This window comes from Sinohyriopsis cumingii, chromosome 4 (genome assembly GCF_028554795.1).
Source record: "Sinohyriopsis cumingii isolate HCF-2022 chromosome 4, ASM2855479v2, whole genome shotgun sequence".
Classification (NCBI taxonomy): Eukaryota; Metazoa; Mollusca; class Bivalvia; order Unionida; family Unionidae; genus Sinohyriopsis; species Sinohyriopsis cumingii.
In genome coordinates, this window is record NC_142964.1 from 47,149,178 (window position 1) to 47,725,893 (window position 576,716).

Sequence of the window (576,716 nt, forward strand, 5' to 3'; positions counted from 1 at the left end):
GCGCCTCTCGCTTAAAATGGAGAACATGCTGTTCATGTTGGCGCGTTCTAGAACCTCTGTGTTGGGTACTTGTCCTGCCACTGGATGTGCAGAATGCGATGCAGACATCTCAGGTAGAAGCTGTTCAGTTTCCTCTCATGTCTTGCATAGGTGGTCCATGTTTCGCTGCTGTAGGGAAGTGAGCTGAGCACGCAGGCTTGGGAGACACGCGGCTTGGTCTTCTCGGTAAGGCTGGGGTTGTTCCAGACCCTCTAGTTAAGTCTGGCCATCACTGCTGCTGCCTTGGCAATCCTGCCATTCAACTTAGAATCAATGGAGAGTGAGCTGGAGATGTTGGACCCGAGATATGTGAAGTTCTCGACAACTTCCAAATTGTACCCATCGATGGTGAAAATGAATTTGGAGTCTGCGTCGAGTGCCATGATGTTCGTTTTATTCAAACTGATGGTCAGTCCAAATTCCTCGAGAGGCGGCATACCAGCTGCTGAAGTCCATTTTCCGTGTGTAATGTTAAGGCTGTATCGTGGGCGAAGAGCAATTCACGGATGAGTACCTCCGTGACTTTTGTCTTAGCACGGAGACAGGCGATGTTGAACAGCTTGCCTTCAGCCCTATTATGGATGTACACTCACTTGCTGAAGTCCTTGAATGCGTACTGGAGAAGCATGGAAAAGAAGATGGCAAAGAGCGTCGGCGCAAGGACACATCCTTGTTTGACTCCCTTGATGACTGCGAAGGCTTCTGATGTTGCGCCATTGAAGCACACTGTGCTGTTCATGTTCTCGTCGAACAGCAAGCAGACGTGGGGGGCAGACGATCTTATGCAGGAGTCCGAAGAGTCCACTCCGACTAAGTAGGTCAGACGCCTTCGTCATGTTTATGAAGGCAATATAGAGGGGCATCTGCTGATCGAGACACTTCTCCTGCAGCTGACGTAGTGAGAAGATCATGTCTACAGTTGACCTGCTGGCTCGAAATCCACACTGGTTCTCTGGGTAGACGCGGGAGGCTAGGATCTGCAAGCAAAGTGTCACTGACATATAGCTCGAGATTCTGCTCAACCCATCATTGCAGTTGTTCCCCTTGTCTGTGATGACTTAGCCCGTCTTGGACTTGAGGGGGTCGGTCTTGTAGTGGGGTGGGCATGTCGCCTTCTTGATACCCTCATACATCTCTCATGCATCACCGGTGTCTGCAGCTGTCTGTAGTCTGTTGCAAAGGTTCATCCAGTAGGTGGTGGCACAGCGGCGGTCGGTCTTCTGGGCGTTGTTATTTGCAATCCTGAGAGCATGTAGTGTTCTGGGGCTAGGTACAGCCTTGTATGCCAGGAGGGCGTTCCTCTGTGCCTCAATAACGGGCTACATCCCCTCCCAGTTTGCTTCATACCAGTCAACATTCTTTCGCTCCCTCTTCCCATAAGCTGTGATTGATGAATTGTACACAGTCATGGATATGAGACCCATTTGAGTCAATAGTGTCATCAGGTGTTACTTTGGTGAGGGCTTCCCGCAGTTTGCTGATGAACTACTGTGTTTTCTCTGGGTTGCTTGCACAGCAGGTGTTGATGCGTGGGTGACCCTTCTTTTCGGCATGGTCCAGCTTCTTGGGTAATATTTACAACTTGCTGGCCACGAGGGAATGGTTTTTATCCCAGTCGGCTCTGTGGTAGCTGCGGGTGAGGAGGACACTGGCCAGATATGCATGCCTGGTGATGACGAGGTCTAGATGGTGCCAGTGGCGTGAACGTGCGTGTCTCCATGACACCTGGTGGATCTCCTTGCATTTGAAGGAAGTGTTGGTCACCCATAGACTGTGGGTGACCATTCTCGTTGATCTTGCCTCTTCCGTAAAAGCCGAGACAGGTGGATCAGACCACATGGTAAGTAAAGGCCTTCATTGTTGAGGTTACTGGATATTGCCTGATCCAAAGCCTCATAAAACTTGTCTTTCTTCTCGTAAGTGGAGCCCTCTGTTGGGATGTACAGGCTGAAAATGTCGACCGGGTCTAAGGATGTTGACAGCCGGAGGGCAAGGATTCTCTCAGTACCTGATGACGGTGGTTCAATGAAGGATATTAGCGTGTTGAAAGCCTACACCATGCTGCCTAGGTTCATCCGAGGGCTTTCCATGCCAAAAGAACGTGTAATTGGCTTCCCTGATGGTGCCGCTGACAGCCAGTCGGGTCTACTGGAGGAAAGCGATGTCGATGATCAGTGGGAGAGTTCTCTGTCAATGACGGCAGACTACCGTGCATCGTCGATCTGCTGTATATCAGCGGTCAATCCAGGGCACATAGTCTTGATGTTCCAGGTTGCCAAACGAAAAGTTGGAGTCTTCTTATTTCTTCTTTTAATCTTTCGTGAAGCAGGCAGGCCATGGCTGGCAAGACCGTACTGACTGGGGGCTGCCCAGCTTGAGGCGGGCGGTAGCTGTCCAGTGAGACCTGGTGATCTCTCCCACCGTCAGAAGTAACTCCTGGCGCCAAGCTCTACGACAATCGAGCTTTGACTTAGAACCGGTAAACTGCTACTTCTCGTGTTGTACCGACGCCGTACGACAACGCAGGAGTGTCCTCATAGTGGAGCTATGAAGGCTGGGTAGGGTGGTATGGAGAATCAGCTGTTGTCCATGGAGCATATCCCACCTCTCCACGCAGCTGGTGTGCCCAAGGGAACGACGACTGCCGATACAGCTTGGCACCAACGGCATCGCAGGAGTTGCCGGAATGCCGTTGAAATCAATGTCAGACCGCCTTAGGGACTCCGTCTCTGGATTTTCTGTCGGGGTTTACTCCATTTGCCTTTCCCATGAGTGGGTATTGCCACAAGGCAGCAGAGGCTTGGGATCGGAGTTTTCCTTCTCCTAGATGAGCTACCATCCAAGGTTTACGAGTCCCATGTACCCGAAGCAACTGGTGTTAAGGCACCAGAGGCCCGCCTTCACCCCTTCTCCTGTTAGTGGAAAACGTGGTCTGCCGGACTTCAAATCGAAGCCACTCGCGAAGGCCAGGAGTAGGATTTTAGTTGACAGAGGCCAATCAGGTACGAAACCGTATGGAGCTTTTCTGGAGGATTGGGGAGCGTGCTCCCACTCCCACTGTTAGTATTTCAAACTATTATAAACGTAGTTTCTAAAAACATTCAGTTTTAAACTACAATTGAAGCTTATCATTAGATCTTTGGACATTCCTTGGTAAATGACGATAATACAAGAGGAGATTTTCACTTAAAGTACTGATTTAGGTTTACTGGAGACCCTGTTCTGGCCAGAGCTTCCAATGTTTGTGTCACCGTCCCATTTAACAAACTGATATAAACAATTATGTACTATACATTAGTTTATGCTGATTTCAGTGATAAGAACGAGAGAGCACAAATGGACGATTGCCTTTGGGTACCTATAATATCGAAATGTTCAGCATTGGGGAATTGAAAAGATTCGATGTTCAAATGTAGTAAATGTACTTTGAAATGACTCGATATGACATCTTTAAGAGGTCACATTTCTAAACGGGTCACAAGACTATTATCATATATGGCCTCAAAAAACAATTACATTAAAAGAAAATGGAACGGATTTACCTGGTATTTATTAACCTCAGTAATGCATCTTTACAAGTATATATCGTAGATTCATAAACGGCATAGTGTCGGATATAAAAAAATTACATCTGTACAAAGGGTCAACGGCGCACTACAGTCATACACCTTTACCTTTCAAGATGGATTTAGTGATATTCTTTTTGAAGCTATGGAAACATTTTATGTGACGTTTATTCAAAGTGTAGCACACACATAGCGGAAATAACACATTGTCATGTTCGTGGTAATAGTACCACAGCTTTAATGCATATATATATATATATATATATATATATATATATATATATATATATATATATATATATATATATATATATATTGTATTAGAATAAAATTGTTGGGCATAAACACCCTTATGATTAATCAAAAAGGTAATCGAATAAAACATCGCTTTGTAGAGGATTCAAATGTAAGAAAATTTCTGATGACACTTATTACCGGGGCATTCGCCGCGGTTTGAGTTGAATGTATGGCTAATGTTCATGTTTTACGTTATGACCTAGATTAATCATTCGCCAGCTTCTGTGGCAACATCCAAGGCATAACCAGAAGTCAGTTGAAAAGCCATAATTCTGGGTCTGACGTTGACACATTTAATTTTCATAGTACTAACCACGTAATAAAACGAACTGTTAAAACCAATGTCAACTCCGATTTTCGTGGCTCATATCGCATGCTTAAAACCTTTTGGTACTTCTATATCCCACTGTAATCTCATTTCTAAATTTTATACCTGTATATTCGAGAGTATTAGAGGACATTCACCCGATTATAAACTGATGAACGCACACTATTCCTTGAGAGAGATCGCCAAAACGTCTCCATGTCAGAACTCTTTAATGAAGGGATGTAATGGCCCATGAGAATAAGTAATATAAAAGCTTCTTACGGAGTGGTATGTAGTCGCCTCTCTCCTTTATGTAATTACGAATTCTAATAGAACATACCTTTTTTATAAACCGTAGTTACTGCTGAAACAGATCCCTAATCAGAAACAAACAGCGATTGAAATCAAGCCTTCTGTGTAGGGTTTCAGGTATTTCAAAGTTTGGTTACAAGATGTTCAAAGACAATAATGGCTTTTAATACTGCCCATATCTGTAAGGACCCTCCAATTTGTACGATTGCTTTTAACAAATCATGCGGTTGTGGGACAAATGTATCAATACGTAGAATCTAACCAAGAATGATCCATGTTATAATCATTTTAGGGGTAAACTGCAGGATCCAAATTCGGGCTTAATAGGTAAACTCCTAATGGGCCCTATCATATCTACTAGACATTGAGTTCCAGGCTTCTCGAAATTGGCGAAACTAGTTTTCTTATAACTTTACCTACTGTTGGAATAGATCCCTAACTAGATGCTGTTCAAGAAGCATTGAAATCAAAATCCTATAATACCATCAATCCACATTGTGCCTTTTTCATGCCAGGTACCCATAGATTGCCCATTATTTTGTCGATGTCAACTGAAAATTTCTTACACTCATAAATATTACAAATAATTCTCCTCTATACACAATATGTCTTCAGAAGAAAAATCTCCGATTTCATATTCGTAAGGATTTATGTCTCACAAATGCATGAGTAATTAATACATTTTTTGAAGCCGAATACTAATATTTCATGCCACACACTGCATAATAAGACTCAAACACATAACACAATTAATTAATCAATTAATTAATTTCAAAATACTGAAACTGTATAACTTACAATATCATGAACACTTCCTCCTGTTTAGGGAAAATTGCAATAAATATTCTGAAGAGTGTTCAGACTTTGATGTAGGATATCTTTTAATAAGAAAAACCTAAGTGGTAACCAACTGCTTATTTTTTTCGGGAATAGGCGATACTAGCCAACTGGATATGGTTAAGGAATAAACATTGAACTGGGTGTGAACATGGTTGAATCTGTAATAAGGAATAAGAAGAAAGTAACCAACATTATTTCAGTCTAGGACAACAAACCACCAATGTTTTAATTTAATGAATAAACGTTTCCATAGAAAATAAGTAGGAACTATACGTAAAAACACAAAATCAAACGATGCGCGTTTATGTTTTGACACTAGTGACCGTCTAACGACATGTGTGGACTTTAGGTTAAAGAGCTGAACTATATACACCCTAAAGTGAGTCAAAACATGCCAAAGTCATAAATGCAGTGATAAATAATATAACTTAGGCACTAACCCTTTTCGAAGTTTTCTTTTTCTTTTAGATCCTTCTTAACTACTTCCCAAAGACAAATGACTCGTATCCCGCAGTGATATTTGCAAACGTGTACATGCTGTGCCCTAGAACACATTTGCTCTAATAGTTTCTCCCAGGCAATATTCTAAGGCTCTAAAACAAATATACTGATATTATTTGTTTGTTACTTTTTTCAGTTCTCCTGCCTTGTCTAATTCATTTTCTAGTCGAGTGGTTTGGTTGTACATCCTATTTACAAAGATTAGTGTTTTTTCCTTCAGTTTCAAGACAAAATAATCAATGCTTAATTTTTTTCCAAAAGGTCAGAGGCCTTTATTTTCATTTATTGTATCAACCATTTGTTACATTTTTACATTATCTGGAAGAAATGTAGTCAAACACTGAGAGTCAAAGCTTGTATACAGTTTGCTAATTGGAACTTGTATCATACCTATATCAATTGGTTAAACTCGCATCATCTAATGCTGGAAATCTGGGACAGAATGAACAGTACTTGGTCCTTGTTACTGAACCGTTACCGTTGTCCACATCGGTTGAACATAAGTGGCTTGAGGATTTCGTATGCCACTATTGTCTGTAAACGTATTTCTTCCATCATATGGGAAGGGAGAGCGGTGTCCATCGACGTGTTGCAGTGTGGCAAGTTTTGCATTAAGAGCAACATTTCGAGCAGCCTTCCAGATTGCGCAGACTGCAAAACTTATTGAGCTGAAACTCAGGATGCCGTTGAAAACAGCCACGATTACTGGTACGGCGTCAACCTCTCTTGAATAAGGATATGTGTACGTGTCCATGGGTACAATAATTGATATCATGAAAATTGGGAAAACGGCCATGAACCACAGCATACATAGGATAAAGTTAAAGTGGACCTGCAATTATATAACATATGCAATAAATGAGAAATATCAAAAGCAAATCAATACATCGTTCATCCCCAGAAGACGTTCAATTCAAATAAATTGTTTCTTTTATAACCATGTGTAACCTTATACAGTACATACTAAAACATTAAGTGGTCAATAAATGTGATACATAATGCAGATAAAGCTCTGATATTTTAATCAACAAAAGTTGGAAATGAAAGGATGGAAAAGTATAACCCATCTTATAATAATGTACCCTAAATATAATATGTCTTATTTTCAACACTTCATACATAAGTTTAGGTACTGAACATAATGATTTCTTCTGACTAGAACTTGAAAACTGAATAAACTTGTACATGTTTGGTTTATTCCAGAAGTTCGTTTTCATTAACTTTATTCTACAGACATATGGTAGATACTATCCATAGCTGACCCTAAGGACGTCTCTGAGCCATCTAGGGTGACAGCATTGTCATTACAGTGAAATAATATATAATGTGTTTTTAAATTTAATTCTATTAATAGTTGGATGTTCTTAATCGAATGAGTTAGTATCTCCGCACATAAGGACAAAAGCTCGGGGGAATGAAATCACCTTGTCTAAATTAATTCTTGATTTTAAACCACGGTTAATTATTTTCAGTTACATTGAAACATTATTTAATATTTTTATCAATCGGTTTGAAACACCTTTGGAAAGCGTTGGTAAAAATTAGAAGCTTTTAATATCATTCAATGAAATAATATAAAAAGCAACATAACCAAACGCTTTCTAAACATCGTTCAAAAGAAGAAATTCAGTTAACCTACATGCTTTCGATTAACAAATAATGTCATAAATAATACGGATATTCTCTCTTATTCATATCTCGTTGATAACATTTGTTTTGATTAGTACTTGCAACTGATGGAAGTTTATGTTGAAGTCGATTTTCAATGCATTATAAAGCTAAATAGCATCAATTTATTAATAAATAAATAGGTCTTCTGCTTTTAAAAATTGTTGTGGTTTATCTCCTTCTGAGACGCATATAATAGCACATTTCGACTGAGTTTATGATTGCTCACCATTATTGAGGACAAAATGACTCGCGTGTACAAAATAGTCACTAATATCTCCACAAAGGACTTTCAAGAATCCACTTGTATTCGATATTTCCAGCGACTTTCATTAATAGTTAAATTTTACGATCTGCTGTTGATTTAGTTAGTGTAATTCTGTCATTCGTTAATTTTAATTATGTGTGATGTAAGTTAAGAACATCTGTAATTTTCATTAAAACTACAAGGGATCATCTGAGTCGATATGGTGATTGAAGACTAATTTATTCATTGTGTAATTCAGTTTCCGTTAGGATTTCTGACTCATGTTTTGTGAATGCTCCGTCTCACTAAATTAAATTTAGGACTTTCTTATTTGTAGAGATTCTATTTTTCAAATTATATAAATATCTTGAAACCATTTAAAAAGCTTCTGTCTTAATTGCAGTATATTCCACTCTGTCTCCTTTAGAGTTCTTGACAAGGACTTTCACTAAATGTCACGTTATCATTTCTAATTAATGTAATATACTTATATTGTTTACCTGTTCTTTAAAAGTAATATCGTTTGCAATTTTATCTTAATGTTGAGTTTTTTGTTCTTTATTTTAAGTATTAGAAACATAGTTTAATTTCTTATTTATAAGAAAAACTATAGAAATATTTAATCTTTAAAAGAGAAGCTAATCTCAGAAATTGGAGTTAGTCCTATGTTACAATCTGATGCAAGAGACATAGTTTAATTGAGTCTTGGAGTCGTTAATAGAATCCATCACATTCGTTATGTAGACTAACGTCTTCAAGGAATGATGGTTTTACTTCTAAAAAGTTATGTGTTGTTCTGTTTTTGGAAAACTGAGAGTTGTTTAGACTCGAGTATGGTCAGTTTTATAACCTTGTTCTATATATTGTATGTACAATAGCTGCAACCCGTCTACTGGTTGTAATAGAATTACAGATAGATTTGAAACCCGAAGATGACACCGATCATAATGTCTAGTGACATATCATCAACTTACAGTTTATAAATTCTAAGTGTCATAAAACAGAAATTATATGTGTCAACATGTTTTAACGTACCCGGCGAACAGTTCCACGTAGTGCGAAACAAACACAAATTCAAAACTCCTTATCATATTAAGCGTTGATTGCAAATATTATTGGATTCCTTCACATCGTCACAGCTGACACTTAAGAATATTTAAAGTTATATCGCGATTTCCTTACATTTAGGAAACAGAATATTGTATGACTTTATAAATTTATTCTTTAATCTAACTGTAATTAAGTCTTCCGTTGCATACGTTGCATAAAATGTGCGTTTGAAAGAAAATATTATTGTTATTTTTTATTGGTACGTTTTGTTACACAATCCTTTTTTCATACACGAGATCTTTTATTTTTGAGGTCGTGCTAAATGAGTTCCAAACAATATCTTTCTTCAGATGTACGATTGGTGGGTGTTATTTAGGTTTGTGTGTATTCAGATTGGCCTTACTTCAGACATGCAACTCTCGAAAGCCTGTTTATTGTTCATAAATTTTATATATGAATTATTGCACATCCGGAATAAAGAATTTTAAACCCTGGCTCATTTTCATTTCCCCACTTTCAATAACTGCTAAAGTTCGTGTAATTCCGACTATTCCAAGTTAAAATCTCGATAAAATTGGAAATAACATTTCTAGCAGCCGTTGGCTGTAGTAATCGCGTTGTTATCCTAACACCATATATAATGAATTGTCGATATTGTACATCGAAGTAGCATAGAGGTATGCCAATATTCTCTATACTGTGCTATATGCAAAAGGACACCACTTACTTTCATTGATGCCACAAAATAAATGGCGTTGAAATTATGATTGGATTAACAGACTGCAATCACAGTGTCTAAGTCATAAAGCTAATTTTAATCCTGGCATAATGTGATTCTTCTTTTGTCTTTTGTGTTTTCTGTTTTGTTTATGCTAACGAAAATGATCGATGGATTAACATCTTGCTTCTTTCGAAATTGCTCTGTAAATGCCACGTATAAGCATATCAGAAATCGAGCTAATTCTCTAACACTTTATGTATCCGATTAAAAACAAACATACATCAGAATATAATTATGGTCAAATTTGTCACCACACGCAACTGGGGACATATATAAGATTCAAAACTGTCCAAAGTACAACGAAAAGTATAAATATCATTCTCCTGCCTTCGTGCACTGCTAGAGTCTCATCACGTTATTGTTGGATAAAGTGGACTGAGTGTCAATGAATGACTATTAAGAAATCTTTTCGATTTTTGGAATGTGATAAAACACGCCTCGAATAAACTGAGGTCGTACAGTTTAGACTAGATGATGTAAAAAGAACTAGAGATGAAACTGTTAAATAACGCACTAGTAGTGACCACTATCTAGGCTTAAGACTCGTCATAGTCGATTATACGATATGAATAAGAAAGAATATTAATAAAATATAATGTACAATCTACACAAAAGGCTTGACACTGTGGATCAAAGGCAGTGTAACAATAGGATGAGGTATGTAATCGTTGATTTCTTTCTACCGATATTATATCCGGTATATATTTCCTTTTATGATATGCATTGTAACTCTTAATATCTACATTCTAGTGTACTATTAGAAACATAAATATTACTAAGAGAGTTAATGCCTGTTTGTGGAGACAGATGGACTGTAATTGGCCAGCTAGATGTAATGGTTAAATCCAAATTCATCCTGTATGTATAGCTTTAATATACAATTCTGCTTGCATAAGTATGGGCTCTGAGTCAATCCAACGTAGGGAGAGAGAGAGAGAGAGAGAGAGAGAGAGAGAGAGAGAGGTTTCTACAGAATCGGAATACGTACAAGAATGTGACGCAGGTTCTGGTAATTGCATTGAGATGCAATCCAGAAGATGACGAAAACAAATGCAGGCAAGAGGGGCTGAAAAAATAGATTGGCAAATTTCAAGATTGCCAGGAGCTAAAGTAGGTATTGTAACATGCAGCTCTCATTCTGGTACAATACCTAACGCATAAATATAAACAGTTACAATGTACATACGTGAATACATTCATTTAATGCATTATACTGCAGTAATATGAAACCTGTTATGCATAGCTATATCGTGTCTTTACGTTTTGTCCGCGATTCAGGTTTGTGCAGGTTTTTCCTAATTGACTTTGACATGTTTCGAAGTAGCAAAACAATATATTTAGTAGAATCTGAGTTTGAGGTCAGTAGTTTTGCAGTTAAGGTAGGATTTACATTTATATAATAATAATAATAATAATAATAATAATAATAATAATAATAATAATAATAATAGTTAAATAATTATATTTTGTGATAGCCCATGCAATGATGATGACAATTTCATACCGACAGGTGAACCAGCATCAGAAAGATATGCGACGTTGCTCCACAAATGATGATGCCAAGAACTAGATTAACAACTTGGATTATGTGATGTGCCACTATCACATTCTGTAGTATGCGATTCACTTCCATATCCGCTCCTAATAAAGGAACGAAAATGCTTAACAAATGAAAAAAGACGACGTTACCAATTCTCTAACGGCATCAGATATACTATCTTAATATTGTGAATCATCGTTATCACAGTCATCGTGAGGATAGGAGTTACTTTGGAAATTGTCATAATAAGCATTTCTCGCACTTATTTTGTCAAGAAAGCAACTCGAATGATACACGTCAAGATCATAAACTCTCTGAATGAGCATCTGGGAAACACGCAATGCACTTGCCTGTTCGTGTTGATGTTTGTGATCGAAGATTTATTTTGAAAGTGAGATCGAGCTTCATGAGTATTTAGACAGCAGAGACAGTCGAAGTCACATAGAATATGTGATCTCTTTTAATAATTAGAAATAGTATCCACTGAGGTATGGTGACAGGGTACCGTGAGTAGCAAATCACAGTGATATAATCCAGGTATTATGTCTTGGAATAAATTCATAATAATCCCACAATAATATTTCAGTCCAGTCAAAATACAAAATAATATCTCTGATCATTCTATGTTGTCTACTACTGAAAACAATGTTCAGCCATTGTGAGCTAGGAAACAGTGGGATCTGGTTCCAACTATAGTTAAATTGCGTGTAAGCACATCGAAAAAATGGAAAGACCAATCTTTAAATCGCATATGTGAGCTGGTATAGAAACAAATATTCCGAAAAAAGATAATAAGACTAACGTAGTCTTTTCCTGGTGCGAGTAGTCGATAAGGATGTGATCATTTTCCTGCGAAAATGCTACTAATTGGAATGCTAAGTAAAACATTGTTTTCACTCATTTAATTGTATGGGTCTATATTTATTTGAAGCTTATATGACATTTTAGGAAAAGTGTCCATCATACTTGAAAAGTGTACTAAAGATAGTAATTCAATCCCATTTTCTGTGTCAGGTAAATCTGCGCCACTGTAACATAATTTACAGATGTGAAAGGAATATACCAACAAAAGCACGTGTTTATAAAAAAAAATATACTCTTAGAAGTCAAAACGATATTTCGACGTTCTCATGAAGATTCCACCTCACACTTGTGATTTACTGCATTCCATATATGGTTGCGTCTACCTATATACATTTAAGTACTTTCTTTGAGTATACCACTTCTCCTAATCACCTCAACATATTTAGATTTCAAGATATTATCGACAGAGATTTGGAATCAAATAAATAAGCATGTACATGCCTTCCATGATTTATGTTTGTGCAAATTAAAACAAATAATTGCGTGACAAGTTCTCTTCTAATGATTTTCTGTTTCATATTAACAGTTTAGTGCAAGAATTTATATAGGTTAATGATTATGGCAATTATTTCTATCTCTTTCATATTTGTTTAACAGAATCTGTTAACTTCGATTTCTTGCAGATATATTTGTATAAAAGACGAAAGTGTGATCATTATATGGCACTTAAGAATTATAACTTTCAAGCGTTCATGCAAACAATTCGTTTTTAACTTGACAATTTGACTATTTGAAAATTGTAGGCCACATTTAATCAACCTCCTCTTTGTTTCTTCTTACGTGCTTGAAGTGCGAATCGTTTGGTCTATTCTCTACACGGACGAATATAAACAATGTTATGGAACATCACATCATGCTCACTTGTAACATGAAAATAAAGCTGAACATCCTTGACAAAATTGTCCATACTTACGAAGTTGGTCATACTGGAAGCTCATGGTGGTAAATATTTTAATTCAGTTGTTCCAATCAACAAGTTAAAAAGTAGATCTGTAAAAATACAGAAATTCGCATATTATTCTCTAAGATGAATTATTTTTATTTTACAAAATTCCAACATTGGTAAATGCGATTCGGTCTATTCATTAGTGGATCTCACTGCTACATCAGTTTTTAAAAGGTACAGAAGAGACCACATACATTGATTTTCTAGGTACATATATGACCTATCAAGTTACGCGAATTGAAAAGAACTTCTCCATTTATGCTTTGTTTGCACGCTACTTCTCGGGTTAAAATGCATCTGCCTAATTAACTGCAACGAATGGATATTGAATTTAAGGAAAATTAACTTATATTTCGCCATCTGTGTATTTTTATCTAAATACACTGATCGTTCATTTTAAACAGTTTGAATGAAAGGTTGTTAAACACTGAATACTTCTGTGCGCGTATTCTTTTGTGATTTTGATAAAGTTTATCAGTTTTGGGCAAGTGATTGCACACAAAATAAAAGCCAGGATAGAAAAAAATAATATTTTATATTTAAATCAGTTAAGAATTTCAAACAATCGTTTATGCCTTCCGCTTTAACTCAACGATACCGTTGTCAACATGATACACTGGCCTTTTAAATAAGCTACAATTTCTGTCAAGCATCACCATAAGCTACGTTACAGTATATATGCTTTTCGACCTGCTGCTAGCGAGGACGGAATCAAGTTGTTTTATTCTCAAAGTCATATTTTTCAGTTCGATTTTATAACTGCTCTCAATGAACCAATTCGAATTTCTTTATAACCCTAAATACAAAGATGGCTGGCAGCCAATATCAAAATGACATCATTTCCGTTCTACTACTGAACATCTCATTATACGAATACATTGTTTTAGTATTATAGATTGGTGAATGTGAACACAAAATGAAATAATGTCACATCCACACAATTTAAACCTTTTTGGAATGAAAGAATATGAATACACATACCTTTATCTTCTTATTTCGGCAATCGCCTTCATGTAACTGTGCAACTCACTACTGTGTATTTAGAATGGATAGACCAGGAAGAGGCCCAGTAATATTGGGAATGAGAGAGTATTACATAAAAAAATCCCGAAGATCGCGTTTGATTTCTGTGTGAAATTTAATTGCACCTTGGTTATTGTATAATTTTAATTTGTTCGCTCCTTTTCCGAGACGCAGTGAAAGATCGAAAGACAATAATGTGATTTAGTTTAAATATTCTACCTTTAATGTACCTCAAATCCATGCTTAATCTCTTTAGACCCTCCGTATAACGTGGGAAAGTTATCGATTTAGAACAGGCTAGATGTAAAGCTGGGTATTGTAGTTTGTACTGAACGAGAGGAACATCTACCTAGAGACAAAGATATGTGCTAATAGTATTTGGAAAGCCAGATTTCGTGTTATCTTTGAAGCGCAGAACCATAACGGGGTAGGGGGTGGGGGGAAACACTGAGTTCCTGTCAGGTTTGGAAAATGATATACCATCTTGTCTACATATTTAGTTGATGTCTAAATCATATTGAGTACTTTTCAAGACTTCAAATATTGTGATACATATAATTGAACACGTATATCTTGTGACGCGACATTTGTTTAAAGTAGTCTAATCTGCCCTTATCATACTTACAGTGAATGATTGCTCCTTACGACGCCTTTTGACACGCATGATAAAGTACTTCTAACGAATATTTATTTGAACAAACGTCAGCATCAAGCACTATGTAAAACGCAATTGACATGACAGTACATATTTGATCAGTCGGTCGTAAGCAGAATGCACATACATGCGTATGTATTCCCGACCAGCTGCCACGTTCAGCAGTTCACAACACAATCCTAATTACGGAACGTGCTTTCGGACCAAGAACATATTCTCTAATTCGGATCGCTTTGAAAATAGACTCGGTATCTTTTTTCTCTCGAGATATGACTTACATTAGCTGATGAACACATGTTTTATATAAGGTTTTGGTATAGTATATCAACGGCAGTCGTGTAACCCATCCACAAAGAGATTATAACACTCCGCTCTGCTTATAAAAGATGATTTGACATTGGCTGTTGGAAGGTGGTTTGAAATTGACTGCTAGATAAACGAGAGGTCTGACCATGAACTTGTTTGTACCTCATAATATCCCAAAGAGACCCGTGCAGGCATATGGCATTGATTAGATCTATGTTCCCGACTGCAGGAATATTAAATCATGTCTCACCCACCCCGTCCCTTCCCTGCCAGAGAAATATAGAGGTCGCATTTTGACACTGCCTGTCCGGAAAACAGTTTTTTTTCCCCCAGATGTGATTTACAAGATGTCATCTGCCCATACAATACCAAATGAACATTGTTTCACCTTATATGCTTGTTTCTCGTTAATTTTTAACTGCGTGGCGCAGCCACAAAATTGATCCTGTTTTATGCCGTTGTATGTTCAGACATGATTACAAAATTTGTTTTTTGATTTGTAATGTTATGGATTATTTAATTATGATAACATAGGCAATTTGATTTGTTTTCTGGGGCGTGTGTAGGGAATTTAAAACTCATCATTCGCTTGTGCAACATCGTTCTTTGTTTAGAAATGTTTTTAATTTATTGATTGATTTAAAAGTTAATTATTACAGACAATGTTGTAAGCGGCCTTATGCACGGTATCTTTTCTCCTAACAAGATGTCATGTTTGTGTACGCCGACTGCGATGAGTAGTAAATTTAGTTACGATTGATGTTTTATTTTGTTTCACCAACTAACTGGTTTCGCTATCACACTAAGTATCGCGGAGACCTAAACACTTTGGTATATGGATGTTTTAGGATTATCATTGTGGGAATTAACAAAAATAATATTTGCGCTCGAAAGAATGGAGATGACCTGCCAGAAATTTTTTTTACCCACATTTCTCCCTACAAAAATGAACGACAATTACTAGATGTAGTTTTATTTCTCAAAAAAAAAGACAGTGTCAGTTTTATATAGCACTATATGATCGTGAGACACGCACTGTTGATACAATGTCTTCGATAATTTGAGTTTTATATATGTAAATATGACGACTACTGTAGTAAGTGTGCTGTCCAATATTGTATTTATCAATAAAGTTGGGGGCCCCGAGTGGCCGAGTGGTCTAAAGCGCTCACCGTTCCGGATCACTGCCATCTCACCTCTATCTGCGTGAGTTCGAGTCAAAGGCTCGGCTAGCGTGGGTACGTGGGAAAGCCTGCCAGTAGCTTCTCGTGGGTCGGTGGTTCTTCCCTGGGTTTTCCAGGGTTCTTCCTCCACCAGTTATTCTGGCCGCCATGGATAACCTATATTGTGCTGAAAAATGGCGTTAAACCCAAGAACAACAACAACAACAACAACAACAACCAATAAAGTTGCGCATTTACTTACCGTCCATATGCAGTTTGACTGCTTGTAATATTTCTCCAACTCGGTAAAAGTTACACATTTACTAGGTGCATATGTAGTTTTACTGATTGTACAATTTTGCACACTAGGTAACCGTGTACGTGATGGTGAGTGACGGAGGAAAACTATTAAATAGATGTTTACATCTCTGCTTAAAACGACTGTCTGGTGAGGTTACATCTGTCAATATTTTTCTATATATAAACAATCTCGCGATCGTCTGCAGTTGATTATAGATCAATGATCAATTTCCACACATTAATTATTAGTGATGCATAAAAATAACGATAAAGAGTATTAATAATCCCTGTTTTCTACAATGAATTTAATATGGTACACATGCTCATGACAATCCTTTCTGCATTTTGTTCCTCCCCCCCCCCCCCATGATGCAAGATGGACAAACTACGCGGAAATGTGGAGTGAGAGAGAAAATTAATTTGGGCTGGATTAAAACCTTGAAATAAAAATTACACCAATTAACCTACAAGAATATGGTTAGTCGGAACGATATATGTGCATTTTCCTTGGGATTTATCTATAGTCTTTATCAATTACACAAAGTTGCAAGCCATGTCGACATTAAACGGTAAATTTCTCGGTTACGTGGTACACATAATGTGATGTATTTAGTGTTTGGTTGTTGTTTCTTAGATTTACTATAATATTCGAAAAATAGATTATTAATAATTAAATATAAAATTGTTTAAACGCATCTCTCTCACTTTCTCTCTCTCTCTCTCTCTCTCTCTGGACCATCGTATCAAGATACGGGTTAAAATCTATGAAATGAAGAGCGTAGAGGATATTTGTTTGTGTCATCCCACGATGTATCTTGTGTTAAGAATGATATGATGGTAAAAGTTGTCAATCCGACCAATGGATGAAAGAGAGAGAGAGACAGACAGACAGACAGACAGACAAACGGACAAACAGAGATACGTCTTAAGAGAGATTTTGGTTGCTGGTATTGCTGCTAAGGCAAAACAATGACTTACATCAACTAATTATATTAAAATAGTTGAATTACCTCTTGTTGGTTGGTCATTTCGCTTTGTTTCTATCCCACATTAATTTTCCTGCGCCGGTATGTGAATGGCTATGGTTTCATGTGAATGGCTTAGCTGACCATGTGTTGTGTAGTACTTGCCTTCTATAATTAAAAGCATCTTTCATGTTTAAATCACAAGTGTGTATTATATTGATTTAATCCATGTAAAGAAAAATTGAAACTAACAAAAGAAATCAATCAGCGTATCAATATGCAATGGTGATTGTAAATAAGAAAATGTCAAAATGTCAAAATGTCATTAGGCCGTTCTCTCTGACTTAATATGTGTGTGAAGAAACACAGAAACTAAAACGAGAAAACAATCAACTTATCAATATACAAAGGGGATTTCGAGCCAGAAAAGGCATATAACTATATTTTGGAGCGGACACACTCGAGGATGTATATATATATATATATATATATATATATATATATATATATATATATATATATATATATATATATATATATAAAAACGTGCAAAACAGAGAATGTCATTTATCTCATCACATGTAAGGTCTTTTAGCCTTCAGTATGTGGGATCAACCTTCATAGATCTGACTGGATGACAAAGAAGCTGTACAGAAGCCCGATCGCAGAAGACTTCTCTTTGCTTTCAGTGATATAACACTTATTGCAATTGCTCACAACCCCAACTGGAGTCCACAAACTAGATAAGAAAAGGAATCCTACTGGATAAGCCGCCTTAGAACATTGAAACCAAGCGGTTTAAATCAAGAAGACTAGATAATGACAACCATTCACAAATAAAATTATTTTTTGAAGACGACTCATTTTCTGTTAAATAATTATCTAAATTCGCTTAATAGCCTATGAGTACCATAACAATGAAATATCCGGTATATAATCTGCGCTTACATAACTTTGCATAAAATGACAGATGTGGTTATGGCTCATCTATTTCTACACAGTACACATGAATGTAGTTCTAGTCTATTTTTAGAACATTTTTCCCTCTCTCATTTTGGTGGTGATAGAAGAGTTTTATTTATGCTTTTTTTGGTAGGGATTTAAAGGTAATTGTTTATTCTTGAGAATATGAGCTCAGGGTGTTGTTGTCTGTGTATATTTCGGAGACAGTGCACAGTGAGTAATAAGGCGTTGGTGATGATCCAGAAGTGAAATATGTGTTCTGTTTACATGTTGGTCTGTTGACAATACACTCAAAAAAGAGCAGGTCAACCTTTGACGAGAACTTCACTCTGAAGTCATCTTAGAAGGTATTTTAGATTAACATATGATTTGTATTAACTGGCACACAGTGGAAAGGTCAGTACTAAGAAACAAATGTTGAGAACATATAATAAAATAAATTGTGTTCTATGTCCTGTCAGGGCAACATTGATTCAACTTTAAATTGATATAAAATTTTATTATTAAAGATAGACACATGAGATTTGCACATCATGTGTATATTGACTGTAGCAATTAGAAATATTTAATTTAATTTTTTAAAACTTAATGAAACCAATTAAAAGATTTAAAAATAAATGTTTCCCCTATAAATTCACAGAAATGGCATCTGTTGGAAATGACACTCATTATTATTAGCAGCAATGTATTCCTACACCATATAGAAGTTGCAATGGAGGAGTTTTTGAAAGTATGTCAGCTAAAATCTCATTTAATTCTGTGATAGCACATAATAGTGTCTGTAAAATATGGACAGGAAATGTAACAGCCAATGGATTATATGGCCTATTGTCATAAAAGGATCCCGTGACAAACACATGGAAGAAAAATTATGTTCACAGTCTGGCACTCATGGTGACGTTGAGAAGTCTGATTATACCAAAGGAGCTAGATGCTTCCCATTTATGCCATAATAGTTTGTGTGTGAATGTGGATCATCTTATCCTCGAGCGTCATTCCGTTAACAATAATAGGCAGTATTGCAAAGGTTATGGTCATTGTATTGGCCATGGTGACTATCCAGACTGCATGATAAAGTTGAAATTGTAATATGGAATAAATTCAGGTATCATGGTATATCTTTTTCACCCACCCACATCCATATCAATTTATGTCTGGCATGGAATGAAGGATGGATGGATGTGTTGAGTAACAAGGAGAAAGGAAAGAGTGTGGTCTTTCTTTTAGTAGACTATGCTGGTATGACAGTGATTTCTTAAATACATTCCTCCCTCCCTCCCTCCCTCCCTCCCTTCCTTCCTTCCTTCCTTCCTTCCTTCCTTCCTTCCTTCCTTCCTTCCTTCCTTCCTTCCTTCCTTCCTTCCTTCCTTCCTTCCTTCCTTCCTTCCTTCCTTCCTTCCTTCCTTTTTTCATTCATTCATTCATTCATTCATTCATTCATTCTTTCAGCTAGTCTAGTAATCATGTCTTGTCATGTCATGTTATTTTAATGTTGAAATTTTTAATTTATTTATTAATTTGCTTTTTAATTTCTTTATTTGTTTCTTCACATTCTGCGAAAACTGTTTCGACCTCTCCATAGGTCTCATCAGGTGGTAGTAAGTAACACACTGCACATAACATGCGTTGTGTTACTTACTGATTTCCCCACTACAGTTTTCCCTTCTGTACAATTTGTTCTTCATGGTGCCCTGAGCACTTTCATTTTGTACATGGAATTAAGATAACTTTTTCTGTCTGCAGTGTCCATTGGCTCCTGCTAAACCTTTTTATAGGAGTGATTGCCCTTGGTATCTAACAGTCCTTTGCGGTAGTCAGACTTCCTATTGCCTTGCTGAGTCCTGTATCTCAGATGGGCTGTATCATATTTCCTCGTCTTGCTAGAATACTTTTCCTGGTTTGTGGATGCTTTTGATACAACTGATGGTAAGTGCATTCTTTATCCATTGTCTCCAGTGATCTCAGAGTCCTTGTTGAAAGTTTACCTGCCAAGTGTGTTTATTTTCAGTGATGACTCCAGACTGTTATTGAGTCTGTGTATTGTTGAATGCACTCTTGCCTCAAATTTTCTGGAATAGTTCACATTACTAGGTAATGAAACACTGATTGATCTGTTCACCGCCTAATATTTCTGTGTGTTTGTGTTCAGTCGTAGTCTTTCTTCAACATCACAGGAGAGTTTCATTTTCAGAACTTCTAGCAGGATATTCTTATCAGTTTATGTCATGTTGAGATGAGTCACTTGACGAGGGCACAGGTATGCTGATCACATCCACCAGCTGTAGTACTTCCTCCCCCACAGACCTTTGAATAATGCCGAATACTAAGACCTTTGAATACCTTTGAGCAGTCCCCTGAATAACAGCGCAGAGTGGCATCCAGTACTTGGGGAAGTTGCATTTAATTTTTGTAATATCAACACTATTGTCTTCCATCATTTGCATGAAAATTAAACCGCAACGTGCTTTAATGTCTTGGCTGACAATTTTCTGTTTGAGCCTTTTTCCTTCTCTTGTTCTTATTCATGGAAACATGTTTTCACTAAATATTGCAGAATTACGCCGTTTGAACCGTAAACGACCCAAATGGACCGAATCATACAGTCTTTCTACTTTCCACATTAGATGCAGATTGGTATAAGCATTTTGGAAGCCAGCAGCAGCCTGTGCAGCACCATCTGTTGTGCATGTCTAATGACAATCTCTTGTAGCACGAACTTGTTCCCATTTCTCTTGCAATTTCATACTCTGAATGTGGTGCAACTGGTGACAGATTTGCTTTGCAGTCAACATAGCCTCCTGGTCATTGCACATCAAAACCTTTCCCCTTCAGCCATGCTCCAGACCAACAAAGCTTTTTTTCTACTGTAATCCGCACAATGTATTGCTTCTCTGTAACAGTCTTGAAGGCAATTCCAAAAGCTTGTGATGAACTTTGACCAGGTTTATTTTCATGTCCGAAGCTAATGACATTGTATCTTGCGTCAAAAGCAACATTTATTTGCTCAGGATACTGAACACCACGCATGCCATTAATCTGTCTGACTAGTTTCAGCTTGTCTGTCATGTCCATTTCGTTGAGCTCCACAGTTGCTTTGCCTACAAGGTCGGAGGCCCTTTGCATAGATGTTCTACTAGGTGGCGCAATGTCAGTGGCTGCAAGCAAGTATCTAGCCCTGGTGTTGCCCATTGGTATATATTGTAGTCCAGCTTGAAGCATCATATTTACAGCAGCAGGATTTGGTCCAGGTTTATTTGTTTTTATCTCCTCATACAATTTATACTCTGGTGACTTAAAGCTTCAATTGTTACACTTCAGAGTATGCTTCCAAGTAAGTCCCTATTTTATTTCATTAGCAATTTGAAACTCTGGTCTGCCACATATGTTGACTTGATTACCATGGCGATGAATGATATCATTCCACATTTCAACATTTGTTTCATACAGATCATACTTGTCCCATCGTGCTCATTCAACTTTGTCTCTTTCATGTCCAGTTTTGCTTTGGATGACGGTCGTAGAATGTTTGCAGACCCATGTGTGCCATTACAATTTGGTGCCTGAACTGACTTGAGACCCCCATTTGTCGGCTTTGTCATTGCTATGAGAGAGAACTTGTCTGCATCCATTCTTATGGTCACTGGAACAGATGCAGCACTGGAACTTGGTAGAGTATCATCAGTCAGATATGTGACTCCTTTGTTATGAGGAATATACCCAGGTTTAAAAATGTTGTTTTCCCCTTCTTGTACCCTTTCATGGTTTCAGTTACAATAACTGCATGTAAAAAACAAGAATTATCCTCTCTCTCTCACTTATATAACTAGGAGAAGGCATGCTAGTTTTAAACCTTTACGAATCGCAGTTTCGTCATCTGAGCCGACAAGCATGTGTTCTATTTCTTCATCTGTGAAATGACTGGCAATTTGTGAGAAGAAAGCATTGTAAGTTTCAAAGTCAGATTTACCATGTAGAAAAGAGAGGCCGAAAAAAATGGGAGACTCTCCGGTATCGGTTCGTAAAAGTGCTCTGTTTTTGAAAACTATCGATGTTAAGTACATTTCTCCATGATTAAATGTTTTGTCCACACCTAATACCATTCCCTCCATCGTACAACATAATCGTTTAATATCCTGTATATGTGCGTCAGTGTACAGTATGATGGATGGACCAGAATCAACGTGTCAGACAAGTCTAATGAAAAGGTGCTGAGAATACACTTTACTTTCTACATTAAGAATGTGGCCGGCAGGATTTCTGTTGTAAACGTCTTTGGCCGGTTGTCGTATTTGTGTTTTTTGTACGTGTTTAATGTTTAGGACAACCCTGATATTTTTGGAATGTCATAAACATCTTCTCCTCGGTTTATTTTGTCGTACGCATTCTTTTTCCGTTGTCCTGTTTTACCATACTTGCAGCCACGATATTTACGCGTTGTGTAGTTCTTATGTATTCTTTGTGTACTTCCCGGGGAATACACCAACATACTCCATAATCGAGACAAATTTAGATAGTGTCATAGAGTGTGGCACATTTCCTATATAAGTTACACGTCGCTTGTATTTTAGTGCGTTCTTGTGCTTGCTATCTGCCCCATGCATAACCATCATGTCAGAAGCATCTTGTTTTGGATCAAGTGGACAGTAGACGCGCACACCGTTTAATTGTTTGTCATCCCAAAACTCCCTCATCTTACCAGTTTTCGACCACAAAGTAACCAATCTCACGGAAACAGACAACAAAAGGGGTCAGATGACCCCATCAAACTCTGTAACAGGTTTGGAGACATTGAGAGCATGGATGCAGAAGAAACTGCTTCATGCGCTCAAGGTAGCTCCAGACCCACATACAAAAAATTCACCCGTGTACTTCCTCCAGAGAAATAACCACACAAATTGCTTCCTCGAAAAGTCTAACCTAGGTCCACAATCTTCAATTTAAAAGGATAATGAAGAACACCTTCATACAATGGAACTGTCGAGGACTTAAAGCAAATTACAATGATATTCTCCTACTTTTAAACGAACATGATCCAGCAGTACTATGCCTTCAACAAACATTCTTGAAAGATACGGACAACATCATATTTAAAGACTACAACCTGTTTAATACCTACTCCCAAAATGTTGACAGGGCCTCAGGAGGAGTTTCTGTTGTTGTGTACAACAAAGCCCCTCATAGCGTCATCCCTTTAACCACAAATTTGCAAGCCATTGCTGTAAGCGTCACTCTTCATCGAGTGATTACAGTTTGCTCTATTTACTTACCACCAAACACTAACCTAGTACCAAACGAATTAGACAACCTTGTTCAACAGCTTCCCGCGCCATTTGTTTTACTCGGGGATTTTAATTCCCATAACATCTTATGGGGATCAAATCATATAAGTGACAGAGGTCACAAAATTGAAGACTTTATTTATAGACAGATCTGTGTCTATATAACACCAAAACACCAACATATTTACACCCAGGAACGGGTACATACACGTGCATCGATTTGACAATTTGTTCTCCTTCGCTGCTTTTGGACTACGAATGGAAGGTCGATGAGGACCTTCACAGCAGTGATCACTTTCCACTATTCCTTGAAAATGTTAACTCTACGATTGATGACGTAATTCCAAAATGGAACATAAGGAAGGCCAACTGGACTAAATTTGAAACACTCTGTAAAACTAGGCTGAATGCAAATACAGTTTTCAATGTTAATGACCCAATTCAACATTTTATATCTATTTTATTAGAGATTGCAGAAGAATCCATTCCCAAGTCCTCGCTGAATTGTAAAAGAACCCCAAAACCTTGGGTCACTAAAGAATGTAAGGAAGCCATTAGACTATGCCGAGAAGCATTGAAAAAATTTAATAATCATCTGACGCCCGAAAACTTAAATATATTTCGTATTGTCCGGGCCAAAGCTCCCCGCACGATCAAAGAAAGTAAAAGAGCATCATGGAAGCAATATGTTTCCTCTTTAAACTCTCGTTCCTCTCTTAAGAACGTTTCGGACACTATACGCAAAATAAACGGAAAGAGAAAACAAAACCCTCTCCGACATCTGAACAATAACAACTTTGGTTCAAAACGTGACATTGCAAATGCTCTTGCTGACAGTTTCTCCAAAAATTCATCATCGTCTAATTATTCAGAAGCCTTCTGTAAACTTACAACTCTAAAAGAAAAGTCACGTTTAAAATTCACTTCCAACAATTCGGAAAGTTATAATCAACTGTTCTCACTATCGGAGCTTAGGGAGGCTTTAGACAAGGCCCATGATACATCCGCTGAGAATGACGAAATACATTACCAGTTTTTGAAACACCTTCCAGAATCATCATTAACATCTTTTTTGAAACTCTTCTATGATTTATGGATTACTGGTAATGTACCAAAAATCTGGAAAGAAGCAACTGTAATACCAGTTCCCAAACCAGGTAAAGATAGCAAAGATCCCAACAGCTACCGACCTATTGCACTCACCACTTGTGTGTGCAAAACAATGGAACGAATGCTCAATTCTCGGCTTGTCTGGTACTTGGAAACTAATAATTTAATATCTCCTTTACAAAGTAGCTTTCGATTTGGCCGTAGCACCAGTGATCATCTGGTTAGACTGGAAACATTTACTCGCGATGCATTTATTAAGAAAGAACATTTAGTAGCGGTTTTCTTTGATTTAGAAAAGGCCTATGACACGACATGGAAGTACGGGATACTAAATGACCTGCACGATCTAGGACTAAAAGGCCGTCTACCCTATCTCATATCCAACTTTCTCTCAGCGAGAAAATTCAAAGTACGAGTGGGCTCTACCCTCTCAGATCTGCACGAGCAAGAGATGGGTGTGCCCCAGGGCAGTATTTTATCTGTGACGCTCTTTAACATCAAAATTAATAACATCACCAAGTGTTTGGCTCCTGGTGTGGATTGCTCACTACATGTTGATGATTTTCTCATATGTTATCGATCAAAGCACATGTATACAATTGAAAGGCAACTACAGCAAAATATCAACAAAATTCAAAATTGGGCCAATGCAAACGCTTTCAAATTCTCGAAATCAAAAACGATATGCATGCATTTCTGTCAGTTACGAAGACATCACGATGAACCTCACCTCACGCTGGACGGAACACCTATTCCAGTTGTTGAGGAAACAAAATTTTTATGTATAATCTTTGACAGAAAACTGACTTTTATTCCACACCTAAAGAACTTGAAAGTTAAATGCTTAAAAGCATTTAACCTACTTAAAGTAGTAGCGCACACTGACTGGGGTGCTGATAGAAAAGTCATCCTGAATTTATACAGAACGCTTATTTGCTCCAAACTGGACTATGGTTGCGTTGTGTATGGTTCAGCCAGAAAATCGTATCTTAAAATGCATGATCCAATTCGTCATCAGGGAATAAGACTGGCTCTGAGAGCATTTAAAACATTACATGTGAAAGCCTGCCAGTTGAAGCGAACGAACCCCCGTTATCGCATCGTAGAGAAATGCTTTCCTCCCAGTATGCTCTCAAATTAAAATCAGACCCTCTGAATCCTGCTTTTTTGGCTGTTTTTCAACCCAAATACAAAACCTTATACGAAAATAAACCAAACGCCATACCTTCCTTTGGCATTAGAATATCATCCAGCCTTGACAGTACAAAAATTGATCTTTCTACAATTCAGAAAACGTCCATCTCCGAAACACCACCCTCGCTACTTAAACAACCAAAAGTACTTTTTATGCTACACGATGGAAAAAATCTGAGACAAACCCTTCCGTCTTTCACAACTGTTATCAAGAACTCCTCACCGAATATAAATATAAAAACTACACAAGAATTTATACTGACGGCTCAAAGGGTGAGGAAAAGGCTGCTGCAGCCTTCGTTTGTGGAAATCACACAACACAAGTTCGCTTATCAAATGGAACAATTTTTCAGCCGAAATCAGTGCAATAGACCTTGCTCTGCAACATATAGAAAGCAAACGTATTTTAAACAGCATCATCTTCTCTGACTCACTATCAGTACTTCAGTCACTACACAATAGAAAACTGGAGAATCCATTATTGAAAAACATACTCGTCAAAAATACCGAGATGAGTGTCTCCCACGATATAACATACTTTTGGTTACCTAGCCATATTGGTATTAAAGGTAACGAAAAAGCGGATCGCGCTGCTAACCTGGCCCTTACTCAATAACCATCTGATTTTAAAATACCGTATACTGATTTTAAACCTAGTGTCACACGGTCCTTTCGTCAGAAGTGGCAGGCATCATGGAATGATGCCGTGAATAACAAACTTCATGCAATCAAGCCAACTCTAGGAGAATGGACTCCTTCCTACAGAACCATGCGTAGGGAGGAGGTAGTCATTGCAAGAATCCGAATTGGTCATACTTATATCACCCACTCCCACATGCTTATAGGTGAAGACCCACCAGAGTGCGTTTCTTGCAATGAACCATTCACTGTCAAACACTTTATGATAGGGTATTTTGACCTGCAACCTACGCGCAATCAGTATTACAATGTGCATGACAAGAAGGAACCTTTTGATTCTATAAACATCGCTCGTATTATAGAGTTCCTGAAAGCAGTGAATATTCATACAAAGCTCTAACTTTTATGCTATCACCTTGAGCATTTTTATGCAATATATATATACCGTCCCTTTTTAATACCTTTTCGTTATTTTTTATTAACATACAACTTTTACATCCCCCTTTGATCGGGAACCTTTTGTCTGCACCGTTACCATCTTACCGTTTTAATTTCAACTATTTGTTTTTTTATATCGCTGGTCGATATGAGACTTTTTATAATTTTTAAAAGACTATACACATAACATTTTGTTTGGCGCTAAATAGCCTTACAGTGCTGATGTGCCGTTAAAAATAATCAATCAATCAATCTATCTATTTTCAGCGCTTTGGTCATATTTAAATTTCTTCAAACATTTATTCCAATACACCACTATTAAAATGAAATTATTTCCATTCAACTTCTAACATATCATTAAGCAGATGCATTTTATCAGTACTGTGGAATGGTGAATGGAAGGCAAATATGTTTTGTTAGCTCACATACACAAATTCAGCTTTGTGGAATGCATGGATGGAATGCACTTATCTGTAGCTCCTTATTTTGCCAGTTTGTTTATTTTGCATACTCAAATAACTACTGCTAGTATAAAGTTTTTCCAGGAATGGGCCAAGTAAAATTGGAGATGAGCTTACATTGCAACGATAATATCACCTATAAAACCATTGATCTCTTCTATCGTTAGCTTCGTGAAGTTTTCTTTAAACTGGACAAATATTAGGATTACTTATACAGCCACCGAGAGGAAGTACATACTTATGCCACAGTCTGTCTATAATGCCTTTCCTCTACCTCAAATTATTGTTTCGTCCTTTATTATTTCATTAAAAAGTGATTCATTCGTAAAGGTGTAGAATAGTGGATAAGTCAAACAAAACACTGACATCTGGTATAATCATTTATTGCGATAAATATATGTAGTTGTGCTTGTAGAAATTATAATTGGTTGTGTGAGAAAGAAATCTGGCTACAAATGTTTTGACAGCTAGATCTCGTTCTCTCTTTGGGGTGCAAAATTATGAGAGAGAGATAGACTGGGACACAAAGTTAGCGGTAGAGATAGAGTGATGAATGTTACAATTTTGTTGGCTGAGAAGACATTGAGTCATCTGGGTCTATGTACACGTGACCTTATATTAACGTATAGGTAGATTGTGACTTTGTGTTTATTTGAGTTTCCATAAATGAGTTACACATTAGTGTAAATGTTTCTCCAATCCAGGATAACTTTTATCTCTGTTTAGTTCGTGACGAAATGGGTGGGTTCTTGTCATATTGCCATTCTTACGTTCTTCAATATTTCAACGTAAATGATGTCTGTGGGAAACCATTATTTACTTTGAAACATCATAGCTTATCAGAGACCTGCTGAACTAAGCCAGTGACAACATATATAAGTGCGTGTGTCTATGTGCATGCTTGTGCGGATAGTTTCTTATACAGTAGTTGTTGAACCAACCAATAGAAAAACAATCCCAAAATGCTTTAGTTTTCTCTCCATTAAAAATGACATTATTCAATCGTATTGCTAGATCAACAAAACAAAATTAAAGAAAAGAAAGAAAATGAACCAGAAACAGTATTTGACATATCTCAGTCTACAAAAAGAAGTTGAACCTGGTGTATTTGCTTTGAAGCAAATCATGAATATTATCCAATAAATCAAATAGTCCTTCCAACCATTTAACTTCGGTCGGATTTGTCATACCGGTCCAACATTTTGTTGTATATTAAATTTACCTATTTGGAGGAGATCATAGAAATTGAACTGTATTCTAAACCAAATGACTCTTACCAAGACCTACTCTAAAAGAGGCAGCCACTTCTAGGGCGGAATGAAAATCTTCATCCAACATGTGTGTTCGTTCCAAAGAGAGATGCCCCAATTACATTTTGATTTCGTTTCATATCGTTTTATATCCTTTTCAGTATAATAATATGTGTTAGGAATGTACGATAAATGCTACTACAATTGCTACAACGACTAATAAAGGAACAAATTTCTCACATACAATCCAGTGCAGAGTTAATAAAGAATGTTTTCTATGCTTTGGAATTATTTTTCAAAAACTTTATTTGCTTAGACAACATACTATTTTAGAATGGTTATTGCACGATAAAAAAAGCTTCCTGCGAAAAATGAAAATACCACGTCGCCTGAAGTCTCTATCCAACCGAGATTTCTGTCCAATCGGGATTGACACTTGTGTTTGCGTCCTCGTTTATCTACCCGGACACCCTCCTGCTGATGTCTGTGTACCATGAGCTGTCCCTTAATTGTACACATCAAATATTTTCCAACGACAGGTGCATCTACTGGCTGGCACCGTGTGAATTAGGCCAGGTGCGGTCACAGGAGTGTCAAGCGGAGATAACTCATGAGGCCTTGATAAGTATACGTAATGTTGAGCTGACAGAACATGGGGTCTCGAGTCCTTTGCGATACCTTGATCTAGGTCACATAAATTTATCGAGATAAATCCATTTCGGGTGAGATGTTTTTGAATTTAACCATATTCAGATCTTTTGAACATCAAGTCTGATGAATATTTCTTAGTGTGTGGATATAACACCGCTAAAGACAAACAGAAGTGTAACAAGATAACCGGGTGGGATATTTCGGATTAACAACAGAACACGTTTTGACGACACAGATATATGGTTTAATGTGGCGATTTATATGAGTAGTGGATTATGAAGATGTGTGCGTATTTATAATCCAAATATTGGATCTATTTAACAAAAAAAACCGCACAGTTTCAAAGATGGAAAAAATATACAAATAAATTTAGTTCAGTAACCCTAAAATACAGGATAAATGATTTCACAAATGATTCAATAACGGAAAGATGAATATAGTTCACTCAAATAGTAAACAATGTAAGCGTTTACACATAGTAAAAAAAATGTATTCGCTCAGGTAGCGAAATTATGTCACTAAACAAGAACGGATATACAATCTATCCTTCCAGTCCTGAATAATACACTGGGTCTTACTAACCCAAAATTAGCATACAGCTAAAAATACATGTGTGGAGATGCACTCCGTCCCCCGTGCACCATATCCGCTCCACAGCTCCTCCGAATCAATTTCACAACCAATATAGACTCCGGACCCTCGGAATACTATGATCACTTGAAATATTAGACCCTCCGGACACTTGAAATATTAGACCCTCCGGACCCCCTGGTCCTTTGACGGCTCTACAGCTGGGTCACCTTAGTCACTCTTGACATTCCGGACGCTAGACATTAGATGCTCCGGCACCTTAAACGCTCCGGACACACGGACGTTTCTACCCTCTGACAACACCGGACACCCCGGATATTCCTACCATCAAAAACTCAGCCCTACAGCTAGAGTTGTGCGAATCCTTTTAGCAGGCCGCTTGCTGACAAAACCATTAGTATTGTCAAGGTCCTTTACATGTAGTAACGTATTTATACCTTTAGAATTTTCGTTATTCTTTATCAAAGGCACCTTGCACGTGTGGCACAGGACGAATCGTACTCACGATTTCGAAATACATAGACCATATTATAATCACCCTCGGGTATCGTTGTACAGAGAAAAAGAAACGAAACCCGAGTACATGTATTTAATTAACAACCTTTACACCATTCCGCGACAAGAAGAGTACAGATATATCTGATCATTTAAGGTATTTTATATATAACATTAGTGGTTTTTGTGTCTGCCTTGTGAAAATATCCGAGTTGGATTTGATTGTTTGTCTAGCATTACATTTTCGTATCCTACGAGATTATTAATACATCCATCGAGATCATCCGCAGATGTTGGTGATAAAATGAATAATATCACTGCAGTCTTCGTCCAACAATTTTGCATTTTCAATGGCCTTGTATATATGAAAAACGTATTCATTTTAGTTTGTACAAATTAGTTATATGCTCAGAGCTAGTGGCAAAAATGTGTCTATTAGTTACCTAATCTTTCTCATTAGTCATAGGATTATTAGTATATACTCTATAAGGTAATGGGAGGAATGTCACATATTGTTTTAATGCTTTTATATTTTAGTGGTTAGTTTTACCGATGATATGATTTCCTGAGCTAGTAATTATACATACAGTTCCAAGATTTTGTTTTCTTTTGCCTGATTTAATACAGATTTGTGTTTGGACATTTGGTTTGGGTTTCTTGATAATTATTGTTGTTCTCTTCAGATTTGAGTGTGTTTGACAATAAAATGTGTTTTGCGGGTAGTCTAGCTTGAATCATTCATATACTACATACTATATACATATATACGTCGTCCTGGCCATACCGAAAAACATTTCACGCAAAATTTCAATATACATTTCGTTGCGTATGTTGATACATATGCAGAAGATCTGGCTAAATTTTCAAGCAAATATTTAAATCTATATATGTATACACCCGCCATGAGCCAAGCGCAGTATGTTATGTGTTGTCTTCTTTCCGTCCGTTAACATTTTTGTTGTTGCATAGTTGCTCGAGTTTTCTACTGGTACATTCAAAACTGGCGTCCACTATAATTAAAGAGAATACCTACAAAGTTTTGGTGTCGAACGTGTGCCATTGTTGATGAAATAGGAGAGGTTTGTTTTGCATAAATCCCCCCAGTCATTAACCATGTAATTTCACTTACATTTACAGATGACGTACACGCTGTTAATAACGAAATCAATACTTTTTGTATCGAAAGTATAATGATAGATGTAGTTGTCACTGAAAGAATAACATTGAATATGTAAGTCATTTTCTACCATCTGTAATAAATCATGTACCTTGATCAATGTTGTGGAGGAACTGTAATTGTGATCTATATGCTACCCCTTGTTTCCATGTCAAAACAGCAAAGTTCAATACCGCTGAGGAAGAGAGAACAATACGGCGTTGCAGAATAGCTTTTGTTTTGGCGTAAATTTCCTGACCATGTGGATGGTGTGCACGTAGGGTAATAAGGAATCCTATGCATTCTGGGTTCTAATATTAGAGGCTATGGTCATGGGAAGTTGATCAACAAACTAACGACTTTTGCTCATCAGGTAAAGAACGCAGTAAGTTCGAGGCTGTTGAAACATGAGTAAATGTAAAGAGAGTTATGAAACACAAGGCGGGCTTTGTATTCTTATTTAAACATTTTCAAACATTTTGGATGGCATGGTATGTATTTACAAAAATCAAACAAAGTAGCAAATTTAAACAAATACACCAAAGGCAGAGAGAGGACATGCCTATCTTCAGTCATATGAATGTGAATATCGTCTGATTAGATGCTAAGCCATTACTACAGTTGCTCACATTTTCTACATTGTTTGACACTCGTGATTATATCTTTCAGAAACATAAATCCAATACATATTATTCAAACTAATGATCTGGGTTCGGATAAAAGTACCTCGTATATATATAGTGGATGGGAGTGTCTAAGCAAGTATATTCTTATTTCGTAGTCATGTGTTGGATTGTTTAAGGTAACAAGATTGAAGCAAATTGATTGTCGGAGAAGGTCTCTTGTTCGCTATAACTGTAGCTGTAACGTTACTAATCCATATATATATATATATATATATATATATATATATATATATATATATATATATATATATATATATATATATATATATATATATATATATATATATAGATAGATAGATAGATAGATAGATAGATAGATAGATAGATAGATACATAGATAGATACATAGATAGATATATCTCCCAATATTATTGTTAATTATGCATGTATTCCATTTCAGTAATATAGTGAGGTATTGTAGCTTTTTATGCTTTTGTAAAGTAAAGCTGTTCCAAAGAAAGCGGATATTTAAATGTTATATGAATAAGAACCATTTACGTGCTCAGTAAGTGGTACATTACATGAGACTGTTGATGTTGCTTTGTTTCTCTCTCTTAGATGTAAAGTGATGAAAACCTATTTATTTACATGCATCTTTTGTGAGAGCTTCCTTCATTTAATTGCTGTTTTACACTTCTCCACACAAGCTACTGGTCTACGTTTATCACATTTGCAGAAGATTATCATGACAATGTTTTTTGTGTTTGTACTCAAAATACCAGTAAGCTATTAAGTATAGCTAATGGTATGATAAATAGGAGTTGACCTTTAAACGACTTCTGATCAAAACTAACACAATTGGAAAGGAAACAACCCGGTCAGCAGGCCTTTCAAGTTTGCACAAACTTAGGCAAATCCGCCATCAACTGTAACTAAAAACAAACCAAATACCTTGTGGCATGTTTTCCCTAAAATATGGGAACGTAATATGCTCCTATTCGGAATAAACATCCTGGTTTAAAATGCTTTCAAATTTTTATAAATGATGCCTGCCAACAGCTAAATATAACAATGCTTCTAAAAGATGTCAGCCAAATTGCATTGGATAGAATTAGAACAAACTCGTCTGAAAGCATTCTTGCAAACAGACCTGAACTTCTGTCAAGTTCATTCTAATGATGCTATTCATCTTGGAATAGTGGTGCTGATACTCAACATAGAAACCCTTAGAGCATTTTATCCAGCGCTATGAACTGAACGTGGTCCATATTTGAAAGAATCATTTAGGGGTAACAATATTCGAATGTTTACAAATGATGCAGCTACGCAATCAAATGTGGTCAGTTTCTAACAAAAAGGCAATCCTAAAAAAATAATTAGTTATCAAATCGGCCTAACTAAATGTACGAAACCAGAAAAATAAATTATTGTATTGAGGAGGCTTAAACTGACACAAATGATACTGATATGTCGTCTAATTTGGCCGCCCTTTCTAAGCAAATAGATTAAGCAACGTTTTCAAAATAAATACTAAACGTATTTTGCTAATAATTCACAGAAAACAACATCTTGTAATAAAGGACTTGAAACAAAGATGCCTATCAGATATCCAATACTTCACCTGTTATTTCAAATATCACCAAGAAAGAGAAAATAACTGTAAGTTACAGGTCAGAGGAAATTGACTAAATTGGACGTAAGATATTGCGGGTAATAAGTTCTTTTTAACTTTATACAAAGGTACTGATATTTCATCAAATAGGACCGCCGCTTTCTATTTAAACCGCTCTGGTGGCCAAGTGGTTAGAGTGTCCGACTCAGAAGCGGGAGGTAGTAGCTTCGAACCCGACCGAGTCATTATTATTATTATTATTATTATTATTATTATTATTATTATGCTATCTGTAGAATATCCCACGTAGTTTTCAGTTGTGTTCCTTGTGCAGTCCGCCACTGCCTGATTTTAATTACTGCATTATGGACATTTCAAGTTCAGATCTTCTTGGTTAGGTATAGTCATAATCAATATCGTCCCATGGTTTTTGTTTGATATGAATACACATTTGTCTCGTTACATATGCAAAACGTAATATATTGCTTTCATAACCTCAGTGAATCAGAATTAGTCTCCCTAAATTTCCATCAGACGAAGGACCAGATAAATGGTTATTCACAAGTGTTACTGAGAATGACACGTTAGCAGCGTGTTGCATAGGCCAAATTACAGAAACACATCCACAGTGTTTACAAATTGTCTAAACGTAGTTTCTAAAAGCATTCCATTTTAAACTACATTCAAAGCTTATCATTATAGCATTGGACGATATATATATCAAGAGTATCCTTCAACATCTTTTAGAGGTCACATTTCTAAACGGGCCACAAGACTATTATCCTACTATAACATATCTGACCTCAAACAAACAATTACATTAAATGAAAATGGAACTGATTTACTTGGTGTTTGTCAACGTCAGTACCGCATTTTTATAAGTATATATCGTAGATTTATAACTGCACATTGTCGGATATAAATAAAACTACATCCCTACAGAGCGTCAACTAGGAACTATAGCCATACACCTTAACCTTTCAAGATGGATTTAGTGATATTGTTGTTGAAGGTATGGCAAATTGTATGTAACATTTATTAAAAGTTTAGTAAACACATAGCGGAAATAAGATATTCTCCTGTTCGTGGTATTAGAATAAAATAGTGGGCAAAAACACACTAATGATGAATCAAAGTAGTAATCGAAAAAAAAACCGCTTTGTACAGGATTCAAACATAAGGCCTTTTTTCAAGACACCTATTACCGGGGCAGTGAGTCTGAATGTATGGCCTTTTTCTTCTCATTAACGCAATACCTATAGATTACCATTCAGTGGAAATCAAAACAAAAATTTTCATGTTTTTCGTAATGACCTTGATTAATCATTCGCCGGCTTCTGTGGCTTCTGTGGCAACATCCAAGGCATAATCAGAAGTCAGGTGATGTGCCGTAATTCTGGGTCTGACGTTGAAACGTTTTAATTTTCACATTACTAACCACATAATATAACGAACTGTTAAAAGCAATGCCAATCCCATTTTCCTTGGCTCATATCACATGCCGAAAACTTTTGGTACTTCTATATTCCACTGTAATCTCATTTCGAAATGTTAAACAATTATCTTCGACAGTATAAGAGGACATTCACTATATTATTAACGGATGGACTTTTTCTATCCCTAGAGAGAGATCGTCAAAAAAGTCACCATGTAACTCTTTAATGAGGGGAAGAAATGGCCCATGAGAATATGTAATATAAAAGCTTCCTACGGAGTGGGTTGTAGCCACCCTTCTTCTTTATGTAATCGCCAATTTCATGAATTCAATAGAACATTTTTATAAACCTTTGTTATTTCTGGAACAGATCCCTAACTAGAAACAGTCAAACAGGGATTGAAAATAAGCTTTCTATGTAAGGGTTCAGGCATCGCAAAGCTTGGCTAAAATTTGTTCAGAGACAATAATGGCTGTTAATACAGCATACATTCGTAAGCACCCGCCAATGTGTACGATTGCTTTTAACAAATCATGCGGTTGTGGGACAAATGGATCAATACGTAGAATCTAACAAATAATGATCCATGGCAGAATCATTTTAGGGGTAAACTGCAGGATCCTGATTCGGGCTTAATAGGTAAACGCCTAATGGGCCTTATCATATCTACTATATACTAAGTTCGAGATTTCTCAAAATTTAAGAAACTACTTTTCTTATAACTTTACCTACTATTGGAATAGATCCCTAACTAGATGCTATTCAAGAGGCATTGAAATCAAAATCTTCTAATACCATCAATCCACACTGTGCCTTGTTCATGTCAGGTACCCATAGATTACCCATTATTTCGTCGATGTCAACTGAAGATTTCTTAAACTCATAAATATTACAAATAATTCTCCTCTATACAGATTATGTCTTCAGAAGATAAATCTCCGATTTCACATTCGTAAGGATTTGTGTCTGACAAATGCATGAGTAATTAAGAAGCTTTTTGAAAGCGAAAACTAATATTTCATGCCACACACTGCAAGATACAACACAAACACTTAACACAACTAATTAATCAACTATTTAAATTTCAAATTACTAAAACTGTATACCTTACAATATCATGAACCCTTCCTCCATATAATTGGTGATCTATTTTTATTCAGCTTTATAGAAAAACTCTGATGACCCCCCAGTTGGATAAGGAAAATTGCAATAAAAGCCTTGAAGAGTTTTCAGATTTGATGAAGGATATATTTTAATAAGCAATAAGCAAGAATATCAGAAAAATCTTGAAGAAAGCAAAAGAAGATTGGATTGGACAAAACTGCACAGAATTAGACAGCAGTCTGAGAAAGAATAACAGCAAAAAAGGCATTCCAATTGTAAAAGACCTCACCAGACTGAAGCAACCACGAGTCAGTACAATTCAAGACGAAAAATGAAAATGCCTCACAGAAGCGGGAGGCATTGTAAAAAGATGGACTGAGTATTGCAAAAACCTCTACAACCATCAGTCCACAGGAGACCCAGAGGCGCTTGAAGTTCAAAACTCCTCAAATGATGATGAATTCCCGATTTTCAAAGAAGAGGTGGAGTCCGCAATAAGAGCACTGATGAATGGGAAGGCTGCTGGAGAAGAAAACATCCCAGCTGAATTGATCAAAAATGTGGGGAATTAGTGAAAGAGCTACTAACAAAAGTCTGCAACAAGATCTGGCAACAGGTGAATGGCCAACACAATGGACCCAGTCACTGATTATAATACTCCCCCAAAAAGGCAATCTCCAGCTGAGCCAAACTATCAGTTTGATCAGACATGCTAGTAAGGTAATGCTAAAAATCATCTTGAACATACTGAATTCACAAGCAGAAGAAATACTCGCTGAAGAACAGGCCGGGTTTCGGACTGGAAGAAGCACAAAAGAGCAAATATTTAATCTCAGGGTTCTGTGTGAAAAGTACTCGCAACACCAACAATACATCGATAGTGTGTTCATAGATTTCAAAAAAGCATGTGACAGAGTGTGGCATGAGGCATTGTGGGCCACAATGAAGAAGTACAATATGGGTCAAAGGTTGACCAATACCATCAAGCAGCTGTACGTCAAGGCTACCAGTGCAGTAATTGCCAAAGATTATGTAGGGGACTGGTTCCAGACAACAGTCAATGTGTGTCAAGGCTGTCTCCTGTCACATACGCTTTTCAACATATACTTAGACGCATCATGAGGTGAGGGAAACCCTGGTAAACCACTGTGGGACAGTCAGCATTGGAGGGCGTAACATCACCAACCTCCTCTTTGCAGACGACATTGATGGACTGGCAGGTTGTGAAGACGGGCTTGCCACCTTAGTGAAGAATCTGGATGAAACATCTTCCAGATTTGACCTGGAGATAAGCGCTGAGAAGACAAAGCAGATGACAAATAGTGGCAAAAAACTCTCAACCAAGATTAAAGTCAGAGGACATGAATTGGAAACAGTGAGCCAGTTCAAATATATTGGTTCCATAATCACCGAAGAGGGATCAAGAGCCGAAATTATGTCAAGAGCGGCACAAGCAACGGCAGCTATGTCAAAACTAACACCCATCTATAAAGACAAGAATATCAGTCTGAATACTAAAATCAGACTATTGCGAGCACTAGTCATCTCAATCTTTTTGTATTCATGTGAGGCCTGGACCCTGACAGCAGAATTACAACAAAGAATCCAGGCACTTAAAATGAGATGCTACAGAACCATCCTTGGCATCTCTTACATGGACCACATAACAAATGAAGAAGTGCGTACGACCATCAGGCGCAATGTAGGCCAATATGAGGACCTCCTCACCACCGTCGAAAAGAGAAAGCTGAAGTGGTATGGCCTTGTCACTAGAGCCAACAGTCTATGCAAAACAGTCCTGCAGGGCACCGTCCAGGGTGGCAGAAGGAGACGTAGACAGAGCATACAGTGGACTGACAACATCACAGAATGGACCAGGAAAAGTTTTGCGGAGACACAGACATTGGCACATGATCGAGAAAAGTGGAGGGAACTGGTCAGATGTTCAGCAGCACAGCGCCTCGACAACCACACTAGGTATTCAGACTGATGATGATGAAACTACTTCACAAAGACAAATGACTCGTATCCCAAAGTGCTATATGCAAACGCGTACAAGCTGTGCCATGGAACATGCTTGTTCTACTCGTTTGTCCCAGGCAATATTCTAAGGCACTAAAACAAATATTCTGATATTATTTCTTTGTTAATTTTTTTCTTTTTTGTTGCCTTGTCTAATTCTTGTAATGGTCGAGTGGCTTGGTTTCATTTCGTATCTACAAAGATTAGTGTTTCTTTCTTAAGTTTCAAGACAAAAAAGCAATACTTAATATTTTTTTCTCACAAATGCCAGATGCCTTTATTTTGATTTCTTGTATCAATCATTTTGTAACATATTTACATTATCTGGATCAAATTTAGTGAAACACTGAAATTTAAAGCCTGTATACAGTTTGATAATTGGAACGTTTATTATACCTATATAAATTGGTTAAACTCGCATAATCTGATGCTGAAAATTGGGTATGAAACGTAACTGCTCCTTGTTACGGTACCGTTACCATTGTCCACATCGGTTGAACATAAGTGGCTTGAGGATTTCGTATGCCATTATTGTCTGCAAACGTATTTCTTGTGTTGTATGGGAAGTTCGAGTGATTATGTCCACCGACGTGTTGCAGTGTGGCAAGTTTTGCATTGAGAGCAACATTTCGAGCAGCCTTCCAGATTGCGCAGACTGCAAAACTTATTGAGCTGAAACTCAGGATGCCGTTGAAAACGGCAACGACTATGGGTACGGCGTCAACCTCTCTTGAAAAAGGATATCTGTACGAGTCCATGGGTACGATAATTGATATTATGGAAACTGGACAAACGGCCACGAACCACAAGATACTTAGGATACAGTTAAAGTGGACCTGTAATTAGATAAAATATGCAAGCAATGAGCAATATAAAAAACAAATCAATACACCCCCAGGGAGGTTCAATTCAATTATATTGTATCTTTTTATAAACACGTATAACCTTATACAGTACATACTAAAACATTAAGTGGTTAATAAATGTTATTCATAATACAAATAAAACCTCTGATATTTTAATCAACAAAAGCTTGAAAGGAAAGGATGGAAAAGTATAAACCATCATATAATAATGTACCCTAAATATAAGATGTCTTATTTTCAACACTTCATACATAAGTTTAGGTAGAGACATAATGATTTATTCTGACTAGAACTTGAAAACCGAATGAACTTGTACATGTTTGGTTTATTCCAGAAGTTCGTTTTCATTAGCTTTATTCTACAGACATATTTAAAATCGGGTAAACTTTTAAATAAGTGGAAACAAATTTATACGTGATGTTGCTTGAAATTAAGCTACATCAACTGCTTTTATGGTTGTTATTTCAAAGTAAACGCGACCAATGTGTCATTTTTAAACAAATATTCTACTCAGTTTAATTTAAGCTATTTGATATTGCAATGCTGCTAAGCGTAAGCTTTTTGTGAAGGAATAGCACAACATTATCAAAAAACTTAATTGAGACCGTATTTGTTATTTTTTTACAGAATATGTTATTTTCTAATTCTTTACCTTATATAAGTTGAATCCGATTTAGAAACAACCCTATCTCACAAATCCTTATAAATGCGATATTATTAATTTAGACCCAATACAGAATTTAATATGTGCTAAATAGGAAACGGAAAAAAAGAGAGGGAATGTAAAATGCTAATAACTAAAAGGTCTCAAATTCATTTAGTAGAGCGTGTTAGGCGGAAGGAGGCAAATAAGATTTGTAGTGTAACCATTATATAAATGTATGCAGATATTGGTGTTCGTCTCTGTCTGTCAGTATGTTGCCCTAAATGATAGTGTGTATGCAAAACAGTTACATGTTTTTCCAAACTTAGACACTCAAAAAAGCGCAAAAAATGAGACCGTACATAAGTCAATGCGTACATTCTTTATATCATATATAAATATGTCTGGGCCGCATCTAAATTATATTTGTGTTTTTGTAAAGATTCAAAAGATGGGCATATGTGCCATTTTTCATCAACCATTTCCCATAGACAGCATATAATATTTATATCATATTGTAAAACGTAAATTCGTTTTTACATGGTCCGTCTTTGCTATTTCAGTTAAATCTACACTCTAGCTCGATAATTGTAGTTACCACAGAGGGAGATTGATCAATATATCTCTTTTGTTTTGGGTTAATATTCCAAAACTAAGTTAATTATTTGAAACTTGAAACTTGAAACTCTTCCAGATGATTACACTTTCTCCTTTCAATCCAGTTAAAACATGTTAATAATGCCTCAGTTTCAAATATGACAAGATAAAGTCTCTATGACATCGTCAAAAAAGAATACATGATTGTAGAGACTTCTCAATTGTTCTATAAGAGATATTTTTGGTAAGAACGTATTTTTCTGTACACTTCTATGCATATCATTGTTTGAAACCATCTCTGTATTCAACAACTAATAAATGAATGGTTTGAAACACTTTCATATTGTTTTTGTACCCTTTTTCCTTAATAAGCAACAATAAAGACTGAATCTTTAATGGCTATTTATTTTAGAGTAGATGTTTGTATCAAATTAATAACATGAGAAGAGGCGCTAAATATGCCTTGATACTTTAGAATGCATGCTTGCATTCCAAACTTATTACAAAGATATCTACGTTAATCCGTATACAGTATATATTGATTAAATTGTTTATATGTAAAAATTCCTTTTCACCCCCTGCACTTACCTTTGACTAGAAATTACAATTTTAATATTAGATTATCTAATTGTGGTTTTATGAAAATCGTCTGATTTCTTATTAGTAAATGTATTTTATGTTGCAATATATTTTGCGAATGCATCGGTTCTAAATAGATTCAAGATATATTTCACTTTTTTCATAAATTCTGTTATAAAAGAACTTGTTTCCTATATTTTCCAAATAAGCTGTTTACATTTCTTTCATGTGAGATTTAGAGGTGATCAATCTTCTTAGCCATATTACCTTTAATAATACACAATACTCTTTGCACAAAATTTTACGTTTGATTTGATCATTGCCACCACCCAGTACACAGTTATGGAAAAGGGCATCAAACTCTTGAAGCTTAAATTTAGGCGTATTTTGGTACACTTAAACAAATGGGGAGAAAAAAAGGACCAAAAATTGCATAACTAAATTTATTCGAAGTGGTAAAATTAACTCCTTGAGTAAGAGTAAGGATTTAACGTCTCGATGTATGCATTCATAATTTAGCTAGTCCATCTAACCTTATGAGAAATGTAATAGGACAATGTGTAATATAAGATGCACTGCAATCTAAATAACATTCTTGAAGGTACCTTATATTAATTCTACTTGTACAACCTATCCTTACACATTATTTATTTCAGCATTGATACAGAAACTTAAACACTTAGAATATTGGTAGATACTATATATAGCTGACTCTAAGTACGTCTATGAGCCATTAAAGGAGGAGAGCTTTCTCATTACAGTGAAATAATATATTATAAGTTTTTAAATTTAATTCCTTTAATAGTTGGATGCTCTGAATCGAATCAGTTAGTATCTTCGCACATAAGGAAATAAAGCTTGGGGGAGTGAGATCACTTTGTCTAAATTAAGTCTTGATTTTAAACCACGGTGAATAATTTTCAGTTACTATGAAACGTCATTTAATATTTGTATAAATTGCCTTGACAAACACGTGGAAAGCGTTGGTAAATATTAGTAGCTTTTGATTTATTCAATGAAATAATATAAAACGCAACATAATCAAACGCTTTCTAAACATCGTTCAAAAGAAGAAATTCAGTTAACCTACATGCTTTCGATTAACAAATAATGTCATAAATAATACGGATATTCTCTATTATTCAACTGTCTTTGATAACGTTTCCTTTCCTCAGTACTTGCAACTGATGGAAGTTTATGTTGAAGTCGATTTCCAATGCAATATGAAGCAAAATAGCATTAATTTATTAATACATAAATGGGTCTTCGGCTTTTAAAAATTGTATTCGCTTATCTCATTCAAAGATATATATAAAAGCACAATCCGTCTGGTTGATGATTGCTCACCATTATAAAAGACAAAATGAATCGCTTTTACAAAATAGTCAATAATATATACACAAAGGACTTTCGAAAAAGCAGCTGTATTAATTAATAGTTAAATTTTACGATTTGCTGTTGCTTTGGTTAGTGTAATTATGTCATTCGTTAAATTTCATTGTGTGATGTAACTTAAGAACATCTGTAAGTTTCAGTGATATTTCAAGATCAATTTATCAATTGTTTAATTCAGTTTCCGTTAGAATTTCTAACTTATGTTTCGTCAATGTTCCATATCGCGTAATTAAATTTAAGACTTCTTATTTGTATAGATTTTATTTTTCAAACTACATAAATAGTTTGAAACAATTCCCCAATCTTCATCCTTAATTGCTACGTGTCGTAAAAGGCGACTAAGTAGAGGCAACCTGTTTGGCGTGGGTTGCGTCCCGTGTCGGGGAAGGAAAGGATCCTGGTAGATGAGAAGAGGCTTTCCATGCAATACACTACTTTGGCCTCTACTTCTCTTAGACGGGTGGTCGGGATGGACCCGGCCTCGACAAATCGGCTGGTCACGCCGAGCCCTAGGAAGTCTTTATTTACTCTCTCACCTACCTTATCTTTCTCCTTGTATCTCTCTTGATACCACCGTTGCCCCTATAGACTTTTCCTTTATCTTTGCTATTACTAAGTCTTAGAAGACTTCCTAGAAGGCGGTGGCTTAACGGGACAGTCGGGAGGTAATTTTACCGACACTAGAAATTGGCGAATTCAGGGTCAATCAAAGGTAATTTTATCAAATGAGTATGGCATCTGTGTATCCCTGGCGCTTGAAAAGTGTTCCCTTGTTGGGCTCCTTGGCTGGCGGGGAGCACGGGTGCTGAATTTTAATTTAGCCACAATGGATATTTCCAAAAAAAATCAAAATAAACGTGCGAAAACTTTATTTGACTCAGATGACGAACCATGTAGTGTGGACTCATTTCCACGCTTCCTGGTGATACAATCTAAAGATGCCACAAAATCCCTTGCTTCCCCCACTCCGTTTGTGATAGAGAAAACTATAACAGGATAGATTGGTACGCCAAAGAGCGTAAAATAGAGGAAATCCTTTTGCCTTCTTGTGGAGTGTGAGCGACGAGGTCAGACAGACAATATCAAGAAAATAAAAACTTTCTTCGATATTCCAGTTACCTCATTCGCTCACACCACACTCAATACATCCAAAGGTGTAATTCGGTGTCGCGACATGGCTGGAGTCAGCGACACAGATATCATTGAAGGAATGAAACATGAAGGTGTCACTGCAGTACGCAGAATACGTATTAAACGTAATAACAACCTACAGGACACCAACACCATTGTTCTCACCTTCAACAAGCCAACAGTACTCAAAGTGGTCAAAGTTGGCTTCTTGCAAATGAATGTTGAGATATACATTCCAAACCGCCTTCGATTATAAAATAAGCTCATCACGAAGACCGCTGCTCAAAAAGCCAAAAATGTGGCCGATGCTGAGACCATACTCATCAGGAATCTGATTGTAGAGCAACTCCGCATTGTGTCAACTGTGGGAAAGAGCACCACGCAAATTCCAAGGATTGCGATACCTGGAAACAAGAGAAGGAAATACAGAGGGTAAAATACAACAAATAATATTCCCTATCCAGAAGCCAGAAAACTTGTACAGGCGAAAACAGCCCATCCTGGCCCATCCTTCTCCACTGTAGTGAAGAGCAATCCTAAAACAACGAAGGACGCTCAAACACAAACAGAAGCACCCGATTCAACACCAAGCTCAAACACCCCCCATTACCAAGCACAGAAAAACACGGCATCTACACAAACTACTTTCAACAATACCCAACCACCGAAATCAATAAAAAGCAAAAACAAATCTCATGGAAACAGGCAACAAAAGGGGTCAGATGACCCCATCAAACTTTATAACAGGTTTGGAGACATCGAGAGCATGGACGCAGAAGAAACTGCTCCATGCGCCCAAGGGAACTCCAGGCCTACAAACAAAAAATTCACCCCGTTCTTCCTCCAGAGAATTAACCAAACAAATTCCCTCTGCGAAAGGTCTAACCTAGCCCCACAATCTTTAATTTATATTTATAATGAATAACACTATCATACAATGGAATTGTCGAGGACCTAGCTCAAATTGCAATGATATTCACCTGCTTTTAAACGAACATGATCCTGCGGTACTATGCCTTCAACAAACATTTTTGAAAGATACGGACAATATCACATTTAAACACCACTCCCTCTTTAACACCTGCTCTCCAAATATTGATAGGACATCAGGAGGAGTTTCTGTTATTGTGAATAACAGAGCTCCTCATAGCTTCATTCATTTAAACACCAATTTGCAAGTCATTGCTGTAAGCGTCACTCTACATCGAGTGATTACATTTTGCTCTATTTACTTACCCCCAAACACTAACCTAGTACCAAACGAACTCGACAATCTTGTTCAACAGCGTCCCGCACCATTTGTTTTACTCGGGGATTTTAATGCCCATAACATTTTATGGGGATCAAATCATATAAGTGACAGAGGTCAGAAAGTTGAAGACTTTATTTCTAGACACGATCGGTGTCTATACAACTCCAAAACACCGACATATTTACACACAGGCACGGGTACATACACATGCATCGATTTGACAATTTGTTCTCCTTCGCTGCTTTTGGACTATGAATGGAAGGTCGCTGATGACCTTCAGAGAAGCGATCACTTCCCAATCTCCCTTGTAAATCATAATTCTACAATTGATGAAGTATTTCCAGAATGGAATTTAAAGAAGGCCGACTGGGCCAAGTTCGAAACACTCTGTAAAACTAGGCTGAATGAGGATACAGTTTTCAATGTTAACGACCACATTCAGCATTTTACATCTATTTTAACCGACATTGCAGAAGAATCTATCCCCAAATCCTCAACAAACTGTAAAAGAACCCTAAGACCTTGGGTCACTAAGGAATGTAAGGAAGCCATACGACAACGCCGAGAAGCCTTAAGAAAATTTAACAACATCCGACGCCCGAGAATTTAAGTAAATATCCTAATCTCCCGGCCAAAGCTCGCCGCACAATCAAAGAAAGTAAACGAAATGAAAGAAATATGTTTCCTCTTTAAACTCTCGTTCCTCAATTAAGAAAGTTTGGGACACGATCCTCAAAATAAACGGAAAGAGAAACCACAATTCTGTCCGACATCTGAAAGTGAACAATAACAATTTTAGCTCAAAACGTGACATAGCAAATGTTCTTGCTGATACATTCTCTAAAAAGTCCTCATCATCTAATTATTCCGAAGCCTTTCAAAAATGGAAACCTCAAAAGGAAGAGTCACGTATAAAATTAACATCCAACAGCTCGGAAAGCTACAACCAACTGTTTTCACTATCAGAACTTATGGAGGCTTTAGACAAGGCCCATGATACTTCCGCTGGGCCTGACAAAATACATTACCAGTTTTTAAAACATCTTCCAGAATCATCTTTAACATCTCTTTTGAAACTCTTCAATGATTTATGGATTACTGGTAATCTACCTAAACTATGGAAAGAAGCAACATTAATACCAGTTCCCAAACCCGGTAAAAAGAGCGACGATCCTACAACTATCGACCTATTGCACTCACAAGCTGCATGTGCAAAACAATGGAACGAATGATCAATTCTCGGTTTGTATGGTACCTGGAAACTAACAATTTAATATCTCCTTTCCAAAGTGGCTTTGGTTATGGACGGAGCACCAACGATCACCTGCTTAGACTAGAAACATTCATTCGCGATGCATTTATCAAGAAAGAATTTAGTAGCGGTTTTCTTTGGTTTAGAAAAGGCCTATGACACAACATGGAAGTACGGGATGCTAAAAGACCTTCACGATCTAGGTCTAAAAGGCCGTCTGCCCTTTTTCATATCTAACTTTCTTTCCGACAGAGAATTCAAGGTACGAGTAGGCTCTACTCTCTCAGATTTGCACGAGCAAGACATGGGTGTGCCCCAGGGCAATATTTTATCTGTGACTCTTTTCAATATCAAAATTAATAACATCACCAAGTGTTTGACTCGTGGTGTGAATTGCTCACTATATGTTGATGATTTTCTCATATGTTATCGGTCAAAGCACATGCATACAATTGAAAGACAACTACAGCAAAATATCAACAAGATTCAAAATTGGGCTAGTACGAACGGCTTGAAATTCTCGAAATCAAAAACGGAATGCATGCATTTCTGTCAATTACGACGACACCACGATGAACCTAAACTCACGCTGGACGGAACACCTATTCCAGTTGTTGAGGAAACAAAATGTTTGGGTATTATCTATGACCGAAAACTGACTTTTATTCCACACCTAAAAAATTTGAAAGCAAAATGCTTAAAAGCACGTGACATAATTAAAAAAGTAACGCATACTGACTGGGGTGCTGATAGAAAAGTCATCCTGAATTTATACAGACCGTTTATTCGCTCCAAACTAGACTATGGTTGCGTTGTGTATGGTTCAGCCCGAAAGTCATATCTTAACATGCTTGATCCAATTCATCATAAGGGAATAAGACTGGCTCTGGGAGCATTTAAAACCGTGAAGTTGAATCGAACGAACCACCGTTATCGCATCGTATAGAAATGCTTTCCTCCCAGTATCCTCTCAAATTAAAATGAAACCCTCAAAATCCTGCTTTTTCGGCTGTTTTTCAAACCAAATACAAAACCTTAAACGAAAATAAACCAACCGCCATACCTTCCTTTGGCGTTAGAGTATCATCCAGCCTTGACTGCACAAAAATTGATCTTTCTAAAATTCACAAAACTTCCAGGTCCGAAACACCACCCTGGCTACTTAAACAACCAAAAGTACTTTTATACTACACGATGGAAAAAAATCTGAGACAAACCCTTCCGTCTTCCACAACTGTTATCAAGAACTACTCACCGAATTTAAAAACTACTCAAGGATGCGGAAAAGGCTGCTGTAGCCTTCGTCTGTGGAAATCACACAACGCAAGTTCGCTTATCATCAATTTTGTCAGCCGAAATCAGAGCAATAGACCTTGCTCTGCAACATATAGGAAGCAAACGTATTTTAGACAGTATCATCTCCGACTCTATCAGTACTTCAGTCACTACATAATAGAAAACTGGAGAATCCATTATTGAAAAACATACTCGTCAAAAAATACCGAGATGAGTATCTCCCACGATATAATATATTGCTGGTTACCTAGCCATATTGATATTAAAGGTAACGAAAAAGCTGATCGCGCTGCTAAGATGGCCCTTACTCTAGAACCATCTGATTTTAAAATACCGTATACTGATTTTAAACCTAGTATCAGAAAGTCCTTTCGTCAGAAGTGGCAGGCATCATGGAATGATGCATTGAATAACAAACTTCATGCAATCAAGCCAACTCTAGGAGAATGGACTCCTTCCTACAGAACCATTCGTAGGGAGGAGATAGTCATTGCAAGAATCCGAATTGGTCATACTCACATCACCTACTCCCACATACTAAAAGGTGAAGACCCACCAAAGTGCGTTTCTTGCAATGAACCATTCACTGTCAAGCACTTTTTGATAGAGTGTTTTGACCTGCAACCTACGCGCGATCGCTATTACGTTGTGCATGACAGGTAAGAACTTTTTGATGCTATAAACATTACTCGCATTATAGAGTTCCTGAAAGCCGTAAATATTTAATCTAAACTCTGACCTTTATGCTATCACCTTGTGCAGTTTTATGCAATATATATACCTTCCCTTTTTAATATCTTTTCATCAGTTTTTATTGACTTACAACATTTACATTCGCCGTTGATCGGGAAGCTTTATTTTTCAACGTTACCATCTTACCGTTTTAATTTCAACTATTTGTGTTTTAATATCGCTGGTCGATATGCGACTTATCATAATTTTTAAAAGATTATACATATAACATTTTGATTGGCGTTAAATAGCCTTACAGTGCTGATGCGCCATTAAAAATAAAATCAATCAATCAATCAACTGTTTAGTCCTGTATCAGTTTATTGTGATATAATTCATTTGTAAAGACTGTAGGTGAAGGGAGATAAAGTCAAAGAAACACTCATAGAGGGTAACACCATATTTTGCGTTAAATAAATGCATTTTGTACTGTGAAAGAGGAAAAGAGGATAATTATTTGAGTAAGAACAATATCTGGGTACTAGTATTTGGAAAGCGAGATCTTGGTCTCTATTAGGAGATCAAAATTATGAGCGAAATGGAGGCAGAAAGAGAGGCAGAGAGATTAACATTACAATTTTGTAGGGCTGAGAAAACGTTGGGTCATTCTGGTCTGTGCACAAGTGTTTTATTCCTGACTAAATGGTTGGGATTTTGTCATATCGACACCCCTACATTGCTCAATATGAATATATGTGACACGCATGCTAAACTAGGGTGTAACGTGTATTTATTTTATAAACAGCGTTTATTTCAACATAATGAAAAGTCTATGGGAGTCTATGGAAATCATGGAAAACCAGTTTGTACGGTGAAACATCACAGTTATGGATGTAAGTCAATGACTATATATATATACATCCGTGTGTTTATGTGTATGCTTGTGCGGATGCATCCTAGTTTCTAATGAAGTCATTGTTGAACCAACAGGTAGGAATTTATTTTTGCCAAAGCTAGTCTACTTTTCTCTCCATTAGCGATGACATTCTTCGATCGTAATGTTTGATGACTTGACATTTCTTAGTCTACAACAGGAAGTTGCACCTGGCCATTACCCTGAAGCAAATCATTAATACTAGCCAAGACATTAAATAGTCCTTCCTATGATTAAATCTCCGTCGGAGACATCAAACAGGTTCAATATACTTTTGTATATTCAACCTTTATGGAGGAGAGCATAATAACTGAACTGTATTCTAAACCAAATAATTCTTATCAAGATCTTCTCTCATCCAGGCTGTAAAGAAAATCGGTAAAGTTAATGCACGTTTTTATGGTGCAACCGTCAGCATAATGTTCCATGTCGACAACCCGCCTTCCAATTCTCCTCTATGTAAATGTCGCAGTCATTGATTTTGAAATTGACCTACAGGGGCTGACACACTATAAGCCCCAATACGGTATGATTATTATACATTAATTGCTAAAATCTATGCCAACTACCAGGATGTTATTTGCTTATTCGCTCAGAAGTGGCCTACAACTCATTATCTCTTAAACAGGCCTACGTATTTAGGGGATACAGTATATTTCTGGGATGTGACATACAGCAGTCTTTACTTAAAGGCTCCAACAGAGTATTGTGGGGACCGGTTTAAGAGATCCACCATACTCTACAAGGATATTGTCTCTCTGTTCTCTCTCCCCTTGGAAGATGCTTACCTGCATGTGTGACAGTCGAAGCAGTCTAAATCTGAAGTTATGTTTCTCTAATCCACATAGTATAAAGGAGCGGAAATTTGACCATGATATAATCAGGGGGAAGTCAATTTATACAAATGCATTTCTTTGGGTTTAATATGCTAATGAGCTGCAAAAACGTGAAAAGCTGTGTGTATCATTAGCTACTGGTACCGTCCGAACTTTGTGTGAATATTAGTTGCTAATAGTATAGCCTAGAGAAATGTAAAAATAAAATGCAAGCGAATCCTAATAGTGGTCTGTCCTTACATGTACCATAGAGGGGAAATAAATGAATTAAATAACCAGAACACAGGATAGGAAGACGCAAATAAACGTGCTCAGATCAGAAACTACTCATGAAAACAATGTCAAGTCTGCTGCAGGAACCTATTTCGCCGAAATATGAAGCATTTTAATTTATGCAGGTCCAATTTCCCTGTTCACTACAGTCGTCTAATTGTGACGCTTATAGAAAACAACGAACTCTTTACATAAATGGTAGTCTGAAGCCATTAACATTTTTATTTGCTAAGTAGTCTCTGGAATTGTTTATGCGGTTTGACGATTTCGGTCGGAAAAGTAGTAACGACTTCTAATCTCGCGGCAAGTTATTTGACCTAAGAATCTTTACGGAGATTCGCTTTTGAATATTGTTCATCCTAACGAGACTCCCGTTTGCTAAACCCACGTGCATCCGGATTCGCTTGATGCGGTAACATCTCGAGAGGTCGCATTACCATTCCAACGGGGAAAAGAACGTGTCAGTTGAATAAAGAACATCCTGGTCGATCAGAGCACGAGTTGCAGACTAGAATATACTTCTTTGCGAATGGTCGCGTTGAACATGTTTGCGCTTCGGACAGTACCAGGAGCTAATGACACACAAAGCAAACTTCAAAGCATTTCTCGTTTTAGCAGCTCATCAGCATATAAATATTACTTTATTTTATCTCCCGTAAACTGTTTTGCTTGTCTCGCTTCCTTTCATTTACTTTGACTGACACAAAAATGTCAACAGTTAACCTTAAATATGATTCAGCACCATATTGTAACTAAGCCTTTTATGCAACCAGATTTCATGTTACAGGCGGGTTGGTAGTTGAAAATATAATAATTTGGCGTATGCGGGTCCTGTTTAAACACTAAATAATAAAGATTTGTTAATGATCGTGATTTGTGGTCTAAGGTTGACATTGCCCAGGGTGGGAGTGGGAGACAAGCGCTCCAATCCTCCAAAATGCCCCATACGGTCTGCGTCTCTTACTGCCTCTGTCAACTAAAATCCAGCTCCTGGCCTTCGCGAGAGGCTTAGATTTGAAGCCAGGCAGACCATGTTTTCTACTAACAGGAGAAGGGGTGAAGGCGGCCCACTGGCGCCTTAAAACCAGTTGCTTCGGGTAGATGGGACTCGTAAATCTTGGATGGTAGCTCATCTAGGAGAAGGAAAACTCCTATTCCAAACCTCTGCTGCCTTGTGGCTATACCCACTCATGGGAAAGGCTAAGGGAGTAAACAGCAACAGAAAATCCGGAGATGGAGTCCCTAAGGCGGTATGACATTGACTTCAACGTCATTCCGGCAACTCCTGCGACGCCGTTGGTGCCAAGCTGTATCGGCATTCGTCGTTCCCTTGGGCACACCAGTTGCGTGGAGAGGGCGGATCTGCTGCATGGGCAACAGCTGATTCTCCATACCACCCTGCCCAGGCTTCATAGCTCCACTGGAGAGGACACTCCAGCGTCGTCGTACGGCGTCGGCACAACACGAGAAGTAGCAGTTTACCGGTTCTAAGTCAACGCTCGATTGGCGTAGAGCTTGGCGCCAGGGGTAACTTCTGACGGTGGGAGAGATCATCAGGTCTCACTGGACAGCTACCGCCCGCCTCAAGCTGGGCAGCCCCCAGTCAGTAAGGTGCTGCCCGCCATGGCCTGCCTCCTTCACTGGGTGCGTGGAGCTTAGAGAACCATCTCGACAAGTGGGCCACAAAACTCTGCACCAGGAAAGACTAAAAGAAGAAATAAAAAGACTCCAACTCTTCGTTTTGCAACCTGGAACATCAGAACCATGTGTCCTGGATTGACCACTGACCTACAGCAGATCGACGATGCACGGAAGACTGCCGTCAGTGACAGAGAACTCTCCCGACTGAACATCGACATTGCCTGCCTCCAGGAGACCCGACTGGCTAACAGCGGCACCATCAGGGAAGCCAATTACATATTCTTTTGGCAGGGGAAGCCCTTGGATGAACCTAGGCAGCATGGTGTAGGCTTTGCCGTCAAGAACACTCTACTCGCCTTCATTGAACCTCCATCATCAGGTACTGAGAGAATCCTTGCCCTCCGGCTGTCAACATCCTTAGGCCCGGTCAACATCTTCAGTGTGTACGCCCCAACCCTCTGCTCCACCTACGAGGAGAAAGACAAGTTTTATGAGGCTCTGGATCAGGCAATATCCAGTATCCCCAACAATGAAAGCCTTTACTTACTAGGAGATTTCAATGCTAGAGTGGGAGCTGACCATGAGGCCTGGTCCACCTGTCTCGGCTTTTACGGAAGGGTCAAGATCAACGAGAATGGTCAGCGACTGCTGAAGATGTGCTGCTCCCACAGCCTAAGTGTGACCAACACTTTCTTCAAATGCAAGGAGATCCACCAGGTGTCGTGGAGACACCCACGTTCACGCCACTGGCACCAGCTAGACCTCGTCATCACCAGGCGTGCAGAACTGGCCAGTGTCCTCCTTACCCTCAGCTACCACAGTGCCGATTGTGACACGGACCATTCCCTCGTGGCCAGCAAGGTGCAAATATTACCCAAGAAGCTGCACCACGCCAAGAAGAAGGGTCACCCACGTATCAACACCTGCTGTGCAAGCAAGCCTGAGAAAACACAGCAGTTCATCAGCAAACTGAAGGAAGCCCTCACCAAAGTGACACCTGATGACACCATTGACTCCAAGTGGTCCCATATCCGTGACTCTGTGTACAATTCAGCCATCACAGCTTACGGGAAGAGGGAGCGAAAGAATGTCGACTGGTATGAGGCAAACTGGGAGGAGATGGAGCCCGTGACTGAGGCAAAGAGGAAAGTCCTCCTGGCATACAAGGCTGCACCTAGCCCCAGAACACTACAAGCCCTCAGGATTGCAAGGAATAACGCCCAGAAGACCGCCCGAAGCTGTGCCAACACCTACTGGCTGGACCTTTGCAACAGTATACAGACAGCTGCTGACACCGGGGATACAAGAGGAATGTATGAGGGTATCAAAAAGGCGACAGACCCCCCCAGCTACAAGACCACCCTCCTCAAGTCCAAGACGGGGGAAGTCATCACAGACCAGGGGAAACAACTGCAATGATGGGTTGAACACTATCTCGAGCTATATGCAACCCAAAACAATGTCACTGGAACTGCCCTGGACGTCATTCCAGACCTGCCTGTCATGGAGGAGCTAGACACACAGCCCACCCTGGAAGAGCTCGGAAAAGCCATCGATTGCCTTGCCTGTTGGAAGGCTCCTGGAAGCGACGGCATTCCGCCTGAAGTCCTCAAGAGCGGAAAACCAGCACTGCTCCAGCCCCTACACATACTCCTCTGCCTTTGCTGCGAACAGAGATACATCCCACAGGACATGCATGACGCCAACATCGTCACTTTGTACAAAAACAAAGGAGACCGTAGCGACTGCAACAACTATCGGGACATCTCCCTCCTCAGCATCGTCGGAAAGGCTTTCGCCCGTGTTGCCTTGGCGCGCTTGCAGATCCTAGCCTTTCGCGTCTACCCAGAGTCCCAGTGTGGATTTCGAACCTTCAGGTCAACTGTAGACATGATCTTCTCACTACGTCAGCTGCAGGAGAAGTGTCGCGAGTAGCGGATGCCCCTCTACATTGCCTTCATAGACCTGACGAGGGCGTTTGACATGGTTAGTCGGAGTGGACTCTTCAGACTCCTGCAGGAGATCGGCTGCCCCCCACCTGTGCTTGCTGTCATTATGTCGTTCCACGAGAACATGCACAGCACAGTGTGCTTCAATGGCGCAACATCTGAAGCATTCCCATTCATTAGCGGAGTCAAACAAGGCTGTGTCCTTGCACCGACGCTCTTTGCCATCTTCTTCTCCATGCTTCTCCAGTACGCATTCAAGGACTGCAGCGAGGGAGTGTACATCCATACCAGGGCTGACGGCAAACTGTTCAACATCGCCTGTCTCCGTGCTAAGACTAAAGTCACAGAGGTACTCATCCGTGAATTGCTCTTTGCCGACGATGCAGCCTTGACATCACACACGGAAGATGGACTTCAGCAGCTGGTATGCTGCCTCTCCCATGCATGTAAGGAATTTGGACTGACCATCAGCTTGAAGAAAACGAATGTCATGGCACAGGACACAGACTCCTCTCTCTCTGTCTCCATCGATGGGTATAATTTGGAAGTTGTCGGGAACTTCACATACCTCGGGTCTAACATCTCCAGCTCACTCTCCATTGATTCTGAGGTGGGCGGCAGGATTGCCAAGGCAGCAGCAGTGATGGCCAGACTTAACCAGAGGGTCTGGAACATCCCCAACCTCACAGAGAAGACCAAACTGCGTGTCTACCAAGCCTGCGTGCTCAGCTCACTTCTCTACAGCAGTTAAACATGGACCACCTATGCAAGACACGAGAGGAAACTCAACAGATTCCACCTGAGATATCTGCGGCGCATTCTGCACATCCAGTAGCAGGACAAAGTACCCAACACAGAGGTTCTAGAACGCGCCAACATGAACAGCATGTTCTCCATACTCAGCGAGAGGCGCCTTCGCTGGCTCGGCCATGTCAAGAGAATGGACCCAGGTCGCATTCCCAAGGACCTTTTATATGGCGAGTTAGCAGAAGGTGCACGACCAACTGGACGACCACATCTGCGCTACAAAGATGTTTGCAAGAAAGATATGAAGGCAGCAAACATCAATGTCAACAACTAGGAGAGCTGTGCAAACAACCGTTCCAGCTGGCGTCTAGCTGTCAGGCAGGGAGTTCAAAACGCAGAGGAAAAGAGAAGAATAAAACAAGCTGAAAAGAGAGCTAAAAAGAAGGATAAGCAAAAGCGTACTTTGGAGCTACGCTATCGTCTCCCGTAGACGGACCGATGCCAAGGAATGATCGTGAGTTTATAATTGTTATTGCTTGTAGGATGCAGTTAGCTTTTATACAAAACGAATGGTTGTGTGTAGCACGGCCCGAAAGTAATAGGTCAGAAGAAATAGATCAAACTGGACACAAGTCAAGAGTAATTGTCCATGTCCATGGGTACGATATTGGATGTGATGAAAACTGGGAAAACGGTGAAGAGCCACAAGACACATAGGAAAAAGTTAAACTGGATGTACAGTTAGATAAAATATGCAAGAAATGAGAAATATGAAAAGAAAATCAATACATCGTTCACCTTCAGACGTCATTTCAAAGTCGACACGAACGATGTGTCATTTTTAAATAAATTGTTAATTCAGTTTAATTTAAGCTATTATTAAATGGCCATGTTTCTCAATGTAAGCGGTTTGTGAACCAATGGCACATCAGTGTCTGAAAACGTAATTGAGAACATATTTTTTTAGGTTTTACCCAATATGTTTTTTATTTTCTTCACTGTATATAGTAGCTCACGGTTTAGGAACAATCCTACGGACTATCTCACAATTCTTTATAAGTGAGATATTCTTACTTTAAACCCAATACATAATTTAATAAGTGCTAAATAGGAAAGAGGAAAAGAATGAGGGACTGTCAAATGCTAATAGCTGAAAGGACTAAAAAGTCTATCTATCTATCTATCTATCTATCTATCTATCTATCTATCTATCTATCTATCTATCTATCTATCTATCTATCTATGTGTGTATGTATATGAGAAAAATTGTTTCGCTCATTTGATATTTTTGTTTTAGCACAAATGACCTAAACGTACATAAATTAGGGAACAAACAATATAATATACTCAAAAAGGCTTTAAACAGTGAGACCGTAAATTAATCAATGCGCACATGCCTCATGTCATATATGCAACTATCTGAGCTACATCTAAATTATATTTGTGATTTTGTAAAGATTCAAATAATGAGTATATGTACCATTAGTCATCAGTCATTTCCCATATAAAACTGATAATATGTTTATATCATATTGTAAAGCGCCACTTTTTTAAAATGGATCATCTTTGCTATTTCACTGCTAAATCTACATTTTACCAAGTTTATTACTGTAGCACAACATATAGTTATAACAAATTGATATTAAATCAAAGGGCATGTCTATCTTGATAATCTTGTATATACTCTACTGTCATAAGCAGCGCAATTGAGACGGGTCTTTCATAACACCATTTCTTGCAGCACTTAAGTTATCATTTATAAGAATTATACATATTGCGATACAGCAACTCTAATCAACAATCGGAATCGGGGATATCTACTCTTATATAAATATACATCTTAGCCTAAGTGATTAATTAATAGTAAGTCAAAAAATTTCAACATAGCTGAAAATCATTCAATCGAATCTCTAACGGACCTCACATCTATATCAATTTGAAATAGGTGCAAAGGACACTAATTATCTTCTAACTGATCAACGGCCTGTGAAAATTATACATTGTTTGGAAAATTGTGTACCGGGCATGACGAATGATTAAAATAGATACACTAAGCTTGTGAGAAAAGAAACAATTCATCACATTTGTATGAAGAATAATGTAATTTAAATACCTTCATCTCTATATTTGTATCCATTAAGCCTGTTAATTCTGTGCTAAAGATTTATATTTCGTGCTTTAAGGAAAATGTGTTATCTTATGCTCAGATAATTTATGCAAAGCAAATACGAACGATACGCATCAAGGCAATTTACTTTTTAAACAGTTAGGATTTTTTAAAAGTAAATCCTTTATTGGTTGGGATATTTCTTGTTGATAAATTGTCGTCACTTTACACTGATTTTGTAAATTAGACCTGTTCCTATCAATCTTCAAGACACGGCCTAAATATGGTACGCTCGTTAGCAGCGTAGTTGATTTTCGAATGTAGATAACCGGTAGTTTATCAAGTGATTTTATTTTCAGCGCAGTTTTCATTCTGCGTTTATAATTATTGTGGTCATGTTTACATTTGTTTCAGAACTCCACATTCAAACACTTATTCCAAAACACCAATATTAAAATGAAAGTATTTCCATTCAACTTCTAACATATCATTAAGCAGTTGCATTTTATCAATACTGTGGAATGGTGAATGCAAGGAAAATATGTTTTGTTATATCACATACACAAAGTCAGCTTTGTGGAATAAATGGATTAAATGCACTTACCTGTAGCTCCTTATTTTGCCAGTATGTTCATTTTGTATGCTCAAATAACTACTGCTTATATAAAGTTTCACCAGGAATGGTCCCAGTAAAATTGGAGATGAACTTACATTGTGACTATAATATCAGCAATAAAACCCGTAATCTCTTCCAAAGTTAGCCTTGTGAAATTTTCTTTAAATTGGACTGATATTTGAATTAGCTATACAGCCAACGAGAGGAATATACATAATAATGCCATATAGTCTGTCTATAATGCCTTTCCTCTACCCCAAATTCTTGTTTCTTCCTTTACTAGTTCATTAAGAATAATTAATTCGTAAAGGTGTAGATAAGTGGATAAGTCAAACAAAACACTGACATCTGGTAAAATCATTTATTGCGATAAATATATGTAGTTGTGCTTGTAGAGATTACAATTGGTTGAGTCAGAAAGAAATCTGGCTACTAGTGTTTTGACAGCTAGATATCGTTCTCTCTTTGGGGTTGAAAATTATGAGAGAGATAGACTGAGACACAAAGTTCGAGGTAGAGGTAGAGACATGAACGTTACAATTTTGTCGGCTGAGAAAACATTGAGTCATCTGGGTAAATGTATTATATTAATGTATAGGTAGATTGTGTGTTTGTGTTTCTATGAGTTTCCATAAATGAGTTACACATTAGTGTAAATGTTTCTCCTGTTACAAGATAACTTTATCCCTGTTTAGTTCCTGACTAAATGGTTGGGTTCTTGTCGTATTGCCATTCTTACGTTCTTCAATATTTCAACGTAACTAATGTCTGTGAAAAACCAGTATTTATTTTGAAACAGCATTTCTTATGGGAGACCTGCAGAACTAAGCCAGTGACAACATGTATACTTGCGTGTGTGTATGTTCATGTATGTGAGTATATTTTCTTATACAGTATTTATTGAACCAACCAGTAGAAAAAACTTTACTAAAATGATTTAGTTTTCTCTCCATTACCAATGACATCGTTCAATCGTATTGCTAGATCAACAAAACAAAATGAAAGAAAATAAAGAAAATGAAGTAGAAACAGTACCTCACATATCTTAGTCTACAAAATGAACCTGAGCCTTGTGTCTTTACCCTGAAGCAAAAAATAATGAATACTATCAAAGAAATCAAATAGTCCTTCCAACCATTAAATCTCAGTCGGATTCGTCATACCGGTCTAACATTTTGTTGTACATTTAATTTAGCTATTTGGAGGAGAGCATAGTAATTGAACTGTGTTCTAATCCAAATGACTCTTACCAATATCTACTCTAAAAGAGGCGGCCACTTCTATTCGTTCCAAAGATAGATGCCCCAATCACGCTCTTTTGGTATAGAAACTCGGTAAATTTAATGCACGTCATCAGACATGTTCCAAGAGACATGTGTCCTTCCAAGTTTGGGGTACCGAATGGCCGAGTGGTCTAAAGCGCTCTTCGTTACGGATCACTGCCATCTCACCTCTGTCTGCGGCGGTTCGAGTCTAAGATTCAGCCAATGTGGGTATGTGAGAAAGCTTGCCAGAAGCTTCTCGGGGGTCGGTGGTTCTTTCCGGGGTTTTCTCTGGTTCTTCCTCCACCTTTAAAACTGGCCGCCATGTATAGCCTATCACGTGCTGCAAAATGGCGTTAAACCCCACAACAACAACAACAACAACAACCTTCCAAGTTTCGTCTATGGAAATATCGCTGTCATTGATTTAGTATGATCTATATGGGGTGGCACACTGTGTGGCCGCATACGGTATGGGTATTATACATTAATTTCTAAAATTCAAGCAAACCGCCAGGAGGTTATCTGCTTATTCGCTCATAAGTGCCTACAACTTGTTATATCCGAAGCTGACCTACAAATAAAATGGATGAAGTAGATCCCTGAGATGTGAGATACTGCTGCCGGTACTTTAAGGGCTCCACCAGAGTATTGTGGAGACCGGTTTAAGATATCAACTATGATCACCAAGGAACGTATCTCCTGGTCTTTATCCTTGAAAGATGCTTACCTGCAAGTGTGACAGTCTAAACAACATGAAAATCCGTGTTTGTCTCTACATCTCAACTAAGTGGATGATATCTAAATTTGCATATGGGAGCTGAAATTTAACTATGACACATTTAAGGGATGTCAATATATACAAATGCATTTATTGCTTGTTTAATATGTTGATGAGCTGTTAAAATGTAAGACCTTTTACATCGAAAGGCTTTGTGTGCAACATTCTTTGAAGACACTGTCCACACTTGGAAACCTAGTGAGATTATTCTGTTTGTTGTAGCGTAGCCTAGAAAGATTATGTATGTACAATAAGTAAATAATCATTTATTTGAACTGACACAACAAGAAAACATTTAACATTATACATGATTCAGAACAATCTTTTAAACAAGCCTATTCCGCATCATGATTTCATGTTACTGTCAGGTTGGAAGTTGCAAAAACATAAAAAATTGCACTTAGAGGAAGTAAACAATACATGTCGTTGTACAGTTGCTAAAACAACTAATAAAGGAACAAATTCCTCACATACAATCCAGTACAGATTTAATAAAAAATGTTTTCTATGCTTTGGAATTCTTTATCAAGAACTTTGTTTGTTTGGCAAACATGCTATTTTAGAGGGGTTATTGCGCGACAAAACAAATTATAGAAATACCACGTCGAAGAAGTCTCTATCCGTCCGAGATTTCTCTCTAATCGGGTTTGACACATGTGTTTGCGTCCTCGTTTATCTACCCGGACACCCTTCTGCTGCTGCCTGTTTACCGCTGGCGGTCTCTTACATCCAAGGCATAATCGTAAGTCAGTTGATATGCCATAAGTCTGGTTCTGATGTTGAAACGTTTTAATTTTCACAGTACTACCACATAATATAACGAACTGTTAAAAGCAATCCCAGCTGCGATTTCCGTGGCTCATATCGCATGCTGAAGTTTCAAGACAAACAAAATCAATTCTTAATTTTTTTAATATGTCATAGGCCTTTATTTTAATTTCCTGTGTCAACCATTTTCTTACATTTTTAAATTATTTGGAAGAAATTTAGTGAAACTCTGAAAGTACAAACTTGTATACAGTTTGATAGTTGGAACTTGTATCATCCTATATAAATTGATTAAACTCGCATCATCTGATGCTGGAAATTGGGGACGAAATGAGCTGTACTTCTTACTGTACCGTTACCGTTGTCCACATCTGTTGACCATAAGTGGCTTGAGGAATGCGTATGCCATTATTGTCTGTAAACGTATTTATTGTGTCGTATGGGAATGGAGAGAGACTATGTCCATCGACCTGTTGCAGTGTGGCAAGTTTTGCATTAAGAGCAACATTTCGAGCAGCCTTCCAGATTGCACAGACTGCAAAACATATTGAGCTGAAACTCAGGATGCCGTTGAAAACGGCCACGACTACGGGTACGGCGTCAACCGCTCTTGAATAAGGATATCCGTACGTGTGCATGGATACGATAATTGATATGATGAAAATTGGGCAAACGGCCATGAACCACAAGATACTTAGGATACAGTTAAAGTGGACCTGCAATTAGATAATATGTGTAAGAAATGAGAAATATCAAAAGCAAATCAATACATCGTTCACCCCCAGACGAAGTTCAATTCAATTCAATTGTTTCTTTTTATAACCATGTATAACCTTATACAGTACATACTAAAACATTACGTGGTTAATAAATGTGATACATAATAATAAGAAAAGCTCCGATATTTTAAACAACAAAAGCTAGAAATCAAAGGATGGAAAAGTATAAACCATCATATAATAATGTACCCTAAATAGAATATGACTTATTTTCAACACTTCATACATATGTTTAGGTATTGAACATAATGATTTTTTTCTCACTAGAACTTGAAAACTGAATCAACTTGTACATGTTTGGTTTATCCCAGAACTTCGTTTTCATTAACTTTATTCTACACACATATTTAAAATCCAATAAACTTTCATATAAGTGAAAACAAATTCATACGTGATGTTGCTTGAAATCAAGCGACATCAACTGATTTTATGGTTGTTATTTCAAAGTAAACGCGATCATTGTGTCACTTGTAAACAAATATTCCACTCAGTTTAATTTAAGTATTTGTTATTGTTGCTAAGCGTAAGCAGTTTGTGAACGGATAGCACACCATTTTTAGAAAGCTTAATTGAGAACATATTTGTTAATTTTTTACACAATGTTTTTTTTAAAATTCTTCTCCGTATATAAGTAGCACCCGATTTAAAAATAACCCTATCTCACATAACCTTCTAAACGCGATATTCTTATTTTAGACTCAATACAGAATTTAATATGTGCTAAATAGGAAACGGAAAAAAAAGGAATGTCAAATGTTAATAATTAAAAGGTCTCAAAATTCATTTAGTAGAGCGAGTTAGGCGAAAGGAGGGAGATAACATTTGTAGTGTGACCATTATATATATGCATGCAGATATTGGTGCATGTTTCTTTCTGTCGGTATGTCTCCCTAAATGACAGATATGTATGCAAAAAAGTTGCATGCTTTTTCCAATCTAATACACTCAACAAAAGTGCAAAAATTGAGACCGTACATAAGTCAATGCGTACATTCCTTTCATCATATATTATATATAAATATGTTGGGCCGTATATAAATTATATTTGTGTTTTTGTAGAGATTCAAAAGATGCATATATGTGCCATTTTTCATCAATCATTTCCCATATACAACATATACTATTTTGTATCATATTGTAAAACGTCATACATTTTTACATGGGTCATCTTTGCTATTTCAGTTAAATATATATTCTAGCTCGATAATTGTAGTACCAACGAGGGATATTGAACACTCTATCTCTTTTGTTTTATTCTAAAATTCCAAAATTAGGTAAATATTTTAAAACTTGAAAGGTTTCCAGATGAGTATACTTTCTCCTTTCAATCCAGTTTAAATATTTTAGTGATGCCTCATTTTCAAATATGACAAGATAAAGTCCCTATGTAATCGTGACAAAATGATACATGCTTGAAGAGGCTTCCCAATTGTTCTAAAAACGATTTTGGTAGATACTATATATAGCTGACCCTAAGGAGGTCTCTGAGCCATCTAGGGTGAGAGCATTGTCATTACAGTGAAATAATATATTCTGTGTTTGTAAATTTAATTCTTTTAATAGTTGGATGTTCTGAATCGAATGAGTTAGCATCTCCGCACAAAAGTAAAAAAGCATCGAGGAATGAGATCACCTTGCCTAAATTAATCATTGATTTTAAACCACGGTTAATTATTTTCAGTTACATTGAAACTTTATTTAATAGTGTTATAAGTCGGCTTGAAAAAAAAGATTGGAATGCGTTGGTAAAAATTAGAAGCTTTTAATCTTATTCAATGAAATAATATAAAAAGCAACATAACCAAACGCTTTCTAAACATCGTTCAAAAGAAGAAATTCAGTTAACCTACATGCTTTCGATTAACAAATAATGTCATAAATAATACGGATATTCTATCTTATTCAATTGTCGCTGATAAAGTTTGGTTTGATTAGTATTTGCAACTGATGGAAGTTTATGTTGAAGTCGATTTTCACAGCATTGAGAAGCTAAATTGCATTAATTTATTAATAAATAAATGGGTCCTCTGCTTTTAAAAATTGTTGTGGTTTATCTCCTTATGAGACGCTTATAATATCACATTCCATCTGAGTTTATGATTCCTCACCATTATTGAAGACAAAATGAATCGCTTGCACAAAATAATCACTAATAGCTCCACATAGGACTTTCAAGAACTCTCCTGTATTCGATATTTCCATCGACTTTCATTAATAGTTAAATTTTACGATTTGCTGCTGCTTTGGTTAGTGTAATTATGTCATTCGTTAATTTTCGTTGTGTGTGATGTAAGTTAAGGACATCTGTAATTTTCATTTAAACTATAAGATCAACTATGTCTATATGGTGATTGAAGTCTAATTTATTCATTGTCTAATTCAGTTTCCGTTACAATGTCTAACTCATTTTTTGTGAATGTTCCGTCTCGCTAAATTAAATTTAGGATTTTCTTATTTGTAAAGATTCTATTTTTCAAATTATATAAATAGATTGAAACCATTTCCTAGGCTTCTGTCTTAATTGCCGTATATTCCACCCCGTCTCCTTTAGAGTTCTTGACACGGACTTTCACTAAATATCACGTTATCATTTCTAATTCATGAATATATTTATCCTGTTTTCCTATTCTTTAAATGTAATATCGTTTGCAATTTTCTCTTTATGTTGAGTTTGTTGTTCGTTATTTGAAGCATTAGAAACATAGTTTCAATTTTTTATTATAAGAAATATTTAATCTTTAAAAGAGAATATCAAAAATTGGAGTTGGTTCTAAGTTACAATTTGATGCGAGAGACATATATTTGGTCCTGGAGTCGTGAATTGAATCCATCACATTCGTTATGTAGACTAACGTCTTGAATGAATGATGGTTTTAATTCCAAAAAGGTATTTGTTATTCTGTTTTTTGAAAACTGGGAGTTGTTTAGACTCAAGAATGGTCAGTTTTATAGCCTTGTTCTACGTATTGTAAGTACAATAGCTGCAACCCGTCTATATACCGTCCCATTTTAATACCTATTCATCTTTTTTACATCTCCCGTTGATCGGGAAGCTTTAATTTGCACCGTTACCATCTTACCGTTTTTAATTTTAACCATTTGTTCTTTTATATCGCTGGTCGATATAGAACCTTTTATAAGTTTTAAAAGATTATACAAATAACACTTTGCTTGGCACTAAATAGCCTAAAAGTGCTGATGCGCCGTTAAAAAAGAATCAATCAATCAATCAATCAGTCAATTATTTTCGCGGTCGTGTTAAAAGAGTTGCAAACAATATCTTTTTTCAGTTGTAAGATTGATGGGTGTTACTTAGGTTCGCGTTTGTACAACTTTGCCTTACTTCAGACATGCATATCTCGAACGCCTGTTTATCGTTTTTAAATGCATATTATGTATTCATTCTTGCACATCCAGAATGAAGTATTTTTAACTCTGGCTCATTTTCATTTCCTCGCTTTCAATAACTGCTAACGTTCGTGTAATTTCGACTATTCAAGGTTAAAATCTCGAGAAAATTGGAAATAACATTTCTAGTGGCTGTTGGCTCTATGCATTGCGTTGTTATCCTAACATCATATATAACGAAATTGCAGATATTCTACATGGAAGTGACATAGAGGTATGCCAATATTTTCTACATTGTGATATAGGCAAATGGACATCACATACTTTCATTGATGCCACAAAATATGTGGAGTTCAAATTTACATTGGATTAACAGACTGCAATCACAGTGTCTTAGTCATTACGCTAACTTTAATCTTGGTTAATGTAGTTCTTCTTTTGTCTTTTGTCTTTTAGATTTGTTTATGCCAACGAGAATGATCAATGGATTAATATCTTGTTTCTTTCGAAATTGCTATGCAAAAGCTAATTATATGCGTATCAGAAATCGAGCGAATTCTCTAACACTTTTTATGTATCCGATAAAAAACATACCTCAGAATATAATTATGGTCAAATTTGGACTCGTTGGTAGAATTTCATTTGTCTCAGAGAGAGAGAGAGATAGTTTTCTACAGCATCGTAATACGTACAAGAATGTGACGCAGGTTCTGGTAATTGCATTGCGATGCAATCCAGAAGATGACGAAATGCAGGCAAGATGGGCTGAAAAAATAGATTGGCAAATTTTAAGATTGGCTGGATTTAGTGTAGGTTTTGTGACCTGGAGCTCTCCCTCTGGTACAATCACTAATGCATAAATATAAACAGTTTAATATACATACGTGAATGCATTCATTAAAGAATTATACTGCACTAACATGAAACGTGTTATGCATATATATATATATATATATATATATATATATATATATATATATATATATATATATATATATATATATATCGTGTCTTTACTTTTAGTCCGCGATTCAGGTTTTTGGAGGTTTTTCCTACTTGAATTTGACATATTTCTTAGTAGCAAACAATATATTTAGTACAATCTGAGTTTGGAGTCAGTCGCTTTGCAGTTAAACTAGGAATTACCTTGGAATAATAATAATAGTAATAATAATAATAATGATAATAATAATAATAATAATAATAATAATAATAATAATAACAATTATTCTATGCACGTGATTGCCCATGCAATGATGATAATTTCTTACCGACAGGTGAGTCAACATGAGAATGAAATGCGACGTTGCTCCACAAATGATGATGCCAACAACTAGATTAACAACTTGGATTATGTGATGTGCCACTATCACATTCTGTAGTATGCGATTCACTTCCATTTCCGCTCCTAATAAAGGAAAGAAAACATTTAACAACTGAAAAAAGACGATTTTTCCAATTCTCTAACGGCATCAAATGTCATATCGTAATATTGTGAATCATCATTACCACAGTCATCGTGAGGAAAGGAGTTACTTTAGAAATTGTCATCAATAGGCATTTCTCGCACTTATTATGACAGGAAAGCAACTCGAATGATACTGGTCAAGATTATAAACTATTTGAATGAGCATCTGGAAAAGACGCAATGCACTTGGCTGTTCGTGTTGATGTTTGTGAGCGAAGATTTAATTTGAAAATGAGATCGAGATCCATGAGTATTCAGACATCAGAGACAGTCGAAAAGTCACATAGAATATGTCATCTCTTTTAATAATTATAAATAGTATCCACTGAGGTATGGTGACAGGGTACCGTGAGAAGCAAATTACAGTGATATAATCCAGGTATAACGTCCTGGAATGAATTCATAATAATCCCTAAATAGTATTTCAGTAAAGTCAAAATACAAAATAATATCTCTGATTATTCTATGTTGTCTACTACTGAAAACAATGCAATGAAAAAAAGATAATAAGACTAACGTAGTCTTTTCCTGGTGCGAGTAGTGGATAAGGATGTGATCATTTTCCTGCGAATATACTACTAAATGGTATGCTAAGTAAAACATTGTTTTCACTCATTTAATTGTATGGGTCTATATTTGTTTGAAGCTTATGTGATATTTTAGGAAGAGTGTCCATCACTCTTGAAAAGTGTACTAAAGATAGTAGTCAATCCCATTTTCTGTGTCAGGTAATTATGCGCCACTGTGACATAATTTATAGATGTGAAAGGAATATACCATCAAAAACACGTGTTTATGCCAAAAAACTAAATATATACTCTTAGAAGTCCAAAGATATTTCGACGTTCTCGTGAAGATTCCACCTAACACTTGTGATTTACTGCATTCCATATATGGTTGCGTCTACCTATATACATTTTAGTATTTTCTTTGAGTATACCACTTCTACTAATCACCTCAACATATTTATATTTCAAGATATTATCGACAGAGATATGGAATCAAAAGCGTTTTAATCACTCAGAACTTTATATAATCGGGAAAAGTTGTACAGGAACACATTTAGATTCTGTGTCTATACATTTGAATTATTCTAAGACGCACCAAACTTGTAGCTTTTAGAGGAAATCCAAGCAATGTAAGTCTGTATTTCTGCCTTCAGGCCGAGAAATGCGCCCAGTGTCTTTTATTGGGGAAGCATTTTCATAAAGAATTCTGACAAATTATATGTATATTCTTAAATTTAAGTAAAATTGTACCTGTCATTGCGACGTTTGCGAGCTTTTGTTTTAATCTTCTTTTTGACACATTTCATACCAATGTAGGATTCAGCAGTACTCATTTATGGTAGTTTCAACCATGTTGATTTGATGGAAATAATGTTAAAAGGTGTCAAAACACGAGATACTAAAAGCGGGCGTATTATGAGCATGGGTAAAGTAAATAACAATGATAATAACCTAAAGGATGTATGGAAGAAGACGAAAAATAGATGGCATGCATGCATTCGTGACATAGCAGACTTCGGCGATTCTCGGGTGTGATTATTTTAGTTGCTTATGTTATTCTTTTTCAAGAATGCTTGATTCCAATACAAACAGATAAAAAAGAAGACGAAAGATAGATAACATGCATACATAAGTTCCAAAGCAGACGTGGGAGATTATTTAGTGCACTTATTGTAGTTGCTTCTCTTACTCCTTTTCAATGACGAAAAGGAAAGATTGATTCACATGCAACCAGATAGAGACACAACAGAAGCATCTGCAGCTTTAAAGGATGCATTTTCAAACTAATCCAATACCTAAATAAAACTGCCTGTTGTTTACATTTACACAATGCATAATGTATTCAACATTGTAGTCATTACTGAGAGGAGAGAGTTGTTGATCATCATATATACACGAGCTTTTAAGGGTCCCTAGCAAAATTGTCCATGAAAATTTTTAAGTTTAATAACAACTATGATAGTGTGCATCTACCGGTAAAACGTCGCTATATAGTGTAACTTTGTCGGTTTTGAGAAATTTATATTTTGTCTCATGAGCAACGGTTATCCTCGTCAACATTTGTTTTTATAAAGTATAGCTTTGTCGGATTTGAGATATTCATATTTTTTGTCGTATGGGCCACAGTTACCCTTGTCAACAAAGCTAGCTATATTATTTAGCTTTGTAGGATTTGGATATTCATATTTTATTTCCAAATGGGCAACATTTATTCTTGTGATAGCGTTCAGATGTTACGTTGTCAAATGTCACCAATTAAAAGAATTTATATATAATGGCTATCAATTGTACATCAAGAATATGCTCATTGGGACTAGTAGACTACATGATTATGTTAAATACGACCTGATTTAACAATTGGGCATTTAACGTAACGGACTGCATAACAAGGCCTACAACCTGAATATTGATGATTTACACAGAACCATAACTCTTGGCTTAATAAACAGATTTGAAGAGGAGCAATGCAGACAGTAATATAAACATTATTTCTGATGTTGCGTCAAAAGCTATACCTGTTATCTCGACTATATTTGATGCCGTTTGAGAAAAGAGTCCATTTGATTACACATATGTTGATTTTGACATAGCAGAAGGAAGTTGTGTACAGATTACAATGAATGGGTTCGAAATGAAACTCTTGTATAAATATATAAACAGCGGTATTTAATAACTAAGTTGTTTATGATGTGAAATAATTTTTTTATACATTGGCTATAAATGCAAACAGATCATCGATGTACAACATGCAGACATACAGTGATTGGTTAAATAAAGAGACATTAGAGGATATTAGATAATTCGAAAAGTATTTCTTCAGCCCTATAAATGTGCATACAATATTGGAGAGGACGGTTTCAAAACAGAACTGCTTACAGAAAAAGCAAAGATATATGCTATTCAGCATCTTGTGAATATTACAGAGTTATGTCTAAGCTTACGGGTGTACATGTAGCTACAAGGTCGAAACTAACGACCTTTAACTTAACAAGCATGTCACATATATGAAAGTGAACTAACTGGAAAGAAAATGTGTTGACTGTATGCAGATAGACATACATAACGCATGTATTCCGAAATTTCAGATATCAAACTGTCAAAGCATTTTGTTCCCAAAACCTGTCTATTCAGTAGGTAATTTATTCACCAAACGGATAACACCCTGTCCATATATGAGGTAGAAGATATTTGCAGAGAAGCAACTTAAATATCTCTCATTACTGTCACAAGTGTAGACCAAAATGTCCCTGCTTAGCAAAATGTGTATACCTCAAATCAATCGGAAAATGGAAAATATGACAACCCCAAGTCGGAAGCTGAAGGCCTTAGGTATCCTGCAGAATACGATGCTTACATTCCCGATAGATTAATTTACCCGCAATATTGTTTTTCAGTGTGTGTGTGTGTGTGTGTGTGTGTGTGTGTGTGTGTGTGTTTGTGTGTGTGTGTGTGTGTGTGTGTGTGTGTGTGTTCTGTTAAGCAATATTTGTATTATACTAGTTATCATATTTGTTTCATAATTTTCATGTAATAAGTATGTATGTAAGAAAGATCTATTTGTCTTATTTAATAACCTTAGTAAACTAATCTGTCATTATAAATCAGGAATGAGAATGGTAACAATATACTTACAAATGGATGTATACGGAAAATAAGAGTACGTGTGTAAATAGGTGTACACGGAAAATAAGCGTACATTTGTTTTGTTGTTGTAGTTGTTGGGTTTAATGCCAGTTTTCAGCACAAAAATATACATGGAGGCCAGAATACATGGTAGAAGAAGAAACATGGAAAAGCCCGGAAAGAACCACCAACCTATGATAAGTTACTGGCAATCTTTCTCATATACCCACCAATGGTCAAATCAGAGACTCGAAGCCACGCAAACAGAGGTGAGTATATGTGTAAATAAGTGTATACGGAAAATAAGCATGTACATGCCTTCCATAATTTATGTTTGTGAAAATTAAAACAAATAATTGAGTAACAAGTTCTCTTCTAATGATTTTCTGTTTCATATTAACAGTTTAGCGCAAGAATTTATATAGGCTAATGATTATGACAATTATTTATATCTCTCTTTTATATTTGTTTAAAAGAATCTGTTAATTTCGATTCCTTGCAGATATGTTTGTATAAAAGACGAAAGTGTGATCATTATATGGCACTTAAGAATTATAACTTTCAAGCGTTCATGCAAACAATTCGTTTTTAACTTGACAATTTGGCTATCTGAAAATTGTGGACCACATTTAATCGACCTCCTCTTTGTTTCTTCTTACGTGCTTGAAGTGCGAATCGTTTGGTCTATTCTCTACACGGACCAATATAAACTTTGTTATGGAACACCACATAATGCTCATTTCTAACATGAAAATATAGCTGAACATCCTTGACAAAATTGTCCATACTTACGAAGTTGGTCATACTGGATGCTCATGGTGGTAAATATTTTAATTCAGTTGCTCCAATCAACAAACTAAAAAAGTGGATCTGTAAAAATACAGAAATTCGCCTATTATTCTCAAAGATGAATTATTGTTGTTTTACAAAAATCCAACATTGGTAAATGCGATTCGGTCTATTCACCAGTGGATCTCACTGCTATATCAGTTTTTAAACGGTACAGAACAGATACCATACATTGATTATCTCAGTAGATATATGACTGAATACTTCTGTGTTGCGTATTCTTTCGTGATTTTGATCAAGTTTATCAAAATAAAGGGCAGGATAGAAAACAAGAATATTAAATATTTAAATCAGTTAATAATTTCAAACAATCGTTGACGCCTTCCGCTTTAACTCAACGATACAGTTGCCAACATGATACACTGGCTTTTTAAAATAAGTACAATTTCTGTCAAGCATCACCATAAGCTACGTTGTAGTGTATATGCTTTTGGACCTGTTGCTAGCGAGGACGGAATCAAGTAGTTTTATTCTCAAAATTATGTTGTTGTTGTTGTTGTTGTGGGGTTTAACGCCATTTTGCAGCACGATAGGGCTATACATGGCGGCCAGTATTATTGGTGGAGGAAGAACCCGGAAAACCCCGGAAAGAACCACCGACCCACGAGAAGCTACTGGCAAGCTTTCTCACATGCCCACATTGGCTGAATCTTAGACTCGAACCGCCGCAGACATAGGTGAGATGGCAGTGATCCGTAACGAAGAGCGCTTTAGACCACTCGGCCACTCGGGGCCCCCTCAAAATTATATTTTTCAGTTCGATTTTAGAACTGCTTTCAATGAACCAATTCTAATTTCTTTATAACCGTAACAACAAACATCGCTGGCAGCCAATATTAAAATGACCTCGTTTCCGTTCTACTACTGAACATGTCATTATATGAGTACATTTTTTAATATTGGAGATTGGTGAATGTAAGCACAATATAAACTAATGTCACATCCACGCAATTTAAACATTTTTGGAATGAAAGAATATGAATACACTTACCTTTATCTTCTTATTTCGGCAATCGCCTTCGTGTAACTGCGCAACTGACGACTGTGTATTTAGAATGGATAGACCAGGAAGAGGCCCAGTAATATTGGGAATGAGAGAGTATTACATAAAAAAATCCCGAAGATCTCTTTTGGTTTTTGTGCGAAATTTAATTGCAACTTGGTTAAAGTATATTTTTAATTTGTTCGCTCCTTTTCCGAGACGCAGTGAAAGATCGATAGACAAGAATGTGATTTAGTTGAAATATTCTACCTTTAATGTACCTCAAATCCATAATTAATCCCTTTAGACCCTCCGTATAACGTGGGAAAGTAATTGATTTAGAACAGGCTAGATGTAAAGCTGGGTATTGTAGTTTGTACTGAACGAGAGGAACATCTACCTAGAATGATAAGATGGTAAAAGTTGTCAATCCGACCAATGGATGAGAGAGCGAGAGAGAGAGAGAGAGAGAGGTCTTAAGAGAGTTTTTGGTTTCTGGTATTGCTTCAAAGGCAAACTAATGACTTAAATCAACTAAATATATTTAAATATTTGAATTACCTCTCGTTGGTTGGTCATTTCGCTTTCTTTCTGTCCCACATTATTTTTCCAGCGCCGGTACGTGAATGGCTAAGGTTTCATGTGAATGGCATAGCTGACCATGTGTTTTGTAGTGCTTGCCTTCTATCATTAAAACAACCTTTCATGTTTAAATTACAAGTGTGTATTATATTGATTTAATCCATGTGAAGAAAAAATTGAAACTAACAAAAGAAATTAATCAGCTTATCAATATGAAATGGTGATTGGAAATAAGAAAATGTCAAAAGGCCGCTGTCTCTCTCTCTCTCTCTCTCTCTCTCTCTCTCTGTGACTTAATCAGTGTGAAGAACCATATAAACTAAAACGAGAAAACAATCAACTTAGCAATATGCGAAGGGGACTGCGAGCAAGAAAAGGCATATAACTATATGTTGGAGCGGACACATTCGAGGATGTGACAGGTTCTTTCTCTCGGTAAATACCTACATATCTATATCTATCTCTCTCTCTCTCTCTCTCTCTCTCTCTCTCTCTATATATATATATATATATATATATATATATATATATATATATATATATATATATATATATATATATATATATAAGGTGCAAAACATGTCAACATGTGATAGAGACCAGGTCATTTTCTATCACACTGACTAGAGAAAAATTAAACATCCATGGTCCTAACAAAACGTGCAAAAACAGAGAATGTCATTTATCTCATCACGTGTAAGATCTGTAGCCTTCAGTATGTTGGATCAACCGTCAAAGATCTGACTGGATGACAAAGAAGCTGTACAGAAGCCCGGTCGCAGTAGACTTCTCCTCCCCTGGCCACGCTTTCAGTGATATAACAGTTATTGCAATTGCTCACAGCCCCAACTGGAGTCCTCAAACCAGGAAAGAGCAGGAATTCTACTGGATGAGCCTCCTTAGAACATTGAAACCAAGCGGTTTAAAGCTAGAAGACAAGATAATGGCAACCATTCACAAATAAAATCATATTTTGAAGATGACACATTTTCTTTCAAATAATTATCTAAATTCGCTTAGTTGCCTATGACTACCATAACAATGAAATATCCGGGATATAACCTGCGCTTACATAAAGTTACATAAAATAACAGATGTCGTTATGGCTCATCAATTTCTAGGTCAATACAAATATTTTCCAGTAACAGCGACCAGCTGAAATGGAATCGGGCCACATTTAATACTTTCAGTTCAGTACCCATAAATGTAGTTCTAGTCTATTTTTGGAACATTCTTTCCCCTCTCTCATTTTGGTGGTGATAGAAGACCTTCACAGCAGCGATCACTTCCCAATGTCTCTTGTCCCAGAATATAATATACTGTTGGTTACCTAGCCACATTGGCATTAAATGTAACTCAAAGCAGATCGCTCTGCTAAAATGGCCCTTACTGAAGAACCATCTGATTTTAAAATACCATATACTGATTTTAAACCTTGTATCAGAAAGTTCTTACGTCAGAAGTGGCAGGCATCATGGAATGATGCCGTGAATAACAAACTTCATGCAATCAAGCCAACTCTAGGAGAATGGAATCCTTCCAACAGAACCATTCGTAGGGAGGAGATAGTTATTGCAAGAATCCGAATTGGTTATACTTATATCACCCACACCCACATACTAAAAGGTGAAGACCCACCAGAGTGCGTTTCTTGCAATGAACCATTCATTGTCAAGCACTTTATGATAGAGTGCTTTGAACTGCAACCTACGCGAGATCGTTATTACATTGTGCATGACATGAAAGAACTTTTTGATACTTTAAACATCACTCGTATTATAGAGTTCCTGATAGCAGTAAATATTTACCCTAAACTCTCACTTTTATGCTATTACCTTGTGCAGTTTTATGCAATATATATATCGTCCCATTTTAATACCTATTCATCTTTTTTACATCTCCCGTTGATCGGGAAGCTTTATTTTGCACCGTTACCATCTTACCGTTTTTAATTTCAACCATTTGTTCTTTTATATCGCTGGTCGATATAGAACCTTTTATAAGTTTTAAAAGATTATACAAGTAACACTTTGTTTGGCGCTAAATAGCCTAAAAGTGCTGATGCGCCGTTAAAAAACAAACAATCAATCAATCAATCAATCAACCTCTCTCACATATCACAAGTACACAGGGATGCGGGAATGGAATTTTTAAATCTTTGATTTTTTTCCTTTTTAACGTATCTCTCGAAGTTATTCTTTTTATTTTGACTCATTGGCATCTAACCTCTAAACGCACATTGCAAAAAAAGGGAAACCCATCAATCTAACACAACGTTAACAATCTCTTTAGAGAGGTTCACCAGGCCTTTCAGACGAGGAGCATGGAACCTGCGTACCGGAGGAAGTAATGATCTTACATAGCACGAAGTGAACAGGGCTTTGTGGTAGTTCATGAAAACCTCGGACGCAGCACATGGACAAACACATAAAAACATAAGGGATACACGAACACAACACTCACAAATAACAAACACAACACAAATAAACAGACGTAAAGGGAGAACATTCTCCCCTTTTATTTTTAATTTTCGTTTTGATTTTCGGCCTTTTTCTTTAGACCTCTTTTCCAGCTTTAGAAAAACTCGAGGCACCACAAGACCATGTCCTAAAATAAGGAGCACAATTATCAAATAAAGTTACTGTAGCCCCTTATATCAGGCTAGGCAAAGTGCCCTCGAATAATATTAACTGAATGAGAGAGAAACTTAACATGCAAACAGAAAAATACAGTTTAGGGTTTTCTTTGTATTTTGTACCTTTTGATAGAATACATAAATGTCTCTCATTCTTAAAGTCATTTAAAAGCAATAAAGAACCAAAAAGATGTTCAGAAAGGAAAATGTTCTTATTTAAAAGAATAACAAGTATACATCCAGGGGAATGATATCACTTAATGCCGTCCTTACAATAACATCTATAGCATACAAACACTATAGCAAATATACATATAGCAAACACAGGACATAGGCAATCACATAAACAACAGGTGGAAGGGGATCCGCCATAAGCAATGGTCTTTGGTGGGATGAACATCCCCATTTGCTAGAGGAACCAGCCTGGGTAACTCACACATACAATCTTTTTCTTATATTTCGGCGGGGGGGGGGGGAATTTAAAAAAAAATGTTAAACATAAAAACGTTTGTAAATGGATAAGCAGACGTTGTAATACACTTTTAAAAGGCATATATTTATGATTTTGATCACCTTAAAAATATAATTGCATTTCTTTTGTTTTGTTTGGCATGGCAATAGGGTCCTTAGAAACACTGTCGCCTTAATGCTGGGTTAGACACAATATGTGTGTGAAGATTATGTCGGCATAAGGATGTGGATGCACATACGTAATACAGTTTTAAAATGCATATATTTAAGGTTCTGATAATCTTAAAATATAATTTTAGTTTTCTGTTGTGCTTGGTATGGCAGTAAGGACATTAGAAACGCTGTCGTCTTAATGCTGAACAAGACATAATATGTGTGTGAAACGTTTGTCGCCATGTTTTGACTATCACAGTTGTGTGTAGGCATTACGGCGACGCAGTATTAATGCGACAAATATGTGTTTATATTTAAAAATAAATTTTGTTGTTTTAAACATGAATATTGAAGCTTGATAATAAAAATAATAATTTATTTTAATGAATTCATATACAAATATGTGCTACTGTTTCATAACACAACATGATGTCATCCTGTCACCTTAATGCTGCTCTGTGACATATGTCGCTCTAATGCTGGTTACGTGCTCATTTGTGTGTGTGCGTGTGTGTGTGTGGCATATTTCTTTTCATTAACTTAATACCTATTGATTACCATTCAGTGGAAATCAAAACAAAAATTGTCATGTTTTACGTAATGACCTTGATTAATCATTCGTCGGCTTCTGAGGCAACATTCAAGGCATAATCATAAGTCAGGTGATGTACCGTAATTCTGGGTTTGACGTTGAAACGTTTTAATTTTCACATTACTAACCACATAATATAACGAACTGCTAAAAGCAATGCCAACTCCATTTTCCTTGGCTCATATCACATGCCGAAAACTTTTGGTACTTCTATATCCTTCTGTAATCTCATTTCGAATTTTCAACGTGTATCTTCGACAGTATAAGAGGACATTCGCTATATTATTTACAGATAGACGGATACAATCCCTAGAGATAGGTTGCCAAAAATGTTTCCATGTCAGAACTCTTTAATAAGGGGATGTAATGGCCCATATGAATATGCAAAATACAAAAGCTTCTTACGGCGTGGGTTGTAGCCGCCCCTCTTCTTTATCTAATCTCCAATTTCATAAATTCGAATAGAAATTTTTTTTAAATAAAACTTAGCTAATGCTATGTAGCGGTTCAGGCATGGCAAAGTTACTATCTGTTCGAAGATAATAGTGGCTTTGAATACTGCTCATATCCGTAAGGCTTCTCCAATTTGTAGGATTGCTTTTAACAAATCATGCGTTTGTGAGACAACTGTATCAATACGTAGAATCTAACAAAGAATGATCCATGGCAGAATCATTTTAGGGGTAAACTGCAGGACCAAGATTCGGGCTTAATAGGCAAACTTCTAATGGGCCTTATCATCTCTACTATATACTGAGTTACAGATTTCTCGAAATTTGTGAAACTTCTTTTCTTATAACTTTACCTACTGTTGGAATAGATTCCTAACTACATGCTGTTCAAGAGGCATTGAAATCAAAACCCTCTAATACCATCGATATACAGTGTACCTTGTTCATGCCAGGTACCCATAGATTGCCCGTTATTTCGTCGATGTCAACTGAAAATCTCTTAAAGTCGAAAATATTACAAATAATTCTCCTCTATACACATTATATCGTCAGAAGATAAATCTCCAATTTCACATTCGTAAGGGTTTTGTGTCTCACAAATGCATGAGTAATTAATACGCTATTTGAAGCCGAAAACTAATATTTCATGCCACACACTGCAATATACGTCACAAACACTTTTCACAACTAATTAATCAACTATTTAATTTCAAATTACTAAAACTGTTTACCTTACAATATTATGAACCCTTCCTCCATATAATTGGTGATCTATTATTATTCAACTTTATAGAAAAACTCTGATGATCCCCCAGTTGGGTAAGGAAAATTGCAATAAAAGCCTTGAAGAGATTTCAGATTTGATGGAGGATATATTTTAATAAGCACAACCTAAGTGGTAACCAATTGCTTATTTTATCGGAAATAGGCGATACTAGCCAACTGGATGTGGTTAAGGAATAAACAGCGAACAGGATGTCAAGATGGTTGAATCTGTAATAAGGAATAAGAAGAAAGTAACCAACTTGATTTCAGTCTAAGGACAACAAACCACCAATGGTTTTATTTTAATGAATAAGTGTTTCCGTAGAAAATAAGTAGAAAATATCAGTAACAGCACCAAAATCAAACTATGCACGTTTATTTTATGACACCAGTGACCGTCTAACGACATGTGTGGATTTTAGGTTAAAGAGCTGAACGATAAAGACCCTATAGTGAGTCAAAAAATGTCAAAGTCATAAACGCAGTGACAAATAATACTAATAATAAAACTTAGGCACTAACCCCATTCGAATTTGTTTTCTTTAAGATGTTTCTAAATTATTTCACAGAGACAAATGACTCGTATCCCGCAGTGGTATATGCAAACTTGTACAAGCTGTACTACCATAGAACACGCTTGCTCTACTCGTTTGTCCCAGGCAATATTATATGGCTCTAAAACAAATATTCTGATAGTATTTGTTATTTTGTTTCTTTTTCGCTGCCTTGTCTAATTCTATTTATGTTCGAATGGTTTGGTTTTATTTCTATCTAAAAAGATAAGTGCTTCTTTCTTAAGTTTCAAGACAAAAAATCAATACTTATTTTTTTTCAAAAATGTCAGATGACTTTATTTTGATTTTTGTATCAACCCTTTTGTTACATATTTACATTATCTGGAAAAGATATAGTGAACCACTGACAGTCAAAGCTTGTATACAGTTTGCTAATTAGAACGTTTATCAGACGTGTATAAATTGGTTAAACTCGCATCATCTGATGATGGAAATTGAGGACGAAATCAGACGTTCTTGCTCCTTGTTACTGAACCGTTGTCATTGTCCACATAGGTTGAACGTAAGTGGCTTGAGGATTTCTATGCCATTATTGTCTGTAAACATATTTCTTGTGTCGTATGGGAAGGGGGAGTGATTATGTCCTCGAACATGTTGCAATGTGGCAAGTTTTGCATTGAGAGCAACATTTCGAGCAGCCTTCCAGATTGCGGAGACTGCCAAACTTATTGAGCTGAAACTCGGGGTTGCCGTTGAAAACAGCCACGACTATGGGTATGGCGTCATCCTCTCTTGAATGAGGATATCTGTACGTGTGCATGGGTACGATAATTGATATGATGAAAATTGGGAAAATGGTCATGAACCACAAGATACTTAGGATACAGATAAATTGGACCAGCAATTAGATAAAATATGCAAGAAATGAGAAATATCAAAAGCAAATCAATACATTGTTCACCCTCCTGACGAAGTTCAATTCAATTATATTGTTTCGTTCATCAACATGTATAACCTTGTAGAGTACACACTAAAACATTAACTGGTTAATAAATGTTATACATAACACAAATAAATCCTCTGATATTTTAATCAACAAAAGCTGGAAAGGAAAGGATTGAAAAGTATGAACCATCTTATAATAATGTACCCTAAATATAATATGTCTTATTTTCAACATTTTATAAATAAGTTTAGGTAGAGAACATAATGATTTCTTCTGACTAGAACTTAAAAACTTAATATACTTGTACATGTATGGTTTATTCCAGAAGTTCGTTTTCATTACCTTTTCTATCCAGAGATATTTAAAATCCAATAAACTTTTAAATAAGTGAAAACTAATTCATGCGTCATGTTGCTTGAAATTAAGCTACATCAACTGCTTTTATGGTTGTTTTTGCAAAGTAAAGGCGACCAATGTGTCATTTGCAAACAAATATTCCACTTAGTATAATTTAAGATATTTGCGAATTGCAATGTTGCTAAGCGTAAGCTTTTTGTGAACGAATATCACAACATTATCTTAAAGCTTACTTGAGAACATATTTGTTAATTTTTTTACATAATATTTTTTTTTTTAATTCTTCACCGTATATAAGTAGCACCCGATTTAAAAACAACCCTATCTCACATAACCTTCTAAACGCGATATTCTTATTTTAGACTCAATACAGAATTTAATATGTGCTAAATAGGAAACGGAAAAGGAAAGGGAATGTCAAATGCTAATAATGAAAAGGTCTCAAAATTCATTTAGTAGAGCATGTTAGGCGGAAGTAGAGAGATGGCATTTGTAGTGCAATTGTTATATACATACATGCAGATATTGGTGTCTGTCTCTGTCTGTCGGTATGTCGCCCTAAATGACAGATATGTATGCAAAACAGTTGCATGTTTTTTTTCCAATCTAATACACTAAATAAAAGCGCAAGAAAATGAGACAGTCCGTACGTCAATGCGTACCTTTCTTATATAATATATAAATGTCTAGGCCGCACCTAAATTATATTTGTTTTTGTAAAGATTAAAAAATTGCATATATATGCCATTTTCATCAGCCTTTTCCCATACACAACATATAATATTTATATCATATTGGAAAACGTCAATTCAATTTTACATTGATCATTTTTGTTATTTCAGTTAAATCTACTTTCTAGCTCGATAATTGTATTTACAACAGAGGGAGATTGATCAATGCATATCTTTTATTTTGGGATAATATTCCGAAATTAAGTTATTTTTTAAAACTTGAATCTGTTACAGATGATTATACTTTCTCCTTTCAATCAGTTAAAACATCTTAATAATGCCTCAGTTTCAAATATGACAAGATAAAGACTATGTCATGATCACAAAAAGGATACATAATTGTAGAGACTCCCCAATTATTCTATTAATTAAATTTAGGACTTTCTTATTTTTATAGATTCTATTTTTCAAATTACATAAATATCTTGGAACCATTTCAAAACCTTCTGTCTTAATTGCAGTATATTCCACTCTGTCTCCTTTTAGCTTTCTTGACACGGACTTTCACTAAATATTTCGTTATCATTTCTAATTCATGAAAAGATGCCACAAAATCGCTTGCTTCTCTCTCTCCGTTTGTAATTGAGAAAATTATAACCGGATTGACTGGTACACCAAAGAGTGTAAAAAAGTTCACATCGGCTTGCCTTCTTGTTGAGTGTGAGCGACAAGGTCAGACAGACAATATCAGGAAAATGAAAACGTTCTTTGATATCCCAGTGACCTCATTCGCTCACACCACACTGAATACGTCCAAAGGCGTGATTCGCTGTCGTGACTTGGCTGGAGTCACCGACGCTGATATCGTTGAAGGAATGAAAGGTGAAGGTGTCACTGCAGTCCCCAGAATACGTATCAAACGTAATAACAATCTGCAGAACACCAACACCACTGTACCTTCAACAGGCCAACTGTACCTAAAGTGGTAAAAGTTGGCTTTTTGCAAGTGAAGGTATTGATTTACAACCCAAACCCTCTTCGGTGTTATAAGTGTCAAAAATACCGCCATCACGAAGACCACTGCTCAAAAAGCCAAATATGTGGCCGATGCTGAGACAATGCTCATCAGGAATCTGATTGTAGAGCAACTCCGCAGTGTGTCAACTGTGGAAAAGAGCACCACGCAGATCCCAAGAATTGCGATACCTAGAAACAGGAGAAGGAAATTCAGAGGGTAAAATACACGACTAATATTCCCTATCCGGAAGCCAGAAAACTTGTACAGGCGAAAACAGCCCATCCTGGCCCATCCTTCTCCACTGTAGTGAAGAGCAATCCTAAAACAACGAAGGACGCTCAAACACAAACAGAAGCACCCGATTCAACACCAAATTCCAACACCCCCATTACCAAGCACAGAAAAACACGGCATCTACTCAGACTACATTTAATAATATCCAACCACCGAAATCACCAAAAAGTAAAAAATCTCACGGAAACAGACGACAAAAGGGGTCAGATGACCCCATCAAACTATATAACAGGTTTGGAGACATTGAGAGCATGGATGCAGAAGAAACTGCTTCATGTGCTGAAGGTAGCTCCAGACCCACAAAAAAAATTCACACCCGTACTTCCTCCACAGAAATAACCAGATCGCCTCCGCGAAAGGTCTAACTAGGTCCAGAATCTCCAATATAAACTTATAATGAAGAACACCATCATACAATGGAACAGTAGAGGACTTAAAGCCAATTATCACGATATTCTTCTGCTTATAAACGAACATGATCCTGCAGTACTATGCCTTCAGGAAACATTTTTGAAAGATACAGAGAACATCACACTTAAAAACTGCTCCCTGTTTAACACCTACTCACAGAATGTTGACAGGGCCTCAGGATGAGTCTCTGTTATTGTGAACAACAGAGCCCCTCATAGCTTCATCCATTTAAACACCAATTTACAAGCCATTGCTGTAAGCGTCACTCTACATCGAGTGATTACATTTTCCTCTATTTACTTACCACCAAACACTAACCTAGTACCAAACGAACTCGACAATCTTGTTCAACAGCTTCCCGCACCCTTTGTTTTACTCGGGGATTTTAATGCCCATAACATTTTATGGGGATCAAATCATATAAGTGACAGAGGTCACGAAGTTGAAGACTTTATTTCTAGACACGATATGTGTCTATATAACTCCAAAACACCGACATATTTACACCCAGGCACGGGTACATACACATGCATCGATTTGACAATTTGTTCTCCTTCGCTGCTTTTGGACTATGAATGGAAGGTCGCTGATGACCTTCACAGCAGCGATCACTTCCCAATCTCCCTTGTAAATCTTAACTCTACAATTGATGAAGTAATTCCACAATGGAATTTAAAGAATGCCGACTGGGCCAAGTTTGAAACACTCTGTAAAACTAGGGTGAATGAGGATACAGTTTTCAATGTTAACGACCCCATTCAGCATTTAACATCTATTTTAATAGAGATTGCAGAAGACTCCGTTCCCAAGTCCTCGCCATCTTCTAAACGACCCAAAAACCTTGGGTCACTAAGGAATGTAAGGAAGCCATTAAACTACGCCGAGAAGCATTAAGGAAATTTAATAATCAACCGACGCGCGAAAACTTAAATATATATCGCATTGCCCGGGCCAAAGCTCGCCGCATAATCAAAGAAAGTAAAAGAGTATCATGGAAGAAGTATGTTTCTGCTTTAAACTCTCGTTCCTCTGTTAAGAAAGTTTGGGACACTATACGCAAAATAAACGGAAAGAGAAAGCAAACCCTCTCCGACATCTGACACTGAACAATAACAACTTTAGTTCAAAACGTGACATTGCAAATATTCTTGCTGACAGTTTCTCGAAAAATTCCTCATCATCTAATTATTCAGAAGCCTTCCGAAAACTTAAAACTCAAAAAGAAAAGTCACGTTTAAAATTCACATCCAACAACTCGGAAATTTATAATCAATTGTTCTCACTATCGGAGCTTAGGGAGGCTTTAGATAAGGCCCATGATACATCCGCTGGGCCTGACGAGATACATTACCAGTTTCTGAAACACCTTCCAGAATCATCATTAACATCTCTTTTGAAACTCTTCAAAGATTTATGGATTACTGGTAATGTACCAAAAATCTGGAAAGAAGCAACTGTAATACCAGTCCCCAAACCCGGTAAAGATAGCGAAGACCCCAACAGCTATCGACCAATTGCACTCAGAAGCTGTGTGTGCAAAACAATGGAACGAATGATCAATTCTCGGCTTGTCTGGTATTTGAAAACTAACACTTTAATATCTCCTTTCCAAAGTGGCTTTCGATATGGCCGGAGCACAAATGATCACCTGGTTAGACTGGAAACATTTATTCGCGATGCATTTATTAAGAAAGAACATTTAGTAGCGGTTTTCTTTGATTTAGAAAAGGCCTATGACACAACATGGAAGTACGGGATACTAAATGACCTGAACGATCTAGGTCTAAAAGGCCGTCTGCCCTCTTTCATATCCAACTTTCTCTCCGACAGAGAATTCAAAGTACGAGTGGGCTCTACTCTCTCAGATCTGCACGAGCAAGAGATGGGTGTGCCCCAGGGCAGTATTTTATCTGTGACGCTCTTTAACATCAAAATTAATAGCATCACCAAGTGTTTGACTCCTGGTGTGGATTGCTCACTATATGTTGATGATTTTCTAATATGTTATCGGTCAAAGCACATGCATACAATTGAAAGACAACTGCAGCAAGATATAAACAAAATTCAAAATTGGGTCAATGCAAACGGTTTCAAAATCTCGAAATCAAAAACGGTATGCATGCATTTCTGTCAGTTACGAAAACATCACGATGAACCGAACCTCACACTGGATGGAACACCTATTCCAGTTGTCGAGGAAACCAAATTTTTAGTTATAATCTTTGACAGAAAACTGACCTTTGTTCCACACCTAAAGAACGTAAAAGCTAAATGCTTAAAAGCACTTCACCTACTTAAAGTAGTAGCGCACACTGACTGGGGTACTGATAGAAAAGTCATCCTAAATTTATACAGAACGTTTATTCGCTCCAAACTAGACTATGGTTGCGTTGTGTATGGTTCTGCCAGAAAATCGTATCTTAAAATGCTTGATCCAATTCATCATCAGGGAATAAGACTGGCTCTGGGAGCATTTAAAACATCCCCGTGTGAAAGCCTTCTAGCTGAGGCGAATGAACCACCGTTATCGCATCGTAGAGAAATGCTTTCCGCACAGTATGCTCTCAAATTAAAATCAAACCAACTGAATCCTGCTTTTTCGGCTGTTTTTCAACCCAAATACAAAACTTTATACGAAAATAAACCAAACGCCATACCTTCCTTTGGTCCCCCTGCGGGTCCGGGGTTGTAGAATTGGCCCGACGTGCCTCGCTACGTGTCGTAAAAGGCGACTAAGTAGAGGCAACCTGTTTGCCGTGGGTTGCGTCCCGTGTCGGGGGAGGAAAGGATCCTGGTAGTTGAGCAGTTCCCTGCAACACACTACTTTGGCCTCTACTTCTCTTAGACGGGTGGTCGGGATGGGCCCGGTTCCGACAAATCGGCTGGTCACGCCGAGCCCTAGGAGGTCTTTATTAACTTTCTCACCTTCTTTCTCTCTCTCCTTGTATCTCTCTTGATACCACCGTTGCCCCTATATTCTTTTCCTTTATATTTCACTTTTCCAAGTCTTAGAAGGCTTCCTAGAAGGCGGTGGCTTAACGGGTCAATCGGGGGGTAATTTTACCGACCTTAGAAATTGGCGACTTCAGGGTCATTCAAAGGTAATTTTATCAACTGAGTATGGCATCTGTGTATCCCTGACACTTGAAAAGTGTCCCCTTGTTGGGCTCCTTGGTGGGTGGGGAGCACGGGTGCTGAATTTTTAATCTAGCCATCATGGATAATTCCAAAAAAAATCAAAATAAAAGATCGAAACCCTTATCAGAGTCTGACGATGAACCATGTAGTGTGGAGTCATTTCCACGCTTCATGGTCATACAGTCAAAAGATGCCACGAAACCGCTTGCCGCACTATCTCCATTTGTCATCGAAAAGACTATCACAGGATCGATTGGCACACCTAAAAGTGTTAAAAAGTTGAAATCGGGTTGTCTTCTTATTGAGTGTGAGCGACGAGGTCAATCAGACAATATCAGGAAAATGAAAACGTTCTTTGATATCCCAGTAACCTCATTCGCTCACACCACACTGAATACGTCCAAAGGCGTGATTCGCTGCCGTGACTTGGCTGGAGTCACCGACGCTGACATCATCGAAGGAATGAAAGATGAAGGTGTCACTGCAGTCCGACGAATACGTATTAAACGTAATAACAATCTGCAGGACACCAACACCATTGTACTCACCTTCAACAGGCCAACTGTACCCAAAGTGGTGAAAGTTGGCTTTTTGCAAGTAAAGGTAGAGATTTACATTCCCAACCCCCTTCGGTGTTATAAGTGTCAAAAATACGGCCATCACGAAGACCGCTGCTCCAAGAGCCAAATATGTGGCCGATGCGGAGACAATGCTCATCAGGAATGTGATTGTAGAGCAACTCCGCATTGTGTCAACTGCGGAAAAGAGCACCACGCAAATTCCAAGGATTGCGATACCTGGAAACAGGAGAAGGAAATTCAGAGGGTAAAATACACAAATAATATTCCCTATCCAGAAGCCAGAAAAATTGTACAGGCAAAAACAGCCCATCCTGGCCCATCCTTCTCCACTGTAGTGAAGAGCAATCCTAAAACAACGAAGGACGCTCAAACACAAACAGAAGCACCCGATTCAACACCAAATTCAAACACCCCCCATTACCAAGCACAGAAAAACACGGCATCTACTCAGACTACATTTAATAATACCCAACAACCTAAATCACCAAAGAATAAAAAATCTCACGGAAACAGGCAACAAAAGGGGTCAGATGACCCCATCAAACTTTATAACAGGTTTGGAGACATCGAGAGCATGGATGCAGAAGAATCTGCTTCATGCGCCCAAGGGAACTCCAGACCTACAAATAAAAAATTCACCCCCGTACTTCCTCCAGAGAAATAACAAAACAAATTCCGTCTGCGAAAGGTCTAACCTAGCTCCACAATCTTTAATTTAAATTTATAATGAAAAACACTATCATACAATGGAATTGTCGAGGACTTAAAGCAAATTACAATGATATTCTCCTGCTTTTAAACGAACATGATCCTGCGGTACTATGCCTTCAAGAAACCTTCTTGAAAGATACAGACAATATCACATTTAAAAACTACTCCCTGTTTAACACCTGCTCTCCAAATGTTGACAGGGCATCAGGAGGAGTTTCTGTTATTGTGAACAACAGAGCTCCTCATAGTTTCATTACTTTAAACACCAATTTACAAGCCATTGCTGTAAGCGTCACTCTACATCGAGTGATTACATTTTGCTCTATTTATTTACCACCAAACACTAACCTAGTACCAAACGAACTCGATAATCTTGTTCAACAGCTTCCGGCACCCTTTGTTTTACTCGGGGATTTTAATGCCCATAACATTTTATGGGGATCGAATCATGTAAGTGACAGAGGTCACAAAGTTGAAGACTTTATTTCTAGACACGATCTGTGTCTATATAATACCAAAACACCTACATATTTACACCCAGGCACGGGTACATACACATGCATCGATTTGACAATTTGTTCTCCTTCGCTGCTTTTGGACTATGAATGGAAGGTCGCTGATGACCTTCACAGTAGCGATCACTTCCCAATATTTCTTGTAAATCATAACTCTACAATTGATGAAGTAATTCCACAATGGAATTTAAAGAAGGCCGACTGGGCCAAATTCGAAACACTCTGTAAAACCAGGCTGAATGAGGATACAGTTTTCAATGTTAACGACCCCATTCAGCATTTTACATCTATTTTAACCGACATTGCAGAAGAATCTATCCCCAAGTCCTCAGCAAACTGTAAAAGAACCCTAAAACCTTGGCTCACTAAGGAATGTAAGGAAGCCATACGGCAACGCCGAGAAGCCTTGAAAAAATTTAACAATCATCCGACGCCCGAGAATTTAAGTAAATATCGTATTCTCCGGGCCAAAGCTCGCCGCACAATCAAAGAAAGTAAACGAGCATCATGGATGAAATATGTTTCCTCTTTAAACTCTCGTTCCTCAATTAAGAAAGTTTGGGACACGATCCGAAAAATAAACGGAAAGAGAAAACACAATTCTTTCCGACATCTAAAAGTGAACAATAACAATCTTAGCTCAAAACGTGACATAGCAAATGTTCTTGCTGATACATTCTCTAAAAATTCGTCATCATCTAATTATTCCGAAGCCTTCCAAAAATTGAAAACTCAAAAAGAAAAGTCACGTTTAAAATTCACATCCAACAACTCGGAAAGCTACAACCAGCTGTTTTCACTATCAGAACTTATGGAGGCTTTAGACAAGGCCCATGATACTTCCGCTGGGCCTGACAAAATACATTACCAGTTTTTAAAACATCTTCCAGAATCATCTTTAACATCTCTTTTAAAACTCTTCAATGATTTATGGATTACTGGTAACCTACCTAAAATATGGAAAGAAGCAACAGTAATACCAGTTCCCAAACCCGGTAAAGATAGTGAAGATCCTACCAACTATCGACCTATTGCACTCACAAGCTGCATGTGCAAAACAATGGAACGAATGATCAATTCTCGGCTTGTATGGTACCTGGAAACTAACAATTTAATATCTCCTTTCCAAAGTGGCTTTCGTTATGGACGGAGCACCAACGATCATCTGGTTAGACTAGAAACATTCATTCGCGATGCATTTATCAAGAAAGAACATTTAGTAGCGGTTTTCTTTGATTTAGAAAAGGCCTATGACACAACATGGAAGTACGGGATACTAAAAGACCTGCACGATCTAGGTCTAAAAGGCCGTCTGCCCTCTTTCATATCCAACTTCCTCTCCGACAGAGAATTCAAGGTACGAGTGGGCTGTACTCTCTCAGATTTACACGAGCAAGAGATGGGTGTGCCCCAGGGCAGTATTTTATCTGTGACACTTTTCAATATCAAAATTAATAACATCACCAAGTGTTTGACTCCTGGTGTGGATTGCTCACTATATGTTGATGATTTTCTCATATGTTATCGGTCAAAGCACATGCATACAATTGAAAGACAACTACAGCAAAATATCAACAAGATTCAAAATTGGGCTAGTACGAACGGTTTCAAATTCTCGAAATCAAAAACTGTATGTATGCATTTCTGTCAATTACGACGACACCACGATGAACCTAAACTCACGCTGGACGGAACACCTATTCCAGTTGTTGAGGAAACAAAATTTTTGGGTATTATCTTTGACAGAAAACTGACCTTTATTCCACACCTAAAAAACTTGAAAGCCAAATGCTTAAAAGCACTTGACCTACTTAAAGTAGTAGCACACACTGACTGGGGTGCTGATAGAAAAGTCATCCTGAATTTATATAGAACGTTTATTCGCTCCAAACTAGACTATGGTTGCGTTGTGTATGGTTCTGCCAGAAAATCGTATCTTAAAATGCTTGATCCAATTCATCATCAGGGAATAAGACTGGCTCTGGGAGCATTTAAAACATCCCCGTGTGAAAGCCTTCTAGCTGAGGCGAATGAACCACCGTTATCGCATCGTAGAGAAATGCTTTCCGCACAGTATGCTCTGAAATTAAAATCAAACCCTCTGAATCCTGCTTTTTCGGCTGTTTTTCAACCCAAATACAAAACTTTATACGAAAATAAACCAAACGCCATACCTTCCTTTGGCATTAGAATATCATCCAGCCTTGACACTACAAATATAGATCTTTCAAAAATTCAGAAAACATCCATCTCCGAAACACCACCCTGGCTAATTAAACAACCAAAAGTACGTTTTACGCTACACGATGGAAAAAAATCCGAAACAAACCCTTCTAACTTCCACAACTCTTACCATGAACTCCTCACCGAATTTAAAAACTACACGAGAATTTACACTGATGGATCAAAGGATGAGGAAAAGGCTGCTGCAGCCTTTGTTTGTGGAAATCACACAACGCAAGTTCGCTTACCAAATGGAGCATCAATTTTTACAGCCGAAATCAGAGCAATAGACCTTGCTCTGCAACATGTAGAAAAGAATCGTATTTCAAACTGTATCATCTTCTCCGACTCGCTATCAGTACTTCAGTCACTACACAATAGAAAACTGGAGAACCCATTATTGAAAAACATACTCGTCAAAAATACCGAGCTGAGTGTCTCCCACAATATAATATACTGTTGGTTACCTAGCCACATTGGTATTAAAGGTAACGAAAAAGCAGATCGCGCTGCTAAAATGGCCCTTTCTCAAGAACCATCTGATTTTAAAATACCATATACAGATTTTAAACCTTGTATCAGAAAGTTCTTACGTCAGAAGTGGCAGGCATCATGGAATGATGCTGTAAATAACAAACTTCATGCAATCAAACCAACTCTAGGAGAATGGACTCCTTCCTACAGAACCATTCGTAGGGAGGAGGTAGTCATTGCAAGAATCCGAATTGGTCATACTTATATCACCCACACCCACATACTAAAAGGTGAAGACCCACCAGAGTGCGTTTCTTGCAATGAACCATTCACTGTCAAGCACTTTATGATAGAGTGCTTTGACCTACAACCTACGCGCGATCGTTATTACGTTGTGCATGATATGAAAGAACTTTTTGATAATATAAACATCACTCGTATTATCGAGTTCTTGAAAGCCGTAAATATTTACTCTAAACTCTGACTTTTATGCTATCACCTTGTGCAGTTTTATGCAATATACATTCCGTCCCATTTTAATACCTATTCATCTTTTTTACATCTCCCGTTGATCGGGAAGCTTTATTTTGCACCGTTACCATCTTACCGTTTTTAATTTCAACCATTTGTTCTTTTATATCGCTGGTCGATGTAGAACCTTTTATAAGTTTTAAAAGATTATACAAGTAACACTTTGTTTGGCGCTAAATAGCCTAAGAGTGCTGATGCGCCGTTAAAAAAAAAACAATCAATCAATCAACCTTCCTTTGGCATTAGAATATCATCCAGCCTTGACACTATAAATATAGATCTTTCAAAAATTCAGAAAACATCCTTCTCCGAAACACCACCCTGGCTAATTAAACAACCAAAAGTACGTTTTACGCTACACAATGAGAAAAAAGTCCGAAACAAACTCTTCTATCTTCCACAACTCTTACCATGAACTCCTCACCGAATTTAAAAACTACACCAGAATTTACACTGATGGATCAAAGGATGAGGAAAAGGCTGCTGCAGCCTTTGTTTGTGGAAATCACACAACGCAAGTTCGCTTACCAAATGGAGCATCAATTTTTACAGCCGAAATCAAAGCAATAGACCTTGCTCTGCAACATATAGAAAAGAACCGTATTTTAAACAGTATCATCTTCTCCGACTCGCTATCAGTACTCCAGTCACTACACAATAGAAAACTGGAGAACCCATTATTAAAAAACATACTCTTCAAAAATACCGAGCTGAGTGTCTCCCACAATATAATACACTGTTGGTTACCTAGCCACATTGGCATTAAAGGTAACGAAAAAGCAGATCGCGCTGCTAAAATGGCCCTTACTCAAGAACCATCTGATTTTAAAATACCATATACTGATTTGAAACCTTGTATCAGAAAGTTCTTTCGTCAGAAGTGGCAAACTTCATGCAATCAAGCCAACTCTAGGAGAATGTAATCCTTCCTACAGAACCATTCGTAGGGAGGAGATAGTCATTGCAAGAATCCGAATTGGTCATACTTATATCACCCACACCCACATACTAAAAGGTGAAGACCCACCAGAGTGCGTTTCTTGCAATGAACCATTCGCTGTCCAGCACTTTATGATAGAGTGCTTTGACCTACAACCTACGCGCGATAGTTATTACATTGGGCATGACATGAAATAACGTTTTGATACTATAAACATCACTCGTATTATAGAGTTCCTGAAAGCCGTAAATATTTACTCAAAACCCTGACTTTTATGCTATCACCTTGTGCAGTTTGATGCAATATATGTTCCGTCCCATTTTAGTACCTTTTCATCGTTTTTCATTAACATAGAATATCCCGTTGATGGGGAAGCTTTATTTTGCACCGTAACCATCTTACCGTTTTGAATTTCAACCAATTCTTCTTTTATATCGCTGGTTTATATAGGACCTTGATAATTTTGAAAAAAATAAAAAATTACAATTGGTTTGGCGCTAAATAGCCTAACAGTGCTGATGCGCCGTTAAAAAATCAATCAATCAATCAATCAATCAATCACAGCCTTGTTTGTCTCAGCTGATGACTGGGAATGCTTCAGATGTTGTGCCATTGAACCACACTGTGCTGTGCATGTTCTCGTGGAACGACATGATGACAGCAAGCAGACGTGGGGGGCAGCCGATCTTATGCAGGAGTCTGAAGAGTCGACTCCGAATGACCAGGTCAAACGCCTTCGTCAGGTCTATGAAGGCAATGTAGAGAGCCAACTGCTGCGCGCGACACTTCTCCTGCAGCTGACGTAGTGAGAAAATCATGTCTACAGTTGACCTGCCTCCTCGATGTCCACACTGGGAGTCTGGGTAGACGCGGGAGGCTAGGATTTGCAAGCTTGCCAAGGCAAAACGGGCGAAAGCCTTTCCAACTATGTTGAAGAGGGAGATGTCCCGATAGTTGGTGCAGTCGATACGGTCTCCTTTGTTTTTGCACAAAGTGACGATGTTGGCGTCACGCATGTCCTGTGGGATGTATCCCTGTTCCCAGCAAAGGTAGAGGAGTGTGTGTAGGGGCTGGAGCAGTGCTGGTTTTCCGCTCTTGACGACTTCAGGCGGAATGCCGTCGCTTCCAGGAGCCTTCCAACAGGCAAGGCAATCGATGGCTTTTCCGAGCTCTTCCAGGGTGGGCTGTGTGTCTAGCTCCTCCATGACAGGCAGGTCTGGAATGACGTCCAGGGCAGTTCCAGTGACATTGTTTTGGGTTGCATATAGCTCGAGATAGGGTGGCTTAACGGGTCAATCGCGATGTAATTTTACCTACCTTAGAAATTGGCGACTTCAGGTCCACCAAAGGTAATTTTATCAACTGACTATGGCATCTGTGTATCCCTGGCGCTTGAAAAGTGTCCCCTTGTTGGGCTCCTTGGTGGGTGGGGAGCACGGGTGTTACAAATGTCAAAAATATGGTCTTCATGAAGACAGATGCTCTAGAAGTCAAATATGCGGCCGATGCGGCGACCCCTCCCATCGGGAATCAGAGTGCAAAGCCACTCCGCATTGTGTCAACTGCGGCAAAGAACACCATGCTAGTTCAAAAGAATGCGACACATGGAAACAGGCGAAGGAAATCCAGAGGGTTAAATACACGTCCAACATCCCCTATCCAGAGGCCAGGAAGCTTGTATAAGCTAGATCACTCCCAGGCCCATCCTTCTCAACTGTAGTGAAGAGCAGCCAAAAAGCAACGAAAGACGCTCAAACTCAAACAAACCCACCTGAATCCCATTCCGACTCGAACATCCCGCACTGCAAACCCCAGAAATACTCAACATCGACGCAAACAACACTCTATACCCCAACACCAAGATCACCAAATACCAAGAAAGGTTGTTATTTGTTGGCACAGCGGCGGACAGTATTCTGGACGTTGTTCCATGCAATCCTGAGGGCTTGTAGTGTTCTGGGGCTAGGTGCAGCCTTGTATGCCAGGAGGGCTTTCCTCTTTGCCTCAGTCACGGGCTCCATCTCCTCCCAGCTTGCCTCATACCAGTCGACATTCTTTCGCTCCCTCTTCCCGTAAGCTGTGATGGTTGAATTGTACAGAGAGTCACGGATATGGGACCACTTGGAATCAATGGTGTCTTCAGGTGTCACTTTGGTGAGGGCTTCCTTCAGTTTGCTGATGAACTGCTGTGTTTTCTCTGTGTTGCTTGCACAGCAGGTGTTGATGCGTGGGTGGCCCTTCTTCTTCGCGTGGTGCAGCTTCTTGGGTAATATTCGCACCTTGCTGGCCACGAGGGAATGGTCCGTGTTACAATCGGCACTGTGGTAGCTGCGGGTGAGGAGGACAATGGCCAGTTCTTTACGCCTGGTGATGACGAGGTCTAGCTGGTGCCAGTGGTGTGAACGTGGGTGTCTCCACGACACGTGGTGAATCTCCTTGCATTTGTAGAAAGTGTTGGTCACACATAGGCTGTGGGAGCAGCACATCTCTAGCAGTCGCTGACCATTCTGATTGATCTTGCCCCTTCCGGTAAAGGCTTTCATTGTTGGGGATACTGGATATTGCCTGATCCAAAGCCTCATAAAACTTTTCTTTCTCCTCGTAGGTGGAGCAGAGGGTTGGGGCGTAGACGCTGTAGATGTTGACTTGGCCAAAGGATGTTGACAGCCGGAGGGCAATGATTCTCTCAGTACCTGATGATGGAGGTTCAATGAAGGCGACCCCCTGCGGGTCCGTGGTTGTAGAATTGGCCCGACGTGCCTCGCTACGTCTCGTAAAAGGCGACTAAGTAGAGGTAGTTGAGCAGAGGCTTTCCATGCAATACACTACTTTGGCCTCTACTTCTCTTAGACGGGTGGTCGGGATGGGCCCGATTCCGACAAATCGGCTGGTCACGCCGAGCCCTAGGAAGTCTTTATTTACTCTCTCACCTTCTTTCTCTTTCTCCTTGCATCTCTCTTCATACCACCGTTGCCCCTATATTCTGTTCAATTATCTTTCCCTTTTCCAAGTCTTAGAAGACTTCCTAGAAGGCGGTGGCCTAACGGGTCAATCGGGGGGTAGTTTTACCGAACTTAGAAATTGGCGACTTCAGGGTCAATCAAAGGTAATTTTATCAACTGAGTATGGCATCTGTGTATCCCTGACACTTGAAAAGTGTCCCCTTGTTGGGCTCCTTGGTGGGTGGGGAGCACGGGTGCTGAATTTTTAATCTAGCCAAAATGGATATTTCCAAAAAAAATCAAAATAAACGTACGAAAACTTTATCTGATTCGGACAACGAACCATTCAGTGTGGAGTCATTTCCACGCTTCATGGTCATACAATCTAAAGATGCCACAAAATCGCTTGCTTCACTCTCTCCGTTTGTAACTGAGAAAACTATTACCGGATTGATTGGTACGCCAAAGAGCGTAAAAAAGATGAAATCGGGTTGCCTTCTTGTGGAGTGTGAACGACGAGGTCAGACAGATAATATCAAGAAAATAAAAACTTACTTCGATATTCCAGTGACCTCATTCGCTCACACCACACTGAATACGTCCAAAGGCGTGATTCGCTGTCGTGACTTGCCTGGAGTCACCGACGCAGACATCACTGAAGGAATGAAAAGTGAAGGTGTCACTGCTGTCCGTCGAATATGCATTAAACATAATAATAATCTGCAGGACACCAACACCATTGTTCTCGCCTTCAACAAGCCAACAGTACCCAAAGTGGTCAAAGTTGGCTTCTTGCAAGTGAAGGTTGAGATCTACATTCCAAACCCCCTTCGATGTTACAAGTGTCAACAATACGGCCATCACGAAGACCGCTGCTCTAAAACCCAAATCTGTGGCCGATGCGGAGAAAATTCTCATCAGGAAGCTGACTGCAGAGCAACTCCCCATTGTGTCAACTGTGGAAAAGAGCATCACGCAAATTCCAAGGATTGCGATACCTTGAAACAGGAGAAGGAAATTCAGAGGGTAAAATACACAAATAATATTCCCTATCCAGAAGCCAGAAAACTTGTGCAGGCGAAAACAGCCCATCCTGGCCCATCCTTCTTCACTGTAGTGAAGAGCAATCCTAAAACAACGAAGGACGCTCAAACACAAACAGAAGCACCCGATTCAACACCAAGCTCAAACACCCCTCATTACCAATCACAGAGAAACACGGCATCTACACAAACTACTTTCAGCAATACCCAACAACCTAAATCACCAAAAAACAAAAATAAATCTCATGGAAGCAGACAACAAAAGGAGTCAGATGACCCCATCAAACTTTATAACAGGTTTGGAGACATCGAGAGCATGGATGTAGAAGAAACTGCTCCATGCGCCCAAGGGAACTCCAGACCTACAAACAAAAAATTCACCCCCGTACTTTCTCCTGAGAAATAACCAAACATCTTCCCTCTGCGAAAGGTCTAACCTAGCTCCACAATCTTGAATTTAAATTTATAATGAAAAATGCTATCATACAATGGAATTGTCGAGGACTTAAAGCAAATTACAATGATATTCTCCTGCTTTTAAACGAACATGATCCTGCGGTACTATGCCTTCAAGAAACATTCTTGGAAGATACGGACAATATCACATTTAAAAACTGCTCCCTGTTTAACACCTGTTCACCTAATGTTGATAGGGCATGAGGAGGTGTTTCTGTTATTGTGAACAACAGAGCTCCTCATAGCTTCATTCATTTAAACACCAATTTACAAGCCATTGCTGTACGCGTCACTCTATATCGAGCGATTACACTTTGCTCTATTGATTTACCACCAAACACTAACCTAGTACCAAACGAACGCGACAATCTTGTTCAACAGCTTCCCGCACCCTTTGTTTTACTCGGGGATTTTAATGCCCATAACATTTTATGGGGATCGAATCATATAAATGACAGAGGTCACAAAGTTGAAGACTTTATTTCTAGACACGATCTGTGTCTACATAATACCAAAACACCTACATATTTACACCCAGGCACGGGTACATACACATGCATCGATTTGACAATTGTTCTCCTTCGCTGCTTTTGGACTATGAATAGAAGGTCGCTGATGACCTTCACAGCAGCGATCACTTCCCAATCTCTCTTGTAAATCATAACAATACAACTGATGAAGTAATTCCACAATGGAATTTAAAGAAGGCCGACTGGGCCAAGTTCGAAACACTCTGTAAAACTAGGCTGAATGAGGATACAGTTTTCAATGTTAACGACCCCATTCAGCATTTTACATCTATTTTAACCGACATTGCAGAAGAATCTATCCCCAAGTCCTCAACAAACTGTAAAAGAACCCTAAAACCTTGGCTCACTAAGGAATGTAAGGAAGCCATACGGCAACGCCGAGAAGCCTTGAAAAAATTTAACAATCATCCGACGCCCGAGAATTTAAGTAAATATCGTATTCTCCGGGCCAAAGCTCGCTGCACAATCAAAGAAAGTAAACGAGCATCATGGATGAAATATGTTTTCTCTTTAAACTCTCGTTCATCAATTAAGAAAGTCTGGGACAAGATCCGCAAAATAAACGGAAAGAGAAAACACAATTCTTTCCAACATCTGACACTGAACAATAACAATTTTAGCTCAAAACGTGACATAGCAAATGTTCTTGCTGATACATTCTCTAAAAATGCCTCATCATCTAATTATTCCGAAGTCTTCCAAAAATTGAAAACTCAAAAAGACAAGTCAGGTTTAAAATTCACATTTAACAACTCGGAAAGCTACAACCAACTGTTTTCACTATCAGAACTTATGGAGGCTTTAGACAAGGCCCATGATACTTCCGCTGGGCCTGACAAAATACATTACCAGTTTTTAAAACATCTTCCAGAATCATCTGCAACATCTCTTTTGAAACTCTTCAATGGTTTATGGATTACTGGTAACCTTCCTAAAACATGGAAAGAAGCAACAGTAATACCAGTTCCCAAACCTGGTAAAGATAGCGAAGATCCTACCAACTATCGACCTATTGCACTCACAAGCTGCATGTGCAAAACAATGGAACGAATGATCAATTCTCGGCTTGTATGGTACCTGGAAACCAACAATTTAATATCTCCTTTCCAAAGTGGCTTTCGTTATGGACGGAGCACCAACGATCTTCTGGTAAGACTAGAAACATTTATTCGCGATGCATTTATCAAGAAAGAACATTTAGTAGCGGTTTTCTTTGATTTAGAAAAGGCCTATGACACAACATGGAAGTACGGGATACTAAAAGACCTGCACGATCTAGGTCTAAAAGGCCGTCTGCCCTCTTTCATATCCAACTTCCTCTCAGACAGAGAATTCAAGGTACGAGTGGACTCTACTCTCTCAGATTTGCACGAGCAAGAGATGGGTGTACCCCAGGGCAGTATTTTATCTGTAACACTTTTCAATATCAAAATTAATAACATCACCAAGTGTTTGACTCCTAGTGTGGATTGTTCACTATATGTTGATGATTTTCTCATATGTTCTCGGTCAAAGCACATGCATACAATTGAAAGACAACTACAGCAAAATATCAACAAGATTCAAAATTGGGCTAGTACGAACGGCTTAAAATTCTCGAAATCAAAACGGGTATTTATACATTTCTGTCAATTACGACGACACCACGATGAACCTAAACTCAAGCTGGACGGAACACCTATTCCAGTTGTTGAGGAAACAAAAATTTTAGCTATCATTTTTGACAGAAAACTGCTCCTTGGTGGGCGGGGCGCACGGGTGCAGAATTTTAATCTAGCCAAAATGGAAAATTCTAAAAAAAAAATTCAAAACTAGCGTACGAAACCTATATCTGACTATGATGACGAACCATGTAGTGTGGAGTCATTTACACGCTTCATGGTCATACAATCAAAAGATGCCACGAAACTGCCTACCTCACTCTCTCCGTTTGTGATCTAGAAAACAATTAGAGGTTTGATTGGATTCGAAGGAATGAAAGGTGAAGGTGTCACTGAAGTCCGACGAATACGTATTAAACGTAATAACAATCTGCAGGACACCAACACCATTGTACTCACCTTCAACAGGCCAACTGTACCCAAAGTGGTAAAAGCTGGCTTTTTGCAAGTAAAGGTAGAGATTTACATTCCCAACCCCCTTCGGTGTTATAAGTGTTAAAAATACGGCCATCACAAAGACCGCTGCTCCAAAAGCCAAATATGTGGCCGATGCGAAGAGAATGCTCATCAGGAATCTGATTATAAAGCAACTCCGCATTGTGTCAACTATGTAAAAGAGCACCACGCAAATTCTAAGGATTGCGATACCTGGAAACAGGAGAAGGAAATTCAGAGGGTAAAATACTCAACTAATATTCCCTATCCAGAAGCCAGAAGAGTTGTACAGCCTTTAAATTCTCAAAATCAAAAACCGTATGCATGCATTTCTGTCAGTTACGACGACACCACGAAGAACATAAACTCACGCTGGACGAAACACCTATTCCAGTTGTTGAGGAAATAAAATTTTTGGGTATTGTCTTCGACAGAAAACTGACTTTTATTCCACACCTAAAAAGCTTGAAAGCCAAATGCTTAAAAGCACTTAACCTACTTAAAGTAGTAGCGCACACTGACTGGGGTGCTGATAGAAAAGTCATCCTGAATTTATATAGAACGTTTATTCGCTCCAAACTAGACTATGGTTGCGTTGTGTATTGTTCAGCCCGAAAGTCATATCTTAAAATGCTTGATCCAATTCATCATCAGGGAATAAGACTGGCTCTGGGAGCATTTAAAACATCCCCGTGTGAAAGCCTTCTAGCTGAGGCGAATGAACCACCGTTATCGCATCGTAGAGAAATGCTTTCCGCTCAGTATGCTCTCAAATTAAAATCAAACCCTCTGAATCCTGCTTTTTCGGCTGTTTTTCAACCCAAATACAAAACTTTATACGAAAATAAACCAAACGTCATACCTTCCTTTGACATTAGAATATCATCCAGCCTTGACACTACAAATATAGATCTTTCTAAAATTCAGAAAACGTCCATTTCCGAAACACCACCCTGGCTAATTAAACAACCAGAAAGTATTGTTACGCTACACGATGGAAAAAAATCCGAAACAAACCCTTCTGTCTTCCACAACTCTTACCATGAACTCCTCACCGAATTTAAAAACTACACCAGAATTTACACTGATGGACCAAAGGATGAGGAAAAGGCTGCTGCAGCCTTTGTTTGTGCAAATCACACAACGCAAGCTCGGTTACCAAATGGAGCATCAATTTTTACAGCCGAAATCAGAGCAAGAGACCTTGCTCTGCAACATATAGCACGCAAACGTATTTTAAACAGTATCATCTTCTCCGACTCACTATCAGTACTTCAGTTACTACACAATAGAAAATTGGAGAATCCATTATTGAAAAATATACATGTCAAAAATACCGAGATGAGTGTCTCCCACGATAGAATATACTGTTGGTTACCTAGCCTTGTTGGTATTAAAGGTGACGAAAAAGCTGATTGCGCTGCTAAAATGGACCTTACTCTAGAACCATCTGATTTTAAAATACCGTATACTGATTTTAAACCTTGTATCAGAAAGTCCTCTCGTCAGAAGTGGCAGGCATCATGGAATGATGCATTGCATAACAAACTTCATGCAATCAAGCCAACTCTAGGAGAATGGACTCCTTCCTACAGAACCATTCGTAGGGAGGAGGTAGTCATTGCAAGAATCCGAATTGGTCATACTTATATCACCCACTCCCACATACTAAAAGGTGAAGACCCACCAGAGTGCGTTTCTTGCAATGAACCATTTATTGTCAAGCACTTTATGATAGAGTGCTTTGAACTGCAAACTACGCGCGATCGTTATTACATTGTGCATGACATGAAATAACTTTTTGATACTTTAAACATCACTCGTATTATAGAGTTCCTGAAAGCCGTAAATATTTACTCTAAACTCTGACTTTTATGCTATCACCTTGTGCTGTTTTATGCAATATATATATATACCATCCCATTTTAATACCTATTCATCTTTTTTACATCTCCCGTTGATCGGGAAGCTTTATTTTGCACCGTTACCATCTTACCGTTTTTAATTTCAACCATTTGTTCTTTTATATCGCTGGTCGATATAGGACCTTTTATAAGTTTTAAAAGATTATACAAATAACACTTCCCCCTGCGGGTCCGGGGTTATAGAATTGGCCCGACGTGCCTCGCTACGTGTCGTAAAAGGCGACTAAGTAGAGGCAACCTGTTTGCCGTGGGTTGCGTCCCGTGTCGGGGGAGGAAAGGATCCTGGTAGTTGAGCAGTGGCTTTCCCTGCAATACACTACTTTGGCCTCTACTTCTCTTAGACGGGTGGTCGGGATGGGCCCGGTTCCGACAAATCGGCTGGTCACGCCGAGCCCTAGGAGGTCTTTATTAACTTTCTCACCTTCTTTCTCTCTCTCCTTGTATCTCTCTTGATACCACCGTTGCCCCTATATTCTTTTCCTTTATATTTCACTTTTCCAAGTCTTAGAAGGCTTCCTAGAAGGCGGTGGCTTAACGGGTCAATCGGGGGGTAATTTTACCGACCTTAGAAATTGGCGACTTCAAGGTCAATCAAAGGTAATTTTATCAACTGAGTATGGCATTTGTGTATCCCTGACACTTGAAAAGTGTCCCCTTGTTGGGCTCCTTGGTGGGTGGGGAGCACGGGTGCTGAATTTTTAATCTAGCCATCATGGATAATTCCAAAAAAAATCAAAATAAAAGATCGAAACCCTTATCAGAGTCTGACGATGAACCATTTAGTGTGGAGTCATTTCCACGCTTCATGGTCATACAGTCAAAAGATGCCACGAAACCGCTTGCCGCACTATCTCCATTTGTCATCGAAAAGACTATCACAGGATCGATTGGCACACCTAAAAGTGTTAAAAAGTTGAAATCGGGTTGTCTTCTTATTGAGTGTGAGCGACGAGGTCAATCAGACAATATCAGGAAAATGAAAACGTTCTTTGATATCCCAGTAACCTCATTCGCTCACACCACACTGAATACGTCCAAAGGCGTGATTCGCTGCCGTGACTTGGCTGGAGTCACCGACGCTGACATCATCGAAGGAATGAAAGATGAAGGTGTCACTGCAGTCCGACGAATACGTATTAAACGTAATAACAATCTGCAGGACACCAACACCATTGTACTCACCTTCAACAGGCCAACTGTACCCAAAGTGGTGAAAGTTGGCTTTTTGCAAGTAAAGGTAGAGATTTACATTCCCAACCCCCTTCGGTGTTATAAGTGTCAAAAATACGGCCATCACGAAGACCGCTGCTCCAAGAGCCAAATATGTGGCCGATGCGGAGACAATGCTCATCAGGAATCTGATTGTAGAGCAACTCCGCATTGTGTCAACTGCGGAAAAGAGCACCACGCAAATTCCAAGGATTGCGATACCTGGAAACAGGAGAAGGAAATTCAGAGGGTAAAATACACAAATAATATTCCCTATCCAGAAGCCAGAAAAATTGTACAGGCAAAAACAGCCGATCTTGGCCCATCCTTCTCCACTGTAGTAAAGAGCAATCCTAAAACAACGAAGGACGCTCAAACACAAACAGAAGCACCCGATTCAACACCAAATTCAAACACCCCCCATTACAAAGCACAGAAAAACACGGCATCTACTCAGACTACATTTAATAATACCCAACAACCTAAATCACCAAAGAATAAAAAATCTCACGGAAACAGGCAACAAAAGGGGTCAGATGACCCCATCAAACTTTCTAACAGGTTTGGAGACATCGAGAGCATGGATGCAGAAGAATCTGCTCCATGCGCCCAAGGGAACTCCAGACCTACAAACAAAAAATTCACCCCCGTACTTCCTCCAGAGAAATAACAAAACAAATTCCGTCTGCGAAAGGTCTAACCTAGCTCCACAATCTTTAATTTAAATTTATAATGAAAAACACTATCATACAATGGAATTGTCGAGGACTTAAAGCAAATTACAATGATATTCTCCTGCTTTTAAACGAACATGATCCTGCGGTACTATGCCTTCAAGAAACCTTCTTGAAAGATACAGACAATATCGCATTTAAAAACTACTCCCTGTTTAACACCTGCTCTCCAAATGTTGACAGGGCATCAGGAGGAGTTTCTGTTATTGTGAACAACAGAGCTCCTCATAGTTTCATTACTTTAAACACCAATTTACAAGCCATTGCTGTAAGCGTCACTCTACATCGAGTGATTACATTTTGCTCTATTTATTTACCACCAAACACTAACCTAGTACCAAACGAACTCGATAATCTTGTTCAACAGCTTCCCGCACCCTTTGTTTTACTCGGGGATTTTAATGCCCATAACATTTTATGGGGATTGAATCATGTAAGTGACAGAGGTCACAAAGTTGAAGACTTTATTTCTAGACACGATCTGTGTCTATATAATACCAAAACACCTACATATTTACACCCAGGCACGGGTACATACACATGCATCGATTTGACAATTTGTTCTCCTTCGCTGCTTTTGGACTATGAATGGAAGGTCGCTGATGACCTTCACAGCAGCGATCACTTCCCAATCTCCCTTGTAAATCATAACTCTACAATTGATGAAGTAATTCCACAATGGAATTTAAAGAAGGCCGACTGGGCCAAATTCGAAACACTCTGTAAAACCAGGCTGAATGAGGATACAGTTTTCAATGTTAACGACCCCATTCAGCATTTTACATCTATTTTAACCGACATTGCAGAAGAATCTATCCCCAAGTCCTCAGCAAACTGTAAAAGAACCCTAAAACCTTGGCTCACTAAGGAATGTAAGGAAGCCATACGGCAACGCCGAGAAGCCTTGAAAAAAATTAACAATCATCCGACGCCCGAGAATTTAAGTAAATATCGTATTCTCCGGGCCAAAGCTCGCCGCACAATCAAAGAAAGTAAACGAGCATCATGGATGAAATATGTTTCCTCTTTAAACTCTCGTTCCTCAATTAAGAAAGTTTGGGACACGATCCGAAAAATAAACGGAAAGAGAAAACACAATTCTTTCCGACATCTAAAAGTGAACAATAACAATCTTAGCTCAAAACGTGACATAGCAAATGTTCTTGCTGATACATTCTCTAAATATTCGTCATCATCTAATTATTCCGAAGCCTTCCAAAAATTGAAAACTCAAAAAGAAAAGTCACGTTTAAAATTCACATCCAACAACTCGGAAAGCTACAACCAGCTGTTTTCACTATCAGAACTTATGGAGGCTTTAGACAAGGCCCATGATACTTCCGCTGGGCCTGACAAAATACATTACCAGTTTTTAAAACATCTTCCAGAATCATCTTTAACATCTCTTTTAAAACTCTTCAATGATTTATGGATTACTGGTAACCTACCTAAACTATGGAAAGAAGCAACAGTAATACCAGTTCCCGAACCCGGTAAAGATAGTGAAGATCCTACCAACTATCGACCTATTGCACTCACAAGCTGCATGTGCAAAACAATGGAACGAATGATCAATTCTCGGCTTGTATGGTACCTGGAAACTAACAATTTAATATCTCCTTTCCAAAGTGGCTTTCGTTATGGACGGAGCACCAACGATCATCTGGTTAGACTAGAAACATTCACTCGCGATGCATTTATCAAGAAAGAACATTTAGTAGCGGTTTTCTTTGATTTAGAAAAGGCCTATGACACAACATGGAAGTACGGGATACTAAAAGACCTGCACGATCTAGGTCTAAAAGGCCGTCTGCCCTCTTTCATATCCAACTTCCTCTCCGACAGAGAATTCAAGGTACGAGTGGGCTGTACTCTCTCAGATTTGCACGAGCAAGAGATGGGTGTGCCCCAGGGCAGTATTTTATCTATGACACTTTTCAATATCAAAATTGATAACATCACCAAGTGTTTGACTCCTGGTGTGGATTGCGCACTATATGTTGATGATTTTCTCATATGTTACACTCCCCCTGCGGGTCCGGGGTTGTAGAATTGGCCCGACGTGCCTCGCTACGTGTCGTAAAAGGCGACTAAGTAGAGGCAACCTGTTTGCCGTGGGTTGCGTCCCGTGTCGGGGGAGGAAAGGATCCTGGTAGTTGAGCAGTTCCCTGCAATACACTACTTTGACCTCTACTTCTCTTAGACGGGTGGTCGGGATGGGCCCGGTTCCGACAAATCGGCTGGTCACGCCGAGCCCTAGGAGGTCTTTATTAACTTTCTCACCTTCTTTCTCTCTCTCCTTGTATCTCTCTTGATACCACCGTTGCCCCTATATTCTTTTCCTTTATATTTCACTTTTCCAAGTCTTAGAAGGCGGTGGCTTAACGGGTCAATCGGGGGGTAATTTTACCGACCTTAGAAATTGGCGACTTCAGGGTCATTCAAAGGTAATTTTATCAACTGAGTATGGCATTTGTGTATCCCTGACACTTGAAAAGTGTCCCCTTGTTGGGCTCCTTGGTGGGTGGGGAGCACGGGTGCTGAATTTTTAATCTAGCCATCATGGATAATTCCAAAAAAAATCAAAATAAAAGATCGAAACCCTTATCAGAGTCTGACGATGAACCATGTAGTGTGGAGTCATTTCCACGCTTCATGGTCATACAGTCAAAAGATGCCACGAAACCGCTTGCCGCACTATCTCCATTTGTCATCGAAAAGACTATCACAGGATCGATTGGCACACCTAAAAGTGTTAAAAAGTTGAAATCGGGTTGTCTTCTTATTGAGTGTGAGCGACGAGGTCAATCAGACAATATCAGGAAAATGAAAACGTTCTTTGATATCCCAGTAACCTCATTCGCTCACACCACACTGAATACGTCCAAAGGCGTGATTCGCTGCCGTGACTTGGCTGGAGTCACCGACGCTGACATCATCGAAAGAATGAAAGATGAAGGTGTCACTGCAGTCCGACGAATACGTATTAAACGTAATAACAATCTGCAGGACACCAACACCATTGTACTCACCTTCAACAGGCCAACTGTACCCAAAGTGGTGAAAGTTGGCTTTTTGCAAGTAAAGGTAGAGATTTACATTCCCAACCCCCTTCGGTGTTATAAGTGTCAAAAATACGGCCATCACGAAGACCGCTGCTCCAAGAGCCAAATATGTGGCCGATGCGGAGACAATGCTCATCAGGAATCTGATTGTAGAGCAACTCCGCATTGTGTCAACTGCGGAAAAGAGCACCACGCAAATTCCAAGGATTGCGATACCTGGAAACAGGAGAAGGAAATTCAGAGGGTAAAATACACAAATAATATTCCCTATCCAGAAGCCAGAAAAATTGTACAGGCAAAAACAGCCCATCCTGGCCCATCCTTCTCCACTGTAGTGAAGAGCAATCCTAAAACAACGAAGGACGCTCAAACACAAACAGAAGCACCCGATTCAACACCAAATTCAAACACCCCCCATTACCAAGCACAGAAAAACACGGCATCTACTCAGACTACATTTAATAATACCCAACAACCTAAATCACCAAAAAATAAAAAATCTCACGGAAACAGGCAACAAAAGGGGTCAGATGACCCCATCAAACTTTCTAACAGGTTTGGAGACATCGAGAGCATGGATGCAGAAGAATCTGCTCCATGCGCCCAAGGGAACTCCAGACCTACAAACAAAAAATTCACCCCCGTACTTCCTCCAGAGAAATAACAAAACAAATTCCGTCTGCGAAAGGTCTAACCTAGCTCCACAATCTTTAATTTAAATTTATAATGAAAAACACTATCATACAATGGAATTGTCGAGGACTTAAAGCAAATTACAATGATATTCTCCTGCTTTTAAACGAACATGATCCTGCGGTACTATGCCTTCAAGAAACCTTCTTGAAAGATACAGACAATATCGCATTTAAAAACTACTCCCTGTTTAACACCTGCTCTCCAAATGTTGACAGGGCATCAGGAGGAGTTTCTGTTATTGTGAACAACAGAGCTCCTCATAGTTTCATTACTTTAAACACCAATTTACAAGCCATTGCTGTAAGCGTCACTCTACATCGAGTGATTACATTTTGCTCTATTTATTTACCACCAAACACTAACCTAGTACCAAACGAACTCGATAATCTTGTTCAACAGCTTCCCGCACCCTTTGTTTTACTCGGGGATTTTAATGCCCATAACATTTTATGGGGATCGAATCATGTAAGTGACAGAGGTCACAAAGTTGAAGACTTTATTTCTAGACACGATCTGTGTCTATATAATACCAAAACACCTACATATTTACACCCAGGCACGGGTACATACACATGCATCGATTTGACAATTTGTTCTCCTTCGCTGCTTTTGGACTATGAATGGAAGGTCGCTGATGACCTTCACAGCAGCGATCACTTCCCAATCTCCCTTGTAAATCATAACTCTACAATTGATGAAGTAATTCCACAATGGAATTTAAAGAAGGCCGACTGGGCCAAATTCGAAACACTCTGTAAAACCAGGCTGAATGAGGATACAGTTTTCAATGTTAACGACCCCATTCAGCATTTTACATCTATTTTAACCGACATTGCAGAAGAATCTATCCCCAAGTCCTCAGCAAACTGTAAAAGAACCCTAAAACCTTGGCTCACTAAGGAATGTAAGGAAGCCATACGGCAACGCCGAGAAGCCTTGAAAAAATTTAACAATCATCCGACGCCCGAGAATTTAAGTAAATATCGTATTCTCCGGGCCAAAGCTCGCCGCACAATCAAAGAAAGTAAACGAGCATCATGGATGAAATATGTTTCCTCTTTAAACTCTCGTTCCTCAATTAAGAAAGTTTGGGACACGATCCGAAAAATAAACGGAAAGAGAAAACACAATTCTTTCCGACATCTAAAAGTGAACAATAACAATCTTAGCTCAAAACGTGACATAGCAAATGTTCTTGCTGATACATTCTCTAAAAATTCGTCATCATCTAATTATTCCGAAGCCTTCCAAAAATTGAAAACTCAAAAAGAAAAGTCACGTTTAAAATTCACATCCAACAACTCGGAAAGCTACAACCAGCTGTTTTCACTATCAGAACTTATGGAGGCTTTAGACAAGGCCCATGATACTTCCGCTGGGCCTGACAAAATACGTTACCAGTTTTTAAAACATCTTCCAGAATCATCTTTAACATCTCTTTTAAAACTCTTCAATGATTTATGGATTACTGGTAACCTACCTAAAATATGGAAAGAAGCAACAGTAATACCAGTTCCCAAACCCGGTAAAGATAGTGAAGATCCTACCAACTATCGACCTATTGCACTCACAAGCTGCATGTGCAAAACAATGGAACGAATGATCAATTCTCGGCTTGTATGGTACCTGGAAACTAACAATTTAATATCTCCTTTCCAAAGTGGCTTTCGTTATGGACGGAGCACCAACGATCATCTGGTTAGACTAGAAACATTCATTCGCGATGCATTTATCAAGAAAGAACATTTAGTAGCGGTTTTCTTTGATTTAGAAAAGGCCTATGACACAACATGGAAGTACGGGATACTAAAAGACCTGCACGATCTAGGTCTAAAAGGCCGTCTGCCCTCTTTCATATCCAACTTCCTCTCCGACAGAGAATTCAAGGTACGAGTGGGCTGTACTCTCTCAGATTTGCACGAGCAAGAGATGGGTGTGCCCCAGGGCAGTATTTTATCTGTGACACTTTTCAATATCAAAATTAATAACATCACCAAGTGTTTGACTCCTGGTGTGGATTGCTCACTATATGTTGATGATTTTCTCATATGTTATCGGTCAAAGCACATGCATACAATTGAAAGACAACTACAGCAAAATATCAACAAGATTCAAAATTGGTCTAGTACGAACGGTTTCAAATTCTCGAAATCAAAAACGGTATGTATGCATTTCTGTCAATTACGACGACACCACGATGAACCTAAACTCACGCTGGACGGAACACCTATTCCAGTTGTTGAGGAAACAAAATTTTTGGGTATTATCTTTGACAGAAAACTGACCTTTATTCCACACCTAAAAAACTTGAAAGCCAAATGCTTAAAAGCACTTGACCTACTTAAAGTAGTAGCACACACTGACTGGGGTGCTGATAGAAAAGTCATCCTGAATTTATATAGAACGTTTATTCGCTCCAAACTAGACTATGGTTGCGTTGTGTATGGTTCTGCCAGAAAATCGTATCTTAAAATGCTTGATCCAATTCATCATCAGGGAATAAGACTGGCTCTGGGAGCATTTAAAACATCCCCGTGTGAAAGCCTTCTAGCTGAGGCGAATGAACCACCGTTATCGCATCGTAGAGAAATGCTTTCAGCACAGTATGCTCTCAAATTAAAATCAAACCCTCTGAATCCTGCTTTTTCGGCTGTTTTTCAACCCAAATACAAAACTTTATACGAAAATAAACCAAACGCCATACCTTCCTTTGGCATTAGAATATCATCCAGCCTTGACACTACAAATATAGATCTTTCAAAAATTCAGAAAACATCCATCTCCGAAACACCACCCTGGCTAATTAAACAACCAAAAGTACGTTTTACGCTACACGATGGAAAAAAATCCGAAACAAACCCTTCTATCTTCCACAACTCTTACCATGAACTCCTCACTGAATTTAAAAACTACACGAGAATTTACACTGATGGATCAAAGGATGAGGAAAAGGCTGCTGCAGCCTTTGTTTGTGGAAATCACACAACGCAAGTTCGCTTACCAAATGGAGCATCAATTTTTACAGCCGAAATCAGAGCAATAGATCTTGCTCTGCAACATATAGAAAAGAATCGTATTTCAAACTGTATCATCTTCTCCGACTCGCTATCAGTACTTCAGTCACTACACAATAGAAAACTGGAGAACCCATTATTGAAAAACATACTCGTAAAAAATACCGAGCTGAGTGTCTCCCACAATATAATATACTGTTGGTTACCTAGCCACATTGGTATTAAAGGTAACGAAAAAGCAGATTGCGCTGCTAAAATGGCCCTTTCTCAAGAACCATCTGATTTTAAAATACCATATACAGATTTTAAACCTTGTATCAGAAAGTTCTTACGTCAGAAGTGGCAGGCATCATGGAATGATGCTGTAAATAACAAACTTCATGCAATCAAACCAACTCTAGGAGAATGGACTCCTTCCTACAGAACCATTCGTAGGGAGGAGGTAGTCATTGCAAGAATCCGAATTGGTCATACTTATATCACCCACACCCACATACTAAAAGGTGAAGACCCACCAGAGTGCGTTTCTTGCAATGAACCATTCACTGTCAAGCACTTTATGATAGAGTGCTTTGACCTACAACCTACGCGCAATCGTTATTACGTTGTGCATGATATGAAAGAACTTTTTGATAATATAAACATCACTCGTATTATAGAGTTCTTGAAAGCCGTAAATATTTACTCTAAACTCTGACTTTTATGCTATCACCTTGTGCAGTTTTATGCAATATACATTCCGTCCCATTTTAATACCTATTCATCTTTTTTACATCTCCCGTTGATCGGGAAGCTTTTTTTTGCACCGTTACCATCTTACCGTTTTTAATTTCAACCATTTGTTCTTTTATATCGCCCCCCTGCGGGTCCGGGGTTGTAGAATTGGCCCGACGTGCCTCGCTACGTGTCGTAAAAGGCGACTAAGTAGAGGCAACCTGTTTGCCGTGGGTTGCGTCCCGTGTCGGGGGAGGAAAGGATCCTGGTAGTTGAGCAGTTCCCTGCAACACACTACTTTGGCCTCTACTTCTCTTAGACGGGTGGTCGGGATGGGCCCGGTTCCGACAAATCGGCTGGTCACGCCGAGCCCTAGGAGGTCTTTATTAACTTTCTCACCTTCTTTCTCTCTCTCCTTGTATCTCTCTTGATACCACCGTTGCCCCTATATTCTTTTCCTTTATATTTCCCTTTTCCAAGTCTTAGAAGGCTTCCTAGAAGGCGGTGGCTTAACGGGTCAATCGGGGGGTAATTTTACCGACCTTAGAAATTGGCGACTTCAGGGTCATTCAAAGGTAATTTTATCAACTGAGTATGGCATCTGTGTATCCCTGACACTTGAAAAGTGTCCCCTTGTTGGGCTCCTTGGTGGGTGGGGAGCACGGGTGCTGAATTTTTAATCTAGCCATCATGGATAATTCCAAAAAAAATCAAAATAAAAGATCGAAACCCTTATCAGAGTCTGACGATGAACCATGTAGTGTGGAGTCATTTCCACGCTTCATGGTCATACAGTCAAAAGATGCCACGAAACCGCTTGCCGCACTATCTCCATTTGTCATCGAAAAGACTATCACAGGATCGATTGGCACACCTAAAAGTGTTAAAAAGTTGAAATCGGGTTGTCTTCTTATTGAGTGTGAGCGACGAGGTCAATCAGACAATATCAGGAAAATGAAAACGTTCTTTGATATCCCAGTAACCTCATTCGCTCACACCACACTGAATACGTCCAAAGGCGTGATTCGCTGCCGTGACTTGGCTGGAGTCACCGACGCTGACATCATCGAAGGAATGAAAGATGAAGGTGTCACTGCAGTCCGACGAATACGTATTAAACGTAATAACAATCTGCAGGACACCAACACCATTGTACTCACCTTCAACAGGCCAACTGTACCCAAAGTGGTGAAAGTTGGCTTTTTGCAAGTAAAGGTAGAGATTTACATTCCCAACCCCCTTCGGTGTTATAAGTGTCAAAAATACGGCCATCACGAAGACCGCTGCTCCAAGAGCCAAATATGTGGCCGATGCGGAGACAATGCTCATCAGGAATCTGATTGTAGAGCAACTCCGCATTGTGTCAACTGCGGAAAAGAGCACCACGCAAATTCCAAGGATTGCGATACCTGGAAACAGGAGAAGGAAATTCAGAGGGTAAAATACACAAATAATATTCCCTATCCAGAAGCCAGAAAAATTGTACAGGCAAAAACAGCCCATCCTGGCCCATCCTTCTCCACTGTAGTGAAGAGCAATCATAAAACAACGAAAGACGCTCAAACACAAACAGAAGCACCCGATTCAACACCAAATTCAAACACCCCCCATTACCAAGCACAGAAAAACACGGCATCTACTCAGACTACATTTAATAATACCCAACAACCTAAATCACCAAAGAATAAAAAATCTCACGGAAACAGGCAACAAAAGGGGTCAGATGACCCCATCAAACTTTATAACAGGTTTGGGGACATCGAGAGCATGGATGCAGAAGAATCTGCTCCATGCGCCCAAGGGAACTCCAGACCTACAAACAAAAAATTCACCCCCGTACTTCCTCCAGAGAAATAACAAAACAAATTCCGTCTGCGAAAGGTCTAACCTAGCTCCACAATCTTTAATTTAAATTTATAATGAAAAACACTATCATACAATGGAATTGTCGAGGACTTAAAGCAAATTACAATGATATTCTCCTGCTTTTAAACGAACATGATCCTGCGGTACTATGCCTTCAAGAAACCTTCTTGAAAGATACAGACAATATCACATTTAAAAACTACTCCCTGTTTAACACCTGCTCTCCAAATGTTGATAGGGCATCAGGAGGAGTTTCTGTTATTGTGAACAACAGAGCTCCTCATAGTTTCATTCCTTTAAACACCAATTTACAAGCCATTGCTGTAAGCGTCACTCTACATCGAGTGATTACATTTTGCTCTATTTATTTACCACCAAACACTAACCTAGTACCAAACGAACTCGATAATCTTGTTCAACAGCTTCCCGCACCCTTTGTTTTACTCGGGGATTTTAATGCCCATAACATTTTATGGGGATCGAATCATGTAAGTGACAGAGGTCACAAAGTTGAAGACTTTATTTCTAGACACGATCTGTGTCTATATAATACCAAAACACCTACATATTTACACCCAGGCACGGGTACATACACATGCATCGATTTGACAATTTGTTCTCCTTCGCTGCTTTTGGACTATGAATGGAAGGTCGCTGATGACCTTCACAGCAGCGATCACTTCCCAATCTCCCTTGTAAATCATAACTCTACAATTGATGAAGTAATTCCACAATGGAATTTAAAGAAGGCCGACTGGGCCAAATTCGAAACACTCTGTAAAACCAGGCTGAATGAGGATACAGTTTTCAATGTTAACGACCCCATTCAGCATTTTACATCTATTTTAACCGACATTGCAGAAGAATCTATCCCCAAGTCCTCAGCAAACTGTAAAAGAACCCTAAAACCTTGGCTCACTAAGGAATGTAAGGAAGCCATACGGCAACGCCGAGAAGCCTTGAAAAAATTTAACAATCATCCGACGCCCGAGAATTTAAGTAAATATCGTATTCTCCGGGCCAAAGCTCGCCGCACAATCAAAGAAAGTAAACGAGCATCATGGATGAAATATGTTTCCTCTTTAAACTCTCGTTCCTCAATTAAGAAAGTTTGGGACACGATCCGAAAAATAAACGGAAAGAGAAAACACAATTCTTTCCGACATCTAAAAGTGAACAATAACAATCTTAGCTCAAAACGTGACATAGCAAATGTTCTTGCTGATACATTCTCTAAAAATTCGTCATCATCTAATTATTCCGAAGCCTTCCAAAAATTGAAAACTCAAAAAGAAAAGTCACGTTTAAAATTCACATCCAACAACTCGGAAAGCTACAACCAGCTGTTTTCACTATCAGAACTTATGGAGGCTTTAGACAAGGCCCATGATACTTCCGCTGGGCCTGACAAAATACGTTACCAGTTTTTAAAACATCTTCCAGAATCATCTTTAACATCTCTTTTAAAACTCTTCAATGATTTATGGATTACTGGTAACCTACCTAAAATATGGAAAGAAGCAACAGTAATACCAGTTCCCAAACCCGGTAAAGATAGTGAAGATCCTACCAACTATCGACCTATTGCACTCACAAGCTGCATGTGCAAAACAATGGAACGAATGATCAATTCTCGGCTTGTATGGTACCTGGAAACTAACAATTTAATATCTCCTTTCCAAAGTGGCTTTCGTTATGGACGGAGCACCAACGATCATCTGGTTAGACTAGAAACATTCATTCGCGATGCATTTATCAAGAAAGAACATTTAGTAGCGGTTTTCTTTGATTTAGAAAAGGCCTATGACACAACATGGAAGTACGGGATACTAAAAGACCTGCACGATCTAGGTCTAAAAGGCCGTCTGCCCTCTTTCATATCCAACTTCCTCTCCGACAGAGAATTCAAGGTACGAGTGGGCTGTACTCTCTCAGATTTGCACGAGCAAGAGATGGGTGTGCCCCAGGGCAGTATTTTATCTGTGACACTTTTCAATATCAAAATTAATAACATCACCAAGTGTTTGACTCCTGGTGTGGATTGCTCACTATATGTTGATGATTTTCTCATATGTTATCGGTCAAAGCACATGCATACAATTGAAAGACAACTACAGCAAAATATCAACAAGATTCAAAATTGGTCTAGTACGAACGGTTTCAAATTCTCGAAATCAAAAACTGTATGTATGCATTTCTGTCAATTACGACGACACCACGATGAACCTAAACTCACGCTGGACGGAACACCTATTCCAGTTGTTGAGGAAACAAAATTTTTGGGTATTATCTTTGACAGAAAACTGACCTTTATTCCACACCTAAAAAACTTGAAAGCCAAATGCTTAAAAGCACTTGACCTACTTAAAGTAGTAGCACACACTGACTGGGGTGCTGATAGAAAAGTCATCCTGAATTTATATAGAACGTTTATTCGCTCCAAACTAGACTATGGTTGCGTTGTGTATGGTTCTGCCAGAAAATCGTATCTTAAAATGCTTGATCCAATTCATCATCAGGGAATAAGACTGGCTCTGGGAGCATTTAAAACATCCCCGTGTGAAAGCCTTCTAGCTGAGGCGAATGAACCACCGTTATCGCATCGTAGAGAAATGCTTTCAGCACAGTATGCTCTCAAATTAAAATCAAACCCTCTGAATCCTGCTTTTTCGGCTGTTTTTCAACCCAAATACAAAACTTTATACGAAAATAAACCAAACGCCATACCTTCCTTTGGCATTAGAATATCATCCAGCCTTGACACTACAAATATAGATCTTTCAAAAATTCAGAAAACATCCATCTCCGAAACACCACCCTGGCTAATTAAACAACCAAAAGTACGTTTTACGCTACACGATGGAAAAAAATCCGAAACAAACCCTTCTATCTTCCACAACTCTTACCATGAACTCCTCACCGAATTTAAAAACTACACCAGAATTTACACTGATGGATCAAAGGATGAGGAAAAGGCTGCTGCAGCCTTTGTTTGTGGAAATCACACAACGCAAGTTCGCTTACCAAATGGAGCATCAATTTTTACAGCCGAAATCAGAGCAATAGACCTTGCTCTGCAACATATAGAAAAGAATCGTATTTCAAACTGTATCATCTTCTCCGACTCGCTATCAGTACTTCAGTCACTACACAATAGAAAACTGGAGAACCCATTATTGAAAAACATACTCGTAAAAAATACCGAGCTGAGTGTCTCCCACAATATAATATACTGTTGGTTACCTAGCCACATTGGTATTAAAGGTAACGAAAAAGCAGATCGCGCTGCTAAAATGGCCCTTTCTCAAGAACCATCTGATTTTAAAATACCATATACAGATTTTAAACCTTGTATCAGAAAGTTCTTACGTCAGAAGTGGCAGGCATCATGGAATGATGCTGTAAATAACAAACTTCATGCAATCAAACCAACTCTAGGAGAATGGACTCCTTCCTACAGAACCATTCGTAGGGAGGAGGTAGTCATTGCAAGAATCCGAATTGGTCATACTTATATCACCCACACCCACATACTAAAAGGTGAAGACCCACCAGAGTGCGTTTCTTGCAATGAACCATTCACTGTCAAGCACTTTATGATAGAGTGCTTTGACCTACAACCTACGCGCGATCGTTATTACGTTGTGCATGATATGAAAGAACTTTTTGATAATATAAACATCACTCGTATTATCGAGTTCTTGAAAGCCGTAAATATTTACTCTAAACTCTGACTTTTATGCTATCACCTTGTGCAGTTTTATGCAATATACATTCCGTCCCATTTTAATACCTATTCATCTATTTTACATCTCCCGTTGATCGGGAAGCTTTATTTTGCACCGTTACCATCTTACCGTTTTTAATTTCAACCATTTGTTCTTTTATATCGCTGGTCGATGTAGAACCTTTTATAAGTTTTAAAAGATTATACAAGTAACACTTTGTTTGGCGCTAAATAGCCTAAGAGTGCTGATGCGCCGTTAAAAAAAAAACAATCAATCAATCAATCTTTTATATCGCTGGTCGATGTAGAACCTTTTATAAGTTTTAAAAGATTATACAAGTAACACTTTGTTTGGCGCTAAATAGCCTAAGAGTGCTGATGCGCCGTTAAAAAAAAACAATCAATCAATCAATCAATCATATGTTACACTGGTCAACAGTGAAATCATTACTGACTTGAAAAGGCCCTAATCTGTAGTATTTTGGTGTGCCGAACACGAATATAACCGTGAAAAATTTGTATTGGCTCTCGTTTTGAAGATATTCATATACCTCATTTTCTATGTTTCACTGTGTAAATTTCTCCAGTAGGACTGCAGCAACATCCGGAATAATGATGTAACATTGCATAATACCATCATGCTCACATCATCCACAGCTGATTGCATCATTTTCTGATGCAATGCAATACTAATGCCATGCGGCTGCTGAAGTAAGTTGACGTCAGCAGTGTACTATACATGTGCAGGCCTATTATACTAATGCCAGGCGGCTGCTGAAGCTGACGTAAGCAGTGTACTATATAAAGCCCAATCAGATAGGTTCAGCATTTAAAATATTTTAGACGTTGTGCGAGACAGTTCAAGCTACTGTTACATAAAACTTATTATTTTATCCATTTACGTACAATAAAGAACAGTAATGCCTCGAAAGTGTGTTAATACCGCGGACAATTTTTGCTATATTTGTGGGGAAGTGACATTTGCCAACCAGAAGAAAAGTATCAATTCTCAAGTGAAGAAGGCATATCATCTTTACTTCGGATGCAAGGTTGGTGACCAAGACAAGCCTTGGGCTCCGCATATATGCTGTGCTACATGTACAACACAGCTTTCACAGTGGTTGAATTGCAAAAGGTCATCAATGCCGTTTGCAGTCCCAATGGTGTGGAGAGAGCCAAGCAACCACCTAAATGACTGTTACTTCTGCTTGGTTCCTCCTCTTTCCGGCGGAATAACGAAGCGAAAGAAGTCGAGAATAGTCTACCCAAACATTCCGTCTGCATTGAGACCAGTTCCACATGGTGAGGGACTTCCTATTCCAGAACCTCCAGCAGAATATTCTCTTGATTCATCTGACGAAGACAAAGGTGAGTCGACCTGTTCTTCTCCTGGTCCATCAGCATGCAGTGATCCAGATTTTCACTGTGGTGCATCATCAACCCCACACAGAATAACACAGGAAGAACTAAATGACCTGATTCGTGATTTGGACTTATCAAAGAACAAGGCAGAATTGCTAGGATCAAGACTCCAACAATGGAATCTTCTAGAAGAAGATGTCACAATTGCTGCATATCGAAAGCGCCACCAGCAATTGGAGCCTTTCTTCAGAAAGGAAAGTAATCTGATATTCTGTTCCGATATTGAGGGCCTCATGAATGCTTTAAAAATCACTCATGACCCACAAGAATGGAGACTATTTGTGGACTCTTCGAAACTGAGTCTCAAGGCTGTGCTTTTGCACAATGGAAACATTCTTCCATCTATTCCAGTAGCGTATGCTGTCCACATGAAAGAGACATACGATAACTTAAGGCAGCTACTGAATTCCATTGAGTATAACAAGTACAGCTGGCACCTCTGTGGTGATTTGAAGGTAGTTGCCCTTTTAATGGGACTGCAGCAAGGATATACAAAATACATGTGTTTCTTATGCGAGTGGGATAGCCGAGCAAGGGAAATGCACTACATGAGGAAGGAATGGACTCACAGGCAGAATGTAGCCATTGGAGAGAAGAATATCCAACACCCAGCTCTGGTTGAGGCTCAGAAAATCTTGCTACCACCCCTTCACATCAAACTAGGTTTGATGAAGAACTTCGTGAAAGCCATTGACCGGACTTTGCCAGCATTCCGATACCTGCATGAAAAATTCCCTCGACTCAGCGAAGCAAAGATTAAAGAGGGAGTTTTTGTGGGTCCTCAGCTTCGAGAGCTTTTCAAAGATGACCGGTTCAACAACTTGCTGGAAGGTGACGCGAAACAATCATGGAATGCTTTTCGCCTAGTTTCTACAAACTTCCTCGGAAATGTTAGGGCAGAAAACTATAAGGAACTAGTAGAAGACATGTTGATGAAGTATAAGAAACTTGGCTGCAATATGTCTCTAAAGATTCACTTCCTTCATTCCCATTTGGATTTCTTTCCTAGCAACTGTGGTATTGTTAGTGATGAACACGGCGAACGTTTTCATCAAGATATCGCAACAATGGAACAAAGATACCAGGGAAAATGGTCCACTACAATGCTGGCTGACTACTGCTGGACACTCCTCAGAGATGCTCCCGAACAGCTGTACAAGAGACAGGCGAAGAAATCTAAGATGTAGTCAATGACTTGATTTTTTATAGGTAGGCTATTACAGTTGACCTTTTACTATTGGAATGCATTTCGTTATGTAAACATTAATTTCTTGCAGATTACAAAAAAACTAGAGCCAATTTTGCAATTTGACTGTCATATTCGTGTTCAGCACATAAAAATTGATAAGAATTGACTAATTTTATTTCAGTAACATGACTTTTGTAAAAATTTGTTGTCCAGTGTTATCGGTCAAAGCACATGCATACAATTGAAAGACAACTACAGCAAAATATCAACAAGATTCAAAATTGGGCTAGTACGAACGGTTTCAAATTCTCGAAATCAAAAACGGTATGTATGCATTTCTGTCAATTACGACGACACCACGATGAACCTAAACTCACGCTGGACGGAACACCTATTCCAGTTGTTGAGGAAACAAAATTTTGGGGTATTATCTTTGACAGAAAACTGACCTTTATTCCACACCTAAAAAACTTGAAAGCCAAATGCTTAAAAGCACTTGACCTACTTAAAGTAGTAGCACACACTGACTGGGGTGCTGATAGAAAAGTCATCCTGAATTTATATAGAACGTTTATTCGCTCCAAACTAGACTATGGTTGCGTTGTGTATGGTTCTGCCAGAAAATCGTATCTTAAAATGCTTGATCCAATTCATCATCAGGGAATAAGACTGGCTCTGGGAGCATTTAAAACATCCCCGTGTGAAAGCCTTCTAGCTGAGGCGAATGAACCACCGTTATCGCATCGTAGAGAAATGCTTTCAGCACAGTATGCTCTCAAATTAAAATCAAACCCTCTGAACCCTGCTTTTTCGGCTGTTTTTCAACCCAAATACAAAACTTTATACGAAAATAAACCAAACGCCATACCTTCCTTTGGCATTAGAATATCATCCAGCCTTGACACTACAAATATAGATCTTTCAAAAATTCAGAAAACATCCATCTCCGAAACACCACCCTGGCTAATTAAACAACCAAAAGTACGTTTTACGCTACACGATGGAAAAAAATCCGAAACAAACCCTTCTATCTTCCACAACTCTTACCATGAACTCCTCACTGAATTTAAAAACTACACGAGAATTTACACTGATGGATCAAAGGATGAGGAAAAGGCTGCTGCAGCCTTTGTTTGTGGAAATCACACAACGCAAGTTCGCTTACCAAATGGAGCATCAATTTTTACAGCCGAAATCAGAGCAATAGACCTTGCTCTGCAACATATAGAAAAGAATCGTATTTCAAACTGTATCATCTTCTTCGACTCGCTATCAGTACTTCAGTCACTACACAATAGAAAACTGGAGAACCCATTATTGAAAAACATACTTGTAAAAAATACCGAGCTGAGTGTCTCCCACAATATAATATACTGTTGGTTACCTAGCCACATTGGTATTAAAGGTAACGAAAAAGCAGATCGCGCTGCTAAAATGGCCCTTTCTCAAGAACCATCTGATTTTAAAATACCATATACTGATTTTAAACCTTGTATCAGAAAGTTCTTACGTCAGAAGTGGCAGGCATCATGGAATGATGCTGTAAATAACAAACTTCATGCAATCAAACCAACTCTAGGAGAATGGACTCCTTCCTACAGAACCATTCGTAGGGAGGAGGTAGTCATTGCAAGAATCCGAATTGGTCATACTTATATCACCCACACCCACATACTAAAAGGTGAAGACCCACCAGAGTGCGTTTCTTGCAATGAACCATTCACTGTCAAGCACTTTATGATAGAGTGCTTTGACCTACAACCTACGCGCGATCGTTATTACGTTGTGCATGACATGAAAGAACTTTTTGATAATATAAACATCACTCGTATTATCGAGTTCTTGAAAGCCGTAAATATTTACTCTAAACTCTGACTTTTATGCTATCACCTTGTGAGTTTTATGCAATATATATACCGTCCCATTTTAATACCTATTCATCTTTTTTACATCTCCCGTTGATCGGGAAGCTTTACTTTGCACCGTTACCATCTTACCGTTTTTAATTTCAACCATTTGTTCTTTTATATCGCTGGTCGATATAGAACCTTTTATAAGTTTTAAAAGATTATAAAAGAAACACTTTCTTTGGCGCTAAATAGCCTAAAAGCGCTGATGCGCCGTAAAAAAACAAACAATCAATCAATCAATCAATCAAACAAATAACACTTTGTTTGGCGCTAAATAGCCTAACAGTGCTAATGCGCCGTTAAAAATCAAATCAATCAATCAATCATCCGAGGGCTTCCCCTGCCAAAAGAATGTGTAATTGGCTTCCCTGATGGTGCCGCTGTCAGCCAGTCGGGTCTCCTGGAGGCAGGAAATGTCAATGTTCAGTCGGGAGAGTTCTCTGTCAATGACGGCAGTCTTCCGTGCATCGTCGATCTGCTCTAGGTCAGCGGTCAATCCAGGACACATGGTCCTGATGTTCCAGGTTGCAAAACGAAGAGTTGGAGTGTTCTTTTTTCTTCTTTTAGTCTTTCCTGGTGCCGAGTTAATTGTCACTGGATAGTCATTATGGCGACAGTTGCATTAGGGTGACAAAATCTGTGTCACCCTAATGTGTGCTATTCTTATGTAGCTTAGCTTGTTGACTGATTCCATTACAGAATTGTATACATGTATCACAATATCATCGGTAACTAGTATTCAGAAATTTTGATGCAAGATATACACGATTTTATTAAATATTGTTATGCAAAAATTTAACCGTGTGTTATGGTTATGTTTTCTCCCACCGTCAATGAACAACTATTAAGGCGACATTTCTAAAATTGCTTCCTATTTTTTCAAAGTTAACGAAAAATTTTAAGCAGATATATTGAATTGATTTAAGATAAAAAGATATTTTTTTCATTTCTTTTATCTCGAATCAAATTCCTTGTTAAGACATAACACACTCAACTTTTCGAAACGGGTTCGAAACAAAATCGAGCTGTAGTTAAAAATAGCGTTATCTTAAATTTGTGTTTGGTAAAGAATACATAAACCGAACAAACCTAATAAATAAATCATAAAAATAATATAAAAATGTATTATAGATCAATAGATTTATAAAAAAAAATTATCAATGTTTTACACATTCAAATATTTTATTTTTTGTTCTTAATTTATATAATAACCAATGTTTCTCTTTCCGTAAAATGTAAATCCGTTGACAACTAGGACCTCGAAAGTACGAAGGACATACATATAGAGAACGCTGGTTAGTATTGTTATATATTATTTGTGCAGTAAATAACTTTGTTTTACACATGAGATGAAGACGTATAATAAATAGCTCGTTGACACTTTTAACGTAAAAAAGTATGCCTAAATTATTGAAAAGAATCGCTAACTTAAGTAATCAAAGGCAAGGTTTAAAACTGGAAGTTGATCATAAAAATTCACAATAATTCTACTAGAGTGATACGGTATCACGGATCTTAAATTTAGTGATTGGTGAATACGTAAATAAAGACATCGACCTTCAAGATATTATATGTTTGGTATTCTTTGCTCTATATTAACATACATTTCAGGGCCAGATCAGGTCAAGTGTTTGGGGGAGGGGGTTTCCAAATTTTAAAAAGGGCTTTGACATTCCTCGAAAGGGCACCATAGCAAAAGTCTGTTTGCTGAAAGTGTGCATAATATCCAATAAATGTGCGCAAGAAGAAAACGATGATCAAATTTAAAGTATCAAGTGACTGTATGTGTATGTACGCTTTTTTAGCGGGTGATAGAGGGATCAGGACACCCTACACCCCCACCGATCAGGTCTAGCATTTAATTTCCAGCTTAAATTAGATTGATTGATTGATTGATTGTTTTTTTTTTAACGGCGCATCAGCACTCTTAGGCTATTTAGCGCCAAACAAAGTGTTACTTGTATAATCTTTTAAAACTTATAAAAGGTTCTACATCGACCAGCGATATAAAAGAACAAATGGTTGAAATTAAAAACGGTAAGATGCTAACGGTGCAAAATAAAGCTTCCCGATCAACGGGAGATGTAAAAAAGATGAATAGGTATTAAAATGGGACGGACTGTATATTGCATAAAACTGCACAAGGTGATAGCATAAAAGTCAGAGTTTAGAGTAAATATTTACGGCTTTCAAGAACTCGATAATACGAGTGATGTTTATATTATCAAAAAGTTCTTTCATATCATGCACAACGTAATAACGATCGCGCGTAGGTTGTAGGTCAAAGCACTCTATCATAAAGTGCTTGACAGTGAATGGTTCATTGCAAGAAACGCACTCTGGTGGGTCTTCACCTTTTAGTATGTGGGTGTGGGTGATATAAGTATGACCAATTCGGATTCTTGCAATGACTACCTCCTCCCTACGAATGGTTCTGTAGGAAGGAGTCCATTCTCCTAGAGTTGGTTTGATTGCATGAAGTTTGTTATTTACAGCATCATTCCATGATGCCTGCCACTTCTGACGTAAGAACTTTCTGATACAAGGTTTAAAATCTGTATATGGTATTTTAAAATCAGATGGTTCTTGAGAAAGGGCCATTTTAGCAGCGCGATCTGCTTTTTCGTTACCTTTAATACCAATGTCGCTAGGTAACCAACAGTATATTATATTGTGGGAGACACTCAGCTCGGTATTTTTTACGAGTATGTTTTTCAATAATGGGTTCTCCAGTTTTCTATTGTGTAGTGACTGAAGTACTGATAGCGAGTCGGAGAAGATGATACAGTTTGAAATACGATTCTTTTCTATATGTTGCAGAGCAAGGTCTATTGCTCTGATTTCGGCTGTAAAAATTGATGCTCCACTTGGTAAGCGAACTTGCGTTGTGTGATTTCCACAAACAAAGGCTGCAGCAGCCTTTTCCTCATCCTTTGATCCATCAGTGTAAATTCTGGTGTAGTTTTTAAATTCGGTGAGGAATTCATGGTAAGAGTTGTGGAAGATAGAAGGGTTTGTTTCGGATTTTTTTCCATCGTGTAGCGTAAAACGTACTTTTGGTTGTTTAATTAGCCAGGGTGGTGTTTCGGAGATGGATGTTTTCTGAATTTTTGAAAGATCTATATTTGTAGTGTCAAGGCTGGATGATATTCTAATGCCAAAGGAAGGTATGGCGTTTGGTTTATTTTCGTATAAAGTTTTGTATTTGGGTTGAAAAACAGCCGAAAAAGCAGGATTCAGAGGGTTTGATTTTAATTTGAGAGCATACTGTGCTGAAAGCATTTCTCTACGATGCGATAACGGTGGTTCATTCGCCTCAGCTAGAAGGCTTTCACACGGGGATGTTTTAAATGCTCCCAGAGCCAGTCTTATTCCCTGATGATGAATTGGATCAAGCATTTTAAGATACGATTTTCTGGCAGAACCATACACAACGCAACCATAGTCTAGTTTGGAGCGAATAAACGTTCTATATAAATTCAGGATGACTTTTCTATCAGCACCCCAGTCAGTGTGTGCTACTACTTTAAGTAGGTCAAGTGCTTTTAAGCATTTGGCTTTCAAGTTTTTTAGGTGTGGAATAAAGGTCAGTTTTCTGTCAAAGATAATACCCAAAAATTTTGTTTCCTCAACAACTGGAATAGGTGTTCCGTCCAGCGTGAGTTTAGGTTCATCGTGGTGTCGTCGTAATTGACAGAAATGCATACATACCGTTTTTGATTTCGAGAATTTGAAACCGTTCGTACTAGCCCAATTTTGAATCTTGTTGATATTTTGCTGTAGTTGTCTTTCAATTGTATGCATGTGCTTTGACCGATGACATATGAGAAAATCATCAACATATAGTGAGCAATCCACACCAGGAGTCAAACACTTGGTGATGTTATTAATTTTGATATTGAAAAGTGTCACAGATAAAATACTGCCCTGGGGCACACCCATCTCTTGCTCGTGCAAATCTGAGAGAGTACAGCCCACTCGTACCTTGAATTCTCTGTCGGAGAGGAAGTTGGATATGAAAGAGGGCAGACGGCCTTTTAGACCTAGATCGTGCAGGTCTTTTAGTATCCCGTACTTCCATGTTGTGTCATAGGCCTTTTCTAAATCAAAGAAAACCGCTACTAAATGTTCTTTCTTGATAAATGCATCGCGAATGAATGTTTCTAGTCTAACCAGATGATCGTTGGTGCTCCGTCCATAACGAAAGCCACTTTGGAAAGGAGATATTAAATTGTTAGTTTCCAGGTACCATACAAGCCGAGAATTGATCATTCGTTCCATTGTTTTGCACATGCAGCTTGTGAGTGCAATTGGTCGATAGTTGGTAGGATCTTCACTATCTTTACCGGGTTTGGGAAATGGTATTACTGTTGCTTCTTTCCATATTTTAGGTAGGTTACCAGTAATCCATAAATCATTGAAGAGTTTTAAAAGAGATGTTAAAGATGATTCTGGAAGATGTTTTAAAAACTGGTAATGTATTTTGTCAGGCCCAGCGGAAGTATCATGGGCCTTGTCTAAAGCCTCCATAAGTTCTGATAGTGAAAACAGCTGGTTGTAGCTTTCCGAGTTGTTGGATGTGAATTTTAAACGTGACTTTTCTTTTTGAGTTTTCAATTTTTGGAAGGCTTCGGAATAATTAGATGATGACGAATTTTTAGAGAATGTATCAGCAAGAACATTTGCTATGTCACGTTTTGAGCTAAGATTGTTATTGTTCACTTTTAGATGTCGGAAAGAATTGTGTTTTCTCTTTCCGTTTATTTTTCGGATCGTGTCCCAAACTTTCTTAATTGAGGAACGAGAGTTTAAAGAGGAAACATATTTCATCCATGATGCTCGTTTACTTTCTTTGATTGTGCGGCGAGCTTTGGCCCGGAGAATACGATATTTACTTAAATTCTCGGGCGTCGGATGATTGTTAAATTTTTTCAAGGCTTCTCGGCGTTGCCGTATGGCTTCCTTACATTCCTTAGTGAGCCAAGGTTTTAGGGTTCTTTTACAGTTTGCTGAGGACTTGGGGATAGATTCTTCTGCAATGTCGGTTAAAATAGATGTAAAATGCTGAATGGGGTCGTTAACATTGAAAACTGTATCCTCATTCAGCCTGGTTTTACAGAGTGTTTCGAATTTGGCCCAGTCGGCCTTCTTTAAATTCCATTGTGGAATTACTTCATCAATTGTAGAGTTATGATTTACAAGGGAGATTGGGAAGTGATCGCTGCTGTGAAGGTCATCAGCGACCTTCCATTCATAGTCCAAAAGCAGCGAAGGAGAACAAATTGTCAAATCGATGCATGTGTATGTACCCGTGCCTGGGTGTAAATATGTAGGTGTTTTGGTATTATATAGACACAGATCGTGTCTAGAAATAAAGTCTTCAACTTTGTGACCTCTGTCACTTACATGATTCGATCCCCATAAAATGTTATGGGCATTAAAATCCCCGAGTAAAACAAAGGGTGCGGGAAGCTGTTGAACAAGATTATCGAGTTCGTTTGGTACTAGGTTAGTGTTTGGTGGTAAATAAATAGAGCAAAATGTAATCACTCGATGTAGAGTGACGCTTACAGCAATGGCTTGTAAATTGGTGTTTAAAGTAATGAAACTATGAGGAGCTCTGTTGTTCACAATAACAGAAACTCCTCCTGATGCCCTGTCAACATTTGGAGAGCAGGTGTTAAACAGGGAGTAGTTTTTAAATGCGATATTGTCTGTATCTTTCAAGAAGGTTTCTTGAAGGCATAGTACCGCAGGATCATGTTCGTTTAAAAGCAGGAGAATATCATTGTAATTTGCTTTAAGTCCTCGACAATTCCATTGTATGATAGTGTTTTTCATTATAAATTTAAATTAAAGATTGTGGAGCTAGGTTAGACCTTTCGCAGACGGAATTTGTTTTGTTATTTCTCTGGAGGAAGTACGGGGGTGAATTTTTTGTTTGTAGGTCTGGAGTTCCCTTGGGCGCATGGAGCAGATTCTTCTGCATCCATGCTCTCGATGTCTCCAAACCTGTTAGAAAGTTTGATGGGGTCATCTGACCCCTTTTGTTGCCTGTTTCCGTGAGATTTTTTATTTTTTGGTGATTTAGGTTGTTGGGTATTATTAAATGTAGTCTGAGTAGATGCCGTGTTTTTCTGTGCTTGGTAATGGGGGGTGTTTGAATTTGGTGTTGAATCGGGTGCTTCTGTTTGTGTTTGAGCGTCCTTCGTTGTTTTAGGATTGCTCTTCACTACAGTGGAGAAGGATGGGCCAGGATGGGCTGTTTTTGCCTGTACAATTTTTCTGGCTTCTGGATAGGGAATATTATTTGTGTATTTTACCCTCTGAATTTCCTTCTCCTGTTTCCAGGTATCGCAATCCTTGGAATTTGCGTGGTGCTCTTTTCCGCAGTTGACACAATGCGGAGTTGCTCTACAATCAGATTCCTGATGAGCATTGTCTCCGCATCGGCCACATATTTGGCTCTTGGAGCAGCGGTCTTCGTGATGGCCGTATTTTTGACACTTATAACACCGAAGGGGGTTGGGAATGTAAATCTCTACCTTTACTTGCAAAAAGCCAACTTTCACCACTTTGGGTACAGTTGGCCTGTTGAAGGTGAGTACAATGGTGTTGGTGTCCTGCAGATTGTTATTACGTTTAATACGTATTCGTCGGACTGCAGTGACACCTTCATCTTTCATTCCTTCGATGATGTCAGCGTCGGTGACTCCAGCCAAGTCACGGCAGCGAATCACGCCTTTGGACGTATTCAGTGTGGTGTGAGCGAATGAGGTTACTGGGATATCAAAGAACGTTTTCATTTTCCTGATATTGTCTGATTGACCTCGTCGCTCACACTCAATAAGAAGACAACCCGATTTCAACTTTTTAACACTTTTAGGTGTGCCAATCGATCCTGTGATAGTCTTTTCGATGACAAATGGAGATAGTGCGGCAAGCGGTTTCGTGGCATCTTTTGACTGTATGACCATGAAGCGTGGAAATGACTCCACACTACATGGTTCATCGTCAGACTCTGATAAGGGTTTCGATCTTTTATTTTGATTTTTTTTGGAATTATCCATGATGGCTAGATTAAAAATTCAGCACCCGTGCTCCCCACCCACCAAGGAGCCCAACAAGGGGACACTTTTCAAGTGTCAGGGATACACAGATGCCATACTCAGTTGATAAAATTACCTTTGAATGACCCTGAAGTCGCCAATTTCTAAGGTCGGTAAAATTACCCCCCGATTGACCCGTTAAGCCACCGCCTTCTAGGAAGCCTTCTAAGACTTGGAAAAGGGAAATATAAAGGAAAAGAATATAGGGGCAACGGTGGTATCAAGAGAGATACAAGGAGAGAGAGAAAGAAGGTGAGAAAGTTAATAAAGACCTCCTAGGGCTCGGCGTGACCAGCCGATTTGTCGGAACCGGGCCCATCCCGACCACCCGTCTAAGAGAAGTAGAGGCCAAAGTAGTGTATTGCAGGGAACTGCTCAACTACCAGGATCCTTTCCTCCCCCGACACGGGACGCAACCCACGGCAAACAGGTTGCCTCTACTTAATCGCCTTTTACGACACGTAGCGAGGCACGTCGGGCCAATTCTACAACCCCGGACCCGCAGGGGGACTTAAATTAGACGATTGTGGCATAACTTTACTATATAAGCTCACTTTCATATTTCTCTGACCTCCATACTGCCAACACAGGGGGTCGTATCGTTGCTTACAATCTACCTGTCATACATGCACTGTGTAGTTATTGTGCAGTGCATGTATGACAGGTAAATTGTAAGCAACGATACGAGCCCCTGTGACTGCCATCTTGATTTCTTCTTCTTGCTACACCTCCTACAAAAAAGAAAAATTCTAATGGTGGCTGTTTTCTCCTGAATGGAAATGGTGCCAATTTTATGCCTGGTATTGTTGCTGGAGTGGCTAAGTTGACATATTCAAGAGTTAAAAGAAATGGTATTGTCTGAAAATTGTTTGCGCCAGTAGGATGCCAGTCAGTTCAGTTTATGTATGTATACAGACAGCAAGATATCTGTGTAAACAGTGTATGTGTGATTTGCATTTTTACCGTAGCTTTAAAAAAATATTCAGTTATATCGCTACGATGTCTGCAGTGGGACAGTTTATACTGATGTCTAGCACTGGGGCATCATGCCACAGATATGTAGCATGATGTCCCACCCAGTCACATTATCCTGACACCAGGCCGACCAGTTCTAACACTAACCTCTTAATGCTGAGCGCCACGCAAGGCAGCTGTTAGCACCATTTTTGTAAGTCTTTGGTATGACTCGGCCGGGGATCGAACCCACGACCTCCCACAACCGAGGCGGACGCTCTAACTACTAGGCCATCAGAACAGTTAAACAGATAAACCATAAAAAGGACAATTTAATTTTCACTCTATCAATATCTCTACCTCTTTCTCCCTCCTGCCCACCCCCAGTCTCTCTCTCTCTCCTCTCTCTCTCTCTTTCTCTATCTATCTATCTGTCTATCTATCTATATATGTATATATATATATATATATATATATATATATATATATATATATATATATATATATATATATATATATATATGTATATATATATATATATATATATATATATATATATATATATATATATATATATATATATATATATATATATATATATAATGCTTTTATTTTTTAACAGTAGAACGTCATTCTCATCAGCGGACTCATATTTATTTACTTGCTGCAAGGATTAAAACTGGTCATTTCTACCACAGACATTTATGGTAGTAGTAGCAAGGAGTCACAGATGCGATGAACAGACCACGTTGCGCACATGTCAGACCGCCGGCTTCCGAGAAGATATTTTTTATGGCAAGCTACAACAAGGAAAACACTCCAAAAGAGGCCAGAGGAAACGCTACATGGACACCTTGAAGAAGTCATTAAAGGATTTTGGCATAAGCAATGGCACATGGGAGCCGACTGCTCAGGACAAGGGCTTGTGGCGCTCCTTCAACGCAAAAGGCTATGCAGCTTGCGAGGTGAACATAACACCGCAGCAGAACAACGGAGGCAGACTAGGCAAGCCCTAACCAACGACCCCAATATATGCGTTGATGCCATCTTTTGTCCATACTGCCATAGAACATTCAGGGCGCACATCGACCTCTTAAGCTACCTGCGCACCCACAAACCTATCGATCCCACTCAAACATTGGATGACAAAAGTGATTGACGAAGACCGTACTTGTCTAGTCCTATGTAATAGTCTGCAATTATTGCTATGTCAATGGATTATACACGGATGCTAATATAAACATGTGTCTCCATCAGTACTGTAATCAGAGACCTACACATCTGAGGATAGAAAGCCTATGCATGTTAAAAACTTTCAGACATTAAATAATAAAAGAAAGAATATATTTATAAAGTTTCCACTGGTAGAATTAAATTTGATGTATTAAGAGTGTATGATAAATTATTAATATAACCAAAGGGATTAAAAGTTTGAAGAACAAATATCTAAGTTGTGATCAAATCTTTCAAAGAGGTGTGTTATTGTTATCTTCACTGATTGTAAAGAATATAAGTAAGCTAGAAAGAAACAAGAGAGAATGAATGAAAATGTACAGAAAGTAATGCTTACCGACCAAACTCAATTACGACAAAAGAGAAATGAAAAGAAAGAAAGAAAAATAAAAGAAACAAAGCGAAATATTCGAGAATTTAACTTAGCAAGAGTAATAAACTTTTTATTTTACATTACAAATAATGCGACATGCTTGATCAGTGAACAATGAGAAACACTGAAAAGATTTACGAAAATTGTGTTATGTTTTATTTTGTGAGTGTTGCCACGTATAAGATTTAACAGAAATATGGTATTTTTCGATTAGATCTAGATCACCTTGTAAAATGTACCTACTAAATCTCTGTGTGTGTGTGTGTGTGTGTGTGTGTAAAATGTACCCACTAAAGGTGTACAGTGGAGGACGAAAGGACCGGTTATCAGTATTATTTACTTGATTTGTACGTAAAGGATGCACTGTCATGTTACTTTGTAAAGTTGAATATATATATATATATATATATATATATATATATATATATATATATATATATATATATATATATATATATATATATATATATGTATGTATAGCAGTAAACTATCATTTCATGCCGACTCAAGCACACATAAATCTTAAAGTAAGTGCATACTAAACATTTTACAATGCTATTTATAGCTGACAGACGTCTATAAATCATCGACACTTTGCGATTCAAGTAAAGACGGTCATTTTTCAAAACGATGCTCCGTAATCGTAATGTTTACTCGTTTACAACAACCACGTTTTAAGTGGTTTATTACTCTGTACAAGATTAAGTTGAATGTACTCTTATATTAAGAAAAAGGAACTGTATAATTCATTTATGTAGTAGTTGTATAACTTCTCAAAAGGCAGTTCCTATTGAAATAAGAAAAAGATCAGCATTTGATACCAAAATGTCAATCGGATATTTGAACAAAATAATAAATGTTAATTTTTTGCACAATACAACTATATTGCATTGAAAGTTTATACTGCCTACGCATCTACTTGCCTGCTAAATCTCTGTCAATTTGATCAACATATGGTTTTGTTTTGTTTTTGTTTTACTTTTCTCTTTGCTCATTTAATAATTACTGTAGGATTTGCGAAACTTTCTTGAAGCCGTTGAATTACAATTATATATATATATATATATATATATATATATATATATATATATATATATATATATATATATATATATATATATATATATATATATATATATATATATATATTATTAATATTATCATTATTATAACAACTAATCATGAAAAAATCTTAACAACAATGTTTCACGAAAAGCGCCACGAATTTTCTTTACATAAATAGCTTCACAGGTATATATTCTCAGATTTTTCCGAACCTCTATCTCTGAACTGTTGTTTGACAAGTCAAAATTTGCTGCTACGCGACACTTAATGCAGCTTGATTGACATGTGAAGCAATGCCCTCACGTTGAACCTAATGCAGCCTGTATGGAAATATCCATCATTGCTGCTTCCCTATACCTAATAAAGTCTGTATGAACATTGCAAACCTACGTAATATAGAAAACCTAGGCCCTGGGACATATAATCTGTCTTATTCAGTTTAAATCAGGCAATATATTCTCATCTACTCTAACCAGTTTCCGATGATCAATCCCTTTGTTATCCTCAAAATTTTTATTGAAAACTCATAGCCACTGGTCTTCAAAATAGTTGTTATGATATCAAAACAGACGATTACCTGCGCCACTGACCATCAAAATAGCAGCTATTACTAAAATTACAGTATATCTTGGTGACGGATACAACGGAGAAAACAAACATGGAGACTGACGAATTAAATCAAATTAAACATCTCAACAAGATGTTAACAACTGTCATTTGAATTAATTAAATAAGAATTACATTTTAAAAAGTAAGCAAGATATAACCGGCAGACAAACTAAACTGGGAGTAAAAATGGAAGAACAAACTTCCGGATTGCGACCGTTAATATAAATAGGGTTAACGAAGAAAAATTAGGGAAATTATTAGAGGAAACTAAGGACTATGAAATAATAATGATACAAGAAACGTAAAGTAATATAACAAAATAAATAAAAGCGAAATTTGAGTAAAAAATGGATGCAATTTTAATCACTAGTGATAATCAAGACTATACTAGGGGTGGGGTAGCAACACTAATTCGAAACAATAAAGGTGTATCATGAGAGCAACTACATGTAGGGTTTTTTAAGAACGTTTAATCCGTATAAAAATCAAACACTGGCATTTTGTCAACGTTTACTTTCCCGCACAAAGAATTAAGAAAAGATAGTTTTTTTTTGAAAACCTAATCACATATTTACAGGAAATTACAATGGAGAATTTTATAATGGGAGGGAATTTTAACTGGGTGGAAGACGATGTAGATAGGAAAACATATTTAACACCAAACGATAAATTACTTAGAGAGGATATGAAATATTTTTTTAAAAAAAAAAAACACAAACTATTTGATGCATATAGAAGATTAAACATTTTAAGGAAAGAATTTACGTATGAATATGGTGTAGACCAAGCTAGTATTCTTGGGATACATAAAAGAGTTTAGAATAACTGAGTGTAAAAATATAAGACCATAAAATGGTTAATAAAGAAATGATAATTGAGAAAAGGAAAACGTGGGGAGAGGCGAGGCAATGGATATTAAATAAGAAAATATTAGGGGAAAAGGAATATAAAGAAATTATAACAGAAGGATTGAGGGGTTTTATATAGGCAACCAAGATATTGAAAATGAATGGGATATCTAAAAATGGGATATTAAAAAGAAAACTCTAAATTATTTTAAAAAAGGAGAGAGAAAATAAAATATGAGCAACAAGAACTTACTTTTTTTAGACTTGACAGATATAGATGAGGAAAAACAAATAGCACAGAAACTTCTAAATGAGATTTTAGATGAAGCAAAATGATGGAGGATAATAAGAGTGGGGCATTTACAATACTTTACAAAAAGGCAAAGGGGTTATATAAAAGGGAAGAATTGAGAAAGGCAGGGGGAGAGTAGGATCTGGAAAGTATAAGGGATTTAAATAACATTTATTCACCAAAAGATGATATATTGAAGTGTATACAAATACTATCAATATGTACATGAGGTGATGTCATCAGAACACAAAGACATGTATGATGATTTCATCTCAAATGAGGAAATAAAGAAATCAGTTTCATCCGTGGCGAAAGGAAAATCGCCAGGAATGGATGGGCTCGCCACATAATTCTATGAGATGTTCCAAAAGGAAACAACGCCGATTTTAGAATCACTATATATAACATATTTTTAGGAAATGGAAAATTTTCTAAATCCATGAGGGAGGGAATGATCACGATATTATACAAGGGGAAGGGATATAGGGAAGACCTTAATCTGATCAAAAGGGTGCCATGATATTCTTTGAACAAGAAAAAGCTTTCGACAGATTAGAACACAACTACATACAACAGGCACTAAAAACTATGGCTTCGGAACAAAAAATCAGGAATGGGCTGAAATTTTGTACACTGGAATAAAAGCGAGAGTACATATAAACAGCAATCACAGAAGAATTTGAAATTCAAAGGTCAGTGAGGCAGCGATACCCACTGCCCATGCTGTTATACGTAATAGCAATTGAGATCTTTGGTCACAAAATAAGAAACAACTCGAAAATAGAACTTTCTCAAGGATGCAAAATCTTTAAGCACCTGCAAAACGAATTTGAAGCTTTCGGAAAAGCCTCAGACTCCAAGATGAACCACGACAAACATAAAATTTAAAGATAGGAAACTGGAGGGGGAATCACCCGGGAATCTCACCTCACCTAATAAAATATAAAGTCAAGGTTTTAGGAGTGACCATTGGCCATAAAGCAAAAAATAGACAACTACAAATACATAGTATCAAAGATAAAAGATAATATAGATATATGAAGGCTTACGCCACTGTGTATAATGCGGCCAAGACATACATGTAGGCCTATAGCAATACGAATTATATCATAAAATCCGTTGACCTGGAAACAAAAAACTGAATGAATTAGACAAAAAAAGTTGAAAATTATATATTGAACAGCAAAACGCAAAATCTACCCACAGAAATATTAGATATGACTAATACTAGGGGGTGACTAAGTCTTCCCAATTCAATTATAGTTAATTAGCTAATATTTTAAATAGATTTGTAAAATATAAATTAAAAACGTAGGCATTAGCATTGGAAGCTTTGTAGACATACTGGCTGGGTTTTACTTTAAAAATCCGCTCTGTTTTATATATATATATATATATATATATATATATATATATATATATATATACATATATATAATCTTTTAACTAAAATACTTGAAGTTCCACGGAAATATAGGTATATTAAAGAAATAGTTTTAAAATATATACATAAAAAGGAACTATGAGGAACACAGAGAGAGAGAGAGAGATAGACAGACAGACAGAGACAGAGAGAAACATTCGAATGGATTGGGGGAAAACACCGAAAACTGAAGATATATAGTATAACAAAACACTAGGTGATTAACTGGGAAAATGTGTGGAAGCCATGAGCGGGAATTAAAGTCCTTACACGTTCAAAGTATGATATTTAAATTTTTGCAGGATGTATAGCTTACGGGAGAAATGACTTTCAAACGCCACATGGTAAAAGAAATACCCAAATGCCCAACAAAATACCATGCAATAGCTCAATGTGCGAATAATAAAGTAGAACGAATTAAATTCATAATGCAGATATGCAAACAAGGGAGATACCGAAGAAATAATTGATTATATCTAGACAGAATATCTGACAAAGCATACAAAATATAACTAAGTATATAGTTAAAACAATGTTGAAGTATGGTCATGTAGTAAGATTAAACAATAAGTGCTTGACTAAAATAACATTTTTCCTGCACCCTTTTGGAAGACCACTGTTGGGGAACGGCACCAGTTCATCGCCCCGCTTAGGGGACGGTTCCAGCCCGTGCGCCGGCGGAGGCTCCTCTCTCACATGTCACAAGTACACAGGGATGCGGGAATGGAATTTTTAAATCTTTGATTTTTTTCCTTTTTAACGTATCTCTCGAAGTTATTCTTTTTATTTTGACTCATTAGCATCTAACCTCTAAACGCACATTGCAAAAAAAAGGGAAACCCATCAATCTAACACAACGTTAACAATCTCTTTAGAGAGGTTCACCAGGCCTTTCAGACGAGGAACATGGAACCTGCGTACCGGAGGAAGTAATGATCTTACATAGCACGAAGTGAACAGGGCTTTGTGGTAGTTCGTGAAACCCTCGGACGCAGCACATGGACAAACACATAAAAACATAAGGGATACACGAACACAACACTCACAGATAACAAACACAACACAAATAAACAGACGTAAAGGGAGAACATTCTCCCCTTTTATTTTTAATTTTCGTTTTGATTTTCGGCCTTTTTCTTTAGACCTCTTTTCCAGCTTTAGAAAAACTCGAGGCACCACAAGACCATGTCCTAAAATAAGGAGCACAATTATCAAATAAAATTACTGTAGCCCCTTATATCAGGCTAGGCAAAGTGCCCTCGAATAATATTAAATGAATGAGAGAGAAACTTAACATGCAAAGAGAAAAATACAATTTAGGGTTTTCTTTGTATTTTGTACCTTTTGATAGAATACTTAAATGTCTCTCATTCTTAAAGTCATTTAAAAGCAATAAAGAACCAAAAAGATCTTCAGAAAGGAAAATGTTCTTATTTAAAAAAATAACAAGTATACATCCAGGGGAATGATATCACTTAATGCCGTCCTTACAATAACATCTATAGCATACAAACACTATAGCAAATATACATATACCAAACACAGGACATAGGCAATCACATAAACAACAGGAGGAAGGGGATCCGCCATAGGCAATGGTCTTTGATGGGATGAACATCCCCATTAGCTAGAGGAACCAGCCTGGGTAACTCACACATACAATCTTTTTCTTATATTTCGGCGGGGGGGGGGGGAAATTTTAAAAAAAATATGTTAAACATAAAAACGTTTGTAAATGGATAAGCAGACGTTGTAATACACTTTTAAAAGGCATATATTTATGATTTTGATCACCTTAAAAATATAATTGCATTTCTTTTGTTTTGTTTGGCATGGCAATAGGGTCCTTAGAAACACTGTCGCCTTAATGCTGGGTTAGACACAATATGTGTGTGAATATTATGTCGGCATAAGGATGTGGATGCACATACGTAATAGAGTTTTAAAATGCATATATTTAAGGTTCTGATAATCTTAAAATATAATTTTAGTTTTCTGTTGTGCTTGGTATGGCAGTAAGGACATTAGAAACGCTGTCGTCTTAATGCTGAACAAGACATAATATGTGTGTGAAACGTTTGTCGCCATGTTTTGACTATCACAGTTGTGTGTAGGCATTACGGCGACGCAGTATTAATGCGACAAATATGTGTTTATATTTAAAAATAAATTTTGTTGTTTTAAACATGAATATTGAAGCTTGATAATAAAAATTATAATTTATTTTAATGAATTCATATACAAATATGTGCTACTATTTCATAACACAACATGATGTCATCCTGTCACCCTAATGCTGCTCTGTGACATATGTCGCCCTAATGCTGGTTACGTGCTCATTTGTGTGTGTGTGTGTGTGTGTGGCATATTTATTTTCATTAACTTAATACCTATTAATTACCATTCAGTTGAAATCAAAACAAAAATTGTCATGTTTTACGTAATGACCTAGATTAATCATTCGTCGGCTTGTGTGGCAACATCCAAGGCATAATCATAAGTCAGGTGATGTACCGTAATTCTGGGTCTGACGTTGAAACGTTTTAATTTTCACATTACTAACCACATAATATAACGAACTGCTAAAAGCAATGCCAACTCCATTTTCCTTGGCTCATATCACATGCCGAAAACTTTTGGTACTTCTATATCCTTCTGTAATCTCATTTCGAAATTTTCAACGTGTATCTTCGACTGTATAAGAGGACATTCGCTATATTATTTACAGATAGACGGATACAATCCCTAGAGATAGGTTGCCAAAAATGTTTCCATGTCAGAACTCTTTAATAAGGGGATGTAATGGCCCATATGAATATGCAAAATACAAAAGCTTCTTACGGCGTGGGTTGTAGCCGCCCCTCTTCTTTATCTAATCTCCAATTTCATAAATTCGAATAGAACATTTTTTTTATAAAACTTAGCTAATGCTATGTAGCGGTTCAGGCATGGCAAAGTTTAGCTACTATCTGTTCGAAGATAATAGTGGCTTTGAATACTGCCCATATCCGTAAGGCTTCTCCAATTTGTAGGATTGCTTTTAACAAATCATGCGTTTGTGAGACAAATGTATCAATACGTAGAATCTAACAAAGAATGATCCATGGCAGAATCATTTTAGGGGTAAACTGCAGGACCAAGATTCGGGCTTAATAGGCAAACTTCTAATGGGCCTTATCATCTCTACTATATACTGAGTTACAGATTTCTCGAAATTTGTGAAACTTCTTTTCTTATAACTTTACCTACTGTTGGAATAGATTCCTAACTACATGCTGTTCAAGAGGCATTGAAATCAAAATCCTCTAATACCATCGATATACAGTGTAACTTGTTCATGCCAGGTACCCATAGATTGCCCGTTATTTCGTCGATGTTAACTGAAAATCTCTTAAAGTCGAAAATATTACAAATAATTCTCCTCTATACACGTTATGTCTTCAGAAGATAAATCTCCAATTTCACATTCGTAAGGGTTTTGTGTCTCACAAATGCATGAGTAATTAATACGCTATTTGAAGCCGAAAACTAATATTTCATGCCACACACTGCAAGATACGTCACAAACACTTTTCACAACTAATTAATCAACTATTTAATTTCAAATTACTAAAACTGTTTACCTTACAATATTATGAACCCTTCCTCCATATAATTGGTGATCTATTATTATTCAACTTTATAGAAAAACTCTGATGATCCCCCAGTTGGGTAAGGAAAATTGCAATAAAAGCCTTGAAGAGATTTCAGATTTGATGGAGGATATATTTTAATAAGCACAACCTAAGTGGTAACCAATTGCTTATTTTATCGGAAATAGGCGATACTAGCCAACTGGATGTGGTTAAGGAATAAACAGCGAACAGGATGTCAAGATGGTTGAATCTGTCATAAGGAATAAGAAGAAAGTAACCAACTTGATTTCAGTCTAAGGACAACAAACCACCAATGGTTTTATTTTAATGAATAAGTGTTTCCGTAGAAAATAAGTAGAAAATATCAGTAACAACACCAAATCAAACTATGCACGTTTATTTGATGACACCAGTGACCGTCTAACGACATGTGTGGATTTTAGGTTAAAGAGCTGAACGATAAAGACCCTATAGTGAGTCAAAAGATGTCAAAATCATAAACGCAGTGACAAATAATACTACTAATAAAACTTAGGCACTAACCCCATTCGAATTTGTTTTCTTTAAGATGTTTCTGAACTATTTCACAGAGACAAATGACTCGTATCCCGCAGTGGTATATGCAAACTTGTACAAGCTGTACCACCATAGAACACGCTTGCTCTACTCGTTTGTCCCAGGCAATATTATATGGCTCTAAAACAAATATTCTGATAGTATTTGTTATTTTGTTTCTTTTTCGCTGCCTTGTCTAATTCTATTTATGTTCGAATGGTTTGGTTTTATTTCTATCTAAAAAGATAAGTGCTTCTTTCTTAAGTTTCAAGACAAAAAAATCAATACTTATTTTTATTCAAAAATGTCAGATGACTTTATTTTGATTTTTGTATCAACCCTTTTGTTACATATTTACATTATCTGGAAAAGATATAGTGAACCACTGACAGTAAAAGCTTGTATACAGTTTGCTAATTGGAACGGTTATCATACGTGTATAAATTGGTTAAACTCGCATCATCTGACGCTGGAAATTGAGGACGAAATCAGACGTACTTGCTCCTTGTTACTGAACCGTTGTCATTGTCCACATAGGTTGAACATAAGTGGCTTGAGGATTTCTATGCCATTATTGTCTGTAAACATATTTCTTGTGTCGTATGGGAAGGGGGAGTGATTATGTTGCAGTGTGGCAAGTTTTGCATTGAGAGCAACATTTCACGCAGCCTTCCAGATTGCGCAGATTGCCAAACTTATTGAGCTGAAACTCGGGATGCCTTTGAAAACAGCCACGACTATGGGTACGGCGTCATCCCTTCTTGAATAGGAATATCTGTACGTGTGCATGGGTACGATAATTGATATGATGAAAATTGGGAAAACGTCCATGAACCACAAGATACTTAGGATACAGATAAAGTGGACCAGCAATTAGATAAAATATGCAAGAAATGAGAAATATCAAAAGCAAATCAATACATCGTTCACCCCCCTGACGAAGTTCAATTCAATTATATTGTTTCGTTCATCAACATGTATAACCTTATAGAGTACACACTAAAACATTAACTGGTTAATAAATGTTATACATAACACAAATAAATCCTCTGATATTTTAATCAACAAAAGCTGGAAAGGAAACGATTGAAAAGTATAAACCATCTTATAATAATGTACCCTAAATATAATATGTCTTATTTTCAACATTTTATAAATAAGTTTAGGTAGAGAACATAATGATTTCTTCTGACTAGAACTTAAAAACTTAATATACTTGTACATGTATGGTTTATTCCAGAAGTTCGTTTTCATTACCTTTTCTATCCAGAGATATTTAAAATCCAATAAACTTTTAAATAAGTGAAAACTAATTCATGCGTCATGTTGCTTGAAATTAAGCTACATCAACTGCTTTTATGGTTGTTTTTGCAAAGTAAAGGCGACCAATGTGTCATTTGCAAACAAATATTCCACTTAGTATAATTTAAGATATTTGCGAATTGCAATGTTGCTAAGCGTAAGCTTTTTGTGAACGAATATCACAACATTATCTTAAAGCTTAATTGAGAACATATTTGTTAATTTTTTTACATGTTTTTTTTAATTCTTCACCGTATATAAGTAGCACCCGATTTAAAAACAACCCTATCTCACATAACCTTCTAAACGCGATATTCTTATTTTAGACTCAATACAGAATTTAATATGTGCTAAATAGGAAACAGAAAAAGAAAGGGAATGTCAAATGCTGATAATGAAAAGGTCTCAAAATTCATTTAGTAGAGCATGTTAGGCGGAAGTAGAGAGATGGCATTTGTAGTGCAATTGTTATATACATACATGCAGATATTGGTGTCTGTCTCTGTCTGTCGGTATGTCGCCCTAAATGACAGATATGTATGCAAAACAGTTGCATGTTTTTTTTCCAATCTAATACACTAAATAAAAGCGCAAGAAAATGAGACAGTACGTACGTCAATGCGTACCTTTCTTATATAATATATAAATGTCTAGGCCGCACCAAAATTATATTTGTTTTTGTAAAGATTAAAAAATTGCATATATATGCCATTTTCATCAGTCTTTTCCCATACACAACATATAATATTTATATCATATTGGAAAAAGTCAATTCAATTTTACATGGATCATTTTTGTTATTTCAGTTAAATCTACTTTCTAGCTCGATAATTGTATTTACAACAGAGGGAGATTGATCAATGCATATCTTTCATTTTGGGATAATATTCCGAAATTAAGTTATTTTTTAAAACTTGAATCTGTTACAGATGATCATACTTTCTCCTTTCAATCAGTTAAAACATCTTAATAATGCCTCAGTTTCAAATATGACAAGATAAAGTCTCTATGTCATGATCACAAAAAGAATACATGATTGTAGAGACTTCCCAATTATTCTAAAAGAGATGTTGTTGGTAGGAAAGTATTTTGGTACACTTTTATGCATATCATTGTTTTCAAACCATCTCTGTATTCAACAACTAATAAATGAATGGTTTCAAATACTCTCATTTTGTATTTTGTAACTTTTTTCCTTAATAAGCAACAATACAGACTGATATTATTAAAGGCTATTTATATTAGAATAGATGTTTGTATCAAGTTTATAACACGAGTGGATGGCGCTAAATATGCCTTGATACTGTAGAATGCATGCATGCATTCCAAACTTATTACAAAAATATTTACGTTAATCCGTAACTAAATTTTTATATAAAAAATAATTCCCTTTAAACCCAGTACACTTACTTATGACTAGAAATTAAAACTTTACTATTAGATTCATCTAATTGTGGTTTTAGGAAAATCTTCTGAGTTCATATTAGTATATGTATTATTTGATGCAATATATTCCACAAATGCATCTGTTCTAAATAGATTAAAGATATGTTTCACTTTTCTCATACATTCTATTATAAAGGAACTTGTTTCCTACATTTTCAAAATAAGCTGTTTATATTTCTTTCATGTGAGATTTAGAGGTGATAAATCGTAGCCATATTACTTTTAATAATACATAATACTCTTTACACAAATTTTTACATTTGACTTGATCATTGCCACTACCCAGTACACAGTTATGGAAAATGGCATCAAATTCTTGAAGCTTAAATATAGGCGTGCTTGGTACACTTAGAAAGAGGTAGGTAATATAGGATCAAACATTGCATAACTAAATCTTTTCCAATTGAAAAATTAATCTTTTGAGTAAGAGTTAAGATTTAAAGTCTCTATGTATGCCTTCATAATTTAGCTTGACCATATCATGTAACACTTTGACAAATGTAATAGGACAATGTGTAATATAATATGCATTGCAATCTAAATAATATTCTTGAAAGTACCTAAATTCTACTTGTACAAATTATTATTGAACATTATTTGTTTCAGCATTGACACAGAAACCTAAAACCCCCTGCAGGTCCGGGTAGTAGAATTGTCCCGACGTGCCTTGCTACGTGTCGTAAAAGGCGACTAAGTAGAGGCAACCTGTTTGCCGTGGGTTGCGTCCCGTGTCGGGGGAGAAAAGGATCCTGGTAGTTCAGCAGAGGCTTTCCGATGCAATACACTACTTTGGCCTCTACTTCTCTTAGACGGGTGGTCGGGATGGGCCCGATTCCGACAAATCGGCTGGTCACGCCGAGCCCTAGGAAGTCTTTATTTACTCTCTCACCTTCTTTCTCTTTCTCTTTGTATCTCTCTTGATACCACCGTTGCCCCTATATTCTATTCCTTTATCTTTCCCTTTTCCGAGTCTTAGAAGACTTCCTAGAAGGCGGTGGCTTAACGGGTCAATCGGGGGGTAATTTTACCGACCTTAGAAACTGGCGACTTCAGTGTCAATCAAAGGTAATTTTATCAACTGAGTATGGCATCTGTGTATCCCTGGCACTTGAAAAGTGTCCCCTTGTTGGGCTCGTTGGTGGGTGGGGAGCACGGGTGCTGAATTTTTAATCTAGTCATCATGGATAATTCCAAAAAAAATCAAAACAAGTGAACGAAACCTTTATCTCACTCTGACGACGAACCATGTTGTGTGGACTCATTTCCACGCGTCATGGTCATACATTCAAAAGATGCCACGAAACCGCTTACCTCACCCTCTCCGTTTGTGATCGAGAAAACAATTACAGGTCTGATTGGAACACCAACAAGCGTCAAAAAAATGAAATCGGGTTGCCTTCTTGTGGAATGTGAACGACGAGGTCAGACAGACAATATCAAGAAAATAAAAACTTTCTTCGATATTCCAGTGACCTCATTCGCTCACACCATACTGAATACGTCCAAAGGCGTGATTCGCTGTCGTGACTTGGCTGGAGTCACCGACGCTGATATCATTGAAGGAATGAAAAATGAAGGTGTCACTGCAGTCCGATGAATACGTATTAAACGTAATAACAACCTACAGGACACCAACACCATTGTTCTCACTTTCAACAAGCCAACAGTACCCAAAGTGGTGAAAGTTGGCTTCTTGCAAGTGAAGGTTGAGATCTACATTCCCAACCCCCTTCGATGTTATAAGTCGCAAAAATACGGCCATCACGAAGACCGCTGCTCTAAAACCCAAATATGTGGCCGATGCGGAGAAAATTCTCATCAGGAAGCTGACTGTAGAGCAACACCGCATTGTGTCAACTGTGGAAAAGAGCACCACGCAAATTCTAAGGATTGCGATACTTGGTAACAGGAGAAGGAAATTCAGAGGGTAAAGTCCACAAATAATATTCCCTATCCAGAAGCCAGAAAACTTCTACAGGCGAAAACAGCCCATCCTGGCCCATCTTTCTCCACTGTAGTGAAGAGCAATCCTAAAACAACGAAGGACGCTCAAACACAAACAGAAGCACCCGATTCAATATCAAGCTCAAACACCCCTCATTTCCAATCACAGAAAAACACGATGAAGTAATTCCACAATGGAATTTAATGAAGGCCGACTGGGCCAAGTTTGAAACACTCTGTAAATCTAGGCTGAATGAGGATACAGTATTCAATGTTGACGACACCATTCAGCATTTTACATCTATTTTAACCGACATTGCAGAGGAATCCGTTCCCAAGTCCACGTCATATTGTAAAAGAACCCAAAAACCTTGGGTCACTAAGCAATGTAAGGAAGCCGTTAGACTACGCCGAGAAGCATTAAGGAAATTTAATAATCATCCGACGCCCGAAAACTTAAACATATATCGCATTGCCCGGGCCAAAGCTCGCCGCATAATCAAAGAAAGTAAAAGAGCATCATGGAAGAAGTATGTTTCTTCTTTAAACTCTCGTTCCTCACACCCGTACTTCCTCCACAGAAATAACCAGATCGCCTCCGCGAAAGGTCTAACTAGGTCCAGAATCTCCAATAGAAACTTATAATGAAGAACACCATCATACAATGGAACAGTAGAGGACTTAAAGCCAACTATCACGATATTCTTCTGCTTATAAACGAACATGATCCTGCAGTACTACGTCTTCAGGAAACATTTTTGAAAGATACAGAGAAAATGACACTTAAAAACTACTCCCTGTTCAACACCTACTTACAGAATGTTGACAGGGCCTCAGGAGGAGTCTCTGTTATTGTGGACAACAGAGCCCCTCATAGCTTCATCCATTTAAACACCAATTTACAAGCCATTGCTGTAAGCGTCTCTCTACATCGAGTGATTACATTGTCCTCTATTTACTTACCACCAAGCACTAACCTAGTACCAAACGAACTCGACAATCTTGTTCAACAGCTTCCCGCACCCTTTGTTTTACTCGGGGATTTTAATGCCCATAACATTTTATGGGGATCAAATCATATAAGTGACAGAGGTCACGAAGTTGAAGACTTTATTTCTAGACACGATATGTGTCTATATAACTCCAAAACACCGACATATTTACACCCAGGCACGGGTACATACACATGCATCGATTTGACAATTTGTTCTCCTTCGCTGCTTTTGGACTATGAATGGAAGGTCGCTGATGACCTTCACAGCAGCGATCACTTACCAATCTCCCTTGTAAATCTTAACTCTACAATTGATGAAGTAATTCCACAATGGAATTTAAAGAATGCCGACTGGGCCAAGTTTGAAACACTCTGTAAAACTAGGGTGAATGAGGATACAGTTTTCAATGTTAACGATCCCATTCAGCATTTAACATCTATTTTAATAGAGATTGCAGAAGACTCCGATCCCAAGTCCTCGCCATCTTCTAAACGACCCAAAAACCTTGGGTCACTAAGGAATGTAAGGAAGCCATTAAACTACGCCGAGAAGCACTAAGGAAATTTAATAATCAACCGACGCGCGAAAACTTAAATATATATCGCATTGCCCGGGCCAAAGCTCGCCGCATAATCAAAGAAAGTAAAAGAGTATCAAGGAAGAAGTATGTTTCTTCTTTAAAATCTCGTTCCTCTGTTAAGAAAGTTTGGGACACTATACGCAAAATAAACGGAAAGAGAAAGCAAAACCCTCTCCGACATCTGACACTGAACAATAACAACTTTAGTTCAAAACGTGACATTGCAAATATTCTTGCTGACAGTTTCTCGAAAAATTCCTCATCATCTAATTATTCAGAAGCCTTCCGAAAACTTAAAACTCAAAAAGAAAAGTCACTTTTAAAATTCACATCCAACAACTCGGAAAGTTATAATCAATTGTTCTCACTATCGGAGCTTAGGGAGGCTTTAGATAAGGCCCATGATACATCCGCTGGGCCTGACGAGATACATTACCAGGTTTTGAAACACCTTCCAGAATCATCATTAACATCTCTTTTGAAACTCTTCAATGAATTATGGATTACTAGTAATGTACCAAAAATCTGGAAAGAAGCAACTGTAATACCAGTCCCCAAACCCGGTAAAGATAGCGAAGACCCCAACAGCTATCGACCAATTGCACTCACAAGCTGTGTGTGCAAAACAATGGAACGAATGATCAATTCTCGGCTTGTCTGGTATTTGGAAACTAACAATTTAATATCTCCTTCCCAAAGTGGCTTTCGATATGGCCGGAGCACCAATGATCATCTGGTTAGACTGGAAACATTTATTCGCGATGCATTTTTTTAAGAAAAAACATTTGGTAGCGGTTTTCTTTGATTTAGAAAAGGGCTATGACACCACATGGAAGTACGGGATACTAAATGACCTGAACGATCTAGGTCTAAAAGGCCGTCTGCACTCTTTCATAACCAACTTCCTCTCAGACAGAGAATTCAAAGTACGAGTGGGCTCTACCCTCTCAGATCTGCACGAGCAAGAGATGGGTGTGTCCCAGGGCAGTATTTTATCTGTGACGCACTTTAACATCAAAATTAATAGCATCACCAAGTGTGTGACTCCTGGTGTGGATTGCTCGTTATACGTTGATGTTGTTGTTGTTGTTGTGGGGTTTAACGCCATTTTCAGCACAAGATAGGCTATGCATGGCGGCCAGTAATAATGGTGGAGGAAGAACTCGGGAAAACCCCGAGAAGAACCACCGACCCACGAGAAGCTACTGGCAAGCTTTCTCACATACCCACATTGGCCGAATCCTGGACTCGAACCCACGCAGACAGAGGTGAGATGGCAGTGATCCGTGACGGTATACGTTGATGATTTTCTAATATGTTATGGGTCAAAGCACATGCATACAATTGAAAGACAACTGCAGCAAAATATAAACAAAATTCAAAATTGGGCCAATGCAAACGGTTTCAAATTCTCGAAATCTAAAACGGTATGCATGCATTTCTGTCAGTTACGAAAACATCACGATGAACCAAACCTCACGCTGGATGGAACACCTATTCCAGTTGTTGAGGAAACAAAATTTTTAGGTATAATCCATGACAGAAAACTAACCTTTATTCCACACCTAAAGAACATAAAAGCTAAATGCTTAAAAGCACTTAACCTACTTAAAGTAGTAGTCCAAACTGGATATGGTTGCGTTGTGTATGGTTCAGCCAGAAAATCGTATCTTAAAATGCTTGATCCAGTTCATCATCAGGGAATAAGACTGGCTCTGGGAGCATTTAAAACATCCCCGTGTGAAAGCCTTCTAGCTGAGGCGAATGAACCACCGTTATCGCATCGTAGAGAAATGCTTTCCGCACAGTATGCTCTCAAATTAAAATAAAACCCTCTGAATCCTGCTTTTTCGGCTGTTTTTCAACCCAAATACAAAACTTTATACGAAAATAAACCAAACGCCATACCTTCCTTTGGCATTAGAGTATCATCTAGCCTTGACACTACAAATATAGATCTTTCTAAAATTCAGAAAACATCCATCTCCGAAACACCACCCTGGCTAATTAAACAACCAAAAGTACTTTTTTACGGTACACGATGGAAAAAAATCCGAAACAAACCCTTCTATCTTCCACAACTCTTACCATGAACTACTCACCGAATTTAAAAACTACACCAGAATTTACACTGATGGATCAAAGGATGAGGAAAAGGCTGCTGCAGCCTTTGTTTGTGGAAATCACACAACGCAAGATCGCTTACCAAATGGAGCATCAATTTTTACAGCCGAAATCAGAGCAATAGACCTTGCTCTGCAACATATAGAAAAGAACAGTATTTTTAACAGTATCGTCTTCTCCGACTCACTATCAGTATTCCAGTCACTGCACAATAGAAAACTGAAGAACCCATTATTGAAAAACATACTCGTCAAACATACGGAGCTGAGTGTCTCCCACAATATAATATACTGTTGGTTACCTAGCCATATTGGTATTAATGGTAACGAAAAAGCAGATCGCGCTGCTAAAATGGCCCTTACTCAAGAACCATCTGATTTTAAAATACCATATACTGATTTTAAACCTTGTATCAGAAAGTTCTTTCGTCAGAAGTGGCAGGCATCATGGAATGATGCTGTAAATAACAAATTTCACGCAATCAAACCAACTCTAGGAGAATGGACTCCTTCCTACAGAACCATTCGTAGGGAGGAGATAGTCATTGCAAGAATCCGAATTGGTCATACTTATATCACCCACACCCACATACTAAAAGGTGAAGACCCACCAGAGTGCGTTTCTTGCAATGAACCATTCACTGTCAAGCACTTTATGATAGAGTGCTTCGACCAACCTGCGCGTGATCGTTATTACATTGTGCATGACATGAAAGAACTTTTTGATACTATAAACATTAGTCGTATTATAGAGTTCCTGAAAGCCGTAAATATTTACTCTAAACTCTGACTTTTATGCTATCACCTTGTGCAGTTTTATGCAATATATATACCATCCCATTTTAATACCTATTCATCTTTTTTACATCTCCCGTTGATCGGGAAGCTTTATTTTGCACCGTTACCATCTTACCGTTTTTAATTTCAACCAATTCTTCTTTTATATTGCTGGTCGATATAGGATCTTTATAATTTTTTGAAAAGTATACAAATTACATTTTGTTTGGCACTAAATAGCCTAACAGTGCTGATGTGCCGTTAAAAATCAATCAATCAATCAATCAGAAACCTAAACGCTTAGAATATTGGTAGATACTATCTACAGCTGACCCTAAGTCCGTCTCTGAGCCATGAAAGGGGGAGAGCTTTGTCATTACAGTGAAATAATATATTATGTGTTTTTAAATTTAATTCTTTTAATAGGTGGATGTTCTGAATCGAATGAGTTAGTATTTCCGCACATATTGAAAAAAAGCATGGGCTAATGAAATCACCAGATCTGAATTAATTCATGATTTTAAACCACGGTGAATAATTTTCAGTTACTATGAAACATTGTTTAATATTTGTATAAATCGCCTTGAAAAACCTTTGGAAAGCGTGGGTAAAAATTAGAAGCTTTTAAATATTATTCAGTGAAGAAATATAATAAGCAACATAATCAAATGCTTTCTAAACATCGTTTAAAAGAAGAAATTCAGTTAAACTACATTCTTTCGATTAAGAAATAATGTCATAAATAATACGGATATTACCTCTTATTCAACTGTCTTTGATAACATTTCCTTTGGTCAGTACTTGCAACTGAGGGACGTTTATGTTGAAGTAAACTTTCAATGAATTATGAAGTAAATAGCATTAATTTATTAATAAATAAATGGGTCTTCTGCTTTTAAAAATTGTCACGGTTTATCTCCTTCAGAGTCGCATATACAAGCACATTCCGTCTGAGTGTATGATTGCTCAGCATCATTAAAGAAAAAATGAATCGCTCATACTATATAGTCACCAATATCTCCACAAAGGACTATCAAGGTCCCAGCTGTATTCTATATTACCATCGCCTTTCATTAATAGTTAAATTTTACGATTTTCTGTTCCTTTGGTTATTGTAATTATGTCATTCTTTAATGTTCATTGTGTGTGATGTGACTTAAGGACGTCTGTAAATTTCAGCGAAACTACAAGATCAACTGCGTCTATTAAAGACTAATTTATTCATTGTACAATTCAGTTTCCGTTACAATTTCTAACTCATGTTTTGTCAATGTTCCGTCACGATTAATTAAATTTAGGACTTTCCTATTTTTATAGATTCTATTTTTCAAATTACATAAATATCTTGAAACCATTTCAAAACGTTCTGTCTTAATTGCAGTATATTCCATTCTGTCTCCTTTAGCTTTCTTGACACAGACTTTCACTAAATATTTCGTTATCATTTCTAATTCATGAAAAGATGCCACAAAATCGCTTACTTCTCTCTCTCCGTTTGTAATTGAGAAAACTATAACCGGATTGATCGGTACACAAAAGAGCGTAAAAAAGTTGAAATCGGGTTGCCTTCTTGTTGAGAGTGAGCGACAAGGTCAGACAGACAATATCAGGAAAATGAAAACGTTCTTTGATATCCCAGTGACCTCATTCGCTCACACCATACTGAATACGTCCAAAGGCGTGATTCGCTGTCGTGACTTGGCTGGAGTCACAGACGCTGATATCATTGAAGGAATGAAAAATGAAGGTGTCACTGCTGTCCCAAGAATACGTATTAAACGTGATAACAATCTGCAGAACACCAACACCACTGTACTCACCTTCAACAGGCCAACTGTACCTAATGTGGTAAAAGTTGGCTTTTTGCAAGTGAAGGTATTGATTTACATCCCAAACCCTCTTCGGTGTTATAAGTGTTAAAAATACGGCCATCACGAAGACCGCTGCTCAAAAAGCCAAATATGTGGCCGATGCGGAGACAATGCTCATCAGGAATCTGATTGTAGAGCAACTCCGCATTGTGTCAACTGTGGAAAAGAGCACCACGCAGATCCCAAGGATTGCGATACCTGGAAGCAGGAGAAGGAAATTCAGAGGGTAAAATACACAACTAATATTCCCCATCCAGAAGCCAGAAAACTTGTACAGGCGAAAACAGCCCATCCTGGCCAATCCTTCTCCCCTGTAGTGAAGAGAAATCCTAAAACAACGAAGGACGCTCAAACACAAACAGAAGCACCCGATTCAACACCAAATTCCAACACCCACATTACCAAGCACAGAAAAAACGGCATCTACTTAGACTACATTTAATAATACCCAACCACCGAAATCACAAAAAAGTAAAAAATCTCACGGAAACAGACAACAAAAGGGGTCAGATGACCCCATCAAACTATATAACAGGTTTGGAGACATTGAGAGCATGGATGCAGAAGAAACTGCTTCATGTGCTGAAGGTAGCTCCAGACCCACAAAAAAAGATTCACACCCGTACTTCCTCCACAGAAATAACCAGATTGCCTCCGCGAAAGCTCTAACTAGGTCCAGACTCTCCAATATAAACTTATAATGAAGAACACCATCATGCAATGGAACTGGAGAGGACTTAAAGCCAACTATCACGATATTCTTCTGCTTATAAACGAACATGATCCTGCAGTACTACGTCTTCAGGAAACATTTTTGAAAGATACAGAGAAAATCACACTTAAAAACTACTCCCTGTTCAACACCTACTTACAGAATGTTGACAGGGCCTCAGGAGGAGTCTCTGTTATTGTGGACAACAGAGCCCCTCATAGCTTCATCCATTTAAACACCAATTTACAAGCCATTGTTGTAAGCGTCACTCTACATCGAGTGATTACATTTTGCTCTATTTACTTACCACCAAACACTAACCTAGTACCAAACGAACTCGACAATCTTGTTCAACAGCTTCCCGCACCCTTTGTTTTACTCGGGGATTTTAATACCCAAAACATTTGATGAGGATTAAATCATATAAGTGACAGAGGTCACGAAGTTGAAGACTTTATTTCTAGACACGATCTGTGTCAATATAACACCAAAACACCGACATATTTACACCCAGGCACGGGTACATACACATGCATCGATTTGACAATTTGTTCTCCTTCGCTGCTTTTGGACTATGAATGGAAGGTCGCTGATGACCTTCACAGCAGCGATCACTTCCCAATCTCCCTTGTAAATCTTAACTCTACAATTGATGAAGTAATTCCACAATGGAATTTAAAGAATGCCGACTGGGCCAAATTTGAAACACACTGTAAAACTAGGGTGAATGAGGATACAGTTTTCAATGTTAACGACCCCATTCAGCATTTTACATCTATTTTAACCGACATTGCAGAAGAATCTATCCCCAAGTCCTCAACAAAGTGTAAAAGAACCCTAAACCTTGGCTCACTAAGGAATGTAAGAAAGCCATACGACAACGCCGAGAAGCATTGAAAAAAATTAACAATCATCCGACGCCCGAGAATTTAAGTAAATATCGTATTCTCCGGGCCAAAGCTCGCCGCACAATCAAAGAAAGTACACGAGCATCATGGAAGAAATATGTTTCCTCTTTAAACTCTCGTTCCTCAATTAAGAAAGTTTGGGACACGATCCGCAAAATAAACGGAAAGAGAAAGCACAATTCTTTCCGACATCTGAAACTGAACAATAACAATTTTAGCTCAAAACGTGACATAGCTAAGGTTCTTGCTGATATATTCTCTAAACATTACTCATCATCTAATTATTCCGAAGCCTTCCAAAATTGAAAACTCAGAAAGAAAAGTCACGTTTAAAATTCACATCCATCAACTCGGAAAGTTACAACCAACTGTTTTCACTATCAGAACTTATGGAGGCTTTAGACAAGGCCCATGATACTTCCGCTGAGCCTGACGAAATACATTACCAGTTTTTAAAACATCTTCCAGAATCATCTTTAACATCTCTTTTGAAACTCTTCAATGATTTATGGATTACTGGTAATCTACATAAGATATGGAAAGAAGCAACAGTAATACCAGTTCCCAAACCTGGTAAAGATAGTGAAGATCCTACCAACTATCGACCTATTGCACTCACAAGCTGCATGTGCAAAACAATAGAACGAATGATCAATTCTCGGCTTGTATGGTACCTGGAAACTAACAACTTAATATCTCCTTTTCAAAGTGGCTTTCGTTATGGACGGAGGACCAACGATCATCTGGTTAGACTAGAAACATTCATTCGCGATGCATTTATCAAGAAAGAACATTTAGTAGCGGTTTTCTTTGATTTAGAAAAGGCCTATGACACAACATGGAAGTACGGGATACTAAAATACCTGCACGATCTAGGTCTAAAAGGCCGTCTGCCCTCTTTCATATCCAACTTTCTCTCAGACAGAGAATTCAGGTACGAGTGGGCTCTACTCTCTCAGATTTGCACGGGCAAGAGATGGATGTGCCCCAGAGCAGTATTTTATCTGTGACACTTTTTAATATCAAAATTGATAACATCAGCAAGTGTTTGACACTTGGTGTGGATTGCTCAGTATATGTTTATGATTTTCTCATATGTTATCGGTCAAAGCACATGCATACAATTGAAAGACAACTACACCAAAATATCAACAAGATTCAAAGTTGGGCTAGTACGAACGGCTTCAAATTCTCAAAATCAAAAACGGTATGCATTTACGACGACACCACGAAGAACCTAAACTCACGCTGGACGGGACACATATTCCAGGTGTTCAGGAAACAAAATGTTTGGGTATTGTCTTCGACAGAAAACTGACTTTTATTCCACGCCTAAAAAACTTGAAAGCCAAATGCTTAAAAGCACTTGACCTACTTAAAGTAGTAGCGCACACTGACTAGGGTGCTGATAGAAAAGTCATCCTGAAGTTATATAGAACGTTAATTCGCTCCAAACTGGACTATGTTTGCGTTGTGTATGATTCAGCCAGAAAATCGTATCTTAAAATGCTTGATCCAATTCATCACCAGGGAATAAGACTCGCTTTGGGAACATTTAAAATATCTCCGTGTGAAAGCCTACTAGCTGAAGCGAACGAACCACCGTTAACGTTTCGTAGAAAAATGCTTTCCACACAGTATGCACAAAAATTAAAATCAAACCCTCTGAATCCTGTTTTTTCGGCTGTTTATCAACGCAAATACAAACCTTGTACGAAAATAAACCAAACGCCATACCTTCCTTTGACATTAGAATATCATCCCGCCTTGACAGTACAAAAATAGATCTCTCTAGAATTCAGAAAACGTGGATCTCGGAAACTCCACACTGACTACTTAAACAACCAAACGTACTTTTTACGCTACACGATGGAAAAAAAATCGGAGACAAGTCCTTCTGTCTTCCACAACTCTTACCATGATCTCCTCACCGAATTTAAAAACTACACAAGAATTTATACCGACGGCTCCAAGGATGAGGAAAAGGCTGCTGCAGCCTTCGTTTGTGGAAATCACACAACGCAAGTTCGCTTAGCAAGTGGGGCATCAATTTTTTTTAGCCGAAATCAGAGCAATAGACCTTGCTCTGCAACATATAGCAAGCAAACGTATTTTAAACAGTCTTCTCCGACTCACTATCAGTACTTCAGTCACTACATAATAGAAAACTGGAGAATCCATTATTGAAAAACATACTCGTCAAAAATACCGAGATGAGTGTCTCCCACGATATAATATACTGTTGGTTACCTAGCCATATTGGTATTAAAGGTAACGAAAAAGCTGATCGCGCTGCTAAAATGGCTCTTACTCTAGAACCATCTGATTTTAAAATACCGTATACTGATTTTAAACCTAGTATCAGAAAGTCCTTTCGTCAGAAGTGGCAGGCATCATGGAATGATGCATTGAATAACAAACTTCATGCAATCAAGCCAACTCTAGGAGAATGGACTCCTTCCTACAGAACCATTCGTAGGGAGGAGATAGTCATTGCAAGAATCCGAATTGGTCATACTTATATCACCCACACCCACATACTAAAAGGTGAAGACCCACCAGAGTGCATTTCTTGCAATGAACCATTCACTGTCAAGCACTTTATGATAGAGTGCTTTGATCTGCAACCTACGCGCGATCGTTATTACATTGTGCATGACATGAAAGAACTTTTTGATACTATAAACATCACTCGTATTATAGAGTTCCTGAAAGCCGTAAATATTTACTCTAAACTCTGACTTTTATGCTATCACCTTGTGCAGTTTTATGCAATATATATATACCGTCCCATTTTAATACCTTTTCATCTTTTTTCATTAACATAGAATATTTACATCTTCTGTTGATCGGGAAGCTTTATTTTGCACCGTTGCGATCTTACCGATTTTAATTTCAACCATTTCTTCTTTTATATCGTTGGTCGATATAGAAGCTTTTATAACTTGTTAAAAAGATTATACAAATAACATTTTGTTTGGCGCTAAATAGCCTAACACTGCTGATGCGCCGTAAAAAAATCAATCAATCAATCAATCAATTAATCAATCCATTAGGGTTTCAAAGTGACAAAACGTGTCACCCATTTCAAAGAATCCATACGAATTTTATATTCCTTTCAAATAGCCTTCATGAATGTCTTTACACACATGTTTCTTGTAATATTTTCTTTTTCATCACCCAACACACACTTATGCAAAAGTTCATATAACATTTGAAGTTTAGCTGTAGGTGTGTTTGGTAAAATTAGAAATATGTGAATAATCTAGAGCCAAAGATTTTATAAATAAAATGTTTTCAGTTGGTAAATAAGATCTAGAGCTGACTTTAAGGACTTCTGAGCCATCTAGCGTGCGAAAATTGTGAAAGAAGACACGTGTTTTATACTGTAGTTATTTTAATATTTGGATATTTCCGATTCAAACGGGTTAATTTCTCTAGACATAAAGGGGAAAAAACATGGGGAAAGAAGATAACCTTTTGTACATTCGAACACAGTGAACAATGTAAATTTATATTGACAAATTATATTTTTCCACAAAGGTGTTTGATCCAGCCTCGACAATCTATGTTACAATTACGAAACAATTAATCTTAATAAAAGGCGTCACAGCATAATCAAATACCTTCACAAAATCAATTAAAGAGGAAATCCAAGTAAACTGTATTTTTTGACTAGCGTGTCACGTCATAATTGACAAGCATATTCTTTCCCATGCAACTGACTGTTATAAAGCTTGCTTGGTATGAAGTACAACTGATAAAAGTTTACGTTAAAGCCGATTTGTCATGCATAATGCATAATGATATGATATGATTTTGCAGTGAACAATAATAAATAAATATATTTTTAGTTTGGATGGTAAATTTGCTTAGATCACCATTGTTATAAGCAAAATCGATTGCTCTAACAAAGTAATTACCAATATCTTCTCAAATTACTATAAAGAACTCAACTATAATTCTATATTGCCCTGGAGTTGTATTATCAGTCAAACATATTGGTATACTTGCGTGTTATGTAATGACGCGATCTATGTAACGTGCAGTGGAGCTTCAAGACCAGTTGTATCTATGTGGTAGTAAGAATCAAATTTTGTCTGTAATGTACTTTCCTTTAGGATTTCTAGAACATTTTTGTTAATGTTCCGCGTCGCTAAATTAAATTTGAGACTGTCTTAGTTGTATAGTTTATGTTTTAAAAGTACATAAATATTTTAAACCCTTTCCAAGAATGCAATTTTTTTGCCCTATATGTCACTCTAACATCCTTCGATGATCATGGCATGAACTTCAAAATAAAGGACTTATTCATACTTTCTAATTTATTTATTGATATCCTATTCCCAAAGTAGTCTAATTTGTAATTTGATCTTCCTCCTGAGATTGTTGTTCTTGCGAAACAAAAGTAAAATCGTTTTACCTCTTATTTCTAGCAAAAAGCATTACAGAAATAATTGATGACAAAAAGATGATATTATTTCAGAAGGTCGAGTCAATTCCAAGGAAGAATTTCATGTGAGAGACATATTCGCTTTTGGAATCTTGAACCAAATCCTTAACATGTGTTATGCAGTTAAATTCTTTCAATTGAAGATGGTGACTATTCCTAAAGTTGTTTCTGTTTTTCGAAAACTAAGAGATTTGGACTAGATAATTGTCACTTTTATTGACTGTTTCTAGGTATAGCAAAGTGAAACGTATCGTTCATTACAATATATGAACCCTTCAACAGGATGCAACAGAATTGCAGATGGGTTTTGTACCCAAAGATGAGACCATTTTTAGCGAGCTGACGAAACAACAAATGACGCCTCCTAAAATCTAAGTGTCTTAAAAAGCCAGCAGCATGTTTAATCAGGTTTAACATACACTGATAATAGTCAATAATATTGCTGGTATTTGTATGGTAGGCTAAAATGTATCGTCCAGTAAAATATATACAACCCTTCAACACGATGCAACATAATGTGTAACCCCAAGATGGACCTTTAGTTTTTGTATGCTGACTCAACAACATATGAAATTCATAAATTCTAAGTGCTTCAAAAGAGGCAAAATTATGCGGTAACAAGTTTAAACTATTTAAATAATGATCTCGAAAACAATCACTGTAGTGCTCTTCGTGTTGATATTTGCGAGCGTATGTTTATTCGAAAATGATGTCTACTGCAAATCATTACATCGAATTAGTAGCAAGCTATAATTATCATGCAGAAACCACGTTGTTATCTTTCTTTCTTAGTGGCTATGCATGGTATTTATTGCCTGCATCAACTTATCACCTTCGCATAAACGCCACCATCGTTTTGAACCTAACCATAGGACAAAGAGAACCTAATTGGCATCATAAAATCCTCTAGATGTTGACACGAGTTGTTACTGTAACACAATATATTATTGTAGTAAATTACCTCTAACAACATATCCAGCTCGCAAATCTTATATATACTCTACGTGCATGAACAGTCTCATTAAGATCATTGGTTCACTTAAGTGACCGTATATAGGAATCGTGATAAACAAACTGTGGAAACGATTCGACGATCTTGTCCTGCAAGTTATAAGAAAGATCTAAACTTGTCTATAGATAGATTATGTACGGAAAAGCTTCTGAATCTTACTTCCAGGTTATTGATAACCAATTATGTGGAATTCTAACATAGAACATAAGCGATTGTAAGAACGTGTGACACTAAATATATTTTGCCAAAATCATCATATTTACTATGGTGAGCATTATTCTTAAACTAGTTTTTATATTGTGGAGTACGAATTAAAATTATCTAACCTGTATGATAGTATTAATAAAATGTTAATTATAATTATGGCTACTATTATGAAGCATTATTCTATAGGAATCCAGAAATAACACTTTCCGTTCTGTCTGCAGTATTTTTATAATTCTCTATAACTAATTATATATATATATACCTTGATTTCTTTCATAATAATCCGGAATGACTGTGTAACTACCTGAGAATTAATGCCTAGGTCGCCATGCGAGCGTGTCTGCTTCGCACGTGTACAGATAACACCGACTGAGTAACATCATTGTTTAGTAATATGTGCTTAGTCGTGAGGGAATATGGGCTAATGTGTGCAGGCAAGGCGATGGGTGCCGTTTACACGCGGACATGGATTCGAATCTCCGTGGAGTACGAGTTAAAAATGATCTAACCTTTATGATAGTATTATTTGCATTAAAATATTAATTCTGCCAACTATTATCAAACATTCTTCTATAGTAATCCAGGAAGAGCACTTTCCTTTCTGTTTGGTGTATATTTATAATTCTATATATATTGTAATACAGATACTCTAATCAACAATCTCAATCAGGGTAGGTACTCATATATAAATAATCAATTAAAAGGATCAATTAATACTAACTGAAAAATTTCAAACACAGCTGAAAGCGACAGACTCGAATCGCCTATGGAACTCAGATCTATACCAAATGGTAAAACATACATCCGATAAATGGTCTATCAAATTCACGTATTTTAGAAAATTATGTTCAACGCATGATGAATGATTAAAAACATTATGTTTATATAATTATATTCGCACTAAAATGCATCACCTCTGTATGTACATTAATATAATTTACGTCAATTCATCTTCACATTTTGTATCAATTAATCCTCCTAATTTTGTGCCAATGTTTAATATCAGGTATTTTTTCAAGTGGTTTTATTTTCAGCGCAGTTTTCATTCTGCGTTTATACTCATTGTGAACAGATTTAAGCTAGTTCATAACTCAACGCACTAACACTTATGCCAAAACATCAATAATAAAAGGACATTATTCGCATTCTCTTTCTTGCATATCATTATGCAGGTGCATTTTGTGAGTATTGGCGAGTGGTGAATGCAAGCGAAATACGTGTTAAACAGATTCACCAAAAATGGGTCTATTAAAGATGGGTACGATCTTATATTGTTACGAAAATATCAACTATAAAAACCCCAATATCTTTGGGGTTTAGCTTCGTGAAGTTTCCATTAAGCTTGAATAATACTTAGATTTTTTCTAGAGTCGTTGAAAGGAAGATATATAAGTATGCCATATAACTCTCGATAATGCCTTTCCTCTACCTAAAATTCCTGTTTAGTCTTGTATGAGTTTATTGTGATATAATTCATTTGTAAAGGCTGTAGTTGAAGGGAGATAAAGTCAAAGAAACATTTATAGAGGGTAACACCATTTTTTGCGTTAAATATATGCATTTTGTACTGGGAAAGTGGATAAGAGGATAATTATTTGAGTAAGAACGAGATCTGGCTACCAGTATTTGGAAAGCGAGAACTCGGTCTCTGTTAGGAGTGCAAAATTATGAGAGACGGATGCAGAAAAAGAGGGATAGAGATTAACATTACCTTTTTGTAGTGCTGAGAAAACGTTGAGTCATTCTGGTCTATGAACAAGTGACATTATAATAATGAATAGGTCGATTGTGTTGCTGCATTTTTCATGAGTTTCAATTATGAGTTAAACTTTATTGAACATTTGTCTCGTGTTACATTGTAACTTTTACCTCAGTGTTATTCCGGACTAAATGGTTGGGATTTTGTCATATCGACACTCCTACATTGCTCAATATGAATATATGTGACACGGATGCTAAACTAGGGTGTAACGTGTATTTATTTTATAAACAGCGTTTATTTCAATACAATTAAAGTCTATGGGAGTCTATGGAAGTCATGGAAAACCAGTTTGTGCTGGGAAACATCACAGTTGATGGATGTAAGCCAATAACTACATATATACATCCGTGTGTTTATCTGTATCCTTGTGCGGATACATCCTAGTTTCTAATAAAGTCTTTGTTGATCCAAGAGGTAGGAATTTACATTTCCCAAAACCATTATAGTTTTCTCTCCATTAGCTATGACATTCTTCGATCGTAATGTTTGATGACTTGACATTTCTTAGTCTACAGTAGGAAGTTGCACCTGGCCATTACCTTGAAGCAAATCATGAATACTAGCCAAGACATTAAATAGTCCTTCCTATGATGAAATCTCCGTCGGAGACATCAAACAGGTTCAACATATTTTTGTATATTCAACCTACCTTTCTGGAGGAGAGCATATTAACTGAACCGTATTCTAAACCAAATAACTCTTTTCAAGATTTTATCTCACCCAGGCTGTAAAGAAAATCGGTAAAGTTAATGCACATTTTTATGGTGCAACCGTCTTCATAATTTTCCAGGTCGCCAACCCGCCTTCCAATTCTCCTCTATGTAAATGTCGCTGTCATTGATTTTGATATTGACTTACAGGGGCTGACACACAATAGGCCCCAGTACAGTATGATTATTATACATTACCTCCTAAAATCCATGCCAACTGCCAGGATGTTATCTGCTTATTCGCTCAGAAGTGCTCTACAACTCATTATCTCCCAAACAGGCCTACATATTTAGGGGATTCAGTATAGCTCTGGGATGCGAGATAAAGCAGCCTTTACTTAAAGGTTCCAACAGAATATTGTGGAGACCGGTTTAAGACATCCACCATACTCAACTAGGATATTATCTCTCTGCTCTCTCTCACCTTGGAAGATGCTTACCTGCATGTGTGACAGTCAAAACGCTTGATACGTGTTTGTCTCTATGCCCCAGCTAAGTGGTTGATATCTAAATGTGAAGTTACGTATCTCTAATCTACATAGTATAAAGGAGCGGAAATTTAACCATGATATAATTAAGTGGAAGTCAGTCTATACAAATGCATTTCTTTGGGTTTAATATGCTGATGAGCTGCAAAAACGTGAAATGCTTTCAAGTTTGCTTTGTGTGTATTATTAGTTACTGGCACTGTTCGAACTTGGAAACCTGGTGTAATTATTACTTGCTGCTATTGTAGCCTAGAGAAATGTAAAAATAAACTACAAGCGAATCCTAATAGTGATCTGTCCTTACATGTACCATAAAGGGGAAATAGACGAATTAAATAACAAGAACACTGGATAGGAAGATGCAAATAAACGTGCTCAGATCAGAAAGTAGTCATGAAAACAATGTCAAGTCTGCTGCAGGAACCTATTTCGCCGAAATATGAAGCATTTTAATTTATGCAGGTCCAATTTCCCTGTTCACTACAGTCCTCTAATTCTGACGCCTATATGAAACAACGAACTGTGTCTATATAACACCAAAACACCAACATATTTACACCCAGGAACGGGTACATATACGTGCATCGATTTGACAATTTGCTCTCCTTCGCTGCTTTTGGACTACGACTGGAAGGTCGCTGATGACCTTCACAGCAGTAATCACTTTCCAATATTCCTTGAAAATATTAATTCTACAATTGACGACGTAACTCCACAATGGAATATAAAGAAGGCCAAATGGACTAAATTTGAAACATTCTGTAAAACTAGGCTGAATGCAGAGACAGTTTTCAATATTAATGACCCTATTCAGCATTTTACATCTATTTTAATAGAGATTGCAGAAGAATCCATTCCCAAGTCCTCGCCGTATTGTAAAAGAACCCAAAAACCTTGTGTCACTAAGGAATGTATGGCAGCCATTAGACTAGGCCGAGAAGCATTAAAAAAATTTAATAATCATCCGACGCCCAAAAACTTAAATATATATCGCATTCTCCGGGCCAAAGCTCCCCGCCCAATCAGAGAAAGTAAAAGAGCATCATGGAAGAAATATGTTTCTTCTTTAAACTCTCGTTCCTCTGTTTAGAAAGTTTGGGACATTATACGCAAAATAAAAGGAAAGAGAAAACAAAACCCTCTCCGACATCTGACACTGAACAATAACAACTTTAGTTCAAAACGTGACATTGCAAATACTCTTGCTGAGAGTTTCTCGAAAAATTCATCATCATCTAATTATTCAGAAGCCTTCCGAAAACTTAAAACTCAAAAAGAAAAGTCACGTTTCAAATTCACATCCAACAACTCGGAAAGTTATAATCAATTGTTCTCACTATCGGAGCTTAGGGAGGTCTTAGATAAGGCCCATGATACATCCGCTGGGCCTGACGAAATACATTACCAGTTTTTGAAACACCTTCCACAGTCATCAACAACATCTCTTTTGAAACTCTTCAATGATTTATGGATTACTGGTAATGTACCAAAAATCTGGAAAGAAGCAACTGCAATACCAGTTCCCAAACCAGGTAAAGATAGGGAAGATCCCAACAGCTATCGACCAATTGCACTCACAAGCTGTGTGTGCAAAACAATGGAACGAATGATCAATTCTCGGCTTGTATGGTACTTGGAAACTAACAATTTAATATCTCCCTTCCAAAGTAGATTTCGATATGGCCGGAGCACCAATAATCATCTTGTTAGACTGGAAACATTTATTCGCGATGCATTTATTAAGAAAGAACATTTAGTAGCGTTTTTCTTTGATTTAGAAAAGGCCTATGACACAACATGGAAGTACGGGATACTAAATGACCTGAACGATCTAGGTCTAAAAGGCCGTCTGCCCTCTTTCATATCCAACTTTCTCTCCAACAGAGAATTCAAAGTACGAGTGGGCTCTACCGTCTCAGATCTGCACGAGCAAGAAATGGGTGTGCCTCAGGGCAGTATTTTATCTGTGACGCTCTTTAACATCAAAATTAAAAGCATCACCAAGTGTTTGGCTCCTGGTGTGGATTGATCGTTACAATTTGATGATTTTCTAATATGTTATCGATCAAAGCACATGCATACAATTAAAAGACAACTGCAGCAAAATATAAACAAAATTCAAAATTGGGCCAATGCAAACGGTTTCAAATTCTCGAAATCAAAAACGGTATGCATGCATTTCTGTCAGTTACGAAGACATCACGATGAATCGAACCTCACGCTGGATAGAAAAACTATTCGAGTTGTTGAGGAAACAAAGTTTTTAGGTATAATCTTTGACAGAAAACTGACCTTTATTCCACACCTAAAGAACTTGAAAGCCAAATGCTTAAAAGCACTTAACCTCCTTAAAGTAGTAGCGCACATTGACTGGGGTGCTGATAGAAAAGTCATCTTGAAGTTATACAGAACGTGTATTCGCTCCAAACTGGAATATGGTTGCGTTGTGTATGGTTCAGCCCGAAAGTCGTATCTTAAAATGCTTGATCCAATTCATCATCAGGGAATAAGACTGGCTCTGGGAGCATTTAAAACATCCCCGTGTGAAAACCTGCTAGTTGAAGCGAACGAACCACCGTTATCGCATCGTAGAGAAATGCTTTCCGCACAGTATGCTCTCAAATTAAAATCAAACCCTCAGAATCCTGTTTTCTCGGCTGTTTTTCAACCCAAATACAAAACCTTATATGAAAATAAATCAAACGCCATAACTTCCTTTGGCATTAGAATATCATCCAGCCTTGACAGTACAAAAATTGATCTTTCTAAAATTCACAAAACATCCATCTCCGACACACCACCCTGGCTACTTAAAAAATCGGAGACAAACCCTTCCGTCTACCACAACTGTTATCAAGAACTTCTCACCGAATATAAAAACTACACAAGAATTTATACCGACGGATCAAAGGATGAGGAAAAGGCTGCTGCAGCCTTCGTTTGTGGAAATCACACAATGCAAGTTCGCTTACCAAGTGGGGCATCAATTTTTTCAGCCGAAATCAGAGCAATAGACCTTGCTCTGCAACATATAGCAAGCAAACATATTTTGAATAGAATCATCTTATCCGACTCACTATCAGTACTTCAGTCACTACACAATAGAAAACTTGAGAATCCATTATTGAAAAACATACTCGTCAAAAATACCGAGATGAGTGTCTCCCGCGATATAATATACTGTTGGTTACCTAGCCATATTGGTATTAAAGGTAACGAAAAAGCTGATCGCGCTGCTAAAATGGCTCTTACTCTAGAACCATCTGATTTTAAAATACCGTATACTGATTTTAAACCTAGTATCAGAAAGTTCTTTCGTCAGAAGTGGCAGGCATCATGGAATGATGTATTGAATAACAAACTTCATGCAATCAAGCCAACTCTAGGAGAATGTACTACTTCCTACAGAACCATTCGTAAAGAGGAGATAGTCATTGCAAGAATCCGAATTGGTCATACTTACATCACCCACTCCCAAATTCTAAAAGTTGAAGACCCACCAGAGTGCGTTTCTTGCAATGAACCATTCATTGTCAAGCACTTTATGATAGATTGTTTTGACCTGCAACCTACGCGCGATCGTTATCACTTTGTGCATGACATGAAAGAAAGTTTTGATACTATAAACACCACTCGTATTATAGAGTTCCTGAAAGCCGTACATATTTACCCTACACTCTGATTTTTATGCTATCACCTTGTGCAGTTTTATGCAATATATATACCGTCCCATTTTAATACCATTTCATCTTTTTTCATTAACATAGAACTTTTACATCTCCCGTTGATCGGGAAGCTTTATTTTGCACCGTTACCATCTTACCGTTTTTAATTTCAACCATTTGTTCTTTTATATCGTTAGTCGATATAGGACCTTTTATAATTTTTTTAAAAAAGAAAAGATTATACAAATAGCATTTTGTTTGGCGCTAAATAGCCTAAGAGTCCTGATGCGCCGTTAAAAATTCAATCAATCAATCAATCAACCAACCTTTTTGGGGTTTAGCTTCATGAGGTTTCCATGAAGCTTGAGTAATACTTAGATTAGTTATAGAGTCATTGAAAGGAAGATGCACAATTATGCCCTCTAACTCTCGATAATGCCTTTCCTCTACGTAAAATTCCTGTTTAGTCTTGTATGGGTTTATTGTGATATCATTTATTTGTAAAGGCTGTAGTTGAAGGGTGATAAAGTCAAAGAAACACGCATAGAGGGTAACACCATTTTTAGAGTTAAATATATGCATTTTGTACTGGGAAAGTGGATGAGAGGATAATTATTTGAGTAAGAACGAGATCTGGCTACCAGTATTTGGAAAGCGAGAACTCGGTCTCTGTTAGGAGTGCAAAATTATGAGAGACGGATGCAGAAAAAGAGGGATAGAGATTAACATTACCTTTTTGTAGGGCTGAGAAAACGTTGAGTCATTCTGGTCTATGAACAAGTGACATTATAATAATGAATAGGTCGATTGTGTTGCTGCATTTTTCATGAGTTTTAATTATGAGTTAAACTTTATTGAACATTTGTCTCGTGTTACATTGTAACTTTTACCTCAGTGTTATTCCGGACTAAATGGTTGGGATTTTGTCATATCGACACTCCTACATTGCTTAATATGAATATATGTGACACGCATGCTAAACTAGGGTGTAACGTGTATTTATTTTATGAACAGCGTTTATTTCAACACAAATAAAGTCTATGGGGGTCTATGGAAGTCATGCAAAACCAATTCGTACTGTGAAACATCACAGTTTATGCATGTAAGCCAATGACTATATATATATATATACATCCGTGTGTTTATGTGTATGCTTGTGCGGATGCATCCTAGTTTCTAATAAAGTCATTGTTGAACCAACAGGTAGGAATGTATTTTTGCCAAAACTAATACAGTTTTCTCTCCATTAGCTATCACATTCTTCGATCGTAATGTTTGATGACTTGACGTTTCTTAGTCTAGAGCTGGAAGTTGCACCTGGCCATTACCCTGAAGCAAATCATGAATACTAGCCAAGACATTAAACAGTCCTTCCTATGATTAAATCTCCGTCGGAGACATCAAACAGGTTCAGCAGATTTTTGTATATTCAACCTATCTTTCTGGAGGAGAGCATTTTAACTGAACTGTATCCTAAACCAAATAACTCTTATCAAGATCTTCTCTCACCCAGGCTGTAAAGAAAATCGGTAAATTTAATGCACGTGTTTATGGTGCAACCGTCAGCATAATGTTCCAGGTCGCCAACCGGCCTTCCAATTCTCCTCTATGTAAATGTCACTGTCTTTGATTTTGAAATTGACTTACAGGGGCTGACACACTATAGGCCCCAATACGGTATGATTATTATACATTAATTGCTAAAATCTATGCCAACTGCCAGGATGTTATCTGCTTATTCGCTCAGAAGTGGTCTACAACTCGTTATCTCTTAAACAGGCCTACATATTTAGGGGATTCAGTATATCTCTGGGATGTGAGGTACAGCAGCCTTTACTTAAAGGTTCCAACAGAGTATTGTGGAGACCGGTTTAAGACATCCACCATACTCTACAAGGATATTATCTCTCTGCTCTCTCTCCCCTTGGAAGATGCTTACCTGCATGTGTGACAGTCGAAGCAACATGATACGTGTTTGTCTCTATGCCCCAGCTAAGTGGTTGATATCTAAATGTGAAGTTACGTGTCTCTAATCCACATAGTATAAAGGAGCGGAAATTTAACCATGATATAATTAAGTGGAAGTCAGTCTATACAAATGCATTTCTTAGGGTTTAATATGCTGATGAGCTGCTAAAACGTGAAATGCTTTCAAGTTTGCTTTGTGTGTATCATTAGCTACTGGTACCGTCCGAACTTGGAAACCTTGTGTGAATATTATTTGCTGCTAGTGTAGCCTAGGGAAATGTAAAAATAAACTACAAGCGAATCCTAATAGTGGTCTGTCCTTACATGTACCATAAAGGGGAAATAGACGAATTAAATAACAAGAACACTGGAAAGGAAGATGCAAATAAACGTGCTCAGATCAGAAAGTAGTCATGAAAACAATGTCAAGTCTGCTGCAGGAACCTATTTCGCCGAAATATGAAGCATTTTTATTTATGCAGATCCAGTTTCCCTGTTCACTACAGTCGTTTAATTCTGACGCTTATATGAAACAACGAACTCTTTACATAAATGGTAGAATGAAGCCATTGAAATTTTTACTTGCTAAGTAGTCTCTGGAATTGTTTGTGCGGTTTGACGATTTCGGTCGGAAAAGTAGTAACAACTTCTAATCTCGCGGCAAGTTATTTTACCTAAGAATCTTTACGGAGATTCGCTTTTGAATATTGTTCATCCTAACGAGACTCCCGTTTGCTAAACCCACGTTCATCCGGATTCGCTTGATGCGGTAACATCTCGAGAGGTCGCATTACCTCTGAATGGTACCCTTCCAATGGGGAAAAGAGCGTGTCAGTTGAGTAAAGAACATACTGGTCGATCAGAGCACGAGATGCAGACTAGAATATACTTCTTTCCGAATGGTCGCGCTTAACATGTTTGCGCGTCGGACAGTACCATTTGCTAATGATACACACAAAGCAAACTTGAAAGCGTTTCATGTTTTAGCAGCTCATCAGCATATATGTATATTACTTTATTTTATCTCCCATAAACTGTTTTGCTTGTCTCGCTTCCTTTCATTTACTTTGACTGACACAAAAAAGGTCAACAGTTAACCTTAAATATGATTCAGCACCATATTGTGACTAAGCCTTTTATGCAACCAGATTTCATGTTACAGACGGATTGGTAGTTGAAAATATACTAATTTGGCTTATGTGGGTCCTGTTTAAACACTAAATAAAGATTTGTTAATGATCGTGGGTTTATAATTGTTATTGCTTGTCAATTGTAGGATACAGTTAGCTTTTATACAAAACGAATGGTTGTGTGTAACACGGCCCGAAGGTAATAGACCAGAAGAAATAGATCTAACTGGACACAAGTCAAGAGTAATTGTCCATGTCCATGGGTACGATAATGGATGTGATGAAAACCAGGAAAACAGTGACGAGCCACAAGATACATAGAAAAAAGTTAAACTGGACGTACAATAAGATAAAATATGCAAGAAATGAGAAATATAAAAAGCAAATCAATACATCTTTTACCTCCAGACAAAGTTCAACTCATTTTAATTGTTTCTTGTAATAAGCATGTATATTCTTATAGATAACATAGTAAATACATTAAGTTGTTAATATATGTGATACATAATACAATGAAAGCTCAGAGATATTAATCGTGAAACGCTGGAAAGGAGAGCAAGAAAAATTATAAAACTTTATAAAAATATACCCTAAATATAATAATATGCCTTTTTTCAATGCATCATGTATATTTAGGTAGAGAACGTACGGTTGTCTTATTACTAGAATTCGAAAACTGAATATACTTATACATGTTTGGTTTGTTCTAGAACTTCATGTTTGTAAACTGTAGTCTGTAGACATATTTAAAATGGGATCAACTTTTTATATACGTCAAACAAATTTCATACATGGTCTTGTTTGAACTAAAGCTTCATCAAATGTTGTTTCTTTTTTCTGGCTGTCATTTCAAAGTCGACACGAGCGATGTGTCTTTTTAAATAAATTGTTAATTCAGTTTAATTTAAGCTATTAGTAAATGGCCATTTTGCTCAATGTAAGCAGTTTGTGAACGAATTGTACATCAGTGTCTGAAAACTTAATTGAGAACATATTTGTTTAGGTTTTACCCAATATGTTTTTTATATTCTTCACCGTATATAGTAGCTCACGGTGTAGGAACATCCTACGGACTATCTCACAATTCTTTATAAGTGAGATATTCTTAATTTAAACCCAATACATAATTTAATAAGCGCTAAGTAGGAAAGAGTAAAAGAATGAGGGACTGTCAAATGCTAATCGTTGAAAGGACTAAAATGTCTATCTATCTATCTATATATCTATTATCTATCTATCTATCTATCTATCTATCTATCTATTTATCAATCTATGTGTATGTGTATGAACAACTTGCTTCGCTCATTTGATATTTTTCTTTTAGCACAAATGACCTAGACGTACATAAATTAGGGAACAAACAAACAATATAATATACCCAAAAAAGCTTTAAATAGTGAGACCTTAAACAAATCAATGCGCACATTCCCCATGTCATATATGCACCTATCTGAGCTGCATCTAAATTATATCTGCGATTTTGTAAACATTCAAATGATGAGTATATGTGCCATTAGTCCTCAATCATTTTCCATATAAAACTGATAATATGTTTATATCATATTGTAAAGCGTCCATTTCTTTTTTAAATGGATCATCTTTGCTATTTCACTGTTAAATCTACGTTTTACTTGCATGATAATTGTAATTCCAACAGAGGAAGATTGAGCATTGTATCTCTTTTGATTTGGAAAATATTCCAAACCTAAGTTCTTTTTTGAAACTTGAAAATTTTGCTCATTCTTACCATTCATCCTATCAATCAAATTAAAACCTTTTAGTAATGCCTCTGTTTCAACTATAATGAGATAAAGTCAATACGTCATTGTTATTACAAGGATACATGCTTGTTGAGACTTCCCAATCGTTTTTAAAGAGATTGTTAGATAAGAAAGTATTTGTTCGTACAATTCTATGCATATCATTGTTTAAAACCATCTCAGTATTCAATAATTAGCTAAGGAATGATTCCAATCACTCCCATATGATTTTGTTGAACTATTGCCCTAATAAGCAACAATACAGATTGATATTATTTAAGGCCATTTATATAAGAATATATGTTTGTATCAAGGTTATAACAATGTAGCCTCACAGTGTTGAATGTCACGTGTTGCTAAAGAGATAATTATGTTTTTTGGAATATATATTTAAGATTGTATTTAAAGGGATGATGATTGAACCACAAAAATTGCTTACCTAATTGTTATATTGAAAACGTCTAGATCTTGACCAAGTTTATTACTGTAGCACAACATATAGTTATAACAAATTGATATTAAATCAAAGGACATATCTATCTTGTAAATCTTGTATATACTCTAATGTCATAAGCAGTGCAATTGAGACGGGTCTTTCATAACACCATTTCTTGCAGCACGTAAGTTATCATTTATAAGAATTGTGAGAAACAAATTGTTCAACATATTCGACGATCCAGCAAGTTTTAAGAAAGTTCTAAATTTGATTATGGATCGATTTCATACTTCCAGGCACTTGATAACCAATACATTAATGCTTATTTTAAAACAAAACGCGAGTGCAAGAATGTGTGACACGTAACACATATTGCAACATTCATCATATTTGCTACGTTGGCCATTATTCTCAACTCTAATCAACAATCGGAATCGGGGATATCTACTCTTATATACATCTTAGCCTAAGTGATTAATTAATAGTAAGTCCAAAAATGTCAGCATAGCTGAAAATGATTCAATCGAATCTCTAACAGACCTCACATCTATATCAATTTGGAATAGGTGCAAAGGACACTAATTATCTTATAACTGATCAACGGCCTATGAAAATTATACATTTTTTGGAACATTGTATCCCACGCATGATGAATGATTAAAATAGATACACTAAGCTTGCAACAAAAGAAACAATTCATCACTTTTGTATGAATAATAATGTAATTTAAATACCTTCATCTCTATATTTGTATCCATTAAGCCTCTTAATTCTGTGCTAAAGATTTATATTTCGTGCTTTAAGGAAAATGTGTTATCTTATGCTCAGATAATTTATGCAAAGTAAATACGAACGATACGCATCAAGGCAATTTACTTTTTAAACAGTTAAGATTTTTTAAAAACAAAATCCTTTATTGGTTGGAATTTTTCTTGTTGATAAGTTGTCGTCACTTTACACTGATTTTGTAAATTAGACCTGTTCCTATCAATCTTCAAGGCACGGCCAAAATCCGGTACGCTTGTTAGCGGCGTAGTTGATTTTCGAATGTAGATAACGGGTAGTTTGTTAAGTGATCTTATCTTCAGCGCTGTTTCATTCTGCGTTTATAGTCATTGTCGTCATGTTTACATTTGTTTCAGAACTCCACATTCAAACACATATTCCAAAACACCAATATTAAAATGAAAGTATTTCCATTCAACTTCTAACATATCATTAAGCAGGTGCATTTTATCAATACTGTGGAATGGTGAATGCAAGGAAAATATGTTTTGTTATATCACATACACAAATCCAACTTTGTGGAACAAATGGATTTAATGCACTTACCTGTAGCTCCTTATTTTGCCAGTATGGTTATTTTGTATACTCAAATAACTACTGCTTATATAAAGTTTCACCAGGAATGGTCCCAGTAAAATTGGAGATGAACTTACATTGTGACTATAATATCAGCAATAAAACCCGTAATCTCTCCCAAAGTTAGCCTCGTGAAATTTTCTTTAAATTGGACTGATATTTGAATTAGCTATACAGCCAACGAGAGGAATATACATAATAATGCCATATAGTCTGTCTATAATGCCTTTCCTCTACCCCAAATTCTTGTTTCGTCCTTTACTAGTTTATTAAAAAATGATTCATTCGTGAAGGTGTAGATAAGTGGATAAGTCAAACAAAACACTGACATCTGGTATAATCATTTATTGCGACAAATATATGTAGTTGTGCTTGCAGAGATTAAAACTGGTTGAGTCAGAAAGAAATCTGGCTACTAATGTTTTGACAGCTAGATATCGTTCTCTCTTTGGCGTGCAAAAATATTAGAGAGAGATAGACTGAGACACAAAGTTAGAGGTAGAGGTAGATTGATGAACATTACAATTTTGTCGGCTGAGAAAACATTGAGTCATCTGGGTATATGTATTATATTAATGTATAGGTATATAGTGTGTTTGTGTTTGTATGAGTTTCCATAAATGAGTTACACATTAGTGTAAATGTTTCTCCTGTTACAAGATAACTTTTATCCCTGTTTAGTACCTGACTAAATGGTTGGGAACTTGTCGTATTGCCATTCTTACGTTCTTCAATATTTCAACGTAATTGATGTCAGTGGAAAACCAGTATTTATTTTGAAACAGCATAGCTTATGGGAGACCTGCATAACTAAGCCGGTGACAACATATTTACTTGCGTGTGTGTATGTGCATGCATGTGAGTATATTTTCTTATACAGTATTTATTGAACCAACCAGTAGAAAAAACTTTACCAAAATGATTTAGTTTTCTCTCCATGAGCTATGACATATTTCAATCGTATTGCTAGATCAAAAAACAAAATGAAAGAAAATAAAGAAAATCAACTAGAAACAGTACTTGACATATCTTAGTATACAAAGTGAACCTGAGCCTTGTGCCTTTACCCTGAAGCAAAAAGTAATGAATACCATCAAAAAAATCGAATAGCCCTTCCAACCATTAAATCTCAGTCGGATTCGTCATACCGGTCTAACATTTCGTTATACACTTAATTAATCTATTTGGAGGAGAGCATATTAATTGAGCTGTATTCTAATCCAAATGACTCTTACCAATATCTACTCTAAAACAGGCGGTCACTTCTAGGGCGTAATGAAAACCTCCATTCCACCATGTGTATTCGTTCCAAAGATAGATGCCCCAATCACGATCTTTTTGTAAAGAAACTCGGTAAATTTAATGCACGTCATCATATTGTTCCAAGAGACAAGTTTCCGTCCAAGTTTCGTCTATGGAAATATCGCTGTCATTGATTTTTATGATCTATATGGGGTGGTACACCGTGTGGCCGCATACGGTATGGGTATTATACATTAATTTCTAAAACTCAAGCAAACCGCCAGGAGGTTATCTGCTTATTCACTCATAAGTGCCTACAACTTATTATATCCCATGATGACCTACAAATAAAATAGATGAAGTAGATCCCTGAGATGTGAGATACTGATACTGGTACTTTAAGGGCTCCACCAGTGTATTGTGGAGACCAGTTTAAGATATCAACTATTATCACCAAGGATCGTATCTCTCTGGTCTGTGTCCTTGAAAGATGCTTTCCTGCAAGTGTGACAGTCTAATTAGCATGAAAATACGTGTTTGTCTCTATGTCTCAACTAAGTGGATGATATCTAAATTTGATGTTGTGTTTGTCTACGCAACACTGCATATGGGAGCTGAAATTTAACTATGACACATTTAAGGGATGTCAATATATACAAATGCATTTATCTGGGGTTTAATATGTTGATGAGCTGTTAAAATGTAAACGATCATCGAAAGGCTTTGTGTGTAAGATTCTTTGAAGATACTGTCCCCACTTGGAAACCTAGTGAGATAATTATGTTGCTTGTAGTGTAGCCTAGAAAAGTTAAGTATGTACAATAAGTAAATAATCATTTATTTGAACTGACACAACAAGAAAACATTTAACATTATACAAGATTCAGAACAATCTTGTAACCGAGCCTATTCCGCATACTAATTTCATGTTACTGTCAGGTTGGAAGTTGCAAATACATACAAAATTGCACTTAGAGGAAGTAAACAATACATGGCGTTGTACAGTTGCTACAACAACTAATAAAGGAACAAATTCCTCACATACAATACAGTACAGATTTAATAAAAAAATGTTTTCTATGCTTTGGAATTCTTTTCCAAGAACTTTGTTTGTTTGGCAAACATACTATTTTAGAGGATTTATTGCGCGACAAAACAAAGTTATAGAAATACCACGTCGACGAAATCTCTATCCGTCCGAGATTTCTCTCTAATCGGGTTTGACACATGTGTTTGCGTCCTCGTTTATCTACCCGGACACCCTTCTGCTGCTGCCTGTTTACAGCGGGCGGTCTCTTACCTGTATATATTAAAAATATTTTCCCATGACTGGTGCATGTATTGGCTGCCACCGTATGAATTAGGCCAGGTGAGGTCACAGGTGTGTCAAGCGGCGATAACTCATGCGGTATTAACAAGAATATGTGATGTTGTGCTGACAGAATATGGGATCTCGAGTCTTTTGCGATAACTCTATCTTGGTCATGTAAATATATCGTGATAAATCCATTTCGGGTGAGATGGTTTTGAATTGAACCATATTCATGTCTCCTGAACATCAAGTCTGATGAATATTTCTTAGTGTGTGGATATTAATACCGATAAAGACAGACAGAACTAATCAATCAAGGTATTTGCGTATATCGCTGAGTTATATATATATATATATATATATATATATATATATATATATATATATATATATATATATATATATATATATATATATATACCATCAGTGTTTTTGTGTCTGCATTGTGAAAATATCCGAGTTTGATTTGATTGTTTGTCTATCATTACATTTTCGTATCCTACGAGATTATTAATACATCATTCGAGATCATCCGCGGACGGAGCATTGCGGATGTTAGTGGTATAATCAATAATAGCACTGCAGTCCTCGTCCTTTGCATTTTCGTTGACCTTGTATATATAATTAGCTTATTAATTGTAGTTTGTACAAATTAGTTATATGCTCAACGATAGTGGCACTAATCTCTCTCATTAGTTATAGGATTATTAGTATAGACTTTATAAGGTAATGGGAGGTTTGTCACATATTGTTTTAATGCTTTTACATTTTAGTTGTTAGTTTTACCGATAATATGATTTCCTGAGCTAGTAATTATAAATACCGTTTCCAGATTTTGTTTTCTTTTGGTCTGAACGCTTATACAGGTTTGTGTTTGGGCATTTGGTTTGGGTTTCTTGATAATTATTGCTGTTCTCGTCAGATTTGGGTGTTGTTTGTCGACAATAAAATGTGTTTTGTCGGTTGTCCGGCTTGAATCATTCATGTACTATATGAAAGGGCTGCCAAATTAGACGTCATATCAGTATCATTTGTATCAGTTTAAGCCTCCTAAATATTATGATTCTTTTTTCTGGTTTGCTTAGATTTAGTTAGGTCAATTTGATTAATAATAATTTGTTTAGGTTTGCGTATTTGTTATTCACTGACCCTAATTGATTGCTTAGCTGCATATTTTGTATACATTCGAATAGTGTTACCCCTAAATGATTCTTTCAAATTTAGACCAAGTTCAGTTCATGGCGCTGGATAAAAAGCTCTAACGGTTTCTATGTTTAGTATCAACACTCCTATTTCAGATGGAATATCATTATTAGAATGAACTTGGAAGAATTTCAGGTCAATTTGCTATAGTGCTTTCAGTCAAATTTGTTCTAAGTCTATCCAATGCAATTTGGCTACATCGTTTAGAGGCATTGTTATATTTAGCTGTTGGCAGGCATCATTTTTACAAATTTGAAAGCATTTTAAACCAGGATGTTCATTCCGAATAGGAGCATATTACGTTCCCACATTTTAAGGAAAATATTCCAAAAGGTATTTGGTTTGTTTTAGTTAAAGTTGATCGCAGATTTGCCTAACTTTGTGCAAACTTGAAAGGCCTGTTGATTGGGTTGTTGTCTTTTAGATTTGGTTAGTTTTGATCAGAAGTCGTTTAAAGGTCAGCTTCTTTTTCTTCATACCAGTAGCCATATTTAATAGCTTATTGGTATCTTGAGTACAAATATAAAAAACAAAAACATTGTTATGAAAATCTTCTGCAAATGTGATAAAAGTAGACCAGTGGTGTGTGTGGAAAAGTGTAAAACAGCAATTAAATGAAGGAAGCACTCACAAAAGATGCATGTAAATAAATTCGTTTTCTTCACTTTACATCTAAGAAAGAGAAACAAAGCAGCATCAACAGTTTCATGTAATGTACCACTTAGTGAGCAAGTCTGTAAATGGTTCTGATTCATATAAAATTTAAATATCCGCCTTCTTTGGAACAGTATATATATATATATATATATATATATATATATATATATATATATATATATATATATATATATATATATATATATATGGTTCGATGAGTAGTCGTTACAGCTCATTTATACCTTCTCCGACAATCAATTTGCTTCAGTCTACTTACCTACTTGTATCCGAACTCACATCATTAGTTTGAATAGCATGTATTTGTATTTATGTTTCTTAAAGATATAATCACGAGTGTCAAGCAATGTAGATAATGAGAACAACTGCTGTGGTGGTTTTGCATCTAAGTAGACGACATTCACATTCATATCACTGACAATATGCATGTCATCTGTCTCTGCCTCTAGTGTATTTGTTTAAATGTGCTACTGTGTTTGAGTTTTGTTAATACATACCATGGCATCCTAAACGTTTGAAAATGTGTAAATAAGAATACAATGCCCGACCCGTGTTTCATAGCTCTCTAAATAGCTACTGAGCGGGTATGTATAACACTAAAATTACATATCCAATGTTATCAAAGCAAATATACAGTTTAAGCAACGTTTTCAAAATAAATACTAAATGTATTTTGCTAACAATTTACAGAAAACAACATCCTGTAATGAAGGACTCATATAAATGATGCCTATCAGAAATCTGATACTTCAACTGCTATTTCAAATAGTACCAAGAAAGAGCAATTAACTGTAAGTTACAAGTCAGAGGAAATTGACTAAACTGGACGCAAGATATTGCGGGTAATAAGTGCTTTTTAACTTTATACAAAGGTAACTTATTTTTCCGGCTCAGAAGCGGGAGGTCGATGGTTTGAACCCGACCGAGTCATACCAAAGGCTTACAAAAACGGTACTAACAGATGCTTCACTAGGCACTCATCATTACGAGGTTAGTATTAGGATTGGTCGGCCTCGTACCAGGATAGTGTGACTAGGTGGGGCATCATGTTACATGTATGCGGCATGATGCCCCAGTGCTAGACATCAATATAACCTGCCACACTCCAGACATGGTAGCGATATGACAAAACAATGTTTAAAGCTACGTTAAAAATCCTAATCACACACACACATACACCTATTCAAAACACATTTTTTCAAATTTAATTCAACAAAATAGAAAAATCTTCTTCTTCTTCTTAATATTATTATCATCATTATTATTATTAGTAGTAGTAGTAGTAGTAGCATAGTAATTATTATTATTATTATTATTATTATTATTATTATTATTATTATTATTATTATTATATCTGTAGAATGTCCCATGTAGTCTTCAGTTGTGGTCTTTGTGCAAACCGCCGTTTCCTGATTTAACTACTGCATTATGGACATTTTTAGTGCAGATGTTCTTGGTTAGGTATAGTTATAATTAATATCGTCCAATTGTTTTTCTTTGATTTGAATACACATTTTTCTCGTTACATATGCAACATAAGAAACATCTTCTTCTTGTTGTTGTTCTTGTTCTTCTTCTTATTATTATTATTATTAGTATTAGTATTATTATTATACTATTTGAGTAATGTCCCATGAAGTCTTCAGTTGTGGTCTTTGTGCAATCCACCATTTCCTGATTTTAACTACTGCATTATGGACATTTTTAGTTCAGATGTTCTTGGTTAGGAATAGTAATAATCAATATCGCCCCATTGTTTTTCTTTGATTTGAATATACATTGTTTGATATATAAGAAAACCAAAATGGTTTGAATCAAGTTCGTCCAGTACGGAATATGGTTTTCTTGCTATATATACAAAACTTAATATATTTCTTTCATAACCTTATTCAATCCTAATTATATGAGTCTCCCTAAATTTTCACAAGACGAAGGGCCAGAAAAATGGTTGTTCGCAAGTGTTACTGAGAATGACACGTTAGCAGCGTTTTGCAAAGGCCAAATTACAGAAACACAAACTCAGTATTTCAAACTATTCTTAGCGTAGTTTCTAAAAACATTCAGTTTCAAACTACTATGGAAGCTTATCATTAGATATTTGGACATTCCTTGGTAACTGAAAACAATGCAAGAGGAGATTTTCACTTAAAGTACTGATTCAGGTTTATTGGAGACCCTTATTCTGGTCAGAGCTTCCAACGTTTGTGTCACCGTCCCATTTAACAAGCTGATAGAAACAATTCTGAACAAAACATTAGTTTATGCTGATCGCTGATTTCAGTGATACGAACAAGATAGCAAAAATGGACGACTGCCTTTAAGTACTAATAATATTGAAATATTCGGCACTGGAAAATCGAAAAGATTCGATATTCAAATGTAGTAAACGTACTGTTAAATGACTCGATATGACGGTTGTACTCTTTAGTGAATAACACTGTCATGAAAAAAGCAAATATATATATATATATATATATATATATATATGTAGCAAGATATCCATCAAATTCTTTTAGCGGTGTCATTTCTAAATGGGTCACAAGACTTTTATCCTACTTGAACATATCTGGCCTAAAACAAAATTCATTAAAAGAAAATGGAACGGATTTACCTGGTGTTTGTTAACGTCAGGACTGCATCTTTATAAGCATATATCGTATATTCATAAACTTCATAGTGCCGGGTATAAGTAAAACTACATCCCTACAGAGGGTCAACTGCGGAATATGGCCATGCACCTTTACCTTTCAAGATGGATTTCGTTATATTGTTTTTGAAGATATGGAAACATTTTGTGTGACATATATTCAACGTTGAGCACACACATAACGGAAATAACACATTCTCGTGTTCGTGGTAACAGTACCACAGATTTAATGGAGATATATATGTGCATATATATACATATACATATATATATATATATATATATATATATATATATATATATATATATATATATATATATATATATATATATATATATATATATATATATATATATATATATATTGTGTTAGTATAAAATAGTTGTGCATAAACAACCTTATGAATAATGACATATATTACCTGGGTATTCGCCGTGGTTTGAGTTGAATGTATGGCTAATGTTCATGTTTTACGTTATGACCTAGATTAATCATTCGCCAGCTTCTGTAGCAACATCCAAGGCATAATCGTAAATCAGTTGATATGCCATAAGTCTGGTTCTGATGTTGAAACGTTTTAATTTTCACAGTACTACCACATAATATAACGAACTGTTAAAAGCAATCACAGCTGCGATTTCCGTGGCTCATATCGCATGCTGAAGTTTCAAGACAAACAAAATCAATTCTTAATTTTTTTAATATGTCATAGGCCTTTATTTTAATTTCCTGTATCAACCATCTTCTTACATTTGTAAATTATTTGGAAGAAATTTAGTGAAACTCTGAAAGTACAAACTTGTATACAGTTTGATAATTGGAACTTGTATCATCCTATATAAATTGATTAAACTCGCATCATCTGATGCTGGAAATTGGAGACGAAATGAGCTGTACTTGTTACTGTACCGTTACCGTTGTCCACATATGTTGACCATAAGTGGCTTGAGGAATGCGTATGCCATTATTGTCTGTAAACGTATTTTTTGTGTCGTATGGGAATGGAGAGAGACTATGTCCATCGACCTGTTGCAGTGTGGCAAGTTTTGCATTAAGAGCAACATTTCGAGCAGCCTTCCAGATTGCGCAGACTGCAAAACTTATTGAGCTGAAACTCAGGATGCCGTTGAAAACGGCCACGACTACGGGTACGGCGTCAACCGCTCTTGAATAAGGATATCCGTACGTGTCCATGGGTATGATAATTGATATGATGAAAATTGGGAAAACGGCCATGAACCACAAGAAACTTAGGATACAGTTAAAGTGGACCTGCAATTAGATAATATGTGTAAGAAATGAGAAATATCAAAAGCAAATCAATACATCGTTCACCCCCAGACGAAGTTCAATTCAATTCAATTGTTTCCTTTTATAACCATGTATAACCTTATACAGTACATACTAAAACATTACGTGGTCAATAAATGTGATACATAATACTAAGAAAAGCTCCGATATTTTAAACAACAAAAGCTGGAAATCAAAGGATGGAAAAGTATAAACCATCATATAATAATGTACCCTAAGTAGAATATGACTTATTTTCAACACTTCATACATATGTTTACGTATTGAACATAATGATTTTTTTCTCACTAGAACTTGAAAACTGAATCAACTTGTACATGTTTGGTTTATCCCAGAAGTTCGTTTTCATTAACTTTATTCTACACACATATTTAAAATCCATTAAACTTTCAAATAAGTGAAAACAAATTCATACGTGATGTTGCTTGAAATCAAGCTACATCAACTGATTTTATGGTTGTTATTTCAAAGTAAACGCGATCATTGTATCACTTGTAAACAAATATTCCACTCAGTTTAATTAAAGTATTTGCTATTGTTGCTAAGCGTAATCAGTTTGTGAACGGATAGCACACCATTGTTAGAAAGCTTAATTGAGAACATATTTGTTAATTTTTTACACAATATGTTTTTTTAAAATTCTTCTCCGTATATAAGTAGGACCCGATTTAAAAATAACCCTATCTCACATAACCTTCTAAACGCGATATTCTTATTTTAGACTCAATACAGAATTTAATATGTGCTAAATAGGAAACGGAAAAAAAAGGAATGTCAAATGCTAATAATTAAAATGTCTCAAAATTCATTTAGTAGAGCGAGTTAGGCGAAAGGAGGGAGATAACATTTGTAGTGTGACCATTATATATATGCATGCAGATATTGGTGTATGTTTCTTTCTGTCGGTATGTCTCCCTAAATGACAGATATGTATGCAAAACAGTTGCATGTTTTTTCCAATCTAATACCCGCAACAAAAGTGCAAACATTGAGACCGTACGTAAGTCAATACGTACATATATTATATATAAATATGTCTGGGCCGTATATAAATTATATTTGTGTTTTTGTAGAGATTCAAAAGATGCATATATGTGCCATTTTTCATCAATCATTTCCCATATACAACATATATTATTTTACATCATATTGTAAAACGTCATACATTTTTACATGGGCCATCTTTGCTACTTCAGTTAAATATATATTCTAGCTCGATAATTGTAGTACCAACGAGGGAGATTGAACACTCTATCTCTTTTGTTTTATTCTAATATTCCAAAATTAGGTAAATATTTTAAAACTTGAAACGTTTCCAGATGAGTATACTTTCTCCTTTCAATCCAGTTTAAACATTTTAGTAATGCCTCATTTTCAAATATGACAAGATAAAGTCCCTATGTAATCGTGACAAAATGATACATGCTTGAAGAGACTTCCCAATTGTTCTAAAAACGATTTTGGTAGATACTATATATAGTTGACTTTAAGGAGGTCTCTGAGCCATCTAGGGTGAGAGCATTGTCATTACAGTGAAATAATATATTCTGTGTTTGTAAATGTAATTCTTTTAATAGTTGGATGTTCTGAATCGAATGAGTTAGCATCTCCGCACAAAAGGAAAAAAAGCATCGAGGAATGAGATCACCTTGTCTAAATTAATTATTGATTTTAAACCACGGTTAATTATTTTCAGTTACATTGAAACTTTATTTAATAGTGTTATAAATCGGCTTGAAAAAATATTGGAATGCGTTGGTAAAAATTAGAAGCTTTTAATCTTATTAAATGAAATAATATAAAAAGCAACATTACCAAACGCTTTCTAAACATCGTTCAAAAGAAGAAATTCAGTTAACCTACATGCTTTCGATTAACAAATAATGTCATAAATAATACGGATATTCTCTCTTATTCAATTGTCGCTGATAAAGTTTGGTTTGATTAGTACTTGCAACTGATGGAAGTTTATGTTGAAGTCGATTTGCACAGCATTAAGACGCTAAATTACATTAATTTATTAATAAATAAATGGGTCCTCTGCTTTTAAAAATTGTTGTAGTTTATCTCCTTATGAGACGCTTATAATAGCACATTCCATCTGAGTTTATGATTCCTCACCATTATTGAAGACAAAATGAATCGCTTGCACAAAATAATCACTAATAGCTCCACATAGGACTTTCAAGAACTCTCCTGTATTCGATATTTCCATCGACTTTCATTAATAGTTAAATTTTACCATTTGCTGCTGCTTTGGTTAGTGTAATTATGTCATTCGTTAATTTTCATTGTGTGTGATGTAAGTTAAGGACATCTGTAATTTTCATTTAAATTATAAGATCAACTATGTCTATATGGTGATTGAAGTCTAATTTATTCATTGTCTAATTCAGTTTCCGTTAGAATGTCTAACTCATTTTTTGCGAATGTTTCGTCTCGCTAAATTAAATTTAGGACTTTCTTATTTGTAAAGATTCTATTTTTCAAATTATATAAATAGTTTGAAACCATTTCCTAGTCTTCTGTCTTAATTGCCGTATATTCCACCCCGTCTCCTTTAGAGTTCTTGACACGGACTTTCACTAAATGTCACGTTATCATTTCTAATTCATGAATATATTTATACTGTTTTCCTGTTCTTTAAATGTAATATCGTTTGCAATTTTCTCTTTATGTTGAGTTTGTTGTTCGTTATTTGAAGCATTAGAAACATAGTTTCAATTTTTTATTTATAAGAAATATTTAATCTTTAAAAGAGAATCTCAGAAATTGGAGTTAGTTCTAAGTTACAATTTGATGCGAGAGACATATATTTGGTCCTGGAGTCGTGAATTGAATCCATCACATTCGTTATGTAGACTAACGTCTTGAAGGACTGACGGTTTTACTTCCAAAAAGGTATGTGTTGTTCTGTTTTTTGAAAACTGGGAGTTGTTTAGACTCAAGTATGGTCAGTTTTATAGCCTTGTTCTACGTATTGTAAGTACAATAGCTGCAACCCGTCTACTGGTTGTAATATAATTACAGATAGATTTGAAACCCGAAAATGACACCGACCATAATGTCTAGTGACTAATCAAGAACTTACAGTTTGTAAATTCTAAGTGTCATCAAACAGAAATTATATGTGTCAACATGTTTTCACGTACCCGGCAAACAGCTCCACGTAGTGCGATACAAACACAAATTCAAAACTCTCTATCATATTAAGCGATGATAGCAAATATTATTGGGTTCTTTCACATCGTCACAGCTGACACTTAAGAATATTTAAAGTTATATCGCGATTTCCTTTCATTTAGAAGACGGAATATTATATGGCTTTATACTTTTAATCTTTAATCTAACTGTAAGTAAGCCTTCAGTTGCATACGTTGCATAAAGTGTGCGTTTGCAAGAAAATATTATTTCTCTTTTTCACTGGTAATTTTTCTTACACAATCCTTTTTCTGTACACGAGATCCTTTATTTTCGCGGTCGTGTTAAAAGAGTTACAAACAATATCTTTTTTCAGTTGTAAGATTGATGGGTGTTACTTAGGTTCGCGTTTGTACAACTTTGTCTTACTTCAGACATGCAAATCTCGAACGCCTGTTTATCGTTTTTAAATGCATATTATGTATTCATTCTTGCACATCCAGAATGAAGTATTTTTAACTCTGGCTCATTTTCATTTCCTCGCTTTCAATAACTGCTAAAGTTCGTGTAATTCCGACTATTCAAGGTTAAAATCTCGAGAAAATTGAAATAACATTTCTAGTGGCTGTTGGCTCTATGCATTGCGTTGTTATCCTAACACCATATATAACGAAATTGCAGATATTCTACATGGAAGTGACATAGAGGTATGCCAATATTTTATACACTGTGATATAGGCAAATGGACATCACTTACTTTCATTGATGCAACAAAATATGTGGCGTTCAAATTTAAATTGGATTAACAGACTGCAATCACAGTGTCTTAGTCATTAAGCTAACTTTAATCTTGGTATAATGTGATTCTTCTTTTGTCTTTTGTCTTTTAGATTTGTTTATGACAACGAGAATGATCAATGGATTAACATCTTGTTTCTTTCGAAATTGCTATGCTAAAGCTAATTATATGCGTATCAGAAATCGAGCGAATTCTCTAACACTGTTTATGTATCCGATAAAAAACATACCTCAGAATATAATTATGGTCAAATTTGTCACCACATGCAATTTGAGACATATATAAGATACAAAATTTTCCAAAGTACAACGAACCGTATCAATATCATTCTCCTGCCTTCGTGCACTGCTAGAGTCTCATCACTGTATTCTTGGATAAAGTGGGCTGAGTGTCAATGAATGACTATTAAAAAATCTCTTCGATTTTTAGGATGTGATAAAACACGCCTCGAATAAACTGAATTCGTACAGTTTAGACTAGATGAGGTAAAAAGACCTGGAGATAAAACTGTTAAATTGCGCACTAGTTGTGACCAGTATATAGGTTTAAGACTCGTCATAGTCGATTATACGATATGAATAAGAAAGAATATGAATCAAATATAGTGTACAATCTACAGATAGGGTTTGACACTGGATCAAAGGCAGTGTAGCAATAGGCTGAGGTATGGAATCGTTGATTTCTTTCTACCGATATTATATCATTTCATGACATGCAATGTAACTCTTAATATCTACATCCTAATGTAATATTAGAAACATAAATATAACTAAGAGAGTTAATATGGTGCCTGTTTGTGGAGACAGATGGACTGTAATTGGCTGGCTAGGTGTTATTGTTAAATCCAAATTCATCCTGTATTTATAGCTTTAATATACAATTCTGTTTGGATAAATATGCTCTCTAAGTCAATCCGCCCTAGGCTGGACTCGTTGGTAGAATTTCATTTGTCTCAGAGAGAGAGAGAGAGAGAGAGAGAGAGTTTTCTACAGAATCGGAATACGTACAAGAATGTGACGCAGGTTCTGGTAATTGCATTGTGATGCAATCCAGAAGACGACGAAAACAAATGCAGGCAAGATGGGCTGAAAAAATAGATTGGCAAATTTTAAGATTGGCTGGATTTAGTGTAGGTTTTGTGATCTGCAGCTCTCCCTCTGGTACAATCACTAATGCATAAATATAAACAGTTTCAATATACATACGCGAATGCATTCACTAAAGCATTATACTGCACTAACATGAAACGTGTTATGCATATATATATATATATATATCGTGTCTTTACTTCTTATCCGCGATTCTGGATTTTGGAGGTTTTTCCTACTTGACTTTGACATATTTCTTAGTAGCAAACAATATATTTAGTACAATCTGAGTTTGGAGTCAGTCGCTTTGCAGTTAAACTAGGAATTACCTTGGAATAATAATAATAATAATAATAATAATAATAATAATAATAATAATAATAATAACAATTATTCTATGTATGTGATTGCCCATTCAATGATGATAATTTCTTACCGACAGGTGAATCAACATGAGAATGAAATGCGACGTTGCTCCACAAATGATGATGCCAACAACTAGATTAACAACTTGGATTATGTGATGTGCCACTATCACATTCTGTAGTATGCGATTCACTTCCATTTCCGCTCCTAATAAAGGAAAGAAAACATTTAACAACTGAAAAAAGACGATGTTACCTATTCTCTAACGGCATCAAATGTCATATCGTAATATTGTGAATCATCATTACCACAGTCATCGTGAGGAAAGGAGTTACTTTAGAAATTGTCATCAATAGGCATTTCTCGCACTTATTATGACAGGAAAGCAGCTCGAATGATACTGGTCAAGATTATAAACTATTTGAATGAGCATCTGGAAAAGACGCAATGCACTTGGCTGTTCGTGTTGATGTTTGTGAGCGACGATTTAATTTGAAAATGAGATCGAGATCCATGAGTATTTAGACATCAGAGACAGTCGAAAAGTCACATAGAATATGTCATCTCTTTTAATAATTAGAAATAGTATCCACTGAGGTATGGTGACAGGGTACCGTGAGAAGCAAATCACAGTGATATAATCCAGGTATAACGTCCTGGAATGAATTCATAATAATCCCTATATAGCATTTCAGTAAAGTCAAAATACAAAATAATATCTCTGATCATTCTATGTTGTCTACTATTGAAAACAATGCAATGAAAAAAAAAGATAATAAGACTAATGTAGTCTTTTCCTGGTGCGAGTAGTGGATAAGGATGTGATCATTTTCCTGCGAATCTACTACTAAATGGAATGCTAAGTAAAACATAGTTTTCACTCATTTAATTGTATGGGTCTATATTTGTTTGAAGCTTATGTGGTATTTTAGGAAAAGTGTCCATCACTCTTGAAAAGTGTACTAAAGATAGTAGTCAATACCATTTTCTGTGTCAGGTAATTATGCGCCACTGTGACATAATTTACAGATGTGAAAGGAATATACCATCAAAAACACGTGTTTATGCCAAAAAACTAAATATAGACTCTTAGAAGTCCAAAAGATATTTCGACGTTCTCATGAAGATTCCACCTAACACTTGTGATTTACTGCATTCCATATATGGTTGCGTCTATCTATATACATTTTAGTATTTTCTTTGAGTATACCACTTCTACTAATCACCTCAACATATTTATATTCAAGATATTATCGACAGAGATATGGAATCAAAAGCGTTTTAATCACTCAGAACTTTATATAATCGGGAAAAGTTGTACAGGAACACATTTAGATTCTGTGTCTATACATTTTAATTATTCTAAGACGGACCAAACTTGTAGCTTTTAGAGGAAATCCAAGCAATGTAAGTCTGTATTTCTGCCTTCAGGCCGAGAAATGCGCCCAGTGTCTTTTATTGGGGAAGCATTTTCATAAAGACTTCTGACAAATTATATGTATATTCTTAAATTTAAGTAAAATTGTACCTGTCATTGCGACATTTGCGAGCTGTTGTTTTAATCTTCTTTCTGACACATTTCATACCAATGTAGGATTCAGCAGTATTCATTTATGGTAGTTTCAACCATGTTGATTTGATGGAAATAATGTTAAAAGGTGTCAAAACACGAGATGCTAGAAGCGGACGTATTATGAGTATGGGTAAAGTAAATAACAATGATAATAACCTAAAGGATGTATGGAAGAAGACGAAAAATAGATGGCATGCATGCATACGTGACATAGCAGACTTCGGCGATTCTCGGGTGTGATTATTTTGGTTGCTTATGTTATTCTTTTTCAAGAATGTTTGATTCCAATACAAACAGAGAAGAAGACGAAAGATAGATAACATGCATACATAAGTTCCAAAGCAGACGTGGGAGATTATTCAGTGCACTTATTGTAGATGCTTCTCTTATTCCTTTTCAATGACGACAGGAAAGATTGATTCCCATGCAACCAGATAGAGACACAACAGAAGCATCTGCAGCTTTAAAGGATGCATTTTCAAACTAATCCAATACCTAAATAAAACTGCCTGTTGTTTACTTTTACACAATGCATAATGTATTCAACATTGTAGTCATTACTGAGAGGAGAGAGTTGTTGATCATCATATATACACGAGCTTTTAAGGGTCCCTAGCAAAATTGTCCATGAAAATGTTTAAGTTTAATAACAACTATGATAGTGTGTATCTACCGGTAAAACGTCGTTATATAGTGTAACTTTGTCGGTTTTGAGAAATTTATATTTTGTCTCATGAGCAACGGTTATCCTCGTCAACATTTGTTGCAATAAAGTGTAGCTTTGTCGGATTTGAGATATTCATATTTTTTGTCGTATGGGCCACAGTTACCCTTGTCAACAAAGCTAGCTATATTATTTAGCTTTGTAGGATTTGGATATTCATATTTTATTTCCAAATGGGCAACATTTATTCTTGTGATAGCGTTCAGATGTTACGTTGTCAAATGTCACCAATTAAAAGAATTTATATATAACGGTTATCAATTGTACATCAAGAATATGCTCATTGGGACTAGTAGACTACATGATTATGTTAAATACGACCTGATTTAACAATTGGGCATTTAACGTAACGGACTGCATAACAGGGCCTGCAACCTGAATATTGATGATTTACACAGAACCATAACTCTTGGCTTAATAAACAGATTTGAAGAGGAGCAATGCAGACAGTAATATAAACATTATTTCTGATGTTCAGCCAAAACCTATGCCGGTTATCTCGACTATATTTAACAACGTTTGAGAAAAGAGAGTCCATTTCATTACACATATGTCGATTTTGACATAGCAGAAGGAGGTTGTGTATATATTACAATGAATGGGTTCGAAATGAAACTCTTGTATAAATATATAAACAGCAGTATTTAATGCATAATTTGTTTATTATGTGAAATAATAAGTATTCAATACATCGGCTATAAATGCCGATGTACAACATGCAGACATACAGTGATTGGTTCAATAAAAGAGACATTAGAGGATATTAGATAATTCGAAAAGTATTTCTTCAGCCCTATAAATGTGTATACAATATTGGAAAGGACGGTTTCAAAACAGAACTGCTTACAGAAAAAGCAAAGATATATGCTATTCATCATCTTGTGAATATTAGAGTTATGTATAAGCTTACATGTGTACATGTAGCTACAAGGTCGAAACTAACGACCTTTAACTTAACAAGCATGTCACATATATGAAAGTGAACTAACTGAAAAGAGAATGTGTTGACTGTATTCACATAGACATACATAACGCATACATTCCGATATTTCAGATATCAAACTGTCATAACATTATGTTCCCAAAACCTGTCTATTCAGTAGGTAATTTATTCACCAAACGGTCATGAAAATCATATGTATGAAGAAATGCAAATAGTAATGAAAGAACGGTTATACTATATTAATACATAAATGATTTAAAAGTGATAAATTCGATAAAGAAGGAAGGAACGTGATTTGTATATTTCAGTCGTTCTCATTACATGTATTTTGCATTTTGTGTTCCAAATTTATCTGTAATCATGTAACATAATAGTTTGATCGATGCATTTCGCAAGTGACACGATTCATGGATACGGACCTTTAATAGATGGGTGGCCCTGCCGGACATAGAATGCTGAGCGACTTAGCGGGTTCTCGGGGGATAACACCTATGTCCATATATGAGATAATAGATATTTGCCGACAAGCAACTTAAATATCTCTCATTACTGTCACAAGTGTAGACCAAAATGTCCCTGCTTAGCTAAACGTGTATACCTCAAATCAATCGAAAAGTGGAAAATATGACAACCCCAAGTCGGAAGCTGAAGGCCTTAGGTGTCCTGCAGAATGCGATGCTTACATTCCCGATAGATTAATTTACCCGCAATATTGTGTTTCAGTGTGTGTGTGTGTGTGTGTGTGTGTGTGTGTGTTTGTGTGTGTGTGTGTGTGTTCTGTTAAGCAATATTTGTATTATACTAGTTATCATATTTGTTTCATAATTTTCATGTAATAAGTATGTATGTAAGAAAGATCTATTTGTCTTATTTAATAACCTTAGTAAACTAATCTGTCATTATAAATCAGGAATGAGAATGGTAACAATATACTTACAAATGGATGTATACGGAAAATAAGAGTACGTGTGTAAATAGGTGTACACGGAAAATAAGCGTACATTTGTTTTGTTGTTGTAGTTGTTGGGTTTAATGCCAGTTTTCAGCACAAAAATATACATGGAGGCCAGAATACATGGTAGAAGAAGAAACATGGAAAAGCCCGGAAAGAACCACCAACCTATGATAAGTTACTGGCAATCTTTCTCATATACCCACCAATGGTCAAATCAGAGACTCGAAGCCACGCAAACAGAGGTGAGTATATGTGTAAATAAGTGTATACGGAAAATAAGCATGTACATGCCTTCCATAATTTATGTTTGTGAAAATTAAAACAAATAATTGAGTAACAAGTTCTCTTCTAATGATTTTCTGTTTCATATTAACAGTTTAGCGCAAGAATTTATATAGGCTAATGATTATGACAATTATTTATATCTCTCTTTCATATTTGTTTAAAATACTCTGCTAATTTCGATTTCTTGCACATATATTTGTATAAAAGACAAAAGTGTGATCATTATATGGCACTTAAGAATTAAAACTTTCAAGCGTTCATGCAAACAATTCGTTTTTCACTTGACAATTTGATTATCTGAAAATTGTGGGCCACATTTAATCAACCTCCTCTTTGTTTCTTCTTACGTGCTTGAAGTGCGAATCGTTTGGTCTATTCTCTACACGGACGAATATAAACTTTGTTATGGAACACCACATAATGCTCGCTTTTAACATGAAAATAAAGCTGAACATTCTTTACAAAATTGTCCATACTTACGAAGTTGGTCATACTGTAAGCTCATGGTGGTAAATATTTTAATTCAGTTGCTCCAATCAACAAATTAAAAAATTGGATCTGTAAAAAAACAGGAAATTCGCCTATTATTCTCAAAGATGAATTATTGTTGTTTTACAAAATTCCAACACTGGTAAATGCGATTCAGTCTATTCACTAGTGGATCGCACTGCTATATCAGTTTTTAAACGGTACAGAACAGACAACATACATTGATTATCTCAGTGGATGTATGACTGAATACTTCTGTGTTGCGTATTCTTTTGTGATTTTGATCAAGTTGATCAAAATAAAGGCCAGGATAGAAAACAAGAATATTGACTATTTAATTCAGTTAATAATTTCAAACAATCGTTTACGCCTTCCGCTTTAACTCAACGATACAGTTGCCAACATGATACACTGGCCTTTTAAATAAGTACAATTTCTGTCATCACCATAAGCTACGTTACAGTGTATATGCTTTTGGATCTGTTGCTCGCGAGGACGGAATCAAGTAGTTTTATTCTCAAAATCATATTATTAGTTCGATTTTAGAACTGCTCTCAATGAACCAATTCTAATTTCTTTATAACCGTAACAACAAACATCGCTGGCAGCCAATATTAAAATGACATCGTTTCCGTTCTACTACTGAATATGTCATTATATGAGTACATTTGTTAATATTGGAGATTGGTGAATGTAAGCAAAACATAAATTAATGCCACATCCACACAATTTAAACATTTTTGGAATGAAATAATATGAATACACATACCTTTATCTTCTTATTTCGGCAATCGCCTTCGTGTAACTGCGCAACTCACTACTGCGTATTTAGAATGGATAGACCAGGAAGAGGCCCAGTAATATTGGGAATGAGAGAGTATTACATAACAAAATTCCGAAGATCTCTTTTTGGTTTTTGTGTGAAATTTAATTTGCAGCTTGGTTAATGTATATTTTAAATTTCTTCGCTCCTTTACCGAGACGCTGTGAAAGATCGATAGACAAGAATGTGATTTAGTTTAAATATTCTAACTTTAATGTACTTCAAATCCATAATTAATCCCTTTAGACCCTCCGTATAACGTGGGTAAGTTATCGATTTAGAACAGGCTATATATAAAGCTGGGTAGTTTGTACTGAACGAGAGGAACATCTACCTAGAGACAAAGATAAGTGCTTATAGTATTTGGAAAGCCAGATTTCGTGTTATCTTTAAAGCGCAGAACCATAACGGGGTGGGGTGGGGGAGAGAAACACTGAGTTCCAGTCAGGTTTAGAAAATGATATAAAAATCTTGTCAACATATTTAGTTGATGTCTAATTCATGTTTAGTGCTTTTCAAGATTTCCAAAAATGTGATACATATAATTGAACACGTATATCTGGTGACGCGATATTTGTTTAAAGTAGTCTGATCTGTCCTTATCATACTTACAGTGAAAGATTGCTCCTTCCGACGGCTTGTGACACGCATGAGAAAGTACGTCTAACGAATATTTATTTCAACAAGCGTCAGCTTCAAGGACTATGTAAAATGCGATTTACATGATAGTACATATTTGATCAGTCGGTCGTAAGCAGAATGCACATACATGCACTTGTGTATGTATTTCCAACCAGTGAGAGCGAAAATGAATTTGGACTGGATTAAAACCTTGAAATAAAAATTGCATCCATTAACCTGCAAGAATATGGTTCGTAGGAACGATATGTGATTTATCTACAGTGTTTCTCAAATATACAAAGTTCCAAACCATGTCGACATTATACGTGGAATTTTTCGGTTACGTGGTACACATACTGTGATGTATTAATTGTTTGGTTGTTGTTGTTGTTGTTTTTAATAGACTTACTATAATATTCTAAACATCGATTATTAATAATCAAATATAAAATTGTTTAAACGCATCTCTCATTTTCTCTCTCGTCCTCTCTCTCTCTCTCTCTCTCTCTCCCTCTCTCTCTCTCTCTCTCTCTCTCTTTCGTCCCCCTGCGGGTCGGGGGTTGTAGAATTGGCCCGACGTGCCTCGCTCGTGTCCTAAAAGGCGACTAAGTAGAGACAACCTGTTTGCCGTTGGTTGCGTCCCGTGTCGGAGGAGGAAAGGATCCTGGTAGTTGAGCAGAGGCTTTCCATGCAATACACTACTTTGGCCTCTACTTCTCTTAGACAGGTGGTCGGGATGGGCCCGGTTCCGACAAATCGGCTGGTCACGCCGAACCCTTGGAAGTCTTTATTTACTCTCTCACCTTCTTTATCTTTCTCCTTGTATCCCTCTTCATACCACCTTTGCCCCTATATTCTATTCCTTTATCTTTCCCTTTCCCAAGTCTTAGAAGACTTCCTAGAAGGTGGTGGCTTAACGGGTCAATCGGGGGGTAAATTTACCGACCCTAGAAATTGGCGACTTCAGGGTCAATCAAAGGTAATTTTATCAACTGAGTATGGCATCTGTGTATCCCTGGCATTTGAAAAGTGTTCCCTTGTTGGGCTCCATGGTGGGTGGGGAGCACGGGTGCTGAATTTTAATTAAGCCAACATGGAAAATAAAAAAATCAAAATAAAACATCGAAGCCCTTATCAGAGTCTGACGACGAACCATGCATTGTGGAGTCATTTCCACGCTTCATGGTCATACAGTCCAAAGATGCCACAAAACCGCTTGCCGCACTATCTCCATTTGTCATCGAAAAGACTATCACAGGATCGATTGGCACACCTAAAAGTGTTAAAAAGTTGAAATCGTGTTGTCTTCTCATTGAGTGTGAGCGACGACGTCAATCACACAATATCACGAAAATGAAAACGTTCTTTGATATACCAGTAACCTCATTGGCTCACATCACACTGAATACGTCCAAAGATGTGATTCGCTGTCGTGACTTGGCTGGAGTCACCGACGCTGATATCATTGAAGGAATGAAAGGTGAAGGTGTCACTGCAGTTCGAAGAATACGCATTAAACGTAACAACAATCTGCAGGACACCAACACCATTGTACTCACCTTCAACAAGCCAACTGTTCCCAAAGTGGTAAAAGTTGGCTTTTTGCAAGTAAAGGTGGAGATTTACATTCCAAACCCCCTTCGGTGTTATAAGTGTCAACAATACGGCCATCACGAAGACCGCTGCTCAAAAAGCCAAATATGTGGCCGATGCGGAGACAATGCTCATCAGGAAACTGATTGTAGAGCAACTCCGCATTGTGTCAACTGTGGAAAAGAGCACCACGCAAATTCCAAGGATTGCGATACCTGGAAACAAGAGAAGGAAATTCAGATGGTAAAATATACAATTAATATTCCCTATCCAGAAGCCAGAAAACTTGTACAGGCGAAAACAGCCCATCCTGGCCCATCCTTCTCCACTGTAGTGAAGAGCAATCCTAAAACAACGAAGGACGCTCAAACACAAACAGAAACACCGGATTCAACACCAAATTCAAACACGCCCCATTACCAAGCACAGAAAAACACATCATCTACTCAGAATACATTTAATAATACCCAACCACCGAAATCACCAAAAAGTAAAACATCTCACGGAAACAGACAACAAAAGGGGTCAGATGACCCCAGCAAACTATATAACAGGCTTGGCGACATTGAGAGCATGGATGCAGAAGAATCTGCTCTATGCGCTCAAGGTACCTCCAGACCTAACAACAAAAAATTCACCCCCGTACTTCCTCCAGAGAAATAACCAGATTGCCTCCGCGTAAGCTCTAACTAGGTCCAGAATCTCCAATATAAACTTATAATGAAGAACACCATCATACAATGGAACTGTAGAGGACTTAAAGCCAACTATCACGATATTATTCTGCTTATAAACGAACATGATCCTGCAGTACTATGTCTTCAGGAGACATTTTTGAAAGATACGGAGAACATCACACTTAAAAACTATACCCTGTTTAACACCCACTCACAGAATGTTGACAGGGCCTCAGGAGGACTCTCTGTTATTGTGAACAACAGAGCCCCTCATAGCTTCATCCATTTAAACACCAATTTACAAGCCATTGCTGTAAGCGTCAGTCTACATCGAGTGATTACATTTTGCTCCACTTACTTATCACCAAACACTAACCTAGTACCAAACGAACTCGATAATCTTGTCCAACAACTTCCCGCACCCATTGTTTCACTCGTGCATTTTAATGCCCATAGCATTTTATGGGGATCAAATCATATAAGTGACAGAGGTTACAAAGTCGAAGACTTTATTTCTAGACACGATCTGTGTCTATATAACTCCAAAACACCGACATATTTACACCCAGGCACGGGTATATACAAATGCATCGATTTGACAATTTGTTCTCCTTCGCTGCTTTTGGACTATGAATGGAAGGTCGCTGATGACCTTCACAGCAGCGATCACTTCCCAATCTCCCTTGTAAATCTTAACTCTACAACTGATGAAGTAATTCCACAATGGAATTTAAAGAAGGCCGACTGGGCCAAGTTTGAAACACTCTGTAAAACTATGCAGAATGAGGATACAGTTTTCAATGTTAACGACCCCATTCAGGATTTAACATTTATTTTAACCGACATTGCGAAAAATCTATCCCACTCACAAGCTGCATGTGCAAAACAATGGAACAAATGATCAATTCTCGGCTTGTATTGTACCTGGAAACTAACAAGTTAATATCTCCTGTCCAAAGTGGCTTTCGTTATGGACGGAACACCAATGATCATCTGGTTAGACTAGAAACATTCATTCGCGATGCATTTATCAAGAAAGAACATTTAGTAGGGGTTTTCTTTGATTTAGAAAAGGCCTATGACACAACATGGAAGTACGGGATACTAAAAGACCTGCACGATCTAGGTCTAAAAGGCCGTCTGCCCTCTTTCATATCCAACTTCCTCTCAGACAGAGAATTCAAGGTACGAGTGGGCTCTACTCTCTCAGATTTGCACGAGCAAGAGATGGGTGTGCCCCAGGGCAGTATTTTATCTGTGACACTTTTCAATATCAAAATTAATAACATCACCAAGTGTTTGAATCCTGGTGTGGATTTCTCACTATATGTTGATGATTTTCTCATATGTTATCGATCGATGCACATGCATACAATTGAAAGACAACTTCAGCAAAATATAAACAAGATTCAAAATTGGGCTAGTACGAACGGCTTCAAATTCTCAAAATCAAAAACGGTATGCATGCATTTCTGTCAGTTACGACGACGCCACGAAGAACCTCACCTCACAGTGGACGGAATACCTATTCCAGTTGTTGAGGAAACAAAATTTTTAGGTGTTATCTTTGACAGAAAACTGACTTTTATTCCACACCATAAAGAACTTGAAAGCTAAATGCTTAAAAGCACTTGACCTACTTAAAGTAGTAGCGCACACTGACTGTGGTGCTGATAGAAAAGTCATACTCAGTTTATATAGAACGTTAATACGGTCCAAACTGGACTATGGTTGCGTTGTGTATGGTTCAGCCTGAAAGTCATATCTTAAAATGCTTGATCCAATTCATCATCAAGGAATAAGACTGGCTCTGGGAGCATTTAAAACATCCCCGTGTGAAAGCCTTCTAGCTGAAGCGAACGAACCACCGTTATCGCATCGTAGAGAAATACTTTCCGCACAGTATGCTCTCAAATTAAAATCAAACTCTGAAACCTGCTTTTTAGGCTGTTTTTCAACCCAAATGCAAAACTTTATACGAAAATAAACCAAACGCCATACCTTCCTTTGGCATTAGAATATCATCCAGCCTTGACACTACAAATATAGATCTTTCTACAATTCAGAAAACGTCCATCTCCGAAACACCACAGTGGCTACTTAAACAACCAAAAGTACTTGTTACGCTACACGATGGAAAAGAATCCGAAACAAACCCTTCCGTCTTCCACAACTGTTATCAAGAACTTCTCACCGAATATAAAAACTACACAATAATTTATACCGACGGCTCAAAGGATGAGGAAAAGGATGCTGCAGCCTTCGTTTGTGGAAATCACACAATGCAAGTTCGCTTACCAAATGGAACATCAATTTTTTCAGCCGAAATCAGAGCAATAGACCTTGCTCTGTAAGATATAGCAGGCAAACGTATTTTAAACAGTATCATCTTCTCCGACTCACTATCAATACTTCAGTCACTACGCAATACAAAACTGGGGAATCCATTATTGAAAAACATTCTCGTCAAAAATACCGAGATGAGTGTCTCCCACGATATAATATACTATTGGTAACCTAGCCATATTGGTATTAAAGGTAACGAAAAAGATGATCGCGCTGATAAAACGGCCCTTACTCTAGAACCATCTGATTTTAAAATACCGTATACTGATTTTAAACCTAGTATCAGAAAGTCCTTACGGCAGAAGTGGCAGGCATCATGGAATGATGCTGTAAATAACAAACATCATGCAATCAAGCCAACTCTAGGAGAATGGACTCCTTCCTACAGAACCATTCGTAAGGGAGAGATAGTCATTGCAAGAATCCGAATTGGTCATACCTATATCACCCACTCCCACATACTAAAAGGTGAGAACCCACCAGAGTGCATTTCTTGCAATGAACCATTCACTGTCAAGCACTTTATGATAGAGTGTTTGGACCTGCAGCCTACGCGCGATCGTTATTACATTGTGCATGACATGAAAGAACTTTCTGATACTATAAACACCACTCGTATTATAGACTTCCTGAAAGCCGTAAGTATTTACTCTAAACTCTAACTTTTATGCTATCACCTTGTGCAGTTTTATGCAATATATATACCGTCCCATTTTAATACCTTTTCATCTTTTTTCATTAACATAGAACATTTACATCTCCCGTTGATCGGGAAGCTTTATTTTGCACCGTTGGCATCTTACTGTTTTCAATTTGAACCATTTGTTCTTTTATATTGCTGGTCGATATAGGACCTTTTATAACTTTTTAAAAGATTATACAAATAACATTTCATTTTTTGCTAAATAGCCTAACAGTGCTGATGCGCCGTAAAAAAAAACAATAAATCATAAATCATTATAATTTTTAAAAGATTATACAAATAACATTTTGTTTGGCGCTAAATAGCCTAACAGTGCTGACGCGCCGTTAAAAATAAAATCAATCAATCAATTAATCAAACAAATGATACTGATATATCATCTAATATGGCCGCCCTTTCTTAGCAAATTTTAATTACTGCATTATCTGCATTTCCAGTTCAGGTCTTCTTGGTTAGGTATAGTCATAATCAATATCGTCCTATTGTTTTTATTTGATTTGAATACACATTTATCTCGTTACAAATTTAAAACTTAATATATTGCTTTCATAACCTCAGTGAATCAGAATTAGTCTCCCTAAGTTTCCGTCAGACAAAGGACCAGAGAAATGGTTAGTCACAAGTGTTACTGAGAATGACACGTTAGCAGCGTTTTGCATAGGCCAAATTACAGAAACACATCCACAGTATTTCAAAATTGTCTAAACGTATTTTGTACAAGCGTTCCATGTTAAACTACATTGAAAGCTTATCATTAGACCACTGGACATTTCTTGGTAAATGACGGTAATGCAAGAGGTGATTATCAATTAAAGTACTGATTCAGCTTTATTGGAGACCATTGTTCTGCTCAGAGCTTCCACTGTTTGCGTCACTGTCCCATTTAACAAGCTGATATAAACAATTCAGTAATATGCATTAGGTTATGCTTTCTTCAGTGATAAGAACGTCAGAGCACAAATGGATGATTGCCTTTGAGTGCCAACAATACCGAAATGTTTGGTACTGGAGATTCGAAACGATTCGATATTCAAATGTAGTAAATGTACTGTGAAATGATTTGATATTCAAATGTAGTAAATGTAATGTGAAAGGACTCGATATTCAAATGTAGTAAATGTAATGTGAAAGGACTCGATATTCAAATGTAGTAAATGTAATGTGAAAGGACTCGATATTCAAATGTAGTAAATGTAATGTGAAAGGACTCGATATTCAAATGTAGTAAATGTAATGTGAAAGGACTCGATTCTTTATTGTATGTATTCTTTAGTGAATAACACTGTCATGAAGAAAAAAAATGAATAAATATAAATAGCAAGAGTATCTTTCAACATCTTTTAGAGGTCACATTTCTAAATGAGTCACAAGACTATCCTGCTTTAACATATCTAGCCTAAAAAAACAACAATTACATTAAAAGAAAATTGAACGGATTTACCTCGTGTTTGTTAAGGTCAGTACCGCATCTTTAGAAGCATATATCGTAGATTCATAAACTGCATAGTGTCGGATATAAATAAACCTACATCTTTACAGACGGTCAACTGGGAACTATAGCCATGCACCTTTACTTTTCAAGACGGATTTAGTGATATTGTTGTTGAAGGTATGGCAACATTTTATTTGACATTTATTCAACGTTTAGTAAACACATAGCGAAATAACATATTCTCCTGTTCGTGGTAATAGTACTACAGATCTAATGCATATACATATATATATATATATATATATATATATATATATATATATATATATATATATATATATATATATATATATATATATATATATATATGTGTGTGTGTGTGTGTGTGTGTGTGTGTGTGTGTGTGTCCTATTTCTTCTCATTAACTTAATACCTATTGATTACCATTCAGTGGAAATCAAAACAAAAATTGTCATGTTTTACGTAATGACCTAGATTAATCATTCGCCGGCTTCTGTGGCAACATCCAAGTCATAATCATAAGTCAGGTGATGTGCCGTAATGCTAGGTCTGACGTTGAAACGTTTTAATTTTCACATTACTAACCACATAATATAACGAACTGCTAAAAGCAATGCCAACTCCGTTTTCCTTGGCTCATATCACATGCCGAAAACTTTTGATACTTCTATATCCTTCTGTAATCGCATTTCGAAATTGTCAACGTGTATCTTCGACAGTATAAGAGGACATTAACTATGTTATTTACGGATAGACGGACACAATCCCTAGAGATAGGTTGCCAAAAAAGTCTCCATGTCAGAAATCTTTAATGAGGGGATGTAATGGCCCATATTATTATGCAAAATACAAAAGCTTCTTCTGGCGTGGGTTGTAGCCGCCCCTCTATATGTAATCGCCAATTTCATCAATTTTTATAGAACGCTTTTTTATAAAACTTAGCTAATGCTATGTAGCGGTTCAGGCATGGCAAAGTTTGGATACTATCTGTTCAAAGACAATAATGGCTTTTAATACTGCCCATATCCGCAAGGACCATACAATTGGTAGGATTACATTTAACAAATCATGCGGTTGTGGGACAAATGTATCAATACGTAGAATCTAACAAAGAATTACCTATGACATAATCATTTTAGGGGCAAACTGCAGGACCAAGATTCGGGCTTAATAGGTAAACTTCTAATGGGCGTTATCAACTCTACTATATATTGAGTTACATATTTCTCGAAATTTGAGAAACTTCTTTTCTTATAACTTTACCTACTGTTGGAATAGATTCCTAACTACATGCTGTTCAAGAGGCATTGAAATCAAAATCATCTAATACCATTCACAGTGTGCATTGTTCATGCCAGGTACCCATTATTGCCCGTTATTTCGTCGATGTCAACTGAAAATCTCTTAAACTCATAAATATTACAAATAATTCTCTATACACATTATATCGTCAGAAGATAAATCTCCAATTTCACATTCGTAAGGGTTTTGTGTCTCACAAATGCATGAGTAATTAATACGCTATTTGAAGCCGAAAACTAATATTTCATGCCAGACACTGCAAGATACGTCACAAACACTTTTCACAACTAATTAATCAACTATTTAATTTCAAATTACTAAAACTGTATACCTTACAATATCATGAACCCTTCCTCCATATAATTGGTGATATATTGTTATTCGGCTTTAAAGAAAAACTCTGATGATCCCCCTGGGTAAGGAAAATTGCAATAAACTCCTTGAAGAGTTTTCACATTTGATGGAGGATATATTTTAATAAGCACAACCTAAGTGGCAACCAATTGCTTATTTTATCGGAAATTGGCGATACTAGCCAAATGGATGTGAAGATGGTTGAATAAACAGCGAAAAGGACGTGAAGATGGTTGAATCTGTAAAAGGGAATAAGAAGAAAGTAACCAACTTGATTTCAGTCTAAGGACAACAAACCACCAATGGTTTTATTTTAATGAATTAGTGTTTCCGTAGAAAATAAGTAGAAAATATCAGTAACAACACCAAATCAAACTATGCACGTTTATTTGATGACACCAGTGACCGTCTAACGACATGTGTGGATTTTAGGTTAAAGAGCTGAGCGATAAAGACCCTACAGTGAGTCAAAAGATGTCAAAGTCATAAAAGCAGTGACAAATAATAATAATAATAAAACTTAGGCACTAACCCTATTCGAATTAGTTTTCTTTTAGATGTTTCTAAACTACTTCACAGAGACAAATGACTCGTATCCTGCAGTGGTATATGCAAACTTGTACAAGCTGTACCATAGAACATGCTTGCTCTACTCGACTGTCCCAGGCAATATTATATGGCTCTAAATAAAATATTCTGATAGTATTTGTTATTTTGGTTCATTTTCGCTGCCTTGTCTTATTATTTTTATGGTCGAGTGATTTGGTTTTATTTCCTATCTAAAAAGATAAGTGTTTCTTTCTTAAGTTTCAACACAAAAAATTAATACTTAACATTTTTTTTCAAAAATGTCAGAGGACTTTATTTTGATTTCTTACATCAACCATTTTGTTACATATTACATTATCTGAAAACATTCAGTGAACCACTGACAGTCAAAGCTTGAATACAGTTTGATAATTGGAACGTTTATCATACTTATATAAATTGGTTAAACTCGCATCATCTGATGCTGGAAATTGAGGACGAAATCAGACGTACTTGCTCCTTGTTACTGAACCGTTGTCATTGTCCACATCGGTTGAACATAAGTGGCTTGAGGATTTCGTATGCCATTATTGTCTGTAAACGTATTTCTTGTGTCGTATGGGAAGTTGGAGTGATTATGTCCTCCGACATGTTGCAGTGTGGCAAGTTTTGCATTGAGAGCAACATTTCGAGCAGCCTTCCAAATTGAGCAGACTGCAAAACTTACTGAGCTAAAACTCAGGATGCCGTTGAAAACGGCCACGACTACGGGTACGGCGTCAACCGCTCTTGAATAAGGATATCCGTACGTGTCCATGGGTACGGTAATTGATATGATGAAAATTGGGCAAACGGCCATGAACCACAAGATACTTAGGATACAGTTAAAGTGGACCTGCAATTAGATAAAATATGCAAGAAATGAGAAATATAAAAAACAAATCAATACATCGTTCACCCCCAGAGGAAGTTCAATTCAATTCAATTGTTTCCTTTTATAACCATGTATAACCTTATACAGTACATACTAAAACATTACGTGGTCAATAAATGTGATACATAATACAAAGAAAAGCTCTGATATTTTAATCAACAAAAGCTGGAAATGAAAGGACGGAAAAGTATGAACCAACTTATAATAATGTACCCTAAATAGAATGTCTTATTTTCAACACTTCATACATAGGTTTAGGTATTGAACATAACGATTTCTTCTGACTAGAACTTGAAAAGTTAATATACTTGTACATGTTTGGTTTATTCCAGAAGTTCATTTTCATTAACTTCATTCTACACATATATTTAAAATCCAATAGACATTTAAATAAGTGAAAACTAGTTCATACGTGATGTTGCTTGAAATCAAGCTACATCAACTGCTTTTATGGCTGTTATTTCAAAGTAAACGCGACCATTGTGTCACTTGTAAACAAATATTCCACACAGTATAATTTAAGCTATTTGCAAATTGCAATGTTGCTAAGCGTAAACATTTTTTGAACGAATATCACAACACTATCTGAAAGCTTAATTGAGAACATATTTGTTAATTTTTTACATAATGTTTTTTCAATTCTACACCGTATATAAGTAGCATCCGATTTAAAAACAACCCTATCTCACAATTCCTTATAAATGCGATATTCTCATTTTAGACCCAATACAGAATGTAATATCTGCTAAATAGGAAACGGAAAAAGAAACGAAATGTCAAATGCTTCTAATTAAAAGGTCTAAAAATTGATTTAGTACAGCATGTTAGGCGGAAGGAGGGAGATACCATTAGTAGTGTAACCATTATATACATGCATGCATATATTGGTGTCTGTCTCTGTCTGTCGGTATGTCGCCCTAAATGAAAGATATGTATGCAAAACAGTTGCATGTTTTTTTCCAATCTAAAACACTCAACAAAAGCGCAAAAATTGAGACCTTTCTTAAGTCAATGCGTACATTTCTTATATAATATATAAATGTCTGGCCGCATCTAAATTATATTTGTGTTTTTGTAAAGATTAAACAAATGCATATATGTGACATTTTCATCATTCATTTCCCATACACAACATATTATATTTATATCATATTGTAAAACATCAATTCAATTTTACATGGATCATTTTTGCTATTTCAGTTAAATCTACTTTCTAGCTCAATAATTGTATTTACAACAGAGGGAGATTGATCAATGCATATTTTTTGTTTTGGGATAATATTCCGAAATTAAGTGATTTTTTTAAAACTTGAATCTGTTACAAATGATTACAGTTTCTCCTTTCAATCAGTTAAAACATTTTAATAATGCCTCAGTTTCAAAGATGACAAGAGAAAGTCTCTATGTCATCCCAACAAAAGGATACATGATTGTAGAGACTTCCCAATTATTCTAAAAGAGATGCTGTTTGTAAGAAAGTATTTTTGGTACACTTCTATGCATATCATTTTTTGAAACCATCTCTGTATTCAACAACTAAAAAGGAATGGTTTAAAACACTCTCATATTGTTTTTTGTACCTTTTCTCCTTAATAAGCAGCAATACAGGCTGATATTATTAAAGGCTATTTATATTAGAATAAATGTTTGTATCAAGTTCATAATACGAGTGGATGGCGCTAAATACGCCTTGATACTGTAGAATGCATGCATGCATTCCAAACTTATTACAACAATATTTACGTTAATGCGTAACTAAATTGTTTATATAAAAAAAAATTATCTTTCCACCCAGTGCACTTACTTATGACTAGAAATTACAACTTTAATATTAGATTCATCTAATTGTGGTTTTAGGAAAATCTTTTGAGTTTGTATTAGTAAATGTATTATATGATGCAATATATTCAACAAATGCATCTGTTATACACAATTTTTTTAAAGTACAACGACGTGTGCAGAAATTTGTTGAGCCTCAGTGCTAAGTCACATCACTTTACTGTTGGATAAAGTGGGTTGAGTGTCAATGAATGACTATTTAGAAATCCTTTCGATTTTTGATATGTTATAAAACACACCTCGAATAAACTGAAGTCGTACAGTTTAGACTAGGTGATGCGACAAGAACTTGAGATAAAACTGTTACATAGCGCACAAGTAGTGTCCATTATATAGGCTGAAGACTAGTCATAGTCGATTATGCGATATTAATAAGAAAAAATATGAATAAAATATAGTGTACAATCGACATAAAGGGTTTGACACTCTGGATCAAAAGCAGTGTAACAATAGGCCGAGATATGGAATCGTTTATTTCATTTTTACCGATATTATATCTTGAATATATTTCCTTTATAACATTCAATAGAACTTTTAATATCTACAACCTAGTGTAATATTAGAAATATAAATATTACTGAGAGAGTTAATATTGTGCCTGTTTCTGGAGATATATGTAATGTTATTGACCGAATATGGTTAAATCCAAATTCTCCCCCTGCGGGTCCGGGGTTGTAGAATTGGCGCGACGTGCCTCGCTACGTGTCGTAAAAGGCGACTAAGTAGAGGCAACCTGTTTGCCGTGGGTTGCGTCCCGTGTCGGAGGAGGAAAGGATCCTGGTAGCTGAGCAGAGGCTTTCCATGCAATACACTACTTTGGCCTCTACTTCTCTTAGACGGGTGGTCAGGATGGGCCCGGTTCCGACAAATCGGCTGGTCACGCCGAGCCCTAGGAAGTCTTTATTTACTCTCTCACCTCCTTTATCTTTCTCCTTGTATCTCTCTTGATACCACCGTTGCCCCTATATTCTAATCCTTTATCTTTCCCTTTTCCAAGTCTTAGAAGACTTTCTAGAAAGCGGTGGCTTAACGGGTCAATCGGGGGGTAATTTTACCGACCTTAGAAATTGGCGACTTCAGGGTCAATCAAAGGTAATTTTATCAACTAAGTATGGCATCTGTGTATCCCTGACACTTGAAAAGTGTCCCCTTGTTGGGCTCCTTGGTGGGTGGGGAGCACAGGTGCTGAATTTTTAATCTAGCCAAAATGGATATTTCCAAAAAAAATCAAAATAAACGTACGAAAACTTTATCTGACTCGGACGACGAATCATGTAGTGTGGACACATTTCCACGCTTCATGGTAATACAATCTAAAGATGCCGTAAAATCCCTTGCTTCACTCTCTCCGTTTGTGATCGAGAAAACAATTACAGGTTTGATTGGTACGCCAAAGAGCGTCAAACAAATGAAATCGGGTTGCCTTCTCGTGGAATGTGAGCGACGAGGTCAGTCAGACAATATCAAGAAAATAAAAACTTTCTTCGATATTCCAGTGACCTCATTCGCTCACACCACACTCAATACGTCCAAAGGCGTGATTGGATGTCGTGACTTGGCTGGAGTCACCGACGCAGATATCACTGAAGGAATGAAAAATGAAGGTGTCACTGCAGTCCGTCGAATACGTATCAAACGTAATAATAACCTGCAGGACACCAACACCATTGTACTCAACTTCAACAAGCCAACTGTACCTAAAGTGGTAAAAGTTGGCTTCTTGCAAGTGAAGGTTGACATCTACATTCCAAACCCCCTTCGATGTTATAAGTGTCAAAAATACGGCCATCACGAAGACCGCTGCTCTAAAACCCAAATATGTGGCCGATGCGGAGAAAATTCTCATCAGGAAGCTGACTGTAGAGCAACTCCGCATTGTGTCAACTGTGGAAAAGAGCACCACGCAAATTCCAAGGATTGCGATACCTGGAAACAGGAGAAGGAAATTCAGAGGGTAAAATACACAAATAATATTTCCTATCCAGAAGCCAGAAAACTTGTACAGGCGAAAACAGCCCATCCTGGCCCATCCTTCTCCACTGTAGTGAAGAGCAATCCTAAAACAACGAAGGACGCTCAAACACAAACAGAAACACCCGATTCAACACCAGGCTCAAACACCCCTCATTATCAATCACAGAGAAACACAGCATCTACACAAACTACATTCAGCAATACCCAACAACCTAAATCAACAAAAAACAAAAATAAATTTCATGGAAACAGGCAATAAAAGTGGTCAGATCACCCCATCAAACTTTATAACAGGTTTGGAGACATCGAGAGCATGGATGCAGAAGAATCTGCTCCATGCACCCAAGGAAACTCCAGACCTACAAACAAAAAATTCACCCCCGTACTTCCTCCAGAGAAATAACAAAACAAATTCCCTCTGCGAAAGGTCTAACCTAGCTCCACAATCTTTAATTTAAATTTATAATGAAAAACACTATCATACAATGGAATTGTCGAGGACTTAAAGCAAATTACAATGATATTCTCCTGCTTTTAAACGAACATGATCCTGCGGTACTATGCCTTCAAGAAACATTCTCGAAAGATATGGACAATATCACATTTAAAAACTACTCCCTGTTTAACACCTGCTCTCCAAATGTTGATAGGGCATCAGGAGGAGTTCCTGTTATTGTGAACAACAGAGCTCCTCATAGCTTCATTCGTTTAAACACGAATTTACAAGCCATTGCTGTAAGAGTTACTCTACATCGAGTGATTTACATTTTGCTCTATTTACTTACCACCAAACACTAACCTAGTACCAAACGAATTAGACTACCTTGTTCAACAGCTTCCCGCGCCATTTGTTTTACTCGGGGATTTTGATGCCCATAACATTTTATGGGGATCGAATCATATAAGTGACAGAGGTTACAAAGTTGAAGACCTTATTTCTAGACACGATCTGTGTCTATATACCAAAACACCTACATATTTACACCTAGGCACGGGTACATACACATGCATCGATTTCACAATTTGTTCTCCTTCGCTGCTTTTGGACTGTAAATGGAAGGTCGCTGATGACTTTCACAGCAGCGATCACTTCACAATCTCCCTTGTAAATCATAACTCTACAATTGATGAAGTAATTCCACAATGGAATTTAAAGAAGGCCGACTGGGCCAAGTTTGAAACACTCTGTAAAACTAGGCTGAATGAGGATACAGTTTTCAATGTTAACGATCCCATTCAGCATTTTACATCTATTTTAACCGACATTGCATAAGAATCTATCCCCAAGTCCTCAACAAACTGTAAAAGAACCCTAAAACCTTGGCTCACTAAGGAATGTAAGGAAGCCATACGGCAACGCCGAGAAGCATTAAAAAAATTCAATAATCACCCGACGCCCGAAAACTTAAATATATATCGCATTGTCCGGGCAAAAGCTCGCCGCACAATCAAAGAAAGTAAAAGAGCATCATGGAAGAAATATGTTTCTTCTTTAAACTCTCGTTCCTCTGTTTAGAAAGTTTGGGACACTATACGCAAAATAAACGGAAAGAGAAAACAAAACCCTCTCCGACATCTGACACTGAACAATAACAACTTTAGTTCAAAACGTGACATTGCAAATATTCTTGCTGACAGTTTCTCGAAAAATTCCTCATCATCTAATTATTCAGAAGCCTTCCGAAAACTTAAAACTCAAAAAGAAAAGTCACGTTTAAAATTCACATCCAACAACTCGGAAAGTTATAATCAATTGTTCTCACTTAGGAGCTTAGGGAGGCTTTAGATAAGGCCCATGATACTTCCCCTAGGCCTGACGAAATACATTACCAGTTTTTGAAACACCTTCCAGAATCATCATTAACATCTCTTTTGAAACCAAAAATCTGGGAAGAAGCAACTGTAATACCAGTCCCAAAACCTGGTAAAGATAGCCAAGACCCCAACAGCTATCGACCAATTGCACTCACAAGCTGTGTATGCAAAACAATGGAACGAATGATCAATTCTCGGCTTGTCTGGTATTTGGAAACTAACAATTTAATATCTCCTTTCCAAAGTGGCTTTCGATATGGCCGGAGCACCAGTGGTCATCTGGTTAGACTGGAAACATTTATTCGCGATGCATTTATTAAGAAAGAACATTTAGTAGCGGTTTTCTTTGATTTAGAAAAGGGCTATGACACGACATGGAAGTACGGGATACTAAATGACCTGAACGATCTAGGTCTAAAAGGCCGTCTGCCCTCTTTCATATCCAATTTTCTCTCCGACAGAGAATTCAAAGTACGAGTGGGCTCTACCCTCTCAGATATGCGCGAGCAAGAGATGGGTGTGCCTGAGGGCAGTGTTTTATCTGTGACGCTTTTCAATATCAAAATTAATAGCATCACCAAGTGTTAGACTCCTGGTGTGGATTGCTCGTTATACGTTGATGATTTTCTAATATGTTATCGGTCAAAGCACATGCATACAATTGAAAGAAAACTGCAGCAAAATATAAACAAAATTCAAAATTGGGCCAATGCAAACGGTTTCAAATTCTCGAAATCAAAAACGGTATGCATGCATTTCTGTCAGCTACGAAAACATCACGATGAAACGAACCTCACGCTGGATGGAACACCTATTCCAGTTGTTGAGGAAACAACATTTTTAGGTATTATCTTTGACAGAAAACTGACTTTTATTCCACACCTAAAGAACTTAAAAGCTAAATTCTTAAAAGCACTTAACCTACTTAAAGTAGTAGCGCACACTGACTGGGGTGCTGATAGAAAATTCATCCTAAATTTATACAGAACGTTTATTCGCTCCAAACTAGAATATGGTTGCGTTGTGTATGGTTCAGCCCGAAAGTCATATCTTAAAATGCTTGATCCAATTCATCATCAGGGAATAAGACTGGCCCTGGGAGCATTTAAAACGTCCCCGTGTGAAAGCCTTCTAGCTGAGGCGAATGAACCACCGTTATCGCGTCGCAGAGAAATGCTTTCTGCACAGTATGCCCTCAAATTAAAATCAAACCCTCTGAATCCTACTTTTTCGGCTGTTTTTCAACCCAAATACAAAACTTTATACGAAAATAAACCAAACGCCATACCTTCCTTTGGCATTAGAATATCACCCAGCCTTGACACTACAAAGATAGATCTTTCTAAAATTCAGAAATCGTCCATCTCCGAAACACCACCTTGGTTAATTAAACAACCAAAAGTACGTTTTACGCTACACGATGGGAAAAAATCAGAAATAAACCCTTCTGTCTTCCACAACTCTTACCATGAACTCCTCACCGAATTTAAAAACTACACCAGAATTTACACTGATGGATTAAAGGATGAGGAAAAGGCTGCTGCAGCCTTTGTTTCTGGAAATGACACAACGCAAGTTCGCTTACCAAATGGAGCATCAATTTTTACAGCCGAAATCAGAGCAATAGACCTTGCTGTGCATCATATAGAAAAGAAACATATTTTAAATAGTATCATCTTCTCCGACTCGCTATCAGTACTCCAGTCACTACACAATAGAAAACTGGAGAACCCATTATTAAAAAACATACTCTTCAAAAATACCGAGCTGAGTGTCTCCCACAATATAATATACTGTTGGTTACCTAGCCACATTGGCATTAAAGGTAACGAAAATGCAGATCGCGCTGCTAAAATGGCCCTTACTCAAGGAGAATGGAATCCTTCCTACAGAACCATTCGTAGGGAGGAGATAGTCATTGCAAGAATCCGAATTGGTCATACTTATATCACCCACACCCACATACTAAAAGGTGAAGACCCACCAGAGTGCGTTTCTGGCAATGAACCATTCACTGTCAAGCACTTTATGATAGAGTGCTTTGACCTACAACCTACGCGCGATCATTATTACATTGTGCATGACATGAAAGAACTTTTTGATACTGTAAACATCACTCGTATTATAGAGTTCCTGAAAACCGTAAATATTTACTCTAAACTCTGACTTGTATGCTATCACCTTGTGCAGTTTTATGCAATATATATACCGTCCCATTTTAATACCTATTCATCTTTTTTACATCTCCCGTTGATCGGGAAGCTTTATTTTGCACCGTTACCACCTTACCGTTTTTAATTTCAACCATTTGTTCTTTTATACCGCTGGTCGATATAAGACCTTTTATAAGTTTTAAAAGATTATACAAATAACACTTTGTTTGGCGCTAAATAGCCTAACAGTGCTGATGCGCCGTTAAAATCAACCAATCAATCAATCAATCAGACAATCCAAATTCATCCTGCACGTATAGCTGCAATATGCAATGCTGTTTGTATAAGAATGCGCTCTGTGTCAATCCGACCTAGGCTGGAAACAGTTGGTGAAATCTCATTTGTCGCATTACTGAGAGAGTTAATATTGTGCCTGTTTGTGGAGACAGATGGTTTATTGTTGTTGTTGTTATTGTTAATTTAGGATTTAACGACAATTTTTAGACAGAGGTGAGATGGCAGAGATCCATAACGGAGAATGACTTAGACCACTCGGTCACCCCGGACCCAACATATGGTCTGTAGTTGGCCGTGTAGGTGTTATGGTTAAATCAAAATTCTTCCTTAATTTATAGCTGCAATATAACATTATGTCTGCATAAGTATGCGCTCTGAGTCAATCCGAACTAGGCTGGACTCGTTGGTAGAATCTCATTTGTCTCAGAGAGAGAGAGAGAGAGAGAGAGAGAGAGAGAGAGAGAGAGAGAGAGAGAGAGAGAGTTTTCTACAGCATCGGAATACGTACAAGAATGTGACGCAGGTTCTGGTAATTGCATTGTGATGCAATCCAGAAGATGACGAAAACAAATGCAGGCAAGATGGGCTGAAAAAATAGATTGGCAAATTTTAAGATTGGCTGGATTTAGCGTTGGTATTGTGACATGCAGCTCTCCTTCTGGTACAATCTCTAATGCATAAATATAAACAGTTCTAACATATATACATGCATACATTCATTTAATTCATTATACTGCACTAATATTAAACCTGTTACACACACACACACACACACACACACACACACACATATATATATATATATATATATATATATATATATATATATATATATATATATATATATATATATATATATATATATATATATCGTGTCTTTACCTTTTGTCCGCGAATCAGGTTTGTGGAGGTTCCTATATGACTTAGACATGTTCCTAAGTAACAAACAAGATATTTAATGCAATCTGAGTTTCAGGTCAGATGTTATCCAGTTAAACTAGAATTTACCTTGTAATAATAATACTAATATTATTATTATTATTATTATTATTATTATTATTATTATTATTATTAAGAGTTAAATACTTCTATTCATGTGATTGCCCATGCAATGATGATGTCAATTTCTTACCGACAGGTGAATCAGCATCAGATAGATATGCGACGTTGCTCCACAAATGATGATGCCAACAACCAGATTAACAACTTGAATTATGTTATGTGCCACTATCACATTCTGTAGTATGCGATTCACTTCCATTTCAGCTCCTAATAAAGGAAGGAAAATGTTTAACAGCTGAAAAATGAAGACGTTACCAATTCTCTAACAGCATCAGATGTCATATCTTAATAGTGTGATTTATAGTCATCACAGTCATCGTAAGGATAGGAATTGCTTTGGAAATTGTCAATAATAGGCATTTCTTGCACTTATTATGTAAAGAAAGCAATTCGATTAATACAAGTCAAGATCATAAACTATTTAAATGAGCATCAGGAAAACACGCAATACACATGGCTGTTCGTGTTGATGTTTGTGAGCGATGATTTATATTGAAAAAGATATAGAGCTTCATGAGTATTTAGATAGCAGAGACAGTCGAAAAGTCAGATCGTATATGTGATCCATTTTAATAATTAGAAATATTATCCACTGAGGTATCGTGACAGGGTACCGTGAGTAGCAAATCACAGTGATATAATCCAGATATAATAACTTGAAATGAATTCACAATAATCGCAAATAGTATTTCAGTCCAGTCGAAATACAAATAAATATATCTTATAATTCTATGTTGCCTACTACTGGAAACAATTTCCATCCATTGTGATCTATGAAACAGTGGGATCTGGTTCGAACTACAGTTAAATTGCCTGTAATCAAATCGAAAAGATGAAAAGACTAAGCTTTAAATTCGTATGTGAGCTGGTAAATAAACAAACATTCCGAAACAAAAGATGATAAGTCCAACGTAGATTTTCCCTGGTGCGAGTAGTCGATAAAGATGAAGTGTTTTCTTCTATGAATGTACTACTACATGGAATGCTAAGCAAAACATTTGTATTATTCTATAACCGTACCAGTCAATATCATAAATACAAAAAGCACCAGCAGCAACCAAAAAGCAACAATAATAGTTATAAATACTACTAATAATACTACTGCTAATGATAATATTTTAAGCTGATGTGGGAAAAGCAATATCAAGTTGACCACTAGGTATAATTTTCCCGCAACGTGGAGGAAATAATTACCAAAAATATGTTTGTACTCCAATGTTTTATGAACCGATGGATATGTAGGATTTTAGGCATTTTATTTTATATGATGTTATACCCGTCAAACAAGCAAGTTTACATACTAGCTTAATACAATAACTTTTGCATAGCTTAGTTAAATTGATAATTGCATGCATTATTTTCACTCATTTGATTTTATGAGTCTAAATTTATTTGAAGCTCATGTGACATTCTAGGAAAAGTCTCCATCATACTTGAAAAGTGTCCTAAAGATAGTAATACAATCCATTTTTCTGTGTCAGGTAATTCTGCACCACTGTGACATATTTTAAAGATATGAAAGGAATATACCAAGAAAAGCAAGTGTTCACGCAAACAAACTAAATATATACTCTTAGAAGTCCAACCGATATTTCTACGTTCCCATGGAGATTTCACCTAACACTTCTGATTTACTGCATTCCATACGTAGTTTATTTTACCTCTATACCTTTCAGTCTTTCATTTCTCTATACCGCTTCTCCTATTCACCTCAACATATCTAGATTTCAAGATATTATCGACATACATTTGGATCAAAAATTGTTTTAATCATTCAGCAGTTTATGTAATTGGGAAAAGTTGTACAAGAACATTTTTAGATTCTGAATCGACACATCTGAATTATTGTAACACGGACCAAACTTGTAGCTTTAAGAGGAAGTCCCAGCAAAGTAAATCTGGTTTTCTGCCTTTAGGCCGAGAGATGCGCCCAGTATATTTTATTCGGAGGCATTTTTATAAAGAATTCTGACAAATCATATTTATATTCTTCAATTTTTGTAAAGTTTTTCCTGCTTTTGCGACACTTGTACGAGATCATATTCTTGCATGTTAATGTGAATTGTTCTTTTCATCTTCTTTCTGACGATATTCCATAATAACGTATGATTCAGCAGTTATCATTTATGTAGTTTGAAAAATGTCGATTTGATGCAAATTATGGCAAAATTGTGGAATTACGAGATATTAAAAGCGGGAGTATTATAAGTACGGTTAAAGTAAATAACAAAGATTAGAAGCAAAAGGATGTATGGAAGAAGGCGAAGGATAAATAGCCTGCATGCATATGTGACAAAGCAGACTTCGGCGATTCGTGATTCTAATTTGTTCAGTAGCTTATCGTATTTCTTTTCAATCACGATAGCAAAGCGTGATTCCCGTTCAAAGAGACCTAACATAAGTTTTGCAGCGTTGAAAGATAGGTTTTCAAATTAATTCAATATCTAAATAAAAATGCCAGTCGTCTACAATTACACAGTGTATAACCTATTCAACATTGTAGCCATGACTGAGAGGAGAGAGTTGTTGATCCTCCTATACACACATGCTTTTCAGGGTCCCTAGCAAAATCGTACACTAAAATTTCTAAGTTTATTAACAATAAAGATATTTACTATCCTCTGGTAAAATGTAGCTGTAAAGTGTAACTTTGTAGGATTTGAGCTATTCATATTTTTGTCGAATGGGCAACAGTTACCCTTGTCAACAAATCTAGCTATACAGTTTAGCTTTGCAGGATTTGAGATATTCATATTTCTTTTGTTCAAATGGGCAACAATTACTATTCTTATCATAGCCTTGAATTGTTATTCTCATTATTGAAGAAGATAGGAAAGCTTGAAATATCAAAATGAACTGAAACTAAATTGTACGGTCATAATGTTCGTGTTCAGCTTTCTTGTCTAACATAAGTAATGCCATTATATGTCTAACATTAACATTACACTAGTGAGAGTTTTTATAAAATTACATGTAATTTTACTTTTTTAATAAGACAAATCCAACAATAAAGCGGTTACATCAGTAGTAAATGTAATATGGCTAAAGGTTGTTTTACTTTGGCCCAAATCCTAACATTATTTTAAATTTTAGAACGTGGAAGAAAGGATTAAATACAATATTTTGGATTCTGCTTGGACACGTTCATATAACATAACACGAAGGAAAACAGCGGATGATCAGTTTATATGTGTCATATGTTTACTGCCAATTTGTTTTTGAGATTGTTAGTTACTATTGTAACTGACGATAACCATACATTCATCAAAGATAATTGTCTCATAAATTGATACGCAAATAAACGGGTATAGAAGACAAAAGCACACTGAATATAAAATTTTGATATTTGTTTATTCTGATTGTAGAATCATTTAGATTTTACGTTGGAAATGTCACGAATTAAAAGAATGTATTTATTACTGTCATCAATTGTACATCACGAATATGATCAGTAATAATATTAGACTATATGGTTATGTTAAAATACGGTTTGATTTAACAATTGGACTTTTAATGTACCGGATTGCATAACAAGGCCTTCAACTTGAATATTGATGATTTACACAGAACCATAATTCTTGGCATGATAAAAAGATGTAAAGAGGATCAACTGAAACAGTAATAAAAACACTTTTTTAAATTATGCGTCAAAAACTATACAGGCGATACTTCATTATACGTGATGATGTTTTACAAAAGAGAGTCGGTTTCATTACACATACCGATTTCGATATTACAGAAGGAGATTGTGTATAGATTACAATTAATGGGTTAGAAATGAAACTCTTGTATGAATATACAAACAGCGGTATTTGATAAATAAGTTCTTTATGATGCGAAATTAGTATTCATTACATCGGCTATAACTGCAAACAGATCATCGATGTACAACATGCAGACATACAGTGATTGGTTAGATAAAATCTGGAGACGAGAGAGGATATTGGACAATTCAAAACATATTTCTTTAGCCCCATAAACTTGTATATAATATTGGAAGGAAGGGTTTCTATAAACAGCACTGCTTACAGACAAAAACAAAGATCCATGCTACTCTGAATATTGTGAATATTACCCAGTTATGTATATGCTTAAATGTGTATATGTAGCTACAAGGTGGAAACAAACAACATAAGAATAGAAAGACATTTAACTTAACAGGCATGTCACATATATGAAAGAGAACTAACTGAAAACAAAATTTGCTGACTATATTCAAATCAACATTCATAACGCATATATCCCAACATTTCCGATATCAAACTTTTATAACATTATGTACCCTAAACCTCTCTATTTAGTATATAATTTATTCACCAGACCGGTCAAGAAAATCACATGGATGAAGAAGTGCAAATGGTAATGAAAGAACGCTTATATGATATTTAATTTATATTAGATTTAAAAGTGATAAATTCGATAAAGAAGGAAGGAACGTAGTTAGTACAAAGCATATAAGGGTCACTGATATCTTTAGATTCGTGGTCATACCCTCGAAGAAGATAGTGTATAATACGCAAATCATGACGCGTTGTATCGTACCTGGGGTTTTAGCGACATATTTAATCGATTTTGTTGGTGACAGGTTGCTCATTTGTATTTTGTACCCTTCTTAGCCTTGTGCTTTAGAGTGGAAATATAATCATTGTGTACCTTGTGATTTTTGTGACGTGTTCAAGTCATGTAATATATGCAGTGGGGTTGAGATTATGTGGTGCTAATATTCCTGGTGTTAATGTGTAGCATATTAATAACTGAGGAAACATTAGTCTAACAATTAACCTCAAAACGGTTCCAATATTAATACTTTTCGATACATCTAACGCAGGCTCAGCAGTTTTAAGATGCGTTGTCGGCGACTGTAAGAGGTGAGGAAACTTATGCATCTTTAAGTCTGGTAATTATTTATGGCGATCAATGTTAGATGATTACTGTGACAGTTACGAGATATTTGAGATTCTAGCAATATTCTGAGTAAAGTTTGGTGAGTGATCTTTCGCAAAAAATTATTTGTATACTTAAGTCGTTCTCATTACATTTATTTTGCATTTTGTGTTCCAAATTTATCAGTAATCATGTAACAGAATAGTTTGATCGATGCGTTTTGCAAGTAACAAGATTCATAGATACGGACCTTTAAGAGATGGGTGGCCCATCCAGACATAGAATGTTGAGTGACTTAGTTGACTCTCGGTGGATACCACTCATGTCCAGATCTATCCTGAGGTAGGAGATATTTGCCGAGAAGCAACTTAAATATGTCTCATTTCTGTCGCTAATGTAGACTAAAATGTCCATGGTTAGCAAAACGTGTCCACCTCAAATCGCCCCCTGCGGGTCCGAGGTTGTAGAATTGGCCCGAGGTGCCTCGCTACGTGTCGTAAAAGGCGACTAAGTAGAGGCAACCTGTTTGCCGTGGGTTGCGTCCCGTGTCGGAGGAGGAAAGGATCCTGGTAGTTAAGCAGAGGCTTTCCCTGCAACACACTACTTTGGCCTCTACTTCTCTTAGACGGGTGGTCGGGATGGGCCCGGTTCCGACAAATCGGCTGGTCACGCCGAGCCCTAGGAGGACTTTATTTACTCTCTCACCTTCTTTACCTGTCTCCTTGTATCTCTCTTGATACCACCGTTGCCCCTAAATTCTCTTCCTTTATCTTTCCCTTTTCCAAGTCTTAGAAGACTTCCTAGAAGGCGGTGGCTTAACGGGTCAATCGGGGGGTAATTTTACCGACCTTAGAAATTGGCAACTTCAGGGTCAATCAAAGGTAATTTTATCAACTGAGTATGGCATCTATGTATCACTGACACTTGAAAAGTGTCCCCTTGTTGGGATCCTTGGTGGGTGGGGAGCACGGGTGCTGAATTTTTATTCAAGCCAAAATGGAAAATCAAAAAAATCAAAATAAGCGTACGAAAACGGGAACTGACTCAGATGATGAACCATGTAGTGTGGAATCGTTTCCTCGCTTCATGGTCATCAAATCAAAAGATGAAACCAAACCCTAGCCGCACTATCGCCATTTATAATCGAAAAGACTATACTTGGATTAGTCGGCAAACCAAAAAGCGTTAAAAAGATTAAATCAGGTGGTCTGCTTGTGGAGTGCGAACGTAAAGCACACACTGAGAACATTCAAAAAATTAAGGTATTTCATGACATCCCAGTGACTTGTTTCGCACACACATCTCTAAATACATCAAAAGGCGTCATTCGTTGCCGTGACTTGGCTGGAGTCAGCGACAAAGACATCGTAGAGGGGATGAAAAGTGAAGGTGTCACTGCAGTTCGTAGGATTCGTATCAAACGAAACAACGATCTGCAAGACACCAACACCATTATACTCACCTTCAACAGACCAACGGTACCTAAAGTTGTCAAAGTTGGGTTCTTACAAGTTAGGGTTGAGGTATACATACCAAATCTCCTCCGATGTTACAAATGTCAAAAATACGGTCATCATGAAGACCGCTGTTCCAGAAACCAAGTATGTGGACGATGTGGAGACCCTTCTCATCGGGAATCCGAGTGCAAAGCCACTCCGCATTGCGTCAACTGCAGCAAGGAACACCATGCAAATTCAAAAGATTGCGATATATGGAAACAGGAGAAGGAAATCCAAAGGATCAAATACACATCCAACATCCCGTATCCAGAGGCCAGGAAGCTTGTACAAACTAGAACATCACTCCCCGGCCCATCCTTCTCAACCATAGTAAAGAGCAATCAAAAAGCAACGAAAGACGCTCAAACCCAAACAGACCCACCTGAATCTCCTTCCGTATCGAACATATCGCATTACAAAGCCCAGAAAAACGCAACATCGACGCAAACAACGTTCAACAATCCTCCACCATCAAAATCACCAAACAGTAAGAAAAAGACGACAGCAAATAGGCAGCAAAAAGGGTCTGATGACCCAATAAAACTGCACAATAGGTTTGGAGACTTTGAGGATATGGATGCAGAAGAATCTGCTCCATGTCCTCAAGGTGGCTCCAGACCTAACAACAAAAAATTCACCCCCGTACTTCCTCCAGATAAATAACCAAAGACATTGCCTCCGCAAAAGGTCTAACCTAGCTCCAGAATCTTCAATATAAACTTGTAATGAAGAACACCATCATACAATGGAACTGTAGAGGACTTAAAGCCAACTACAATGATATTCTTTTGCTCTTAAACGAACGTGATCCTGCAGTACTATGTCTTCAGGAAACATTTTTGAAAGATACAGATAACATCACACTTAAAAACTACTCCCTGTTTAACAGCTACTCTCATTATGTTGACAGAGCCTCAGGAGGAGTCTCTGTTATTGTGAACAACAGAGCCCCTCATAGCGTTATCCCTCTAAACACAAATTTACAAGCCACTGCTGTGAGCGTCACTCTGCATCGGGTGGTTACCTTGTTCAACAAATCTCCGCACCCTTTATTCTACTCGGTGAGTTTAATGCCCATAACATTTTATGGGGTTCAAATCACATAAGTGACAGAGGTCACAAAATAGAAGACTTCATTTCCAGACACGATTTGTGTCTATATAATACCAAATCACCGACATATTTACACCCAGGAACTGGTACATACACGTGTATTGATTTGACAATTTGTACCCCATCGCTGCTTTTGGACTATGAATGGAAGGTCGCTGATGACCTTCACAGCAGTGATCACTTTCCAATCTCTCTTAACAATACCAACGTTACAATTGACGAAGCAGTTCCACATTGGAATTTAAAGAAGGCCGACTGGGCCAAATTTGAAACACTTTGTACAACTAGACTTAATAGGGATACTGTCTTAAACGACAATAACCCTTTTCAATATTTTACTTCTCTTTTAATCGACAATGCAGAAGAATCCATTCCCAAGTCCTCACCAAACGGTAAAAAACTCTCAAAACCATGGTTCACAAAAGAATGTAAAGAGGCCATTAGACAACGCCGAGAAGCACTGAAAAATTTTAATAATCGTCCAACACCCGAAAATTTAACTAAGTACCGTATTGTTCGGGCCAATGCTCGCCGCACGATTAAACAAAGTAAAAGAACATCATGGAAAAAATATGTTTCAACTCTAAACTCTCGTTCCTCTATAAAGAAAGTTTGGGACACGATCCGCAAAATTAATGGAAATAGGAAATACAATTCCTTTCGACATCTCAAAATAAACAACAAGAATATCAATTCCAAACATGACATTGTTAACATACTTGCTGATAGCTTCTCAAAAATTTCCTCATCCTCTAATTACTCAGAAGCATTCAGAAGATTAAAAACTCATAAAGAAAAGACACGGTTGAAATTCACATCGAATAACTCAGAAAGTTATAATCAACCGTTTACAATGTATGAGCTGAAGGAATCTCTGAATAAGGCCCACGATACATCCACTGGGCCTGACGAAATACATTACCAGTTTTTGAAACATCTCCCAGAACCTTCATTAACAGCCCTTCTAGAAATTTTCAACAATTTATGGATTACTGGTAATGTACCTAAAGTCTGGAAAGAGGCAACAGTAATTGCTCCTGCTAAACCTTTTCATAGGAGTGATTGCCCTTGGTACCTTACAGTCCTTTGCAGTAGTCAGACTTCCTATTGCCTTGCTGTGCCCTGTACCTCAGATGGGCTGTATCATATTTCCTCGTCTTGCTAGAACACGTTTCCTGGTTTGTGGATGTTTTTGATACAACTGATGGTAAGTGCAGTCTTTATCCATTGTCTCCAGTGATCTCAGAGTCCTTGTTGAAAGTTTACCTGCCAAGTGTGTCACTTTTGTTTTCAGTGATGACCCAAGGCTGTTATTGAGTCTGTGTATTGTTGAATGCACTCTTGCCTCAAATTGTCTGGAATAGTTCACATTGCCAGGTAATGAAACACTGATTGATCTGTTCACCGCCTAATATTTCTGTGTGTTTGTGTTCAGTCGTAGTCTTTCTTCAACATCACAGGAGTGTTTCTTTTTCAGAACTTCTAGCAGGATATTCTTATCAATTGATGTCATGTTGAGATGAGTCACTTGATGAGGGCCCATGTATGCTGATCACATCCACCAGCTGTTAGTACTTCCTCCCCCACAGACCCTTGAATAATGCCGAATACTAAGACCTTTGAATACTTTTGAACAGTCCCCTGAATAATAGCGCAGAGTGGCATCCCGTACTTGGGGAAGTTGACATTTAATTTTTGCAATATCAACACTATTGTCTTCCATCATTTGCTTGAAAATTAAACTGCAACGTGCTTTAATGTCTTGTTTGACAATGTTGTGTTTGAGCCTTTTTCCTTCTCTTGTTTCCCCCTGCGGGTCCGGGGTTGTAGAATTGGCCCGACGTGCCTCGCTACGTGTCGTAAAAGGCGACTAAGTAGAGGCAACCTGTTTGCCGTGGGTTGCGTCCCGTGTCGGGGGAGGAAAGGATCCTGGTAGCTGAGCAGTGGCTTTCCCTGCAATACACTACTTTGGCCTCTACTTCTCTTAGACGGGTGGTCGGGATGGGCCCGGTTCCGACAAATCGGCTGGTCACGCCGAGCCCTAGGAGGTCTTTATTAACTTTCTCACCTTCTTTCTATCTCTCCTTGTATCTCTCTTGATACCACCGTTGCCCCTATATTCTTTTCCTTTATATTTCCCTTTTCCAAGTCTTAGAAGGCTTCCTAGAAGGCGGTGGCTTAACGGGTCAATCGGGGGGTAATTTTACCGACCTTAGAAACTGGCGACTTCAAGGTAAATCATAGGTAATTTTATCAACTGAGTATGGCATTTGTGTATCCCTGGCACTTGAAAAGTGTCCCCTTGTTGGGCTCCTTGGTGGGTGGGGAGCACGGGTGCTGAATTTTTAATCTAGCCATCATGGATAATTCCAAAAAAAAAAATCAAAATAAAAGATCGAAACCCTTATCAGAGTCTGACGATGAACCATGTAGTGTGGAGTCATTTCCACGCTTCATGGTCATACAGTCAAAAGATGCCACAAAACCGCTTGCCGCACTATCTCCATTTGTCATCGAAAAGACTATCACAGGATCGATTGGCACACCTAAAAGTGTTAAAAAGTTGAAATCGGGTTGTCTTCTTATTGAGTGTGAGCGACGAGGTCAATCAGACAATATCAGGAAAATGAAAACATTCTTTGATATCCCAGTAACCTCATTCGCTCACACCACACTAAATACGTCCAAAGGCGTGATTCTCTGCCGTGACTTGGCTGGAGTCACCGAGGCTGACATCATCGAACGAATGAAAGATGAAGGTGTCACTGCAGTCCGACGAATACGTATTAAACGTAATAACAATCTGCAGGACACCAACACCATTGTACTCACCTTCAACAGGCCAACTGTACCCAAAGTGGTAAAAGTTGGCTTTTTGCAAGTAAAGGTAGAGATTTACATTCCCAACCCCCTTCGGTGTTATAAGTGTCAAAAATACGGCCATCACGAAGACCGCTGCTCCAAGAGCCAAATATGTGGCCGATGCGGAGACAATGCTCATCAGGAATCTGATTGTAGAGCAACTCCGCATTGTGTCAACTGCGGAAAAGAGCACCACGCAAATTCCAAGGATTGCGATACCTGGAAACAGGAGAAGGAAATTCAGAGGGTAAAATACACAAATAATATTCCCTATCCAGAAGCCAGAAAAATTGTACAGGCAAAAACAGCCCATCCTGGCCCATCCTTCTCCACTGTAGTGAAGAGCAATCCTAAAACAACGAAGGACGCTCAAACACAAACAGAAGCACCCGATTCAACACCAAATTCAAACACCCCCCATCACCAAGCACAGAAAAACACGGCATTTACTCAGACTACATTTAATAATACCCAACAACCTAAATCACCAAAGAGTAAAAAATCTCACGGAAACAGGTAACAAAAGGGGTCAGATGACTCCATCAAACTTTATAACAGGTTTGGAGACATCGAGAGCATGGATGCAGAAGAATCTGCTCCATGCGCCCAAGGGAACTCCAGACCTACAAACAAAAAATTCACCCCCATACTTCCTCCAGAGAAATAACCAAACAAATTCCCTCTGCGAAAGGTCTAACCTAGCTCCACAATCTTTAATTTAAATTTATAATAAAAACACTATCATACAATGGAATTGTCGAGGACTTAAAGCAAATTACAATGATATTCTCCTGCTTTTAAACGAACATTATCCTGCGGTACTATGCCTTCAAGAAACATTCTTGAAAGATAGAGACAATATCACATTTAAAAACTACTCCCTGTTTAACACCTGCTCTCCAAATGTTGACAGGGCATCAGGAGGAGTTTCTGTTATTGTAAACAACAGAGCTCCTCATAGCTTCATTCATTTAAACACCAATTTACAAGCCATTGCTGTAAGCGTCACTCTACATCGAGTGATTACATTTTGCTCTATTTATTTACCACCAAACACTAACCTAGTACCAAACGAACTCGACAATCTTGTTCAACAGCTTCCCGCACCCTTTGTTTTACTCGGGGATTTTGATGCCCATAACATTTTATGGGGATCGGATCATGTAAGTGACAGAGGTCACAAAGTTGAAGACTTTATTTCTAGACACGATCTGTGTCTATATAATACCAAAACACCTACATATTTACACCCAGGCACGGGTACATACACAAGCATCGATTTGACAATTTGTTCTCCTTCTCTGCTTTTGGACTATGAATGGAAGGTTGCTGATGACCTTCACAGCAGCGATCACTTCCCAATCTTTCTTGTAAATCTTAACTCTACAGGCGATGAAGTAATTCCACAATGGAATCTAAAGAAGGCCGACTGGGCCAAGTTTGAAACACTCTGTAAAACCAGCCTGAATGAGGATACAGTTTTCAATGTTGACGACACCATTCAGCATTTTACATCTATTTTAATAGAGATTGCAGAAGAATCCGTTCCCAAGTCCTCGCCATATTGTAAAAGAAGCCAAAAACCTTGGGTCACTAAGGAATATAAGGAAGCCATTAAACTACGCCGAGAAGCATTAAGGAAATTTAATAATCAACCGACGCCCGAAAACTTAAATATATATCGCATTGCCCGGGCCAAAGCTCGCCGCATAATCAAAGAAAGTAAAAGAGCATCATGGAAGAAGTATGTTTCTTCTTTAAACTCTCGTTCCTCTGTTAAAAAAGTTTGGGACACTATACGCAAAATAAACGGAAAGAGAAAGCAAAACCCTCTCCGACATCTGACACTGAACAATAACAACTTTAGTTCAAAACGTGACATTGCAAATATTCTTGCTGACAGTTTCTCGAAAAATTCCTCATCATCTAATTATTCAGAAGCCTTCCTAAATCTTAAAACTCAAAAAGAAAAGTCACGTTTAAAATTCACATCCAACAACTCGGAAAGTTATAATCAATTGTTCTCACTATCGGAGCTTAGGGAGGCTTTAGATAAGGCCCATGATACATCCGCTGGGCCTGACGAGATACATTACCAGTTTCTGAAACACCTTCCAGAATCATCATTAACATCTCTTTTGAAACTCTTCAATGATTTATGGATTACTGGTAATGTGCCAAAAATCTGGAAAGAAGCAACTGTAATACCAGTCCCCAAACCCGGTAAAGATAGCGAAGACCCCAACAGCTATCGACCAATTGCACTCGCAAGCTGTGTGTGCAATACAATGGAACCAATGATCAATTCTCGGCTTGTCTGGTATTTGGAAACTAACAATTTAATATCTCCTTTCCAAAGTGGCTTTCGATATGGCCGGAGCACCAATGATCATCTGGTTAGACTAGAAACATTCATTCGCGATGCATGTATTAAGAAAGAACATTTAGTAGCGGTTTTCTTTGATTTAGAAAAGGCCTATGACACGACATGGAAGTACGGGATACTAAATGACCTGAACGATCTAGGTCTAAAAGGCCGTCTGCCCTCTTTCATATCCAACTTTCTCTCCGACAGAGAATTCAAAGTACGAGTGGGCTCTACCCTCTCAGATCTGCACGAGCAAGAGATGGGCGTGCCCCAGGGCAGTATTTTATCTGTGACGCTCTTTAACATCAAAATTAATAGCATCACCAAGTGTTTGACTCCTGGAGTGGATTGTTCGTTATACGTTGATGATTTTCTAATATGTTATCGGTCAAAGCACATGCATACAATTGAAAGACAACTGCAGCAAAATATAAACAAAATTCAAAATTGGGCCAATGCAAACGGTTTCAAATTCTCGAAATCAAAAACGGTATGCATGCATTTCTGTCAGTTACGAAAACATCACGATGAACCGAACCTCACACTGGATGGAACACCTATTCCAGTTGTTGAGGAAACCAAATTTTTAGGTATAATCTTTGACAGAAAACTGACCTTTATTCCACACCTAAAGAACTTAAAAGCTAAATGCTTAAAAGCACTTAACCTACTTAAAGTAGTAGCGCACACTGACTGGGGTGCTGATAGAAAAGTCATCCTAAATTTATACAGAACGTTTATTCGCTCCAAACTAGACTATGGTTGCGTTGTGTATGGTTCTGCCAGAAAATCGTATCTTAAAATGCTTGATCCAATTCATCATCAGGGAATAAGACTGGCTCTCGGAGCATTTAAAACATCCCCCTGTGAAAGCCTTCTAGCTGAGGCGAATGAACCACCGTTATCGCATCGTAGAGAAATGCTTTCCGCACAGTACGCTCTCAAATTAAAATCAAACCCTCTGAATCCTGCTTTTTCGGCTGTTTTTCAACCCAAATACAAAACTTTATACGAAAATAAACCAAACGCCATACCTTCATTTGGCATTAGAATATCATCCAGGCTTGACACTACAAATATAGATCTTTGTAAAATTCAGAAAACATCCATCTCCGAAACACCACCCAGGCTAATTAAACAACCAAAAGTACGTTTTACGCTACACGATGGGAAAAAGTCCGAAACAAACCCTTCTATCTTCCACAACTCTTACCATGAACTCCTCACCGAATTTAAAAACTATACCAGAATTTACACTGATGGATCAAAGGATGAGGAAAAGGCTGCTGCAGCCTTTGTTTGTGGAAATCACACAACGCAAGTTCGCTTACCAAATGGAGCATCAATTTTTACAGCCGAAATCAGAGCAATAGACCTTGCTCTGCAACATATAGAAAAGAACCGTATTTTAAACAGTATCATCTTCTCCGACTCTCTATCAGTACTCCAGTCACTATACAATAGAAAACTGGAGAACCTATTATTGAAAAACATACTCGTAAAAAATACCGAGCTGAGTGTCTCCCACAATATAATATACTGTTGGTTACCTAGCCACATTGGTATTAAAGGTAACGAAAAGCAGATCGCGCTGCTAAAATGGCCCTTTCTCAAGAACCATCTGATTTTAAAATACCATATACTGATTTTAAACCTTGTATCAGAAAGTTCTTACGTCAGAAGTGGCAGGCATCATGGAATGATGCTGTAAATAACAAACTTCATGCAATCAAACCAACTCTAGGAGAATGGACTCCTTCCTACAGAACCATTCATAGGGAGGAGGTAGTCATTGCAAGAATCCGAATTGGTCATACTTGTATCACCCACACCCACATACTAAAAGGTGAAGACCCACCAGAGTGCGTTTCTTGCAATGAACCATTCACTGTCAAGCACTTTATGATAGAGTGCTTTGACCTACAACCTACGCGCGATCGTTATTACGTTGTGCATGACATGAAAGAACTCTTTGATAATATAAACATCACTCGTATTATCGAGTTCTTGAAAGCCGTAAATATTTACTCTAAACTCTGACTTTTATGCTATCACCTTGTGCAGTTTTATGCAATATATATACCGTCCCATTTTAATACCTATTCATCTTTTTTACATCTCCCGTTGATCGGGAAGCTTTATTTTGCACCGTTACCATCTTACCGTTTTTAATTTCAACCATTTGTTCTTTTATATCGCTGGTCGATATAGGACCTTTTATAAGTTTTAAAAGATTATACAAATAACACTTTGTTTGGCGCTAAATAGCCTAAAAGTGCTGATGCGCCGTTAAAAGTGCTGATGCGCCGTTAAAAAATAATCAATCAATCAATCAATCAATCAATCCTTCTCTTGTTCTTATTCATGGAAACATGTTTTCACTAAATATTGCAGAATTACACCGTTTGAATCGTAAACGACCCAAATGGACGGAATCATACAGTCTTTGTACTTTCCATATTAGATGCAGAATTGTGTAAGCTTTTTGGAAGCCAGCAGCAGCCTGTGCATCACCATATGTTGTTGCATGTCTAATGAAAATATCTTGCAGCACAAATTTGTTCCCATTTCTCTTGCCATTTCATACTCTGAATGTGTTGCAACTGGTGACAGATTTGCTTTGCAGTCAACATGGCCTCCTGGTCATTGCACATCAAAACCTTTCCCTTTAATCTATGCTTGAGACCAACAAAGCTTGTTTTCTACTTTAATCCCCACAATGTATTGCTTCTCTGTAACAGTTTTGAAGGCAATTCCAAAAGCTTGTGATGAACTTTGACCAGGTTTATTTTCATGTCCGAAGCTAATGACATTGTATCTTGCATCAAAAGCAACATTTATTTGCTCAGGATAATGAACACCACGCATGACATTAAGCTGTCTGACTAGTTGCAGCTTGTCTGTCATGTCCATTTCATTGAGCTCCACAGTTTCTTTGCCTACAAGGTTGGAGGCCCTTTGCATATATGTTCTGCTAGGTGGCGCAATGTCAGTGGCTGCAAGCAAGTATCTAGCCCTTGTATTGCCCATTGGTATATATTGTAGTCCAGCTTGAAAGATCATATTTACAGCAGCAGGATTCGGCTCAGGTTTATTTGTTTATATCTTCTCATACAACTAATACTCTGGTGACTTAACGCTTCAATTGTTACACATCAGAGTAAGCTTCCTAGCAAGTCCCTATTTTATTTCATTAGCAATTTGAAACTCTGGTCTGCCACATATGTTGACTTGATTACAATGGCGATGATTGATATCACTCCACATTTCAACATTTGTTTCATACAGATCATACGTGTAACATCGTGCTCATTCAACTGTGTCTCTTTCAGGTCCAGTCTTGCTTTGGATGATGGTCGTATAATTCTTGCAGATCCATGTGTGCCATTACAATCTGGTGCCTGAACTGACTTGAGACCCCCATTTGTCGGCATTGTCATTGCTATGAGAGAGAACTTGTCTGCATCCATTCTTCTGGTCACTGGAACAGATGCAGCACTGGAACTTGGTAGAGTATTATCAGTCAGATATGTGACTTCTTTGCTATGTGGAATATACCCAGGTTTAAAAATGTTGTCTTCCTCTTCTTGTACCCTTTCATAGTTTCTGTTACAATAACTGCATGTAAAATACAAGAATTATCCTCTCTCTCTCTCTCTCTCTCTCTCTCTCTCTCTCTCTCTCTCTCTCTCTCTCTCACGGATTTCTTTTGTAAACGTCTTTGGCCGGTTGTCGTATTTGTCTTTTTTGTACGTGTTTAATGTTTAGGACAACCTTGATATTTTTGGAATGTCTTAAACATCTTCTCCTTGGTTTATTTTGTCGTACACATTTTTTTTGCTTTGTCCTGTTTTACCATACTTGCAGCTACAATATTTCCTCGTTGTGTAGTTCTTATGTATTCTTTGTGTACTTCTGGTTTTAATGTATTTCCATGAATTGTCCTCCCGGGAAATACACCAACATACTCCATCATCGAGACAAATTTAGATAGTGTCATAGAGTGTTGCACATTTCCTATCCAAGTTACACGTCGCTTGTATTTTAAAGAGTTCTTGTGCTTGCTATCTGCCCGATGCACAACCATCATGTCAGAAGCATCTGGTTTTGGTTCAAGTGGACAGTAGACGCGCACACCGTTTAATTGTTTGTCATCCCAAAACTCTCTCCTCTTACCAGTTTTCGACCAAAAAGTAAACAATCTCACGGAAACAGACAAGAAAAGGGGTCAGATGACCCCATCAAACTCTACAACAGGTTTGGAGACATTGAGAGCATGAATGCAGAAGAAACTGCTTACTCCAGAGAAATAACCACACAAATTGCCTCCGCGAAAAGTCTAACCTAGGTCCACAATCTTCAATTTAAAAGGATAATGAAGAACACCATCATACAATAGAACTGTCGAGGACTTAAAGCAAATTACAATGATATTCTCCTACTTTTAAACGAACATGTTTCAGCAGTACCATGTCTTCAAGAAAAATTCTTGAAGGATACGGACATCACATTTAAAAACTAGAGCCTGTTAACACCTACTCACAAAATGTTGACAGGGCCTCAGGAGGAGTTTCTGTTATTGTGAACAACAGAGTCCCTCATACTGTCATCCCTTGAACCACAAATTTGCGAGCCATTGCTGTAAGCGTCACTCTACATCGAGTGATTACAGTTTGCTCTATTTACTTACCACCAAACACCAACCTAGTACCAAACGAATTAGACAACCTTGTTCAACAGCTTCCGGCGCCATTTATTTTACTCGGGGATTTTAATGCCCATAACATCTTGTAGGGATCAAATCATATAAGTGAGAGAGGTCACAAAATTGAAAACTTTATTTCTAGACACGATCTGTGTCTATATAATACCAAAACACCAACATATTTACACCCAGGAATGGATACAAACACGTGCATCGATTTGACAATTTGTTCTCCTTCGCTGCTTTTGGACTATGAATGGAAGGTCGCTGATGACCTTCACAGCAGTGATCACTTTCCACTATTTCTTGAAAATATTAACTCTACAATTGTTGACGTAATTTCACAATGGAATATAAAGAAGGCCAACTGAACTAAATTTGAAACACTCTGTAAAACTAGGCTGAATGCAGATACAGTTTTCAATGTCAATGACCTTATTCAACATTTTACATCTATTTTATTAGAGATTGCAGAAGAATCCATTCCCAAGTTCTCGCCGAATTGTAAAAGAACCCCAAAACCTTGGGTCTCTAAGGAATGTAAGGAAGCCATTAGACTACGCCGAGAAGCATTGAACAAAATTAACAATCATCCGATGCCCGAAAACTTAAATATATATCGTATTGTCCGGGCCAAAGCTCGCCGCAAAATCAAAAAAAGTAAAAGAGCATCATGGAAGCAATATGGTTCCTCTTTAAACGCTCGTACCTCGTTTAAGAAAGTTTGGGACACTATACGCAAAATAAACGGAAAGAGAAAACAAAACCCTCTCCGACATCTGAACCATAACAACTTTAGTTCAAAACGTTACATTGCAAATGCTCTTGCTGACAATTTCTCCAAAAATTCATCATCATCTAACTATTCAGAAGCCTTCCGTAAACGTGAAACTCGAAAAGAAAAGTCACGTTTAAAATTCACATCCAACAACTCGGAAAGTTATAATCAATTGTTCTTACTATCGGAGCTTACGGAGGCTTTAGACAAGGTCCATGATACATCCACTGGGCCTGACGAAATACATTACCAGTTTTTAAAACACCTTCCAGAATCATCATTAACATCTCTTTTGAAACTCTTCAATGATTTATGGATTACTGGTAATGTACCAAAATTCTGCAAAGAAGCAACTGTAATAAAAGTTCCCAAACCTGGTAAAGATAGCGAAGATCCCAACAGCTAACGACCTATTGCACTCACCAGCTGGTTGTGCAAAACAATGGAACGAATGAAGAATTCTCGGCTTGTCTGGTACTTGGAAACCAATAATTTAATATCTCCTTTCCAAAGTGAATTTCGTTATGGACGAAGCACCAATGATCATCTGGTCAGACTGTAAACATTTATTCGCGATGCATTTATTAAGAAAGAACATTTAGTAGCGGTTTTCTTTAATTTAGAAAAGCCCTATGTCACGACATGGAAGTACGGGATACTAAATGACCTGAACGATCTAGGTCTAAAAGGCCGTCTACCCTATTTCATATCCAACATTCTCTCCGACAGAGAATTCAAAGTACGAGTGGGCTCTACCCTCTCAGATTTGCACGAGCAAGAGATGGGTGTGCCCCAGGACAGTGTTTTATCTGTGACGCTCTTTTATATCACAATTAATAGCATCACCAAGTGTTTGACTCCTGGTGTGGATTGCTCGTTATACGTTGATGATTTTCTAATATGTTATCGATGAAAGCACATGCATACAATTGAAAGAAAACTGCAGCAAAATATAAACAAGATTTAAAATTGGGCCAGTGCAAGCGGTTTCAAATTCTCGAAGTCCAAAACTGTATGCATGCATTTCTGCCAGTTACGAAGACTTCACGATGAACGGTGTGAATGCCTGCTAGTTGAAGCGAACGAACCACCGTTATCGCATCGTAGAGAAAAGCTTTCCGAACAGTATGCTCTCAAATTAAAATGAAACCCTCTGAATCCTGCTTTTTCGGCTGTTTTTCAACCCAAATACAAAACCTTATACTAAAATAAACCAAGCGCCATACCTTCATTTGGCATTAGAATATCATCCAGCCTTGACAGTACATAAATTGATCTTTGTACAAGTCAGAAAACGTCCATCTCCGAAACACCACCCTGGCTACTTAAACAACCAAAAGTATTTTTTAGGCTACACGATGGAAACAAATCTGAGACGAACCCTTCCGTCTTCCACATCTGTTATGAAGAAATCCTCAACGAATATAAAAACTACACAAGAATTTATACCGACGGCTCAAAGGATGAGGAAAAGGATGCTGCAGTCTTCGTTTGTGGAAATCACACAACGCAAGTTCGCTTATCAAATGGAACATCATTTCTTCAGCCGAAATCAGAGCAATAGACCTTGCTCTGCAACATATAGAAAGCAAACGTATTTCAAACAGTATCATCTTCTCTGACTCACTATCAGTACTTCAGTCACTACACAATAGAAAACTGGAGAATCCATTATTGAAAAAGATACTTGTCAAAAATAACGAGATGAGTGTCTCACACGATATAATATACTGTTGGTTACCTAGCCATATTGGTATTAAAGGTAACGAAAAAGCGGATCGCGCTGCTAAAATGGCCCTTTCTCAAGAACCATCTGATTTTAAAATACCGTATACTGATTTTAAACCTAGTGTCAGAAGGTCCTTACGTCAGAACAACAAACTTCATGCGATCAAGCTAACTCTAGGAGAATGGACTCCTTCCTACAGAACCATGCGTAAGGAGGAGGTAGTCATTGCAAGAATCCGAATTGGTCATACTTATATCACCCACTCCAAGATACTTAAAGGTGAAGACCCACCAGAGTGCGTTTCTTGCAATGAACCATTCACTGTGAAACACTTTATGATAGAGTTTTTTGACCTGAAACCGAAGCGCAATCAGTATTAGAATGTGCATGAAATGAAGGAATATTTTGATACTATAAACATCACTCGTATTATAGAGTTCCTGAAAGCAGTGAATATTTATACTAAGTTCTAACTTTTATGCTATCACCTTTATGCTATCACATTTTTACGCAATATATATACCGTCCCTTTTTAATACCTTTTCATTATTTTTCATTAACATACAACATTTACATCACCCGTTCATCGGGAAGCTTTATTTTGCACCGTTACCATCTTACCGTTTTAATTTCAACTATTTGTTTTTTTATATCGCTGGTTGATATGAGGCATTTTATAATTTTTAAAAGACTATACACATAACGTTTTGTTTGGCGCTAAATGACCTTACAGTGCTGATAAGCTGTTAAAAATAATCAATCAATCAATCAATCTATTTTCAGCGCAGTTTTCATTCTCCGTTTATAATCATTGTGGTCATGATTAAATTTCTTTAAACATTTATTCCAATACACCACTATTAAAATGAAATTATTCCATTCAACTTTTAACATATCATTAAGCAGGTGCATTTTATCAATACTGTGGAATGGTGCATGCAATGAAAACATATTTTGTTATATCACATACACAAAATCAGCTTTGTGGAATGCATGCATGGAATCCACTTACCTGTATCTCCTTATTTTGTCAGTATGTTTATTTTGCATACTCAAATAACTACTGCTTGTATAAAGTTTCACCAGGAATGGGCCATGTACAATCGGAGATGAGCTTACATTGTAACGATAAGATCAGCTATTAAACCATTAATCTCTTCTAATGTTAGCTTCGTGAAGTTTTCTTTAAACTGGACAAATATTAGGATTACTTATACAGCCAACGAGAGGAAGATACATAATAATGCTATATAGTCTGTCTATAATGTCTTTCCTCTACCTCAAATTCTTGTTTCGTCCTTTATTAGTTCATTAAAAAATGATTAATTCGTAAAGGTGTAGATAAGTGGATAAGTCAAACAAAACACTAACATCTGGTATAACCATTTATTGCGATAAATATATGTAGTTGTGCTTGTAGAGATTACAATTGGTTGTGTGAGAAAAAAATCTGGCTGCAAATATTTTGACAGCTAGATCTCGTTCTGTCTTTGGGGTGGAAAAGTATTAGAGAGAGAGAGACTGAGACACAAAGTTAGAGGTAGAGGTAGAGACAAGAACGTTACAATTTTGTCGGCTGAGAAAACATTGAGTCATCTGGGTAAATGTATTATATTAATGTGTAGGTAGATTGTGTTTTTGTGTTTCTATGAGTTTCCATAAATGAGTTACACATTAGTGTAAATGTTTCTCCTGTTCCAGGATAACTTTTATCTCTGTTTAGTTTCTGACGAAATGGTTGGGTTCTTGTCATATTGCCATTCTTACCATCTTCAATATTTCAACGTAAATGATGTCTGTGGAAAACCAGTATTTACTTTGAAACATCATAGCTTATCAGAGACCTGTACTGCTAAGCCAGTGACAAGATATGTAAGTACGTGTGTCTATGTGCATGCTTGTGCGGATAGTTTCTTATACAGTATTTGTTGAACCAACCAGTAGAAAAATTTCCCGAAATGCTTTAGTTTTCTCTCCATTAAAAATGACATTATTCAATCGTATTGCTAGATCAACAAAACAAAACTGAAGAAAAGAAAGCAAATGAACCAGAAACAGTACTTGACATATCTCAGTCTACAAACAGAAGTTGAACCTGGTGTATTTGCCTTGAAGTGAATCATGAATATTATCCAATAAATCAAATAGTCCTTCCAACCATTTAACTTCCGTCGGATTTGTCATACGGGTCCAACATTTTATTGTATATTAAATTTACCTATTTGGAGAAAATCATAGAAATTGAACAGTATTCTAAACCAAACGACTCTTACCACGATCTACTCTAAAAGAGGCAGCCACATCTAGGGCGCAATGAAAATCTTCATTCCAACATGTGTATTCGTTCCAAAGAAAGATGCCCCAATTACATTTTGATTTCGTTTCATATCGTTTTATATCATTTTCAATATAATAATATGTGTTAGGAATGTACGATAAATACTACTACAGTTGATACAACGACTAATAAAGGAACAAATTCCTCACATACAATACATTGCAGAGTTAATAACGAATGTTTTCTATGCTTTGGAATTATTTTCAAGAACTTTATTTGTTTGGATCCCCCTGTGGGTCCGGGATTGTAGAATTGGCCCGACGTGCCTCGCTACGTGTCGTAAAAGGCGACTAAGTAGAGGCAACCTGTTTGCCGTGGGTTGCGTCCCGTGTCGTAGGAGGAAAGGATCCTGGTAGTTGAGCAGAGGCTTTCCCTGCAACACACTACTTTGGCCTCTACTTCTCTTAGACGGGTGGTTGGGATGGGCCCGGTTCCGACAAATCGGCTGGTCACGCCGAGCCCTAGGAGGACATTATTTACTCTCTCACCTTCTTTATCTGTCTCCTTGTATCTCTCTTGATACCACCGTTGCCCCTAAATTCTCTTCCTTTATCGTTCCCTTTTCCAAGTCTTAGAAGTCTTCCTAGAAGGCGGTGGCTTAACGGGTCAATCGGGGGGTAATTTTACCGACCTTAGAAATTGGCAACTTCAGGGTCAATCAAAGGTAATTTTATCAACTGAGTATGGCATATGTGTATCCCTGACACTTGAAAAGTGTCCCCTTGTTGGGCTCCTTGGTGGGTGGGGAGCACGGGTGCTGAAATTTTATTTAAGCCATCATGGATAATTCCCAAAAAAAAACCAACACAAACGTACCAAAACAGGATCAGAGTCGGATGATGAGCCATGTAGTGTGGAATCCTTTCCTCGCTTCATGGTCATCCAATCGAAAGACGAGGCTAAACCACTTGCTGCACTATCGCCATTTATAGTCGAAAAGACTATACTTGGATTAGTTGGCAAGCCGAAAAGTGTGAAAAAACTAAAATCAGGCGGCCTACTTGTAGAGTGTGAGCGCAAAGCACACACTGAAAATATCCTAAAAATTAAAACCTTTCACGATATTTCAGTAAACTGTTTCGCCCACTCTACACTTAACACATCAAAAGGCGTCATTCGTTGCCGTGACCTAGCAGGAGTCACCGACAAAGAAATCGTCGAGGGTATGAAAAATGAAGGTGTCACTGCAGTCCGCAGAATTCGTATCAAACGAAACAACAATCTGCAGGACACCAACACTATTATACTCACCTTTAATAAGCCAACAGTACCTAAAGTGGTCAAGGTTGGATTCCTACAAGTTAAGGTTGAGGTATACATACCAAATCCCCTCCGATGTTACAAATGTCAAAAATACGGTCATCATGAAGACAGATGCTCTAGAAGTCAAATATGCGGCCGATGCGGCGATCCCTCCCATCGGGAATCAGAGTGCAAAGCCACTCCGCATTGCGTCAACTGCGGCAAAGAACACCATGCTAGTTCAAAGAACTGCGACACATGGAAACAGGAGAAGGAAATCCAGAGGGTTAAATACATGTCCAACATCCCCTATCCAGAGGCCAGGAAGCTTGTTCAAGCTAGATCACTCCCCGGCCCATCCTTCTCAACTGTAGTGAAGAGCAGCCAAAAAGCAATGAAAGACGCTCAAACTCAAACAAAACCACCTGAATCCCATTCCGACTCGAACATCCCGCACTACAAACCCCAGAAAAACTCAACATCGACACAAACAACATTCAACAATACTCCACCACCAAGATCACCAAATAGCAAGAAAAAGTCACAAACAAATAGGCAGCAAAAGGGGTCTGATGACCCCATAAAGCTGCACAATAGGTTTGGAGACTTGGAGGACATGGATGCAGAAGAATCTGCTCCATGTACTCAAGGTAGCTCCAGACCTAACAACAAAAAATACACCCCCGTACTTCCTCCAGATAAATAACCAAACAGTTTGTCTCCGCGAAAGGTCTAACCTAGCTCCAGAATCTTAAATATAAAGTTGTAATGAAGAACACCATTTTACAATGGAACTGTAGAGGACTTAAAACCAACTACCATGATCTTCTCCTGCTTTTAAACGAACATGATCCTGCGGTACTATGCCTTCAAGAAACATTCTTGAAAGATACGGAAAATATCACATTTAAAAACTACTCCCTGTTTAACACCTGCTCTCCAAATGTTGATAGGGCATCAGGAGGAGTTTCTGTTATTGTAAACAACAGAGCTCCTCATAGCTTCATTCATTTAAACACCAATTTACAAGCCATTGCTGTAAGTGTCACTCTACATCGAGTGATTACATTTTGCTCTATTTATTTACCACCAAACACTAACCTAGTACCAAACGAACTCGACAATCTTGTTCAACAGCTTCCCGCACCCTTTGTTTTACTCGGGGATTTTAATGCCCATAACATTTTATGGGGATCAAATCATATAAGTGACAGAGGTCACAAAGTTGAAGACTTTATTTCTAGACACGATCTGTGTCTATATAATACCAAAACACCTACATATTTACACCCAGGCACGGGTACATACACAAGCATCGATTTGACAATTTGTTCTCCTTCTCTGCTTTTGGACTATGAATGGAAGGTCGCTGATGACCTTCACAGCAGCGATTACTTCCCAATCTTTCTTGTAAATCTTAACTCTACAGGCGATGAAGTAATTCCACAATGGAATTTAAAGAAGGCCGACTGGGCCAAGTTTGAAACACTCTGTAAAACCAGGCTGAATGAGGATACAATTTTCAATGTTGACGACACCATTCAGCATTTTACATCTATTTTAATAGAGATTACAGAAGAATCCGTTCCCAAGTCCTCGCCATATTGTAAAAGAACCCAAAAACCTTGGGTCACTAAGGAATGTAAGGAAGCCATTAAACTACGCCGAGAAGCATTAAGGAAATTTAATAATCAACCGACGCCCGAAAACTTAAATATATATCGCATTACCCGGGCCAAATCTCGCCGCATAATCAAAGAAAGGAAAAGAGCATCATGGAAGAAGTATGTTTCTTCTTTAAACTCTCGTTCCTCTGTTAAAAAAGTTTGGGACACTATACGCAAAATAAACGGAAAGAGAAAGCAAAACCCTCTCCGACATCTGACACTGAACAATAACAACTTTAGTTCAAAACGTGACATTGCAAATATTCTTGCTGACAGTTTCTCGAAAAATTCCTCATCATCTAATTATTCAGAAGCCTTCCGAAAACTTAAAACTCAAAAAGAAAAGTCACGTTTAAAATTCACATCCAACAACTCGGAAAGTTATAATCAATTGTTCTCACTATCGGAGCTTAGGGAGGCTTTAGACAAGGCCCATGATACATCCGCTGGGCCTGACGAGATACATTACCAGTTTCTGAAACACCTTCCATAATCATCATTAACATCTCTTTTGAAACTCTTCAATGATTTATGGATTACTGGTAATGTGCCAAAAATCTGGAAAGAAGCAACTGTAATACCAGTCCCCAAACCCGGTAAAGATAGCGAAGACCCCAACAGCTATCGACCAATTGCACTCACCAGCTGTGTGTGCAATACAATGGAACGAATGATCAATTCTCGGCTTGTCTGGTATTTGGAAACTAACAATTTAATATCTCCTTTCCAAAGTGGCTTTCGATATGGCCGGAGCACCAATGATCATCTGGTTAGACTAGAAACATTCATTCGCGATGCATGTATTAAGAAAGAACATTTAGTAGCGGTTTTCTTTGATTTAGAAAAGGCCTATGACACGACATGGAAGTACGGGATACTAAATGACCTGAACGATCTAGGTCTAAAAGGCCGTCTGCCCTCTTTCATATCCAACTTTCTCTCAGACAGAGAATTCAAAGTACGAGTGGGCTCTACCCTCTCAGATGTGCACGAACAAGAGATGGGTGTGCCCCAGGGCAGTATTTTATCTGTGACGCTCTTTAACATCAAAATTAATAGCATCACCAAGTGTTTGACTCCTGGTGTGGATTGCTCGTTATACGTTGATGATTTTCTAATATGTTATCGGTCAAAGCACATGCATACAAGAACCATCTGATTTTAAAATACCATATACTGATTTTAAACCTTGTATCAGAAAGTTCTTACGTCAGAAGTGGCAGGCATCATGGAACGATGCTGTAAATAACAAACTTCACGCAATCAAACCAACTCTAGGAGAATGGACTCCTTCCTACAGAAGCATTCGTAGGGAGGAGGTAGTCATTGCAAGAATCCGAATTGGTCATACTTATATCACCCACACCCACATACTAAAAGGTGAAGACCCACCAGAGTGCGTTTCTTGCAATGAACCATTCACTGTCAAGCACTTTATGATAGAGTGCTTTGACCTACAACCTACGCGCGATCGTTATTACATTGTGCATGACATGAAAGAACTTTTTGATAATATAAACATCACTCGTATTATAGAGTTCTTGAAAGCTGTAAATATTTACTCTAAACTCTGACTTTTATGCTATCACCTTGTGCAGTTTTATGCAATATATGTACCGTCCCATTTTAATACCTATTCATCTTTTTTACATCTCCCGTTGATCGGGAAGCTTTATTTTGCACCGTTGCCATCTTACTGTTTTTAATTTCAACCATTTGTTCTTTTATATCGCTGGTCGATATAGGACCTTTTATAAGTTTTAAAAGATTATACAAATAACACTTTGTTTGGCGCTAAATAGCCTAAAAGTGCTGATGCGCCGTTAAATAAACAATCAATCAATCAATCAAACCCGGTCAGCAGGCCTTTCAAGTTTAAACAAACCTAGGCAAATCCGCCATCAACTGTAACTAAAAACAAACCAAATACCTTGTGGCATATTTTCCCTAAAATATGGGAACGTAATATGCTACTATTTGGAATGAACATCCTGGTTTAAAATGCATTCAAATTTTTATAAAGGTGCCTGCCAACAGCTAAATATAACAATGCTTCGAAAAGATGTCAGCCAAATTGCATTGGATAGAATTAGAACAAACTCGACTGAAAGCATTCTTGCAAACAGACCTGAAATTCTTTCAAGTTCATTGTAATGATGCTATTGATCTTGAAATAGGGGTGCTGATACTCAACATATAAACTCTTAGAGCTTTTTATCCTTTGCCATCAACTGAAAGTGGTCTAAACTTGATAGCATCATTTAGGGATAACAATATTCGAATGTATACAAATGATGCAGCTACGCAATCAAATGTGGTCAGTTTCTAACAAATAGGCAAACCTAAAAAATAATTATTTATCAAATCGGCCTAACTAAATGTATGAAACCAGAAAAAATAATTATTGTATTGAGGAGGCTTAAACTGATACAAATGATACTGATATGTCGTCTAATTTGGCCGCCCTTTCTAAGCAAATAGATAGATTAAGCAACGTTTTCAAAATAAATACTAAACGTATTTTGCTAATAATTCACAACAAACAACATCTTGCAATAAAGGACTTGAAACAAAGATGCCTATCAGATATCCAATACTTCACCTGTTATTTCAAATATTACCAAGAAAGAGAAAATAACTAAGTTACAGGTCAGAGGAAATTGACTAAATTGGACGTAAGATATTGCGGGTAATAAGTTCTTTTTAACTTTATACAAAGGTAACTGATATTTCATGAAATGGGACCGCCGCTTTCTATTTAAACCGCTCCGGTGGCCAAGTGGTTAGAGTGTCCGACTCAGAAGCGGGAGGTTGTGGGTTCGATCCCGACCGAGTCATAACAAAGATTTACAAAACTGGTACTAAGAGCTGCTTCGCTGGTGCTCAGCATTACGAGGTTAGTGTTAGGATTGGTCGGCCTGGTATCAGGATAATGTGACTAGGTGGGACACCAAGTTACATGTCTGCGGCATGATGCCCCAGTACTAGACATCCTTATAAATTGCCACACTACAAATATCGTAGCGATATGACCGAAAAATTATTGAAGCTACGTTATAAAACCTAATCACACACACACCTATTCAAACAACTGCTTTTCAAAATTCATTCAACAAAATAGAGAAACGTAATAATAATAATAATAATAATAATAATAATATTATTATTATTATTATTATTATTATTATTATTATTATTATTCTATCTGTAGAATATCCCACGTAGTCTTCAGTTGTGTTCCTTGTGCAGTCCGCCACTGCCTGATTTTAACTACTGCATTATGGACATTTCAAGTTCAGATCTTCTTGGTTAGGTATAGTCATAATCAATATCGTCCCATTGTTTTTATTTGAATACACATTTTTCTCGTTACATATGCAAAACGTAATATATTGCTTTCATAACCTCAGTGAATCAGAATTAGTCTCCCTAAATTTCCTTCAGACGAAGGACCAGATAAATGGTTATTCACAAGTGTTACTGAGAATGACACGTTAGCAGCGTGTTGCATATGCCAAATTACAGAAAAACATCCACAGTATTTTAAAATTGTCTAAACATAGTTTCTAAAAGCATTCCAATTTAAACTACATTGAAAGCTCATCATTATACCATTGGACAATCCTTGGTAAATGACGGTAATACAAGAGGTGATTATCAATTAAAGTACTGATTTAGCTTTATTGGAGACCATTGTTCTGGTCAGAGCTTCCAATGTTTGTGTGACTGTCCCATTTAACAAGCTGATAGAAACAATACAGTAATATTCATTAGTTTATGCTGTGTTCAGTGATCAGAACGAGAGAGCAGAAATGGATAATTGCGTTTGAGTATTTATAATATCGAAATGTTCGGCTTTGGGGATTCGAAAAGATTCGATATTCAAATGTAGTAAATGTACTGTGAAATGATTCGATATTCAAATGTAGTAAATGTACTGTGAAAGGACTCGATATTCAAATGTAGTAAATGTGCTGTGAAAGGACTCGATATGATTCTTTAGTGAATAACACTGTCATGAAGAAAAAAAATGAATATATATAAATAGCAAGAGTATCCTTCAACATCTTTTAGAGGTCACATTTCGAAACGGGTCACAAGACTATTATCCTACAATAACATATCTGACCTCAAACAATTACATTAAATGAAAATGGAACTGATTTAATTGGTGTTTGTTAACGTCAGTACCGCATGTTTATAAGTATATATCGTAGATTCATAAACTGCATAGTGTCAGATATAAATAAAACCACATCCCTACATATGGTCAACTGGGAACTATAGCTATACACCTGTACATTTTAAGATTGATTTACGATATTGCTGTTGAAGATATAGCAACATTTTATGTGGCATTTATTCAAAGTTTAGTAAACACATAGCGGAAATAACATATTCTGATTTATAACCTGCATATACATTGTGCATGACATGAAAGAACTTTTAGATACTATAAACATCACACGTATTATAGAGTTCCTGAAAGCAGCAAATACTTACTCTAAACTCTAACTTTTATGCTATCACCTTAGGCAGTTTTATGCAATATATATACCGTCTTTTTTTAACACCCTCTTCATCATGTTTCATTAACATACAACATTTACATCCCCCGTTGATCGGGAAGTTTTATTTTGCACCTTTACCATCTTACCGTTTTAATTTCAACCATTTATTCTTTTATATCGCTTGTCCGTATAGGACCTTTTATAATTTTTAAAAGATCATGAACATAACGTTTTGTTTGCATTAAATAGCCTAATAGTGCTGATGCAGTGGTATATGCAAACGCGTACAAGCTGTGCCATGAACACTCTTGTTCTACTCGTTTGTCCCAGGCAATATTCTAAGGCACTGAAAGAAATATTCTGATATTATTTGTTTGTTATTTTTTTTTTGTTGCCTTGTCTAATTCTTGTAATGGTCGAGTGGTTTGGTTTTATTTCCTATCTATAAAGATTAGTGTTTGTTTCTGAAGTTTCAAGACAAAAAAATTCAATACTTAATATGTTTTTTCTCACAAATGTTAGAGGCTTTTATTTTGATTTCTTGTATCAATCATTTTGTAACATATTTACATTATCTGGATCAAATTTAGTGGAACACTGAAAGTTAAAGCCTGTATACAGTTTGATAATTGGAACGTTTATTATACCTATATAAATTGGTTAAACTCGCATAATCTGATGCTGAAAATTGGGTATGAAACGCAACTGCTCCTTGTTACGGTACCGTTACCATTGTCCACATCGGTTGAACATAAGTGGCTTGAGGATTTCGTATGCCATTATTGTCTGCAAACGTATTTCTTGTGTTGTATGGGAAGTTGGAGTGATTATGTCCACCGACGTGTTGCAGTGTGGCAAGTTTTGCATTGAGAGCAACATTTCGAGCAGCCTTCCAGATTGCGCAGACTGCAAAACTTATTGAGCTGAAACTCAGGATGCCGTTGAAAACGGCAACGACTATGGGGACGGCGTCAACCTCTCTTGAAAAAGGATATCTGTACGAGTCCATGGGTACGATAATTGATATTATGAAAACTGGGCAAACGGCCACGAACCACAAGATACTTAGGATACAGTTAAAGTGGACCTGCAATTAGATAAAATATGCAAGAAATGAGCAATATAAAAAACAAATCAATACATTGTTCACCCCCAGGCGAGGTTCAATTCAATTATATTGTATCTTTTTATAAACACGTATAACCTTATACAATACATACTAAAACATTAAGTGGTTAATAAATGTTATTCATAATACAAATAAAACCTCTGATATTTTTATCAACAAAAGCTTGAAAGGAAAGGATGGAAAAGTATAAACCATCATATAATAATGTACCCTAAATATAAGATGTCTTATTTTCAACACTTCATACATAAGGTTAGGTAGAGACATAATGAATTCGTCGGACTAGAACCTGAAAACCAAATGAACTTGTACATGTTTGGTTTATTCCAGAAGTTCGTTTTCATTACCTTTATTCTACAGACATATTTAAAATCGGGTAAACTTTTAAACAAATGAAAACAAATTCTTACGAGATGCTGCTTGACATTAAGCTAGATCAACTGATTTTATTATTGTTATTTCAAAGTAAACGCGACCAATGTGTCATTTTTAAACAAATATTCTACTCAGTTTAATTTAAGCTATTTCAAATTGCAATGCTGCTAAGCGTAAGCTTTTGTGAAGGAATAGCACAACATTATCAAAAAACTTAATTGAGACCATATTTGTTAATTTTTTACACAATATGTTATTTTCTAATTCTTCACCATTTATAGTTGAATCCGATTTAGAAACAACTCTATCTCACATATCCTTATAAATGCGATATTATTAATTTAGACCCAATACAGAATTTAATATGTGCTAAATAGGAAACGGAAAAAGAGAGGGAATGTTAAATGCTAATAACTAAAAGGTCTCAAATTCATTTAGTAGAGCGTGTTAGGCGGAAGGAGGTAGATAACATTTGTAGTGTAACCATTATATACATGTATGCAGATATTGGTGTCCGTCTCTGTCAATATGTCGCCCGAAACGATAGGTGTGTATGCAAAACAGTTACATGTTTTTCCAATCTAATACACTCAATAAAAGCGCAAAAATGAGACCGTACATAAGTCAATGCGTACATTCCTTATATCATATATAGATATGTCTGGGCCGCATCTAAATTATATTTGTGTTTTTGTAAAGATTCAAAAGATGGATATATGTGCCATTTTTTATCAATCATTTCCCATGCACAACAGATAATATTTATATCATATTGTAAAACGTAAATTTGTTTTTACATTGTTCATCTTGGCTATTTCAGTTAAATCTACACTCAAGCTCGATAGTTGTAGTTACCACAGATGAAGATTGATCAATGTATGTCTTTTGTTTTGGGTTAATATTCCAAAAGTAAGTTAATTATTTGAAACTTGAAACTTGAAACTCTTCCAGATGATTACCCTTTCTCCTTTCAATCCAGTAAAATATTTTAATAATGCCTCAGTTTCAAATATGAGAAGATAAAGTCTCTATGACATCGTCACAAAAGGATACATGATTGTAGAGACTTCCCAATTGTTCTATAAGAGATGTTGTTGGTAAGAACGTACTTTTTTGTACACTTCTATGGATATCATTGTTTGAAACCATCTCTGTATTCAACAACTAATAAATGAATGGTTTCAAACACTCTCATATTGTTCTTGTACCCTTTTTCCTTAATAAGCAACAATAAAGACTGATATTATTAAAGACTATTTATTTTAGAGTAGATCTTTGTATCAAGTTAATAACACGAGTGGATGGCGCTAAATATGCCTTGATACTTTAGAATGCATGCTTGCATTCCAAACTTATTACAAACATATCTACGTTAATCCGTATACAGTTTACATTGATTAAATTGTTTATATGTGAAAATTCCTTTTCACCCACTGCACTTACTTTTGACTAGAAATTACAATTTTAATATTAGATTATCTAATTGTGGTTTTAGGAAAATCGTCTGATTTCTTATTAGTAAATGTATTATATGATGCAATATATTTTGCGAATGCATCGGTTCTAAATAGATTCAAGATATATTTCACTTTTTTCATAAATTCTGTTATAAAAGAACTTGTTTCCTACATTTTCCAAATAAGCTGTTTAAATTTCTTTCATGTGAGATTTAGAGGTGATCAGTCTTCTTAGCCATATTACCTTTAATAATACATAATACTCTTTGCACAAAATTTTACATTTGATTTGATTATTGCCACCACCCTCTAGAACCATCTGATTTTAAAATACCGTATACTGATTTTAAACCTAGTATCAGAAAATCCTTTCGGCAGAAGTGGCACTCGTCATGGAATGAAGCTGTAAATAACAAACTTCACGCAATCAAGCCAACTCTAGGAGAATGGACTCCTTCCTACAGAACCATTCGTAAAGAGGAGATAGTCATTGCAAGAATCCGAATTGGTCATACTTAGATCACCCACTCCCACATACTAAAAGGTGAAGACCCACCAGAGTGATTTCTTGCAATGAACCATTTACTGTCAAGCACTTTATGATAGAGTGTTTTGACCTGCAACCTACGCGCGATCGTTATTACATTGTGCATGACATGAACGAACTTTTTGATACTATAAACATTACTTGTATTATAGAGTTCCTGAAAGCTGTAAATATGTACTCTAAACTCTAACTTTTATGCTGTCATCTTGTGCAGTTTTATGCAATATATATGCCGTCCCATTTTAATACCTTTTCATCCTTTTTCATTAACATAGAACATTTACATCTCTCGTTGATCGGGAAGCTTTATTTTTCACCGTTACCATCTTACCGTTTTAATTTCAACTATTTGTGTTTCAATATGCTGGTCGATATGAGACTTATCATAATATTTAAAAGATGATACATATAACATTTTGTTTGGCGATAATAGCCTTACAGTGCTGATGCGCCGTTAAAAATAAAATCAATCAATCAATCAATCAATCAATCATTGCCACCACCCAGCACACAGTTATGGAAAAGGGCATCAAACTCTTGAAGCTTAAATTTAGGCGTATTTTGGTACAGTTAGTAAATGGGGAGAAATAAGGGACCAAACATTGCCTAACTAAATTTATTCCAAGTGGTAAAATTAACTCCTTGGGTAAGAGTAAGGATTTAACGACTCGATGTATGCATTCATAATTTAGCTAGTCCATCTAACCCTATGAGAAATGTAATAGGACAATGTGTAATATAAGATGCATTGCAATCTAAATAACATTCTTGAAAGTATATATATATTAATTCTACTTGTACAACCTATCCTTACACATTATTTATTTCAGCATTGATACAGAAACTTAAACACTTAGAATATTGGTAGATACTATATATAGCTGACTCTAAGAACATCTATGAGCCATGAAAGGGGGAGAGCTTTGTCTTTACAGTGAAATAATATATTATAATTTTTAAATTTAATTATTTTAATAGTTGGATGCTCTGAATCGAATGAGTTAGCATCTCCGCACATAAAGAAATAAAGCTTGGAGGAGTGAGATCACTTTGTCTAAATTAAGTCTTGATTTTAAACCACGGCGAATAATTTTCAGTTACTATGAAACGTTATTTAATATTTGTATAAATTGCCTTGACAAACACGTGGAAAGCGTTGGTAAATATTAGTAGCTTTTGATCTTATTCAATGAAATAATAGAAAATGCAACATAATCAAACGCTTTCTAAACATCGTTCAAAAGAAGAATTTCAGTTAACCTGCATGCTTTCGATTAACAAATAATGACATAAATAATACGGATATTCTCTATTATTCAACTGTCTTTGATAACATTTCCTTTCCTCAGTACTTGCAACTGATGGAAGTTTATGTTGAAGTCGATTTCCAATGCAATATGATACTAAATAGCATTAGTTTATTAATACATACATGGGTCTTCGGCTTTTAAAAATTGTATTGGTTTATCTCATTCAAAGATACATATAAAAGAACAATCCATCTAAGTTTATGATTGCTTACCATTATTAAAGACAAAATGAATTGCTTTTACAAAATAGTCAATAATATCTACACAAAGGGCTTTCGAGAACCGAACTGTATTAATTAATAGTTACATTTTACGATTTGCTGTTGCTTTGGTTATTGTAATAATGTCATTCGTTAAATTTCATTGTGTGTGATGTAAGTTAAGAACATCTGTAAGTTTCAGTGATACTTCAAGATCAACTGCGTCTAAATGGTGATTGAAGTCTAATTTATTAATTGTGTAATTCAGTTTCCGTTAGAATTTCTAACTGATGTTTTGTCAATGTTCCGTCTCGCTTAATTAAATTTAGGTCTTCTTATTTGTATAGATTTTATTTTTCAAACTACATAAATAGTTTGAAACAATTCCCCAATCTTCATTCTTAACTGCAGTATGTTCCACTTTGTCTCCTTTAGTTTTCTTGACACGGACTTTCACTAATGTTTCGTTATCATTTCTAATTCATGTAATTTATTTATATTGTTTTATATTGTTTTCATGTTCTTTAAAAGTAATATCGTTTACAATTTACTCTTAATGTTGAGATTTTTGTTCTTTATTTGAAGCATAAAAAACATAGTTTAATTTCTTAACTATGTGAAAAACATTATAAATATTTGGTCCTTAAAAGAGAAGCTAATCTCAGAAATTGGAGTTAGTTATAAGTTAGAATTTGATGTGAGAGACATATTTGCTCTTGAAGTCGTGAATAGAGTCCATCTCATTCTTTACGTAGACTAACTTCTTCAAGGAATGATGTTTTACTTCCAAAAAGTTATGTTCTGTTTTTCGAAAACTGAGAGTTGTTTAGACTCGAGAAAGGTTTTACAGCCTTGTTTTATGTATGGTAAGCTGACGCTAGCTGCAACCCGTCTACTAGTTCTAATAAATTTGCAGATAGATTTGAAACCCGAAGATCACACCGATCATTATGTCAGGTTACTAAGCAACAACTTACAGTTTGTGAATTTTAAGTGTCATACAACAGCAATAATACGTGTCAACATGTTTTAACATACCCGGCAAACAGTTCCACGTAGTAGGAAACAAACACAAGTTCAAAACTCTCTAGCATAGTAAGTATTGATTGCAACTATTATTGGCATACCTCTGAGTTACTTCCATGAACAATACCGACATTTTCGTTATATATGGTGTTAAAATAACAACGCGATGCCTACAGCCAACAGCTACTAGAAATGTTATTTCCAATTTTCTCGAGATTTTAACTTGGAATAGTCGAAATTACACGAACGTTAGCAGTTATCAAATGCGATGGAAATGAAAATGAGCATACTTCATTCTGAATGTGCAATAATTAATATAAAAAATGCATTTTAAAAAAACGATTAGCAGGCTTTTGAGAGTTGCATGTCTGAAGTAACGCCAATCTGTATACACACGAACCTATGTAACACTTATCAATCTTACAATTAAGAAAGGTATTATTTGGAACACTTTTAGCATGACCTCGAAAATGAAAGATCTCGTGTATAAAACAAGGACTGTGTAAGAAACATTACCAGTGAAAAAGAGCAAAAATATTTTATTTCAAATGCACACTTTACGCAACGTATGGAATTGAAGACTTACTTACATTTAGATTCAAGATTAAAAATATAAAGTCATACAACATTTCGTCTTCTGAATGTAAGGAAATCGCGATCTTAAGTGTCAGCTGTGACGATGTGAAAGAACCCAATATTCTCTACACTGGGCTATATGCAAATAGATACCACTTACTTTCATTGATGCCACAAAATAGACGTCGTTAAAGCAAAAGTTTAGATTGGATTAACATACTGCTATTAGTCATAAAGGTAACCTTAATCTTGGTATAATGTGATTTTTCTTTTGTCTTTTGACTTTTCTGTCTTGTTTATGGCAAGAGAATGATCAATGGATTAAAAAATTGTTTCTTTCGAAATTGCTCAATAAAAGCCAATTATATGCGTATCAGAGATCGAGCTAATTCTCTACCACTTTTTATGTATCCGTTAAAAAATATATCTGAGAATATAATCAAGGTCCAATTTGTCACCACTCGCAAGAAACCATTTATTGGGGACATATATAAGATTCAAAATTGTCCAAAGAACGACGACGTGTGCCGACATTTGGTGAGACGAATATACATCATTATCCTGCCTTCGTGCACTGCTAAAGTCTCAACACTTTAGTGTTGGATAAAGTGGGTTGAGTGTTAGTGAATGACTATTAAGAAACCATTTCGATTTTTGATATGTGATAAAACACGCCTCGAATAGACTGAAGTCGTACAGTTCGGACTAGATGATATGACAGGAACTGGAGATAAAACTGTTAAATAGCGCACAAGTAGTGTCCACTACATAGGCTGAAGACTCGTCATAGTCGATTATACGATATGAATAAGAAATATATGAATAAAACATAGTGTACAATCTGCATAAAGGGCTTGACACTCTGGATCAAAGACAGTGTTACAATAGTCTAGGGTATGAAATCGTTTATTTCTTTCTACAAGTATCAATTATATCCTGTATATATTTCCTTTTATGACATGCATTGTAACTCTTAATATGTACATCCTAGTGTATTATTAGAAACATAAATAATACTGAGAGAGTTAATATTGTGCTTGTTTCTGGAGACAGATGGACTGTAATTGGCCAGCTTGGTATTATGGTTAAATCCTAATTCATCCTTTATTTATAGCTGCAATAAACAATGCTGTTTGCATAAATGTGCGCCCTGAGTCAATCCGACCTAGGTCGGACTCAGTTGGTAGAATCTCATTTGTCTCAGAGAGAGACAGACAGACAGAGCGTTTTATACAGCAAAGGAATACGTACAAGAATGTGACGCAGGTTCTGATAATTGCATTGCGATGCAATCCAGAAGATGACGAGAACAAATGCAGGCAAGATGGGCTGAAAAAATAGATTGGCAAATTTTAAGATTGACTGGATTTAGCGTTGGTATTGTGACATGCAATTCTCCTTCTGGTACAATCCCTTATGCGTAAACAGTTCCAATATATATATATATATATATATATATATATATATATATATATATATATATATATATATATATATATATATATATATATATATATATATATACGTGCATAGATTCATTTAATGTATTATACTGCACTAATATAAAACCTGTTCTGCATATATATATATATATATATATATATATATATATATATATATATATATATATATATATATATATATGTATATATATATGTATATATATATACATATATATATATATATACATATATATATATATACATATATATATATATACATATATATATATATATATATATATATATATATATATATATATATATATATATATATATATATATATATATATATATATATATATATATATATATATATATATATATATATCGTGTCTTTACTTTTTGTCGGCGATTCAGGTTTGTGGACGTATTATTTAGGTCAGTCGTTTTGAAGTTAAACTAGGATGTACATTGGAATACTACTACTACTACTACTACTACTACTACTACTACTACTAGTTAAATAATTCTATTTATGTGATTGTCCATGCAATGATGATAGCAATTACTTACCGACAGGTGAATCAGCATCAGATTGATATGCAAAGTTGCTCCACAAATGATGATGCCAACAACTAGATTAACAACTTGGATTATGTGATGTGCCACTATCACATTCTGTAGTATGCGATTCACTTCCATTTCCGCTCCTAATAAAGGAAGGACAATATTTAACAACTGACAAAAGACGATGTTACCAATTCTCTAACGATATCAGATGTCATATCTTAATATTGTGAATCGTCGTCATCACAGTCATCGCCAAGATAGTAATTACTTTGGAACTTGTCAATAATAGCCATTTATTGCACTTATTATGTCAATAAAGCAATTCGAATGATACACGTCAAGATCATAAACTATTTGAATGATCATCAGGAAAACACGCAATGCACATGGCTGTGCGTGTTGATGTTTGTGAGCGATGATTTATTTTGAAAATGATATCGAGCTTCATGAGTATTTAGACAGCAGTGGCAGCCGAAATATCACATTAATCCCAAATAGTATTTCAGTCCAGTCAAAATACAAAATAATATATCTTATCAGTGTATGTTGTCTTCTACTGGAAACAATTTTCAACCATTGTGATCTAGGAAAGTGAGATCTACTTCGAACTACAGTTAAATTGCGTGTAATCAGATCGAAACGATGAAAATAACAATCTTTAAATTGCGTATTTGAGCTGGTATACAAACAAATATTCCGATAAAAAAGATAATAAGAGTAACGTAGGTTTTCCCTGGTGCGAATAGTCGATAAGGATGTAACCCTTTTCCTTTTACAAAAAACATCAGCAGCAACAAAACATCAACAATAATAGTTATAAATACTACTAATACTACTACTACTAATGATAATAGTTTTGAGGTGATGTAGGTAAAGCAATATCAAGCTGAGCAGTAGGTATACTTTTCCCGCAAAGTGAGGAAATAATTACCAGAAATATGTTTCTACTCAATGTTTTATGAACCGATGGATATGTAGGATTTTAGGCATTTTATTTTACATGATGTTATATACGTCAAACAAGCTAGTTTACATACCAGCTCGATACAATAACATTTACATAGCTTAGTTTAATTGACAATTGCATGCATTGTTTTCACTCATTTCATCTAAAGGGTCTATATTTATTTGAAGCTCTTGTGACATTCTAGGACAAGTCTCCATCATACCTGAAAAGTGTACTAAAGATGGTAATACAATCCAATTTTCTGTGTCAGGTAATTCGGCGCCACTGTGACATAATTTAACATCGAAAGGAATATACCAACAAAAGCGAGTGTTCATGGAAACAAACTAAACATATACTCTCAGAAGTCCAAGCGATATGTATACGTTCCCATGGAGATTCCACCTAACACTTCTAATTTATTGCATTCCATATAGAGTTGCGTCTACCTGTATACCTTTTAGTCTTTCCTTTCTCTATACCGCTTCTCCTATTCACCTCAGCATATGATATCTAGATTTCAAGATATTATCGACATATATTTTGATTCCAAAGCATGTTTTAATCATGCAGCAGTTTATGTAATCGGAAAAAGTTGTACAGGAACACTATTAGATTTTGAGTCGATACATTTGAATTATTGTAACACGGACCAAACTTGTACCTTTTATAGGAAATCCAAGCAAAGTAAATCTGTATTTCTTCATATAGGCTGAGAAATGCGCCCAGTGTATTTTATTGGAGAAGCATTTTTATAAAGATTTCTGACAAATTATATTTATGTGCTTCAATGTTGGAATAGTTTTATCTATTTTTGCGACATTTGTACGGGACCATATCATTACATGTTAATGTGAGTTGTTGTTGTCATCTTCTTTCTAACATATTTCATAGTAATGTAGGATTCAGCGGTAATCATTTATGGTAGTTTCAGCCATGTTGATTTGATGAAAATAAGGTAAAATAAGTCGAATTACGAGACATTTAAAGCAGGAGTATTATGAGTATGTGTAAAGTAAATAACAAAGATAATAGCCTAAAGGATGTATGGAAGAAGGCGAAGGATAAATAGCATGCATGCATATGTGACAAAGTAGACTTCGGCGATTCGTAAGTGTAATTATTTTAGTTGCTTATCTTATTCCTTTTCAATGACGATAGCAAAGCTTGATTTCCATGCAAACAGACAGAGACACATCAGAAGCTTCTGCAACCTTGAAAGATGCGTTTTCGAACTAATTCAATATCTAAATATAGCTGCCAGTCATCTACTGTTACACAGTGTATAACCTATTCAACCTTGTAGCCATGACTGAGAGAAGAGAGTTGTTGATCCTGCTATAGACACAGGCGTTTAAGGTTGCCTATGTAAATCGTACAATAAAATCTGTAAGTTTAATAACAATAAAGATATTTTCTGTCCTCTTTTAAAAAGTAGCTGTATAGTGAAACTTTGTAGGATTTGAGGAATTCATATTTTTGTCCAATGGGCAACAGTTACCCTTGTCAATAAATCTAGCTGGATTTGAGATATTCATGCTTAGTTTCTTCAAATGGGCAACAATTACTATTCTTATCATAGCCTTGAATAGCATTGCATTTTTCTTCTCGTTATTGAATAAGATAGAAAAGCTTGAGATATCAAAATAAACTAAAACTAAATTTTACGGTCATAATGTTCGTGTTCACCTTTCATGTCCAACATAAGTAATGCCATTATATGTCGAACAGTACCATTACAGTAATGAGAGTATTTACAAAATTTAATGTAATTTTAAAATTTACTTTTATAATAGACAAATCCCACAACAAAGCGGTTCATCAGTAGTAAATGTAATATGGCTAAAGGTTGTTTTACTTTGGCCCAAATAATAACATTATTTGTAATTTAAAAACGTGGAAAAAAGGATTAAATACAATATTTTGGATCCTGCTTGGACAAGTTCATAGAAAATAACACGAAAGAAAACAGCGGATGATCAGTTTATATTTGTCATATTTTTGCTGCCGATTTGTTTTCGAGATTTGTGTTTATTATTGTAATTGACGATAACCATACATTCACCATACACACATACAAAGATAATTGTTTCATACATTGATTCGCCAATAAAATGGTATAGAAGACAAAAGCTCCCTGAATATAAAACTTTGATATTCGTTAAATCTGATTGTAGAATTGTTTAGCTTTTACGTTGGAAATATCACGAATTAAAAGAATTTATTTATAACTGTCATCAATTGTACACCAAGAATATGATCAGTAGGAATATTAGACTATATCATTATGTTAAAATAAGGTCTGATTTAACAATTGGACTTTTTACGTACCAGATTGCATAACAAGGCCTTCAAGTTCAATAATGATGATTTACACAGAAACATATTTCTTGGCATACTAAAAAGGTGTAAAGAGGATCAAATTAAACAATAATATAAACATTTTTATGATAGTACGTCAACAACTATACAGGTTACACTTGAGTATACGTGATGATATTTTACAAAAGACAGTCGATTTCATTACAAATATACCGATATCGATATGGCAGAAGTCGGTTGTGAATAGGTTACAATTAATGGGTTAGAAATGAAACTCTTGTATAAATACATAAACAGCGGTATTTGAAAAATAGGTTCTTTATGATGTGAAATTAGTATTCAATACATCGGCTATAACTGCAAAGTTAATCATCGATGTACAAAATCCAGACATACAGTGATTGGTTAGATAAAGGTCTGGAGACATGAGAGGATATTGGACAATTCAAAACATATTTCTTTAGCCCCATAAACTTGGGCAGAGCGGTCAAGAAAATCATATGGATGTAGACGTGCAAATGGTAGCGAAATAACGGTTATATGATATTTAATTTATAAAGGATTTAAAAGTGATAAATCTGATAAAGAAGGAAGGAACGTAGTTAGTACAAAGCATATTAGGGTCGCTGATATCTTTACATTCGTGGGCATACCATCGAAGAAGGTAGTGTAGACTACGCAAATCATGACGCATTGCATCGTACCTGGGGTTTTAGCGACATATTGAATTGATTTTGTTGGTGACAGGTTGCTTATTTGTACTTTTTACCCTTCTTAGCCTTGTGCTTTAGAATGGAAATATAATCATTGTGTACGTTGTGATTTTGTTGTGACGTGTTCAAGACATATATGTAATAGGGTTGAGATTATGTGGTACTGAGATTCCTAATGCTGATGTTTAGCATATTGATAACTGAGTAAACATTTGTCTAACAGTTAACTTCAAAACGGTTCTAATATGAATACTTTTGGATACATCTAACGCAGCCTCAACACCTTTAAAAATGCGTTGTCGGCGACTGTAAGAGGTGAGTAAACTTAGGCATGTTTAAGTCTGGTAATTATTTATGGCGATCAATGTTAGATGATTACTGTGACAGTTACGAGATATTTGAGATTCTAGCAATATTCTGAGTAAAGTTTGGTGAGTGATCTTTCGCAAAAAATTATTTGTATACTTAAGTCGTTCTCATTAAATTTATTTTGCATTTTGTGTTCCAAATTTATCAGTAATCATGTAACAGAATAGTTTGATCGATGCGTTTTGCAAGTAACAAGATTCATAGATACGGACCTTTAAGAGATGGGTGGCCCATCCAGACATAGAATGTTGAGTGACTTAGTTGACTCTCGGTGGATACCACTCATGTCCAGATCTATCCTGAGGTAGGAGATATTTGCCGAGAAGCAACTTAAATATGTCTCATTTCTGTCGCTAATGTAGACTAAAATGTCCATGGTTAGCAAAACGTGTCCACCTCAAATCGCCCCCTGCGGGTCCGAGGTTGTAGAATTGGCCCGAGGTGCCTCGCTACGTGTCGTAAAAGGCGACTAAGTAGAGGCAACCTGTTTGCCGTGGGTTGCGTCCCGTGTCGGAGGAGGAAAGGATCCTGGTAGTTAAGCAGAGGCTTTCCCTGCAACACACTACTTTGGCCTCTACTTCTCTTAGACGGGTGGTCGGGATGGGCCCGGTTCCGACAAATCGGCTGGTCACGCCGAGCCCTAGGAGGACTTTATTTACTCTCTCACCTTCTTTACCTGTCTCCTTGTATCTCTCTTGATACCACCGTTGCCCCTAAATTCTCTTCCTTTATCTTTCCCTTTTCCAAGTCTTAGAAGACTTCCTAGAAGGCGGTGGCTTAACGGGTCAATCGGGGGGTAATTTTACCGACCTTAGAAATTGGCAACTTCAGGGTCAATCAAAGGTAATTTTATCAACTGAGTATGGCATCTGTGTATCCCTGACACTTGAAAAGTGTCCCCTTGTTGGGATCCTTGGTGGGTGGGGAGCACGGGTGCTGAATTTTTATTCAAGCCAAAATGGAAAATCAAAAAAATCAAAATAAGCGTACGAAAACGGGAACTGACTCAGATGATGAACCATGTAGTGTGGAATCGTTTCCTCGCTTCATGGTCATCAAATCAAAAGATGAAACCAAACCCTAGCCGCACTATCGCCATTTATAATCGAAAAGACTATACTTGGATTAGTCGGCAAACCAAAAAGCGTTAAAAAGATTAAATCAGGTGGTCTGCTTGTGGAGTGCGAACGTAAAGCACACACTGAGAACATTCAAAAAATTAAGGTATTTCATGACATCCCAGTGACTTGTTTCGCACACACATCTCTAAATACATCAAAAGGCGTCATTCGTTGCCGTGACTTGGCTGGAGTCAGCGACAAAGACATCGTAGAGGGGATGAAAAGTGAAGGTGTCACTGCAGTTCGTAGGATTCGTATCAAACGAAACAACGATCTGCAAGACACCAACACCATTATACTCACCTTCAACAGACCAACGGTACCTAAAGTTGTCAAAGTTGGGTTCTTACAAGTTAGGGTTGAGGTATACATACCAAATCTCCTCCGATGTTACAAATGTCAAAAATACGGTCATCATGAAGACCGCTGTTCCAGAAACCAAGTATGTGGACGATGTGGAGACCCTTCTCATCGGGAATCCGAGTGCAAAGCCACTCCGCATTGCGTCAACTGCAGCAAGGAACACCATGCAAATTCAAAAGATTGCGATATATGGAAACAGGAGAAGGAAATCCAAAGGATCAAATACACATCCAACATCCCGTATCCAGAGGCCAGGAAGCTTGTACAAACTAGAACATCACTCCCCGGCCCATCCTTCTCAACCATAGTAAAGAGCAATCAAAAAGCAACGAAAGACGCTCAAACCCAAACAGACCCACCTGAATCTCCTTCCGTATCGAACATATCGCATTACAAAGCCCAGAAAAACGCAACATCGACGCAAACAACGTTCAACAATCCTCCACCATCAAAATCACCAAACAGTAAGAAAAAGACGACAGCAAATAGGCAGCAAAAAGGGTCTGATGACCCAATAAAACTGCACAATAGGTTTGGAGACTTTGAGGATATGGATGCAGAAGAATCTGCTCCATGTCCTCAAGGTGGCTCCAGACCTAACAACAAAAAATTCACCCCCGTACTTCCTCCAGATAAATAACCAAAGACATTGCCTCCGCAAAAGGTCTAACCTAGCTCCAGAATCTTCAATATAAACTTGTAATGAAGAACACCATCATACAATGGAACTGTAGAGGACTTAAAGCCAACTACAATGATATTCTTTTGCTCTTAAACGAACGTGATCCTGCAGTACTATGTCTTCAGGAAACATTTTTGAAAGATACAGATAACATCACACTTAAAAACTACTCCCTGTTTAACAGCTACTCTCATAATGTTGACAGAGCCTCAGGAGGAGTCTCTGTTATTGTGAACAACAGAGCCCCTCATAGCGTTATCCCTCTAAACACAAATTTACAAGCCACTGCTGTGAGCGTCACTCTGCATCGGGTGGTTACCTTGTTCAACAAATCCCCGCACCCTTTATTCTACTCGGTGAGTTTAATGCCCATAACATTTTATGGGGTTCAAATCACATAAGTGACAGAGGTCACAAAATAGAAGACTTCATTTCCAGACACGATTTGTGTCTATATAATACCAAATCACCGACATATTTACACCCAGGAACTGGTACATACACGTGTATTGATTTGACAATTTGTACCCCATCGCTGCTTTTGGACTATGAATGGAAGGTCGCTGATGACCTTCACAGCAGTGATCACTTTCCAATCTCTCTTAACAATACCAACGTTACAATTGACGAAGCAGTTCCACATTGGAATTTAAAGAAGGCCGACTGGGCCAAATTTGAAACACTTTGTACAACTAGACTTAATAGGGATACTGTCTTAAACGACAATAACCCTTTTCAATATTTTACTTCTCTTTTAATCGACAATGCAGAAGAATCCATTCCCAAGTCCTCACCAAACGGTAAAAAACTCTCAAAACCATGGTTCACAAAAGAATGTAAAGAGGCCATTAGACAACGCCGAGAAGCACTGAAAAATTTTAATAATCGTCCAACACCCGAAAATTTAACTAAGTACCGTATTGTTCGGGCCAATGCTCGCCGCACGATTAAACAAAGTAAAAGAACATCATGGAAAAAATATGTTTCAACTCTAAACTCTCGTTCCTCTATAAAGAAAGTTTGGGACACGATCCGCAAAATTAATGGAAATAGGAAATACAATTCCTTTCGACATCTCAAAATAAACAACAAGAATATCAATTCCAAACATGACATTGTTAACATACTTGCTGATAGCTTCTCAAAAATTTCCTCATCCTCTAATTACTCAGAAGCATTCAGAAGATTAAAAACTCATAAAGAAAAGACACGGTTGAAATTCACATCGAATAACTCAGAAAGTTATAATCAACCGTTTACAATGTATGAGCTGAAGGAATCTCTGAATAAGGCCCACGATACATCCACTGGGCCTGACGAAATACATTACCAGTTTTTGAAACATCTCCCAGAACCTTCATTAACAGCCCTTCTAGAAATTTTCAACAATTTATGGATTACTGGTAATGTACCTAAAATCTGGAAAGAGGCAACAGTAATTGCTCCTGCTAAACCTTTTCATAGGAGTGATTGCCCTTGGTACCTTACAGTCCTTTGCAGTAGTCAGACTTCCTATTGCCTTGCTGTGCCCTGTACCTCAGATGGGCTGTATCATATTTCCTCGTCTTGCTAGAACACGTTTCCTGGTTTGTGGATGTTTTTGATACAACTGATGGTAAGTGCAGTCTTTATCCATTGTCTCCAGTGATCTCAGAGTCCTTGTTGAAAGTTTACCTGCCAAGTGTGTCACTTTTGTTTTCAGTGATGACCCAAGGCTGTTATTGAGTCTGTGTATTGTTGAATGCACTCTTGCCTCAAATTGTCTGGAATAGTTCACATTGCCAGGTAATGAAACACTGATTGATCTGTTCACCGCCTAATATTTCTGTGTGTTTGTGTTCAGTCGTAGTCTTTCTTCAACATCACAGGAGTGTTTCTTTTTCAGAACTTCTAGCAGGATATTCTTATCAATTGATGTCATGTTGAGATGAGTCACTTGATGAGGGCCCATGTATGCTGATCACATCCACCAGCTGTTAGTACTTCCTCCCCCACAGACCCTTGAATAATGCCGAATACTAAGACCTTTGAATACTTTTGAACAGTCCCCTGAATAATAGCGCAGAGTGGCATCCCGTACTTGGGGAAGTTGACATTTAATTTTTGCAATATCAACACTATTGTCTTCCATCATTTGCTTGAAAATTAAACTGCAACGTGCTTTAATGTCTTGTTTGACAATGTTGTGTTTGAGCCTTTTTCCTTCTCTTGTTTCCCCCTGCGGGTCCGGGGTTGTAGAATTGGCCCGACGTGCCTCGCTACGTGTCGTAAAAGGCGACTAAGTAGAGGCAACCTGTTTGCCGTGGGTTGCGTCCCGTGTCGGGGGAGGAAAGGATCCTGGTAGCTGAGCAGTGGCTTTCCCTGCAATACACTACTTTGGCCTCTACTTCTCTTAGACGGGTGGTCGGGATGGGCCCGGTTCCGACAAATCGGCTGGTCACGCCGAGCCCTAGGAGGTCTTTATTAACTTTCTCACCTTCTTTCTCTCTCTCCTTGTATCTCTCTTGATACCACCGTTGCCCCTATATTCTTTTCCTTTATATTTCCCTTTTCCAAGTCTTAGAAGGCTTCCTAGAAGGCGGTGGCTTAACGGGTCAATCGGGGGGTAATTTTACCGACCTTAGAAACTGGCGACTTCAAGGTCAATCATAGGTAATTTTATCAACTGAGTATGGCATTTGTGTATCCCTGGCACTTGAAAAGTGTCCCCTTGTTGGGCTCCTTGGTGGGTGGGGAGCACGGGTGCTGAATTTTTAATCTAGCCATCATGGATAATTCCAAAAAAAAAATCAAAATAAAAGATCGAAACCCTTATCAGAGTCTGACGATGAACCATGTAGTGTGGAGTCATTTCCACGCTTCATGGTCATACAGTCAAAAGATGCCACAAAACCGCTTGCCGCACTATCTCCATTTGTCATCGAAAAGACTATCACAGGATCGATTGGCACACCTAAAAGTGTTAAAAAGTTGAAATCGGGTTGTCTTCTTATTGAGTGTGAGCGACGAGGTCAATCAGACAATATCAGGAAAATGAAAACATTCTTTGATATCCCAGTAACCTCATTCGCTCACACCACACTAAATACGTCCAAAGGCGTGATTCTCTGCCGTGACTTGGCTGGAGTCACCGAGGCTGACATCATCGAACGAATGAAAGATGAAGGTGTCACTGCAGTCCGACGAATACGTATTAAACGTAATAACAATCTGCAGGACACCAACACCATTGTACTCACCTTCAACAGGCCAACTGTACCCAAAGTGGTAAAAGTTGGCTTTTTGCAAGTAAAGGTAGAGATTTACATTCCCAACCCCCTTCGGTGTTATAAGTGTCAAAAATACGGCCATCACGAAGACCGCTGCTCCAAGAGCCAAATATGTGGCCGATGCGGAGACAATGCTCATCAGGAATCTGATTGTAGAGCAACTCCGCATTGTGTCAACTGCGGAAAAGAGCACCACGCAAATTCCAAGGATTGCGATACCTGGAAACAGGAGAAGGAAATTCAGAGGGTAAAATACACAAATAATATTCCCTATCCAGAAGCCAGAAAAATTGTACAGGCAAAAACAGCCCATCCTGGCCCATCCTTCTCCACTGTAGTGAAGAGCAATCCTAAAACAACGAAGGACGCTCAAACACAAACAGAAGCACCCGATTCAACACCAAATTCAAACACCCCCCATCACCAAGCACAGAAAAACACGGCATTTACTCAGACTACATTTAATAATACCCAACAACCTAAATCACCAAAGAGTAAAAAATCTCACGGAAACAGGTAACAAAAGGGGTCAGATGACCCCATCAAACTTTATAACAGGTTTGGAGACATCGAGAGCATGGATGCAGAAGAATCTGCTCCATGCGCCCAAGGGAACTCCAGACCTACAAACAAAAAATTCACCCCCATACTTCCTCCAGAGAAATAACCAAACAAATTCCCTCTGCGAAAGGTCTAACCTAGCTCCACAATCTTTAATTTAAATTTATAATAAAAACACTATCATACAATGGAATTGTCGAGGACTTAAAGCAAATTACAATGATATTCTCCTGCTTTTAAACGAACATTATCCTGCGGTACTATGCCTTCAAGAAACATTCTTGAAAGATAGAGACAATATCACATTTAAAAACTACTCCCTGTTTAACACCTGCTCTCCAAATGTTGACAGGGCATCAGGAGGAGTTTCTGTTATTGTAAACAACAGAGCTCCTCATAGCTTCATTCATTTAAACACCAATTTACAAGCCATTGCTGTAAGCGTCACTCTACATCGAGTGATTACATTTTGCTCTATTTATTTACCACCAAACACTAACCTAGTACCAAACGAACTCGACAATCTTGTTCAACAGCTTCCCGCACCCTTTGTTTTACTCGGGGATTTTGATGCCCATAACATTTTATGGGGATCGGATCATGTAAGTGACAGAGGTCACAAAGTTGAAGACTTTATTTCTAGACACGATCTGTGTCTATATAATACCAAAACACCTACATATTTACACCCAGGCACGGGTACATACACAAGCATCGATTTGACAATTTGTTCTCCTTCTCTGCTTTTGGACTATGAATGGAAGGTTGCTGATGACCTTCACAGCAGCGATCACTTCCCAATCTTTCTTGTAAATCTTAACTCTACAGGCGATGAAGTAATTCCACAATGGAATCTAAAGAAGGCCGACTGGGCCAAGTTTGAAACACTCTGTAAAACCAGCCTGAATGAGGATACAGTTTTCAATGTTGACGACACCATTCAGCATTTTACATCTATTTTAATAGAGATTGCAGAAGAATCCGTTCCCAAGTCCTCGCCATATTGTAAAAGAAGCCAAAAACCTTGGGTCACTAAGGAATATAAGGAAGCCATTAAACTACGCCGAGAAGCATTAAGGAAATTTAATAATCAACCGACGCCCGAAAACTTAAATATATATCGCATTGCCCGGGCCAAAGCTCGCCGCATAATCAAAGAAAGTAAAAGAGCATCATGGAAGAAGTATGTTTCTTCTTTAAACTCTCGTTCCTCTGTTAAAAAAGTTTGGGACACTATACGCAAAATAAACGGAAAGAGAAAGCAAAACCCTCTCCGACATCTGACACTGAACAATAACAACTTTAGTTCAAAACGTGACATTGCAAATATTCTTGCTGACAGTTTCTCGAAAAATTCCTCATCATCTAATTATTCAGAAGCCTTCCTAAATCTTAAAACTCAAAAAGAAAAGTCACGTTTAAAATTCACATCCAACAACTCGGAAAGTTATAATCAATTGTTCTCACTATCGGAGCTTAGGGAGGCTTTAGATAAGGCCCATGATACATCCGCTGGGCCTGACGAGATACATTACCAGTTTCTGAAACACCTTCCAGAATCATCATTAACATCTCTTTTGAAACTCTTCAATGATTTATGGATTACTGGTAATGTGCCAAAAATCTGGAAAGAAGCAACTGTAATACCAGTCCCCAAACCCGGTAAAGATAGCGAAGACCCCAACAGCTATCGACCAATTGCACTCGCAAGCTGTGTGTGCAATACAATGGAACCAATGATCAATTCTCGGCTTGTCTGGTATTTGGAAACTAACAATTTAATATCTCCTTTCCAAAGTGGCTTTCGATATGGCCGGAGCACCAATGATCATCTGGTTAGACTAGAAACATTCATTCGCGATGCATGTATTAAGAAAGAACATTTAGTAGCGGTTTTCTTTGATTTAGAAAAGGCCTATGACACGACATGGAAGTACGGGATACTAAATGACCTGAACGATCTAGGTCTAAAAGGCCGTCTGCCCTCTTTCATATCCAACTTTCTCTCCGACAGAGAATTCAAAGTACGAGTGGGCTCTACCCTCTCAGATCTGCACGAGCAAGAGATGGGCGTGCCCCAGGGCAGTATTTTATCTGTGACGCTCTTTAACATCAAAATTAATAGCATCACCAAGTGTTTGACTCCTGGAGTGGATTGTTCGTTATACGTTGATGATTTTCTAATATGTTATCGGTCAAAGCACATGCATACAATTGAAAGACAACTGCAGCAAAATATAAACAAAATTCAAAATTGGACCAATGCAAACGGTTTCAAATTCTCGAAATCAAAAACGGTATGCATGCATTTCTGTCAGTTACGAAAACATCACGATGAACCGAACCTCACACTGGATGGAACACCTATTCCAGTTGTTGAGGAAACCAAATTTTTAGGTATAATCTTTGACAGAAAACTGACCTTTATTCCACACCTAAAGAACTTAAAAGCTAAATGCTTAAAAGCACTTAACCTACTTAAAGTAGTAGCGCACACTGACTGGGGTGCTGATAGAAAAGTCATCCTAAATTTATACAGAACGTTTATTCGCTCCAAACTAGACTATGGTTGCGTTGTGTATGGTTCTGCCAGAAAATCGTATCTTAAAATGCTTGATCCAATTCATCATCAGGGAATAAGACTGGCTCTCGGAGCATTTAAAACATCCCCCTGTGAAAGCCTTCTAGCTGAGGCGAATGAACCACCGTTATCGCATCGTAGAGAAATGCTTTCCGCACAGTACGCTCTCAAATTAAAATCAAACCCTCTGAATCCTGCTTTTTCGGCTGTTTTTCAACCCAAATACAAAACTTTATACGAAAATAAACCAAACGCCATACCTTCATTTGGCATTAGAATATCATCCAGGCTTGACACTACAAATATAGATCTTTGTAAAATTCAGAAAACATCCATCTCCGAAACACCACCCAGGCTAATTAAACAACCAAAAGTACGTTTTACGCTACACGATGGGAAAAAGTCCGAAACAAACCCTTCTATCTTCCACAACTCTTACCATGAACTCCTCACCGAATTTAAAAACTATACCAGAATTTACACTGATGGATCAAAGGATGAGGAAAAGGCTGCTGCAGCCTTTGTTTGTGGAAATCACACAACGCAAGTTCGCTTACCAAATGGAGCATCAATTTTTACAGCCGAAATCAGAGCAATAGACCTTGCTCTGCAACATATAGAAAAGAACCGTATTTTAAACAGTATCATCTTCTCCGACTCTCTATCAGTACTCCAGTCACTATACAATAGAAAACTGGAGAACCTATTATTGAAAAACATACTCGTAAAAAATACCGAGCTGAGTGTCTCCCACAATATAATATACTGTTGGTTACCTAGCCACATTGGTATTAAAGGTAACGAAAAGCAGATCGCGCTGCTAAAATGGCCCTTTCTCAAGAACCATCTGATTTTAAAATACCATATACTGATTTTAAACCTTGTATCAGAAAGTTCTTACGTCAGAAGTGGCAGGCATCATGGAATGATGCTGTAAATAACAAACTTCATGCAATCAAACCAACTCTAGGAGAATGGACTCCTTCCTACAGAACCATTCATAGGGAGGAGGTAGTCATTGCAAGAATCCGAATTGGTCATACTTGTATCACCCACACCCACATACTAAAAGGTGAAGACCCACCAGAGTGCGTTTCTTGCAATGAACCATTCACTGTCAAGCACTTTATGATAGAGTGCTTTGACCTACAACCTACGCGCGATCGTTATTACGTTGTGCATGACATGAAAGAACTCTTTGATAATATAAACATCACTCGTATTATCGAGTTCTTGAAAGCCGTAAATATTTACTCTAAACTCTGACTTTTATGCTATCACCTTGTGCAGTTTTATGCAATATATATACCGTCCCATTTTAATACCTATTCATCTTTTTTACATCTCCCGTTGATCGGGAAGCTTTATTTTGCACCGTTACCATCTTACCGTTTTTAATTTCAACCATTTGTTCTTTTATATCGCTGGTCGATATAGGACCTTTTATAAGTTTTAAAAGATTATACAAATAACACTTTGTTTGGCGCTAAATAGCCTAAAAGTGCTGATGCGCCGTTAAAAGTGCTGATGCGCCGTTAAAAAATAATCAATCAATCAATCAATCAATCAATCCTTCTCTTGTTCTTATTCATGGAAACATGTTTTCACTAAATATTGCAGAATTACACCGTTTGAATCGTAAACGACCCAAATGGACGGAATCATACAGTCTTTGTACTTTCCATATTAGATGCAGAATTGTGTAAGCTTTTTGGAAGCCAGCAGCAGCCTGTGCATCACCATATGTTGTTGCATGTCTAATGAAAATATCTTGCAGCACAAATTTGTTCCCATTTCTCTTGCCATTTCATACTCTGAATGTGTTGCAACTGGTGACAGATTTGCTTTGCAGTCAACATGGCCTCCTGGTCATTGCACATCAAAACCTTTCCCTTTAATCTATGCTTGAGACCAACAAAGCTTGTTTTCTACTTTAATCCCCACAATGTATTGCTTCTCTGTAACAGTTTTGAAGGCAATTCCAAAAGCTTGTGATGAACTTTGACCAGGTTTATTTTCATGTCCGAAGCTAATGACATTGTATCTTGCATCAAAAGCAACATTTATTTGCTCAGGATAATGAACACCACGCATGACATTAAGCTGTCTGACTAGTTGCAGCTTGTCTGTCATGTCCATTTCATTGAGCTCCACAGTTTCTTTGCCTACAAGGTTGGAGGCCCTTTGCATATATGTTCTGCTAGGTGGCGCAATGTCAGTGGCTGCAAGCAAGTATCTAGCCCTTGTATTGCCCATTGGTATATATTGTAGTCCAGCTTGAAAGATCATATTTACAGCAGCAGGATTCGGCTCAGGTTTATTTGTTTATATCTTCTCATACAACTAATACTCTGGTGACTTAACGCTTCAATTGTTACACATCAGAGTAAGCTTCCTAGCAAGTCCCTATTTTATTTCATTAGCAATTTGAAACTCTGGTCTGCCACATATGTTGACTTGATTACAATGGCGATGATTGATATCACTCCACATTTCAACATTTGTTTCATACAGATCATACGTGTAACATCGTGCTCATTCAACTGTGTCTCTTTCAGGTCCAGTCTTGCTTTGGATGATGGTCGTATAATTCTTGCAGATCCATGTGTGCCATTACAATCTGGTGCCTGAACTGACTTGAGACCCCCATTTGTCGGCATTGTCATTGCTATGAGAGAGAACTTGTCTGCATCCATTCTTCTGGTCACTGGAACAGATGCAGCACTGGAACTTGGTAGAGTATTATCAGTCAGATATGTGACTTCTTTGCTATGTGGAATATACCCAGGTTTAAAAATGTTGTCTTCCTCTTCTTGTACCCTTTCATAGTTTCTGTTACAATAACTGCATGTAAAATACAAGAATTATCCTCTCTCTCTCTCTCTCTCTCTCTCTCTCACGGATTTCTTTTGTAAACGTCTTTGGCCGGTTGTCGTATTTGTCTTTTTTGTACGTGTTTAATGTTTAGGACAACCTTGATATTTTTGGAATGTCTTAAACATCTTCTCCTTGGTTTATTTTGTCGTACACATTTTTTTTGCTTTGTCCTGTTTTACCATACTTGCAGCTACAATATTTCCTCGTTGTGTAGTTCTTATGTATTCTTTGTGTACTTCTGGTTTTAATGTATTTCCATGAATTGTCCTCCCGGGAAATACACCAACATACTCCATCATCGAGACAAATTTAGATAGTGTCATAGAGTGTTGCACATTTCCTATCCAAGTTACACGTCGCTTGTATTTTAAAGAGTTCTTGTGCTTGCTATCTGCCCGATGCACAACCATCATGTCAGAAGCATCTGGTTTTGGTTCAAGTGGACAGTAGACGCGCACACCGTTTAATTGTTTGTCATCCCAAAACTCTCTCCTCTTACCAGTTTTCGACCAAAAAGTAAACAATCTCACGGAAACAGACAAGAAAAGGGGTCAGATGACCCCATCAAACTCTACAACAGGTTTGGAGACATTGAGAGCATGAATGCAGAAGAAACTGCTTACTCCAGAGAAATAACCACACAAATTGCCTCCGCGAAAAGTCTAACCTAGGTCCACAATCTTCAATTTAAAAGGATAATGAAGAACACCATCATACAATAGAACTGTCGAGGACTTAAAGCAAATTACAATGATATTCTCCTACTTTTAAACGAACATGTTTCAGCAGTACCATGTCTTCAAGAAAAATTCTTGAAGGATACGGACATCACATTTAAAAACTAGAGCCTGTTAACACCTACTCACAAAATGTTGACAGGGCCTCAGGAGGAGTTTCTGTTATTGTGAACAACAGAGTCCCTCATACTGTCATCCCTTGAACCACAAATTTGCGAGCCATTGCTGTAAGCGTCACTCTACATCGAGTGATTACAGTTTGCTCTATTTACTTACCACCAAACACCAACCTAGTACCAAACGAATTAGACAACCTTGTTCAACAGCTTCCGGCGCCATTTATTTTACTCGGGGATTTTAATGCCCATAACATCTTGTAGGGATCAAATCATATAAGTGAGAGAGGTCACAAAATTGAAAACTTTATTTCTAGACACGATCTGTGTCTATATAATACCAAAACACCAACATATTTACACCCAGGAATGGATACAAACACGTGCATCGATTTGACAATTTGTTCTCCTTCGCTGCTTTTGGACTATGAATGGAAGGTCGCTGATGACCTTCACAGCAGTGATCACTTTCCACTATTTCTTGAAAATATTAACTCTACAATTGTTGACGTAATTTCACAATGGAATATAAAGAAGGCCAACTGAACTAAATTTGAAACACTCTGTAAAACTAGGCTGAATGCAGATACAGTTTTCAATGTCAATGACCTTATTCAACATTTTACATCTATTTTATTAGAGATTGCAGAAGAATCCATTCCCAAGTTCTCGCCGAATTGTAAAAGAACCCCAAAACCTTGGGTCTCTAAGGAATGTAAGGAAGCCATTAGACTACGCCGAGAAGCATTGAACAAAATTAACAATCATCCGATGCCCGAAAACTTAAATATATATCGTATTGTCCGGGCCAAAGCTCGCCGCAAAATCAAAAAAAGTAAAAGAGCATCATGGAAGCAATATGGTTCCTCTTTAAACGCTCGTACCTCGTTTAAGAAAGTTTGGGACACTATACGCAAAATAAACGGAAAGAGAAAACAAAACCCTCTCCGACATCTGAACCATAACAACTTTAGTTCAAAACGTTACATTGCAAATGCTCTTGCTGACAATTTCTCCAAAAATTCATCATCATCTAACTATTCAGAAGCCTTCCGTAAACGTGAAACTCGAAAAGAAAAGTCACGTTTAAAATTCACATCCAACAACTCGGAAAGTTATAATCAATTGTTCTTACTATCGGAGCTTACGGAGGCTTTAGACAAGGTCCATGATACATCCACTGGGCCTGACGAAATACATTACCAGTTTTTAAAACACCTTCCAGAATCATCATTAACATCTCTTTTGAAACTCTTCAATGATTTATGGATTACTGGTAATGTACCAAAATTCTGCAAAGAAGCAACTGTAATAAAAGTTCCCAAACCTGGTAAAGATAGCGAAGATCCCAACAGCTAACGACCTATTGCACTCACCAGCTGGTTGTGCAAAACAATGGAACGAATGAAGAATTCTCGGCTTGTCTGGTACTTGGAAACCAATAATTTAATATCTCCTTTCCAAAGTGAATTTCGTTATGGACGAAGCACCAATGATCATCTGGTCAGACTGTAAACATTTATTCGCGATGCATTTATTAAGAAAGAACATTTAGTAGCGGTTTTCTTTAATTTAGAAAAGCCCTATGTCACGACATGGAAGTACGGGATACTAAATGACCTGAACGATCTAGGTCTAAAAGGCCGTCTACCCTATTTCATATCCAACATTCTCTCCGACAGAGAATTCAAAGTACGAGTGGGCTCTACCCTCTCAGATTTGCACGAGCAAGAGATGGGTGTGCCCCAGGACAGTGTTTTATCTGTGACGCTCTTTTATATCACAATTAATAGCATCACCAAGTGTTTGACTCCTGGTGTGGATTGCTCGTTATACGTTGATGATTTTCTAATATGTTATCGATGAAAGCACATGCATACAATTGAAAGAAAACTGCAGCAAAATATAAACAAGATTTAAAATTGGGCCAGTGCAAGCGGTTTCAAATTCTCGAAGTCCAAAACTGTATGCATGCATTTCTGCCAGTTACGAAGACTTCACGATGAACGGTGTGAATGCCTGCTAGTTGAAGCGAACGAACCACCGTTATCGCATCGTAGAGAAAAGCTTTCCGAACAGTATGCTCTCAAATTAAAATGAAACCCTCTGAATCCTGCTTTTTCGGCTGTTTTTCAACCCAAATACAAAACCTTATACTAAAATAAACCAAGCGCCATACCTTCATTTGGCATTAGAATATCATCCAGCCTTGACAGTACATAAATTGATCTTTGTACAAGTCAGAAAACGTCCATCTCCGAAACACCACCCTGGCTACTTAAACAACCAAAAGTATTTTTTAGGCTACACGATGGAAACAAATCTGAGACGAACCCTTCCGTCTTCCACATCTGTTATGAAGAAATCCTCAACGAATATAAAAACTACACAAGAATTTATACCGACGGCTCAAAGGATGAGGAAAAGGATGCTGCAGTCTTCGTTTGTGGAAATCACACAACGCAAGTTCGCTTATCAAATGGAACATCATTTCTTCAGCCGAAATCAGAGCAATAGACCTTGCTCTGCAACATATAGAAAGCAAACGTATTTCAAACAGTATCATCTTCTCTGACTCACTATCAGTACTTCAGTCACTACACAATAGAAAACTGGAGAATCCATTATTGAAAAAGATACTTGTCAAAAATAACGAGATGAGTGTCTCACACGATATAATATACTGTTGGTTACCTAGCCATATTGGTATTAAAGGTAACGAAAAAGCGGATCGCGCTGCTAAAATGGCCCTTTCTCAAGAACCATCTGATTTTAAAATACCGTATACTGATTTTAAACCTAGTGTCAGAAGGTCCTTACGTCAGAACAACAAACTTCATGCGATCAAGCTAACTCTAGGAGAATGGACTCCTTCCTACAGAACCATGCGTAAGGAGGAGGTAGTCATTGCAAGAATCCGAATTGGTCATACTTATATCACCCACTCCAAGATACTTAAAGGTGAAGACCCACCAGAGTGCGTTTCTTGCAATGAACCATTCACTGTGAAACACTTTATGATAGAGTTTTTTGACCTGAAACCTAAGCGCAATCAGTATTAGAATGTGCATGAAATGAAGGAATATTTTGATACTATAAACATCACTCGTATTATAGAGTTCCTGAAAGCAGTGAATATTTATACTAAGTTCTAACTTTTATGCTATCACCTTTATGCTATCACATTTTTACGCAATATATATACCGTCCCTTTTTAATACCTTTTCATTATTTTTCATTAACATACAACATTTACATCACCCGTTCATCGGGAAGCTTTATTTTGCACCGTTACCATCTTACCGTTTTAATTTCAACTATTTGTTTTTTTATATCGCTGGTTGATATGAGGCATTTTATAATTTTTAAAAGACTATACACATAACGTTTTGTTTGGCGCTAAATGACCTTACAGTGCTGATAAGCTGTTAAAAATAATCAATCAATCAATCAATCTATTTTCAGCGCAGTTTTCATTCTCCGTTTATAATCATTGTGGTCATGATTAAATTTCTTTAAACATTTATTCCAATACACCACTATTAAAATGAAATTATTCCATTCAACTTTTAACATATCATTAAGCAGGTGCATTTTATCAATACTGTGGAATGGTGCATGCAATGAAAACATATTTTGTTATATCACATACACAAAATCAGCTTTGTGGAATGCATGCATGGAATCCACTTACCTGTATCTCCTTATTTTGTCAGTATGTTTATTTTGCATACTCAAATAACTACTGCTTGTATAAAGTTTCACCAGGAATGGGCCATGTACAATCGGAGATGAGCTTACATTGTAACGATAAGATCAGCTATTAAACCATTAATCTCTTCTAATGTTAGCTTCGTGAAGTTTTCTTTAAACTGGACAAATATTAGGATTACTTATACAGCCAACGAGAGGAAGATACATAATAATGCTATATAGTCTGTCTATAATGTCTTTCCTCTACCTCAAATTCTTGTTTCGTCCTTTATTAGTTCATTAAAAAATGATTAATTCGTAAAGGTGTAGATAAGTGGATAAGTCAAACAAAACACTAACATCTGGTATAACCATTTATTGCGATAAATATATGTAGTTGTGCTTGTAGAGATTACAATTGGTTGTGTGAGAAAAAAATCTGGCTGCAAATATTTTGACAGCTAGATCTCGTTCTGTCTTTGGGGTGGAAAAGTATTAGAGAGAGAGAGACTGAGACACAAAGTTAGAGGTAGAGGTAGAGACAAGAACGTTACAATTTTGTCGGCTGAGAAAACATTGAGTCATCTGGGTAAATGTATTATATTAATGTGTAGGTAGATTGTGTTTTTGTGTTTCTATGAGTTTCCATAAATGAGTTACACATTAGTGTAAATGTTTCTCCTGTTCCAGGATAACTTTTATCTCTGTTTAGTTTCTGACGAAATGGTTGGGTTCTTGTCATATTGCCATTCTTACCATCTTCAATATTTCAACGTAAATGATGTCTGTGGAAAACCAGTATTTACTTTGAAACATCATAGCTTATCAGAGACCTGTACTGCTAAGCCAGTGACAAGATATGTAAGTACGTGTGTCTATGTGCATGCTTGTGCGGATAGTTTCTTATACAGTATTTGTTGAACCAACCAGTAGAAAAATTTCCCGAAATGCTTTAGTTTTCTCTCCATTAAAAATGACATTATTCAATCGTATTGCTAGATCAACAAAACAAAACTGAAGAAAAGAAAGCAAATGAACCAGAAACAGTACTTGACATATCTCAGTCTACAAACAGAAGTTGAACCTGGTGTATTTGCCTTGAAGTGAATCATGAATATTATCCAATAAATCAAATAGTCCTTCCAACCATTTAACTTCCGTCGGATTTGTCATACGGGTCCAACATTTTATTGTATATTAAATTTACCTATTTGGAGAAAATCATAGAAATTGAACAGTATTCTAAACCAAACGACTCTTACCACGATCTACTCTAAAAGAGGCAGCCACATCTAGGGCGCAATGAAAATCTTCATTCCAACATGTGTATTCGTTCCAAAGAAAGATGCCCCAATTACATTTTGATTTCGTTTCATATCGTTTTATATCATTTTCAATATAATAATATGTGTTAGGAATGTACGATAAATACTACTACAGTTGATACAACGACTAATAAAGGAACAAATTCCTCACATACAATACATTGCAGAGTTAATAACGAATGTTTTCTATGCTTTGGAATTATTTTCAAGAACTTTATTTGTTTGGATCCCCCTGTGGGTCCGGGATTGTAGAATTGGCCCGACGTGCCTCGCTACGTGTCGTAAAAGGCGACTAAGTAGAGGCAACCTGTTTGCCGTGGGTTGCGTCCCGTGTCGTAGGAGGAAAGGATCCTGGTAGTTGAGCAGAGGCTTTCCCTGCAACACACTACTTTGGCCTCTACTTCTCTTAGACGGGTGGTTGGGATGGGCCCGGTTCCGACAAATCGGCTGGTCACGCCGAGCCCTAGGAGGACATTATTTACTCTCTCACCTTCTTTATCTGTCTCCTTGTATCTCTCTTGATACCACCGTTGCCCCTAAATTCTCTTCCTTTATCGTTCCCTTTTCCAAGTCTTAGAAGTCTTCCTAGAAGGCGGTGGCTTAACGGGTCAATCGGGGGGTAATTTTACCGACCTTAGAAATTGGCAACTTCAGGGTCAATCAAAGGTAATTTTATCAACTGAGTATGGCATATGTGTATCCCTGACACTTGAAAAGTGTCCCCTTGTTGGGCTCCTTGGTGGGTGGGGAGCACGGGTGCTGAAATTTTATTTAAGCCATCATGGATAATTCCCAAAAAAACCAACACAAACGTACCAAAACAGGATCAGAGTCGGATGATGAGCCATGTAGTGTGGAATCCTTTCCTCGCTTCATGGTCATCCAATCGAAAGACGAGGCTAAACCACTTGCTGCACTATCGCCATTTATAGTCGAAAAGACTATACTTGGATTAGTTGGCAAGCCGAAAAGTGTGAAAAAACTAAAATCAGGCGGCCTACTTGTAGAGTGTGAGCGCAAAGCACACACTGAAAATATCCTAAAAATTAAAACCTTTCACGATATTTCAGTAAACTGTTTCGCCCACTCTACACTTAACACATCAAAAGGCGTCATTCGTTGCCGTGACCTAGCAGGAGTCACCGACAAAGAAATCGTCGAGGGTATGAAAAATGAAGGTGTCACTGCAGTCCGCAGAATTCGTATCAAACGAAACAACAATCTGCAGGACACCAACACTATTATACTCACCTTTAATAAGCCAACAGTACCTAAAGTGGTCAAGGTTGGATTCCTACAAGTTAAGGTTGAGGTATACATACCAAATCCCCTCCGATGTTACAAATGTCAAAAATACGGTCATCATGAAGACAGATGCTCTAGAAGTCAAATATGCGGCCGATGCGGCGATCCCTCCCATCGGGAATCAGAGTGCAAAGCCACTCCGCATTGCGTCAACTGCGGCAAAGAACACCATGCTAGTTCAAAGAACTGCGACACATGGAAACAGGAGAAGGAAATCCAGAGGGTTAAATACATGTCCAACATCCCCTATCCAGAGGCCAGGAAGCTTGTTCAAGCTAGATCACTCCCCGGCCCATCCTTCTCAACTGTAGTGAAGAGCAGCCAAAAAGCAATGAAAGACGCTCAAACTCAAACAAAACCACCTGAATCCCATTCCGACTCGAACATCCCGCACTACAAACCCCAGAAAAACTCAACATCGACACAAACAACATTCAACAATACTCCACCACCAAGATCACCAAATAGCAAGAAAAAGTCACAAACAAATAGGCAGCAAAAGGGGTCTGATGACCCCATAAAGCTGCACAATAGGTTTGGAGACTTGGAGGACATGGATGCAGAAGAATCTGCTCCATGTACTCAAGGTAGCTCCAGACCTAACAACAAAAAATACACCCCCGTACTTCCTCCAGATAAATAACCAAACAGTTTGTCTCCGCGAAAGGTCTAACCTAGCTCCAGAATCTTAAATATAAAGTTGTAATGAAGAACACCATTTTACAATGGAACTGTAGAGGACTTAAAACCAACTACCATGATCTTCTCCTGCTTTTAAACGAACATGATCCTGCGGTACTATGCCTTCAAGAAACATTCTTGAAAGATACGGAAAATATCACATTTAAAAACTACTCCCTGTTTAACACCTGCTCTCCAAATGTTGATAGGGCATCAGGAGGAGTTTCTGTTATTGTAAACAACAGAGCTCCTCATAGCTTCATTCATTTAAACACCAATTTACAAGCCATTGCTGTAAGTGTCACTCTACATCGAGTGATTACATTTTGCTCTATTTATTTACCACCAAACACTAACCTAGTACCAAACGAACTCGACAATCTTGTTCAACAGCTTCCCGCACCCTTTGTTTTACTCGGGGATTTTAATGCCCATAACATTTTATGGGGATCAAATCATATAAGTGACAGAGGTCACAAAGTTGAAGACTTTATTTCTAGACACGATCTGTGTCTATATAATACCAAAACACCTACATATTTACACCCAGGCACGGGTACATACACAAGCATCGATTTGACAATTTGTTCTCCTTCTCTGCTTTTGGACTATGAATGGAAGGTCGCTGATGACCTTCACAGCAGCGATTACTTCCCAATCTTTCTTGTAAATCTTAACTCTACAGGCGATGAAGTAATTCCACAATGGAATTTAAAGAAGGCCGACTGGGCCAAGTTTGAAACACTCTGTAAAACCAGGCTGAATGAGGATACAATTTTCAATGTTGACGACACCATTCAGCATTTTACATCTATTTTAATAGAGATTACAGAAGAATCCGTTCCCAAGTCCTCGCCATATTGTAAAAGAACCCAAAAACCTTGGGTCACTAAGGAATGTAAGGAAGCCATTAAACTACGCCGAGAAGCATTAAGGAAATTTAATAATCAACCGACGCCCGAAAACTTAAATATATATCGCATTACCCGGGCCAAATCTCGCCGCATAATCAAAGAAAGGAAAAGAGCATCATGGAAGAAGTATGTTTCTTCTTTAAACTCTCGTTCCTCTGTTAAAAAAGTTTGGGACACTATACGCAAAATAAACGGAAAGAGAAAGCAAAACCCTCTCCGACATCTGACACTGAACAATAACAACTTTAGTTCAAAACGTGACATTGCAAATATTCTTGCTGACAGTTTCTCGAAAAATTCCTCATCATCTAATTATTCAGAAGCCTTCCGAAAACTTAAAACTCAAAAAGAAAAGTCACGTTTAAAATTCACATCCAACAACTCGGAAAGTTATAATCAATTGTTCTCACTATCGGAGCTTAGGGAGGCTTTAGACAAGGCCCATGATACATCCGCTGGGCCTGACGAGATACATTACCAGTTTCTGAAACACCTTCCATAATCATCATTAACATCTCTTTTGAAACTCTTCAATGATTTATGGATTACTGGTAATGTGCCAAAAATCTGGAAAGAAGCAACTGTAATACCAGTCCCCAAACCCGGTAAAGATAGCGAAGACCCCAACAGCTATCGACCAATTGCACTCACCAGCTGTGTGTGCAATACAATGGAACGAATGATCAATTCTCGGCTTGTCTGGTATTTGGAAACTAACAATTTAATATCTCCTTTCCAAAGTGGCTTTCGATATGGCCGGAGCACCAATGATCATCTGGTTAGACTAGAAACATTCATTCGCGATGCATGTATTAAGAAAGAACATTTAGTAGCGGTTTTCTTTGATTTAGAAAAGGCCTATGACACGACATGGAAGTACGGGATACTAAATGACCTGAACGATCTAGGTCTAAAAGGCCGTCTGCCCTCTTTCATATCCAACTTTCTCTCAGACAGAGAATTCAAAGTACGAGTGGGCTCTACCCTCTCAGATGTGCACGAACAAGAGATGGGTGTGCCCCAGGGCAGTATTTTATCTGTGACGCTCTTTAACATCAAAATTAATAGCATCACCAAGTGTTTGACTCCTGGTGTGGATTGCTCGTTATACGTTGATGATTTTCTAATATGTTATCGGTCAAAGCACATGCATACAAGAACCATCTGATTTTAAAATACCATATACTGATTTTAAACCTTGTATCAGAAAGTTCTTACGTCAGAAGTGGCAGGCATCATGGAACGATGCTGTAAATAACAAACTTCACGCAATCAAACCAACTCTAGGAGAATGGACTCCTTCCTACAGAAGCATTCGTAGGGAGGAGGTAGTCATTGCAAGAATCCGAATTGGTCATACTTATATCACCCACACCCACATACTAAAAGGTGAAGACCCACCAGAGTGCGTTTCTTGCAATGAACCATTCACTGTCAAGCACTTTATGATAGAGTGCTTTGACCTACAACCTACGCGCGATCGTTATTACATTGTGCATGACATGAAAGAACTTTTTGATAATATAAACATCACTCGTATTATAGAGTTCTTGAAAGCTGTAAATATTTACTCTAAACTCTGACTTTTATGCTATCACCTTGTGCAGTTTTATGCAATATATGTACCGTCCCATTTTAATACCTATTCATCTTTTTTACATCTCCCGTTGATCGGGAAGCTTTATTTTGCACCGTTGCCATCTTACTGTTTTTAATTTCAACCATTTGTTCTTTTATATCGCTGGTCGATATAGGACCTTTTATAAGTTTTAAAAGATTATACAAATAACACTTTGTTTGGCGCTAAATAGCCTAAAAGTGCTGATGCGCCGTTAAATAAACAATCAATCAATCAATCAAACCCGGTCAGCAGGCCTTTCAAGTTTAAACAAACCTAGGCAAATCCGCCATCAACTGTAACTAAAAACAAACCAAATACCTTGTGGCATATTTTCCCTAAAATATGGGAACGTAATATGCTACTATTTGGAATGAACATCCTGGTTTAAAATGCATTCAAATTTTTATAAAGGTGCCTGCCAACAGCTAAATATAACAATGCTTCGAAAAGATGTCAGCCAAATTGCATAGGATAGAATTAGAACAAACTCGACTGAAAGCATTCTTGCAAACAGACCTGAAATTCTTTCAAGTTCATTGTAATGATGCTATTGATCTTGAAATAGGGGTGCTGATACTCAACATATAAACTCTTAGAGCTTTTTATCCTTTGCCATCAACTGAAAGTGGTCTAAACTTGATAGCATCATTTAGGGATAACAATATTCGAATGTATACAAATGATGCAGCTACGCAATCAAATGTGGTCAGTTTCTAACAAATAGGCAAACCTAAAAAATAATTATTTATCAAATCGGCCTAACTAAATGTATGAAACCAGAAAAAATAATTATTGTATTGAGGAGGCTTAAACTGATACAAATGATACTGATATGTCGTCTAATTTGGCCGCCCTTTCTAAGCAAATAGATAGATTAAGCAACGTTTTCAAAATAAATACTAAACGTATTTTGCTAATAATTCACAACAAACAACATCTTGCAATAAAGGACTTGAAACAAAGATGCCTATCAGATATCCAATACTTCACCTGTTATTTCAAATATTACCAAGAAAGAGAAAATAACTAAGTTACAGGTCAGAGGAAATTGACTAAATTGGACGTAAGATATTGCGGGTAATAAGTTCTTTTTAACTTTATACAAAGGTAACTGATATTTCATGAAATGGGACCGCCGCTTTCTATTTAAACCGCTCCGGTGGCCAAGTGGTTAGAGTGTCCGACTCAGAAGCGGGAGGTTGTGGGTTCGATCCCGACCGAGTCATAACAAAGATTTACAAAACTGGTACTAAGAGCTGCTTCGCTGGTGCTCAGCATTACGAGGTTAGTGTTAGGATTGGTCGGCCTGGTATCAGGATAATGTGACTAGGTGGGACACCAAGTTACATGTCTGCGGCATGATGCCCCAGTACTAGACATCCTTATAAATTGCCACACTACAAATATCGTAGCGATATGACCGAAAAATTATTGAAGCTACGTTATAAAACCTAATCACACACACACCTATTCAAACAACTGCTTTTCAAAATTCATTCAACAAAATAGAGAAACGTAATAATAATAATAATAATAATAATAATAATAATAATATTATTATTATTATTATTATTATTATTATTATTATTATTATTATTATTCTATCTGTAGAATATCCCACGTAGTCTTCAGTTGTGTTCCTTGTGCAGTCCGCCACTGCCTGATTTTAACTACTGCATTATGGACATTTCAAGTTCAGATCTTCTTGGTTAGGTATAGTCATAATCAATATCGTCCCATTGTTTTTATTTGAATACACATTTTTCTCGTTACATATGCAAAACGTAATATATTGCTTTCATAACCTCAGTGAATCAGAATTAGTCTCCCTAAATTTCCTTCAGACGAAGGACCAGATAAATGGTTATTCACAAGTGTTACTGAGAATGACACGTTAGCAGCGTGTTGCATATGCCAAATTACAGAAAAACATCCACAGTATTTTAAAATTGTCTAAACATAGTTTCTAAAAGCATTCCAATTTAAACTACATTGAAAGCTCATCATTATACCATTGGACAATCCTTGGTAAATGACGGTAATACAAGAGGTGATTATCAATTAAAGTACTGATTTAGCTTTATTGGAGACCATTGTTCTGGTCAGAGCTTCCAATGTTTGTGTGACTGTCCCATTTAACAAGCTGATAGAAACAATACAGTAATATTCATTAGTTTATGCTGTGTTCAGTGATCAGAACGAGAGAGCAGAAATGGATAATTGCGTTTGAGTATTTATAATATCGAAATGTTCGGCTTTGGGGATTCGAAAAGATTCGATATTCAAATGTAGTAAATGTACTGTGAAATGATTCGATATTCAAATGTAGTAAATGTACTGTGAAAGGACTCGATATTCAAATGTAGTAAATGTGCTGTGAAAGGACTCGATATGATTCTTTAGTGAATAACACTGTCATGAAGAAAAAAAATGAATATATATAAATAGCAAGAGTATCCTTCAACATCTTTTAGAGGTCACATTTCGAAACGGGTCACAAGACTATTATCCTACAATAACATATCTGACCTCAAACAATTACATTAAATGAAAATGGAACTGATTTAATTGGTGTTTGTTAACGTCAGTACCGCATGTTTATAAGTATATATCGTAGATTCATAAACTGCATAGTGTCAGATATAAATAAAACCACATCCCTACATATGGTCAACTGGGAACTATAGCTATACACCTGTACATTTTAAGATTGATTTACGATATTGCTGTTGAAGATATAGCAACATTTTATGTGGCATTTATTCAAAGTTTAGTAAACACATAGCGGAAATAACATATTCTGATTTATAACCTGCATATACATTGTGCATGACATGAAAGAACTTTTAGATACTATAAACATCACACGTATTATAGAGTTCCTGAAAGCAGCAAATACTTACTCTAAACTCTAACTTTTATGCTATCACCTTAGGCAGTTTTATGCAATATATATACCGTCTTTTTTTAACACCCTCTTCATCATGTTTCATTAACATACAACATTTACATCCCCCGTTGATCGGGAAGTTTTATTTTGCACCTTTACCATCTTACCGTTTTAATTTCAACCATTTATTCTTTTATATCGCTTGTCCGTATAGGACCTTTTATAATTTTTAAAAGATCATGAACATAACGTTTTGTTTGCATTAAATAGCCTAATAGTGCTGATGCAGTGGTATATGCAAACGCGTACAAGCTGTGCCATGAACACTCTTGTTCTACTCGTTTGTCCCAGGCAATATTCTAAGGCACTGAAAGAAATATTCTGATATTATTTGTTTGTTATTTTTTTTTTGTTGCCTTGTCTAATTCTTGTAATGGTCGAGTGGTTTGGTTTTATTTCCTATCTATAAAGATTAGTGTTTGTTTCTGAAGTTTCAAGACAAAAAAATTCAATACTTAATATGTTTTTTCTCACAAATGTTAGAGGCTTTTATTTTGATTTCTTGTATCAATCATTTTGTAACATATTTACATTATCTGGATCAAATTTAGTGGAACACTGAAAGTTAAAGCCTGTATACAGTTTGATAATTGGAACGTTTATTATACCTATATAAATTGGTTAAACTCGCATAATCTGATGCTGAAAATTGGGTATGAAACGCAACTGCTCCTTGTTACGGTACCGTTACCATTGTCCACATCGGTTGAACATAAGTGGCTTGAGGATTTCGTATGCCATTATTGTCTGCAAACGTATTTCTTGTGTTGTATGGGAAGTTGGAGTGATTATGTCCACCGACGTGTTGCAGTGTGGCAAGTTTTGCATTGAGAGCAACATTTCGAGCAGCCTTCCAGATTGCGCAGACTGCAAAACTTATTGAGCTGAAACTCAGGATGCCGTTGAAAACGGCAACGACTATGGGGACGGCGTCAACCTCTCTTGAAAAAGGATATCTGTACGAGTCCATGGGTACGATAATTGATATTATGAAAACTGGGCAAACGGCCACGAACCACAAGATACTTAGGATACAGTTAAAGTGGACCTGCAATTAGATAAAATATGCAAGAAATGAGCAATATAAAAAACAAATCAATACATTGTTCACCCCCAGGCGAGGTTCAATTCAATTATATTGTATCTTTTTATAAACACGTATAACCTTATACAATACATACTAAAACATTAAGTGGTTAATAAATGTTATTCATAATACAAATAAAACCTCTGATATTTTTATCAACAAAAGCTTGAAAGGAAAGGATGGAAAAGTATAAACCATCATATAATAATGTACCCTAAATATAAGATGTCTTATTTTCAACACTTCATACATAAGGTTAGGTAGAGACATAATGAATTCGTCGGACTAGAACCTGAAAACCAAATGAACTTGTACATGTTTGGTTTATTCCAGAAGTTCGTTTTCATTACCTTTATTCTACAGACATATTTAAAATCGGGTAAACTTTTAAACAAATGAAAACAAATTCTTACGAGATGCTGCTTGACATTAAGCTAGATCAACTGATTTTATTATTGTTATTTCAAAGTAAACGCGACCAATGTGTCATTTTTAAACAAATATTCTACTCAGTTTAATTTAAGCTATTTCAAATTGCAATGCTGCTAAGCGTAAGCTTTTGTGAAGGAATAGCACAACATTATCAAAAAACTTAATTGAGACCATATTTGTTAATTTTTTACACAATATGTTATTTTCTAATTCTTCACCATTTATAGTTGAATCCGATTTAGAAACAACTCTATCTCACATATCCTTATAAATGCGATATTATTAATTTAGACCCAATACAGAATTTAATATGTGCTAAATAGGAAACGGAAAAAGAGAGGGAATGTTAAATGCTAATAACTAAAAGGTCTCAAATTCATTTAGTAGAGCGTGTTAGGCGGAAGGAGGTAGATAACATTTGTAGTGTAACCATTATATACATGTATGCAGATATTGGTGTCCGTCTCTGTCAATATGTCGCCCGAAACGATAGGTGTGTATGCAAAACAGTTACATGTTTTTCCAATCTAATACACTCAATAAAAGCGCAAAAATGAGACCGTACATAAGTCAATGCGTACATTCCTTATATCATATATAGATATGTCTGGGCCGCATCTAAATTATATTTGTGTTTTTGTAAAGATTCAAAAGATGGATATATGTGCCATTTTTTATCAATCATTTCCCATGCACAACAGATAATATTTATATCATATTGTAAAACGTAAATTTGTTTTTACATTGTTCATCTTGGCTATTTCAGTTAAATCTACACTCAAGCTCGATAGTTGTAGTTACCACAGATGAAGATTGATCAATGTATGTCTTTTGTTTTGGGTTAATATTCCAAAAGTAAGTTAATTATTTGAAACTTGAAACTTGAAACTCTTCCAGATGATTACCCTTTCTCCTTTCAATCCAGTAAAATATTTTAATAATGCCTCAGTTTCAAATATGAGAAGATAAAGTCTCTATGACATCGTCACAAAAGGATACATGATTGTAGAGACTTCCCAATTGTTCTATAAGAGATGTTGTTGGTAAGAACGTACTTTTTTGTACACTTCTATGGATATCATTGTTTGAAACCATCTCTGTATTCAACAACTAATAAATGAATGGTTTCAAACACTCTCATATTGTTCTTGTACCCTTTTTCCTTAATAAGCAACAATAAAGACTGATATTATTAAAGACTATTTATTTTAGAGTAGATCTTTGTATCAAGTTAATAACACGAGTGGATGGCGCTAAATATGCCTTGATACTTTAGAATGCATGCTTGCATTCCAAACTTATTACAAACATATCTACGTTAATCCGTATACAGTTTACATTGATTAAATTGTTTATATGTGAAAATTCCTTTTTACCCACTGCACTTACTTTTGACTAGAAATTACAATTTTAATATTAGATTATCTAATTGTGGTTTTAGGAAAATCGTCTGATTTCTTATTAGTAAATGTATTATATGATGCAATATATTTTGCGAATGCATCGGTTCTAAATAGATTCAAGATATATTTCACTTTTTTCATAAATTCTGTTATAAAAGAACTTGTTTCCTACATTTTCCAAATAAGCTGTTTAAATTTCTTTCATGTGAGATTTAGAGGTGATCAGTCTTCTTAGCCATATTACCTTTAATAATACATAATACTCTTTGCACAAAATTTTACATTTGATTTGATTATTGCCACCACCCTCTAGAACCATCTGATTTTAAAATACCGTATACTGATTTTAAACCTAGTATCAGAAAATCCTTTCGGCAGAAGTGGCACTCGTCATGGAATGAAGCTGTAAATAACAAACTTCACGCAATCAAGCCAACTCTAGGAGAATGGACTCCTTCCTACAGAACCATTCGTAAAGAGGAGATAGTCATTGCAAGAATCCGAATTGGTCATACTTAGATCACCCACTCCCACATACTAAAAGGTGAAGACCCACCAGAGTGATTTCTTGCAATGAACCATTTACTGTCAAGCACTTTATGATAGAGTGTTTTGACCTGCAACCTACGCGCGATCGTTATTACATTGTGCATGACATGAACGAACTTTTTGATACTATAAACATTACTTGTATTATAGAGTTCCTGAAAGCTGTAAATATGTACTCTAAACTCTAACTTTTATGCTGTCATCTTGTGCAGTTTTATGCAATATATATGCCGTCCCATTTTAATACCTTTTCATCCTTTTTCATTAACATAGAACATTTACATCTCTCGTTGATCGGGAAGCTTTATTTTTCACCGTTACCATCTTACCGTTTTAATTTCAACTATTTGTGTTTCAATATGCTGGTCGATATGAGACTTATCATAATATTTAAAAGATGATACATATAACATTTTGTTTGGCGATAATAGCCTTACAGTGCTGATGCGCCGTTAAAAATAAAATCAATCAATCAATCAATCAATCAATCATTGCCACCACCCAGCACACAGTTATGGAAAAGGGCATCAAACTCTTGAAGCTTAAATTTAGGCGTATTTTGGTACAGTTAGTAAATGGGGAGAAATAAGGGACCAAACATTGCCTAACTAAATTTATTCCAAGTGGTAAAATTAACTCCTTGGGTAAGAGTAAGGATTTAACGACTCGATGTATGCATTCATAATTTAGCTAGTCCATCTAACCCTATGAGAAATGTAATAGGACAATGTGTAATATAAGATGCATTGCAATCTAAATAACATTCTTGAAAGTATATATATATTAATTCTACTTGTACAACCTATCCTTACACATTATTTATTTCAGCATTGATACAGAAACTTAAACACTTAGAATATTGGTAGATACTATATATAGCTGACTCTAAGAACATCTATGAGCCATGAAAGGGGGAGAGCTTTGTCTTTACAGTGAAATAATATATTATAATTTTTAAATTTAATTATTTTAATAGTTGGATGCTCTGAATCGAATGAGTTAGCATCTCCGCACATAAAGAAATAAAGCTTGGAGGAGTGAGATCACTTTGTCTAAATTAAGTCTTGATTTTAAACCACGGCGAATAATTTTCAGTTACTATGAAACGTTATTTAATATTTGTATAAATTGCCTTGACAAACACGTGGAAAGCGTTGGTAAATATTAGTAGCTTTTGATCTTATTCAATGAAATAATAGAAAATGCAACATAATCAAACGCTTTCTAAACATCGTTCAAAAGAAGAATTTCAGTTAACCTGCATGCTTTCGATTAACAAATAATGACATAAATAATACGGATATTCTCTATTATTCAACTGTCTTTGATAAAATTTCCTTTCCTCAGTACTTGCAACTGATGGAAGTTTATGTTGAAGTCGATTTCCAATGCAATATGATACTAAATAGCATTAGTTTATTAATACATACATGGGTCTTCGGCTTTTAAAAATTGTATTGGTTTATCTCATTCAAAGATACATATAAAAGAACAATCCATCTAAGTTTATGATTGCTTACCATTATTAAAGACAAAATGAATTGCTTTTACAAAATAGTCAATAATATCTACACAAAGGGCTTTCGAGAACCGAACTGTATTAATTAATAGTTACATTTTACGATTTGCTGTTGCTTTGGTTATTGTAATAATGTCATTCGTTAAATTTCATTGTGTGTGATGTAAGTTAAGAACATCTGTAAGTTTCAGTGATACTTCAAGATCAACTGCGTCTAAATGGTGATTGAAGTCTAATTTATTAATTGTGTAATTCAGTTTCCGTTAGAATTTCTAACTGATGTTTTGTCAATGTTCCGTCTCGCTTAATTAAATTTAGGTCTTCTTATTTGTATAGATTTTATTTTTCAAACTACATAAATAGTTTGAAACAATTCCCCAATCTTCATTCTTAACTGCAGTATGTTCCACTTTGTCTCCTTTAGTTTTCTTGACACGGACTTTCACTAATGTTTCGTTATCATTTCTAATTCATGTAATTTATTTATATTGTTTTATATTGTTTTCATGTTCTTTAAAAGTAATATCGTTTACAATTTACTCTTAATGTTGAGATTTTTGTTCTTTATTTGAAGCATAAAAAACATAGTTTAATTTCTTAACTATGTGAAAAACATTATAAATATTTGGTCCTTAAAAGAGAAGCTAATCTCAGAAATTGGAGTTAGTTATAAGTTAGAATTTGATGTGAGAGACATATTTGCTCTTGAAGTCGTGAATAGAGTCCATCTCATTCTTTACGTAGACTAACTTCTTCAAGGAATGATGTTTTACTTCCAAAAAGTTATGTTCTGTTTTTCGAAAACTGAGAGTTGTTTAGACTCGAGAAAGGTTTTACAGCCTTGTTTTATGTATGGTAAGCTGACGCTAGCTGCAACCCGTCTACTAGTTCTAATAAATTTGCAGATAGATTTGAAACCCGAAGATCACACCGATCATTATGTCAGGTTACTAAGCAACAACTTACAGTTTGTGAATTTTAAGTGTCATACAACAGCAATAATACGTGTCAACATGTTTTAACATACCCGGCAAACAGTTCCACGTAGTAGGAAACAAACACAAGTTCAAAACTCTCTAGCATAGTAAGTATTGATTGCAACTATTATTGGCATACCTCTGAGTTACTTCCATGAACAATACCGACATTTTCGTTATATATGGTGTTAAAATAACAACGCGATGCCTACAGCCAACAGCTACTAGAAATGTTATTTCCAATTTTCTCGAGATTTTAACTTGGAATAGTCGAAATTACACGAACGTTAGCAGTTATCAAATGCGATGGAAATGAAAATGAGCATACTTCATTCTGAATGTGCAATAATTAATATAAAAAATGCATTTTAAAAAAACGATTAGCAGGCTTTTGAGAGTTGCATGTCTGAAGTAACGCCAATCTGTATACACACGAACCTATGTAACACTTATCAATCTTACAATTAAGAAAGGTATTATTTGGAACACTTTTAGCATGACCTCGAAAATGAAAGATCTCGTGTATAAAACAAGGACTGTGTAAGAAACATTACCAGTGAAAAAGAGCAAAAATATTTTATTTCAAATGCACACTTTACGCAACGTATGGAATTGAAGACTTACTTACATTTAGATTCAAGATTAAAAATATAAAGTCATACAACATTTCGTCTTCTGAATGTAAGGAAATCGCGATCTTAAGTGTCAGCTGTGACGATGTGAAAGAACCCAATATTCTCTACACTGGGCTATATGCAAATAGATACCACTTACTTTCATTGATGCCACAAAATAGACGTCGTTAAAGCAAAAGTTTAGATTGGATTAACATACTGCTATTAGTCATAAAGGTAACCTTAATCTTGGTATAATGTGATTTTTCTTTTGTCTTTTGACTTTTCTGTCTTGTTTATGGCAAGAGAATGATCAATGGATTAAAAAATTGTTTCTTTCGAAATTGCTCAATAAAAGCCAATTATATGCGTATCAGAGATCGAGCTAATTCTCTACCACTTTTTATGTATCCGTTAAAAAATATATCTGAGAATATAATCAAGGTCCAATTTGTCACCACTCGCAAGAAACCATTTATTGGGGACATATATAAGATTCAAAATTGTCCAAAGAACGACGACGTGTGCCGACATTTGGTGAGACGAATATACATCATTATCCTGCCTTCGTGCACTGCTAAAGTCTCAACACTTTAGTGTTGGATAAAGTGGGTTGAGTGTTAGTGAATGACTATTAAGAAACCATTTCGATTTTTGATATGTGATAAAACACGCCTCGAATAGACTGAAGTCGTACAGTTCGGACTAGATGATATGACAGGAACTGGAGATAAAACTGTTAAATAGCGCACAAGTAGTGTCCACTACATAGGCTGAAGACTCGTCATAGTCGATTATACGATATGAATAAGAAATATATGAATAAAACATAGTGTACAATCTGCATAAAGGGCTTGACACTCTGGATCAAAGACAGTGTTACAATAGTCTAGGGTATGAAATCGTTTATTTCTTTCTACAAGTATCAATTATATCCTGTATATATTTCCTTTTATGACATGCATTGTAACTCTTAATATGTACATCCTAGTGTATTATTAGAAACATAAATAATACTGAGAGAGTTAATATTGTGCTTGTTTCTGGAGACAGATGGACTGTAATTGGCCAGCTTGGTATTATGGTTAAATCCTAATTCATCCTTTATTTATAGCTGCAATAAACAATGCTGTTTGCATAAATGTGCGCCCTGAGTCAATCCGACCTAGGTCGGACTCAGTTGGTAGAATCTCATTTGTCTCAGAGAGAGACAGACAGACAGAGCGTTTTATACAGCAAAGGAATACGTACAAGAATGTGACGCAGGTTCTGATAATTGCATTGCGATGCAATCCAGAAGATGACGAGAACAAATGCAGGCAAGATGGGCTGAAAAAATAGATTGGCAAATTTTAAGATTGACTGGATTTAGCGTTGGTATTGTGACATGCAATTCTCCTTCTGGTACAATCCCTTATGCGTAAACAGTTCCAATATATATATATATATATATATATATATATATATATATATATATATATATATATATATATATATATATATATATATATATATATATATATACGTGCATAGATTCATTTAATGTATTATACTGCACTAATATAAAACCTGTTCTGCATATATATATATATATATATATATATATATATATATATATATATATATATATATATATATATATATATATATATATATATATATGTATATATATATGTATATATATATACATATATATATATATATACATATATATATATATACATATATATATATATACATATATATATATATATATATATATATATATATATATATATATATATATATATATATATATATCGTGTCTTTACTTTTTGTCGGCGATTCAGGTTTGTGGACGTATTATTTAGGTCAGTCGTTTTGAAGTTAAACTAGGATGTACATTGGAATACTACTACTACTACTACTACTACTACTACTACTACTACTAGTTAAATAATTCTATTTATGTGATTGTCCATGCAATGATGATAGCAATTACTTACCGACAGGTGAATCAGCATCAGATTGATATGCAAAGTTGCTCCACAAATGATGATGCCAACAACTAGATTAACAACTTGGATTATGTGATGTGCCACTATCACATTCTGTAGTATGCGATTCACTTCCATTTCCGCTCCTAATAAAGGAAGGACAATATTTAACAACTGACAAAAGACGATGTTACCAATTCTCTAACGATATCAGATGTCATATCTTAATATTGTGAATCGTCGTCATCACAGTCATCGCCAAGATAGTAATTACTTTGGAACTTGTCAATAATAGCCATTTATTGCACTTATTATGTCAATAAAGCAATTCGAATGATACACGTCAAGATCATAAACTATTTGAATGATCATCAGGAAAACACGCAATGCACATGGCTGTGCGTGTTGATGTTTGTGAGCGATGATTTATTTTGAAAATGATATCGAGCTTCATGAGTATTTAGACAGCAGTGGCAGCCGAAATATCACATTAATCCCAAATAGTATTTCAGTCCAGTCAAAATACAAAATAATATATCTTATCAGTGTATGTTGTCTTCTACTGGAAACAATTTTCAACCATTGTGATCTAGGAAAGTGAGATCTACTTCGAACTACAGTTAAATTGCGTGTAATCAGATCGAAACGATGAAAATAACAATCTTTAAATTGCGTATTTGAGCTGGTATACAAACAAATATTCCGATAAAAAAGATAATAAGAGTAACGTAGGTTTTCCCTGGTGCGAATAGTCGATAAGGATGTAACCCTTTTCCTTTTACAAAAAACATCAGCAGCAACAAAACATCAACAATAATAGTTATAAATACTACTAATACTACTACTACTAATGATAATAGTTTTGAGGTGATGTAGGTAAAGCAATATCAAGCTGAGCAGTAGGTATACTTTTCCCGCAAAGTGAGGAAATAATTACCAGAAATATGTTTCTACTCAATGTTTTATGAACCGATGGATATGTAGGATTTTAGGCATTTTATTTTACATGATGTTATATACGTCAAACAAGCTAGTTTACATACCAGCTCGATACAATAACATTTACATAGCTTAGTTTAATTGACAATTGCATGCATTGTTTTCACTCATTTCATCTAAAGGGTCTATATTTATTTGAAGCTCTTGTGACATTCTAGGACAAGTCTCCATCATACCTGAAAAGTGTACTAAAGATGGTAATACAATCCAATTTTCTGTGTCAGGTAATTCGGCGCCACTGTGACATAATTTAACATCGAAAGGAATATACCAACAAAAGCGAGTGTTCATGGAAACAAACTAAACATATACTCTCAGAAGTCCAAGCGATATGTATACGTTCCCATGGAGATTCCACCTAACACTTCTAATTTATTGCATTCCATATAGAGTTGCGTCTACCTGTATACCTTTTAGTCTTTCCTTTCTCTATACCGCTTCTCCTATTCACCTCAGCATATGATATCTAGATTTCAAGATATTATCGACATATATTTTGATTCCAAAGCATGTTTTAATCATGCAGCAGTTTATGTAATCGGAAAAAGTTGTACAGGAACACTATTAGATTTTGAGTCGATACATTTGAATTATTGTAACACGGACCAAACTTGTACCTTTTATAGGAAATCCAAGCAAAGTAAATCTGTATTTCTTCATATAGGCTGAGAAATGCGCCCAGTGTATTTTATTGGAGAAGCATTTTTATAAAGATTTCTGACAAATTATATTTATGTGCTTCAATGTTGGAATAGTTTTATCTATTTTTGCGACATTTGTACGGGACCATATCATTACATGTTAATGTGAGTTGTTGTTGTCATCTTCTTTCTAACATATTTCATAGTAATGTAGGATTCAGCGGTAATCATTTATGGTAGTTTCAGCCATGTTGATTTGATGAAAATAAGGTAAAATAAGTCGAATTACGAGACATTTAAAGCAGGAGTATTATGAGTATGTGTAAAGTAAATAACAAAGATAATAGCCTAAAGGATGTATGGAAGAAGGCGAAGGATAAATAGCATGCATGCATATGTGACAAAGTAGACTTCGGCGATTCGTAAGTGTAATTATTTTAGTTGCTTATCTTATTCCTTTTCAATGACGATAGCAAAGCTTGATTTCCATGCAAACAGACAGAGACACATCAGAAGCTTCTGCAACCTTGAAAGATGCGTTTTCGAACTAATTCAATATCTAAATATAGCTGCCAGTCATCTACTGTTACACAGTGTATAACCTATTCAACCTTGTAGCCATGACTGAGAGAAGAGAGTTGTTGATCCTGCTATAGACACAGGCGTTTAAGGTTGCCTATGTAAATCGTACAATAAAATCTGTAAGTTTAATAACAATAAAGATATTTTCTGTCCTCTTTTAAAAAGTAGCTGTATAGTGAAACTTTGTAGGATTTGAGGAATTCATATTTTTGTCCAATGGGCAACAGTTACCCTTGTCAATAAATCTAGCTGGATTTGAGATATTCATGCTTAGTTTCTTCAAATGGGCAACAATTACTATTCTTATCATAGCCTTGAATAGCATTGCATTTTTCTTCTCGTTATTGAATAAGATAGAAAAGCTTGAGATATCAAAATAAACTAAAACTAAATTTTACGGTCATAATGTTCGTGTTCACCTTTCATGTCCAACATAAGTAATGCCATTATATGTCGAACAGTACCATTACAGTAATGAGAGTATTTACAAAATTTAATGTAATTTTAAAATTTACTTTTATAATAGACAAATCCCACAACAAAGCGGTTCATCAGTAGTAAATGTAATATGGCTAAAGGTTGTTTTACTTTGGCCCAAATAATAACATTATTTGTAATTTAAAAACGTGGAAAAAAGGATTAAATACAATATTTTGGATCCTGCTTGGACAAGTTCATAGAAAATAACACGAAAGAAAACAGCGGATGATCAGTTTATATTTGTCATATTTTTGCTGCCGATTTGTTTTCGAGATTTGTGTTTATTATTGTAATTGACGATAACCATACATTCACCATACACACATACAAAGATAATTGTTTCATACATTGATTCGCCAATAAAATGGTATAGAAGACAAAAGCTCCCTGAATATAAAACTTTGATATACGTTAAATCTGATTGTAGAATTGTTTAGCTTTTACGTTGGAAATATCACGAATTAAAAGAATTTATTTATAACTGTCATCAATTGTACACCAAGAATATGATCAGTAGGAATATTAGACTATATCATTATGTTAAAATAAGGTCTGATTTAACAATTGGACTTTTTACGTACCAGATTGCATAACAAGGCCTTCAAGTTCAATAATGATGATTTACACAGAAACATATTTCTTGGCATACTAAAAAGGTGTAAAGAGGATCAAATTAAACAATAATATAAACATTTTTATGATAGTACGTCAACAACTATACAGGTTACACTTGAGTATACGTGATGATATTTTACAAAAGACAGTCGATTTCATTACAAATATACCGATATCGATATGGCAGAAGTCGGTTGTGAATAGGTTACAATTAATGGGTTAGAAATGAAACTCTTGTATAAATACATAAACAGCGGTATTTGAAAAATAGGTTCTTTATGATGTGAAATTAGTATTCAATACATCGGCTATAACTGCAAAGTTAATCATCGATGTACAAAATCCAGACATACAGTGATTGGTTAGATAAAGGTCTGGAGACATGAGAGGATATTGGACAATTCAAAACATATTTCTTTAGCCCCATAAACTTGGGCAGAGCGGTCAAGAAAATCATATGGATGTAGACGTGCAAATGGTAGCGAAATAACGGTTATATGATATTTAATTTATAAAGGATTTAAAAGTGATAAATCTGATAAAGAAGGAAGGAACGTAGTTAGTACAAAGCATATTAGGGTCGCTGATATCTTTACATTCGTGGGCATACCATCGAAGAAGGTAGTGTAGACTACGCAAATCATGACGCATTGCATCGTACCTGGGGTTTTAGCGACATATTGAATTGATTTTGTTGGTGACAGGTTGCTTATTTGTACTTTTTACCCTTCTTAGCCTTGTGCTTTAGAATGGAAATATAATCATTGTGTACGTTGTGATTTTGTTGTGACGTGTTCAAGACATATATGTAATAGGGTTGAGATTATGTGGTACTGAGATTCCTAATGCTGATGTTTAGCATATTGATAACTGAGTAAACATTTGTCTAACAGTTAACTTCAAAACGGTTCTAATATGAATACTTTTGGATACATCTAACGCAGCCTCAACACCTTTAAAAATGCGTTGTCGGCGACTGTAAGAGGTGAGTAAACTTAGGCATGTTTAAGTCTGGTAATTATTTATGGCGATCAATGTTAGATGATTACTGTGACAGTTACGAGATATTTGAGATTCTAGCAATATTCTGAGTAAAGTTTGGTGAGTGATCTTTCGCAAAAAATTATTTGTATACTTAAGTCGTTCTCATTAAATTTATTTTGCATTTTGTGTTCCAAATTTATCAGTAATCATGTAACAGAATAGTTTGATCGATGCGTTTTGCAAGTAACAAGATTCATAGATACGGACCTTTAAGAGATGGGTGGCCCATCCAGACATAGAATGTTGAGTGACTTAGTTGACTCTCGGTGGATACCACTCATGTCCAGATCTATCCTGAGGTAGGAGATATTTGCCGAGAAGCAACTTAAATATGTCTCATTTCTGTCGCTAATGTAGACTAAAATGTCCATGGTTAGCAAAACGTGTCCACCTCAAATCGCCCCCTGCGGGTCCGAGGTTGTAGAATTGGCCCGAGGTGCCTCGCTACGTGTCGTAAAAGGCGACTAAGTAGAGGCAACCTGTTTGCCGTGGGTTGCGTCCCGTGTCGGAGGAGGAAAGGATCCTGGTAGTTAAGCAGAGGCTTTCCCTGCAACACACTACTTTGGCCTCTACTTCTCTTAGACGGGTGGTCGGGATGGGCCCGGTTCCGACAAATCGGCTGGTCACGCCGAGCCCTAGGAGGACTTTATTTACTCTCTCACCTTCTTTACCTGTCTCCTTGTATCTCTCTTGATACCACCGTTGCCCCTAAATTCTCTTCCTTTATCTTTCCCTTTTCCAAGTCTTAGAAGACTTCCTAGAAGGCGGTGGCTTAACGGGTCAATCGGGGGGTAATTTTACCGACCTTAGAAATTGGCAACTTCAGGGTCAATCAAAGGTAATTTTATCAACTGAGTATGGCATCTGTGTATCCCTGACACTTGAAAAGTGTCCCCTTGTTGGGATCCTTGGTGGGTGGGGAGCACGGGTGCTGAATTTTTATTCAAGCCAAAATGGAAAATCAAAAAAATCAAAATAAGCGTACGAAAACGGGAACTGACTCAGATGATGAACCATGTAGTGTGGAATCGTTTCCTCGCTTCATGGTCATCAAATCAAAAGATGAAACCAAACCCTAGCCGCACTATCGCCATTTATAATCGAAAAGACTATACTTGGATTAGTCGGCAAACCAAAAAGCGTTAAAAAGATTAAATCAGGTGGTCTGCTTGTGGAGTGCGAACGTAAAGCACACACTGAGAACATTCAAAAAATTAAGGTATTTCATGACATCCCAGTGACTTGTTTCGCACACACATCTCTAAATACATCAAAAGGCGTCATTCGTTGCCGTGACTTGGCTGGAGTCAGCGACAAAGACATCGTAGAGGGGATGAAAAGTGAAGGTGTCACTGCAGTTCGTAGGATTCGTATCAAACGAAACAACGATCTGCAAGACACCAACACCATTATACTCACCTTCAACAGACCAACGGTACCTAAAGTTGTCAAAGTTGGGTTCTTACAAGTTAGGGTTGAGGTATACATACCAAATCTCCTCCGATGTTACAAATGTCAAAAATACGGTCATCATGAAGACCGCTGTTCCAGAAACCAAGTATGTGGACGATGTGGAGACCCTTCTCATCGGGAATCCGAGTGCAAAGCCACTCCGCATTGCGTCAACTGCAGCAAGGAACACCATGCAAATTCAAAAGATTGCGATATATGGAAACAGGAGAAGGAAATCCAAAGGATCAAATACACATCCAACATCCCGTATCCAGAGGCCAGGAAGCTTGTACAAACTAGAACATCACTCCCCGGCCCATCCTTCTCAACCATAGTAAAGAGCAATCAAAAAGCAACGAAAGACGCTCAAACCCAAACAGACCCACCTGAATCTCCTTCCGTATCGAACATATCGCATTACAAAGCCCAGAAAAACGCAACATCGACGCAAACAACGTTCAACAATCCTCCACCATCAAAATCACCAAACAGTAAGAAAAAGACGACAGCAAATAGGCAGCAAAAAGGGTCTGATGACCCAATAAAACTGCACAATAGGTTTGGAGACTTTGAGGATATGGATGCAGAAGAATCTGCTCCATGTCCTCAAGGTGGCTCCAGACCTAACAACAAAAAATTCACCCCCGTACTTCCTCCAGATAAATAACCAAAGACATTGCCTCCGCAAAAGGTCTAACCTAGCTCCAGAATCTTCAATATAAACTTGTAATGAAGAACACCATCATACAATGGAACTGTAGAGGACTTAAAGCCAACTACAATGATATTCTTTTGCTCTTAAACGAACGTGATCCTGCAGTACTATGTCTTCAGGAAACATTTTTGAAAGATACAGATAACATCACACTTAAAAACTACTCCCTGTTTAACAGCTACTCTCATAATGTTGACAGAGCCTCAGGAGGAGTCTCTGTTATTGTGAACAACAGAGCCCCTCATAGCGTTATCCCTCTAAACACAAATTTACAAGCCACTGCTGTGAGCGTCACTCTGCATCGGGTGGTTACCTTGTTCAACAAATCCCCGCACCCTTTATTCTACTCGGTGAGTTTAATGCCCATAACATTTTATGGGGTTCAAATCACATAAGTGACAGAGGTCACAAAATAGAAGACTTCATTTCCAGACACGATTTGTGTCTATATAATACCAAATCACCGACATATTTACACCCAGGAACTGGTACATACACGTGTATTGATTTGACAATTTGTACCCCATCGCTGCTTTTGGACTATGAATGGAAGGTCGCTGATGACCTTCACAGCAGTGATCACTTTCCAATCTCTCTTAACAATACCAACGTTACAATTGACGAAGCAGTTCCACATTGGAATTTAAAGAAGGCCGACTGGGCCAAATTTGAAACACTTTGTACAACTAGACTTAATAGGGATACTGTCTTAAACGACAATAACCCTTTTCAATATTTTACTTCTCTTTTAATCGACAATGCAGAAGAATCCATTCCCAAGTCCTCACCAAACGGTAAAAAACTCTCAAAACCATGGTTCACAAAAGAATGTAAAGAGGCCATTAGACAACGCCGAGAAGCACTGAAAAATTTTAATAATCGTCCAACACCCGAAAATTTAACTAAGTACCGTATTGTTCGGGCCAATGCTCGCCGCACGATTAAACAAAGTAAAAGAACATCATGGAAAAAATATGTTTCAACTCTAAACTCTCGTTCCTCTATAAAGAAAGTTTGGGACACGATCCGCAAAATTAATGGAAATAGGAAATACAATTCCTTTCGACATCTCAAAATAAACAACAAGAATATCAATTCCAAACATGACATTGTTAACATACTTGCTGATAGCTTCTCAAAAATTTCCTCATCCTCTAATTACTCAGAAGCATTCAGAAGATTAAAAACTCATAAAGAAAAGACACGGTTGAAATTCACATCGAATAACTCAGAAAGTTATAATCAACCGTTTACAATGTATGAGCTGAAGGAATCTCTGAATAAGGCCCACGATACATCCACTGGGCCTGACGAAATACATTACCAGTTTTTGAAACATCTCCCAGAACCTTCATTAACAGCCCTTCTAGAAATTTTCAACAATTTATGGATTACTGGTAATGTACCTAAAATCTGGAAAGAGGCAACAGTAATTGCTCCTGCTAAACCTTTTCATAGGAGTGATTGCCCTTGGTACCTTACAGTCCTTTGCAGTAGTCAGACTTCCTATTGCCTTGCTGTGCCCTGTACCTCAGATGGGCTGTATCATATTTCCTCGTCTTGCTAGAACACGTTTCCTGGTTTGTGGATGTTTTTGATACAACTGATGGTAAGTGCAGTCTTTATCCATTGTCTCCAGTGATCTCAGAGTCCTTGTTGAAAGTTTACCTGCCAAGTGTGTCACTTTTGTTTTCAGTGATGACCCAAGGCTGTTATTGAGTCTGTGTATTGTTGAATGCACTCTTGCCTCAAATTGTCTGGAATAGTTCACATTGCCAGGTAATGAAACACTGATTGATCTGTTCACCGCCTAATATTTCTGTGTGTTTGTGTTCAGTCGTAGTCTTTCTTCAACATCACAGGAGTGTTTCTTTTTCAGAACTTCTAGCAGGATATTCTTATCAATTGATGTCATGTTGAGATGAGTCACTTGATGAGGGCCCATGTATGCTGATCACATCCACCAGCTGTTAGTACTTCCTCCCCCACAGACCCTTGAATAATGCCGAATACTAAGACCTTTGAATACTTTTGAACAGTCCCCTGAATAATAGCGCAGAGTGGCATCCCGTACTTGGGGAAGTTGACATTTAATTTTTGCAATATCAACACTATTGTCTTCCATCATTTGCTTGAAAATTAAACTGCAACGTGCTTTAATGTCTTGTTTGACAATGTTGTGTTTGAGCCTTTTTCCTTCTCTTGTTTCCCCCTGCGGGTCCGGGGTTGTAGAATTGGCCCGACGTGCCTCGCTACGTGTCGTAAAAGGCGACTAAGTAGAGGCAACCTGTTTGCCGTGGGTTGCGTCCCGTGTCGGGGGAGGAAAGGATCCTGGTAGCTGAGCAGTGGCTTTCCCTGCAATACACTACTTTGGCCTCTACTTCTCTTAGACGGGTGGTCGGGATGGGCCCGGTTCCGACAAATCGGCTGGTCACGCCGAGCCCTAGGAGGTCTTTATTAACTTTCTCCCCTTCTTTCTCTCTCTCCTTGTATCTCTCTTGATACCACCGTTGCCCCTATATTCTTTTCCTTTATATTTCCCTTTTCCAAGTCTTAGAAGGCTTCCTAGAAGGCGGTGGCTTAACGGGTCAATCGGGGGGTAATTTTACCGACCTTAGAAACTGGCGACTTCAAGGTCAATCATAGGTAATTTTATCAACTGAGTATGGCATTTGTGTATCCCTGGCACTTGAAAAGTGTCCCCTTGTTGGGCTCCTTGGTGGGTGGGGAGCACGGGTGCTGAATTTTTAATCTAGCCATCATGGATAATTCCAAAAAAAAAATCAAAATAAAAGATCGAAACCCTTATCAGAGTCTGACGATGAACCATGTAGTGTGGAGTCATTTCCACGCTTCATGGTCATACAGTCAAAAGATGCCACAAAACCGCTTGCCGCACTATCTCCATTTGTCATCGAAAAGACTATCACAGGATCGATTGGCACACCTAAAAGTGTTAAAAAGTTGAAATCGGGTTGTCTTCTTATTGAGTGTGAGCGACGAGGTCAATCAGACAATATCAGGAAAATGAAAACATTCTTTGATATCCCAGTAACCTCATTCGCTCACACCACACTAAATACGTCCAAAGGCGTGATTCTCTGCCGTGACTTGGCTGGAGTCACCGAGGCTGACATCATCGAACGAATGAAAGATGAAGGTGTCACTGCAGTCCGACGAATACGTATTAAACGTAATAACAATCTGCAGGACACCAACACCATTGTACTCACCTTCAACAGGCCAACTGTACCCAAAGTGGTAAAAGTTGGCTTTTTGCAAGTAAAGGTAGAGATTTACATTCCCAACCCCCTTCGGTGTTATAAGTGTCAAAAATACGGCCATCACGAAGACCGCTGCTCCAAGAGCCAAATATGTGGCCGATGCGGAGACAATGCTCATCAGGAATCTGATTGTAGAGCAACTCCGCATTGTGTCAACTGCGGAAAAGAGCACCACGCAAATTCCAAGGATTGCGATACCTGGAAACAGGAGAAGGAAATTCAGAGGGTAAAATACACAAATAATATTCCCTATCCAGAAGCCAGAAAAATTGTACAGGCAAAAACAGCCCATCCTGGCCCATCCTTCTCCACTGTAGTGAAGAGCAATCCTAAAACAACGAAGGACGCTCAAACACAAACAGAAGCACCCGATTCAACACCAAATTCAAACACCCCCCATCACCAAGCACAGAAAAACACGGCATTTACTCAGACTACATTTAATAATACCCAACAACCTAAATCACCAAAGAGTAAAAAATCTCACGGAAACAGGTAACAAAAGGGGTCAGATGACCCCATCAAACTTTATAACAGGTTTGGAGACATCGAGAGCATGGATGCAGAAGAATCTGCTCCATGCGCCCAAGGGAACTCCAGACCTACAAACAAAAAATTCACCCCCATACTTCCTCCAGAGAAATAACCAAACAAATTCCCTCTGCGAAAGGTCTAACCTAGCTCCACAATCTTTAATTTAAATTTATAATAAAAACACTATCATACAATGGAATTGTCGAGGACTTAAAGCAAATTACAATGATATTCTCCTGCTTTTAAACGAACATTATCCTGCGGTACTATGCCTTCAAGAAACATTCTTGAAAGATAGAGACAATATCACATTTAAAAACTACTCCCTGTTTAACACCTGCTCTCCAAATGTTGACAGGGCATCAGGAGGAGTTTCTGTTATTGTAAACAACAGAGCTCCTCATAGCTTCATTCATTTAAACACCAATTTACAAGCCATTGCTGTAAGCGTCACTCTACATCGAGTGATTACATTTTGCTCTATTTATTTACCACCAAACACTAACCTAGTACCAAACGAACTCGACAATCTTGTTCAACAGCTTCCCGCACCCTTTGTTTTACTCGGGGATTTTGATGCCCATAACATTTTATGGGGATCGGATCATGTAAGTGACAGAGGTCACAAAGTTGAAGACTTTATTTCTAGACACGATCTGTGTCTATATAATACCAAAACACCTACATATTTACACCCAGGCACGGGTACATACACAAGCATCGATTTGACAATTTGTTCTCCTTCTCTGCTTTTGGACTATGAATGGAAGGTTGCTGATGACCTTCACAGCAGCGATCACTTCCCAATCTTTCTTGTAAATCTTAACTCTACAGGCGATGAAGTAATTCCACAATGGAATCTAAAGAAGGCCGACTGGGCCAAGTTTGAAACACTCTGTAAAACCAGCCTGAATGAGGATACAGTTTTCAATGTTGACGACACCATTCAGCATTTTACATCTATTTTAATAGAGATTGCAGAAGAATCCGTTCCCAAGTCCTCGCCATATTGTAAAAGAAGCCAAAAACCTTGGGTCACTAAGGAATATAAGGAAGCCATTAAACTACGCCGAGAAGCATTAAGGAAATTTAATAATCAACCGACGCCCGAAAACTTAAATATATATCGCATTGCCCGGGCCAAAGCTCGCCGCATAATCAAAGAAAGTAAAAGAGCATCATGGAAGAAATATGTTTCTTCTTTAAACTCTCGTTCCTCTGTTAAAAAAGTTTGGGACACTATACGCAAAATAAACGGAAAGAGAAAGCAAAACCCTCTCCGACATCTGACACTGAACAATAACAACTTTAGTTCAAAACGTGACATTGCAAATATTCTTGCTGACAGTTTCTCGAAAAATTCCTCATCATCTAATTATTCAGAAGCCTTCCTAAATCTTAAAACTCAAAAAGAAAAGTCACGTTTAAAATTCACATCCAACAACTCGGAAAGTTATAATCAATTGTTCTCACTATCGGAGCTTAGGGAGGCTTTAGATAAGGCCCATGATACATCCGCTGGGCCTGACGAGATACATTACCAGTTTCTGAAACACCTTCCAGAATCATCATTAACATCTCTTTTGAAACTCTTCAATGATTTATGGATTACTGGTAATGTGCCAAAAATCTGGAAAGAAGCAACTGTAATACCAGTCCCCAAACCCGGTAAAGATAGCGAAGACCCCAACAGCTATCGACCAATTGCACTCGCAAGCTGTGTGTGCAATACAATGGAACCAATGATCAATTCTCGGCTTGTCTGGTATTTGGAAACTAACAATTTAATATCTCCTTTCCAAAGTGGCTTTCGATATGGCCGGAGCACCAATGATCATCTGGTTAGACTAGAAACATTCATTCGCGATGCATGTATTAAGAAAGAACATTTAGTAGCGGTTTTCTTTGATTTAGAAAAGGCCTATGACACGACATGGAAGTACGGGATACTAAATGACCTGAACGATCTAGGTCTAAAAGGCCGTCTGCCCTCTTTCATATCCAACTTTCTCTCCGACAGAGAATTCAAAGTACGAGTGGGCTCTACCCTCTCAGATCTGCACGAGCAAGAGATGGGCGTGCCCCAGGGCAGTATTTTATCTGTGACGCTCTTTAACATCAAAATTAATAGCATCACCAAGTGTTTGACTCCTGGAGTGGATTGTTCGTTATACGTTGATGATTTTCTAATATGTTATCGGTCAAAGCACATGCATACAATTGAAAGACAACTGCAGCAAAATATAAACAAAATTCAAAATTGGACCAATGCAAACGGTTTCAAATTCTCGAAATCAAAAACGGTATGCATGCATTTCTGTCAGTTACGAAAACATCACGATGAACCGAACCTCACACTGGATGGAACACCTATTCCAGTTGTTGAGGAAACCAAATTTTTAGGTATAATCTTTGACAGAAAACTGACCTTTATTCCACACCTAAAGAACTTAAAAGCTAAATGCTTAAAAGCACTTAACCTACTTAAAGTAGTAGCGCACACTGACTGGGGTGCTGATAGAAAAGTCATCCTAAATTTATACAGAACGTTTATTCGCTCCAAACTAGACTATGGTTGCGTTGTGTATGGTTCTGCCAGAAAATCGTATCTTAAAATGCTTGATCCAATTCATCATCAGGGAATAAGACTGGCTCTCGGAGCATTTAAAACATCCCCCTGTGAAAGCCTTCTAGCTGAGGCGAATGAACCACCGTTATCGCATCGTAGAGAAATGCTTTCCGCACAGTACGCTCTCAAATTAAAATCAAACCCTCTGAATCCTGCTTTTTCGGCTGTTTTTCAACCCAAATACAAAACTTTATACGAAAATAAACCAAACGCCATACCTTCATTTGGCATTAGAATATCATCCAGGCTTGACACTACAAATATAGATCTTTGTAAAATTCAGAAAACATCCATCTCCGAAACACCACCCAGGCTAATTAAACAACCAAAAGTACGTTTTACGCTACACGATGGGAAAAAGTCCGAAACAAACCCTTCTATCTTCCACAACTCTTACCATGAACTCCTCACCGAATTTAAAAACTATACCAGAATTTACACTGATGGATCAAAGGATGAGGAAAAGGCTGCTGCAGCCTTTGTTTGTGGAAATCACACAACGCAAGTTCGCTTACCAAATGGAGCATCAATTTTTACAGCCGAAATCAGAGCAATAGACCTTGCTCTGCAACATATAGAAAAGAACCGTATTTTAAACAGTATCATCTTCTCCGACTCTCTATCAGTACTCCAGTCACTATACAATAGAAAACTGGAGAACCTATTATTGAAAAACATACTCGTAAAAAATACCGAGCTGAGTGTCTCCCACAATATAATATACTGTTGGTTACCTAGCCACATTGGTATTAAAGGTAACGAAAAGCAGATCGCGCTGCTAAAATGGCCCTTTCTCAAGAACCATCTGATTTTAAAATACCATATACTGATTTTAAACCTTGTATCAGAAAGTTCTTACGTCAGAAGTGGCAGGCATCATGGAATGATGCTGTAAATAACAAACTTCATGCAATCAAACCAACTCTAGGAGAATGGACTCCTTCCTACAGAACCATTCATAGGGAGGAGGTAGTCATTGCAAGAATCCGAATTGGTCATACTTGTATCACCCACACCCACATACTAAAAGGTGAAGACCCACCAGAGTGCGTTTCTTGCAATGAACCATTCACTGTCAAGCACTTTATGATAGAGTGCTTTGACCTACAACCTACGCGCGATCGTTATTACGTTGTGCATGACATGAAAGAACTCTTTGATAATATAAACATCACTCGTATTATCGAGTTCTTGAAAGCCGTAAATATTTACTCTAAACTCTGACTTTTATGCTATCACCTTGTGCAGTTTTATGCAATATATATACCGTCCCATTTTAATACCTATTCATCTTTTTTACATCTCCCGTTGATCGGGAAGCTTTATTTTGCACCGTTACCATCTTACCGTTTTTAATTTCAACCATTTGTTCTTTTATATCGCTGGTCGATATAGGACCTTTTATAAGTTTTAAAAGATTATACAAATAACACTTTGTTTGGCGCTAAATAGCCTAAAAGTGCTGATGCGCCGTTAAAAGTGCTGATGCGCCGTTAAAAAATAATCAATCAATCAATCAATCAATCAATCCTTCTCTTGTTCTTATTCATGGAAACATGTTTTCACTAAATATTGCAGAATTACACCGTTTGAATCGTAAACGACCCAAATGGACGGAATCATACAGTCTTTGTACTTTCCATATTAGATGCAGAATTGTGTAAGCTTTTTGGAAGCCAGCAGCAGCCTGTGCATCACCATATGTTGTTGCATGTCTAATGAAAATATCTTGCAGCACAAATTTGTTCCCATTTCTCTTGCCATTTCATACTCTGAATGTGTTGCAACTGGTGACAGATTTGCTTTGCAGTCAACATGGCCTCCTGGTCATTGCACATCAAAACCTTTCCCTTTAATCTATGCTTGAGACCAACAAAGCTTGTTTTCTACTTTAATCCCCACAATGTATTGCTTCTCTGTAACAGTTTTGAAGGCAATTCCAAAAGCTTGTGATGAACTTTGACCAGGTTTATTTTCATGTCCGAAGCTAATGACATTGTATCTTGCATCAAAAGCAACATTTATTTGCTCAGGATAATGAACACCACGCATGACATTAAGCTGTCTGACTAGTTGCAGCTTGTCTGTCATGTCCATTTCATTGAGCTCCACAGTTTCTTTGCCTACAAGGTTGGAGGCCCTTTGCATATATGTTCTGCTAGGTGGCGCAATGTCAGTGGCTGCAAGCAAGTATCTAGCCCTTGTATTGCCCATTGGTATATATTGTAGTCCAGCTTGAAAGATCATATTTACAGCAGCAGGATTCGGCTCAGGTTTATTTGTTTATATCTTCTCATACAACTAATACTCTGGTGACTTAACGCTTCAATTGTTACACATCAGAGTAAGCTTCCTAGCAAGTCCCTATTTTATTTCATTAGCAATTTGAAACTCTGGTCTGCCACATATGTTGACTTGATTACAATGGCGATGATTGATATCACTCCACATTTCAACATTTGTTTCATACAGATCATACGTGTAACATCGTGCTCATTCAACTGTGTCTCTTTCAGGTCCAGTCTTGCTTTGGATGATGGTCGTATAATTCTTGCAGATCCATGTGTGCCATTACAATCTGGTGCCTGAACTGACTTGAGACCCCCATTTGTCGGCATTGTCATTGCTATGAGAGAGAACTTGTCTGCATCCATTCTTCTGGTCACTGGAACAGATGCAGCACTGGAACTTGGTAGAGTATTATCAGTCAGATATGTGACTTCTTTGCTATGTGGAATATACCCAGGTTTAAAAATGTTGTCTTCCTCTTCTTGTACCCTTTCATAGTTTCTGTTACAATAACTGCATGTAAAATACAAGAATTATCCTCTCTCTCTCTCTCTCTCTCTCTCTCTCTCTCTCTCTCTCTCTCACGGATTTCTTTTGTAAACGTCTTTGGCCGGTTGTCGTATTTGTCTTTTTTGTACGTGTTTAATGTTTAGGACAACCTTGATATTTTTGGAATGTCTTAAACATCTTCTCCTTGGTTTATTTTGTCGTACACATTTTTTTTGCTTTGTCCTGTTTTACCATACTTGCAGCTACAATATTTCCTCGTTGTGTAGTTCTTATGTATTCTTTGTGTACTTCTGGTTTTAATGTATTTCCATGAATTGTCCTCCCGGGAAATACACCAACATACTCCATCATCGAGACAAATTTAGATAGTGTCATAGAGTGTTGCACATTTCCTATCCAAGTTACACGTCGCTTGTATTTTAAAGAGTTCTTGTGCTTGCTATCTGCCCGATGCACAACCATCATGTCAGAAGCATCTGGTTTTGGTTCAAGTGGACAGTAGACGCGCACACCGTTTAATTGTTTGTCATCCCAAAACTCTCTCCTCTTACCAGTTTTCGACCAAAAAGTAAACAATCTCACGGAAACAGACAAGAAAAGGGGTCAGATGACCCCATCAAACTCTACAACAGGTTTGGAGACATTGAGAGCATGAATGCAGAAGAAACTGCTTACTCCAGAGAAATAACCACACAAATTGCCTCCGCGAAAAGTCTAACCTAGGTCCACAATCTTCAATTTAAAAGGATAATGAAGAACACCATCATACAATAGAACTGTCGAGGACTTAAAGCAAATTACAATGATATTCTCCTACTTTTAAACGAACATGTTTCAGCAGTACCATGTCTTCAAGAAAAATTCTTGAAGGATACGGACATCACATTTAAAAACTAGAGCCTGTTAACACCTACTCACAAAATGTTGACAGGGCCTCAGGAGGAGTTTCTGTTATTGTGAACAACAGAGTCCCTCATACTGTCATCCCTTGAACCACAAATTTGCGAGCCATTGCTGTAAGCGTCACTCTACATCGAGTGATTACAGTTTGCTCTATTTACTTACCACCAAACACCAACCTAGTACCAAACGAATTAGACAACCTTGTTCAACAGCTTCCGGCGCCATTTATTTTACTCGGGGATTTTAATGCCCATAACATCTTGTAGGGATCAAATCATATAAGTGAGAGAGGTCACAAAATTGAAAACTTTATTTCTAGACACGATCTGTGTCTATATAATACCAAAACACCAACATATTTACACCCAGGAATGGATACAAACACGTGCATCGATTTGACAATTTGTTCTCCTTCGCTGCTTTTGGACTATGAATGGAAGGTCGCTGATGACCTTCACAGCAGTGATCACTTTCCACTATTTCTTGAAAATATTAACTCTACAATTGTTGACGTAATTTCACAATGGAATATAAAGAAGGCCAACTGAACTAAATTTGAAACACTCTGTAAAACTAGGCTGAATGCAGATACAGTTTTCAATGTCAATGACCTTATTCAACATTTTACATCTATTTTATTAGAGATTGCAGAAGAATCCATTCCCAAGTTCTCGCCGAATTGTAAAAGAACCCCAAAACCTTGGGTCTCTAAGGAATGTAAGGAAGCCATTAGACTACGCCGAGAAGCATTGAACAAAATTAACAATCATCCGATGCCCGAAAACTTAAATATATATCGTATTGTCCGGGCCAAAGCTCGCCGCAAAATCAAAAAAAGTAAAAGAGCATCATGGAAGCAATATGGTTCCTCTTTAAACGCTCGTACCTCGTTTAAGAAAGTTTGGGACACTATACGCAAAATAAACGGAAAGAGAAAACAAAACCCTCTCCGACATCTGAACCATAACAACTTTAGTTCAAAACGTTACATTGCAAATGCTCTTGCTGACAATTTCTCCAAAAATTCATCATCATCTAACTATTCAGAAGCCTTCCGTAAACGTGAAACTCGAAAAGAAAAGTCACGTTTAAAATTCACATCCAACAACTCGGAAAGTTATAATCAATTGTTCTTACTATCGGAGCTTACGGAGGCTTTAGACAAGGTCCATGATACATCCACTGGGCCTGACGAAATACATTACCAGTTTTTAAAACACCTTCCAGAATCATCATTAACATCTCTTTTGAAACTCTTCAATGATTTATGGATTACTGGTAATGTACCAAAATTCTGCAAAGAAGCAACTGTAATAAAAGTTCCCAAACCTGGTAAAGATAGCGAAGATCCCAACAGCTAACGACCTATTGCACTCACCAGCTGGTTGTGCAAAACAATGGAACGAATGAAGAATTCTCGGCTTGTCTGGTACTTGGAAACCAATAATTTAATATCTCCTTTCCAAAGTGAATTTCGTTATGGACGAAGCACCAATGATCATCTGGTCAGACTGTAAACATTTATTCGCGATGCATTTATTAAGAAAGAACATTTAGTAGCGGTTTTCTTTAATTTAGAAAAGCCCTATGTCACGACATGGAAGTACGGGATACTAAAAGACCTGCACGATCTAGGTCTAAAAGGCCGTCTACCCTATTTCATATCCAACATTCTCTCCGACAGAGAATTCAAAGTACGAGTGGGCTCTACCCTCTCAGATTTGCACGAGCAAGAGATGGGTGTGCCCCAGGACAGTGTTTTATCTGTGACGCTCTTTTATATCACAATTAATAGCATCACCAAGTGTTTGACTCCTGGTGTGGATTGCTCGTTATACGTTGATGATTTTCTAATATGTTATCGATGAAAGCACATGCATACAATTGAAAGAAAACTGCAGCAAAATATAAACAAGATTTAAAATTGGGCCAGTGCAAGCGGTTTCAAATTCTCGAAGTCCAAAACTGTATGCATGCATTTCTGCCAGTTACGAAGACTTCACGATGAACGGTGTGAATGCCTGCTAGTTGAAGCGAACGAACCACCGTTATCGCATCGTAGAGAAAAGCTTTCCGAACAGTATGCTCTCAAATTAAAATGAAACCCTCTGAATCCTGCTTTTTCGGCTGTTTTTCAACCCAAATACAAAACCTTATACTAAAATAAACCAAGCGCCATACCTTCATTTGGCATTAGAATATCATCCAGCCTTGACAGTACATAAATTGATCTTTGTACAAGTCAGAAAACGTCCATCTCCGAAACACCACCCTGGCTACTTAAACAACCAAAAGTATTTTTTAGGCTACACGATGGAAACAAATCTGAGACGAACCCTTCCGTCTTCCACATCTGTTATGAAGAAATCCTCAACGAATATAAAAACTACACAAGAATTTATACCGACGGCTCAAAGGATGAGGAAAAGGATGCTGCAGTCTTCGTTTGTGGAAATCACACAACGCAAGTTCGCTTATCAAATGGAACATCATTTCTTCAGCCGAAATCAGAGCAATAGACCTTGCTCTGCAACATATAGAAAGCAAACGTATTTCAAACAGTATCATCTTCTCTGACTCACTATCAGTACTTCAGTCACTACACAATAGAAAACTGGAGAATCCATTATTGAAAAAGATACTTGTCAAAAATAACGAGATGAGTGTCTCACACGATATAATATACTGTTGGTTACCTAGCCATATTGGTATTAAAGGTAACGAAAAAGCGGATCGCGCTGCTAAAATGGCCCTTTCTCAAGAACCATCTGATTTTAAAATACCGTATACTGATTTTAAACCTAGTGTCAGAAGGTCCTTACGTCAGAACAACAAACTTCATGCGATCAAGCTAACTCTAGGAGAATGGACTCCTTCCTACAGAACCATGCGTAAGGAGGAGGTAGTCATTGCAAGAATCCGAATTGGTCATACTTATATCACCCACTCCAAGATACTTAAAGGTGAAGACCCACCAGAGTGCGTTTCTTGCAATGAACCATTCACTGTGAAACACTTTATGATAGAGTTTTTTGACCTGAAACCTAAGCGCAATCAGTATTAGAATGTGCATGAAATGAAGGAATATTTTGATACTATAAACATCACTCGTATTATAGAGTTCCTGAAAGCAGTGAATATTTATACTAAGTTCTAACTTTTATGCTATCACCTTTATGCTATCACATTTTTACGCAATATATATACCGTCCCTTTTTAATACCTTTTCATTATTTTTCATTAACATACAACATTTACATCACCCGTTCATCGGGAAGCTTTATTTTGCACCGTTACCATCTTACCGTTTTAATTTCAACTATTTGTTTTTTTATATCGCTGGTTGATATGAGGCATTTTATAATTTTTAAAAGACTATACACATAACGTTTTGTTTGGCGCTAAATGACCTTACAGTGCTGATAAGCTGTTAAAAATAATCAATCAATCAATCAATCTATTTTCAGCGCAGTTTTCATTCTCCGTTTATAATCATTGTGGTCATGATTAAATTTCTTTAAACATTTATTCCAATACACCACTATTAAAATGAAATTATTCCATTCAACTTTTAACATATCATTAAGCAGGTGCATTTTATCAATACTGTGGAATGGTGCATGCAATGAAAACATATTTTGTTATATCACATACACAAAATCAGCTTTGTGGAATGCATGCATGGAATCCACTTACCTGTATCTCCTTATTTTGTCAGTATGTTTATTTTGCATACTCAAATAACTACTGCTTGTATAAAGTTTCACCAGGAATGGGCCATGTACAATCGGAGATGAGCTTACATTGTAACGATAAGATCAGCTATTAAACCATTAATCTCTTCTAATGTTAGCTTCGTGAAGTTTTCTTTAAACTGGACAAATATTAGGATTACTTATACAGCCAACGAGAGGAAGATACATAATAATGCTATATAGTCTGTCTATAATGTCTTTCCTCTACCTCAAATTCTTGTTTCGTCCTTTATTAGTTCATTAAAAAATGATTAATTCGTAAAGGTGTAGATAAGTGGATAAGTCAAACAAAACACTAACATCTGGTATAACCATTTATTGCGATAAATATATGTAGTTGTGCTTGTAGAGATTACAATTGGTTGTGTGAGAAAAAAATCTGGCTGCAAATATTTTGACAGCTAGATCTCGTTCTGTCTTTGGGGTGGAAAAGTATTAGAGAGAGAGAGACTGAGACACAAAGTTAGAGGTAGAGGTAGAGACAAGAACGTTACAATTTTGTCGGCTGAGAAAACATTGAGTCATCTGGGTAAATGTATTATATTAATGTATAGGTAGATTGTGTTTTTGTGTTTCTATGAGTTTCCATAAATGAGTTACACATTAGTGTAAATGTTTCTCCTGTTCCAGGATAACTTTTATCTCTGTTTAGTTTCTGACGAAATGGTTGGGTTCTTGTCATATTGCCATTCTTACCATCTTCAATATTTCAACGTAAATGATGTCTGTGGAAAACCAGTATTTACTTTGAAACATCATAGCTTATCAGAGACCTGTACTGCTAAGCCAGTGACAAGATATGTAAGTACGTGTGTCTATGTGCATGCTTGTGCGGATAGTTTCTTATACAGTATTTGTTGAACCAACCAGTAGAAAAATTTCCCGAAATGCTTTAGTTTTCTCTCCATTAAAAATGACATTATTCAATCGTATTGCTAGATCAACAAAACAAAACTGAAGAAAAGAAAGCAAATGAACCAGAAACAGTACTTGACATATCTCAGTCTACAAACAGAAGTTGAACCTGGTGTATTTGCCTTGAAGTGAATCATGAATATTATCCAATAAATCAAATAGTCCTTCCAACCATTTAACTTCCGTCGGATTTGTCATACGGGTCCAACATTTTATTGTATATTAAATTTACCTATTTGGAGAAAATCATAGAAATTGAACAGTATTCTAAACCAAACGACTCTTACCACGATCTACTCTAAAAGAGGCAGCCACATCTAGGGCGCAATGAAAATCTTCATTCCAACATGTGTATTCGTTCCAAAGAAAGATGCCCCAATTACATTTTGATTTCGTTTCATATCGTTTTATATCATTTTCAATATAATAATATGTGTTAGGAATGTACGATAAATACTACTACAGTTGATACAACGACTAATAAAGGAACAAATTCCTCACATACAATACATTGCAGAGTTAATAACGAATGTTTTCTATGCTTTGGAATTATTTTCAAGAACTTTATTTGTTTGGATCCCCCTGTGGGTCCGGGATTGTAGAATTGGCCCGACGTGCCTCGCTACGTGTCGTAAAAGGCGACTAAGTAGAGGCAACCTGTTTGCCGTGGGTTGCGTCCCGTGTCGTAGGAGGAAAGGATCCTGGTAGTTGAGCAGAGGCTTTCCCTGCAACACACTACTTTGGCCTCTACTTCTCTTAGACGGGTGGTTGGGATGGGCCCGGTTCCGACAAATCGGCTGGTCACGCCGAGCCCTAGGAGGACATTATTTACTCTCTCACCTTCTTTATCTGTCTCCTTGTATCTCTCTTGATACCACCGTTGCCCCTAAATTCTCTTCCTTTATCGTTCCCTTTTCCAAGTCTTAGAAGTCTTCCTAGAAGGCGGTGGCTTAACGGGTCAATCGGGGGGTAATTTTACCGACCTTAGAAATTGGCAACTTCAGGGTCAATCAAAGGTAATTTTATCAACTGAGTATGGCATATGTGTATCCCTGACACTTGAAAAGTGTCCCCTTGTTGGGCTCCTTGGTGGGTGGGGAGCACGGGTGCTGAAATTTTATTTAAGCCATCATGGATAATTCCCAAAAAAAACCAACACAAACGTACCAAAACAGGATCAGAGTCGGATGATGAGCCATGTAGTGTGGAATCCTTTCCTCGCTTCATGGTCATCCAATCGAAAGACGAGGCTAAACCACTTGCTGCACTATCGCCATTTATAGTCGAAAAGACTATACTTGGATTAGTTGGCAAGCCGAAAAGTGTGAAAAAACTAAAATCAGGCGGCCTACTTGTAGAGTGTGAGCGCAAAGCACACACTGAAAATATCCTAAAAATTAAAACCTTTCACGATATTTCAGTAAACTGTTTCGCCCACTCTACACTTAACACATCAAAAGGCGTCATTCGTTGCCGTGACCTAGCAGGAGTCACCGACAAAGAAATCGTCGAGGGTATGAAAAATGAAGGTGTCACTGCAGTCCGCAGAATTCGTATCAAACGAAACAACAATCTGCAGGACACCAACACTATTATACTCACCTTTAATAAGCCAACAGTACCTAAAGTGGTCAAGGTTGGATTCCTACAAGTTAAGGTTGAGGTATACATACCAAATCCCCTCCGATGTTACAAATGTCAAAAATACGGTCATCATGAAGACAGATGCTCTAGAAGTCAAATATGCGGCCGATGCGGCGATCCCTCCCATCGGGAATCAGAGTGCAAAGCCACTCCGCATTGCGTCAACTGCGGCAAAGAACACCATGCTAGTTCAAAGAACTGCGACACATGGAAACAGGAGAAGGAAATCCAGAGGGTTAAATACATGTCCAACATCCCCTATCCAGAGGCCAGGAAGCTTGTTCAAGCTAGATCACTCCCCGGCCCATCCTTCTCAACTGTAGTGAAGAGCAGCCAAAAAGCAATGAAAGACGCTCAAACTCAAACAAAACCACCTGAATCCCATTCCGACTCGAACATCCCGCACTACAAACCCCAGAAAAACTCAACATCGACACAAACAACATTCAACAATACTCCACCACCAAGATCACCAAATAGCAAGAAAAAGTCACAAACAAATAGGCAGCAAAAGGGGTCTGATGACCCCATAAAGCTGCACAATAGGTTTGGAGACTTGGAGGACATGGATGCAGAAGAATCTGCTCCATGTACTCAAGGTAGCTCCAGACCTAACAACAAAAAATACACCCCCGTACTTCCTCCAGATAAATAACCAAACAGTTTGTCTCCGCGAAAGGTCTAACCTAGCTCCAGAATCTTAAATATAAAGTTGTAATGAAGAACACCATTTTACAATGGAACTGTAGAGGACTTAAAACCAACTACCATGATCTTCTCCTGCTTTTAAACGAACATGATCCTGCGGTACTATGCCTTCAAGAAACATTCTTGAAAGATACGGAAAATATCACATTTAAAAACTACTCCCTGTTTAACACCTGCTCTCCAAATGTTGATAGGGCATCAGGAGGAGTTTCTGTTATTGTAAACAACAGAGCTCCTCATAGCTTCATTCATTTAAACACCAATTTACAAGCCATTGCTGTAAGTGTCACTCTACATCGAGTGATTACATTTTGCTCTATTTATTTACCACCAAACACTAACCTAGTACCAAACGAACTCGACAATCTTGTTCAACAGCTTCCCGCACCCTTTGTTTTACTCGGGGATTTTAATGCCCATAACATTTTATGGGGATCAAATCATATAAGTGACAGAGGTCACAAAGTTGAAGACTTTATTTCTAGACACGATCTGTGTCTATATAATACCAAAACACCTACATATTTACACCCAGGCACGGGTACATACACAAGCATCGATTTGACAATTTGTTCTCCTTCTCTGCTTTTGGACTATGAATGGAAGGTCGCTGATGACCTTCACAGCAGCGATTACTTCCCAATCTTTCTTGTAAATCTTAACTCTACAGGCGATGAAGTAATTCCACAATGGAATTTAAAGAAGGCCGACTGGGCCAAGTTTGAAACACTCTGTAAAACCAGGCTGAATGAGGATACAATTTTCAATGTTGACGACACCATTCAGCATTTTACATCTATTTTAATAGAGATTACAGAAGAATCCGTTCCCAAGTCCTCGCCATATTGTAAAAGAACCCAAAAACCTTGGGTCACTAAGGAATGTAAGGAAGCCATTAAACTACGCCGAGAAGCATTAAGGAAATTTAATAATCAACCGACGCCCGAAAACTTAAATATATATCGCATTACCCGGGCCAAATCTCGCCGCATAATCAAAGAAAGGAAAAGAGCATCATGGAAGAAGTATGTTTCTTCTTTAAACTCTCGTTCCTCTGTTAAAAAAGTTTGGGACACTATACGCAAAATAAACGGAAAGAGAAAGCAAAACCCTCTCCGACATCTGACACTGAACAATAACAACTTTAGTTCAAAACGTGACATTGCAAATATTCTTGCTGACAGTTTCTCGAAAAATTCCTCATCATCTAATTATTCAGAAGCCTTCCGAAAACTTAAAACTCAAAAAGAAAAGTCACGTTTAAAATTCACATCCAACAACTCGGAAAGTTATAATCAATTGTTCTCACTATCGGAGCTTAGGGAGGCTTTAGACAAGGCCCATGATACATCCGCTGGGCCTGACGAGATACATTACCAGTTTCTGAAACACCTTCCATAATCATCATTAACATCTCTTTTGAAACTCTTCAATGATTTATGGATTACTGGTAATGTGCCAAAAATCTGGAAAGAAGCAACTGTAATACCAGTCCCCAAACCCGGTAAAGATAGCGAAGACCCCAACAGCTATCGACCAATTGCACTCACCAGCTGTGTGTGCAATACAATGGAACGAATGATCAATTCTCGGCTTGTCTGGTATTTGGAAACTAACAATTTAATATCTCCTTTCCAAAGTGGCTTTCGATATGGCCGGAGCACCAATGATCATCTGGTTAGACTAGAAACATTCATTCGCGATGCATGTATTAAGAAAGAACATTTAGTAGCGGTTTTCTTTGATTTAGAAAAGGCCTATGACACGACATGGAAGTACGGGATACTAAATGACCTGAACGATCTAGGTCTAAAAGGCCGTCTGCCCTCTTTCATATCCAACTTTCTCTCCGACAGAGAATTCAAAGTACGAGTGGGCTCTACCCTCTCAGATGTGCACGAACAAGAGATGGGTGTGCCCCAGGGCAGTATTTTATCTGTGACGCTCTTTAACATCAAAATTAATAGCATCACCAAGTGTTTGACTCCTGGTGTGGATTGCTCGTTATACGTTGATGATTTTCTAATATGTTATCGGTCAAAGCACATGCATACAAGAACCATCTGATTTTAAAATACCATATACTGATTTTAAACCTTGTATCAGAAAGTTCTTACGTCAGAAGTGGCAGGCATCATGGAACGATGCTGTAAATAACAAACTTCACGCAATCAAACCAACTCTAGGAGAATGGACTCCTTCCTACAGAAGCATTCGTAGGGAGGAGGTAGTCATTGCAAGAATCCGAATTGGTCATACTTATATCACCCACACCCACATACTAAAAGGTGAAGACCCACCAGAGTGCGTTTCTTGCAATGAACCATTCACTGTCAAGCACTTTATGATAGAGTGCTTTGACCTACAACCTACGCGCGATCGTTATTACATTGTGCATGACATGAAAGAACTTTTTGATAATATAAACATCACTCGTATTATAGAGTTCTTGAAAGCTGTAAATATTTACTCTAAACTCTGACTTTTATGCTATCACCTTGTGCAGTTTTATGCAATATATGTACCGTCCCATTTTAATACCTATTCATCTTTTTTACATCTCCCGTTGATCGGGAAGCTTTATTTTGCACCGTTGCCATCTTACTGTTTTTAATTTCAACCATTTGTTCTTTTATATCGCTGGTCGATATAGGACCTTTTATAAGTTTTAAAAGATTATACAAATAACACTTTGTTTGGCGCTAAATAGCCTAAAAGTGCTGATGCGCCGTTAAATAAACAATCAATCAATCAATCAAACCCGGTCAGCAGGCCTTTCAAGTTTAAACAAACCTAGGCAAATCCGCCATCAACTGTAACTAAAAACAAACCAAATACCTTGTGGCATATTTTCCCTAAAATATGGGAACGTAATATGCTACTATTTGGAATGAACATCCTGGTTTAAAATGCATTCAAATTTTTATAAAGGTGCCTGCCAACAGCTAAATATAACAATGCTTCGAAAAGATGTCAGCCAAATTGCATTGGATAGAATTAGAACAAACTCGACTGAAAGCATTCTTGCAAACAGACCTGAAATTCTTTCAAGTTCATTGTAATGATGCTATTGATCTTGAAATAGGGGTGCTGATACTCAACATATAAACTCTTAGAGCTTTTTATCCTTTGCCATCAACTGAAAGTGGTCTAAACTTGATAGCATCATTTAGGGATAACAATATTCGAATGTATACAAATGATGCAGCTACGCAATCAAATGTGGTCAGTTTCTAACAAATAGGCAAACCTAAAAAATAATTATTTATCAAATCGGCCTAACTAAATGTATGAAACCAGAAAAAATAATTATTGTATTGAGGAGGCTTAAACTGATACAAATGATACTGATATGTCGTCTAATTTGGCCGCCCTTTCTAAGCAAATAGATAGATTAAGCAACGTTTTCAAAATAAATACTAAACGTATTTTGCTAATAATTCACAACAAACAACATCTTGCAATAAAGGACTTGAAACAAAGATGCCTATCAGATATCCAATACTTCACCTGTTATTTCAAATATTACCAAGAAAGAGAAAATAACTAAGTTACAGGTCAGAGGAAATTGACTAAATTGGACGTAAGATATTGCGGGTAATAAGTTCTTTTTAACTTTATACAAAGGTAACTGATATTTCATGAAATGGGACCGCCGCTTTCTATTTAAACCGCTCCGGTGGCCAAGTGGTTAGAGTGTCCGACTCAGAAGCGGGAGGTTGTGGGTTCGATCCCGACCGAGTCATAACAAAGATTTACAAAACTGGTACTAAGAGCTGCTTCGCTGGTGCTCAGCATTACGAGGTTAGTGTTAGGATTGGTCGGCCTGGTATCAGGATAATGTGACTAGGTGGGACACCAAGTTACATGTCTGCGGCATGATGCCCCAGTACTAGACATCCTTATAAATTGCCACACTACAAATATCGTAGCGATATGACCGAAAAATTATTGAAGCTACGTTATAAAACCTAATCACACACACACCTATTCAAACAACTGCTTTTCAAAATTCATTCAACAAAATAGAGAAACGTAATAATAATAATAATAATAATAATAATAATAATAATATTATTATTATTATTATTATTATTATTATTATTATTATTATTATTATTATTCTATCTGTAGAATATCCCACGTAGTCTTCAGTTGTGTTCCTTGTGCAGTCCGCCACTGCCTGATTTTAACTACTGCATTATGGACATTTCAAGTTCAGATCTTCTTGGTTAGGTATAGTCATAATCAATATCGTCCCATTGTTTTTATTTGAATACACATTTTTCTCGTTACATATGCAAAACGTAATATATTGCTTTCATAACCTCAGTGAATCAGAATTAGTCTCCCTAAATTTCCTTCAGACGAAGGACCAGATAAATGGTTATTCACAAGTGTTACTGAGAATGACACGTTAGCAGCGTGTTGCATATGCCAAATTACAGAAAAACATCCACAGTATTTTAAAATTGTCTAAACATAGTTTCTAAAAGCATTCCAATTTAAACTACATTGAAAGCTCATCATTATACCATTGGACAATCCTTGGTAAATGACGGTAATACAAGAGGTGATTATCAATTAAAGTACTGATTTAGCTTTATTGGAGACCATTGTTCTGGTCAGAGCTTCCAATGTTTGTGTGACTGTCCCATTTAACAAGCTGATAGAAACAATACAGTAATATTCATTAGTTTATGCTGTGTTCAGTGATCAGAACGAGAGAGCAGAAATGGATAATTGCGTTTGAGTATTTATAATATCGAAATGTTCGGCTTTGGGGATTCGAAAAGATTCGATATTCAAATGTAGTAAATGTACTGTGAAATGATTCGATATTCAAATGTAGTAAATGTACTGTGAAAGGACTCGATATTCAAATGTAGTAAATGTGCTGTGAAAGGACTCGATATGATTCTTTAGTGAATAACACTGTCATGAAGAAAAAAAATGAATATATATAAATAGCAAGAGTATCCTTCAACATCTTTTAGAGGTCACATTTCGAAACGGGTCACAAGACTATTATCCTACAATAACATATCTGACCTCAAACAATTACATTAAATGAAAATGGAACTGATTTAATTGGTGTTTGTTAACGTCAGTACCGCATGTTTATAAGTATATATCGTAGATTCATAAACTGCATAGTGTCAGATATAAATAAAACCACATCCCTACATATGGTCAACTGGGAACTATAGCTATACACCTGTACATTTTAAGATTGATTTACGATATTGCTGTTGAAGATATAGCAACATTTTATGTGGCATTTATTCAAAGTTTAGTAAACACATAGCGGAAATAACATATTCTGATTTATAACCTGCATATACATTGTGCATGACATGAAAGAACTTTTAGATACTATAAACATCACACGTATTATAGAGTTCCTGAAAGCAGCAAATACTTACTCTAAACTCTAACTTTTATGCTATCACCTTAGGCAGTTTTATGCAATATATATACCGTCTTTTTTTAACACCCTCTTCATCATGTTTCATTAACATACAACATTTACATCCCCCGTTGATCGGGAAGTTTTATTTTGCACCTTTACCATCTTACCGTTTTAATTTCAACCATTTATTCTTTTATATCGCTTGTCCGTATAGGACCTTTTATAATTTTTAAAAGATCATGAAAATAACGTTTTGTTTGCATTAAATAGCCTAATAGTGCTGATGCAGTGGTATATGCAAACGCGTACAAGCTGTGCCATGAACACTCTTGTTCTACTCGTTTGTCCCAGGCAATATTCTAAGGCACTGAAAGAAATATTCTGATATTATTTGTTTGTTATTTTTTTTTTTGTTGCCTTGTCTAATTCTTGTAATGGTCGAGTGGTTTGGTTTTATTTCCTATCTATAAAGATTAGTGTTTGTTTCTGAAGTTTCAAGACAAAAAAATTCAATACTTAATATGTTTTTTCTCACAAATGTTAGAGGCTTTTATTTTGATTTCTTGTATCAATCATTTTGTAACATATTTACATTATCTGGATCAAATTTAGTGGAACACTGAAAGTTAAAGCCTGTATACAGTTTGATAATTGGAACGTTTATTATACCTATATAAATTGGTTAAACTCGCATAATCTGATGCTGAAAATTGGGTATGAAACGTAACTGCTCCTTGTTACGGTACCGTTACCATTGTCCACATCGGTTGAACATAAGTGGCTTGAGGATTTCGTATGCCATTATTGTCTGCAAACGTATTTCTTGTGTTGTATGGGAAGTTGGAGTGATTATGTCCACCGACGTGTTGCAGTGTGGCAAGTTTTGCATTGAGAGCAACATTTCGAGCAGCCTTCCAGATTGCGCAGACTGCAAAACTTATTGAGCTGAAACTCAGGATGCCGTTGAAAACGGCAACGACTATGGGGACGGCGTCAACCTCTCTTGAAAAAGGATATCTGTACGAGTCCATGGGTACGATAATTGATATTATGAAAACTGGGCAAACGGCCACGAACCACAAGATACTTAGGATACAGTTAAAGTGGACCTGCAATTAGATAAAATATGCAAGAAATGAGCAATATAAAAAACAAATCAATACATTGTTCACCCCCAGGCGAGGTTCAATTCAATTATATTGTATCTTTTTATAAACACGTATAACCTTATACAATACATACTAAAACATTAAGTGGTTAATAAATGTTATTCATAATACAAATAAAACCTCTGATATTTTTATCAACAAAAGCTTGAAAGGAAAGGATGGAAAAGTATAAACCATCATATAATAATGTACCCTAAATATAAGATGTCTTATTTTCAACACTTCATACATAAGGTTAGGTAGAGACATAATGAATTCGTCGGACTAGAACCTGAAAACCAAATGAACTTGTACATGTTTGGTTTATTCCAGAAGTTCGTTTTCATTACCTTTATTCTACAGACATATTTAAAATCGGGTAAACTTTTAAACAAATGAAAACAAATTCTTACGAGATGCTGCTTGACATTAAGCTAGATCAACTGATTTTATTATTGTTATTTCAAAGTAAACGCGACCAATGTGTCATTTTTAAACAAATATTCTACTCAGTTTAATTTAAGCTATTTCAAATTGCAATGCTGCTAAGCGTAAGCTTTTGTGAAGGAATAGCACAACATTATCAAAAAACTTAATTGAGACCATATTTGTTAATTTTTTACACAATATGTTATTTTCTAATTCTTCACCATTTATAGTTGAATCCGATTTAGAAACAACTCTATCTCACATATCCTTATAAATGCGATATTATTAATTTAGACCCAATACAGAATTTAATATGTGCTAAATAGGAAACGGAAAAAGAGAGGGAATGTTAAATGCTAATAACTAAAAGGTCTCAAATTCATTTAGTAGAGCGTGTTAGGCGGAAGGAGGTAGATAACATTTGTAGTGTAACCATTATATACATGTATGCAGATATTGGTGTCCGTCTCTGTCAATATGTCGCCCGAAACGATAGGTGTGTATGCAAAACAGTTACATGTTTTTCCAATCTAATACACTCAATAAAAGCGCAAAAATGAGACCGTACATAAGTCAATGCGTACATTCCTTATATCATATATAGATATGTCTGGGCCGCATCTAAATTATATTTGTGTTTTTGTAAAGATTCAAAAGATGGATATATGTGCCATTTTTTATCAATCATTTCCCATGCACAACAGATAATATTTATATCATATTGTAAAACGTAAATTTGTTTTTACATTGTTCATCTTGGCTATTTCAGTTAAATCTACACTCAAGCTCGATAGTTGTAGTTACCACAGATGAAGATTGATCAATGTATGTCTTTTGTTTTGGGTTAATATTCCAAAAGTAAGTTAATTATTTGAAACTTGAAACTTGAAACTCTTCCAGATGATTACCCTTTCTCCTTTCAATCCAGTAAAATATTTTAATAATGCCTCAGTTTCAAATATGAGAAGATAAAGTCTCTATGACATCGTCACAAAAGGATACATGATTGTAGAGACTTCCCAAATGTTCTATAAGAGATGTTGTTGGTAAGAACGTACTTTTTTGTACACTTCTATGGATATCATTGTTTGAAACCATCTCTGTATTCAACAACTAATAAATGAATGGTTTCAAACACTCTCATATTGTTCTTGTACCCTTTTTCCTTAATAAGCAACAATAAAGACTGATATTATTAAAGACTATTTATTTTAGAGTAGATCTTTGTATCAAGTTAATAACACGAGTGGATGGCGCTAAATATGCCTTGATACTTTAGAATGCATGCTTGCATTCCAAACTTATTACAAACATATCTACGTTAATCCGTATACAGTTTACATTGATTAAATTGTTTATATGTGAAAATTCCTTTTCACCCACTGCACTTACTTTTGACTAGAAATTACAATTTTAATATTAGATTATCTAATTGTGGTTTTAGGAAAATCGTCTGATTTCTTATTAGTAAATGTATTATATGATGCAATATATTTTGCGAATGCATCGGTTCTAAATAGATTCAAGATATATTTCACTTTTTTCATAAATTCTGTTATAAAAGAACTTGTTTCCTACATTTTCCAAATAAGCTGTTTAAATTTCTTTCATGTGAGATTTAGAGGTGATCAGTCTTCTTAGCCATATTACCTTTAATAATACATAATACTCTTTGCACAAAATTTTACATTTGATTTGATTATTGCCACCACCCTCTAGAACCATCTGATTTTAAAATACCGTATACTGATTTTAAACCTAGTATCAGAAAATCCTTTCGGCAGAAGTGGCACTCGTCATGGAATGAAGCTGTAAATAACAAACTTCACGCAATCAAGCCAACTCTAGGAGAATGGACTCCTTCCTACAGAACCATTCGTAAAGAGGAGATAGTCATTGCAAGAATCCGAATTGGTCATACTTAGATCACCCACTCCCACATACTAAAAGGTGAAGACCCACCAGAGTGATTTCTTGCAATGAACCATTTACTGTCAAGCACTTTATGATAGAGTGTTTTGACCTGCAACCTACGCGCGATCGTTATTACATTGTGCATGACATGAACGAACTTTTTGATACTATAAACATTACTTGTATTATAGAGTTCCTGAAAGCTGTAAATATGTACTCTAAACTCTAACTTTTATGCTGTCATCTTGTGCAGTTTTATGCAATATATATGCCGTCCCATTTTAATACCTTTTCATCCTTTTTCATTAACATAGAACATTTACATCTCTCGTTGATCGGGAAGCTTTATTTTTCACCGTTACCATCTTACCGTTTTAATTTCAACTATTTGTGTTTCAATATGCTGGTCGATATGAGACTTATCATAATATTTAAAAGATGATACATATAACATTTTGTTTGGCGATAATAGCCTTACAGTGCTGATGCGCCGTTAAAAATAAAATCAATCAATCAATCAATCAATCAATCATTGCCACCACCCAGCACACAGTTATGGAAAAGGGCATCAAACTCTTGAAGCTTAAATTTAGGCGTATTTTGGTACAGTTAGTAAATGGGGAGAAATAAGGGACCAAACATTGCCTAACTAAATTTATTCCAAGTGGTAAAATTAACTCCTTGGGTAAGAGTAAGGATTTAACGACTCGATGTATGCATTCATAATTTAGCTAGTCCATCTAACCCTATGAGAAATGTAATAGGACAATGTGTAATATAAGATGCATTGCAATCTAAATAACATTCTTGAAAGTATATATATATTAATTCTACTTGTACAACCTATCCTTACACATTATTTATTTCAGCATTGATACAGAAACTTAAACACTTAGAATATTGGTAGATACTATATATAGCTGACTCTAAGAACATCTATGAGCCATGAAAGGGGGAGAGCTTTGTCTTTACAGTGAAATAATATATTATAATTTTTAAATTTAATTATTTTAATAGTTGGATGCTCTGAATCGAATGAGTTAGCATCTCCGCACATAAAGAAATAAAGCTTGGAGGAGTGAGATCACTTTGTCTAAATTAAGTCTTGATTTTAAACCACGGCGAATAATTTTCAGTTACTATGAAACGTTATTTAATATTTGTATAAATTGCCTTGACAAACACGTGGAAAGCGTTGGTAAATATTAGTAGCTTTTGATCTTATTCAATGAAATAATAGAAAATGCAACATAATCAAACGCTTTCTAAACATCGTTCAAAAGAAGAATTTCAGTTAACCTGCATGCTTTCGATTAACAAATAATGACATAAATAATACGGATATTCTCTATTATTCAACTGTCCTTGATAACATTTCCTTTCCTCAGTACTTGCAACTGATGGAAGTTTATGTTGAAGTCGATTTCCAATGCAATATGATACTAAATAGCATTAGTTTATTAATACATACATGGGTCTTCGGCTTTTAAAAATTGTATTGGTTTATCTCATTCAAAGATACATATAAAAGAACAATCCATCTAAGTTTATGATTGCTTACCATTATTAAAGACAAAATGAATTGCTTTTACAAAATAGTCAATAATATCTACACAAAGGGCTTTCGAGAACCGAACTGTATTAATTAATAGTTACATTTTACGATTTGCTGTTGCTTTGGTTATTGTAATAATGTCATTCGTTAAATTTCATTGTGTGTGATGTAAGTTAAGAACATCTGTAAGTTTCAGTGATACTTCAAGATCAACTGCGTCTAAATGGTGATTGAAGTCTAATTTATTAATTGTGTAATTCAGTTTCCGTTAGAATTTCTAACTGATGTTTTGTCAATGTTCCGTCTCGCTTAATTAAATTTAGGTCTTCTTATTTGTATAGATTTTATTTTTCAAACTACATAAATAGTTTGAAACAATTCCCCAATCTTCATTCTTAACTGCAGTATGTTCCACTTTGTCTCCTTTAGTTTTCTTGACACGGACTTTCACTAATGTTTCGTTATCATTTCTAATTCATGTAATTTATTTATATTGTTTTATATTGTTTTCATGTTCTTTAAAAGTAATATCGTTTACAATTTACTCTTAATGTTGAGATTTTTGTTCTTTATTTGAAGCATAAAAAACATAGTTTAATTTCTTAACTATGTGAAAAACATTATAAATATTTGGTCCTTAAAAGAGAAGCTAATCTCAGAAATTGGAGTTAGTTATAAGTTAGAATTTGATGTGAGAGACATATTTGCTCTTGAAGTCGTGAATAGAGTCCATCTCATTCTTTACGTAGACTAACTTCTTCAAGGAATGATGTTTTACTTCCAAAAAGTTATGTTCTGTTTTTCGAAAACTGAGAGTTGTTTAGACTCGAGAAAGGTTTTACAGCCTTGTTTTATGTATGGTAAGCTGACGCTAGCTGCAACCCGTCTACTAGTTCTAATAAATTTGCAGATAGATTTGAAACCCGAAGATCACACCGATCATTATGTCAGGTTACTAAGCAACAACTTACAGTTTGTGAATTTTAAGTGTCATACAACAGCAATAATACGTGTCAACATGTTTTAACATACCCGGCAAACAGTTCCACGTAGTAGGAAACAAACACAAGTTCAAAACTCTCTAGCATAGTAAGTATTGATTGCAACTATTATTGGCATACCTCTGAGTTACTTCCATGAACAATACCGACATTTTCGTTATATATGGTGTTAAAATAACAACGCGATGCCTACAGCCAACAGCTACTAGAAATGTTATTTCCAATTTTCTCGAGATTTTAACTTGGAATAGTCGAAATTACACGAACGTTAGCAGTTATCAAATGCGATGGAAATGAAAATGAGCATACTTCATTCTGAATGTGCAATAATTAATATAAAAAATGCATTTTAAAAAAACGATTAGCAGGCTTTTGAGAGTTGCATGTCTGAAGTAACGCCAATCTGTATACACACGAACCTATGTAACACTTATCAATCTTACAATTAAGAAAGGTATTATTTGGAACACTTTTAGCATGACCTCGAAAATGAAAGATCTCGTGTATAAAACAAGGACTGTGTAAGAAACATTACCAGTGAAAAAGAGCAAAAATATTTTATTTCAAATGCACACTTTACGCAACGTATGGAATTGAAGACTTACTTACATTTAGATTCAAGATTAAAAATATAAAGTCATACAACATTTCGTCTTCTGAATGTAAGGAAATCGCGATCTTAAGTGTCAGCTGTGACGATGTGAAAGAACCCAATATTCTCTACACTGGGCTATATGCAAATAGATACCACTTACTTTCATTGATGCCACAAAATAGACGTCGTTAAAGCAAAAGTTTAGATTGGATTAACATACTGCTATTAGTCATAAAGGTAACCTTAATCTTGGTATAATGTGATTTTTCTTTTGTCTTTTGACTTTTCTGTCTTGTTTATGGCAAGAGAATGATCAATGGATTAAAAAATTGTTTCTTTCGAAATTGCTCAATAAAAGCCAATTATATGCGTATCAGAGATCGAGCTAATTCTCTACCACTTTTTATGTATCCGTTAAAAAATATATCTGAGAATATAATCAAGGTCCAATTTGTCACCACTCGCAAGAAACCATTTATTGGGGACATATATAAGATTCAAAATTGTCCAAAGAACGACGACGTGTGCCGACATTTGGTGAGACGAATATACATCATTATCCTGCCTTCGTGCACTGCTAAAGTCTCAACACTTTAGTGTTGGATAAAGTGGGTTGAGTGTTAGTGAATGACTATTAAGAAACCATTTCGATTTTTGATATGTGATAAAACACGCCTCGAATAGACTGAAGTCGTACAGTTCGGACTAGATGATATGACAGGAACTGGAGATAAAACTGTTAAATAGCGCACAAGTAGTGTCCACTACATAGGCTGAAGACTCGTCATAGTCGATTATACGATATGAATAAGAAATATATGAATAAAACATAGTGTACAATCTGCATAAAGGGCTTGACACTCTGGATCAAAGGCAGTGTTACAATAGTCTAGGGTATGAAATCGTTTATTTCTTTCTACAAGTATCAATTATATCCTGTATATATTTCCTTTTATGACATGCATTGTAACTCTTAATATGTACATCCTAGTGTATTATTAGAAACATAAATAATACTGAGAGAGTTAATATTGTGCTTGTTTCTGGAGACAGATGGACTGTAATTGGCCAGCTTGGTATTATGGTTAAATCCTAATTCATCCTTTATTTATAGCTGCAATAAACAATGCTGTTTGCATAAATGTGCGCCCTGAGTCAATCCGACCTAGGTCGGACTCAGTTGGTAGAATCTCATTTGTCTCAGAGAGAGACAGACAGACAGAGCGTTTTATACAGCAAAGGAATACGTACAAGAATGTGACGCAGGTTCTGATAATTGCATTGCGATGCAATCCAGAAGATGACGAGAACAAATGCAGGCAAGATGGGCTGAAAAAATAGATTGGCAAATTTTAAGATTGACTGGATTTAGCGTTGGTATTGTGACATGCAATTCTCCTTCTGGTACAATCCCTTATGCGTAAACAGTTCCAATATATATATATATATATATATATATATATATATATATATATATATATATATATATATATATATATATATATATATATACGTGCATAGATTCATTTAATGTATTATACTGCACTAATATAAAACCTGTTCTGCATATATATATATATATATATATATATATATATATATATATATATATATATATATATATATATATATATATATATATATATGTATATATATATGTATATATATATACATATATATATATATATACATATATATATATATACATATATATATATATATATATATATATATATATATATATATATATATATATATATATATATATATATATATATATATATATATATATATATATATATATATATATATATATATATATCGTGTCTTTACTTTTTGTCGGCGATTCAGGTTTGTGGACGTATTATTTAGGTCAGTCGTTTTGAAGTTAAACTAGGATGTACATTGGAATACTACTACTACTACTACTACTACTACTACTACTACTACTAGTTAAATAATTCTATTTATGTGATTGTCCATGCAATGATGATAGCAATTACTTACCGACAGGTGAATCAGCATCAGATTGATATGCAAAGTTGCTCCACAAATGATGATGCCAACAACTAGATTAACAACTTGGATTATGTGATGTGCCACTATCACATTCTGTAGTATGCGATTCACTTCCATTTCCGCTCCTAATAAAGGAAGGACAATATTTAACAACTGACAAAAGACGATGTTACCAATTCTCTAACGATATCAGATGTCATATCTTAATATTGTGAATCGTCGTCATCACAGTCATCGCCAAGATAGTAATTACTTTGGAACTTGTCAATAATAGCCATTTATTGCACTTATTATGTCAATAAAGCAATTCGAATGATACACGTCAAGATCATAAACTATTTGAATGATCATCAGGAAAACACGCAATGCACATGGCTGTGCGTGTTGATGTTTGTGAGCGATGATTTATTTTGAAAATGATATCGAGCTTCATGAGTATTTAGACAGCAGTGGCAGCCGAAATATCACATTAATCCCAAATAGTATTTCAGTCCAGTCAAAATACAAAATAATATATCTTATCAGTGTATGTTGTCTTCTACTGGAAACAATTTTCAACCATTGTGATCTAGGAAAGTGAGATCTACTTCGAACTACAGTTAAATTGCGTGTAATCAGATCGAAACGATGAAAATAACAATCTTTAAATTGCGTATTTGAGCTGGTATACAAACAAATATTCCGATAAAAAAGATAATAAGAGTAACGTAGGTTTTCCCTGGTGCGAATAGTCGATAAGGATGTAACCCTTTTCCTTTTACAAAAAACATCAGCAGCAACAAAACATCAACAATAATAGTTATAAATACTACTAATACTACTACTACTAATGATAATAGTTTTGAGGTGATGTAGGTAAAGCAATATCAAGCTGAGCAGTAGGTATACTTTTCCCGCAAAGTGAGGAAATAATTACCAGAAATATGTTTCTACTCAATGTTTTATGAACCGATGGATATGTAGGATTTTAGGCATTTTATTTTACATGATGTTATATACGTCAAACAAGCTAGTTTACATACCAGCTCGATACAATAACATTTACATAGCTTAGTTTAATTGACAATTGCATGCATTGTTTTCACTCATTTCATCTAAAGGGTCTATATTTATTTGAAGCTCTTGTGACATTCTAGGACAAGTCTCCATCATACCTGAAAAGTGTACTAAAGATGGTAATACAATCCAATTTTCTGTGTCAGGTAATTCGGCGCCACTGTGACATAATTTAACATCGAAAGGAATATACCAACAAAAGCGAGTGTTCATGGAAACAAACTAAACATATACTCTCAGAAGTCCAAGCGATATGTATACGTTCCCATGGAGATTCCACCTAACACTTCTAATTTATTGCATTCCATATAGAGTTGCGTCTACCTGTATACCTTTTAGTCTTTCCTTTCTCTATACCGCTTCTCCTATTCACCTCAGCATATGATATCTAGATTTCAAGATATTATCGACATATATTTTGATTCCAAAGCATGTTTTAATCATGCAGCAGTTTATGTAATCGGAAAAAGTTGTACAGGAACACTATTAGATTTTGAGTCGATACATTTGAATTATTGTAACACGGACCAAACTTGTACCTTTTATAGGAAATCCAAGCAAAGTAAATCTGTATTTCTTCATATAGGCTGAGAAATGCGTCCAGTGTATTTTATTGGAGAAGCATTTTTATAAAGATTTCTGACAAATTATATTTATGTGCTTCAATGTTGGAATAGTTTTATCTATTTTTGCGACATTTGTACGGGACCATATCATTACATGTTAATGTGAGTTGTTGTTGTCATCTTCTTTCTAACATATTTCATAGTAATGTAGGATTCAGCGGTAATCATTTATGGTAGTTTCAGCCATGTTGATTTGATGAAAATAAGGTAAAATAAGTCGAATTACGAGACATTTAAAGCAGGAGTATTATGAGTATGTGTAAAGTAAATAACAAAGATAATAGCCTAAAGGATGTATGGAAGAAGGCGAAGGATAAATAGCATGCATGCATATGTGACAAAGTAGACTTCGGCGATTCGTAAGTGTAATTATTTTAGTTGCTTATCTTATTCCTTTTCAATGACGATAGCAAAGCTTGATTTCCATGCAAACAGACAGAGACACATCAGAAGCTTCTGCAACCTTGAAAGATGCGTTTTCGAACTAATTCAATATCTAAATATAGCTGCCAGTCATCTACTGTTACACAGTGTATAACCTATTCAACCTTGTAGCCATGACTGAGAGAAGAGAGTTGTTGATCCTGCTATAGACACAGGCGTTTAAGGTTGCCTATGTAAATCGTACAATAAAATCTGTAAGTTTAATAACAATAAAGATATTTTCTGTCCTCTTTTAAAAAGTAGCTGTATAGTGAAACTTTGTAGGATTTGAGGAATTCATATTTTTGTCCAATGGGCAACAGTTACCCTTGTCAATAAATCTAGCTGGATTTGAGATATTCATGCTTAGTTTCTTCAAATGGGCAACAATTACTATTCTTATCATAGCCTTGAATAGCATTGCATTTTTCTTCTCGTTATTGAATAAGATAGAAAAGCTTGAGATATCAAAATAAACTAAAACTAAATTTTACGGTCATAATGTTCGTGTTCACCTTTCATGTCCAACATAAGTAATGCCATTATATGTCGAACAGTACCATTACAGTAATGAGAGTATTTACAAAATTTAATGTAATTTTAAAATTTACTTTTATAATAGACAAATCCCACAACAAAGCGGTTCATCAGTAGTAAATGTAATATGGCTAAAGGTTGTTTTACTTTGGCCCAAATAATAACATTATTTGTAATTTAAAAACGTGGAAAAAAGGATTAAATACAATATTTTGGATCCTGCTTGGACAAGTTCATAGAAAATAACACGAAAGAAAACAGCGGATGATCAGTTTATATTTGTCATATTTTTGCTGCCGATTTGTTTTCGAGATTTGTGTTTATTATTGTAATTGACGATAACCATACATTCACCATACACACATACAAAGATAATTGTTTCATACATTGATTCGCCAATAAAATGGTATAGAAGACAAAAGCTCCCTGAATATAAAACTTTGATATTCGTTAAATCTGATTGTAGAATTGTTTAGCTTTTACGTTGGAAATATCACGAATTAAAAGAATTTATTTATAACTGTCATCAATTGTACACCAAGAATATGATCAGTAGGAATATTAGACTATATCATTATGTTAAAATAAGGTCTGATTTAACAATTGGACTTTTTACGTACCAGATTGCATAACAAGGCCTTCAAGTTCAATAATGATGATTTACACAGAAACATATTTCTTGGCATACTAAAAAGGTGTAAAGAGGATCAAATTAAACAATAATATAAACATTTTTATGATAGTACGTCAACAACTATACAGGTTACACTTGAGTATACGTGATGATATTTTACAAAAGACAGTCGATTTCATTACAAATATACCGATATCGATATGGCAGAAGTCGGTTGTGAATAGGTTACAATTAATGGGTTAGAAATGAAACTCTTGTATAAATACATAAACAGCGGTATTTGAAAAATAGGTTCTTTATGATGTGAAATTAGTATTCAATACATCGGCTATAACTGCAAAGTTAATCATCGATGTACAAAATCCAGACATACAGTGATTGGTTAGATAAAGGTCTGGAGACATGAGAGGATATTGGACAATTCAAAACATATTTCTTTAGCCCCATAAACTTGGGCAGAGCGGTCAAGAAAATCATATGGATGTAGACGTGCAAATGGTAGCGAAATAACGGTTATATGATATTTAATTTATAAAGGATTTAAAAGTGATAAATCTGATAAAGAAGGAAGGAACGTAGTTAGTACAAAGCATATTAGGGTCGCTGATATCTTTACATTCGTGGGCATACCATCGAAGAAGGTAGTGTAGACTACGCAAATCATGACGCATTGCATCGTACCTGGGGTTTTAGCGACATATTGAATTGATTTTGTTGGTGACAGGTTGCTTATTTGTACTTTTTACCCTTCTTAGCCTTGTGCTTTAGAATGGAAATATAATCATTGTGTACGTTGTGATTTTGTTGTGACGTGTTCAAGACATATATGTAATAGGGTTGAGATTATGTGGTACTGAGATTCCTAATGCTGATGTTTAGCATATTGATAACTGAGTAAACATTTGTCTAACAGTTAACTTCAAAACGGTTCCAATATTAATACTTTTCGATACATCTAACGCAGCCTCAACACCTTTAAAAATGCGTTGTCGGCGACTGTAAGAGGTGAGGAAACTTATGCATGTTTAAGTCTGGTAATTATTTATGGCGATCAATGTTAGATGATTACTGTGACAGTTATGAGATATTTAAGATTCTAACAATATTCTGTGTAAAGTTTGGTGAGTGATCTTTCGCAAAAAATGATTTGTATACTTAAGTCGTTCTCATTAAATTTATTTCGCATTTTGTGTTCCAAATTTATCAGTAATCATGTAACAGAATAGTTTGATTGATGCGTTTTGTTACCCTGCGGGTCCGGGATTGTAGAATTGGCCCGACGTGTCTCGCTACGTGTCGTAAAAGGCGACTAAGTAGAGGCAACCTGTTTGCCGTGGGTTGCGTCCCGTGTTGGGGGAGGAAAGGATCTTGATAGTTGAGCAGAGGCTTTCCATGCAATACACTACTTTGGCCTCTACTTCTCTTAGACTGGCGGTCGGGATGGGCCCGGTTCCGACAAATCGGCTGGTCACGCCGAGCCCTAGGAAGTCTTTATTTACTCTCTCACCTTCTTTATCTTTCTCCCTGTATCTCTCTTGATACCACCGTTGCCCCTATATTATATTCCTTTGTCTTTCCCTTTCCCAAGTCTTAGAAGACTTCCTAGAAGGCGGTGGCTTAGCGGGTCAATTGGAGGGTAATTTTACCGACCCTAGAAATTGGCGACTTTTTTAATTTTTAATTTCAACTTTTTGTTTTTTATATCTCTGGTCGATATAGGACCTTTTATAAGTTTCGAAAGATTATACAAATAACACTTTGTTTGGCGCTAATTAGCCTAACAGTGCTGATGCGCCGTTAAAAATCAATCAATCAATCAATCAGTCTCTTAGACGGGTGATCGGGATGGGCCCGGTTCCGACAAATCGGCTGGTCACGCCGAGCCCTAGGAAGTCTTTATTTACTCTCTCACCTTCTTGATCTTTCTCTTTGTATCTCTCTTGATACCACCGTTGCCCCTATATTCTATTCCTTTATCTTTCCCTTTTCCAAGCTTTGGAAGACTTCCTAGAAGGCGGTGGCTTAACGGGTCAATCGGGGGGTAATTTTACCGACCTTAGAAATTGGCGATTTCAGGGTCAATCAAAGGTAATTTTATCAACTGAGTATGGCATCTGTGTATCCCTGGCACTTGAAAAGTGTCCCCTTGTTGGGCTCCTTGGTGGGTGGGGAGCACGGGTGCTGAATATTTATTCAAGCCAAGATGGAAAATCAAAAAAATCAAAATAAGCGTACCAAAACGGGAACTGACTCAGATCATGAACCATGTAGTGTAGAATCCTTTCCTCGCTTCATGGTCATCAAATCAAAAGATGAAACCAAATCCCTAGCCGCACTATCGCCATTTATAATCGAAAAGACTATACTTGGATTAGTCGGCAAACCAAAGAGCATTAAAAAGATCAGATCAGGTGGTCTGCTTTTTGAGTGCGAACGTAAAGAACACACTGAGAACATTCAAAAAATTAAGGTATTTCATGACATCCCAGTAACTTGTTTCGCACACACATCTCTGAATACATCAAAAGGCGTCATTCGTTGCCGTGACTTGGCTGGAGTCAGCGACAAAGACATCGTAGAGGGGATGAAAAGTGAAGGTTTAACTGCAGTTCGTATTATTCGTATCAAACTAAACAACGATCTGCAGGACACCAGCACCATTATACTCACCTTCAACAAACCAACGATACCTAAAGTTGTCAAAGTTGGGTTCCTACAAGTTAAGGTTGAGATATACATACCAAATCTCCTCCGATGCTACAAATGTCAAAAATACGGTCATCATGAAGACCGCTGTTCCAGAAACCAAGCATGTGGACAATGTGGAGACCCTTCTCATCGGGAATCCGAGTGCAAAGCCACTCCATATTGCGTCAACTGCGGCAGGGAACACCATGCAAATTCAAAAGATTGCGATATATGGAAATAGGAGAAGGAAATCCAAAGGGTTAAATACGCATCCAACATCCCATATCCAGAGGCCGGGAAGCTTGTACAAGCCAGAAGATTACTCCCCTGCCCATCCTTCTCAACTGTAGTGAAAAGCAGCCAAAAGGCAATGAAAGACGCCCAAACTCAAACAAACCAACTTGAATCCCCTTCCGTCTCCAACATTCCGCATTACAAACCCCAGAAAAACTCAACATTGACGCAAACAACATTCAACATGCACGATCAAGATCACCAAAGAGTAAAAAAATGTCGACAAGAAATAGGCAGCAAAAAGGGTCTGATGACCCAATAAAACTGCATAGTAGGTTTAGAGACTTTGAGGATATGGATGCAGAAGAATCTGCTCCACGTCCTCAAGGTGGCTCCCGACCTAACAACAAAAAATATACCCCCGTACTTCCTCCAGATAAATAACCACACAAATTGCCTCCACGAAAAGTCTAACCTAGCTCCAGAATCTTCAATATAAAGTTGTAACGAAGAACACTATTTTGCAATGGAACTGTAGAGGACTTAAAGCCAACTACCATGATATTCTTCTGCTTTTAAACGAACATGATCCTGCAGTACTATGTCTTCAAGAAACATTTTTGAAAAATACAGATAACATCACACTTACAAATTCTCCCTGTTTAACAACTACTCTCAAAATGTTGACAGGGCCTCAGGAGGAGTTTCTGTTATTGTGAACAACAGAGCCCCTCATAGCGTCATTCCTTTAAACACAAATTTACAAGCCATTGCTGTAAGCGTCACTCTTCATCGAGTGATTACATTTTGCTCTATTTACTTACCACCAAACACTAACCTAGTTCCAAACGAATTAGACACCCTTGTTCAACAACTTTCCGCGCGATTTATTTTACTCGGGGATTATAATGCCCATAACATTTTAAATGATATAAGTGACAGAGGTCACAAAGTTGAAGACTTTATTTCTAGACAGGATCTGTGTCTATATAACACCAAAACACCAACATATTTACACCCAGGCACGGGTGCATACACATGCATGGATTTGACAATTTGTTCTCCTTCGCTGCTTTTGGACTATGAATGGAAGGTCGCTGATGACCTTCACAGCAGCGATCACTTCCCAATCTCCCTTGTAAATCTTAACTCTACAATTGATGAAGTAATTCCACAATGGAATTTAAAGAAGGCCGACTGGGCCAAGTTTGAAACACTCTGTAAAACTAGGCTGAATGAGGATACAGTTTTTTAATGTTACCGACCCCATTCAGCATTTTACATCTATTCTAACCGACATTGTAGAAGAATCTATCCCCAAGTCCTCAAGAAACTGTAAAAGAACCCTAAAACCTTGGCTCACTAAGGAATGTAAGGAAGCCATACGGCAACACCGAGAAGCCTTAATAAAATTTAAGAATCATCCGACGCCCGAGAATTTAAGTAAATATCGTATTCTCCGGGCCAAGCTCGCCGCAAAATCAAAGAAAGTAAACGAGCATCATGGAAGAAATATGTTTTCTCTTTAAACTCCCGTTCCTCAATTAAGAAAGTCTGGGACACGATCCGCAAAATAAACGGAAAGAGAAACCACAATTCTTTCCGACATCTGAAACTGAACAATAACAATTTTACCTCAAAACGTGACATAGCAAATGTTCTTGCTGATACATTCTCTAAATATTCCTCATCATCTAATTATTCCGAAGCTTTCCAAAAATTGAAAACTCAAAAAGAAAAGTCACGTTTAAAATTCACATCCAACAACTCGGAAAGTTACAACCAACTGTTTTCACTATCAGAACTTATGGAGCTTTAGACAAGGCCCATGATACTTCCGCTGGGCCTGGCAAAATACATTGGCAGTTTTTAAAACATCTTCCAAAGTCATCTTTAACATCTCTTTTGAAACTCTTCAATGATTTATGGATTACTGGTAATCTACCTAAGATATGGAAAGAAGCAACAGTAATACCAGTTCCCAAACCCGGGAAAGATAGCGAAGATCCTACCAACTATCGACCTATTGCACTCACAAGCTGCATGTACAAAACAATGGATCGAATGATTAATTCTCGGCTTGTATGGTACCTGCAAACCAAGAATTTAATATTTCCTTTCCAAAATGGCTTTCGTTATGGACGGAGCACCAACGATCATCTGGTTAGACTAAAAACATTCATTCGCGATGCATTTATCAAGAAAGAACATTTAGTAGCGGTTTTCTTTGATTTAGAAAAGGCCTATGACACAACATGGAAGTACGACATACCAAAAGACCTGCACGATCTAGGTCTAAAAGGCCGTCTGCCCTCTTTCATATCCAACTTTCTCTCAGACAGAAAATTTAAGGTACGAGTGGGCTCTACTCTCTCAGATTTGCACGAGGAAGAGATGGGTGTGCCCCAGGGCGGTATTTTATGTGACACTTTTCAATATCAAAATTAATAACATCACCAAGTGTTTGACTCGTGGTGTGGATTGCTCACTATATGTTGACGATTTTCTCATATGTTATCGGTCAAAGCATATGGATACAATTGAAAGACACCTACAGCAAAATATCAACAAGATTCAAAATTGGGCTAGTACGAACGGTTTCAAATTCTCGAAATCAAAAACGGTATGTATGCATTTCTGTCAATTACGACGACACCACGATGAACCTAAACTCACGCTGGACGGAACACCTATTCCAGTTGTTGAGGAAACAAAAGTTTTGGGTGTTATCTTTGACAGAGAACTGACTTTTACTCCACATCTAAAAAACTTGAAAGCCAAATGCTTAAAAGCACTTGACCTACTTAAAGTAGTAGCGCACACTGACTGGGGTGCTGATAGAAAAGTCATCCTGAATTTATATAGAACGTTTTTTCGCTCCAAACTAGACGATGGTTGCGTTGTGTATGGTTCAGCCCGAAAGTCATATCTTACAAAGCTTATCCAATTCATCATCAGGGAATAAGACTGGCTCTGGGAGCATTTAAAACATCCCCGTGTGAAAGCCTTCTAGCTGAGGCGAATGAACCACCGTTATCGCATCGTAGAGAAATGCTTTCCGCACAGTATACCCTCAAATTAAAATCAAACCCTCTGAATCCTCCTTTTTCGGCTGTTTTTCAACCCAAATACAAAACTTTATACGAAAATAAACAAAATGTCATACCTTCCTTTGGCATTAGAATATCATCCAGCCTTGACACTACAAATATAGATCTTTATAAAATTGAGAAAACGTCTAGCTCCGAAACACCACCTTTTCTAAGTAAACAACCTAAAGTACGTTTTACGCTACACGATGGAAAAAATCCGAAACAAACCCTTCTGTCTTCCACAACTCTTACCATGAACTACTCACCGAATTTAAAAACTACACCAGAATTTACACTGATGGATCAAAGGATGAGGAAAAGGCTGCTGCAGCCTTTGTTTGTGGAAATCACACAACGCAAGTTCGCTTACCAAATGGAGCATCAAATTTTACAGCCGAAATCAGAGCAATAGACCTTGCTCTGCAACATATAGAAAAGAAACTTATTTTAAACAGTATCATCTTCTCCGATTCGCTATCAGTACTCCAGTCACTACACAATAGAAAACTGAACAACCCATTATTGAAAAACATACTCGTAAAAAATACCGAGATGATTGTCTCCCACGATATAATATACTGTTGGTTACCTAGCCATATTGGTATTAAAGGTAACGAAAAAGCAGATCGCGCTGCTAAAATGGCCCTTACTCTAGAACCATCTGATTTTAAAATACCGTATACTGATTTTAAACCTTGTATCAGAAAGTTCTTTCGTCAGAAGTGGCAGGCATCATGGAATGATGCCGTGAATAACAAACTTCATGCAATCAAGCCAACTCTAGGAGAATGGACTCCTTCCTACAGAACCATACGTATGGAGGAGGTAGTCATTGCAAGAATCCGAATTGGTCATACTTACATCACCCACACCCACATACTAAAAGGTGAAGACCCACCAGAGTGCGTTTCTTGCAATGAACCATTCACTGTCAAGCACTTTATGATAGAGTGTTTTGACCTGCAACCTGCGCGCGATCGTTATGACATTGTGCATGACATGAAAGAACTTTTTGATACTATAAATATCACTCGTATTATAGAGTTCCTGAAAGCCGTAAATATTTGCTCTAAACTCTGACTTTTATGCTATCACTTTTTGCGGTTTTATGCAATATATATATGCGGTCCTATTTTAATACCTTTTCATCTTTTTTCATTAAAATTCAACATTTACATCCCCCGTTGATCGAGAAGTTTTATTTTGCACCGTTACCATCTTACCGTTTTTAATTTCAACTATTTCTTCTTTTTGATCCCTGTTCGATATAAAACCTTTTATAGTGTTTTTAAAAATATTATACAAATAACAGTCTGTTTGGCGCTAAATAGCTAACAGTGCTGATGCGCCGTTAAAAAATAAATAAATGAATCTATCAATCAATCTGTTTATCATAATGTTTATGTAATAAATAACTACGTTAGTAAGCTCTACTTATCTTTCGTAATAGACTTTATGCACAATACTATTACTAGAAATCAGGAATAAGTACAAATGGATGTATACGAAATAAAAAAAGAGTATGTGTGTAAATAGATGTACACGAACAATAAGCGTACATGTGTTGTTGTTGTTTATGTTGTTGTTTGGTTGAACTGCATTTTCCAGCAGAAGATAGGCTATACATCGCGCCCAGAATACATGATGGCGGAAGAACCAGGGAAAACCCCAGAAATAACCACCTACCAATGACAAGTTACTGGCAAGCTTTCTCGCATACCCACATTGGCCAAATCCGAGACTCGAGCATACGCAAAGAGAGATGCGTATAATGTGTAAACAAGTGTATACGGAAAATAAGCATTTATATTCCTTCCATGATGTATGTTTGTACAAAGTGAAAAAGATAATTGCGTAACAAGTCCTCTTCTAATGATTTACTGTTTTATGTCAACAGTTTAGCGCAGGAACTTATATCTAGGTTAATGATCATGACAAATATTTATATCTCTCTTGCATATTTGTTTAACAGAAACTGTTAACTTTGGTTCATTTGAACTATATTTGTATAAAAGACGAAAGTGTTATCATCATATATCACGTACCAATTATAACTTTCAAGCGTTCCTGCAAACAATTCGTCTTTAACTTGAAAATTTGACTATCTGAAAATTGTGGGTCACATTTAATCACCTCTTCCTTGTTTCTTCTTAAATGCATGAAATCCGACTCTTCTGGTATATTCTCTACACGGACGAATATAAACTATGTTATGCTACACCACATAATGCCCACTTTTAACATAAAACATGGCTTAACATCCTGGACAAAAGTATTCATACTTACGAAGTTGGTCATACTGGATGTTCATGGTGGTAAATATTTTAATTGAGTTTCTCCAATCAGCAAATTAAAAAAGTGGATCTGTAAAAATACAGAAATTCGCCTATTATTCTCATATATGAATTATTCTTATTTTACAAACTTCCAACATTGGTAAATGCGATTCAGTCTTTTCACTAGTGGATCTCACTGATACACCAGTTTTAAAAGGTAAAGAACAGACAAGTTACATTGATTTGCTCGTTAGATATATGACCTATGAAATTACGCGAATGGAAATCATCGTCTCCATTTATCCTTTGTTTATACGTTTCTGCTAGGGCTAAAATGCATCTAACTAATTAACTGCAATGATTTTATACAGAATTTAAGAAAATTTAATTTATATGTCGTTATCTGTGTATTTTTATCTAAATATAATGATCGTTCATTTTAAACTGTTTGAATGAAAGGTAGTTAAACACTGAATACGTCTGTTTTGCGTCTTCTGTTGTGTTATTGATCAGGTTTATCTGTTTTGACAAGCAATTGCACACAAAATAAAAGCCAGGATATAAAACAAGAATATTAAATATTTAAATCAGTTAAGAATTTCAAACAATCGTTTACGCCTTCCACTTTAACTCAACGATACAGTTGTCAACCTGATACACAGCCTTTGCAAATAAGCACAAACTCTGTCAAGCATGACCATAAGACACGTTGCATTCTATATGATTTTCGACCTGCTGTTAGCCAGGACGGAACCAAGAAGTTGTATTTTCAAAGTAATGTTTTCCAGTCAGATTTTAGAACTGCTCTCAATGAACAAATCTGAATTTCTTTAGAATCCTAAATGCAAATATGGCTGGCAGCCAATATCAAAATGACATCGTTTCCGTTCTACTACTGAACATCTCATTATGTGAGTACATTTTTTAGTATTGGAGATTAGTGAATGTAAGCACAATATCAAATAATGTCACAGCAATAAACTTTGAACCTTTATGGAATGAAGGAATATGGATACACATACCTGGATTTCGTCAATCGCCTTCGCGTAACTGCGCAACTAACTTCTGTGTATTTACACAAGGAAGAGGCCCAGTAATATTGGGAATGAGAGAATATATATACAAAAATCCCGATGATCCCTCTTGGTCTTTTTGTGTATTTTGTTTGATTAATGTATACATTATTTTTTTCGCTCTTTTCCGAGACGCAGTGAAATATCGATATACAATAATATGATTTAGTTTGAATATTTTACCTATGATGTACCTCACATCCATGATTAATCTCTTTAGACCCTCCGTATAACGTGTGGATGTTATCGATTTAGAACAGGCTAGAGATAAAACTCGGTGTTGTGGTTTGTACTGAACGAGAGGAACACCTGCTGAGAGATAAAGATGTGTGCTAATATTATTTGGAAAGCCAGATCTAGTTATACCTTTGATCCATAAAGGATTTGGGGAAAGAAAAACATTGAGTTCCGGTCAGGTTTAGAGAATGATATACCTTCTTGTTTACATATTTGTGTCGATGTCTAAATCATGTTTAATACATGAAAGATTGATCCCTACGACGGCTTGTGTCACGCACCGTCTAATTAATCTTTTTACAACAAGCGTCATCATCAGGGTCTATGGAAATAACAATTGACATCATAGAACATATTTGATCAGTCGATCGTAAGCAGGTGATTATGCACATACATGCACGTGTGTATGTATTCCCGACTGGCTGCCACAGGCAGCAGTTAACAAAACAAGCCTCATTACGGGACGTTCGTTCGGACCAAGAACATATTCTCTTATCCGGATCGCTTTGAAAACAGGCTCGTTATGTTTTTTTCCCTCGAAATATGACTTACATCAGATGATGCACAAGAATTATCCGTTGGAATTGGATATAGTATAACCACTGCAGTCGTGTAACTTATCCACAAAGAGGTTATCCACTCTCCTCTGCTTAGAGAAGATGATTTGACATTGACTGTTGGAAGATGGCTTGAGATTGACTGCTGAATAAACGAGAGTTCCGGCCCAGAACTGGATTGTACCTCTTGTTAGCCCAAAGAGAATCATGCAGGTTGATGGCATCGATTATTCTCTTGTTCCCGACAGCACGAATATTAAGGCATGTCCCACCGACTACGTCCTTTCCCTGGCAGAGGAATATAACAGTCCAATGTTGACATTGCCTGTCAAGAAAATAGTTTTTTCCCAAAATGTGGTTTACAAGATGTCATCTGCCCATATAATATCATTAGTACATTGTTTCACATTATATGCTTGTTTCTCGTTAAAGTTTAATTGCGTGGTGTATCCACAACATTCATTCTGTTTTATGTCGTTGTATGTTTTGACATGGTTACAAAATTTGATGTTTGATTGTAATATTATGGTATATTTTAGTCTGACTGCTTTTGTTATCGCACTAAACATCTCTGAAACCTGAACATTTTGGTATATGGATTATATCGGATTATCATTGTGGGCCTTACATAATAATATTCGTGTTTCAAATAATGGAGTTGGCCTGTCAGTATAATTTATTTTTCCTCTCATTTCTCCCCCCCCCCCTTCTAATGAACGACAATTACTAGATATACTTGTATTCCTTGTGAAAAAAAGGCAGAGTCGGTTTCACACAGCATTATGCTATAGTTAGACACGCACTGTCGGTTCTATTCCTTCGATAGTTTGAGTTTGATATAAGTTAATGTAAATATGACGATCACATTAATAAGAATGCTATCCAATATTTTATGTACCAATACATTTGAGCATTTACTGAGTATATATAAATATATATATATAGTTTTACTGCTTGCAAAGCTTTAAGAACTATGTGTCCGTGTACGTGATGGTGAGTGACGCAGGAAAATTATTAAATAGATCTTTACATCTCTGCTTAAAACCAGTGTCTGGTGGGTTTACATCTGTCAAGTTATATATATCGAATATGGCTTGTCGCTAAATAAAACTACCTGTTCTTTCATCGAATATGGCTGGCATGTCATCTAGTATGAAAAATAAACACAATTCTCCTAAACAGGAAGGCACTTGTACATGGTGATATAGCCTGATAATTTCATATGATGTATAATCAATCTGTCATGAACAAAATTGCTGATCTTATATGATATTTGGCCCCCACATCGTTCTGCACTCAGCAGTTATAATTATGACGTTGTCTTACCTTGGAATCATGTTAATTTACGATTGCCAACCAGAGCATCAATCCCTTTGATTTACTTGTTTTACATAAATAGTTTTTAAGATATATAGATGATATTAAAAACAAAATCTGCTGCCAAACATATGTCCATCATCAAGAATATGTCATCAGTATTCCTATATAAGGAATGGTCATATGAACACATGTTTTTCACATAAACACGTCTCTGTATATTATCTTGGTTCTGAATGAAAAGGATACCTAGCTGACCTCCAAATTTTATGAAGCACTCAAAACTGACCAAGATTAAATAGTCATTCCACATTTTGTTTACAATATATTTCTCTTTCTTGGAATACGTAGATGTTCTTGGATTAAATGTTGATCCTGGAAGTCTCCATTAGGCTACTTCTACAAAATGGAGGTTTATTTTGTTATTGTTACTGTAACACACTATCTGAACATGTAGAAGTGTAACGAAAATGATTCAGTTCGAAAAATCTTATGTATATTCCTCGTCCCTGAACAGTGTCATTGAGACATTCTTTTAGTAAAGAAAAGCATCTTCTTGTGATCTTTCCATGGTTTAGCATTAACATGATGCATATCTCACTTCCAAAATATCCTCACGCTTCTAAGAAGGTCAAAAATCTTGACCTCGATGAGTGAAGTCAAAGGGCGTTGGTTGCATTTAATTCTTATCTGAGCTAAAGGACATAGAAACTTGTACATGTAGAAATGAAATCGAACACACTATATACTTAGTAGCGTTCTAATAATTTTTCCTCCGCTGTACTCAATAATTAATTTTAAAGTCAATGTTCTTGACTTAAGGCTTGACCTGTGCTGCTTTTGGGCATGATCTCGAAAATATACTTTAATAATTCGTATCATCATAACCCAATGTGTGGGGTCTATCTGAAAGACATCTTGAATGATACTACTAAGATAACTTCTTTCAAAAAAATATTTCATACGCATTCAACGATACTTAGCATTTAAAACGGTATATGTCCGCTTAAATGGCCTTGAATCACGACGTTGAGTTAAACTTCATTGGCCATGATAAATTATTATGTACTGTACTTACTTGTATCGTGTGAACATGTTCGAGGGAAACTAGCGTTTTTGTACCACATTTATTATGCTGGAGTTTTTCGACCATAACAGAGATAGTTTCATTACTCAGAATTTGAAAAGAAAAAATTCGTTTGGGTAACTGGATCGTCATTACGTTTGCCTGACTGAACAACAACTCCCCGCACCCTTTATTCTACTCGGTGATTTTAATGCCCATAACATTTTATGGGGTTCAAATCACATAAGTGACAGAGGTCACAAAATAGAAGACTTCATTTCCAGACACGATTTGTGTCTATATAATACCAAATCACCGACATATTTACACCCAGGAACTGGTACATACACGTGTATTGATTTGACAATTTGTACCCCATCGCTGCTTTTGGACTATGAATGGAAGGTCGCTGATGACCTTCACAGCAGTGATCACTTTCCAATCTTTCTTAACAATAACAACGTTACAATTGACGAAGCAGTTCCACATTGGAATTTAAAGAAGGCCGACTGGACCAAATTTGAAACACTTTGTACAACTAGACTTAATAGGGATACTGTCTTAAACGACAATAACGCTTTTCAATATTTTACTTCTCTTTTAATCGACAATGCAGAAGAATCCATTCCCAAGTCCTCACCAAACGGTAAAAAACTCTCAAAACCATGGTTCACAAAAGAATGTAAAGAGTCCATTAGACAACGCCGAGAAGCACTCAAAAAATTTAATAATCGTCCAACACCCGAAAATTTAACTAAGTACCGTATTGTTCGGGCCAATGCTCGCCGCACGATTAAACAAAGTAAAAGAACATCATGGAAAAAATATGTTTCAACTCTAAACTCTCGTTCCTCTATAAGGAAAGTTTGGGACACGATCCGCAAAATCAATGGAAATAGGAAATACAATTCCTTTCGACATCTCAAAGTAAACAACAAGAATATCAATTCCAAACATGACATTGTTAACATACTTGCTGATAGCTTCTCAAAAAATTCCTCATCCTCTAATTACTCAGAAGCATTCAGAAGATTAAAAACTCACATAGAAAAGACACGGTTGAAATTAACGTCGAATAACTCAGAAAGTTATAATCAACCGTTTACAATGTATGAGCTGAAGGAATCTCTGAATAAGGCCCACGATACATCCAATGGGCCTGACGAAATACATTACCAGTTTTTGAAACACCTCCCAGAACCTTCATTAACAGCCCTTCTAGAAATTTTCAACAATTTATGGATTACTGGTAATGTACCTAAAATCTGGAAAGAGGCAACAGTAATACCAGTTCCCAAACCCGGTAAAGATAGCGCAGATCCTAACAGCTATCGACCAATTGCACTCACAAGCTGTGTGTGCAAAACAATGGAACGAATGATCAATTCTCGACTTGTCTGGTACTTGGAAACTAATAATTTAATATCTCCTTTCCAAAGTGGCTTTCGATATGGCCGGAGCACCAACGATCATCTGGTTAGACTAGAAACATTTATTCGAGATGCATTTATCAAGAAAGAACACTTAGTAGCGGTTTTCTTTGATTTAGAAAAGGCCTATGACACGACATGGAAGCACGGGATACTAAATGACCTGCACGATCTAGGTCTAAAAGGCCGTCTGCCCTCTTTCATATCCAACTTTCTCTCCGACAGAGAATTCAAAGAACGAGTGGGCTCTACCCTCTCCGATCTGCACGAGGAAGTGATGGGTGTGCCCCAGGGCAGTATTTTATCTGTGACGCTCTTTAACATCAAAATTAATAGCATCACCAAGTGTTTGACTCCTGGTGTGGATTGCTCCTTATACGTTGATGATTTTCTAATATGTTATCGGTCAAAGCACATGCATACAATTGAAAGACAACTGCAGCAAAATATAAACAAAATTCAAAATTGGGCCAATGCAAACGGTTTCAAATTCTCGAAATCAAAAACGGTATGCATGCATTTCTGTCAGTTACGAAAACATCATGATGAACCGAACCTAACGCTGGATGGAACACCTATTCCAGTTGTTGAGGAAACCAAATTTTTGGGTATAATCTTTGACAGAAAACTGACCTTTATTCCACACCTAAAGAACTTAAAAGCTAAATGCTTAAAAGCACTTAACCTACTTAAAGTAGTAGCGCACACTGACTGGGGTGCTGATAGAAAAGTCACCCTAAATTTATACAGAACGTTTATTCGCTCCAAACTAGACTATGGTTGCGTTGTGTATGGTTCAGCCAGAAAATCGTATCTTAAAATGCTTGATCCAATTCATCATCAGGGAATAAGACTGGCTCTGGGAGCATTTAAAACATCCCCGTGTGAAAGCCTTCTAGCTGAGGCGAATGAACCACCGTTATCGCATCGTAGAGAAATGCTTTCCGCACAGTATGCTCTCAAATTAAAATCAAACCCTCTGAATCCTGCTTTTTCGGCTGTTTTTCAACCCAAATACAAAACTTTATACGAAAATAAACCAAACGCCATACCTTCCTTTGGCATTAGAATATCATCTAGCCTTGACACTACAAATATAGATCTTTCTAAAATTCAGAAAACATCCATCTCCGAAACACCACCCTGGCTAATTAAACAACCAAAAGTACTTTTTTACGGTACACGATGGAAAAAAATCCGAAACAAACCCTTCTATCTTCCACAACTCTTACCATGAACTACTCACCGAATTTAAAAACTACACCAGAATTTACACTGATGGATCAAAGGATGAGGAAAAGGCTGCTGCAGCCTTTGTTTGTGGAAATCACACAACGCAAGATCGCTTACCAAATGGAGCATCAATTTTTACAGCCGAAATCAGAGCAATAGACCTTGCTCTGCAACATATAGAAAAGAACCGTATTTCAAACTGTATCATCTTCTCCGACTCGCTATCAGTACTCCAGTCACTACACAATAGAAAACTGGAGAACCCATTATTGAAAAACATACTTGTAAAAAATACCGAGCTGAGTGTCTCCCACAATATAATATACTGTTGGTTACCTAGCCATATTGGTATTAAAGGTAACGAAAAAGCAGATCGCGCTGCTAAAATGGCCCTTTCTCAAGAACCATCTAATTTTAAAATACCATATACTGATTTTAAACCTTGTATCAGAAAGTTCTTACGTCAGAAGTGGCAGGCATCATGGAATGATGCTGTAAATAACAAACTTCACGCAATCAAACCAACTCTAGGAGAATGGACTCCTTCCTAGAGAACCATTCGTAGGGAGGAGGTAGTCATTGCAAGAATCCGAATTGGTCATACTTATATCACCCACACCCACATACTAAAAGGTGAAGACCCACCAGAGTGCGTTTCTTGCAATGAACCATTCACTGTCAAGCACTTTATGATAGAGTGCTTTGACCTACAACCTACGCGCGATCGTTATTACATTGTGCATGACATGAAAGAACTTTTTGATAATATAAACATCATTCGTATTATAGAGTTCTTGAAAGCCGTAAATATTTACTCTAAACTCTGACTTTTATGTTATCACCTTGTGCAGTTTTATGCAATATATATACCGTCCCATTTTAATACCTATTCATCATTTTTACATCTCCCGTTGATCGGGAAGCTTTATTTTGCACCGTTATCATCTTACTGTTTTTTAATTTCAACCATTTGTTCTTTTTATATCGCTGGTCGATATAGGACCTTTTATAAGTTTTAAAAGTTTATAGAAATAACACTTTGTTTGGCGCTAAATAGCCTAACAGTGCCGATGCGCCGTTAAAAATCAATCAACCAATCAATCAATCTTGCCTGACTGAAAACGTCTGGGCCGATACAGTATAAGAAAACGTATCATTATGTTATTCAGAGACATTCTGAAAGGTAAAGAGACACGAGTTATAGCTCTTGATTAATACAAAATACATCATTAACAGTGTCAGCAAGTACTTGGCATTGTGTAATCCGTTTACCCAATTCTGTTCCAGTTTTCCATCGTCTTCAAAGAGTAGATATCAATGACAACAATCATGAAGATAAGCATCGGTACCGAAAATTGATATAAAATTTGTTTGTTTGCATACTGTACATTTAAACAATTTTTTTCACTTAATGTTCTATATTCTGCAAATGTGAAAGAACATGCTTAATTTGTACCTGTGTGGCGTTGGTGGTAGTGGTGCTACCCAATGTTCTCATCTATTTGTTATCTAATTTTAAGCATGAACGGGTTTTTTCTTTTGGCCTGGCTATTTTTGCGTGTTGTGTCGTCACGTGCAGCCAGTATGCCTAACATCCCATTAATATTACACACATTAAAAGTCCAAACTCACCTCGAGTAATTAAGTATTAGTCATATTTCACTGAAACAATGACGTTTTGTATCTAAAATTTTGATGATACTAACTGTCCTAAATGTCACTGTCGTCTAAAATGCTTTAATGTTAGTTAGCAACATTTGTCACTGTAACAAACACAAAAGCTCAATTCTAAAATCCATCACTAGATTTCATTAAACACTAGCCATATGTATGTTTTGCTTACATGAATTATAGTGCTCAAATATCGTTTTAAAACTTATTCAGGAGTACTAGCGAGGTAATATGTTATACATGGCGTATGTACATATGAAGTGAAGTCCACACCGAATTATAAATATATTCTAAATTATGTAAATTTACTAAGCTCCAATATCTGAAGGAAAATTGCAGGAAAACATTGCAAAGCATTACATTTTGCTTCCAGGGGCACTGGATGAGATAGGGGTATGTCAAAAGCATGGGGTACTAAAGGGTCTAGAACACTTTAAATAAAGCACAATATATTTGTGTGAAACGCATTCACACGCAGTATTTATCAAATCCCTTGTGACGTCATAAATGGAGGCTATAGTAATGCAGCATGGACCATGTCGTAGCGTGATGGATAACTCATCTTGTATCGCTCTTAATTGTTTGAATTTAAGTGATTTGGTATGCTTTGTATTTCAAACGGGAACCAATTAACACTAAAATCGATAGTAGGAGCAGCAATAACAGTAGTAGTAGTAGCAATACTTATTGTTGGTGATATTGGTTTTTAGCTCTAACATTTAGAGACCACTGCGTATAAACGATGCTTTTATAAACTTACGATTTCTTATTATTATTATTATCTCTCTCTTTTGACGTTGCGTATTTATCTAACTACACCCGTTTCGAGATTTGTAAAGAGGTGGAACATGGGTCATAACCCTGCTACTACCCGTGAGTGTAGTATAATATTAAGAAACCAGAAACACGTACATAAAAACAGGCTCATATATATATATATATATATATATATATATATATATATATATATATATATATATATATATATATATATATATATATATATATATATATATATATATATATTGGGTAAATGTGCCATTTTGTGTGAATGGAAACATTGAAATCCCAGCTTCCAGAACTATACCATGTACTTCTTTTTCTTCAAAAAAAATCGTCTGTTAAAATATCTTAAGGAACAAAAATGTTGTTAGTTATATATAAAATGTAATTTATATCTAGTCAATTTCATCGTGTCATTTAAATTGGGGAGACATTTTGTTCTTCACTCCATGGAATGTAAAGCGTGATTTAAAATTCAATAAAGTATATTTGATTTGTAGATTGTACCGACTTCCATGAGAAATGTCACCTTTCATATTAATTATATCATTAAATCATTTTCCGATAAAATTTTGTTTGCACTTATGTCCTCTCAGTTTGCTTGGAATACACAATATACAAACTGACGGATTAAAAACTGAAATGTCGAATCAAATAATATATGGTCTTTAGTCATGAGAGAAAGAGAAAGAGCGAAGGATATACATGTGAGTAAACGAGTCAATTAATCAAAGAACAGTGACACTAAAATTAACTAGTTAAAGTTAGTCCACCTGGTTTATGATGCGTGTTTATGATCCAACCACAAAACAACAACAACAACATCAACAACGTCGACGAAAAACCACGTCCAAGAAATAACAAGCCCAAGACAATAAAAACCATTTATTTTGCTGATTCCTCCATAGGAATTTCGACAGAACTTCTTTAGTGCATTTATGTCGAAACTCTTTGAAGAGTTGAAGTTTTGGCCCATTTTTATGTACATACCTAAAATGTAGTCCTGTCACGCTACGGTATCTAAACCTACCCCATTGTGTAGGCCCCAATGTTTCGAAACCGGTTCAATGAATTTGGAACAGATCCCAAATTGGAGTTATGATACATATGTTGAAATGAAATAAAAAGGGTTCACACATCGTAAAATTGTACTTTAATCTGTTCGAAAATGGTAACGCTTGTGTCTTGCTGGTATCCATAAAAACACCTCATTACTCCGATAGATCTCGTTGAACTATGAAAGAACTATTCACGTCGAAAGTATTACAGGGTGGACTGTAGGGTCTACATATCGAATAAAGAGGTAATCTCTTTGTGAACTTTGTTATACTTACCAAATATCGAGGTCCTTATTTCTCGAAATAGTCTAGACGAATTTTCTTCAGTCTTTTCCTTCTGTTTGAACTGATCCCATCAAGCAACTGTCCGAGGGGCGCTAAATTAAAATTATTTTTTGTTAGGGTTTCATTAGCACACAAAAAGTTCTCAATCAATTCACTATGTGTGTTTTTATTGTCCAACACAAAAAATTTGCCCCTTGTGTTGCTAATTCATCTCAACGAATTTCGCAAATATTTCTTTGTCTGTGTCAAAAACATCGCTCGAGATAAAATGTCAAAGAAATGACAAGGTCAAACCTCGTTAAAGCGTATATGAGCTGTCCCATGTTTATACGTAAGACAGAAACATATTACGGCAAGTGTTTTACCACCCACATATATCTATCCCCATTTTTAGAGATCGGCTTCACGAATATTCTTAAATTTGGTTTACTCTATGAACAGATCCCTAACTAGGATTTTGTCAGCATTGTCTAAGCAGGTGTCACGAACCGCAAAGTTTGGTTACAGCCGGCCAGTGGCTATATCGGTTAAATACTGCTATTATCAGTGAAGATCATTCCATTTATTCAATTGCTTTAGACGAACATCGTCTATATTTTTTGTGAGTCACATTTAGCCCTATGTACAATCTATCAATGTATATATGTCAAAGTCATTTTATTGGTGAACTCTAGGGTCCAAAGTGGGATGCAGATGAGGTCACATTATGGAATGATCATAATTACCGACTATTGTGCTCCCTATTTTTCGAAATCATGACGAATTTTCTTTATTCTTTATTCTTTTCCTTCTTCTGGAGCAGGCTTCTTAGCCTCGTAAATACTACAAATAGTTATCATCTAAACACATGATTAGCATACAACGCAATCTCCAAGGTCACCCTCTACATCACAGTGTGAGCCATTAGTGAACTTTTGAAGCTAAATACTAATACTTCAGGTCATGTTATGCAAGAAACGCTCTAAACACCTAACAACCAATTAATCCTGTCTAAAATGACCGTGCAATTATACCTAACAATATTCTTAACCCTTCCTACATACAATCGGTAACCTATCTATATCAAACTTTATATAGCTGGAACCGAAAGGAAAACTTGTATGTCTGCAGTTGGGTTACAAAAATAGCAGTGAATGTCCTGAAGCGTGTCCATATTTGACGAAAGATTTATTTTAAACCAGCAATAAGTAAATGGTAACCAGTAGCCATCTGGAATTGAATAACTAATAAATAGCAAATTGGTTGTAAACATGATTGAATCAGCAAATTAGAATAAGGAATAAGTAACCAGCCTGATTTAAGTCTCATGACAATATATTATCAATGTATTTACAATGGTCTCAACTAGTCAGTAAGTGTTGGTATTGAAACTGTGTGGAAAATATCGGTACGATAACAAAGTCGAAGTAAAAGCGTAGATTTTATAACATCACTGACTGTCTAAAAGACAGCATGAATGTTCTTTGGATTCAAGAATTAATCATATACGTCTTAGAGTTAATCGAAAGATACCAAATCAATACATGCAGTGAAAAATAATGACAAACAAAATAGACAATAACATTGTTGTCATTTTATTTGACTTTGAAATGCTTCGAAACTACTTCACTAGGGTAAATGACTCCTGTCTCTCATCGTTAAATACAAACATACAAGCTGAGTCTTAAAATCCTTTCGGGTCTGCTACTTCAATCCAGAAGATCTTTTAAGGTATTTTAGTACATATTGTAATGTTTTCTGCTTGTTCGTGTCCCGTTATCTGATTGAATTTTTTTGCATTTATTTCCGGTCTAGATATATTAGTGTTTCGTCCTTAAATTTCTAGACAAATAAAATCAATACTTTGTGTTTTTCAAAATGCCAAAGGCATATACTTTGATTTCATGAATCAACCGATATTTTTAAATTTGTCCCATTAAACAACTTGGTAAAATGTAGTGTCAAACGCTGAAAGTCAAAATTTGTATACAATATAATAATTGCAACTGGAATCAAACCTATACATATGCAGAAAGGTTAAATTCGCATACAGCGATGCTGAAAACTAAAATGTATTAGTTCATAACACAAGACAAAAACGATTTATGTATCACTGTGCTCTTGTTGTGTTATCACAATTGTATAAACAACGACGAAAATATAGATGTGGTATTTATAATTTGATATTTGTTATTTTGTTTCTACCTATTTCTAATAACTAAACATTCAATTTCATATTTTACAGTATACTCGAAATCATGGAGTATGGAAATGTATTGCATAACATGAATGTACCGTCTAAGCTTCTCTAGTGGCATGCATTCATTGTGTAATTCAAACTTCATTATGACGAAAGGAAAGGAGTTAATTGAAACTGAACAAAATGGATGAAAGAACTCTACATATACAGTCATATATCTAATTGTAAACTCTTCTTACACACAAATAGCTAGAAAACAACGGTTCACTTTCATTAAATAACTGATTATATACAGTGGTCCGTGTAACATTGATATAATTCTTCATTCTAAACCAATATTCAGCTGACCTAATTAAACATTATGTACTGATGAGGGATTTTTAGTAATCGTACATATTATCATCAGATTGAACATTAAACTGTTGTAACTACGCCAAAGTGAAAAAGATGAGTACTATCAAGCTTGTTTTAAAATATGATCAACTTTAAAAATAAACGCAATATACTTGATCTTGCTTGAAATCAATTCGAATCAATTTAGTTTAAGATATATACAAATTGCCTTATTCATTTTGCTAAGCATTATATATTTTTGACAGCAATGTACATTAATATGAGAAAGCTAAATTAAGATATATCTTTTGTTTTTACCTTATATAACGTTTAATCTTCTCCGTATATGGGTAACGAACAATCCCATGGACTATCTATATTCATTTCAACTGCGATATTCTAATTCTAAACCAATACATAATTTAATAAGTGCTGCATTATAGTTTAGAGAAAAAGAGAAAAGGGATATACCAAATGCTTATATCTGAAAAGTCTCAGAAGTCTTTTAGGAGAAAGAGACAGGAGGAAGGACGGAGAAAATATGTAACCATTATAAGCATATAGACACATATTTGTATGTATCTATATATTTATCTGTGTGTGTGTGTATGTATATACATATGCACATATGCATGTTATAATCCGACGCTACATTAACTATTTAAAACATTTCCATCACTGATTTGGTAGTTTGTGCATTTTGCATTTTGGTATCATTTTAAATGATTTTTTTATTTTAGAAAACACATTGTACCCTAACAATCTAATGTGCTAACGCATGTGCAATTGCAGTACTTTGTAAATGTGTATGCAAAGGAGTTGCAGGTTTTTCGATCTTAAACAGTCATCAAACGCTTTAAATCAACGAGTTCATACATAAAAAATGTACAAATGCTTCATAAAATAAATGGATTTACCTGAGCTGTTTCTAAATTATATCTATGATATTGTAAAGATTCAAAATATGTTTCTAGATTGCCCATTTGCCAATAATCAGGTCGCATGTGCAATTGATATATGCATAAAATGTTTCCGGCATATTGTAAAAATTCATTTATCGTCTTAAATGAGTCATGTTCCGTATTTCGTCATTAAATCTTCGTTTTAGATTGATAACTTTAGCTGCATCGGAAGGAGATTGATAACTATTTGTATTCTTGATTGGTTTAATATACCTAAACTAAGCTCGTTTTTTACACTTGACAATTTCGCAGATGATTACACTTTCTCCTATCCACCCAATTCAATCTACTTATTAACATCTCAGTTACAAAAACAACTAAATGAAGTATCTAATGATACGTTGCGTTGAGGTTTTATGCTTGTAAGAACATTTTTAAGTTTGTTCAAAAAAGGATTCGCTGGTAACGAATAATTAATTCATACAGGTCTATGCATTATGATTGCTTGAAACCACATTAGTCTTATACAATTAGCCAAGAAAATTTATTCATTCCAATGACTCTCATATGTTTGTAGAAAACTTTCTCCCTTAATGTACAACAGTACAGATTAATGTATATTAGGGTAATTTATATTAGAATATATGTTTGTATAAACGTTATTATAGATCAGATGGCCATAACCAATCATTCATACCCTAGAATATTTGCATGCCTTCCAAACCTATTATGGACAAATTGACGTTAACCCATGAACCGTTTGCATCGACTAAACGGTTCGTACACAACATTCATATTTTAACCCAGTGCATTTACATATTACTATAATTTCCAATATCAGTATTAGTCTATTTGTAATTTTAAGAAACTCTTCTGAGTCCTGTACAGTGAATGTATTGTCTAATTCAGTATATGATGTATATGTGTCTGGTCTATAAAAATTCAAATGATGTCTACATTTTTGTCATGACATCAAGGCCAAAGGTGCAATGTTCGTATATTTGGCATATAGGTTGTATATATCTTTTTCCGTTGGGGTTTCAAAGTGATAGTACGTGTCACCCGTTTCAAAGAATGCATACAAATGTTTATATTCCTTTCAAATAGCTTTCATGAACGTCTTTACACAAATGTTTCTTGTAATATTTGTTTTCACCATCCAACACACACTTATGCAAAAGTTCATATAACTCTTGAAGTTTAGCTGTAGGTGTGCTTGGTAAAGTTATAAATATGTGAATAATCTAGAGCCAAAGATTTTATAAATAAGATGTTTTCAGTTGGATAAATTGGTCAATTTGACCACTGTTGACATACGGAAAAACCAGGGGAAAAGAAGAACAACTTTTTTACCTTCTAACATAGTGAACAATGTCAAATTATATCGACAAATTATATTTTTATATAAAGGAATTTGATCCAGCCTTGAAAATATAAGGTAAAAATTCGATACAATTAATCTTATTAAACTTCGTCACAGTATAATCAAATACCGTCACAAAATCAGTTAAAGAGGAAATACAAATAAACTGTATTTTCGACTATCGTGTCACATGATAATTGATAAGGATATTCTGTCCCATGCAACTGACTATCATAAAGCTTGCTTGGTATGTAGTACATCTGATAAAATTTTAGGTTAAAGCCGATTTGTCATGCATAATGATTCGATTTTGCAGTGAACAATAATAAATAAATATATCGTTTATAAATGAGTTTGCTTAGATCACCATTATTATAAACAAAATCGATTGCTCTTACAAAGTAATTGCCAACGTCTTCTCAAATTGCTATAAAGAACTTAACTATAAATCTATATTGCCCTGGAGTTGTATTATCAATCAAACACATTGGTGTACTTGCGTGTTATGTAATGACGCGATCTATGAAACGTGCAGTGGAGCTTCAAGATCAATCGCATCTATGTGGTAGTAAGAATCAAATTTTGTCTGTAATTTACTTTCTTTTAGGATTACTAGAACATTTTTGTTAATGTTCCGTGCTAAAATAAATTTGGGACTGTCTTAGTTGCATAATTGCTGTTTTAAAAGGACATAAATATTGTAAAGGTTTTCCAAGAATGCAATCTATTTTGCACTATATCTCACTCTAAAATCCTTCGGTGATATGGCACGAATTTCAAATAACGGACTCGTTATAATTTATATTTCATTTATTTATATTGATATCCTATTCTCAAAGCACTGTAATTTATATTCTGATCTTCCTCTTGAGACCGTTGTTCTTCCGAAACTAAATAAAAATCGCTTTACCTCTTATTTCTGGCAAAAAGCATTACAAAGATAATTGATCACAAAAAGATGATATAATTTCAGAAGATGTAGTCAATTCCAAGGAAGAATGCGATGTGTGAGACATATTTGCTCTTCGAATCTTGAACCAAATCCTTATCTCGTGTTACGTAGTTAAACTCCTTCAACTGAAGATGGTGACAGTTCCTAACTTGTTCTGTTTTTCGAAAACTAAGATATTTGGACTAGATAATGGTCACTTTTATTGACTTTTTCTACGTATAGTAAACTGAAACTTATCGTTCAGAACAATATCTGAACCCTTCAACAAGATGCAGACGAATTGCAGATGGATGTGTACCCCAAGATGAGATCATTTTTAGTGAACTGACTAAGCATCAAATGACGCTTCCTAAAATCTAAGTGCCTTAAAAACCCAACAGTATGATTAATCAGGTTTAACATACACTGGTAATGGTCAATAGCATTGCTGGTATTTGTATGGTAGGCTAAAATTTATCGTCCAGTAAAATATCTACAACCCTTCAACACGATGCAATAGAATGTGTAACCCCAAGATGGGATGAGTAGTGTTTGTATGCTGACTAAGCATCATATGACAATTCATAAATTCTAAGTGCTTTAAAAGAGGCAAAATTATGTGGTAACAGGTTTAAACTATTTAAATAATGATCTCGATAACAATCACTGCAGTGCTCTTCGTTTTGATATTTGCGAGCGTATGTTTATTCGAAAATGATGTCTGCCTCATGTAAATGGTGTCCACTGCAGTATGGTGGCACGTGCTATAGATTATGATGCAATCCTGTGCTAAACATTATTTTATGTAGGCACCTATCACAACTAAAACCCTACATTCGTATTTGACTTGATAAACCGTGGTCCTTAGGCCCTTAATCTATAATTTTCTTTATGACACAAGTTATGCAACTGTTGTCACGATATTTATTATATAATAAGCGTTATCCTGCAAATCCTATTTTCCTTTCAAGCACAGCAAACTTGACATTTCATCTTTCGTCCAAAAGTCAATTGACATCTTCCATATCACAACTGTAAGCCCGTATACAGATTTAGAAAAGGTACATAAACTGGAATTAAAGCTATTATACATAAACCATTTTCTTCCTAATGCACAGTCTCCTTAGGTTTTGATTTTTTGACCTCCAAGATTTCGCTTCTTCCTTACCCATAATGTAAGTCATTTAGTATCCTTAGTCAAGACATGCTTTCCATTACTGAAACAATATTCAACCAGCGAACTTAATCTTTTTTAACTTCTAACCCATAAAGAGACTGACTTCTTTCGTTCTCAGACGTGCAAATCATTACATCGAATTGGTAGCAAGCTATAATTATCATGTAGAAACCACTTTTGTATGTTTCTTTCTTAGTGGCTATCCATGGTATTTATTGCCTGCATCAACCTATCACCTTCGCATAAACGCCACCATCGTTTTGAACCTAACCATAGGACAAAGTGAACCTAATTGGCATCATGAAAACCTCTAGATTCTGACACGAGTTGTTACTGTAACACAATATATTATTGTAATAAATTACCTCTAACAACACATCCAGCTCGAAAATCTTATATATACTCTACGTGCATGAACAGTGTCATTAAGATCATTGGATCACTTAAGTGACCGTATATAGGAATCGTGATAAACAAACTGTGGAACCGATTCGACGACCTTGTCCTGCAAGTTATAAGAAAGATCTAAACCTGTCTATAGATAGAGTATGTACGGAAAAGCTTCTGAATCTTACTTCCAGGTTATTGATAACCAATAATGTGGAATTGTAACATAGGACATAAGCGATTGTAAGAACGTGTGACACTAAACATATTTTGCCAAAATCATCATATTTACTATGGTGAGTATTATTCCTGAACTAGTTTGTATCTTGTGGAGTACGAATTAAAAATTCTCTAACCTGTATGATAGTATTATTTGTATTAAAATATTAATTATAATTATGTCTACTGTATATATATATATATATATATATATATATATATACATATACATATATATACATATATATACATATATATACACATATATATACGTATATACATATACATATCTATACATATATATACCTATATATACACATATATATACGTATATACATATACATATATATACATATATATACATATATATACACATATATATACACATATATATATACATATATATATATATATATATATATATATATATATATATATAGATATATATATAGATATATATATAGATATATATATATATATATATATATATATATATATATATATATATATATATATATATAGATATATCTATACCTTGATTTCTTCCATAACAATCCGGAATGACTGTGTAGCTACCTGATAATTAATGACTAGGTCGCCATGCGAGCGTGTCTGCTTCACACGAGTGCATATTACAGCGACTGAGTAACATCATTGTTTAGTAATGTGTGCTTAGTCGTGAGGGAATATGGGCTAGTGTGTGCAAGCAAGGCGATGGGTGCCGTTTACAAGCGGACATGGATTCTAATCTCCGTGGAGTACGAATTAAAAATGATCTAACCTTTATGATAGTATTATTTGCATTAAAATATTAATTCTGCCAACTATTATCAAGCATCCTTCTATAGTAATCCAGAAAGATCACTTTCCGTTCTGTTTGGTGCATATTTATAATTCTATATATATTGTAATATAGATACTCTAATCAACAATCAGAATCGGGGTATGTACTCATATATAAATGATCAATTAAAAGGATCAATTAATACTAATTGAAAAATTTCAAACACAGCTGAAATCGATGGACTCGAATCGCCAATGGAAATGGAACTAACATCTATACCAAGTTGTAAAACATACATCCGATAAATGGTCTATGAAATTCACGTAGTTTAGAAAATTATGTTCAGCGCATGATGAATGATTAAAAACATTATGTTTATATGATTATATTCGCACTAAAATGCATCACCTCTCTATGTACATTAATATAATTTACGTCAATTCATCGTCACATTTTGTATCAATTAATGCTCCTAATTTTGTGCCAATGTTTAATGTCAGGTATTCTTTCAAGTGGTTTTATTTTCAGCGCAGTTTTCATTCTGCGTTTATACTCATTGTGAACAGATTTAAGCTTGTTCATAACTCAACCTTCTAACACTTATGCCAAAACATCAATAATACAATGACATTATTCCCATTCTCTTTCTTGCATATCATTATGCAGGTGCATTTTGAGAGTATTGGCGAGTGGTTAATGCAAGCGAAGTACGTTTTGTAAAATATGTCACATATATAAATTCGGCTTTGTGGAATGAATGGAATGGAACGTATTTACCTTTAGATCCTTATTTTGCCATAATGTTTATTTTGCGTACTCAAATAACTACTGCTAAAATAAACAGATTCATCAGGAATGGGTCCATTAAAGATGGGGACGATCTTATATTGTTACGATAATATCAACTATAAAACCCCCAATTTTTTTTTTTTGGGGGGGGTGTGGTTAGCTTCGTGAATTTTCCATTAAGCTTGAGTTATACTTAGATTATTCTAGAGTCATTGAAAGGAAGATACATAAGTATGCCATATAACTCTCGATAATGCCTTTCCTCTACCTCAAATTCCTGTTTAGTTCTGTATGAGTTTATTGTCATATAATTCATTTGTAAAGGCTGCAGTTGAAGGGAGATAAAGTCAAAGAAACACTCATAGAGGGTAACATCATTTTTTGCGTTAAATATATGCATTTTGTACTGGGAATAAGGATAAGAGGATCATTATTTGAGTAAGAACGAGATCTGGCTACTAGTATTTGGAAAGCGAGATCTCGGTCTCTATTAGGAGTGCAAAATTATGAGAGAGACGGATGCAGAAAAAGAGGGAGAGAGACTAACATTACCTTTTTGTAGTGCTGAGAAAACGTTGAGTCATTCTGTTCTATGCACAAGTGAAATTATAATAATGAATAGATCGATTGTGTTGTTGCATTTTTCATGAGTTTCAATTATGAGTTAAACTTCATTGAACATTTGTCTCGTGTTACATTGTTACTTTTACCCCAGTTTTATTCCTGACTAAATGGTTGGGATGTTGTCATATCGACACTCCTACATTGCTCAATATGAATATATGTGACACGCATGCTAAACTATGGTGTAACGTGTATTTATTTTATAAACAGCATTTATTTCAACATAATTAAAGTCTATGGGAGTCTATGGAAGTCATGGAAAACCCGTTTGTACTGTGAAACACCACAGTTTATTGATGTAAGCCAATGAATATAGATATACATCCGTGTGTTTATGTGTAGGCTTGTGCGGATACATCCTAGTTTCTAATAAAGTCATTGTTGAACCAACAGGTAGGAATTTATTTTTGCCAAAACTAATCAAGTTTTCTCTCCATTAGCGATGACATTCTTCGATCGTAATGTTTGATGACTTGACATTTCTTAGCCTATAGCAGGAAGCTGCACCTGGCCATTACCCTGAAGCAAATCATGAATACTAGCCAAGACATTAAATAGTCCTTCCTATGATTAAATCTCCGTCGGAGACATCATACAGGTTCAACAGATGTTTGTATATTCAACCTATCTTTCTGGAGGAGAGCATAGTAACTGAACTGTATTTTAAACCAAATAACTCTTATCAAGATCTTCTCTCAACCACGCTGTCACTTCCAAAATATAACGATATCAAATATAAATGGCCCAATGACGTTCTTTTTGTAAAGAAAATCGGTAAAGTTAATGCACGTTTTTATGGTGCGACCGTCAGCATAATGTTCCAGGTCGCCAACCCGCCTTCCAATTCTCCTCTATGTAAATGTCGCTGTCATTAATTTTGATATTGACCTACAGGGGCTGACACACAATAGGCCCCAATACGGTATGATTATTATACACTAATTACTAAAATCCATACCAACTGCCAGGATGTTATCTGCTTATTCGCTTAGACTTGGCCTACAACTCATTATCTCACAAACAGTCCTACATATATAGGGGATGCAGTATATCTCTGGGATGTGAGATACAGCAGCCTTTAGTTAAAGGCTCCAACAGAGTATTGTAGAGTCCGGTTTAAAACATCCACCATACTCTACTAGGATATTATCTCTCTGCTCTCACTGCCCTTGGAAGATGCTTACCTGCATGTGTGACAGTCGAAGCAACATGATACGTGTTTGTCTCTATGCCCCAGCTAAGTGGTTGATATCTAAATCTGAAGATACGTTTCTCCACATAGGACAAAGGAGCATAAATTTAACCATGATATAATTAGGGGGAAGTCAGTCTATACAAATGCATTTCTTTGGGTTTAATATGCTGATGAGCTGCTAAAACGTGAAATGCTTTCAAGTTTGCTTTGTGTGTATCATTAGTTACTGGTACTGTCCGAACTTGGAAACCCTGCGTGATTATTAGTTGCTGCTAGTGTAGCCTAGAGAAATGTAAAAAATAAACTACAAGCGAATCCTGATAGTGGTCTGTCCTTACATGTACTATAAAGGGGAAATAGACGAATTAAATAACCAGAACACAGGATAGGAAGATACAAACAAACGTGCTCAGATTAGAAAGTACTCATGAAAAGAATGTCAAGTCTGCTGCAGGGAGCTATTTCGCCGAAATATGAAACATTTCAATTTATGCAGATCCAGTTTCCCTGTTCAGTACAGTCGTCTAATTCTGACGCTTATATGAAACAACGAAATCTTTACATAAATGGCAGTCTGAAGCCATTAATATTTTTACTTGCTAAGTAGCCTTTAGAATTGTTTGTGCGGTTTGACGATTTCGGTCTGAAAAGTAGTAACGACTTCTAATCTTGCGGCAAGTTATTTGACCTAAGAATCTTTACGGGATTCGCTTTTGAATATTGTTCATCCTAACGAGACTCCCGTTTGCTAAACCCACGTGCATCCGGATTCGCTTGATGCGGTGACATCTTGAGAGGCCGCATTTCCTCTGAATGGTGGTACCATTACAACGGGGAAAAGAATGTGTCAGTTGAATAAAGAACATCCAGGTCGATCAGAGCACGAGTTGCATACTAGAATATACTTCTTTCCGAATGGTCGCGCTGAACATGTTTGCGCTTGTCGCCTCCAGACCTCGCATGCTTTCAATTGGAACCGCCACTCTGAGGAGAAACAATCTTCCTTTCGACCACCAGGCGAGATGTCATCACTCATTACATGTGTATCACTGGTTATTTTTACGATCTGAAAACACTCCTGATATAGAGCTATATTAGCAACAGTTTTATCGGCTTGTAGGGTCTCTGGACTCTTGATTGATTACCTGATTCATTGTTTTTAAGTCCATATTATAAGGAGGCCAAATAGTCTTCTAACGAAACCATGTCAAAGATATATGTGAAGGATTAGTTCATCGGAAATATATACAATGTCTTACCAAAATTGTTCTAAAGCGGGAGTCTGAGTATAAAGTCTGCCAGACATTTGAGAAATGTTTTCGTCTCTCTCATTCAACTCATGGTTTTAAAAAATGTATTATTTCAGTACACATAATCTCGTAAAATTAACATGCATGCCAATTTAAAAAAAAACTGCAAAATCTATTTTACAAGGTTACCACTAAACTACCCATTCTACCCCTTGTTTCTTATCAGTTCAAAACTTACTTAAAGTAATATTTTCTATATAGAGACAATTGAGAAGATGGGGACTACGGTGAAGATGCAATTTCAGCACCTAATAACACAATCCCAAGTTTGTTGCTAGCCAATACATCAATTTTCACATTAGAAATTATAGTTATACTCGAATCTTGGAAGTACATTGAACATCCTAGAAAAATACATGTTGTCGTCGTTTTGAACTCCCTTGGGACACTAAAATCTTGTAACATCTTACATCTTTCGACCCCTTAATATTCATTATATTCGAGGGGGGCGATTGCGTTTCAATGGTTTATTACAAAATGTTTGGGGGCCCCGAGTGGCCGAGTGGTCTAAAGCGCTCTCCGTTACAGATCACTGCCATCTCACCTCTGTCTGCGTGGGTTCGAGTCTCGGATTCAGCCTATGTGGGTATGTGAGAAAGCTTGCCAGTAGCTTCTCGTGGGTCGTTGGTTCTTTCCGGGGTTTTCCCGGGTTCTTCCTCCACCATTAATACTGGCCGCCATGTATAGCCTATCGTGTGCTGAAAAATGGCGTTAAGCCCTAAAACAACAACAACAACAACAACAAAATGTTTGTTGCTACTGTCCGCATAGTCCCACTCCTTTTAGGATAATGAAATGTTGGATTAAGAATGACCCACTGTGGGTCTGGGGTTGTAGAATTGGCCCGACGTGCCTCGCTACGTGTCGTAAAAGGCGACTAAGTAGACAGCTACATGTTTACCGTGGGTTGCGTCACGTGTCGGGGGAGGAAAGGATCCTGGTAGTTGAGCAGAGGCCTTCCGATGCAATACACTACTTTGGCCTCTACTTCTCTTAGGAGCGTGGTCGGGATGTGCCCGGTCTCGACAAATCGGCTGGTCACGCCAAACCCTAGGAAGTCTTTATTAAATCTCTCACCTTTATCTTTCTCCTTGTATCTCTCTTGATACCACCGTTACCCCTATAGTCTATTCCTTTATCTTTCCCTTTCCCAAGTCTTAGAAGACTTCCTGAAGGTGGTGGTGTAATGGGTCAATCGGGATGTAATTTTACCGACCCTAGAAACTGGCGACTTCAAGGGTAAATCAAAGGTAATTTTATCAACTGAGTATGGCATCTGTGTATCCCTGGCACTTGAAAAGTGTCCCCTTGTTGGGTTCCTTGCTGGGCGGGGAGCACGGGTGCTGAATTTTAATTAAGCCAAAATGGATATTTCCAAAAAAAATCAAAACAAACGTACGAAACCTTTATCTGACTCTGATGACGAACCATGTACTTTGCATTCATTTCCACGCTTCATGGTTATACAATCTAAAAATGCCACAAAGTCCCTTGCCTCAGTCTCTCCGTTTGTGATGTAGAAAACTATAACAGGATTGATTGGTACGCCAAAGAGCGTAGAAAAGATGAAACGGGTTGCCTTCTTGTTGAATGTGAGCGGCGAGGTCAGACAGACAATATCAAGAAAATAAAAACTTTCTTTAATATTCCAGTGACCTCATTCGCTCACACCACACTCAATACGTCCAAAGGCGTGATTCGCTGTCGTAACTTGGCTGGAGTCACCGACGCAGATATAATTAAAGGAATGAAAAGTGAAGGTGTCACTGAAGTCCGTCGAATACGTATCAAACCTAATAATAATAACCTGCAGGACACCCAACACCATTGGACTAACCTTCAACAGGCCAACTGTACCCAAAGTTGTCAAAGTTGGCTTCTTGCAAGTGAAGGTTGAGATATACATTCCAAACCCCCTTCGATGCTATAAGTGTCAAAAATACGGCCATGACGAAGACCGGTGCTCAAAAAGCCAAATATGTGGCCGATGTGGAGACCATTCTCATCAGGAATCTGATTGCAGAGCAACTCCGCATTGTGTCAACTGTGGAAAGGAGCACCACGCCAATTCAAAGGATTGCGATACCTGGAAACAGGTAAAGGAAATTCAGAGGGTAAAACACACAACTAATATTCCCTTTCCAGAAGCCAGAAAACTTGCACATGCCAAAACAGCCCATCCGGGCCCATCTTTCTCCACTGTAGTGAAGAACAATCCTAAAAGAACGAAGGACGCTCAAACACAGACAGATCTACCCGATTCAACACCAAGCTCTAACGCACCGCATTACCAAGCACAGAAAAACACGGCATCTACACAAACTAATTTCAACAATAACCAAAAACCAAAATCACCAAAAGAAAACCGAAAACAAATCTCACGGAAACAGGCAACAAAAGGGGGCAGATGACCCCATCAAACTCTACAACAGGTGTGGAGACATTGAGAGCATGGAAGCAGAAGAAACTGCTTCATGCGCTCAAGGTAGCTCCAGACCTACAAACTAAAAATTCACCCCCGTATTTCCTCCAGAGAAATAACCACATAAATTGCCTCCGCGAAACGTCTAACCTAGCTCCACAATCTTCAATTTAAAAGGATAATGAAGAACACCATCATGCAATGGAACTGTCGAGGACTTAAAGCAAATTACAATGATATTCTCCTACTTTTATACGAACATGATCCTGCAGTACTATGTCTTCAGGAAACATTTTTGAAAGATACAGATAACATCACACTTAAATACTACTCCCTGTTTAACAACTGCTCTCAAAATGTTGACAGGGCCTCAGGAGGAGTCTCTGTTATTGTGAACAACAGAGCCCCTCATAGCGTCATCCCTTTAAACACAAATTTACAAGCCATTGCTGTGAGCGTCACTCTACATCGAGTGATTACCTTTTGTTCTATTTATGTACCACCAAACACCAACTTATTACCAAACGAATTCGACAACCTTGTTCAACAACTCCCCGCACCCTTTGTTTTACTCGGGGATTTTAATATCCATAAATAACATTTTATGGTGTTCAAATCACATAAGTGACAGAGGTCACAAAATAGAAGATTTCATTTCCAGACACGATTTATGTCTATATAATACCAAATCACTGACATATTTACACCCAGGAACGGGTAGATACACATGTATCGATATGACAGTTTGTTCCCCATCACTGCTTATGGACCATGAATGGAAGGTCGCTGATGACCTTCACAGCAGTGATCACTTTCCAATCTCTCTTAACTACACCGCCGTTACAATTGACGAAGCAATTCCACATTGGAATTTAAAGAAAGCCGACTGGGTCAAATTTGAAATCATTTGTGCAACTAGACTTAGCAGGGATACTGTTTTAAACGACAATAACCCTTTTCAATATTTTACTTTTGTTTTAATCGACATTGCAGAAGAATCCATTCCCAAGTCCTCACCAAACAGTAAAAAGCTCTCAAAACCGTGGTTCACAAAGAATGTAAAGAGGCCATTAGACAACGCCGAGAAGCACTGAAAACTTCTCATAATCGTCCAACGCCCGAAAATTTAACTAAGTACCGTATTGTTCGGGCCAAATTCCGCCGCACGATTAAAGAAAGAAAAAGAGCATCATGGAAAAAATATGTTAGCACTCTAAATTCTCGTTACTCTCTAAAGAAAGTTTGGGACAAGATCCGCAAAATAAATGGAAAGGGAAAACACAATCCCTTTCGACATCTCAAAATAAACAACAATATCAATTCCAAACATGACGTAGTTAATATACTTGCTGATGGTTTCTCCAAAAATTCACCATCGTCTAATTATTCAGAAGCATTCAGAAGATTATAAACTCACAAAGAAAAGACACGGTTGACATTCACATCAAATAACTCAGAAAGTTACCATCAACCGTTTACACTGTTTGAGCTGATGGAATCTCTGAATAAGGCCCACGATACATCCACAGGGTCTGACGAAATACATTGCCAATTTTTGAAACACCTCCCAGAACCTTCATTAACAGTCCTTCTGGAAATTTTCAATAATTTATGGATTACTTGTAATGTACCAAACATTTGGAAAGAGCAACAGTAATACCAGTTACCAAACCCGGTAAGGATAGCCCAGATCCTAATAGCTATTGACCAATTGCACTCACAAGCTGTGTGTGCAAAACGATGGAACAAATAATCAATTCTCGGCTTGTCTGGTACTTGGAAACTAACAATTTAATATCTCCTTTCCAAAGTGGCTTTCGATATGGCCGGAGCACCAACGATCATCTGGTTAGACTAGAAACATTCATTCGCAACGCATTTATCAAAAAAGAACACTTAGTTGCGGTTTTCTTTGATTTAGAAAAGGCATATGACACGATATGGAAGTACGGGATACTAAATGACCTGCATTATCTAGGTCTAAAAGGCAGTCTGCCCTATTTCATATCCAACTTCCTCTCCGACAGAGAATTCAAGGTACGAGTGGGCTCTACTCTCTCAGATTTGCACGAGGAAGAGATGGGTGTGCCCCAGGGCAGTATTTTATCTGTGACATTTTTCAATATTAAAATTAATAGCATCACCAAGTGTTTGACTCCTGGTGTGGATTGATCGCTATATGTTGATGATTTTCTCATTTGTTATCGATCGAAGCACATGCATACAATTGAAAGACAACTACAGCAAAATATCAACAAGATTCAAAATTGGGCCAGTGCAAACGGTTTCAAATTCTCGAAGTCCAAAAGAGTATGCATGCATTTCTGTCAGTTACGAAGACATCACGATGAACCTCACCTCACGCTGGATGGAACACCTATTCCAGTTGTTCAGGAAACAAACTTTTTAGGTATTATGTTTGACAGAAAACTGACCTTTATTCCACATCTAAAGAACTTGAAAGCTAAATGCTTAAAAGCACTTGACCTACTTAAAGTAGTCGCGCACACTGACTGGGATGCTGATAAAAAAGTCTTTACTCAATTTATATAGAACGTTTATACGATCCAAACTGGACTATGGTTGCGTTGTGTATGGTTCAGCCAGAAAATCATATTTGAAGATGCTTGATCCAATTCATCATCAGGGAATAAGACTGGCTCTGGGAGCATTTAAAACATGCCCTTGTGAATGCCTACTAGCTGAAGCGAACGAACCACCGTTATCGCATCGTAGAGAAATGCTTTCCGCACAGTATGCTCTCAAATTAAAATCAAATCCTCTGACTCCTGCTTTTTTGGCTTTTGTCAACCCAAATACAAAACCTTGTACGAAAATAAACCAAACGTCATACCTTCCTTTGGCATTAGAATATCATCCAGCCTTGACAGTATAAAAATAGATCTTTCTAAAATTCAGAAAACGTCCATCCCCGAAACATCACCCTGGCTACTTAAACAACCAAAAGTACTTTTTACGCTACACGATGGAAAAAAATCCGAGACAAGTCCTTCTGCCTTCCACAACTCTTACCATGAACTCCTCACCGAATTTAAAAACTACACAAGAATTTACACGGATGGATCAGCCTTTGTGGAAATCACACAATGCAAGTTCGCTTGCCAAATGCAACCTCAATTTTTTTCAGCCGAAATCAGAGCAATGGACCTTGTTCTGCAACATATAGAAAACAAACGTTTTTTAAACATCATCATATTTTCCGACTCACTATGAGTACTTCAGTCACTGCACAATAGAATACTGGAGAATCCATTACTGAAAAACATGCTCGTCAAAAATACCGAACTGAGTGTCTCCCACAATATAATATATTGCTGGTTACCTGGCCATATTAGTATTAAAGGTAACGAAAAAGCTCATCGCTCTGCTACAATGGCCCTTACTCAATAACCATCTGATTTTAAAATACCGTATACTGATTTTAAACCTTGTATCAGAAAGTCTTTTCGTCAGAAGTGGCAGGCATCATGGAATGATGCTGTGAATAACAAACTTCATGCAATCAAGCCAACTCTAGGAGAATGGATTCTTTCCTACACAACCATGCGTAGGGAGGAGGTAGTCATTGCAAGAATCAGAACTGGTCATACTTATATCACCCACTCCCGCATACTAAAAGGTGAAGACCCACCAGAGTGCATTTCTTGCAAAGAGCCATTCACTGTTAAGCACTTTATGATAGAGTGTTTTGACCTGCAACCTATGCGCGATCGTTATTACATTGTGCATGACTTGAAAGAACGTTTTGATGCTATAAACATCACTCGTATTATAGAGTTCCTGAGAGCAGTAAATATTTACTTTAAACTCTAACTTTTATGCTATCACCTTGTGCAGTTTTATGCATTATGTATACCGTCACATTTTAGTACCTTTTCATCATTTTTCATTAAGATATAACATTTACATCCCCCGTTGATCGGGAAGTTTTATTTTGCACCGTTACCTTCTTACCGTTTTAAGTTTCAACGATCTGTTCTTTTATATCGCTGGTTGATATAGGACCTTTTATAATTTTTAAAAGATTATACATATAACATTTTGTTTGGCGCTAAAAAGCCTAACAGCGCTGATGCACCGTTGAAAATAAAATCAATCAATCAACGAGTAAGAATATTTTCAATAATTTTCCATATAAAAGGCTACAAATATGATAGTTATTAAGCAACACATCTTGCTTGAACTACTTCGTCTATTACACTTTTGTTTGAAATTCAGTGCTTTGGCTTTGTTTTCGATTTTCCAAGTTAAACTCTGCATAGATTGTGTTCCTTTTGTGAATTTACTTTTTCTGGTTCCTTCGCAATTATACACACACACACACACACACACACACACACACACACACTCACACGTATATATATATATTTTGTGTATTGTCATATACCAGCTGCTTTGCCTCATTCCACATTGATTTTCCTGACACAATGTTTCGGACTAAGTATAGCGATATACGCAAGATTTCATAAAATTGCCTGGTCACCACAAATATGAAAGTCACAAGGTATAAACTGTCTTTTTATCTATTAATAAAAACAACAAAAACATATTCACAGTTTTACATCATGAATTTCCTCAGAAGGTATTTAATTAGTTCTGTAAATCCGAATTACATGAGCCATGTAATGGGTTCTCAAGCTTGCTTAAATATTTCAAAATTGGACTGGAATTTTGACTATATTCCAAGTGCAATTGCATCTACCTTACTGCACTCAAAATGAAATAAACATTGTATTCTATAGCATCTTTTTGATAATTGTAATTGAAAAACTTCATATATTTCCAACATTATGATTTCAAATATCCAAAGACAGAGCAGAAACACACTTGAAGATATCAACAGGCTGTTGAAATTCGATGCACTTCATGTAGAATAGGAACTGATACATCCAGTCCATAAGCACAAATTTTCGTAGAATCGACTTAACTACCAACATATATTTATTCCAGATCAAATAGGAAAGTTGTTGCAATGCGCTGTCATGCACAATATGACTCCAAATTTCAATTTTAATTAGACCGAAACGCCATTTTCTTTGTAAAGTTATGTCTAGCTCTCGACTAAGTTCAACTTTATTTGGGCGGAGTTACGTGCGCATTAATAAAGTTGTTGTTGTGTACTGATGAATATGCGCTTGTGTATTTCGTTTGGAACACAGCATAAAATCAATTACTTTGGTTCTTGTAGTGAATTTTTGTTTATATAATTACGTCTTAAGTTTTGTCGGATGAATATACTGCACTACCAAGGTCGAGCAGTATATCTATCCGAAAACCCTTTCATATTTTCCCATTCAAACGCAGTGACATATAAATGCTAGAACAAGTAGTCTAAAAATGATGAAATGCCATTTTAAAATAAACGAGGAAGAGAAAAACTGTTTGACCTGTTAACTTTATAATTAATTAGGTTAAGAGTACCATCATATTCGGTTCTCTCTTTTATTACATCATCATTTCGTTTAATATCGTTTTATATCCTTTTCAACATTTTAATATTTGCGAAACATGTATGATAAATGCAGCTACAACAACTAATAAAAGACCAATTTCCTCACATGCAATCCAGTCCACATTCATTAAACATTGTGTTCTTTGCTTTTGAATTCATTTTCAAGAACGTTATTTATTTGGCAAACATATTGTTTTACAACGTATTACATTAAGCTCTCTTGAGAGAATCATCACTATCAATTCCAAAAGTGTATATATTACCATTGCTTAGTGGTCTATATTTGAAATAGTGATATAGTTTCATATATGTAATGTTATGCATCATGTTGACTTCGATAGCTTTAGTTTGCCAGGTTAATATGAAAAAGTGTTACTGACGATGATGAAGTATACTAATTACTATACTTATCCCTATTCAGTTTAAGTCCACTGTAAATTTAACCAATATTAGTTTATTTTGAAACTGTTATAATTTTAAACTATAAAAAGTAAACAACAACTGTGGTATACATCTATGTTCATATGTTATTATTTTAGCTTATCAGCAAAATGTAGAATAATAGTTTTCTTTATTTTGCATTAAACAGTGTTCGATTCATGCTTGACTCATTGGCTTGCTTCATATACGGAAATAAAATGAGATTTAGTTGCATAAAAGAAGTTATAGCATGAGTGTCTATATGTTAGCCATTTAATCTCTCTTTTCAGTTATAGCATTATTAAGTATTTCACCCATTTCGTTGAGTCTATGATTGTTATTACTTGTCAATGGTATGATCTTGTTAGTTTTTAAACCAAAAAGGTGTTGTGTGTAGCACGGCCCGAATGCGGTCTGAGTACCTATTCGTATATGCCAGTCATGGAATAGTTTAATTAAATTATGTGAGAATGGTTATCAGCTCAGAGTTGGTGTTTTAATGGGTTCTTTTTCTTTTAATATAATATGTATGCCTGACATAGTAAACATATATGCACTAATTTGACTTATGCGGGTCCTGTTTAAACACTAAATAAAGATTTGTTATTGACCGTGAGTTTATGAGTTTTATTGCTTGTCAATTGTAGGATGCAGTTTGCTTTTAAACAAAACGAAATGTCGTGTGTAGCACGTCCCGACGGTAATAGGTCAGAAGAAATAGATCAAACTGGACACAAGTCAGAAGTAATAAGTTTGTTTCTAAGTTTATACAAGGCTTCAAGAGTTTGCATCAAATGTGACCGCGTCAAATGTGACCGCCGTTAGTCATTAAAACAACTTTCTAAAGATCGTTCAACAAAATATCAAACTTTTATCATAAAGTATTCTTGCATGTACATATATATATATATATATATATATATATATATAATATATATATATATATATATATATATATATATATATATATATATATATATATATATATATATTCTCGACCATGAGGTCCTGTATTGGGCTATCAGTTAGATAATGGCTTGGCGATTGACATCATGGAACTATTGTTCTGATATAATAATAATAATAATAATAATAATAATGATAATGATACTAATAATAATAGCAACAACAAAGGCAACAGCAGCAAAAACTACATCAACAATACTAAGAATTATTATTATTATTAGTATCATTATTATTATTATTATTGAACTAGGCTATGCTAGCTCTTGAATTCCCTCACTAGTCTCCAGTCGTGATTCACGTATAATCCTCCATTGCTTGATTTGAACTTCTGAATTATGGATATTTCCATTCCAGATCTTCTTGTTTAGGTATATTCATAACCAATAAAGTCACAATTTTTATTTTAAACATATTTTGTTTCATGTACTAGAAAACTGAAATGGTTATGATTAAGTTCTTCCATTTCGGAATAGCTTTTATCTCGTAACAAATGCGAAACTTATTATTTTGTTTTATTAATCTTATTCAACCATTATTATGTGTCTCCATAAATGTACAATCAAAGAAAAAAGTCGAATAAAGCAGAATTCAAGTGCAAGACAATTTCAACAGAAACGTATTACGGAGGCATTCACTATGGTTTGCAGTAGTTGCAGTTGTAGGGTTTAACGCTATATTTCAGCACAGGATAGGCTATACATGGCGGCCAGTATTAATGGTTAAGGAAGAACCTGGGAAATTCCTGGAAAGAAGCACTGGCAAGCTTTCTCAAATACCCACATTAGCTGAATCCGAGACTCGAACCCACGCTGACAGAGATGATATGGATCACTATGGTTTGAATAGAATGTATGGCAATTTTTTCTCCTTATTATCTTTAAACCTAAACATTGGCAAACATCTCAAGATTTTTCACCTTTTACGCTATGACCTAAATTAATCATTCCCGAGATTATAAAGTAACATCCCGGGCAGATTTTTTAGTCAGTTGATTAGCTATAACCTTGGATCTGACATTTAAAACAATTAATTTTCACATTGCTAACCACATAACTTAACAAGCTGTTAAAGGTGATCCCAACTCCATTTTCATAGCTCATATCATATTCTGAAAACCCTTTGGCAAGTCTATATCCCATTGCAATGTCATCTCAATTATTAAATCTGTATCTTCGAGTGTTGGAGAACTTTGACTACATTATTAACAGATGCACGACCTTATCCCGGTGATTAATTGTCCAACAAAGCTCCATGTCAAAACTATTTAATAAGGGGATCAAAGGGTCCATGTTCATGCGTACGTAATATATAATCGTCCTACGACGTGGGTTGTAGCCGCACCTATCCATTATCTAATTCCATATTTCATGAAATCGGCTAGACGAATTTTTAAAAAGAATAAACTTTAGCTACTGCGCGAACAGATAGATCCCTAATTAGAAACAGTCAAATAGGGATTGAAATCATGCTTTCTATGAGGGTTTCAGGCGTCGCATAGTTTGGCTACACTCTATTTAAAGACAATTATAGTTTTTAATAAACCCATAGCCGTAAAGACCCTTTAATTTCTCCTATTGCTTTCGACAGAGGCCCTCAATAACGCATTTGTGGGTCACATCTATCAATTCGTAGAATCTTACAAAGAATGGTCCATGTCAACAATAATGTAGGAGTAAACTGCAGGGCCCATATATAGGCTGAATAGGTAAAAACATAGTGGGATTTATATCTTCTATATACTGAGTTGTAGATTTCTCAAAATTAGCTTTGCTAGTTTTTATTTAACTTTTCCTACTGTGGGAATAGATACCAATCTAGATAGTGTTCAAGAGGTCATGAAATCAAAATCCTCTAATTAATGCTTCAGATAGTACAAAATACTGTTACCATGGATCCACATTGTCCATGTTTCAATACATGGTACCATTATGTTGTCCCTTATTTCGCCGATGTCAGCTGAAGATTTCTTAAACTCTTGCAAACAATTTTCATCTATGCACACTATGTCTGCATAAATTAATTTCCAATTTCACATTTGTAAGTTTTGTGTGTTTCGCACATTTGCATGAGTCATTAGTAATCCTTTTGAAGCCGCATACTAATATTTGGTACAATGTATTGCAAGATACGACACAAACACATCACAAACCTAATTCATCTCAAATTACTAAAAAACGTATATCTTGCAATTTCTTAAACCCTTCCTACATAATCGATAATATATCGTTATTCACCTTTATAGCAAAACACGGATATTTTCCAATTTATCTAAGAAACAATTCAATGAATGCCTTGAAGAGTGCTCGGATTTGATGTAGGATATCTTTTAATTATCAAAACATACGTGTACCCAATTGCTTGTTTTATTAGTAATTTGCAATGCCAATTGGATGTGGTTAAGGCATAAGTAGCCAACTGGATGTGAGCATGGTTGAATCTGTAATAAGGAATACGATGTAAGTAACCAACTTGAATTCAGTCTAAGTACAACAAACCCCAAATTTCCTTTAAGGAATAAGCCTTTCCTTTGAAAACAAGTGGAAAATATCAGTAACCACACAATCATTCAAACTATTTGAGTTGCTTTTAAGACACCTGTGACAGTCTAAACAACATGTGTGGTCTTGAAATTAAAGAGATGAACTATATTCGCCCTAAATTGAGTCAAACGATGTCATAGTAACAAAAGCAGTGAAAACAATGCAACAATTAGGCAATAACCCAGTTGTTAGTTATCGTTTTCTTAAAGATGCTTCCAAACTACTTCACAAAGACAAATTACATATGTCACGCAGTGGTATATACAAACAAGTACAAGATGTGCCCTAGAACATCCTAGGTCTACTCGTTCATCCCAGGCAATAGTATATGGCTCTTTAACAAATATTCTGACATAATGATTCGTTTTTCTTCTTTATTGCTGCCTTGTCTAATTCATTTTCTGGTCGAGTGGCTTGGATTTATTTCATATCTAGAAAAATTAGTGTTTCTTCCTTACGTTTCAAGACAAATAAAATCAATATTTACTATTTTTTTAAACGTCAGAGGCTTTTAGGTTGATTTCCTGAGTCAACCATTTTGTTACATTTGTCACATTAAGATGATTTTATTTTAAAATCAACAATGAACTCATAACTTGTATAAAGTTTAATAATTGCAACATGTATTAAACATATAATGACTGGTTAATCTCGCATAGTCTGATGCTGACAATTGAGGACGATATCAAAATTATGCATGGTCCCATTTTACTGAAACGTTACCCATATCGCTGAGTCCACATCGGGAGATCATAAGTAGCCTGAGTCATTCATAGGCATTATGGTCTGTAAACGTATTTCATGTGTTGTATGGAAAGGGGGAGGCACTATGTCCATCTACATGTTGCTGTGTGGCACGTTTTGCATTGAGAACAACATTTCGGGCAGCCTTCCAGATTGCACAAACTGCAAAAGTGACTGAGCTGACACTCATGATGCCGTTGAGAATAGCACAGACTAATGGTACGGCGTCGTACTCTTTTGAATAACGATAATTGTCCGAGTCCATGGGTACGATAATGGATGTGATGAAAACTGGGAAAACGGTGACGAACCACAAAATACATAGGATAAAGTTAAACTGGACGTACAATTAGATAAAATATGCAAGAAATGAGAAATATAAAAAGCAAATCAATACATCGTTCACCTCCAGACGAAGTTCAACTCATTTTAATTGTTTCTTCTAATAACCATGTATATCCTTATAGATAACATAGCAAATACATTAAGTGGTTAATATATGTGATACATAATACAAACAAAACTCAGAGATATTAATCGTGAAACGCTGGAAAGGAGAGCAAGGAAAATTATAAAACATTATAAAAATATACCCTAAATATAATAATATGCCTTTTTTTCAACGCATCATATATATGTAGGTAGATAACATACGGTTGTCTTATTACTAGAATTGGAAAACTAAATATACTTATACATGTTTGGTTTGTTCTAGAACTTCATGTTTGTAAACTGTAGTCTGTAGACAGATTTAAAATGGGATAAACGTTTTATGTACGATAAACAAATTTCATTCATGATCTTGTTTGAACTAAAGCTTCATCAAATGTTTTTTTTTATGGCTGTCATTTCAAAGTCAACGCGAGCGATGTGGCATTCTTAAACACATTGTTAACTCAGTTTAATTTAAGCTATTAGTAAATGGCCCTGTTGCTCAGTGTTAGTTTGTGAACGAATGACACATCAGTCTCAGAAAGCTTAATTGAGTACATATTTGTTTAGGTCTTACCCAATATGTTTTTTATAATCTTCAGCGTATATAGTAGCTCACGGTTTAGGAACAATCCTACGGACTATCTCACCATTCCTTATAAGTGTGATATTCTTACTTTATACCCAATACATAATGTAATAAGTGCTAAATAGGAAAGAGAAAAAGAGTGAGGGACTGTCAACTGCTAATAACTGAAAGGACTAAAAAGTCTATGTATCTATCTAACTATCTATCTATTGGTCTATCGATCGATTGATCTATCTATCTATCTATCTATCTATCTATCCATCCATCCATCCATCCATCCATCCATCCATCTATCTATATATGTGTGTATGTGTATATACATCTTCATCTATTTATGATATCAATTGCTTGTACATTGACTCCTTATGAAAAATAGCTTCGCTCATTTGATATTTTTCTTTTAGCACAAATGACCTAAACGTACATAAACTAGGGAACAAGCAATATAATGTACTCAAAAAAGCTTCAAACAGTGAGATCTAAAATAAATCATTGCGCACATGCCTCATGTCATATATGCACCTATCTGAGCCGCATCTAAATTATATTTGCGATTTTGTAAAGATTCAGATTACGAGTATACGTGCCATTATGCATCAATCATTTCCCATACACAACTGATATTATTTTTATATCTTATTGTAAAGCGTCAATTTATTATTTAATGGATCATGTTCGTTATTTCACTGTTAAATCTACATTTTAGTTACATGATAACTGTAGTTCCAACAGAGGAGATTGAGCACTGTATCTGTTTTGATTTGGATTAATATTCCAAAACTAAGTTCTGTTTTGAAACTTGAAAATTTTGCTCATGCTTACCCGTCCTCCCATCAATCAAATTAAAACGTTTTAGTAATGCCTCTGTTTCAACTATGATCAGATAAAATCTATACGTAATTGTTACTACAAGGATTCATGTTTGTTGAGACTTCCCAATCGTTTTTAAAGAGATGTTTTTAGATAAGAAAGTATTTGTTGGTACAATTCTATGCATATCATTGTTTAAAACCATCTCAGTCTTCAACAATTAGCTAAGGAATGATTCCAATAACTCCCATATGATTTTGTTGAACTATTTCCCTAATAAGCGACAATACAGATTGATATTATTTAAGGCCATTTATATTAGAATATATGTTTGTATCAAGACTATAGTAATGTAGCCTCACAATGTTGCTAAAGAGATACTTATGTTTTTGGAATATATAGTTGTGATTGTATTTAAAGTGATGATGATTGAACCACAAAAATGGCTTACCTAATTGTTATATTGAAAACGTCTAGATTTTGACAAAGTTTATTACTGTAGCACAACATATAGTTATAACAAATTGATATTACCTCAAAGGACATATCTATCTTGAAAATCTTGTCTATACTGTACTGTCATAAGCAGTGCAATTTAGACGAGTCTTTCATAACACCATTTCTTGCAGCACTTAAGTGATCGTTTATAAGAATCCTGAGAAACAAATTGTTCAACATATTCGACGATCTTGTCCAGCAAGTTTTAAGAAAGTTCTAAACTTGACTATGGATCGATTTGGTACCGATCTATTTTTTAATCTTTCTTCCAGACACTTGATAACCAATAAATTAATGCTTATTTAAAAACAAAACGCCAGTGCAAGAATATGGACACGTAACATATTTTACAAAATTCATCATATTTGCCAAGTTGCCCATACATATTGTGAAACAGCAACTCTAATCAACAATCGGAATCGGGGATATGTACTCGTATATAAATATGCATGTTAGCCTAAAAGAGTAATTAATAGTAATTCAAAAAATTTCAACATAGCTGAAAATGATTCAATCGAATCTCTAACGGACCTCTTATCTATATCAAAATGAAATAGGTGCAAAGGACACGAATTATCTTATAACTGATCAATGATCTATGTAAATTATACATTTTTGGGAAAATTTTGTCCAGCGCGTGATGAATGATTAAAATAGATTCACTAAGCTTGCGAAAAAACCAATTCATCACTTATGTATGGATAATAATGTAATTTAAATACCTTCATCTCTGTGTTTGTATCCATTAAGCCTCTTAATTCTGTGATAATGTTTTATATTTCGTTCTTTAAGGAAAATGTGTTATCCTATGCTGAGATAATTTATGCAAAGCAAATACTAACGATACGCATCAAGGCAATTTACTTTTTAAACAGTTAGGATTTTGCAGATAATAAATCCTTTATTGGTTGGGATTTTTCTTGTTGATAAGTTGTCGTCACGTTACACTGATTTTGTAAATTAGACCTGTTCCTATCAATCTTCAAGACACGGCTGAAATCCGCTATGCTCTTTAGCGGCGTAGTTGATTTTCGAATGTAGATAACTGGTAGTTTATCAAGTGATTTTATTCTCAGCACAGTTTTCATTCTGCGTTTTTTATCATTGTGGTCATGTTTAACTTTTTTCAGAACTCGACATTCAAACACTTATTCCAAAACATCAATATTAAAATGAAATTATTTCCATTCAACTTCTAACATATCATTAAGCAAGTGAATTTTATTAGTACTGTGGAATAGTGTATGCAAGGAAATTATGTTTTGTTATATCACAACACAAAATCAGCTTTGTGGAATGAATGGATTACATGCACTTATCTGTAGTTCCTTATTTTGCCAGTATGTTTATTTTGCATACTCAAATAACTACTGCTTATATAAAGTTTCACCAGGAATGGTCCCAGTAAAATTGGAGAAGAGCTTATATTGTATCGATAATATCGGCTATAGAACCCTAAATCTCTTCCAACGTTAGCTTCGTGAAGTTTTCTTTAAATTGGACTAATATTTGAATTACTTATACAGCCGACGAGAGGAAGATACATAATAATGCCATATAGCCTGTCTATAATGCCTTTCCTCTACCTCAAATTCTTGTTTCGTCCTTTACTAGTTCATTAAAAAATGATTAATTCGTAAAGGTGTAGATAAGTGGATAAGTCAAACAAAACACTGACATCTGATATAATCATTTATTGCGATAAATATATGTAGTTGTGCTCGTAGAGATTACAATTGGTTGAGTGAGAAAGAAATCTGGCTACAAATGTTTTGACAGCTAGATATCGTTCTCTCTTTGGAGTGCAAAAGTATTAGAGAGAGACTGAGACGCAAAGTTCGAGGTAGAGTGATAAACGTTACAATTTTGTCGGCTGAGAAAACATTGAGTCATCTGGGTAAATGTATTATATTAATGTATAGGTAGGTTGTGTGTTTGTGTTTCTATGCGTTTCCATAAATGAGTTACACATTAGTGTAAATGTTTTTCCTGTTACAAGATAACTTTTATCCCTGTTTAATTCCTGACTAAATGGTTGGGTCCTTGTCGTATTGCCATTCTTTCGTTCTTCAATATTTCAACGTAACTTATGTCTGTGGAAAACCAGTATTTACTTTCAAACAGCATAGCTTATAGGATACCAGCAGAACTAAGCCAGTGACAACATATATAAGTGCGTGTGTGTATGTTCATGCTTGTGAGTATAGTTTCTTATACAGTATTTATTGAACCAACCAGTAGAAGAAAAAAAATTCCCAAAATGAGTTAGTTTTCTCTCCTTTACCAATGACATTGTTCAATAGTATTGCTAGATCAACAAAACAAAATAAAAAAAAAAAAAAAAGAAAATGAAATAGAAACTGTACTTGACATATCTTAGTCTACAAAATGAACCTGAGCCTTGTGCCTGTGCCATGAAGTAAATCATGAATACTATGCAAGAAATCAAATAGTCCTTCCAAGCATTTAATCTCCGTCGGATTCGTCATACCGGTCCAACATTTTGTTGTATATTTAATTGACCTATTTGGAGGAGAATATAGTAATTGAATTGTATTCTAATGCAAATGACTCTTACCAAGATCTACTCTAAAAGAGGCGGCCACTTCTAGGGCGTAATGAAAATCTTCATTCCAACATGTGTATTCGTTCCAAAGATAAATGCCCTAATCAAGCTCTTTTGTAAAGAAACTCGGTAAAGTATATTCACGTCATCATACATTTTCCAAGAAGACAAATCGCCTTTCAATTATCGCCTATAGAAATATCGCTGTCATTGATTGATTATGACCTATATGTGTTGACACACCGTGAGTCCGCATACGGTATGGGTATTATACATTAATTTCTAAAATTCAAGCAAACCGCCAGGAGGTTATCTGCTTATTCGCTCATAAGTGCGTACAACTTATTATATCCCAAGCTGACTTACAAATAAAATGGATGAAGTAGATCCCTGAGATGTCAGATACTGCAACCAGTACTTTAAGAGCTCCACCAGAATATTGTGGAGACCGGTTTAAAATATCAACTACGATCACGCAGAATCGTATCTCTCTGGTCTGAATCCTTGAAAGATGCTTTCCTGCAAGTGTAGCACTCTAAACAACATGAAAATACGTGTTTGTCTCTACGTCTCAACTAACTTGATGATTTATATATTTGATGTTGTGTTTGTCTACGCAACATTATATATGGGAGCTGATATTTATCTTTGACACATTTAAGGGATGTCAATATATACAAATGCATTTATTTGGGGTTTAATATGTTGATGAGCTGTTAAAATGTAAAAGGTCATCGAAAGGCTTTGTCTGTAACATTCTTTGAAGACACTGTCCACACTTGGAAACCTAGTGTGATCATTCTGTTGCTTGAAGCGTAGCCTATACAAATTAAGTATGTACAATGAGTAAATAATTTTTATATGAATTGACATAACAAGAAGACATTTAACATTAAACAAGATTCAGAACAATCTTTTAACCGAACCGAATGTTAGTGGAAAATGTTCTAAAATGATAAAATGCAATTAAAAAAGAAATATAATGAAAAAAGGAACGGATAAAGCTTTTAATCTGCGAACTTTATCACTAATTCGCTTTGAACTGCCTGCATGTTTTGTTATCACTCTCCTATTACATTTTACATTCTAATTTCGATTCATATCGTTTTATATCCTTTTCAATATAATAATATGTGTTAGGAATGTATGATCAATGCTACTACAGTTGCTACAACGACTAATAAAGAACAAATTCCTCATATACAATGCAGAACAGATTTAATAAAGAATGTTCTCTATGCTTCGGAATTCGTTTTCAAGAACTTTGTTTGTTTGGCAAAATACTATTTTAGACGGGTTATTGGGCGACAAAATAAAGCTTCCTGCGAGAAATGGAAATACAACGTCGCCTACGTCTCTCTCCGACCGAGATTTCTCTCTAATCGGGTTTGACACTTGTGTTTGTGTCATGGTTTATCTACCCTGACACCCAACTGCTGCTGCCTGTGTACCGCGAGCGGTCCCTTACCTGTATACATCAAATATTTTCCCACGACAGGTGCATATATTGGCTGCCACCGTGTGAATTAGGCCATGTGCGGTCACAAGTGTGTCATGCGGCGATAACTCCTGCGGTCTTAGCAAGAATATGTGATGTTGTGCTGACAGAATATGGGGTCTCGAGTCCTTTGCGATACCTCGATCTAGGTCACATAAAGTTATCATGATAAATCCATTTCGGGTGAGAATTTTTTGAACTTAAGCATATTCATATCTCCTGAACCTCCATTCTGATGAATATTTCTTAGTTTGTGGATATCAACATCGCTAAAGACAAACAGAACTGATCACTTAAGGTATTTTGCGTATATCGCTGAGTAATATATATATATATATATATATATATATATATATATATATATATATATATATATATATATATATATATATATATATATATATATATATATATATATATATATAACATCAGTGTTTTGTGTCTGCCTCGTGATAATATCCGAGCTTGATTTGATTGTCTAGCATTACATTTTCGTATCCTACGAGATTATTAACACATCCATCGAGATCATCCGCAGATGGAGCATTGCGGATGTTAGTGATAAAATCAATAATAGTACTGCAGTCCTCGACCAACAATTTTGCATTTTCATTGACCTTGTATATATGAAAAACTTATTCATTTTAATTTGTACAAATTAGTTATATGCTCAGAGCTGGTGACAATAATTTATGTCTGTTAGTTACCTAATCTCTCTCATTAGTTATAGGATTATTAGTATATACTTTATAAGGTAATGGGAGGTATGTCACATATTGTTTTAATGCTTTTATATTTTAGTTATTAGTTTTACCGATTAGATGATTTCCTGAGCCAGTAATTATACATAAGGTTTCCAAGATTTGTTTTGTTTTGGTCTGAACGCTTATACAGGTTTGTGTTTGGACATCTGGTTTGGGTTTCTTGATAATTATTGTTGTTCTCTTCATATTTTAGAGTTGTTTGTCGACAAGAAAATGTGTTTTGTGGGTAGTCTGATCCTGGCCATACCGACAAACATTTCACTAAAAATTTCAATATACATTTCGTTGCATATGTTCATACATATGCAGATGATCTGGTTATATTTTCAAGGAAATACATACATCTATATATGTATACACCCGCCCTAAGCAAAGCGTATTATGTTATGTGTTGTCTTCTTTCCATAATTTTCTACAAGTACATTCAAAACTGGCGTCCACTTTAATTAAAGATAATACCTACAAAGTTTTTTGGTGTTGAACGTTTGCCATTGGTGATGAAAGAAGACAGGTTTGCTTTGCAAAAATCCCCCCCCCCCAGTCATTAACCATGTACTATCACTTACATTTACGGACGACGTACACGCTGTTAATAATGAAATCGATACCTTTTGTGTCGAAAGTATAATGGTCGATGTAGCTGTCACTGAAAGAATAACAATGTATATGTAAGTCATTTCTACCATCTGTAATAAATCATGTACTTTGATCAATGTTGTGGAGGAACTGTAATTGTGATCTATTTGTTACCCATTGTTTCCATGCCAAAACAGCTAAGTTCATTACCACTGAGGAAGAGAGAACAATACGGCGTTGCAGAATAGCTTTTGTTTTGTTTTGGCGTAAGTTTCCTGACCATGTGGATGGTATGCACGTAGGGTAATAAGGAATCCTATGCATTCTGGGTTCTAATATTAGAGGGTATGGTCATGGAAAGTTGATCAACAAACTAACGACTTTTACGCATCAGGTAAGGAACGCAGTACGTTCGAGGTTGTTGACACATGTTTGTTATAATTTTAGTGATATACCTGCCCTGTGAATAGCTATATGGAGAGCTATGAAACACGGGGCGGGCATTGTATTCTTATTTACACATTTCAAAAACGTTTTGGACGACATGGTATGTATTTACAAAAATCAAACACAGTAGCACATTTAAACAAATACACTAGAGGCAGACAGATATGACATGCATATTTTCAGTCATGAGAATATGAATATGGTCTGATTGGATGCTAAGCCACTACTCAAGTTGTTCACATTTTCTACATTGTTTGACACTCGTGATTATATCTTTCAGAAACATAAAACCAATACATACTATTCAAACTAATGAGTTGAGTTCGGGTACAAATACCTAGTATATACGTACTGGATGGGAGAGTCTAAGGAAGTATATTCTGATTATGTAACCATGTGTTGGATTGCTCAAGATAAGAAGATTGAAACAAATTGATTGTCGAAGAAGGTCTCTTGTTTGATATAACTGTAGCTGTAACGCCTACTCATCCAGCTATATATATATATATATATATATATATATATATATATATATATATATATATATATATATATATATATATATATATATATATATATATATATATATATATATATATATATATATATATATATATATATATATATATATATATATATATATATATATATATATATGAGTCTCCCTAAATTTACAAAACGAAGGGCCAGAAAAAATGGTTGTTCGCAAGTGTTACTGAGAATGACACGTTAGCAGCATTTTGCATGGGCCAAATTACAGAAACACAACCTCAGATTTATTCTTCTTCTTAGCATCCGTCCGTCTACGGTAGACGATGGCGTAGCTCCAAATTAAGCTTTAGTTTATCCTTCTTTCTAGCTCTATTTTCAGCTTGTTATATTTTTCTTTCTCTGCGTTTCGAACTTCCTGCCTGATAGCTAGACGCCGGCTGGAACGGTTGTTTGCACAGTTCTCCCAGTCGTTGACGTTGATGTTTGCCGTCTTCATATCCTTCTTGCAAACACCTTCGTAGCACAGATGTGGTCGTCCAGTTGGTCGTGCACCTTCTGCTAACTTCCCATATAAAAGGTCCTTAGGAATGAAGCCTGAGTCCATTCTCTTGAAATGGACAAGCCAGCGAAAGCGCCTCTCGCTTAAAATGGAGAACATGCTGTTCATGTTGGCGCGTTCTAGAACCTCTGTGTTGGGTACTTGTCCTGCCACTGGATGTGCAGAATGCGATGCAGACATCTCAGGTAGAAGCTGTTCAGTTTCCTCTCATGTCTTGCATAGGTGGTCCATGTTTCGCTGCTGTAGGGAAGTGAGCTGAGCACGCAGGCTTGGGAGACACGCGGCTTGGTCTTCTCGGTAAGGCTGGGGTTGTTCCAGACCCTCTAGTTAAGTCTGGCCATCACTGCTGCTGCCTTGGCAATCCTGCCATTCAACTTAGAATCAATGGAGAGTGAGCTGGAGATGTTGGACCCGAGATATGTGAAGTTCTCGACAACTTCCAAATTGTACCCATCGATGGTGAAAATGAATTTGGAGTCTGCGTCGAGTGCCATGATGTTCGTTTTATTCAAACTGATGGTCAGTCCAAATTCCTCGAGAGGCGGCATACCAGCTGCTGAAGTCCATTTTCCGTGTGTAATGTTAAGGCTGTATCGTGGGCGAAGAGCAATTCACGGATGAGTACCTCCGTGACTTTTGTCTTAGCACGGAGACAGGCGATGTTGAACAGCTTGCCTTCAGCCCTATTATGGATGTACACTCACTTGCTGAAGTCCTTGAATGCGTACTGGAGAAGCATGGAAAAGAAGATGGCAAAGAGCGTCGGCGCAAGGACACATCCTTGTTTGACTCCCTTGATGACTGCGAAGGCTTCTGATGTTGCGCCATTGAAGCACACTGTGCTGTTCATGTTCTCGTCGAACAGCAAGCAGACGTGGGGGGCAGACGATCTTATGCAGGAGTCCGAAGAGTCCACTCCGACTAAGTAGGTCAGACGCCTTCGTCATGTTTATGAAGGCAATATAGAGGGGCATCTGCTGATCGAGACACTTCTCCTGCAGCTGACGTAGTGAGAAGATCATGTCTACAGTTGACCTGCTGGCTCGAAATCCACACTGGTTCTCTGGGTAGACGCGGGAGGCTAGGATCTGCAAGCAAAGTGTCACTGACATATAGCTCGAGATTCTGCTCAACCCATCATTGCAGTTGTTCCCCTTGTCTGTGATGACTTAGCCCGTCTTGGACTTGAGGGGGTCGGTCTTGTAGTGGGGTGGGCATGTCGCCTTCTTGATACCCTCATACATCTCTCATGCATCACCGGTGTCTGCAGCTGTCTGTAGTCTGTTGCAAAGGTTCATCCAGTAGGTGGTGGCACAGCGGCGGTCGGTCTTCTGGGCGTTGTTATTTGCAATCCTGAGAGCATGTAGTGTTCTGGGGCTAGGTACAGCCTTGTATGCCAGGAGGGCGTTCCTCTGTGCCTCAATAACGGGCTACATCCCCTCCCAGTTTGCTTCATACCAGTCAACATTCTTTCGCTCCCTCTTCCCATAAGCTGTGATTGATGAATTGTACACAGTCATGGATATGAGACCCATTTGAGTCAATAGTGTCATCAGGTGTTACTTTGGTGAGGGCTTCCCGCAGTTTGCTGATGAACTACTGTGTTTTCTCTGGGTTGCTTGCACAGCAGGTGTTGATGCGTGGGTGACCCTTCTTTTCGGCATGGTCCAGCTTCTTGGGTAATATTTACAACTTGCTGGCCACGAGGGAATGGTTTTTATCCCAGTCGGCTCTGTGGTAGCTGCGGGTGAGGAGGACACTGGCCAGATATGCATGCCTGGTGATGACGAGGTCTAGATGGTGCCAGTGGCGTGAACGTGCGTGTCTCCATGACACCTGGTGGATCTCCTTGCATTTGAAGGAAGTGTTGGTCACCCATAGACTGTGGGTGACCATTCTCGTTGATCTTGCCTCTTCCGTAAAAGCCGAGACAGGTGGATCAGACCACATGGTAAGTAAAGGCCTTCATTGTTGAGGTTACTGGATATTGCCTGATCCAAAGCCTCATAAAACTTGTCTTTCTTCTCGTAAGTGGAGCCCTCTGTTGGGATGTACAGGCTGAAAATGTCGACCGGGTCTAAGGATGTTGACAGCCGGAGGGCAAGGATTCTCTCAGTACCTGATGACGGTGGTTCAATGAAGGATATTAGCGTGTTGAAAGCCTACACCATGCTGCCTAGGTTCATCCGAGGGCTTTCCATGCCAAAAGAACGTGTAATTGGCTTCCCTGATGGTGCCGCTGACAGCCAGTCGGGTCTACTGGAGGAAAGCGATGTCGATGATCAGTGGGAGAGTTCTCTGTCAATGACGGCAGACTACCGTGCATCGTCGATCTGCTGTATATCAGCAGTCAATCCAGGGCACATAGTCTTGATGTTCCAGGTTGCCAAACGAAAAGTTGGAGTCTTCTTATTTCTTCTTTTAATCTTTCGTGAAGCAGGCAGGCCATGGCTGGCAAGACCGTACTGACTGGGGGCTGCCCAGCTTGAGGCGGGCGGTAGCTGTCCAGTGAGACCTGGTGATCTCTCCCACCGTCAGAAGTAACTCCTGGCGCCAAGCTCTACGACAATCGAGCTTTGACTTAGAACCGGTAAACTGCTACTTCTCGTGTTGTACCGACGCCGTACGACAACGCAGGAGTGTCCTCATAGTGGAGCTATGAAGGCTGGGTAGGGTGGTATGGAGAATCAGCTGTTGTCCATGGAGCATATCCCACCTCTCCACGCAGCTGGTGTGCCCAAGGGAACGACGACTGCCGATACAGCTTGGCACCAACGGCATCGCAGGAGTTGCCGGAATGCCGTTGAAATCAATGTCAGACCGCCTTAGGGACTCCGTCTCTGGATTTTCTGTCGGGGTTTACTCCATTTGCCTTTCCCATGAGTGGGTATTGCCACAAGGCAGCAGAGGCTTGGGATCGGAGTTTTCCTTCTCCTAGATGAGCTACCATCCAAGGTTTACGAGTCCCATGTACCCGAAGCAACTGGTGTTAAGGCACCAGAGGCCCGCCTTCACCCCTTCTCCTGTTAGTGGAAAACGTGGTCTGCCGGACTTCAAATCGAAGCCACTCGCGAAGGCCAGGAGTAGGATTTTAGTTGACAGAGGCCAATCAGGTACGAAACCGTATGGAGCTTTTCTGGAGGATTGGGGAGCGTGTCTCCCACTCCCACTGTTAGTATTTCAAACTATTATAAACGTAGTTTCTAAAAACATTCAGTTTTAAACTACAATTGAAGCTTATCATTAGATCTTTGGACATTCCTTGGTAAATGACGATAATACAAGAGGAGATTTTCACTTAAAGTACTGATTTAGGTTTACTGGAGACCCTGTTCTGGCCAGAGCTTCCAATGTTTGTGTCACCGTCCCATTTAACAAACTGATATAAACAATTATGTACTATACATTAGTTTATGCTGATTTCAGTGATAAGAACGAGAGAGCACAAATGGACGATTGCCTTTGGGTACCTATAATATCGAAATGTTCAGCATTGGGGAATTGAAAAGATTCGATGTTCAAATGTAGTAAATGTACTTTGAAATGACTCGATATGACATCTTTAAGAGGTCACATTTCTAAACGGGTCACAAGACTATTATCATATATGGCCTCAAAAAACAATTACATTAAAAGAAAATGGAACGGATTTACCTGGTATTTATTAACCTCAGTAATGCATCTTTACAAGTATATATCGTAGATTCATAAACGGCATAGTGTCGGATATAAAAAAATTACATCTGTACAAAGGGTCAACGGCGCACTACAGTCATACACCTTTACCTTTCAAGATGGATTTAGTGATATTCTTTTTGAAGCTATGGAAACATTTTATGTGACGTTTATTCAAAGTGTAGCACACACATAGCGGAAATAACACATTGTCATGTTCGTGGTAATAGTACCACAGCTTTAATGCATATATATATATATATATATATATATATATATATATATATATATATATATATATATATATATATATATATATATATATATATATTGTATTAGAATAAAATTGTTGGGCATAAACACCCTTATGATTAATCAAAAAGGTAATCGAATAAAACATCGCTTTGTAGAGGATTCAAATGTATGAAAATTTCTGATGACACTTATTACCGGGGCATTCGCCGCGGTTTGAGTTGAATGTATGGCTAATGTTCATGTTTTACGTTATGACCTAGATTAATCATTCGCCAGCTTCTGTGGCAACATCCAAGGCATAACCAGAAGTCAGTTGAAAAGCCATAATTCTGGGTCTGACGTTGACACATTTAATTTTCATAGTACTAACCACGTAATAAAACGAACTGTTAAAACCAATGTCAACTCCGATTTTCGTGGCTCATATCGCATGCTTAAAACCTTTTGGTACTTCTATATCCCACTGTAATCTCATTTCTAAATTTTATACCTGTATATTCGAGAGTATTAGAGGACATTCACCCGATTATAAACTGATGAACGCACACTATTCCTTGAGAGAGATCGCCAAAACGTCTCCATGTCAGAACTCTTTAATGAAGGGATGTAATGGCCCATGAGAATAAGTAATATAAAAGCTTCTTACGGAGTTGTATGTAGTCGCCTCTCTCCTTTATGTAATTACGAATTCTAATAGAACATACCTTTTTTATAAACCGTAGTTACTGCTGAAACAGATCCCTAATCAGAAACAAACAGCGATTGAAATCAAGCCTTCTGTGTAGGGTTTCAGGTATTTCAAAGTTTGGTTACAAGATGTTCAAAGACAATAATGGCTTTTAATACTGCCCATATCTGTAAGGACCCTCCAATTTGTACGATTGCTTTTAACAAATCATGCGGTTGTGGGACAAATGTATCAATACGTAGAATCTAACCAAGAATGATCCATGTTATAATCATTTTAGGGGTAAACTGCAGGATCCAAATTCGGGCTTAATAGGTAAACTCCTAATGGGCCCTATCATATCTACTAGACATTGAGTTCCAGGCTTCTCGAAATTGGCGAAACTAGTTTTCTTATAACTTTACCTACTGTTGGAATAGATCCCTAACTAGATGCTGTTCAAGAAGCATTGAAATCAAAATCCTATAATACCATCAATCCACATTGTGCCTTTTTCATGCCAGGTACCCATAGATTGCCCATTATTTTGTCGATGTCAACTGAAAATTTCTTACACTCATAAATATTACAAATAATTCTCCTCTATACACAATATGTCTTCAGAAGAAAAATCTCCGATTTCATATTCGTAAGGATTTATGTCTCACAAATGCATGAGTAATTAATACATTTTTTGAAGCCGAATACTAATATTTCATGCCACACACTGCATAATAAGACTCAAACACATAACACAATTAATTAATCAATTAATTAATTTCAAAATACTGAAACTGTATAACTTACAATATCATGAACACTTCCTCCTGTTTAGGGAAAATTGCAATAAATATTCTGAAGAGTGTTCAGACTTTGATGTAGGATATCTTTTAATAAGAAAAACCTAAGTGGTAACCAACTGCTTATTTTTTTCGGGAATAGGCGATACTAGCCAACTGGATATGGTTAAGGAATAAACATTGAACTGGGTGTGAACATGGTTGAATCTGTAATAAGGAATAAGAAGAAAGTAACCAACATTATTTCAGTCTAGGACAACAAACCACCAATGTTTTAATTTAATGAATAAACGTTTCCATAGAAAATAAGTAGGAACTATACGTAAAAACACAAAATCAAACGATGCGCGTTTATGTTTTGACACTAGTGACCGTCTAACGACATGTGTGGACTTTAGGTTAAAGAGCTGAACTATATACACCCTAAAGTGAGTCAAAACATGCCAAAGTCATAAATGCAGTGATAAATAATATAACTTAGGCACTAACCCTTTTCGAAGTTTTCTTTTTCTTTTAGATCCTTCTTAACTACTTCCCAAAGACAAATGACTCGTATCCCGCAGTGATATTTGCAAACGTGTACATGCTGTGCCCTAGAACACATTTGCTCTAATAGTTTCTCCCAGGCAATATTCTAAGGCTCTAAAACAAATATACTGATATTATTTGTTTGTTACTTTTTTCAGTTCTCCTGCCTTGTCTAATTCATTTTCTAGTCGAGTGGTTTGGTTGTACATCCTATTTACAAAGATTAGTGTTTTTTCCTTCAGTTTCAAGACAAAATAATCAATGCTTAATTTTTTTCCAAAAGGTCAGAGGCCTTTATTTTCATTTATTGTATCAACCATTTGTTACATTTTTACATTATCTGGAAGAAATGTAGTCAAACACTGAGAGTCAAAGCTTGTATACAGTTTGCTAATTGGAACTTGTATCATACCTATATCAATTGGTTAAACTCGCATCATCTAATGCTGGAAATCTGGGACAGAATGAACAGTACTTGGTCCTTGTTACTGAACCGTTACCGTTGTCCACATCGGTTGAACATAAGTGGCTTGAGGATTTCGTATGCCACTATTGTCTGTAAACGTATTTCTTCCATCATATGGGAAGGGAGAGCGGTGTCCATCGACGTGTTGCAGTGTGGCAAGTTTTGCATTAAGAGCAACATTTCGAGCAGCCTTCCAGATTGCGCAGACTGCAAAACTTATTGAGCTGAAACTCAGGATGCCGTTGAAAACAGCCACGATTACTGGTACGGCGTCAACCTCTCTTGAATAAGGATATGTGTACGTGTCCATGGGTACAATAATTGATATCATGAAAATTGGGAAAACGGCCATGAACCACATCATACATAGGATAAAGTTAAAGTGGACCTGCAATTATATAACATATGCAATAAATGAGAAATATCAAAAGCAAATCAATACATCGTTCATCCCCAGAAGACGTTCAATTCAAATAAATTGTTTCTTTTATAACCATGTGTAACCTTATACAGTACATACTAAAACATTAAGTGGTCAATAAATGTGATACATAATGCAGATAAAGCTCTGATATTTTAATCAACAAAAGTTGGAAATGAAAGGATGGAAAAGTATAACCCATCTTATAATAATGTACCCTAAATATAATATGTCTTATTTTCAACACTTCATACATAAGTTTAGGTACTGAACATAATGATTTCTTCTGACTAGAACTTGAAAACTGAATAAACTTGTACATGTTTGGTTTATTCCAGAAGTTCGTTTTCATTAACTTTATTCTACAGACATATGGTAGATACTATCCATAGCTGACCCTAAGGACGTCTCTGAGCCATCTAGGGTGACAGCATTGTCATTACAGTGAAATAATATATAATGTGTTTTTAAATTTAATTCTATTAATAGTTGGATGTTCTTAATCGAATGAGTTAGTATCTCCGCACATAAGGACAAAAGCTCGGGGGAATGAAATCACCTTGTCTAAATTAATTCTTGATTTTAAACCACGGTTAATTATTTTCAGTTACATTGAAACATTATTTAATATTTTTATCAATCGGTTTGAAACACCTTTGGAAAGCGTTGGTAAAAATTAGAAGCTTTTAATATCATTCAATGAAATAATATAAAAAGCAACATAACCAAACGCTTTCTAAACATCGTTCAAAAGAAGAAATTCAGTTAACCTACATGCTTTCGATTAACAAATAATGTCATAAATAATACGGATATTCTCTCTTATTCATATCTCGTTGATAACATTTGTTTTGATTAGTACTTGCAACTGATGGAAGTTTATGTTGAAGTCGATTTTCAATGCATTATAAAGCTAAATAGCATCAATTTATTAATAAATAAATAGGTCTTCTGCTTTTAAAAATTGTTGTGGTTTATCTCCTTCTGAGACGCATATAATAGCACATTTCGACTGAGTTTATGATTGCTCACCATTATTGAGGACAAAATGACTCGCGTGTACAAAATAGTCACTAATATCTCCACAAAGGACTTTCAAGAATCCACTTGTATTCGATATTTCCAGCGACTTTCATTAATAGTTAAATTTTACGATCTGCTGTTGATTTAGTTAGTGTAATTCTGTCATTCGTTAATTTTAATTATGTGTGATGTAAGTTAAGAACATCTGTAATTTTCATTAAAACTACAAGGGATCATCTGAGTCGATATGGTGATTGAAGACTAATTTATTCATTGTGTAATTCAGTTTCCGTTAGGATTTCTGACTCATGTTTTGTGAATGCTCCGTCTCACTAAATTAAATTTAGGACTTTCTTATTTGTAGAGATTCTATTTTTCAAATTATATAAATATCTTGAAACCATTTAAAAAGCTTCTGTCTTAATTGCAGTATATTCCACTCTGTCTCCTTTAGAGTTCTTGACAAGGACTTTCACTAAATGTCACGTTATCATTTCTAATTAATGTAATATACTTATATTGTTTACCTGTTCTTTAAAAGTAATATCGTTTGCAATTTTATCTTAATGTTGAGTTTTTTGTTCTTTATTTTAAGTATTAGAAACATAGTTTAATTTCTTATTTATAAGAAAAACTATAGAAATATTTAATCTTTAAAAGAGAAGCTAATCTCAGAAATTGGAGTTAGTCCTATGTTACAATCTGATGCAAGAGACATAGTTTAATTGAGTCTTGGAGTCGTTAATAGAATCCATCACATTCGTTATGTAGACTAACGTCTTCAAGGAATGATGGTTTTACTTCTAAAAAGTTATGTGTTGTTCTGTTTTTGGAAAACTGAGAGTTGTTTAGACTCGAGTATGGTCAGTTTTATAACCTTGTTCTATATATTGTATGTACAATAGCTGCAACCCGTCTACTGGTTGTAATAGAATTACAGATAGATTTGAAACCCGAAGATGACACCGATCATAATGTCTAGTGACATATCATCAACTTACAGTTTATAAATTCTAAGTGTCATAAAACAGAAATTATATGTGTCAACATGTTTTAACGTACCCGGCGAACAGTTCCACGTAGTGCGAAACAAACACAAATTCAAAACTCCTTATCATATTAAGCGTTGATTGCAAATATTATTGGATTCCTTCACATCGTCACAGCTGACACTTAAGAATATTTAAAGTTATATCGCGATTTCCTTACATTTAGGAAACAGAATATTGTATGACTTTATAAATTTATTCTTTAATCTAACTGTAATTAAGTCTTCCGTTGCATACGTTGCATAAAATGTGCGTTTGAAAGAAAATATTATTGTTATTTTTTATTGGTACGTTTTGTTACACAATCCTTTTTTCATACACGAGATCTTTTATTTTTGAGGTCGTGCTAAATGAGTTCCAAACAATATCTTTCTTCAGATGTACGATTGGTGGGTGTTATTTAGGTTTGTGTGTATTCAGATTGGCCTTACTTCAGACATGCAACTCTCGAAAGCCTGTTTATTGTTCATAAATTTTATATATGAATTATTGCACATCCGGAATAAAGAATTTTAAACCCTGGCTCATTTTCATTTCCCCACTTTCAATAACTGCTAAAGTTCGTGTAATTCCGACTATTCCAAGTTAAAATCTCGATAAAATTGGAAATAACATTTCTAGCAGCCGTTGGCTGTAGTAATCGCGTTGTTATCCTAACACCATATATAATGAATTGTCGATATTGTACATCGAAGTAGCATAGAGGTATGCCAATATTCTCTATACTGTGCTATATGCAAAAGGACACCACTTACTTTCATTGATGCCACAAAATAAATGGCGTTGAAATTATGATTGGATTAACAGACTGCAATCACAGTGTCTAAGTCATAAAGCTAATTTTAATCCTGGCATAATGTGATTCTTCTTTTGTCTTTTGTGTTTTCTGTTTTGTTTATGCTAACGAAAATGATCGATGGATTAACATCTTGCTTCTTTCGAAATTGCTCTGTAAATGCCACGTATAAGCATATCAGAAATCGAGCTAATTCTCTAACACTTTATGTATCCGATTAAAAACAAACATACATCAGAATATAATTATGGTCAAATTTGTCACCACACGCAACTGGGGACATATATAAGATTCAAAACTGTCCAAAGTACAACGAAAAGTATAAATATCATTCTCCTGCCTTCGTGCACTGCTAGAGTCTCATCACGTTATTGTTGGATAAAGTGGACTGAGTGTCAATGAATGACTATTAAGAAATCTTTTCGATTTTTGGAATGTGATAAAACACGCCTCGAATAAACTGAGGTCGTACAGTTTAGACTAGATGATGTAAAAAGAACTAGAGATGAAACTGTTAAATAACGCACTAGTAGTGACCACTATCTAGGCTTAAGACTCGTCATAGTCGATTATACGATATGAATAAGAAAGAATATTAATAAAATATAATGTACAATCTACACAAAAGGCTTGACACTGTGGATCAAAGGCAGTGTAACAATAGGATGAGGTATGTAATCGTTGATTTCTTTCTACCGATATTATATCCGGTATATATTTCCTTTTATGATATGCATTGTAACTCTTAATATCTACATTCTAGTGTACTATTAGAAACATAAATATTACTAAGAGAGTTAATGCCTGTTTGTGGAGACAGATGGACTGTAATTGGCCAGCTAGATGTAATGGTTAAATCCAAATTCATCCTGTATGTATAGCTTTAATATACAATTCTGCTTGCATAAGTATGGGCTCTGAGTCAATCCAACGTAGGGAGAGAGAGAGAGAGAGAGAGAGAGAGAGAGAGAGAGAGAGAGGTTTCTACAGAATCGGAATACGTACAAGAATGTGACGCAGGTTCTGGTAATTGCATTGAGATGCAATCCAGAAGATGACGAAAACAAATGCAGGCAAGAGGGGCTGAAAAAATAGATTGGCAAATTTCAAGATTGCCAGGAGCTAAAGTAGGTATTGTAACATGCAGCTCTCATTCTGGTACAATACCTAACGCATAAATATAAACAGTTACAATGTACATACGTGAATACATTCATTTAATGCATTATACTGCAGTAATATGAAACCTGTTATGCATAGCTATATCGTGTCTTTACGTTTTGTCCGCGATTCAGGTTTGTGCAGGTTTTTCCTAATTGACTTTGACATGTTTCGAAGTAGCAAAACAATATATTTAGTAGAATCTGAGTTTGAGGTCAGTAGTTTTGCAGTTAAGGTAGGATTTACATTTATATAATAATAATAATAATAATAATAATAATAATAATAATAATAATAATAGTTAAATAATTATATTTTGTGATAGCCCATGCAATGATGATGACAATTTCATACCGACAGGTGAACCAGCATCAGAAAGATATGCGACGTTGCTCCACAAATGATGATGCCAAGAACTAGATTAACAACTTGGATTATGTGATGTGCCACTATCACATTCTGTAGTATGCGATTCACTTCCATATCCGCTCCTAATAAAGGAACGAAAATGCTTAACAAATGAAAAAAGACGACGTTACCAATTCTCTAACGGCATCAGATATACTATCTTAATATTGTGAATCATCGTTATCACAGTCATCGTGAGGATAGGAGTTACTTTGGAAATTGTCATAATAAGCATTTCTCGCACTTATTTTGTCAAGAAAGCAACTCGAATGATACACGTCAAGATCATAAACTCTCTGAATGAGCATCTGGGAAACACGCAATGCACTTGCCTGTTCGTGTTGATGTTTGTGATCGAAGATTTATTTTGAAAGTGAGATCGAGCTTCATGAGTATTTAGACAGCAGAGACAGTCGAAGTCACATAGAATATGTGATCTCTTTTAATAATTAGAAATAGTATCCACTGAGGTATGGTGACAGGGTACCGTGAGTAGCAAATCACAGTGATATAATCCAGGTATTATGTCTTGGAATAAATTCATAATAATCCCACAATAATATTTCAGTCCAGTCAAAATACAAAATAATATCTCTGATCATTCTATGTTGTCTACTACTGAAAACAATGTTCAGCCATTGTGAGCTAGGAAACAGTGGGATCTGGTTCCAACTATAGTTAAATTGCGTGTAAGCACATCGAAAAAATGGAAAGACCAATCTTTAAATCGCATATGTGAGCTGGTATAGAAACAAATATTCCGAAAAAAGATAATAAGACTAACGTAGTCTTTTCCTGGTGCGAGTAGTCGATAAGGATGTGATCATTTTCCTGCGAAAATGCTACTAATTGGAATGCTAAGTAAAACATTGTTTTCACTCATTTAATTGTATGGGTCTATATTTATTTGAAGCTTATATGACATTTTAGGAAAAGTGTCCATCATACTTGAAAAGTGTACTAAAGATAGTAATTCAATCCCATTTTCTGTGTCAGGTAAATCTGCGCCACTGTAACATAATTTACAGATGTGAAAGGAATATACCAACAAAAGCACGTGTTTATAAAAAAAAATATACTCTTAGAAGTCAAAACGATATTTCGACGTTCTCATGAAGATTCCACCTCACACTTGTGATTTACTGCATTCCATATATGGTTGCGTCTACCTATATACATTTAAGTACTTTCTTTGAGTATACCACTTCTCCTAATCACCTCAACATATTTAGATTTCAAGATATTATCGACAGAGATTTGGAATCAAATAAATAAGCATGTACATGCCTTCCATGATTTATGTTTGTGCAAATTAAAACAAATAATTGCGTGACAAGTTCTCTTCTAATGATTTTCTGTTTCATATTAACAGTTTAGTGCAAGAATTTATATAGGTTAATGATTATGGCAATTATTTCTATCTCTTTCATATTTGTTTAACAGAATCTGTTAACTTCGATTTCTTGCAGATATATTTGTATAAAAGACGAAAGTGTGATCATTATATGGCACTTAAGAATTATAACTTTCAAGCGTTCATGCAAACAATTCGTTTTTAACTTGACAATTTGACTATTTGAAAATTGTAGGCCACATTTAATCAACCTCCTCTTTGTTTCTTCTTACGTGCTTGAAGTGCGAATCGTTTGGTCTATTCTCTACACGGACGAATATAAACAATGTTATGGAACATCACATCATGCTCACTTGTAACATGAAAATAAAGCTGAACATCCTTGACAAAATTGTCCATACTTACGAAGTTGGTCATACTGGAAGCTCATGGTGGTAAATATTTTAATTCAGTTGTTCCAATCAACAAGTTAAAAAGTAGATCTGTAAAAATACAGAAATTCGCATATTATTCTCTAAGATGAATTATTTTTATTTTACAAAATTCCAACATTGGTAAATGCGATTCGGTCTATTCATTAGTGGATCTCACTGCTACATCAGTTTTTAAAAGGTACAGAAGAGACCACATACATTGATTTTCTAGGTACATATATGACCTATCAAGTTACGCGAATTGAAAAGAACTTCTCCATTTATGCTTTGTTTGCACGCTACTTCTCGGGTTAAAATGCATCTGCCTAATTAACTGCAACGAATGGATATTGAATTTAAGGAAAATTAACTTATATTTCGCCATCTGTGTATTTTTATCTAAATACACTGATCGTTCATTTTAAACAGTTTGAATGAAAGGTTGTTAAACACTGAATACTTCTGTGCGCGTATTCTTTTGTGATTTTGATAAAGTTTATCAGTTTTGGGCAAGTGATTGCACACAAAATAAAAGCCAGGATAGAAAAAAATAATATTTTATATTTAAATCAGTTAAGAATTTCAAACAATCGTTTATGCCTTCCGCTTTAACTCAACGATACCGTTGTCAACATGATACACTGGCCTTTTAAATAAGCTACAATTTCTGTCAAGCATCACCATAAGCTACGTTACAGTATATATGCTTTTCGACCTGCTGCTAGCGAGGACGGAATCAAGTTGTTTTATTCTCAAAGTCATATTTTTCAGTTCGATTTTATAACTGCTCTCAATGAACCAATTCGAATTTCTTTATAACCCTAAATACAAAGATGGCTGGCAGCCAATATCAAAATGACATCATTTCCGTTCTACTACTGAACATCTCATTATACGAATACATTGTTTTAGTATTATAGATTGGTGAATGTGAACACAAAATGAAATAATGTCACATCCACACAATTTAAACCTTTTTGGAATGAAAGAATATGAATACACATACCTTTATCTTCTTATTTCGGCAATCGCCTTCATGTAACTGTGCAACTCACTACTGTGTATTTAGAATGGATAGACCAGGAAGAGGCCCAGTAATATTGGGAATGAGAGAGTATTACATAAAAAAATCCCGAAGATCGCGTTTGATTTCTGTGTGAAATTTAATTGCACCTTGGTTATTGTATAATTTTAATTTGTTCGCTCCTTTTCCGAAACGCAGTGAAAGATCGAAAGACAATAATGTGATTTAGTTTAAATATTCTACCTTTAATGTACCTCAAATCCATGCTTAATCTCTTTAGACCCTCCGTATAACGTGGGAAAGTTATCGATTTAGAACAGGCTAGATGTAAAGCTGGGTATTGTAGTTTGTACTGAACGAGAGGAACATCTACCTAGAGACAAAGATATGTGCTAATAGTATTTGGAAAGCCAGATTTCGTGTTATCTTTGAAGCGCAGAACCATAACGGGGTAGGGGGTGGGGGGAAACACTGAGTTCCTGTCAGGTTTGGAAAATGATATACCATCTTGTCTACATATTTAGTTGATGTCTAAATCATATTGAGTACTTTTCAAGACTTCAAATATTGTGATACATATAATTGAACACGTATATCTTGTGACGCGACATTTGTTTAAAGTAGTCTAATCTGCCCTTATCATACTTACAGTGAATGATTGCTCCTTACGACGCCTTTTGACACGCATGATAAAGTACTTCTAACGAATATTTATTTGAACAAACGTCAGCATCAAGCACTATGTAAAACGCAATTGACATGACAGTACATATTTGATCAGTCGGTCGTAAGCAGAATGCACATACATGCGTATGTATTCCCGACCAGCTGCCACGTTCAGCAGTTCACAACACAATCCTAATTACGGAACGTGCTTTCGGACCAAGAACATATTCTCTAATTCGGATCGCTTTGAAAATAGACTCGGTATCTTTTTTCTCTCGAGATATGACTTACATTAGCTGATGAACACATGTTTTATATAAGGTTTTGGTATAGTATATCAACGGCAGTCGTGTAACCCATCCACAAAGAGATTATAACACTCCGCTCTGCTTATAAAAGATGATTTGACATTGGCTGTTGGAAGGTGGTTTGAAATTGACTGCTAGATAAACGAGAGGTCTGACCATGAACTTGTTTGTACCTCATAATATCCCAAAGAGACCCGTGCAGGCATATGGCATTGATTAGATCTATGTTCCCGACTGCAGGAATATTAAATCATGTCTCACCCACCCCGTCCCTTCCCTGCCAGAGAAATATAGAGGTCGCATTTTGACACTGCCTGTCCGGAAAACAGTTTTTTTTCCCCCAGATGTGATTTACAAGATGTCATCTGCCCATACAATACCAAATGAACATTGTTTCACCTTATATGCTTGTTTCTCGTTAATTTTTAACTGCGTGGCGCAGCCACAAAATTGATCCTGTTTTATGCCGTTGTATGTTCAGACATGATTACAAAATTTGTTTTTTGATTTGTAATGTTATGGATTATTTAATTATGATAACATAGGCAATTTGATTTGTTTTCTGGGGCGTGTGTAGGGAATTTAAAACTCATCATTCGCTTGTGCAACATCGTTCTTTGTTTAGAAATGTTTTTAATTTATTGATTGATTTAAAAGTTAATTATTACAGACAATGTTGTAAGCGGCCTTATGCACGGTATCTTTTCTCCTAACAAGATGTCATGTTTGTGTACGCCGACTGCGATGAGTAGTAAATTTAGTTACGATTGATGTTTTATTTTGTTTCACCAACTAACTGGTTTCGCTATCACACTAAGTATCGCGGAGACCTAAACACTTTGGTATATGGATGTTTTAGGATTATCATTGTGGGAATTAACAAAAATAATATTTGCGCTCGAAAGAATGGAGATGACCTGCCAGAAATTTTTTTTACCCACATTTCTCCCTACAAAAATGAACGACAATTACTAGATGTAGTTTTATTTCTCAAAAAAAAAGACAGTGTCAGTTTTATATAGCACTATATGATCGTGAGACACGCACTGTTGATACAATGTCTTCGATAATTTGAGTTTTATATATGTAAATATGACGACTACTGTAGTAAGTGTGCTGTCCAATATTGTATTTATCAATAAAGTTGGGGGCCCCGAGTGGCCGAGTGGTCTAAAGCGCTCACCGTTCCGGATCACTGCCATCTCACCTCTATCTGCGTGAGTTCGAGTCAAAGGCTCGGCTAGCGTGGGTACGTGGGAAAGCCTGCCAGTAGCTTCTCGTGGGTCGGTGGTTCTTCCCTGGGTTTTCCAGGGTTCTTCCTCCACCAGTTATTCTGGCCGCCATGGATAACCTATATTGTGCTGAAAAATGGCGTTAAACCCAAGAACAACAACAACAACAACAACAACAACCAATAAAGTTGCGCATTTACTTACCGTCCATATGCAGTTTGACTGCTTGTAATATTTCTCCAACTCGGTAAAAGTTACACATTTACTAGGTGCATATGTAGTTTTACTGATTGTACAATTTTGCACACTAGGTAACCGTGTACGTGATGGTGAGTGACGGAGGAAAACTATTAAATAGATGTTTACATCTCTGCTTAAAACGACTGTCTGGTGAGGTTACATCTGTCAATATTTTTCTATATATAAACAATCTCGCGATCGTCTGCAGTTGATTATAGATCAATGATCAATTTCCACACATTAATTATTAGTGATGCATAAAAATAACGATAAAGAGTATTAATAATCCCTGTTTTCTACAATGAATTTAATATGGTACACATGCTCATGACAATCCTTTCTGCATTTTGTTCCTCCCCCCCCCCCCATGATGCAAGATGGACAAACTACGCGGAAATGTGGAGTGAGAGAGAAAATTAATTTGGGCTGGATTAAAACCTTGAAATAAAAATTACACCAATTAACCTACAAGAATATGGTTAGTCGGAACGATATATGTGCATTTTCCTTGGGATTTATCTATAGTCTTTATCAATTACACAAAGTTGCAAGCCATGTCGACATTAAACGGTAAATTTCTCGGTTACGTGGTACACATAATGTGATGTATTTAGTGTTTGGTTGTTGTTTCTTAGATTTACTATAATATTCGAAAAATAGATTATTAATAATTAAATATAAAATTGTTTAAACGCATCTCTCTCACTTTCTCTCTCTCTCTCTCTCTCTCTCTGGACCATCGTATCAAGATACGGGTTAAAATCTATGAAATGAAGAGCGTAGAGGATATTTGTTTGTGTCATCCCACGATGTATCTTGTGTTAAGAATGATATGATGGTAAAAGTTGTCAATCCGACCAATGGATGAAAGAGAGAGAGAGACAGACAGACAGACAGACAGACAAACGGACAAACAGAGATACGTCTTAAGAGAGATTTTGGTTGCTGGTATTGCTGCTAAGGCAAAACAATGACTTACATCAACTAATTATATTAAAATAGTTGAATTACCTCTTGTTGGTTGGTCATTTCGCTTTGTTTCTATCCCACATTAATTTTCCTGCGCCGGTATGTGAATGGCTATGGTTTCATGTGAATGGCTTAGCTGACCATGTGTTGTGTAGTACTTGCCTTCTATAATTAAAAGCATCTTTCATGTTTAAATCACAAGTGTGTATTATATTGATTTAATCCATGTAAAGAAAAATTGAAACTAACAAAAGAAATCAATCAGCGTATCAATATGCAATGGTGATTGTAAATAAGAAAATGTCAAAATGTCAAAATGTCATTAGGCCGTTCTCTCTGACTTAATATGTGTGTGAAGAAACACAGAAACTAAAACGAGAAAACAATCAACTTATCAATATACAAAGGGGATTTCGAGCCAGAAAAGGCATATAACTATATTTTGGAGCGGACACACTCGAGGATGTATATATATATATATATATATATATATATATATATATATATATATATATATATATATATATATATATATATATATATATATATAATAAAAACGTGCAAAACAGAGAATGTCATTTATCTCATCACATGTAAGGTCTTTTAGCCTTCAGTATGTGGGATCAACCTTCATAGATCTGACTGGATGACAAAGAAGCTGTACAGAAGCCCGATCGCAGAAGACTTCTCTTTGCTTTCAGTGATATAACACTTATTGCAATTGCTCACAACCCCAACTGGAGTCCACAAACTAGATAAGAAAAGGAATCCTACTGGATAAGCCGCCTTAGAACATTGAAACCAAGCGGTTTAAATCAAGAAGACTAGATAATGACAACCATTCACAAATAAAATTATTTTTTGAAGACGACTCATTTTCTGTTAAATAATTATCTAAATTCGCTTAATAGCCTATGAGTACCATAACAATGAAATATCCGGTATATAATCTGCGCTTACATAACTTTGCATAAAATGACAGATGTGGTTATGGCTCATCTATTTCTACACAGTACACATGAATGTAGTTCTAGTCTATTTTTAGAACATTTTTCCCTCTCTCATTTTGGTGGTGATAGAAGAGTTTTATTTATGCTTTTTTTGGTAGGGATTTAAAGGTAATTGTTTATTCTTGAGAATATGAGCTCAGGGTGTTGTTGTCTGTGTATATTTCGGAGACAGTGCACAGTGAGTAATAAGGCGTTGGTGATGATCCAGAAGTGAAATATGTGTTCTGTTTACATGTTGGTCTGTTGACAATACACTCAAAAAAGAGCAGGTCAACCTTTGACGAGAACTTCACTCTGAAGTCATCTTAGAAGGTATTTTAGATTAACATATGATTTGTATTAACTGGCACACAGTGGAAAGGTCAGTACTAAGAAACAAATGTTGAGAACATATAATAAAATAAATTGTGTTCTATGTCCTGTCAGGGCAACATTGATTCAACTTTAAATTGATATAAAATTTTATTATTAAAGATAGACACATGAGATTTGCACATCATGTGTATATTGACTGTAGCAATTAGAAATATTTAATTTAATTTTTTAAAACTTAATGAAACCAATTAAAAGATTTAAAAATAAATGTTTCCCCTATAAATTCACAGAAATGGCATCTGTTGGAAATGACACTCATTATTATTAGCAGCAATGTATTCCTACACCATATAGAAGTTGCAATGGAGGAGTTTTTGAAAGTATGTCAGCTAAAATCTCATTTAATTCTGTGATAGCACATAATAGTGTCTGTAAAATATGGACAGGAAATGTAACAGCCAATGGATTATATGGCCTATTGTCATAAAAGGATCCCGTGACAAACACATGGAAGAAAAATTATGTTCACAGTCTGGCACTCATGGTGACGTTGAGAAGTCTGATTATACCAAAGGAGCTAGATGCTTCCCATTTATGCCATAATAGTTTGTGTGTGAATGTGGATCATCTTATCCTCGAGCGTCATTCCGTTAACAATAATAGGCAGTATTGCAAAGGTTATGGTCATTGTATTGGCAATGGTGACTATCCAGACTGCATGATAAAGTTGAAATTGTAATATGGAATAAATTCAGGTATCATGGTATATCTTTTTCACCCACCCACATCCATATCAATTTATGTCTGGCATGGAATGAAGGATGGATGGATGTGTTGAGTAACAAGGAGAAAGGAAAGAGTGTGGTCTTTCTTTTAGTAGACTATGCTGGTATGACAGTGATTTCTTAAATACATTCCTCCCTCCCTCCCTCCCTCCCTTCCTTCCTTCCTTCCTTCCTTCCTTCCTTCCTTCCTTCCTTCCTTCCTTCCTTCCTTCCTTCCTTCCTTCCTTCCTTCCTTCCTTCCTTCCTTCCTTCCTTCCTTCCTTCCTTTTTTCATTCATTCATTCATTCATTCATTCATTCATTCTTTCAGCTAGTCTAGTAATCATGTCTTGTCATGTCATGTTATTTTAATGTTGAAATTTTTAATTTATTTATTAATTTGCTTTTTAATTTCTTTATTTGTTTCTTCACATTCTGCGAAAACTGTTTCGACCTCTCCATAGGTCTCATCAGGTGGTAGTAAGTAACACACTGCACATAACATGCGTTGTGTTACTTACTGATTTCCCCACTACAGTTTTCCCTTCTGTACAATTTGTTCTTCATGGTGCCCTGAGCACTTTCATTTTGTACATGGAATTAAGATAACTTTTTCTGTCTGCAGTGTCCATTGGCTCCTGCTAAACCTTTTTATAGGAGTGATTGCCCTTGGTATCTAACAGTCCTTTGCGGTAGTCAGACTTCCTATTGCCTTGCTGAGTCCTGTATCTCAGATGGGCTGTATCATATTTCCTCGTCTTGCTAGAATACTTTTCCTGGTTTGTGGATGCTTTTGATACAACTGATGGTAAGTGCATTCTTTATCCATTGTCTCCAGTGATCTCAGAGTCCTTGTTGAAAGTTTACCTGCCAAGTGTGTTTATTTTCAGTGATGACTCCAGACTGTTATTGAGTCTGTGTATTGTTGAATGCACTCTTGCCTCAAATTTTCTGGAATAGTTCACATTACTAGGTAATGAAACACTGATTGATCTGTTCACCGCCTAATATTTCTGTGTGTTTGTGTTCAGTCGTAGTCTTTCTTCAACATCACAGGAGAGTTTCATTTTCAGAACTTCTAGCAGGATATTCTTATCAGTTTATGTCATGTTGAGATGAGTCACTTGACGAGGGCACAGGTATGCTGATCACATCCACCAGCTGTAGTACTTCCTCCCCCACAGACCTTTGAATAATGCCGAATACTAAGACCTTTGAATACCTTTGAGCAGTCCCCTGAATAACAGCGCAGAGTGGCATCCAGTACTTGGGGAAGTTGCATTTAATTTTTGTAATATCAACACTATTGTCTTCCATCATTTGCATGAAAATTAAACCGCAACGTGCTTTAATGTCTTGGCTGACAATTTTCTGTTTGAGCCTTTTTCCTTCTCTTGTTCTTATTCATGGAAACATGTTTTCACTAAATATTGCAGAATTACGCCGTTTGAACCGTAAACGACCCAAATGGACCGAATCATACAGTCTTTCTACTTTCCACATTAGATGCAGATTGGTATAAGCATTTTGGAAGCCAGCAGCAGCCTGTGCAGCACCATCTGTTGTGCATGTCTAATGACAATCTCTTGTAGCACGAACTTGTTCCCATTTCTCTTGCAATTTCATACTCTGAATGTGGTGCAACTGGTGACAGATTTGCTTTGCAGTCAACATAGCCTCCTGGTCATTGCACATCAAAACCTTTCCCCTTCAGCCATGCTCCAGACCAACAAAGCTTTTTTTCTACTGTAATCCGCACAATGTATTGCTTCTCTGTAACAGTCTTGAAGGCAATTCCAAAAGCTTGTGATGAACTTTGACCAGGTTTATTTTCATGTCCGAAGCTAATGACATTGTATCTTGCGTCAAAAGCAACATTTATTTGCTCAGGATACTGAACACCACGCATGCCATTAATCTGTCTGACTAGTTTCAGCTTGTCTGTCATGTCCATTTCGTTGAGCTCCACAGTTGCTTTGCCTACAAGGTCGGAGGCCCTTTGCATAGATGTTCTACTAGGTGGCGCAATGTCAGTGGCTGCAAGCAAGTATCTAGCCCTGGTGTTGCCCATTGGTATATATTGTAGTCCAGCTTGAAGCATCATATTTACAGCAGCAGGATTTGGTCCAGGTTTATTTGTTTTTATCTCCTCATACAATTTATACTCTGGTGACTTAAAGCTTCAATTGTTACACTTCAGAGTATGCTTCCAAGTAAGTCCCTATTTTATTTCATTAGCAATTTGAAACTCTGGTCTGCCACATATGTTGACTTGATTACCATGGCGATGAATGATATCATTCCACATTTCAACATTTGTTTCATACAGATCATACTTGTCCCATCGTGCTCATTCAACTTTGTCTCTTTCATGTCCAGTTTTGCTTTGGATGACGGTCGTAGAATGTTTGCAGACCCATGTGTGCCATTACAATTTGGTGCCTGAACTGACTTGAGACCCCCATTTGTCGGCTTTGTCATTGCTATGAGAGAGAACTTGTCTGCATCCATTCTTATGGTCACTGGAACAGATGCAGCACTGGAACTTGGTAGAGTATCATCAGTCAGATATGTGACTCCTTTGTTATGAGGAATATACCTAGGTTTAAAAATGTTGTTTTCCCCTTCTTGTACCCTTTCATGGTTTCAGTTACAATAACTGCATGTAAAAAACAAGAATTATCCTCTCTCTCTCACTTATATAACTAGGAGAAGGCATGCTAGTTTTAAACCTTTACGAATCGCAGTTTCGTCATCTGAGCCGACAAGCATGTGTTCTATTTCTTCATCTGTGAAATGACTGGCAATTTGTGAGAAGAAAGCATTGTAAGTTTCAAAGTCAGATTTACCATGTAGAAAAGAGAGGCCGAAAAAAATGGGAGACTCTCCGGTATCGGTTCGTAAAAGTGCTCTGTTTTTGAAAACTATCGATGTTAAGTACATTTCTCCATGATTAAATGTTTTGTCCACACCTAATACCATTCCCTCCATCGTACAACATAATCGTTTAATATCCTGTATATGTGCGTCAGTGTACAGTATGATGGATGGACCAGAATCAACGTGTCAGACAAGTCTAATGAAAAGGTGCTGAGAATACACTTTACTTTCTACATTAAGAATGTGGCCGGCAGGATTTCTGTTGTAAACGTCTTTGGCCGGTTGTCGTATTTGTGTTTTTTGTACGTGTTTAATGTTTAGGACAACCCTGATATTTTTGGAATGTCATAAACATCTTCTCCTCGGTTTATTTTGTCGTACGCATTCTTTTTCCGTTGTCCTGTTTTACCATACTTGCAGCCACGATATTTACGCGTTGTGTAGTTCTTATGTATTCTTTGTGTACTTCCCGGGGAATACACCAACATACTCCATAATCGAGACAAATTTAGATAGTGTCATAGAGTGTGGCACATTTCCTATATAAGTTACACGTCGCTTGTATTTTAGTGCGTTCTTGTGCTTGCTATCTGCCCCATGCATAACCATCATGTCAGAAGCATCTTGTTTTGGATCAAGTGGACAGTAGACGCGCACACCGTTTAATTGTTTGTCATCCCAAAACTCCCTCATCTTACCAGTTTTCGACCACAAAGTAACCAATCTCACGGAAACAGACAACAAAAGGGGTCAGATGACCCCATCAAACTCTATAACAGGTTTGGAGACATTGAGAGCATGGATGCAGAAGAAACTGCTTCATGCGCTCAAGGTAGCTCCAGACCCACATACAAAAAATTCACCCGTGTACTTCCTCCAGAGAAATAACCACACAAATTGCTTCCTCGAAAAGTCTAACCTAGGTCCACAATCTTCAATTTAAAAGGATAATGAAGAACACCTTCATACAATGGAACTGTCGAGGACTTAAAGCAAATTACAATGATATTCTCCTACTTTTAAACGAACATGATCCAGCAGTACTATGCCTTCAACAAACATTCTTGAAAGATACGGACAACATCATATTTAAAGACTACAACCTGTTTAATACCTACTCCCAAAATGTTGACAGGGCCTCAGGAGGAGTTTCTGTTGTTGTGTACAACAAAGCCCCTCATAGCGTCATCCCTTTAACCACAAATTTGCAAGCCATTGCTGTAAGCGTCACTCTTCATCGAGTGATTACAGTTTGCTCTATTTACTTACCACCAAACACTAACCTAGTACCAAACGAATTAGACAACCTTGTTCAACAGCTTCCCGCGCCATTTGTTTTACTCGGGGATTTTAATTCCCATAACATCTTATGGGGATCAAATCATATAAGTGACAGAGGTCACAAAATTGAAGACTTTATTTATAGACAGATCTGTGTCTATATAACACCAAAACACCAACATATTTACACCCAGGAACGGGTACATACACGTGCATCGATTTGACAATTTGTTCTCCTTCGCTGCTTTTGGACTACGAATGGAAGGTCGATGAGGACCTTCACAGCAGTGATCACTTTCCACTATTCCTTGAAAATGTTAACTCTACGATTGATGACGTAATTCCAAAATGGAACATAAGGAAGGCCAACTGGACTAAATTTGAAACACTCTGTAAAACTAGGCTGAATGCAAATACAGTTTTCAATGTTAATGACCCAATTCAACATTTTATATCTATTTTATTAGAGATTGCAGAAGAATCCATTCCCAAGTCCTCGCTGAATTGTAAAAGAACCCCAAAACCTTGGGTCACTAAAGAATGTAAGGAAGCCATTAGACTATGCCGAGAAGCATTGAAAAAATTTAATAATCATCTGACGCCCGAAAACTTAAATATATTTCGTATTGTCCGGGCCAAAGCTCCCCGCACGATCAAAGAAAGTAAAAGAGCATCATGGAAGCAATATGTTTCCTCTTTAAACTCTCGTTCCTCTCTTAAGAACGTTTCGGACACTATACGCAAAATAAACGGAAAGAGAAAACAAAACCCTCTCCGACATCTGAACAATAACAACTTTGGTTCAAAACGTGACATTGCAAATGCTCTTGCTGACAGTTTCTCCAAAAATTCATCATCGTCTAATTATTCAGAAGCCTTCTGTAAACTTACAACTCTAAAAGAAAAGTCACGTTTAAAATTCACTTCCAACAATTCGGAAAGTTATAATCAACTGTTCTCACTATCGGAGCTTAGGGAGGCTTTAGACAAGGCCCATGATACATCCGCTGAGAATGACGAAATACATTACCAGTTTTTGAAACACCTTCCAGAATCATCATTAACATCTTTTTTGAAACTCTTCTATGATTTATGGATTACTGGTAATGTACCAAAAATCTGGAAAGAAGCAACTGTAATACCAGTTCCCAAACCAGGTAAAGATAGCAAAGATCCCAACAGCTACCGACCTATTGCACTCACCACTTGTGTGTGCAAAACAATGGAACGAATGCTCAATTCTCGGCTTGTCTGGTACTTGGAAACTAATAATTTAATATCTCCTTTACAAAGTAGCTTTCGATTTGGCCGTAGCACCAGTGATCATCTGGTTAGACTGGAAACATTTACTCGCGATGCATTTATTAAGAAAGAACATTTAGTAGCGGTTTTCTTTGATTTAGAAAAGGCCTATGACACGACATGGAAGTACGGGATACTAAATGACCTGCACGATCTAGGACTAAAAGGCCGTCTACCCTATCTCATATCCAACTTTCTCTCAGCGAGAAAATTCAAAGTACGAGTGGGCTCTACCCTCTCAGATCTGCACGAGCAAGAGATGGGTGTGCCCCAGGGCAGTATTTTATCTGTGACGCTCTTTAACATCAAAATTAATAACATCACCAAGTGTTTGGCTCCTGGTGTGGATTGCTCACTACATGTTGATGATTTTCTCATATGTTATCGATCAAAGCACATGTATACAATTGAAAGGCAACTACAGCAAAATATCAACAAAATTCAAAATTGGGCCAATGCAAACGCTTTCAAATTCTCGAAATCAAAAACGATATGCATGCATTTCTGTCAGTTACGAAGACATCACGATGAACCTCACCTCACGCTGGACGGAACACCTATTCCAGTTGTTGAGGAAACAAAATTTTTATGTATAATCTTTGACAGAAAACTGACTTTTATTCCACACCTAAAGAACTTGAAAGTTAAATGCTTAAAAGCATTTAACCTACTTAAAGTAGTAGCGCACACTGACTGGGGTGCTGATAGAAAAGTCATCCTGAATTTATACAGAACGCTTATTTGCTCCAAACTGGACTATGGTTGCGTTGTGTATGGTTCAGCCAGAAAATCGTATCTTAAAATGCATGATCCAATTCGTCATCAGGGAATAAGACTGGCTCTGAGAGCATTTAAAACATTACATGTGAAAGCCTGCCAGTTGAAGCGAACGAACCCCCGTTATCGCATCGTAGAGAAATGCTTTCCTCCCAGTATGCTCTCAAATTAAAATCAGACCCTCTGAATCCTGCTTTTTTGGCTGTTTTTCAACCCAAATACAAAACCTTATACGAAAATAAACAAACGCCATACCTTCCTTTGGCATTAGAATATCATCCAGCCTTGACAGTACAAAAATTGATCTTTCTACAATTCAGAAAACGTCCATCTCCGAAACACCACCCTCGCTACTTAAACAACCAAAAGTACTTTTTATGCTACACGATGGAAAAAATCTGAGACAAACCCTTCCGTCTTTCACAACTGTTATCAAGAACTCCTCACCGAATATAAATATAAAAACTACACAAGAATTTATACTGACGGCTCAAAGGGTGAGGAAAAGGCTGCTGCAGCCTTCGTTTGTGGAAATCACACAACACAAGTTCGCTTATCAAATGGAACAATTTTTCAGCCGAAATCAGTGCAATAGACCTTGCTCTGCAACATATAGAAAGCAAACGTATTTTAAACAGCATCATCTTCTCTGACTCACTATCAGTACTTCAGTCACTACACAATAGAAAACTGGAGAATCCATTATTGAAAAACATACTCGTCAAAAATACCGAGATGAGTGTCTCCCACGATATAACATACTTTTGGTTACCTAGCCATATTGGTATTAAAGGTAACGAAAAAGCGGATCGCGCTGCTAACCTGGCCCTTACTCAATAACCATCTGATTTTAAAATACCGTATACTGATTTTAAACCTAGTGTCACACGGTCCTTTCGTCAGAAGTGGCAGGCATCATGGAATGATGCCGTGAATAACAAACTTCATGCAATCAAGCCAACTCTAGGAGAATGGACTCCTTCCTACAGAACCATGCGTAGGGAGGAGGTAGTCATTGCAAGAATCCGAATTGGTCATACTTATATCACCCACTCCCACATGCTTATAGGTGAAGACCCACCAGAGTGCGTTTCTTGCAATGAACCATTCACTGTCAAACACTTTATGATAGGGTATTTTGACCTGCAACCTACGCGCAATCAGTATTACAATGTGCATGACAAGAAGGAACCTTTTGATTCTATAAACATCGCTCGTATTATAGAGTTCCTGAAAGCAGTGAATATTCATACAAAGCTCTAACTTTTATGCTATCACCTTGAGCATTTTTATGCAATATATATATACCGTCCCTTTTTAATACCTTTTCGTTATTTTTTATTAACATACAACTTTTACATCCCCCTTTGATCGGGAACCTTTTGTCTGCACCGTTACCATCTTACCGTTTTAATTTCAACTATTTGTTTTTTTATATCGCTGGTCGATATGAGACTTTTTATAATTTTTAAAAGACTATACACATAACATTTTGTTTGGCGCTAAATAGCCTTACAGTGCTGATGTGCCGTTAAAAATAATCAATCAATCAATCTATCTATTTTCAGCGCTTTGGTCATATTTAAATTTCTTCAAACATTTATTCCAATACACCACTATTAAAATGAAATTATTTCCATTCAACTTCTAACATATCATTAAGCAGATGCATTTTATCAGTACTGTGGAATGGTGAATGGAAGGCAAATATGTTTTGTTAGCTCACATACACAAATTCAGCTTTGTGGAATGCATGGATGGAATGCACTTATCTGTAGCTCCTTATTTTGCCAGTTTGTTTATTTTGCATACTCAAATAACTACTGCTAGTATAAAGTTTTTCCAGGAATGGGCCAAGTAAAATTGGAGATGAGCTTACATTGCAACGATAATATCACCTATAAAACCATTGATCTCTTCTATCGTTAGCTTCGTGAAGTTTTCTTTAAACTGGACAAATATTAGGATTACTTATACAGCCACCGAGAGGAAGTACATACTTATGCCACAGTCTGTCTATAATGCCTTTCCTCTACCTCAAATTATTGTTTCGTCCTTTATTATTTCATTAAAAAGTGATTCATTCGTAAAGGTGTAGAATAGTGGATAAGTCAAACAAAACACTGACATCTGGTATAATCATTTATTGCGATAAATATATGTAGTTGTGCTTGTAGAAATTATAATTGGTTGTGTGAGAAAGAAATCTGGCTACAAATGTTTTGACAGCTAGATCTCGTTCTCTCTTTGGGGTGCAAAATTATGAGAGAGAGATAGACTGGGACACAAAGTTAGCGGTAGAGATAGAGTGATGAATGTTACAATTTTGTTGGCTGAGAAGACATTGAGTCATCTGGGTCTATGTACACGTGACCTTATATTAACGTATAGGTAGATTGTGACTTTGTGTTTATTTGAGTTTCCATAAATGAGTTACACATTAGTGTAAATGTTTCTCCAATCCAGGATAACTTTTATCTCTGTTTAGTTCGTGACGAAATGGGTGGGTTCTTGTCATATTGCCATTCTTACGTTCTTCAATATTTCAACGTAAATGATGTCTGTGGGAAACCATTATTTACTTTGAAACATCATAGCTTATCAGAGACCTGCTGAACTAAGCCAGTGACAACATATATAAGTGCGTGTGTCTATGTGCATGCTTGTGCGGATAGTTTCTTATACAGTAGTTGTTGAACCAACCAATAGAAAAACAATCCCAAAATGCTTTAGTTTTCTCTCCATTAAAAATGACATTATTCAATCGTATTGCTAGATCAACAAAACAAAATTAAAGAAAAGAAAGAAAATGAACCAGAAACAGTATTTGACATATCTCAGTCTACAAAAAGAAGTTGAACCTGGTGTATTTGCTTTGAAGCAAATCATGAATATTATCCAATAAATCAAATAGTCCTTCCAACCATTTAACTTCGGTCGGATTTGTCATACCGGTCCAACATTTTGTTGTATATTAAATTTACCTATTTGGAGGAGATCATAGAAATTGAACTGTATTCTAAACCAAATGACTCTTACCAAGACCTACTCTAAAAGAGGCAGCCACTTCTAGGGCGGAATGAAAATCTTCATCCAACATGTGTGTTCGTTCCAAAGAGAGATGCCCCAATTACATTTTGATTTCGTTTCATATCGTTTTATATCCTTTTCAGTATAATAATATGTGTTAGGAATGTACGATAAATGCTACTACAATTGCTACAACGACTAATAAAGGAACAAATTTCTCACATACAATCCAGTGCAGAGTTAATAAAGAATGTTTTCTATGCTTTGGAATTATTTTTCAAAAACTTTATTTGCTTAGACAACATACTATTTTAGAATGGTTATTGCACGATAAAAAAAGCTTCCTGCGAAAAATGAAAATACCACGTCGCCTGAAGTCTCTATCCAACCGAGATTTCTGTCCAATCGGGATTGACACTTGTGTTTGCGTCCTCGTTTATCTACCCGGACACCCTCCTGCTGATGTCTGTGTACCATGAGCTGTCCCTTAATTGTACACATCAAATATTTTCCAACGACAGGTGCATCTACTGGCTGGCACCGTGTGAATTAGGCCAGGTGCGGTCACAGGAGTGTCAAGCGGAGATAACTCATGAGGCCTTGATAAGTATACGTAATGTTGAGCTGACAGAACATGGGGTCTCGAGTCCTTTGCGATACCTTGATCTAGGTCACATAAATTTATCGAGATAAATCCATTTCGGGTGAGATGTTTTTGAATTTAACCATATTCATATCTTTTGAACATCAAGTCTGATGAATATTTCTTAGTGTGTGGATATAACACCGCTAAAGACAAACAGAAGTGTAACAAGATAACCGGGTGGGATATTTCGGATTAACAACAGAACACGTTTTGACGACACAGATATATGGTTTAATGTGGCGATTTATATGAGTAGTGGATTATGAAGATGTGTGCGTATTTATAATCCAAATATTGGATCTATTTAACAAAAAAAACCGCACAGTTTCAAAGATGGAAAAAATATACAAATAAATTTAGTTCAGTAACCCTAAAATACAGGATAAATGATTTCACAAATGATTCAATAACGGAAAGATGAATATAGTTCACTCAAATAGTAAACAATGTAAGCGTTTACACATAGTAAAAAAAATGTATTCGCTCAGGTAGCGAAATTATGTCACTAAACAAGAACGGATATACAATCTATCCTTCCAGTCCTGAATAATACACTGGGTCTTACTAACCCAAAATTAGCATACAGCTAAAAATACATGTGTGGAGATGCACTCCGTCCCCCGTGCACCATATCCGCTCCACAGCTCCTCCGAATCAATTTCACAACCAATATAGACTCCGGACCCTCGGAATACTATGATCACTTGAAATATTAGACCCTCCGGACACTTGAAATATTAGACCCTCCGGACCCCCTGGTCCTTTGACGGCTCTACAGCTGGGTCACCTTAGTCACTCTTGACATTCCGGACGCTAGACATTAGACGCTCCGGCACCTTAAACGCTCCGGACACACGGACGTTTCTACCCTCTGACAACACCGGACACCCCGGATATTCCTACCATCAAAAACTCAGCCCTACAGCTAGAGTTGTGCGAATCCTTTTAGCAGGCCGCTTGCTGACAAAACCATTAGTATTGTCAAGGTCCTTTACATGTAGTAACGTATTTATACCTTTAGAATTTTCGTTATTCTTTATCAAAGGCACCTTGCACGTGTGGCACAGGACGAATCGTACTCACGATTTCGAAATACATAGACCATATTATAATCACCCTCGGGTATCGTTGTACAGAGAAAAAGAAACGAAACCCGAGTACATGTATTTAATTAACAACCTTTACACCATTCCGCGACAAGAAGAGTACAGATATATCTGATCATTTAAGGTATTTTATATATAACATTAGTGGTTTTTGTGTCTGCCTTGTGAAAATATCCGAGTTGGATTTGATTGTTTGTCTAGCATTACATTTTCGTATCCTACGAGATTATTAATACATCCATCGAGATCATCCGCAGATGTTGGTGATAAAATGAATAATATCACTGCAGTCTTCGTCCAACAATTTTGCATTTTCAATGGCCTTGTATATATGAAAAACGTATTCATTTTAGTTTGTACAAATTAGTTATATGCTCAGAGCTAGTGGCAAAAATGTGTCTATTAGTTACCTAATCTTTCTCATTAGTCATAGGATTATTAGTATATACTCTATAAGGTAATGGGAGGAATGTCACATATTGTTTTAATGCTTTTATATTTTAGTGGTTAGTTTTACCGATGATATGATTTCCTGAGCTAGTAATTATACATACAGTTCCAAGATTTTGTTTTCTTTTGCCTGATTTAATACAGATTTGTGTTTGGACATTTGGTTTGGGTTTCTTGATAATTATTGTTGTTCTCTTCAGATTTGAGTGTGTTTGACAATAAAATGTGTTTTGCGGGTAGTCTAGCTTGAATCATTCATATACTACATACTATATACATATATACGTCGTCCTGGCCATACCGAAAAACATTTCACGCAAAATTTCAATATACATTTCGTTGCGTATGTTGATACATATGCAGAAGATCTGGCTAAATTTTCAAGCAAATATTTAAATCTATATATGTATACACCCGCCATGAGCCAAGCGCAGTATGTTATGTGTTGTCTTCTTTCCGTCCGTTAACATTTTTGTTGTTGCATAGTTGCTCGAGTTTTCTACTGGTACATTCAAAACTGGCGTCCACTATAATTAAAGAGAATACCTACAAAGTTTTGGTGTCGAACGTGTGCCATTGTTGATGAAATAGGAGAGGTTTGTTTTGCATAAATCCCCCCAGTCATTAACCATGTAATTTCACTTACATTTACAGATGACGTACACGCTGTTAATAACGAAATCAATACTTTTTGTATCGAAAGTATAATGATAGATGTAGTTGTCACTGAAAGAATAACATTGAATATGTAAGTCATTTTCTACCATCTGTAATAAATCATGTACCTTGATCAATGTTGTGGAGGAACTGTAATTGTGATCTATATGCTACCCCTTGTTTCCATGTCAAAACAGCAAAGTTCAATACCGCTGAGGAAGAGAGAACAATACGGCGTTGCAGAATAGCTTTTGTTTTGGCGTAAATTTCCTGACCATGTGGATGGTGTGCACGTAGGGTAATAAGGAATCCTATGCATTCTGGGTTCTAATATTAGAGGCTATGGTCATGGGAAGTTGATCAACAAACTAACGACTTTTGCTCATCAGGTAAAGAACGCAGTAAGTTCGAGGCTGTTGAAACATGAGTAAATGTAAAGAGAGTTATGAAACACAAGGCGGGCTTTGTATTCTTATTTAAACATTTTCAAACATTTTGGATGGCATGGTATGTATTTACAAAAATCAAACAAAGTAGCAAATTTAAACAAATACACCAAAGGCAGAGAGAGGACATGCCTATCTTCAGTCATATGAATGTGAATATCGTCTGATTAGATGCTAAGCCATTACTACAGTTGCTCACATTTTCTACATTGTTTGACACTCGTGATTATATCTTTCAGAAACATAAATCCAATACATATTATTCAAACTAATGATCTGGGTTCGGATAAAAGTACCTCGTATATATATAGTGGATGGGAGTGTCTAAGCAAGTATATTCTTATTTCGTAGTCATGTGTTGGATTGTTTAAGGTAACAAGATTGAAGCAAATTGATTGTCGGAGAAGGTCTCTTGTTCGCTATAACTGTAGCTGTAACGTTACTAATCCATATATATATATATATATATATATATATATATATATATATATATATATATATACATAGATAGATAGATACATAGATAGATACATAGATAGATACATAGATAGATATATCTCCCAATATTATTGTTAATTATGCATGTATTCCATTTCAGTAATATAGTGAGGTATTGTAGCTTTTTATGCTTTTGTAAAGTAAAGCTGTTCCAAAGAAAGCGGATATTTAAATGTTATATGAATAAGAACCATTTACGTGCTCAGTAAGTGGTACATTACATGAGACTGTTGATGTTGCTTTGTTTCTCTCTCTTAGATGTAAAGTGATGAAAACCTATTTATTTACATGCATCTTTTGTGAGAGCTTCCTTCATTTAATTGCTGTTTTACACTTCTCCACACAAGCTACTGGTCTACGTTTATCACATTTGCAGAAGATTATCATGACAATGTTTTTTGTGTTTGTACTCAAAATACCAGTAAGCTATTAAGTATAGCTAATGGTATGATAAATAGGAGTTGACCTTTAAACGACTTCTGATCAAAACTAACACAATTGGAAAGGAAACAACCCGGTCAGCAGGCCTTTCAAGTTTGCACAAACTTAGGCAAATCCGCCATCAACTGTAACTAAAAACAAACCAAATACCTTGTGGCATGTTTTCCCTAAAATATGGGAACGTAATATGCTCCTATTCGGAATAAACATCCTGGTTTAAAATGCTTTCAAATTTTTATAAATGATGCCTGCCAACAGCTAAATATAACAATGCTTCTAAAAGATGTCAGCCAAATTGCATTGGATAGAATTAGAACAAACTCGTCTGAAAGCATTCTTGCAAACAGACCTGAACTTCTGTCAAGTTCATTCTAATGATGCTATTCATCTTGGAATAGTGGTGCTGATACTCAACATAGAAACCCTTAGAGCTTTTTATCCAGCGCTATGAACTGAACGTGGTCCATATTTGAAAGAATCATTTAGGGGTAACAATATTCGAATGTTTACAAATGATGCAGCTACGCAATCAAATGTGGTCAGTTTCTAACAAAAAGGCAATCCTAAAAAAATAATTAGTTATCAAATCGGCCTAACTAAATGTACGAAACCAGAAAAATAAATTATTGTATTGAGGAGGCTTAAACTGACACAAATGATACTGATATGTCGTCTAATTTGGCCGCCCTTTCTAAGCAAATAGATTAAGCAACGTTTTCAAAATAAATACTAAACGTATTTTGCTAATAATTCACAGAAAACAACATCTTGTAATAAAGGACTTGAAACAAAGATGCCTATCAGATATCCAATACTTCACCTGTTATTTCAAATATCACCAAGAAAGAGAAAATAACTGTAAGTTACAGGTCAGAGGAAATTGACTAAATTGGACGTAAGATATTGCGGGTAATAAGTTCTTTTTAACTTTATACAAAGGTAACTGATATTTCATCAAATAGGACCGCCGCTTTCTATTTAAACCGCTCTGGTGGCCAAGTGGTTAGAGTGTCCGACTCAGAAGCGGGAGGTAGTAGCTTCGAACCCGACCGAGTCATTATTATTATTATTATTATTATTATGCTATCTGTAGAATATCCCACGTAGTTTTCAGTTGTGTTCCTTGTGCAGTCCGCCACTGCCTGATTTTAATTACTGCATTATGGACATTTCAAGTTCAGATCTTCTTGGTTAGGTATAGTCATAATCAATATCGTCCCATGGTTTTTGTTTGATATGAATACACATTTGTCTCGTTACATATGCAAAACGTAATATATTGCTTTCATAACCTCAGTGAATCAGAATTAGTCTCCCTAAATTTCCATCAGACGAAGGACCAGATAAATGGTTATTCACAAGTGTTACTGAGAATGACACGTTAGCAGCGTGTTGCATAGGCCAAATTACAGAAACACATCCACAGTGTTTACAAATTGTCTAAACGTAGTTTCTAAAAGCATTCCATTTTAAACTACATTCAAAGCTTATCATTATAGCATTGGACGATATATATATCAAGAGTATCCTTCAACATCTTTTTAGAGGTCACATTTCTAAACGGGCCACAAGACTATTATCCTACTATAACATATCTGACCTCAAACAAACAATTACATTAAATGAAAATGGAACTGATTTACTTCGTGTTTGATAACGTCAGTACCGCATTTTTATAAGTATATATCGTAGATTTATAACTGCACATTGTCGGATATAAATAAAACTACATCCCTACAGAGCGTCAACTAGGAACTATAGCCATACACCTTAACCTTTCAAGATGGATTTAGTGATATTGTTGTTGAAGGTATGGCAAATTGTATGTAACATTTATTAAAAGTTTAGTAAACACATAGCGGAAATAAGATATTCTCCTGTTCGTGGTATTAGAATAAAATAGTGGGCAAAAACACACTAATGATGAATCAAAGTAGTAATCGAAAAAAAAACCGCTTTGTACAGGATTCAAACATAAGGCCTTTTTTCAAGACACCTATTACCGGGGCAGTGAGTCTGAATGTATGGCCTTTTTCTTCTCATTAACGCAATACCTATAGATTACCATTCAGTGGAAATCAAAACAAAAATTTTCATGTTTTTCGTAATGACCTTGATTAATCATTCGCCGGCTTCTGTGGCTTCTGTGGCAACATCCAAGGCATAATCAGAAGTCAGGTGATGTGCCGTAATTCTGGGTCTGACGTTGAAACGTTTTAATTTTCACATTACTAACCACATAATATAACGAACTGTTAAAAGCAATGCCAATCCCATTTTCCTTGGCTCATATCACATGCCGAAAACTTTTGGTACTTCTATATTCCACTGTGATCTCATTTCGAAATGTTAAACAATTATCTTCGACAGTATAAGAGGACATTCACTATATTATTAACGGATGGACTTTTTCTATCCCTAGAGAGAGATCGTCAAAAAAGTCACCATGTAACTCTTTAATGAGGGGAAGAAATGGCCCATGAGAATATGTAATATAAAAGCTTCCTACGGAGTGGGTTGTAGCCACCCTTCTTCTTTATGTAATCGCCAATTTCATGAATTCAATAGAACATTTTTATAAACCTTTGTTATTTCTGGAACAGATCCCTAACTAGAAACAGTCAAACAGGGATTGAAAATAAGCTTTCTATGTAAGGGTTCAGGCATCGCAAAGCTTGGCTAAAATTTGTTCAGAGACAATAATGGCTGTTAATACAGCATACATTCGTAAGCACCCGCCAATGTGTACGATTGCTTTTAACAAATCATGCGGTTGTGGGACAAATGGATCAATACGTAGAATCTAACAAATAATGATCCATGGCAGAATCATTTTAGGGGTAAACTGCAGGATCCTGATTCGGGCTTAATAGGTAAACGCCTAATGGGCCTTATCATATCTACTATATACTAAGTTCGAGATTTCTCAAAATTTAAGAAACTACTTTTCTTATAACTTTACCTACTATTGGAATAGATCCCTAACTAGATGCTATTCAAGAGGCATTGAAATCAAAATCTTCTAATACCATCAATCCACACTGTGCCTTGTTCATGTCAGGTACCCATAGATTACCCATTATTTCGTCGATGTCAACTGAAGATTTCTTAAACTCATAAATATTACAAATAATTCTCCTCTATACAGATTATGTCTTCAGAAGATAAATCTCCGATTTCACATTCGTAAGGATTTGTGTCTGACAAATGCATGAGTAATTAAGAAGCTTTTTGAAAGCGAAAACTAATATTTCATGCCACACACTGCAAGATACAACACAAACACTTAACACAACTAATTAATCAACTATTTAAATTTCAAATTACTAAAACTGTATACCTTACAATATCATGAACCCTTCCTCCATATAATTGGTGATCTATTTTTATTCAGCTTTATAGAAAAACTCTGATGACCCCCCAGTTGGATAAGGAAAATTGCAATAAAAGCCTTGAAGAGTTTTCAGATTTGATGAAGGATATATTTTAATAAGCAATAAGCAAGAATATCAGAAAAATCTTGAAGAAAGCAAAAGAAGATTGGATTGGACAAAACTGCACAGAATTAGACAGCAGTCTGAGAAAGAATAACAGCAAAAAAGGCATTCCAATTGTAAAAGACCTCACCAGACTGAAGCAACCACGAGTCAGTACAATTCAAGACGAAAAATGAAAATGCCTCACAGAAGCGGGAGGCATTGTAAAAAGATGGACTGAGTATTGCAAAAACCTCTACAACCATCAGTCCACAGGAGACCCAGAGGCGCTTGAAGTTCAAAACTCCTCAAATGATGATGAATTCCCGATTTTCAAAGAAGAGGTGGAGTCCGCAATAAGAGCACTGAAGAATGGGAAGGCTGCTGGAGAAGACAACATCCCAGCTGAATTGATCAAAAATGTGGGGAATTAGTGAAAGAGCTACTAACAAAAGTCTGCAACAAGATCTGGCAACAGGTGAATGGCCAACACAATGGACCCAGTCACTGATTATAATACTCCCCCAAAAAGGCAATCTCCAGCTGAGCCAAACTATCAGTTTGATCAGACATGCTAGTAAGGTAATGCTAAAAATCATCTTGAACATACTGAATTCACAAGCAGAAGAAATACTCGCTGAAGAACAGGCCGGGTTTCGGACTGGAAGAAGCACAAAAGAGCAAATATTTAATCTCAGGGTTCTGTGTGAAAAGTACTCGCAACACCAACAATACATCGATAGTGTGTTCATAGATTTCAAAAAAGCATGTGACAGAGTGTGGCATGAGGCATTGTGGGCCACAATGAAGAAGTACAATATGGGTCAAAGGTTGACCAATACCATCAAGCAGCTGTACGTCAAGGCTACCAGTGCAGTAATTGCCAAAGATTATGTGGGGGACTGGTTCCAGACAACAGTCAATGTGTGTCAAGGCTGTCTCCTGTCACATACGCTTTTCAACATATACTTAGACGCATCATGAGGTGAGGGAAACCCTGGTAAACCACTGTGGGACAGTCAGCATTGGAGGGCGTAACATCACCAACCTCCTCTTTGCAGACGACATTGATGGACTGGCAGGTTGTGAAGACGAGCTTGCCACCTTAGTGAAGAATCTGGATGAAACATCTTCCAGATTTGACCTGGAGATAAGCGCTGAGAAGACAAAGCTGATGACAAATAGTGGCAAAAAACTCTCAACCAAGATTAAAGTCAGAGGACATGAATTGGAAACAGTGAGCCAGTTCAAATATATTGGTTCCATAATCACCGAAGAGGGATCAAAATTATGTCAAGAGCGGCACAAGCAACGGCAGCTATGTCAAAACTAACACCCATCTATAAAGACAAGAATATCAGTCTGAATACTAAAATCAGACTATTGCGAGCACTAGTCATCTCAATCTTTTTGTATTCATGTGAGGCCTGGACCCTGACAGCAGAATTACAACAAAGAATCCTGGCACTTAAAATGAGATGCTACAGAACCATCCTTGGCATCTCTTACATGGACCACATAACAAATGAAGAAGTGCGTACGACCATCAGGCGCAATGTAGGCCAATATGAGGACCTCCTCACCACCGTCGAAAAGAGAAAGCTGAAGTGGTATGGCCTTGTCACTAGAGCCAACAGTCTATGCAAAACAGTCCTGCAGGGCACCGTCCAGGGTGGCAGAAGGAGAGGTAGACAGAGCATACAGTGGACTGACAACATCACAGAATGGACCAGGAAAAGTTTTGCGGAGACACAGACATTGGCACATGATCGAGAAAAGTGGAGGGAACTGGTCAGATGTTCAGCAGCACAGCGCCTCGACAACCACACTAGGTATTCAGACTGATGATGAAGAAACTACTTCACAAAGACAAATGACTCGTATCCCAAAGTGCTATATGCAAACGCGTACAAGCTGTGCCATGGAACATGCTTGTTCTACTCGTTTGTCCCAGGCAATATTCTAAGGCACTAAAACAAATATTCTGATATTATTTCTTTGTTAAATTTTTTCTTTTTTGTTGCCTTGTCTAATTCTTGTAATGGTCGAGTGGCTTGGTTTCATTTCGTATCTACAAAGATTAGTGTTTCTTTCTTAAGTTTCAAGACAAAAAAGCAATACTAAATATTTTTTTCTCACAAATGCCAGAGGCCTTTATTTTGATTTCTTGTATCAATCATTTTGTAACATATTTACATTATCTGGATCAAATTTAGTGAAACACTGAAATTTAAAGCCTGTATACAGTTTGATAATTGGAACGTTTATTATACCTATATAAATTGGTTAAACTCGCATAATCTGATGCTGAAAATTGGGTATGAAACGTAACTGCTCCTTGTTACGGTACCGTTACCATTGTCCACATCGGTTGAACATAAGTGGCTTGAGGATTTCGTATGCCATTATTGTCTGCAAACGTATTTCTTGTGTTGTATGGGAAGTTCGAGTGATTATGTCCACCGACGTGTTGCAGTGTGGCAAGTTTTGCATTGAGAGCAACATTTCGAGCAGCCTTCCAGATTGCGCAGACTGCAAAACTTATTGAGCTGAAACTCAGGATGCCGTTGAAAACGGCAACGACTATGGGTACGGCGTCAACCTCTCTTGAAAAAGGATATCTGTACGAGTCCATGGGTACGATAATTGATATTATGGAAACTGGACAAACGGCCACGAACCACAAGATACTTAGGATACAGTTAAAGTGGACCTGCAATTAGATAAAATATGCAAGCAATGAGCAATATAAAAAACAAATCAATACACCCCCAGGGAGGTTCAATTCAATTATATTGTATCTTTTTATAAACACGTATAACCTTATACAGTACATACTAAAACATTAAGTGGTTAATAAATGTTATTCATAATACAAATAAAACCTCTGATATTTTAATCAACAAAAGCTTGAAAGGAAAGGATGGAAAAGTATAAACCATCATATAATAATGTACCCTAAATATAAGATGTCTTATTTTCAACACTTCATACATAAGTTTAGGTAGAGACATAATGATTTATTCTGACTAGAACTTGAAAACCGAATGAACTTGTACATGTTTGGTTTATTCCAGAAGTTCGTTTTCATTAGCTTTATTCTACAGACATATTTAAAATCGGGTAAACTTTTAAATAAGTGGAAACAAATTTATACGTGATGTTGCTTGAAATTAAGCTACATCAACTGCTTTTATGGTTGTTATTTCAAAGTAAACGCGACCAATGTGTCATTTTTAAACAAATATTCTACTCAGTTTAATTTAAGCTATTTGATATTGCAATGCTGCTAAGCGTAAGCTTTTTGTGAAGGAATAGCACAACATTATCAAAAAACTTAATTGAGACCGTATTTGTTATTTTTTTACAGAATATGTTATTTTCTAATTCTTTACCTTATATAAGTTGAATCCGATTTAGAAACAACCCTATCTCACAAATCCTTATAAATGCGATATTATTAATTTAGACCCAATACAGAATTTAATATGTGCTAAATAGGAAACGGAAAAAAAGAGAGGGAATGTAAAATGCTAATAACTAAAAGGTCTCAAATTCATTTAGTAGAGCGTGTTAGGCGGAAGGAGGCAAATAAGATTTGTAGTGTAACCATTATATAAATGTATGCAGATATTGGTGTTCGTCTCTGTCTGTCAGTATGTTGCCCTAAATGATAGTGTGTATGCAAAACAGTTACATGTTTTTCCAAACTTAGACACTCAACAAAAGCGCAAAAAATGAGACCGTACATAAGTCAATGCGTACATTCTTTATATCATATATAAATATGTCTGGGCCGCATCTAAATTATATTTGTGTTTTTGTAAAGATTCAAAAGATGGGCATATGTGCCATTTTTCATCAATCATTTCCCATACACAGCATATAATATTTATATCATATTGTAAAACGTAAATTCGTTTTTACATGGTCCGTCTTTGCTATTTCAGTTAAATCTACACTCTAGCTCGATAATTGTAGTTACCACAGAGGGAGATTGATCAATGTATCTCTTTTGTTTTGGGTTAATATTCCAAAACTAAGTTAATTATTTGAAACTTGAAACTTGAAACTCTTCCAGATGATTACACTTTCTCCTTTCAATCCAGTTAAAACATGTTAATAATGCCTCAGTTTCAAATATGACAAGATAAAGTCTCTATGACATCGTCAAAAAAGGATACATGATTGTAGAGACTTCTCAATTGTTCTATAAGAGATATTTTTGGTAAGAACGTATTTTTCTGTACACTTCTATGCATATCATTGTTTGAAACCATCTCTGTATTCAACAACTAATAAATGAATGGTTTGAAACACTTTAATATTGTTTTTGTACCCTTTTTCCTTAATAAGCAACAATAAAGACTGAATCTTTAATGGCTATTTATTTTAGAGTAGATGTTTGTATCAAATTAATAACATGAGAAGAGGCGCTAAATATGCCTTGATACTTTAGAATGCATGCTTGCATTCCAAACTTATTACAAAGATATCTACGTTAATCCGTATACAGTATACATTGATTAAATTGTTTATATGTAAAAATTCCTTTTCACCCCCTGCACTTACCTGTGACTAGAAATTACAATTTTAATATTAGATTATCTAATTGTGGTTTTATGAAAATCGTCTGATTTCTTATTAGTAAATGTATTTTATGTTGCAATATATTTTGCGAATGCATCGGTTCTAAATAGATTCAAGATATATTTCACTTTTTTCATAAATTCTGTTATAAAAGAACTTGTTTCCTATATTTTCCAAATAAGCTGTTTACATTTCTTTCATGTGAGATTTAGAGGTGATCAATCTTCTTAGCCATATTACCTTTAATAATACACAATACTCTTTGCACAAAATTTTACGTTTGATTTGATCATTGCCACCACCCAGTACACAGTTATGGAAAAGGGCATCAAACTCTTGAAGCTTAAATTTAGGCGTATTTTGGTACACTTAAACAAATGGGGAGAAAAAAAGGACCAAAAATTGCATAACTAAATTTATTCGAAGTGGTAAAATTAACTCCTTGAGTAAGAGTAAGGATTTAACGTCTCGATGTATGCATTCATAATTTAGCTAGTCCATCTAACCCTATGAGAAATGTAATAGGACAATGTGTAATATAAGATGCACTGCAATCTAAATAACATTCTTGAAGGTACCTTATATTAATTCTACTTGTACAACCTATCCTTACACATTATTTATTTCAGCATTGATACAGAAACTTAAACACTTAGAATATTGGTAGATACTATATATAGCTGACTCTAAGTACGTTTATGAGCCATTAAAGGGGGAGAGCTTTCTCATTACAGTGAAATAATATATTATAAGTTTTTAAATTTAATTCCTTTAATAGTTGGATGCTCTGAATCGAATCAGTTAGTATCTTCGCACATAAGGAAATAAAGCTTGGGGGAGTGAGATCACTTTGTCTAAATTAAGTCTTGATTTTAAACCACGGTGAATAATTTTCAGTTACTATGAAACGTTATTTAATATTTGTATAAATTGCCTTGACAAACACGTGGAAAGCGTTGGTAAATATTAGTAGCTTTTGATTTATTCAATGAAATAATATAAAACGCAACATAATCAAACGCTTTCTAAACATCGTTCAAAAGAAGAAATTCAGTTAACCTACATGCTTTCGATTAACAAATAATGTCATAAATAATACGGATATTCTCTATTATTCAACTGTCTTTGATAACGTTTCCTTTCCTCAGTACTTGCAACTGATGGAAGTTTATGTTGAAGTCGATTTCCAATGCAATATGAAGCAAAATAGCATTAATTTATTAATACATAAATGGGTCGTCGGCTTTTAAAAATTGTATTCGCTTATCTCATTCAAAGATATATATAAAAGCACAATCCGTCTGGTTGATGATTGCTCACCATTATAAAAGACAAAATGAATCGCTTTTACAAAATAGTCAATAATATATACACAAAGGACTTTCGAAAACGCAGCTGTATTAATTAATAGTTAAATTTTACGATTTGCTGTTGCTTTGGTTAGTGTAATTATGTCATTCGTTAAATTTCATTGTGTGATGTAACTTAAGAACATCTGTAAGTTTCAGTGATATTTCAAGATCAATTTATCAATTGTTTAATTCAGTTTCCGTTAGAATTTCTAACTTATGTTTCGTCAATGTTCCGTATCGCGTAATTAAATTTAAGACTTCTTATTTGTATAGATTTTATTTTTCAAACTACATAAATAGTTTGAAACAATTCCCCAATCTTCATCCTTAATTGCTACGTGTCGTAAAAGGCGACTAAGTAGAGGCAACGTGTTTGGCGTGGGTTGCGTCCCGTGTCGGGGAAGGAAAGGATCCTGGTAGATGAGCAGAGGCTTTCCATGCAATACACTACTTTGGCCTCTACTTCTCTTAGACGGGTGGTCGGGATGGACCCGGCCTCGACAAATCGGCTGGTCACGCCGAGCCCTAGGAAGTCTTTATTTACTCTCTCACCTACCTTATCTTTCTCCTTGTATCTCTCTTGATACCACCGTTGCCCCTATAGACTTTTCCTTTATCTTTGCCATTACTAAATCTTAGAAGACTTCCTATAAGGCGGTGGCTTAACGGGACAGTCGGGAGGTAATTTTACCGACACTAGAAATTGGCGAATTCAGGGTCAATCAAAGGTAATTTTATCAAATGAGTATGGCATCTGTGTATCCCTGGCGCTTGAAAAGTGTTCCCTTGTTGGGCTCCTTGGCTGGCGGGGAGCACGGGTGCTGAATTTTAATTTAGCCACAATGGATATTTCCAAAAAAAAATCAAAATAAACGTACGAAAACTTTATTTGACTCAGATGACGAACCATGTAGTGTGGACTCATTTCCACGCTTCCTGGTGATACAATCTAAAGATGCCACAAAATCCCTTGCTTCCCCCACTCCGTTTGTGATAGAGAAAACTATAACAGGATAGATTGGTACGCCAAAGAGCGTAAAATAGAGGAAATCCTTTTGCCTTCTTGTGGAGTGTGAGCGACGAGGTCAGACAGACAATATCAAGAAAATAAAAACTTTCTTCGATATTCCAGTGACCTCATTCGCTCACACCACACTCAATACATCCAAAGGTGTAATTCGGTGTCGCGACATGGCTGGAGTCAGCGACACAGATATCATTGAAGGAATGAAACATGAAGGTGTCACTGCAGTACGCAGAATACGTATTAAACGTAATAACAACCTACAGGACACCAACACCATTGTTCTCACCTTCAACAAGCCAACAGTACTCAAAGTGGTCAAAGTTGGCTTCTTGCAAATGAATGTTGAGATATACATTCCAAACCGCCTTCGATTATAAAATAAGCTCATCACGAAGACCGCTGCTCAAAAAGCCAAAAATGTGGCCGAAAGAGCACCACGCAAATTCCAAGGATTGCGATACCTGGAAACAAGAGAAGGAAATACAGAGGGTAAAATACAACAAATAATATTCCCTATCCAGAAAGATACGGACAATATCACATTTAAACACCACTCCCTCTTTAACACCTGCTCTCAAAAAATTTATAGGGCATCATGAGGAGTTTCTGTTATTGTGAATAACAGAGCTCCTCATAGCTTCATTCATTTAAACACCAATTTGCAAGTCATTGCTGTAAGCGTCACTCTACATCGAGTGATTACATTTTGCTCTATTTACTTACCCCCAAACACTAACCTAGTACCAAACGAACTCGACAATCTTGTTCAACAGCGTCCCGCACCATTTGTTTTACTCGGGGATTTTAATGCCCATAACATTTTATGGGGATCAAATCATATAAGTGACAGAGGTCAGAAAGGTGAAGACTTTATTTCTAGACACGATCGGTGTCTATACAACTCCAAAACACCGACATATTTACACACAGGCACGGGTACATACACATGCATCGATTTGACAATTTGTTCTCCTTCGCTGCTTTTGGACTATGAATGGAAGGTCGCTGATGACCTTCAGAGAAGCGATCACTTCCTAATCTCCCTTGTAAATCATAATTCTACAATTGATGAAGTATTTCCAGAATGGAATTTAAAGAAGGCCGACTGGGCCAAGTTCGAAACACTCTGTAAAACTAGTCTGAATGAGGATACAGTTTTCAATGTTAACGACCACATTCAGCATTTTACATCTATTTTAACCGACATTGCAGAAGAATCTATCCCCAAATCCTCAACAAACTGTAAAAGAACCCTAAGACCTTGGGTCACTAAGGAATGTAAGGAAGCCATACGACAACGCCGAGAAGCCTTCAGAAAATTTAACAACATCCGACGCCCGAGAATTTAAGTAAATATCGTATTCTCCGGGCCAAAGCTCGCCGCACAATCAAAGAAAGTAAACGAAATGAAAGAAATATGTTTCCTCTTTAAACTCTCGTTCCTCAATTAAGAAAGTTTGGGACACGATCCTCAAAATAAACGGAAAGAGAAACCACAATTCTGTCCGACATCTGAAAGTGAACAATAACAATTTTAGCTCAAAACGTGACATAGCAAATGTTCTTGCTGATACATTCTCTAAAAAGTCCTCATCATCTAATTATTCCGAAGCCTTTCAAAAATGGAAACCTCAAAAGGAAAAGTCACGTATAAAATTAACATCCAACAGCTCGGAAAGCTACAACCAACTGTTTTCACTATCAGAACTTATGGAGGCTTTAGACAAGGCCCATGATACTTCGGCTGGGCCTGACAAAATACATTACCAGTTTTTAAAACATCTTCCAGAATCATCTTTAACATCTCTTGTGAAACTCTTCAATGATTTATGGATTACTGGTAATCTACCTAAACTATGGAAAGAAGCAACATTAATACCAGTTCCCAAACCCGGTAAAAAGAGCGACGATCCTACAACTATCGACCTATTGCACTCACAAGCTGCATGTGCAAAACAATGGAACGAATGATCAATTCTCGGTTTGTATGGTACCTGGAAACTAACAATTTAATATCTCCTTTCCAAAGTGGCTTTCGTTATGGACGGAGCACCAACGATCACCTGCTTAGACTAGAAACATTCATTCGCGATGCATTTATCAAGAAAGAATTTAGTAGCGGTTTTCTTTGATTTAGAAAAGGCCTATGACACAACATGGAAGTACGGGATGCTAAAAGACCTTCACGATCTAGGTCTAAAAGGCCGTCTGCCCTTTTTCATATCCAACTTTCTTTCCGACAGAGAATTCAAGGTACGAGTAGGCTCTACTCTCTCAGATTTGCACGAGCAAGACATGGGTGTGCCCCAGGGCAATATTTTATCTGTGACTCTTTTCAATATCAAAATTAATAACATCACCAAGTGTTTGACTCGTGGTGTGAATTGCTCACTATATGTTGATGATTTTCTCATATGTTTTCGGTCAAAGCACATGCATACAATTGAAAGACAACTACAGCAAAATATCAACAAGATTCAAAATTGGGCTAGTACGAACGGCTTGAAATTCTCGAAATCAAAAACGGAATGCATGCATTTCTGTCAATTACGACGACACCACGATGAACCTAAACTCACGCTGGACGGAACACCTATTCCAGTTGTTGAGGAAACAAAATGTTTGGGTATTATCTATGACCGAAAACTGACTTTCATTCCACACCTAAAAAATTTGAAAGCAAAATGCTTAAAAGCACGTGACATAATTAAAAAAGTAACGCATACTGACTGGGGTGCTGATAGAAAAGTCATCCTGAATTTATACAGACCGTTTATTCGCTCCAAACTAGACTATGGTTGCGTTGTGTATGGTTCAGCCCGAAAGTCATATCTTAACATGCTTGATCCAATTCATCATCAGGGAATAAGACTGGCTCTGGGAGCATTTAAAACCGTGAAGCTGAATCGAACGAACCACCGTTATCGCATCGTAGAGAAATGCTTTCCTCCCAGTATGCTCTCAAATTAAAATGAAACCCTCTGAATCCTGCTTTTTCGGCTGTTTTTCAAACCAAATACAAAACCTTAAACGAAAATAAACCAACCGCCATACCTTCCTTTGGCGTTAGAGTATCATCCAGCCTTGACTGCACAAAAATTGATCTTTCTAAAATTCACAAAACTTCCAGGTCCGAAACACCACCCTGGCTACTTAAACAACCAAAAGTACTTTTATACTACACGATGGAAAAAAATCTGAGACAAACCCTTCCGTCTTCCACAACTGTTATCAAGAACTACTCACCGAATTTAAAAACTACTCAAGAATTTATACCGACGGATCAAAGGATGAGGAAAAGGCTGCTGTAGCCTTCGTCTGTGGAAATCACACAACGCAAGTTCGCTTATCATCAATTTTGTCAGCCGAAATCAGAGCAATAGACCTTGCTCTACAACATATAGGAAGCAAACGTATTTTAGACAGTATCATCTCCGACTCTATCAGTACTTCAGTCACTACATAATAGAAAACTGGAGAATCCATTATTGAAAAACATACTCGTCAAAAAATACCGAGATGAGTATCTCCCACGATATAATATATTGCTGGTTACCTAGCCATATTGATATTAAAGGTAACGAAAAAGCTGATCGCGCTGCTAAGATGGCCCTTACTCTAGAACCATCTGATTTTAAAATACCGTATACTGATTTTAAACCTAGTATCAGAAAGTCCTTTCGTCAGAAGTGGCAGGCATCATGGAATGATGCATTGAATAACAAACTTCATTCAATCAAGCCAACTCTAGGAGAATGGACTCCTTCCTACAGAACCATTCGTAGGGAGGAGATAGTCATTGCAAGAATCCGAATTGGTCATACTCACATCACCTACTCCCACATACTAAAAGGTGAAGACCCATCAAAGTGCGTTTCTTGCAATGAACCATTCACTGTCAAGCACTTTTTGATAGAGTGTTTTGACCTGCAACCTACGCGCGATGGCTATTACGTTGTGCATGACAGGTAAGAACTTTTTGATGCTATAAACATTACTCGCATTATAGAGTTCCTGAAAGCCGTAAATATTTAATCTAAACTCTGACCTTTATGCTATCACCTTGTGCAGTTTTATGCAATATATATACCTTCCCTTTTTAATATCTTTTCATCAGTTTTTATTGACTTACAACATTTACATTCGCCGTTGATCGGGAAGCTTTATTTTTCACCGTTACCATCTTACCGTTTTAATTTCAACTATTTGTGTTTTAATATCGCTGGTCGATATGCGACTTATCATAATTTTTAAAAGATTATACATATAACATTTTGATTGGCGTTAAATAGCCTTACAGTGCTGATGCGCCATTAAAAATAAAATCAATCAATCAATCAACTGTTTAGCCCTGTATCAGTTTATTGTGATATAATTCATTTGTAAAGACTGTAGGTGAAGGGAGATAAAGTCAAAGAAACACTCATAGAGGGTAACACCATATTTTGCGTTAAATAAATGCATTTTGTACTGTGAAAGAGGAAAAGAGGATACTTATTTGAGTAAGAACAATATCTGGGTACTAGTATTTGGAAAGCGAGATCTTGGTCTCTATTAGGAGATCAAAATTATGAGAGAAATGGAGGCAGAAAGAGAGGCAGAGAGATTAACATTACAATTTTGTAGGGCTGAGAAAACGTTGGGTCATTCTGGTCTGTGCACAAGTGTTTTATTCCTGACTAAATGGTTGGCATTTTGTCATATCGACACCCCTACATTGCTCAATATGAATATATGTGACACGCATGCTAAACTAGGGTGTAACGTGTATTTATTTTATAAACAGCGTTTATTTCAACATAATGAAAAGTCTATGGGAGTCTATGGAAATCATGGAAAACCAGTTTGTACGGTGAAACATCACAGTTATGGATGTAAGTCAATGACTATATATATACATCCGTGTGTTTATGTGTATGCTTGTGCGGATGCATCCTAGTTTCTAATAAAGTCATTGTTGAACCAACAGGTAGGAATTTATTTTTGCCAAAGCTAGTCTACTTTTCTCTCCATTAGCGATGACATTCTTCGATCGTAATGTTTGATGACTTGACATTTCTTAGTCTACAACAGGAAGTTGCACCTGGCCATTACCCTGAAGCAAATCATTAATACTAGCCAAGACATTAAATAGTCCTTCCTATGATTAAATCTCCGTCGGAGACATCAAACAGGTTCAATATACTTTTGTATATTCAACCTTTATGGAGGAGAGCATAATAACTGAACTGTATTCTAAACCAAATAATTCTTATCAAGATCTTCTCTCATCCAGGCTGTAAAGAAAATCGGTAAAGTTAATGCACGTTTTTATGGTGCAACCGTCAGCATAATGTTCCATGTCGACAAGCCGCCTTCCAATTCTCCTCTATGTAAATGTCGCAGTCATTGATTTTGAAATTGACCTACAGGGGCTGACACACTATAAGCCCCAATACGGTATGATTATTATACATTAATCGCTAAAATCTATGCCAACTACCAGGATGTTATTTGCTTATTCGCTCAGAAGTGGCCTACAACTCATTATCTCTTAAACAGGCCTACGTATTTAGGGGATACAGTATATCTCTGGGATGTGACATACAGCAGTCTTTACTTAAAGGCTCCAACAGAGTATTGTGGGGACCGGTTTAAGAGATCCACCATACTCAACAAGGATATTGTCTCTCTGTTCTCTCTCCCCTTGGAAGATGCTTACCTGCATGTGTGACAGTCGAAGCAGTCTAAATCTGAAGTTATGTTTCTCTAATCCACATAGTATAAAGGAGCGGAAATTTGACCATGATATAATCAGGGGGAAGTCAATTTATACAAATGCATTTCTTTGGGTTTAATATGCTAATGAGCTGCAAAAACGTGAAAAGCTGTGTGTATCATTAGCTACTGGTACCGTCCGAACTTGGAAACCTTGTGTGAATATTAGTTGCTAATAGTATAGCCTAGAGAAATGTAAAAATAAAATGCAAGCGAATCCTAATAGTGGTCTGTCCTTACATGTACCATAGAGGGGAAATAAATGAATTAAATAACCAGAACACAGGATAGGAAGACGCAAATAAACGTGCTCAGATCAGAAACTACTCATGAAAACAATGTCAAGTCTGCTGCAGGAACCTATTTCGCCGAAATATGAAGCATTTTAATTTATGCAGGTCCAATTTCCCTGTTCACTACAGTCGTCTAATTGTGACGCTTATAGAAAACAACGATCTCTTTACATAAATGGTAGTCTGAAGCCATTAACATTTTTATTTGCTAAGTAGTCTCTGGAATTGTTTATGCGGTTTGACGATTTCGGTCGGAAAAGTAGTAACGACTTCTAATCTCGCGGCAAGTTATTTGACCTAAGAATCTTTACGGAGATTCGCTTTTGAATATTGTTCATCCTAACGAGACTCCCGTTTGCTAAACCCACGTGCATCCGGATTCGCTTGATGCGGTAACATCTCGAGAGGTCGCATTACCATTCCAACGGGGAAAAGAACGTGTCAGTTGAATAAAGAACATCCTGGTCGATCAGAGCACGAGTTGCAGACTAGAATATACTTCTTTGCGAATGGTCGCGTTGAACATGTTTGCGCTTCGGACAGTACCAGGAGCTAATGACACACAAAGCAAACTTCAAAGCATTTCTCGTTTTAGCAGCTCATCAGCATATAAATATTACTTTATTTTATCTCCCGTAAACTGTTTTGCTTGTCTCGCTTCCTTTCATTTACTTTGACTGACACAAAAATGTCAACAGTTAACCTTAAATATGATTCAGCACCATATTGTAACTAAGCCTTTTATGCAACCAGATTTCATGTTACAGGCGGGTTGGTAGTCGAAAATATAATAATTTGGCCTATGCGGGTCCTGTTTAAACACTAAATAATAAAGATTTGTTAATGATCGTGATTTGTGGTCTAAGGTTGACATTGCCCAGGGTGGGAGTGGGAGACAAGCGCTCCAATCCTCCAAAATGCCCCATACGGTCTGCGTCTCTTACTGCCTCTGTCAACTAAAATCCAGCTCCTGGCCTTCGCGAGAGGCTTAGATTTGAAGCCAGGCAGACCATGTTTTCTACTAACAGGAGAAGGGGTGAAGGCGGCCCACTGGCGCCTTAAAACCAGTTGCTTCGGGTAGATGGGACTCGTAAATCTTGGATGGTAGCTCATCTAGGAGAAGGAAAACTCCTATTCCAAACCTCTGCTGCCTTGTGGCTATACCCACTCATGGGAAAGGCTAAGGGAGTAAACAGCAACAGAAAATCCGGAGATGGAGTCCCTAAGGCGGTATGACATTGACTTCAACGTCATTCCGGCAACTCCTGCGACGCCGTTGGTGCCAAGCTGTATCGGCATTCGTCGTTCCCTTGGGCACACCAGTTGCGTGGAGAGGGCGGATCTGCTGCATGGGCAACAGCTGATTCTCCATACCACCCTGCCCAGGCTTCATAGCTCCACTGGAAAGGACACTCCAGCGTCGTCGTACGGCGTCGGCACAACACGAGAAGTAGCAGTTTACCGGTTCTAAGTCAACGCTCGATTGGCGTAGAGCTTGGCGCCAGGGGTAACTTCTGACGGTGGGAGAGATCATCAGGTCTCACTGGACAGCTACCGCCCGCCTCAAGCTGGGCAGCCCCCAGTCAGTAAGGTGCTGCCCGCCATGGCCTGCCTCCTTCACTGGGTGCGTGGAGCTTAGAGAACCATCTCGACAAGTGGGCCACAAAACTCTGCACCAGGAAAGACTAAAAGAAGAAATAAAAAGACTCCAACTCTTCGTTTTGCAACCTGGAACATCAGGACCATGTGTCCTGGATTGACCACTGACCTACAGCAGATCGACGATGCACGGAAGACTGCCGTCAGTGACAGAGAACTCTCCCGACTGAACATCGACATTGCATGCCTCCAGGAGACCCGACTGGCTAACAGCGGCACCATCAGGGAAGCCAATTACATATTCTTTTGGCAGGGGAAGCCCTTGGATGAACCTAGGCAGCATGGTGTAGGCTTTGCCGTCAAGAACACGCTACTCGCCTTCAGTGAACCTCCATCATCAGGTACTGAGATAATCCTTGCCCTCCGGCTGTCAACATCCTTAGGCCCGGTCAACATCTTCAGTGTGTACGCCCCAACCCTCTGCTCCACCTACGAGGAGAAAGACAAGTTTTATGAGGCTCTGGATCAGGCAATATCCAGTATCCCCAACAATGAAAGCCTTTACTTACTAGGAGATTTCAATGCTAGAGTGGGAGCTGACCATGAGGCCTGGTCCACCTGTCTCGGCTTTTACGGAAGGGTCAAGATCAACGAGAATGGTCAGCGACTGCTGAAGATGTGCTGCTCCCACAGCCTAAGTGTGACCAACAGTTTCTTCAAATGCAATGAGATCCACCAGGTGTCGTGGAGACACCCACGTTCACGCCACTGGCACCAGCTAGACCTCGTCATCACCAGGCGTGCAGAACTGGCCAGTGTCCTCCTTACCCTCAGCTACCACAGTGCCGATTGTGACACGGACCATTCCCTCGTGGCCAGCAAGGTGCAAATATTACCCAAGAAGCTGCACCACGCCAAGAAGAAGGGTCACCCACGTATCAACACCTGCTGTGCAAGCAACCCGAAGAAAACACAGCAGTTCATCAGCAAACTGAAGGAAGCCCTCACCAAAGTGACACCTGATGACACCATTGACTCCAAGTGGTCCCATATCCGTGACTCTGTGTACAATTCAGCCATCACAGCTTACGGGAAGAGGGAGCGAAAGAATGTCGACTGGTATGAGGCAAACTGGGAGGAGATGGAGCCCGTGACTGAGGCAAAGAGGAAAGTCCTCCTGGCATACAAGGCTGCACCTAGCCCCAGAACACTACAAGCCCTCAGGATTGCAAGGAATAACGCCCAGAAGACCGCCCGAAGCTGTGCCAACACCTACTGGCTGGACCTTTGCAACAGTATACAGACAGCTGCTGACACCGGGGATACAAGAGGAATGTATGAGGGTATCAAAAAGGCGACAGACCCCCCCAGCTACAAGACCACCCTCCTCAAGTCCAAGACGGGGGAAGTCATCACAGACCAGGGGAAACAACTGCAATGATGGGTTGAGCACTATCTCGAGCTATATGCAACCCAAAACAATGTCACTGGAACTGCCCTGGACGTCATTCCAGACCTGCCTGTCATGGAGGAGCTAGACACACAGCCCACCCTGGAAGAGCTCGGAAAAGCCATCGATTGCCTTGCCTGTGGGAAGGCTCCTGGAAGCGACGGCATTCCGCCTGAAGTCCTCAAGAGCGGAAAACCAGCACTGCTCCAGCCCCTACACACACTCCTCTGCCTTTGCTGGGAACAGAGATACATCCCACAGGACATGCATGACGCCAACATCGTCACTTTCTACAAAAACAAAGGAGACCGTAGCGACTGCAACAACTATCGGGACATCTCCCTCCTCAGCATCGTCGGAAAGGCTTTCGCCCGTGTTGCCTTGGCGCGCTTGCAGATCCTAGCCTCCCGCGTCTACCCAGAGTCCCAGTGTGGATTTCGAACCTTCAGGTCAACGGTAGACATGATCTTCTCACTACGTCAGCTGCAGGAGAAGTGTCGCGAGTAGCAGATGCCCCTCTACATTGCCTTCATAGACCTGACGAAGGCGTTTGACATGGTTAGTCGGAGTGGACTCTTCAGACTCCTGCAGAAGATCGGCTGCCCCCCACCTGTGCTTGCTGTCATTATGTCGTTCCACGAGACCATGCACAGCACAGTGTGCTTCAATGGCGCAACATCTGAAGCATTCCCAGTCATTAGCGGAGTCAAACAAGGCTGTGTCCTTGCACCGACGCTCTTTGCCATCTTCTTCTCCATGCTTCTCCAGTACGCATTCAAGGACTGCAGCGAGGGAGTGTACATCCATACCAGGGCTGACGGCAAGCTGTTCAACATCGCCTGTCTCCGTGCTAAGACTAAAGTCACAGAGGTACTCATCCGTGAATTGCTCTTTGCCGACGATGCAGCCTTGACATCACACACGGAAGATGGACTTCAGCAGCTGGTATGCTGCCTCTCCCATGCATGTAAGGAATTTGGACTGACCATCAGCTTGAAGAAAACGAATGTCATGGCACAGGACACAGACTCCTCTCTCTCTGTCTCCATCGATGGGTATAATTTGGAAGTTGTCGGGAACTTCACATACCTCGGGTCTAACATCTCCAGCTCACTCTCCATTGATTCTGAGGTGGGCGGCAGGATTGCCAAGGCAGCAGCAGTGATGGCCAGACTTAACCAGAGGGTCTGGAACATCCCCAACCTCACAGAGAAGACCAAACTGCGTGTCTACCAAGCCTGCGTGCTCAGCTCACTTCTCTACAGCAGTTAAACATGGACCACCTATGCAAGACACGAGAGTTAACTCAACAGATTCCACCTGAGATGTCTGCGGCGCATTCTGCACATCCAGTAGCAGGACAAAGTACCCAACACAGAGGTTCTAGAACGCGCCAACATGAACAGCATGTTCTCCATACTCAGCGAGAGGCGCCTTCGCTGGCTCGGCCATGTCAAGAGAATGGACCCAGGTCGCATTCCCAAGGACCTTTTATATGGCGAGTTAGCAGAAGGTGCACGACCAACTGGACGACCACATCTGCGCTACAAAGATGTTTGCAAGAAAGATATGAAGGCAGCAAACATCAATGTCAACAACTAGGAGAGCTGTGCAAACAACCGTTCCAGCTGGCGTCTAGCTGTCAGGCAGGGAGTTCAAAACGCAGAGGAAAAGAGAAGAATAAAACAAGCTGAAAAGAGAGCTAAAAAGAAGGATAAGCAAAAGCGTACTTTGGAGCTACGCTATCGTCTCCCGTAGACGGACCGATGCCAAGGAATGATCGTGAGTTTATAATTGTTATTGCTTGTAGGATGCAGTTAGCTTTTATACAAAACGAATGGTTGTGTGTAGCACGGCCCGAAGGTAATAGGTCAGAAGAAATAGATCAAACTGGACACAAGTCAAGAGTAATTGTCCATGTCCATGGGTACGATATTGGATGTGACGAAAACTGGGAAAACGGTGAAGAGCCACAAGACACATAGGAAAAAGTTAAACTGGATGTACAGTTAGATAAAATATGCAAGAAATGAGAAATATGAAAAGAAAATCAATACATCGTTCACCTTCAGACGTCATTTCAAAGTCGACACGAACGATGTGTCATTTTTAAATAAATTGTTAATTCAGTTTAATTTAAGCTATTATTAAATGGCCATGTTTCTCAATGTAAGCGGTTTGTGAACCAATGGCACATCAGTGTCTGAAAACGTAATTGAGAACATATTTTTTTAGGTTTTACCCAATATGTTTTTTATATTCTTCACTGTATATAGTAGCTCACGGTTTAGGAACAATCCTACGGACTATCTCACAATTCTTTATAAGTGAGATATTCTTACTTTAAACCCAATACATAATTTAATAAGTGCTAAATAGGAAAGAGGAAAAGAATGAGGGACTGTCAAATGCTAATAGATGAAAGGACTAAAAAGTCTATCTATCTATCTATCTATCTATCTATCTATCTATCTATCTATCTATCTATCTATCTATCTATCTATCTATGTGTGTATGTATATGAGAAAAATTGTTTCGCTCATTTGATATTTTTGTTTTAGCACAAATGACCTAAACGTACATAAATTAGGGAACAAACAATATAATATACTCAAAAAGGCTTTAAACAGTGAGACCGTAAATAAATCAATGCGCACATGCCTCATGTCATATATGCAACTATCTGAGCTACATCTAAATTATATTTGTGATTTTGTAAAGATTCAAATAATGAGTATATGTACCATTAGTCATCAGTCATTTCCCATATAAAACTGATAATATGTTTATATCATATTGTAAAGCGCCACTTTTTTAAAATGGATCATCTTTGCTATTTCACTGCTAAATCTACATTTTACCAAGTTTATTACTGTAGCACAACATATAGTTATAACAAATTGATATTAAATAAAAGGGCATGTCTATCTTGATAATCTTGTATATACTCTACTGTCATAAGCAGCGCAATTGAGACGGGTCTTTCATAACACCATTTCTTGCAGCACTTAAGTTATCATTTATAAGAATTATACATATTGCGATACAGCAACTCTAATCAACAATCGGAATCGGGGATATCTACTCTTATATAAATATACATCTTAGCCTAAGTGATTAATTAATAGTAAGTCAAAAAATTTCAACATAGCTGAAAATCATTCAATCGAATCTCTAACGGACCTCACATCTATATCAATTTGAAATAGGTGCAAAGGACACTAATTATCTTCTAACTGATCAACGGCCTATGAAAATTATACATTGTTTGGAAAATTGTGTACCGGGCATGACGAATGATTAAAATAGATACACTAAGCTTGTGAGAAAAGAAACAATTCATCACATTTGTATGAAGAATAATGTAATTTAAATACCTTCATCTCTATATTTGTATCCATTAAGCCTCTTAATTCTGTGCTAAAGATTTATATTTCGTGCTTTAAGGAAAATGTGTTATCTTATGCTCAGATAATTTATGCAAAGCAAATACGAACGATACGCATCAAGGCAATTTACTTTTTAAACAGTTAGGATTTTTTAAAAGTAAATCCTTTATTGGTTGGGATATTTCTTGTTGATAAGTTGTCGTCACTTTACACTGATTTTGTAAATTAGACCTGTTCCTATCAATCTTCAAGACACGGCCTAAATATGGTACGCTCGTTAGCGGCGTAATTGATTTTCGAATGTAGATAACCGGTAGTTTATCAAGTGATTTTATTTTCAGCGCAGATTTCATTCTGCGTTTATAATTATTGTGGTCATGTTTACATTTGTTTCAGAACTCCACATTCAAACACTTATTCCAAAACACCAATATTAAAATGAAAGTATTTCCATTCAACTTCTAACATATCATTAAGCAGTTGCATTTTATCAATACAGTGGAATGGTGAATGCAAGGAAAATATGCTTTGTTATATCACATACACAAAGTCAGCTTTGTGGAATAAATGGATTAAATGCACTTACCTGTGGCTCCTTATTTTGCCAGTATGTTCATTTTGTATGCTCAAATAACTACTGCTTATATAAAGTTTCACCAGGAATGGTCCCAGTAAAATTGGAGATGAACTTACATTGTGACTATAATATCAGCAATAAAACCCGCAATCTCTTCCAAAGTTAGCCTTGTGAAATTTTCTTTAAATTGGACTGATATTTGAATTAGCTATACAGCCAACGAGAGGAATATACATAATAATGCCATATAGTCTGTCTATAATGCCTTTCCTCTACCCCAAATTCTTGTTTCTTCCTTTACTAGTTCATTAAGAATAATTAATTCGTAAAGGTGTAGATAAGTGGATAAGTCAAACAAAACACTGACATCTGGTAAAATCATTTATTGCGATAAATATATGTAGTTGTGCTTGTAGAGATTACAGTTGGTTGAGTCAGAAAGAAATCTGGCTACTAGTGTTTTGACAGCTAGATATCGTTCTCTCTTTGGGGTGGAAAATTATGAGAGAGATAGACTGAGACACAAAGTTCGAGGTAGAGGTAGAGACATGAACGTTACAATTTTGTCGGCTGAGAAAACATTGAGTCATCTGGGTAAATGTATTATATTAATGTATAGGTAGATTGTGTGTTTGTGTTTCTATGAGTTTCCATAAATGAGTTACACATTAGTGTAAATGTTTCTCCTGTTACAAGATAACTTTATCCCTGTTTAGTTCCTGACTAAATGGTTGGGTTCTTGTCGTATTGCCATTCTTACGTTCTTCAATATTTCAACGTAACTAATGTCTGTGAAAAACCAGTATTTATTTTGAAACAGCATTTCTTATGGGAGACCTGCAGAACTAAGCCAGTGACAACATGTATACTTGCGTGTGTGTATGTTCATGTATGTGAGTATATTTTCTTATACAGTATTTATTGAACCAACCAGTAGAAAAAACTTTACTAAAATGATTTAGTTTTCTCTCCATTACCAATGACATCGTTCAATCGCATTGCTAGATCAACAAAACAAAATGAAAGAAAATAAAGAAAATGAAGTAGAAACAGTACCTCACATATCTTAGTCTACAAAATGAACCTGAGCCTTGTGTCTTTACCCTGAAGCAAAAAATAATGAATACTATCAAAGAAATCAAATAGTCCTTCCAACCATTAAATCTCAGTCGGATTCGTCATACCGGTCTAACATTTTGTTGTACATTTAATTTAGCTATTTGGAGGAGAGCATAGTAATTGAACTGTGTTCTAATCCAAATGACTCTTACCAATATCTATTCTAAAAGAGGCGGCCACTTCTAGGGCGTAATAAAAACCTTCATTCCACCATGTGTATTCGTTCCAAAGATAGATGCCCCAATCACGCTCTTTTGGTAAAGAAACTCGGTAAATTTAATGCACGTCATCAGACATGTTCCAAGAGACATGTGTCCTTCCAAGTTTGGGGTACCGAATGGCCGAGTGGTCTAAAGCGCTCTTCGTTACGGATCACTGCCATCTCACCTCTGTCTGCGGCGGTTCGAGTCTAAGATTCAGCCAATGTGGGTATGTGAGAAAGCTTGCCAGAAGCTTCTCGGGGGTCGGTGGTTCTTTCCGGGGTTTTCTCTGGTTCTTCCTCCACCTTTAAAACTGGCCGCCATGTATAGCCTATCACGTGCTGCAAAATGGCGTTAAACCCCACAACAACAACAACAACAACAACCTTCCAAGTTTCGTCTATGGAAATATCGCTGTCATTGATTTAGTATGATCTATATGGGGTGGCACACTGTGTGGCCGCATACGGTATGGGTATTATACATTAATTTCTAAAATTCAAGCAAACCGCCAGGAGGTTATCTGCTTATTCGCTCATAAGTGCCTACAACTTGTTATATCCGAAGCTGACCTACAAATAAAATGGATGAAGTAGATCCCTGAGATGTGAGATACTGCTGCCGGTACTTTAAGGGCTCCACCAGAGTATTGTGGAGACCGGTTTAAGATATCAACTATGATCACCAAGGAACGTATCTCCTGGTCTGTATCCTTGAAAGATGCTTACCTGCAAGTGTGACAGTCTAAACAACATGAAAATCCGTGTTTGTCTCTACATCTCAACTAAGTGGATGATATCTAAATTTGCATATGGGAGCTGAAATTTAACTATGACACATTTAAGGGATGTCAATATATACAAATGCATTTATTGCTTGTTTAATATGTTGATGAGCTGTTAAAATGTAAGACCTTTTACATCGAAAGGCTTTGTGTGCAACATTCTTTGAAGACACTGTCCACACTTGGAAACCTAGTGAGATTATTCTGTTTGTTGTAGCGTAGCCTAGAAAAATTATGTATGTACAATAAGTAAATAATCATTTATTTGAACTGACACAACAAGAAAACATTTAACATTATACATGATTCAGAACAATCTTTTAAACAAACCTATTCCGCATCATGATTTCATGTTACTGTCAGGTTGGAAGTTGCAAAAACATAAAAAATTGCACTTAGAGGAAGTAAAAAATACATGTCGTTGTACAGTTGCTAAACAACTAATAAAGGAACAAATTCCTCACATACAATCCAGTACAGATTTAATAAAAAATGTTTTCTATGCTTTGGAATTCTTTATCAAGAACTTTGTTTGTTTGGCAAACATGCTATTTTAGAGGGGTTATTGCGCGACAAAACAAATTATAGAAATACCACGTCGAAGAAGTCTCTATCCGTCCGAGATTTCTCTCTAATCGGGTTTGACACATGTGTTTGCGTCCTCGTTTATCTACCCGGACACCCTTCTGCTGCTGCCTGTTTACCGCTGGCGGTCTCTTACATCCAAGGCATAATCGTAAGTCAGTTGATATGCCATAAGTCTGGTTCTGATGTTGAAACGTTTTAATTTTCACAGTACTACCACATAATATAACGAACTGTTAAAAGCAATCCCAGCTGCGATTTCCGTGGCTCATATCGCATGCTGAAGTTTCAAGACAAACAAAATCAATTCTTAATTTTTTTAATATGTCATAGGCCTTTATTTTAATTTCCTGTGTCAACCATTTTCTTACATTTGTAAATTATTTGGAAGAAATTTAGTGAAACTCTGAAAGTACAAACTTGTATACAGTTTGATAATTGGAACTTGTATCATCCTATATAAATTGATTAAACTCGCATCATCTGATGCTGGAAATTGGGGACGAAATGAGCTGTACTTGTTACTGTACCGTTACCGTTGTCCACATCTGTTGACCATAAGTGGCTTGAGGAATGCGTATGCCATTATTGTCTGTAAACGTATTTATTGTGTCGTATGGGAATGGAGAGAGACTATGTCCATCGACCTGTTGCAGTGTGGCAAGTTTTGCATTAAGAGCAACATTTCGAGCAGCCTTCCAGATTGCACAGACTGCAAAACATATTGAGCTGAAACTCAGGATGCCGTTGAAAACGGCCACGACTACGGGTACGGCGTCAACCGCTCTTGAATAAGGATATCCGTACGTGTGCATGGATACGATAATTGATATGATGAAAATTGGGCAAACGGCCATGAACCACAAGATACTTAGGATACAGTTAAAGTGGACCTGCAATTAGATAATATGTGTAAGAAATGAGAAATATCAAAAGCAAATCAATACATCGTTCACCCCCAGACGAAGTTCAATTCAATTCAATTGTTTCTTTTTATAACCATGTATAACCTTATACAGTACATACTAAAACATTACGTGGTTAATAAATGTGATACATACTACTAAGAAAAGCTCCGATATTTTAAACAACAAAAGCTAGAAATCAAAGGATGGAAAAGTGTAAACCATCATATAATAATGTACCCTAAATAGAATATGACTTATTTTCAACACTTCATACATATGTTTAGGTATTGAACATAATGATTTTTTTCTCACTAGAACTTGAAAACTGAATCAACTTGTACATGTTTGGTTTATCCCAGAACTTCGTTTTCATTAACTTTATTCTACACACATATTTAAAATCCAATAAACTTTCAAATAAGTGAAAACAAATTCATACGTGATGTTGCTTGAAATCAAGCGACATCAACTGCTTTTATGGTTGTTATTTCAAAGTAAACGCGATCATTGTGTCACTTGTAAACAAATATTCCACTCAGTTTAATTTAAGCATTTGTTATTGTTGCTAAGCGTAAGCAGTTTGTGAACGGATAGCACACCATTTTTAGAAAGCTTAATTGAGAACATATTTGTTAATTTTTTACACAATGTTTTTTTTAAAATTCTTCTCCGTATATAAGTAGCACCCGATTTAAAAATAACCCTATCTCACATAACCTTCTAAACGCGATATTCTTATTTTAGACTCAATACAGAATTTAATATGTGCTAAATAGGAAACGGAAAAAAAAGGAATGTCAAATGTTAATAATTAAAAGGTCTCAAAATTCATTTAGTAGAGCGAGTTAGGCGAAAGGAGGGAGATAACATTTGTAGTGTGACCATTATATATATGCATGCAGATATTGGTGTATGTTTCTTTCTGTCGGTATGTCTCCCTAAATGACAGATATGTATGCAAAACAGTTGCATGCTTTTTCCAATCTAATACACTCAACAAAAGTGCAAAAATTGAGACCGTACATAAGTCAATGCGTACATTCCTTTCATCATATATAAATATGTCTGGGCCGTATATAAATTATATTTGTGTTTTTGTAGAGATTCAAAAGATGCATATATGTGCCATTTTTCATCAATCATTTCCCATATACAACATATACTATTTTGTATCATATTGTAAAACGGCATACATTTTTACATGGGTCATCTTTGCTACTTCAGTTAAATATATATTCTAGCTCGATAATTGTAGTACCAACGAGGGATATTGAACACTCTATCTCTTTTGTTTTATTCTAAAATTCCAAAATTAGGTAAATATTTTAAAACTTGAAAGGTTTCCAGATGAGTATACTTTCTCCTTTCAATCCAGTTTAAATATTTTAGTGATGCCTCATTTTCAAATATGACAAGATAAAGTCCCTATGTAATCGTGACAAAATGATACATGCTTGAAGAGGCTTCCCAATTGTTCTAAAAACGATTTTGGTAGATACTATATATAGCTGACCCTAAGGAGGTCTCTGAGCCATCTAGGGTGAGAGCATTGTCATTACAGTGAAATAATATATTCTGTGTTTGTAAATTTAATTCTTTTAATAGTTGGATGTTCTGAATCGAATGAGTTAGCATCTCCGCACAAAAGTAAAAAAGCATCGAGGAATGAGATCACCTTGCCTAAATTAATCATTGATTTTAAACCACGGTTAATTATTTTCAGTTACATTGAAACTTTATTTAATAGTGTTATAAATCGGCTTGAAAAAAAATTGGAATGCGTTGGTAAAAATTAGAAGCTTTTAATCTTATTCAATGAAATAATATAAAAAGCAACATAACCAAACGCTTTCTAAACTTCGTTCAAAAGAAGAAATTCAGTTAACCTACATGCTTTCGATTAACAAATAATGTCATAAATAATACGGATATTCTCTCTTATTCAATTGTCGCTGATAACGTTTGGTTTGATTAGTACTTGCAACTGATGGAAGTTTATGTTGAAGTCGATTTTCACAGCATTGAGAAGCTAAATTGCATTAATTTATTAATAAATAAATGGGTCCTCTGCTTTTAAAAATTGTTGTGGTTTATCTCCTTATGAGACGCTTATAATATCACATTCCATCTGAGTTTATGATTCCTCACCATTATTGAAGACAAAATGAATCGCTTGCACAAAATAATCACTAATAGCTCCACATAGGACTTTCAAGAACTCTCCTGTATTCGATATTTCCATCGACTTTCATTAATAGTTAAATTTTACGATTTGCTGCTGCTTTGGTTAGTGTAATTATGTCATTCGTTAATTTTCGTTGTGTGTGATGTAAGTTAAGGACATCTGTAATTTTCATTTAAACTATAAGATCAACTATGTCTATATGGTGATTGAAGTCTAATTTATTCATTGTCTAATTCAGTTTCCGTTACAATGTCTAACTCATTTTTTGTGAATGTTCCGTCTCGCTAAATTAAATTTAGGACTTTCTTATTTGTAAAGATTCTATTTTTCAAATTATATAAATAGTTTGAAACCATTTCCTAGGCTTCTGTCTTAATTGCCGTATATTCCACCCCGTCTCCTTTAGAGTTCTTGACACGGACTTTCACTAAATATCACGTTATCATTTCTAATTCATGAATATATTTATCCTGTTTTCCTATTCTTTAAATGTAATATCGTTTGCAATTTTCTCTTTATGTTGAGTTTGTTGTTCGTTATTTGAAGCATTAGAAACATAGTTTCAATTTTTTATTATAAGAAATATTTAATCTTTAAAAGAGAATATCAAAAATTGGAGTTGGTTCTAAGTTACAATTTGATGCGAGAGACATATATTTGGTCCTGGAGTCGTGAATTGAATCCATCACATTCGTTATGTAGACTAACGTCTTGAAGGAATGATGGTTTTAATTCCAAAAAGGTATCTGTTATTCTGTTTTTTGAAAACTGGGAGTTGTTTAGACTCAAGAATGGTCAGTTTTATAGCCTTGTTCTACGTATTGTAAGTACAATAGCTGCAACCCGTCTATATACCGTCCCATTTTAATACCTATTCATCTTTTTTACATCTCCCGTTGATTGGGAAGCTTTAATTTGCACCGTTACCATCTTACCGTTTTTAATTTTAACCATTTGTTCTTTTATATCGCTGGTCGATATAGGACCTTTTATAAGTTTTAAAAGATTATACAAATAACACTTTGTTTGGCACTAAATAGCCTAAAAGTGCTGATGCGCCGTTAAAAAACAATCAATCAATCAATCAATCAGTCAATTATTTTCGCGGTCGTGTTAAAAGAGTTGCAAACAATATCTTTTTTCAGTTGTAAGATTGATGGGTGTTACTTAGGTTCGCGTTTGTACAACTTTGCCTTACTTCAGACATGCATATCTCGAACGCCTGTTTATCGTTTTTAAATGCATGTTATATATTCATTCTTGCACATCCAGAATGAAGTATTTTTAACTCTGGCTCATTTTCATTTCCTCGCTTTCAATAACTGCTAACGTTCGTGTAATTTCGACTATTCAAGGTTAAAATCTCGAGAAAATTGGAAATAACATTTCTAGTGGCTGTTGGCTCTATGCATTGCGTTGTTATCCTAACATCATATATAACGAAATTGCAGATATTCTACATGGAAGTGACATAGAGGTATGCCAATATTTTCTACATTGTGATATAGGCAAATGGACATCACTTACTTTCATTGATGCCACAAAATATGTGGAGTTCAAATTTAAATTGGATTAACAGACTGCAATCACAGTGTCTTAGTCATTAAGCTAACTTTAATCTTGGTTAATGTAATTCTTCTTTTGTCTTTTGTCTTTTAGATTTGTTTATGCCAACGAGAATGATCAATGGATTAATATCTTGTTTCTTTCGAAATTGCTATGCAAAAGCTAATTATATGCGTATCAGAAATCGAGCGAATTCTCTAACACTTTTTATGTATCCGATAAAAAACATACCTCAGAATATAATTATGGTCAAATTTGGACTCGTTGGTAGAATTTCATTTGTCTCAAAGAGAGAGAGAGAGAGAGAGAGAGATAGTTTTCTACAGCATCGTAATACGTACAAGAATGTGACGCAGGTTCTGGTAATTGCATTGCGATGCAATCCAGAAGATGACGAAATGCAGGCAAGATGGGCTGAAAAAATAGATTGGCAAATTTTAAGATTGGCTGGATTTAGTGTAGGTTTTGTGACCTGCAGCTCTCCCTCTGGTACAATCACTAATGCATAAATATAAACAGTTTAATATACATACGCGAATGCATTCATTAAAGAATTATACTGCACTAACATGAAACGTGTGATGCATATATATATATATATATATATATATATATATATATATATATATATATATATATATATATATATATATATATCGTGTCTTTACATTTAGTCCGCGATTCAGGTTTTTGGAGGTTTTTCTACTTGACTTTGACATATTTCTTAGTAGCAAACAATATATTTAGTACAATCTGAGTTTGGAGTCAGTCGCTTTGCAGTTAAACTAGGAATTACCTTGGAATAATAATAATAGTAATAATAATAATAATAATAATAATAATAATAATAATAATAACAATTATTCTATGCACGTGATTGCCCATGCAATGATGATAATTTCTTACCGACAGGTGAGTCAACATGAGAATGAAATGCGACGTTGCTCCACAAATGATGATGCCAACAACTAGATTAACAACTTGGATTATGTGATGTGCCACTATCACATTCTGTAGTATGCGATTCACTTCCATTTCCGCTCCTAATAAAGGAAAGAAAACATTTAACAACTGAAAAAAGACGATTTTTCCAATTCTCTAACGGCATCGAATGTCATATCGTAATATTGTGAATCATCATTACCACAGTCATCGTGAGGAAAGGAGTTACTTTAGAAATTGTCATCAATAGGCATTTCTCGCACTTATTATGACAGGAAAGCAACTCGAATGATACTGGTCAAGATTATAAACTATTTGAATGAGCATCTGGAAAAGACGCAATGCACTTGGCTGTTCGTGTTGATGTTTGTGAGCGAAGATTTAATTTGAAAATGAGATCGAGATCCATGAGTATTCAGACATCAGAGACAGTCGAAAAGTCACATAGAATATGTCATCTCTTTTAATAATTATAAATAGTATCCACTGAGGTATGGTGACAGGGTACCGTGAGAAGCAAATTACAGTGATATAATCCAGGTATAACGTCCTGGAATGAATTCATAATAATCCCTAAATAGTATTTCAGTAAAGTCAAAATACAAAATAATATCTCTGATCATTCTATGTTGTCTACTACTGAAAACAATGCAATGAAAAAAAGATAATAAGACTAACGTAGTCTTTTCCTGGTGCGAGTAGTGGATAAGGATGTGATCATTTTCCTGCGAATATACTACTAAATGGTATGCTAAGTAAAACATTGTTTTCACTCATTTAATTGTATGGGTCTATATTTGTTTGAAGCTTATGTGATATTTTAGGAAGAGTGTCCATCACTCTTGAAAAGTGTACTAAAGATAGTAGTCAATCCCATTTTCTGTGTCAGGTAATTATGCGCCACTGTGACATAATTTATAGATGTGAAAGGAATATACCATCAAAAACACGTGTTTATGCCAAAAAACTAAATATAGACTCTTAGAAGTCCAAAAGATATTTCGACGTTCTCGTGAAGATTCCACCTAACACTTGTGATTTACTGCATTCCATATATGGTTGCGTCTACCTATATACATTTTAGTATTTTCTTTGAGTATACCACTTCTACTAATCACCTCAACATATTTATATTTCAAGATATTATCGACAGAGATATGGAATCAAAAGCGTTTTAATCACTCAGAACTTTATATAATCGGGAAAAGTTGTACAGGAACACATTTAGATTCTGTGTCTATACATTTGAATTATTCTAAGACGCACCAAACTTGTAGCTTTTAGAGGAAATCCAAGCAATGTAAGTCTGTATTTCTGCCTTCAGGCCGAGAAATGCGCCCAGTGTCTTTTATTGGGGAAGCATTTTCATAAAGAATTCTGACAAATTATATGTATATTCTTAAATTTAAGTAAAATTGTACCTGTCATTGCGACGTTTGCGAGCTTTTGTTTTAATCTTCTTTTTGACACATTTCATACCAATGTAGGATTCAGCAGTACTCATTTATGGTAGTTTCAACCATGTTGATTTGATGGAAATAATGTTAAAAGGTGTCAAAACACGAGATACTAAAAGCGGGCGTATTATGAGCATGGGTAAAGTAAATAACAATGATAATAACCTAAAGGATGTATGGAAGAAGACGAAAAATAGATGGCATGCATGCATTCGTGACATAGCAGACTTCGGCGATTCTCGGGTGTGATTATTTTAGTTGCTTATGTTGTTCTTTTTCAAGAATGCTTGATTCCAATACAAACAGATAAAAAAGAAGACGAAAGATAGATAACATGCATACATAAGTTCCAAAGCAGACGTGGGAGATTATTTAGTGCACTTATTGTAGTTGCTTCTCTTATTCCTTTTCAATGACGACAGGAAAGATTGATTCACATGCAACCAGATAGAGACACAACAGAAGCATCTGCAGCTTTAAAGGATGCATTTTCAAACTAATCCAATACCTAAATAAAACTGCCTGTTGTTTACTTTTACACAATGCATAATGTATTCAACATTGTAGTCATTACTGAGAGGAGAGAGTTGTTGATCATCATATAGACACGAGCTTTTAAGGGTCCCTAGCAAAATTGTCCATGAAAATTTTTAAGTTTAATAACAACTATGATAGTGTGTATCTACCGGTAAAACGTCGCTATATAGTGTAACTTTGTCGGTTTTGAGAAATTTATATTTTGTCTCATGAGCAACGGTTATCCTCGTCAACATTTGTTTTTATAAAGTGTAGCTTTGTCGGATTTGAGATATTCATATTTTTTGTCGTATGGGCCACAGTTACCCTTGTCAACAAAGCTAGCTATATTATTTAGCTTTGTAGGATTTGGATATTCATATTTTATTTCCAAATGGGCAACATTTATTCTTGTGATAGCGTTCAGATGTTACGTTGTCAAATGTCACCAATTAAAAGAATTTATATATAATGGCTATCAATTGTACATCAAGAATATGCTCATTGGGACTAGTAGACTACATGATTATGTTAAATACGACCTGATTTAACAATTGGGCATTTAACGTATAGGACTGCATAACAGGGCCTACAACCTGAATATTGATGATTTACACAGAACCATAACTCTTGGCTTAATAAACAGATTTGAAGAGGAGCAATGCAGACAGTAATATAAACATTATTTCTGATGTTGCGTCAAAAGCTATACCTGTTATCTCGACTATATTTGATGCCGTTTGAGAAAAGAGTCCATTTCATTACACATATGTTGATTTTGACATAGCAGAAGGAAGTTGTGTACAGATTACAATGAATGGGTTCGAAATGAAACTCTTGTATAAATATATAAACAGCGGTATTTAATAACTAAGTTGTTTATGATGTGAAATAATTTTTTTATACATTGGCTATAAATGCAAACAGATCATCGATGTACAACATGCAGACATACAGTGATTGGTTAAATAAAGAGACATTAGAGGATATTAGATAATTCGAAAAGTATTTCTTCAGCCCTATAAATGTGCATACAATATTGGAGAGGACGGTTTCAAAACAGAACTGCTTACAGAAAAAGCAAAGATATATGCTATTCAGCATCTTGTGAATATTACAGAGTTATGTCTAAGCTTACGTGTGTACATGTAGCTACAAGGTCGAAACTAACGACCTTTAACTTAACAAGCATGTCACATATATGAAAGTGAACTAACTGGAAAGAAAATGTGTTGACTGTATGCAGATAGACATACATAACGCATGTATTCCGAAATTTCAGATATCAAACTGTCAAAGCATTTTGTTCCCAAAACCTGTCTATTCAGTAGGTAATTTATTCACCAAACGGATAACACCCTGTCCATATATGAGGTAGAAGATATTTGCAAAGAAGCAACTTAAATATCTCTCATTACTGTCACAAGTGTAGACCAAAATGTCCCTGCTTAGCAAAATGTGTATACCTCAAATCAATCGGAAAATGGAAAATATGACAACCCCAAGTCGGAAGCTGAAGGCCTTAGGTATCCTGCAGAATACGATGCTTACATTCCCGATAGTTTAATTTACCCGCAATATTGTGTTTCAGTGTGTGTGTGTGTGTGTGTGTGTGTGTGTGTGTGTTTGTGTGTGTGTGTGTGTGTGTTCTGTTAAGCAATATTTGTATTATACTAGTTATCATATTTGTTTCATAATTTTCATGTAATAAGTATGTATGTAAGAAAGATCTATTTGTCTTATTTAATAACCTTAGTAAACTAATCTGTCATTATAAATCAGGAATGAGAATGGTAACAATATACTTACAAATGGATGTACACGGAAAATAAGAGTACGTGTGTAAATAGGTGTACACGGAAAATAAGCGTACATTTGTTGTTGTTGTTGTTGTTGGGTTTAATGCCATTTTTCAGCAGAAGATATATACATGGCGGTCAGAATACATGGTGGAAGAAGAAACATGGAAAAGCCCGGAAAGAACCACCCACCTATGATAAGTTACTGACAATCTTTCTCATATACCCACCAATGGCCAAATCAGAGACTAGAAGCCACGCAAACAGAGGTGAGTATATGTGTAAATAAGTGTATACGGAAAATAAGCATGTACATGCCTTTCATGATTTATGTTTGTGCAAATTAAGAGAAATAATTGCGTAACAAGTTCTCTTCTAATGATTTTCTGTTTCATATTAACAGTTTAGCGCAAGAATTTATATAGGTTAATGATTATGACAATTATTTATATCTCTCTTTTATATTTGTTTAAAAGAATCTGTTAATTTCGATTCCTTGCAGATATGTTTGTATAAAAGACGAAAGTGTGATCATTATATGGCACTTAAGAATTATAACTTTCAAGCGTTCATGCAAACAATTCGTTTTTAACTTGACAATTTGGCTATCTGAAAATTGTGGGCCACATTTAATCGACCTCCTCTTTGTTTCTTCTTACGTGCTTGAAGTGCGAATCGTTTGGTCTATTCTCTACACGGACCAATATAAACTTTGTTATGGAACACCACATAATGCTCATTTCTAACATGAAAATATAGCTGAACATCCTTGACAAAATTGTCCATACTTACGAAGTTGGTCATACTGGATGCTCATGGTGGTAAATATTTTAATTCAGTTGCTCCAATCAACAAACTAAAAAAGTGGATCTGTAAAAATACAGAAATTCGCCTATTATTCTCAAAGATGAATTATTGTTGTTTTACAAAAATCCAACATTGGTAAATGCGATTCGGTCTATTCACCAGTGGATCTCACTGCTATATCAGTTTTTAAACGGTACAGAACAGATACCATACATTGATTATCTCAGTAGATATATGACTGAATACTTCTGTGTTGCGTATTCTTTCGTGATTTTGATCAAGTTTATCAAAATAAAGGGCAGGATAGAAAACAAGAATATTAAATATTTAAATCAGTTAATAATTTCAAACAATCGTTGACGCCTTCCGCTTTAACTCAACGATACAGTTGCCAACATGATACACTGGCTTTTTAAAATAAGTACAATTTCTGTCAAGCATCACCATAAGCTACGTTGTAGTGTATATGCTTTTGGACCTGTTGCTAGCGAGGACGGAATCAAGTAGTTTTATTCTCAAAATTATATTTTTCAGTTCGATTTTAGAACTGCTCTCAATGAACCAATTCTAATTTCTTTATAACCGTAACAACAAACATCGCTGGCAGCCAATATTAAAATGACCTCGTTTCCGTTCTACTACTGAACATGTCATTATATGAGTACATTTTTTAATATTGGAGATTGGTGAATGTAAGCACAATATAAACTAATGTCACATCCACGCAATTTAAACATTTTTGGAATGAAAGAATATGAATACACTTACCTTTATCTTCTTATTTCGGCAATCGCCTTCGTGTAACTGCGCAACTGACGACTGTGTATTTAGAATGGATAGACCAGGAAGAGGCCCAGTAATATTGGGAATGAGAGAGTATTACATAAAAAAATCCCGAAGATCTCTTTTGGTTTTTGTGCGAAATTTAATTGCAACTTGGTTAAAGTATATTTTTAATTTGTTCGCTCCTTTTCCGAGACGCAGTGAAAGATCGATAGACAAGAATGTGATTTAGTTGAAATATTCTACCTTTAATGTACCTCAAATCCGTAATTAATCCCTTTAGACCCTCCGTATAACGTGGGAAAGTAATTGATTTAGAACAGGCTAGATGTAAAGCTGGGTATTGTAGTTTGTACTGAACGAGAGGAACATCTACCTAGAATGATAAGATGGTAAAAGTTGTCAATCCGACCAATGGATGAGAGAGCGAGAGAGAGAGAGAGAGAGAGGTCTTAAGAGAGTTTTTGGTTTCTGGTATTGCTTCAAAGGCAAACTAATGACTTAAATCAACTAAATATATTTAAATATTTGAATTACCTCTCGTTGGTTGGTCATTTCGCTTTCTTTCTGTCCCACATTATTTTTCCAGCGCCGGTACGTGAATGGCTAAGGTTTCATGTGAATGGCATAGCTGACCATGTGTTTTGTAGCGCTTGCCTTCTATCATTAAAACAACCTTTCATGTTTAAATTACAAGTGTGTATTATATTGATTTAATCCATGTGAAGAAATAATTGAAACTAACAAAAGAAATTAATCAGCTTATCAATATGAAATGGTGATTGGAAATAAGAAAATGTCAAAAGGCCGCTGTCTCTCTCTCTCTCTCTCTCTCTCTCTCTCTCTCTCTCTCTCTCTCTCTCTCTCTGTGACTTAATCAGTGTGAAGAACCATAGAAACTAAAACGAGAAAACAATCAACTTAGCAATATGCGAAGGGGACTGCGAGCAAGAAAAGGCATATAACTATATGTTGGAGCGGACACATTCGAGGATGTGACAGGTTCTTTCTCTCGGTAAATACCTACATATCTATATCTCTCTCTCTCTCTCTCTCTCTCTCTCTCTATATATATATATATATATATATATATATATATATATATATATATATATATATATATATATATATATATATATAAGGTGCAAAACATGTCAACATGTGATAGAGACCAGGTCATTTTCTATCACACTGACTAGAGAAAAATTAAACATCCATGGTCCTAACAAAACGTGCAAAAACAGAGAATGTCATTTATCTCATCACGTGTAAGATCTGTAGCCTTCAGTATGTTGGATCAACCGTCAAAGATCTGACTGGATGACAAAGAAGCTGTACAGAAGCCCGGTCGCAGTAGACTTCTCCTCCCCTGGCCACGCTTTCAGTGATATAACAGTTATTGCAATTGCTCACAGCCCCAACTGGAGTCCTCAAACCAGGAAAGAGCAGGAATTCTACTGGATGAGCCTCCTTAGAACATTGAAACCAAGCGGTTTAAAGCTAGAAGACAAGATAATGGCAACCATTCACAAATAAAATCATATTTTGAAGATGACACATTTTCTTTCAAATAATTATCTAAATTCGCTTAGTTGCCTATGACTACCATAACAATGAAATATCCGGGATATAACCTGCGCTTACATAAAGTTACATAAAATAACAGATGTCGTTATGGCTCATCAATTTCTAGGTCAATACAAATATTTTCCAGTAACAGCGACCAGCTGAAATGGAATCGGGCCACATTTAATACTTTCAGTTCAGTACCCATAAATGTAGTTCTAGTCTATTTTTGGAACATTCTTTCCCCTCTCTCATTTTGGTGGTGATAGAAGACCTTCACAGCAGCGATCACTTCCCAATGTCTCTTGTCCCAGAATATAATATACTGTTGGTTACCTAGCCACATTGGCATTAAATGTAACTCAAAGCAGATCGCTCTGCTAAAATGGCCCTTACTGAAGAACCATCTGATTTTAAAATACCATACACTGATTTTAAACATTGTATCAGAAAGTTCTTTCGTCAGACGTGGCAGGCATCATGGAATGATGCCGTGAATAACAAACTTCATGCAATCAAGCCAACTCTAGGAGAATGGAATCCTTCCAACAGAACCATTCGTAGGGAGGAGATAGTCATTGCAAGAATCCGAATTGGTTATACTTATATCACCCACACCCACATACTAAAAGGTGAAGACCCACCAGAGTGCGTTTCTTGCAATGAACCATTCATTGTCAAGCACTTTATGATAGAGTGCTTTGAACTGCAACCTACGCGAGATCGTTATTACATTGTGCATGACATGAAAGAACTTTTTGATGCTTTAAACATCACTCGTATTATAGAGTTCCTGATAGCAGTAAATATTTACCCTAAACTCTGACTTTTATGCTATTACCTTGTGCAGTTTTATGCAATATATATATCGTCCCATTTTAATACCTATTCATCTTTTTTGCATCTCCCGTTGATCGGGAAGCTTTATTTTGCACCGTTACCATCTTACCGTTTTTAATTTCAACCATTTGTTCTTTTATATCGCTGGTCGATATAGGACCTTTTATAAGTTTTAAAAGATTATACAAATAACACTTTGTTTGGCGCTAAATAGCTTAAAAGTGCTGATGCGCCGTTAAAAAACAAACAATCAATCAATCAATCAATCCCTATACCTAATAAAGTCTGTATGAATATTGCAAACCTACGTAATATAGAAAACCTAGGCCCTGGGCCATTTAATCTGTCTTATTCAGTTTAAATCAGGCAATATATTCTCATCTACTCTAACCAGTTTCCGATGATCAATCCCTTTGTTATCCTCAAAATTTTTATTGCAAACTCATAGCCACTGGTCTTCAAAATAGTTGTTATGATATCAAAACAGACGATTACTTGCGCCACTGACCATCAAAATAGCAGCTATTACTAAAATTACAGTATATCTTGGTGACGGATACAACGGAGAAAACAAACATGGAGACTGACGAATCAAATTAAACATCTCAACAAGATGTTAACAACTGTCATTTGAATTAATAAAATAAGAATTACATTTTAAAAAGTAAGCAAGATATAACCGGCAGACAAACTAAACTGGGAGTAAAAATGGAAGAACAAACTTCCGGATTGCGACCGTTAATATAAATAGGGTTAACGAAGAAAAATTAGGGAAATTATTAGAGGAAACTAAGGACTATGAAATAATAATGATACAAGAAACGCAAAGTAATATAACAAAATAAATAAAAGCGAAATTTGAGTAAAAAATGGATGCAATTTTAATCACTAGCGATAATCAAGACTATACTAGGGGTGGGGTAGCAACACTAATTCGAAACAATAAAGGTGTATCTTGAGAGCAACTACATGTAGGGTTTTTTAAGAACGTTTAATCCGTATAAAAATCAAACACTGGCATTTTCTCAACGTTTACTTTCCCGCACAAAGAATTAAGAAAACATAGGTTTTGTTTGAAAACCTAATCACATATTTACAGGAAATTACAATGGAGAATTTCATAATGGGAGGGAATTTTAACTGGGTGGAAGACGATGTAGATAGGATTGATTGATTGATTGTTTGTTTTTTAACGGCGCATCAGCACTTTTAGGCTATTTAGCGCCAAACAAAGTGTTACTTGTATAATCTTTTAAAACTTATAAAAGGTTCTATATCGACCAGCGATATAAAAGAACAAATGGTTGAAATTAAAAACGGTAAGATGGTAACGGTGCAAAAAAAAGCTTCCCGATCAACGGGAGATGTAAAAAAGATGAATAGGTATTAAAATGGGACGGTATGTATATTGCATAAAACTGCACAAGGTGATAGCATAAAACTCAGAGTTTAGAGTAAATATTTACGGCTTTCAAGAACTCGATAATACGACTGATGTTTATATTATCAAAAAGTTTTTTCATGTCATGCACAACGTAATAACGATCGCGCGTAGGTTGTAGGTCAAAGCACTCTATCATAAAGTGCTTGACAGTGAATGGTTCATTGCAAGAAACGCACTCTGGTGGGTCTTCACCTTTTAGTATGTGGATGTGGGTGATATAAGTATGACCAATTCGGATTCTTGCAATGACTATCTCCTCCCTACGAATGGTTCTGTAGGAAGGAGTCCATTCTCCTAGAGTTGGTTTGATTGCATGAAGTTTGTTATTTACAGCATCATTCCATGATGCCTGCCACTTCTGACGTAAGAACTTTCTGATACAAGGTTTCAAATCAGTATATGGTATTTTAAAATCAGATGGTTCTTGAGAAAGAGCCATTTTAGCAGCGCGACCTGCTTTTTCGTTACCTTTAATACCAATGTGGCTAGGTAACCAACAGTATATTATATTGTGGGAGACACTCAGCTCGGTATTTTTTACGAGTATGTTTCTCAATAATGGGTTCTCCAGTTTTCTATTGTGTAGTGACTGGAGTACTGATAGCGAGTCGGAGAAGATGATACTGTTTAAAATACGGTTCTTTTCTATATGTTGCAGAGCAAGGTCTATTGCTCTGATTTCGGCTGTAAAAACTGATGCTCCATTTGGTAAGCGAACTTGCGTTGTGTGATTTCCACAAACAAAGGCTGCAGCAGCCTTTTCCTCATCCTTTGATCCATCAGTGTAAATTCTGGTGTAGTTTTTAAATTCGGTGAGGAGTTCATGGTAAGAGTTGTGGAAGATAGAAGGGTTTGTTTCGGATTTTTTTCCATCGTGTAGCGTAAAACGTACTTTTGGTTGTTTAATTAGCCAGGGTGGTGTTTCGGAGATGGATGTTTTCTGAATTTTTGAAAGATCTATATTTGTAGTGTCAAGGCTGGATGATATTCTAATGCCAAAGGAAGGTATGGCGTTTGGTTTATTTTCGTATAAAGTTTTGTATTTGGGTTGAAAAACAGCCGAAAAAGCAGGATTCAGAGGGTTTGATTTTAATTTGAGAGCATACTGTGCGGAAAGCATTTCTCTACGATGCGATAACGGTGGTTCATTCGCCTCAGCTAGAAGGCTTTCACACGGGGATGTTTTAAATGCTCCCAGAGCCAGTCTTATTCCCTGATGATGAATTGGATCAAGCATTTTAAGATACGATTTTCTGGCAGAACCATACACAACGCAACCATAGTCTAGTTTGGAGCGAATAAACGTTCTATATAAATTCAGGATGACTTTTCTATCAGCACCCCAGTCAGTGTGCGCTACTACTTTAAGTAGGTCAAGTGCTTTTAAGCATTTGGCTTTCAGGTTTTTTAGGTGTGGAATAAAAGTCAGTTTTCTGTCAAAGATAATACCCAAAAATTTTGTTTCCTCAACAACTGGAATAGGTGTTCCGTCCAGCGTGAGTTTAGGTTCATCGTGGTGTCGTCGTAATTGACAGAAATGCATAAATACCGTTTTTGATTTCGAGAATTTGAAACCGTTCGTACTAGCCCAATTTTGAATCTTGTTGATATTTTGCTGTAGTTGTCTTTCAATTGTATGCATGTGCTTTGACCGATAACATATGAGAAAATCATCAACATATAGTGAGCAATCCACACCAGGAGCCAAACACTTGGTGATGTTATTAATTTTGATATTGAAAAGTGTCACAGATAAAATACTGCCCTGGGGCACACCCATCTCTTGCTCGTGCAGATCTGAGACGGTACAGCCCACTCGTACCTTGAATTCTCTGTCGGAGAGGAAGTTGGATATGAAAGAGGGCAGACGGCCTTTTAGACCTAGATCGTGCAGGTCTTTTAGTATCCCGTACTTCCATGTTGTGTCATAGGCCTTTTCTTAATCAAAGAAAACCGCTACTAAATGTTCTTTCTTGATATATGCATCGCGAATGAATGCTTCTAGTCTAACCAGATGATCGTTGGTGCTCCGTCCATAACGAAAGCCACTTTGGAAAGGAGATATTAAATTGTTAGTTTCCAGGTACCATACAAGCCGAGAATTGATCATTCGTTCCATTGTTTTGCACATGCAGCTTGTGAGTGCAATAGGTCGATAGTTGGTAGGATCTTCACTATCTTTACCGGGTTTGGGAACTGGTATTACTGTTGCTTCTTTCCATATTTTAGGCAGGTTACCAGTAATCCATAAATCATTAAAGAGTTCTAAAAGAGATGTTAAAGATGATTCTGGAAGATGTTTTAAAAACTGGTAATGTATTTTGTCAGGCCCAGCGGAAGTATCATGGGCCTTGTCTAAAGCCTCCATAAGTTCTGATAGTGAAAACAGCTGGTTGTAGCTTTCCGAGTTGTTGGATGTGAATTTTAAACGTGACTTTTCTTTTTGAGTTTTCAATTTTTGGAAGGCTTCGGTATAATTAGATGATGACGAATTTTTAGAGAATGTATCAGCAAGAACATTTGCTATGTCACGTTTTGAGCTAAGATTGTTATTGTTCACTTTTAGATGTCGGAAAGAATTGTGTTTTCTCTTTCCGTTTATTTTTCGGATCGTGTCCCAAACTTTCTTAATTGAGGAACGAGAGTTTAAGGAGGAAACATATTTCATCCATGATGCTCGTTTACTTTCTTTGATTGTGCGGCGAGCTTTGCCCCGGAGAATACGATATTTACTTAAATTCTCGGGCGTCGGATGATTGTTAAATTTTTTCAAGGCTTCTCGGCGTTGCCGTATGGCTTCCTTACATTCCTTAGTGAGCCAAGGTTTTAGGGTTCTTTTACAGTTTGCTGAGGACTTGGGGATAGATTCTTCTGCAATGTCGGTTAAAATAGATGTAAAATGCTGAATGGGGTCGTTAACATTGAAAACTGTATCCTCATTCAGCCTGGTTTTACAGAGTGTTTCGAATTTGGCCCAGTCGGCCTTCTTTAAATTCCATTGTGGAATTACTTCATCAATTGTAGAGTTATGATTTACAAGGGAGATTGGGAAGTGATCGCTGCTGTGAAGGTCATCAGCGACCTTCCATTCATAGTCCAAAAGCAGAGAAGGAGAACAAATTGTCAAATCGATGCATGTGTATGTACCCGTGCCTGGGTGTAAATATGTAGGTGTTTTGGCATTATATAGACACAGATCGTGTCTAGAAATAAAGTCTTCAACTTTGTGACCTCTGTCACTTACATGATTCGATCCCCATAAAATGTTATGGGCATTAAAATCCCCGAGTAAAACAAAGGGTGCGGGAAGCTGTTGAACAAGATTGTCGAGTTCGTTTGGTACTAGGTTAGTGTTTGGTGGTAAATAAATAGAGGAAAATGTAATCACTCGATGTAGAGTGACGCTTACAGCAATGGCTTGTAAATTGGTGTTTAAAGGAATGAAACTATGAGGAGCTCTGTTGTTCACAATAACAGAAACTCCTCCTGATGCCCTATCAACATTTGGAGAGCAGGTGTTAAACAGGGAGTAGTTTTTAAATGTGATATTGTCTGTATCTTTCAAGAATGTTTCTTGAAGGCATAGTACCGCAGGATCATGTTCGTTTAAAAGCAGGAGAATATCATTGTAATTTGCTTTAAGTCCTCGACAATTCCATTGTATGATAGTGTTTTTCATTATAAATTTAAATTAAAGATTGTGGAGCTAGGTTAGACCTTTCGCAGACGGAATTTGTTTTGTTATTTCTCTGGAGGAAGTACGGGGGTGAATTTTTTGTTTGTAGGTCTGGAGTTCCCTTGGGCGCATGGAGCAGATTCCATGCATCAATGCTCTCGATGTCTCCAAACCTGTTATAAAGTTTGATGGGGTCATCTGACCCCTTTTGTTGCCTGTTTCCGTGAGATTTTTTACTCTTTGGTGATTTAGGTTGTTGGGTATTATTAAATGTAGTCTGAGTAGATGCCGTGTTTTTCTGTGCTTGGTAATGGGGGGTGTTTGAATTTGGTGTTGAATCGGGTGCTTCTGTTTGTGTTTGAGCGTCCTTCGTTGTTTTAGGATTGCTCTTCACTACAGTGGAGAAGGATGGGCCAGGATGGGCTGTTTTTGCCTGTACAATTTTTCTGGCTTCTGGATAGGGAATATTATTTGTGTATTTTACCCTCTGAATTTCCTTCTCCTGTTTCCAGGTATCGCAATCCTTGGAATTTGCGTGGTGCTCTTTTCCGCAGTTGACACAATGCGGAGTTGCTCTACAATCAGATTCCTGATGAGCATTGTCTCCGCATCGGCCACATATTTGGCTCTTGGAGCAGCGGTCTTCGTGATGGCCGTATTTTTGACACTTATAACACCGAAGGGGGTTGGGAATGTAAATCTCTACCTTTACTTGCAAAAAGCCAACTTTTACCACTTTAGGTACAGTTGGCCTGTTGAAGGTGAGTACAATGGTGTTGGTGTCCTGCAGATTGTTATTACGTTTAATACGTATTTCTCACCTTCTTTCTCTCTCTCCTTGTATCTCTCATGATACCACCGTTGCCCCTATATTCTTTTCCTTTATATTTCCCTTTTCCAAGTCTTAGAAGGCTTCCTAGAAGGCGGTGGCTTAACGGGTCAATCGGGGGGTAATTTTACCGACCTTAGAAATTGGCGACTTCAGGGTCATTCAAAGGTAATTTTATCAACGGAGTATGGCATCTGTGTATCCCTGACACTTGAAAAGTGTCCCCTTGTTGGGCTCCTTGGTGGGTGGGGAGCACGGGTGCTGAATTTTTAATCTAGCCAAAATGGATATTTCGAAAAAAAATCAAAATAAACGTACCAAAACTTTATCTGACTCGGACGACGAACCATGTAGTGTGGACACATTTCCACGCTTCATGGTAATACAATCTAAAGATGCCGCAAAATCCCTTGCTTCACTCTCTCCGTTTGTGATTGAGAAAACAATTACAGGTTTGATTGGTACGCCAAAGAGCGTCAAAAAAATGAAATCGGGTTGCCTTCTCGTGGAATGTGAGCGACGAGGTCAGTCAGACAATATCGGGAAAATAAAAACTTTCTTCGATATTCCAGTGACCTCATTCGCTCACACCACACTGAATACGTCCAAAGGCGTGATTCGCTGTCGTGACTTGGCTGGAATCACCGACGCAGATATCATCGAAGGAATGAAAAGTGAAGGTGTCACTGCAGTCCGTCGAATACGTATCAAACGTAATAATAACCTGCAGGACACCAACACCATTGTACTCACCTTCAACAAGCCAACTGTACCCAAAGTGGTCAAAGTTGGCTTCTTGCAAGTGAAGCTTGACATCTATATTCCAAACCCCCTTCGATGTTACAAATGTCAAAAATACGGCCATCACGAAGACCGCTGCTCTAAAACCCAAATATGTGGCCGATGCGGAGAAAATTCTCATCAGGAAGCTGACTGTAGAGCAACTCCGCATTGTGTCAACTGTGGAAAAGAGCACCACGCAAATTCCAAGGATTGCGATACCTGGAAACAGGAGAAGGAAATTCAGAGGGTAAAATACACAAATAATATTCCCTATCCAGAAGCCAGAAAACTTGTACAGGCGAAAACAGCCCATCCTGGCCCATCCTTCTCCACTGTAGTGAAGAGCAATCCTAAAACAACGAAGGACGCTCAAACACAAACAGAAGCACCCGATTCAACACCAAGCTCAAACACCCCTCATTACCAATCACAGAGAAACACGGCATCTACACAAACTACATTCAGCAATACCCAACAAACTAAATCACCAAAAAAACAAAAATAAATCTCATGGAAACAGGCAACAAAAGGGGTCAGATGACCCCATCAAACTTTATAACAGGTTTGGAGACATCGAGAGCATTGATGCAGAAGAATCTGCTCCATGCGCTCAAGGGAGCTCCAGACCTACAAACAAAAAATTCACCCCCGTACTTCCTCCAGAGAAATAACAAAACAAATCCCCTCTGCGAAAGGTCTAACCTAGCTCCACAATCTTTAATTTAAATTTATAATGAAAAACACTATCATACAATGGAATTGTCGAGGACTTAAAGCAAATTACAAAGATCTTCTCCTGCTTTTAAACGAACATGATCCTGCGGTACTATGCCTTCAAGAAACATTCTTGGAAGATACGGACAATATCACATTTAAAAACTACTCCCTGTTTAACACCTGCTCTCCAAATGTTGATAGGGCATCAGGAGGAGTTTCTGTTATTGTAAACAACAGAGCTCCTCATAGCTTCATTCATTTAAACACCAATTTACAAGCCATTGCTGTAAGCGTCACTCTACATCGAGTGATTACATTTTCCTCTATTTATTTACCACCAAACACTAACCTAGTACCAAACGAACTCGACAATCTTGTTCAACAGCTTCCCGCACCCTTTGTTTTACTCCGGGATTTTAATGCCCATAACATTTTATGGGGATCAAATCATATAAGTGACAGAGGTCACAAAGTTGAAGACTTTATTTCTAGACACGATCTGTGTCTATATAATACCAAAACACCTACATATTTACACCCAGGCACGGGTACATACACATGCATCGATTTGACAATTTGTTCTCCTTCTCTGCTTTTGGACTATGAATGGAAGGTCGCTGATGACCTTCACAGCAGTGATGACTTCCCAATCTTTCTTGTAAAACTTAACTCTACAGGCGATGAAGTAATTCCACAATGGAATTTAAAGAAGGCCGACTGGGCCAAGTTTGAAACACTCTGTAAAACTAGGCTGAATGAGGATACAGTTTTCAATGTTGACGACACCATTCAGCATTTTACATCTATTTTAATAGAGATTGCAGAAGAATCCGTTCCCAAGTCCTCGCCATATTGTAAAAGAACCCAAAAACCTTGGGTCACTAAGGAATGTAAGGAAGCCATTAAACTACGCCGAGAAGCATTAAGGAAATTTAATAATCAACCGACGCCCGAAAACTTAAATATATATCGCATTACCCGGGCCAAAGCTCGCCGCATAATCAAAGAAAGTAAAAGAGCATCATGGAAGAAGTATGTTTCTTCTTTAAACTCTCGTTCCTCTGTTAAAAAAGTTTGGGACACTATACGCAAAATAAACGGAAAGAGAAAGCAAAACCCTCTCCGACATCTGACACTGCACAATAACAACTTTAGTTCAAAACGTGACATTGCAAATATTCTTGCTGACAGTTTCTCGAAAAATTCCTCATCATCTAATTATTCAGAAGCCTTCCAAAAACTTAAAACTCAAAAAGAAAAGTCACGTTTAAAATTCACATCCAACAACTCGGAAAGTTATAATCAATTGTTCTCACTATCAGAGCTTAGGGAGGCTTTAGATAAGGCCCATGATACATCCGCTGGGCCTGACGAGATACATTACCAGTTTCTGAAACACCTTCCAGAATCATCATTAACATCTCTTTTGAAACTCTTCAATGATTTATGGATTACTGGTAATGTACCAAAAATCTGGAAAGAAGCAACTGTAATACCAGTCCCCAAACCCGGTAAAGATAGCGAAGACCCCAACAGCTATCGACCAATTGCACTCAGAAGCTGTGTGTGCAAAACAATGGAACGAATGATCAATTCTCGGCTTGTCTGGTATTTGGAAACTAACAATTTAATATCTCCTTTCCAAAGTGGCTTTCGATATGGCCGGAGCACCAATGATCATCTGGTTAGACTAGAAACATTCATTGGCGATGCATTTATTAAGAAAGAACATTTAGTAGCGGTTTTCTTTGATTTAGAAAAGGCCTATGACACGACATGGAAGTACGGGATACTAAATGACCTGAACGATCTAGGTCTAAAAGGTCGTCTGCCCTCTTTCATATCCAACTTTCTCTCCGACAGAGAATTCAAAGTACGAGTGGGCTCTACCCTCTCAGATCTGCACGAGCAAGAGATGGGTGTGCCCCAGGGCAGTATTTTATCTGTGACGCTCTTTAACATCAAAATTAATAGCATCACCAAGTGTTTGACTCCTGGTGTGGATTGTTCGTTATACGTTGATGATTTTCTAATATGTTATCGGTCAAAGCACATGCATACAATTGAAAGACAACTGCAGCAAAATATAAACAAAATTCAAAATTGGGCCAATGCAAACGGTTTCAAATTCTCGAAATCAAAAACGGTATGCATGCATTTCTGTCAGTTACGAAAACATCACGATGAACCGAACCTCACACTGGATGGAATACCTATTCCAGTTGTTGAGGAAACCAAATTTTTAGGTATAATCTTTGACAGAAAACTGACCTTTATTCCACACCTAAAGAACTTAAAAGCTAAATGCTTAAAAGCACTTAACCTACTTTAAGTAGTAGCGCACACTGACTGGGGTACTGATAGAAAAGTCATCCTAAATTTATACAGAACGTTTATTCGCTCCAAACTAGACTATGGATGCGTTGTGTATGGTTCAGCCAGAAAATCGTATCTTAAAATGCTTGATCCAATTCATCATCAGGGAATAAGACTGGCTCTGGGAGCATTTAAAACATCCCCCTGTGAAAGCCTTCTAACTGAGGCGAATGAACCACCGTTATCGCTTCGTAGAGAAATGCTTTCCGCACAGTATGCTCTCAAATTAAAATCAAACCCTCTGAATCCTGCTTTTTCGGCTGTTTTTCAACCCAAATACAAAACTTTGTACGAAAATAAACCAAACGCCATAACTTCCTTTGGCATTCGAATATCATCCAGCCTTGACACTGCAAATATAGATCTTTCAAAAATTCAGAAAACATCCTTCTCCGAAACACCACCCTGGCTAATTAAACAACCAAAAGTACGTTTTACGCTACACGATGGGAAAAAGTCCGAAACAAACCCTTCTGTCTTCCACAACTCTTACCATGAACTCCTCACCGAATTTAAAAACTATACCAGAATTTACACTGATGGATCAAAGGATGAGGAAAAGGCTGCTGCAGCCTATGTTTGTGGAAATCACACAACGCAGTTTCGCTTACCAAATGGAGCATCAATTTTTACCGCCGAAATCAGAGCAATAGACCTTGCTCTGCAACATATAGAAAAGAACCGTATTATAAACAGTATCATCTTCTCCGACTCGCTATCAGTACTCCAGTCGCTACACAATAGAAAACTGGAGAACCTATTATTGAAAAACATACTCGTAAAAAATACCGAGCTGAGTGTCTCCCACAATATAATATACTGTTGGTTACCTAGCCACATTGGTATTAAAGGTAACGAAAAAGCAGATCGCGCTGCTAAAATGGCTCTTTCTCAAGAACCATCTGATTTTAAAATACCATATACTGATTTTAAACCTTGTATCAGAAAGTTCTTACGTCAGAAGTGGCAGGCATCATGGAATGATGCTGTAAATAACAAACTTCACGCAATCAAACCAACTCTAGGAGAATGGACTCCTTCCTACAGAACCATTCGTAGGGAGGAGGTAGTCATTGCAAGAATCCGGATTGGTCATACTTGTATCACCCACACCCACATACTAAAAGGTGAAGACCCACCAGAGTGCGTTTCTTGCAATGAACCATTCACTGTCAAGCACTTTATGATAGAGTGCTTTGACCTACAACCTACGCGCGATCGTTATTACATTGTGCATGACATGAAAGAACTTTTTGATAATATAAACATCACTCGTATTATAGAGTTCTTGAAAGCCGTAAATATTTACTCTAAACTCTGACTTTTATGCTATCACCTTGTGCAGTTTTATGCAATATATATACCGTCCCATTTTAATACCTATTCATCTTTTTCACATCTCCCGTTGATCGGGAAGCTTTATTTTGCACCGTTACCATCTTACCGTTTTTAATTTCAACCATTTGTTCTTTTATATCGCTGGTCGATATAGGACCTTTTATAAGTTTTAAAAGATTATACTAATAACACTTCGTTTGGCGCTAAATAGCCTAAAAGTGCTGATGCGCCGTTAAAAAATAATCAATCAATCAATCAATCTTTTATATCGCTGGTCGATATAGAACCTTTTATAAGTTTTAAAAGATTATACAAGTAACACTTTGTTTGGCGCTAAATAGCCTAAAAGTGCTGATGCGCCGTTAAAAAACAAACAATCAATCAATCAATCAATCAACCTCTCTCACATATCACAAGTACACAGGGATGCGGGAATGGAATTTTTAAATCTTTGATTTTTTTCCTTTTTAACGTATCTCTCGAAGTTATTCTTTTTATTTTGACTCATTGGCATCTAACCTCTAAACGCACATTGCAAAAAAAGGGAAACCCATCAATCTAACACAACGTTAACAATCTCTTTAGAGAGGTTCACCAGGCCTTTCAGACGAGGAGCATGGAACCTGCGTACCGGAGGAAGTAATGATCTTACATAGCACGAAGTGAACAGGGCTTTGTGGTAGTTCATGAAAACCTCGGACGCAGCACATGGACAAACACATAAAAACATAAGGGATACACGAACACAACACTCACAAATAACAAACACAACACAAATAAACAGACGTAAAGGGAGAACATTCTCCCCTTTTATTTTTAATTTTCGTTTTGATTTTCGGCCTTTTTCTTTAGACCTCTTTTCCAGCTTTAGAAAAACTCGAGGCACCACAAGACCATGTCCTAAAATAAGGAGCACAATTATCAAATAAAGTTACTGTAGCCCCTTATATCAGGCTAGGCAAAGTGCCCTCGAATAATATTAACTGAATGAGAGAGAAACTTAACATGCAAACAGAAAAATACAGTTTAGGGTTTTCTTTGTATTTTGTACCTTTTGATAGAATACATAAATGTCTCTCATTCTTAAAGTCATTTAAAAGCAATAAAGAACCAAAAAGATGTTCAGAAAGGAAAATGTTCTTATTTAAAAGAATAACAAGTATACATCCAGGGGAATGATATCACTTAATGCCGTCCTTACAATAACATCTATAGCATACAAACACTATAGCAAATATACATATAGCAAACACAGGACATAGGCAATCACATAAACAACAGGTGGAAGGGGATCCGCCATAAGCAATGGTCTTTGGTGGGATGAACATCCCCATTTGCTAGAGGAACCAGCCTGGGTAACTCACACATACAAGCTTTTTCTTATATTTCGGCGGGGGGGGGGGAATTTAAAAAAAAATATGTTAAACATAAAAACGTTTGTAAATGGATAAGCAGACGTTGTAATACACTTTTAAAAGGCATATATTTATGATTTTGATCACCTTAAAAATATAATTGCATTTCTTTTGTTTTGTTTGGCATGGCAATAGGGTCCTTAGAAACACTGTCGCCTTAATGCTGGGTTAGACACAATATGTGTGTGAAGATTATGTCGGCATAAGGATGTGGATGCACATACGTAATACAGTTTTAAAATGCATATATTTAAGGTTCTGATAATCTTAAAATATAATTTTAGTTTTCTGTTGTGCTTGGTATGGCAATAAGGACATTAGAAACGCTGTCGTCTTAATGCTGAACAAGACATAATATGTGTGTGAAACGTTTGTCGCCATGTTTTGACTATCACAGTTGTGTGTAGGCATTACGGCGACGCAGTATTAATGCGACAAATATGTGTTTATATTTAAAAATAAATTTTGTTGTTTTAAACATGAATATTGAAGCTTGATAATAAAAATAATAATTTATTTTAATGAATTCATATACAAATATGTGCTACTGTTTCATAACACAACATGATGTCATCCTGTCACCTTAATGCTGCTCTGTGACATATGTCGCCCTAATGCTGGTTACGTGCTCATTTGTGTGTGTGCGTGTGTGTGTGTGGCATATTTCTTTTCATTAACTTAATACCTATTGATTACCATTCAGTGGAAATCAAAACAAAAATTGTCATGTTTTACGTAATGACCTTGATTAATCATTCGTCGGCTTCTGAGGCAACATTCAAGGCATAATCATAAGTCAGGTGATGTACCGTAATTCTGGGTTTGACGTTGAAACGTTTTAATTTTCACATTACTAACCACATAATATAACGAACTGCTAAAAGCAATGCCAACTCCATTTTCCTTGGCTCATATCACATGCCGAAAACTTTTGGTACTTCTATATCCTTCTGTAATTTCATTTCGAATTTTCAACGTGTATCTTCGACAGTATAAGAGGACATTCGCTATATTATTTACAGATAGACGGATACAATCCCTAGAGATAGGTTGCCAAAAATGTTTCCATGTCAGAACTCTTTAATAAGGGGATGTAATGGCCCATATGAATATGCAAAATACAAAAGCTTCTTACGGCGTGGGTTGTAGCCGCCCCTCTTCTTTATCTAATCTCCAATTTCATAAATTCGAATAGAACATTTTTTTAAAATAAAACTTAGCTAATGCTATGTAGCGGTTCAGGCATGGCAAAGCTACTATCTGTTCGAAGATAATAGTGGCTTTGAATACTGCCCATATCCGTAAGGCTTCTCCAATTTGTAGGATTGCTTTTAACAAATCATGCGTTTGTGAGACAACTGTATCAATACGTAGAATCTAACAAAGAATGATCCATGGCAGAATCATTTTAGGGGTAAACTGCAGGACCAAGATTCGGGCTTAATAGGCAAACTTCTAATGGGCCTTATCATCTCTACTATATACTGAGTTACAGATTTCTCGAAATTTGTGAAACTTCTTTTCTTATAACTTTACCTACTGTTGGAATAGATTCCTAACTACATGCTGTTCAAGAGGCATTGAAATCAAAACCCTCTAATACCATCGATATACAGTGTACCTTGTTCATGCCAGGTACCCATAGATTGCCCGTTATTTCGTCGATGTCAACTGAAAATCTCTTAAAGTCGAAAATATTACAAATAATTCTCCTCTATACACATTATATCGTCAGAAGATAAATCTCCAATTTCACATTCGTAAGGGTTTTGTGTCTCACAAATGCATGAGTAATTAATACGCTATTTGAAGCCGAAAACTAATATTTCATGCCACACACTGCAAGATACGTCACAAACACTTTTCACAACTAATTAATCAACTATTTAATTTCAAATTACTAAAACTGTTTACCTTACAATATTATGAACCCTTCCTCCATATAATTGGTGATCTATTATTATTCAACTTTATAGAAAAACTCTGATGATCCCCCAGTTGGGTAAGGAAAATTGCAATAAAAGCCTTGAAGAGATTTCAGATTTGATGGAGGATATATTTTAATAAGCACAACCTAAGTGGTAACCAATTGCTTATTTTATCGGAAATAGGCGATACTAGCCAACTGGATGTGGTTAAGGAATAAACAGCGAACAGGATGTCAAGATGGTTGAATCTGTCATAAGGAATAAGAAGAAAGTAACCAACTTGATTTCAGTCTAAGGACAACAAACCACCAATGGTTTTATTTTAATGAATAAGTGTTTCCGTAGAAAATAAGTAGAAAATATCAGTAACAGCACCAAAATCAAACTATGCACGTTTATTTTATGACACCAGTGACCGTCTAACGACATGTGTGGATTTTAGGTTAAAGAGCTGAACGATAAAGACCCTATAGTGAGTCAAAAAATGTCAAAGTCATAAACGCAGTGACAAATAATACTAATAATAAAACTTAGGCACTAACCCCATTCGAATTTGTTTTCTTTAAGATGTTTCTAAATTATTTCACAGAGACAAATGACTCGTATCCCGCAGTGGTATATGCAAACTTGTACAAGCTGTACTACCATAGAACACGCTTGCTCTACTCGTTTGTCCCAGGCAATATTATATGGCTCTAAAACAAATATTCTGATAGTATTTGTTATTTTGTTTCTTTTTCGCTGCCTTGTCTAATTCTATTTATGTTCGAATGGTTTGGTTTTATTTCTATCTAAAAAGATAAGTGCTTCTTTCTTAAGTTTCAAGACAAAAAATCAATACTTATTTTTTTTCAAAAATGTCAGATGACTTTATTTTGATTTTTGTATCAACCCTTTTGTTACATATTTACATTATCTGGAAAAGATATAGTGAACCACTGACAGTCAAAGCTTGTATACAGTTTGCTAATTAGAACGTTTATCAGACGTGTATAAATTGGTTAAACTCGCATCATCTGATGATGGAAATTGAGGACGAAATCAGACGTACTTGCTCCTTGTTACTGAACCGTTGTCATTGTCCACATAGGTTGAACGTAAGTGGCTTGAGGATTTCTATGCCATTATTGTCTGTAAACATATTTCTTGTGTCGTATGGGAAGGGGGAGTGATTATGTCCTCGAACATGTTGCAATGTGGCAAGTTTTGCATTGAGAGCAACATTTCGAGCAGCCTTCCAGATTGCGGAGACTGCCAAACTTATTGAGCTGAAACTCGGGGTTGCCGTTGAAAACAGCCACGACTATGGGTATGGCGTCATCCTCTCTTGAATGAGGATATCTGTACGTGTGCATGGGTACGATAATTGATATGATGAAAATTGGGAAAATGGTCATGAACCACAAGATACTTAGGATACAGATAAATTGGACCAGCAATTAGATAAAATATGCAAGAAATGAGAAATATCAAAAGCAAATCAATACATTATTCACCCTCCTGACGAAGTTCAATTCAATTATATTGTTTCGTTCATCAACATGTATAACCTTATAGAGTACACACTAAAACATTAACTGGTTAATAAATGTTATACATAACACAAATAAATCCTCTGATATTTTAATCAACAAAAGCTGGAAAGGAAAGGATTGAAAAGTATGAACCATCTTATAATAATGTACCCTAAATATAATATGTCTTATTTTCAACATTTTATAAATAAGTTTAGGTAGAGAACATAATGATTTCTTCTGACTAGAACTTAAAAACTTAATATACTTGTACATGTATGGTTTATTCCAGAAGTTCGTTTTCATTACCTTTTCTATCCAGAGATATTTAAAATCCAATAAACTTTTAAATAAGTGAAAACTAATTCATGCGTCATGTTGCTTGAAATTAAGCTACATCAACTGCTTTTATGGTTGTTTTTGCAAAGTAAAGGCGACCAATGTGTCATTTGCAAACAAATATTCCACTTAGTATAATTTAAGATATTTGCGAATTGCAATGTTGCTAAGCGTAAGCTTTTTGTGAACGAATATCACAACATTATCTGAAAGCTTAATTGAGAACATATTTGTTAATTTTTTTACATAATATTTTTTTTTTAATTCTTCACCGTATATAAGTAGCACCCGATTTAAAAACAACCCTATCTCACATAACCTTCTAAACGCGATATTCTTATTTTAGACTCAATACAGAATTTAATATGTGCTAAATAGGAAACGGAAAAGGAAAGGGAATGTCAAATGCTAATAATGAAAAGGTCTCAAAATTCATTTAGTAGAGCATGTTAGGCGGAAGTAGAGAGATGGCATTTGTAGTGCAATTGTTATATACATACATGCAGATATTGGTGTCTGTCTCTGTCTGTCGGTATGTCGCCCTAAATGACAGATATGTATGCAAAACAGTCGCATGTTTTTTTTCCAATCTAATACACTAAATAAAAGCGCAAGAAAATGAGACAGTCCGTACGTCAATGCGTACCTTTCTTATGTAATATATAAATGTCTAGGCCGCACCTAAATTATATTTGTTTTTGTAAAGATTAAAAAATTGCATATATATGCCATTTTCATCAGTCTTTTCCCATACACAACATATAATATTTATATCATATTGGAAAACGTCAATTCAATTTTACATTGATCATTTTTGTTATTTCAGTTAAATCTACTTTCTAGCTCGATAATTGTATTTACAACAGAGGGAGATTGATCAATGCATATCTTTTATTTTGGGATAATATTCCGAAATTAAGTTATTTTTTAAAACTTGAATCTGTTACAGATGATTATACTTTCTCCTTTCAATCAGTTAAAACATCTTAATAATGCCTCAGTTTCAAATATGACAAGATAAAGACTATGTCATGATCACAAAAAGGATACATGATTGTAGAGACTTCCCAATTATTCTATTAATTAAATTTAGGACTTTCTTATTTTTATAGATTCTATTTTTCAAATTACATAAATATCTTGGAACCATTTCAAAACCTTCTGTCTTAATTGCAGTATATTCCACTCTGTCTCCTTTTAGCTTTCTTGACACGGACTTTCACTAAATATTTCGTTATCATTTCTAATTCATGAAAAGATGCCACAAAATCGCTTGCTTCTCTCTCTCCGTTTGTAATTGAGAAAATTATAACCGGATTGACTGGTACACCAAAGAGTGTAAAAAAGTTCACATCGGCTTGCCTTCTTGTTGAGTGTGAGCGACAAGGTCAGACAGACAATATCAGGAAAATGAAAATGTTCTTTGATATCCCAGTGACCTCATTCGCTCACACCACACTGAATACGTCCAAAGGCGTGATTCGCTGTCGTGACTTGGCTAGAGTCACCGACGCTGATATCGTTGAAGGAATGAAAGGTGAAGGTGTCACTGCAGTCCCCAGAATACGTATCAAACGTAATAACAATCTGCAGAACACCAACACCACTGTACCTTCAACAGGCCAACTGTACCTAAAGTGGTAAAAGTTGGCTTTTTGCAAGTGAAGGTATTGATTTACAACCCAAACCCTCTTCAGTGTTATAAGTGTCAAAAATACGGCCATCACGAAGACCACTGCTCAAAAAGCCAAATATGTGGCCGATGCGGAGACAATGCTCATCAGGAATCTGATTGTAGAGCAACTCCGCAGTGTGTCAACTGTGGAAAAGAGCACCACGCAGATCCCAAGAATTGCGATACCTAGAAACAGGAGAAGGAAATTCAGAGGGTAAAATACACGACTAATATTCCCTATCCGGAAGCCAGAAAACTTGTACAGGCGAAAACAGCCCATCCTGGCCCATCCTTCTCCACTGTAGTGAAGAGCAATCCTAAAACAACGAAGGACGCTCAAACACAAACAGAAGCACCCGATTCAACACCAAATTCCAACACCCCCATTACCAAGCACAGAAAAACACGGCATCTACTCAGACTACATTTAATAATATCCAACCACCGAAATCACCAAAAAGTAAAAAATCTCACGGAAACAGACGACAAAAGGGGTCAGATGACCCCATCAAACTATATAACAGGTTTGGAGACATTGAGAGCATGGATGCAGAAGAAACTGCTTCATGTGCTGAAGGTAGCTCCAGACCCACAAAAAAAAATTCACACCCGTACTTCCTCCACAGAAATAACCTCCGCGAAAGGTCTAACTAGGTCCAGAATCTCCAATATAAACTTATAATGAAGAACACCATCATACAATGGAACAGTAGAGGACTTAAAGCCAATTATCACGATATTCTTCTGCTTATAAACGAACATGATCCTGCAGTACTATGCCTTCAGGAAACATTTTTGAAAGATACAGAGAACATCACACTTAAAAACTGCTCCCTGTTTAACACCTACTCACAGAATGTTGACAGGGCCTCAGGATGAGTCTCCGTTATTGTGAACAACAGAGCCCCTCATAGCTTCATCCATTTAAACACCAATTTACAAGCCATTGCTGTAAGCGTCACTCTACATCGAGTGATTACATTTTCCTCTATTTACTTACCACCAAACACTAACCTAGTACCAAACGAACTCGACAATCTTGTTCAACAGCTTCCCGCACCCTTTGTTTTACTCGGGGATTTTAATGCCCATAACATTTTATGGGGATCAAATCATATAAGTGACAGAGGTCACGAAGTTGAAGACTTTATTTCTAGACACGATATGTGTCTATATAACTCCAAAACACCGACATATTTACACCCAGGCACGGGTACATACACATGCATCGATTTGACAATTTGTTCTCCTTCGCTGCTTTTGGACTATGAATGGAAGGTCGCTGATGACCTTCACAGCAGCGATCACTTACCAATCTCCCTTGTAAATCTTAACTCTACAATTGATGAAGTAATTCCACAATGGAATTTAAAGAATGCCGACTGGGCCAAGTTTGAAACACTCTGTAAAACTAGGGTGAATGAGGATACAGTTTTCAATGTTAACGACCCCATTCAGCATTTAACATCTATTTTAATAGAGATTGCCGAAGACTCCGTTCCCAAGTCCTCGCCATCTTCTAAACGACCCAAAAACCTTGGGTCACTAAGGAATGTAAGGAAGCCATTAAACTACGCCGAGAAGCATTAAGGAAATTTAATAATCAACCGACGCGCGAAAACTTAAATATATATCGCATTGCCCGGGCCAAAGCTCGCCGCATAATCAAAGAAAGTAAAAGAGTATCATGGAAGAAGTATGTTTCTTCTTTAAACTCTCGTTCCTCTGTTAAGAAAGTTTGGGACACTATACGCAAAATAAACGGAAAGAGAAAGCAAACCCTCTCCGACATCTGACACTGAACAATAACAACTTTAGTTCAAAACGTGACATTGCAAATATTCTTGCTGACAGTTTCTCGAAAAATTCCTCATCATCTAATTATTCAGAAGCCTTCCGAAAACTTAAAACTCAAAAAGAAAAGTCACGTTTAAAATTCACATCCAACAACTCGGAAATTTATAATCAATTGTTCTCACTATCGGAGCTTAGGGAGGCTTTAGATAAGGCCCATGATACATCCGCTGGGCCTGACGAGATACATTACCAGTTTCTGAAACACCTTCCAGAATCATCATTAACATCTCTTTTGAAACTCTTCAAAGATTTATGGATTACTGGTAATGTACCAAAAATCTGGAAAGAAGCAACTGTAATACCAGTCCCCAAACCCGGTAAAGATAGCGAAGACCCCAACAGCTATCGACCAATTGCACTCAGAAGCTGTGTGTGCAAAACAATGGAACGAATGATCAATTCTCGGCTTGTCTGGTATTTGAAAACTAACACTTTAATATCTCCTTTCCAAAGTGGCTTTCGATATGGCCGGAGCACAAATGATCACCTGGTTAGACTGGAAACATTTATTCGCGATGCATTTATTAAGAAAGAACATTTAGTAGCGGTTTTCTTTGATTTAGAAAAGGCCTATGACACAACATGGAAGTACGGGATACTAAATGACCTGAACGATCTAGGTCTAAAAGGCCGTCTGCCCTCTTTCATATCCAACTTTCTCTCCGACAGAGAATTCAAAGTACGAGTGGGCTCTACTCTCTCAGATCTGCACGAGCAAGAGATGGGTGTGCCCCAGGGCAGTATTTTATCTGTGACGCTCTTTAACATCAAAATTAATAGCATCACCAAGTGTTTGACTCCTGGTGTGGATTGCTCGTTATACGTTGATGATTTTCTAATATGTTATCGGTCAAAGCACATGCATACAATTGAAAGACAACTGCAGCAAGATATAAACAAAATTCAAAATTGGGTCAATGCAAACGGTTTCAAAATCTCGAAATCAAAAACGGTATGCATGCATTTCTGTCAGTTACGAAAACATCACGATGAACCGAACCTCACACTGGATGGAATACCTATTCCAGTTGTCGAGGAAACCAAATTTTTAGGTATAATCTTTGACAGAAAACTGACCTTTATTCCACACCTAAAGAACGTAAAAGCTAAATGCTTAAAAGCACTTGACCTACTTAAAGTAGTAGCGCACACTGACTGGGGTACTGATAGAAAAGTCATCCTAAATTTATACAGAACGTTTATTCGCTCCAAACTAGACTATGGTTGCGTTGTGTATGGTTCTGCCAGAAAATCGTATCTTAAAATGCTTGATCCAATTCATCATCAGGGAATAAGACTGGCTCTGGGAGCATTTAAAACATCCCCGTGTGAAAGCCTTCTAGCTGAGGCGAATGAACCACCGTTATCGCATCGTAGAGAAATGCTTTCCGCACAGTATGCTCTCAAATTAAAATCAAACCAACTGAATCCTGCTTTTTCGGCTGTTTTTCAACCCAAATACAAAACTTTATACGAAAATAAACCAAACGCCATACCTTCCTTTGGCATTAGAATATCATCCAGCCTTGACACTATAAATATAGATCTTTCAAAAATTCAGAAAACATCCTTCTCCGAAACACCACCCTGGCTAATTAAACAACCAAAAGTACGTTTTACGCTACACGATGAGAAAAAAGTCCGAAACAAACTCTTCTATCTTCCACAACTCTTACCATGAACTCCTCACCGAATTTAAAAACTACACCAGAATTTACACTGATGGATCAAAGGATGAGGAAAAGGCTGCTGCAGCCTTTGTTTGTGGAAATCACACAACGCAAGTTCGCTTACCAAATGGAGCATCAATTTTTACAGCCGAAATCAGAGCAATAGACCTTGCTCTGCAACATATAGAAAAGAACCGTATTTTAAACAGTATCATCTTCTCCGACTCGCTATCAGTACTCCAGTCACTACACAATAGAAAACTGGAGAACCCATTATTAAAAAACATACTCTTCAAAAATACCGAGCTGAGTGTCTCCCACAATATAATACACTGTTGGTTACCTAGCCACATTGGCATTAAAGGTAACGAAAAAGCAGATCGCGCTGCTAAAATGGCCCTTACTCAAGAACCATCTGATTTTAAAATACCATATACTGATTTGAAACCTTGTATCAGAAAGTTCTTTCGTCAGAAGTGGCAGGCATCATGGAATGATGCCGTGAATAACAAACTTCATGCAATCAAGCCAACTCTAGGAGAATGTAATCCTTCCTACAGAACCATTCGTAGGGAGGAGATAGTCATTGCAAGAATCCGAATTGGTCATACTTATATCATCCACACCCACATACTAAAAGGTGAAGACCCACCAGAGTGCGTTTCTTGCAATGAACCATTCACTGTCCAGCACTTTATGATAGAGTGCTTTGATCTACAACCTACGCGCGATAGTTATTAGATTGGGCATGACATGAAAGAACGTTTTGATACTATAAACATCACTCGTATTATAGAGTTCCTGAAAGCCGTAAATATTTACTCAAAACCCTGACTTTTATGCTATCACCTTGTGCAGTTTGATGCAATATATGTTCCGTCCCATTTTAATACCTTTTCATCGTTTTTCATTAACATAGAATATCCCGTTGATGGGGAAGCTTTATTTTGCACCGTAACCATCTTACCGTTTTGAATTTCAACCAATTCTTCTTTTATATCGCTGGTTTATATAGGACCTTGATAATTTTGAAAAAAATAAAAAATTACAATTGGTTTGGCGCTAAATAGCCTAACAGTGCTGATGCGCCGTTAAAAAATCAATCAATCAATCAATCAATCAATCACAGCCTTGTTTGTCTCAGCTGATGACTGGGAATGCTTCAGATGTTGTGCCATTGAACCACACTGTGCTGTGCATGTTCTCGTGGAACGACATGATGACAGCAAGCAGACTTGGGGGGCAGCCGATCTTATGCAGGAGTCTGAAGAGTCGACTCCGAATGACCAGGTCAAACGCCTTCGTCAGGTCTATGAAGGCAATGTAGAGGGCCAACTGCTGCGCGCGACACTTCTCCTGCAGCTGACGTAGTGAGAAAATCATGTCTACAGTTGACCTGCCTCCTCGAAGTCCACACTGGGAGTCTGGGTAGACGCGGGAGGCTAGGATTTGCAAGCTTGCCAAGGCAAAACGGGCGAAAGCCTTTCCAACTATGTTGAAGAGGGAGATGTCCCGATAGTTGGTGCAGTCGCTACGGTCTCCTTTGTTTTTGCATAAAGTGACGATGTTGGCGTCACGCATGTCCTGTGGGATGTATCCCTGTTCCCAGCAAAGGTAGAGGAGTGTGTGTAGGGGCTGGAGCAGTGCTGGTTTTCCGCTCTTGACGACTTCAGGCGGAATGCCGTCGCTTCCAGGAGCCTTCCAAAAGGCAAGGCAATCGATGGTTTTTCCGAGCTCTTCCAGGGTGGGCTGTGTGTCTAGCTCCTCCATGACAGGCAGGTCTGGAATGACGTCCAGGGCAGTTCCAGTGACATTGTTTTGGGTTGCATATAGCTCGAGATAGGGTGGCTTAACGGGTCAATCGCGATGTAATTTTACCTACCTTAGAAATTGGCGACTTCAGGTCCACCAAAGGTAATTTTATCAACTGACTATGGCATCTGTGTATCCCTGGCGCTTGAAAAGTGTCCCCTTGTTGGGCTCCTTGGTGGGTGGGGAGCACGGGTGTTACAAATGTCAAAAATATGGTCTTCATGAAGACAGATGCTCTAGAAGTCAAATATGCGGCCGATGCGGCGACCCCTCCCATCGGGAATCAGAGTGCAAAGCCACTCCGCATTGTGTCAACTGCGGCAAAGAACACCATGCTAGTTCAAAAGAATGCGACACATGGAAACAGGCGAAGGAAATCCAGAGGGTTAAATACACGTCCAACATCCCCTATCCAGAGGCCAGGAAGCTTGTATAAGCTAGATCACTCCCCGGCCCATCCTTCTCAACTGTAGTGAAGAGCAGCCAAAAAGCAACGAAAGACGCTCAAACTCAAACAAACCCACCTGAATCCCATTCCGACTCGAACATCCCGCACTGCAAACCCCAGAAATACTCAACATCGACGCAAACAACACTCTATACCCCAACACCAAGATCACCAAATACCAAGAAAGGTTGTTATTTGTTGGCACAGCGGCGGACAGTATTCTGGACGTTGTTCCATGCAATCCTGAGGGCTTGTAGTGTTCTGGGGCTAGGTGCAGCCTTGTATGCCAGGAGGGCTTTCCTCTTTGCCTCAGTCACGGGCTCCATCTCCTCCCAGTTTGCCTCATACCAGTCGACATTCTTTCGCTCCCTCTTCCCGTAAGCTGTGATGGTTGAATTGTACAGAGAGTCACGGATATGGGACCACTTGGAGTCAATGGTGTCTTCAGGTGTCACTTTGGTGAGGGCTTCCTTCAGTTTGCTGATGAACTGCTGTGTTTTATCTGTGTTGCTTGCACAGCAGGTGTTGATGCGTGGGTGGCCCTTCTTCTTCGCGTGGTGCAGCTTCTTGGGTAATATTCGCACCTTGCTGGCCACGAGGGAATGGTCCGTGTTACAATCGGCACTGTGGTAGCTGCGGGTGAGGAGGACAATGGCCAGTTCTTTACGCCTGGTGATGACGAGGTCTAGCTGGTGCCAGTGGTGTGAACGTGGGTGTCTCCACGACACGTGGTGAATCTCCTTGCATTTGTAGAAAGTGTTGGTCACACATAGGCTGAGGGAGCAGCACATCTCTAGCAGTCGCTGACCATTCTGATTGATCTTGCCCCTTCCGGTAAAGGCTTTCATTGTTGGGGATACTGGATATTGCCTGATCCAAAGCCTCATAAAACTTTTCTTTCTCCTCGTAGGTGGAGCAGAGGGTTGGGGCGTAGACGCTGTAGATGTTGACTTGGCCAAAGGATGTTGACAGCCGGAGGGCAATGATTCTCTCAGTACCTGATGATGGAGGTTCAATGAAGGCGACCCCCTGCGGGTCCGTGGTTGTAGAATTGGCCCGACGTGCCTCGCTACGTCTCGTAAAAGGCGACTAAGTAGGGGTAGTTGAGCAGAGGCTTTCCATGCAATACACTACTTTGGCCTCTACTTCTCTTAGACGGGTGGTCGGGATGGGCCCGATTCCGACAAATCGGCTGGTCACGCCGAGCCCTAGGAAGTCTTTATTTACTCTCTCACCTTCTTTCTCTTTCTCCTTGTATCTCTCTTCATACCACCGTTGCCCCTATATTCTGTTCAATTATCTTTCCCTTTTCCAAGTCTTAGAAGACTTCCTAGAAGGCGGTGGCTTAACGGGTCAATCGGGGGGTGGTTTTACCGAACTTAGAAATTGGCGACTTCAGGGTCAATCAAAGGTAATTTTATCAACTGAGTATGGCATCTGTGTATCCCTGACACTTGAAAAGTGTCCCCTTGTTGGGCTCCTTGGTGGGTGGGGAGCACGGGTGCTGAATTTTTAATCTAGCCAAAATGGATATTTCCAAAAAAAATCAAAATAAACGTACGAAAACTTTATCTGATTCGGACAACGAACCATGCAGTGTGGAGTCATTTCCACGCTTCATGGTCATACAATCTAAAGATGCCACAAAATCGCTTGCTTCACTCTCTCCGTTTGTAACTGAGAAAACTATTACCGGATTGATTGGTATGCCAAAGAGCGTAAAAAAGATGAAATCGGGTTGCCTTCTTGTGGAGTGTGAACGACGAGGTCAGACAGATAATATCAAGAAAATAAAAACTTACTTCGATATTCCAGTGACCTCATTCGCTCACACCACACTGAATACGTCCAAAGGCGTGATTCGCTGTCGTGACTTGGCTGGAGTCACCGACGCAGACATCACTGAAGGAATGAAAAGTGAAGGTGTCACTGCTGTCCGTCGAATATGCATTAAACATAATAATAATCTGCAGGACACCAACACCATTGTTCTCGCCTTCAACAAGCCAACAGTACCCAAAGTGGTCAAAGTTGGCTTCTTGCAAGTGAAGGTTGAGATCTACATTCCAAACCCCCTTCGATGTTACAAGTGTCAAAAATACGGCCATCACGAAGACCGCTGCTCTAAAACCCAAATATGTGGCCGATGCGGAGAAAATTCTCATCAGGAAGCTGACTGCAGAGCAACTCCCCATTGTGTCAACTGTGGAAAAGAGCATCACGCAAATTCCAAGGATTGCGATACCTTGAAACAGGAGAAGGAAATTCAGAGGGTAAAATACACAAATAATATTCCCTATCCAGAAGCCAGAAAACTTGTACAGGCGAAAACAGCCCATCCTGGCCCATCCTTCTCCACTGTAGTGAAGAGCAATCCTAAAACAACGAAGGACGCTCAAACACAAACAGAAGCACCCGATTCAACACCAAGCTCAAACACCCCTCATTACCAATCACAGAGAAACACGGCATCTACACAAACTACTTTCAGCAATACCCAACAACCTAAATCACCAAAAAACAAAAATAAATCTCATGGAAGCAGACAACAAAAGGAGTCAGATGACCCCATCAAACTTTATAACAGGTTTGGAGACATCGAGAGCATGGATGTAGAAGAAACTGCTCCATGCGCCCAAGGGAACTCCAGACCTACAAACAAAAAATTCACCCCCGTACTTTCTCCTGAGAAATAACCAAAACATCTTCCCTCTGCGAAAGGTCTAACCTAGCTCCACAATCTTGAATTTAAATTTATAATGAAAAATGCTACCATACAATGGAATTGTCGAGGACTTAAAGCAAATTACAATGATATTCTCCTGCTTTTAAACGAACATGATCCTGCGGTACTATGCCTTCAAGAAACATTCTTGGAAGATACGGACAATATCACATTTAAAAACTGCTCCCTGTTTAACACCTGTTCACCTAATGTTGATAGGGCATGAGGAGGTGTTTCTGTTATTGTGAACAACAGAGCTCCTCATAGCTTCATTCATTTAAACACCAATTTACAAGCCATTGCTGTACGCGTCACTCTATATCGAGCGATTACACTTTGCTCTATTGATTTACCACCAAACACTAACCTAGTACCAAACGAACTCGACAATCTTGTTCAACAGCTTCCCGCACCCTTTGTTTTACTCGGGGATTTTAATGCCCATAACATTTTATGGGGATCGAATCATATAAATGACAGAGGTCACAAAGTTGAAGACTTTATTTCTAGACACGATCTGTGTCTACATAATACCAAAACACCTACATATTTACACCCAGGCACGGGTACATACACATGCATCGATTTGACAATTGTTCTCCTGCGCTGCTTTTGGACTATGAATAGAAGGTCGCTGATGACCTTCACAGCAGCGATCACTTCCCAATCTCTCTTGTAAATCATAACAATACAACTGATGAAGTAATTCCACAATGGAATTTAAAGAATGCCGAGTGGGCCAAGTTCGAAACACTCTGTAAAACCAGGCTGAATGAGGATACAGTTTTCAATGTTAACGACCCCATTCAGCATTTTACATCTATTTTAACCGACATTGCAGAAGAATCTATCCCCAAGTCCTCAACAAACTGTAAAAGAACCCTAAAACCTTGGCTCACTAAGGAATGTAAGGAAGCCATACGGCAACGCCGAGAAGCCTTGAAAAAATTTAACAATCATCCGACGCCCGAGAATTTAAGTAAATATCGTATTCTCCGGGGCAAAGCTCGCCGCACAATCAAAGAAAGTAAACGAGCATCATGGATGAAATATGTTTTCTCTTTAAACTCTCGTTCATCAATTAAGAAAGTCTGGGACAAGATCCGCAAAATAAACGGAAAGAGAAAACACAATTCTTTCCAACATCTGACACTGAACAATAACAATTTTAGCTCAAAACGTGACATAGCAAATGTTCTTGCTGATACATTCTCTAAAAATGCCTCATCATCTAATTATTCCGAAGTCTTCCAAAAATTGAAAACTCAAAAAGACAAGTCAGGTTTAAAATTCACATTTAACAACTCGGAAAGCTACAACCAACTGTTTTCACTATCAGAACTTATGGAGGCTTTAGACAAGGCCCATGATACTTCCGCTGGGCCTGACAAAATACGTTACCAGTTTTTAAAACATCTTCCAGAATCATCTGCAACATCTCTTTTGAAACTCTTCAATGGTTTATGGATTACTGGTAACCTTCCTAAAACATGGAAAGAAGCAACAGTAATACCAGTTCCCAAACCTGGTAAAGATAGCGAAGATCCTACCAACTATCGACCTATTGCACTCACAAGCTGCATGTGCAAAACAATGGAACGAATGATCAATTCTCGGCTTGTATGGTACCTGGAAACTAATAATTTAATATCTCCTTTCCAAAGTGGCTTTCGTTATGGACGGAGCACCAACGATCTTCTGGTAAGACTAGAAACATTTATTCGCGATGCATTTATCAAGAAAGAACATTTAGTAGCGGTTTTCTTTGATTTAGAAAAGGCCTATGACACAACATGGAAGTACGGGATACTAAAAGACCTGCACGATCTAGGTCTAAAAGGCCGTCTGCCCTCTTTCATATCCAACTTCCTCTCAGACAGAGAATTCAAGGTACGAGTGGACTCTACTCTCTCAGATTTGCACGAGCAAGAGATGGGTGTACCCCAGGGCAGTATTTTATCTGTGACACTTTTCAATATCAAAATTAATAACATCACCAAGTGTTTGACTCCTAGTGTGGATTGTTCACTATATGTTGATGATTTTCTCATATGTTCTCGGTCAAAGCACATGCATACAATTGAAAGACAACTACAGCAAAATATCAACAAGATTCAAAATTGGGCTAGTACGAACGGCTTAAAATTCTCGAAATCAAAACGGGTATTTATTCATTTCTGTCAATTACGACGACACCACGATGAACCTAAACTCAAGCTGGACGGAACACCTATTCCAGTTGTTGAGGAAACAAAATTTTTAGCTATCATTTTTGACAGAAAACTGCTCCTTGGTGGGCGGGGCGCACGGGTGCAGAATTTTAATCTATCCAAAATGGAAAATTCTAAAAAAAAAATTCAAAACTAGCGTACGAAACCTATATCTGACTATGATGACGAACCATGTAGTGTGGAGTCATTTACACGCTTCATGGTCATACAATCAAAAGATGCCACGAAACTGCCTACCTCACTCTCTCCGTTTGTGATCTAGAAAACAATTAGAGGTTTGATTGGATTCGAAGGAATGAAAGGTGAAGGTGTCACTGAAGTCCGACGAATACGTATTAAACGTAATAACAATCTGCAGGACACCAACACCATTGTACTCACCTTCAACAGGCCAACTGTACCCAAAGTGGTAAAAGCTGGCTTTTTGCAAGTAAAGGTAGAGATTTACATTCCCAACCCCCTTCGGTGTTATAAGTGTTAAAAATACGGCCATCACAAAGACCGCTGCTCCAAAAGCCAAATATGTGGCCGATGCGAAGAGAATGCTCATCAGGAATCTGATTATAAAGCAACTCCGCATTGTGTCAACTATGTAAAAGAGCACCACGCAAATTCTAAGGATTGCGATACCTGGAAACAGGAGAAGGAAATTCAGAGGGTAAAATACTCAACTAATATTCCCTATCCAGAAGCCAGAAGAGTTGTACAGCCTTTAAATTCTCAAAATCAAAAACCGTATGCATGCATTTCTGTCAGTTACGACGACACCACGAAGAACATAAACTCACGCTGGACGAAACACCTATTCCAGTTGTTGAGGAAATAAAATTTTTGGGTATTGTCTTCGACAGAAAACTGACTTTTATTCCACACCTAAAAAACTTGAAAGCCAAATGCTTAAAAGCACTTAACCTACTTAAAGTAGTAGCGCACACTGACTGGGGTGCTGATAGAAAAGTCATCCTGAATTTATATAGAACGTTTATTCGCTCCAAACTAGACTATGGTTGCGTTGTGTATTGTTCAGCCCGAAAGTCATATCTTAAAATGCTTGATCCAATTCATCATCAGGGAATAAGACTGGCTCTGGGAGCATTTAAAACATCCCCGTGTGAAAGCCTTCTAGCTGAGGCGAATGAACCACCGTTATCGCATCGTAGAGAAATGCTTTCCGCACAGTATGCTCTCAAATTAAAATCAAACCCTCTGAATCCTGCTTTTTCGGCTGTTTTGCAACCCAAATACAAAACTTTATACGAAAATAAACCAAACGTCATACCTTCCTTTGACATTAGAATATCATCCAGCCTTGACACTACAAATATAGATCTTTCTAAAATTCAGAAAACGTCCATTTCCGAAACACCACCCTGGCTAATTAAACAACCAGAAGGTATTGTTACGCTACACGATGGAAAGAAATCCGAAACAAACCCTTCTGTCTTCCACAACTCTTACCATGAACTCCTCACCGAATTTAAAAACTACACCAGAATTTACACTGATGGATCAAAGGATGAGGAAACGGCTGCTGCAGCCTTTGTTTGTGGAAATCACACAACGCAAGCTCGGTTACCAAATGGAGCATCAATTTTTACAGCCGAAATCAGAGCAATAGACCTTGCTCTGCAACATATAGCACGCAAACGTATTTTAAACAGTATCATCTTCTCTGACTCACTATCAGTACTTCAGTTACTACACAATAGAAAATTGGAGAATCCATTATTGAAAAATATACACGTCAAAAATACCGAGATGAGTGTCTCCCACGATAGAATATGCTGTTGGTTACCTAGCCTTATTGGTATTAAAGGTGACGAAAAAGCTGATTGCGCTGCTAAAATGGACCTTACTCTAGAACCATCTGATTTTAAAATACCGTATACTGATTTTAAACCTTGTATCAGAAAGTCCTCTCGTCAGAAGTGGCAGGCATCATGGAATGATGCATTGCATAACAAACTTCATGCAATCAAGCCAACTCTAGGAGAATGGACTCCTTCCTACAGAACCATTCGAAGAGAGGAGGTAGTCATTGCAAGAATCCGAATTGGTCATACTTATATCACCCACTCCCACATACTAAAAGGTGAAGACCCACCAGAGTGCGTTTCTTGCAATGAACCATTTATTGTCAAGCACTTTATGATAGAGTGCTTTGAACTGCAAACTACGCGCGATCGTTATTACATTGTGCATGACATGAAATAACTTTTTGATACTTTAAACATCACTCGTATTATAGAGTTCCTGAAAGCCGTAAATATTTACTCTAAACTCTGACTTTTATGCTATCACCTTGTGCTGTTTTATGCAATATATATATATACCATCCCATTTTAATACCTATTCATCTTTTTTACATCTCCCGTTGATCGGGAAGCTTTATTTTGCACCGTTACCATCTTACCGTTTTTAATTTCAACCATTTGTTCTTTTATATCGCTGGTCGATATAGGACCTTTTATAAGTTTTAAAAGATTATACAAATAACACTTTGTTTGGCGCTAAATAGCCTAACAGTGCTAATGCGCCGTTAAAAATCAAATCAATCAATCAATCATCCGAGGGCTTCCCCTGCCAAAAGAATGTGTAATTGGCTTCCCTGATGGTGCCGCTGTCAGCCAGTCGGGTCTCCTGGAGGCAGGAAATGTCAATGTTCAGTCGGGAGAGTTCTCTGTCAATGACGGCAGTCTTCCGTGCATCGTCGATCTGCTCTAGGTCAGCGGTCAATCCAGGACACATGGTCCTGATGTTCCAGGTTGCAAAACGAAGAGTTGGAGTGTTCTTTTTTCTTCTTTTAGTCTTTCCTGGTGCCGAGTTCATTGTCACTGGATAGTCATTATGGCGACAGTTGCATTAGGGTGACAAAATCTGTGTCACCCTAATGTGTGCTATTCTTATGTAGCTTAGCTTGTTGACTGATTCCCTTACAGAATTGTATACATGTATCACAATATCATCGGTAACTAGTATTCAGAAATTTTGATGCAAGATATACACGATTTTATTAAATATTGTTATGCAAAAATTTAACCGTGTGTTATGGTTATGTTTTCTCCCACCGTCAATGAACAACTATTAAGGCGACATTTCTAAAATTGCTTCCTATTTTTTCAAAGTTAACGAAAAAATTTAAGCAGATATATTGAATTGATTTAAGATAAAAAGATATTTTTTTCATTTCTTTTATCTCGAATCAAATTCCTTGTTAAGACATAACACACTCAACTTTTCGAAACGGGTTCGAAACAAAATCGAGCTGTAGTTAAAAATAGCGTTATCTTAAATTTGTGTTTGGTAAAGAATACATAAACCGAACAAACCTAATAAATAAATCATAAAAATAATATAAAAATGTATTATAGATCAATAGATTTATAAAAAAAAATTATCAATGTTTTACACATTCAAATATTTTATTTTTTGTTCTTAATTTATATAATAACCAATGTTTCTCTTTCCGTAAAATGTAAATCCGTTGACAACTAGGACCTCGAAAGTACGAAGGACATACATATAGAGAACGCTGGTTAGTATTGTTATATATTATTTGTGCAGTAAATAACTTTGTTTTACACATGAGATGAAGACGTATAATAAATAGCTCGTTGACACTTTTAACGTAAAAAAGTATGCCTAAATTATTGAAAAGAGTCGCTAACTTAAGTAATCAAAGGCAAGGTTTAAAACTGGAAGTTGATCATAAAAATTCACAATAATTCTACTAGAGTGATACGGTATCACGGATCTTAAATTTAGTGATTGGTGAATACGTAAATAAAGACATCGACCTTCAAGATATTATATGTTTGGTATTCTTTGCTCTATATTAACATACATTTCAGGGCCAGATCAGGTCAAGTGTTTGGGGGAGGGGGTTTCCAAATTTTAAAAAGGGCTTTGACATTCCTCGAAAGGGCACCATAGCAAAAGTCTGTTTGCTGAAAGTGTGCATAATATCCAATAAATGTGCGCAAGAAGAAAACGATGATCAAATTTAAAGTATCAAGTGACTGTATGTGTATGTACGCTTTTTTAGCGGGTGATAGAGGGATCAGGACACCCTACACCCCCACCGATCAGGTCTAGCATTTAATTTCCAGCTTAAATTAGACGATTGTGGCATAACTTTACTATATAAGCTCACTTTCATATTTCTCTGACCTCCATACTGCCAACACAGGGGGTCGTATCGTTGCTTACAATCTACCTGTCATACATGCACTGTGTAGTTATTGTGTAGTGCATGTATGACAGGTAAATTGTAAGCAACGATACGAGCCCCTGTGACTGCCATCTTGATTTCTTCTTCTTGCTACACCTCCTACAAAAAAGAAAAATTCTAATGGTGGCTGTTTTCTCCTGAATGGAAATGGTGCCAATTTTATGCCTGGTATTGTTGCTGGAGTGGCTAAGTTGACATATTCAAGAGTTAAAAGAAATGGTATTGTCTGAAAATTGTTTGCGCCAGTAGGATGCCAGTCAGTTCAGTTTATGTATGTATACAGACAGCAAGATATCTGTGTAAACAGTGTATGTGTGATTTGCATTTTTACCGTAGCTTTAAAAAAATATTCAGTTATATCGCTACGATGTCTGCAGTGGGACAGTTTATACTGATGTCTAGCACTGGGGCATCATGCCACAGATATGTAGCATGATGTCCCACCCAGTCACATTATCCTGACACCAGGCCGACCAGTTCTAACACTAACCTCTTAATGCTGAGCGCCACGCAAGGCAGCTGTTAGCACCATTTTTGTAAGTCTTTGGTATGACTCGGCCGGGGATCGAACCCACGACCTCCCACAACCGAGGCGGACGCTCTAACTACTAGGCCATCAGAGCAGTTAAACAGATAAACCATAAAAAGGACAATTTAATTTTCACTCTATCAATATCTCTACCTCTTTCTCCCTCCTGCCCACCCCCACTCTCTCTCTCTCTCTCCTCTCTCTCTCTCTTTCTCTATCTATCTATCTGTCTATCTATATATATATATATATATATATATATAATGCTTTTATTTTTTAACAGTAGAACGTCATTCTCATCAGCGGACTCATATTTATTTACTTGATGCAAGGATTAAAACTGGTCATTTCTACCACAGACATGTATGGTAGTAGTAGCAAGGAGTCACAGATGCGATGAACAGACCACGTTGCGCACATGTCAGACCGCCAGCTTCCGAGAAGATATTTTTTATGGCGAGCTACAACAAGGAAAACACTCCAAAAGAGGCCAGAGGAAACGCTACAAGGACACCTTGAAGAAGTCATTAAAGGATTTTGGCATAAGCAATGGCACATGGGAGCCGACTGCTCAGGACAAGGGCTTGTGGCGCTCCTTCAACGCAAAAGGCTATGCAGCTTGCGAGGTGAACATAACACCGCAGCAGAACAACGGAGGCAGACTAGGCAAGCCCTAACCAACGACCCCAATATATGCGTTGCTGCCATCTTTTGTCCACACTGCCATAGAACATTCAGGGCGCACATCGACCTCTTAAGCTACCTGCGCACCCACAAACCTATCGATCCCACTCAAACATTGGATGACAAAAGTGATTGACGAAGACCGTACTTGTCTAGTCCTATGTAATAGTCTGCAATTATTGCTATGTCAATGGATTATACACGGATGCTAATATAAACATGTGTCTCCATCAGTACTGTAATCAGAGACCTACACATCTGAGGATAGAAAGCCTATGCATGTTAAAAACTTTCAGACATTAAATAATAAAAGAAAGAATATATTTATAAAGTTTCCACTGGTAGAATTTAATTTGATGTATTAAGAGTGTATGATAAATTATTAATATAACCAAAGGGATTAAAAGTTTGAAGAACAAATATCTAAGTTGTGATCAAATCTTTCAAAGAGGTGTGCTATTGTTATCTTCACTGATTGTAAAGAATATAAGTAAGCTAGAAAGAAACAAGAGAGAATGAATGAAAATGTACAGAAAGTAATGCTTACCGACCAAACTCAATTACGACAAAAGAGAAATGAAAAGAAAGAAAGAAAAATAAAAGAAACAAAGCGAAATATTCGAGAATTTAACTTAGCAAGAGTAATAAACTTTTTATTTTACATTGCAAATAATGCGACATGCTTGATCAGTGAACAATGAGAAACACTGAAAAGATTTACGAAAATTGTGTTATGTTTTATTTTGTGAGTGTTGCCACGTATAAGATTTAACAGAAATATGGTATTTTTCGATTAGATCTAGATCACCTTGTAAAATGTACCTACTAAATCTGTGTGTGTGTGTGTGTGTGTGTGTGTGTGTGTAAAATGTACCCACTAAAGGTGTACAGTGGAGGACGAAAGGACCGGTTATCAGTATTATTTACTTGATTTGTACGTAAAGGATGCACTGTCATGTTACTTTGTAAAGTTGAATATATATATATATATATATATATATATATATATATATATATATATATATATATATATATATATATATATATATATATATATATATATATATATATATATATATATATATGTATGTATAGCAGTAAACTATCATTTCATGCCGACTCAAGCACACATAAATCTTAAAGTAAGTGCATACTAAACATTTTACAATGCTATTTATAGCTGACAGACGTCTATAAATCATCGACACTTTGCGATTCAAGTAAAGACGGTCATTTTTCAAAACGATGCTCCGTAATCGTAATGTTTACTCGTTTACAACAACCACGTTTTAAGTGGTTTATTACTCTGTACAAGATTAAGTTGAATGTACTCTTATATTAAGAAAAAGGAACTGTATAATTCATTTATGTAGTAGTTGTATAACTTCTCAAAAGGCAGTTCCTATTGAAATAAGAAAAAGATCAGCATTTGATACCAAAATGTCAATCGGATATTTGAACAAAATAATAAATGTTAATTTTTTGCACAATACAACTATATTGCATTGAAAGTTTATACTGCCTACGCATCTACTTGCCTGCTAAATCTCTGTCAATTTGATCAACATATGGTTTTGTTTTGTTTTTGTTTTACTTTTCTCTTTGCTCATTTAATAATTACTGTAGGATTTGCGAAACTTTCTTGAAGCCGTTGAATTACAATTATATATATATATATATATATATATATATATATATATATATATATATATATATATATATATATATATATATCCATTATTAATATTATCATTATTATAACAACTAATCATGAAAAAATCTTAACAACAATGTTTCACGAAAAGCGTCACGAATTTTCTTTACATAAATAGCTTCACAGGTATATATTCTCAGATTTTTCCGAACCTCTATCTCTGAACTGTTGTTTGACAAGTCAAAATTTGCTGCTACGCGACACTTAATGCAGCTTGATTGACATGTGAAGCAATGCCCTCACGTTGAACCTAATGCAGCCTGTATGGAAATATCCATCATTGCTGCTTTCCTATACCTAATAAAGTCTGTATGAACATTGCAAACCTACGTAATATAGAAAACCTAGGCCCTGGGACATATAATCTGTCTTATTCAGTTTAAATCAGGCAATATATTCTCATCTACTCTAACCAGTTTCCGATGATCAATCCCTTTGTTATCCTCAAAATTTTTATTGAAAACTCATAGCCACTGGTCTTCAAAATAGTTGTTATGATATCAAAACAGACGATTACCTGCGCCACTGACCATCAAAATAGCAGCTATTACTAAAATTACAGTATATCTTGGTGACGGATACAACGGAGAAAACAAACATGGAGACTGACGAATTAAATCAAATTAAACATCTCAACAAGATGTTAACAACTGTCATTTGAATTAATTAAATAAGAATTACATTTTAAAAAGTAAGCAAGATATAACCGGCAGACAAACTAAACTGGGAGTAAAAATGGAAGAACAAACTTCCGGATTGCGACCGTTAATATAAATAGGGTTAACGAAGAAAAATTAGGGAAATTATTAGAGGAAACTAAGGACTATGAAATAATAATGATACAAGAAACGTAAAGTAATATAACAAAATAAATAAAAGCGAAATTTGAGTAAAAAATGGATGCAATTTTAATCACTAGTGATAATCAAGACTATACTAGGGGTGGGGTAGCAACACTAATTCGAAACAATAAAGGTGTATCATGAGAGCAACTACATGTAGGGTTTTTTAAGAACGTTTAATCCGTATAAAAATCAAACACTGGCATTTTGTCAACGTTTACTTTCCCGCACAAAGAATTAAGAAAAGATAGTTTTTTTTTGAAAACCTAATCACATATTTACAGGAAATTACAATGGAGAATTTTATAATGGGAGGGAATTTTAACTGGGTGGAAGACGATGTAGATAGGAAAACATATTTAACACCAAACGATAAATTACTTAGAGAGGATATGAAATATTTTAAAAAAAAAAAACCACAAACTATTTGATGCATATAGAAGATTAAACATTTTAAGGAAAGAATTTACGTATGAATATGGTGTAGACCAAGCTAGTATTCTTGGGATACATAAAAGAGTTTAGAATAACTGAGTGTAAAAATATAAGACCATAAAATGGTTAATAAAGAAATGATAATTGAGAAAAGGAAAACGTGGGGAGAGGCGAGGCAATGGAAATTAAATAAGAAAATATTAGGGGAAAAGGAATATAAAGAAATTATAACAGAAGGATTGAGGGGTTTTATATAGGCAACCAAGATATTGAAAATGAATGGGATATCTAAAAATGGGATATTAAAAAGAAAACTCTAAATTATTTTAAAAAAGGAGAGAGAAAATAAAATATGAGCAACAAGAACTTACTTTTTTTAGACTTGACAGATATAGATGAGGAAAAACAAATAGCACAGAAACTTCTAAATGAGATTTTAGATGAAGCAAAATGATGGAGGATAATAAGAGTGGGGAATTTACAATACTTTACAAAAAGGCAAAGGGGTTATATAAAAGGGAAGAATTGAGAAAGGCAGGGGGAGAGTAGGATCTGGAAAGTATAAGGGATTTAAATAACATTTATTCACCAAAAGATGATATATTGAAGTGTATACAAATACTATCAATATGTACATGAGGTGATGTCATCAGAACACAAAGACATGTATGATGATTTCATCTCAAATGAGGAAATAAAGAAATCAGTTTCATCCGTGGCGAAAGGAAAATCGCCAGGAATGGATGGGCTCGCCACATAATTCTATGAGATGTTCCAAAAGGAAACAACGCCGATTTTAGAATCACTATATATAACATATTTTTAGGAAATGGAAAATTTTCTAAATCCATGAGGGAGGGAATGATCACGATATTATACAAGGGGAAGGGATATAGGGAAGACCTTAATCTGATCAAAAGGGTGCCATGATATTCTTTGAACAAGAAAAAGCTTTCGACAGATTAGAACACAACTACATACAACAGGCACTAAAAACTATGGCTTCGGAACAAAAAATCAGGAATGGGCTGAAATTTTGTACACTGGAATAAAAGCGAGAGTACATATAAACAGCAATCACAGAAGAATGAAATTCAAAGGTCAGTGAGGCAGCGATACCCACTGCCCATGCTGTTATACGTAATAGCAATTGAGATCTTTGGTCACAAAATAAGAAACAACTCGAAAATAGAACTTTCTCAAGGATGCAAAATCTTTAAGCACCTGCAAAACGAATTTGAAGCTTTCGGAAAAGCCTCAGACTCCAAGATGAACCACGGCAAACATAAAATTTAAAGATAGGAAACTGGAGGGGGAATCACCCGGGAATCTCACCTCACCTAATAAAATATAAAGTCAAGGTTTTAGGAGTGACCATTGGCCATAAAGCAAAAAATAGACAACTACAAATACATAGTATCAAAGATAAAAGATAATATAGATATACGGATGCTTACGCCACTGTGTATAATGCGGCCAAGACATACATGTAGGCCTATAGCAATACGAATTATATCATAAAATCCGTTGACCTGGAAACAAAAAACTGAATGAATTAGACAAAAAAAGTTGAAAATTATATATTGAACAGCAAAACGCAAAATCTACCCACAGAAATATTAGATAGGACTAATACTAGGGTGTGATTAAGTCTTCCCAATTCAATTATAGTTAATTAGCTAATATTTTAAATAGATTTGTAAAATATAAATTAAAAACGTAGGCATTAGCATTGGAAGCTTTGTAGACATACTGGCTGGGTTTTACTTTAAAAATCCGCTCTGTTTTATATATATATATATATATATATATATATATATATATATATATATATATATATATATATATATATATATATATATATATATATTTATACATAAACAATCTTTTAACTAAAATACTTGAAGTTCCACGGAAATATAGGTATATTAAAGAAATAGTTTTAAAATATATACATAAAAAGGAACTATGAGGAACACACAGAGAGAGAGAGATAGACAGACAGACAGAGACAGAGAGAAACATTCGAATGGATTGGGGGAAAACACCGAAAACTGAAGATATATAGTATAACAAAACACTAGGTGATTAACTGGGAAAATGTGTGGAAGCCATGAGCGGGAATTAAAGTCCTTACACGTTCAAAGTATGATATTTAAATTTTTGCAGGATGTATAGCTTACGGGAGAAATGACTTTCAAACGCCACATGGTAAAAGAAATACCCAAATGCCCAACAAAATACCATGCAATAGCTCAATGTGCGAATAATAAAGTAGAACGAATTAAATTCATAATGCAGATATGCAAACAAGGGAGATACCGAAGAAATAATTTATTATATCTAGACAGAATATCTGACAAAGCATACAAAATATAACTAAGTATATAGTTAAAACAATGTTGAAGTATGGTCATGTAGTAAGATTAAACAATAAGTGCTTGACTAAAATAACATTTTTCCTGCACCCTTTTGGTAGACCACTGTTGGGGAACGGCACCAGTTCATCGCCCCGCTTAGGGGACGGTTCCAGCCCGTGCGCCGGCGGAGGCTCCTCTCTCACATGTCACAAGTACACAGGGATGCGGGAATGGAATTTTTAAATCTTTGATTTTTTTCCTTTTTAACGTATCTCTCGAAGTTATTCTTTTTATTTTGACTCATTAGCATCTAACCTCTAAACGCACATTGCAAAAAAAAGGGAAACCCATCAATCTAACACAACGTTAACAATCTCTTTAGAGAGGTTCACCAGGCCTTTCAGACGAGGAACATGGAACCTGCGTACCGGAGGAAGTAATGATCTTACATAGCACGAAGTGAACAGGGCTTTGTGGTAGTTCATGAAACCCTCGGACGCAGCACATGGACAAACACATAAAAACATAAGGGATACACGAACACAACACTCACAAATAACAAACACAACACAAATAAACAGACGTAAAGGGAGAACATTCTCCCCTTTTATTTTTAATTTTCGTTTTGATTTTCGGCCTTTTTCTTTAGACCTCTTTTCCAGCTTTAGAAAAACTCGAGGCACCACAAGACCATGTCCTAAAATAAGGAGCACAATTATCAAATAAAATTACTGTAGCCCCTTATATCAGGCTAGGCAAAGTGCCCTCGAATAATATTAAATGAATGAGAGAGAAACTTAACATGCAAAGAGAAAAATACAATTTAGGGTTTTCTTTGCATTTTGTACCTTTTGATAGAATACATAAATGTCTCTCATTCTTAAAGTCATTTAAAAGCAATAAAGAACCAAAAAGATCTTCAGAAAGGAAAATGTTCTTATTTAAAAAAATAACAAGTATACATCCAGGGGAATGATATCACTTAATGCCGTCCTTACAATAACATCTATAGCATACAAACACTATAGCAAATATACATATACCAAACACAGGACATAGGCAATCACATAAACAACAGGAGGAAGGGGATCCGCCATAGGCAATGGTCTTTGATGGGATGAACATCCCCATTAGCTAGAGGAACCAGCCTGGGTAACTCACACATACAATCTTTTTCTTATATTTCGGCGGGGGGGGGGGGGTAATTTAAAAAAAAATATGTTAAACATAAAAACGTTTGTAAATGGATAAGCAGACGTTGTAATACACTTTTAAAAGGCATATATTTATGATTTTGATCACCTTAAAAATATAATTGCATTTCTTTTGTTTTGTTTGGCATGGCAATAGGGTCCTTAGAAACACTGTCGCCTTAATGCTGGGTTAGACACAATATGTGTGTGAATATTATGTCGGCATAAGGATGTGGATGCACATACGTAATACAGTTTTAAAATGCATATATTTAAGGTTCTGATAATCTTAAAATATAATTTTAGTTTTCTGTTGTGCTTGGTATGGCAGTAAGGACATTAGAAACGCTGTCGTCTTAATGCTGAACAAGACATAATATGTGTGTGAAACGTTTGTCGCCATGTTTTGACTATCACAGTTGTGTGTAGGCATTACGGCGACGCAGTATTAATGCGACAAATATGTGTTTATATTTAAAAATAAATTTTGTTGTTTTAAACATGAATATTGAAGCTTGATAATAAAAATTATAATTTATTTTAATGAATTCATATACAAATATGTGCTACTATTTCATAACACAACATGATGTCATCCTGTCACCCTAATGCTGCTCTGTGACATATGTCGCCCTAATGCTGGTTACGTGCTCATTTGTGTGTGTGTGTGTGTGTGTGTGTGTGTGTGGCATATTTCTTTTCATTAACTTAATACCTATTAATTACCATTCAGTTGAAATCAAAACAAAAATTGTCATGTTTTACGTAATGACCTAGATTAATCATTCGTCGGCTTGTGTGGCAACATCCAAGGCATAATCATAAGTCAGGTGATGTACCGTAATTCTGGGTCTGACGTTGAAACGTTTTAATTTTCACATTACTAACCACATAATATAACGAACTGCTAAAAGCAATGCCAACTCCATTTTCCTTGGCTCATATCACATGCCGAAAACTTTTGGTACTTCTATATCCTTCTGTAATCTCATTTCGAAATTTTCAACGTGTATCTTCGACTGTATAAGAGGACACTCGCTATATTATTTACAGATAGACGGATACAATCCCTAGAGATAGGTTGCCAAAAATGTTTCCATGTCAGAACTCTTTAATAAGGGGATGTAATGGCCCATATGAATATGCAAAATACAAAAGCTTCTTACGGCGTGGGTTGTAGCCGCCCCTCTTCTTTATCTAATCTCCAATTTCATAAATTCGAATAGAACATTTTTTTTATAAAACTTAGCTAATGCTATGTAGCGGTTCAGGCATGGCAAAGCTTAGCTACTATCTGTTCGAAGATAATAGTGGCTTTGAATACTGCCCATATCCGTAAGGCTTCTCCAATTTGTAGGATTGCTTTTAACAAATCATGCGTTTGTGAGACAAATGTATCAATACGTAGAATCTAACAAAGAATGATCCATGGCAGAATCATTTTAGGGGTAAACTGCAGGACCAAGATTCGGGCTTAATAGGCAAACTTCTAATGGGCCTTATCATCTCTACTATATACTGAGTTACAGATTTCTCGAAATTTGTGAAACTTCTTTTCTTATAACTTTACCTACTGTTGGAATAGATTCCTAACTACATGCTGTTCAAGAGGCATTGAAATCAAAATCCTCTAATACCATCGATATACAGTGTAACTTGTTCATGCCAGGTACCCATAGATTGCCCGTTATTTCGTCGATGTCAACTGAAAATCTCTTAAAGTCGAAAATATTATAAATAATTCTCCTCTATACACGTTATGTCTTCAGAAGATAAATCTCCAATTTCACATTCGTAAGGGTTTTGTGTCTCACAAATGCATGAGTAATTAATACGCTATTTGAAGCCGAAAACTAATATTTCATGCCACACACTGCAAGATACGTCACAAACACTTTTCACAACTAATTAATCAACTATTTAATTTCAAATTACTTAAACTGTTTACCTTACAATATTATGAACCCTTCCTCCATATAATTGGTGATCTATTATTATTCAACTTTATAGAAAAACTCTGATGATCCCCCAGTTGGGTAAGGAAAATTGCAATAAAAGCCTTGAAGAGATTTCAGATTTGATGGAGGATATATTTTAATAAGCACAACCTAAGTGGTAACCAATTGCTTATTTTATCGGAAATAGGCGATACTAGCCAACTGGATGTGGTTAAGGAATAAACAGCGAACAGGATGTCAAGATGGTTGAATCTGTCATAAGGAATAAGAAGAAAGTAACCAACTTGATTTCAGTCTAAGGACAACAAACCACCAATGGTTTTATTTTAATGAATAAGTGTTTCCGTAGAAAATAAGTAGAAAATATCAGTAACAACACCAAATCAAACTATGCACGTTTATTTGATGACACCAGTGACCGTCTAACGACATGTGTGGATTTTAGGTTAAAGAGCTGAACGATAAAGACCCTATAGTGAGTCAAAAGATGTCAAAATCATAAACGCAGTGACAAATAATACTAATAATAAAACTTAGGCACTAACCCCATTCGAATTTGTTTTCTTTAAGATGTTTCTGAACTATTTCACAGAGACAAATGACTCGTATCCCGCAGTGGTATATGCAAACTTGTACAAGCTGTACCACCATAGAACACGCTTGCTCTAGTCGTTTGTCCCAGGCAATATTATATGGCTCTAAAACAAATATTCTGATAGTATTTGTTATTTTGTTTCTTTTTCGCTGCCTTGTCTAATTCTATTTATGTTCGAATGGTTTGGTTTTATTTCTATCTAAAAAGATAAGTGCTTCTTTCTTAAGTTTCAAGACAAAAAAATCAATACTTATTTTTTTTCAAAAATGTCAGATGACTTTATTTTGATTTTTGTATCAACCCTTTTGTTACATATTTACATTATCTGGAAAAGATATAGTGAACCACTGACAGTAAAAGCTTGTATACAGTTTGCTAATTGGAACGGTTATCATACGTGTATAAATTGGTTAAACTCGCATCATCTGATGCTGGAAATTGAGGACGAAATCAGACGTACTTGCTCCTTGTTACTGAACCGTTGTCATTGTCCACATAGGTTGAACATAAGTGGCTTGAGGATTTCTATGCCATTATTGTCTGTAAACATATTTCTTGTGTCGTATGGGAAGGGGGAGTGATTATGTTGCAGTGTGGCAAGTTTTGCATTGAGAGCAACATTTCACGCAGCCTTCCAGATTGCGCAGATTGCCAAACTTATTGAGCTGAAACTCGGGATGCCTTTGAAAACAGCCACGACTATGGGTACGGCGTCATCCCTTCTTGAATAGGAATATCTGTACGTGTGCATGGGTACGATAATTGATATGATGAAAATTGGGAAAACGGCCATGAACCACAAGATACTTAGGATACAGATAAAGTGGACCAGCAATTAGATAAAATATGCAAGAAATGAGAAATATCAAAAGCAAATCAATACATCGTTCACCCCCCTGACGAAGTTCAATTCAATTATATTGTTTCGTTCATCAACATGTATAACCTTATAGAGTACACACTAAAACATTAACTGGTTAATAAATGTTATACATAACACAAATAAATCCTCTGATATTTTAATCAACAAAAGCTGGAAAGGAAAGGATTGAAAAGTATAAACCATCTTATAATAATGTACCCTAAATATAATATGTCTTATTTTCAACATTTTATAAATAAGTTTAGGTAGAGAACATAATGATTTCTTCTGACTAGAACTTAAAAACTTAATATACTTGTACATGTATGGTTTATTCCAGAAGTTCGTTTTCATTACCTTTTCTATCCAGAGATATTTAAAATCCAATAAACTTTTAAATAAGTGAAAACTAATTTATGCGTCATGTTGCTTGAAATTAAGCTACATCAACTGCTTTTATGGTTGTTTTTGCAAAGTAAAGGCGACCAATGTGTCATTTGCAAACAAATATTCCACTTAGTATAATTTAAGATATTTGCGAATTGCAATGTTGCTAAGCGTAAGCTTTTTGTGAACGAATATCACAACATTATCTGAAAGCTTAATTGAGAACATATTTGTTAATTTTTTTACATGTTTTTTTTAATTCTTCACCGTATATAAGTAGCACCCGATTTAAAAACAACCCTATCTCACATAACCTTCTAAACGCGATATTCTTATTTTAGACTCAATACAGAATTTAATATGTGCTAAATAGGAAACAGAAAAAGAAAGGGAATGTCAAATGCTAATAATGAAAAGGTCTCAAAATTCATTTAGTAGAGCATGTTAGGCGGAAGTAGAGAGATGGCATTTGTAGTGCAATTGTTATATACATACATGCAGATATTGGTGTCTGTCTCTGTCTGTCGGTATGTCGCCCTAAATGACAGATATGTATGCAAAACAGTTGCATGTTTTTTTTCCAATACACTAAATAAAAGCGCAAGAAAATGAGACAGTCCGTACGTCAATGCGTACCTTTCTTATATAATATATAAATGTCTAGGCCGCACCAAAATTATATTTGTTTTTGTAAAGATTAAAAAATTGCATATATATGCCATTTTCATCAGTCTTTTCCCATACACAACATATAATATTTATATCATATTGGAAAAAGTCAATTCAATTTTACATGGATCATTTTTGTTATTTCAGTTAAATCTACTTTCTAGCTCGATAATTGTATTTACAACAGAGGGAGATTGATCAATGCACATCTTTCATTTTGGGATAATATTCCGAAATTAAGTTATTTTTTAAAACTTGAATCTGTTACAGATGATCATACTTTCTCCTTTCAATCAGTTAAAACATCTTAATAATGCCTCAGTTTCAAATATGACAAGATAAAGTCTCTATGTCATGATCACAAAAAGAATACATGATTGTAGAGACTTCCCAATTATTCTAAAAGAGATGTTGTTGGTAGGAAAGTATTTTGGTACACTTTTATGCATATCATTGTTTTCAAACCATCTCTGTATTCAACAACTAATAAATGAATGGTTTCAAATACTCTCATTTTGTATTTTGTAACTTTTTTCCTTAATAAGCAACAATACAGACTGATATTATTAAAGGCTATTTATATTAGAATAGATGTTTGCATCAAGTTTATAACACGAGTGGATGGCGCTAAATATGCCTTGATACTGTAGAATGCATGCATGCATTCCAAACTTATTACAAAAATATTTACGTTAATCCGTAACTAAATTTTTATATAAAAAATAATTCCCTTTAAACCCAGTACACTTACTTATGACTAGAAATTAAAACTTTACTATTAGATTCATCTAATTGTGGTTTTAGGAAAATCTTCTGAGTTCATATTAGTATATGTATTATTTGATGCAATATATTCCACAAATGCATCTGTTCTAAATAGATTAAAGATATGTTTCACTTTTCTCATACATTCTATTATAAAGGAACTTGTTTCCTACATTTTCAAAATAAGCTGTTTATATTTCTTTCATGTGAGATTTAGAGGTGATAAATCGTAGCCATATTACTTTTAATAATACATAATACTCTTTACACAAATTTTTACATTTGACTTGATCATTGCCACTACCCAGTACACAGTTATGGAAAATGGCATCAAATTCTTGAAGCTTAAATATAGGCGTGTTTGGTACACTTAGAAAGAGGTAGGTAATATAGGATCAAACATTGCATAACTAAATCTTTTCCAATTGAAAAATTAATCTTTTGAGTAAGAGTTAAGATTTAAAGTCTCTATGTATGCCTTCATAATTTAGCTTGACCATATCATGTAACACTTTGACAAATGTAATAGGACAATGTGTAATATAATATGCATTGCAATCTAAATAATATTCTTGAAAGTACCTAAATTCTACTTGTACAAATTATTATTGAACATTATTTGTTTCAGCATTGACACAGAAACCTAAAACCCCCTGCAGGTCCGGGTAGTAGAATTGTCCCGACGTGCCTTGCTACGTGTCGTAAAAGGCGACTAAGTAGAGGCAACCTGTTTGCCGTGGGTTGCGTCCCGTGTCGGGGGAGAAAAGGATCCTGGTAGTTCAGCAGAGGCTTTCCGATGCAATACACTACTTTGGCCTCTACTTCTCTTAGACGGGTGGTCGGGATGGGCCCGATTCCGACAAATCGGCTGGTCACGCCGAGCCCTAGGAAGTCTTTATTTACTCTCTCACCTTCTTTCTCTTTCTCTTTGTATCTCTCTTGATACCACCGTTGCCCCTATATTCTATTCCTTTATCTTTCCCTTTTCCGAGTCTTAGAAGACTTCCTAGAAGGCGGTGGCTTAACGGGTCAATCGGGGGGTAATTTTACCGACCTTAGAAACTGGCGACTTCAGTGTCAATCAAAGGTAATTTTATCAACTGAGTATGGCATCTGTGTATCCCTGGCACTTGAAAAGTGTCCCCTTGTTGGGCTCGTTGGTGGGTGGGGAGCACGGGTGCTGAATTTTTAATCTAGTCATCATGGATAATTCCAAAAAAAATCAAAACAAGTGAACGAAACCTTTATCTCACTCTGACGACGAACCATGCATTGTGGACTCATTTCCACGCGTCATGGTCATACATTCAAAAGATGCCACGAAACCGCTTACCTCACTCTCTCCGTTTGTGATCGAGAAAACAATTACAGGTCTGATTGGAACACCAACAAGCGTCAAAAAAATGAAATCGGGTTGCCTTCTTGTGGAATGTGAACGACGAGGTCAGACAGACAATATCAAGAAAATAAAAACTTTCTTCGATATTCCAGTGACCTCATTCGCTCACACCATACTGAATACGTCCAAAGGCGTGATTCGCTGTCGTGACTTGGCTGGAGTCACCGACGCTGATATCATTGAAGGAATGAAAAATGAAGGTGTCACTGCAGTCCGATGAATACGTATTAAACGTAATAACAACCTACAGGACACCAACACCATTGTTCTCACTTTCAACAAGCCAACAGTACCCAAAGTGGTGAAAGTTGGCTTCTTGCAAGTGAAGGTTGAGATCTACATTCCCAACCCCCTTCGATGTTATAAGTCGCAAAAATACGGCCATCACGAAGACCGCTGCTCTAAAACCCAAATATGTGGCCGATGCGGAGAAAATTCTCATCAGGAAGCTGACTGTAGAGCAACACCGCATTGTGTCAACTGTGGAAAAGAGCACCACGCAAATTCTAAGGATTGCGATACTTGGTAACAGGAGAAGGAAATTCAGAGGGTAAAGTCCACAAATAATATTCCCTATCCAGAAGCCAGAAAACTTCTACAGGCGAAAACAGCCCATCCTGGCCCATCCTTCTCCACTGTAGTGAAGAGCAATCCTAAAACAACGAAGGACGCTCAAACACAAACAGAAGCACCCGATTCAATATCAAGCTCAAACACCCCTCATTTCCAATCACAGAAAAACACGATGAAGTAATTCCACAATGGAATTTAATGAAGGCCGACTGGGCCAAGTTTGAAACACTCTGTAAATCTAGGCTGAATGAGGATACAGTATTCAATGTTGACGACACCATTCAGCATTTTACATCTATTTTAACCGACATTGCAGAGGAATCCGTTCCCAAGTCCACGTCATATTGTAAAAGAACCCAAAAACCTTGGGTCACTAAGCAATGTAAGGAAGCCGTTAGACTACGCCGAGAAGCATTAAGGAAATTTAATAATCATCCGACGCCCGAAAACTTAAACATATATCGCATTGCCCGGGCCAAAGCTCGCCGCATAATCAAAGAAAGTAAAAGAGCATCATGGAAGAAGTATGTTTCTTCTTTAAACTCTCGTTCCTCACACCCGTACTTCCTCCACAGAAATAACCAGATCGCCTCCGCGAAAGGTCTAACTAGGTCCAGAATCTCCAATATAAACTTATAATGAAGAACACCATCATACAATGGAACAGTAGAGGACTTAAAGCCAACTATCACGATATTCTTCTTCTTATAAACGAACATGATCCTGCAGTACTATGTCTTCAGGAAACATTTTTGAAAGATACAGAGAACATCACACTTAAAAACTGCTCCCTGTTTAACACCTACTCACAGAATGTTGACAGGGCCTCAGGAGGAGTCTCCGTTATTGTGAACAACAGAGCCCCTCATAGCTTCATCCATTTAAACACCAATTTACAAGCCATTGCTGTAAGCGTCTCTCTACATCGAGTGATTACATTTTCCTCTATTTACTTACCACCAAACACTAACCTAGTACCAAACGAACTCGACAATCTTGTTCAACAGCTTCCCGCACCCTTTGTTTTACTCGGGGATTTTAATGCCCATAACATTTTATGGGGATCAAATCATATAAGTGACAGAGGTCACGAAGTTGAAGACTTTATTTCTAGACACGATATGTGTCTATATAACTCCAAAACACCGACATATTTACACCCAGGCACGGGTACATACACATGCATCGATTTGACAATTTGTTCTCCTTCTCTGCTTTTGGACTATGAATGGAAGGTCGCTGATGACCTTCACAGCAGCGATCACTTACCAATCTCCCTTGTAAATCTTAACTCTACAATTGATGAAGTAATTCCACAATGGAATTTAAAGAATGCCGACTGGGCCAAGTTTGAAACACTCTGTAAAACTAGGGTGAATGAGGATACAGTTTTCAATGTTAACGACCCCATTCAGCATTTAACATCTATTTTAATAGAGATTGCAGAAGACTCCGTTCCCAAGTCCTCGCCATCTTCTAAACGACCCAAAAACCTTGGGTCACTAAGGAATGTAAGGAAGCCATTAAACTACGCCGAGAAGCATTACGGAAATTTAATAATCAACCGACGCGCGAAAACTTAAATATATATCGCATTGCCCGGGCCAAAGCTCGCCGCATAATCAAAGAAAGTAAAAGAGTATCATGGAAGAAGTATGTTTCTTCTTTAAACTCTCGTTCCTCTGTTAAGAAAGTTTGGGACACTATACGCAAAATAAACGGAAAGAGAAAGCAAAACCCTCTCCGACATCTGACACTGAACAATAACAACTTTAGTTCAAAACGTGACATTGCAAATATTCTTGCTGACAGTTTCTCGAAAAATTCCTCATCATCTAATTATTCAGAAGCCTTCCGAAAACTTAAAACTCAAAAAGAAAAGTCACTTTTAAAATTCACATCCAACAACTCGGAAAGTTATAATCAATTGTTCTCACTATCGGAGCTTAGGGAGGCTTTAGATAAGGCCCATGATACATCCGCTGGGCCTGACGAGATACATTACCAGGTTTTGAAACACCTTCCAGAATCATCATTAACATCTCTTTTGAAACTCTTCAATGATTTATGGATTACTAGTAATGTACCAAAAATCTGGAAAGAAGCAACTGTAATACCAGTCCCCAAACCCGGTAAAGATAGCGAAGACCCCAACAGCTATCGACCAATTGCACTCACAAGCTGTGTGTGCAAAACAATGGAACGAATGATCAATTCTCGGCTTGTCTGGTATTTGGAAACTAACAATTTAATATCTCCTTCCCAAAGTGGCTTTCGATATGGCCGGAGCACCAATGATCATCTGGTTAGACTGGAAACATTTATTCGCGATGCATTTTTTTAAGAAAAAACATTTGGTAGCGGTTTTCTTTGATTTAGAAAAGGGCTATGACACCACATGGAAGTACGGGATACTAAATGACCTGAACGATCTAGGTCTAAAAGGCCGTCTGCACTCTTTCATAACCAACTTCCTCTCAGACAGAGAATTCAAAGTACGAGTGGGCTCTACCCTCTCAGATCTGCACGAGCAAGAGATGGGTGTGTCCCAGGGCAGTATTTTATCTGTGACGCACTTTAACATCAAAATTAATAGCATCACCAAGTGTGTGACTCCTGGTGTGGATTGCTCGTTATACGTTGATGTTGTTGTTGTTGTTGTGGGGTTTAACGCCATTTTCAGCATACGATAGGCTATGCATGGCGGCCAGTATTAATGGTGGAGGAAGAACTCGGGAAAACCCCGAGAAGAACCACCGACCCACGAGAAGCTACTGGCAAGCTTTCTCACATACCCACATTGGCCGAATCCTGGACTCGAACCCACGCAGACAGAGGTGAGATGGCAGTGATCCGTGACGGTATACGTTGATGATTTTCTAATATGTTATGGGTCAAAGCACATGCATACAATTGAAAGACAACTGCAGCAAAATATAAACAAAATTCAAAATTGGGCCAATGCAAACGGTTTCAAATTCTCGAAATCTAAAACGGTATGCATGCATTTCTGTCAGTTACGAAAACATCACGATGAACCAAACCTCACGCTGGATGGAACACCTATTCCAGTTGTTGAGGAAACAAAATTTTTAGGTATAATCCATGACAGAAAACTAACCTTTATTCCACACCTAAAGAACATAAAAGCTAAATGCTTAAAAGCACTTAACCTACTTAAAGTAGTAGTCCAAACTGGATATGGTTGCGTTGTGTATGGTTCAGCCAGAAAATCGTATCTTAAAATGCTTGATCCAGTTCATCATCAGGGAATAAGACTGGCTCTGGGAGCATTTAAAACATCCCCGTGTGAAAGCCTTCTAGCTGAGGCGAATGAACCACCGTTATCGCATCGTAGAGAAATGCTTTCCGCACAGTATGCTCTCAAATTAAAATCAAACCCTCTGAATCCTGCTTTTTCGGCTGTTTTTTAACCCAAATACAAAACTTTATACGAAAATAAACCAAACGCCATAACTTCCTTTGGCATAAGAATATCATCCAGCCTTGACACTACAAATATAGATCTTTCTAAAATTGAGAAAACGTCCATCTCCGAAACACCACCCTGGCTAATTAAACAACCAAAAGTACGTTTTACGCTACACGATGGACAAAAATCAGAAACAAACCCTTCTGTTTTCCACAACTCTTACCATGAACTCCTCACCGAATTTAAAAACTACACCAGAATTTACATTGATGGATCAAAGGATGAGGAAAAGGCTGCTGCAGCCTTTGTTTGTGGAAATCACACAACGCAAGTTCGCTTACCAAATGGAGCATCAATTTTTACAGCCGAAATCGAGCAATAGACCTTGCTCTGCAACATATAGAAAAGAACAGTATTTTTAACAGTATCGTCTTCTCCGACTCACTATCAGTATTCCAGTCACTGCACAATAGAAAACTGAAGAACCCATTATTGAAAAACATACTCGTCAAACATACGGAGCTGAGTGTCTCCCACAATATAATATACTGTTGGTTACCTAGCCATATTGGTATTAATGGTAACGAAAAAGCAGATCGCGCTGCTAAAATGGCCCTTTCTCAAGAACCATCTGATTTTAAAATACCATATACTGATTTTAAACCTTGTATCAGAAAGTTCTTTCGTCGGAAGTGGCAGGCATCATGGAATGATGCTGTAAATAACAAATTTCACGCAATCAAACCAACTCTAGGAGAATGGACTCCTTCCTACAGAACCATTCGTAGGGAGGAGATAGTCATTGCAAGAATCCGAATTGGTCATACTTATATCACCCACACCCACATACTAAAAGGTGAAGACCCACCAGAGTGCGTTTCTTGCAATGAACCATTCACTGTCAAGCACTTTATGATAGAGTGCTTCGACCAACCTACGCGTGATCGTTATTACATTGTGCATGACATGAAAGAACTTTTTGATACTATAAACATTACTCGTATTATAGAGTTCCTGAAAGCCGTAAATATTTACTCTAAACTCTGACTTTTATGCTATCACCTTGTGCAGTTTTATGCAATATATATACCGTCCCATTTTAATACCTATTCATCTTTTTTACATCTCCCGTTGATCGGGAAGCTTTATTTTGCACCGTTACCATCTTACCGTTTTTAATTTCAACCAATTCTTCTTTTATATTGCTGGTCGATATAGGATCTTTATAATTTTTTGAAAAGTATACAAATTACATTTTGTTTGGCACTAAATAGCCTAACAGTGCTGATGTGCCGTTAAAAATCAATCAATCAATCAATCAGAAACCTAAACGCTTAGAATATTGGTAGATACTATCTACAGCTGACCCTAAGTCCGTCTCTGAGCCATGAAAGGGGGAGAGCTTTGTCATTACAGTGAAATAATATATTATGTGTTTTTAAATTTAATTCTTTTAATAGGTGGATGTTCTGAATCGAATGAGTTAGTATTTCCGCACATATTGAAAAAAAGCATGGGCTAATGAAATCACCAGATCTAAATTAATTCATGATTTTAAACCACGGTGAATAATTTTCAGTTACTATGAAACATTGTTTAATATTTGTATAAATCGCCTTGAAAAACCTTTGGAAAGCGTGGGTAAAAATTAGAAGCTTTTAAATATTATTCAGTGAAGAAATATAATAAGCAACATAATCAAATGCTTTCTAAACATCGTTTAAAAGAAGAAATTCAGTTAAACTACATTCTTTCGATTAAGAAATAATGTCATAAATAATACGGATATTACCTCTTATTCAACTGTCTTTGATAACATTTCCTTTGGTCAGTACTTGCAACTGAGGGACGTTTATGTTGAAGTAAACTTTCAATGAATTATGAAGTAAATAGCATTAATTTATTAATAAATAAATGGGTCTTCTGCTTTTAAAAATTGTCACGGTTTATCTCCTTCAGAGTCGCATATACAAGCACATTCCGTCTGAGTGTATGATTGCTCAGCATCATTAAAGAAAAAATGAATCGCTCATACTATATAGTCACCAATATCTCCACAAAGGACTATCAAGGTCCCAGCTGTATTCTATATTACCATCGCCTTTCATTAATAGTTAAATTTTACGATTTTCTGTTCCTTTGGTTATTGTAATTATGTCATTCTTTAATGTTCATTGTGTGTGATGTGACTTAAGGACGTCTGTAAATTTCAGCGAAACTACAAGATCAACTGCGTCTATTAAAGACTAATTTATTCATTGTACAATTCAGTTTCCGTTACAATTTCTAACTCATGTTTTGTCAATGTTCCGTCACGATTAATTAAATTTAGGACTTTCCTATTTTTATAGATTCTATTTTTCAAATTACATAAATATCTTGAAACCATTTCAAAACCTTCTGTCTTAATTGCAGTATATTCCATTCTGTCTCCTTTAGCTTTCTTGACACGGACTTTCACTAAATATTTCGTTATCATTTCTAATTCATGAAAAGATGCCACAAAATCGCTTGCTTCTCTCTCTCCGTTTGTAATTGAGAAAACTATAACCGGATTGATCGGTACACAAAAGAGCGTAAAAAAGTTGAAATCGGGTTGCCTTCTTGTTGAGAGTGAGCGACAAGGTCAGACAGACAATATCAGGAAAATGAAAACGTTCTTTGATATCCCAGTGACCTCATTCGCTCACACCATACTGAATACGTCCAAAGGCGTGATTCGCTGTCGTGACTTGGCTGGAGTCACAGACGCTGATATCATTGAAGGAATGAAAAATGAAGGTGTCACTGCTGTCCCAACAATACGTATTAAACGTGATAACAATCTGCAGAACACCAACACCACTGTACTCACCTTCAACAGGCCAACTGTACCTAATGTGGTAAAAGTTGGCTTTTTGCAAGTGAAGGTATTGATTTACATCCCAAACCCTCTTCGGTGTTATAAGTGTTAAAAATACAGCCATCACGAAGACCGCTGCTCAAAAAGCCAAATATGTGGCCGATGCGGAGACAATGCTCATCAGGAATCTGATTGTAGAGCAACTCCGCATTGTGTCAACTGTGGAAAAGAGCACCACGCAGATCCCAAGGATTGCGATACCTGGAAACAGGAGAAGGAAATTCAGAGGGTAAAATACACAACTAATATTCCCCATCCAGAAGCCAGAAAACTTGTACAGGCGAAAACAGCCCATCCTGGCCAATCCTTCTCCACTGTAGTGAAGAGAAATCCTAAAACAACGAAGGACGCTCAAACACAAACAGAAGCACCCGATTCAACACCAAATTCCAACACCCACATTACCAAGCACAGAAAAAACGGCATCTACTTAGACTACATTTAATAATACCCAACCACCGAAATCACAAAAAAGTAAAAAATCTCACGGAAACAGACGACAAAAGGGGTCAGATGACCCCATCAAACTATATAACAGGTTTGGAGACATTGAGAGCATGGATGCAGAAGAAACTGCTTCATGTGCTGAAGGTAGCTCCAGACCCACAAAAAAAGATTCACACCCGTACTTCCTCCACAGAAATAACCAGATTGCCTCCGCGAAAGCTCTAACTAGGTCCAGAATCTCCAATATAAACTTATAATGAAGAACACCATCATGCAATGGAACTGGAGAGGACTTAAAGCCAACTATCACGATATTCTTCTGCTTATAAACGAACATGATCCTGCAGTACTACGTCTTCAGGAAACATTTTTGAAAGATACAGAGAAAATCACACTTAAAAACTACTCCCTGTTCAACACCTACTTACAGAATGTTGACAGGGCCTCAGGAGGAGTCTCTGTTATTGTGGACAACAGAGCCCCTCATAGCTTCATCCATTTAAACACCAATTTACAAGCCATTGTTGTAAGCGTCACTCTACATCGAGTGATTACATTTTGCTCTATTTACTTACCACCAAACACTAACCTAGTACCAAGCGAACTCGACAATCTTGTTCAACAGCTTCCCGCACCCTTTGTTTTACTCGGGGATTTTAATGCCCATAACATTTGATGAGGATTAAATCATATAAGTGACAGAGGTCACGAAGTTGAAGACTTTATTTCTAGACACGATCTGTGTCAATATAACACCAAAACACCGACATATTTACACCCAGGCACGGGTACATACACATGCATCGATTTGACAATTTGTTCTCCTTCGCTGCTTTTGGACTATGAATGGAAGGTCGCTGATGACCTTCACAGCAGCGATCACTTACCAATCTCCCTTGTAAATCTTAACTCTACAATTGATGAAGTAATTCCACAATGGAATTTAAAGAATGCCGACTGGGCCAAATTTGAAACACACTGTAAAACTAGGGTGAATGAGGATACAGTTTTCAATGTTAACGACCCCATTCAGCATTTAACATCTATTTTAACCGACATTGCAGAAGAATCTATCCCCAAGTCCTCAACAAAGTGTAAAAGAACCCTAAACCTTGGCTCACTAAGGAATGTAAGAAAGCCATACGACAACGCCGAGAAGCATTGAAAAAATTTAACAATCATCCGACGCCCGAGAATTAAATAAATATCGTATTCTCCGGGCCAAAGCTCGCCGCACAATCAAAGAAAGTACACGAGCATCATGGAAGAAATATGTTTCCTCTTTAAACTCTCGTTCCTCAATTAAGAAAGTTTGGGACACGATCCGCAAAATAAACGGAAAGAGAAAGCACAATTCTTTCCGACATCTGAAACAGAACAATAACAATTTTAGCTCAAAACGTGACATAGCTAATGTTCTTGTTGATATATTCTCTAAACATTACTCATCATCTAATTATTCCGAAGCCTTCCAAAATTGAAAACTCAGAAAGAAAAGTCACGTTTAAAATTCACATCCATCAACTCGGAAAGTTACAACCAACTGTTTTCACTATCAGAACTTATGGAGGCTTTAGACAAGGCCCATGATACTTCCGCTGAGCCTGACGAAATACATTACCAGTTTTTAAAACATCTTCCAGAATCATCTTTAACATCTCTTCTGAAACTCTTCAATGATTTATGGATTACTGGTAATCTACATAAGATATGGAAAGAAGCAACAGTAATACCAGTTCCCAAACCTGGTAAAGATAGTGAAGATCCTACCAACTATCGACCTATTGCACTCACAAGCTGCATGTGCAAAACAATAGAACGAATGATCAATTCTCGGCTTGTATGGTACCTGGAAACTAACAACTTAATATCTCCTTTTCAAAGTGGCTTTCGTTATGGACGGAGGACCAACGATCATCTGGTTAGACTAGAAACATTCATTCGCGATGCATTTATCAAGAAAGAACATTTAGTAGCGGTTTTCTTTGATTTAGAAAAGGCCTATGACACAACATGGAAGTACGGGATACTAAAATACCTGCACGATCTAGGTCTAAAAGGCCGTCTGCCCTCTTTCATATCCAACTTTCTCTCAGACAGAGAATTCAGGTACGAGTGGGCTCTACTCTCTCAGATTTGCACGGGCAAGAGATGGATGTGCCCCAGGGCAGTATTTTATCTGTGACACTTTTTAATATCAAAATTGATAACATCAGCAAGTGTTTGACACTTGGTGTGGATTGCTCAGTATATGTTTATGATTTTCTCATATGTTATCGGTCAAAGCACATGCATACAATTGAAAGACAACTACACCAAAATATCAACAAGATTCAAAGTTGGGCTAGTACGAACGGCTTCAAATTCTCAAAATCAAAAACGGTATGCATTTACGACGACACCACGAAGAACCTAAACTCACGCTGGACGGGACACATATTCCAGGTGTTCAGGAAACAAAATGTTTGGGTATTGTCTTCGACAGAAAACTGACTTTTATTCCACGCCTAAAAAACTTGAAAGCCAAATGCTTAAAAGCACTTGACCTACTTAAAGTAGTAGCGCACACTGACTAGGGTGCTGATAGAAAAGTCATCCTGAAGTTATATAGAACGTTAATTCGCTCCAAACTGGACTATGTTTGCGTTGTGTATGGTTCAGCCAGAAAATCGTATCTTAAAATGCTTGATCCAATTCATCACCAGGGAATAAGACTGGCTTTGGGAACATTTAAAATATCTCCGTGTGAAAGCCTACTAGCTGAAGCGAACGAACCACCGTTAACGTTTCGTAGAAAAATGCTTTCCACACAGTATGCACAAAAATTAAAATCAAACCCTCTGAATCCTGTTTTTTCGGCTGTTTATCAACGCAAATACAAACCTTGTACGAAAATAAACCAAACGCCATACCTTCCTTTGACATTAGAATATCATCCCGCCTTGACAGTACAAAAATAGATCTCTCTAGAATTCAGAAAACGTGGATCTCGGAAACTCCACACTGACTACTTAAACAACCAAACGTACCTTTTACGCTACACGATGGAAAAAAAATCGGAGACAAGTCCTTCTGTCTTCCACAACTCTTACCATGATCTCCTCACCGAATTTAAAAACTACACAAGAATTTATACCGACGGCTCCAAGGATGAGGAAAAGGCTGCTGCAGCCTTCGTTTGTGGAAATCACACAACGCAAGTTCGCTTACCAAGTGGGGCATCAATTTTTTTTAGCCGAAATCAGAGCAATAGACCTTGCTCTGCAACATATAGCAAGCAAACGTATTTTAAACAGTCTTCTCCGACTCACTATCAGTACTTCAGTCACTACATAATAGAAAACTGGAGAATCCATTATTGAAAAACATACTCGTCAAAAATACCGAGATGAGTGTCTCCCACGATATAATATACTGTTGGTTACCTAGGAATATTGGTATTAAAGGTAACGAAAAAGCTGATCGCGCTGCTAAAATGGCTCTTACTCTAGAACCATCTGATTTTAAAATACCGTATACTGATTTTAAACCTAGTATCAGAAAGTCCTTTCGTCAGAAGTGGCAGGCATCATGGAATGATGCATTGAATAACAAACTTCATGCAATCAAGCCAACTCTAGGAGAATGGACTCCTTCCTACAGAACCATTCGTAGGGAGGAGATAGTCATTGCAAGAATTCGAATTGGTCATACTTATATCACCCACACCCACATACTAAAAGGTGAAGACCCACCAGAGTGCATTTCTTGCAATGAACCATTCACTGTCAAGCACTTTATGATAGAGTGCTTTGATCTGCAACCTACGCGCGATCGTTATTACATTGTGCATGACATGAAAGAACTTTTTGATACTATAAACATCACTCGTATTATAGAGTTCCTGAAAGCCGTAAATATTTACTCTAAACTCTGACTTTTATGCTATCACCTTGTGCAGTTTTATGCAATATACATACCGTCCCATTTTAATACCTATTCATCTTTTTTACATCTCCCGTTGATCGGGAAGTTTTATTTGCACCGTTACCATCTTACCGCTTTTAATTTCAACCATTTGTTCTTTTATATCGCTGGTCGATATAGGACCTTTTATCAGTTTTAAAAGATTATACAAATAACACTTTGTTTGGCGCTAAATAGCCTAACACTGCTGATGCGCCGTAAAAAAATCAATCAATCAATCAATCAATTAATCAATCCATTAGGGTTTCAAAGTGACAAAACGTGTCACCCATTTCAAAGAATCCATACGAATTTTATATTCCTTTCAAATAGCCTTCATGAATGTCTTTACACACATGTTTCTTGTAATATTTTCTTTTTCATCACCCAACACACACTTATGCAAAAGTTCATATAACATTTGAAGTTTAGCTGTAGTCGTGTTTGGTAAAATTAGAAATATGTGAATAATCTAGAGCCAAAGATTTTATAAATAAAATGTTTTCAGTTGGTAAATAAGATCTAGAGCTGACTTTAAGGACTTCTGAGCCATCTAGCGTGCGAAAATTGTGAAAGAAGACACGTGTTTTATACTGTAGTTATTTTAATATTTGGATATTTCCGATTCAAACGGGTTAATTTCTCTAGACATAAAGGGGAAAAAACATGGGGAAAGAAGATAACCTTTTGTACATTCGAACACAGTGAACAATGTAAATTTATATTGACAAATTATATTTTTCCACAAAGGTGTTTGATCCAGCCTCGACAATCTATGTTACAATTACGAAACAATTAATCTTAATAAAAGGCGTCACAGCATAATCAAATACCTTCACAAAATCAATTAAAGAGGAAATCCAAGTAAACTGTATTTTTTGACTAGCGTGTCACGTCATAATTGACAAGCATATTCTTTCCCATGCAACTGACTGTTATAAAGCTTGCTTGGTATGAAGTACAACTGATAAAAGTTTACGTTAAAGCCGATTTGTCATGCATAATGCATAATGATATGATATGATTTTGCAGTGAACAATAATAAATAAATATATTTTTAGTTTGGATGGTAAATTTGCTTAGATCACCATTGTTATAAGCAAAATCGATTGCTCTAACAAAGTAATTACCAATATCTTCTCAAATTACTATAAAGAACTCAACTATAATTCTATATTGCCCTGGAGTTGTATTATCAGTCAAACATATTGGTGTACTTGCGTGTTATGTAATGACGCGATCTATGTAACGTGCAGTGGAGCTTCAAGACCAGTTGTATCTATGTGGTAGTAAGAATCAAATTTTGTCTGTAATGTACTTTCCTTTAGGATTTCTAGAACATTTTTGTTAATGTTCCGCGTCGCTAAATTAAATTTGAGACTGTCTTAGTTGTATAGTTTATGTTTTAAAAGTACATAAATATTTTAAACCCTTTCCAAGAATGCAATTTTTTTGCCCTATATGTCACTCTAACATCCTTCGATGATCATGGCATGAACTTCAAAATAAAGGACTTATTCATACTTTCTAATTTATTTATTGATATCCTATTCCCAAAGTAGTCTAATTTGTAATTTGATCTTCCTCCTGAGATTGTTGTTCTTGCGAAACAAAAGTAAAATCGTTTTACCTCTTATTTCTAGCAAAAAGCATTACAGAAATAATTGATGACAAAAAGATGATATTATTTCAGAAGGTCGAGTCAATTCCAAGGAAGAATTTCATGTGAGAGACATATTCGCTTTTGGAATCTTGAACCAAATCCTTAACATGTGTTATGCAGTTAAATTCTTTCAATTGAAGATGGTGACTATTCCTAAAGTTGTTTCTGTTTTTCGAAAACTAAGAGATTTGGACTAGATAATTGTCACTTTTATTGACTGTTTCTAGGTATAGCAAAGTGAAACGTATCGTTCATTACAATATATGAACCCTTCAACAGGATGCAACAGAATTGCAGATGGGTTTTGTACCCAAAGATGAGACCATTTTTAGCGAGCTGACGAAACAACAAATGACGCCTCCTAAAATCTAAGTGTCTTAAAAAGCCAGCAGCATGTTTAATCAGGTTTAACATACACTGATAATAGTCAATAATATTGCTGGTATTTGTATGGTAGGCTAAAATGTATCGTCCAGTAAAATATATACAACCCTTCCACACGATGCAACATAATGTGTAACCCCAAGATGGACCTTTAGTTTTTGTATGCTGACTCAACAACATATGAAATTCATAAATTCTAAGTGCTTCAAAAGAGGCAAAATTATGCGGTAACAAGTTTAAACTATTTAAATAATGATCTCGAAAACAATCACTGTAGTGCTCTTCGTGTTGATATTTGCGAGCGTATGTTTATTCGAAAATGATGTCTACTGCAAATCATTACATCGAATTAGTAGCAAGCTATAATTATCATGCAGAAACCACGTTGTTATCTTTCTTTCTTAGTGGCTATGCATGGTATTTATTGCCTGCATCAACTTATCACCTTCGCATAAACGCCACCATCGTTTTGAACCTAACCATAGGACAAAGAGAACCTAATTGGCATCATAAAATCCTCTAGATGTTGACACGAGTTGTTACTGTAACACAATATATTATTGTAGTAAATTACCTCTAACAACATATCCAGCTCGCAAATCTTATATATACTCTACGTGCATGAACAGTCTCATTAAGATCATTGGTTCACTTAAGTGACCGTATATAGGAATCGTGATAAACAAACTGTGGAAACGATTCGACGATCTTGTCCTGCAAGTTATAAGAAAGATCTAAACTTGTCTATAGATAGATTATGTACGGAAAAGCTTCTGAATCTTACTTCCAGGTTATTGATAACCAATTATGTGGAATTCTAACATAGAACATAAGCGATTGTAAGAACGTGTGACACTAAATATATTTTGCCAAAATCATCATATTTACTATGGTGAGCATTATTCTTAAACTAGTTTTTATATTGTGGAGTACGAATTCAAATTATCTAACCTGTATGATAGTATTAATAAAATGTTAATTATAATTATGCCTACTATTATGAAGCATTATTCTATAGGAATCCAGAAATAACACTTTCCGTTCTGTCTGCAGTATTTTTATAATTCTCTATAACTAATTATATATATATATACCTTGATTTCTTTCATAATAATCCGGAATGACTGTGTAACTACCTGAGAATTAATGACTAGGTCGCCATGCGAGCGTGTCTGCTTCGCACGTGTACAGATAACACCGACTGAGTAACATCATTGTTTAGTAATATGTGCTTAGTCGTGAGGGAATATGGGCTAATGTGTGCAGGCAAGGCGATGGGTGCCGTTTACACGCGGACATGGATTCGAATCTCCGTGGAGTACGAGTTAAAAATGATCTAACCTTTATGATAGTATTATTTGCATTAAAATATTAATTCTGCCAACTATTATCAAACATTCTTCTATAGTAATCCAGGAAGAGCACTTTCCTTTCTGTTTGGTGTATATTTATAATTCTATATATATTGTAATACAGATACTCTAATCAACAATCTCAATCAGGGTAGGTACTCATATATAAATAATCAATTAAAAGGATCAATTAATACTAACTGAAAAATTTCAAACACAGCTGAAAGCGACAGACTCGAATCGCCTATGGAACTCAGATCTATACCAAATGGTAAAACATACATCCGATAAATGGTCTATCAAATTCACGTATTTTAGAAAATTATGTTCAACGCATGATGAATGATTAAAAACATTATGTTTATATAATTACATTCGCACTAAAATGCATCACCTCTGTATGTACATCAATATAATTTACGTCAATTCATCTTCACATTTTGTATCAATTAATCCTCCTAATTTTGTGCCAATGTTTAATATCAGGTATTTTTTCAAGTGGTTTTATTTTCAGCGCAGTTTTCATTCTGCGTTTATACTCATTGTGAACAGATTTAAGCTAGTTCATAACTCAACGCACTAACACTTATGCCAAAACATCAATAATAAAAGGACATTATTCGCATTCTCTTTCTTGCATATCATTATGCAGGTGCATTTTGTGAGTATTGGCGAGTGGTGAATGCAAGCGAAATACGTGTTAAACAGATTCACCAAAAATGGGTCTATTAAAGATGGGTACGATCTTATATTGTTACGAAAATATCAACTATAAAAACCCCAATATCTTTGGGGTTTAGCTTCGTGAAGTTTCCATTAAGCTTGAATAATACTTAGATTTTTTCTAGAATCGTTGAAAGGAAGATATATAAGTATGCCATATAACTCTCGATAATGCCTTTCCTCTACCTAAAATTCCTGTTTAGTCTTGTATGAGTTTATTGTGATATAATTCATTTGTAAAGGCTGTAGTTGAAGGGAGATAAAGTCAAAGAAACATTTATAGAGGGTAACACCATTTTTTGCGTTAAATATATGCATTTTGTACTGGGAAAGTGGATTAGAGGATAATTATTTGAGTAAGAACGAGATCTGGCTACCAGTATTTGGAAAGCGAGAACTCGGTCTCTGTTAGGGGTGCAAAATTATGAGAGACGGATGCAGAAAAAGAGGGATAGAGATTAACATTACCTTTTTGTAGTGCTGAGAAAACGTTGAGTCATTCTGGTCTATGAACAAGTGAAATTATAATAATGAATAGGTCGATTGTGTTGCTGCATTTTTCATGAGTTTTAATTATGAGTTAAACTTTATTGAACATTTGTCTCGTGTTACATTGTAACTTTTACCTCAGTGTTATTCCGGACTAAATGGTTGGGATTTTGTCATATCGACACTCCTACATTGCTCAATATGAATATATGTGACACGCATGCTAAACTAGGGTGTAACGTGTATTTATTTTATAAATAGCGTTTATTTCAATACAATTAAAGTCTATGGGAGTCTATGGAAGTCATGGAAAACCAGTTTGTGCTGGGAAACATCACAGTTGACGGATGTAAGCCAATAACTACATATATACATCCGTGTGTTTATCTGTATCCTTGTGCGGATACATCCTAGTTTCTAATAAAGTCTTTGTTGATCCAAGAGGTAGGAATTTACATTTCCCAAAACCATTATAGTTTTCTCTCCATTAGCTATGACATTCTTCGATCGTAATGTTTGATGACTTGACATTTCTTAGTCTACAGTAGGAAGTTGCACCTGGCCATTACCTTGAAGCAAATCATGAATACTAGCCAAGACATTAAATAGTCCTTCCTATGATGAAATCTCCGTCGGAGACATCAAACAGGTTCAACATATTTTTGTATATTCAACCTACCTTTCTGGAGGAGAGCATATTAACTGAACCGTATTCTAAACCAAATAACTCTTTTCAAGATTTTATCTCACCCAGGCTGTAAAGAAAATCGGTAAAGTTAATGCACATTTTTATGGTGCAACCGTCTTCATAATTTTCCAGGTCGCCAACCCGCCTTCCAATTCTCCTCTATGTAAATGTCGCTGTCATTGATTTTGATATTGACTTACAGGGGCTGACACACAATAGGCCCCAGTACAGTATGATTATTATACATTACCTCCTAAAATCCATGCCAACTGCCAGGATGTTATCTGCTTATTCGCTCAGAAGTGCTCTACAAATCATTATCTCCCAAACAGGCCTACATATTTAGGGGATTCAGTATAGCTCTGGGATGCGAGATAAAGCAGCCTTTACTTAAAGGTTCCAACAGAATATTGTGGAGACCGGTTTAAGACATCCACCATACTCAACTAGGATATTATCTCTCTGCTCTCTCTCACCTTGGAAGATGCTTACCTGCATGTGTGACAGTCAAAACGCTTGATACGTGTTTGTCTCTATGCCCCAGCTAAGTGGTTGATATCTAAATCTGAAGTTACGTATCTCTAATCTACATAGTATAAAGGAGCGGAAATTTAACCATGATATAATTAAGTGGAAGTCAGTCTATACAAATGCATTTCTTTGGGTTTAATATGCTGATGAGCTGCAAAAACGTGAAATGCTTTCAAGTTTGCTTTGTGTGTATTATTAGTTACTGGCACTGTTCGAACTTGGAAACCTGGTGTAATTATTACTTGCTGCTATTGTAGCCTAGAGAAATGTAAAAATAAACTACAAGCGAATCCTAATAGTGATCTGTCCTTACATGTACCATAAAGGGGAAATAGACGAATTAAATAACAAGAACACTGGATAGGAAGATGCAAATAAACGTGCTCAGATCAGAAAGTAGTCATGAAAACAATGTCAAGTCTGCTGCAGGAACCTATTTCGCCGAAATATGAAGCATTTTAATTTATGCAGGTCCAATTTCCCTGTTCACTACAGTCCTCTAATTCTGACGCCTATATGAAACAACGAACTGTGTCTATATAACACCAAAACACCAACATATTTACACCCAGGAACGGGTACATATACGTGCATCGATTTGACAATTTGCTCTCCTTCGCTGCTTTTGGACTACGACTGGAAGGTCGCTGATGACCTTCACAGCAGTAATCACTTTCCAATATTCCTTGAAAATATTAATTCTACAATTGGCAACGTAACTCCACAATGGAATATAAAGAAGGCCAAATGGACTAAATTTGAAACATTCTGTAAAACTAGGCTGAATGCAGAGACAGTTTTCAATATTAATGACCCTATTCAGCATTTTACATCTATTTAATAGAGATTGCAGAAGAATCCATTCCCAAGTCCTCGCCGTATTGTAAAAGAACCCAAAAACCTTGTGTCACTAAGGAATGTATGGCAGCCATTAGACTAGGCCGAGAAGCATTAAAAAAATCTAATAATCATCCGACGCCCAAAAACTTAAATATATATCGCATTCTCCGGGCCAAAGCTCCCCGCCCAATCAGAGAAAGTAAAAGAGCATCATGGAAGAAATATGTTTCTTCTTTAAACTCTCGTTCCTCTGTTTAGAAAGTTTGGGACACTATACGCAAAATAAAAGGAAAGAGAAAACAAAACCCTCTCCGACATCTGACACTGAACAATAACAACTTTAGTTCAAAACGTGACATTGCAAATACTCTTGCTGACAGTTTCTCGAAAAATTCATCATCATCTAATTATTCAGAAGCCTTCCGAAAACTTAAAACTCAAAAAGAAAAGTCACGTTTCAAATTCACATCCAACAACTCGGAAAGTTATAATCAATTGTTCTCACTATCGGAGCTTAGGGAGGTCTTAGATAAGGCCCATGATACATCCGCTGGGCCTGACGAAATACATTACCAGTTTTTGAAACACCTTCCACAGTCATCAACAACATCTCTTTTGAAACTCTTCAATGATTTATGGATTACTGGTAATGTACCAAAAATCTGGAAAGAAGCAACTGCAATACCAGTTCCCAAACCAGGTAAAGATAGGGAAGATCCCAACAGCTATCGACCAATTGCACTCACAAGCTGTGTGTGCAAAACAATGGAACGAATGATCAATTCTCGGCTTGTATGGTACTTGGAAACTAACAATTTAATATCTCCCTTCCAAAGTAGATTTCGATATGGCCGGAGCACCAATAATCATCTTGTTAGACTGGAAACATTTATTCGCGATGCATTTATTAAGAAAGAACATTTAGTAGCGTTTTTCTTTGATTTAGAAAAGGCCTATGACACAACATGGAAGTACGGGATACTAAATGACCTGAACGATCTAGGTCTAAAAGGCCGTCTGCCCTCTTTCATATCCAACTTTCTCTCCAACAGAGAATTCAAAGTACGAGTGGGCTCTACCGTCTCAGATCTGCACGAGCAAGAAATGGGTGTGCCTCAGGGCAGTATTTTATCTGTGACGCTCTTTAACATCAAAATTAAAAGCATCACCAAGTGTTTGGCTCCTGGTGTGGATTGATCGTTACAATTTGATGATTTTCTAATATGTTATCGATCAAAGCACATGCATACAATTAAAAGACAACTGCAGCAATATATAAACAAAATTCAAAATTGGGCCAATGCAAACGGTTTCAAATTCTCGAAATCAAAAACGGTATGCATGCATTTCTGTCAGTTACGAAGACATCACGATGAATCGAACCTCACGCTGGATAGAAAAACTATTCGAGTTGTTGAGGAAACAAAGTTTTTAGGTATAATCTTTGACAGAAAACTGACCTTTATTCCACACCTAAAGAACTTGAAAGCTAAATGCTTAAAAGCACTTAACCTCCTTAAAGTAGTAGCGCACATTGACTGGGGTGCTGATAGAAAAGTCATCTTGAAGTTATACAGAACGTGTATTCGCTCCAAACTGGACTATGGTTGCGTTGTGTATGGTTCAGCCCGAAAGTCGTATCTTAAAATGCTTGATCCAATTCATCATCAGGGAATAAGACTGGCTCTGGGAGCATTTAAAACATCCCCGTGTGAAAACCTGCTAGTTGAAGCGAACGAACCACCGTTATCGCATCGTAGAGAAATGCTTTCCGCACAGTATTCTCTCAAATTAAAATCAAACCCTCAGAATCCTGTTTTCTCGGCTGTTTTTCAACCCAAATACAAAACCTTATATGAAAATAAATCAAACGCCATAACTTCCTTTGGCATTAGAATATCATCCAGCCTTGACAGTACAAAAATTGATCTTTCTAAAATTCACAAAACGTCCATCTCCGACACACCACCCTGGCTACTTAAAAAATCGGAGACAAACCCTTCCGTCTACCACAACTGTTATCAAGAACTTCTCACCGAATATAAAAACTACACAAGAATTTATACCGACGGATCAAAGGATGAGGAAAAGGCTGCTGCAGCCTTCGTTTGTGGAAATCACACAATGCAAGTTCGCTTACCAAGTGGGGCATCAATTTTTTCAGCCGAAATCAGAGCAATAGACCTTGCTCTGCAACATATAGCAAGCAAACATATTTTGAATAGAATCATCTTATCCGACTCACTATCAGTACTTCAGTCACTACACAATAGAAAACTTGAGAATCCATTATTGAAAAACATACTCGTCAAAAATACCGAGATGAGTGTCTCCCGCGATATAATATACTGTTGGTTACCTAGCCATATTGGTATTAAAGGTAACGAAAAAGCTGATCGCGCTGCTAAAATGGCTCTTACTCTAGAACCATCTGATTTTAAAATACCGTATACTGATTTTAAACCTAGTATCAGAAAGTTCTTTCGTCAGAAGTGGCAGGCATCATGGAATGATGCATTGAATAACAAACTTCATGCAATCAAGCCAACTCTAGGAGAATGTATTACTTCCTACAGAATCATTCGTAAAGAGGAGATAGTCATTGCAAGAATCCGAATTGGTCATACTTACATCACCCACTCCCAAATTCTAAAAGTTGAAGACCCACCAGAGTGCGTTTCTTGCAATGAACCATTCATTGTCAAGCACTTTATGATAGATTGTTTTGACCTGCAACCTACGCGCGATCGTTATCACTTTGTGCATGACATGAAAGAAAGTTTTGATACTATAAACACCACTCGTATTATAGAGTTCCTGAAAGCCGTACATATTTACCCTACACTCTGATTTTTATGCTATCACCTTGTGCAGTTTTATGCAATATATATACCGTCCCATTTTAATACCATTTCATCTTTTTTCATTAACATAGAACTTTTACATCTCCCGTTGATCGGGAAGCTTTATTTTGCACCGTTACCATCTTACCGTTTTTAATTTCAACCATTTGTTCTTTTATATCGTTAGTCGATATAGGACCTTTTATAATTTTTTTAAAAAAGAAAAGATTATACAAATAGCATTTTGTTTGGCGCTAAATAGCCTAAGAGTCCTGATGCGCCGTTAAAAATTCAATCAATCAATCAATCAACCAACCTTTTTGGGGTTTAGCTTCATGAGGTTTCCATGAAGCTTGAGTAATACTTAGATTAGTTATAGAGTCATTGAAAGGAAGATGCACAATTATGCCCTCTAACTCTCGATAATGCCTTTCCTCTACGTAAAATTCCTGTTTAGTCTTGTATGAGTTTATTGTGATATCATTTATTTGTAAAGGCTGTAGTTGAAGGGTGATAAAGTCAAAGAAACACGCATAGAGGGTAACACCATTTTTAGAGTTAAATATATGCATTTTGTACTGGGAAAGTGGATAAGAGGATAATTATTTAAGTAAGAACGAGATCTGGCTACCAGTATTTGGAAAGCGAGAACTCGGTCTCTGTTAGGAGTGCAAAATTATGAGAGACGGATGCAGAAAAAGAGGGAGAGAGACTAACATTACATTTTTGTAGGGCTGAGAAAACGTTGAGTCATTCTGGTCTATGCACAAGTGACATTATAATAATGAATAGGTCGATTGTGTTGCTGCATTTTTCATGAGTTTTAATTATGAGTTAAACTTTATTGAACATTTGTCTCGTGTTACATTGTAACTTTTACCTCAGTGTTATTCCGGACTAAATGGTTGGGATTTTGTCATATCGACACTCCTACATTGCTTAATATGAATATATGTGACACGCATGCTAAACTAGGGTGTAACGTGTATTTATTTTATGAACAGCGTTTATTTCAACACAAATAAAGTCTATGGGGGTCTATGGAAGTCATGCAAAACCAATTCGTACTGTGAAACATCACAGTTTATGCATGTAAGCCAATGACTATATATATATATACATCCGTGTGTTTATGTGTATGCTTGTGCGGATGCATCCTAGTTTCTAATAAAGTCATTGTTGAACCAACAGGTAGGAATGTATTTTTGCCAAAACTAATACAGTTTTCTCTCCATTAGCTATCACATTCTTCGATCGTAATGTTTGATGACTTGACGTTTCTTAGTCTAGAGCTGGAAGTTGCACCTGGCCATTACCCTGAAGCAAATCATGAATACTAGCCAAGACATTAAACAGTCCTTCCTATGATTAAATCTCCGTCGGAGACATCAAACAGGTTCAGCAGATTTTTGTATATTCAACCTATCTTTCTGGAGGAGAGCATTTTAACTGAACTGTATCCTAAACCAAATAACTCTTATCAAGATCTTCTCTCACCCAGGCTGTAAAGAAAATCGGTAAATTTAATGCACGTGTTTATGGTGCAACCGTCATCATAATGTTCCAGGTCGCCAACCCGCCTTCCAATTCTCCTCTATGTAAATGTCGCTGTCTTTGATTTTGAAATTGACTTACAGGGGCTGACACACTATAGGCCCCAATACGGTATGATTATTATACATTAATTGCTAAAATCTATGCCAACTGCCAGGATGTTATCTGCTTATTCGCTCAGAAGTGGTCTACAACTCGTTATCTCTTAAACAGGCCTACATATTTAGGGGATGCAGTATATCTCTGGGATGTGAGGTACAGCAGCCTTTACTTAAAGGTTCCAACAGAGTATTGTAGAGTCCGGTTTAAAACATCCACCATACTCTACTAGGATATTATCTCTCTGCTCTCACTGCCCTTGGAAGATGCTTACCTGCATGTGTGACAGTCGAAGCAACATGATACGTGTTTGTCTCTATGCCCCAGCTAAGTGGTTGATATCTAAATCTGAAGTTACGTGTCTCTAATCCACATAGTATAAAGGAGCGGAAATTTAACCATGATATAATTAAGGGGAAGTCAGTCTATACAAATGCATTTCTTAGGGTTTAATATGCTGATGAGCTGCTAAAACGTGAAATGCTTTCAAGTTTGCTTTGTGTGTATCATTAGCTACTGGTACCGTCCGAACTTGGAAACCTTGTGTGAATATTATTTGCTGCTAGTGTAGCCTAGGGAAATGTAAAAATAAACTACAAGCGAATCCTAATAGTGGTCTGTCCTTACATGTACCATAAAGGGGAAATAGACGAATTAAATAACAAGAACACTGGAAAGGAAGATGCAAATAAACGTGCTCAGATCAGAAAGTAGTCATGAAAACAATGTCAAGTCTGCTGCAGGAACCTATTTCGCCGAAATATGAAGCATTTTTATTTATGCAGATCCAGTTTCCCTGTTCACTACAGTCGTTTAATTCTGACGCTTATATGAAACAACGAACTCTTTACATAAATGGTAGAATGAAGCCATTGAAATTTTTACTTGCTAAGTAGTCTCTGGAATTGTTTGTGCGGTTTGACGATTTCGGTCGGAAAAGTAGTAACAACTTCTAATCTCGCGGCAAGTTATTTTACCTAAGAATCTTTACGGAGATTCGCTTTTGAATATTGTTCATCCTAACGAGACTCCCGTTTGCTAAACCCACGTTCATCCGGATTCGCTTGATGCGGTAACATCTCGAGAGGTCGCATTACCTCTGAATGGTACCCTTCCAATGGGGAAAAGAGCGTGTCAGTTGAGTAAAGAACATACTGGTCGATCAGAGCACGAGATGCAGACTAGAATATACTTCTTTCCGAATGGTCGCGCTTAACATATTTGCGCGTCGGACAGTACCATTTGCTAATGATACACACAAAGCAAACTTGAAAGCGTTTCATGTTTTAGCAGCTCATCAGCATATATGTATATTACTTTATTTTATCTCCCATAAACTGTTTTGCTTGTCTCGCTTCCTTTCATTTACTTTGACTGACACAAAAAAGGTCAACAGTTAACCTTAAATATGATTCAGCACCATATTGTGACTAAGCCTTTTATGCAACCAGATTTCATGTTACAGACGGATTGGTAGTTGAAAATATACTAATTTGGCTTATGTGGGTCCTGTTTAAACACTAAATAAAGATTTGTTAATGATCGTGGGTTTATAATTGTTATTGCTTGTCAATTGTAGGATACAGTTAGCTTTTATACAAAACGAATGGTTGTGTGTAACACGGCCCGAAGGTAATAGACCAGAAGAAATAGATCTAACTGGACACAAGTCAAGAGTAATTGTCCATGTCCATGGGTACGATAATGGATGTGATGAAAACCAGGAAAACAGTGACGAGCCACAAGATACATAGAAAAAAGTTAAACTGGACGTACAATAAGATAAAATATGCAAGAAATGAGAAATATAAAAAGCAAATCAATACATCTTTTACCTCCAGACAAAGTTCAACTCATTTTAATTGTTTCTTGTAATAAGCATGTATATTCTTATAGATAACATAGTAAATACATTAAGTTGTTAATATATGTGATACATAATACAATGAAAGCTCAGAGATATAAATCGTGAAACGCTGGAAAGGAGAGCAAGAAAAATTATAAAACTTTATAAAAATATACCCTAAATATAATAATATGCCTTTTTTCAATGCATCATGTATATTTAGGTAGAGAACGTACGGTTGTCTTATTACTAGAATTCGAAAACTGAATATACTTATACATGTTTGGTTTGTTCTAGAACTTCATGTTTGTAAACTGTAGTCTGTAGACATATTTAAAATGGGATCAACTTTTTATATACGTCAAACAAATTTCATACATGGTCTTGTTTGAACTAAAGCTTCATCAAATGTTGTTTCTTTTTTCTGGCTGTCATTTCAAAGTCGACACGAGCGATGTGTCATTTTTAAATAAATTGTTAATTCAGTTTAATTTAAGCTATTAGTAAATGGCCATTTTGCTCAATGTCAGCAGTTTGTGAACGAATTGTACATCAGTGTCTGAAAACTTAATTGAGAACATATTTGTTTAGGTTTTACCCAATATGTTTTTTATATTCTTCACCGTATATAGTAGCTCACGGTGTAGGAACATCCTACGGACTATCTCACAATTCTTTATAAGTGAGATATTCTTAATTTAAACCCAATACATAATTTAATAAGCGCTAAGTAGGAAAGAGGAAAAGAATGAGGGACTGTCAAATGCTAATCGTTGAAAGGACTAAAATGTCTATCTATCTATCTATATATCTATTATCTATCTATCTATCTATCTATTTATCAATCTATGTGTATGTGTATGAACAACTTGCTTCGCTCATTTGATATTTTTCTTTTAGCACAAATGACCTAGACGTACATAAATTAGGGAACAAACAAACAATATAATATACCCAAAAAAGCTTTAAATAGTGAGACCTTAAACAAATCAATGCGCACATTCCCCATGTCATATATGCACCTATCTGAGCTGCATCTAAATTATATCTGCGATTTTGTAAACATTCAAATGATGAGTATATGTGCCATTAGTCCTCAATCATTTTCCATATAAAACTGATAATATGTTTATATCATATTGTAAAGCGTCCATTTCTTTTTTAAATGGATCATCTTTGCTATTTCACTGTTAAATCTACGTTTTACTTGCATGATAATTGTAATTCCAACAGAGGAAGATTGAGCATTGTATCTCTTTTGATTTGGAAAATATTCCAAACCTAAGTTCTTTTTTGAAACTTGAAAATTTTGCTCATTCTTACCATTCATCCTATCAATCAAATTAAAACCTTTTAGTAATGCCTCTGTTTCAACTATAATGAGATAAAGTCAATACGTCATTGTTATTACAAGGATACATGCTTGTTGAGACTTCCCAATCGTTTTTAAAGAGATTGTTAGATAAGAAAGTATTTGTTCGTACAATTCTATGCATCTCATTGTTTAAAACCATCTCAGTATTCAATAATTAGCTAAGGAATGATTCCAATCACTCCCATATGATTTTGTTGAACTATTGCCCTAATAAGCAACAATACAGATTGATATTATTTAAGGCCATTTATATAAGAATATATGTTTGTATCAAGATTATAACAATGTAGCCTCACAGTGTTGAATGTCACGTGTTGCTAAAGAGATAATTATGTTTTTTGGAATATATATTTAAGATTGTATTTAAAGGGATGATGATTGAACCACAAAAATTGCTTACCTAATTGTTATATTGAAAACGTCTAGATCTTGACCAAGTTTATTACTGTAGCACAACATATAGTTATAACAAATTGATATTAAATCAAAGGACATATCTATCTTGTAAATCTTGTATATACTCTAATGTCATAAGCAGTGCAATTGAGACGGGTCTTTCATAACACCATTTCTTGCAGCACGTAAGTTATCATTTATAAGAATTGTGAGAAACAAATTGTTCAACATATTCGACGATCCAGCAAGTTTTAAGAAAGTTCTAAATTTGATTATGGATCGATTTCATACTTCCAGGCACTTGATAACCAATACATTAATGCTTATTTTAAAACAAAACGCGAGTGCAAGAATGTGTGACACGTAACACATATTGCAACATTCATCATATTTGCTACGTTGGCCATTATTCTCAACTCTAATCAACAATCGGAATCGGGGATATCTACTCTTATATACATCTTAGCCTAAGTGATTAATTAATAGTAAGTCCAAAAATGTCAGCATAGCTGAAAATGATTCAATCGAATCTCTAACAGACCTCACATCTATATCAATTTGAAATAGGTGCAAAGGACACTAATTATCTTATAACTGATCAACGGCCTATGAAAATTATACATTTTTTGGAACATTGTATCCCACGCATGATGAATGATTAAAATAGATACACTAAGCTTGCAACAAAAGAAACAATTCATCACTTTTGTATGAATAATAATGTAATTTAAATACCTTCATCTCTATATTTGTATCCATTAAGCCTCTTAATTCTGTGCTAAAGATTTATATTTCGTGCTTTAAGGAAAATGTGTTATCTTATGCTCAGATAATTTATGCAAAGTAAATACGAACGATACGCATCAAGGCAATTTACTTTTTAAACAGTTAAGATTTTTTAAAAACAAAATCCTTTATTGGTTGGAATTTTTCTTGTTGATAAGTTGTCGTCACTTTACACTGATTTTGTAAATTAGACCTGTTCCTATCAATCTTCAAGGCACGGCCAAAATCCGGTACGCTTGTTAGCGGCGTAGTTGATTTTCGAATGTAGATAACGGGTAGTTTGTTAAGTGATCTTATCTTCAGCGCTGTTTCATTCTGCGTTTATAGTCATTGTCGTCATGTTTACATTTGTTTCAGAACTCCACATTCAAACACATATTCCAAAACACCAATATTAAAATGAAAGTATTTCCATTCAACTTCTAACATATCATTAAGCAGGTGCATTTTATCAATACTGTGGAATGGTGAATGCAAGGAAAATATGTTTTGTTATATCACATACACAAATCCAACTTTGTGGAACAAATGGATTTAATGCACTTACCTGTAGCTCCTTATTTTGCCAGTATGGTTATTTTGTATACTCAAATAACTACTGCTTATATAAAGTTTCACCAGGAATGGTCCCAGTAAAATTGGAGATGAACTTACATTGTGACTATAATATCAGCAATAAAACCCGTAATCTCTCCCAAAGTTAGCCTCGTGAAATTTTCTTTAAATTGGACTGATATTTGAATTAGCTATACAGCCAACGAGAGGAATATACATAATAATGCCATATAGTCTGTCTATAATGCCTTTCCTCTACTCCAAATTCTTGTTTCGTCCTTTACTAGTTTATTAAAAAATGATTCATTCGTGAAGGTGTAGATAAGTGGATAAGTCAAACAAAACACTGACATCTGGTATAATCATTTATTGCGACAAATATATGTAGTTGTGCTTGCAGAGATTAAAATTGGTTGAGTCAGAAAGAAATCTGGCTACTAATGTTTTGACAGCTAGATATCGTTCTCTCTTTGGCGTGCAAAAATATTAGAGAGAGATAGACTGAGACACAAAGTTAGAGGTAGAGGTAGATTGATGAACATTACAATTTTGTCGGCTGAGAAAACATTGAGTCATCTGGGTATATGTATTATATTAATGTATAGGTAGATAGTGTGTTTGTGTTTCTATGAGTTTCCATAAATGAGTTACACATTAGTGTAAATGTTTCTCCTGTTACAAGATAACTTTTATCCCTGTTTAGTACCTGACTAAATGGTTGGGAACTTGTCGTATTGCCATTCTTAAGTTCTTCAATATTTCAACGTAATTGATGTCAGTGGAAAACCAGTATTTATTTTGAAACAGCATAGCTTATGGGAGACCTGCATAACTAAGCCGGTGACAACATATTTACTTGCGTGTGTGTATGTGCATGCATGTGAGTATATTTTCTTATACAGTATTTATTGAACCAACCAGTAGAAAAAACTTTACCAAAATGATTTAGTTTTCTCTCCATTAGCTATGACATATTTCAATCGTATTGCTAGATCAAAAAACAAAATGAAAGAAAATAAAGAAAATCAACTAGAAACAGTACTTGACATATCTTAGTATACAAAGTGAACCTGAGCCTTGTGCCTTTACCCTGAAGCAAAAAGTAATGAATACCATCAAAAAAATCGAATAGCCCTTCCAACCATTAAATCTCAGTCGGATTCGTCATACCGGTCTAACATTTCGTTATACACTTAATTAATCTATTTGGAGGAGAGCATATTAATTGAGCTGTATTCTAATCCAAATGACTCTTACCAATATCTACTCTAAAACAGGCGGTCACTTCTAGGGCGTAATGAAAACCTCCATTCCACCATGTGTATTCGTTCCAAAGATAGATGCCCCAATCACGATCTTTTTGTAAAGAAACTCGGTAAATTTAATGCACGTCATCATATTGTTCCAAGAGACAAGTTTCCGTCCAAGTTTCGTCTATGGAAATATCGCTGTTATTGATTTTTATGATCTATATGGGGTGGTACACCGTGTGGCCGCATACGGTATGGGTATTATACATTAATTTCTAAAACTCAAGCAAACCGCCAGGAGGTTATCTGCTTATTCACTCATAAGTGCCTACAACTTATTATATCCCATGATGACCTACAAATAAAATAGATGAAGTAGATCCCTGAGATGTGAGATACTGATACTGGTACTTTAAGGGCTCCACCAGTGTATTGTGGAGACCAGTTTAAGATATCAACTATTATCACCAAGGATCGTATCTCTCTGGTCTGTGTCCTTGAAAGATGCTTTCCTGCAAGTGTGACAGTCTAATTAGCATGAAAATACGTGTTTGTCTCTACGTCTCAACTAAGTGGATGATATCTAAATTTGATGTTGTGTTTGTCTACGCAACACTGCATATGGGAGCTGAAATTTAACTATGACACATTTAAGGGATGTCAATATATACAAATGCATTTATCTGGGGTTTAATATGTTGATGAGCTGTTAAAATGTAAACGATCATCGAAAGGCTTTGTGTGTAAGATTCTTTGAAGATACTGTCCCCACTTGGAAACCTAGTGAGATAATTATGTTGCTTGTAGTGTAGCCTAGAAAAGTTAAGTATGTACAATAAGTAAATAATCATTTATTTGAACTGACACAACAAGAAAACATTTAACATTATACAAGATTCAGAACAATCTTGTAACCGAGCCTATTCCGCATACTAATTTCATGTTACTGTCAGGTTGGAAGTTGCAAATACATACAAAATTGCACTTAGAGGAAGTAAACAATACATGGCGTTGTACAGTTGCTACAACAACTAATAAAGGAACAAATTCCTCACATACAATACAGTACAGATTTAATAAAAAAATGTTTTCTATGCTTTGGAATTCTTTTCCAAGAACTTTGTTTGTTTGGCAAACATACTATTTTAGAGGATTTATTGCGCGACAAAACAAAGTTATAGAAATACCACGTCGACGAAATCTCTATCCGTCCGAGATTTCTCTCTAATCGGGTTTGACACATGTGTTTGCGTCCTCGTTTATCTACCCGGACACCCTTCTGCTGCTGCCTGTTTACAGCGGGCGGTCTCTTACCTGTATATATTAAAAATATTTTCCCATGACTGGTGCATGTATTGGCTGCCACCGTATGAATTAGGCCAGGTGAGGTCACAGGTGTGTCAAGCGGCGATAACTCATGCGGTATTAACAAGAATATGTGATGTTGTGCTGACAGAATATGGGATCTCGAGTCTTTTGCGATAACTCTATCTTGGTCATGTAGATATATCGTGATAAATCCATTTCGGGTGAGATGGTTTTGAATTGAACCATATTCATGTCTCCTGAACATCAAGTCTGATGAATATTTCTTAGTGTGTGGATATTAATACCGATAAAGACAGACAGAACTAATCAATCAAGGTATTTGCGTATATCGCTGAGTTATATATATATATATATATATATATATATATATATATATATATATATATACCATCAGTGTTTTTGTGTCTGCATTGTGAAAATATCCGAGTTTGATTTGATTGTTTGTCTATCATTACATTTTCGTATCCTACGAGATTATTAATACATCATTCGAGATCATCCGCGGACGGAGCATTGCGGATGTTAGTGGTATAATCAATAATAGCACTGCAGTCCTCGTCCTTTGCATTTTCGTTGACCTTGTATATATAATTAGCTTATTAATTGTAGTTTGTACAAATTAGTTATATGCTCAACGATAGTGGCACTAATCTCTCTCATTAGTTATAGGATTATTAGTATAGACTTTATAAGGTAATGGGAGGTTTGTCACATATTGTTTTAATGCTTTTACATTTTAGTTGTTAGTTTTACCGATAATATGATTTCCTGAGCTAGTAATTATAAATACCGTTTCCAGATTTTGTTTTCTTTTGGTCTGAACGCTTATACAGGTTTGTGTTTGGGCATTTGGTTTGGGTTTCTTGATAATTATTGCTGTTCTCGTCAGATTTGGGTGTTGTTTGTCGACAATAAAATGTGTTTTGTCGGTTGTCCGGCTTGAATCATTCATGTACTATATGAAAGGGCTGCCAAATTAGACGGCATATCAGTATCATTTGTATCAGTTTAAGCCTCCTAAATATTATGATTCTTTTTTCTGGTTTGCTTAGATTTAGTTAGGTCAATTTGATTAATAATAATTTGTTTAGGTTTGCGTATTTGTTATTCACTGACCCTAATTGATTGCTTAGCTGCATATTTTGTATACATTCGAATAGTGTTACCCCTAAATGATTCTTTCAAATTTAGACCATGTTCAGTTCATGGCGCTGGATAAAAAGCTCTAACGGTTTCTATGTTTAGTATCAACACTCCTATTTCAGATGGAATATCATTATTAGAATGAACTTGGAAGAATTTCAGGTCAATTTGCTATAGTGCTTTCAGTCAAATTTGTTCTAAGTCTATCCAATGCAATTTGGCTACATCGTTTAGAGGCATTGTTATATTTAGCTGTTGGCAGGCATCATTTTTACAAATTTGAAAGCATTTTAAACCAGGATGTTCATTCCGAATAGGAGCATATTACGTTCCCACATTTTAAGGAAAATATTCCAAAAGGTATTTGCTTTGTTTTAGTTACAGTTGATCGCAGATTTGCCTAACTTTGTGCAAACTTGAAATGCCTGTTGATTGGGTTGTTGTCTTTTAGATTTGGTTAGTTTTGATCAGAAGTCGTTTAAAGGTCAGCTTCTTTTTTTTCATACCAGTAGCCATATTTAATAGCTTATTGGTATCTTGAGTACAAATATAAAAAACAAAAACATTGTTATGAAAATCTTCTGCAAATGTGATAAAAGTAGACCAGTGGTGTGTGTGGAAAAGTGTAAAACAGGAATTAAATGAAGGAAGCACTCACAAAAGATGCATGTAAATAAATTCGTTTTCTTCACTTTACATCTAAGAAAGAGAAACAAAGCAGCATCAACAGTTTCATGTAATGTACCACTTACTGAGCAAGTCTGTAAATGGTTCTGATTCATATAAAATTTAAATATCCGCCTTCTTTGGAACAGTATATATATATATATATATATATATATATATATATATATATATATATATATATATATATATATATATATATATGGTTCGATGAGTAGTCGTTACAGCTCATTTATACCTTCTCCGACAATCAATTTGCTTCAGTCTACTTACCTACTTGTATCCGAACTCACATCATTAGTTTGAATAGCATGTATTTGTATTTATGTTTCTTAAAGATATAATCACGAGTGTCAAGCAATGTAGATAATGAGAACAACTGCTGTGGTGGTTTTGCATCTAAGTAGACGACATTCACATTCATATCACTGACAATATGCATGTCATCTGTCTCTGCCTCTAGTGTATTTGTTTAAATGTGCTACTGTGTTTGATTTTTGTTAATACATACCATGGCATCCTAAACGTTTGAAAATGTGTAAATAAGAATACAATGCCCGACCCGTGTTTCATAGCTCTCTAAATAGCTACTGAGAGGGTATGTATAACACTAAAATTATAATAAACATGTTTCAATAACCTCAAACTTAATGCGTTCCTTACCTGATGCGTAAAAAGCGTTAGTTTGTTGATCAGCTTCCCATGACTATAACCTCTAAAGTTAGAACCCAGAATCTATAGGATTCCTTTCTACCCCACGTGCAAACCATTCACATTATCAGGGAACGTACGCCGAAACAAAAGCCATATTGTTCTCTCTTCCTTTGTGTTATTGAACATTGCTGTTTTGGCATGGAAACAATGGGTAACATGTAGATCACAATTAGAGTTCCTCCACAACACTGATCAAGGTTCATGATTTATTACAGATGGTAAAAAATGGCTTACATATCCAATGTTATCAAAGCAAATATACAGTTTAAGCAACGTTTTCAAAATAAATACTAAATGTATTTTGCTAACAATTTACAGAAAACAACATCCTGTAATGAAGGACTCATATAAATGATGCCTATCAGAAATCTGATACTTCAACTGCTATTTCAAATAGTACCAAGAAAGAGCAATTAACTGTAAGTTACAAGTCAGAGGAAATTGACTAAACTGGACGCAAGATATTGCGGGTAATAAGTGCTTTTTAACTTTATACAAAGGTAACTTATTTTTCCGGCTCAGAAGCGGGAGGTCGATGGTTTGAACCCGACCGAGTCATACCAAAGGCTTACAAAAACGGTACTAACAGATGCTTCACTAGGCACTCATCATTACGAGGTTAGTATTAGGATTGGTCGGCCTCGTACCAGGATAGTGTGACTAGGTGGGGCATCATGTTACATGTATGCGGCATGATGCCCCAGTGCTAGACATCAATATAACCTGCCACACTCCAGACATGGTAGCGATATGACAAAACAATGTTTAAAGCTACGTTAAAAATCCTAATCACACACACACATACACCTATTCAAAACACATTTTTTCAAATTTAATTCAACAAAATAGAAAAATCTTCTTCTTCTTCTTAATATTATTATCATCATTATTATTATTATTAGTAGTAGTAGTAGTAGCATAGTAATTATTATTATTATTATTATTATTATTATTATTATTATTATTATATCTGTAGAATGTCCCATGTAGTCTTCAGTTGTGGTCTTTGTGCAAACCGCCGTTTCCTGATTTAACTACTGCATTATGGACATTTTTAGTGCAGATGTTCTTGGTTAGGTATAGTTATAATCAATATCGTCCAATTGTTTTTCTTTGATTTGAATACACATTTTTCTCGTTACATATGCAACATAAGAAACATCTTCTTCTTGTTGTTGTTCTTGTTCTTCTTCTTCTTATTATTATTATTAGTATTAGTATTATTATTATACTATTTGTGTAATGTCCCATGAAGTTTTCAGTTGTGGTCTTTGTGCAATCCACCATTTCCTGATTTTAACTACTGCATTATGGACATTTTTAGTTCAGATGTTCTTGGTTAGGAATAGTAATAATCAATATAGCCCCATTGTTTTTCTTTGATTTGAATATACATTGTTTGATATATAAGAAAACCAAAATAGTTTGAATCAAGTTCGTCCAGTACGGAATATGGTTTTCTTGCTATATATACAAAATTTAATATATTTCTTTCATAACCTTATTCAATCCTAATTATATGAGTCTCCCTAAATTTTCACAAGACGAAGGGCCAGAAAAATGGTTGTTCGCAAGTGTTACTGAGAATGACACGTTAGCAGCGTTTTGCAAAGGCCAAATTACAGAAACACAAACTCAGTATTTCAAACTATTCTTAGCGTAGTTTCTAAAAACATTCAGTTTCAAACTACTATGGAAGCTTATCATTAGATATTTGGACATTCCTTGGTAACTGAAAACAATGCAAGAGGAGATTTTCACTTAAAGTACTGATTCAGGTTTATTGGAGACCCTTATTCTGGTCAGAGCTTCCAACGTTTGTGTCACCGTCCCATTTAACAAGCTGATAGAAACAATTCTGAACAAAACATTAGTTTATGCTGATCGCTGATTTCAGTGATACGAACAAGATAGCAAAAATGGACGACTGCCTTTAAGTACTAATAATATTGAAATATTCGGCACTGGAAAATCGAAAAGATTCGATATTCAAATGTAGTAAACGTACTGTTAAATGACTCGATATGACGGTTGTACTCTTTAGTGAATAACACTGTCATGAAAAAAGCAAATATATATATATATATATATATATATATATATATATATATATATATATATATATATATATATATATATATATATGTAGCAAGATATCCATCAAATTCTTTTAGCGGTGTCATTTCTAAATGGGTCACAAGACTTTTATCCCACTTGAACATATCTGGCCTAAAACAAAATTCATTAAAAGAAAATGGAACGGATTTACCTGGTGTTTGTTAACGTGAGGACTGCATCTTTATAAGCATATATCGTATATTCATAAACTTCATAGTGCCGGGTATAAGTAAAACTACATCCCTACAGAGGGTCAACTGCGGAATATGGCCATGCACCTTTACCTTTCAAGATGGATTTCGTTATATTGTTTTTGAAGATATGGAAACATTTTGTGTGACATATATTCAACGTTGAGCACACACATAACGGAAATAACACATTCTCGTGTTCGTGGTAACAGTACCACAGATTTAATGGACATATATATATGCATATATATACATATACATATATATATATATATATATATATATATATATATATATATATATATATATATATATATATTGTGTTAGTATAAAATAGTTGTGCATAAACAACCTTATGAATAATGACATATATTACCTGGGTATTCGCCGTGGCTTGAGTTGAATGTATGGCTAATGTTCATGTTTTACGTTATGACCTAGATTAATCATTCGCCAGCTTCTGTAGCAACATCCAAGGCATAATCGTAAATCAGTTGATATGCCATAAGTCTGGTTCTGATGTTGAAACGTTTTAATTTTCACAGTACTACCACATAATATAACGAACTGTTAAAAGCAATCACAGCTGCGATTTCCGTGGCTCATATCGCATGCTGAAGTTTCAAGACAAACAAAATCAATTCTTAATTTTTTTAATATGTCATAGGCCTTTATTTTAATTTCCTGTATCAACCATCTTCTTACATTTGTAAATTATTTGGAAGAAATTTAGTGAAACTCTGAAAGTACAAACTTGTATACAGTTTGATAATTGGAACTTGTATCATCCTATATAAATTGATTAAACTCGCATCATCTGATGCTGGAAATTGGAGACGAAATGAGCTGTACTTGTTACTGTACCGTTACCGTTGTCCACATATGTTGACCATAAGTGGCTTGAGGAATGCGTATGCCATTATTGTCTGTAAACGTATTTCTTGTGTCGTATGGGAATGGAGAGAGACTATGTCCATCGACCTGTTGCAGTGTGGCAAGTTTTGCATTAAGAGCAACATTTCGAGCAGCCTTCCAGATTGCGCAGACTGCAAAACTTATTGAGCTGAAACTCAGGATGCCGTTGAAAACGGCCACGACTACGGGTACGGCGTCAACCGCTCTTGAATAAGGATATCCGTACGTGTCCATGGGTATGATAATTGATATGATGAAAATTGGGAAAACGGCCATGAACCACAAGATACTTAGGATACAGTTAAAGTGGACCTGCAATTAGATAATATGTGTAAGAAATGAGAAATATCAAAAGCAAATCAATACATCGTTCACCCCCAGACGAAGTTCAATTCAATTCAATTGTTTCCTTTTATAACCATGTATAACCTTATACAGTACATACTAAAACATTACGTGGTCAATAAATGTGATACATAATACTAAGAAAAGCTCCGATATTTTAAACAACAAAAGCTGGAAATCAAAGGATGGAAAAGTATAAACCATCATATAATAATGTACCCTAAGTAGAATATGACTTATTTTCAACACTTCATACATATGTTTACGTATTGAACATAATGATTTTTTTCTCACTAGAACTTGAAAACTGAATCAACTTGTACATGTTTGGTTTATCCCAGAAGTTCGTTTTCATTAACTTTATTCTACACACATATTTAAAATCCATTAAACTTTCAAATAAGTGAAAACAAATTCATACGTGATGTTGCTTGAAATCAAGCTACATCAACTGCTTTTATGGTTGTTATTTCAAAGTAAACGCGATCATTGTATCACTTGTAAACAAATATTCCACTCAGTTTAATTAAAGTATTTGCTATTGTTGCTAAGCGTAATCAGTTTGTGAACGGATAGCACACCATTGTTAGAAAGCTTAATTGAGAACATATTTGTTAATTTTTTGCACAATATGTTTTTTTAAAATTCTTCTCCGTATATAAGTAGGACCCGATTTAAAAATAACCCTATCTCACATAACCTTCTAAACGCGATATTCTTATTTTAGACTCAATACAGAATTTAATATGTGCTAAATAGGAAACGGAAAAAAAAGGAATGTCAAATGCTAATAATTAAAAGGTCTCAAAATTCATTTAGTAGAGCGAGTTAGGCGAAAGGAGGGAGATAACATTTGTGGTGTGACCATTATATATATGCATGCAGATATTGGTGTATGTTTCTTTCTGTCGGTATGTCTCCCTAAATGACAGATATGTATGCAAAACAGTTGCATGTTTTTTCCAATCTAATACCCGCAACAAAAGTGCAAACATTGAGACCGTACGTAAGTCAATACGTACATATATTATATATAAATATGTCTGGGCCGTATATAAATTATATTTGTGTTTTTGTAGAGATTCAAAAGATGCATATATGTGCCATTTTTCATCAATCATTTCCCATATACAACATATATTATTTTACATCATATTGTAAAACGTCATACATTTTTACATGGGCCATCTTTGCTACTTCAGTTAAATATATATTCTAGCTCGATAATTGTAGTACCAACGAGGGAGATTGAACACTCTATCTCTTTTGTTTTATTCTAATATTCCAAAATTAGGTAAATATTTTAAAACTTGAAACGTTTCCAGATGAGTATACTTTCTCCTTTCAATCCAGTTTAAACATTTTAGTAATGCCTCATTTTCAAATATGACAAGATAAAGTCCCTATGTAATCGTGACAAAATGATACATGCTTGAAGAGACTTCCCAATTGTTCTAAAAACGATTTTGGTAGATACTATATATAGCTGACCCTAAGGAGGTCTCTGAGCCATCTAGGGTGAGAGCATTGTCATTACAGTGAAATAATATATTCTGTGTTTGTAAATGTAATTCTTTTAATAGTTGGATGTTCTGAATCGAATGAGTTAGCATCTCCGCACAAAAGGAAAAAAAGCATCGAGGAATGAGATCACCTTGTCTAAATTAATTATTGATTTTAAACCACGGTTAATTATTTTCAGTTACCGTTAGAATGTCTAACTCATTTTTTGCGAATGTTTCGTCTCGCTAAATTAAATTTAGGACTTTCTTATTTGTAAAGATTCTATTTTTCAAATTATATAAATAGTTTGAAACCATTTCCTAGTCTTCTGTCTTAATTGCCGTATATTCCACCCCGTCTCCTTTAGAGTTCTTGACACGGACTTTCACTAAATGTCACGTTATCATTTCTAATTCATGAATATATTTATACTGTTTTCCTGTTCTTTAAATGTAATATCGTTTGCAATTTTCTCTTTATGTTGAGTTTGTTGTTCGTTATTTGAAGCATTAGAAACATAGTTTCAATTTTTTATTTATAAGAAATATTTAATCTTTAAAAGAGAATCTCAGAAATTGGAGTTAGTTCTAAGTTACAATTTGATGCGAGAGACATATATTTGGTCCTGGAGTCGTGAATTGAATCCATCACATTCGTTATGTAGACTAACGTCTTGAAGGACTGACGGTTTTACTTCCAAAAAGGTATGTGTTGTTCTGTTTTTTGAAAACTGGGAGTTGTTTAGACTCAAGAATGGTCAGTTTTATAGCCTTGTTCTACGTATTGTAAGTACAATAGCTGCAACCCGTCTACTGGTTGTAATATAATTACAGATAGATTTGAAACCCGAAAATGACACCGACCATAATGTCTAGTGACTAATCAACAACTTACAGTTTGTAAATTCTAAGTGTCATAAAACAGAAATTATATGTGTCAACATGTTTTCACGTACCCGGCAAACAGCTCCACGTAGTGCGATACAAACACAAATTCAAAACTCTCTATCATATTAAGCGATGATAGCAAATATTATTGGGTTCTTTCACATCGTCACAGCTGACACTTAAGAATATTTAAAGTTATATCGCGATTTCCTTTCATTTAGAAGACGGAATATTATATGGCTTTATACTTTTAATCTTTAATCTAACTGTAAGTAAGCCTTCAGTTGCATACGTTGCATAAAGTGTGCGTTTGCAAGAAAATATTATTTCTCTTTTTCACTGGTAATTTTTCTTACACAATCCTTTTTCTATACACGAGATCCTTTATTTTCGCGGTCGTGTTAAAAGAGTTACAAACAATATCTTTTTTCAGTTGTAAGATTGATGGGTGTTACTTAGGTTCGCGTTTGTACAACTTTGTCTTACTTCAGACATGCAAATCTCGAACGCCTGTTTATCGTTTTTAAATGCATATTATGTATTCATTCTTGCACATCCAGAATGAAGTATTTTTAACTCTGGCTCATTTTCATTTCCTCGCTTTCAATAACTGCTAAAGTTCGTGTAATTCCGACTATTCAAGGTTAAAATCTCGCGAAAATTGGAAATAACATTTCTAGTGGCTGTTGGCTCTATGCATTGCGTTGTTATCCTAACACCATATATAACGAAATTGCAGATATTCTACATGGAAGTGACATAGAGGTATGCCAATATTTCCTACACTGTGATACAGGCAAATGGACATCACTTACTTTCATTGATGCCACAAAATATGTGGCGTTCAAATTTAAATTGGATTAACAGACTGCAATCACAGTGTCTTAGTCATTAAGCTAACTTTAATCTTGGTATAATGTGATTCTTCTTTTGTCTTTTGTCTTTTAGATTTGTTTATGACAACGAGAATGATCAATGGATTAACATCTTGTTTCTTTCGAAATTGCTATGCTAAAGCTAATTATATGCGTATCAGAAATCGAGCGAATTCTCTAACACTGTTTATGTATCCGATAAAAAACATACCTCAGAATATAATTATGGTCAAATTTGTCACCACATGCAATTTGAGACATATATAAGATACAAAATTTTCCAAAGTACAACGAACCGTATCAATATCATTCTCCTGCCTTCGTGCACTGCTAGAGTCTCATCACTGTATTCTTGGATAAAGTGGGCTGAGTGTCAATGAATGACTATTAAAAAATCTCTTCGATTTTTAGGATGTGATAAAACACGCCGCGAATAAACTGAATTCGTACAGTTTAGACTAGATGAGGTAAAAAGACCTGGAGATAAAACTGTTAAATTGCGCACTAGTTGTGACCAGTATATAGGTTTAAGACTCGTCATAGTCGATTATACGATATGAATAAGAAAGAATATGAATCAAATATAGTGTACAATCTACAGATAGGGTTTGACACTGGATCAAAGGCAGTGTAGCAATAGACTGAGGTATGGAATCGTTGATTTCTTTCTACCGATATTATATCATTTCATGACATGCAATGTAACTCTTAATATCTACATCCTAGTGTAATATTAGAAACATAAATATAACTAAGAGAGTTAATATGGTGCCTGTTTGTGGAGACAGATGGACTGTAATTGGCTGGCTAGGTGTTATTGTTAAATCCAAATTCATCCTGTATTTATAGCTTTAATATACAATTCTGTTTGGATAAATATGCTCTCTAAGTCAATCCGCCCTAGGCTGGACTCGTTGGTAGAATTTCATTTGTCTCAGAGAGAGAGAGAGAGAGTTTTCTACAGAATCGGAATACGTACAAGAATGTGACGCAGGTTCTGGTAATTGCATTGTGATGCAATCCAGAAGACGACGAAAACAAATGCAGGCAAGATGGGCTGAAAAAATAGATTGGCAAATTTTAAGATTGGCTGGATTTAGTGTAGGTTTTGTGATCTGCAGCTCTCCCTCTGGTACAATCACTAATGCATAAATATAAACAGTTTCAATATACATACGCGAATGCATTCACTAAAGCATTATACTGCACTAACATGAAACGTGTTATGCATATATATATATATATATATATATATATATATATATATATATATATATATATATATATATATATATATATATCGTGTCTTTACTTCTTATCCGCGATTCTGGATTTTGGAGGTTTTTCCTACTTGACTTTGACATATTTCTTAGTAGCAAACAATATATTTAGTACAATCTGAGTTTGGAGTCAGTCGCTTTGCAGTTAAACTAGGAATTACCTTGGAATAATAATAATAATAATAATAATAATAATAATAATAATAATAATAATAATAATAATAACAATTATTCTATGTATGTGATTGCCCATTCAATGATGATAATTTCTTACCGACAGGTGAATCAACATGAGAATGAAATGCGACGTTGCTCCACAAATGATGATGCCAACAACTAGATTAACAACTTGGATTATGTGATGTGCCACTATCACATTCTGTAGTATGCGATTCACTTCCATTTCCGCTCCTAATAAAGGAAAGAAAACATTTAACAACTGAAAAAGACGATGTTACCTATTCTCTAACGGCATCAAATGTCATATCGTAATATTGTGAATCATCATTACCACAGTCATCGTGAGGAAAGGAGTTACTTTAGAAATTGTCATCAATAGGCATTTCTCGCACTTATTATGACAGGAAAGCAGCTCGAATGATACTGGTCAAGATTATAAACTATTTGAATGAGCATCTGGAAAAGACGCAATGCACTTGGCTGTTCGTGTTGATGTTTGTGAGCGATGATTTAATTTGAAAATGAGATCGAGATCCATGAGTATTTAGACATCAGAGACAGTCGAAAAGTCACATAGAATATGTCATCTCTTTTAATAATTAGAAATAGTATCCACTGAGGTATGGTGACAGGGTACCGTGAGAAGCAAATCACAGTGATATAATCCAGGTATAACGTCCTGGAATGAATTCATAATAATCCCTATATAGCATTTCAGTAAAGTCAAAATACAAAATAATATCTCTGATCATTCTATGTTGTCTACTACTGAAAACAATGCAATGAAAAAAAAAGATAATAAGACTAATGTAGTCTTTTCCTGGTGCGAGTAGTGGATAAGGATGTGATCATTTTCCTGCGAATCTACTACTAAATGGAATGCTAAGTAAAACATAGTTTTCACTCATTTAATTGTATGGGTCTATATTTGTTTGAAGCTTATGTGGTATTTTAGGAAAAGTGTCCATCACTCTTGAAAAGTGTACTAAAGATAGTAGTCAATACCATTTTCTGTGTCAGGTAATTATGCGCCACTGTGACATAATTTACAGATGTGAAAGGAATATACCATCAAAAACACGTGTTTATGCCAAAAACCTAAATATAGACTCTTAGAAGTCCAAAAGATATTTCGACGTTCTCATGAAGATTCCACCTAACACTTGTGATTTACTGCATTCCATATATGGTTGCGTCTATCTATATACATTTTAGTATTTTCTTTGAGTATACCACTTCTACTAATCACCTCAACATATTTATATTCAAGATATTATCGACAGAGATATGGAATCAAAAGCGTTTTAATCACTCAGAACTTTATATAATCGGGAAAAGTTGTACAGGAACACATTTAGATTCTGTGTCTATACATTTTAATTATTCTAAGACGGACCAAACTTGTAGCTTTTAGAGGAAATCCAAGCAATGTAAGTCTGTATTTCTGCCTTCAGGCCGAGAAATGCGCCCAGTGTCTTTTATTGGGGAAGCATTTTCATAAAGACTTCTGACAAATTATATGTATATTCTTAAATTTAAGTAAAATTGTACCTGTCATTGCGACATTTGCGAGCTGTTGTTTTAATCTTCTTTCTGACACATTTCATACCAATGTAGGATTCAGCAGTATTCATTTATGGTAGTTTCAACCATGTTGATTTGATGGAAATAATGTTAAAAGGTGTCAAAACACGAGATGCTAGAAGCGGACGTATTATGAGTATGGGTAAAGTAAATAACAATGATAATAACCTAAAGGATGTATGGAAGAAGACGAAAAATAGATGGCATGCATGCATACGTGACATAGCAGACTTCGGCGATTCTCGGGTGTGATTATTTTGGTTGCTTATGTTATTCTTTTTCAAGAATGTTTGATTCCAATACAAACAGAGAAGAAGACGAAAGATAGATAACATGCATACATAAGTTCCAAAGCAGACGTGGGAGATTATTCAGTGCACTTATTGTAGATGCTTCTCTTATTCCTTTTCAATGACGACAGGAAAGATTGATTCCCATGCAACCAGATAGAGACACAACAGAAGCATCTGCAGCTTTAAAGGATGCATTTTCAAACTAATCCAATACCTAAATAAAACTGCCTGTTGTTTACTTTTACACAATGCATAATGTATTCAACATTGTAGTCATTACTGAGAGGAGAGAGTTGTTGATCATCATATAGACACGAGCTTTTAAGGGTCCCTAGCAAAATTGTCCATGAAAATGTTTAAGTTTAATAACAACTATGATAGTGTGTATCTACCGGTAAAACGTCGCTATATAGTGTAACTTTGTCGGTTTTGAGAAATTTATATTTTGTCTCATGAGCAACGGTTATCCTCGTCAACATTTGTTGCAATAAAGTGTAGCTTTGTCGGATTTGAGATATTCATATTTTTTATCGTATGGGCCACAGTTACCCTTGTCAACAAAGCTAGCTATATTATTTAGCTTTGTAGGATTTGGATATTCATATTTTATTTCCAAATGGGCAACATTTATTCTTGTGATAGCGTTCAGATGTTACGTTGTCAAATGTCACCAATTAAAAGAATTTATATATAACGGTTATCAATTGTACATCAAGAATATGCTCATTGGGACTAGTAGACTACATGATTATGTTAAATACGACCTGATTAAACAATTGGGCATTTAACGTAACGGACTGCATAACAGGGCCTGCAACCTGAATATTGATGATTTACACAGAACCATAACTCTTGGCTTAATAAACAGATTTGAAGAGGAGCAATGCAGACAGTAATATAAACATTATTTCTGATGTTCAGCCAAAACCTATGCCGGTTATCTCGACTATATTTAACAACGTTTGAGAAAAGAGAGTCCATTTCATTACACATATGTCGATTTTGACATAGCAGAAGGAGGTTGTGTATATATTACAATGAATGGGTTCGAAATGAAACTCTTGTATAAATATATAAACAGCAGTATTTAATGCATAATTTGTTTATTATGTGAAATAATAAGTATTCAATACATCGGCTATAAATGCCGATGTACAACATGCAGACATACAGTGATTGGTTCAATAAAAGAGACATTAGAGGATATTAGATAATTCGAAAAGTATTTCTTCAGCCCTATAAATGTGTATACAATATTGGAAAGGACGGTTTCAAAACAGAACTGCTTACAGAAAAAGCAAAGATATATGCTATTCATCATCTTGTGAATATTAGAGTTATGTATAAGCTTACATGTGTACATGTAGCTACAAGGTCGAAACTAACGACCTTTAACTTAACAAGCATGTCACATATATGAAAGTGAACTAACTGAAAAGAGAATGTGTTGACTGTATTCACATAGACATACATAACGCATATATTCCGATATTTCAGATATCAAACTGTCATAACATTATGTTCCCAAAACCTGTCTATTCAGTAGGTAATTTATTCACCAAACGGTCATGAAAATCATATGTATGAACAAATGCAAATAGTAATGAAAGAACGGTTATACTATATTAATACATAAATGATTTAAAAGTGATAAATTCGATAAAGAAGGAATGAACGTGATTTGTATATTTCAGTCGTTCTCATTACATGTATTTTGCATTTTGTGTTCCAAATTTATCTGTAATCATGTAACATAATAGTTTGATCGATGCATTTCGCAAGTGACACGATTCATGGATACGGACCTTTAATAGATGGGTGGCCCTGCCGGACATAGAATGCTGAGCGACTTAGCGGGTTCTCGGGGGATAACACCTATGTCCATATATGAGATAATAGATATTTGCCGAGAAGCAACTTAAATATCTCTCATTACTGTCACAAGTGTAGACCAAAATGTCCCTGCTTAGCTAAACGTGTATACCTCAAATCAATCGAAAAGTGGAAAATATGACAACCCCAAGTCGGAAGCTGAAGGCCTTAGGTGTCCTGCAGAATGCGATGCTTACATTCCCGATAGATTAATTTACCCGCAATAGTGTGTTTCAGTGTGTGTGTGTGTGTGTGTGTGTGTGTGTGTGTGTGTGTGTGTGTGTTCTGTTAAGCAATATTTGTATTATACTAGTTATCATATTTGTTTCATAATTTTCATGTAATAAGTACGTATGTAAGAAAGATCTATTTGTCTTATTTAATAACCTTAGTAAACTAATCTGTCATTATAAATCAGGAATGAGAATGGTAACAATATACTTACAAATGGATGTACACGGAAAATAAGAGTACGTGTGAAAAAGGTGTACACGGAAAATAAGCGTACATTTGTTGTTGTTGTTGTAGTTGTTGGGTTTAATGCCAGTTTTCAGCACAAAAAATATACATGGCGGCCAGAATACATGGTAGAAGAAGAAACATGGAAAAGCCCGGAAAGAACCACCAACCTATGATAAGTTACTGGCAATCTTTCTCATATACCCACCAATGGTCAAATCAGAGACTCGAAGCCACGCAAACAGAGGTGAGTATATGTGTAAATAAGTGTATACGGAAAATAAGCATGTACATGCCTTCCATAATTTATGTTTGTGCAAATTAAAACAAATAATTGCGTAACAAGTTCTCTTCTAATGATTTTCTGTTTCATATTAACAGTTTAGCGCAAGAATTTATATAGGTTAACGATTATGACAATTATTTATATCTCTCTTTCATATTTGTTTAAAATAATCTGTTAATTTCGATTTCTTGCACATATATTTGTATAAAAGACAAAAGTGTGATCATTATATGGCACTTAAGAATTATAACTTTCAAGCGTTCATGCAAACAATTCGTTTTTCACTTGACAATTTGATTATCTGAAAATTGTGGGCCACATTTAATCAACCTCCTCTTTGTTTCTTCTTACGTGCTTGAAGTGCGAATCGTTTGGTCTATTCTCTACACGGACGAATATAAACTTTGTTATGGAACACCACATAATGCTCGCTTTTAACATGAAAATAAAGCTGAACATTCTTTACAAAATTGTCCATACTTACGAAGTTGGTCATACTGTAAGCTCATGGTGGTAAATATTTTAATTCAGTTGCTCCAATCAACAAATTAAAAAATTGGATCTGTAAAAATACAGGAAATTCGCCTATTATTCTCAAAGATGAATTATTGTTGTTTTACAAAATTCCAACATTGGTAAATGCGATTCAGTCTATTCACTAGTGGATCGCACTGCTATATCAGTTTTTAAACGGTACAGAACAGACAACATACATTGATTATCTCAGTGGATGTATGACTGAATAATTCTGTGTTGCGTATTCTTTTGTGATTTTGATCAAGTTGATCAAAATAAAGGCCAGGATAGAAAACAAGAATATTGACTATTTAATTCAGTTAATAATTTCAACCAATCGTTTACGCCTTCCGCTTTAACTCAACGATACAGTTGCCATAACTCAACGATACAGTCACCATAAGTTACGTTACAGTGTATATGCTTTTGGACCTGTTGCTCGCGAGGACGGAATCAAGTAGTTTTATTCTCAAAATCATATTATTAGTTCGATTTTAGAACTGCTCTTAATGAACCAATTCTAATTTCTTTATAACCGTAACAACAAACATCGCTGGCAGCCAATATTAAAATGACATCGTTTCCGTTCTACTACTGAATATGTCATTATATGAGTACATTTGTTAATATTGGAGATTGGTGAATGTAAACAAAATATAAATTAATGCCACATCCACACAATTTAAACATTTTTGGAATGAAATAATATGAATACACATACCTTTATCTTCTTATTTCGGCAATCGCCTTCGTGTAACTGCGCAACTCACTACTGCGTATTTAGAATGGATAGACCAATAAGAGGCCCAGTAATATTGGGAATGAGAGAGTATTACATAACAAAATTCCGAAGATCTCTTTTTGGTTTTTGTGTGAAATTTAATTTGTAGCTTGGTTAATGTATATTTTAAATTTCTTCGCTCCTTTACCGAGACGCTGTGAAAGATCGATAGACAAGAATGTGATTTAGTTTAAATATTATAACTTTAATGTACTTCAGATCCATAATTAATCCCTTTAGACCCTCCGTATAACGTGGGTAAGTTATCGATTTAGAACAGGCTATATATAAAGCTGGGTAGTTTGTACTGAACGAGAGGAACATCTACCTAGAGACAAAGATAAGTGCTTATAGTATTTGGAAAGCCAGATTTCGTGTTATCTTTAAAGCGCAGAACCATAACGGGGTGGGGTGGGGGAGAAAAACACTGAGTTCCGGTCAGGTTTAGAAAATGATATAAAAATCTTGTCAACACATTTAGTTGATGTCTAATTCATGTTTAGTGCTTTTCAAGATTTCCAAAAATGTGATACATATAATTGAACACGTATATCTTGTGACGATATTTATTTAAAGTAGTCTGATACACCCTTATCATACTCACAGTGAATGATTGCTCCTTATGACGGCTTGTGACACGCATGAGAAAGTACGTCTAACGAATATTTATTTCAACAAGCGTCAGCTTCAAGGACTATGTAAAATGCAATTTACATGATAGTACATATTTGATCAGTCGGTCTTAAGCAGAATACACATACATGCACTTGTGTATGTATTTCCAACCAGTGAGAGCGAAAATGAATTTGGACTGGATTAAAACCTTGAAATAAAAATTACATCCATTAACCTGCAAGAATATGGTTCGTAGGAACGATATGTGATTTATCTACAGTATTTTTCAAATATACAAAGTTCCAAACCATGTCGACATTATACGCGGAATTTTTCGGTTACGTGGTACACATACTGTGATGTATTAATTGTTTGGTTGTTGTTGTTGTTGTTTTTTATAGACTTACTATAATATTCTAAACATTGATTATTAATAATCAAATATAAAATTGTTTAAAGGCATCTCTCATTTTTTCTCTCGTCCTCTCTCTCTCTCTCTCTCTCTCTCTCTCTCTCTCTCTCGTCCCCCTGCGGGTCCGGGGTTGTAGAATTGGCCCGACGTGCCTCGCTCGTGTCCTAAAAGGCGACTAAGTAGAGACAACCTGTTTGCCGTTGGTTGCGTCCCGTGTCGGGGGAGGAAAGGTTCCTGGTAGTTGAGCAGAGGCTTTCCATGCAATACACTACTTTGGCCTCTACTTCTCTTAGACGGGTGGTCGGGATGGGCCCGGTTCCGACAAATCGGCTGGTCACGCCGAGCCCTTGGAAGTCTTTATTTACTCTCTCGCCTTCTTTATCTTTCTCCTTGTATCCCTCTTCATACCACCTTTGCCCCTATATTCTATTCCTTTATCTTTCCCTTTCCCAAGTCTTAGAAGACTTCCTAGAAGGCGGTGGCTTAACGGGTCAATCGGGGGGTAAATTTACCGACCCTAGAAATTGCCGACTTCAGGGTCAATCAAAGGTAATTTTATCAACTGAGTATGGCATCTGTGTATCCCTGGCATTTGAAAAGTGTTCCCTTGTTGGGCTCCATGGTGGGCGGGGAGCACGGGTGCTGAATTTTAATTAAGCCAACATGGAAAATTCCAAAAAAAATCAAAATAAAACATCGAAGCCCTTATCAGAGTCTGACGACGAACCATGCATTGTGGAGTCATTTCCACGCTTCATGGTCATACAGTCCAAAGATGCCACAAAACCGCTTGCCGCACTATCTCCATTTGTCATCGAAAAGACTATCACAGGATCGATTGGCACACCTAAAAGTGTTAAAAAGTTGAAATCGGGTTGTCTTCTTATTGAGTGTGAGCGACGAGGTCAATCAGACAATATCAGGAAAATGAAAACGTTCTTTGATATCCCAGTAACCTCATTGGCTCACATCACACTGAATACGTCCAAAGACGTGATTCGCTGTCGTGACTTGGCTGGAGTCACCGACGCTGATATCATTGAAGGAATGAAAGGTGAAGGTGTCACTGCAGTTCGAAGAATACACATTAAACGTAACAACAATCTACAGGACACCAACACTATTGTACTCACCTTCAACAAGCCAACTGTTCCCAAAGTGGTAAAAGTTGGCTTTTTGCAAGTAAAGGTGGAGATTTACATTCCAAACCCCCTTCGGTGTTATAAGTGTCAAAAATACGGCCATCACGAAGACCGCTGCTCAAGACGCCAAATATGTGGCCGATGCGGAGACAATGCTCATCAGGAAACTGATTGTAGAGCAACTCCGCATTGTGTCAACTGTGGAAAAGAGCACCACGCAAATTCCAAGGATTGCGATACCTGGAAACAGGAGAAGGAAATTCAGATGGTAACATATACAATTAATATTCCCTATCCAGAAGCCAGAAAACTTGTACAGGCGAAAACAGCCCATCCTAACCCATCCTTCTCCACTGTAGTGAAGAGGAATCCTAAAACAACGAAGGACGCTCAAACACAAACAGAAGCACCCGATTCAACACCAAATTCAAACACGCCCCATTACCAAGCACAGAAAAACACATCATCTACTCAGAATACATTTAATAATACCCAACAACCGAAGTCACCAAAAAGTAAAACATCTCACGGAAACAGACAACAAAAGGGGTCAGATGACCCCAGCAAACTATATAACAGGTTTGGCGACATTGAGAGCATGGATGCAGAAGAATCTGCTCTATGCACTCAAGGTACCTCCAGACCTAACAACAAAAAATTCACCCCCGTACTTCCTCCAGAGAAATAACCACATTGCCTCCGCGAAAGGTCTAACTAGGTCCAGAATCTCCAATATAAACTGATAATGAAGATCACCATCATACAATGGAACTGTAGAGGACTTGAAGCCAACTATCACGATATTATTCTGCTTATAAACGAACATGATCCTGCAGTACTATGTCTTCAGGAGACATTTTTGAAAGATACGGAGAACATCACACTTAAAAACTACACCCTGTTTAACACCCACTCATAGAATGTTGACAGGGCCTCAGGAGGACTCTCTGTTATTGTGAACAACAGAGCCCCTCATAGCTTCATCCATTTAAACACCAATTTACAAGCCATTGCTGTAAGCGTCACTCTTCATCGAGTGATTTACATTTTGCTCCACTTACTTACCACCAAACACTAACCTAGTACCAAACGAACTCGATAATCTTGTTCAACAGCTTCCCGCACCCATTGTTTTACTCGGGGATTTTAATGCCAATAGCATTTTATGGGGATCAAATCATATAAGTGACAGAGGTTACAAAGTCGAAGACGTTATTTCTAGACACGATCTGTGTCTATATAACTCCAAAACACCGACATATTTACACCCAGGCACGGGTACATACAAATGCATCGATTTGACAATTTGTTCTCCTTCGCTGCTTTTGGACTATGAATGGAAGGTCGCTGATGACCTTCACAGCAGCGATCACTTTCCAATCTCCCGTGTAAATCTTAACTCTACAACTGATAAGTAATTCCACAATGGAATTTAAAGAAGGCTGACTGGGGCAAGTTTGAAACACTCTGTAAAACTATGCAGAATGAGGATACAGTTTTCAATGTTAACGACCCCATTCAGCATTTAACATTTATTTTAACCGACATTGCGAAAAATCTATCCCACTCACAAGCTGCATGTGCAAAACAATGGAACAAATGATCAATTCTCGGCTTGTATTGTACGTGGAAACTAACAACTTAATATATCCTGTCCAAAGTGGCTTTCGTTATGGACGGAGCACCAATGATCATCTGGTTAGATTAGAAACATTCATACGCGATGCATTTATCAAGAAAGAACATTTAGTAGCGGTTTTCTTTGATTTAGAAAAGGCCTATGACACAACATGGAAGTACGGGATACTAAAAGACCTGCACGATCTAGGTCTAAAAGGCCGTCTGCCCTCTTTCATATCCAACTTCCTCTCAGACAGAGAATTCAAGGTACGAGTGGGCTCTACTCTCTCAGATTTGCACGAGCAAGAGATGGGTGTGCCCCAGGGCAGTATTTTATCTGTGACACTTTTCAATATCAAAATTAATAACATCACCAAGTGTTTGAATCCTGGTGTGGATTTCTCACTATATGTTGATGATTTTCTCATAAGTTATCGATCAATGCACATGCATACAATTGAAAGACAACTTCAGCAAAATATAAACAAGATTCAAAATTGGGCTAGTACGAACGGCTTCAAATTCTCAAAATCAAAAACGGTATGCATGCATTTCTGTCAGTTACGACGACGCCACGAAGAACCTCACCTCACGGTGGCTGAATACCTATTCCAGTTGCTGAGGAAACAAAATTTTAGGTATTATCTTTGACAGAAAACTGACTTTTATTCCACACCATAAAGAACTTGAAAGCTAAATGCTTAAAAGCACTTGACCTACTTAAAGTAGTAGCGCACACTGACTGTGGTGCTGATAGAAAAGTCATACTCAGTTTATATAGAACGTTAATACGGTCCAAACTGGACTATGGTTGCGTTGTGTATGGTTCAGCCTGAAAGTCATATCTTAAAATGTTTGATCCAATTCATCATCAAGGAATAAGACTGGCTCTGGGAGCATTTAAAACATCCCCGTGTGAAAGCCTTCTAGCTGAAGCGAACGAACCACCGTTATCTCATCGTAGAGAAATACTTTCAGCACAGTATGCTTTCAAATTAAAATCAAACTCTGAATCCTGCTTTTTAGGCTGTTTTTCAACCCAAATACAAAACTTTATACGAAAATAAACCAAACGCCATACCTTCCTTTGGCATTAGAATATCATCCAGCCTTGACACTACAAATATAGATCTTTCTACAATTCAGAAAACGTCCATCTCCGAAACACCACAGTGGCTACTTAAACAACCAAAAGTACTTGTTACGCTACACGATGGAAAAAAATCCGAAACAAACCCTTCCGTCTTCCACAACTGTTATCAAGAACTTCTCACCGAATATAAAAACTACACAATAATTTATACCGACGGCTCAAAGGATAAGGAAAAGGCTGCTGCAGCCTTCGTTTGTGGAAATCACACAATGCAAGTTCGCTTACCAAATGGAACATCAATTTTTTCAGCCGAAATCAGAGCAATAGACCTTGCTCTGTAAGATATAGCAGGCAAACGTATTTTAAACAGTATCATCTTCTCCGACTCACTATTAGTACTTCAGTCACTACGCAATAGAAAACTGGGGAATCCATTATTGAAAAACATACTCGTCAAAAATACCGAGATGAGTGTCTCCCACGATGTAATATACTATTGGTAACCTAGCCATATTGGTATTAAAGGTAACGAAAAAGATGATCGCGCTGATAAAACGGCCCTTACTCTAGAACCATCTGATTTTAAAATACCGTATACTGATTTTAAACCTAGTATCAGAAAGTCCTTACGGCAGAAGTGGCAGGCATCATGGAATGATGCTGTAAATAACAAACATCATGCAATCAAGCCAACTCTAGGAGAATGGACTCCTTCCTACAGAACCATTCGTAGGGGAGAGATAGTCATTGCAAGAATCCGAATTGGTCATACTTATATCACCCACTCCCACATACTAAAAGGTGAGAACCCACCAGAGTGCGTTTCTTGCAATGAACCATTCACTGTCAAGCACTTTATAATAGAGTGTTTGGACCTGCAGCCTACGCGCGATCGTTATTACATTGTGCATGACATGAAAGAACTTTCTGATACTATAAACACCACTCGTATTATAGACTTCCTGAAAGCCGTAAGTATTTACTCTAAACTCTAACTTTTATGCTATCACCTTGTGCAGTTTTATGCAATATATATACCGTCCAATTTTAATACCTTTTCATCTTTTTTCATTAACATAGAACATTTACATCTCCCGTTGATCGGGAAGCTTTATTTTGCACCGTTGGCATCTTACTGTTTTCAATTTGAACCATTTGTTCTTTTATATTGCTGGTCGATATAGGACCTTTTATAATTTTTTAAAAGATTATACAAATAACATTTTGTTTTTTGCTAAATAGCCTAACAGTGCTGATGCGCCGTAAAAAAAACAATAAATCATAAATCATTATAATTTTTTAAAGATTATACAAATAACATTTTGTTTGGCGCTAAATTGCCTAACAGTGCTGACGCGCCGTTAAAAATAAAATCAGTCAATCAATCAATCAAACAAATGATACTGATATATCATCTAATATGGCCGCCCTTTCTTAGCAAATAGACAGATTAAGCAACTTTTTCAAAAAAAACCACCAAACGTATTTTGCTAACAATTTACAGAAAACTGCATCTTGTAATGAAGGACTTGTATAAAAGATGCCTATAAGAAACCCCATACTTCAGCTGCTATTTCGAATAGTACCAAGAAAGAGAAAATAACTAAGTTACAGGTCAGAGGAAATTGACTAAACTGGACGCAAGATATTGCGGGTAATAAGTTCTTTGTAACTTTATACAAAGGTAACTGATATTTCATCAAATAGGACCGCCGCTTTCTATTCAATCTGCTCCGGAGGCCAAGTGGTTAGAGTGTCCGACTCAGAAGCGGGAGGTCGTGGCTTCGAACCCATTCGAATTATACCAAAGACTTATAAAAATGGTACTAACAACTGCTTCACTTGGCGCTCAGCATTACGAGGTTAGTGTTAGGGTTGGTCGGCCTGGTATCAGGATAATGAGACTAGGTGTGACATCATTTTCCATGTTTGCAGCTTGATGCCCCAGTACTAGACATCACTATCAACTGCCACACTACAGACAACGTAGCGATCTGACCGAAAAATTATTGAAGTTTCGTTACAAATCCCAATCACAGACACACCTATTCAAACAAGTTCTTTTCAAAATTCATTCAACAAAATAGAAAACGTTATTATTATTATTATTATTATTATTATTATTATTATTATTATTATTATTATTATTATTATTATTATTATTATTATGCTATCTGTAGAATATCCCACGTAGTTTTCAGTTGTGTTCCTTGTGCAGTCCGCCATTGCATGATTTTAATTACTGCATTATCTGCATTTCCAGTTCAGATCTTCTTGGTTAGGTATAGTCATGATCAATATCGTCCTATTGTTTTTATTTGATTTGAATACACATTTATCTCGTTACAAATTTAAAACTTAATATATTGCTTTCATAACCTCAGTGAATCAGAATTAGTCTCCCTAAGTTTCCATCAGACAAAGGACCAGAGAAATGGTTAGTCACAAGTGTTACTGAGAATGACACGTTACCAGCGTTTTGCATAGGCCAAATTACAGAAACACATCCACAGTATTTCAAAATTGTCTAAACGTATTTTGTACAAGCATTCCATGTTAAACTACATTGAAAGCTTATCATTAGACCACTGGACATTTCTTGGTAAATGACGGTAATGCAAGAGGTGATGATCAATTAAAGTACTGATTCAGCTTTATTGGAGACCATTGTTCTGCTCAGAGCTTCCACTGTTTGCGTCACTGTCCCATTTAACAAGCTGATATAAACAATTCAGTAATATGCATTAGGTTATGCTCTCTTCAGTGATAAGAACGTCAGAGCACAAATGGACGATTGCCTTTGAGTGCCAACAATACCGAAATGTTTGGTACTGGAGATTCGAAACGATTCGATATTCAAATGTAGTAAATGTACTGTGAAAGGACTCGATTCTTTATTGTATGTATTCTTTAGTGAATAACACTGTCATGTAAATAGCGAACATGTATATATCCATCAATATCTTTAGAGGTCACATTTCTAAATGAGTCACAAGACTATCCTACTTTAACATATCTAGCCTAAAAAAACAACAATTACATTAAAAGAAAATTGAACGGATTTACCTCGTGTTTGTTAAGGTCAGTACCGCATCTCTAGAAGCATGTATCGTAGATTCATAAACTGCATAGTGTCGGATATAAATAAACCTACATCTTTACAGAGGGTCAACTGGGAAATATAGCCATGCACCTTCACCTTTCAAGACGAATTTAGTGATATTGTTGTTGAAGGTATGGCAACATTTTATTTGACATTTATTCAGCGTTTAGTAAACACATAGCGAAATAACATATTCTCCTGTTCGTGGTAATAGTACTACAGATTTAATGCATATATATATATATATATATATATATATATATATATATATATATATATATATGTTTGTGTGTGTGTGTGTGTGTGTGTGTGTGTGTCCTATTTCTTCTCATTAACTTAATACCTATTGATTACCATTCAGTGGAAATCAAAACAAAAATTGTCATGTTTTACGTAATGACCTAGATTAATCATTCGCCTGCTTCTGTGGCAACATCCAAGTCATAATCATAAGTCAGGTGATGTGCCGTAATTCTAGGTCTGACGTTGAAACGTTTTAATTTTCACATTACTAACCACATAATATAACGAACTGCTAAAAGCAATGCCAACTCCGTTTTCCTTGGCTCATATCACATGCCGAAAACTTTTGATACTTCTATATCCTTCTGTAATCGCATTTCGAAATTGTCAACGTGTATCTTCGACAGTATAAGAGGACATTAACTATATTATTTACGGATAGACGGACACAATCCCTAGAGATAGGTTGCCAAAAAAGTCTCCATGTCAGAAATCTTTAATGAGGGGATGTAATGGCCCATATTAATATGCAAAATACAAAAGCTTCTTCCGGCGTGGGTTGTAGCCGCCCCTCTATATGTAATCGCCAATTTCATCAATTCGAATAGAACGCTTTTTTATAAAACTTAGCTAATGCTATGTAGCGGTTCAGGCATGGCAAAGTTTAGATACTATCTGTTCGAAGACAATAATGGCTTTTAATACTGCCCATATCCGTAAGGACCATACAATTGGTAGGATTACATTTAACAAATCATGCGGTTGTGGGACAAATGTATCAATACGTAGAATCTAACAAAGAATGACCTATGACATAATCATTTTAGGGGTAAACTGCAGGACCAAGATTCGGGCTTAATAGGTAAACTTCTAATGGGCGTTATCAACTCTACTATATATTGAGTTACATATTTCTCGAAATTTGAGAAACTTCTTTTCTTATAACTTTACCTACTGTTGGAATAGATTCCTAACTACATGCTGTTCAAGAGGCATTGAAATCAAAATCATCTAATACCATTCACAGTGTGCATTGTTCATGCCAGGTACCCATTATTGCCCGTTATTTCGTCGATGTCAACTGAAAATCTCTTAAACTCATAAATATTACAAATAATTCTCCTCTATACACGTTATGTCTTCAGAAGATAAATCTCCAATTTCACATTCGTAAGGGTTTTGTGTCTCACAAATGCATGAGTAATTAATACGCTATTTGAAGCCGAAAACTAATATTTCATGCCACACACTGCAAGATACGTCACAAACACTTTTCACAACTAATTAATCAACTATTTAATTTCAAATTACTAAAACTGTATACCTTACAATATCATGAACCCTTCCTCCATATAATTGGTGATATATTGTTATTCGGCTTTAAAGAAAAACTCTGATGATCCCCCTGGGTAAGGAAAATTGCAATAAACTCCTTGAAGAGTTTTCACATTTGATGGAGGATATATTTTAATAAGCACAACCTAAGTGGCAACCAATTGCTTATTTTATCGGAAATTGGCGATACTAGCCAAATGGATGTGAAGATGGTTGAATAAACAGCGAAAAGGATGTGAAGATGGTTGAATCTGTAAAAGGGAATAAGAAGAAAGTAACCAACTTGATTTCAGTCTAAGGACAACAAACCACCAATGGTTTTATTTTAATGAATTAGTGTTTCCGTAGAAAATAAGTAGAAAATATCAGTAACAACACCAAATCAAACTATGCACGTTTATTTGATAACACCAGTGACCGTCTAACGACACGTGTGGATTTTAGGTTAAAGAGCTGAGCGATAAAGACCCTACAGTGAGTCAAAAGATGTCAAAGTCATAAAAACAGTGACAAATAATAATAATAATAAAACTTAGGCACTAACCCTATTCGAATTTGTTTTCTTTTAGATGTTTCTAAACTACTTCACAGAGACAAATGACTCGTATCCTGCAGTGGTATATGCAAACTTGTACAAGCTGTACCATAGAACATGCTTGCTCTACTCGTTTGTCCCAGGCAATATTATATGGCTCTAAATAAAATATTCTGATAGTATTTGTTATTTTGGTTCATTTTCGCTGCCTTGTCTTATTATTTTTATGGTCGAGTGATTTGGTTTTATTTCCTATCTAAAAAGATAAGTGTTTCTTTCTTAAGTTTCAACACAAAAAATTAATACTTAACATTTTTTTTCAAAAATGTCAGAGGACTTTATTTTGATTTCTTACATCAACCATTTTGTTACATATTACATTATCTGGAAAACATTTAGTGAACCACTGACAGTCAAAGCTTGAATACAGTTTGATAATTGGAACGTTTATCATACTTATATAAATTGGTTAAACTCGCATCATCTGATGCTGGAAATTGAGGACGAAATCAGACGTACTTGCTCCTTGTTACTGAACCGTTGTCATTGTCCACATCGGTTGAACATAAGTGGCTTGAGGATTTCGTATGCCATTATTGTCTGTAAACGTATTTCTTGTGTCGTATGGGAAGTTGGAGTGATTATGTCCTCCGACATGTTGCAGTGTGGCAAGTTTTGCATTGAGAGCAACATTTCGAGCAGCCTTCCAAATTGAGCAGACTGCAAAACTTACTGAGCTAAAACTCAGGATGCCGTTGAAAACGGCCACGACTATGGGTACGGCGTCAAACTCTCTTGAATAAGGATATCGGTACGTGTGCATGGGTACGGTAATTGATATGATGAAAATTGGGAAAACGGCCATGAACCACAAGATACTTAGGATACAGTTAAAGTGGACCTGCAATTAGATAAAATATGCAAGAAATGAGAAATATCAAAAGCAAATCAATACATCCTTCACCCCCAGACGAAGTTCAATTCAATTCAATCGTTTTTTTTAATAACCATGTATAACCTTATAAAGTACATGCTAAAACATTACGTGGTCAATAAATGTGATACATAATACAAAGAAAAGCTCTGATATTTTAATCAACAAAAGCTGGAAATGAAAGGATGGAAAAGTATGAACCAACTTATAATAATGTACCCTAAATAGAATGTCTTATTTTCAACACTTCATACATAGGTTTAGGTATTGAACATAACGATTTCTTCTGACTAGAACTTGAAAAGTTAATATACTTGTACATGTTTGGTTTATTCCAGAAGTTCATTTTCATTAACTTCATTCTACACATATATTTAAAATCCAATAGACATTTAAATAAGTGAAAACTAGTTCATACGTGATGTTGCTTGAAATCAAGCTACATCAACTGCTTTTATGGCTGTTATTTCAAAGTAAACGCGACCATTGTGTCACTTGTAAACAAATATTCCACACAGTATAATTTAAGCTATTTGCAAATTGCAATGTTGCTAAGCATAAACTTTTTTTGAACGAATATCACAACATTATCTGAAAGCTTAATTGAGAACATATTTGTTAATTTTTTACATAATTTTTTTTTTAATTCTTTACCGTATATAAGTAGCATCCGATTTAGAAACAACCCTATCTCACAGTTCCTTATGAATGCGATATTCTCATTTTAGACCCAATACAAAATTTAATATCTGCTAAATAGGAAACGGAAAAAGAAACGAAATGTCAAAAGCTATTAAAAGGTCTCAAAATTGATTTAGTACAGCATGTTAGGCGGAAGGAGGGAGATATCATTTGTAGTGTAACCATTATATACATGCATGCATATATTGGTGTCTGTCTCTGTCTGTCGGTATGTCGCCCTAAATGAAAGATATGTATGCAAAACAGTTGCATGTTTTTTCCAATGTAATACACTCAACAAAAGCGCAAAAAATTGAGACCTTTCTTAAGTCAATGCGTACATTTCTTATATAATATATAAATGTCTGGCCGCATCTAAATTATATTTGTGCTTTTGTAAAGATTAAACAAATGCATATATGTGCCATTTTCATCATTCATTTCCCATACACAACATATTATATTTATATCATATTGTAAAACATCAATTCAATTTTACATGGATCATTTTTGCTATTTCAGTTAAATCTACTTTCTAGCTCAATAATTCTATTTACAACAGAGGGAGATTGATCAATGCATATGTTTTATTTTGGGATAATATTCCGAAATTATGTGATTTTTTTCAAACTTGAATCTGTTACAAATGATTATACTTTCTCCTTTCAATCAGTTAAAACATTTTAATAATGCATCAGTTTCAAAGATGACAAGAGAAAGTCTCTGTCATCCAAACAAAAGGATACATGATTGTAGAGACTTCCCAATTATTCTAAAAGTGATGCTGTTGGTAAGAAAGTATTTTTGGTACACTTCTATGCATATCATTTTTTGAAACCATCTCTGTATTCAACAACTAAAATGGAATGGTTTAAAACACTCTCATATTGTTTTTTGTACCTTTTCTCCTTAATAAGCAGCAATACAGGCTGATGTTATTAAAGGCTATTTATGTTAGAATAAATGTTTGTATCAAGTTCATAATACGAGTGGATGGCGCTAAATACGCCTTGATACTGTAGAATGCATGCATGCATTCCAAACTTATTACAAAAATATTTACGTTAATCCGTAACTAAATTGTTTATATAAAAAAAATTCCCTTTTCACCCAGTGCACTTACTTATGACTAGAAATTAAAACTTTACTATTAGATTCATATAATTGTGGTTTTAGGAAAATCTTTTGAGTTTTTATTAGTAAATGTATTATATGATGCAATATATTCTACAAATGCATCTGTCATACACAAATTTTTTTTTAAAGTACAATGACGTGTGCAGAAATTTGGTGAGCCTCAGTGCTAAGTCTCATCACTTTACTGTTGGATAAAGTGGGTTGAGTGTCAATGAATGACTATTTAGAAATTCTTTCGATTTTTGATATGTTATAAAACACACCTCGAATAAACTGAAATCGTACAGTTTAGACTAGGTGATGTGACAAGAACTGGAGATAAAACTGTTACATAGCGCACAAGTAGTGTCCATTATATAGGCTGAAGACTCGTCATAGTCGATTATGCGATATTAATAAGAAAAATATGAATAAAATATAGTGTACAATCGACATAAAAGGTTTGACACTCTGGATCAAAAGCAGTGTAACAATAGTCCGAGATATGGAATCGTTTATTTCTTTATACCGATATTATATCCTGAATATATTTCCTTTTATAACATTCAATATAACTTTTAATATCTACAACCTAGTGTAATATTAGAAATATAAATATTACTGAGAGAGTTAATATTGTGCCTGTTTGTGGAGATATATGTAATGTTATTGACCGAATATGGTTAAATCCAAATTCATCTTGTACGTATAGCTGCAATATGCAATGCTGTTTGTATAAGAATGCGCTTTGTGTCAATCCGACCTAGGCTGGAAACAGTTGGTGAAATCTCATTTGTCTCATTAATGAGAGAGTTAATATTGTGCCTGTTTGTGGAGACAGATGGTTTGTTGTTGTTGTTGTTATTGTTATTTTAGGGTTTAACGACAATATTTAGACAAAGGTGAGATGGCAGAGATCCGTAACGGAGAATGACTTAGACCAATCGGTCACTCCGGGCCCAACGTATGGACTGTAATTGGCCGTGTAGGTATTATGGTTAAATCAAAATTCTTCCTTTATTTATAGCTGCAATATAACATTATGTCTGCATAAGTATGCGTTCTGAGTCAATCCGAACTAGGCTGGACTCGTTGGTAGAATCTCATTTGTCTCAGAGAGAAAGAGAGAGAGAGATAGTTTCCTACAGCATCAGAATACGTACAAGAATGTGACGCAGGTTCTGATAATTGCATTGCGATGCAATCCAGAAGACGACGAAAACAAATGCAGGCAAGATGGGCTGAAACATTAGATTGGCAAATTTAAAGATTGACTGGATTTAGCGTTGGTATTGTGACATGCAGCTCTCCTTCTGGTACAATCTCTAATGCATAAATATAAACAGTTCCAACATGTATACATGCATACATTCATTTAGTTCATTATACTGCACTAATATGTTCTGGATATATATATATATATATATATATATATATATATATATATATATATATATACATATATATCGTGTCTTTACTTTTTGTCCGCGAATCAGGTTTGTGGAGGTTCCTACCTGACTTAGACATGTTCCTAAGTAGCAAACAAGATATTTAATGCAATCTGAGTTTCAGGTCAGTTGTTATCCAGTTAAACTAGAATTTACCTTGTAATAATAATAATAATAATAATAATAATATTATTATTATTATTATTATTATTATTATTATTATTATTATTATTAAGAGTTAAATACTTCTATCCATGTGATTGCCCATGCAATGATGATGTCAATTTCTTACCGACAGGTGAATCAGCATCAGATAGATATGCAACGTTGCTCCACAAATGATGATGCCAACAACTAGATTAATAACTTGAATTATGTTATGTGCCACTATCACATTCTGTAGTATGCGATTCACTTCCATTTCAGCTCCTAATAAAGGAAAGAAAATGTTTAACAGCTGAAAAAAGAAGACGTTACCAATTCTCTAACAGCATCAGATGTCATATCTTAATGTGTGATTTATAGTCATCACAGTCATCGTAAGGATAGGAATTGCTTTGGAAATTGTCAATAATAGGCATTTCTTGCACTTATTATGTAAAGAAAGCAATTCGATTGATATAAGTCAAGATCATAAACTATTTAAATGAGCATCAGGAAAACACGCAATACACATGGTTGTTCGTGTTGATGTTTGTGAACGATGATTTATATTGAAAAAGATATAGAGCTTCATGAGTATTTAGATAGCAGAGACAATCGAAAAGTCAGATCGTATATGTGATCCATTTTAATAATTAGAAATATTATCCACTGAGGTATCGTGACAGGGCACCGTGAGCAGCAAATCACAGTGATATAATCACGATATAATAACTTGAAATGAATTCACAATAATCCAGTCCAGTCGAAATACAAATAAATATATCTTATCATTCTATGTTGCCTACTACTGGAAACAATTTCCATCCATTGTGATCTATGAAACAGTGGGATCTGGTTCGAACTACAGTTAAATTGCCTGTAATCAAATCGAAAGATGAAAAGACTAAGCTTTAAATTCGTATGTGAGCTGGTAAACAAACAAATATTCCGAAACAAAAGATAATAAGTCCAACGTAGATTTTCCATGGTGCGAGTAGTCGATAAAGATGAAGTGTTTTCTTCTATGAATGTACTACTAAATGGAATGCTAAGTAAAACATTTGTATTATTCTATAACCGTACCAGTCAACATCATAAATACAAAAAGCACCAGCAGCAACCAAAAAGCAACAATAATAGTTATAAATACTACTAATAATACTACTGCTAATGATAATATTGATGTTGATGTAGGAAAAGCAATATCAAGTTGACCACTAGGTATAATTTTCCCGCAACGTGGAGGAAATAATTACTAAAAATATGTTTGTACTACAATGTTTTATGAACAAATGGATATGTAGGATTTTAGGCATTTTATTTTATATGATGTTATACCCGTCAAACAAGCAAGTTTACATACTAGCTTAATACAATAACTTTTGCATAGCTTAGTTAAATTGATAATTGCATGCATTATTTTCACTCATTTGATTTTATGAGTCTAAATTTATTTGAAGCTCATGTGACATTCTAGGAAAAGTCTCCATCATACTTGAAAAGTGTACTAAAGATAGTAATACAATCCATTTTTCTGTGTCAGGTAATTCTGCACCACTGTGACATATGTTAAAGATATGAAAGGAATATACCAAGAAAAGCAAGTGTTCATGCAAACAAACTAAATATATACTCTTAGAAGTCCAACCGATATTTCTACGTTCCCATGGAGATTTCACCTAACACTTCTGATTTACTGCATTCCATATGTGTGGTTCCTTTTACCTGTATACCTTTTAGTCTTTCATTTCTCTATACCGCTTCTCCTATTCACCTCAACATATCTAGATTTCAAGATATTATCGACATACATTTGGATTCAAAATTGTTTTAATCATTCAGCAGTTTATGTAATCGGGAAAAGTTGTACAAGAACATTTTTAGATTCTGAATCAAAACATTTGAATTATTGTAACACGGACCAAACTTTTAGCTTTAAGAAGTCCAAGCAAAGTAAATCTGGTTTTCTGCCTTTAGGCCGAGAAATGCGCCCAGTATATTTTATTCGGAGGCATTTTTATAAAGAATTCTGACAAATCATATTTATATTCTTCAATTTTTGTAAAGTTTTTCCTGTTTTTGCGACACTTGTACGAGATCATATTCTTACATGTTAATGTGAATTCTTCTTTTCATCTTCTTTCTGACGATATTCCATACTAACGTATGATTCAGCAGTTATCATTTATGTAGTTTGAACAATGTCGATTTGATGCAAATTATGGTAAAATTGTGGAATTACGAGATATTAAAAGCGGGAGTATTATAAGTACGGTTAAAGTAAATAACAAAGATTAGAAGCAAAAGGATGTATGGAAGAAGGCGAAGGTTAGATAGCCTGCATGCATATGTGACAAAGCAGACTTCGGCTATTCGTGATTCTAATTTGTTCAGTACCTTATCGTATTTCGTTTCAATGACGATAGCAAAGCTTGATTCCCGTTCAAACAGACAGATACCTAACATAAGTTTTGCAGCGTTGAAAGATAGGTTTTCAAGTTAATTCAATATCTAAATAAAAATGCCAGTCGTCTACAATTACACAGTGTATAACCTATTCAACAGTGTAGCCTTGACTGAGACGAGAGAGTTGTTGTTCCTCCTATGTACACATGCTTTTCAGGGTTCCTAGCAAAATCGTACACTAAAATTTCTAAGTTTAATAACAATAAAGATATTTACTATCCTCTGGTAAAATGTAGCTGTAAAGTGTAACTTTGTAGGATTTGAGCTATTCATATTTTTGTCGAATGGGCAACAGTTACCCTTGTCAACAAATCTAGCTATACAGTTTAGCTAGGTAGGATTTGAAATATTCATATTTATTTTGTTCAAATGGGCAACAATTACTATTCTTATCATAGCCTTGAATTGTTATTCTCATTATTGAAGAAGATAGAAAAGCTTGAAATATCAAAATGAACTGAAACTAAATTGTACGGTCATAATGTTCGTGTTCACCTTTCTTGTCTAACATAAGTAATGCCATTATATGTCTAACAGTACCATTACACTAGTGAGAGTTTTTATAAAATTACATGTAATTTTGCTTTTTTAATAAGACAAATCCAACAATAAAGCGCTTCATCAGTAGTAAATGTAATATGGTTAAAGGTTGTTTTACTTTGGCCCAAATCATAACATTATTTTAAATTTTAGAACGTGGAAGAAAGGATTAAATACAATATTTTGGATCCTGCTTGGACACGTTCATATAACATAACACGAAGGAAAACAGCGGATGATCAGTTTATATTTGTCATATGTTTACTGCCAATTTGTTTTTGAGATTGTTAGTTACTATTGTAACTGACGATAACCATACATACATCAAAGATAATTGTCTCATAAATTGATACGCAAATAAACGGGTATAGAAGACAAAAGCACATTGAATATAAAACTTTGATATTTGTTTATTCTGATTGTAGAATCATTTAGATTTTACGTTGGAAATGTCACGAATTAAAAGAATGTATTTATTACTGTCATCAATTCTACATCACGAATATGATCAGTAGGAATATTAGACTATATGGTTATGTTAAAATACGGTTTGATTTAACAATTGGACTTTTAATGTACCAGATTGCATAACAAGACCTTCAACTTGAATATTGATGATTTACACAGAACCATAATTCTTGGCATGATAAAAAGATGTAAAGAGGATCAACTGAAACAGTAATAAAAACATTTTTTTAATTATGCGTCAAAAACTATACAGGCGATACTTGATTATACGTGACGATGTTCTACAAAAGAGAGTCGGTTTCATTACACATACTGATTTCGATATTACAGAAGGAGATTGTGCATAGATTACAATTAATGGGTTAGAAATGAAACTCTTGTATAAATATATAAACAGCGGTATTTGATAAATAAGTTCTTTATGATGCGAAATTAGTATTCAATACATCGGCTATAACTGCAAACAGATCATCGATGTACAACATGCAGACATACAGTGATTGGTTAGATAAAATCTGGAGACGAGAGAGGATATTGGACAATTCAAAACATATTTCCTTAGCCCCATAAACTTGTATATAATATTGGAAGGAAGGGTTTCTATAAACAGCACTGCTTACAGACAAAAGCAAAGATCCATGCTACTCTGAATATTGTGAATATTACCGAGTTATGTATATGCTTAAATGTGTACATGTAGCAACAAGGTGGAAACAAACAACATAAGAATAGAAAGACATTTAACTTAACAGGCATGTCACATATATGAAAGAGAACTAACTGAAAACGAAATTTGCTGACTATATTCAAATCAACATTCATAACGCATATATCCCAACATTTCCGATATCAAACTTTTATAACATTATGTACCCTAAACCGCTCTATTTAGTATATAATTTATTCACCAGACCGGTCAAGAAAATCACATGGATGAAGACGTGCAAATGGTAAGGAAAGAACGCTTATATGATATTTAATTTATAAAAGATTTAAAAGTGATAAATTCGATAAAGAAGAAAGGAACGTAGTTAGTACAAAGCATATAAGGGTCACTGATATCTTTAGATTCGTGGTCATACCCTCGAAGAAGATAGTGTATAATACGCAAATCATGACGCGTTGTATCGTACCTGGGGTTTTAGCGACATATTTAATCGATTTTGTTGGTGACAGGTTGCTCATTTGTATTTTGTACCCTTCTTAGCCTTGTGCTTTAGAGTGGGAATATAATTACTGTGTACGCTGTGATTTTTGTGACGTGTTCAAGTCATGTAATATATGCAGTGGGGTTGAGATTATGTGGTGCTAATATTCCTGGTGTTAATGTGTAGCATATTGATAACTGAGTAAACATTTGTCTAACAGTTAACTTCAAAACGGTTCCAATATTAATACTTTTCGATACATCTAACGCAGACTCAGCAGTTTTAAGATGCGTTGTCGGCGACTGTAAGAGGTGAGGAAACTTATGCATCTTTAATTCTGGTAATTATTCATGGCGATCAATGTTAGATGATTACTGTGACAGTTACGAGATATTTGAGATTCTAACAATATTCTGAGTAAAGTTTGGTAGATCATCTTTCGCAAAAAATTATTTGTATACTTAAGTCGTTCTCATTAAATTTATTTTGCATTTTGTGTTCCAAATTTATCAGTAATCATGTCACAGAATAGTTTGATCGATGCGTTTTGCAAGTAACAAGATTCATAGATACGGACCTTTAAGAGATGGGTGGCCCATCAAGACATAGAATGTTGAGTGACTTAGTTGACTCTCGGTGGATACCACTCATGTCCAGATCTATCCTGAGGTAGGAGATATTTGCCGAGAAGCAACTTAAATATGTCTCATTTCTGTCGCTAATGTAGACTAAAATGTCCATGGTTAGCAAAACGTGTCCACCTCAAATCGCCCCCTGCGGGTCCGAGGTTGTAGAATTGGCCCGAGGTGCCTCGCTACGTGTCGTAAAAGGCGACTAAGTAGAGGCAACCTGTTTGCCGTGGGTTGCGTCCCGTGTCGGAGGAGGAAAGGATCCTGGTAGTTAAGCAGAGGCTTTCCCTGCAACACACTACTTTGGCCTCTACTTCTCTTAGACGGGTGGTCGGGATGGGCCCGGTTCCGACAAATCGGCTGGTCACGCCGAGCCCTAGGAGGACTTTATTTACTCTCTCACCTTCTTTACCTGTCTCCTTGTATCTCTCTTGATACCACCGTTGCCCCTAAATTCTCTTCCTTTATCTTTCCCTTTTCCAAGTCTTAGAAGACTTCCTAGAAGGCGGTGGCTTAACGGGTCAATCGGGGGGTAATTTTACCGACCTTAGAAATTGGCAACTTCAGGGTCAATCAAAGGTAATTTTATCAACTGAGTATGGCATCTGTGTATCCCTGACACTTGAAAAGTGTCCCCTTGTTGGGCTCCTTGGTGGGTGGGGAGCACGGGTGCTGAATTTTTATTCAAGCCAAAATGGAAAATCAAAAAAATCAAAATAAGCGTACGAAAACGGGAACTGACTCAGATGATGAACCATGTAGTGTGGAATCGTTTCCTCGCTTCATGGTCATCAAATCAAAAGATGAAACCAAACCCCTAGCCGCACTATCGCCATTTATAATCGAAAAGACTATACTTGGATTAGTCGGCAAACCAAAAAGCGTTAAAAAGATTAAATCAGGTGGTCTGCTTGTGGAGTGCGAACGTAAAGCACACACTGAGAACATTCAAAAAATTAAGGTATTTCATGACATCCCAGTGACTTGTTTCGCACACACATCTCTAAATACATCAAAAGGCGTCATTCGTTGCCGTGACTTGGCTGGAGTCAGCGACAAAGACATCGTAGAGGGGATGAAAAGTGAAGGTGTCACTGCAGTTCGTAGGATTCGTATCAAACGAAACAACGATCTGCAAGACACCAACACCATTATACTCACCTTCAACAGACCAACGGTACCTAAAGTTGTCAAAGTTGGGTTCTTACAAGTTAGGGTTGAGGTATACATACCAAATCCCCTCCGATGTTACAAATGTCAAAAATACGGTCATCATGAAGACCGCTGTTCCAGAAACCAAGTATGTGGACGATGTGGAGACCCTTCTCATCGCGAATCCGAGTGCAAAGCCACTCCGCATTGCGTCAACTGCAGCAAGGAACACCATGCAAATTCAAAAGATTGCGATATATGGAAACAGGAGAAGGAAATCCAAAGGATCAAATACACATCCAACATCCCGTATCCAGAGGCCAGGAAGCTTGTACAAACTAGAACATCACTCCCCGGCCCATCCTTCTCAACCATAGTAAAGAGCAATCAAAAAGCAACGAAAGACGCTCAAACCCAAACAGACCCACCTGAATCTCCTTCCGTATCGAACATATCGCATTACAAACCCCAGAAAAACTCAACATCGACGCAAACAACGTTCAACAAACCTCCACCATCAAAATCACCAAACAGTAAGAAAAAGTCGACAGCAAATAGGCAGCAAAAAGGGTCTGATGACCCATTAAACTGCACAATAGGTTTGGAGACTTTGAGGATACGGATGCAGAAGAATCTGCTCCATGTCCTCAAGGTGGCTCCAGACCTAACAACAAAAAATTCACCCCCGTACTTCCTCCAGACAAATAACCAAAGACATTGCCTCCGCGAAAGGTCTAACCTAGCTCCAGAATCTTCAATATAAACTTGTAATGAAGAACACCATCATACAATGGAACTGTAGAGGACTTAAAGCCAACTACAATGATATTCTTTTGCTCTTAAACGAACGTGATCCTGCAGTACTATGTCTTCAGGAAACATTTTTGAAAGATACAGATAACATTACACTTAAAAACTACTCCCTGTTTAACAGCTACTCTCATAATGTTGACAGAGCCTCAGGAGGAGTCTCTGTTATTGTGAACAACAGAGCCCCTCATAGCGTTATCCCTCTAAACACAAATTTACAAGCCACTGCTGTGAGCGTCACTCTGCATCGGGTGGTTACCTTGTTCTACAAATCCCCACACCCTTTATTCTACTCGGTGATTTTAATGCCCATAACATTTTATGGGGTTCAAATCACATAAGTGACAGAGGTCACAAAATAGAAGACTTCATTTCCAGACACGATTTGTGTCTATATAATACCAAATCACCGACATATTTACACCCAGGAACTGGTACATACACGTGTATTGATTTGACAATTTGTACCCCATCGCTGCTTTTGGACTATGAATGGAAGGTCGCTGATGACCTTCACAGCAGTGATCACTTTCCAATCTCTCTTAACAATACCAACGTTACAATTGACGAAGCAGTTCCACATTGGAATTTAAAGAAGGCCGACTGGGCCAAATTTGAAACACTTTGTACAACTAAACTTAATAGGGATACTGTCTTAAACGACAATAACCCTTTTCAATATTTTACTTCTCTTTTAATCGACAATGCAGAAGAATCCATTCCCAAGTCCTCACCAAACGGTAAAAAACTCTCAAAACCATGGTTCACAAAAGAATGTAAAGAGGCCATTAGACAACGCCGAGAAGCACTGAAAAATTTTAATAATCGTCCAACACCCGAAAATTTAACTAAGTACCGTATTGTTCGGGCCAATGCTCGCCGCACGATTAAACAAAGTAAAAGAACATCATGGAAAAAATATGTTTCAACTCTAAACTCTCGTTCCTCTATAAAAAAAAGTTTGGGACACGATCCGCAAAATCAATGGAAATAGGAAATACAATTCCTTTCGACATCTCAAAATAAACAACAAGAATATCAATTCCAAACATGACATTGTTAACATACTTGCTGATAGCTTCTCAAAAATTTCCTCATCCTCTAATTACTCAGAAGCATTCAGAAGATTAAAAACTCACAAAGAAAAGACACGGTTGAAATTCACATCGAATAACTCAGAAAGTTATAATCAACCGTTTACAATGTGTGAGCTGAAGGAATCTCTGAATAAGGCCCACGATACATCCACTGGGCCTGACGAAATACATTACCAGTTTTTGAAACATCTCCCAGAACCTTCATTAACAGCCCTTCTAGAAATTTTCAACAATTTATGGATTACTGGTAATGTACCTAAAATCTGGAAAGAGGCAACAGTAATACCAGTTCCCAAACCCGGTAAAAATAGCGCAGATCCTAACAGCTATCGACCAATTGCACTCACAAGCTGTGTGTGCAAATCAATGGAACCAATGATCAATTCTCGGCTTGTCTGGTACTTGGAAACTAACAATTTAATATCTCCTTTCCAAAGTGGCTTTCGATATGGCCGGAGCACCAACGATCATCTGGTTTGACTGGAAACATTTATTCGAGATGCATTTATCAAGAAAGAACACTTAGTAGCGGTTTTCTTTGATTTAGAAAAGGCCTATGACACGACATGGAAGTACGGGATACTAAATGACCTGCACGATCTAGGTCTAAAAGGCCGTCTGCCCTCTTTCATATCCAACTTTCTCTCAGACAGAGAATTCAAAGTACGAGTGGGCTCTACCCTCTCAGATCTGCACGAGCAAGAGATGGGTGTGCCCCAGGGCAGTATTTTATCTGTGACGCTCTTTAACATCAAAATTAATAGCATCACCAATTGTTTGACTCCTGGTGTGGATTGCTCGTTATACGTTGATGATTTTCTAATATGTTATCGGTCAAAGCACATGCATACAATTGAAAGACAACTGCAGCAAAATATAAACAAAATTCAAAATTGGGCCAATGCAAACGGTTTCAAATTCTCGAAATCAAAAACGGTATGCATGCATTTCTGTCAGTTACGAAAACATCATGATGAACCGAACCTCACGCTGGATGGAACACCTATTCCAATTGTTGAGGAAACCAAATTTTGGGGTATAATCTTTGACAGAAAACTGACTTTTATTCCACACCTAAAGGACTTAAAAGCTAAATGCTTAAAAGCACTTAACCTACTTAAAGTAGTAGCGCACACTGACTGGGGTGCTGATAGAAAAGTCATCCTAAATTTATACAGAACGTTTATTCGCTCCAAACTGGACTATGGTTGCGTTGTGTATGGTTCAGCCAGAAAATCGTATCTTAAAATGCTTGATCCAATTCATCATCAGGGAATAAGACTGGCTCTGGGAGCATTTAAAACATCCCCGTGTGAAAGCCTTCTAGCTGAGGCGAATGAACCACCGTTATTGCATCGTAGAGAAATGCTTTCCGCACAGTATGCTCTCAAATTAAAATCAAACCCTCTGAATCCTGCTTTTTCGGCTGTTTTTCAACCCAAATACAAAACTTTATACGAAAATAAACCAAACGCCATACCTTCGTTTGGCATTAGAATATCATCCAGGCTTGACACTACAAATATAGATCTTTCTAAAATTCAGAAAACATCCATCTCCGAAACACCACCCTGGCTAATTAAACAACCAAAAGTACGTTTTACGCTACACGATGGGAAAAAGTCCGAAACAAACCCTTCTATCTTCCACAACTCTTACCATGAACTCCTCACCGAATTTAAAAACTACACCAGAATTTACACTGATGGATCAAAGGATGAGGAAAAGGCTGCTGCAGCCTTTGTTTGTGGAAATCACACAACGCAAGTTCGCTTACCAAATGGAGCATCAATTTTTACAGCCGAAATCAGAGCAATAGACCTTGCTCTGGAACATATAGAAAAGAACCGTATTTTAAACAGTATCATCTTCTCCGACTCACTATCAGTACTCCAGTCACTACACAATAGAAAACTGGAGAACCCACTATTGTAAAACATACTCGTCAAAAATACCGAGCTGAGTGTCTCCCACAATATAATATACTGTTGGTTACCTAGCCACATTGGTATTAAAGGTAACGAAAAAGCAGATCGCGCTGCTAAAATGGCCCTTTCTCAAGAACCATCTGTTTTTAAAATACCATATACTGATTTTAAACCTTGTATCAGAAAGTTCTTACGTCAAAAGTGGCAGGCATCATGGAATGATGCTGTAAATAACAAACTTCATGCAATCAAACCAACTCTAGGAGAATGGACTCCTTCCTACAGAAGCATTCGTAGGGAGGAGGTAGTCATTGCAAGAATCCGAATTGGTCATACTTATATCACCCACACCCACATACTAAAAGGTGAAGACCCACCAGAGTGCGTTTCTTGCAATGAACCATTCACTGTCAAGCACTTTATGATAGAGTGCTTTGACCTACAACCTACGCGCGATCGTTATTACATTGTGCATGACATGAAAGAACTTTTTGATAATATAAACATCACTCGTATTATCGAGTTCTTGAAAGCCCTAAATATTTACTCTAAACTCTGACTTTTATGCTATCACCTTGTGCAGTTTTATGCAATATATATACCGTCCCATTTTAATACCTATTCATCTTTTTTACATCTCCCGTTGATCGGGAAGCTTTATTTTGCACCGTTACCATCTTACCGTTTTTAATTTCAACCATTTGTTCTTTTATATCGCTGGTCGATATAGGACCTTTTATAAGTTTTAAAAGATTATACAAATAACACTTTGTTTGGCGCTAAATAGCCTAAAAGTGCTGATGCGCCGTTAAAAAACAAACAATCAATCAATCAATCAAACCACCTCAAATCAATTGAAACATGAAAAATATGACAACCACAATGGGACAGCATAAGGCCTTAGGTATCCTTCAGGATCCGACGCTTATGTTAACGATTCTTTAATTTACCCGTAATATTGTGTTTCAGTGTGTGTGTGTGTGTGTGTGTGTGTGTGTGTGGTTGAGTTCTGTTTATCATAATTTTCATGTAGAAAATAAGCATGTAAGAAAACTCTACTTCTCTTACTTAATAAACCTTATGCACTATACTATTACTAGAAATCAGGAATGAGAATGGTAACAGTATAACTACAAATGGATGTATACGGGAAAAAAGAGTACGTGTATAAATAGATGCACACGGACAATAAGCGTACTTTTGTTGTTGTTGTTGTTGGGTTGAACTCCACTTTTCAGCAGAAGATAGGCTATACATGGCGGAGATAATACATGATAGAGGAAGAACCAGAGAAAACCCCGGAAAGAACCAGCGACCAATGAGAAGTTACTGGCAAGCTTTCTCACATACCCATATTGGCCAAATCAGAGACTCGAGCATACGCAAACAGAGCTGCGTATAATGTGTAAATAAGTATATACGGAAAATAAGCATTTACATACCTTCCATGATTTATGTTTGTACAAAGTAAAAATGATAATTGCGTAACAAGTTCTCTTCTAACGATTTTCTGTATTATATTAACAAATTAGCGAAGGAACTTACTTAGGTTAATGATTATGACACATATTTATATCTCTCTTGCATATTTGTTTAACATAAACTGTTAACTTTGATTCATTGCAGTTCTTTTTTTGTATAAAAGACGAAGTGTTATCATTATATGGCACGTACGAATTATAACATTCAAGAGTTCATGCAAACAATTCGTTTTTAAATTGAAAATGTTACTATCTGAAAAATGTGGGTTACATTTAATCACCTCTTCCATGTTTCTTCTTAAATGCTTTAAATCCGGCTGTTTTGGTCTATTCTCTTCACGGACGATTATAAGCTATGTTACCCTACACCACATAACGCTCACTTTTAACATAAAGATATAGCTTAACATCATGGACAAAAGTATCCATACTTACGAAGTTGGTCATACTGGATGCTCATGGTGGTAAATGTTTTAATTCAGTTGATCCAATCAACAATTAAAAAGGTGGATCTGTAAAAATACAGAAATTCGCCTATTATTCTCATATATGAAATACTGTTGTTTTACAAACTTCCAACATTGGTAATGCGATCCAGTCTATTCACTAGTGGATCTCACTGTTACATCAGTTTTTGAAAGGTACAGAACAGACAAAATACATTGATTTGCTCTGTAGACATATGACCTATAAAATTACCCGAATCGAAATCATCGTCTCCATTTATCCTTTGTTCACACGTTTCTACTAGGGCTAAAATGCATCTAACTAATTAACTGCAATGAGTGGATACTGAATTTAAGGAACTTTAATTTATATGTCGTTATCTGTGTATTTTTATCTAAATAAAATGATCATTCATTTTAAACGGTCTGAATGAAAGGTCGTTAAACACTGAATACTTCTGTTTTGCGTCTTCTGTTGTGTTTTTAATCAAGTTTATGAGTTTTGAGAAGCAATGCCACACAAAAAAGCCAGGTTATAAAACAAGAATATTAAATATTTAAATCAGTTAAGAATTTCAAACAATCGTTTACGCCTTCCACGTTAACTCAACGATACAGTTGTCAACCTGATACACTGCCTTTGTAAATAAGCACAGACTCTCTCAAGCATGACCATAAGCCACAAGCCACATTGCATTCTATATGATGTTCAACCTGCTGCTAGCCACGACGGAATGAAGAAGTTTTATTTTCAAAGTAATGTTTTCCAGTCCGATTTTAGAACTGCTCTCAATGCACCAATTTGAATTTCTTTATACCCTAAATACAAATATGGCTGGCAGCCAATATCAAAATGACATAGTTTCCGTTCTACTATTGAACATCTCATTATATGAGTACATTTTTTAGTAATGGAGATCGGTGAATGTAACAACAAGATGAAATAATATCACATCAATAAAATTTGAACCTTAATGGAATGAAAGAATATGAAAACACATACCTTTATTTTCTAATTTCGTCAATCGCCTTCGTGTAAATGCGCAACTAACTACTGTGTATCTACACTAGGAAGAGGCCCAGTAATATTGGGAATGACTGAGTATTGCATAAAAAAAATCCAGATGATCCCGTTTTTTTTTTTTTTGTGAAATTTAATTCCACCTTGGTTAATATATATATTTAATTTTTTCGCCTCTTTTCCGAGACGCAGTGAAAGATCGATATACAATTATGTGATTTAGTCTAAATAATGTACCTTTAATGTACCTCACATCCATAGTTAATCTCTTTAGACCCTGAATATAACGTGTGGATGTTACCGATTTAGAACAAACTGGAGATAAAGTCGATGTTGTGGTTTGTACTGAACGACAGGAACACCTGCTGAGAGATAAAGATGTGTGCTAACATTATTTGGAAAGCCATATCTAGTTATATCTTTTAAGGAGTAGGGGGAGAAAAACAATGAGTTCCGGTCAGATTTAGAAAATCATATACCTTCTTGTCTACCTATTTTAGTTGGTGTCTAATTCATGATGGGTACTTTTCAAAATTTCAAATAATGTGATACATATCATTGAACACGCATATCTTATGACGCGATACCTGATCTGCCCATAACACACTTACAGTGAAAGATTGCTCCCTACGACGGCTTGTGTCACGCATGGTAAAGCACGGTCTAACGAATCTATTTTTCAACAAGCGTCAGCATCAGGGTCTATGGAAAACGTAATTGACATCATAGAACATCAGTCGATCGTAAGCAGGTGATTATGCACATACATGCACGTGTGTATGTATTCCGGTCAAGCTGCCACGTGCAGCAGTTACCAAAAGAATCCTCATTACGGGACGTTCGTTCGGACCAAGAGTATATTCTCTTATCCGGATCGCTTTGAAAACAGGCTTGGTATTTTGCTTTTTCCTTCGAAATATGGCTTACATCAGCTGATGTACAAAAGTTCTCTGTAGGGTGTTAGTATAGTATAGCCACCGCCGTCCTGTAACCCATCCACAAAGAGGTTATCTACTCTCCTCTGCTTATAGAAGATGAGTTAACATTGATTGTTGGAAGACGGCTTGAGACTGCTGACTAAAGAGAGTAGAGTTCCCGCCCAGAACTGGTTTGTACCTCATGATATCTCAAAGAGACCCCAGCAGGTTGACGGCATCGATTAGACTCTTGTTCCCGACAGCAGGAATGTTAAATCATGTCCCACCGACCCCATCCTTTCCCTGCCAGAGAAAACAGTTTTTTTTTCCCAAGATGTGATTTACAAGATGTCATCTGCCGATATAATATCATAGGTACATTGTTTCACCTTATATGCTTGTTTCTCGTTAAAGATTAATTGCGTGGTGTATCCACAACGTTTATTCTGTTTCATGCCGTTGTATGTTTTGACATGGGTACACAACTTGATGTTTAATTTGTAATGTCATGGTATATTTTAGTCTGACGACATAGGCCTTTTCATTTCTTTTATCGGACGTGCGTATGGTATTTTAAACTCAAACTCGTCGTTTACTTGTGCAACGTTGTTCTAGGTTTAGAAATGTTTTTAATTTATTGCTTGATTTGAAAGTTTTACTATTGCAAACAATGTTTCAAATCGTCCTTTTGCTTGGTACCTATTTCTCATTACACGATCTCTTACTTGCGTACGCCGACTGCGATTGGCAGTAAATTTAGTTACGATTTTTGTTTCACGAACTAACTGCTTTTGTTATCGCACTAAACATCTCGGAAACCTGAAAATTTAGGTATATGGATTATATCGGATTATCATTGTGGGACTTAAATAATAATATTCGTGCTTCAAAGAATGGAGTTGGCTTGTCAGTATAATTTCTTTTTGCTCATATTTCTCCCTCCGAAAATGAACGACAATTACTCGATGTACTAGATTCCTCGTAGAAAAGGCCGTGTCAGTTTTACACAGCATTCTGCGATAGTTAGAGACGCGCTGTCGGTACAATTCCTTCAATAGTTTGAGTTTGATATAAGTTAATATAAATATGGAGATTACATGAATAAGAATGTTGACCAATATTGTATGTACCAATACAGTTGAGCATTTACTGAGTATATATATATAGTTTTACTGCTTGCAAAAGTTTGCAAACTAGGTAACTGTGTACGTGAGAGTATGTGAGTGACGCAGAAAAACAATTAAATAGATGTTTACATCTCTGCTTAAAACCAATGCATGGTGGGTTTGCATCATGATATACCAAATAGCAATCCGCTCATGACGTAATAATACATATATATATATAAACATTCTCGCGATCGTCTGCAGTTGAATATAGATTAATGATAATTTCCAAACATTACTCATTATTGACGTATGAAAATAACGATAAAAAGTATTTATAATCCTCGTTTTTAAAAATGAATTTAATATGGTAAGTATTTTCATCCCAATCTTTTTTTTTCTGTTCCCCTTACCTCTCACGCATAACGGACAAACTGCACTAAAAATGTGGAGTGAGAGAGAAAATGAACTTTGGTTGGATTGAACCTTGAAATAGAAATTACACCATGTAACCTACAATGAATATAGTTCGTTTTAACGATATGTATTCATTTTCCATGGGATTTATTTACAGTGTTTATCAATGATTCAAAGTTGCAAACCATGTCGGCATTATACGGTAAATGTCTCGGTTACCTGTTACACATACTGTGATGTATTTATTGTTTGGTTGTTGTTGTTGTTTCTAAGACATACTATATTGTTCTAAAAATCGATTGATATTAATTAAATATGAAATTGTCCAAATGCATCTCTCTTGTTCTCTCTCTGGACCTTCGTAGCAAGATACGGGCTAAAATCTAAAAAATGACGAGCGTAGAGGATTTTCGTTTGTGTCATCCCACGATGTCTGTTGACTTATGAATGATGTCAAAAGTTGTCAAGCCGACAAAATGACGAGAGAGATATATAGAGAGGGAGAGAGTTTTTGGTCGTGGTACTGTTACTAAAGCAGAATAATGACTTAGATTAGCAAAATATATCAAAATATTTTAATTACCTCCTATTCGTTGGTTATTTCTCTTTGTTTCTATTCTACGTTAATTTTCATGCGCCGGATACGTGAATGGTTAAGATCATATGTGCATAGAATAGACAGCCATGTTTTTGTATTGCTCTCCTTTTATCACTAAAGCCATCTTTCATGTTTAAATCATAAGTGTGTGTTATATTGATTTAATCAATGTGAAGAAAATAATATAACTAACAATGGATAATCAATCAACTTATGAATATGCAAATGTTATTGTAAATATGACAATATCCAAATGCATGTCTCTCTGACATAATCAATGCGAAGAAACATAGAAACTATAGAAAAGACAAAAATCATCAATATGCTAAGGAAATTGTGAGTCACAAAAAGCATATATTTATGTTTTACAGCGGATACGCTCAAGGGTTTGACGGGTTCATTTACTCGTTGAATACGTATCTACAATTTTTACAACTACATAAAAGAGCCTCAGGTGACGAGTAATCATTATAGCGCATTACAAAACATATTATAGAACATTACAATAGGATACATTGCTATTTGTTGAAAAATGGGGTCGTTGCGAGAAAATGGAGTAAATCTGAGGTATGTGCTATCTATACAGTTGTTGTTCCTAAGTGTTATATACAGAATATTCTAAGTTTAAACATTTAAATGCTCTTGGAGAGCCATTTAGAATCACTAAGTCTGGTCACAAAATCTTTCATCATTTATATTGTTTGTTTTTGTAATAATATTATTATGTTTCTTATCTTATAGGTGTTGTCTAAAGTTGTAAAGCGCTTAGAGCTTCTTAAGATTAGGCGCTATACAAAGTCCTCATTATTATTATTATTATATTAGCCATACATTAAACGTGATATTCCCAAGTAGTGTAGATCGTATTTCATTGTCATTTTGTCAGTTTTAGCTCTTTTCAGCTAGCTTTAGGACATGTGGTCCATGGACCATTTTAATTATTGAAAAAAAATCCCGTCTTTTTAAACAGTCTCCTTAGGTTTTAATTTTTTTCACCTGGAATATTTGGCTTCGTCCTTACCCAGCATGTAAGTCATCAGCTATCCTTAGTCATTACATCGAATTGGTAGCAAAATATAATTATCATGGAGAAACCACTTTTGTATCTTTCTTTCTTAGTGGGTATCCATGATATGTATTGCCTGCATCAACCTACCACCTTCACATAAACGCCACCATCGTTTTTAACCTAAGCATAGGACAAAGTGAACCTAACTGGCATCATGAAAACCTCTAGATTTTAACACGAGTTGTTACTATAACACAATATATTATTGTAAAAAATTACCTCTAACAACATACCCAGCTCGAAAATCTTATATATACTCTACGTGCATGAACAGTGTCATTAAGATCATTGGAACTCTTAAGTGACCGTATATAGGAATCATGATAAACAAACTGTGAAACCGATTCGACGATCTTGTCCTGCATGTTATAAGAAAGATCTAAACTTGTCTAAATATAGATTATGTAAGTAAAAGATTCTGAATCTTACTTTCAGGTTATTGATAACCAATTATCTGGAATTCTAACATAAAACATAGAACATAAGCGATTGTAAGAACGTGTGACACTAAACATAGTTTGCCAAAATCATCATATTTACTATGGTGTGCATTATTTTTAAACTAGTTTGTATCTTGAGGAGTACAGATTAAACATTCTCTAATCTATATGATAGTATTATTTGTATTAAAATATTAATATTATTGGTATTAAAATATTAATTATGCCAAGTATTATGAAGCATTATTCTATAGGAATCCAGGAATAAACACTTTCCGTTCTGTCTGGAGTATATTTATAATTCTCTATAATTAATTATATATACCTTGATTTCTTTCA

General features: G+C 36.6%; 8 protein-coding genes and 1 long non-coding RNA gene across 14 annotated transcripts; all 9 read right to left on the minus strand.

Annotated features, from left to right (window-relative positions):
- Positions 1-5,552: 5,552 nt before the first annotated feature.
- Positions 5,553-14,632, minus strand: LOC149801104 (uncharacterized). Of its 2 annotated transcripts, none has more exons than XM_089955136.1 (5): positions 14,607-14,632; positions 12,926-13,002; positions 11,113-11,249; positions 10,597-10,674; positions 5,553-6,694 (listed from the first exon to the last, which is right to left on the minus strand). In XM_089955136.1, the coding sequence occupies exons 2-5, from the start codon at positions 12,948-12,950 to the stop codon at positions 6,326-6,328; spliced, it is 609 nt and encodes a 202-aa protein (XP_089811262.1). In that variant the 5' UTR covers positions 12,951-13,002; positions 14,607-14,632; the 3' UTR covers positions 5,553-6,325. The 2 variants fall into 2 exon arrangements, with proteins under 2 accessions (XP_089811262.1, XP_089811261.1); XM_089955135.1 differs by lacking the exon at positions 14,607-14,632 and adding an exon at positions 13,940-14,027.
- A 161,404-nt stretch (positions 14,633-176,036) lies between these two features.
- Positions 176,037-188,136, minus strand: LOC149801105 (uncharacterized). Its single transcript, XR_016420580.1, has 4 exons — positions 187,796-188,136; positions 187,018-187,095; positions 182,128-182,264; positions 176,037-181,688 (listed from the first exon to the last, which is right to left on the minus strand). It is a non-coding gene; the product is annotated as an uncharacterized LOC149801105 (long non-coding RNA).
- A 9,132-nt stretch (positions 188,137-197,268) lies between these two features.
- Positions 197,269-447,060, minus strand: LOC149801106 (uncharacterized). The gene is made up of 4 exons (XM_089954264.1): positions 446,991-447,060; positions 207,571-207,707; positions 206,947-207,024; positions 197,269-198,321 (listed from the first exon to the last, which is right to left on the minus strand). Exons 1-4 carry the CDS (start codon positions 447,013-447,015, stop codon positions 197,950-197,952), a joined length of 612 nt encoding a protein of 203 aa, XP_089810390.1. The 5' UTR covers positions 447,016-447,060; the 3' UTR covers positions 197,269-197,949.
- On the minus strand, positions 237,028-245,962 carry LOC149801107 (uncharacterized). The gene is made up of 3 exons (XM_089954260.1): positions 245,832-245,962; positions 245,068-245,145; positions 237,028-238,283 (listed from the first exon to the last, which is right to left on the minus strand). The coding sequence occupies exons 1-3, from the start codon at positions 245,958-245,960 to the stop codon at positions 237,912-237,914; spliced, it is 579 nt and encodes a 192-aa protein (XP_089810386.1). The 5' UTR covers positions 245,961-245,962; the 3' UTR covers positions 237,028-237,911.
- LOC149801108 (uncharacterized) lies at positions 274,767-283,671 on the minus strand. Its single transcript, XM_089954261.1, has 3 exons — positions 283,541-283,671; positions 282,807-282,884; positions 274,767-276,022 (listed from the first exon to the last, which is right to left on the minus strand). Exons 1-3 carry the CDS (start codon positions 283,667-283,669, stop codon positions 275,651-275,653), a joined length of 579 nt encoding a protein of 192 aa, XP_089810387.1. The 5' UTR covers positions 283,670-283,671; the 3' UTR covers positions 274,767-275,650.
- LOC149801109 (uncharacterized) lies at positions 313,168-334,244 on the minus strand. Of its 2 annotated transcripts, none has more exons than XM_089954262.1 (5): positions 334,127-334,244; positions 332,881-332,958; positions 321,293-321,429; positions 320,537-320,614; positions 313,168-313,752 (listed from the first exon to the last, which is right to left on the minus strand). In XM_089954262.1, the coding sequence occupies exons 2-5, from the start codon at positions 332,903-332,905 to the stop codon at positions 313,381-313,383; spliced, it is 612 nt and encodes a 203-aa protein (XP_089810388.1). In that variant the 5' UTR covers positions 332,906-332,958; positions 334,127-334,244; the 3' UTR covers positions 313,168-313,380. The 2 variants fall into 2 exon arrangements, with proteins under 2 accessions (XP_089810388.1, XP_089810389.1); XM_089954263.1 differs by lacking the exon at positions 334,127-334,244 and adding an exon at positions 333,893-333,961.
- Positions 383,207-392,322, minus strand: LOC149801110 (uncharacterized). Of its 2 annotated transcripts, none has more exons than XM_089955138.1 (5): positions 392,259-392,322; positions 390,578-390,654; positions 388,765-388,901; positions 388,255-388,332; positions 383,207-384,348 (listed from the first exon to the last, which is right to left on the minus strand). In XM_089955138.1, exons 2-5 carry the CDS (start codon positions 390,600-390,602, stop codon positions 383,980-383,982), a joined length of 609 nt encoding a protein of 202 aa, XP_089811264.1. In that variant the 5' UTR covers positions 390,603-390,654; positions 392,259-392,322; the 3' UTR covers positions 383,207-383,979. The 2 variants fall into 2 exon arrangements, with proteins under 2 accessions (XP_089811264.1, XP_089811263.1); XM_089955137.1 differs by lacking the exon at positions 392,259-392,322 and adding an exon at positions 391,592-391,679.
- Positions 447,061-533,086: 86,026 nt separating the features above from the next.
- On the minus strand, positions 533,087-544,235 carry LOC149801111 (uncharacterized). Its single transcript, XM_089955140.1, has 5 exons — positions 544,164-544,235; positions 543,411-543,488; positions 538,527-538,663; positions 537,952-538,029; positions 533,087-533,674 (listed from the first exon to the last, which is right to left on the minus strand). Exons 2-5 carry the CDS (start codon positions 543,433-543,435, stop codon positions 533,303-533,305), a joined length of 612 nt encoding a protein of 203 aa, XP_089811266.1. The 5' UTR covers positions 543,436-543,488; positions 544,164-544,235; the 3' UTR covers positions 533,087-533,302.
- A 10,398-nt stretch (positions 544,236-554,633) lies between these two features.
- On the minus strand, positions 554,634-572,133 carry LOC149801112 (uncharacterized). Of its 3 annotated transcripts, none has more exons than XM_089954267.1 (5): positions 572,068-572,133; positions 570,799-570,875; positions 558,793-558,929; positions 558,216-558,293; positions 554,634-555,222 (listed from the first exon to the last, which is right to left on the minus strand). In XM_089954267.1, the coding sequence occupies exons 2-5, from the start codon at positions 570,821-570,823 to the stop codon at positions 554,851-554,853; spliced, it is 612 nt and encodes a 203-aa protein (XP_089810393.1). In that variant the 5' UTR covers positions 570,824-570,875; positions 572,068-572,133; the 3' UTR covers positions 554,634-554,850. The 3 variants fall into 3 exon arrangements, with proteins under 3 accessions (XP_089810393.1, XP_089810391.1, XP_089810394.1); XM_089954265.1 differs by lacking the exon at positions 572,068-572,133 and adding an exon at positions 571,813-571,928; XM_089954268.1 differs by lacking the exons at positions 558,216-558,293; positions 572,068-572,133 and adding an exon at positions 571,813-571,927.
- Positions 572,134-576,716: the final 4,583 nt, after the last annotated feature.

Bases quoted from the DNA above. Each gene is read 5' to 3' on its own strand.
- LOC149801108 (XM_089954261.1), bottom strand. From the start codon at position 283,669: ATGGAAGTGAATCGCATACTACAGAATGTGATAGTGGCACATCACATA. The intron at 282,885-283,540 runs GTAAGTAATTGC...CTATTTTTTCAG, and splicing joins TGATGCTGATTCACCTGTCG to CCCATCTTGCCTGCATTTGT. The intron at 276,023-282,806 runs GTACGTATTCCT...ATCTAATTGCAG, and splicing joins AGAACCTGCGTCACATTCTT to GTCCACTTTAACTGTATCCT.
- LOC149801109 (XM_089954262.1), bottom strand. From the start codon at position 332,905: ATGAACATCCAGTATGACCAACTTC. The intron at 321,430-332,880 runs GTAAGTATGAAT...TTCCTTTATTAG, and splicing joins CATCCAGTATGACCAACTTC to GAGCGGAAATGGAAGTGAAT. The intron at 320,615-321,292 runs GTAAGTAATTGC...CTATTTTTTCAG, and splicing joins TGATGCTGATTCACCTGTCG to CCCATCTTGCCTGCATTTGT.
- LOC149801110 (XM_089955138.1), bottom strand. From the start codon at position 390,602: ATGAGCTTCCAGTATGACCAACTTC. The intron at 388,333-388,764 runs GTATGAAATTGT...CTATTTTTTCAG, and splicing joins TGATGCTGGTTCACCTGTCG to CCCCTCTTGCCTGCATTTGT. The intron at 384,349-388,254 runs GTACGTATTCCG...ATATAATTGCAG, and splicing joins AGAACCTGCGTCACATTCTT to GTCCACTTTAACTTTATCCT.
- LOC149801104 (XM_089955136.1), bottom strand. From the start codon at position 12,950: ATGAGCTTCCAGTATGACCAACTTC. The intron at 11,250-12,925 runs GTAAGTATGGAC...TTCCTTTATTAG, and splicing joins CTTCCAGTATGACCAACTTC to GAGCGGATATGGAAGTGAAT. The intron at 6,695-10,596 runs GTACGTATTCCG...ATATAATTGCAG, and splicing joins AGAACCTGCGTCACATTCTT to GTCCACTTTAACTTTATCCT.
- LOC149801112 (XM_089954267.1), bottom strand. From the start codon at position 570,823: ATGAGCATCCAGTATGACCAACTTC. The intron at 558,930-570,798 runs GTAAGTATGGAT...TTCCTTTATTAG, and splicing joins CATCCAGTATGACCAACTTC to GAGCTGAAATGGAAGTGAAT. The intron at 555,223-558,215 runs GTACGTATTCTG...ATCTAATTGCAG, and splicing joins AGAACCTGCGTCACATTCTT to GTCCACTTTAACTGTATCCT.
- LOC149801111 (XM_089955140.1), bottom strand. From the start codon at position 543,435: ATGAGCTTACAGTATGACCAACTTC. The intron at 538,664-543,410 runs GTAAGTATGGAC...TTCCTTTATTAG, and splicing joins CTTACAGTATGACCAACTTC to GAGCGGAAATGGAAGTGAAT. The intron at 533,675-537,951 runs GTACGTATTCCG...ATCTAATTGCAG, and splicing joins AGAACCTGCGTCACATTCTT to GTCCACTTTAACTGTATCCT.
- LOC149801107 (XM_089954260.1), bottom strand. From the start codon at position 245,960: ATGGAAGTGAATCGCATACTACAGAATGTGATAGTGGCACATCACATA. The intron at 245,146-245,831 runs GTAAGTAATTGC...CTATTTTTTCAG, and splicing joins TGATGCTGATTCACCTGTCG to CCCATCTTGCCTGCATTTGT. The intron at 238,284-245,067 runs GTACGTATTCCT...ATCTAATTGCAG, and splicing joins AGAACCTGCGTCACATTCTT to GTCCACTTTAACTGTATCCT.
- LOC149801106 (XM_089954264.1), bottom strand. From the start codon at position 447,015: ATGAGCATCCAGTATGACCAACTTC. The intron at 207,708-446,990 runs GTAAGTATGGAC...TTCCTTTATTAG, and splicing joins CATCCAGTATGACCAACTTC to GAGCTGAAATGGAAGTGAAT. The intron at 207,025-207,570 runs GTAAGAAATTGA...CTATTTTTTCAG, and splicing joins TGATGCTGATTCACCTGTCG to CCCATCTTGCCTGCATTTGT.